We start from the raw sequence: 576,716 nt of genomic DNA, 5'->3' as shown, positions 1-576,716 counted from the left end.
TGTACATATTGCAGCAGTTTTCTGGTGAAATTAACTCTGCTTTAACAACAATTGATTTCATTCCCTTTCATACAAATCACAAGCAAAATGGCAGATTAGTAAACACTTTCTTTTGATCCTTTTCTTAACATTTTATGACATCAATATATTTTTACCATAGTGCATGACTTGTAACGAAATACATTTTAACGGTTGCATTAAATAATCAACTACATTTACAAGCTTGTTTAAGCATGATCGAATTGTACAGAAGCTCAGCTGAGCCGGACTGGGCTGTGAGCACATAGGTCGAAAGTGTCATAGAGGCACCACAAAATGATGTGGTTGCTTCAGTAATTGCATTTTTCATCTCGCTTTTGCTTTTATGACACTAAGGGTGCTTTCACACTTGGTTCGATTGCTTAGGCCAAAACAGCGTTCACATCATACAAAAAAACTTTAATGTCATTCGAGTTTGCTTGAAAAGGTGATCTGTGGTACTGCTCATGTGAGCTCTGGTACAGTGCATTGATAAAAACCCAATCGTACCAAATCGTGTCAGTGAACTGCTTTTGATGACGTACAGTATAATCCACATCTCTGCAGGCTACCGATTGCAATTATTGGTATAAGGCATTTCTCATACCCGTTTGTCTCCAAAAAACAATTCACTTTAGAGAGCAGATCACATTCTTCACATCTCTTGCAATGCATCTGCGGGCTCACGACAGACAAACATTCATCACATTATTGCACATTCAGTACATCCCTGAAACAAACTCGTATTCGGTTTAAAAGTTGACTCTGCATATTAAGCTGGGATAGGAGAAAGTATTTTAACAGAGAAAGTTACATACTTCAGCTTTAATTTTCATGAGATCTGGCTGTTTAAAGGTGTTCCCCATAACTTGATAAATAACCAGTGGCAGAGCTTGCTTTTTACGTTAATGTATGGTTCCCATTTAACGATATTGGGAACCAATTCCTAACATTATAGAGACGTTGATTTAGGTTTGATTTTTAATAGCCATTAACAAACATTTCCAGATATTACAGTGAGATGTTGTGTTACAACCTATAAAGAACATGTTGTAATGGTTATATCTTTATAAGCCATACATTTTCATAATGTTCCCAGAATGTTTCCTGGAACCAAAAATTGTTAGTTGATGTGTTAGGTGTAATCTCCAGAAATTAGTTAAACTCAGAATTTCTGAAAATGTCCTGAAATTGTCCATCAAATATTTATTTACATTTTTCTATTAGTATTTATCTAATTTCCCCTAAATAATATCACTAAATGTTATCACTGTATATTCCAAAGCCTTGTGTGCTAGGCAGCCATGACCACAACACCCATTGAAGCTCCACTGTAGTTTTCCAGCACACTGGAAAATGAGTAAATGCTTTCATGTTAAAGTTTTGTATAAGACTGGAAGGGCAGTGCTTATGTGTTCATGGACACACTGTATAGCATTTGCTTTGGATATTGGCCTATTTAATTCCTTGTTAAAATACAGTAAATTACTATCTGCGTGTTTCTTAAAGTGCATGTACGAGAGTGTGTCGTCTTGTCAAAATGTGTGTGCATAATCTGTATGATTGTGTGTGTATATATGACTACAAATTCTGGCTAATTTAGATGAGGGGCTGTGCCAGTTATCACACAGAAACACGCCACAGCGAGTGCACGCATGTTTTTGTTTCTGACTATCTGTACTATCGCTGCAGTGCTGCATGCTACAGCGGCTCTTCACACAGGGCAAGTGTGACATCAACCTCACAACCACCACCCTACAGATTACCCACCACTCACACACATCCATATATTAACAGTCTCTTTGAAATATCACACAGCTCATGCATGCATTAAACATACATGCCCCAGAAACGTAAGCATCTGGCTCGTCAGCGCTGATTTTTTAAGGTTCAACTTTAGTCGAGACAAGTAGTTTTTATTGTCTCAACCATATACAGTTAGTACAGTACACAGCTAAACGAGACAATGTTCCTCCAGGACCATGGTGCTACATAAACAACATAGGACAAACTCAGAACCACATGAGACTACACAGTCCTACATAAAGTGCACGTGCAAGCGTGTGCTAAAAGTACAGGACATTACAATAATTACAAAAAATTAACAGGACAATAGGCACAGTAAGAGACAGTGAGAGACAGTGCAGCGCCGACCAATACACATTTCTAATCTGAGTAGTGCAAAAAGATGACACTTTCTAAATGCTGAATGTAAACATAACATACAATGAAATAGTACTATGTTCTATGGACATAGCAGTTATTGAGGTAGCAGCCAGGTATAAAGTGATAATGAATAAAGTGCAACTCTGGACATTTGCAAAAGTTGGATGGTGTACAAGTGTGTGTGTGTGTGTCATTACAGTCTCTGAGTATTTACCCGTACAACTGGAGATGTGTATGAAGGTGATGTTCTCAAAAGCTGTACATGATGGTTAAAAGAGAAGTGGAAAAATAGTGGTCAAATAAATACATAATACTACGAAACAAATACATACAGTGTAGAGATCAACCGATATATCGGATTTACTGATTAATCGGGGCCTATAGTTGCATTTTTAAACTGTCAGCTATCTGACAGGAGGTCTTATTAGTCATGCAGATGGGGCAACGAACTATGGAGGCCCAAACCTGCATAAATAATAAATGAATAAATGTAATAATAAAAAAATAAAATAAAGGAATAAATGTCTTGATAAAACAAATATAATTAGTTTTTAATAAATGTATTCCTGAATTTATTATTGTATGACTTTATTCCTTTATTATTTTCTATATTTATTTTTATTCTTTTTAGCTTTTAATTATTTATTCATTTATTTTGCATATTTTTTTATTTATGTGTTAATTTATTTTTTATATTTATTTATTCCCACATATATTTATTTCCATATTTATATATTCTCATATATATTTATTTATTTATACATGTATTTAGTTTTACTTTTCTGTGTGCAACATGTAAATGAGGGAGGCGGTCCTTGCGGAGCTCCAGTGCATCATTGGTTAAGAGCTCAATAGTACTTATCGAAAGCAGATTGATGTCCCACCTTAGCACCCTTTGACTCACACAGATTTTGAATATGCAGGGAAACATTTTGCAGAGAGTTGAACAATCCAGGATGTGCTAAGATATTCATACCAGGACACAGCTCTCCTAATAAGCACCTCTACTCTAAATGAAACATAGTTATTTGATGCGTGGTTATCGACTTCAATCGCATGTCGCGCAACTCTCTAGATATATGTGAAGAGTCAGCTATAGATTTTTTAATTTTTTTATTGCAGATGTATACATACATACACGATCAGGGAAATGAAGCATGGTTGTCTCTTTTACAATGAACAATCATAACAACAGAAAACAATATTAAGGACAAGGTTAAATCATATCATTTATGAAACTTGCTCATTTTGTGGTTTTGTTGAAGAAACAGCTCCCCATTTATTTTGTGGTTGTAGTATAACCAATACATCTTGGATTGACTTAAGCTCTTATGTTTTTAGCCCCACAAATAGCTTTAGTTTACATGATATATGGCTATGACCTAACGTCACATCAAAACAAGTCCAGAGTAATCAGCACACGCTTCAATCTACAATCAGCCAATGGTGAGCAGGCCCCGCCCACATCATTATCATACAAGAGACAGAAATGTAAGAATACAAAAATAAATAAATGTGGGAATATTTAAATATAGAAATAAATACATGTGGGAATAAATAAATATAAAAATAAATGAACCCATAAATAAATAAATAAAACTAAAACAAATGAAAGAATAAAAAATGTTTTAAAGAATAAAAATAAAAAGAGAAAATAATAAATAAAAAGAGAAAATAATAAATAAAGGAAAAAAAGTCATACCAAAATAAATTCAGGAATAACTTTCATTAAAAACGAACTATATTTGTTTTATCAAGACATTTATTCCTTTATTTATTTTCTTATTATTACATTTATTTATTTATGTATTTATTTATTATTTTTGCATGTTTTGTCCTCCATAACGAACTGGCATATGTCATGAGCAAGCGATGGCCACCAGAAACGCTTTCTAATGAGCATCTGGTTGTGAGTCATCTCTAGATGACAAGCAATGCTGGATGAGTGACCCCACTGTAGGATGTGCATCCAAACTGATCGCGGAACCAATAACCGACCCGCTGGGCACGTGGCGGGGGCACTGTTTTTCATAGCTCAGCACAGACTTTAGCCTTCACCTCCCAAGATTCCATGCCCAACACTCAAGTGGCAGGTAGGATTTAGCTGGTGGAATGGTGGAGGTCTCAATTTCGAAACATTGAGACAATGAGTCAGGCTTGACGTTTTTAGAGCCTGGGCGATACAAAAGGGACAAATTAAAATGAGTGAAAAATAATGTCCAGCGAGCCTGTCTAGAGTTAAGGCATTTTGCCATTTCCAATCAGACAGCCAGCAATTCTCAATTACCGACGTCATAGTTCCATTCTGCTGGTGTTAAGAGATGCAAAAAAAGCCCACAGATGCATCTTTCCATCTGAGTAAGAGCACTGCGAGCGGGTGGAGATGAGAGGCGTGGCGAGCTGACTGTAATTTCTAATAACCCACTGATAAAAGTTGATGAACCCCAGAATCCTCTTTAATGCCTTGCATTGCATATATCATTGATATACCTGTTCATGGCCTCCCTCTCGGGAGCTGAGAGCGAAAACAATCGTCCCCAGAGAAGACGAGGTGCCAGGAAGCAATTAAATCGTATGGGCGATGAGGAGGAAGGGTTGCAGCACGGGACTGGTAACACCGCTCTTAAGTTATGGTGTGTCACCGGTACTCCGGATAAATCCACCGGTTCATCCTGCATCGAAACACAAGACTAGACAGGGGAGACATCAGAATTAAGACCTTGTGACAAACAGTAAGGACTCCAATCATAAACAGTGTTGATTGACTAGTTTATATGTGGGTTGTGTGTTACCAACCAAGGATGCCCCAACACTTCTGGTGCCAATGGAGATTGGATCAGGTAAAAGGACAGCTGCTCTAAAGGATTAAAGGAGATGAAGGTGACTGGCTTGGTGGACTGGGTGATGATGAACAGGGGTGTGCTACTGAGGGTGTGGGCGTTGGTAGGGTCATCCAAGTCGGTGTCCATAAATTTCCCTTCGGCTCCGGATTATACCAGGGCTGAGACCATGTGACAGATAGGTCCATACTGCCAGTTGAAGTGTACTAATTCCGGGGGCTTTGTCCAAAGTTGTTGCACTCGTCAGTAACCCCCTTCCTAATGATGAGCAGTGTATATTACCGGACAGGAAGCAGAGAAGTGGCCAGACCGGGCACAATGAAAGCATAGTCCATTAACGTGGCGTCGCTGCTTCTCCTTATGTGGGTTCTCCCGACTTGTATAGGCTCAGTGTGAGGGTGTGATTCTGGTGACCTGGCTGAAGTAGTGGAACAGAGGGAATGGCCAGTGCCCGAGGAGGTGGAGAGCGGCATTGATGTAGGGCTAGGCGTTGCCCTTTGGGGTAGGGCCAGGCGTTGGTCGACATGGATAGCCGGATCCATCAAATCGTCGAAACATGGTGGCAGATCCAAAGGATAGATGTCGTCCTCAATGTCGTCGGAAAGCCCATGCAGAAACCGGACCCACATGACATGGTCGTTCCACTCACAAGAAGCAGCCAGGGTGCGAAACTCGTCAATCTCCTTGAGACAGTCCAGATAAGAACCTCGCTGCCTCCCGACCGTGAGTCGAGCGATCATAAATTTGGCAGAACTCTGAGGAGAAGAAACCCACATGTGAATTTTCACAGAGCATCTAGTGAAACTGCTTTAATGAAAGAAAACCTGTCCTTTCGTACAACATGAGATAACACAGGTAATGTAAAAAATGTGCTTATTTGATTACGGATCACAAAATTGTGTGGAATCTTAAATATTTCTTATATATCATACATTTTTCAAAATAACACAGAGGCATTAGCACACAAGCAATAGCGAGCCAGGAGCTTTCTATTTTATTTATATTACGTTTTTCACACCTGCATTCCAATCTACATCTTTATGTAATCCTTCCTCATGATCACACAGCATGATTTCATCAGCTAAACACCATTAAAGTGTGTGAAGACTCGCGCTGCGTGTGTAAGCCATTCGTGCATCACAAACTGATCAACTATTTAGCCCTTTTCGCACCTGAAAAATCCTAAAACTTTATTTCCAGGTTTAATTTATATTTTGAAGAGACAGATTATGTTTTCTCTTTTAATGTTATTTTGAGTGTGAATATGGTTTAAGGAGGGTGTGCCTGTATGCTGGGTTGGAAATCTCAAGGATCAATAGTGGTGTTTTCCTTATTACATCACGTGTTGTTCTGAAAGCAAAAATAATCAAATGGAAAACGGAATGTAGGCTGTCATCAGTGCATCCTGACTAAAGCAAAGAGGGTGTGTTTACTCGTGCGATTAACCGAAAGTGAAGCACTGCCGCCTAATGATGTACGAATGGCTTGCACGCGCTGCGCTAGTCTGTTGGGTATATTGCAGTCTTGTCACATTTTAACTTTTTGTTTAGCCTCCCATTTAGCTAATGAGGAAAGATTACATCAAGATGTAGACTGGAATGCAGGTGCAGAATTTAATTTAAATAAAATAGTCTACTCCTCTCTCTCCGTTGCTGGCGTGCCAATTATTACCCCTCCGCACACCAATGCTGTCACACATGCCATAGTAATTCTAAAATTACCTTTAAAAATACAAGACTTGAGTTTATTTTTTCTATCCCTTTATCTCTCTCTCTCTCTCTCTCTCGTACATCATTTGTACATCTGTAATGGATATCATGAACATTTGCTTGGGATAACTTTAGTAAACCTTTGTTAGTCAACACCACTCGCCGCTGCACCCACAGATGCAAGTTAAGACTTTACTATGCAAAGCAGAATCCCTACATCAACACTGTCCAGAAGTGCTGCCTTCTTCTCTGGGCTCAGTCTGATCAAAGATGTAAAGTAGTACAGTGGAACTGTGTTTTTTGGTCCGATGAGTCCACATTTCAAATAGTTTGGGAAAAACACAGCAGTCATGTTCTCCGGGACAAAGAGGAAAAGGACCATCCAAGCTGTTATTAGTGTCAGGTCCAAAAGCCAGTGTTTGTATGGGCCAGGAGTGTGTCAATGCCCATGGCATGGGTAACTTGCACATCTGTGAGGGCACTATTAATGCAGACGGATCTGTACAAATTTTGGAGCAGCATATGCTGGCATCCAGCACCGTCTTTTCCAGGGACTAATTCAAACTAAATACCGGCCGAATAAGCAGAGAGTGCGGGTGCTAGATTGGCCTGCCTGCAGTCCTGACCATCTCCAGTTGAGAATGTGTGGTGCATTATGAAACGCACAATATCGCAATGAAGACTCCGTACAATTGTGCAGCTAAAGACCTGCATAATGGATGAATGGGGAAAATTCCACTTAAACTTAAAAACTTGTTATTATAAGAAATGGTGATGTTTCACAGTGGTAAACACTCAACTGTCACAACCTTTTTAAGTGTGTTGTAGGGCTGTAAAAATTGTTGAAAAACTAAATTCGAATTTCTTACTTAAATATTAGTAATATTCAAATTATATTCGAATTCTAAAGACATTACTTTATGTTAGAGGAAAAAAGTACTGTATTGTCTCCTAAGCCCACAAGGAGACGCAATTGAGCGCAATGAGCAAATATAATCCAAATCAAGCATCGCATTTTTTATTGAAATTAAATGTTATGGCTTTGTTTAAAGTGCATAACGTTTTAAAAAACTGTTCATAGATCAAATATAATTTCCTAAATGTGCACCAAGGAAACTGAGGTAACAAAAGTGCATATAAGTGGAAGAGCATCCGTAATATGAGAAAACACGCTTCAACAGACAGCGTAATGTATTTTGTTAACACAAAATGGCAAACTGTTATTCTGAAACTATCCACTCACTCATACATCTACATATTGTTTTTCAAAAACACCAAACTTGATCTGCAGCAAGGGCTGGGCGATTTTGTTGACAATGTTTCCAGCTGATGAAAACACTGACCGATGAGCCAGTAATACCCTGGACTGTTTTAATAATGGCCCCTCGTTATGACATTCCCGAGAAAACTCTTCGGGATGAGAAGCCTGCATGTGTGTTCTCAAGTTAGATGTTGTGAAGTGATATAGCAGCGGTTTCTTGCACAACTTACAAATGACATTGGTTTTGTCAACAATCTCGCCTTCGATACTCCAGAAACCGAAGAAGCGCCACACAGCACTTTTAAGATGTTTTGGTGTAAGTAAGATCCTCTCTGAGTCCTCACTCTGTTTTTTAGCATTTTTTAAATAATCAACGTAGCCGTGCCGCATCTAATGGGTTGAACTGGAAACAAACCGCGTCAGCTACGTCATCATCATGTCTCGCGCGCCTCCTGACACACCTAAAAGTCGAATGCACGGTTTTTGTGCATTTTATTCTTTAAATTCGAAGAAAATTCGAATTTTAATTTGACCTCCCTAGTGTGTTGCAATCATCTGATTTACAATTACTGTACATTTAAAAATAACAAAAAAACAATGAAATTCACAAGGTAAAACATCATATAATGTGAAGTTGTAGTGCTTTCAATTTAGCAAAGGGTGAATATAATTACCATTTTTCATACTGTCCCAAGAATTGGGGTTGTGTGTGTGTATGTATGTGTGTGTATATATATATATATTTCATTTGCTAAAGTTTGCAGTATACAAAAAGCCAAAACAAATTTTCATCTCTTCTTTTTTGTTTTTTCTTATATCATCGAGAGGAAAAAAATAAGGCTTGTTTTTATTCCATCAGATGTTGGTCCGTGAAAATTAAATCATAATTAATTGAATACGAGCTGATAGCTTTAAGAAAGAAAGAAAGAAAGAAAGAAAGAAAAAAATTGACTGTTCATTTAAAGGAAAATAAAAGGTAATTTATTATACCTAAACTGCCTGTCCAGACTTGAACTCCCCATTTCCCAATCTCTCTCTAAAGCCTTTGGACAGTTATTCAGTTGCATACTCTCTGTTTCTAAAAGGAGGTATATTAAATTGCTTTACACAGTGTTTGCAGTCCGGAGCAGCACATCACTGAGTGTGAATGAGTGTTGTGAATGTGTGTGTGTGCATGTAATTCAAGCTTGTGTCTCTATGCATATTTGTATTAATAATTCTGCCTGCAGTCGAGTATTGCAGGAAATTACTGTTATAGATTTTTCTTTGAGGGACAGTGGGCCCAATTAAAGGCCACCCCCTCCTCCTTTATTAATAATAACAGGGGTGAAAAGAAGAAGCCTGAGTCGGCCGCTGTCTTTTTGCTGTGAAGTTATCAGCATGGAGCAGGCGCTGGCTGGTTTCACTTCGATGAATGCTCACTCAATGGTGAACATACACCATCGCCAGAACCACTCTGTCTGAATAAAGAAATAGCCTTCTGTACGAGGGTGCAGTCTCTCTCTCTCTTTTTCTTCCTCTCTGTCTCTATCGCTTTCTCTCTCTCTCTCACACACACATACACACACACACACACACACACACACACACACACACACACACACTGCTTTAAACACTAAATGGCAATTATTTGTTATAGTAGGACTGGAATGTCATTTTAAAGGATTTCTAAAACACTCCTTTTATTGCATAGGTACTTCATGTGTGAATTGTTGTTGGCCAGCACACACAGCCTGACAATTCCTTTCAGGAAGCTGCACCAATCTAAGAGCAATGCCTGTTAATCCAAAAATATCAAAAGGCTACACATTGCTCAACAATTTGATATCAAACCAGTTCACCTTATTAAACTAAGTAGCTCATAAGAAATCAAAAGCCTCCCCTCTGAACTTTTGGTGCATTTGTTGTGCAGTGATTCCAAAGACAAGGGGGAAGGAGGGGAACTGGCACTTTGTTCACTGATACTAAGAAAAGAACAAATATTATTTTATTTCATTAGCATAAACAAATGAGGGCAGCAACCTAGTTAAAGCTTTAGTGGCTCGTTAGTGCCACAGCTGAGCCACCTGGCTGATCACACGCTTCTATTGGAGAGACCAGAGTTCAGTAACAATCAAGACTTATTCTTCTGCACAACTCATTAGCATTTTCAATTGAAGTTTAATTAATTGTTCTCATTTGCTGTCTGGGTTTATCTTTGCAGTAAGAGGAGATATAGAAAGCAGTGTGTTGTGAAGAGCATGATGAATGTTCAAAAGTATTGTGATTAGATGTGAGGGGTGTTGTGATGAAATGTAAAGATTAATGTGCTAAGATGTGATGAGCATTGTCATAAGATGCGAGTAATATAAATTATGAAACCATGTAATTACATTTAGGGAGTATTGTGACGAAATGTAAAAAGTAATGTCATTATATGTAAAAAATGTTGTGGTGATGTGTACAGAGTAATGTGTAAAAAGGCTATTTTTCTTAGGACCTGCAGGGCCACTATCTGACAGTTTAGTTCCAACACTAATCAAACACAACTGCTCATTATTTGGAAGTAAGCCTGAACAAGGAGTTCTAATATACCTGGAGAGAACTATCTGATTGCGTGACATGATCACACGAGAAGTCAACCTGTTGCTACTGAAAGTTCCCAGTATCCGGAAATCGACCCCGACTTTCACTGAATAAGTGATGTGGGTGATTCAGAAGATTTATTTTCTTTTCAGTATTATAGTTTCTTCTTCACTGACAGTTAGCTGTAGGGTTGGGGTTTGGATAAGGGCATGTGGTTATTAAAATATGCATTTGGATGCCACCCTTTGGACATTTTTCCTGGAAACTGGAGCTCCCACATGCCCATGTATTCAGCAACACTTCTCACTTCGGCCACTGGGGGTGGAGGTTTTAGATGTTAGCAGTTGTCATCAAATTCACTTTCTAAGCATTCAAAATCGCGTACTGTCACAATACACTATTTGATGAAGAACGCATTTCTCGGTCTGTAAAACAGTATGTACTTTTTGGTATGCATGCGAGTAGTATGAATGGATTTCTGAAATGCCTGAATATATGACTTAAGAATTACAGTACAACCGTTTTGTTAAACAAGCAACATTTAAGCACAAACAACTTTCGCCAATTTGTTTTTAAATCCAGCATATTGAACGTGATGTCTCATCAGCTCCCGAGGGTTTATGGGATTGTAAAGTGTCCTGTCAATCCGCAATTCAGAATCTTGCTTAAAATAGTTGGTCATTTGGGTATTTCTCACTTGCTGTTTTATGAATATTATGGATTCGGACATACTATATATTTGATACTATACATTAGGGAGGTATGGAAACTTGGATGCAGAGATTGAGATCAATCTAGTAAGCATCCCAATTCCTTTCTATGTTGGGGCTGGGCTGGCCTGGCGCAGAATCCTCCGAAAGTACACAATCGCCAGGCTCCAATATTAGCTCATGGGCCCTCAGTTCCTGGATCCGCTTTCATGTGACTGATCAGTCTTCAATGCCAGCAGATGGAAAATATAATTACAATTCATGATTATAAAACAGTTTGTATAATATAATAATATATTTGCGGTTTATATTTTGCTTGGAAAAAAATATTTTGTTTGCATATACACAGTCATTTTTGAATGGCATTGAATGAGGAAACATGATTTTTGGCACCAGATGGTGTAGTTCCAACTGATCCTGAAGTCATGAGCTGCATTCATAGTGCTTAGAGTATATACTGATTGTACATTTCATTAAGAATTTGTTTCTCGCCTGTTAATAAAATACATTCTTTAAAGGAAAAGTTCAGCCAAAAATTTAAATTCTCTCATCATTTACTCACCCTCATGCCATCCCAGATGACTGAATGACTTTCTTCTGAAAAAGGCAAATTATTATTTTTTTTTAAAGAATATCTCAGCTCTGTACGTCCATACAATTCAAGTGAATGGTGATCAGAACTTTGAAGCTCCAAAAATCACAAAGGCAGCATAAAAGGTTATCCATAAGACTCAAACCTATATCTTCAGAAGCGATATAAGTGTGGGTGAGAAACAGATCAATATTTAAGCCCTCCTTTACTATAAATGTTCACTTTCAGAATTTGAAAGTAGAGATTTATGATAAAAAAGGACACCTAATATGGAGGACAAAACATGCAAAAATAATAAATAAATACATAAATAAATAAATGTAATAATAAGAAAATAAATAAAGGAATAAATGTCTTGATAAAACAAATATAATTCGTTTTAAATTAAAGTTATTCCTGAATTTATTTTGGTATGACTTTTTTTCCTTTATTTATTATTTTCTCTTTTTATTTATTATTTTCTCTTTTTATTTTTATTCTTTAAAACATTTTTTTATTCTTTCATTTGTTTTTTTTGTTTTTTTGTTTTTTTATTATTTATGTATGCATTAATTTATTTTTATATTTATTTATTCCCACATGTATTTATTTCTATATTTAAATATTCCCACATTTATTTATTTTTGTATTCTTACATTTCTGTCTCTTGTATGATAATGATGTGGGCGGGGCCTGCTCACCATTGGCTGATTGTAGATTGAAGCGTGTGCTCGATTACTCTGGACTTGTTTTGATGTGACGTTAGGTCATAGCCATATATCATGTAAACTCAAGCTATTTGTGGGGCTAAAAACATAAGAGCTTAAGTCAATCCAAGATTTATTGGTTATACTACAATCACAAAATAAATGGGGAGCTGTTTCTTCAACAAAACCACAAAATGAGCAAGTTTCATAAATGATATGATTTAACCTTGTCCTCTTCTTTTTTTTCTGCATATATAACTTCATATTTTGATGTCTGCAAACCTATAATATTGTTTTCTGTTGTTATGATTGTTCATTGTAAAAGATACAACCATGCTTCATTTCCCTGATCGTGTGTGTATGTATACATCTGCAATAAAAAAATCTATAGCTGACTCTTCACATATATCTAGAGAGTTGCGCGACATGCGATTGAAGTCGATAACCACGCATCAAATAACTATGTTTCATTTAGAGTAGTGGTGCTTATTAGGAGAGCTGTGTCCTGGTATGAATATCTTAGCACATCCTGGATTGTTAAACTCTCTGCAAAATGTTTCCCTGCATATTCAAATCTGTGTGAGTCAAAGGGTGCTAAGGTGGAACGTCCATCTGCTCCGGATAAGTACTATTGAGCTCTTAACCAATGATGCACTGGAGCTCCGCAAGGACCGCCTCCCTCATTTCCATGTTGCACACAGAAAAGTAAGAATAAATACATGTATAAATATATATGGAAATATATAAATATGGAAATAAATATATGTGGGAATAAATAAATATAAAAAATAAATTAACACATAAATAAAAAAGTATGCAAAATAAATGAATAAATAATTAAAAGCTAAAAAGAATAAAAATAAAGTTAAAAATAAATATAGAAAATAATAAAGGAATAAAGTCATACAATAATAAATTCAGGAATAAATTTAATTAAAAACTAATTATATTTATTCCTTTATTTATTTTTTTATTATTACATTTATTCATTAATTATTTATGCAGGTTTGGGCCTCCATACCACCTATCATATCGCTTCTGAAAACATGAATTTAACCACTGGAGTCATATGGATTACTTTTATGCTGCCTTTATGTGATTTTTTGAGCTTCAAAGGTCTGGTCACTATTCACTTGCATTGTAAGGTGGTATTCTTCTAAAATTCTATGCATGACGAACGCAAATTGCCAAAAAAAAGAAGAAGAAGTGGAGATAAAGAAAAACACTGTTTCTCAAACCTCACCTATCATATCACTTCTAAAGACATGGATTTAACCACTGGAGTCATATGGACTACTTTTATGCTGCTTTTTTATGCTTTTTGAAGCTTCACATTTTTGGACCCTGTTGAGTTGAATTGTATGGATCTGTATATTCTTGTATAAACCTTTTTTGTTTTGTTCTGCAGAAGAAAGACAGTCTTACACATCTGAGCAAATGATAAGAGAATTTAAATTTTTTGGTGAACCATTTAATAATAATATAAAATACATCTTATTTTTATAGCGGCCCTTAAGCACTTACAATATGGTACAGTGAGTAACTGTAATACATTCCTGGATAAACTTCATATGTGGGCGTTGTCCCATGACACAAGGGTATGGTGTAGAAAGAACAACCAAGAAAATAGTTTTCTCTGGCTTTGTTCAGCAAGTTCAGCTTTCTTGGCATATATAACCCTAACAGTTGAAAAGAGCTGTCTGAGTCACAGTTCTCTGTCTTTATTTTGAAATTCAGCATTTTGAAAATGACATCATCTGGGTAATTCTCACCACTGTTTTATAAATTCTGAGGATTCAGACATACGCATTTGACATACTGCTTTTGGCATACCCATTATACAGTATAGTAGAGGAGTATTCAGATGCAGGGCTTTTTTAACTAGTTAAGGTGTTTAAGTCTTAATTAGGACTGGAGCTGGACTCTTGGTGTTGGCCCTCCCTGCAGAGGATTGTGGTGAAATGTAAAGCACTGTTGCAATGTTTTGATGACTTATTTTTATTTACAAGCCTGGCAAGAATTTCCTGTAGAAATGAGAGGCTGGTTACACCTCAAATGAGCCATGTTGAGATGAGTGAGAGAAAGAGGTGTCTTGACAAGTACAGAAGTTTCTGCTTATGCACAGGATGTAGTGGAGCTTCTTGTCACATACTGTTAAATGTAAACAGCTGTGTCATAACCTTACACCATATAAGGTGTATTATGTCAATTTAACAACTCTTTAGTTGAGATGTAATTATAGCAGTGATATAGGTTTAATGGAAACATTCCAGGGTGTTTTATTTACACAACAGTATTTAACTTAATTCTATTCACATTTTAGTTCATCCAGACAGCTCTGGCCTGCACTCACTAATACATATATAGATAGATAGATAAATAGATAGATAGATAGATAGACAGACAGACAGACAGACAGACAGACAGACAGACAGACAGACAGAGATGATTATGGAGTGGTTGAGGTAGAGTGACTCATGGGAGTCCTGTGACCAGAAGATAATGTGCAGATGCCAGGATTCCCATATATTCATATTCTCATTATGCTCCTAATTAATTCCTTACTCATTATGCTCTCACTGGCTAATTTGTACCCACAGCTGATTTGATTAAACCTGTCTCTATGATAATGAGAGTGTTTTTTTATGGTTAGCTTGGAGCAAGGGCTTGTCTTAAGTGTTTGTGTGTGTGTGTGTGTGTGTGTGTGTGTGTGTGTGTGTGTGTGTGTGTGTGTCAAACAGCTTAAATACATTCAGTCTTCGATACACTATTCCAAGATGTCCTATTTGAATGTATTTGATCTGTTCCTTTCTGTCTCCAAACGTCTCTTTCGCGCTTTCTCCCCTATCAGTCTGATAATGCTGACTTATGAAGACAAATGTGTGCAGTTCATCATAAGAGCTTCAGATTTAACAGATGAAAAAACTGATGAATAAAATCTCTAAACATGAGCCACGGCGTAACAATCCAATTAAAATTTAATTTGATGTTCCAAAACCAGTGCAAAAAAAGATATTTCATTTAAATATTTCAGCGATAACTGAAATAAAATAGTAGAGTTTTACATCAAAAGCAGTTGACAACATCAGCCCTGTCTCTTTCTGTCCTGAAGACTGACAAATGTTTCAAAGCTTCCTTCAAGTGCAAGACTTCGTATTGTCTTACAGACAAAGTTTTAATGCAGTATAAAAATGATACACTTCCGCACATAACAATCTGCTGTGTTTGTTGTATGATTTTAGCACCACTGTGTATGAGTGTGCCTACTCAACCGTACACGAGTTGGCAATTTACAGGCTTTCATGGTTGTTTGACCTATGCATTCAGATCAGATGCAAATTACTCCTTTCAAATTACACTCTCATATTAACTCACATATACTGTATGTGAGTGTGCACTCAGACCAGCAAACACACACACACACACACACACACACACACACACATGTTAGTGCGGCTATCCTTATGAGGACTCTCCATTGACATAAGGATTTTTATACTTTATGAACTATAGATTCTATCCCCTAACCATACCCCTAAACCTCAACCTCACAAAGAACTGTCTGCATTTTTTAATTTTCAAAAATATTGTTTAGTATGTATTTTTAAGCGATTTGAATAATGGGGACACTAGAAATGTCCTCATAAACCACATGTATAGCATAATACCCTTGTAATTACCAGTTTGTAACCTAAAATAAAAGTCCTCGTAAACCACCCACACACACACGTAAACGTACACGTACATACACACACACACACACACACACACACACACACACACACACACACACACACACACACACACACACACACACACACTTTTTCTCATAGGTACTTTTTCTATGGCACATTTAACAAATTTTTTGCTGCATGTTTTAACATTACCAGCATACATATTTGATTAAAACCCTTTTGATGTACGTGATGATGTTTAATTAATAGTTTTTGCCAAAACTGGGATTTTGTTTGAAAGTGTTGGCCCTTAGACATGTTGACATGTTTAAATATGCTTTCCGATCTCACCAAGTCTTTCTACTAACATATTCATTTGCACACAGAAACACACACATACAAAACCCTCTGTTGTAGAATAATAATCACGGACTGAATATGGATTTTTCCATGATATTCTAAATCACATGCTGCAAAGGTACAAGGATTATTATGAACAAAATTATATTTACCTTGACGTGTGTGCATGCGTGTGTCTTTAATGTGTGCATCACACAGGAAGAGAGAGTGTGTTCAGTGTGCAGTGTGGTATGATGGAAGTTGAAGCAGTGGTATTCCTTGGAGAAAAGGACTACGACTCTTCTTCTTTCCAAACCTGAGATAAAAAGCTAGAGAAGGAGGGAGGAAATAAAGAGATAAGGGAAGAAAGAGTGAGTGAAAGAGTGAGGGTCCCAAATTAATAAATAAAAGCCATAACCACCCTCTAGTGCTGGACAGGAGCACTTAAAGCATTTTAAAAAGACGGTCTCTTCATTAAATATTGACCTTCTGTCTAAAAAACTCTCTGCAAGAACACTGTGATGCCTCACTCTGATGAGAGGACAAGAAGACATGGAGAGAGCAAAAGAAAGTAAAGAGAAGTTAAAGAGAGGATGTTTACAAAGCTAACAATTATTCAGTCCATATACATAAGCATACACACACCGTGGGTGCAACATCTCCTTTAAGGGTTTGATGCAATTGAAGCATTACATATATGATGTTTGCGCCCCACACACATGGACTTTTAAAACTTTTAATTCCCCTTGATGAGGGTATGATTGTACAAAAGGTGTGTGTGGTAATTCAGGTGTCTTTAACGCAGCCTTACATATTACTTAAGAGATTAGCCACATCTTAAAATAACCACTATACTATATATAGTTAAATATAAGCACTATGCATAATTAAATATATTACACATATGTGTAGTTATAAATTGAAATATATTGTTGAAAATCAGTTTATAATTATAAATCCTGAATATATATACTGTGTGTGTATGTATGTGTGTGTGTGTGTGTGTGTATATATATATATATATATATTACTCTCATTAGGGTTTGTCTAGATTATGAAAGCAAATTTAGTATTGTGATTAAAAATTATTCAAAGACAAACTACTATTAATACTATACTGTAAAAGAATAACAAATAAAAAGCTCCTTAAAGGAATATTCAGGATTCAATACAAGTTAAGCTCAATCTACAGCATTTGTGGCATAATGTTGATTACCACGTAAATTAATTTAGTTCCTGTTTTGCTTTAAAAACAAAAGTACAGTGAAGTGCTTACAATGGAAGTGAATGGGGGACAATTTTTGGAGGATTTAACAGCAGAAATGAGAAGCTTGTAATTTTATAAAAGCACTTTCATTCTTCTGTTAAAACTCTTGTATTATTTGAGCTGTAAAGTTGTTTAAATCATAATTTTTACAGTTGTTTTAGGGTTATAGGGTTTGTTGACATTATATCGGCATGGTAATGAAGTTGTAAAATTGGATATAACTTTACACAGAAAAGGTTATTAAGTGATTTTATCACACTAAAAGCATAGCTTTTATGTATTGTGGCTATACTTTTGAAACAGTGAGTATTTTAGCATTCAGAAATTGACCCCTATTAACTTCCATTGTAAGTGCCTAACTGTAACCCATATATTTGTTTTTTTTTTTTAAGAAAAGGAGGGGCAAGTAAAATAAATGTTTGTGGTAATCAATATTATGCAGCAAATGCTGTCAATTGATCTTAACTTGTATTGAACCCTTAAAATAGTTTTTGATTGTTACCTCATGTATTCAGGTTGATTCAGTCATGTTAATTAATATATTTGACTTGAATAAAACCTGTTATTCTAGATTTTAACACATCTCACTGTAGCTTACGCCTACATCATGCATCATACGCTGGAACTCGACTCTCACGTGAACATGCTGATGGCTGTTACCGGAAGCCAGTGATTATAGTTTATAAAGTTATAAATATGGATATTTTTCTAACAAAAACACATCACTTTGCTTCAGAATACCTTTACTAACACCCTGGAGCCGTATGGATTACTTTTTTGATGGATGGATTTGCTTTTTTGGGCTTCAAAATCTAAGGTACCATTCACTCCCATTATAAAGCTTGAAAGAGCCAGGATATTTTTTAATACAACTCCAATTGTGTTTGGCTGAAAGAAGAAAGTCATATACAACTAGGATGGCATGAGGGTGAGTAAATTATGGGATAATTTTAATTTTGGGGTGAACTAACCCTTTAAGCACTTTTTGGGGTTATTTCTTTTCATCCATTGTATTATAAATATAACAATGCAACAATAATAATAGTAATGTGATTGGTATTTTACAACTGTAGTAAGGTTTTAAATACTGTGTTTTACTAAAATGTAAATATTTTCATTTATAATAATAATAATAATAATAATAGTATAAATACATTTATAATAGTAAAATAAATTAGTTTATCATGGATGTTCGCTCTAAATGTAATCTACATTTATCAACTCTGGTCTGAGAAAAATGTGTAACTTTAAACTGTCTGAATGAGATGTATTTGTATTTATAATCAGTATAGTGTTAATCACAGTATAAACAGAATACTCTAATTTTTATATCCAGATTAATGGATATATTATGCACAATAAATCATGTCATATGCTAAATAAATCATGCAGAATATGGTACACATTGGCCATGGTTAATATATTTGTTTGTTTTTGCTCCAGTAAATTTTATAATTAATTCAGTGTAACCTCTGTGGCCCCTTTGACCTATTATCACCATAGTGACTGTCCTCTAGCAACCAGTCATCAATCAGACACCGTGACAGCTCATCTGACCCCGGCACCACACACACACACACACACACACACACACACACACACACACAGACCAGTGCCATCAGCCAGATATTTGTGTGACAGGAGAAATTACTTTTCCGATCGATGAAGGCCACAAGCTTGTGTGTATGTGTGTTAAAGAAGGAATAGAAGGCACTTTGACATAGTCATGATGATGTTTAAGGGTTGTGTGTGTGAGAGACCGAGCATAAAAGAAAGTGAAAAAAAATATGGTTAGTGAGATGGCCAAAGTGTACAGGATATATGCCAAATTCAATTAGATTGGTATGAGTGCACATGTTCATTGTGCATACATGTTCTGTACTTAAATTACAAAAGTATTTGAAATCACAAATGCCTTAAAGGGGTCATATAATGGTACATGCACTTTTTCAAGTTGATTGTACTGAAATGTGTGTTGGCTGTGCCTGTACACAACCATCCTATTATGATAAAAATCCATCCAGTGTTTTTGTTTTAATCTCCTTATATATTTTCCCCTGCCTCAAATCGAGCCGTTCGACCGTGTGACGTCACACGGTCGGACGCCCCTCCCAGGATTGTTGATTGACAGCAGTGTTTCAACACAGACCCGCCCTCGCTCGTGAGCGAGCTGTCAATCATAGTCCGTCATCATTGTTGATACACTGGAGCAGAATGGCGCCTAAGCGATTGTGGTGTCTTGTTCTTCGGTGTAATAACGGACACAGCAGTCATTTTGATGTTCCTAAATCTGAACCGCTGAAGACGCAGTGGCTGAGTTTTGTTTATGATGGGAATATTCCCCAAGAGCAACGTCAATGCGTTCATGTTTGCGCGAATCATTTTTCACCAGACTGCTTTATAAACGAGGGTCAGTATAAAGCTGGTTTTGCTAAGAAGCTGCTGCTGAAAAAAGATTCGGTACCAACTATTTATATTCCCTCTGCACCTCCAGAAGAAGTAAGTGTAACATTTATTAACCTTTATATTAATCTTTGCAAATCGCTTGCACGCTTCACAATGAATGTGGCTAATGTTTACACTCAGGGTACATTACGGCATGTTTTCCATAACGTTACGAAGTTCTCAATATAATTCATAATCCCACGTTTATAATGAACAACGCGTTATGGTTATTGTGTTATTAAAAACTGTGTACGGAGGGGCGGGGTGACCAAAGCTCATTATCATTTAAAGTCATATGCACTGAAACGGCGTGCTGAAAACAGAGCTGATTTTGAGCAGGTAAAATTAGTGTTCTCTTAAAATACTAATGAGAATTTTTAATAAAAGTATATTACAAAGTTTTCATTTAGACCCTAAAGATTCATATTAACTTGTACAAAAATGGCATTATATGACCCCTTTAAAGAGGTATACGAGCTTATGGGACGCTCAAGGGGTTCAGGATTAATGCAGTCAAGATGGTGCACAGTGGTGTGTGTTTCCGGTAAAAGAAACACGAAATGGAATCCCAGTTTAACTTATTTATTCAAAGGAGTTGGTATATGTTAATTCACAAATGTGTGTGGTCTGTAACAAACAAAATAGAAACAAAAGAAAAACTGTTGTAATTATATCAGTAAATTATATAAACATTCAGTTTTATATAATATATAAAGTAACAAATGGGTTAACTGCTTGCCAATTATAATAAAATAATAAAGTAAACAATGACACGCAGATTGCACGCTCATTGCGTGTGCTCAATATTACAGCAGCAGTAAACATATAACATGTCATCAAATCAACATGTTCAAACAATACTTAACAAACCGGGTGATTTGTAACTAGGAAGAGAATATAATATCTTATAACATAATACAGTGACAATCATTTTCAAGCTCAAAGTACAATATGAAAACGGTTCGGTTTCACTTTGTGACGCAGTTTAAATTGCATTCACTTTACGAGCAAATCTCGACATTCAGAACAATAATATTAACACCAAAGGGGAAATATATATGAAAACTCACCCGTAATCATTTACGCACGGAGAAAAAACATATACATCGCTGAATAACAGACCAGCCGGCCTAATTTGTAACTCAGATGCCGATTTGTATGTCCACACCTGCCTGAGCGCTATATAATACAAAAACTCAGAGGGCGTGGTTAGGGCTTTCTCACACAGCCGCCCCCAAATGTGTGTAAGGACATTTGAAACAGTGAGGAACCCTGACTAATTGGTAGGCTCAATAGAGTCATCATCAGAGAGTTTAGGAGTGGGACTATACGGGATACAGGTCTCACATATGTGCGATTATGTACCTTAACTTCAACTGTTCTGACACGACCATCAAGTCCAGGAAAAGTATTAGTCACTTTTCCTACTGGCCAACATGCTCGTGGAAGTTGTGGGTCCACTATCAGTACCACCTGGTCTAGACCAATTTCTCCTCCATCCTTTCGCCACTTCTGTCTTTCTTGCAGATTCGGAAGATAGTAATGGATGAATCTAGACCAGAAATGGTCAGCAAGTACTTGACTATGTTTCCATCTTCTGGATCCCAAAAGATTACTTGAATCATAGAGCACTTGTGGGAGTGAAGAATCGTGGCGGCCCATTAGGAGGATGCTAGGCGTAACTGGGTCCAAATCCGACACGTCAGAGGACACGTATCCCAAAGGCTTGGCATTTAGGATACCCTCTACCTCAATAAGCACGGTACGCAGTACAGTTTCAGTCACGGTTTGATCCTTCAGTACTACCTTTAGGGCTTGCTTCACTGACTTAACTTCCCGTTCCCAAGCTCCCCCGAAATGAGGGGCACTCGGGGGATTAAATCTGAATGAAATCTGTTGTTCTGCAAGTTGTTCCCTTAGTTTAGGAACCATGGCGTCATATGCTGATCTAATTTCTTTGTTTCCTCCAACAAAGTTGGTACCATTGTCGGAAAGGAGCTCAAATGGTTTCCCTCTTGAGCTATGAATCTGCGGAGAGACATCAGAAAGGCATCTGTGTCAAGGCTCTCCAAGAGATCAAGATGGAGACAACGGGTGGTCAGACATTTGAAAACTATTCCCCATCTTTTCTCTGTTCGTCGGTCGATCTTCACTGCGAATGGACCAAAACAGTCCATTCCAGTGGAATAGAATGGGGGTTTGTATAGACGTAGACGTGCTGGTGGGAGGTCGGCCATTTTGGGTATATTAGGCTTGGCACGCCATTTCTGGCAGTCCATACACATGTATTGATGCTTCTTGATAGATTCCTTCCTCTCAGAATCCAGTATCGTCTTCTCAGTTCGGCAAAGACTCTTTCTGGCCCAGGATGTAAAAGGGAGGCATCATATTCCTTGATCAGAAGCTTGGTTATGTTGTGTTGCGGATCAAGCACAACAGGATGTATTGCATCCAATTCTATATGATTAGCATGTCTGAGTCTCCCTCCAACCCTGATAAGTCCACTGGCTTTATCATACTCAGGTGATAAGGATGCTAATCTGCTGTTGGATGGTAATGGTCGCTCAGAAGCTGAGAGCCTTGAAATCCTCAGGAAAGGAATCTTTCTGAGCATGTTGTATAAGTAGCTTCTCTGCTGATATGTAATCCTCTGAATGATCTGTTGAATGAGTGGAAGATGTAGCCGCCCCATGAAGGGATGTCACTGTAGCCTTTAGCAATTCAGTCCAAGTACTAAATTGGTTGACATCAGGAAGGGAATGTCTGAACTAGTGCACGCATGCAGGCAAATTGCAGATTTTTTCAACTCTGCCTCTGGTTCAGGTTCCTCTGATGGCAAAGTGGGCCAACATGACTCTGGCTGATGCAGGAAATGTGGACCGTTAATCCAGCGGCAAGGTGAGGCTAAATCCTTCAACGACTGACCTCTTGTTATAACATCAGCGGGGTTGTTCGCTGAATCAACATACCTCCAAGAATCAATATCGGTGAGTGACTGAATTTCGGCCACTCGTGTTCCCACGAAGACTTTGTATCTGCATGATTCAGATTTAAGCCATTGGAGGACAGTGGATGAGTCTGACCAGAGAATGACATTATTGATGTCCACAGTTAGTTCTGCTTGAAGGATATTAGCCACCTGCGCTCCGGTAAGTGCCGCGCTTAGTTCCAGCCGAGGGATCGTCATTTGCTTCCGAGGTGCCACTCGAGAACGGGCTAACACAAATGAGACATATACATGTCGTTCATTGGTTTCTGTGCGCATGTATGCCACTGAGCCATAAGCCCTCTCAGATGCATCGCAGAATATGTGTAAATCCCGATTGAGGATTTCCCCATGGCCCTCAAATGAAGTGTAACACCTCGGATTGCGATCTGATTCAAACTTTGGAGCTCTTGTTGCCAGTCTTGCCATCTGGTCAACAGGCTGTCAGATGTGATTGTGTCATCCCACCCAAGATTGATCTTCCACAAATCCTGGACCAGCACTTTGGCTCGGGTAGTAAATGGAATTAGATAACCCAGTGGATCATATTGAGATGCCAAAACTCTGTATACATTACGCAGAGTGGGTTCAAGGCATCCAGATTGGCTGGGTTTGTAGTTGAACGAGTCTTTAAGACAGTTCCACAATAGTCCGAGTGTACCTTCCAGGAGGTCAGTGCTCTTCTGTGATAGCCAGAGTTCACTATTCTGTGATCTTGCTTCAGAGGGAAGATGCTGGATAACCTCGGGTCTGTTGCTGGCCCATTGACGGAGCTCAAACCCACCGGTGAGCAAAAGCTGCCGTGAGGTCATCTACCAATGCTCTAGCTTCAGCAACAGTTTGAAGGCTATGGAGACAGTTGTCTACATAGAAGGAATCTTTGACCGTTCTCACCTGAGCTGGGTCCATTTGCGGGTGGTTCTGAGCAATTTCCTGGAGTGCATATATGGCACAGCACGGGCTGCACGTTGTGCCAAATGGTAAAACTTGCCATTCAGTAGATCCTAGGCTGTTCTGTCCTCTGCATGTCTCTCCACAGAAAACGCACTATAGATTTATCACTTGGCAAGAGGCTGAACCTGGTGGAACATGCCCTTTACATCTCCGCTGATGGCTACAGGGTATTCACGAAACCTCAGCAAGACACCAAGTAGAGACGGACCGAGAACGGGCCCAGGCAAGAGGATGTCATTTAAAGATTGGCCTTGGTATGAATAAGAACAGTTAAAAACAATTCTGTCTTTGTTGTTATGCGTCACCATATGGTGAGGGATGTACCACGACTCCGAAGATTGTTCAGCTTCTTGCATTGATATCTCTGCCACATAGCCAGCTTCTTTCAGTTTCCTCATTTCAGAACAGTAAGACTCGGTTCGCTTAGAGTCTTTAGCAAGTCTACGCTCAGTGCTTCGAAGGTTCGCCATTACTGCTTCTTTTGGGGCTTTAAGAAGTGCAGCATTTGGCCGTCTAAGCAAGGGAGTGGCGTATCGCATAACTCCACTGACTTCTACCTTTGTAGTATTTGTCTGGAGAAGAGTGAGTGCATATTGGTCTTGTTTGGAACGAGTGGCTGTCTTCTCGCTTACGTAGGGCAGAGTATCAATTTGCCAGAGGCGTTCCACATTCTTGAATAACTCTGTATTCGGTATGGTCGTGGTTATGTGAAAACACCGTGAAGTGGAAAGAGTGGTTTGACTGAGCCCAATGGGACCTTGGAGGGTCCAACCAAGTCGGGTACAGACGGCAATCGGTCCATTTGCAGGTCCTATGCACACTGGCTGAACAGGAGTAAGCAGGTGAGGCATATCAGACCCAATGAGCAGTAGCGGCTGGGCTCGGTCCATCAAGGGTAATGGCAAGGACCTGATATGCTCATACTTGCGCTGAAGAGCTGACACAGGGTAAGAATGTTCCGAAAGTCTCAGGTTATCTGCGGAAAAAGCACGAGGAATCAGGAATTTTCTGCATGGTTTGTGCATGGGTGACACATGAAGGGAAACAGCAGATCCATGCAGATTAACTACATCCTGATGAACAGTACGTAGAGTGAGTGTTTCAGGTTCCGTCGGGAGATTCAACTGGTCTACAGCCTGTGACAGAACAATACTACGCTCTGAACCATCATCCAGCACGGCGTATGTTTCCATGACTTTCTCTCGATTGTGCAGTAAAACCTTAACTATCTTCAGCATTACTTTCTGAGATCGGTTGGGCCGGTCTAAATATACCTGAGGGGTAGGAACATTGACCATTAGCACACTCTTTTGGATCTGTAAGGCTGCATCATGCAAGATGGTCAGATGTAATTCTTTACAGTTTGTACAGGTTCTTTTTAGATTACAACTGTCTGGGCTATGATTTCGCCCACATTTCCAACAGCGCTTCTCTTTGGAGATCCACTGTACTATTCGATCTGTGGTCAGTGTCTTGAACTTTGGACACGCGTTAAGGAAGTGATCCTTAGAGTTACAATATGGGCAAAAGGGTTGAATTTTAGAATGGGTCTTAGATTTTGACTGTCCCTGCCAAACTGAACTGGCCTCAGCTGAATACAAGAAAGATGTGGATTTCTCCTTTGGGCGAAAAGGTACTGACCTTTGCTGATCTTTCTTAGTGGATCTAACAGTATCAGACTGATACAGTGTAGCTGCTTTACTGGAGATGCGTTTTGCCTGTGACTTCATCTGCAGCCATGCAGACAGGTCAGGTAACGTATAAGTGCGGTCTGTGCCAGTTTGTAGAATACCTCGGCTGAAACAGTACTCAACGAACCCATCGCGATATGATGGTGGCATCTTGCTTAACAATCGGTCAACGTGAGAACCACAGCGCAGCTCGTATCCGTTTGGGCCCTCCAACGTTCTAAGCATCCCTACTAATGTTTGGATAGATAGGGAAAAATAATCAAAATCATCTGCATCACCGAACTTGACTGATGGTGCATTCAGTATGGCACCTAATTCAGACTGGACCAGTTGACGTGGTTGCCCATATTTGTCCTGCAGCGCTTGTAAGGAGGTTGTGTATGGCCTGGGGTCGTGCATATATGCTTTGGCCAACTGAAGAGCACTGGGGAGTTTTAAGTGACTTAAAAGGACCTGGTATTTGTAATGTTCACTTAAATGAGGTTGGTTATTCATTACGTTGTCTAAGGCCATTTTCAGTAGTGCAAAGTCACTTTCCCGGCCAGTGTCGAAGTTTGAGATAGCTGGCTTTGGGACACCATAAGCTGAGGCAGCTAACATTTCCAGACCAGGTGGTTGGGCAGGGGCAGGGTACAATACTGCTCGACTATGATGGGCGTCAGGTGGGGAACAGGGTGCGATAGTGCTGTCCAATGAGGGCTATGATTCATAGCTGGATAAGTCTGAGTATGTAAGGGAGCCCCTAATGTTACAGGAACTGTAGGTGGGACTATAGGCAGGACACTGACAGAGGGTGTCTGACTATAAGTGACAGAGGTATCTGAGTAATGGTGCGGCCTAGCCACCACAGCCGGGTTAAAGGTTAGGGGAACATCATTATCTGGCCTAAACATTAATGTGGGCTGTGCTGTAACTAACGAAGCAGATGACCTTGTAACCATGGTGGGCTGGGTTACCTCAGCAGCTGAGATGACAGAACTGAATGGGGGTTCAGCTACTGAAGCAGTAATGTGTACAGAGGGTGAAACAGGGTGAGGCATAACTGATGACACAGGTATAAAATTAACAGGGCAAGGGGTAGAATGACCAGGCATTAATTCGACAGATGACTTAATATCATTGGTAACAGCGACTATGTGTTGTTTGCTTACCTCTGACAATGGGTCAACAACATGGCTGAACTGTGAATCAGAAGCATTAACATCTTGAGATTCCTGTGTAATAAGTCCACAAACATATTTAGCAACCTCAAGCTCATTTCGAACCTTTTTAAGGCCGCCGGTCTCTACCTGCTTAGCTAGCAACTCTCTAGCCTTAGTGGCTTGTTCCTGTCTATACTGCGCTTCTCTAGCCTGAGCATCAAGTCTCTCACACTCTTTATCTACAATGGCGTCCTCTTTGATCTGCTGTTGAAGTTCTTCTAAGTCCAGAGTCTTTAGCCTTTCCTCCAACATGGCAGCGTGAAGATCGGATAGTCCATGTTTGGGAGATCTGCGTTGTGCCTGGCGATTGGATCTGGATGAAGTACTGGAAACTGTACCAGAAGAAATGGATCTAGACGCATGTCTTGATGACCTGGATGGTCTCTGTGAAGACGAATCAGCAGGAAGTGGGTCCAGGTGTAGGTTAGGCGGGAGCTGGACGTCATAATCGGCCAGATGGGCAGGAAGATGTCTCTCTCTTAGAGGGCGAGGTCGGACGACGGGCTCAGTTGCACTAGGATTTTCAGGATCCATCTTGAGGCTATCCGGCTCGAAGGACCATATCACGAGCACTTATGGGACGCTCAAGGGGTTCAGGATTAATGCAGTCAAGATGGTGCACAGTGGTGTGTGTTTCCGGTAAAAGAAACACGAAATGGAATCCCAGTTTAACTTATTTATTCAAAGGAGTTGGTATATGTTAATTCACAAATGTGTGTGGTCTGTAACAAACAAAATAGAAACAAAGAAAAAACTGTTGTAATTATATCAGTAAATTATATAAACATTCAGTTTTATATAATATATAAAGTAACAAATGGGTTAACTGCTTGCCAATTATAATAAAATAATAAAGTAAACAATGACACGCAGATTGCACGCTCGTTGCGTGTGCTCAATATTACAGCAGCAGTAAACATATAACATGTCATCAAATCAACATGTTCAAACAATACTTAACAAACCGGGTGATTTGTAACTAGGAAGAGAATATAATATCTTATAACATAATACAGTGACAATCATTTTCAAGCTCAAAGTACAATATGAAAACGGTTCGGTTTCACTTTGTGACGCAGTTTAAATTGCATTCACTTTACGAGCAAATCTCGACATTCAGAACAATAATATTAACACCAAAGGGAAATATATATGAAAACTCACCCGTAATCATTTACGCACGGAGAAAAAACATATACATCGCTGAATAACAGACCAGCCGGCCTAATTTGTAACTCAGATGCCGATTTGCATGTCCACACCTGCCTGAGCGCTATATAATACAAAAAACTCAGAGGGCGTGGTTAGGGCTTTCTCACAGAGGTTATCTGATTATTGTTTATCAAAACTTTAAAAACAGTGCACCTGCACTTTTAAATATGTTATTTTGTGAAAACCTCACATTTTACAAACATTTAAAATGCAGCTATTTGAAAACCATCTCTGCCATCACTCACAAAACCATTTCAGTTCTGATTTGTTTCTTTCCAGTCTTGCAGCCTAATTGACAGTTAAGACTGTAAAGGAGCATTCAAGAAAATGTTTCAAACAAATTACATGCACAATAATTTTTGTTTTAGACAACTGAATTGTAATATTTGCTGTAAGCAGATTTCCTTGTGTCTGTGATTTCTGCATTTATTGAAACGGGCTGGGATATGAGCGGCGAGCTGCTCCTTTAAGAGGTTTGAATTGGACTTTAAAGTGGGTCACAGTAAAAATATCTTCAACAATTATTCATGCAACCCCCCCCCCCCCATACTTCCTCTTCTCTGCTCTAAAGTCTGCATGGTGCTGCAGTGCCAGACGCTGGAGAAGAAGTGATGATTTCTGTCTTTTGTCAGATGCAGATCTGATGAAATGTTGGTGTAACAAACTGTTTCTTTTTCGGTAAACATCTGCACTTGGCCAGCGAATACCATCTTACCCGTTGTCCCGCCTTCTGCACTAGTAGTTGTTTTTTTATTCTTGAGTGTTTCGATGCTGAGACAATAATCCTGTGTTCTGTCCACATTGGATGCAGCCTCATGATGTGGTGATTGACGGATCCTTCGGCCAATCAAGGACCTTTTTTCTCGAACATTCAGGTGGATGATGTTGAGCATGCTTAGCCAGGCTGTGCTTTAGAGAGCGGCTAAGCATGTGATTAGTGCTGGAGTGAATGGTACAGCACTGCAGCATATGGAAGCCTGTCTCTCTTCTCCCTGTAGGTTTAAACTGAACACCTTCAAATTAGTCAGAGAGAGATCAAAGCAACACTCGCCATCCTCATTGAGAGCAAGGCTTTGAACTTCCTCCTCCCTCTCTTGTGTGTGGATGTGAGAAGGAAAGAGAGAGAGAGAGAAGGAATGAGATAGGATGCTGTACTGGTATGGAAATGAGTGAAATCTCATGAGTGTGTTCCAGAGAGGTGAGAGAGTTTCTTTTTGGTCACGTGTATGTGGGTGTTGTGTGTGTGCGTATTTCAGTTATTTACTTGCACAGATATTTTACCATTATTTTTCCTTTGAAAAATGTCATTCCTTTGTTAATTTTGTTATCATTTTAGCCATTAAATACCTGAGTACTTTATACTGTACCCAAAATTAAAGGAATGTTCTGGGTTCAATACAAGTTAAGCTCAATTGACAGTTTTTGTGGTATAATGTTGATTGTTGACTATTTGTTATACTTTTGAAAGTGCATTTTAATGTTTATGGACTGGCCCCATTCACTTCCATTGTAGAGCCTTAATGTAACTGAGATATTTGCTCATTATGCCACAAATGCTGTTATTTGAGCTTAAACCTGGAACATTCCTTTAAAACTGTACACTATATCTCAATGTAACCTACTTGCATTGTTAAAATTTTTTTACATTATTTGTATTGTTTTCTCCCTTGTATTAATGCTTCCACCTATGCTTCTTTTACTCTCATTTGTAATTCTGCTACATTGTTAAATGTGCAACGTTAATGTATTATATTGGTGTGCCTTTATAGAGTGTAAAAAAGAAGAATTGTTGTTGTTCAGTTCTTCTTAGTTCCATTTTTCAGTTGCACATTAGAGAAATAATCACATTGTGCAGCTTATTGCATTTTTTTGTTAATGTAAAATTGCAAACTGTTGTGAGAAGCTCGGCACTAATGACCAAAATCATAATTCCAATGAGAATTCAGATGAGAAAGATTGTAATGGGAACCTTATAATGATCCAAGAGGTTGAAAGAGAGATGCCTACCAAGCTCTCACACTGTCAAGATATTAGATTTTATTGAAATGTATGTTTTATGTCTGTGAAGCATTCCTGCATTTGTGACTACTTTTGAAACTATGTGTTTATGGACAGGCCTCATTCACTTCCATTGCATGTGCATTACTGTAACTGCTTTTTTTTTAACCCTTGTGCTTTGGTCATTTTATGCTAACACAGATTGTTTATAAATGTATCTTATTACATATATTATTACATTAGATCTTTTTAACAACTTTCAATGGAATTATTATTACAGGTTTTGTATTTTTATATATATATATATATATATATATATATATATATATATATTGATAGAGGGATTACTTGAACTAAGCTTACCGGGCCAGTAGGGGGGCACTTCCTGCGAAAAAAATATAATCAATTATAAATGAATAACCACTTGCCTTATCAATCTGGACTTTACTATATATATAGCTGATCCTACCAGTTCTTCAATCATGCTTTTTTTTTTTAACAATGGGGCATCTGCATACTCTGAGATTCATAACATGGCTTCTGTTTAGTGTGCAACAAAGAATATGTGGAGTAATATTTGTGATATACCATATTACATTTTTCAATGGAATTCTTTTGTTTTGTTAAAACAAACTTGAAAATAAATAATGATAATAATAATTAATTATTGTGATAAAAAATAATCATACTAATAGTGATAATGATATAAAAATATTTATACTGATATATAGTCATAGTAATAGTAGTAAAAGTAATAATAATTATAATAATCTTTCTTATTGGTTGCCTCTCTTAATAATGTCATCTGATAGGCAGATGTCTACGTGGACCCCACGGGACAAAGCAGCAAAATACACCCAGCCAGTCCGGCTCAGAGGCTCCCAGACCCCAGGCCCCCAATGCGGTATGCCGCTCCCAGATGATTAGGAGCCTCCTCCACATTAGTCATGCTCAGGTCCCCGGGACTCTACCCTCATCTCCAAGGAGCACGGCAGCATCTCTGGTTGTCCAGTATTCTCCACACTTCCTGGTGCCTCCTGTAAGAGGCTACTTGTTGTTGAGATTCAGATTTAATGCTGTAATACTTTTTAGTTGGCTGATAAATGAGAACCGTTTCATACTCATCATTTGCAAATTTGATATCACAACAATTTTATTCAGAGCTTGTAAAACCATAAAAGATGAGCTAGCCATGTGTTATTTAGGCCTATAATGGAAAGGTCTCAATTAGTAGAATGCAATGAGCACATTTATTTCGCTTAGAGGCCAAACTGCAGTAAGTATTAGTGTATGAAAGTCCCACTGACACATAAATATAATAAACGGGTAGTGGCTTTTTGTCATGTTTGCCCTTATTACTTCCTGAAGCATACATCTTACATGTGACGGTGTAACTTAGGCTACAGCAGACTATTATGATTCAAAATAGTCCAAACACAACATAATATGATAAGTAGATCTTGAAATATTCCTCAAAGAGTGTACATCGAAAGACGAGGCACAATAGGGCGCTCAACACACGTTTGTGTGTGTGTGTGCACGCGCGCGCTCATTTGCGTGTGTTGGGCTTGTGCACATGTGCAAGCCTATGAGGACTTTCACAGATCGACATATGTGCTCATCTTAAGTACTGGGATGCTCCTGAACACCTAATATTTCTGTATTTTGTATTCTAATCTATTAATTTCCAATGGCCGGAGATTTTTGACAGGGAACATAATAGGGGTGTAGCCTAACGATTCATCGATCTGGATCGATGCATCGACACAATAACCAACGATCTAACGTAATCGATACAACTCGTAAATATCCGATATAGATCATTCATTTCACTTTATGAGCGCTAAATATGCTTTTCATTTGAGACAAGGATGTGCGCCGTGTCTTTGAAGCCAAATTCCGCTATGATATCCGTGCGCAACCGGGCTTCCCACGAACAGGATCTGTGCGAACGCATCAACCGGGCGCTCCGATTAATTCGGGCTTCCATCAATATCGTTGCGCATGCGATCCATTTGAATTTTACATGAGAATTTGCTATTTTAAAGTACCACGGATGGAGCGGTTCAACCATTATGTGAAACGTCTTGACAACGCCAACATTCTGAACAGCACTAATGATGGAAAGAGAAACACCTGCTCAGCACAATCATCTGTTACTTTACACATCTATGCATCAACAAACTTACTAACATTTATCCCAGTTAACTGTAACAGAGTTTTTAATTACAACTGTGGAAGTTGTAGCCAAGACAACGGCGGATAGCATGGATAGTTGGAAACAAGTCATGGTATGTAAGTGGGCTACTTTTAATTGGATTAAACTGAAAAAATAAGTGGCAATCAAACAATTGATGATCACTTGTGTGTGACGTTATTTTTTTATATTATCTGTATACATTTCAACATCTGAAGTACCTTATTTTGTTGTGGATTTCCCAATGTGGATACTAAATTTGCACTTTTTAGAGAGCTCAATAAAACTGTCAAATTATACAGTTGAAGTCAGAAGTTTGCATACACTTAGGTTGCATACGACTCGACTGCTTCACTGCTCTCCATCTCCTCCCTTCCATTTCCGAGCTTGAACGTGTTACAACAAGTATCTATATCCACAGTAAAACGAGTCCTATATCGACATTACCTGAAAGGCTTCTCAGCAAGGGAGAAGCCACTGTTCCAAAACTGCCATAAAACAGCCAGACTACAGTTTGCAAGTGCAGATGGGGATAAAGATCTTACTTTTTGGAGAAATGTCCTCTGGTCTGATGAAACAAAAATTTGACTGTTTGGCCATAATGACCATCATTATATTTGGAGGAAATAGTGTGAGGTTTGCAAGCCGAAGAACACCATCCCAACCGTGAAGCATGGGGGTGGCAGCGTCATATTGTGTGGGTGTTCTGCTGCAGGAGGGACTGGTGCACTTCACAAAATAGATGGAATCATGAGGAAGGAAAATTATATTGAGGGCAATAAAATATTAATTGATTGTGTAAAATAGGCACATAATATCGGAATATCGATTGCAGTGCCCTGAATCAAATCAAAATCGTATCGCAGCACACTTTGAAATATCTTCAAATATCGTATCGCAGGCCAAGAGAAACGATATAAGTTCGTATCATGATGAAACATCTGATTTACACCCCTAGAACACAACAAGTGTAGTAAAGTGAACTAAAACTAAAAACATGTAAAGAAAATGGTCCAAGCCGAAATAATATTTTGTGGTAATCAACATTAAGCCACAAATGCTGTTGAATGAGCTTAACTTGTTTTCAACCCCGAACACTCCTTTATTATGGCCAAAAATGCATACATAATAATCAAAGAATTAGAAAATATATATTTAAAATAGTTCAAAATAAGATTGAGTAGGCTATGGCATGTAACACCACAGGACATGTCCACTTCCCAAAGTATTTATTGTCATCTACCCCTTTATATTGCAATAAAGGCAACCATGCACGCAATTAAACAGTCTCAATATAGTGTCACAAAGATAATTTGAGAGTCAACAATACCCATACATGAACTCATTTCCTGAGTACCACTATCAACAATGGTTTGGTATTGCAGCTCTTGGCAGGTACTGCCCCCTTGAGGTCACTCGACACCATTGTGGGATCTTTAGTGGGATTCAAAGTCCTCAAGTGGCATGTCACCTTGGAGTAGTCTAGCATGCGGTTGCTGTGGCAACAGGGAGCCGCAAATCAATTGCACTGAATACACTGCCAATACACCACCGATTTATGCTTCGTGTCATTAAATATATTTTCCTTTAAAGAGGTCGGAGTGTTACCATTGTCGGGACAGCATCCAAGCCACATTGTGTCAGTTTTTACTTTGGATTAGGTCACTAATAATGTCCCATTGTTAAACAACAACAACAAAACAGCCTCTTTATCTCTTTATGTGCCCAGTGGAAGAGTAGAATGTCATTTTCCACTAGTGTAGTGCTGCCATTCAAACCTGGTTCCTACTCTATTTGCTCTATTTTTCTCTATTTGATGTTCACTAAGAATGTCCACTTAAACCCAATTTATTTTATTTTGTCTTCTTATAACTCTCCTTTATAAGAAAGGATTTCATAATCCTTGTATTTCATAAATATCTCATGCCCTGTGGTTATGCAGTCCAAGATATACTCTTCCATAGGTCAAATTTCATTGATCTATTGGATTAATGCTCTAAAAATATATTTCAATACAAAATATTTTTTTGTTCTTCAGTGCACCAGTAAGTCACGTAGAAACAACAGAATAGAAGCTTGAGCATCTGTTGCATCTACTGTGTGTGGTTTCTTGAGGGCTGCTGCATTACTAAGCTGAGACATCCTCTCATACACAACCATGTGTTTGCCATTACTATGGAAAGGTGGACATAAGGTCAGCATTGTGTGGTGTATGTTTGACATTAAATTCCATTCACTCTTTACACTCAGACCATTACTACACAATTTTACCAATCTTTGTTGTTGTGACGATCAAAGCAAGTAGATTGAGTTGGTCTGAATACACTCTATGACTACTTTGTGATGTGGAAAATGGTTTGAAGACACAGAAAAAATGGCAATGCTGTGAAATTTGCGACCTTTCTCACAATAGGCGAGGAGCCCTATAATTTCACGGCGTGTTAGGACAGAGGCAGAAGATGTCTCTGGTGGTTGTTTGGCCTGAGGGCCTTATAGCCTGATATCACAGGATGAATGATATAAATGATAACTTTGAGAGAACCACTCGCCTCAGCTCCATAAAAAACCCTGTTGATCACACTCTGCTTCCGCTACAGCTAAGAGAATAGCCTGGAGTAAGATAGATAAAAGAGGTCAGCCTCTTTGTTTGTCCAACCATCCATATGTCTGTTTATCAGTCATTTCAAAGAACTAAGCACTGCTACTGCATCTGCGTGTGCTATGCAGAAACATCTTAATTACCATACTTAAACACATACTTAAGCTGTGTACACGTAAACAGTCTGTACGTGTAAGGATTTTATTATATTTATTAATTTTATTTACATTGTATTGATTTATGTAATTATTAATTCTCTCGAATAAAGAGAGAGAGTGCAGTGTTTGCATATGCCTTAGTCTGGTTTTCTGGATTTGGAACTGAATTGCTTTACAATAGCGCCCCTTTCTGTATTATACATGAAAGTACAGACTTACTCTTCAAACAAGCAACCAACGAACAAACAAGTAAAAGTGAAGTTGCATGAGTTTTGTGGTTTTCACTTTACTGCTTTTTCTTTGTTCATCATGAATTTAAGAGAATATTTTTCCAACAACAGCAGAAGGTTGTGTTTCACCTTTAGAAAATACGAGAACTTGTTGAATTTGGCTTAGTTGGATTCATTCAAGGACAAAGTCATAAGTTTTAACTTTTTTTTTTAACTTCAATATTTTTAGATTAACATGGTTACAGGAATATTTAATTACAAAATTGTAATTCTCTCATCATGTACTCACCCTCATGCCATCCCAGATGTGTATGACTTTCTTCTGCAGAACACAAATAAAGATTTTTTTTTAAACATATCAGCTCTGTAGGTCCATAAAATGCAAGTGAATGGTGATTATAACATTGAAGCATTAAAATCACATAAAGGCAGAATAAAAATTATCCACATGACTCCAGTGGTTAAATCCATGTCTTCAGAAGCGATATGATAGGTATGGGTGAGAATGGCTATGGGTCCTTTAATTTTTACTATAAATCTCGACTTTCAAACAGCCCTACTAAGCGCTCTTCTCTCCTAAAAGTTCAATTTATTTTGTTATTGGCTATTCACATTCTTCATGCATATTGCTAACTACTGGGTGTGGGAGGATAATTTATAGTTAAAAAGGACTAAAATATTGATCTGTTTCTCACCAACACCTATCATATAACTTCTAAAGATAGAGATTTAACCGCTGATGTCTAATAGATTATTCTTAGGCTACTTGTATGTGCTTTTTGGAGCTTCACATTTTTGGATCCTGTGGACTTGCATTATATGGACCTACAGAGCTGAGATATTCTTCTTAATATCTTTGTCTGTGTCCTGCAAAAGGACATCTGGGACGACATGAGTGTGAATAAATAATGAGAGAATGTTTTATTAATTTTTTTATATGTTCTTTTTACAGATTCTTTTTTCTTTCGCTTATGCAAAATGTATCTCCTAATCCTCTAAATTCTGTAAACCTTCCTGCAAACATTTAAACCTTTTCAGTTTCACTATAAGCAGGAAAGTGTTAGCCAGATTTCCAATTAGAAATGCTATAAGCTTTAAAAGTGGAGAACTTTTAGCCTTATTATCCACATTAAAACTCATTAGTTAGTGTGTATTTTATGTACTAATTGCACCAAATCATTGATTGTTTTGGCAATACGGATCTGTTTTGGTGTGTAACTGTGCTGATTCTAAAAGAGCACAAGATGGCAGTGCATCAACGTCGTTTCACTCACTGAGTGATCCGTTTAACACTCAAGATTATAACAACTCTAGCGTGTTAATTATAGCTTGTTTAATATCTATACATAACATTTTGTTTTTGTAAAACTGCAGATGCACTAAACTGGCAGATTTAAAAATCTGCTTTCCAATACAATGATTATTTATGCAGATCTGAGATCTTTTATGAAATATACCACAAAGTCCTGAGCAAACGTACTCTTTAAGTTGGAGGTGCAAGTAGGACAAAAACTTTCAAAAGAAAAATATATAACTGCACACTCTCTTACAAGTTTATTTTATTACCGACGTTTCAGCAACAAGCTTTTGTGAAGCTATCATTTCCTCAAAAATGGAGAGCAGTATAAATAGAGTGAGTCATCACACACATACGAAAGCAGTGACATCACAATGGGCATTTAGTAATTAGCTAACACGCCTGTCTCAACCAATTAAGACAATTAAGGTATCAGGCTGATTTGTATGTCACAAGAAACATTTCTTAAGCACATTTAAAACCATGCGATACAACTAAATCATAAATACCCACCACAACATATTGAGAGCCCTATACACAAACCATATATATATATCTATCTATCTATCTATCTATCTATCTATCTATCTATCTATCTATCTATCTATCTATCTATCTATCTATATATATATATAGGCTACACATATACAATGGCAACCAAATGTTTGAATAATGTACAGATTTTGCTCTTATGGAAATATATTGTTATTTTTATTCTCTAAAGTGGCATCCAACTGATCACAATGTCAGGACATTAATAACGTGAAAAATTACTATTACAATTTATTTTATCCACTTGTTTAGTTTACATCTGGCCTTCCACATCTCTTTCTGTGCTTGTTAAAATTGTTTAATTTAACAAGCCAAATAGCTGTCAGCAGTGTTTGATATAATGGCAAGTGAGTTTCTAGTATCAAATTAGCATTAGCATAATTACTCAAAGATAAGGTGGTGATGGCTGCTGGAAATGTGGCCTGCCTAGATTTGATCAAAATGACTTTTTCAAATAGTAATGTTGCTGTTTTTTTACATCAGTACTTTGTGATCAGTTGAATGCCACTTTGGTCAATTAACGTGCCAATTTCCTTCCGAAACAGCAAAATCTGTACATTATTCCAAACTTTTTGCTGCCAGATACATATACACATGCACGATATATCTATCTATCTATCTATCTATCTATCTAGATAGATAGATAGATAGATAGATAGTGTGTATCTATATATATATATATATATATATATATATATATATATATATATATATATATATATATATATATATATATATATATATATATATAGACACACACACACACACATCTATCAGTTGTTTTTAGAGAACTCCCAACTATCAATTCAAGAAGTGTACAAAATAGATCTCATTTCCTCATTTATAAAAAAATGAAACGTGAAGCCTAATTTTCAAACTGATTTCAGGACCGCTAAATAAAATAATATTAAAATTAATAAATCCACATCAGTGATATTTTAAGAGTCAATGATGAATTTACTGACATGTGAAATCTCCAGGTAAAATGTTCCCATTTTTACATCTGTTGTTGTGAAAGCGACCTTGGACTTTGGCTGTGTGTTGAAGCTCAGATTTGGGCCTCTTTCAAATGATGCGATTAATCCCTAACAGCACGTCCTCTCTGCCATAGACACATGCCATGTCAGCAATAACATGGTGACAAAATGATTACTAACATTTATTTAGCCTTCATGGTAAAAATAAAATGCTGTTGTGACTCTAAACCTTAACAAGTTAGCAGAATAAAATAAATAAATAAATAAATAATACAAAAATGAGGCAATCAATTATGCTACATAAATTGTTAAATAGTTAAATAGTAAAAACAAAACTCACAAGGTTAAGTTAATAGAACTTTCAGATTGTATTTTTGTACTACACTTGTATTTTAATTGCTCTCATCTTGGAATATTGATTAGCTAACTCATACATTTAATGGCACTTGACCTAAAATGTAACTCTTTAATTGAACTTAAAATTACCATGTAATCTTAATTTAAATACTTAAAGTTGAGAGAACATAACTAGCTAGAACTAGCTTGTACAGGGAATGCTAGCATGCTGAATGCTTGCTAGTTGCAACACTTGAAATTGTTGGATACTGTTTACCATGGAGCCCTTAGGTTCATCACAAACTTTAGAGCACTTACCCATCATTGCTCTCTGTATGATCGTGTTGGTTGGTCAGCATTGTCCACCCGTAGGCATAATCACTGGCATATTCTTATTTATAAAGGTATTCTTGGTCTGCTTCCCCCATACCTTCAATCTTATATTAAAAAGAAAGGCACAGGACGATATTGTCTTCGTTCTGAGGACTTATTGTTGTTGTCCGTCCCTCATGTCCGGACTGAAATGGGAAAAGGGTCGTTTATGTATGCGGCCCCCAGCGCATGGAATCAACTGCAAAATGTCTTAAATCTTCAGGAACCAGTTTCACTGGCTGCTTTTAACTTACTTTTAAATGATATAGAGGCTACACATACTGGCTGTAGTTGTTATGATTAATTATTTGGATGATCCTTGCTTCTATGTTTTATGTTTATGCTATATGTTATATGTTTTTTTTTTTTTTTATGTCTGTAACTTTGTTATTTGTGCTGCTGCCTGTCTTGGCCAGGACACTCTTGGAAAAGAGATTTTTAATCTCAACGAGTTTTCTTCTGGTTAAATAAAGTATACATTCTCACCCCAACTCGTCACATACGGACGCTCCGGGCAGTTTCGTCGCTTATTGACGCGCCGGGTATACCTTTGGCGTCGTTTTTCGACGCGCAGGGTAGTCCGATAGACTTCTATGTATCTCTGAACCGGAGCGTTGTAGCGTTGAAATTTCACGTCTTGGGTAAGCTCACGCCGCGAACGGGTCGAGAGTCGAGACTGCAACAAATAAAAATAAAAAGGAATAGGCTACAATGGCCCTCCAACTGTTTTTTTATGTTTGTGTTGGCTAATTAGTAAAACTATGCTTTAATTTATTAGCATACTTGTACTCAAGCTATGTTCAAGCTCCACTTTTCACCAAAACCTCCAAAACTCCAACATAGCAGAAACTACTCAAAATATAAACAAAACATTAATCATTAACAAGTCTCACCTTTTACATTCATGTTGCATAAAGACACATTATGTAACACTTAATTTTAACATTTACTCTCCATGTCAAGTGAAAAGCATGCTGGGAAATAGAAATCCCTTCCTCGGTTTGAGTTAAATTTAAGTTACTTTGAATTTAAAGAGACAAGTTCATTAAACTCAAAACAATAACATGTTCAGGTTACATAAAAGTTGTCTTTTTGGTGAACTCAATAGAAAGAGATTTCAAAATACTCATCAAGGTTCATTTATTTGAACTAATAACAAAATTAAATAATTCAACGCGGGCTTGTATTTTGCCATATCTGCCGCACTTATAATAACTATAGTTTAATCTTCATAATTAAAACGCTCTCCTGATTGGACAGAGTGATAATCCCGCGGGGCTCGCGCTCTTACTCACATGCGTGTAGGACTGAGCGCGAGTATCAATCTGCCCAGGGCGAGGGCAAGACGCACTGCAAGATCGCGCACAAGTTCAGTCGAGGCGTCTAAAGTGCACGCAACATCACTGTTTGCGCGGAACAGCCTTGCACGAGTGTGCATCGTGATAGGGGGAAGAAAGAACTGTCGAAAAAGTGATTTCATTTTCAACAACCCTTTTGAGCACGTCCACCAAAGAAGACAGGGCGCGAGGAAGCGTTATAGAGCGCTGTCAAGTTTTCGAACTGGTCTCTGTTTTTTTGTTTTAGTAGTATTTATTTTTCCAATATGAATGCTGGGGAAGAAAACTTGCTGAAATCCATCAGCAATGACACCCTGCTGGACCTGACGCAGCGGTATGGACAGTCCGCCTTCGGCTTCGGCGCTGGCCGTGGTGCTGGAAGTCCTGTCCGTTTCTCCCTCACACCTGCTGCAGATTTCCTCTCCGGCCAAACGGGCAAGTCGAACGAAAGTGGCGGGGAGCAGACCAGCGACGAAGACGACGGGTTCGACCAACTCGAATCGCGTAAGAGAGGTGCGGGTTTCGACGAAGAGAAGCTCTCGAGTGCTCTCGCCAAGAAGCCGAAAGAGCAGAGATCTCTCCGGTTGAGCATCAACGCGCGGGAGCGGAGACGAATGCACGACCTCAATGACGCTCTGGACGGCCTGAGGTCTGTGATTCCATACGCGCACAGTCCGTCAGTGAGAAAACTATCTAAAATCGCAACTTTGCTTCTTGCTAAAAACTACATCCTAATGCAGGCACAAGCGCTGGAGGAGATGCGCCGGTTGGTGGCTTATCTTAACCAAGGACAGACCATAACTTCTCCCATTCCCACCGCACTGGCGCCTTTTGGACAGGCAGCCGTGTACCCTTTTTCGGGCACGGCATTGGCCACCTGCGCGGAGAAATGCAGCTCTTTCTCTGGGACCCCTTCCAACCTCTTCAAACACTGCAACGACAAGCCTTGACTTCCACGCACTGAACTCTCACCTGCATCATCCTTGTGTTGGTCTAAATGCGCTTTCGAAATATTTAGTTGGGAATGGGTTTAGGGCTAATTCCCTGCTAAACAACTACGATGTTTCATCCAGATTTACTAGATAATACAACAAATAACGTTAAATAAATGCAATATTAAATTGGAATTTAATCCCAAGTATTATTAGAATAAGCTTTTAAATCCTTCAAATTCCTTGGTTTTCTACTTTATTCCCCAAACAAAGGATCATGAAATGAACAAAGAGACAAAAATAAATCATACCTAGCATGCTCACAGTCTGCGGAGGATTTGTTTGTTTATTCAAACCGCAAATTTGCCCTTTCAGCGTTATTGGTGAACTATGCAATATACTGCAATGAAAACGACATGGCCCACAGGCAATAATTTCACAAAGAATGGTTTATTATTTAAAACCTGAATATGTGCTGAACTGTTTCATCTGGTCCATCAGGGTATCAGGAAAAACGGTATAACATTATAAAATATATGGCCAAAAACGATTTTGTTTTTGTTATTGCACAATTCAATCGATTGTATTGTACAACTGTGAAAAAAACTACTTGATCAAGCCTACAAAGCATTTGAACTTGTTGCGACATGAGTTTCATACTGTATATTGTTTATATGTCTTTATAATTAAAACATATATCTATGAACCATCTCTGGGTTTAATTTCTCCCAAACATATGCACACATTGCTCATTCAATTCCATTTGAATTTCATTTGTATCTATTTGAATCAACTGATTTTCAGAATTGATTCATTTATTTTGAATGTTTGAAATCAAAGGAGAGTTGGGCGAACTTCAAATTTCACAAATTATAGTCACATGGCCAAAACATCAACAGGCCATTGACATGCACAAACTTTTTAGGAAATTGATTTTCTATTGTACTCAAGAGAGGTCTCAGATGTTTTTATAAAGCGCATTGTTCTTTTCAGCCATATGTTGTTTGTGCCTAAATTAATAGTGCATCACGAATGCCTCTGCCACACGTTAGCTTAATTTATGTGTTTGTTGAAGGCAGGCTATGTGTCATGGATTCTAACGTGAATTGAACTTGTATGATTGTAATCTCTTAAATGAGACTGGTCTCTGGTCTTTACTGGTAAGATGCAGTTCTGCAGGGTGCCGGAAGCGCCCTGGGGCCAGAGGGACCTGTCCCTGAGTATTTGTGTGATCTTGAATCGACAGTGTAACCTACCAGTTTCACTTATTAACACGATTTCAGAGCCTGTCTTCCTCAGCCCGCTTATGAATGACCACAGCAAAGGCCGTTTCACTGCTCTTTAACCAAACCGGGCCTTGTTTCCCAAACGCATCAAAAGTCTAAGTAGATTGTGGAATCCATCTTACGATTCATCTTAGTTTTGCGGGCTGTTTCCCAAAAGCATCGTAAATCTAAGTAGTAGGCTTGTACTTGTAAATTATCGTAGATTTACGAGTGCTCTGGAGCGAGAGAGATCGAAAGAAGTTGAGAGAAATGTATGAAAACAAAATATTATACATACACACTTGTTTATGGATGCAGATTGTGTAAAATACATAGATCGTTCTGCACAAAGTTATTGTAAAACAATATTTAAATATTAAGTTAATTAGGTAGAACATTTAGGATAACATTTTAAAAAAAATTAGCGAGGAAAATTAAAAATTATTGGTAAAATACGAACAAACAGTGTTGGGGAGTAACGGAATACATGTAATCGGATTACATATTTAAAATACAAAAATAAGTAACTGAATTCCACTATAGTTACAATTTAAATAATTGATAATTAGAATACAGTTACTTTCAAAAAGTATTTTGATTACTGAAGAGATACTTACATTTTATTGTCATTTGTTTCATTTAATATTTTGTGCTTTCAGATGGAAGACATTTATACATCTAAATGATGCGATCCAAAGTGCATTTGAACAGCGGTGAAACACTTTCTTATGAAGTGTTACATTCATACCAGCAAACAGAGAAGTACAGTTTGAAGTAAGTTTGGAGCAGAAGAAATAGAAATAAACCTTGTGTAAACTGTCAGCTTTACACTAAGCTAAAATGCTATTTCTAGCCATTTCACATGCACATGTTACCAGGCATCATCATATTTCTTAATCAAGAAAATTCACGTTGGATCATAATTTCGTTTTGTCAAGTTATTAGAAAATCGTATTCTTGATAATAATTTTTGTATTATTTTCCTGTAGGCTACAAATATCTAAAAACCCTTATAACAAGATCAATTTGACTCATCTTGTTACAGAAACACTGCATAAGATATTTAGGCTTTTCAGAGAACATATTTTTAACGTGTATTTTGTCTTACTGTACTGGCAGAGGGTTAATAGTGGAATCAACAAGTGGAAAAAATCTACCAGTGCTTAAGAAGTAATCCAAAGTATTTAGAATACGTTACTGTTTACTGTTACTATTTAGAATATGTAAAATGTTACAAATTACATTTACAGCATGTATTCTGTAATCTGTGGAATACAAAAGTAACCCTCCCAACCATACAATGAGGAGCAGCACCTATGGTCACATTTCAGGACTGTCGCACGGACAGTGACTCTCTTAAGTAGCACTAAGTTTTGGGAGTTTTGGGAGCATTCGTAGAATCGCTCGTAGCAAATGCTCTTAACCGCTAAGATCGATCGTTATTGGGAAAAATGGAATTTATCATCAACGTCTAACATTGATTCGATACATCAGTTCTTTTTTGACAGTTGTTTCTTGATGTTTATACTTGTGAGAATTTCGTTTTTTAATTGTTTAGCACTAGCAAGCCAGTTCTGCTAACACATTGCGATGCTACCATTTTAAATACTATTTGAATTAAACTATGTTCTTAGTTAACTGTAAATGGTGCACATACTTGTTCTTATTATTTCTATTATTTCCTTTCAACTGCGTTGATTTGTGAAAAAGAAAAAAAGAAAATCCTAAAGGGCCTATATATGTTTTTCACAGCACACGAGCGTGACGTTACGCCCGAGGATGTTTTAAAAGGCCTATCCCATTATTTTAACGTGTATTTGTCATCTGCAGTTTGCATTTGCACTGTCTAGCGTTTCGTTTTTCTAATGTTTTTATGCACAATATGTGTCCATATTACGGAGTTTCCCCATGCCACCACTTTTAATTAACATCTTTACCTGTCCGCAAAGTGTGCGCTCAAGAGAACGTGATACTGAACTCAGGCTGCGTTAAAAGAACAGTCATCACTCCCAGTGCGTCACAACTGTGTCGTGTCGTAACAGCATTACATCGATGTCTTGTCGGACCGGCGATCACGTGACACATGAGTTACCACTGAGCACTTTTGACAAGGAGGAAACCGGCGATTGACAAGCGCCGCTGCTGTTTCAGTTTAATAAATATATATATAAAAGAAAAAAGTGGCCCTACTCTGCTAAATAATCTCTGTTTGTAACATATTAAAGAGACATACTCCCATGCAGCTAACAATGTTTGGTGTCCAGAATGTTCCAGGAATGTTAGTTTTTGGTTCCTAAACAAACTTCCTAAAGTTCTCTTTTAGTTTATATAACAGCAGTTTATGGCAATAAAAATTAAAACCTAAAAAGAAAGTAACATGATAACCAAACGTGAACCTCACGGTAATGTTTCTATTCATATTGTATGGTAATTCTCTAATACAAGTACTGCCAGTACCTGTTTTATCTGTGTATATGCTGCTGAAGAGTTCACTCTTACAACTGTAAAGAAAAGAATGTATTGTATTCAATCTCCTAATACAAGTGTTTTTATTGTATGGTATCGTTTTCTCACATTGTACAGCATTTGCCCTTCTTTTCCATTGGATCATTGCAGAATGATTTTATTACCGTAGCTGGGAGCCTCTGTTTTTTTGTTTGTTGCTCTTCGCAGGCGGCTGAGGAGAGGGAAAAACATATGCCCTTAAGTGCTGGACTCTGCCGAGTGCTTCTGACAGCACTGCTAAGAGTCATTAAGCTCTTGTGGAAGCCCATCATAGCTCTGCCCTCGCTCATGTACTTACGCATATAGCTGTACATGCATGTTTGGGACTACAGGCTTCGGTGGTGCAAACAGGCCGAGAGAAACAAAGAGGAGATGGGGGCGGACTACTGAAAACAGCATTCAGGTTGGTGCTTGTTTAACAGACACAAAAACACTAGAAGGCAGTCAGGCATAGGAAAAATGTCAGGAGCCTTTGGATTTATAAGGCTGGTTTGGAAGGAAGCACAAAATGCCATGTCTCTATGTGATGACCCTCAGTAGGGCCTGTATGTATATACAGGGTGTGTATATACTGTATAGGGAATATGAGGCAGTTGTGTGATTTAAGAAGTTTGCTGTTTTGTCTCATAAGGACTATTTTTTTGCTATGAATATGTGCTTGACTGTATGTGTGTGCGTTCAGATAAAGGCATGTGCATTTTAAGTGTGGATACACACCGTAATGCCTCTCCATTGACAGAATGAGGGGGATCCCGTTTAGCGGGTCTATGACGACATCGTAGCCCCCCTGTTTGCGGCCCAGTTTGATGTATGCAATGACCAACTAAGTCATTTGGTTCCGAGGAGCCATGTGATTCAGGCCAACATGAGGGACAATGCGGCATGACGGACCAGCCCTCTATTCATTACTCTAATCAGACGTGGATGTGGAATGGCGGCTCTGCCTGTTAGTATGCCCACTAACTCTATTAACATAGCATGAAGACCAGAACCCTTTCCCATCGCCACAAGGCACCTGACATCATGCATTTAAACTGTAGTAGTACTGCGAGAGGAGAGGAGAGGAGAGGAGAGGAAGATCAAAGGGATAGTTCACCCAAAAATTTTAATTCTGTCACCCTTTACTTACCCTCATATCTTTCGAAAGATATTCGAAATCTATACTTTTCCATACGGTGAAAGTGAATAGTGACCATGGCTGTCAAACTGTACCTCACTCAAATGAGTAAATAAAAACACAATTGTAATATCTGGGTGAACTCTCCCTTTAATGGTCATAAAAATGTGTATTAAAATTCTTTAATGTTCTCACTCCCTTAAAGATATTAATGAAATAAATGTCCTGAGATATCTCACCGGTCTCTGTTACAGCTGTAGACTTTGTAAACAGCAAACAAAAATGTGTCCGCAGACTGCATTGACATTGACGCTTTTCACCTGTCAATCATTTTGCTCGTTCTCATTTGAAGCGGATCATTGAGGCTATGATTCATAATGTTTGTCAGTTGAGGATGCTACTGTGCCATTGTTGAATTTGACAGCCACAGGAACAAACAATGCTGCTCTTTTGCTCGGTTTTGGTCTCAAAATTAACTTTGGAGGGCAGGGTTTTGGAATGAGGGAGTGTCTAATTCAACGGCTCAGTCACACGAAAGCTTCAGAATGATAAAATCACTTACAGCACCTTTTAAATAATAGAGTTTCTCATATACACTTCTCTGTAAGAAAAGATCACAAAAGCCTCAAAGTATGTGAAAATGATTTTTAATCATTTGTTTTTCTTTATTATTATATTTACATTTTAACTTTTTAAAATTCTATAAATTCTACATTCTATTAATTAATATTATTTAATGAAATTGTATATACAATTATGATATGAGCTGTCACTGTTTGAGGCAGAGAAACAAGCGGGCTGCCATCTTGAAAATGTTGTCTTGGAACTTCCGTTCTAGCGGTCGCTATATACAGTAGATATCAATGGTCGTGATGTCAAAGTGTAATTAGCTAGTTAACGTCATGGTTACTGTTGTAACCTCTGTTCCCCGATGGAAGGAACGAGATGTTGTGTCGATTGTAGTGACACAAGGGGTCCCACTTAAAAACCCATGCACTAACCCGTGTTACGTGGCTGCTGAGGCAGGTGCAAACAGGCTGTTGCATGCTAGAAGCAGCTGGGTTGGGTGCACATTACCCTCCCCAACGCCCCCAATAAAAGGTGTCATATACCTCTCTTAGGTTCCCCGTACCCGTACAGAAACAGGCGACATGACTTGCATGGGAGCCAGCCGGCCAGCCGGGCCTTTTCTCGCTCTACGTTTCTCGTCATAGAGTTAAATCACTAAATCTTAACGCTATAGATGCATCAGGAAGGCGTCCTTTCCTATTCTTTCAGGGGGAAAAGGCCCTGCGGAGACCACAACCTGCCCAAACTGGGGGGAGGTAACTTGTGGCTAATACACACGGGGGTTGTCAGGCCACCCGTGGACATGGTGCGGTGGTAGATCCTGCCTGCAAGGGAGGAGTTGCAACAGACACGGCGACTGGGAGGCAGCGATGACTGGCCCAGGGAGACGTGGGTCCTGCCAGTGGGGGGATAGTACCGCGGAAAATACGTCACAGGGAGTTGCCTGAAGTGGGAACTATGCCTGTGGAGCCCAAGCCAAACACGGAGCACTCAGGAGGGGAATGCCATATGGGGCATGCAAATTCTGTCTGCCTACTTGACATTTGCCTTTTCTCAAGTTCAAGGGTACCTTCAGAGGTATGCGAGGCTCTCAGAAGAGACCCCTTGTGTCACTACAATCGACACAACATCGAGTGAGTGACAGAAGGGGAACTGGATTCACAGGTTATAGAGTTGTCAAAAGTTATCATAAGTGTTTATGGGATGTCATAACAACTGGAAGCAGAGCAGGGAGATTTTAAAAAAAGAGAGTACTTCATTCATAAAAACACAAGATCCTATCTACAAGCTGTGGATGTACTGATGTGCTTTTGTGCTCATTAAACTCCAAGAGATAACAAAAAGTTATTAAAAATATCTTGTACAACACTTCTGACCATCTTCTCATGTCATTCACCCATCGTCTTATATATAAGGTGAGCAGAATTTTTGAGCATTAAACAAGGATGGGGGAAGGGGTGCAGCTGTATTAACACACACACACACACACACACACACACACACACACACACACACACACACACACACACACACACACACACACACACACACACACACACACACACACACACACACACGAGAAATTGCTTGATTTATTTTATATTCCATTTACAACCATTTTAATCACATTTAGGCCTCTAAAAATGTAGGGTGACAAATTAATTTTAAAAAGTACGATTGTAAATTTCTTTAATGTTGAACTTGCATGTGTAATATTATGAGCTGTCACTGTTGGAAATGTCACATTTTAACACAAATTATTAACAAGTTGAAACCTAAAAATTAAGCAGAATTACACATATAACAATGAAATGATTGTATTATGAAAAAGTGCAGTGTGTCATAGCTGCCTGAATGTGATCTGCCTGGTCCAATTTATCTCCACAGTGTCAGGAAAAAAACGAACATTTAGAGTGACAAAAAAAAACACTTCACTAGCTTTTTCACGTAGTAAAGGGGTGGTGTAGTTTCACACCATCAAATCTTGTTGAAAAATACCTTCGGTGCTCCCACACGTAATCCATTTTAATCGACTCTTCTTAGTAGCTTCAATACAAACAGGAAGTTAGATGGCAAAATTCGGAAGAGCTGAGTGCAGAAAAGGGGCAGGGCTGAATAAGGTGAATAACAAGTGCTATAATGGTACTGTCACTTTAAGAGTTTAATCCACATCTCAGGCTCACACAGGTGTTTCTGTTAATTCATTAACGAGAGAGCTGTCTCAATTTTTAGTGCTATTTGTTATATATATATATAAAATATTTATTTGAACTTTTTTTAACTGACTGAAAAGAACAGAAGGGATATTAAAAAAACACATTATTCAATGAAAGTGGAGTGCGGGATCTCATCTTTGATGTATACATATTACACTGAGGAAATGGTCCATTTTAATCTTAAGCACTTTTCAACCAAACAAGGTGATTTTCCAGGTATTTCAGTACTTACTTTTCTAAAACCTAAATTCATGCACTTCAAGCATTAAAGGACCTTGTGTGAACTCTGTAAACAGTGTAGAAAAAAATTGCAGTAACGGTAAAATCAAGAGATAGAGAGATTATTATGTTTGACGGGTCTCATGATTGCCTCAGTATGGTTCGTCCCACCCCTACATATTTTATGGATCCTACCCCTTAATCCATACCCCAACCCTAAATCTAATGTGATTAATTCTTTGTTTCCGCGGAACCTCCCATTTTTTGGTGTGAACGCAATTGCTTCCTAGATTCTATGGGAGAAAACCCATGTCTCAGGGATTGCGCACACAATCTGCTATCAGTAGCACCATGGGCAAAGGTGAACACAACCCTAAACGTAATAGTCGTCAAAATGTTTTTTTTGGAATGAAAATGCAATCTTCAAATCAAGCTCACCATTGTTTATGTAAACGGAGTTACTTCCTGGTTTCCATAGGACCTGAACTAATGTCTCAGAGTGAACGTGATTACATCCTGGGTTTATGGGAAGTAATGTATGCAAAAGTAATTTTCCATGCAAAAACAACTGATGGGGATAGAGCTTGTCAGTAATTCAATATATATGGTCGATTTCAGGGTAACTGAGCATTCAGAAGCAACATGTCGATTTCCAGTGTGGTCATGTTGTCTCTGAATATGTTTAAAAGGGTAGTTCACCCAAAACTTAAAATTCTCTTCTCATTTACTCACCCTCATGCCGTCCCAGATGTGAATGAATTTCTCTCTTCAGCAGAACACAACTTAAGAGTTTTAGAAGAATATTTAATCTCTGTAGGTCCATACAGCGCAAGTGAATGGTTGACTTGTGTTAATTAATGTCTTCTGAAGTGAAACGCTAGGTGTAAGAAATAGATCAATATAAAATATGTTCTCTTCCGGCCAGCTGTGGTATGCACATTCATGAGCGCAGGGGAAAAAAATGCACTGCACAACCTCAATATTTTGAGAGTTTTGAGTCAGCGAGCATCCATAGCTTCAGTCGCTCAGGATAATTTATAGGGAATCTGTAAAAAGTTAGTCTTTTCTCTTGCATTGATGTTCCCAGACGTAATCTAATATGTTTCAAAATGTAAAAAGGTTGAGGCGTCCAGGATAAGCATACACAAGCACCATTTAAAAAAGAAACTGATAAAAATACAAATGTATAACAATACCAATTTAGCTACTGTAAAACATTTCTCCTCCTCTGATGTAAACAACACAGCGCTTCCGTATTTTTCTACGTATATTTTTCTTACACAATTTGGATCACTTCATTTGGATTACTTTTATGACACCTATTATGTGCTTTTTGGAGCTTTAAAACTGTGGCACCCATTCACATACATTGTTTAGGGCCAACAGAGCTGAAATATTCTTCCAAAGATCTTCTTTGTGTTCTGCTGAAGAAATAAAGTCATACACATCTGGAATGGCATGAGGGTGAGTATATGATGAGATAATTTTTATTTTTGGGTGAACTGTATTAGTTGTAATTGAAAAGTATTAAAAAAAAAAACAAAGTGTACCTTCACACTAAGCTTTTTGTCTCTTATTTTATTTGTTTTTAACATTTGTTTTTAATTTGTTTATTTGTTTCTTCACTTCATGTTCTTAAATATTGAATCCATTAAGTTTTGTAAAATATGTTTCAATTTTCACATGGATGAAAGAAGCTCCTCCTAACTTGGACTAACTCATACAACGCCCCCAGCTCAAGCCGGCACACACATTCTCTCAGGCTGGCAGGCAGGCAGACAGAAGGTGGAGGCTGCGAACGGGAGCAGGGCTGGCTCTCCACATTCCTGGGTGTCTGCGACAGAATGAAAGGGAAGATTAATGCCGTTTAGCGTGGCAGTGAGACTCATGCGTTCCTAATTAAAATTGGACGAACAAGCGTGCGTCCAAGGATCAGTGGCTTTTAATGAGGAGCTTGTAGGCTGATTTGGGCATAATTTTCTGCTTAATAAGGCTGGTTTAAAAAGTCATTTTGGAGGGATGGCTCTCTTTTGAACCTGCTCATTATCAATGAGAGCACCTCACTTAAGTACTTCAGGACACGCTGGCGTTAATTAATATAGAGCTGCCACGTGGCTGCACTGACAAGACAGAGAGAGAAAGAGAGCAAAGGAGGGAGGGTTGAAATTGATGAAGAACTTTCAAGGGCAATGGTTTCATTAAGTAGCTTCATTACGAACCGAAAAACTATTTGTGTCATTTGAATTACTGGCCCCTGCGCTGTACAGTGCACACTGGGAAGTGATGTACTGTCGCTTGACGAGTCCTGACATGAGAGAGCAGTGTTAAGTCAGACATGCTAACATTACCTAATGACCCCCCCCCCTTAATGTCCCACACAGAGTTTATGATTCACCACACACCCCTGTTATCTACATCCTACAGTGATAGGAGAACAAGACATTTGTATAACATGAGCTGAAAGGCATTCATTGTCTTTAGTGAAGCAGGAGCTCTCAGCATGAGAATTGGAAATTCATGCACTCGTTCTCAGCATGCCATGGGTTTCTGGACACAGCCCACACTACAACCGGCTATGATGAGCTTGGTTCGAGAGCGATGTTTGGCCTTAAGGGCTGAATGCAGGCAAAGGGGGAGGAGGGGAGGGACAGAGAAGTGAGATTTATCTAGACTAGTCGCACTCGATCTCTTCTACAGTGAATTGGGCTAAAGACTCTCAAAGCCTCCTTATCCTATTGTACTAATCTGCTTATAGCCGACTCTACAGTTCAGGACCTCTATCACGGAAAAGTGCTTCACTCAAGGGACTCTCATTATTGTAAAACCTTGTCAATCCACTAATGTGCCAGAGCTTCTTTTCTTCTTTAGTACACCTTGTGAGATGCCTCACTTTTGAAGAATGGATCCTTTTTCAAAGACTGTGATGATGCATTTCCGTCTTAATTTCGCGGTGTGAATATAGCACATTTTTCTATAATAAATGCAAATTTACTTTGTGTTATATTACCCTGGCATTAAAGGAATATTCAGGGTTCAATTCAAGTTAAGCTCAAAAGCATTTGTGGCATAATGTTGATATCCACAATACCTACCCATTGTTTGTTAAAAAAAGTGGTTACAGTATAGCACTTACAATGGAAGTGAATTGAGCCAGTCCATAAATGCTAAAATACACACAAAAAAAAAGTATAGCCAGAAAGCACAAACATTATATAAGGTATAATGATTACTTCTTGTGGCTCTGCTTTTGAAATAGTGTGTATTTAAACATTTATGGGCTGGCCCAATTTACTTCCATTGTAAGTGCCTCGCTGTATTTGCGATTTTTGCTTTTTATTTATTTTTTTCTTTTAATAAAAGAGAGATGTTGAAAATATTTTTGGTGGAAATCAACATTATTCGACAATTGTTGTTAACTGAACTTAACTCCTATTGAACCTGAAATATTCCATAAAAAAAAAAGTCTGCTGCGATGTTTCAAATACAGCTGCTTGAGCTGCTGTGTATCTCTAGAAGTTTAGCCCGCTAAAGTTTACTTCTGCATTCCAAACCTGAAAATGTGAAAAGGATCCATTGTGATCAATGTCTTTTCTTAGATACACTTAAATTATATTCGTTATTATGTTATAATTACCTTGTTTTTAATGTATTTAATTTGTCTCAATAATTTCTATCATTAGTGCTCAAATATAAATGGGTTTTCAGAGTTTAAACAATTTCCTTCATCAGGAAGTAAATTCTAAGTGGTTGAAAAAATGCATTTAGCTTATCACTGCAAGTTGTAACTTTGTAGCTACTTTGATTTTACTTATAAGACATTATGGTGATAATTAAACTTTTGTAATGCTTGGTGCCCAAGGATTCCAGAGGAGACGCAGGAGTAGGAACTTTAAATTTTTTAATCATATAAACATGAGTGGAAAAGACTAAAGGCTCAATACAACTGTAACACTACAAACATCAGACTTCAAACATAACAATTCAAGGACTGACAACTACTAAACAAAACTAGTGGGTATATATACACTTGGAAACTTAATGAGGGAATGGCATACAGGTGGGGAGAACAAGAAGTGATTAGGGCAGTGGATACTGGGAAATGTAGTGCAGGAGAAACCTTCAAAATAAGAGTCCTTCAATACTGTGGAGACAAACTGTGACATTACCCCCCTCTCCTATAAAGGGCGACTCCTGGCGCCCCAAGACCGATGATGGTAGGAGGATGATCCAGGGGCCTAGGGGGCAGTATCAGGGCTGGGAAAGGATCCGGAGGCCTGGGAGGCGGCCACAGGGCAGGGACTGGGTCTGGAGGCCTGGGAGGTGGCCACAGGGCAGGGACTGGGTCTGGAGGCCTGGGAGGTGGCCACAGGGCAGGGACTGGGTCTGGAGGCCTGGGAGGTGGCCACAGGGCAGGGACTGGGTCTGGAGGCCTGGGAGGTGGCCACAGGGCAGGGACTGGGTCAGGTGATCTGGGTAAGGCGGACAGAACCACAGAAGGAGGAGGATTCCCCACCTCAGGAAGCACTGTTGCATGATAGAAATGTAACCCCATACCACACATGAGCTTGAGGTACTTATCTGAAAAGTCTGTAGTAGCAGCGAGACGAAGGAACCTGGTTGAATATTCCAGTAGGGGAAGATCCTGCCTGAAAAGAGCTGTTGGCTCCATGCTCAAGTGGGTATGGATAAGTGGATCCATATTCTTTGTGGTTTTGGGTCAGTCCTTCTGTAACGCTTGGTGCCCAAGGAGTCAAGAGGAGACACAGGAGTAGGAACTTTAAATTCTCTTAATCATATAAACAGGTGTGGAACATACGCTGGCGTGGAACAGACTAAAGGCTCAACAATACAACTGTAACACTACAAACATCAGACTTCAAACATAACAATTCAAGGACTGACAACTATTAAACAAAACTAGTGGGTATATATACACTTGGAAACTTAATGAGGGAATGGCATACAGGTGGGGAGAACAAGAAGTGATTAGGGCAGTGGATACTGGGAAATGTAGTGCAGGAGAAACCTTCAAAATAATAGTCCTTCAATACTGTGGAGACAAACTGTGACAAGTTTTCAGTTTCGTTTTTTGACATACAGACAGACAGATTTACGGACGGATGGACAAACAGCTAGATAGATAGATAGAGAGATAGATAGATAGATAGATGGATAGATGGATGGATGGATGGATGGATGGAGATAGATAGATAGAGATAGAGAGAGAGAGAGAGAGAGAGAGAGAGATAGATAGATAGATAGATAGATAGATAGATAGATAGATAGATAGATAGATAGATAGATAGATAGATAGATAGATAGATAGATGGATGGATGGATGGATGGATGGATGGATGGATGGATAGATAGATAGATAGATAGATAGATAGATAGATAGATAGATAGATGATAGATAGATGGATGATAGATGGATGGATGGATGGAGATAGATAGATATAGAGATAGAGAGAGAGAGAGCAGAGAGAGAGAGAGAGAGAGATAGATAGATAGATAGATAGATAGATAGATAGATAGATAGATAGATAGATAGATGGATGGATGGATGGATGGATGGATGGATGGATGGATGGATGGATGGATGGATGGATGGATGGATGGATGGATAGATAGATAGATAGATAGATAGATAGATAGATAGATAGATAGATAGATGGATGGATGGATGGATGGATGGATAGATAGATAGAGATAGAGAGAGAGAGAGCGAGAGAGAGAGAGAGAGATAGATAGATAGATAGATAGATAGATAGATAGATAGATAGATAGATGGATGGATGGATGGATGGATGGATGGATGGATGGATGGATGGATGGATGGATGGATGGATGGATGGATGGATGGATGGATAGATAGATTGTTGATGTCATTCACACACCTCATTCAAAAAACAATCAGTATCAGGTAATATCAGCCACTCTTTGATGGATTAAAAAGAATAAATGGGGTTTTACTGCATTTTGTCTGAGGGATAATGCCTCTGAAATATTGTAATAATGAAAATGGATTTGATTTATGTAATTTCTTTTAGACTGAGGTTTCTCCAGGATATGGGGGACGGCAGAAGGGGTTCTTAACATGCTTTGACATTAAAGAGATCCGATTGTTTTTCAGTTCTTCAGCCCCTGAGGTGGAAGCTTTAGATTTGGATAGCGAGCAATGTTCCCTAAAGCCTCCTGAGCTAATACTAATATTTTAGATAAGCCCTTCATGAGTAACTTGTTTTTTTGCTCATGCAATACCAGTGAAAGATGATGATGTTTGGAGTTTTTTTCATTTTATCTTTATTGTCTCATGTTTGTTTTGTTCCTCTATGACACAACAGCTCTCTTGTTTTGAACGTACAGGCTCCTGGCTTAAGCATGTTTACGGCAAAGCAATTCATTCTCACCTGCTGTAAATCCGATCTCTAAAGACCACCATTAATGTACACAAGGTAAATTACAATTGCATTTATTCATTTGCTAGATGGTGTTATCTGAACTGACTTACAAATTAGGAAAAATACAAACATGCATGCATTTGCAATAAATATGTAACAGATGTTTTATAACTAAATGTGTGATTTTATCTCAGTGTTCCGTTAACAAATTACAATAAGGTTCCAACATTAATTAATATGAACTAACAATGAAAAATACTTATACAGCATTATTCCATCTCGGTTAATGTTAATTCAACATAAAGTAATAAATTTTTTAAATCAAAAGTTGTATATGTAAAGATTTGTTTATGTATTATGAAGTAACATGAACTAACAATGAACTATTGTATTGTTATGAACAAACATTAATATAGATTAATAAATGCAATAAAAAATGCATTTATAGTTCATGAGAACTATACATTATATCCTAAAACATGAACTAACGTTAACAAATGGAATCTAATTGTAAAGTGTCACCAGTGTTTCTCATGTTAAAGGGAATAAATAAATACACCAGTCAAACTATATAGCATTAATTTAAAGATAGTTTAGAATGGCTGTAGAGATGGTACATCAGAGATGGTACGCCAACTCTAGCAACTCTAGAAAACTAGAAAAGATATGTTATTTATATTAAGATCGGCAAATCTAACACAATGTTGACCCCCTGCTTAAAATGGTGTTATTACTCAGACCTGCCATCTGCATTTTGACAATTAGAGTGTGTAATGACAAGTGTTTGGTTTTATGTGATTAGAGGTGTGTTATGGACAATCCTGTCCCCCTCTGCTGCTCAGGTTGATGTGACAGCCCCCCATCCATCATGCTGAGAGGGGCCGATCCACGAAGGGGAGAGGGGGGAGTATGTGAGGCAATATTCTCCCTTTTAATTACTCTGGCAGGATAATGGCCAAGATGACTTTGAGGAGGAACAGGAGAGAAGACAAAAGATAAACTGATACTGAGAAGAATCACTCTCAGATTCAGTATGAAGTAAATTATATGATACTAAAATGTTTCAATAAACAGCCTTTGGAGCTGTTCACACCAAACACATTTTTGCTATTTTTATTGTTTTTTAATGTAAATATGCACTACACCAATGTTTTTTTTTTTTTTTTTTTAATTTTAAGCAATGTGTCTCACCGTTTTTTCAATGTCTGTTTTTTTGGACACATGTCAAGTTAAAAGAAATGTATTTTTTTAAAACGTGACAAACATGGCATCTTGAAAACTCGCCACTCATGCGCAAGACTGAAAAAAAACCAGCAGTGCATCAGTGAAATATGTCCTAGCGCATGTTCACATAGAAAATTATAAAACAGTGCAGACAGATGCAAATACAGTACACATTCTGTGTAAACAAATCTTTAGGCCATGTCCACAATTATTTGTTTTTGGTTTCCTAACATCATTATTTTCCAAAGTGTGCTGTATCTGAGAGTTTTAAGTTGAGGGAAACACCTTTCCTGTGTGGATGAGAGGTGTAAACCCAGCAAACACAGAATACTCCCCTAGCATTAGCATATGGATCATGCGTGGTCAGTTTCTTTGGAAAACAAATTCCTAATGTTATAGGAATGTTCTTTTTATTTAGAAATTAACACTCCCAGAACATAGAAGTTTTTGTCTGACAACCTAATAACAACTTATACAGAACATTCTCTAATGGTTATTTTTAGGTGTTATTTTTATTACCATTAAGAAGCCTTTCCAGAAAAATGCAATGAGGAATTTTGTGTAACATCATAATAAGAATTTAAACGGAGTGTTCTGTAATGTTATTTTTAGATTTTATTTTTCATTCACACTTTACATTATTTTTCTTTTCTCTTTTTTTAAAGAAAAATTACTGAGAGGTTATTGATAGAGAAAAATGAGTTCATGTTTAATGTATTTATGTTAGTGAAGCTCAGGATATGGGTACACTGCAAAGTTTTACATTATGATTGAAAACTGCTTTGCTGAACATGGTGTGTATGAGTTTGCCCATGTGTGTATGTGTGTGCACATACACTTTCGAGGAGGTATCTTCATTACTGCCACTCCTCTGCACTTCCTCATATAATCCTCACACCCTGCCGAGACTACAGGAGAACCGGCAGAAACACACACACAAACACTGATGATCTGTACACACAACACTTGCAATCTGCATCTTAACTTGATTGTATGCTATAGAGCTACACACTCTCATGGTGAAATTGTAAGGATTCGTATGACTTTTCTAAATTTGTTTAATTCGTATGATATCGTGCGACTGCACTCGTATGAATTCGTATGACTTTCACTACAGCCAATTACTTCGCTGGACATCATTTTCATCTAATACATGACAATTACTTGCTTCTGTCACACACAACAGCTTCCTGCCATGTTTACACACTATCGATCGGTTAGGTTTAGATAAGGGGTTTGGGAAAGGGCATAATATTAATAAGTATGTCCTTAATGCCTCGTGCATTGAACTCACGTTTTCTTCCGCATTACACATCTGGAAATTTGCATGTGATAAAATCGCACAGATGCATACAACCGAAATCTATGAAATCATAAAAAATTGCCAACTCGTAATATATGTACAAATTTCTGGTAGAAAAAAAGTTTGTTACATGGGCAGAGATGATTTTTAACCACATGATTTGTTTTTTGCAAGTTTCAACAAGCCTTTCACTAAATCTGTTGCATATATAATGTGAGTGTATATATATATATATATATATATATATATATATATATATATATATATATATAATGTGAGTGTGTATATATATATATATATATATATATATATATATATATATATATATATATATATATATATATGTAATGTGTGTGTATATATATATATATATATATATATATATATATAATGTGAGTGTGTGTATATATATATATATATATATATATATATATATATAATGTGAGTGTGTATATATATATATATATATATATATATATATATATATATATATATATATATATATATATATATATATGATGTGTATATATATATATATATATATATATATGAGTGTGTATATATATATATATATATATATATATATATATATATATATATATATATATCACATTTATGATTTTTATTTTGATTGTACTGTATGTTCAGTAATATTATTCTAATGGAAAACAAAAGCTAAGATAAATAAGATTTATGACGAACTGCCCTTTAAAATGCATAGCCAATAACATTTAGTCTACAGATACACATCAGCATCCTGAGGTATTCGCACACTGGTTGAAGTCTTCCACTCTGTCCCTCTGAACCAATAATCTCTCGTCTGTGTATTGTTATCACATAACAGAAAACATTGGCTGATCTGTATCAGAGACTTACGGCGGATACATTGGCGTTCCTCCACCCCTCCTGATATCTCTTATACTCTGAACATGGGATTTTCCATCAATGTACTGGTTCTCTTTTCATTTTAATCATGACAATGGGATCAGATAATCTGGGCCAGAGAGTAGGTTTTGATTGTTCTGATTGAGTCTCTTTTGTTGGGCAGATATGTAATATGGAGCCGTAAGAGGATTTAACACAGTAGATTGTCTGATTTAATCATGTTTGCAGAGGTAAAGCAGCACTTACACATGAGGAGGGGGTTAAAACAGAACAGGATTCAAAGTTGAGAGAGTAAAGGGTCTTGTTTTATACTCAGTGGTCTAATCAAAGGTATAAACGGTTCAGAGATATATATTATTTGGCTGAACTTCAAACCACACTGCAGAAAGTGAAAACGGGCAGTTGTTACCTTATGGAGCTATTTCTACAAAATGTGCCCCCTTAAAGAGAGTTTTCTATCTCTATTGAGTTTTGTTGCTCTCTTGAACACAAAAGGAGTTCCCCGTCTGTTTCTCACTTCGACATTGTGTCGAATGAAGTGACACTAGGGGACTTTCTTGAAGGCCTTGGTTACCTCTGAACATGAGAAAAGGCCAATGAGAATTTGGCAAACTGAATTTGCATGTCCCTCCTCCGGACATACGGGTATAAAGGGAGGGAATCATGCATCTGTTCATTCAGATTTCTTCTTCGGAGCCGAGCGGTTGTGCGATCACTACTGTTCCACTCACCTCTGTAGAGCATTGCTGTTTGAAATACGGCGCATATCAGCGGTTTTCTCCTTCTCTGCACGGCGGTGCAGCTTTGCCCCTGGGCACTTCGACAGTGTTTCCTTAAAGAGTAAAAGAGTATATTTTCTCTAAAAGAGTATACACGTTGGTGTTGAACGTCTTTTTAAAGACGTGTATTTTTAAAGCTGTCTTTGCGCCTTTGTGTAGTTCCTGGATGTGGCAGATATCTCTCCGCTTCTGATGGTCATAAGAGCTGCCTCGCATGCCTGGGCTGCGATCTAGGCCTCACACAGACTCCCGTTCAAAGGTGCTCACGCAGAAACGTTTTCTAACGTGTGTCCAGCATCTAGATTGCTTCGCAGCGGCAGTTTTTCACGTCTCACTTTGCCTCGGCACAGACCCTTCTTATGGTTCACGTCCGACGGCCCGACATACTAATACCAGGTCCTCCCCTTCGGCTCGTCCCTGTCCCCTCGCGTATTCACAAAGGTTGCAGAGGCCGCCCTTGCCACACTAAGGGAAGTGGGCATCTGCGTACTCGACTTCCTTGACAACTGGCTGATTCTAGCTCACTCTCAAGAGTCTATGTGCGCCCACAGGGACCAGGTGCTCAGGCACCTCAGCTGTCTAAGGCCGAGGAAGGTCAGGGAGGACGAGGAACAAGTCACTCTGGTGACTTTGGGCAAAACACAAAACCTTTACGAGATTTTACAATCTCCGGGTTGAATCGGTCTCATCCCGTGTTCTCTCAGGTCCGAGCAAGTAGAACTCGGGAATGCGGAACGTCTGACTGGGTGTACCGCTTGCACAGCATAGTGCCTTTCCCCTCCACTGAGATGATCACATGTGTTCTTTTCCCCCAGGAGAGTCCACTAGATGTGCGCTCCCTGGATGTTCTTCCTCCCTACCCGGACCTCTGGATTGGAATAGGTGCTCCACAGGATGGGCCCTTGTGGATTAATCCTCCTGTGTGTATTTTCTGCGGTACGTGGTATCCTTTGGGCAGTCCCCGCTGCCCCCCGGTCGCCGTGTTTGTAGTAACTCCTCCCTCGCAGCAGGCAGGATCTACCACGGTGCCATTTCCGCATTTCCTGAAAACCCATGTGACATATTTCGCCACACTTTACCTCTCCCCAGCCTGGGCAGGTGGTGGTCTCCGTGGGGTCTTTTCCCCTAGAGGCGCTTCATTCGACACAAAGTCGATGGACGTCGATGGACAAATGGGAAACATCTAGGTTACTGTTGTAACCTCAGTTCCCTGACGGAGGGAACGAGACGTTGTGTCCCCCTGGCCACGACGCTGAACTGAGCCACTGCAATGGCTGAACCTTATTCTCGGCTCCTCAGTGCAAAACCAGAATGAACAGATGCATGATTCCCTCCCTTAATACCCGTATGTCCAGGGGAGGGACATGCAAATTTTGTCTGCCAAATTCTCACTGGCCTTTTCTCAAGTTCAAAGGCAACCGAGACCTTCAAGAATGTTCCATCAGAGAACGGAGGTTACAACAGTAACCTATACGTTATTCATAGTAGAATGTTCTACTCTTTTACATACAATAAAAGTATATAGTGACCACAGCTGTCAAGCAGACTCACACAAAGCTGTCATATAATGGCTTCAGGAGAATTGAAATATAGAGGACAAACTGAATGGACAACTTTTTTATACGTATGTTTTGTTTGTTTTTTCATTATAGTGACCTGCAATTGTTACATTCAACATCTATAATATTTTTGACTTGAATAAACCCATGTAGAGTTTACCACATTTCTTAGATTACCTGAGAAAACATTTGTTTACAGCGTGGAAGGTAGCAACTCATACATATGGCTAAAGTTCTCCATATGTGTTCCACAGAATTAAAAGAAAGTAAAATGGGTTTGGTATGACAAGAGGGTGAGTGAAAGATTAAATAATTCATATTTGTTTGGTGAACAAGCCTATCCCTTTAAAGTTTACTTTCAATGTTATTACCGAATTTATTCAGGTTGATATATCAAATTAAATAATGGCAGAGGCTATTTTGCAGCAAAAAGCATCTTCTTTGCACTAAGTGCAAATAGTAGATGTTATTTACACCACAGTGCAAACAGTGGCAGATACTATTTGCATTTCTAATTAAATACTTTCATACAGTATAGCGGCATCACTGCAGTGTTTATTGTGTTTATTTAGAATCCCAGCCCTAACCCTAAACCTAACCTTAAACTTCTCTTCCAAAAATAAACCATGGTTTTACTTCAGTAACCACAGTATCACCATGGTATTTTGTAGTAAAATTATAGTAGCCACACAATTAAACTTGGTTACTAAAATAACAGCATATCACTGTAGTAGTAACCAATTCACTGTGAGACAGTCAACTTTTATGTAAATGTTTATTTATTTTTACAAGTAGTATTATTGGAAATATCAAGAGTGGAGACAGGAAACAGGATCGGAAAAGTGGGACAAAATCAAACCCGGGTCCCCAAAGTCTTTAAACGTTAAGATTTTGCAGCAACACTTGTGCAATTTTTCTTTAATTTCTTTGTTTCCACCACACTGTTTGAGTGCATATATCTGCACTGTGTGGCAGGTGCTATTTACTTATTGAGCACTCCATTAAATAATACATTTGACTTGAATAAAGGCAGATAATTTACACATTAGAAAATAAAATAAATTTTTGGTTAAATGTATTTTTTTTTTTTTTTTTGGCATAAAACCAGGAAGTGGTGGAATCTAATATTCTAAACCTTCCATATATGTTCCAAAATATGTTATATTTCTCCTCTTTATCTCTCGGCCTCCATCAGTGAGGGTTGCAGTATGGCTGAGAGAGTGAAAGCTAGTGTGAGACAGAAGACGAACACACTCACACACACAAACTGCATGCATACATCCCCTAACTGGGGATTAGGGGGAGATATACACCCCTCCTCTATTAATCCCCTCAGTACCAGGAGGAGAGAGTCTGCTCTCTCTCTCTCTCTCTCTCTCTCTCTCTCTCTCTCACACATACACACACACACACACACACACATTATCAAATACATAGGCAACAGTATATTACACTCAATGCTATCTGAATGGCATCACTATTTTTCTGTAGTCTGGCAGACTGTCGGAATATGATTTAAAAAATTCATTTTTTTTTATTTCTTGTGTCTTTGTGTGCAATGTACTTACTCAAATATCATAAGTCAGAAATGACCATCTGACAGTGCTTGATCCAGTGACTTGTGGATCTAATGTTTGGAAGTGAGAGCACTGCTGATTATGTTGTTAAATCTACATGACAGCATGTGACTGGATGTTTGTTGGTATGTGTTAATATGCATTAGCATGCATGTGTGTGCATTTGTGTGTTTGCCTGTGCTGACAGTCATTATTTACATTAGAGCTGAAGAGTTTTTGATGGTCTCTGCTCTAACGCTCTGCTGTAATCCAGCTGAGAGCTCTTGCCTGCTCTGACTGATCAGGACCAATTTCCTCCCTTACCCTCTCACACTCACACAGCAGTGTACAATCATTCTCTTTCATTCATGTCGGTCAGCTCTCCGCATCCTGTGCATTTGTTTGAGGGTGTTCTTGAAAGATAGAATCTAGAATCTGCCTTAAATCTGCATGCTGAGAATGTGATAATGTAATATTTTATGTTTGTTTTGCAAAAATATATTTAAATGATTCAGCGTATCAGTGTTATTTCGGGATAAAATTGTTATGTATGAAAATTCATTGTGGACAAAAAAATGATTTGGACACTTGAAGGGTTAGTTAGATACCTAAATAATAAAGGTTTAGCTATAAGTCTAAATATATATATATATTTAGACTATATATATAATGTATATAGTCCTAAATCTGTGTCAGAAATTAACTTACATTATGGGGCCATTTTTGCCCCCTGGTTTTGATTTTCAAAGAATGTTTTACCTTTATGATATCATTTTTCTAACCATTTAAAACATATTTAAATTTTACTCTATTTTAAATAATCCAAATTAATCAATTAATTAATACATATTCTGAAGATTTGCATCAGCAGCAGAGAGCATGTGTCGTAACTTAGCAATATTTCTGAGGCGGAAGAATGCTGTCCTATAAACATTGGACATTTTATTTTCAAAGGACAGATTGGTATCAAATATAACACCTAAGTTCTTTGCTGTATAGAAGATGATGTAACAGATGACATATCCATCGAGGGTCAAATGATATTTTAGCGGCTTATTTTTAGAGGTTTTTGGTCCAATAATTAGTACCTCTGTTTTGTCGGAATTGAGTAGACGTAAATTTCTGTCCATCCAATCTTTGAATTTTGAGGGCATTTTTTCCCCTTTAATTTATGACCCTGATATACAGTATTCACACATACACATATATTTTACAAGTCATGTGGGTTTAGAACTACAACATACTAGTGGCTGAAGTTTGATTAAATATTTTCGTCATTTGTGTTTACAAATTAAATAATTAAGTAATAATTGTATTTAGAGCCCCTGTGAGCAAGCTAAAGGTGACTGTGGCAAGGAACACAAAACTCAATAAGATGTTGGTTAATGGAGAAATATAACCTTGGGAGAAACCAGACTCACTGTGGGGGCCATTTCCCTTCTGGCCAAACATCATGAATATAATGACAATATTACTTATTTGTGTGCAGTGCACATCATGATTTAAAATGTGAAAATTAAGTAAGCGTTAAGGTCCAGTGTTTCTTTAAGATTAATTACTAATGTCTTTGAAGTCAATCCTGGAATAACTGCAGAAGTTCACATAGTCGCATTGTATTTTGTTAGTTGGCTGATGAAGGCTTTTGTTGGCAATTCAATTATAGTCTATGTATTACATTTCAAGAGAGATCAGAGAGGTGCATTGCAGTTCAACCGGCAGGTCGTTTCGGTGATGTTTGGTGGGGTCCATCCTAAGTCCAATGTTCAGGCAGTGGCATATGAAGTATTCGATGTCTTACAGCTGGAGTTGGCATCAGTTCATCCTCTGAAGTCAAAAGTCTGAAGTGATGTCTGACTAGCACCGGCTGTAGTTTGTCGTCATCACTCAGCGACACGTAGCAGTGGAGTCCGACACCAAACAGGAATGGAGCTGGATATGAATTCCGAAGTTGAGACATGGAAACAAACAGAATAATATTAGTGTAGATGCCATTTTATGCAGAGTTATAGATCATGATAAACGTTTCTGGTTCCGGCAGACCTAACTACTGTAAATTGAGTTGATGGATAAATTAGGTGTATGCCTGGCTAAATAGATGAGTCTTTAGTCTAGACTTAAACTGAGTGAGTGTGTCTGCATCCCGAACAGTATTAGGGAGACTTTTCCATAGTTGAAGGGCCAAATATGAAAAGGATCTACCTCCTTTTGTGGATTTTGATATTCTTGGAATTATTAACAAGCCAGAATTTTGTTATCGTAATGAACGTGACTGAATATAGCATGTCAGAAGGTCACTTAAGTACTGTGGAGCTAGACCATTCAAAGATTTGTATTTAGTTTTTAAAACTGAATTTTAAAATTAATAAGAAATTTATCAGGTAGCCGATGTATTGGCGATAAAATTGGGCTAATATTGTCACGATCCCTTGTTGTCTGCATCGTGTTTTCTGTTTCACTCACCACTGATCACATTCCATGTCACGTTTTCCTTGTTGTCCGCCCCGTGTTTTCACTTGTCTCTGTCTAAGAAACTACATTTCCCATGTTTCCCTGCCCTCATCACTGCCAGCACTGTGTATTGTCCACACCTGTTTGTTATTTTGTCATCATCATGTCTGTCTATTTAAACCCTGTTTTTTCCCCTCTCCGTTGTCGATCGTTATTGTTTCATGTTTGTGCTTATGCAGTGTGTGCTATTTTCATTCGTGTTTGTTCGAGGTATTCCTGCCCTTCATGGATGTTTGTCAACCTGTGTTCACCCGTGCGCTAGTTTGTGTTTGAGTTTACTTCTCCCATCGTGGACTTTTCATTTGTTCCTGTGTTTGTTTATTTGTTGTTGCAATAAAGAAAACCACGTTTAGATCCAAACCTCCCGTCTGCCTTCTCCTGCATTCCACACAGTCATAACAGAATGATCGACCCAAGATGGATCTAGCGGTGCAACAAGCCAACTACCGTCTGCTCTGCCTAAAACAAGAGTTCTCTCAAGGAGCGGTTGCCACCGGCGACGCGCGACTGGACTCTCAGTGACTTTATGGAGGCGACTTTGCTGGTCTGCGGCTCGCCGTTCCTGTGTTTGTTTATTTGTTGATGCAATAAAGAAAACCGCGTTTAGATCCAAACCTCCCGACTGCCTTCTCCTGCATTCCACACATTCATAACAAATATGATCATATTTCTTGGTTGTAGTCAGCACTCTGGCCACATTTTTTTACCAAATTAAGTGTATTTATTGAACTTGCTGGACATCCTCCCAGTAATGCGTTACAATAATCTAGTCTTGAGGTCATGAACACATTAAGTAGTTTTTTGGCATCAGCAGCAGACAGCTTGGGTCGTAACTTAGCAATATTTCTGAGGTGGAAGAATGCTGTTCTTTAAACATTGGACATTTTATTTTCAAAGGACAGATTGGCATCAAATATAACACCTAAGTTTTTTGCTGTAGAAGATGACGTAACAGTACATCCATTGAGTGTCAAAATATATTTTAGCAGCTTATTTTTAAAGGTTTCTGGTCCAATAATTAGTACCTCCGTTTTGTTGGAATTGAGTAGAAGGAAATTTCTGGCCATCCTATCTTTGAATTCATTGATATACGCTGCTATTTTGGAGAATTGTGAATTTTCTTTGGGTTTAGAAGAAATATAAAGTTGGGTATCGTCGGCATGACAGTGGAAACGTATTCCATAATTCTTTATATTATCTCACAGGGGAAGCTTATATAAGGAGAAAAGCAGAGGCCCTGAAACTGGTCCTTGTGGCACTCCATAATTAACTTTTGTTTGATTTGACAATTCCTTGTTTACACATACAAAGTGGTAGCGGTCTGATAAATAGGACCTAAACCATGCTAATGCAAGTCCAGTAATGCAATATAATTCTCCATCCTATTCAAGAGAATGTCGTGATCTATTGTGTTGAAAGCACCACTAAGATCTAAAAGCACTAGAAGAGAAATGCAGCCGTGAGCAGCTATAAGAGCAAGTAATATGTAACTCTGATAAGTGCAGTCTCTGTACTGTGTTGGGCCTAAATCCTGACTGAAATGTTCATATATTCCGTTTCTCTATAGAAATAAACATAGTTGGGAGGACACTACCTTTTCTAGCATTTTCAACATAAATGGTAGATTTGAAATCAGTCTGTAACTATTCCTCAATTCCCCAGGATCAAGCTGTGGCTTCTTAATAAGCGGTTTGATAACTGCCATTTTAAAGTTTCTTGGGACATGTCCTAAGGACAGCGAGGAGTTAATAATATTACGAAGAGGTTCTGTGATGACAGGGAATACCACTTTTAAGGGCTTAGTTGGTATTGGATCTAACATTAATGTTGTGGCTTTTGATTTTTTTATAATTTTTATTAGCTCTTCATGACCTATGACAGTGAAGGATTGACGTTTCTCATGAGGAAAATTATGACACACTGTTTTCTGAAATGATGTGACAGTTGATTGCAAAGCTCAAAATGTATTTCTGATTATTTCAATTTAATCAGTAAAGAAATTAATGAAGTCATTACTATTGTGCTGCGACGATATATCTGGTGCAGTCGATGTTTTATTCCTAATCAATTTAGTCACAGTACTGAATAGACAACTAGGATTGTTGTGGATATTTTCTATGAATTTGATAAAATATGCTGACCTGGCAGCTTTTAGTGCCTGTATGTAGCTACAGACACTATCCTTCCATGCACAGCAAAATACTTCTAATTTTGTATTGTTCCACTTGCGAGAAGATATCTTGAGAGCATGAGTGAGATCATTGTACTACGGTTTGTTTGTTTTTTCTTTTATTGAAGGGGACCGACACTATCAAGTGTGGTAGAGGAGGTTGCATTTATATTTTCTGTTATTACATCAAGTTCTTCTAGACTTTTTGGCTTACTGATTATGTGAGACTTTTACATACAAGATTATAAGTGAAGCTATCTTTAGTGGTCAAAATGAGTAGTTCTACCTGAATGATATCATGGTGTAGATTGAGTGACATTAGCTGATCGCAGCAAACAAAAGACAAGGTGATGATCGGAGATGTCATCACTTTGCGGTAGAATTTCCATACTATCTACATCAACTCCATATGACAGAATTAAATCTAGTGTATGATTATGGCGATGAGTTGGTCCTGTCACATTTTGTCTGACTCCAAGAGAGTTGAAAGCTCTGTCTACATTAAATACTAGATCTGATAGAAAATTTGCAAGTTCACCAATGAAACCAGAGTACGGCCCAGGGGATCTATATACTGTTGCAAGGGCAAAAGATGACAGATATTTTTTATTTATATCTGACGGTGTCATATTAAGCATTATTAGTTCAAAAGACTTAAATTTATATCCTGTCCTCTCAGTAACACTAAAAACTTCACTGTAAATTCTAGCAACACCTCCTCCTCTACCCTTTAGAAAATGCTCAAGAATTTCACATTAACCTGGGGGAGTAGGTTCATTGAAACTAAAATTTTAATCCGGTTTAAGCCAGGTTTCAGTCAAACAGAGCACATTCAAACTAAGATCTATAATAATTTAATTTACAATTAGTGCTTTGGTAGAAAGAGATCTTTCGTTATTTCATGCCGACATGAATACCAATTTTAGAAAATCTACATTTAGCATTAGCCAGCACTTGTAAATTTGATCTGATGATTGATTTTGAAATCTGATTTCAGACATCCGACCGCCCGAAATGCATTTAACAATAGTGGCTGGAGTCTCTATTTCCATGTTCCTTACAATAGAATCACCAATTATTAAGGCTCTTTCATCATGATTCTCAGTGGGAGCATCACTGAGTGGGGAGAATCGATTGGAAACTCTAACAGGAAAGGGAGAGTAGGTTCACTTTGCTGAGCGAGTATGCCGCTGAGACGTCACCCAAACACCCTGCTAGTGGGCTCTACAGCTGGAACCAAAGTGTTGCTATCTACTGGCTTCTCTTTCTTACTGTCCTCCACTAACGTTCGGATGCATTTCTCTAACTCATTAACCTTCTCTGTCAGCCTTACTAATTCCTTACATTTATCACATGTAAATGCCTCACTGCTGAAGGCAAAAGCTATAGTAAACATGTGGCATGCAATGCAAGAAGAAATAACATGAGCGGATGCCATGACTTACCGAAATTGTTTGTTGTTGTTGTTGTTATGGTTGTTCTTGAGTGGCGAGGGTTTGAGTTTGATGTGGTTCCTAATCAGCAGATGTTTGAGATTGATGCAATAATCTGTGTAAAACACAGTGGAGAAAACAAATGCACACAATCGAGACTCAAGATTTAGACAAGCGGAAAAAAAATGTGAGAAATGGGCGTGCATGGTAAAATGCACAGTTGAAACAGTAGAAAAGAGGAAAACCCTGAATCTAAAAATGATTGAATTTGGACCCTTAATAGTTGTCAATAAAAACAAACATATCCATAGTTAATGAGATGAACTACGCTTAAGGTTGGTTTGTTTTAACTGACTTCATAAATCCATTAAAAATAACCTTGACACCAGTTGGTTAAAAGTAACTGCAAAAAATAGTTTAAAAATAGTCAAATATGAGAAGGGATCTGATAATTTTTTTGGGGAGATCTGCAGAATCTAATGCAATGAAATACACATTTTGAAGTGTGGCTGATGTGTCAAAATACTTGTTAAAATTGCACCATAGTACAGTGATGGTATCAGATGGTATTTTGATAGTTCCCATGCGACAGAATGATTACTACATTCATGTACCATGGTATTAACATGATACCCCTATGATAGCATGATACACTTCAAAGAAAGGCACGATATTACCATGGTGCATGTAAAAAAATAAATAATAATAATAAATAAAAATCATATTATTGTATATTGTGGCTACTTTTCTGCAAGTGAAACATTATAGATATAACAGGAACAGGAAAATACAACAGGAAAATACAACACCATTGATCAATTCTAATACATAACGATTTTACATTCATGTTACATGATGTTAATATCATAAGTATATGCATTAAGGTATATCAGCTCTCACATTACATCTGTTATAGTCATGTGCCACATGTGCATTTTGGATCAGACAATTTCCTTCAGACAGGAGACCCAGACCCACATCTGCCTCTCTCCCTCCCTAAGAAAGGTCTTCAATGGGCCCCCCCTCCCTTCAAAGTATCATAGCTTCTGATTTCATATTTAATGTGTGTCCGTGGGTGATTATGACTGATATCAGGTCATGGAGGCACAGATTAACACCAATAACTGTAATGGTGACCAGCTGTTTAGTCTCTTAGCGGAGTCCCTCTCTCTTTCTCTCTGGCTCAGCTGTGGTGGTGACACAGAAGGTGAAAGTATGAAAGTCTCTTTCGTAACCTTCAGACCTACCAACCCAAGATTCCCTATACACTTTTTTTATTCCAATTGAATTTCAGGAACCATATTCCATATCCATATTGCATATTCATGTGCCATGGTATTTACAAGATGCTTCAAGGTACTTCAACATTTACCATGTTACATGTCCAAAAATATTAATTATTCATTATAATTAAGTATTAATTATCAACCTAACAGAAAATGCTAAAAAACACTTTGACTAATGTCATGTAAAGGGTAAGAACAATGTTAAAATATTAATGGAACATTCTTGTGATATAATTAATATATAAAAAAAAAAAACGTCCTTTACGATTTCTTAAATTGTTCGTTTACAACAACAGATCAGCAAATGTAGTTTTTAGGAAGTTTCAAGTTTTAAGGAATGTTATTTAAAACAGTTGTTCTCGCATAAAGAAATCTGGACATTTTTACATTTCACAATAATGCAACATAATAGAAAATATTTTAGGAACATAAATTTGTTTGCTTGGATGTTACAGGACCAACCATGATACCATTTTAAAAAAGTGGTATTACTATGTGTACATGTCCAAAAACCATGGAATTACCACGATACCATGTTAAAACAGCATGGTTTTACAATGGCAACATGTCCAACAAACCATGGTATTACCATGGTACATGTCCAAAAATACATGGGTATTATCAAGTAAAACGATTACTCATAAATTCGAAAGGAAGTAAAAAATTACAGGTATGACATTTACTCGAAATTTATATTTTGTTTTATTCATAAACATTACCAAGAACAGTTTAAAAATAAGCAAGCTTCAACAAACAATGATTTTCTTTTGGAAAATTTTTTATAAACAATATGCATTAATAAAAAATAAAATAAAAAAAAATATGAAAAATAACAATACAATAATTTGCCCTGACCCGGAGATTTCATAAAAACAATACTGATGGCAGTACAGTAATAAACATACACATACTGTACGTATATGAACTCTGAATCTACAAAAAGTGCTGCATAATTCAGTGGAAAATGTGCAAAGAAAATCAATTTGCGATAATTGAATAATGTTTTTAATAGTCAACTAGTCGGAGCAGAAGATTACTCGTGCACATCCATAATAACAATGGCACTGTACCATGTCCAAAACAATAAATTACTTTATATCTTGTGAAACATTTTACAAAAAAAGAGTGTGTGGGGGTGGGAGAGGGAGGAGGAGGGGGTCTAAACACATCTTAAACATGTTACCTTACCTTACATCTGCAAGTCACATGTGTTTTCTACCCTAGGGATGTGTGTGTGTGTGTGTGTATGTGTGTGTGTGTGTGTGTGTGTGTGTGTGTGTGTGTGTGTGTGTGAGCGTGTATTTATCACTTTGTGGGGACCAAATGTCCCCATAAGGATAGTAAAACCCGAAATGTTTGACCTTGTGGGGATATTTTGTCGGTCCCCATGAGGAAAACAGCTTATAAATCATACTAAATTATGTTTTTTGAAAATGTAAAAATGCAGAATGTTTTCTGTGAGGGTTAGGTTTAGGGGTAGGGTTAGGTTTAGGGGATAGAATATAAAGTTTGTACAGTATAAAAACCATTATGTCTATGGAAAGTCCCCATAAAACATGGAAACACAACATGAGTGTGTGTGTGTGTGTGTGTGTGTGTGTGTGTGTGTGTGTGTGTGTGTGTGTGTGTGTGTGTGTGTGTGTGTGTGTGTGTGTGTGTTTTGTTGCAACACCTCCGAATGTGAGACTCATGGCTGACCAACTTGTGCTCACCTTCATCTGTGACTTGTTCCCTAAACACACGTGATGGATCGGTCGCCACTGAGTAAATCATTCTTTCTCTCTTTTCTCTTTTCTCTCTCTCTTTCTCTCTCTCTCTCTCTCTCTCACACACACACACACACACACACACACACACACACACACACACACACACACACACACACACACACACACACACACACTTTCCTTCTCTGTCTGTCTTGGGCAGCAAGTGTGCTTGGCTGTTGATTCACTCTCAGAACACAGTCGGGTATAGAGCAGATGGTGACCGTATTCAGTTTTCCAGACTTGCATTAAGCCAAGCTCTTCTTCTACTACCCCCATAAACTTACACCCACACACACTCATACTCCGTCTTTCTTTGACACGTCACACAACAATTCTTATCCCTCATCTTCCCTCAACTGCTCACAGCCTTAAATCATAGTTCTATTATGTAAACATTTAAGCCACACTTAAACATTTTGTTTCATTGCATTAGGTAACTTAAACAATGTGGTTTGTGTGGTTACATCAAAATTAACTGGTTTTAAGTAAAATAATAATAATAATAATCTGACTAAATCTACCTGATAAATTAATTTACACCAACAAATGTTAAGTTTTATGCAGATCAATCAGAAATAGATCCCTGAGGTAACAGCTGCAGGTTACCACTTTATTTCAATGAATATTTAACTTGGAATGTTAATTTGAAGCACCAGTCGATGAATACTAAAGAATAAAAAGTTATTTGTGGAATTTATAAAGCTTCTCCCAAGCTGTAAAACACTTTTTGATTCTCACTGGAATCTTTATTTTGAAGAGTCACTTCCTCCATTTATTGTATGTGCAGAATGCACTTTTCACTCTCACACAATGCCATTTTAACACCTCATCTCGTCCCTCTCTCCTTTACTATCTGTCTCGCTTTCTCTTTTTTCTCTCTCCTCTTTCTCTGTAATCAGAATTACAGAGAAAGATAAACCCTGTTAGCGGTGAATAAGCTCTAATCTCCTGCATGAGGCAAAGATGAACACTAATCCACATCTGTGCATACAAAATGTTTACCACTTATATTTCATACTGCCCTTCACATGCCACACAGACAGGCATATGTGTAAGAGAAGGAGAGAGAAAGAATCGTAATTTTGTGTATGTTGTGCTTTATAAAATGTTTGCAATGCATATGCCTAATTGTTTTTTTTTTTTTTACAATTATGTAGGTTCCTGGTCATGCAATTTTAGCATAAATATATGAAGCAATGAATAAGTTACAGTAGCACATGTATTACTTCAAGTATTAATTACCAAGGTCAAAGCTTATAGACAGTTGCATGGCTTTGTGTCGGTGTGCATGATCAGTGATCATAAAGGCTAAAAGACGGAAAAGTAAATTTATGCAAGTCATTTTATGCAGGAACTGTTGCTACACCTTTGCAGTGTACTGAAATGTGACTCATCTTTGCATTGTAATTCATTTACATCTACAATTATTTCGACATTGCCTATGTATACACAGTTTCTTAGGACTAGACAGTATAAGCATGATATTGTCTTTATTTCACTTATAGGTCTCAAAGTTGACAGACCAGATCAGTGCGGTGTCAGATAATTTATGAACCATCTGTGCAAAAGCACACCACCTGGCAAAAGCACGATTAAGAAGCGTTGGCTGATCACACTTTTGCTCATGCTTTAATTTGGGTAAATTGAGCTTAATGTCATATTTACAATGAAAAAAAACAAACACTAGATCAGCTTTAAGTGTAAAGTTATCAGCATCAGTCCTATTTAACTTTCAATATTTCAAAGTTAGCTATAGGAGCACTGTCACATATATGAACTACATAATCATTTCTCTGTAGCTGGAATTTCCATCAGTCTCTGCTGTCTGTTTCTTCCTGGGTGTAGAAATGGCCACCATGTAAATTGCCAAAATGAAAGATCCTAATAAAAAGTTATAGTTATATTACTGCTCAGGAGACTTATAGTTGAATAGTTGACTCAAGAATCATCTAAAACTCACCCTCCATATCAAAGTGGATGTAAGCCACGGACATTCAAGCTCCAAATGCTCCATAATAGCATCATAAAAGTATTTCATACAAAGGTTGCGTTACATTCCAAGTCTTCTTAACCCATACAATAGCTTTACATGATGAACAGACTGAAATACAAGTCATTATTTTGTGAAAATATTGGTCTTCTGTTAAAGTGCTCAACTATTGATCATTTCAAGAATGCAAAACCATAACAAAGGAATTAGAATGCTACTGACCTTAAGGCTCTGAGTTAACATATTTCCTCAAATAACGTCAAACGTTTACCCAAAGTGACTTATCCAGATGCGTTATTGATACTTAGTGTCTACGTGAGAGAGGCGATGAAAATGTATCGTAGTTTAGATGCTCAAAATATTTTCCTCTGCGGAGAGATCGGGAATATTGGATCGCTCCTATTATAACACTACGTAACATCATTTTTGTTCCTGAGCACTAAGTGTTATTTCCTAATTTCTTGTGCCTCAAAAGTATAGAAAATGGCTATTATTCCCCACAAACTTTGCTTTTGTGTCCAGGACAGGGATATTTTGAAATTTACCTATTTCCAAAGAGAAAACGGGCGAATGTGTCTTTTCGTTCACATAAAGTCATTAAAAAACAATATATGAATCCACATTAAAATGTATACTAAAGTAATACAAAAATGACTACAAAAGATTTAGAAGTGAGTAGTTTTTCGAGATTTACAATTATACTGTAAATCACTTTCACGAATCAGCCCCCAAATGTAGTCTCTCATCATGCTCTCGTTAAACTGTCCATGGTAGTGGCCTTCAAAGTCCAGTATATCCTGGTGGAAGCGCTCGCCTTGCTCCTCCGTGTATGCTCCCATGTTCTCCTTGAATTTATCAAAACTGCAGATATTGTTGACTTTTGTTTGACAAATTGCTTGTTATGTTCCTCATTGAGAAGTGTTTTTTGGATAAAAGCATAAACGTAATAGTAAATGACCTGCACAGCTTCATTCATTATAATGGGAGCAATCTATAGACCATCATCATAGTCATGCTGTAAGATTGCTTCAAACTTAATTTACAATAAAAATTACACCTTTTAGCCTTTCAAAGCTCTCATAGTAGATGGTAAAGACTTCGAAGGGAATAGGGTATAAGCATGATCAATTCCGAATGGAACAATGCCTAATTAAAAAACCAGCGGAAGGCACTTCATTCATAGTTACTTAAACATGATTATCGTCACTAACCTTGATTTAGTTTACATGATTGTCATAAAATGTCATTATTAAATTGTGGACCATGCTGTTTGGTGGCTGGATGCTGGATGATGACATGGATGCCTGGAACTAATGGAAATTAAATTGTTTAGCCAGCCACGAACAACATGGTACATTTTAATAATGCCATTTTATGACAATCGTTTTAACAATAGTAACGCTAATCGTGTTAAAGTCACTATGAAGAAAGCGCCTCCCATTCAACAACTAGGAAATGTTCAAGGGACAAAGACAAAGGGACAATTGCTCTTGAAATGGTCTACACTATAAGGATTTTTTTCCAAACCACCAATTTATACTGTATATTAGCAATGTTATTAACAATAACAATGTATTATATAATAAAAAATATATATGTTTGCCAGCTGCATACCTTGGTGAAAAGTCCAACAACTCTCAAATCAGCTCAACAACGATGTTGAATACATCACAGATTTCCAAATATTTAAGTTTGCATGCTGGAATAAAAACAAGATCAATAAATGTAACTTTCAGTGACAATGTAGTACTGGGCTGATTGGGCAAGTGACGGTTCCATCAACTACAGGCTGTCCTAATATGTTATACTGCTGTTATAAAGAATATAGTGTGTGTGTGTGTGTGTGTGTGTGTGTGTGTGTGTGTGTGTGTGTGCCACAGAAGAAAGAAAGACATGTGGGTGAGAAAATGTTTTCCATTAAAGGAGTATCAATATTGTCTCACATGTTTTACTTAAAATGTCTTAGGTGAAATTAAAAATAGAAATGAATTAGACAATTGTTGAGCTATAAAATTAATATGAATATCATAGCTCATATAACGTGGTTTGGAATAATTTGATGAGAAACGTTTGAGTTTATATTCAAATTTTTAGTTCAAATTTATTCTTGATTGCAGACATCTGCATCTTAGAAAATCTGAGAAATTGTTAAAATATCTTCTAAAACTCTTGAGGAGACACGTGTAAAATTACTAGGGTCTTTTTCTCAGAAGAAAGTGGGATGCCGTTGTAACCGATCCTGCTCTACCCGCTCCGAGCAGGATTTGAACAAGCGTCAGCTGACATAGGAATCGGGCACGCAAACGAGGAGGCTAAAGGCTACAGCCCCTTGTGTCGGTCGCTAGTGTTCCTCTTCATTTACATTTACATTTATGCATTTGGCAGACGCTTTTATCCAAAGCGACTTACAGTGCACTTATTACAGGGACAATCCCCCCGGAGCAACCTGGAGTTAAGTGTCTTACTCAATGACACAATGGTGGTGGCCGTGGGGATTGAACCAGCGACCTTCTGATTACTAGTTATGTCCTTTAGCCCACTACGCCACCACCACTCTTCAGGCCAGAGGAGTGAGGTTTACACATACCGAATAGCTATCATGTACCAGTTGGTACGTGATACCCTCACCCCCCTAAACCTCGTTCCCATCCGGGTCACGGCACCACTGTAACTGGTCCGGCTCGACCCGCTCCAAGTGGGATTCGAACTGGCATCATCCAGCATTGGAGACACGCTAATGAGGAGGCTAAATGCTACAGCCTCTAGTGTGCCTCTTGAGGCCAGGGAATTGAGGTTTCAATGCACTGCACAGCTATCACGTTCCAGCTGGCTCCTGTTACACTTATGCAAAGTCGTCATGTGCTTTCCATTTAATCTCATTACTATCTAGGACCCCGGTTACACCTGGTACTAAGATGCATCTCTAGTGATCCGATCACATGTGGTCAGGTGAGATGCATTGCTGTTTTCACCTGATTGTTTAAATGCGTCTCCTGTGAACACTTGTGATCAGATTTTGAGGGGAGGGACTCTGTTTTATGGCAACATACAATCACTATGTCAGTGTGTTACCGCATGAGTCAAGAAAGTCATGCGCTGTTTCTCTCAGATGCAACTGAAATTTAATCTAAGCACAAACGCAACATTTCGAGCAGAATTGTCAGTCTGTTATGATAAATTGGCAGCGCGTTGCATCAGCTGCATGGGAGATTAGGGTTCAAAGCCAGGAAGTAACCACATTTGATTAAGCAATGACAAGCATGATTCAGAGGTTTCAATTTTCCCTCTAACATACATTTTTTACTCCACTAATGGTAAAGGTAAGGTTTGGGTTTGGGTTGGGGGATAGAATCTATACATATATTATTTTCTCTTCATTGTATAATGTCCTGTAAAGCTGAAAACAACTTGCTTCACGACTAGCTTTTGGTGACCTCTCCTGGACAAATATGGAGCTCACATGTGCCCATATGCCCTACAACACTTACCGCTTTGGCCACTGGGGGCAGTGTTTTGAAATTTCTGTCAATGTATACCAATTTTGCCGAAAGAATATTCGGTCTACTCTTTCCGATTTCACTGTGAGATCAGGCTGGGATTACCTGTATTAACCTGAGCTGTAGATGTTTGTGCTTCAAATAAGTGTCCGTGCTCATTGATTTCAAACACACTGAAGAAGATCTATGAAGTTCTCATGTTTGTGTATGTGTCTGCTTTTTTACATTTTCCGATTGGATGGTTTTTTCCTTTTAAAGCCTCTTGTACCCGACACAATTTTTAATTCTTGTTTTAGCGCAGCGGTTGATTGACAGGTGAGGGTAGGGGCTTCCCTGCTGTCCAGGACACATTCAGGACAGATTAGCGTATATATCCCAAATACAACCTATATTTAACACTGACCACATGTGACTAAATCACCAAAACCTTATCTTAATATGGTGGAAATTAGGTCTACAAGAAACAATTTAAATATTAAAGAGTTTTTCTGCTCTACTATGGAGAGTTACTTCTTGTAGTATTTTTTGGCCAGCATTTTTTGGAGAGCCACATTTTGTGTCTGTCAGTCAATCCATCCATCCGTCCATCCATCCATCTATCTATCTATCTATCTCCAGTCTCTGTCTATGTCTCTATCACCCCCACTCTCTCACACACACACACACACCTACACACAGCGTGGTGGGCCACCTGTCTCTAATGGATGTGATCTGCTGAGTTGCATAACCAGAAAGTCCATCAGCTCCGGCCTCCTGCTGACAGCGCTGCAGTGGTCCACTCACTCACTGTGTGTGTGTGTGTGTGTGTGTGTGTGTGTGTGTGTGCATATTAGTACATCTATTTGTGTTGGTGCATAACCCGATGATTTCTATGGGTCAGGGTCAGAACACTTTAAAAAGGCGTCCTTGTCACTACAAATATTATGAGTGTTTCTCCTACCTTTAACACACACACACACTCACTGAGCTTGCCCAATGACTTAATCCGTTAAGCGACGTTTACCATAGAGGGCGGTGTCCACGAGGGAGTTTGCTACGATTTAAAAGGGTTGGTTTAATTACTGTGATCTGTGTGTCATATTTATTTTGTAGGATCTAAAGTAAAAAGCCAAGCATTTGGCACATAACTAATGCAAACCATTAGTCTGATTATGTTGTCTTATACTCTCATACAAACCATGCAGAGCTTTGTGAGCTCTCTCTCTCTCTCTCTCTCTCTCTCTCTCTCTCTCTCTCTCTCTCTCTCTCTTTAGAGAAGGGTGTAATGGCTTTTAAATAATGGTTCATTGTTGCAGTTAATCCAGATTAAGTGAGGATATGGTGTGTCTCATTTATATGGTTAAAACTCGATCTCCCTACTGACTGGCACAAATTTTATACGTGATCCCAATCCTGTAGTGACAGCGATACAGCTGTTCTCTCAACACACATTCATCATTAAACTCTTTTTTTGGAGTTGTTTGTTTGGCAGTGCCTTGACATACACCTAATCGCCTGTGCAGGATGTTTTGTTTATTTCTGAGGAAATATCTTATGGATGCATTTTACAATGTTCTTGGACATCTGAGTGAGAAGACAGCTTGACCAGGCACCGTGTTCCAAAATCCTCCCCCATGCAGTCAACACTTCCCTCACGTCCATCTCTGCTCTATGTGTGTGTGTGTGTGTTTGGCGTGGTGGTGTTAGAGGTGTGAAATCGGCGTGGATGTGCTGCCAGGTGCCTCGCCCACTTGTTGACTTTTACCTTAACTGTCGTCTCGACGATAAGCTTCTGTTCACACTGAGCAGACAATTATTTAAAACTTTGAGAGTGATCAATCTTGATACTTTCAGTATATATTGTCTTTAGATTTTCTTTCTTAATTGGTTCTACATATGTTTGTTTTTCAAGTCTGAAAGTGAAGGTTAAAGTGGAGATTTAGAAAAAAAGAATATTTTCTCACCCTCACCTATTATATTGCTTCTGAAGATATGGATTTAAACAGTGGAGTCTTATGGATTGCTGGATTACTTCTTTATTTCCTTTATGTGTTTTTGGAGCCACAAAGGTCTGATCACAATTCATTTGCATTGTATGGACCTACAGAGCTGAGATATTTTTAAAATCATATAATAATAATTTTTGATTTGTTTCTAAATATCTTCATTTCTGTTGTGCTGAAGAAAGTAAGTCATACAAATCTGGGATGGCATGAGGGTGAGTAAATGATGAGAGAATTTCATTTTTGTGTGAATTATACCTTGAACATTTTGAGCTCATTTGCATCTGTTGTGGATATGCGGACCATTTAAATGAGACTGTGTTGCACACCGGGCTATAGTAACACGATGGCATGTAACAAAAAACGAGCATTTGTATGTCTCAGACGGCTCCTTCACGTGCAAGTAGGCGGTTCTCAGCACCCTCCTAGCCTTAAGAAACAAATCAGCCAAACAGGACAATTTACCAGCCAATTTATCAGCTTCTGCGATATATTGGTTGACCACTACTTAGGATTACAATTAAACATACACAATGTGCCAGGGCAGTGTTTCTGTGTGGCAGTCAATATTGTCAGACACAATAACAGGTGAAAATATTAAGAAAAAGCATCAGTAACCCCTTAAACACCAAAATGAGATTTTTTTTTTTATTTGTACCTTTAGCAGGGAGAGAAGGGTCGGACACGGATATGCAATTAAATATTACCCAGAAGACCCTTTTATTTACAATCAAGGTGCAGGAGAAGGGAAATATAAGGCAGTAGAAGACACTGTGGTGCTCAGAGGTGAGTGAAGTTTTCATTGTATAGATGTCCAGTAGCGCATTTGGTGCTTGTGTGATAACAGCGCAGGGGAAGTGAAGATTGCTGGGACAATGGCTGTGCCGCAGAAACTGAGAAATCCTCTTCTATTCACTTTCTGTAAGAGGGATAAAATGAACAGCGTGAGTGTGGCTTAGAGTCAATGCTCACCTTTCTTAGAGTCAAGTGTCTTTTTATCTCTCTCTTCTTTATGAGCCACAGGTGTATCTCATTCTGCGTCCTTGTCCCAGCTTGTTGAGTTGAACATGTTGTTAGGGATGATGCTGACGAGCACATCGGCAGATCACCATATCTTGTAAACATATTCTCACAGACACATTGGCTGGTACCAAAATTTCTCATCGGAAAGTCTGATGCAGGGGTCTCGAGATGCATTTCTTAAAGTTTTAAACCATATTTAACTTGACGCTGCTCCCTGAAAATGGGGGCCTTTTTCAGTATGTACTGATATGTGGTTAATTCGACTGATTAATCGGCATATCGTGTAATTAATTCATTTTTTTTAATCATCAATTGACAGCCCTAGACTAAATAGAATGATCTCACACTGAAATCAGGGTTGATTTCTTTGCTTAAAGAAAATCGAAACACTGCCTCCAGTGGCCAAATTTGTTAGTGTTGTTGGGTCTATTGGCCTGTGTGAGCTCAATATTGAATGAAATGTCCACAAAGGGGTGCCAAAAGTGAGTTGTTTTCTCATGTACAAAATGTAATAAAGTGAAATGGAATGCACATTTTATAAACTGTACCCCCCAACCCAAACCCCAAACCTTACCTTAAGTCGAGGAAAAATTTGATATTAGGGGGAAAGATGCAATCTCTGAATTGTGTCTTTCTGGTTTCAATGTGGGAGGCAAAACCGGGTCTCCCACGCTGCTTACACAACACACTTCCGATGCTTGAGCCAATGCAAAAATATCTGATGAGAGATGCCACTTGTCAGTGAATTGGCATAATGTGGCCAGTCCTAGGGTACTGGACCTCTGCAACAACATGTCCAAAAACAACATGCCGACTTTCCGCTTTATCATGTGACCTCTAAGCCAAACCTTAACATAAACCTAATTTTGTTACATAACTGATCCAACACTGTGCTACAGATATGAGCCCATCCATCGATCCATATTCAACTGTTTATCTGGCACGAGTCGTGGTGGCAGTAGGCAAAGCTCATTCTTACTTTTCCCTGGCCACATCCTCCAGCTCATACTTGAGGATCCCAAAGCATTCAATGGCCATTCTAGAGATATAATCCCTCCAGCGTGTACTGGGTCTTTCTCGGGGCCTCCTCCTAGTTAGACATGCTTGGAACATTTTTGCAGGAAGGCATTCAAAATGCATCCTAATCAGATGCCTGAACCCCCTCAACTGGCTCCATTAAACGTGGAAGAGCAATGTCTCTGCCCCGAGCCAAAGCCCAAACCTAGATGTCAGAGCTATCCTCCTATCCCTTAGACTGAACTCTGCCACCCAGCAAAAAAAGCTAATTTTGGCCGCTTGTATCCGTAATCTTATTCTTTCAGTCACTACCAAAAGCTCATGACCATATGTGAGGGTTGGAATATAGACTGACTAGTAAATTGAGAGCATTACCTTCAGGCTCAACTCCTTCTTTACCACCAAGGTCCAGTACAGTGACCGCATTACAGCAGCCGCTGCACCGATCCGCTTGTCGATCTATCAATCCACCCTTTTCTGGCAGAGAACAATGGCCTCAGACTTGGAGATTCTGCCCCTCATCCCATCCACTTCACACTCAGCCCCAGTGATCCAACACAATGTATTCGAGATGTCCCATTTTTCTTAAAGTTAGAAAAATTAAACACTCTATAAGAGGCTCGTCTAACCAGTTCAATCAAGCAATATGTCATGGAACATGTTTCATTATCTGACCTAGACTGAATCTCATTTCTGACATTCATTTTAGTTAAATTATCTTTTATCATGCAGACTGTGCATGTTCATTGTTTTGTTAAGCCTCACTTTTATTTATTATATAACTTTTTTTTTTAATTCATTTATTCTATATCTATTTGTATTATTAATTAAGTTTCTTCTTTGTAATATTGTCCTGAAATATATATATATTTTTATATTATACTAATATAATACTAATATTTATTATTATACTGCACGCTGGAGGTCACAGCATGACAATGTCAACAGGACCGCATCCTCTGCAAATAGCAGGGATGCAATCCTGAGGTCCCCAAACTGGACACACTCCAAACCTCAGCTGTGCCTTGAGATCCTGTTCATGAATATCACAAAGAGGATCAATGACAAGGGACAGCCTTGTCGGAGCCCAGCTGCCACTGGGAACAAGCTTGACTTAATGCGAACACAGCTCTCTCGGAGTATTTACTCAGTTTGGTACATGCAACCTGTTTGACTTACAGTCGGCGGCTGCTTTCAAACTCTCACATGTGTGCGTTTGTTTGCTTGTGCTGTAAAGACCGCTCATGTTGAGTTGCCACCCTTCCAGGATTTCCTGGGATCATCACGGTTTTTGGCGGTCTGTCCTGGCAAAATAAAATTCCATTTGCAAAATGTCCTGGAATTTAAACATATTCCATACACGTTCACCTATATGAGAACTTGTTTATGTGCACACTATTCAAGAAGATATTGATCAAATGTACTCAAACAAATATTTTAGCCTATTTTTAAGATTTATCCGTTTCAATTTAATAACGAATTTCCATCAAATTGAATTGAATAGTCTTGCATTTTTTAAGATTTATACATTTTATTTTGTTAAAGATTAGGCAATTCAATTAGATGGAAATGTGTTATTAAATTGAAATGGATACATCATAAAAATAGGCTAAAATATTTTTTTGAGTGTGTGATCTCCTAAATGTGATCATGTCATTTTAGTGATTCGCTTTGTTTGGATGATTCAGTTATATGATTCTCTCCTAAATCATCCCCTCCCCTCTTCATTTTAGTGAATGGGTTTGTTCTTCGGAGTAATGTACATTAACCATATTAGAGGATGATTCATTTAAGTTTCGCGCAGAATATGCAACGCATTATTTCACATCTTATTTGTTGATGAATATTTATTTAAATATTGCTGTTCACCACTGTTTTCGATTCATTTATTTACATGTATGCGTTTACATTTATTCATACACTGGTTAATCTTTTCACATGCTGTTTAATACTAGTAGTTCTATATTTTTTAATAAAGATCATTGTAGTTGGAAGCTTGAAGTTTATTATTCTTTTTGCTTAGTAACACCAGGATTAAATTAATGCAGAAAATACATTTAAAAATATTAAAAAGACATATAAAAGTGCCTTCAAAACACATGAAACATTCTCAAAAGTATTGTCATCAATTCTCTATGACAGCTCAATTATCATTCAAAATCTGATGGATTACCAAATGGATTAGTGGAATTCGCAAAACGTTTGGTCCTTGCTAGAATTAAAGCTGTCCAGTTTTTTCACCCCTGGTTGGTGGAAGAAGAAGGGGATGATCCTTCTTGGACATTTCTGTTATTAATTTCACAATGGCTTGCTCTCTTCAAAGTTGCAAATCAGATAGATGTATTGAGGTAACCTACTGAAAGTACATTTGTATACTCAAGACACAGTCTTATCAGAGAGCAATATGTACTGATGAGGTCATCAGCAGAGGCTTCATATTTTGCCAACACCATTAAGAAGTGGAGACACTGAGAGGCTTTTTTCACACACGCATTTATGTGGTGGTTTCCATTTAGTTGGTTGTCAAGGAGATACCCTAAGTATTTTGACTGTAATACCACAGGTACCTCCTGTCCACCCAATCTGAATGGTGCCGGCTGAGGATAATGATTTTCAAAGCATATCCTTAATTCAGCAGACTTTTTGCTGTTGAGAAGAATATAATTATCTTGTGCCCAAGTCTCCAGAGCTTGTGCATCCATTTCCAATTTTTTTCACTTTAATTGTCTTTTAATTTATTAGCTTGAGATTTCCCAATACCATCAGTGTAGACTGTATCCAGCGTATTATTGAAAATCACCTCACGAGTTGACATGTGAAGTAGGAAAAGGTATGTTGAAAGAACTCCACCTTGGGGTACGCCTAATGTCACAGCTTTCCATGAACTGCATTTGTAAATGTTAGGCTCTATTGTTAATAGCTTGTAGTGTAGCTTACTAATTTTTAAAAGTGTTTCTTCAACTCAACATTGCTCAGGGCCTGAATAAGTAAATATGTTGAACTTTTACATATGAAGTACTTATAAGCATTATTTATATTTTTGTAATTAATTATATGCTGTTCGTGGTCATTTTCATGAACTATAGCTTATTTTCTGAATCAAATGCACTGTCCTTTTCCACCTGCTACTCAGCTTTACTTATTATACTAAACTATCAATTATTGTACCCCTATTGGATACAGTTATATTGCTTAATACACTGCCTGGCCAAAAAAATAAAAATAATCGCTATTTGGATTTAAGTAAGCAGATACTTAAGATTCGATGAGTTAGTTAGTAGTGAAAGTATGAGCATTTCCACATGCACAATATGACGAGTACTTAGAGGTTTGGGACTAAACAACTGTGTGGCCACAAGAATGTCACTTGTTAGTGAGCCTAATGGGAAGAAACTATTTAAATTTGCTAGGGAGCATAAAGATTGGATGGTGGAGCAATGGACAAAGATAATTTGGTCTGATGCACCCGTCATGCATAGTGCCCACTGTACAAGCCTCTGGAGGCAGTGTCATGATCTGGTGTTGCTTCAATTGGTCAGGTCTAGGCTCAGCAACATTATGTAGCATTAAAATGAAGTCAGCTGACTACCTGAATGTACTGAATGACCAGCTTATACCATCAATGGATTTTTTTCTTCCCAGATGCCAAGAGCATATTCCAGGATGACAATGCCAAGATTCATTGGTCTAAAACTGTGAACAAGTTATTCAGGGAGTATGAGGAATCATTTTCTTAAATGAATTAGCCACCACAGAGTCCTGACCTTAACCCAATTGAAAGTCTTCGGGATGTGCTAGAGAATATTTTACAGAGTCACTATAAGATCTCAGACAAAAATGAATGCAACCCTGGACAGAAATAAATGTTGTGACATTGCAAAAGTTTGTTGAAACAATGGCACGATGATTGCATGTCGTAATCAAAGCCAAAGGCGGCCCAACAGAATATTACAGTATGCAACTTTTTTTTGGCCAGGCATTATATAACAACATTAATGGGTCGCATTTTATTAGATGAATGGATTTGAATTTGCAGTATTTACATTTACTTTTAGATACTTACTTATTTTTAAACCAGGTACTTTTACTTAAGTAGTATTCTTATGGTTGAACTTTTCTTTTACTTATGTAATACATTTGTGTGGTACCAGTGCTTTTTCTTAAGTATGAAAATGTTTAACTTTTTCCACTTCTGCACACAACACACTAGCATTGTGGCAGTGAGTTTTGCAGAGATCTAGTTTTCTTATGTGTTCTGTGCATAAAGCACAAACAAAAAACTAACACTATCCAGTTGACATTTCAGGGTCAAAGGATGAGAAAGAGAGAAAGAGAGAATAAGAATAGATCAAGAAAAGTTTTATAGCTCATGAAAGCAATAATCATTCTGCACATAAGTACACCATAACAATCCTCTGTCACCTAAAAGAAAGATGGATTACACACAAGCAGGGTCCTTCAGATAAAACTTTCTGTATGTTTATATGTCCTCCCTTCAACCTCTCTCTCACTCTTTCCAGCTCACAGACTGCAGATTATTACAGATATATTGCCATAATAAATGTCATATCTATCAGAGTTATGGACTTAATTTTACAAATAGGGTTGAGGCATGAGGATGACTTAATAAAAATCATGATATCTGTGAGGCCAATTTCCATTTATATTTTACACGTCTTTAATGCTTCTATATGTTTAACCTTTTGTCATATATACACCGATCAGCCACAACATTAAAACCACCTGCCTAATATTGTGTAGGTCGCTCTCTGTGGGGCGCATGGTCAGTTGTGTGTGGATGCCAGGGAGAATAGCGTGAAGCCTCCACATGCGCTAGGTTTTTCTTTTTTCAAGTCGAGTGGTTTTTATTATCGTTCAACCATATACAGTTAGTACAGTACACAGCAAAACGAGACAACGTTCCTCCAGGACCATGGTGCTACATAAAACAACATAGGACAAACACAGAGCCACATGAGACTAGAGCCTAAATAACATTTCTACATAAAGGTGCACATGCAAATGTGTGCAAAAAGTACAGGACAATACAATAAATTACAAAAAGGAACAGGACAATATGCACAGTGAGAGACAGTGCAGCGCCGACCAGAACACATTTGTAGTTGAGTAGTGCAAAACTATAACACTTTCTAAAATGCTAAATGTAAAGATAACATACTATGAAATAGTGTTCTATGGACATAGCAGTTACTGAGGTTGCAGCCAGGTATACAGTGACAATGAATTAAAGTGCAACTCTAGACATGTGCAAAAGTTGGATTTGTCATGGAGGCTCTCGTAGACATATATGGACTGTTTGAGTTTAGAGGGATGGACACCAATTGGCGCTGTCGTGCATATTTTTTTTCTGTTTGTTTGGATCGGGGGGAAGTTTGGGGTTTGATTGTTGCACTAATGTTGGAATGTTGTCTTTATATTTTTGTTTTTGACACACAATAAAAAAAATTCTCATATGTCAAAATGTTAAATGTTAATATGAGCAGATTGTCTCTCTCCATGTGGAATGTGAATGGGTTGGGGCACCCCATAAAAAGAAGGAAGATTATTTATCTTCTTAAGCGTAATAAATATGATATAGTGTTTCTTCAAGAAACAGAAATCATATAGCTGGCACTTTAATGTATCCCTTTTGCAAAATCCTAAATTCCAATAAATGTTAAAGGATGAAATCAATGTTTATATGGAGACCAACTGGTCCTCAGTATCCTCTGTGGGCATGGCTTGGGAGGTTCTTAAAGTGATTCTTATAGGCTGGAGCATAGAGTATGCCTCATTCACCAAAAAATCCAAAGCACAAGAACTTGTGGAGTTGGAAGGGAATATTAAAAGTGCAGAGACAGAGCTGAAGCGCCAAATGTCATCTGATGTCCTGTGAATTTACCCAATTGAAATATAGATAAAATACTATTTTGTCACAGAAGGTGGAGTTTTGGCTATTCAGGGCAAGACAGTCATACTTTGAGTTGGGGGACAAGGCAGGAAAACTTCTGGCTAGATATATAAAACAGTTTTTTTTCTTCCATTCCCTCAGTGAAATCTGCTGGTGGTGAAATATGTACCTCAGCCATTGATATTATTAATGCTTTTAAAGAATTCTATCTCTATCTCTATAGTTCCACATCTTTGTCTACTGATGAAGATATTAGAAACTTTGTGGAACAATTACAACTTTCTAAACTGATGGCTGAGCAAAAAAATTCTCTTGATTCTGAGATAACCTTGGAGGAGCTTGGTGAAGGTAATTGACCCCGCCAGATGGCTTTGCTGCTGAGTTTTTTTAGATCTTATGCTACAGAACTGGCTCCACTCTTGCTAGAAGTTTATTCGGAATCATTAAAGAATGGAAAGCTTCCACCAACCATGACACAAGCCCGGATCAGTCTGATTCTTAAAAAGGACAAAGATTCAAGTTAGTGTAAGGGTTACCGTCCAATTACCCTGATCTAGCTAATCCAGGTCAAGATGGTTTTCAGCTGATCTAATTGGAGCTCCAGCCTGGCCAAGCTGATTTTAAGTGGGTCTAACTGGTGTTCCAGCCTGGCCAAGCTGGTTTTCAGATGGTCTAATTGGTGCTCCAGCCTCGCCAAGCATTTTTTATTTTATTTAGCAGAGCTGCACAGGAGGATCAATTTTGTTGTTTTTCCCAAATCTTGTTTTTGAGCTCTTTTACAAAGTACTGATGTACGTCCCTCCCTTTCCTAATGGTTTTCAGTTTTGCTCTCACCTGATGTCACAGTGGAATGCAAAATGAGATATTTGAATGGTCCACACTCTGCCAACCCGGCCAGAGCTGTTTTTTCAGTGCTGTGTGCACATTTGGGATCCATTCAAATTAAAAGACATGCCAAACCATTCTCTTTCTTCTCCTTTTACCCTCCATCTCTTTGTGCGCCTGTGTCTGTGCCTCTCACCCTCACCCGCTCTCTCTTTCTCCCATGTGGTAAATGGAGATGTGAAATATTTAAACACACTTTGTTGTTTGGGAACAATGCACTCTAGCAGATGGACAGGCCCCGCACGGGTGCGATGTATGCAAATCTCCATACAAAGCAGCCCAGGATGTTTTCAATCTAACACCAGTGCCTCAGGCCTTGTTTTAATCCTCCTTTACCCACAGCCAGCCTGTTTTTTTATCAAGTCAAATGCCGTAAGCGTTATGTCAACCTGGACATCTGGCCCCATCGCAAAACCAGTGAGAAAAGAATGAGAGAGAGAAAAAGCGAGAGATTGTGGGAGAGAGGACTTGGTTGTGCTCAAATATTTGGAGATGGGTTTGGGATATGGAAAGACTCTGAGAGATGAGTAAAGGGCTGTGTGGGATTGCATGCAAGCTTCTGAATAAAAGCTCTCAAACCCTCTTACTTTCGAGCCCAGGAGGCTTACTTTTGCCTACGAGGCAAACATGTTGCTGAGACGCTCTCTGTCTTTCATTTTTCCTCTACTTTCTCTCTTAGTTCTCTCACTCCTCCGTTCTCTGTCAGTTTATTTTTCTTTTCAAAGGATATTAGTGATTATGGGGGCTGTCGTGCTTGACTGATTGGTTTCTGATGTGACAAATTAAGCAGAGAATAGCCAGACACCTGGAGACACCTGGCATCTCAGCGTCAAGTAACACAAATGTGTTTTTGCCATCATGCAGACCTGCACACAGCATGCTTGTACACACGTTATTCAATTACTTTCACAATTAAAACATAAAACCAATGGTGCTTGGAAAATTCACATATCCATGTTACAACACCCGCTAACAGATGAACCGTTAAACCAGCCGATTAAATAGAACTGATTGATGTCTGAGAGGAAAAAGGGGGCGATTTGTCTAATTGGGCATGTTGTAAAGATGTTGTGAAAAGTACAAAAGACGCACGTGGATTGTACCTACACTGTAGAAAATAATTTATCAGGTTACCTAAAAACTGAACTTCATGTGGTAACATCTACAGTTGATGTCAAAAGTTTACATACACATTAGCCAAATAAATTTAAACTCAGTTTTTCATAATTCCTGACATTTAATCATAGAAAACATTCCCTGGATTAAATCAGTAAGGATCACTAATTTATTTTAAGAAAAGTCTGAATAATAGTAGAAAGAATTATTTATTTAGTTTTTTTCCTTTCATCACATTCCCAGTGGGTCAGAAGTTTAAATACACTTTGTTAATATTTGGTAGCATTGTTTAACTTTGGTTAAACGTTTTGGGTAGCCTTCCACAAGCTTTTCAAAATAAGTTGCTGGAATTTTTGTCCCATTCCTCCAGACAGAACTGATGTAACCTGAGTCAGGTTTGTAGGCCTCCTTGCTCGCACATGCTTTTTCATTTCTGCACACAATTTTCCTATCGGACTGAGGTCAGGGATCTGTGATGGCCACTCAAATACATTGACTTTGTTTACCTTAAGCCATTTTGCCACAAATGTGGAGGTATGCTTGGGATCATTGTCCATTTGGAAGACCCATTTGCGATTAACTTCCTGGCTGATGTCCTGAGATGTTTCTTCAATATATCCACATAATTTTCCTTCCTCATGATGCCATCTATTTTGTGAAGTGCACCAGTCCTTCCTGCTGAAAAGCACCCCCACAGCATGATGCTGCCACCCCCATGCTTCACGGTTGGGATGGTGTTCTTCGGCTTGCAAGCCTCACACTTTTCCTCCAAACAATACGATGGTCATTATGGCCAAACAGTAAAATTTTTGTTTCATCAGACCAGAGGGCATTTCTCCAAAAAGTAAGATCTTTGTCTCCATGTGCACTTGCAAACTGTAGTCTGGCTTTATTATGATGGTTTTGGAGCAGTGGCTTCTTCCTTGATGAGCAGCCTTTCAGGTTATGTCGATATAGGGCTCATTTTACTGTTGATATAGATACTTGTCTACCTGTTTCCTCCAGCATCTTCACAAGGTCCTTTGCTGTTGTTCTGGGATTGATTTGCACTTTTCGCACCAAATTACGTTCATCTCTAGGAGACAGAATGCGTCTCCTTCCTGAGCAGTATGATGGCTGCTTGGTCCCATGCTGTTTATACTTGCGTACTATTGTTTGTCAGGGTTGGGAGGGTTACTTTAATACATGCTGTAAAATGTAATTTGTAATGTATTCCGTTAGAATACATTACAAATGTATTCTAACTTTTCTTGTTCTTGTTTTTAAAAAAATGATATATTTGTACTGGAAAACAATACAAATATTATTATCAAGAATATGATTTTTGCCCTAATATCAAAGGTCTTACTAGAAAAAAAGAAATTATGATCCAAAGTGAATTTTCTTGATAAACAAATATGATTGTGCCTGGTAACATGTGCATATAAAATGGCTAGTAATAGCATTTTAGCTTAGTGTGAAGATGACAATTTATGGGTTTATTTCTATTTCTTCTGCTTGAAACTTACTTCAAAATTACTTCTCTGTCTGCTCGTATAAATGTAACACGTCATAAAAAAAAGTGTTTCAATAACAATAAAATGCAAAGTAATCTCTTCTGTAATCAAAATACATGTTGAATGTAACTGCATTCTTATTACCAATGAATTAAATTGTAACTGTTGTGGAATACAGTTACTTATATTTTGTATTTTAAAATGTTACCTGTATTCCGTTACTCCCCAACACTGTTGTTTGTACAGATGAATCTGGAACCTTCAGGCATTTGAAAATTGCTCCCAAGGATGAACCAGACTTGTGGTGGTCCAAAAAACAATTTCTGAGATCTTGGCAGATTTCTTTTGATTTTCCCATGATATCAAGCAAAGAGGCACTGAGTCTGAAGACAGGCCTTAAAATACATCCACAGGTACACCTCCAATTCAGTACACCTACTATCAGAAGCTAATTGGCTAAAGGCTTGACATCATTTTCTGGAATTTTCCAAGCTGTTTAAAGCTGTTCACAGTTAACTTATTGTATATAAACTTCTCACCCAGTGGAATTGTGATATAGTCAATTAAAAGAGAAACAATCTGTCTGTACTTGTGTCATGCACAAAGTAGATGTCCTAAACGACTTGCCAAAACTATAGTTTGCTAATATTATTACACTTTGTTAGTTCATGTTAGTTTATAGCGCATTGACTAATGTTAACAAATGTTACTTTTGATTTTTTAAATGTATAAATAGATGCTTAACCCTCTGGGGTCGGCGGCGCGTCCTGCTGGATATTTTCGTCATTACAGCAGAAACAACCTAAAATACTCCGTCATTTTTGGGTATACAGATAAGTGCAAGACATCATTAGTGACTATAAAGTGTCTACTTTTATTTGTGTACACTCACAATAACAACAAAATCTTGTGCTTTTGTAAAATAAAGAAAATAAAAAGGGTGAGCTTTTCTTCCTGTTTGTAACGATACACAAGCGATCAAACTCCAGGATATTAAGGAAGAGTTAACATTTTCCTCAGAAGAAGAGCAGGACTCCGATGAACATTTGTATTTTGAAGAGAGACTTGATCCAGCAGAGGATACAATTTCAGACGAGTAAGTCAATTAGTTTTCATTAGTTGACATGCTATTTTATATAAACATGTACATATTATACTAGTGGGACTGTTTTCAGACTTGCCAGCCAGGATTCAGAGTATTGACTTTTGAAATATGTCCTAATAAGCAAGTTTTAGTTACATTTAAATGCTGTTTCGGCTAAAGCAGGCATTTACATTGTATGCTATATGATATAAATATGATAGGTAATATGATATAAAAATAATATGAATGTGTAGAATATATTTTAACCAGCATTTATGCCACCTCGTTATCATCAACAAAGCTTGTGCTTACAAATATGTGTTCAGGTTAAATGAGTAAAATGCACTTTAAATATGCGCATATTAGAAAATCAGCATATTATAATGATTTCTGAAGTATCATGTGACACTGAAGACTGCATTAATGATGCTGAAAATTCAGCTTTGATCACAAATTGTATTTTACAATATATTCAAATAGAAAACTGTTCTTTTAAATTGTAAAAAGAGTTCACACAATGTTTTTACTGTAAAAACTGTTTTACTTTTACTGTATCAAATAAATGCAGCCTTGGTGAGCAGAAGAGACTTCTTTTAACGGTAGTGTAGGTCTAAAGTTAAGTAAAGCCTTTATGTAAAGAAAATGTATAGTCAGATTACTTCTTTTAACTTAAAACTTGATTTTTGATAATTAAATCTCCTCACATTCATTCTCTATCCCTCATTGATGGGCCCAGGGGAGTGGTCTTTTGTCTCTTCAGGTGTGAATAACATAAATATTCATGATCGTTCACGCCTCCTCGCATATTACCTTTCAGCACTAAAATTGTCTTACAAAAGTTAAATGACTATATTGTTTTGAATGAATGAGTGATCAGGATGGTTTTCACATCATTTTGTAGCAAAAAACTCTAGGCTACAAGATCCAGTTCTCAAAAGTCTTGTGGACAAATGTTTAGTATCTGTTATATGGCCTTATTTCAATTACTTAAAAATGTTGTTTTTTCAAAAACCATGCATGCATTTTATTTCCTCAAAAATACAAACATGTACACACGTGTTGCTCACATATTATTGTAATTTTTTCAGTGAAAATCTTAATGTCCATTACATGTTTGTGAGTGCATAAAGGAGGCTTTTTAACAGTGGCACACTAATTAAGATTTTTGCATGAACATTTTTGGGCCTGTTTTAAGCTTCAGAGTAAGTGAATATGAAATACCACCGTACTGATAAGATGGACCAGAATATTAATTTAGATTTTTCCTTTTGTGTTCCACATAAGAAAGAAAGTCTTGGAACAACATGAGGGTGAGTAAATTGTGACAGAAGTTTCATTTTTGGGTAAACTATTGCTTTACATTACATTAACGGCATGTTTTCACTTTTTACAATGAATGTTTCCATATTTATTGATGTTGATGTAGTATACAGTATATATGAACATTAGTAATCTTAAGCCTGTTTTTTTTTTTATAGCTCAGAGCTGTTTTAGTTCAGATTGTGTGAATGTTTGTGCGTGCGTGTGTGTTTATGTGTGTGTGTGTGTGTGTACTACAAACCTGTCTCTTTTACAGCTACCTCTAAGACTGCAGGTGCCCAGCTAGCATGACACCTTACATCTCTGCACAGGGCCCGAGGACTCCAAAGATAAACACACACACACACACACACACACACACACATATGCATGGACACACACACACACCACTGCTCTAGCCCTCCAGACCACCACCTGCCTCCATGCACTTGTCTACACACACACACACACACACACACACACACACACACACACACACACTCACTGACAGAAAGCCATAGATTGTCTCTTGTGATTTCCTTATTGCAAAACCTAAATTCACATACTGTACCCACATAAGGTTCCTATACTCATGTGTTTATACATACAGTACATACATAGACAAATATACATTGATGATACTTGATTACTGTATGATTATATACATGATCACTGCCTACGGCCAACTTTGCATGGTGCAGCCCAGGCTATGACCCTGAATGACCCTTCTTGAGTTCATTCATTCATTTATTCCTTCCGGTGGAACACAAACAAACAGAAACACAAATGCACACACACACACAAAACAGTTCTTGCCAGTCGGTTAAACGCACTGTCCATTAGAGATGACACAACTGCAAGGTGTTTTTGCATATCTAACGGTAGACGTGATGTGTCGTTTATGTCCTGACTTAAAAAGACTTAAAATGTGACGTTTATGTCCTGACTTAAAAAGAGAGAGAGACAGAGAGAAAGAGAGAGTTGGAAATTGAGAAAGAGCAAGTAAAAAAATAAGAAATGTGGGGGTAAAGCAAGTGTGAATCTGACAGACCAGATTGCCTGGCAACAGAATGACCATCATCTGGTGCATGAGAAAGAGTGAGAGAGAAAAGGAAAGAGGAATAGAACATGAAAAAGGAGAAAATATGGTGGCGGTTTCAGTGCCCACTATGCCAAAACAAAACAACATTTATTAGCTGTGGATGGTATATTACAATGAGAGATTGTCATGTTAAACAGAATTATAACTAGTAAAAAAATAATGCTGAAATTCTACAAACTTCTCCTCTGTGTGAATATAACACTGCTAGCAGTGTCAAAGGACAAATCTTCATTTAACGATGCAGTATTATTACAAAGATTCCCACTGGCCCCATCAGCGAATGACATTTTGTTTTCTCGATGTCTGGATGAAACTTTTAGCCAAACGGCCTGGGCTGACAGTCACAGTACAGCCTCAGGCGAAAGCTACACCAGTCCCCTCTCTTCACACACGGCTCACACTCTATAAACATGGGGAGAAGTATTGTAATGTAACATTTTCAGGCATTTATATTACAAAATTTTAATTCAGAACAGTCTGTAATTCAGTTATCACAGATACTTTGTTTCAGAAAGATATCGGATATAATTTGTAAGTTAGCTTTTATACAGGCTGTTTGAGATTTACAAGGGGAAGTTGTCACAAAGACTATACACCTCAGTAACTATAAGGTTTTGTGTCAAATGTCTGACACAAAGCAGAAATGCTTGTTTTCTCTAGCAGTGGTTATATATGTTGGTTTCAAACACCTAGATCAGAATTGTCTTGAATTAGGGTATTTATTTTATTTTTGTGTAAATTCTATCCTCCAAACAATAATGTCAGTTTCATCTAATGTTTGTAGTAGCTCTACAAGATGAACACAATAAAAGCACACTGACATAGAAAAGTCTACCCTGTTCTCAGGACAAGGGTATATTTCATAAAGGTCAGGTCGGTTGGCACTTGCTTTTGTAATTTTATTCTAATTATTAATTATAATATCTGTTGTCAATATTAAATCAAATCAATGCTTTCATATTTTTGTAGTTTACCTTAGCTTAGCACTTTAGCTGTTTCATTAAAGAGCCCATATTATGCAAATCTACAGGTTCATAATTTTATTTTGGGGGTCTACTAGAATAGATTGACATGCTTTAATGTTCAAAAAACCATGTTATTTTTCTCATACTATACATTGCTGCTCCCCTCTCTTCATACTCTGGCTGAAACACTGTGATTTACTGTCTCTTTAAAGCCCACCTTTCTGAAAAACCCAGTCTGCTCTGATTGGTCAGCTGGCCTAGTCTGTTGTGACTTGTCAAACGCTTAGAGCATGTGATGGAAATGTAACGCCCCTTACCATAATCGAGTTTCAGCTCCAGAGTCTTGATGAGCAGCACAGTAAAAACTATTGTAACTATGGTAACAGTGACGTCGGTTTTGCCGTAGCAGTTCGAGCCCGAGTCCGATAATGAAAGTTTGGAAGAACAAGCACGACTTGAGCAGGATATTTCCCATTGGTACATTTTTATTTTGTAGCTCTCTTATATTTCAAATGTGATGTTATAACTGTGGTAACAATGGTAGTGTAACTCGAGACCAAGTACACTGTTGATTATTGTGAACATAACAAAGCTTCAAGTAAAAGGCACATAGTGCATCTAAGTCATCTTTTGCTGGAAAGGGTGTTGCCGAACTTTTTTCGCCAGAGCTGTGACCGGAGAACAGAGGCTTACTCCCGGTTGGACATTACCAGGGCTATTGGAGAGTTAGTGAGCAAGTTAGCTGTGGACTGCCATGGATAGTGGTTGTAACATTACAGCTTACCAGTAAACCTCCTCACTTTACCACTGAAAGACACTTGAGATCAACTATTTTGTTATTGTTGTGGTTGTACTGCTGAGGAATACTGGTAAAAATACATTTGAATCACTGAATCTTTGATTCGTCTGCCTTTGGAAGTCCATACAAAGGGGTTTTGCTTTCCCAGTGAAGAAAACAGCGTCTTCTCGACATGGCGACAACACTAACCCAACTCATCCTGGCCTCAGCAATAACTACATTTGTTTGAGGGCCTGCCAAAGTTGCCCTTAGGCTGGCATTATGCAGAAGTGTTACATAGTGACGTAGCTATGTCACGGAAGAAATGGCTGGACTACAAACTAGGCATCTCAGCAAGGAGCAGTGTTTATTGTGGGAGAGAGTATCTTCCTTTGGCGTGGGCTTTGTGCTTTGTAACTTTGCCTACCTTTTACATGCACAAACAGTTATTTTATGTTTCATAAATGTTTTAATGTTTCCATTTTGCACCTAAACTATACATATAATTATTTGTTGCACAACAGCTCTTTTTTTAGATAGCATTCCATTAAAAAAAGGTGTATTCTCAGGCAATAAACAGCAGGTTCACTTTGTGATAACTTATCCAGTTGTTCAATTAGCTGCATCTTTTTTTTCTGGGCAACAATTAAAACAATTTTAATATATATATATATATATATATATACAGTACTGTGCAAAAGTCTTAGGCTTTTGATGTTTTTGATAAGAAGCTTTAGTGTGTCAATAGGAAATATAAATGATAGACTTCCAAAACATTACTTTTGCAAATAGAAAAGATTAGAATAGAAGAACAGGGAGCCTTGCAACAGATGTCATGGCCCACACAAAGCCCCCCACTGAACATTGTGTCAGTTTGAGATTACATTAAGAGACAGAAGCAATTTAGACAGCCGGTGTTTTTTTTTGTTTAATGGATTTGTAAGACATTAAGTGTTAAATGAAAACTATTTATGGCATTATTTTTGAATACATCATCACTATGCAACAGTTTTCACATGTGCCTAAAACTTTTGCACAGTACTATATATATATGTATATATATATGTGTGTATACACACACAACATTTTAGAGTAGCCTGTATGCTTATTTAGAAATTGACTTTCAAATATAAAGCTATGCTGAAAAAAATCACTGACTAAAAGGTGTGACAACTAGCACTGCTCTCCCCTAATTTTTGTTGGCCAAATATTGCAGCAGTTTAATGAATGACAAAACATAGATCAGAAGTCTTTGACTCTGTATAGTTTTAGCTTTATACGTAAATTAACTAAAGGTTTGTTCATTAAAAATAAAACGGTAAATCCATCTATACAGCTCGAGATAGCAACAAACAAGCACATAATCATATAAGCTAGCAGTATAATTAGCATTTGGGTTGATGACAATCATCATTAGAAGACTGTATATGAGCCACTAACACCACACACTCTGCTGGCATTTTCATAAAACACTAAAATGTTAATTTTATAAATAAGCTGGCTGGAGAAACCATTTGGATTTATGTTCTGGCTAGACCTCCCACTCGTCCTCTAAAGTTCTTCAATTATGATAACTTGCTGCTTTTATGAACTCCTCCGTGTTGATGCCCGTATGTGCACGAGTCAGTTTCTTTTTCCTCTTTTTTTCACCCAGTCAACTTCTCCCGCTGTACTAATTAATGAATGCTTAGTGTGGGTGCCCTTTATATTGAGTCCCTTTAGTGTAAACATAATTAATGCCCGGCCTCTTTTATGGAGGCAGTCATCAGTATTCTGCTGCATCCCCCCAGAGCAGCACGCTGAACCGCAGACGGACCAGCTCGGCTCAGCACTGCACAGTGACACTTGGAGCCAGAGTGAAAGGACCTGGGAATGCACATTGCACACAAGTCGTATTTGTAAGCCGAGATCAAAAAGCATTTACCTTTAGATGTTTCCCTGTTATGAATATTCAATGGCCTTATTGAAATCTAATTTAGGTCTCCTTATCTCTGGGGTTTTTTAATCAGTGCACATAGCCGGAGGGTAGAGCTGATAGACAGCCAAACTTTAGTGAAAGACAGAAAGAGAAAGAGGAATTCTAATGTAGAATTCTACATTATATATTCGTTTGCATTTGCTTTGGCAATACATTGTAACTTTTTTTCATGCCAATAAAGCACATTTGAATTTAATTGAGAGAGAGAGAGAGAGAGAGAGAGAGAGAGAGCGAGAGAGAGAGAGAGAGAGCGGCTGGAGGAGGGCACACAGTGCATGAATGGACAGAAGAAAAGAGAGCGATTTTGTGGTAAACTTGTGTTTGGGGCAGTAGAAATAAAGTGAAACCATGCTGTTATGAATACAATACATTTGGTACTGTACTTGAACAACATGTTGATGCAACATGCATTTCAAGGTTAAACGTTAATAGTTTACCCAAAAATGAAATTTTGTCATAATTTACTCACTTTCATGTTCTGGTCTTTCTTCCATGGAACACAAAATAAGTTTAGCCAATTATTTACACATACAACAAAATCACACATCAACAAAGTAACTGGATCAAGCTCTAAAGGACTCCACTAAGCATCATTAAAGTTGCACTTAGTAATTTTTTCCCCATTACCAAAGTTTTATTCCAAAATAAATTAATTGTAATTTTTAAACCTATGTATAAAATTGTGACCACTCACATGAGATGAGGACTCTAGACATACCAGTCACCTTATAAAATATATTTTAGTCTACATGAGGCAGGGGCACCCTCATGGGGGCTGCCATTTTAGCTTCACATGACCAGCTGAATACTACTCACTTAATCTCAGTAACTGCTCTGTTATTGGACACTTTCACACTTGAATTAAATTAATTATGGCTGATTGTGAATAATTAATTTCTACAATCTGTAACTGGAAACTATTGATTTTGAATGATGCTGCATCCACACCACTATGTGTCACTGTTAGTCCAAGATGACAAACAATTTTAACAAAGTTACTGAGTGCACCTTTAAATTTGTCATTATGATTTTTTTTACTTATTCCAAGTCATCTGAAGTTATGTAATTGCTTTGTGAGGGGAACACAAACTGAAATTTAAGTAGTGATTCACTAAAAATCTTGTCCTCTGATAGTTTTTGAATCTCATTTTAGTCATATGAAGTGTGTTATTATGGTAAATGATGAGATGTTGAATGTTTTGATTTGAATACAAATGCATGCGATTTCATTTATATGGAATAATTTCACAATTATAATTTTTTCTTCCATTTTGGAGCTTGACAGCCCCAGTCAAGCATCATATGCTTTCATTATGGGAAAGAGTAGTTCGGACATTCTTCATAACATCTGGGGTAAAATGAGGGGGAGTAAATAATGTTGAATGATTTTTCCTTGATCTATTCTTTAACTTCACCACTCTAAACGCAGCTCTGCTGTTTTACACAGAGTGCTAAGCTCTCCTGATAAGTGATGACACATTTAGAGCTAATGACTTACAGACACTGCTCTGTTTAAAACAAGAGAATGAAATTCCCTTTTGTAATGAGCTGATAATCAACAAATTGGAGGCTGCCATTGAACCAAAGTACAGAGAACTGAACCATTCCACCAAAGCTCTGAGCTAATAAAGGCCTTTTGTTATGAAGAAGCCTTTTTGTCCTGGTCTTAAAGACATATAACGATATCACCCCTGCAATTATAAAACACACTAATCAATGAGCGCAGAGAGAACTGAGTGAGTATTAAACACGTTGTTTTATGTGATCGTTTAAGACCTTTTATTAAGAAGGAAAGGGGATGTGGACTGGATTATTCTCTGAAAAGACCAGCACACAATTTAATTGAGCAATGCATCATATTGTTCTGTAAACATGTATTTGGTGTTTGCAGCAGTTTGTTTGTGTTAGTTTTGGAAAGTAGAATTGAGAACTGTCAGTAGCAGGAAAAAAGAGATCATGTCTTGTATGAAATGTTCGTTCTCTCTGTATTCAGTGATATGGATGCATTTTGTTGCTATTTCAGTTGTAAAGTGTTGTGAAGTTAAAGTGATTACAATAATTTTACCCCCCCCTGAAATTCGATTGGCCACCCCAGGTGCCCCCCCATAAGATGTCTTGTGACTGGTTCATTTTACGGCCAATCAGTTTATAGACTCTACTGAAGTTCGTGATTCAAAGAAGTTTTTTTTTTTTTTTAAAGCTTAATAAAGTCATCTTTATTGCCAAAAAAAAGGATACAAATCACAAGTGACCTATCAAAATATACATAAACATTTTCTCAAATAACTACTGTCTACAATTGCCGTAAATTGTTTCGACATACTTTTAAAAAAAAAAAATGTATTATCCTTCAACAACACAAACAAACAAGGTACATCAACAAATCTCTGAATATAACCTCAATTGTTCAGCCATAGGTTGAGCATAGCTAGTACAAAGAACAGAAAACACACTATGAACAAACCAATAATTAAATAGAAAAAAAACAAAAATAAATAAAATGAATAAATAAATAAAAAGGGACTTTAAATTAATTTTTTTTAATTAATTTAAACGTATCCAAAAGAGAAATCAGTTTAAGGGCTTTCTGATTTTTAACAAATTTTAAAGATTTGCACAAGAGTTTAACCTCATTGATCCAGTGATTAAAGTTGGGTTTAGATTTAAACCATCTGCATTTATGAATGAAAAACTTTCCAAAACATAACAAGAAATTAATAACAAAATCACAATCTTTGTTTTCCAGACAAACACCAAACCTAATTAACTTCCACGTGAGAGATGGGAGTTCAACCCTTCTAGACCAATTCTGCACCTCACTCCAAAAGGGTTGCACCAGATCACAATCAAAGACATGCTCCAGATTTTCAATATTTGTTTCACAAAAAACACAATTATTCACATCAAAATTTAATTTCAATCTTAAAATTCTTTAGTAGGATAAATCTCATTTAAAATGTTGAAGTTCACCTCCTTAGCTTTAGGAGGGAGAGGAAAAGACAAATAATTTTTCCTAATTTTTTTTATTTCAACCTTATCAAAATCTTTAAGCACGTATTCCCGTCTGATTGGGTTTGGGTAATAAGCCTGTAAAAAAAAAAATTGTAATGACTCTATTTGTACATTTTTTATCACAAAAATCATAACCTTCTAAGGAGAGCTGTCTCTGTTACGGATAAGATGAAGGCAGACATGGAGTGAGGATCTATTTGCAGGTTTTATTGAAAAAACGTGAAAACAGACAAAACAGGAACAAAGGAAATACCCGCAATGGGGAAATAAAACAAAAACACAGAAAGGTTGTACAGGCAGGAGAAACATAGAACAAGCACGGAAACAGGCGTCCACAAACATCAACAATCAACAGGGGAATGGAGAAACAGCAGGGTTTAAATACACAGGAGACATGATGACAAACGACGATCAGGTGAGCACAATGACACAGGGCTGGCGGTGATGAGGGCCGGGAATCATGGGAAGTGTAGTTTTTACAAACGGAATAGGAGTTTGAGACAAAGACTAGTGAAACACAGGGCAGACAACAAGGGAATCGTGACAGTCTCAGTACTGGGGAGATTTTGGAGTACAACATGTCTTCTTTAACCATTAATCTTAACGGAATTGGTATAGCTCTAATCATTCTATTAAACATAATAACGGTACACTGTACTTGGAATTTCTCACAAAACTCTCTATACCATACCATACCAACTTTATTTGTTAAGCACTTTACAACAACCAAAGTTGACCAAAGTGCTGTACATAAAAATATAGAAAAATATACATAAACATATGTACAATTAATAACCATACAATAAAAACAAAGTAACAAATACAATCAAGTAAATAAAATCGAATAAATAAAATCGACCTCTTACTAGGTGTTAAAAACCACAGAGAAAAGATGGGTTTTAAGAAGGGTTTTAAAAACAGATAAAGAAGAGGCCTGCTTTACATGCAAAGGCAGATCATTCCATAGTCTAGGGGCAGACACAGCAAAGGCACGGTCCCCTCTGAGCTTACGCTTAGTTTTAGGCACAGTCAGGAGCAGCTGATCATCTGACCTGAGAGTGCGGACGGGTTTATAAGAGTGTAGAAGCTCAGAGAGGTATGGCGGGGCAAGACCATTTAAAGATTTAAAAGCAAATAACAGAATTTTAAAATGGATCCTAAATTGAATAGGCAGCCAATGTAATGAAGCTAAAATAGGGGAAATGTGCTCATGTTTACGTGTGCCTGTTAAAAGACGTGTTGCTGCATTTTGTACCATCTGGAGACGGGTGATGGAGGACCCACTAACCCCCACATATAGGGAATTACAATAGTCCAGCCGTGTAGTTACAAAGGCGTGGATTGCAGTTTCAAAATGTTGTCTTGACAGAATTGGCTTTATTTTGGCCAGCTGCCTCTATACAGTAACACATTTCCATTATCATCCAAGAAATGGGCAATAGCCCAAATCCCTTTAGATATCCATTCCTCAAGATATACAGATTTTCTGCCAAATTTGATATATCTACTATTCCAAACTGGAGTGTTGTGAGGAGTGAAGTTATGTTTGAACAATAGTTTCCAATAGAGCAGCACTTGCTGATGGAAGGATGAAAGTTTAACTGGTAATGAGGTGCACTCAAAGTCACAACATAACAGAAAGTGTATTCCCCCCAGTTTGTTAAAGTTAGCATTGGGGACAATAAACCAAAAGGAGTGGCTATTTTGAATGAAGGATTTTAACCATTTCAATTTCAAAACAGCATTCATAATGTCAAAATCGATAGCATTCACCCCACCATCTTCATATCTTTTAATCATGTCCTCCTTTCTAATGTACTGACACTTATTTCTCCAAATAAATTTAAAATTCACCTTATTTATTAATTTAATCATTCGTGTCGATATGGGCAAGGAGAAGGCTGGATAGATGAGTCTGGACAAACTATCCATTTTAGATAAAAGAACCCTTCCAAAAAGTGTAAGATCCCTCTGCAGCCATCTATTCAATATATGGACTTACATTTATCTGTTATTCAACACATTTTTATTCTCCATAACATCTTTATCTTTAGAAATAATAATCCCCAAATATTTAACTTCCCTTTTGATTTGTATATTAGATAATGACTGCAAAGGAAACTCATGCAGTGTTAACATTACACATTTGTTTAGGTTTAAATGTGCCCCGAAGCTTTAGAAAACTGGTTAATAGAATGTAAAGCTAATAGAATTTGATATTCATTCTTTAGAAACAATGTTGTATCGTCAGCAAACTGACTTATAAGTATATGTCTATCCAACACTGAAAGACCTTCAATACCATTATTTTTAATCAATATAGATAATAACTCTGCAACCATTATAAATAATAATGGTGAACTTGCCAGTCACCATCAAAACAGAAGAATCCAGCTGTTTTAGTTGAGGCTGTTTTCCTCTCTTTCTGCTACTGTTTTTATTGTTTCTAAACTAAAGACTGTTCTTTAATATATTAGCAGAGCACAATGTAATGGTTCCATATTTTATTTTTAAACTGTGGTGTTTTCATTTGAACTGTTACAGTGCTAAAACTTTAACTCTGTGTTACTCAGCTTTTTTGTAAATGAATCTGAAAGAAATGTTGAATGAAACACTTTGATGTTTTGGCCAAACCATTTGAATTATTACAGTGGGGGATTTTTTTTTTTTTTGTATTATTATTATTTGAAAGAGATTGTGAATAAAACTACTGTATATTGTAATGGCCAAACTAATTAAAAGAAAATAGTTGACATCGTTTCTGATTCTGGGTTTTTAAAATTGCTCATTATTAAAATTGCTTTTATTTTATAAACTTGTTAGTTTTATGAAAACACTAAAAATAATAAACACTGGCTCTCAAATTTAACTTAATGGATATATACAGGGATGACAAAAAACTAAATTAATCAAAACTGTGCTTTATTACTACATTTGTTTACAAGTAACTTTATTCAAGTTAAAAAAATAATAAAATCAATAGGATTTACGTAATATACTGTAGAATTTAGCTTTTTTTTTTGGTCACTGGTGGCCACCCCGTTTGGAGGCAGTGCCCCAGCATGGCCCCCCACTGAAAATGCTCTAGACACGCCCCTGTTTACAGTAATGCACTTATAGGTCTTTTAAAAGTATAACAACAAGATTTAAACATACAGCTTAATTTATATGATAAACAAGGCTGGGTAGATTACTTCTGAAATGTAATCCAGTACTGGTTATTTTGTAATCAGTAATGCATAGTTTTACATTACACATTTGAGACAATCTAATCTGATCATTTTTTGATTACTCATTGCAAATTTTGGTAAAGATTTACTCATTCATTTTAAATGTATTAAAGGGATAGTTAACCCAAAAATGACAAATCTAAATTCATTTACTCACTTTTATGCCATCTCAGATGAGTGTGACTTTATTTCTTCAGCAGAACACAAATCAAGAGTTTTAGAAGAATTCTCAGCTCTTTCGGTCCATATAATGCAAGTGAATGGGTGCCAAAATTGTGAAGCTCCAAAAATCATACAAGACAGCATAAAAGTAATCCATATGACTCCGGTGGTTAAATCAATGTCTTCAGAAGTGATATGATAGGTGTGGGTGAGAAACAGATCATTATTTAGTCAATTATTTAGTCAATATAGTAATTTTTTTACTATAAAGTCTCCTCCCTCCTCAATCAGTCTCCACTTTAACTTTCACATTCTGCTTCTTGTGTTTTTTGGTGATTCACCTTCATCATGCATATTACCCCCTACTGGCAGACAAAAATGTGCTTAAATATTGATCTGTTTTTCACCAACTTCTATCATATAAATTCTGGAGATATCGATTAAAACACTCGAGTCGTATGGATTATTTTCAACACGATCACACGTGAAGTTGGCATGATCCGAACTATGTTTCTGATAGTTTTGGTACCCTAGGATCAACGACTATGCTGATGCGCTGACATGCAGCATTCTTATCAGACATGTTTGCAGTGGTTTTAATGTGTTTACATTTCTACCTGCATCAGTTGCGTGGGAGACTAGGGTTCCAAGCCAGGCAGTAACCACATTTGAATAATCAATGACGAGCATGATTGGAGGTTTCACTTTTCCCTCTAACATTACTTTTTTACATTGGAGTAAGTGTTTCGAAATTTTGGCCAATGTATACCGATTTTGATGTTAGAAAATTCGATCCACTCTTTCCGATTTCAACTGTGAGATCAGGCTGTACTTCTATGCTGCCTTTATGTGATTGTTGGAGTGTCAAAATTTTGGCACCCATTCACTTGCATTGTATGGACTGAAAGAGCTGAAATATTCTTCTAAAAACCTTAATTTATGTTCCGCAGAAGATAGAAAGTCATTCACATCTGAGATGGTATGAGGGAAAGTAAATAATGAGAGAAATTTCATTTTTGGGTGAACTATTCCTTTAAATCTAAGTTTACTTTCATTTTACATAAGCAAACATAAAATCAAAACCCATCAAAGTGTTTTAGTTTACATTGCCTCTTTCTGTGGTCTCTTATGTGGATGCTTCACTGATGTCACTGTAACATGGCATGAGCGCAGGTGTGGGGTCCTGTCCCATAGGGCTCCATTAAAATAGTGTCCCTCTCTGCACCAGAGCTACAGGACAGTGTGTGTAACACTGGCCATATGCTTACCAAGAAGCCAACAGCTGACTGAGTTAATTGATAGAAATCAACATATCTGAACTTGTGCGTGTGTCTGAGAGATGTGAGCAGGAGGAAAAGATTGGCGATCAGCAAGACTTAAGCTGCTCCACAGGGAAAGCAAAACAAAGTGAGTGGTAATTTAGTTAGTTAGATAGAGAGTTTATAGCCTCAGAGCTCAGCCTTTACCAGGAGAGAGAGGGGGGTAAGAAATAGGGCTGGGGCGGTATGGATTTTTTCTAACCGCGGTTGAAAAGCAAGATATTACCGCGGTATAGCGGTAAACCGCATTAAATACATTACATTGGATCAGAGAATATCCCCACGACAGACTTTGGCGCACACATCAGAAGTCGCTTTTGATAGACAGACTTTAAATATTGTCACCTACATCCGAAGAAAAAAAACGAGCACAATTTTAAATAGTCAAATTTTCATCAAGCAGTAATTTGGCATGAACTAATCACTGTATAGATTTCCTTATTTAAGATTATTCTCAGATACATTCGCATTGAAGATGGGTCAGACATGATTTTGACCACTTTATTAAGTTTTGTTTTGTAGAAAGCCTTTCTTTAACTTAAAATTTCGTTTTTTATAAATTGTATCTTAATTTTAATAACTGTTTCATTAACTAATTGCCTGGAATTAATAAATAAGAAGCAAATATAGCAGACATATAATCAGCAGCAGGACGTGGAAGCGCCGATGCGATCTCTTGCGCGTGAGCTCTCATAAATGAACCGAAACTCGGCGGCTAGGCCTACTGCCTCACAGACATGAGAAATAAATAGAAATCTTAAAATGCATTTTAAACAAAATTCAAAACAAAATGATAAAATTTTAGGCTACAGTAGCCTAGTAGTCAGGTTTGCCGATGTGCGTTACTATTTATTTATTTATTTATTTATTTTTATCCCTGTGCGCCAATCGGAAACAGACTTCACTGCTGATATTCTGGGGATACAACATAGCCAATAGGCTATAGCCTACTAGGGACTTTAGCCTTTAAAATATCTTTGCTGCATTGGATCAGTCTCCTTTCTAGAACAGCCAAGAGCTTTCTAGCCTCGCGGCAGCAGCGCCTTGCATCGCTCAGACCTTAAAACAGTCAGCGCCGCGGATGCGGTTTTGAAAATTTATCAAAAAACGTTGGTGCGGACAGATGAGTTGTGATGCGGTTGCGGATTAAATAATAATAGCCCATCCGCGCATCTCTAATACAAATGGAATGTTATTATGTGTCATGGAACATTGCGCTGCCCAACTCGCGAAAGGTCGGATTTGCTCCATATTTTGATAAGTTTTGTTTAGAAAACCTTGAATCCATGTAGGCTAATATCATTAGACATAATCCATATCATTAGAATCAATGAATCCATGTCATTAGACACAACGAATCCATGTCATTAGACACAACGTGCACACATGTGCAGGCCAATGTTTTTTTTTGTTTTTGTTTTTTTGCGGTGACGACGGTGACAAGCTCAGACCCGCGGTTGGAGTCACGTGACCGCGGTATTGCGGTAATGCGGTAACCGTCCCAGCCCTAGTAAGAAATGCTTAGAGCTTTCCTGTGGTCATAGAATGTCTTTTCTTTTTTCTTTTTTTATTATACTATATTTCCATGTCTTTTTTTCAGCTGGTCTGCAGCTTCAAATGAAATTGTATTAGTTAGTTCTTTAAATAGTCTTTCAAACTGAAAAAAGTCCATTGTATTGTACTGGGATCGGAATAGAGGGCCAGCCAAAAAAATTTAATTGAAATGTGGTTGAAGTATAATGTATTCTTATGGATTTTATATCTGTTATCTATAACAATAAAAATAAAAAACGTATAGCTTTTGAATGGAGACCAAATAGTGTGTTAGACTAATTAGCATGCAGATCGGGAGAGGACAGTCGTTGAGCCGAAGACACAGTGACATTGTTATTAGCTTGAAGTTAATTAGTAATTAACAGCGCTATTTCACTCAGACACATCTCCCAGTCTTCTGACAGACTTTTTACTCTCCATTGTGATGAAAAGCAATAATGCACACAGGGGGCTGTTCCTCTGTCACTTCCCACATGAGTTAATTAAGTGCTTTTCCACAATCCTTAAGATATGTAAAAGCTGTGATAATATGACATGTCACAACCAGCTGTGTTAAATTCAGTAATATCCCTAAATCAAAAAGTGCCCCTCTTCTTTTCAAAAGTTAAAAAGTAATATGCAATTGCCCAAACTATTGAAAAAAGATTAGTAATAGAACAAATCCAAGTAAAAAAAATAATCTGGGTTACAGTGAGTGAGGCTCTTATAGTGGAAGTGAATGGGGCCAATCAGACAATGTTAAAATATGAACTGTTTCAAAAGTATAGCCACAAGATATAATCAATCAATATGCACGTTTATATGATTTTAGTGCAATAAATTTGCTTACTACCCTTATCTGTTATTTTAACTTTTTACAACATTGCTGCTATGGCAGCATAACTTTGTAAACCCTTAAACAACCATAAAAACTACTTTTTATACATCTTTACAGTTCAAATAACAAAGGAGTTTTACAGAATGAATGTGTGTTTTTATCAAATTATACACTTTACATTTCTGCCTTTAAATCCTCCAAAAATTGGCCCCATTCACTTTCATTGTAAGTGAAGTGAAGTAATTTAACCTTGCCTTTTCTTTTTAAGAAAAAGATGGACGATTCAAAATGATTTTGCTGTAATCAACATATGCCACAATCGAATGCGATCGATTGAGCTTAACTTGTATTAAACAGAAATGCTACTTTAAGATCTTCTTTAAAAGTTTTCAGGATAAACTTGACAATCAATTTTGATTTGCTGTTAAAGGCCTATGCTAAACACTACATAACAACATAATGATCTCACACCTGGCTTGTTTATTCATATAGCATATAGTATTTTTATAGGATGTGACTGTTACTGTATAAGGTGTAGATGGAAATCTGGTTAATGTGTTAATAAACAGATCTACACCACATTCTGAAACAAACCACCATAAGTGCATACCTGTTTATTTTAATTTACTGTATATGCATTTGTCGACATTTTATTCAGAGTCACTTTATGTACACATACATGTGCTGAGTTTTGGCATTTGTTGGGGTCACCTCTTAAAAATGGCATATAGTATGCACATACATGCTCAAACAAACACATTCATACATCAATTGAAATCTGGACAGAGGCTGACTAGATGTAGGGAGCACCAGGCATTTTCCTGGCAGGAGCTGAGGAATTTGGGCCGCCCCAATGCTGGCCCATCTTACAGGTGATTTTGAAGGCCACCCTGGACTCCAACATGTCCACGTGGACCTCAATACATAGAGAATATTCCACAAACTTAGTAAGGTAATGTCAATACAACAGCTATTATTTCATAAATTTGTTACAACTTTTATCAAGAAATTACTTTCACTTCATAATGCATTATTACGTGTGAAAGTGGACCTGATTAATTGACATATAAATCACAGTAATGGTGACACTCAAAGACAACATATTAAGGATAAGATGAGCTCTGAATAATCACTAAATGACAAATAACTGCAAAAACAACAAATACAATAACAGCAGCATATATAAAATCTTTAAACAGTAAAGGTATGATCAGTACATAATCATTTGGATAATTTATTCATACCGCAAAGCATTAGTGGAAGCTCAAGTGCGACTTGCTGAATAATGCTCACACCTGATAAACATGCAGAAAACAAGTCATGAAAAATATTACTTTGTAGCTATTTGAGAATCACTTTGTTTAGAAGAATTAGGCTTTTCAATTTCTCAAGAATAATCTGGGAAAATAATTAAAACATTGCAGATATAAAGATGCAACAAACTAACAGAGCTAAAATATGAGCAATTCATCTGCAAAATATCTGCAAAGATCTACACTTTAAGAGGTATGTTTAATTTGTTTTACATATATTTATATTTGTATTTATTTATATAAATATTCTGGCCAACTTTGTTTTCACAGATTTTTTTAAATAAACATTTACACATAGTTATGCGAGTAATTGACATGACATTTTAAGCATTGTCATTAGTGATGTGTAACACTTTCTTCATCTAAATATTTTAAACAACATTTCATGATCTCGGATAGCTATATATACATATATAAAATATTATTATTATACTTGTTGTTTCCAAAAGTTGAAAAGTGATTAAGATTTTCAAAATCTTTGAAGAAATACTGATCTGTATGTTGGGAAAAAAAAGTTTTCAGACATATTATTTGTCTGATCTATAAGTAGTGCCTTCTCTAAAAAAAAATCCACTCATCACATTTACAGTGATTTTATATGATTTAAAGTTGAGACCATTTTTGGCCTGGTGACCGACTGTCATGACTAGCAGTCAATAGAAATGTATTTTTTTATTTCAACACAAAAATTTGAAATTGAGCCGGAAAATTAAACCAATGGCCCAGTGTGTTATGGTGTGGTGGGTTGCGGGTCGGGTTTGGTGGGCCACTCTGTGCCAGAAAGTCCAGGGCCACTTTTTAGTCCAAGTCCGCCCCTGAATCTGGATGTTGTCATCTGTCACTCAAGCAGTCTAGACATTAACGGGATCAGACTTTGAGAGCTTGGGGAAGTTATGGTCCATTGTGCTCAAATTAATTGCATGATTCACCAGAAATGGAAAATTCCCTCATTTATTCACCTTCATGCCGTCCCAGATGTGTGTGACTTTCTTTCTTCTGCTGAACAGAAATAAAGATTTTTAGAAGAACATTTCAGCTCTGTAGGTCCACACAATGCAAGTGAATGGGTACCAACATTTTGAAGCTCCAAAAGTACATAAAGGCAGAATAAAAGTAATCTATAAGACTCCAGTGGTTCAATCCATATATTCAGAAGTGATATGATATGTGTGGGTGAGAAACAGATCAATATTGAAGTCCATTTTACAATAAATTCTCCTCCCTGCCTAGTAAATGGCAAAATAAACAAAGAAAGTAAATGTGAAAGTAGAGATTAATACACAATACTATCATGGATGTTGTGCTAAAAACCAAATAATGTATTGTGTACCTCATGTCTCCTGCAGTCAAATGAATACAGGTGTAACCATTATAGAAAGATCTTTCAGATAATTAACCTAAATTACCAAAGAATCCATCACATGCATAATTGTTTTGTTTTTGGGGAAGCACCTTGACCCCCACTCTTCTCAGTAGTTTGGAAGCACATATGGCTATGGTAGGAAAGACTGTGTCCACATTAGGGTTTGTTTGGGTCATTCCTACAATTCAACTTTTAAGTCCAGTACAAGTTATGGTATATATATAATGTTTAATTTCAACCAATTTCAATTTTGCTTGGTAAAAAGAATACAGACTATTTGTAATGTTACACACTGCTGTGGGACTGAAAGTCATATTTTAATTAAGTGAAATAATTCATTGCACTAGGGTCATTTCTTCATATCCCCAGAGCTGAATCTTAAACATCCATGAAAAAAAATAAGCACTAAATAATCAATAAAAAAATGAATAGTTAAAATAAACCTATACAATTAAGTGCTAAGTATTAAATTCTTTCAGTAACATGCATTCTTTTGTGGTGTATATGTCATTCCGATACTGATGGCGTAGTTGTTGTGTGTTTGTCCCTGTATTTGATACCCAATGAACACCTAACCCAATGAACATCTGAATTTGTAAAGTCATTTGTCCCAAAGATGAAATTATTATATCTATAAAAATCTGTTTTATTTTTAAAAAATGTCAAAGCCGTAAAGTCACCAAACTGTAGGAATGACCCATTTCTGTCTTTTGTCACTTTTTCAGTTTTGTGAGAAATCAAGGTTACTGTGTGGCAGGGACATAAGTACCCCCAAAATGTATTGTTAACTATTACTCATTTGTAAAGGCTGCATAATGATTTGCATGAATTGATTTGATTTTTTATCAAAGAGTGAATAATTACATTAAATGTCAGACAAAGCTATAGTATGGCTTAAGAAAACTCGGAATACAGCACACAAGTTGTATGGACTACTGCCATATTTCTTCAATAGTGCTTTTTGAAGCGTGACAGAGGAAATTCTTCAAAAATTCTAATTTTGTGTTCCACTAAAAAAATAACAGCACATGGGGTTGGAGCAATATGAGGGTGAGTAAACAATGACAAAATGCTAATTTGTGGGTGAAATATTCCTTGACAACATTCCTACTGTGTGTGTGTGTGTTTCATATTTGCATCATTTCATCATTGACACAAGCTTGAACCTTTTCAGTACATGTAACTGTTACACCCAAATTTGAGGGGTGCTCAATGCAGTGTCGCCCATTTTGCCCCGGGCTCCTGATCTCACCCCCCTGCCTACTGCCACGATAACCAATAATGCCATCTGTCTCTATGGTAACCTGAGTGAGTCCCATGAGAGGGTTGATGGATGCCTGACACACACAGATATTGCCAACTCACCAGCATGGCACACAGCGACCTGCCATATGGTGCTACCCCATATATCCAGTGACAGAGAGAAGAGGAAGACCTGTACTGTATGTCCAGCCATGCTGATACAGCTCTGGAATTACAACAACAAAGTGAAGTACAATATTCATTAGCATGTTGGCCTTTCCAGTCCATGCCACTTGCCGCCATGTATGGCACTCTACGGAAGTCACACAAATTTAAATAAATATGCATATCTAAACTGAACTAGATATATTATAGGACTGGTGTGGAAGTTACAGTCTGGTTGCACCCAGCTTGGTGAGTTGACAATATACTGAGGTGCAATCAGGTCACAAACTTGGAGAAGGTGCCGTTAAAAGCACACATGTATGCCAAACCTTCATCTTTGAGTTACACATAAAGTCTTACTTTCAGCATTTAAATGTGAGTGTAAACCTCTCTAGAAGGGAAGTAGCACCAACACTACAACACAGTTATTTGGTCTCTGCTGCCCCATTGTGGTAAGGGGACTGAAAGACCGGATGGATCACTTTCTGGAAGAATAATATAACTTACTACACAATATTTTCACTTCATAAAATATATATATTTTTTTATATTTCAGCAAAATATGCTTACAAATACACATCAATACTACATTTACATTGTTTTACATTTCTTTTTTCAAGTGACAATTTAGCCTCTAAAATAAGAGTACAACATTCTGTAAAATGTAGCTTTTTAAGTTCAGGATGGCATGACGTGACATTAATTCACCAATTCCTATTTACTATTATATTTCCTAGATGTCTGTTATACTTGAGCAAGAGAATATATGCTGTAAGCATAATAAATATTCAACATTTCTTCATTCATAAAGTATTGTTAGCAGTGATGCTGGACCAAACCCTCATAATCCTGTAATGTAGAACAGTCTGATAAAGAACAGGGAACGAAGAGTAACACATGAAAGGTTCAATTAAACAACATTATAAGAATATTCTGGGTTCTATACAAGGTTAGCTCAATTGACACCATTTGTGGTATGCTGTTGATTACCAAAAACATTTATTTCAACTCTTCTTAAAAAAAACAAAAAATCAAGGTTACAGTGAGGCACTTGAATGTAGCCAAATTTTGGAGGGTTCAAATGCAGAAATGTGAAGCTTATAATTATTATATATATATATATATGTGTGTGTGTGTGTGTGTGTGTGTGTGTGTGTGCAATTTAAATTTCATAACAAAATTTTATCAAATTTAATTAAATTGATTTTTAACAAAAGTAAATAAAACTTGTATATTTAATTTTATATTGTTAAAAGTTACTTAATTCAATTAGATAGAAATGTATTAAATGAAATCATAAATCTTAAAATTTGTAGTTCAACTTATTTGAACCTGGAATATTTCTTTAAATGCTTAAATGAAACATAACATAAATATGCATGAAATGATAATCCATCATGGCAAGAGCACATGACAGAAACAACAGAAAACAGACAATATACATAAAAATTAGAAAAGAAATGATCATATAAGCATTTTCAACCTAATCTCAAAATCATATAAATCAATAAAATATAAAACTACTTTGAAATAGGCTACAATTCTTCATCTATATATTACACACAGTGTGGTTGAATATATGTATAAAATAAAGATTTTAAATCACAAAATGTCTATGTGAACATATTTCTTATGCATTTATGCACGAATTCCTTGAGCCCCTCGCAAAGAAAAGTAATCTATTACTAACTCAAGCTTTAACCGGCTTTTTTTTTTTCACACATTTTAAAGCACATTGAGAGAAAACTTTGAGAGAGAAAAAATGAATGGCAGCTAGAAGAACCCATTGATTGTTTTTTTTACTGCAAGGATATGTTTTATGACAGGTGACTACCCCATTCAGAATAGTCAAAATGACTAATGAAGAAAATAACTTCTCTTAAATTTAACTTGTGCCATTAGGCAATTCATTAAAAGTTCATTAAAAGCGTATAAGGAATTTAGAGATTTATAGCAAAAAAAACTGATCCACGAGTCTTTTGCATAAACAACTCAAAACAATACATTTGTGACCCTCTCAGTATATTTCAGCTCAAAAATAGTAACTGATTGCGAAACATAATTCACTTGTAGGCTAAATATTAAACTCCAATGACTTGCGTCCAAGTGTATTTTTTTGGTTCAAATCACTTCCATTGAGATGTAACTTCTCTCTTCTCTCTACATAACAAAGCTTATTTCACCATAATACAATCATTTTACTCTTCTTTCATTGTGCTACATGTTGGTCCACACAAAAGGGCCACTGATAAAATGTCCCCATTGACAAAAAAAAAAAAACAACAACAACACTCTTAACAGATAACCTCTCCAACTTCATAGACGATTGATTGTCTTCCCAACAAAGTACTAATGACAGTCACTGTCTTCAAAACGACACAAACCTCCACTTGTGCCCCCATCTGCTGTAACACATTAGAATCTCTCACCACACTACCCCCCATTGATGGAAGAGAGCACTGAGGTCTGAGACTGACAGAGATGATTACATATTTTACTATGTATATGACTGAGGTATTTAAAAAAGTCATCCGATAGCCATAACATGATTTTAATAGAGCAAAGACGGTGGAATCGTATCAACCTCCACTTTCCAACCCAGATGCACACTATACTGAAGATCCATATGATGGTACTTGTCCGAGGTCTGATTGTGCTTCGGTATCCTCTGGTCTTAAATGTGGATGTTGTGGTAATGGCCCTTCATTATATCAATGTCTACTCTCCGAGCTTCTGCAAAGGTTAAAAATGTTCCTAAACCCAGCAGGTTGACTACAGTGATGAGGACGAAAACTGACGCCCAGGAACCACTGGTCTCAATCAGATACCCCGAGAAATACACCATGATGACCCCTAACAGGGACACACATACAGTCCGTTATTAATAGCATTTACACACATCATCAACTTGACAAATTTTTTTATAAAAACTAATAAACTTTTGATAGTTTTGCTGAGGTACCAGTTTTCAATTTTTCTTTATACATTTGATTTGACCAAGCTTTTAAAACATATTTAGAAACCCTTCCTACCTGTAAATGCTCCACAGGTATTCATTACCCCTATGAGAAACAGACAAAAAGATAACTTTATAGATCCCGACAACACATATGTAACTTGATTACAAAATGACACAGAAAACATTCATGAAATATGCCATTAATCGCTGGTATAACTGTGTAAAATGTGTTTGCACAGCAGTTAATGCTTAGATTAGTGTAATGTGCTACGATATGTGTGTCCAGTAATCATTACTGTTCCAGAATGGAGTCATGAGCCACTTTTCCACCAATGGGCCAAATGGCTCGGAGCACGGCGAGTAGCGGTTCCAGTAGCATTTTCACTTGAGGTTCAGCACTGCACAATTACAAACCGTTCTCAGACCGGATTTCTCAGCACGGTTAGCTAAACTTGCTTAACCGTGCTCAACCCTGCTGGTATTATGGCATTAGCTCGTGGCAACTCACGATTGTCATTTTGTCAACGCCAAGGCAACTTGTTTGTTTCTAGGTAGTTATCAAAGTTCACTATGAGGTTAATAAAATTTCATTAAAAAAAAAAAAAAAAGTGTATGTTTCACGTATCTATGATTTTATGATGAAGATTTCACAAGAATAGTACTTTTTTAATAACACGCCTTTTTTGTCAGTGATGTAGATTACGCTAGCTAGCTCATAATATATTATTATGTTACTCAATTAATATTTTGTCAATAAATACCCTTTTGAACGAGTCTGGAGAGTTGTAACTTTCTGTGTGTGCATGTTTTGTGGCATGCTACACACCTTGGCAAATGATGGTAAACCTGTTGCCTTTTTCTCTTTTCTTTTTGCGACAAGAAACATGTCTTTTCTGTGGTTTATGGGAGTAAAACAATAATATCCAGCTGTTGCCATGGAAAAACCATGGAAAAAAGCAGTCCTAAAAACTGGAATATGCAATCATCCTCCATTGTGCACTCGCTCCAATTTTTACCTCACCATCTCCAACTGACGTATTTGTTAAGTACAGTACATTTGTGCGCAACAAGCACGATTTCACAATAAGATACGCTCGACCCAACGGTGGAAAAGAAGCTATAGTTTCACTCAAGGCAAATAGTATAATACAGACCAAACAGAGATCCTGCACAGGATGGAGCGAGATCTTGAACATTCACAGAAACCCCACTAGAGAGACAGAAAGAGAGAGAGAGATATGCACATGCATGCATACAGAGGGTGAGTCTGAATGTGACATGACATCCTTTGAAGGATTAAACTGTATTACCTGTGGCTGAATGTGGTGAGGCCCATAGTAGCGGACACAAAAGCCACAGCTGTGGGGAAAGTAGTGGTCCCACACAGAAACAGAGTAAACACACTGGATACACCCATAGAGAAGAACTGAAAAAAAAAAAAAAAAATCAGGAGAGAGTTAAACAGAGGCTGTTAATTTCACTGGACAAATATTTTATATCTACCTTAGTACAATAGGAGTCATCAATGATTGGAAGAGGGATGACTACCAGTAAATTCTAAATGTGTTTTTATATCTTCATATATTAAAAGCATGGATTAAAAGCAACAAATATCCTGTTCTGATTTCAGGGTTTTTTGAAACAAAGACATAATCTAGTTTCCTCCAGATACCTACCTTAGACTTTCCTTCAAGCCCTTGAACTATTCACCCACCCTTACACACACACACATACATTGTATTTATATTTCAGGCTTACCTGCATGAGTTTTCTCACCGATGCAGTATCAAAACCTTCAAGAGACAAGGAGAGGGAGAGAGAGGGAGGGAGAGAGAGAGAGAGAGAGCCAGCTCATGAACATTTTTATAAGACAATTACAGTCGTGTAGACTTGACATTTACAACACCATAAAACTCAAACAAACTTTAGAGGGAAAAAAAGCCAAGACAGAGCAATGTTAAATTCCACAGGTGCTGAAACTATAGAAAGGATCAGGGATTTTTTAATTGCCTTTCTATCAGCTGCAGAGGATATGGACTTTTAGTGAGAGCGAGTGACTCTATTTGTGTAGTATGTTTGGTGTCGTACCCTGACTGATTAGATGGTCAGAGAGGCAGCCACTAAATAGGGAAGAGGGGATGGCCACAAACCATGGGATCACGTTAAACAACCAACCCTGGGGAAACACACACACACACACACACACACACACTGAATAACAGGTAAGTCTTGTGGCCCATGCACTGCAATACACAAATGATACCAGTCTTGACAGATAAGAAATATACCGTAAATGCCCCCATTTATGCTGTAATTTCAAAAGAGAAAACAAATGTATTCCTACCCCAGTGCCAAATAGTTTTAAACATGAATCTCCAAAGTTTTGTTAGATTTGTCTGAAAACAAGACTTAATATCTTAAGTCATTTCACTTCTCAAGCAAATATATCTTGTTTGCAGTATGTTTAAGATATTTTTACTGGAATACGAGACAAAATACTGAATTAAAAATCTCTATTGTATAATTATGACATGTTTTCATATGCTGTCTGAAAGAGCAGGTAATTTTACCTTGGCATCAGGGAAGGTGTCATTGAAAAACGTTGGCAGCCATGACAGCAGTGTGAAGAAGGTGCTAGCAGTGCACAAATGTGTAACAATGACAGCGCTGAAAAACAAAGCAAAAAACAGATAAGGATGTTTAAGAACTAGGGCTGTTTAACACGTTAATTTGGTTCGATTATAAATCTGAAAAATAAAGCAATTAATCATGCCACAACACATATGTTAATTCTGTAATAAGGAAAGTTCCTACCATCAGAGCAATTCAAGCTTGATGTACCACATTGATGTTTTTTTGTTTGGCTTTGTCAAACAAATGGGAGCATGCAGCTCAGCCTTGATGTCTTTTTGCGCACAAAGACAGCTGAATGGAGCACAACAGACCCCAACCCTGACCACCAAGGATAAACACTCAAATGCTATTTACTCATTAAAAAATGCGAAGACAAGAAAAAGCAATTTATCAAATGCAAAATATACATTTTGGGCTAGGTTCCCCTTTAGTCCGTATCTTTGTTAGTGTATTACGGTGTTGAATTAATGAACCGTTGGATCTGAGCTGCCGTGCTCGCGTTTATCCAGCATTTTCCCCGCTATTTTGCGTTTATTATTCTTTCTCCTTACAACTGTCGATCCTATTTGTGTGTGCGATTGAGCCAATTACATGGCACTACCGCTCTGGTATCCTTCATCCACCATTTGATTCGAGCTGCCGTGTTAACATTTATTGCATCTTTTTACACCTGTCGGTCCTATCCGTGGGTGTGATTGAGCCAATTACGTGGCACTACTGCTCTGGTATCCTTCATCCACAGATCCTCGTGGTTCATCCGGAGATTGTGATGCAGTTACATCTAGCAATCACTCCTTGTGGTTCTATCCAAAGGGCTATTGACAGTCAAAATGGCTTACAGCTCAATTTCTCCTACCTATCCCTGGAACTGTAGACTCTGTCCTAATGAGCTCTTTCCTGATGATGGGCCTTTGTCTGAGAGACAGTAGCATTTGCCTGATCATTGCGAGGGAACTTCCAGTGCCCTAGTGCGGCCACATGGATTCTTTGGAGTCTGTTGCCTATATCACTCATGCCGAAAGCACCTATATCACTCATGCCGAAAGCAATCAGACAACTGATTCTTGCAGTCTTTATCTCTTTAGGGTCTGTTGAAGTAGATTTCTCTTTTCCCACAGTTCTTGCGGACAGCCTTGTTGGCCATGGGTCACTGGACACAAGCACTGGGCTCTCTCCCTGCAATGCTTCCATCAGCTTGCTGGCAGGTATGGCTTGCTCAGAACAGATTGCAGGAGGACTGCAAAGGACCTTCTTGAGGACCTACCCATCATTCCCAGACATCTAACACAGGTGCAATGTGCCCCAAATTTCAGGGTGTCAACTGCACCTGCTCATTATTGTTACATGCCTACAAAGCCATGCTCCTGACAAATTCCCACCAACCGGCCTCACACCCAGCAGGAATTTCACGGTTCTAACGATGTCCAAGCGCATCATACACAGGGTAACCTTATTATTTTGGGGTGACCTATTCCTTTAACTTGTATTGTTAATTGAACAGCAAGAATAAAATGCAAAACAAAACATTAAGAAATGGTTACCAATCACAGCTCCTAAAAAGATACACATTCTCTTAAATGTTCAACTTTTAACTTAATTCTTGTTGGAAAATGTAAGACAAAAAGTTAATCTTCATACTATCTGTCAAATGCCCCTTTTTGTGAGGTCAGAAAACACTTAGCCATGTTTGGCTGACTGGACAGAGGGCTGTGTTACGGAGTACTCTATATACAGATAGACATATAGCGGATGTGAATCAGGCCTTTACGGGAGCTCAGTAAGGACCCTTTGTTCAGCATCCATGCTCGCACACTCACGCTCACACACAGCATTCAGGTGCTAATCTCACCACACAGCTGGCTGTCTGAAGAGACGCAGCCAGTTTCTCTTGGTCAGTTTGGACTGGGTCCCAGCGCTACCCAGAGACTCCAGCGTGATGATGGGACCTGAAAACACAGGTACAGTCAGCCTTTAAACAAACAGTTGTCTTGTTAATGAAAAGAATAACAGCACTTGTAGCCTGTGCATGGAGTGCATAAATATATACACAATGCTCAGAATGAAGCCAAAACTACCTGTTATTCTAGACTGAAATATATTATTATAAAAACGACTCTACTAATTAAATAACCACACATGGCTTACACACTAATTAAAAAGAAAAATTACCTTATTTACTTTCTAAATACATATTCCAAGTCTTACTGTGCACAATTCATCAGTACACATTATGCCAGAGAAAAAAACTTGTTTGTGTTTTCAATCTCTAAACAAATTGGGGGGTAGTGTAGATGATGTTACATAAGGTTCTATGGGTTTGCTTATCTGTACATACCCTCTCCTTTGAGCAGATACTTCCACATGCAGTATGCCCACAACACAGAAAGAAGCCCAGAGACGTAGAACACACTCTCCCAGCCATACAGATCCAGCATGAGAGAGCCTACACCTCCTATCACCAGAGTCCTACAAACATTCACACAGATTCAATATAAGAGACTGTTGTAACATGTACAAAAGTTATAAAAACTTAAGAATAAGAAACTTGTGAATAAGAGACCAGCCACTAACCCCAGGTATGAACCACTTCCTACTGTGCTCATGAGGAAGCCCCTCTCACTTTCCACAACCTTCTGAGAGCATAGGCTGGCCAGAGAGGGGTAATGAACACCTGAACAAGTTAACAGCAACAAAACAATCAATTAATGATAAACAGGCTCATTAAGTTTGAGAAGAGACCACCCCATATGGTGTGATCACTCATGTGTGACAAATTGCTATAATGGTTGTTTATACTGATTGGGAGCAGAAGTCTGAACAAAATTAGCATTACCTCAATGATACCTGATACCCTGGATCAAAATGGCACATTTTTAGCAGTCCAGTAATTCTACAGTATTTTATAGACTAATTTGATCTGTTATAGTTGAATAAACTTGTAGTAGAATGACATACTTTATAATTAACTCGCAAGGCATAGCACGATAGCAGTTGGATTCCTGCAGTAAACTTACTTTGCTAACCACAGCACAATTATGCTCTCCTCTACAGTCAATTACCTCAGCTCATAAAAGGCTTGAAATTTGCATGGGAATATTTACAATTTGTAAACATTATGGAAGCAATCTTTACTAATAACAAAGCAACTTTGTAGCAGTTTGCAGCAAACTACATTTTAATATGATAGTCTAAATTGCAAACACACTGGGAAAAAATAGAGTATTTGTTTGTATAGACCTAAACCTTCTTCATGACTGCTAAATTTCTTAAAGGGGTCATGGCATAAGGAATCAAATGGTCCTTAATCTTTTGACATAAGAGGTCATTGTACAATAATAACATACTGTAAGTTTCAGAACTGAAAACTTCCTCAACAGAAAATAGCATTTATTTAAAACAGACTCTATAAATGGGCCGTTTTGAATTTGTGAATGTTGTGATGTCACAAGAACCATCTGCATAATGACTACCTCCAGAAAGACATCAATGCCTAATTTTGTCATTGCACCCTTGGCACCGCCCACTGGAGCTCAGTCACACAGTAGGGATGGGCAACAATTTTTCTCACTTCTACCAAGGGGCTGGATTACAAATCACTTACTCAATTTCCTCATTATTGTGGATAATCTATGCACAACTAATGCAATGATCTTTTAAATATTTTGTTACATATATTAAACATTTTATTTAACAATATTTATAAAAACTAATATAATTATTTTTTAACTTGCATTTTTACTAAAACATGCCGTTCACATATACAAATTCATGTTCAATTGACAAGCAATATGCTTCAGACTTACATTTTCAAGAAAATGGAACTAATTTGCATTGTCTACATTTGCAACAGACAAACACACAACAGACAACATTTTCAAACCCACCTCATAAAGCAGTTAAGTTAAAATCTAAACGTTATCATCAATAATGTAAGACTGGCACAAATTTGTCTGCATCACTTCTGGGAAAGATAAGAACTTGTGAGATAACATCGTCATAAAACTTACACACAAAAGGGACAGCTGCACCAAAGTGGCACCCCCTGAGAAGACATCTCCACCTGAGACAACACACCCCACTGATTAGGGACCATAAAAGGAAAATCACACTCACATCTGCTCTCTCTCACCTCAGGTCACTTCAAGGACACCAAAAACTAAGTTATGACTTTTCCTGTTCTGTAAAAGGATGTCTGATCATACATGTTTGGTTTCATTCAAGAGGACTCAGTGCAACTTGTAAAACAGCCTCATTCCCTTTCAGCAAAGTCAAATCACAAGTAAGATTTAAGAACTTAGTAAAATATAGTATTCCATCAGGGGCATGACCCCTCGCAGATCTCTCACAAAGACCAGATGCTGTATGCAGGTTAAGTGCATTCTTTGTAAACATCAAACAACCTAATCAATCGCAAGTTTCAATGGTCTACTCAACTTCCTAAATTGTAAACCAAATCCTAAATAACATCAAACATACACATCTGAAATAACAATAGAATCGTTTGGTACTTAAGAAAGGATGGCAGAGGAGCTCGGGGAGTCTGCATTCAAATATCCCATACAATTGCTGTGTGTAGTTTTTCTCTATCAGGGTCTCTGTAGCCAGAAGACCCACACAGAAAACATTGCATGTTGTTTCCACTCTACCAGGTATACCATTTGAATTGCTTATGTTTGGTAAATGTTTGGAATGCCAATTTAATTGTATTATTATGCTCTGTTCACTGATGGCTTTGAGTTTGATGCATTATTTTAATTGGATTGTTTGAATGCATTACCATTACTTGGTCAAATTAATTGTTATTATGATTAATTCTGAAGGACTGGTTTCTAGTATATTTCTTATTAACTACAAATCTATGGTCCGAGTTTGCTCAGCTAAACTACTTCAGAAGTATCCCATTAGTTAAGAATTTATAATAGAACTTAGCAAAGAATAATTAAACAGGAATACTAAAGAGTAGGACCGAGAATCTGTAAAACAGAACTTAATTGACTGGGGCTAAATGGTGAGTCGAGAATCTAAACGGATAAAGCCGAGAACCTATAAGACTTAGTCTAAAACGTACTAATACCTGAAACGGATGAATTTGTAGTTAAAACCGCATCCAGCTGGCACAGGACCAGGATAACATTGAAATAACAAATGCAGTCTAGAAGAGAGAATTACTAAAAATAATAAGATACAAAACTTAAATTCAGAGCATAGATACATCAATTTCATAATTGGATTCAGATGAAATAAAAAAAATTATAAGATTAATAAAACTTAGAACTCAAATCAAATATTAATGCGCACGATAACACAAAGGAGACCTTCAGCCACGCTATTGGATGGCACCATTGGACTCAGTGTCACCAGAGTCATGAACAGTTTAAACTCTTGATTTAGCACAGCGGTCGATTGACAGATAAGGGGTGGCCCTTTGCTGCATCCCAGATGGTGTTTACAGCAGGACCGGTACTACAGAGGTGCTAAGCAACCTCAAATGAAACTTAGAGTACCCTCAATTGCAGACCAGGGCAAGCTGCTGCCCGTGGGTCGATTTATCAAACTTTTTTTATTGGATCTTTCATGTATCTGGCTTTGGGACTTATCGCGCATGTCATGTGATGCAGTCACTCCGTGTCCATTTGTGAGGCTGTGTGTTGTTTATTGTCAAGTCTGTGAGCAAACCTTTTCAGTGATGAACTTTAGTGAAATCCAAATAGATCTTCATGTCATTCGCACGCGGCAGGGACACGCGAGCAAAACAAAGCGAAAGAGAACATTTTTTGTTCTTTGTGTTGTTTGTAAAATGCTGAAGTCCCTCACACCTGTATGTGAATGTTACTCTGGCAGTAACCATTTATCAGTGTCATGCAGCCTGTTTTATTCAGTTGTGTGCTGAAAGGGATGCCAGACTCACATCATGACCATGAGTGTGTAAACAAGCTGATAACGTTTTGAGAATAAAACAAGTAAACAGGTCCACTTTTCGGGTAACATTAAAATAAGCCTTTACAATTTTATTTTACTATTAAACCAGACTCCTGATGTAGAGTGTTAAATTGAAGTATGTTAAAAAAACAATTAATAATTACACTCAGTCTTAATTCAGTTTTACTAACAGGTGATAGAAATGTAGCAGCAAAATTTCAAGCAATCACAGAATGCTCCCATAAGTCTGTAAACACTTCAGAAAATAGTGCATTATTCATTGAGTGCACTACTACTTCTGGACTTAAAAAATACAATTATGTAGAATTGAACAGCTGATGTGGCCTCTGAACCAAAATAACTGCACACCCCTGCTCAATTTAATATGCTATTCTAATACTGTATATTGGCAAGCAGATTTCCTTGAAATCAGTATGTCCTAATCTGCATGTGCAGCATTTTGCTGTCATTTTCAGCGACAATGTTTTGTACATAAAAAAAAAACTGTTATTTATGTTGTTTTAGTAGCATATAAACATGATTTAATACATCTAAAAAATGTGTAATTACGATACTCCACTTTATACAGAGCACCCCCACTATTTTCAGAAGCACCCTTAGTGAGTTTGATCTGGAACTGGGCATGGTTTACTGCATTTCAAATGCATTTCCGACTACCTCCATATGTGTTTTTTGTGATTCGATCACAGAAAGGTTTTGCACCCCATTCTACACCTGTATATAGTGCTGATCACTTGTCAACGGATCATACGAATCACATCCTAATACCAGCTGAAAACGGCATCTATATGACCGTTGCCTAGTGCCTACATTAACGCATGCAACAGAAAGACTTCCAGCGGAAGATCATCCCACATCGGTTTCCCCAATAAACCCCCCAGGAAGTTGGTGGACAGGACACCTCCATTTTATTTTATTCAGATGTGCTGTTTCTTGCTGTTTTGAAGGCAACCTGGAATGTTTTTGCACCCATCTGTGCTACATTTAATTGTTGGCCTTTTGTAAACATGGACTAGATGGATGTCTTTAATCATTTCGATGAGTTTCCAGTGATGTGCACAGCGTTTTAAAAAATTGCGTCTCATTCAGCTGACGCCATTGTCTGGGAGAAACACTTGCCGTTCTGTGTGAATACAAACACGGAATATGTGAGATGTCGCTCCGGTCCTTAAAAGTAATTTTTAACAGGGCTGGTACTAAGATGCAATCTTTTGGGTATTTTGATCTTTAGAGTGGGCAAGTGATTGTCTCTTCATTGGACCGGAAGGGGAAGAGGTTTCTGGGAAGTAAATAAATCAACTGGGGCAATGGACTCAGACCCGGCCATGATTTGTAATGTGATTACTGATGAAGTAATCTGTAAAGTCAGTAATCCAATAACAAATTTAGAGTAGTAATTTGAAGTGAATTACTTGTTTTGATTAACTTACCCAAAACTGTACATTACACAATCATACCACAAACGTGAATTTTGAAGTAGCTGTTTTTGGACTTTGAAAAAAATCCATATTTAGCATCTTGTTAGCAGCTTAGGTTTTTATAAAACACAACAGCTTCACATTTTAAGTATGAATGTTTGCATTTTATGTAATGGATAAAACAAAAACAAGTTGAAAGTCTTTTCAAGTAATGATAACCACAGACCTTATGTTACTCAAATCTTAAACCAGTTTAATAAAACTTTTTGAAAATTCCAGAGGGAACCAGTGTTTTGAAAATGCTGATTCACTTCTGGGTTTTAATACTACAAACTGAACAGCATTATACTGTTTATTATGATCTCAGAAAGTAATCAGCACAGCATGAAAGCATATAAATCCACTGTTATGGAAATGTGTGTTATTTCTGTGAACTTGACGCATCATGAGACTGCGGTACCATGACAGAGCTGAACTCTTCTCATCACTCACCCTGCAGCAGGCCCATGAGGAAGCGGGAGATCGTCATGGAGACAATGGGCCGGGAGCAGAAATGGGCCAAGATTGGCGTGAAAGCCGTCATTGCTCCCCATGCTGCTGCTGACAACAGCATCACTTTCTCTCCTCCCACCCTGAACACCACACAAATCGACATACTAATTGAAATAACAAGTATTCATGAATATCAGATGTAATAAAGTAGCTATTTATCTTAATATATGTGAGCATTTCTCAAGCATAAAAAAAAAACAAGAAATTCTGTATGGCTAAGACAGTTATCAGACGTTTAAGTCCTTAGTTCTGCAGCATGAGACAATTGCAAAATAACCATTCACAGCAACTTTATTTGCTTCACCTACTTAATCAAATCAAGTCCTATTTTTAAGCAGGTTGTGGCTCTCTGGTGACCACTTGACTTGGAACATTGTGAAATTACTGTATTTTAGCTCAAAGTTAAAATTTGCATTATATTATGCAACTCCTGCAGAACATTCTTTAATACTCTTTGAATGGGAAATTACTAAAATCTCAACTAAACAACCATATAAAATAAAGTGATCCCCACTGCAGCAAAGGGGTGCAACAAAAAACCTGAGACACTCGACCACTGCGTGACTGTTTAACAATTTTATTGGTGCATTGCAGAGACAGCATGGCTAACCATCCTCAATACCATTTGTATAATATCACTCACATCCGGTTCAACAAATATGTAAATTCGTTTTGACACCTGGCAACTGTGGCAGTTTTTAAATAGTGTCACACCCTTGTCTCAGTGGGTGCCACCACATCAGCAGATTGTCTAAATACCAAATAATACCTGCCCTTCCTGTAAGATTTATAATTTCATAAAGTTGGCTGTTATTGTTTAAACTTTTATGCATTCTTATCTGATGAGTAATTCATTGAAAATGTTGTGGTATTATTATTAATGATGAAAAAAAATAATTCTGTGACCACTAGACTGTTGCTACACTATAATTAGAATAATTTGTTTCTTATAAAAAAAAACATTACAACTTTTAAAATGGCCCTCAAAAGTCCTATGATAAACCTCAGGAAAGCTTCATAAAATGTTAATAACGAACTTGACAACGAAAAATAGAAAAATCCTACACAAATAAAGAAATTGTTGGCTTTGTTATTAGTTTTACCAATATTACTAATGGAATCAATTGGTTCCAACCTGTCACTGACATAGCCTCCAAGGACCTGAGTGAAGCAGTAGCCCCAGAAGAAGCTGCCCAACACCATGCCTGTCTCTCTCTTCGACCAGCTGAACCGCTCTGCCATGCTCACTGCACAGATAGGCATCGCCACACGGGCACAGTACAGCAGGCATGTCCCCAGCAAGAGCACCACTGTCCATATCCTTGCTAATGGCCTGGCGATGAAGAAAGAGCCAGAATATCCAAGTTTCTAAGAGATTTCAATCATTACATTAAACAAGACTCATGTGAGAAGTTGTTGGAGGCAAGTAAAAGCATGCGCAAGTTAAATTTAGGTTCATTTGCTTCAGATGCGATGACTAAATCTAATGCAAATGCACTTAGTTCATCAACCTTTCTACCAAGAAGAGATATCCAAGCTGGTGACCTTATTTTTAATCCTCTGGTTCAGTGGTCCTGTGACTTAGGGACTGTTCACACTAAACATAGTCTTTCATCCGCTAGCGAGGTTTTTAAAATGTTTCCTATGTAAACATGCAGTAGACAGGATACCATTGACTGTTGTACTGCGTCCCAGGTCAAGTTAAAGAAATATTCTGTGTTAGTTACAAGTTAAGCTCAATTGACAGCATTTGTGGCATAATGTTGATTACCAGAAATACATTTTTGACTTGTTCCCCCCTTTTCATTAAAAAAGCAAAGATCTGGGTTACAGTGAGGCACTTACAATGAAAATGAATTGGGCCAAACAGTAAACATTGAAATACTCTTGTTTCAAAACTATAGCTGCAAGAAATAAATCATATTAAAGTTTACATGATTTTAGTGTGATAAAATCACTTGCTAACCTTTTCTGTGTAAAGTTAAATCTATTTATACAACGTTATTGCCATGACGATGTAATGGCATAAACATATCCTGGAAAACCATGCTTTCAACAACTTCACAACTCAAATAACACACAAGTTTTGACACAATAATGAATGTAATTGCTTTTATTAAAATAAAAGCATCACATTTCTGCTTTTAAACCCCCTGGAAATTGGCCCCATTCACTTCCATTGAAGCTTCCTTATTGTCACCTCGATTTTTGTTGTTGTTGTGGTAATCAACATTATGCCACAAAGCCTGTCGATTGAGCTTAACTTGTATTGAAAACGGAAAATTATTTTAAAAAGAATTACCCCTTGAACTGCGTTGAGACACATGCGTTATGTTGTATTCGTTGGGTCTATCTTTTTTAGCGCAAGAACGTGTTTTGTGTGAACGACCCCTGAACTCTACTCAGGAATGTCACCTGACAGACATCTGATGGAGTGAGACAATAAAAATAAAAAAATACTATAACTTGTTAACCTTTACATTTTCATTGAATGTCCTAATACGTAAGCCTAGCCTACCATAACTTCCAAGTAACATTGCTGCTCACTTGACTGACACAACAGAACTTTTTGAAATTTTGAATTGAAAATCTGGAATGTTTTGCGTTTGAAACAAACATAAAAATAATTCAATGTTTTGTGAAGTTGCAGAGTTAATCAAGAAACAGTTACTGTTGCACCCAAGAATGAAGTGATAGTATCATTTTTAATATAGCCTACGTTTTGTGGAAAGTTTGGAGGTGGTCTCACCTTGTCCAGTTCTGACTCGACTCTACCCACTTCTGTGATCCAGCTTGTCCGAAATTTTCTGCGGGGTTCTCTTTAATACTAACCAAATCAGGACAAGAGTTCTTGCCATGTTTTTGTAGAATTGCCATTCAACGACAAATCTATTAGTTTGTTACTATCTTCTCTGATATCCTTTCGGGTCAGTCAGTGCGAGCGTGACAGGCAAAAAGGCAAAGAAATGCAAAAAAATAAAAAAAGAAGCATTCCCATATACCGCATCCACTGCGCTCTTGTGATTGTCAATCAACACTGCTGTTTTTCACAGCTGCTACAGCGCAGAGGGAGGAATTGCTGCTTTTTCCTGATATGTTGATGATGATGATCCACGTGTCAGCTTAATCTTTCTTCAGCCACGCAGTTCCTCCAACAGCTCGCTCTCGAAACCAGGAAGTAACGTGACTTACGCCCCTTCTTCACATTTACTCAAATAAACACCGAATTTCGACTCTACATCTCAAAATACCTGAAATTGGCCACCTTACAAAAACATTGTAAAACAAAATGTGAGCGGTCACGTTTAATGGATGTAAAGTCATAACATTTCGTCGAACGCGAAAGCTGAGGTAATACATTACCTGGATAAGGTACCTTGCTGAAGAATGAATTCTATGATAAGTGCTATGCCCATCCGCAGATGGCAGAGGCCCTGACTGTTGTCATAGCTGATTGTTATTGGGACGCATTGACAGTGTCATCTTATGGTCGCCCCGAAGTTTCTTTACCCGACACCAGCAAACAATTCTTACAATCACAATGACATCAAACACGATGTTAGGGTGGCTTTCATATGCCAATGTTAATAAAAACATCTTTCTGCAACATTTAATTGAGCGTCATATGGTGAGGGTTGATGATGTCACTATTTGGTCATAACATACAATGGCGTAAGCAAATTTGAGAATCAAATCTAGAGTTTGGGGGATAAAAAATTATATTTAATACCTATGTTAAGCATCTGACATGAGAGGCTAACAATTTTATCTCTGCAACATCTATAAGTCACATAATTGAATGTTAATGTAAGCAGGAATACTATGACCATGTACAGTAGAGAACAAAGTCACTTGACTTTATAACATTATGCAATAAAATTAGTACTCAAAAGGGCAGATGTTCTTTGACGGGTCCTTTAACGCACATACAAAATGTTTACCTGTGCACTGCAAAAAAAAAAAAGGAATAGTTCAACCAAAAATGAATATATGCTCATCATTTACTCACCATCATGCCATCCCAGATGTGACTTTCTTTCTTCTAGCAGAACACAAATATATATTTTTTGAAGAATACTTCAGCATTTTTGGTCCTTAAAGGCAGCATAAAAGTAATCCATATGACTGCAGTGGTTAAATCTTTGTCCTCCGAAGCGATCTACACGAATTTGGGTGAGAACTCCTTTTTCACTATGAATCTTGACAGCAGACTCCTTGGCGATAATGAGTTCAACCTTGATTACACTTCCTAGCGCCATCTAGCGAATTCCCTCTGCGAATGCATCAAGCACTAAGAAGTGTGATCAATCTTGACATCGTGATCTTGCTTAAAGATTGCAATAGCAAGATGTACAGTGAAAAAGGAGTTTATGGTCTGTTTTCACCCAAAACTGATTGGATAGCTACAGAAGACATTATTAAAACACTGGAGTCTTATAGATTATTTTTATGCTGCCTTTATATGCTTTTTGGAGCTTCAAAGTTCTGGTCACCATTCACTTGCTTTGAATGGACCTACAGAGTTTAGATATTCTCCAAAAATCTTCATTTGTGTTCTGCAGAAGAAAGAAAGTCATACACATCTGGGGTGGCATGAGGGCGAGTAAATTATGAGAGAATTTTCATTTTTAGGTACACTTTCCCTTTAAGTTCAGAAAGCACACAGAACTCTCTCCATGATACAATCAATCCACTGTCCTTGATGACAGCAATATTGTGCCTTTTGTGCCTCACATCAGAAGGACACAGAGGCCTCCATAAAACTGTAAATTATCTAAACAGTGTGGTTCAGTCCTCGACTATGTGTGTATACTTTCTGAACATTCACTGACAAAGTAGATAGATAATAGTTCTCCGCCAAAACCAAAACATTATAAAATACAATAAATTCAGCTCAGCAAACAAAATCACAGAAATCCCTCTGCGACTGGAAGTGTTTCCATTTTGGCTAGGAGTCATCCTTTAATATCAACAATCTCATTTCCACAGCCCCAACAATGCAATGTCTCTGATAAGCAACAAGTAAACAAAACAAATGGATGACAAAAGTATGTCTAAGTGTCAGTCACTGAGTATAAATAGTTAAGGAAGGGAAAGCGTCCATATTGTTCCCCACAGAATGCAAGCACAGAGATGCCGTTTAATTTTTTTCATTTGGGGTCCTCGATGGTGCCTTTGCTGAGATCTGTCATTTTGGGGTACTTCACTTTCTTCTGGTCCAACTCGTTCTGAGCCCACAGCAGGAGCTTGAGGAGCTTGGCAAGTTTTGGTGTTGACTCCCGGTTTTCATAGTCCAGCACTGCCTGGTTTACCTCGCTCCACACCTGTTAAATGACAAGTTTCTGTAAATGTGTGATGCCCTTCTTTAACTTATATTCATATAATTACTTAGAGACCACATGAAATTGCTTGACAAGTGCAGTATTCAGTGTTGATGCATTTTGTATTAAAATATCTCCAAGTGCTCTTTTTTAACAACCAATATCTTTAAATTGACATAAAAGCCATAAACTATGATTTGCTACTTGCGATTGCTAGTCAGTGGCTGGTGGTATTGAGGGGATATTTTCATTGTAGAGAGCATTTCAGCAGACCAAAAAATACATAAATAATAATAATTTATACACCCCTGTAAGCAAAATGAGCCATAAATATTTTAGGTTAATTTTCTCATAAAAGAAAGACTGTATATTTTATATGCATGTATATACTAAAGGTAAATTGTGTCAACTTATAAGAGTACAAAAGCATAAAGGTAGCCTTTCAGCTAATAGACAAGTACTATAGGCCATAAAACTCCAATTTTACATTTCATAACATCTTTAAAATGTGTTTTATACACATAGGAAAATATCTAAAATAATATTTTCTTCCACTTCAAAAAACATGTTACCTTCTGTCTCTGCATCATGTTCAGCAGGTCACCGAAGGGTGACTCCTCGGGGTTATCGAACGCCAGGAGTGCAAGTGTGCGCTCCATCTCTGTCAGACACTCTCGACTTTCCTCTCCCTGTTCAGCCAGTTGTGTCTGTGCAAACTCTAGTGCGGCTTCAGTTTCCCGCAAGCGAATCAGCTCTATCAGGTGCTGTTGCTGTAAAGAAACACAGATAAACTTTTAGCTTTTAGAACAACGGTTTGTGATGAAATTTCCAACAAAAAATATAAATGGATTTCCTGCAAAATAATATCATTAGCAGGTATTAGTTTTTAATATGAAGGCAAACAGCCATTTTACAAAATAAAAGTCTATGATTTTTAGATGACTTTTTGATTTCAGTAGTTTTTGATGAGATGAACTGTCACTATAATAAGTTCCTGATCTATTTAATGACGTCTACTTTTTCCCATGACTTTCCCAGGCCAAGAAATCACAAATTTGAACATTTCCTAAAACTTCTAGGTTTTCCTTGACTGTGGGAACTGTAATGACATGCATGTTAAAAATATGCATTAGATATTTAAAACAGAGGCAAATTAATCTCCATGCAATGCTGCAGAACAAGTCAAACATCTCCTGCTCCTTTACCTGAAGATGAAAGTACAGGTAGCGGTTAGTGTCCAGCAGCTCAGGATGCAAACTGTTGATCAGTGCAATGGCCTCTTGAATCTGTCCTTTCAGAACCATCTCCCTGATTTTTATCCTCTCATCCAGAGAGTCCAGATCAACACTTGGCTCAATTCCAGATTCCATCCTGAACTTCTCAGCAGCCTCTTTAAATCCCTCTATATAATTAAGAAAAAAATATTACTGAAGCTATTATTGGGGGCGTAAATGGTCAGTCGACTGCATACCTGTCACCAGATAATTCATAATGAGTCGATTCATATCTGCCCGCTGAATGTGAACATTATTAAGCTTCTCCATCCACTCTTCCCGTGTTACATCCTCTGGCTTTTCAGCATAACTCATCATGAAGTGTTCTGCATTGACAAAAATATACACAGTAATTATTCATTCTCCTCAAATGTTTCAGGCATGGAGGAATCCATCAACGTGTAAGTTAGATCAACTTTTAATGTATGGACAGTCATCATCTCCCCGTTATACTCTTTATTTAAAATGACTAACTAAGAATAATGTACTGTAATTTATCTAACTACAACTTTGGTGATAAATAGTCTGTAAATGACACACACAAACTTAATAACTTTACAAAGATTTTGTTCCATTTATTGTATCTTGTCAAAGACTAGAACCTTCAAAAAACAAGCCAAATGAACACATTTAAATCACATGATATCATATGAATAAAACAAGAAGGCAATGGTAAACATGCCTGACTGCGTTAGCGCTTGTGATGACCGGAAGCTCTAATTATAAAGGCCTGTATCATAACATTGAAGCCTGTGCCGCTGAAGAGAAGACCAACACAGACTTCATACATCACAACACGCACATGTGAACATTAACATATAGCTTTATTCTCCATGCTTTTGTGAAAGCCCGGCTACTAATCCACACTATGAAAAATGTGTCGATGACACAAATAATGATGAATTTTACCTCAATGTGAAGCACTTTCCTTGGCAGCTGCTCAGAGAGAACGGCCGTACTAAACTCTCGCGATGCTTAACGGAAAACGAGATTTTCAGCGATACCTCATTCGGATTGGCTTGTGATAAAGTTTGTTTACTCTGTGATTTTTTGTATTTCTTTATTTATTTTACCATTGTATTGCGCAAGATTTGTTTAGGAACGATTAAAAAAATATTTTGAGATAAAATTGGGTTGTGTGATAAAATATTTTATTTTAAAGATGATATTTTGAATGTAAAGAAATTGTGCAGTAATTAATTACAGTATATTGGGCATATACAATATAGAAAGCAAGCTCTCTGTAAACCAAATTCTGACAGATTGTAAATTATGTTTTCGTTTGTAAATTATGTTTTGTGAATAAAAGTTGGTGTGTGTGTGTGTGTGTGTGTGTGTGTGTGTGTGTGTGCGTGCGTGCGTGCGTGCGTGCGTGCGTGCGTGCGTGTGTATGTGTGTGTGTGGATTTATGATTCGGTAAACCATCAAGTGCTGTAGCAAAACTTTTTTTTTAGTGAAAATTAAATTACAAATAAAATGTATCACAAAAAAGGTGGCACTATAGGATTGGAAAAAGATAATTGTTTTGTATTTATTATTGAGTGCTTGTAATATACTGTACATAACAGCATCTAACAAATAATAAAACAGGGGAGGGACGACATGAAGCTACAGATAGAAGGAAAAAAAAAATATGGACCTAAAATAATTCCTCTATTTATAATGGATACTGCAATCTTATTAAAAACCTGGAAATATTTGAATTGCAAAAATATACAAACAAATCTGGCCATGTTAATGATAGTGTTTTCTATGTTCTTGTGACATTTGGATTCAATAAAAGTATGTTTAATACAAATTATACCCATTAATTACACCAACATAAAGGCGTAGCCTATGATTATAAATCATTTGAAATGATAATTAAAATGTGTTCCATTTTAGAATATTATGAAATAGTTTAACTTGAAATAAACCACCACATTCATAAATGTGTCAGTTTATTCAGATAATTTTCGTCATCTTGAAAAATGCTTTATAATTACTTGATAATTCTTACTCTGGTTATTGATTTCTTTTGGAATATTTTTTAATACCCCTGATGTTTTCTTTTTTTCTTCTTTCCTTTATGTTTTATTATAATATTTTACAAGATGTTAATAATAATAATAATAATAATAATAATAATAATAATAATAATAATAACGGCTTCCCCCTTTCGTTTCCGCCCATTTTCCTCTCAAAAACAGTCGTGACTCGTGACGTCAGCGGGCAAGCCGAGTTGGTGCTCGCGATCAAAGCTGAACGCTGTTTATCTGAGCGCTGGAGATCGATTCACTCCCCTTTAAAGGTCGTCTATAGGTATAGGACATCATTTACGAAGAACCGACGATCTGCCACCCTACCTACCTTTCTCTTTTACACGGTAAGGCACGTCTTCGTGAACGTAACCAGGAGTAAACCCTATCCGAGCGCCTCAATCCTGCTACGCATGCACGCTGTCCTTGGTCTTGGATTAATGTTGTAGTAGGGTTTTCAGCTGATCACCGGCGACCCAGCAAACCATTATGGATGCTGAGTGCGGAACGGGGAGATTAAAGGCTCTAAATATCAACGTTGTATCGCTTGGACTCCATTGGTATTTAAACTCTTCCCACCGGACTGTCATTATTTGTTAGATTTGTTCTGCTGCTGAATCTCAAACAATGGTCTGTTTGCTAATCCTCTGATCCTTAAGAGCAAGACACTGTCAGTAGTCGTTCATTGCTTTCCAGTATCTTGTCTTTATTCTACACACGATATCAATGAAGTCTAGAAGATTTTAATGGGCTCAGCTGCTCAAGAAGCACAGCTTAGCAAGTCACTGTCAAAATGTAAGTTTTAATGTTTGTATCGCTAATTGCATCAGAGGGCTCATCTTGTTTTTTGAATGGTGTCATGGCAGGATTTGTGTGTCTGACTCTGACCTTGTGCATACTCTCACATGACTACCTCACCCAACTTTTTCTTTCTGTTTCTCTCAGAGCTCAAGTCGCAATGTGCTGAGAGTTGCTACATGTTGGGGAAGGTTCACTTACGAGAGGTTCTCTCGTATTGCGTAAGCTAGCTTACGCTACGGGAAAGATTAATCTTTTCTGAGATATTGAAGCCAAAAAATTATCCTTAATTTTTGTATCCATTGTCAACGCAGTGCGGCAGCTGCAGACCTTGAGCGGGCTAGCTAGCGAGCTCATAGGTTGCTCTGCGGCAACTGCTGCAGCCTATAGACGAGCTTGGGCGAACTCGCGATCCAATGAGAGGCGTCCGCGACGCTCACTGCATCAAAGCCCGCCAAAATGGGCGTGACTTGAGTGCATATAAGCGTAGTTCGTAGGCTGGAACCCCGATTTTCATCTCTTCAGCGAAGCTCTTCGCATCGCTGACCTGGAAGCCGCGTCGCCGTTCGAGGGGCATCAAGCAAGCGTGGACAGCGCTAGAAGAAGCCGGCCGTCTCAGCCACCTTCAGCCATCCTGCGAAGCTACGCCATCCGACGACGTATCCTTTTATTCAGCAAGCTAGTTCTCACGAACTATTCACAAAAGAGTACGAGCGTCTTTTTCAAGATGCCTCGCTCCACTTGCACCTCATGTCGCGCCCTTCTCAGCACAGGAGACCGCCACATCATCTGCGCTCTCTGCCTGGGACTGGGGCACGCAGAGCTCGCCCTCACTGAGGGCGGATGCGATTTCTGCGAGGAGCTACCGATGTCGACCCTGCGGGCTCGACTCGAAGCGCTCAAAGCAGAAACCGCCGCGCCGCCTTACCTTCAGCCGCGCAGGAAGAAGCGCCGCTCACAAAGTCTGCCGGAAACTGTGGTTGAAGTGACTGCCTCGCCGGAGCCTCTCCCTCGAGCATCGCTTTCACCCTCCCCGCCCCCCCGGGACGCGCAGTTGCCGCCGAGCGGCCGCACTGCTGCCATCTCGGATGACGAGGCGGAGGATAAGGGCCGCTGTTCCATCATGGCTTCGGACAGTGAGGAGTGGTCAGGCTCCCAAGCCTCCTCCTCAGCCCAGGAATCCAGCAGGACCCGCGCCGGAGTCGAAGCGGAGTTAACACGCCTCCTCACACAGGCCGTCGACCGCCTCGGGCTCGAGTGGTCACCGCCCCCTGAGCAGGCACCCAACAGACTCGACGGCTGCTTTCTTCAAAGCCATCGCCGCTCTACACCCGCGGCCCGGGCCGCTCCCTTCCTGCCGGAATTACACACGGAGCTTGCAAAGTCGTGGAACGCTCCTTTATCAGCCAGGTCCTGTTCCCACGTCTCCACCTCTCTCGCGTCGGTGGACGGCGCCACTGAGAGAGGCTACTCCTCCATCCCCCCGGTCGAGGACTCAGTAGCAGCACACCTTTGTCCACCCTCCGCGAGATGGCATTCCAAGCCTGTGCTCCCGTCTAAGGCCTGCAGAGCGACTTCCGCCTATGTTGGCCGCGCCTATTCTGCCGCCGGCCAAGCCGCATCTGCTCTGCACTCAATGGCCGTTTTACAGATCCTACAAGCAGACCTTCTTCAGGAGTGGGATGAGAAAGGCAGGCACCCAGAGGCTGTTACTGATCTACGAAGCGCGACAGACCTCGCCCTTCGCGCTACCAAAGCTGCAGCCCAAGCTCTAGGGAAGTGCATGGCCTCGCTGACTGTGACCGAGAGACACTTGTGGCTAACACTAGCCGACATGGGAGAAGCAGAGCGCTCCACGTTCCTCAACGCACCGCTCTCTCCGACCGGTCTCTTCGGCTCCGCGGTGAGTGGCATTGTTGACCGCTTCTCAGAAGTCCAGAAAGCCACCCAAGCCATGAACCTCTTCCTGCCGCGTCGCGCTAGCTCCTCTGCAGGTCGCTCACGTGATCAGCCTCCTGCACGAGCCTCTTCACAGCGCCCAGTTCAACAAACTCAGACTTCTCAGCGTCGACAGGGCGGCCGCCCTCGATCGCGCTCAGACAGCCGCCGCAGACCGCCGCCCCCCCTTGGGCCTCGATCTAAGGTAACGCTGAAACCCGAGTAGCCGAAGTCTTCCTAACTGTGTTGAACAAACGACGGCTCAGTCCCGCCGCGGCCGGACCACCGTCAAAGCTTCGCCCCCTGTCAGTCCCCTTCTCTCAGGCTACTGCAGTGGTGAATTTAGCAGCCAACAAGCCGGTGACACTGCCCGCTTGCCTGCACTCAAATGCCGTTTTCACGGCGACCCAAATAAATCTTGTAAAGAGCAAACATGTCTTATGTGTAGAAAATGTGCCCACAACCCCAGTGTTCACCCCTACACAAAAGCATAACACATCCCGTGCCCCTATCAGAGCACGCTCTCATAAAGCGGTTAAGAACCGCTCGAGCGTCAGAGTCAATGAAGGCGCCCACAAATGCGTGCGCGCGCCCATTCTCTGGCCGCTCTGTCACACAACCAGCCCTATGTGTAGAAAATGTGCCCACAATCCAGTGTTCACCTCTACACACAAGCACTGCATGTCTCGTGTCCCCACCAGAGCACGCTCACATAAAGCGGTTACGAACCTCTCGAGCGCTAGTCAATAAATGCGCCCACGAATACGTGCGCGCGCCCATTCTCTGCCCGCTCTGTTACACGGCCAGCAAACATTCCTCTGTGTGTAAGTCCCGTGCCCATGGCTATGCTTGCGCATCACGTAACAGATGTGACTCTTTCCCCATTCATTCCAATCGGGAAGTCACTCACAAAACAGCCTGTTCATGCTGTCTGCGAGCAATCATGCATAAACACACTAAACGCGCTCACACATTTTGTTCAGCGCTCTGTTTGCGGCAATCAGAGCGAATTGGCCATTCACCCTCTAGCGTTACGCTTCAAAGCGTGGGAAGCTATTCCAGGGATATCCAAGTGGGTGTTAAGCACAATACAACAGGGCTATTTGCTACAGTTCGATCGCCGCCCTCCTCGCTTCAGAGCGCGGCTCGAAACCGCTGTGAACACGGAAGCAGCGTGCATGCTTCGTTCAGAAATAGCAAGCCTTCTGTGCAAAAGGGCCATAGAGAAAGTGCCACCCTCTCTGAGCGAGTCGGGGCTTTACAGCCGTTATTTTCTTGTTCCCAAGAAAGACGGCGGCCTCAGACCCATATTAGATCTCAGGGTTTTGAACAAGGTGCTTGCAAAAAGACCGTTCAAAATGCTTACAATCAGGAAACTCCTCGCGCATGTGCGCCAGGGGGACTGGTTTATTTCTCTCAATCTGAAAGATGCATACTTTCAGATTCAGATAAATCCCTGTCACAGGCCATTCTTGAGATTCGCCTTTGACGGCCAGGTTTATCAATACACTGTCCTTCCGTTCGGCCTGTCCTTAGCACCCCGTACTTTCACGAAGTGCATGGATGCGGCGCTCGCACCCCTGCTGAGTCAGGGTTTGCGAATTTTTAACTATTTGGACGACTGGCTGATTATGGCACAGTCAAATATGGAGCTTCTGTCTCACAGAGCAGTTCTCCTCAGCCATCTGAACAGTTTGGGTCTTGCAGTCAATTGGACCAAGAGCTCACTACAGCCCAGTCAGACAATTTCGTTCCTTGGAATAGAACTAGACTCCGTGGCAATGACGGCTCGCTTATCTACACAGCGCGCGCTGTGTTCAGCGACTAGCCGCATCTTTTCAGATGAACAGCCTCACGCCTCTGAAGAAATTCCAGAGAGTGCTAGGTTACATGGCCTCAGCCGCAGCAGTACTTCAGCTGGGTTTACTGCACATGCGCCCGCTTCAGCATTGGCTAAACACCCGCGCGTCTCGCCGGGCTTGGGCCACAGGCCGCCAGCCCATCAAGGTGACTCAGACCTGTATTTCAGCTCTGCAGCCCTGGACAGTGGCCGAATGGTATCAGCGGGGAGTGACAATGGGAGCTGTATCTCGCCGAAAAGTCATCTCGACAGACGCGTCCAACACTGGTTGGGGCGCGGTCTGCGAGGGTTCTCCGGTTTTCGGCCTATGGTCAGTTCAGGAAAAGCTCCTTCACATAAATTGTCTGGAAATGATAGCGGTCGAGTACGCGCTCGTGCGCTCTCTCCCGGTCATTCAGGGTCACCACGTCCTGGTCCGTTCGGATAACAGATCTGTGGTATCCTACCTAAACCGTCAGGGCGGTGTCAGATCCAGGAACCTATTCCATCTGACGAAACGCATACTGAGTTGGTCCCAGTGCCACCTGCGCTCGCTGAGGGCGACGCACGTGCCAGGCCACCTGAACGACGGCCCGGACAGACTGTCCAGAGACAATATTCCCCCAGAAACAGTCTGACAGTCTGACAGTCGCTCAAACAGTCCAGACGTTATGGCACCTATTCGGCAGAGCAGAGATAGACCTCTTTGCGTCCAAAGAGAACTGTCACTGCCCAATATTTTTCTCGAAAAGCGAGGACGCGCTGGCCCAGGACTGGCCCAGATGCCCGCTTTACGCCTTCCCTCCCGTCTCGCTATTGCCACAGGTATTGCAGAGGATCAGGGAAACGTGTCACTCGGTGCTCCTCATAGCCCCGCGTTGGGAGAATCAGACATGGTTCCCGGAACTTACGCAGCTGTCACTGACAGCGCCGTGGCCCATCCCAGTGAGAGCAGATCTCCTCTCTCAAGCTCGCGGCACAATCTGGCATCCCCACCCAGAGCGCTGGGCGCTGCATGCGTGGGTGATCAACGACTACCTGTCGCTCTGCCAGAAGGAGTAATAAACACCATCATACACGCTAGAGCCCCTTCCACGAGAAGACTCTATGCGTCAAAATGGTCTGTGTTCTCAAAATGGTGCACCGACAGAGACCTGGACCCGCGGACATGTGGGGTGTCGTCGCTGCTCGTATTTCTACAAGAGCTGCTGGATAAGGGCAGATCCCCATCCACGCTCAAAGTGTATGTGGCGGCCGTTGCGGCGTTCGCTAAACCCCTGCACGGCCAGTCATGGGGTAAAAACGAGCTGGTCATCCGCTTCCTCAGGGGAGCTAGAAGGATGAACCCCCCCCCCCCCATCGGTTCCTATCTGGGTTCTTTCTATATTTCTCGAAACTATGAAAGCCCCCCCTTTCGAACCACTTCAATCCGTGGATTTGAAATACCTTTCACTCAAAACCGTTTTTCTGACTGCCCTGTCATCAGTCAAACGTGTGGGAGACCTTCACGCGCTGTCTGTCAGCGCTGCGTGTCTTGAGTTTGGACCAAGTGACTCCAAGGTCATTTTAAAGCCTAGACATGGCTATGTTCCCAAGGTGATCGGTACTCCTTTCAGAGCACAGGTCATTTCCCTATCGGCGCTGCCAGCACCCGATAGCGAACGTGACGCCAATCTCCTTTGCCCGGTCAGAGCACTGAGATTGTATACTGCGTGCTCCGCCGCTTTCAGACGCTCTGAGCAGCTTTTCGTTTCATTCGGAGGGCGCACCAAAGGTCTCGCCGCCTCGAAACAGACACTGTCTAGATGGATAGTGGACGCTATTGCTGCTGCATACGCGTCAAAAGACCTGCCATGCCCGCTGGGCATTAGGGCTCACTCCACTAGAGGCATGGCATCCTCGTGGGCATGGTCTAGCGGGATTTCCATTCACGACATATGTGTGGCAGCGGGATGGACTTCCCCCTCCACCTTTGTCAGATTTTACAATATGGAAGTGCCCGCTCTGCAGGCAAAACTACTAGCGGTTTAATACGCTACAGCTCCCCTGGTGAGCTGCACTGATGGGACACATTCCACACAGACCGGCACCGCCGCTCTGTCGTTCCCTTCCCACTATGTGCTTATGTATTACACAATCAATGACCCGCATTCTTGCCGGCCAAGTATTATTTCCCCACTCATAAGGGCTCCCCGGGTCCCCCTTAATTCCCTGGGGCTCATACAGTGGATGCTTGGCGCTCACGGCGTTGACAATGGGTTCCCGTGAGCGTAAGCTAGCTTACGCAATACGAGAGAACCTCTCGTAAGAGAACGTATCGGTTACCTAACGTAACCTCGGTTCTCTCTAGATGAGGGAACGAGTATTGCGTAGCCGGCCGTGCTTCGCGCCACGAGCGACTTTTCGCTTCAGTCAATGAAAACCAGGGTTCCAGCCTACGAACTACGCTTATATGCACTCAAGTCACGCCCGTTTTGGCGGGCTTTGATGCAGTGAGCGCGCGGACGCCTCTCATTGGATGCGAGTTCGCCCAAGCTCGTCTATAGGCTGCAGCAGTTGCCGCAGAGCAACCTATGAGCTCGCTAGCTAGCCCGCTCAAGGTCTGCAGCTGCCGCACTGCGTTGACAATGGATACAAAAATTAAGGATAATTTTTTGGCTTCATTATCTCAGAAAAGATGAATCTTTCCCGTAGCGTAAGCTAGCTTACGCAATACTCGTTCCCTCATCTAGAGAGAACCGAGGTTACGTTAGGTAACCGATACGTTTTCTTGACTGCAACTTTGATAGTGGATGGATTTTGCATTATTGGGTTAGAGGTTGTATTGAGTCACTTCAAATGTTCTGTGTTTGTCAGTGTATTTTCAAAGTTGTACTTAATGTGTGAGTGAGTTGTGGATTTTCTCTCAGATTCAGAGGTGACTTGCCATAAACCGTTTTTTTAATTATAATCTTTTCTTGTTATATAGGCCTACTTTTTTTTTTTTTTTTTTACCTGTTCTGTTTATCATAGAGCTCAGTCCACCCACCTCAGTCCACCCACCTTTTCCATGACACTATGGGTGGAAATTCTTTCCTACACTCAATTCTAACATGCTTCATAACTCTGAGGCAGGTCTGTCTCATCCAGAAAATGATGCTGAAAGCACCTCTGCATGAAGTTTTTCCTCCCACGGATGTGCCAAGGTTCTTAAAGGTTTTTGTCTTGTCTGTTTTTCAGTCAGACTAACTTTTTGTGGTCTTTAAAAGGATTATAAGGTTCTCATAAAGTTGAGGAGAGGAAGAATTACACAGTCCACATGCACTCTAAACTTTCGAAACTGCTTGAGGTGATGTAGATCACAAAGTATGAAGGAATTGTAATGCAAATAAGTAAATACAGAAGCACTCTTGTTGTGGAATAAGTGGAGCTGGAGCAAACCTTGCATGTTGAGCATCTTTAAAGGAAACACCCCAGCGTTACATCTTTAATGCATTTATATTTAATGATTTATTAAACTACAAATAATACTGAAGCAGATCATGTAAATAACTACAAACTCCGAAACTGACATTTCTGTGTGCGGTCAGTGCCTCTTCTATGAGTTGCATGAATGTCCTGATCAGAGGGGGAGAGACTGAAACTATATCCGGCTGATGCACACTCGGTCACGGGGACGCTCATCCCTCGAATGCCCATGCTTACTGCAGCTAGATTATAACATGATGGCTCGTGACTTGTTGAATCATAATTTATGTCACTGTGCATTTCTTATTGTGAAGAAAATTGGCAATATGCAGCTTTATTAATAAGACAGAGTTTGTTTTATTGTGAGTTAAAGATGGATTGAAGTGAACAGAACGGTGAGAGAGAGGGTAGTCTTCACCCCATTATACACCGCAACAAAATATGTTTTTGATTTGTTTTTGTTTTGGCTTGTTTTCCAATATAAATATGTAAAACTCTTTTAAAACAACTAATTTATTTAGCAACTATACTGCAGAAGAAAAAATTGGTATCTGAGAATGTTGAATATAATATAAAAAATACAAACATTTTTAAATATCTAAAAATCCTTTTAAAAAATGCATTCACCTCAGAAGCAGCATATAAGATACTTAGACTTGCTTTTAAAGAATAGATCTTGAATATAATTATATTTTGTCTTTACTGCACACGCAAAAGTATAACAAAGTAAAAAAATACACTTACAAAATACACTTACTGTGTATTAAAATGCATTCTCTTAAAGCAAGTCTAAATATCTTATATGCTGTCTCTCAATTAAATGTCTCTCTTTTTTTTTTTAGGATTTTTAGACATTTCTAAATGGAAAACAAGACAAAAACACTCGATAACAAAAGGATTTTTTGCAGTGAATTTCTCGCTCAAATCGATCCAAACCAGTGTCATTCATTTGTGCTCAATCTGTGCCGTTAAAATGAACACTTTATCTATTTCCATTGCTTAGAAATAAAAAATATGATTCGGGGCTTTGACATCACTTTCCACCCCATGTAGTTCAAATCGATCCAAACTGGTGTCATTCGTTTGTGCTCGATTTGTGCTGTTGGAAAAAAAAAAAAAAAACATATAGAATGTAAATTCCACAAACAGAGTCTTGTGTAACGAAAGGGATATTTTAAAAAAACATTTCATATTTTTTGTGATGCCATAATATCAAATGGTTAAATTGTTTAAATGATTTATAGGGCTAATAAAATTTATATGGAAAAAAAAAAAAAGGCAAAGAAAACCTATCCATGTCCAGGTTGATTTGGCTTGAAAATGTGATTTGCACTGAGAGTTTAATATGAATTGTCGCGAATGTCAAATATAAAACTAACTTTACCGCACTCACAAATACAGGGCATATGTGATTTGGATTTGAAGCTTGAAGTTATTGAGGAATGAAGGCTATACAATGCATGAAATTGCCAATTGCCAAGTTTTCATACAAATGTGTACACTACAGTCTTGAAAGACAAAGGACAACTGGCTCTAACAAGGACAGAAAGAGATGTGGAAGGCCACATGTACAATTAAGAAGAGCAGGATGCTCGGGGGTGCAGGCCTTATGGGAAGAATTTCAAAGAAAAAAAACACTTTTGAAACCAAAAGAAAATGTTATAGAGGGCAAAGAAACAGACATTTTACAACAGATAATTGGAAAAGAGTGTTCTGGATCTTAACCCCATTGAGCTTTTGTGGGATCAGCTAGACTGTAAGGTGCGTGAGAAGTGCCCGACAAGACTAGTGCAACAGGAAGTGTGGGGTAAATTGGCACCTGAGTATCTGGACAAACACCACTAGAATGCCAAGGATCTGCAAAGCTGTCAATGCTGCACTTGGAGGATTTTTTTATGAGAACTCTGAAGAAGTTCTGAATTTATTTCAAATGGTAATAGTAATTTTTTCACGTTATCATTTTCTGACTATACATTGTGACCAGATGAATGCCACTTTGGTGAATAAAAGTACTAATTTATTACCATAAGAGCAAAATCTGTCATCAGCCACAGCGAAGTATGTAAACATGCACAGTTATTATGGAGCTGTAGGTGTTTGTGTAGTCAAGCTGCAGTTTTATTTGTTTGTCGAGGTATTCATGACAGAATGTGTAGCTGAATATTTAAAGCAAAGACATCAGCTGAGGGTGTTAAGCTAAATACATGTTGCATGTCATCTCTGTCTTTTGGAGCACGTGCACATCTCCAAGGCCAGTTGTACGTGTATACATGCTTGACGAAGATGAACAACAATCACATTATCTAGGCATGTTTGTCCGATTTCGCAAAATGTTTACATGATATTTTAAAAAGACAAATTATTGTTTGTCTAACTGAAATTAAACCTGAATGTACATATACTGTATATACTGACTGAACATATTTACAGTACTTCACTGCTGATAATGAAATACTAAATACATACTTTTGAGTATGTGGTAATGCAGTAAAGGCCAAAGTATAGTTTGGTTTTTCACGTTGCTGATCGGAACACAGTTTGCTTGATGCAAATTTCATCATCAGCAAAGTCTGCGTGGACTGTCGACGTGTGGCCGAGAATGTCTAGACACAAAAACAGTCCTCGTCTGTGTGCATCGTTGTCGTGTGCCTTGAACGCGTTCACTTTCGTTCATGGTCAAGAGTAAACTTTAAAAGGCTGAGGGCTCGACCGTGTGCGAGATGACTCAGAGCGGAAAAACAAAGTATACCCAAGCCTTAAAGCATTTACATGATGTTTTAAAAAGACTTGCATTACATTATTGTTTTAGTCCGACTTCAAACTTATACGTACACTTACTGACAGAGCGTATGTACTTTGGTTGTGGTAGTAAAATAACGTTGAGTATGCAGTAAGGTAGGATTGGGACATTATCTTGATGTAAAATTGTGTCTTGATACCACAGACCCCTTGTCATGCATTTGCATTTAAAATAATTATTATTTAATGAGTCATGAATGTTCTTTGGTCATAAACATGTTTAGTAATGTATGAAAGGTTTGTATTTAAAAACTGGTTGCTATGGTTTACATTCCTCACAACTTTTCTGCAACTGAAAACGTTGAAAGAGAACCATTGGAAATGTTTCCTCTTTTGTTGACTAAAGGATTGCTGGCTGAAGTAGCAGAAAGGCAAATCCCCCAGAAATGGAGTACCATACAGACACCTTTTACACTGTTTTTTTTTTCAGAGACAAAGTATAACCTTGCTTACTGTTTAGGACAGATAACATGCAAATAGGGACGTAGCCTGAGACCATGTAGCATTATAGCACCATACTGTACATTTAAAGGAATCTCCCTCTTACTCCTCAAATGCTATAATCATATTACTTAATTCTGCTGGTTCTCTGTAGACCTCAGCTTGAGCACATAACACACCATATATGCAGTGACTCAATGCTCTTAGAATAGAACTTTTTAGGGAATGATGACATAGTTCTTGGTTGAGGCCAGTAAGTCTGTTGCTGTGACTAATGCAATTGTTGTGATACTCTGTTGCCTAAGCTTAAAGGTAATGGTTTTGTATTCTCAAATATTACGGTTTATGTAATGAGACTCATTGATATTAGACTTGCAAAGAAATTATGCTGATACAGGGGGCTACATAAAATCATTCAGTTTCGTATTTCTAAGATTTTTTGCAACATGCCTCTCTGGGATGGCAGTTGTGACGTGGGAATACAGGGGTACAGAAAGTGTACGTACTGTAACACCTATCTCTTTTCTTTCTCTTTCAGACAGAGGTGGTTGTGTGGTGTGAGGGGAGTGTGTTTGTGTGCGTGTGAGTAATGGCAGAACAGCAGAGACAGCGTTCACTCTCCACATCAGGAGAATCACTGTACCAAGTCCTGGGAGTTGTTAAGAATACAGCACCAGAAGACATCAAAAAATCCTACAGGTGAGAGTTTTTGAACCATTCTTGATGAATAGAGACAGAATAAAAAATGTCACTGGAAAATTGTCTGAATCTATTCAGGATTGTTTATTTATTTATTAGTAGCTATACATTTGCAGGTGCTATGCAATGCGCCAATTTAATCCACATGAGGGCGACAGAGAGCTTCATCTCCGTACTTCATCTTGCTTTAAGTAATAGCATACTACCTTATAATATGCTATTACAATAAAATATTCTTACTATTCCAGCTGTATATATTATGTATTATATATGTGCTGTAGGCTAGATTTCTATATGCGTTGTATACCTAAGTATACCTACTACATGCTCTTAAGGCACCTTCCATTTCCAATGTAACAAATTAACTGAAAGGAATTACAACTGCAACTTATTAACATCTCTCTTTTTTTTTTTTTGACAATATTTGATCTGTCTGTTAAAATTGAAGTGACTTTCACACAAATTAGAATTTAAAAAATGAGAAATAACACTACTCACCTGCCGCACGATGAAGTCATGTCACAACAGTTTAGCGTACTACTATTTTAATGTTTATTCTGAAATAATGCTTACTTTTCCACTTCCCATTTTTAAATAATAGTAGGAAATATTATTCCATTCCAAGCATAGTCCTTGTTACACGTTAACACAACAAATGAGAATGGCTCAAGCACCAGGAAAAGGTAATTGTTGAAATAATCTTTAATAAGCATTATTCTAATTTCTCCTCTTTTTGTTTGCAGAAAACTAGCACTGAAGTTCCACCCAGACAAGAATCCCGACAACCCAGAAGCAGCTGAGAAGTTTAAAGAAATCAACAACGCTCATGCCATTCTGTCAGACACCACCAAACGCAACATTTATGACAAATACGGTTCTCTCGGCCTCTATGTGGCAGAACAGTTTGGAGAGGAGAACGTTAACACGTACTTCGTATTGTCCAGTTGGTGGGCCAAGGTCAGTCATGCATGTTAACACACACACATACTTATAGATACTAAGTTAGTGTGCATGCAGATGTTTATGCTAATTTGCTCTTTCTCTCGACAGGCATTGTTTATATTCTGTGGTGTGGCTACAGGTTGTTACTTCTGCTGTTGTCTGTGCTGCTGTTGTAACTGCTGCTGTGGGAAGTGTAAACCGCATCCTCCTCGATCAGATGAACCGGAATTCTATGTGTCTCCTGAAGACTTGGAAGCTCAGATGCAGTCTGATGAGAGAGGTGAGACTCAAGACTCTTTCACACAGAGATCCAGGAAAGAATCCAAAAAAGTCGTTCCAGCAACTGTTCTGGAACTGAGATTTTATTTATTCACACTGCCCAAGCTTTCCCGTAATCTGCGCTCGCATTCACAAACATCACAGAAAAATCCTGTAAAGACAAAAGTGACATCACTATGTGATCGTCTGCACGGATGGCACATTAGCTCTCTGGTATTCGTATCACTCAAATTCGTAGTAATTGTTATCTTATTTTGTATTTTTAATGTACAGTATGCATATATTTTGCACTAAGGGTTTAACAGAATGAGATTTACACAGTAGCCAATTTAGTGATTTTTTTTTTTTTTTTTTCCCCTACTGTAGGTTAGTAGGCCAACTTTTATAATAGTTCATAATTTAAGTGTCCGTTGTTAATTGTTTTTGTGTCATTGGCTGCTGTACACCTACCCAACTGCCTCCTTGAGGACAATAAATATTGAAAGTGAAAGTGATGACTGTCATGAATGTTATCAAGGTGCATTGCAAATTACTAATATTGAATTATCAAAAATACAATTATTTTAAAGCTGAAGAATGTACGGCATTAAGGGGATAGCAGTTGACTCTGTGCATTTATATTTTGCTTTGTTCTGTGTTATGTTTGAGAATCAACCAATTAAAATGTTAATCTGAAATCTGAAGCATATAATTTCTCGAAATTCGGAAATTTCTTTCCGAATACGCCCCTCGTCTGCTGTCGTTCGAACCGTCAGATTGTTTCGCCCCCAACTCTCCACTGGTTGAGTAACCTTGTTTGGGCGGGTCTAAGTGGGTCTAAACAAACACAGGAATTTTAGTGCCACAGAGATGAAGCATTTACAGTTTTCTTAATTTAATTATTAATTTATTTTTATTAATTCATTTAGGTTGTCTCTGCATATGAATCTGGCATAGAAGGAAGTATTTTAACACTGAAAAAGTTAACATCAGCTTTTATAAAAATATTATTTTAAAATAATATTTAAAACAAAAAAATAACTAATAATTTGCAGCAATGTATAGAATTTATACTGTCCTGCAACAGTTAATTTGTGCATTCGATTTAGTCATTGGGTGCTTTTGTAATTTAGTTGAAATGAAATAAACATACCTTATGGACTAAAAACGGGATGAAATCAAAGGTCATTCAGTCTCCTACCTTTATACCTTATATATATATATATATATATATATATATATATATATGCCCTTGGTCTTATTATACTATATCATCAATGCATGTAATTGTAAAACAAAATACAACTAATTTTTAATAATCTTTCATCAAAATGTAAATTCTGCTGAGGTTACCAATGCCATGTGGTGGCTGCATAAAAGTTATTATTTTTAATAACCAATATCATTGCCTAAAATGTTTTACCTACTCTCAGTCTGTTCAGGGTTTTATGTGGCCTCATAGCAGTTAAAATCATTGCAGTAATGCTTTGCTTTCATGATTAACTGGAATGATTTGAGTTTGGCCTGTTACCTGGCTACATTTGTATTACAAAACAACATGATATTGATGTTTGTTTTCCACAGATGGCAGCAGCCCAATTGTAATGCAGCCCTCGTCTGCCACAGAGACCACGCAGCTGACCACAGACTCTCACCGTACCAGCTACCGGACGGACACCAGCTATTAAAACCCCTCTGCATAACATCCCTATTTCTATATATCTCTCATTCTTTCTCTCTGCTACACACATGGGACCACCATGCTAGAAGAGGGCACTGAGGCGAAAGAGTGTTGAAATATACACAGATATTGGTTAATGTCTATCAAGCAGATCTTCTGCTGTATAATTGGTAAACCTAAGTAATGCTCCACTGTACAGGGAAAGTTTTTTCATTTTTATTTGTGTTTTACATATATATCCCCCTAACCTACTGCTGTATTCAACACACACACAAAGAAAGACCTTCTTACAGTGTCATTACAGTTTTCCTATAAATGTTGTGCATCTTTAGAATCTCATTTTTCTACATGATCAATGAAGGTGATTTTGATATTTTTTTTATTTGTCAGTTTTAATAATTTATTAAATAGTTTTCAATGTACATAAATTGCATCCGCCAGTTCAAACACTCATATCTCCAAACATTTTAAAGTGATAGAAATCATTGCTGTTTCTTAAAATCGATAAATATGAAAGCATGAAATGTGAAACTATTTTTCATATGCTTTTAAAGCATTCTATTTTCAAAACGGAGGAAGATAATCTGAAGATGGCATTATACTAAAAAAACAACTCTGCCGACTGTTGCTTTAGTAAACCCAAAGTTGTTTGCCTTTTGATTGGATCTTTCAACAAACCTCTCAAACTCATCATAGACATCATAGTTGTCCTAACTTGTTGCATTCCATGCTGCAGTTTCAACAGTCCTCTTTAAGTCTAGACAGTGTCTATGTCTTTCGTAGTGATGTTCTGCACATTTTGTGGACTCATTACAAATAGACCTGCTCCTGTCCACAGTGAGACATCTTGCAGCCCATTTTTGTTAGACACTTGATAAATTATGACATCATAGCCCTAAAAAGTTCACACTAGGCTTACTATTATTACTTCAATAGAAATTGATTGAAAATACTTGTATAAATTTATATTTATATATATATATAGTAAGGCAGTGTAATATAGTCTGAAGAGACAATGTTCTCTTGTTTGCCATGTGATGGCCCTAACACTACTGTGTGTGAATGGAATCCAATGCATGTACTGTGAATGTTTATCTGTGCTTCATTTCAGCGTGCGTGCGTGTGTTTTCAGGGAACAAAGGGTTTCGCTAAACGGGATTGTCTGATTCATACACTGACTGTGGCATATTATTTATCAAACTCTTGAACCGGCTTTTATATTATCCCTATACACATGTATGTGTCTGTTTGTGTTTCTGTGTATGAACAGTATGTTTCCGTTTGTGTTTCTGAAGCCCATTGCCAGACAATGTGATACAATATAAGCATGTCAGGATTGTAGGTAAAGGGATTAATCTCTTCAGGTCTCCTGTGTACTCGTGTTAACGTGCTCCCCATATAAGCCTAAAACAGGAGTCTGTGTCTAGCATAGACAGACATTGATTATTCGATAACCAATATGAGGTTTTTAATAGTTTAATAGGTTCTTGTTGCATTTGATACCCCAATCCTGAATTTGTGGCTTTAGACAATTCAATAACATTTATTTAATAACTTGTCATTCATTTATTAATAATTTGATTTATTGATCCTAGAGATTAAAATTGTATTAAGTGGTTTCTTTTAAATTAGAGCTTTCGATTTAACATGTTAATTCAGTGAGATTTTATTATTTAAAATAGTAATAATGTTTTGAAAATTAATTAATGCAATTTATCATGTCCGTGAACCAACAATGTGGAATTCAAGCTTGAAGTGTCACCTTTTTTAAGCAGGGGGCAGTAAGCAAAACTCCAGCAGTATTGGCAGCACACAGCTGTACCGTATTATTATTATTATTATTAGCATTTCTGGCTAAGGAACAGACTACATTCAGGCTTGCTTCCTTGACAGTAGCATCAGCAAAAGATGAGGATGTTTTCTTGCGTTCAAACACTGCTGGATGGAGTGCAATTCCGAATGTAGATCCTGAGACGAGACAGGGTTGTTTTTACATTTCAAACTAAGTTTAACTTGACATAAAATGCTGTTTATGACGCTACCGAAGCGAGACGCACCTTCTGATGCATGTGTACATTGATGTGTTCTTAGACAAGTCCTAATAAATCTACCTCGACAGATTGACAAATTCAATTGCAAAATAGATTGCATTGGACTGTCTATTTTTATACGATTGATTGTGATTCATTAATCGGTATATAATTTAATTAATTTGATTAAATATTTTCATTGATTGACAGCCCTAGTTTAAATAAATGCTTTTGTTTTATTGAAAATGTATTTTAAACCTGTAAGACATAGTTTTGTGCTTAAACATGGACATATCTTTCCTCAGTTTACTGATGAATGTCATTTTGGCTGTAATTGTACCCATAATTTGATCTGATTCCCTAGTGGTATGGTCTAATTTAATCAGTTTTACCCTAGTTGACAATTTAAATGTATTACTATTGATTCTGCCCGAGAATATGACCCTGATTCAGTGATCAATATCCCTAGTCCCTGATCACTCAAATTAATTTTTTTATGTACATTGTTATTGGTGATCTCATATACATACTCGTTTAACCTCCTTTTTTGTTGTTGTCCCCTATTCTTTTATCACTGGATACTTGCATCCTACCTTTTTTTTCTACTTTTTTTATAGGAGTGGACGCAAGCAAACAGATAGCTTAAATGTAGAAAACGTTCATTTCTGTTGTAGAAACAATTGACTAATTCTATATTCAGCCTCATAATAGAACTGTGCGTGTGCGTGCTTTCTGGGACTGTATCATCATCTATGTTCTGTGTTTGAGTCTCTGTCATTTCTTTATGTTGAATTAGCTATATATGTTTCACTGTATATGTGTTTTTGTATGCATGTACACATACAGTACATGCATGTGCATGCACTTAAAGGGGAGTCTGCAGAAAACTCTTGTGTATAACCTTCCCAGAATTGTGTGTGTGTTGTTTGCTTAGGTTCACTTTGTGTATGTGGATATTTCATAGTTGTCTAGATGTATCTTTTAGATTTTTAACATTTTTGAATGTTGATTTGAAACATTATGCAGATTATTAGAGATCATGTTTTGAAACTTTGCTGAACTGCCATGGTGAAAATCTCATGTATAATCATTTTTGTCTTTAAGATATTAACCCAAACTCCACTGTAACACAGCTGTCTTTAGATTACATTATTCCGGTTCTCCTATCTTTTGTCTCCACTTCGTTGTTGTCGTTCATGGTCATCAATGATGAACCATTAATCCCTCTTGATTTTGCTTCCAATCAAAGAATATCAAAAGGAATGAAGTGTTGTATGAATGCAGATCTGAAAATGTTCTCTTATATGAAGGAAGTAGTGTAAACATGGTGAAATGAAACAATATTTTATTTTATATTGTCCTATGTTTTTAATAAATTACATAGTTCTTAATGTAAGTGAATATGAGCATTGTGCTAAGTGGCTGAATTCTCTTGCACATTCTGGATAAAACAACTGAAATTGTTGTAGCATAAATATACTGTGTCAGACATACGTAACATGGATAATTGATCTGAAGTTTCAGTTGAACAATAAATGTTAAGGAAGCCAAGTAAGCATCTGTAGTGTTTTGTGTGAAATTATGTGTGTGTGTGTTTACAATTTGAATGATTATCTGAAAATGAAGTGTTTTATGTTCTTTGAACTTTTACACAGAGAAAGTATAGGGTGAAAACATGTAAATATAAAACAAAAGGCCTGTTGTACCTGAATTCACCTTATGGTTAGTCCAAACAGAAATGTAATTTCTGTAATCATTTACATATCTTTCCAAACTGAAATGATTGTTTTGGTTTGTTTGTTTTTTGGCAGAAAAGTGCATTGTGACTGAGAATGTCACTAACTAACGTTCTGTCTAACATCTCCTTTTGTGTTTCACAGAAGAAAATGTCATATGGCTTTGGAACAGTGAGGAGGAAATAATGACACATTTCATTATTGGATGAACTGTCCTCCCTTTATTTTTAATTATATTTAATATTGTAGAATTTTAGTTAAAAGTCAAAGTATTTAAAAACAACACTTGCAAGCAAAAAGAAAATGGCTTTTATTTTAATAAAACACTGATGTATTAAAGGAAGTGTACAAGTATTCAGATTTAAGCTCTTTTTTTTTTGTTGTTGTTATTTTTTATTCAGGGTTTAAGTACAGTACATAAAAACAAATTCCCTAAAATAGCACTTAAAGGAATATTCAGGGTTCAATACAAGTTAAGCTCAATCGACAACATTTTTGGCATATTGTTGATTACCACTCAAATTAATTTTGACTCACTGTAACCCAGAATTAGTTTTTTTTTAAAGAAAAGCAGGGGCAAGACAAGTTCATTTGAGTGGTAATCAATAGTATGCCACAAATGCTGTCAATTGAGCTTAACTTGTATTGAATGGAACATTCCTTTTAAGTCTGACTGCTTTCTATCCCTGCACACTCATGAATAAATGCTTTGCATCTAACGATTACACTGAAGTAATTCTTTGCTCCAATACTGTAGCTGAACGGAGACTGTAGACATGAATTATTGGAGTAATAGGAGATAGGCAACATCTCTGTTTACCAGCATTCCACTGGCTGCCCAGTATGGGCACAGCAGATAAAGGGGGGGAGCCAGCAAGAAACCGAACACCCTCCACCCACTAGCACATGCCCACATATTTCCAGCTGCAAAGCAACACAGTTTCCAAGGCCCCATTGTCCTGTTCAAGCACAGGGGCAGAACAAATATCCTCTAACTATGTGCCTCGAGAGAGATTGAAAATTCACATGTTAAAAGTAGGCAAAGAGAACAGCACAGAGACATGAAGACTGAGAACATGGTCAGAATTCATACAAACTCTAGTGTCGTTACGGCTCAGTGTTATTGACAGGGAGGTTTGCTGTACTAACTTTCTTAGGTTTCTAGTGAGTGTAGGGTCTGTGGGGGCACACAATCATGTCTCTTCCACTGGATATATGCTCTAAAAATGGAGACGCCTCGCTGGGCACTCTGGAGAAACAACTCATCTGCCCCATATGTGAAGAGGTCTTCACGAAACCAGTAGTCATTCTGCCCTGCCTGCACAACCTTTGCCGCAAGTGTGCCAATGAACTGTACCAGGTATGTGTGTGTTGAAGTTTTTGTTCCTAATCACTTGGCACATGGAAATGGAAGCTATGTAAAACAAACAAATAAATATATCAACATTATTTATATATAAAGTATATATACTGTATATATTTATTACACGGCTCTCTGGAATACTCAATTCTGATTGGTCAATGGCACCATCCAGTGGTCAGATATTGCTCCGTAACAACTGCATATCTGAGGATTTAGATGCATCAGACTCATCTGGGTTCTGTGAGCCATCTCTCCTGCTTCTCGCCTCACTGTACGATCTCTACAAGTAAGCTAATAAAATAATTTTTAACTCCAATGTTTCATGTGCATTTATTTGTTTAGTAGCATTATAGTTAGCAGGATAATGTGCAGTCAGTCGGTTGTTATCGCAAAATAAACCCCTTCAGGGTGATACAAGATCAATTACACTGTCAGGGTTTATTTAAGTAATATCACACGAGCAAAGAGTGTTATATGGCCCTACATCTGCACTGCTGTGATTCGGCCACAGGCCGAGTGCCGTAGGTAATTACAGCAGTGCTGATGTAGGGCCATATAACACTCTTTGCTCGTGTGATATTACTAATATACAACAGTTCAATGAACAATTACATTTTAAAAATTTAGGAAAAACTGAGTAAGGTCATAAAAATGCTTTGTGTATGAAACTACTTTATTACGCTACGGATCAGAATCTGCCGTTGCTGGTTCAAAACAAATGATGCATCCAAACCTCTGTTAGTAAATCAAAAAGTTCACTTTAGAAATAGTATCACGGCTTGTGCTGTTTCTAACAAGTTATTGGATAAAAAAGGATGGATTGATGGGTAGGTGCATGTCTATGTGTGTGTGTGTGTTAGAGAGAGAGAGAGAGAGAGAGAGAGAGAGAGGGAGCATGTGTGATCACCTGTTGCCACTCCCAAGCAGATATGCTGTCAGAGTTCTGATGGTCAGCTTTCTCAGTGGAAAAAATAGCGTCCAAGCGCGGGTATTTCTCCCTATTTCATGGTAGCCGTGCAAGAGTCGATCACTATAGAAACAGCGATGAACTCCACCATTTTTAAACAGTGTGTATCCAATGTGGAAACTTGGTAAGCGCCTTGAGTTATGTAATCAAACAGTCCTTTGTGTCTCTCAGCTGAAATGAGTCTTAATCCTGAAATTGTTCATTTAAAGCCGTTTAAAACAATGTCCTAGCTTAAGTAATGTAGTGGTAATACGAGCGATCACAGAGCGCTGTTCTATGTAAACAATGACTAACGGATTCACTTTACTTCACCAACTGGCTCATATTACACACAAAAATTATCTTTTGCCACCACCTGCTGGCTAACATATGTCATTTCAAAAATAAATACAGTAACTCCTAACAGATATGCACTGCTCTTACGCCTTAGTTTAGCATGGCATGAACACAAGCAGAGTGAAACACATCCTGACAGACCATCAGTGCTCATGGAACGTCTCTTGTCCAATCAGATTTGAGGTCCGGAACTAACTGTTGTATATTATGCAATATCAACCGTCTGACTGCACATTATTCCTTACATAAAACATAGTTTGATTAGATTAACTTGGTAGGGGATTGGGCGCCCTCACAATGATATGTCATTTATTATTTTTCTCTATTGGTGGTTGGTTTCTATAATACAAATTAATAGAATAAAGTAATTACAAATAAATCACAGTTGAAAACAAACAAGAATAATGATCATGAAACAAAGCAAATTGTATCCATGTACACAACAATTGCCAACTTGTTATACCCAATACCTACCACAGCTATGGGAAGTGAACTGCTTAGAAATACAGAGGATTTGAATCAATCATTGATCAGGATTCATTTAACTAGACAAAACTAAAAGTAAATAATAGAAAAACACATTAAACCAATTTAAAAAGGTGTGGCCCTATTGCAACAAGACCAAAAAATTTAAATACCAGAGCTGATTTTCTGCAAGTTTGAATAAACAGGTTGTAACATGTTTATAAGCACTTACTTGCTCTTTCAGGTCTTCAGTAAGCTGATAAATTCTCAAAATAGCATCTGTGCATTTGATACACAGGCGGCTCATCTGCACATGAGGTGGCAGATTCCAAAATTTAAATATTAAAGTGTTGTGAGACCTTCTCACAATCAGCAGCATCACAAGCTATTCAACATTCTTGAAATCTTTGCTATATACTTTTATATCAAGTGGATGGTCAACATAACGTGCCGATACTGTTTGTTGGGGTGCTTGTACACTTGGGTACACGAAACACAAATCCACATGAAATCACTGGTAACACTTTACAATAATGGGTAGTAAATAGTGGTGGTGGCATAGTGGCTAAAGCACAGGGCTGTTAATCAGAAGGTTGTTGGTTCGAACCCCACGGCCACCACCATTGTGCCCTTGAGCAAGACACTTAACTCCAGGTTGCTCCAGGGGGATTGTCCCTGTAATCATTGCACTGTAAGTCGCTTTGGATAAAAGCGTCTGCCAAATGCATAAATGTAAATATATTAGGTATCATGAACAAACAATGAACAATATTTTTTCGTGAATAGTTAATGTTGCATTTTTCATAGTTTGTAATGCATTAACTAATATTAACAAATACATCTTACAATTTTTTTAAATGTCTTAGTATACACTATGTTGAATTTAACATTCATTAATTTTTTAATTAAAGCAGTCAACTAATGTTAACAAAAACAACCTTATTGTAAAGTGTTGCCAAATCACTCACATTTTTAAAGCCATTAAAGCACTAACTGCATAGTTAAGCAACCACGAAGAGTTGACAATCACAACATATCACTAGCAGTCTGCTGTTCTAACATGTGGAATCCCAACAGGTGTGGGGATTTCAAATGCATAAACTCTATCCACCGTCTGAATTCTGAGGTATAAATATAGTTGATGGCCTACATTTGATGCATATGAGCTGTCAGGGGTTTAGCACACATGGAAAAGACAATTGGCATATTGATATGAAAGAGAGTCCTTGGTAAGAATTTGCAAAATTCTCCTTCTCCTCCTCTTTTAAAAGCCAAGCTATGAAACAAAGTAGTGGCATAATATGCTTCCTGAGTCTTGAGGAACATCCGACTGTGCACCAGAGGTATATTAATGGTAATTCTGTAAATAAACCATTCCCATCACTCTGTAGGAAACCAGGAGATTGTAATGAGCCAACATTGGTGCTTTGATTCCCATTTGACCCACAAGCCTCAGCAGCTGAGAGCTATTATTGAGGATGACTATTTTAGGAGACCAGATGAAATCAGTCTCAAACTCTTTTCTTTGCAAACTCTGTGTTATCTTGTTCCCTTGGCAAGTGTTGATTGCGTTGAAGTCTTGAAGTCAATTACATGTTTATATGAAATCTGTCCTTACATTTTTAAAAACATGCTACAGTATCAATTTACAGAAGTCCGTGATGTTACACCTGTTCCAAACACCAATGCTAAAATGACATGCAGTCCTCACAGGACAAGGTACAGATACTGTACTGTATATGCAACATGTCCACCCTTCGTTACAGAAACTCTTAGATTCAGAACAATTAGATAGTCTATGCTATGGGAAAGTGTGTCTTCAGAGAGGCAAAAGAAAGTCTAACAAATTGATGCTCTTAAAACATTTTCCAAACGTTACATTGTGGTTGTGGGAAAGTGAAAATTTGATAATTGTTTTTGTGAGCATAACATTCCTAAAAATAAAAACTTTCTGAAAACTTAATTTGGCAACTTATCAGTTTTATCATCAGTAACAAAATAAAAAGATCTAGTGTTAAAAGAGGACGTACAAACAATGTTGAGAAAGAGATTAAAATTCTAAGTCTAAATACCTAATCACATATACTGTTAGCAGATTGAAGAACAGCATGCTGAGTAAGATGTGCAGCCATCTCTCTTCCAGATTGGAGTTGGAGGACGCTTTCGCTGCCCTACCTGTCGGCGCGAAGTTGCCTTGGACCGTCATGGAGTTTATGGACTGCAGCGCAATTTACTTGTGGAGAACATTATTGATGCTTACAAACAAGATTCTGCAAGGTCAGATCAAGAGAGTGTTAAATGACATACTTTGTTATCCTTCCTCTAACATTTGCAACAATTAATCTCCTTTGTTTATGTTCAGCTGTTATGGTAGCTTAATGATTAAGGATTTGGGTTGTTAAAGACACAGTTTCCATCTCAACTGGGGTGACGCAGAACTGGAGATTTCATAGTGCCAATCCACTTAAATGTACATTGTACAGTATGTTGCTGGGGGGGAAAAAATGTCTTAACTTTGGACCCATTAACAAATATAAATTACCAAGGTTGAGCAATGCATCTATATGTGGTGCAAGCTGATAGGTCTTTGAACTTGGTATCTGTTAGCCAATTAGCTCACACACATGAGACATGTTAAGCCAATCAGCTTCTATGGTGTAAGATGATTGGTGAGTTGACATGTAATCCGGTAGCCAATCAACTTCCATCTCACTCCTTTTCTAACCATTTAAAAAGCTGGTTAACCTCTGAAACCCACCTCCACTCCAGCTTCACGGTTTAGATCTGCAATATGGGGATTGTTTGTGATGTCTGTTTGTGCACCATCATGTCATATGTGTTCGATCCAGCATGTATCGCATTTGTCTAATTGTGTAGTAGCAGCATGTCCACATGCTTACACTGTACATATGTATGTGTATTTCTCTGTATTTGCTCAGTAGCAGATGCAGTGTAGCAGATCTAATCTGCCAATATCCTGTACATTTTTCTTACCACCATTTTAACCATGCTAAATCTTTCCAAGAGTTGTCATGACTGAACTAAATTGACAACCAAACTAAGCTGTTGGAATTTGGCATAATGTTTTGGAGGACTGAACAATTTGTCTGGGTTTAAAAATTTGGTTGTGAATTTAATAAGTTGTTCTTTCCTGTAAATCAATGTGTCTCCAGCTCTAGGCCCCCACCAAAGCCTCTTGCACAGCTTACCTGTGAGGAGCATGATGACGAGAAGCTCAATATTTATTGCATCACATGTCAGGTGCCCACCTGCTCATTGTGTAAGGTGTTTGGGGAGCACATGTCCTGCCAAGTAACTCCCCTACCTGACATCTACCAGCAGCAGAAGGTAAAAGGTTTTACATCTTTGCATCTTACTACTATTCAGAGGACTATTACATTTATTTAAAAAATGTGATTGTCTTTTTAGGCTGAACTCAGTGACAGAGTCGCTTCCTTGGTTTCCACAATTGACCATGTCCAAGCTTTTGTCAATGAACTAGAGGCAATGTGTACGAATATAGAGGTATGGAGGATTACTTTTACATCTTACACAAAGAAACACAGGGCAGAGAGATGGGAACAAGACGTACTTGCACTGGACACATGAGGAGATTAAAATAGGGAGAGAAATCAAACAGGTTAATAGCAGGGCGAGTGAGGCAACTAAACGAATAATGGGCAAACAAGGAGGAGAAATATGACAGAGGATTGAGAGACATGAGGCAAAACAGAAACAAAACAAACCATGTGCTCACACAAGAAACAAACACCCGAATGGCACGTGCGCACATCGGCAAGACAATAAGGCAATATGCACCCATGCCAACTGACAGATAAGACGAGAGAATGCATGGCAACGGCAACAAAGAAATGCCATACATTCTCACACAAGAAAAAGCCTGCGCGTACATCACGAGGCAAATGCGACACAGTGCATGCAGCAGGTGACAACACGAGACAAGACACCTGTGCGAGAGTTCAGATAAAAATAAATCCGACAGCTGAGACCGAAGTGACCGAACCTCAGCACAACGTGAAGACAGATCGTGACACAGCATGCAGCGCAAAGCGAGCGCAACATGAAGCACGTCTGCAATCGTGAGAGATAGACACAAACAACTGACGTGAGTGCATGCCGCCATGATGACATAAGCGCAATGCACTCACGCCAATAAAAGATAAGACATGGAGCATGAGTGTCCAGACCTCAAAACCGAAACTACAGACTCCATGCACTGTAAAGTAAACGCAAGACTACCGAACCATAGTGTCACAACCGCGTCACACAAAAACCCAGCTTGACAGAGTAACAGGATTGTGACATAACAAAGACAAAAAGAAACACAAAACAAACATAGAACAATGATGCCACGATCCTGTCACACAAAAACCAAGATTGACAGAGTTACAAGATCATGACATTATTCCCCCTCAAAGGGACACCAAAGACATCCCAAGACAAAGGAAAAATCAAACAGACACGACACACAGACAGAAAAAAACAAAAGAAAGGGAGGGAAGGGTGGGAAACCTGGGAGGAGGTTTCAGGAAAGTGGCAGGGTCTGGCAGCCTGGGAGGAGGCCTAAGGAATGGAGCGGCTGCTGGAGTGGAGTCAGTGGTCTGACTGGACATAGGCAGCCGCTGGAGAGGAGCACTGACAGTGACTGGAGAGCAGGGGCCCTTCTCAACCTCCTCTTCCAGACGGTAAGCAGCACTGCCGCGGGCTCCTCCGCCTTCTGGCAGATGGCAGCAGGCTCCTCCGCCTCGTGCCGGTCAGCTGCGGTGGCTCGGACAATAGGCTGGGCCTCTTCCTTCTCTTCCTATGAGGTGCAGAAGCAGTGGCCGAGGGGTCCACCTCCATGTGAGGGGCTCCCCTGTCCTCGAGTTGGGATAAAGACTGGAAGCTTTCCTAGGCACAGGCAGTGATAAACCCCTCCCATTTCATGGCTATCCTGACTGCCCCAAGAAAACATTGACTCCTATGACTTTGTAATGTCACGTGTCAGCTTGAGTTCATAGCTGGAATCTCAAGTAAATAATTCATACTGTGGTATTATGGCAACAAAATAAACTATTCAGTCACGTTCCTGGGAATGAGAGCTTTTTTTATATAGTTTTATTATTTATCAAGTGCTACTTGAAGGACTTTTCTGTTCATTTTAAAATTTCTGCAACATAACCTATAAGAGTTCAGATTCTAAATTTCCACATATGCTCAGGGACGGATTATGACTAGCAAGGGCCCCTGGGCCAATTTTCTTTTTGCACTTTCTTGAAGCTCTAAAATCACATAAAATGAATCCATAAGACATAAGACACAGACAGTGGTTAAATCCATATCTTCAGAAGCCATATAAGAAGCGATGAGCAATAGTAAGAAACAGCTATCTTTTCAACTCATCTGAATGATGAGTGTGTTCCCTTCAGAAGTGATCATCCCTACACACTGTTTCCTTCAAAGACTCTATTGTGAGAACTTTGCATGGCTGAAAGGTCTGGGGCTCAAAAATAGTGATCATTTGGTCATTTTTGTGGGGAAAATAACCCTAAAGGTTGGCTACCATTTATTATTCTTCCATCGAAAAGCCCTACTAAGGCATCATTTAATCCTTTTAAAAGTGTCCAAAAATCCCATAGACTACATTACATTGACAGAATGCTTAATTGAGTTAGGAATCTGTTTTGGAATGTTCGTGATTTCAAACCTCAGATGTCAAAACTTACACACAAGCCTTTAATCTGCTTTAAGATGATCTTTTCTTTCTTTCTTTCTTTCTTTCTGTAAGTATTTACAACTATTTAAAACTTTCAGTTTCAGTAGTTGAGACAAATCAGTAGTTTTGAAGAAAATATCAATATTTAATTTTTCCCAACCACCTAAACCAAGTTATTTTTTGCAATGTAGGGCAAACGTGCAGTTAAAGCAGCCCTTTATACAAAGAATAAAGCTTAACCATAAAAAGCCTATATGAAAAAATAGTAAGAAAATTGTATTTTTTAAACCTTTTTTTCTATAAAATAATGACATTTTAAGCACATGTTGCTTAAATTTAATAAATACTCATTTTGAAATATCAGTAGCAAAATACATTTTATTGTTAATTTTACTTCAAAATTAGCAGAGATTTCACATAAAAAAGATGAGTGCATCAAAACATGATGGTTGCTACTTTGGAAAATTATATAACAGTTCTACTTCCATTACAGAATGAAAACATTAACCAGGAGACAGTAGACACCTCATACACATCATGATGATGATGTAGATGCTTTAGAAAGTCATTTTACAACTATTTTTTATTTAAACAACTTTACAGCTCAAATAATACACACGTTTTAAAAGAACAATTAATGTGACTTACGTGCCTTTTATAAAATTATAAGCTTCATATTTCTGCCATTAAACCCTCCAAAAATCGTCCCCATTCACTTCCATTGTAAGTAACGTCGATTTTCTTTTTTTAAAGAAAGAGAGATGAGTCGAAATAATTTTTTGGAGTATTCAACATTAATACTAATACTAATTTATACAACTGAAATACTTTCATTGTTCCCCGAACAGGAGAATAGCAGGATCCAGAAGCAGATTCTGTGTGAGAAGTTTGATCGCATGAATGCCATTTTGGAGGAACGTCGTAAGATCATGACCCAGCAAATTACTTCTGAGCAGGAAGAAAAGGCTGGTTGGGCCCAATCTTTAGTGCAGTCCTATAGTGGACATGTAGAAACAAACTCAATGTTAAGGCAGACTGCCATGAATGCAATGGAAGAGTCAGAGATGGCTGCTTTTGTACAGGTATCATAACCTTTGTTTTGGAACTCTCTGGGAATGTTATTTTGAATGTCAAGCATGCCAATGTTTGATATTTTTATTATCTCTCCCTCATAGACCTCAAAAGATCTTATTGAGAAGTAAGTAACTCATATTTACAACTTCAGCCAATGTTTCTCAAATTTTTCACAACTGTTTACAATTTCACAATGTTCATGCCCAAACAGCATTTTAAGGCTTCTGCTTAATATTGTCCAATGAATTCAAAATCATATTTGAAATTCACTTGAACAAACTAACAGACTTATTTAGTACCTTAATGTATCGGCAATGATCAATTGCAGATGTATCATTGTGGAAGAAGCATTTAATGGTCCTAACTTTCATCTTACTATCATTAGTATATTTCTTTTTCTGTGAAGGGTTGGTAAAGCATCTAGTTGCTTCACTCTGGAGACCATAGAGCCTGGCTTTGAGGAGATGGATCACTACAAGGTGAATTTTGATGCAGAGGAAAGAATGCTCTTTCAGCTGGATTTCATGAACAGTGAGCATCAGAGACTAAACAGATTAGCCTTTTGGGGCAAGCCATTATATGCTATTGTTTTTACAACCTGAGCCAGAATCCTCAGGCTAATTCTGGTAACCTTACAGTTGAAGAGGAAGTGGAAGACACATCTGATGAGCCAGAGTCAGAACTGGAGCCTGAACCTGAGTTTGAACCTGAACCACTGTCTAACCCAGAACCTGACACTGAACTAGATCAGGATCTCAAATCAGAGGGCTCTGAGATGCAGAGCCCCAATCCAGAGACAATGGAGGATACTTTGGCACGAGCACAGAGTTGTGCAGACATCAGAAAGGCTATATGTGAGAAGAATGGTTTAAGCACTCAGCAGGTACACTCGTTGTCTTTTGATATGTGCTTTGTCAATCTCTTATGTTATTTAAGGTTATTTAATGGCTATGTTTATTGTCATGTCTCTCTTGCTTTGAGTTTTTGTCAACCTTTGGGCAACACTTCATTGGTTTCAGGGCAGTTTGCAAGAATATTGGCTTACATTTTTTGCCTTTGCATGAACAATCTAAATTATAATCAGATCATAAATGTCCGCACATATAAGAGCATCCAGTGTGCTTTGTGAATGCGAGTTTGTTGACAGGAATCTTCCACCTTATTTCACTACTGAACCAGAACATCTGAAGTCATGTGATAAACCGAACGCATCAACTAGTAACAGACATAATTGACCAGCGCATTGGTTGGTGAAAACCCTAACTACTATTGAAATATAATTTTTGTTTTCTCCATCTTTGTTTCCATCTTTTTTTCAGACTGTCACCCTCCTCCTTTACTTCCTGTGCTTCCTGGTTATCCTACAGCGAATATGGGGTAGCATTCAGTGCATTATTTGTATATAGCGGAGATGTCGAGGCACAGTCACCAGGTACCTGCAGCCTAATAATTCTGAACCTGTGTTATTACCATCCAACTTCTTATTTCTGTATTGATTCTGCACTTTACCAATCCATCTTTCATTTCCTTTATTCCTTTATAATAACATAGAGCTACTGCAGAGCATTTTGAATGTATGTGAAATGCAGCATTGCTTAGGATTCATGTTGAAATGGATGATAATTTAAAATATATTGGAACTGGTGACATGTCTTTGTTTCATCATGCAAGAGAATCTGACCCACAAAAGCTTGAAAAGAGCTCAAAAGAAAGAAAGAAAGATGTTTCACCCATGTAAACCTCCCACACCTACAGAGAAGCAAATTGGGCCAGTGCTCCATTATCAAGGTTTTGTTTAGGAATGTTAAAAAAACTCTGTTCTTAAAATGTTGATTCTACAAAATTTCTGCAGACTGCCTCACCTGTGAGCTCTGCACTGGAAGGACTGAGCCCTCCAGTGGTCAACAGTGTGCTGATTCGTTTAAGCTTATCCTTCTCCAGACTCAATGTTGTCACAAATAAGTGCTCAAAGTTCAAAGGTCTATTAGCCAGAATGGAGCACTGTGGACTATCTTCTCGGTTTGATTCTTGAAGATTCCCTGTGTTGCAGTAATCTATTAAAATGATAGGTTTTGCAAATTGTTGTGGAAATGCACTAATAAATGTCTACTCTTTTGACAGCTATATATGGTAGAAATAGATATATAAGGCAGAAATAATATGAGTAGGATGGTAGTATTCCCTTCTGAACTCATTGTGCCATTGACTTGACACTTTCAGATGTGGTTGTCATTTAAGTGTAATGAAAATTTGTACAGTGTTGCATTCAATAAAATGTTCTCCTCAGCTGTTCTTCTCTCACTTTATCTTTTTTTTTCTGTGTTTGTGTCTATTTCAAATCCAACCACTTTAATGTCATTTTATCAAGTGTAATGACTGGACAAATTTGGGCAAATGTGGTCTACACATTGCAATATGCTGTGGTGTGTGTGTGTGTACATATATATATATATATATATATATATATATATATATATATATATATATATATATACACAGTGGATATAAAAAGTCTACACACCCCTGTTAAAATGCCAGGTTCTTGTGATGTAAAAGAATGAGACAAAGATAAATCATGTCAGAACTTTTTCCACCTTTTAATGTGACCTATAACGTGAACAATTCAATTGAAAAACAAACTGAAATCTTTGAGGGAGAAAAAAAAAACCTCACAATAACCTGGTTGCATAAGTGTGCACACCCTTAAACTAATACTTTGTTGAAGCACCTTTTGATTTTATTACAGTCTTTTTGGGTAGGAGTCTATTAGCATGGCAAATCTTAACGTGGCAATATTTGCCCACTCGTCTTAGCAAAAGCGCTCAAAATCTGTCAGATTGCGAGGACATCTCCTGTGCACAGCCCTATTCAGATCACCCCACAGATGTTCAATTGGATTCAGGTCTGGGCTCTGGCTGGGCCATTCCAAAACGTTAATCTTCTTCTGGTGAAGCCATGCTTTTGTGGATTTGGATGTGTGCTTTGGGTCGTTGTCATGCTGAAAGGTGAACTTCATCTTCATCTTCAGCTTTCTAATGGACGCCTGAAGGTTTTGTGCCAAAATTGCCTGGTATTTGGAACTGTTCATAATTCCCTCCACCCTGAATAAGGCCCTGGTTCCAGCTGAAGAAAAACAGCCCCAAAGCATGATGCTGCCACCACCATGCTTCACTGTGGGTATGGTGTTCTTTGGGTGATGTGCAGTGTTGTTTTTGTGCCAAAAATACCTTTTGGAGTTATGGCCAAAAAGTTCAAACTTGGTTTCATCAGACCATAACACATTTTCCCACGTGATTTTGGGAGTCTTGATGTTTGTTTTTGCAAACTTCAGCCGCGCTTGGATGTTTTTCTTTGGAAGAAAACGCTTCCATCTTGCCACCCTTCCCCATAGCCCATTCATATGAAGAATACGGGAGATTGTTGTCACATGTAGCACACAGCCAGTACTTGCCAGAAATTCCTGCAGTTCCTTTAATGTTACTGTAGGCCTCTTGGAAGCCTCCCTAACGAGTTTTCTTCTCGTCTTTTCATAAATTTTGGAGGGACGTCCAGTTCTTGGTAATGTCTCTGTTGTGCCATATTTTCTCCACTTGATGATGACTGTCTTCACTGTGTTCCATGGTATATCTAATGCTTTGGAATTTCATTTGTACCCTTCTCCTGACTGATATCTTTCAACAATGAGATCCCTCTGATGCTTTGGAAGCTCTCTGCGGACCATGGCTTTTGCTCTGAGATGCAACTAAGATGGCAGGTGTGTAATGACTTCTATTTAACATGAGTTTGAATGTGATTGGTTAATTCTGAACACAGCCACATCACCAGTTATAAGAGGGTGTGCACACTTATGCAACCAGGTTATTGTAAGGTTTTTCATTATAATTTTTCCTCTACAAAGATTTCAGTTTGTTTTTCAATTGAATTGTTCACATTATAGGTCACATTAAAAGTGGAAACATTTCTGACATGATTTATCTTTGTCTCATTCTTTTACATCACAAAAACCTGGGATTTTAACAGATGTGTGTGTAGACTTTTTATATCCACTGTATATATATTAGGGCTGTCTATTTAACGCATTAATTCAGTGCGATTAATTTGATAAAAAATAATGCGTTAAAAAAATTAACGCCATTAATCGCAATGCCCCCGGACCGTAATATGGAAGATTCCTGAGAAATGCAAGCTTGTAGTACCACCTGTTTACTCCAGTGGGCAGTAAGGGAAATTTCAGCTGTGTGGCAATGCACAGTTTATATAGTGAAGAAAAATACCCTTGAGCAGCAGAACAACACAAACATGCGTTACGTTCTTGTGTTCAAAACACTTGATGGAGCGCAAATCCGAACTAAGGGATCTCAATATGTGTTCTAAGTATTAAACTATATTTAACTTGACACAGTGACCTAAAAATTTTATGTTTATGATGCAATGCATCCAAGACGCAACACAAGTATGTCTGACGCAGCTGTTCATTGAAGGGTCCTTAAACAAGCCCTCATAATAAATCTCCAACTGATTGACAAATTCACTTGCAAAATGGATTGCTGTGAACTGTATGCCAATGACTGGCTTATTGTTACGATCCCTGGTTGTCTGCCCCGTGTTTCTCGTGTCGCCGTCACCATGATTCCCGACCCTCATCACTGTGTTATTAGCCAGAGCCCATGCCAGCCACAGTCAGCGAGCCAGAGCCCACGCCAGCCATGGTCAGCGAGCCAGAGCCCACGCCAGCCACGGTCGGTGAGCCAGAGCCCACGCCAGCCACGGTCAGCGAGCCAGAGACCACGCCAGCCACGGCCAGCGAGCCTGAGCCCACGCCAGCCACGGCCAGCGAGCCTGAGCCCACGCCAGCCACGGTCAGCGAGCCTGAGCCTACGCCTGCCTCCTGAGCCTTCTACGATGTCGCCTCCAGAGCCTCCCTTAGCTCCGCCTCCTGAGCCTCCCCCGGCTCCACCTCCTGAGCCTCTCTCGGCTCTACCTCCCGAGCCTTCCATGGCTCCGCCTCCCACGGCTCCGCCTCCTGAGCCTTCCACGGCTCCGCCTCCTGAGCCACCCATGGCTCTGCCACCAGAAACAACCATGGCTCCACCTACCTCGGCTCCGCCCTCGGAGTTCCCCATGGCTGTGGTTCTGAGGCCAACTCCCAGACCTCCCAAACCTGTCCTGTGGCCGACTCCCAGGCCTCCTGAACCTGTCACTGTCCTGTGGCCGCCTCCCAGGCCTCCTGAACCTGTCCTTGTCCTGTGGCCACCTCCTAGGCCTCCTGAACCTGTCCTTGCCCTGTGGCCAGCTCCCAGGCCACCTGACCCAGTCCCCGTCTTATGTTACGATCCCTGGTTGTCTGCCCCGTGTTTCTCGTGTCGCTGTCACCATGATTCCCGACCCTCATCACTGTGTTATTGTGCTCACCTGATTGTCGTTTTGTCATCATCATGTCTGTGTACTTAAACCCCGCTGTTCCTCCATTCTCTGGTCGTTCGTTCTGTTATGAAGGCAGAAGGGAGGCAGACGAGGAGTGAGGATCTACACGCAGGCTTTATTGAACAAGAGTGAGAACAATACTCCTAAAAGACAACAATAATTTAAATGAAAAAGTGTCTGAACTAAGAACTGATGGAAAAAGACAGACTTATTCATAGCATTAATGAAAAACTGGAAGACGTAAGCAGAACCACCGATACAGTGCATTTCAGTTGCTCATCCACAGACTCACAGACAGACAATGAGCAACCAGCTACAGAGAACAGTCAGGAGACCAGCGACAGTACTGTCACACATCCAGCTCAGCGCAGTCCTCCTCAAACACAAAACCCTCAAACCCCTCACCACACCCCAAAGCACTCTCGGAAACCTTAAATCCAGAAACTACAACCACCAAAAACACCCATTCTTATAGACTCAAATGGTAAGTACTGCACCACCGAAAGCTATTCCCTAAACACACGGTTGGCAAATGCTGGTGCCCCACAACAAACAGTGCACTCCAAATCCTCTGTCAGTCCACACTGCACAACCCACAGAACATTATCATCGACACAGGAACCAACGACCTCTATACCCAGAGGGAAAGAGTTGCAGATAGTGTCATAAGAGTGGCTAAGAAGGCTTGCAGAGAATTCCCGCAGGCCAACATCACCATATCAACCTTACTACACAGGAAGGACTACCCTGCCAACCAGATCAATAGCATCAACCAGAGGATAACAACTGCATGTCCCAGCCTTACGGCCATCAACATTGCCCACCACCCAAGTCTAACGACTGTGGATTTAAATGACCATGTGCACCTAAGCCAGGAGAGTGTAAGAGTCTTTGCTAAAAACCTAAAAGATTCATTACTCTGCAGAAATTCCCAATCTGCACCCTCACAACGTCGGCTTACAAGTTCCAACAGTCATCGCAGCAACCGACTTTCAATTAAACAAAGGGGCCCAAAAACCAGACACACTCCAATAAGAAGAGAGCAACCTACCAGACAACAACACACTGAAGCCCAACCAAACTCTCAGCCCAGCTCCAGTCAACCTACAAACATGGACCCTCACACACAACAACAGGAGGCACCGGACAGAACAGCACAGCCCTTTCCGCAATCACAGCAGCTCACTTATGCTGATGTAGTGAAGGGCAAAATACACACAGACTCCTCAGACATTACGGAAGTGAGATATCTTCTACATCTCATCTGTAGAATACTGGGGTAAGCCACCTGGACCACCAAAACACCTCATTTTATTCCACTATGACTTTTTTCACTATAAGCTCTTGGAATATTCAAGGCCTCTACTCCACAATCTTAGGGGCCAAGACTTTAAAAACTGAGTTCCTGAAAAACATTTATAATCAGGACATCATTATTCTGCAAGAAACATGGTGCAGATCAGATGTGGACAGTCACTGCCCTTTAGGATACAGGGAAATATTATTGCCATCATTTAAAAACTGTAACGTGAAACGGGGAATAGACTCTGGTGGGGTCATCATTTGGTACAAAGAGACTTCTATCAAAAAACATCCTATCAGTCATGAAAAAAGACTCATCACATGTTTGGCTTAAACTTAAAAAAGGCATCATAGACTGTGACAAGGACCTTTACATCTGTGCAGTCTTCATACCTCCATCAGAGTCTCCGTACTACAAGGACAATCATTTTGATCAGCTTCAGACAGAAACCAGCCAATTCCAGGCCCAAGGGAGTGATGTTATGTGGGGATCTAAATGCAAGGACAGGTTCAGAATACCTCAATTATAGATACCCACGGGAATAACCACATACTGAAAGCCAACACACATCTAACACCCACCACTACAGTCAACAAAAACGGTGAGGAGTTAGTGTGTCTCTGTCGAGGCCTGGGTTTGTATATGCTTAATGGTAGGATCCGAGGGGACTCTTTAGGTCGATTCACATACTGCTCAGCTCTTGGGGCTAGTGTAGTCGACTATGCCATTACAGACATGGACCCCTCCTACATATGTGCATTCACTGTCAGACCACAGTCTACCTTATCAGACCACTGTCAAATGAATATGTTCCTAAAGACAATCCAACACCATAGAACAGACCAAGGGCCCAGAAAACCTGTTCAAACTAAATACAACATCCAAATGGTCTCCAAAATATGAGTCCGAATTCCTTAGTGCAATTAGCTACAAAGAAATGTCCAACCTAATCAATAGATTTCAGTCAACACGGTTTATGGCTAACAAGATCGACGTAAATACCGCAGTACAACAAATAAATTACATTTATCAAAGGTGCTCAATCAAAGCAAATTTACTCCGTACAAACAAGAAAACTAAACTTAAAACTGGGGATGAAATTTGGTTCGATAAAGAATGTAAAATTAAAAGAAAACTACACAGACAGATCTCTAAACAAAAACATAGAGAGCCACACAAATCTGAAACCAGACAAAACTATTGTGAAGCACTCACCGATTATAAAAATACAATACACCACAAAAAGCAACACCTAAACCACACTCTTAATGAAATTGAAGACTCAATTAATAATAATCAGGGAAAAATGGAACAGTCTGAATAAACAACACAGCCAGGACATAGCCATACAAAATGGAGAATTATAGAAAGACTATTTTAAAAACTTATTCAAAGAAATTTCTCCAGAAAATCTCACACCTGACCAGAAAAGCATGCAATTGGAATCTACAATAAAAAATAACCAAAACCCTTTAGACTATCAGATTAGCAGAGAAAAATTGGCAGATGCACTTAAGAAACTAAAACCCAGAAAGGCATGTGGTTTAGACAACATTAGAACAGAATTGCTGAAGCACAGTAATGCAGGAGGCCTTGTTAAAACTCTTCAATCTGGTTCTGCAGTCTGGCTATTTTCCTGACACCTGTATTATGGGCTTAATACACCCATTATATAAGAGTGGAGACAAATTCGACCCCAATAACTACTGAGGCATTTGTGTGAGCAGCAATCTGTGGAAGACTTTCTGCTGTATCCTGAACGCCCAGTCACAGGCCTTCCTTACCAAGCACAATGTCTTGAGTAAGAGTCAGATTGGATTCCTACCAAACCACCGCACCACCGACCACATTCACACGCTACACACAATAGTCAACCAGCACATTCCTAAAACCAGTCCCCTTTGTCAGCTGGCTCTGAAACTCACAAACCCACTAACATCTAACAAACACCAGTTTCAGACCAGCACTGCTGAACCAAATCAGAATAAACCAAATCATTAAAAAAAAGCAAAAATTCATATTTGGACCATTGGGAAAATGAAAGTAAAAACCAAAGCAAACTGGAATGTTATCGGGCCCTAAACAGAACATATAATCTGGCAGAATATCTCCACACTGTAAGAGATTCAAAACAGAGACGGATCCTCACCAAATACAGACTCAGTGATCACAGTCTGGATATAGAAAAAGGCAGACACAGACAAACATCGCTTCCAAAAGAAGAACGAGTCTGTGCTCACTGTGACACGGGTGAGGTCAAGACAGAGACTCACTTTCTCCTTCACTGTGAGTAATTTACAGAGGTGAGAGAGAAATACCAAAACTCTCAAACCTCATGCCACAGTTTCCCAGTTCAGCAGAAACAGATCAGATGCTGGTGTTACTGGGGGAGGACATCATGCATCAGTTGCAGCTAAATTCATTTTTGAGCTGCACACCCTCAGAAACCAATTACTGCCTTTTAATGTACTTCAGTCACACAAAACAATCATGCCAATAAAGTACTTTAAAATTGAAAAAATTTATTTGAAAATTGAGAGAGAGAGAGAGAGAGAGAGAGAGAGAGAGAGAGAGAGAGAAAGTTAAGCGTTGCTCATGTATTGATCTGCTAGGTTTATCTTTCAATCAACATGAAAGAGTGGGACAGGCATCCTGTTTTTCTCGGCTATTTCTTTTTTTCTTTTTTTTTATTATTATATAAATGCAAAATCTAAATACAACAAAATGGCACAAAACAGTTATTTTCAAGAAAATACAGGTGTGGAAGGCTCAACACAAGGAGAAAAAAACACACACACAAAAAAACAAAAAACTAACAAATTATACAGTTTTAATGCATATCGATTTTCCATTTTAGAGAGGGCATCTGAGAAGTATTTTAATTCGTTTTTGAAAATAATAAACAAAGGAGGAGATTTAAGAAATCTACATTTATGTATAAAGTATTTTGCCAATAATATAATGTTATTAATCAAATCAAATAACCTACAGCAATCATTTGTTAATCCATACATTATATTTTGTAATTTGAAGGTGAAACCGTCCTCCACCACATTTTTTCCTATCAGCCAGTTCTTTCTCGGCTATTTCTGTTGGTTGAAAATAAATCACCAAACGTCATCTTAGCGCGCCGGAAAGAAAGCGAACTTGGGCTGATCATCAAGCTGAGCTGGCTGATCACTCGTGTTCTTGTGTTGGCTTGTCACCACGGATTGCGTTTTCTTTTGTATGTGTGTGGATGTTTTGATAGAAGGCACGTATCTACGCCTCACATATTTTTGTGCACACTCTGAATTGCGTAACTATCAAGACAACATTTTGAAGATCTAAACAAACACATTTTTCGACGACATGGATTCCGCCAATCAAGGTAAACCGAACCAAAACAATCGAACGCGATAAGTTGTTGATGGGAGTAGATACAATGTAGCTAATTGCTCTGCCGTGTAATGCAGTGTAATTCTAGGTACGCCTTATCTCTGGATCCCCAGGCGCAGAGAATGTCTGATGGTGAAGGGGAGAGCAGGGCAGGGCAGGGGATCAGGTTACTGCACCGAGCAGTAAGGTAGAACCAGGGAACTAAAAGCCAGCCAGACTGAGTGCAGTTGGTGTTGATATTGGATTCATCTAATTTAAATACAATCCATCAATAAGATTAAAAGGGTTGTGTTACTCTTTTTTTTCTTTTTAATTTTTATACGGTGTTGACTAGTGTGTACCTTTTGAAAATCCCTAAAAGTCTATCCCAATCACTCTGTATTCTGTTAATTTTCCGAAAGAATTTCCCCATTTCATATTAAAAGTAAACCGAAGCTCTATGAATGTGGAACCACGATTGATTGCAGGCTTGCGTGATTACCATAGCTGCTTTTAACTTTTTTGCAAATAACTAGTTTCTTAAGTGTTGAGAGAGCTTTTACCGTCTAAAACGGTAAAAGCTTCGGTCCCATTTACTCTGAGAGTGGTGCTGTTATAATGGACTGTTTAGGGTCAGTGAGCGACTGGACTGGATGACACGTCTCATTAATATAACTCACAGCCATGTGACCGCTCTCTCACAGCCTGTCCTAAATTGGGTGCAGTTTCAAACCTTTTAACTGATAATTTTATCTAATAATTTGTTTGCACGTGTGTCTGTTAAACACTTTAATTCAAGTGCCACTTTTGTAAAGCAATTGTCACTTTTTTCCACAAATGATAAATCGACTGTACTCTTATAAAGAAATTATGTGTGTAAAATATTTAATATATTTCTGTACCACTATAATTTAAAAAGAATAAAACGAGACCATGAAAGCAGCATAACTGCTTTGGTGACAAATTAAAGGCCATAAAATGATCTCTGCTATTCCTTCTGGTGTTACATAGAGAAATAGGCTGCAGCCATAAACTGTATGTTCACTCCTGTAAGGCATTTTGTCACTGCACTGAAATCTCTGATCATCTTCCTTACTCTGCTGTTTGTGTCTTATAGTTTTGGTCTTAGAAGTACATTCCTAATTACATAAAAACTGAAGAGTGGTTATATGTTGAGAGTTACTGGATAAATACTCATGAGTCTCTGTGGTACCATTAGTTTGCCATCTGTTTTTTTTTTGTTGTTGTTTTTTTTAAAGGTGCTGTGCATTGTTTCTTATTTCTGCAACACTATAGTGGAACAGAATTGCAAAAACAATGTTTTTAATCCCACAGATGCCATAGATTATTATTATTATTATTATTATTGTTAATGTTCTGTAATACAACTTTTAATTACTTTAGCTACCACATACTCTCTGGAATATTAAATCAATCATGCCATTCAGCGGTCAAATATTTCTAAATAATGACCGCACTTCTGGGGATGAAGTGATATTTTACTGGTCATCCAGGTATTGCAAGTCGTCTTTCCTACTAGTATCACATTGTGATCTCTACGAGTAACCTAGTAAGATAAATTCAGCTTAAATACATTTTCACGTTCATTTATTTGGCAATGTGTTGTGTAACAAGCGGAATAATGAGCAGTTAGATGGTCATTGTCGCAATATAAACACCTGCAGAATTCAGCTGTTTCTGGAGACTCCACTGTCTCTTTCTTCTCACATAATTGACGTAAAAAAATTGTCATGTAATTATTTAATGTCCTTTTGGTTAGCAGCCGTGTAAAAATAAGCGGGATAATATACAGTCAGCAGGTTGTTTTTACAAATTAAAGCCCTTCAGTGATACAGTAGAAGACCCTCCGCTCCCTGTTGGGGGTCTGGCCACCCTCTCTGGGTTTATTTTGTGATAACAACTAACTGATTGTTGTTTATCCTTTACTTAACTAAAAATAACTTGTTTTTCTATTTATATTGAAAAAAACTAAATATATCAGGAAAAGCTATATTGGCTATACTGTATGTATGTGTGTGTATGTATATGTGTATATATATATATAAGTGTCATAAAAATGACATACTTTAACTTGCATCACTCAACACACCCACTCTTTATCTTTCAATCTACAGACATCAATTTGAATTCTCCACATAAAGGCCTGGGCACTGATTCTCTCTCAGATGTGCCAGAAGAGAGAGGGGCAGTGGCTGTGAATCCAGTGACTCTCCCCCCAGGTCTAACAGAGGAGGAGGCCGAGGAACTGAGACTGGAACTCACCAAGGTAAACCCTATAATGCATCCAACACTGCATTCCCATCCTGAATAATCTCCAATATGTGTTCAAATGTATTATTATTATCAGAAGTCAGTCATAGAGCTTTTTGCAATTTTGAGTTTGTCTGTATTTCCAAAGAATCTATACTATCCTCATATCAGGTTGAGGAAGAGATCCACACCTTGAGGCAGGTTCTGTCGGCTAAAGAGCGCCACGCAGCTGAGCTGAAACGTAAACTGGGCCTGAGCCCCCTGAGTGAGCTCAAACAGAACATCACCAAAAGCTGGCAGGACGTCCAGACCTCAAATGCGTAAGTATGCCATTTCTCTGTGTGTCCCTCTCGCTTACTCAAACCCAAGAAGAAACAGGTACAGTCTTCTGGGTTGCCACGTAAAAAGCCAAACCCTAAATCCTTTAATAAACCCTGCACATGCATCTTACTGCACTGGCAGTGTTGTGTAATATTTTCAATTCCATTCCTATGCTTTAGAATTCAGAGGTTTATTGAAGTGGCAGTATAAATGGGTATTGACTCTGTATTGTGGCAAATCCTGTAGCTGCAAGCTGATAGCTGAGACCATCAGTGGAAGAATTTTTTTTTTTTTTCTTTTACTGAAACCATTCTAACTAATCCACTCCAGCCTTCATTGTGCTCTCCACCAGCTTGCACACATTCCTCTCGCTTTATGTTGCTGGAAATCACCCTTCAGTGAATAGTTCTCCCAAAAATGAAAATTCATGTCATTTATTCACTCTCATGTCATCTCAGATGGGAATGACTTTCTTTCTCCTAGAAGAATATTTCAGCTCTGTAGGTCCATACAATGCAAGTGAATGGTGGCCAGAATTTTAAAGCTCCAAAAAGCAAATTAAGGCAGCATAAAAGTAATCCATACATCTCCAGTGATTAAATCCATGTCGTCAGAAGTGATATGATAGGTGTGGGTGAGAAACAGATCAATATTTAAGTCATTTTTTTACTATAACTGTCCACCTTTGACCAGCCCTGACCAGTAGGTGGTGATATGCACAGATAATGTGAATTGCCAAAAACCAAAAGAATGTTGAAGTGAAAGTGTAGATTTATAGTGAAAAATGGACTTAAATATTGATCTGTTTCTTACCCACACCTATCATATTATCTCTGAAGACATGGATTTGATCACTGGTGTCGTATTGCTTCAAAGTTCTGGCCACCATTTACTTGTACAGTATAGACCTATAGAGATGAGATATTCTTTCTTCTGCAGGTGTTCTGCAGAAGAAAGAAAGAATGAAATGCACATCTGGGATGGCCTGAGGAGATGAGTAAATGATCATTTTAATTTTTGGGTGAACTATTCCTTTCAGTTAAAGACTCATAGGTGTCCATTTGTATTATTCTGTAAAATTGTACATGACTACAGGAAAGCATTAGAAAAATCTCTTGACTGCCAGGGAGTGGAAATGACCAATGTTCTCTGTTAGAGACAGGCATCTAAGCTGTCACTTGAAAGTCCTTCAGTTTAATTGTTTTATCAGTTGGTAAATGCAGTTGGGATTCAAAAGACTCTGTGGGAGTATTGTGGTCCAAATTCTTCATGAATCACTCATTTTGTTTCTAGCTGATGTGCTCATGTCCATTTGTTAAGTGTAACTTTCTGGGTTTTAGACAAACAAAAGGTGTTCATTTAAAGAGTATGACAAAATGTTGGATAACGGATGTAAACTACTAAAAAGCATTAAACTATTATATAATATGAATTGTATCAATATTATACTGATATATAACACAATTTAATAATAGCAAATAATATGTTCACTAAATTATTGACTTTAAATGAACACTTATATTTACCGCAAACATTTTCAGTATTTATTGAAATGGCAATGTTTGGTCATGCATCTTTTATGCCTAATGAAGGTCACAAAAAAGACTGAAATTCTGCAACGTTTCAATAAATATAAAATTTCTTGTGAGCTTGGGCAGTGCAGATTTTGTTTCACAGAAAAACTATTTGAAAACAAAAAGGTTGAAGGGGCTGTTGGAACTTACAGTAGGCAGGATGACCACTTCTGCTAATTGACTAATCAGGCCCAGTTGTTGTCCAATTATCTCAAAATGGACCAATATTGGCAGATTAATGTACCTGGCAGTCTGCCATTACTCAGTCTGTCGGGAAGTTATTGATCTGTTGTTATTCAGAGTACATATGTCATGATCATAATAAAGATTAGCAGTAACGGCTTGCTTCTCTTTTATAACAGCCCATTCAGCTCTGCTTGTGCAGCACATAACCGTGTCTGTGTTTTTTTTAGCTTTGTGACAGTGACAGAGAGGCTGGGCTAGTGGAATGAGAAGGTTACAGGGTGTGATATGTGAGTGTTTGAGCGCAATGGCATGTCTCCAGAGTGTATTTGCTGTTAATGCATGAATTCCTCTCACCTACACTCGAGACTGAAGGGACAGAGCATTTTAGACTCCAGAACTCGCCCCTGACATCTCACCACAAAATGGTGTATTTCAGGAGAAAACTTGTTTTTTGTTTTTTGTGCCATACTGACCACATTTCAATTAGATTGATAATGCTTCAAATATAGCTTATGCATTGAACAGCATACCTCAAATTCACAACAAGCTAAACAGCTTGGTAGGTGGTTACGTTGTGGTGTTAGTCTGTTGCACCCATGAGATATATAAAATCTTTCTTTATCCTTGCCATTTGTTTTTCTTCATCAGAAAAGTTCATCAGGTTATACTGGATAGAATAAAATGTAATTTCAAACAGAAATGAGGTTAGATGTAACTAACAGGTTTTTACTCTCGAACCCACTGCCATTTTATTTTTTTGTTTGTTTTTACATGACATCACAATGGTCAGTTAAGTGAAGCCAGAGATTTCATAAAATTCCCATTTTCATTCCAAAATTGCAATTACAAGTTTGACAAAAAAGTGAACGGTAATTACAAGTCAGAAACTCATAATGTGATTCCATCATGACATAAATGTAGCGTAACATTCATTCTGGTTCTTTTAATGTATCTCATTCTTCAGCTGTAGTTTAGATGTATAAATATAGGTTAAGAATTGAACTTGTCTGACTGACTGCTGTATCACGAGTGTGTGAGAGATCTTTCAGTTCCCACTTTACACAATCTCGGTGAGTTACAATCACACCAAGAGACGGATGTCTACAGAATGTTTGTGTAAGTGTGTGTGTAAGTGTAAGAGAAGTTTTGTCATGGTCAGATATGGTGACCATGTGGATGCATTTAGAAACCAGTGCTGTTTTGTGCACTTAGTACTGCGGTCATGAATTTTACATCAGTGTTCACCTGCCAGTATCCTCTCTGCGCTTTCATGCTTCTTGTTTTCCCCAATAACTCATGCAGTTTTATTACATGGACGTTGAGCAGTGTCTTTGTTTTTAGCTTACTGTGACTTTGTGCTTGAAAGCTCCTACCAGATTTACTCACATATTTCATTTGAGCACATGAGTTTTGCTGGCTGTACAACTCCACTTTGTTCTGCTTGTATGGTTGGATCTGTTTTCCATAACTGAATTATACATAATGTTTTAAGTTGTATCTACGTGCACATCCTCTCTGTGAGAGTTGAGATTTGAACGTATTACCCTGTTTGTTTGTAGATATCTTTCAGCTTCTGCCACTCTGGATGACATTGCCAGCTCTGAAGTGTGAGTTATTCCATTCTTTGTTAATTTTGAATATATTTAAAGGTTGCTTTCGTGTTTTTGTTTGTAACTTTATTTGTTTCTTTGTCTCATTAAAGGAATAGTTCACCTAATAAATGAACATTCTCTCATCATTTACTCAGCCTCATGCCATCCCAGATGTGTTTCTGTGACTTTCTTCTGCTGAAGACAAATTTAGATTTTTAGAAGAATTTCTCAGCTCTGTAGGTCCATATAATACAAGTGAATGGTGACCAGAACTTTGAAGCTCCAAAAAAGCACATAAAGGCAGCACAAAATTAGTCCATACAGTTTAATCCATGTCTTCTGAAGTGATACAGTTGGTTTTGGGTGAGAACAGACCAAAATGTAACTCCTTTTCACTGTACATCTTGCCATTGCAGTCTCTTGGTGCCATCATGATATCAAGCTAGATTACACTTCCTAGTGCTTGACGCATGCACAGAGCGTTATGTGGCGCTAAGAAGTGTAATCAAGCTTGAAAACACGATTGCCAAGGAGACTGCTGATATCAAGAGGTACAGTGGAAAAGGTGTTAAATGTTTTGTCTGTTCTCACCCAAAGTCGATTAGATCTCTTTGGAAGATAGGGATTTAACCACTGGAGTCGTATGGATTACATTTATGCTGCCTTTATGTGATTTTTGTAAGGTTTGGTCATTATTCACTTACTTGCATTGTATGAACCTATAGAGGTGAAATATTCTCCTAACAATCTTTGTTTGTGTTCTGCAGAAGAAAGTCGTACACATCTGGGATGGCATGAGAGTGAGTGAATGATGAATTTTCATAGTTTGGTGGAGTATCCCTTTAAAGGGATTGTTCAACCAAAAATGATCTACTCAACCTGACATTGTTCCATGAATCCACACCCACGTGACTTCTGTGGAACACAAAAGTAAATGTAAGGCAGAATGACATCCTTGGTCGCCATTTACATTCATTGCATGTTTATATATACGTTATATATATATATATATATATATATATATTATATACAGGTGAAACTCGAAAAATTAGAGTATCGTGCAAAAGTTCATTCATTTCAGTAATTCAACTTAAAAGGTGAAACTAATATATTATATAGACTCATTACAAGCAAAGTAAGATATTTCAAGCCTTTATTTGATATAATTTTGATGATTATGGCTTACAGCTTATGAAAACCCCAAATTCAGAATCTCAGAAAATTAGAATATTACATGAAATCAATAAAAAAAAGGATTTTAAATACAGAAATGTCGGCCCTCTGAAAAGTATAATCATGCATATGTACTCAGTACTTGGTTTGGGCCCCTTTTGCATTAATTACTGCCTCAATGCGCGTGGCATGGATGCTATCAGCCTGTGGCACTGCTGAGGTGTTATGGAAGACCAAGATGCTTCAATAGCGGCCTTCAGCTCTTCTGCATTGTTTGGTCTCATGTCTCTCATCTTTCTCTTGGCAATGCCCCATAGATTCTCTATGGGGTTCAGGTCAGGCGAGTTTGCTGGCCAATCAAGCACAGTAATACCATGGTCATTGAACCAGGTTTTGGTACTTTTGGCAGTGTGGGCAGGTGCCAAGTCCTTCTGGAAAATGAAGTCAGCATCTCCATAAAGCTTGTCTGCTGAAGGAAGCATGAAGTGCTCTAAAATGTCCCGGTAGACGGCTGCGTTGACTCTGGACTTAATAAAGCACAGTGGACCAACACCAGCCGATGACATGGCTCCCCAAACCAACACAGACTGTGGAAACTTCACACTGGACTTCAAGCATCTTGGATTGTGTGCCTCTCCATTCTTCCTCCAGACTCTGGGACCTTGGTTTCCAAATGAGATGCAAAATTTGCTCTTATCAGAAAAGAGGACTTTGGATCACTGAGCAACAGACCAGTTCTTTTTTTCTTTAGCTCAGGTAAGACGTTTGACATTTGAAGCCCATGTCCAGGACCCGTCTGTGTGTGGTGGCTCTTGATGCAGTAACTCCAGCCTCAGTCCACTACTTGTGAAGCTCCCCCACACATTTGAATGGCCTTTTCCAGGCTACGGTCATCCCTGCTGCTTGTGCACCTTTTTCTTCCACACTTTTCCCTTCCACTTAACTTTCTATTAATGTGCTTTGATACAGCACTTTGAGAACATCCAACTTCTTTTGCAATTACCTTTTGAGGCTTTCCCTCCTTGTGGAGGGTGTCAATGATGGTTTTCTGCACAACTGTCAGGTCAGCAGTCTTCCCCATGATTGTGAATTCAACTGAACCAGACTGAGAGACCATTTAAAGGCTCAGGAACCCTTTGCAGGTGTTTAGCTGATTAGAGTGTGACACTTTGAGCCTACAATACTGAACCTTTTCACAATATTCTAATTTTCTGAGATTCTGAATTTGGGGTTTTCATAAGCTGTAAGCCATAATCATCAAAATTATATCAAATAAAGGCTTGAAATATCTTACTTTGCTTGTAATGAGTCTATATAATATATTAGTTTCACCTTTTAAGTTGAATTACTGAAATGAATGAACTTTTGCACGATATTCTAATTTTTCGAGTTTCACCTGTATATATAAAAAAACAAGTGAATGGTGACTGAGGATGTCTTTCTGCCTTACATTTGCTTTTGTGTTTCATGGGAGAAAGAAAGTAAAATGGGTTTGGAACAACATGAAGAGGAGTAAATTATGACAATTTTCATGTGAACTATCCCTTTAATACCATGTAGGGAGTACTTACTTCATGGTGGTTTGCTATGTTTGGGGCTTTTTAGATATGGGGTCTATTTTGTTGATCGGTAGAACTGTAGAGACATGCTGGTGAATGGAAATTAATGGTGATATTGCAGCTACCGTGTCTTATTACTTTTTTAGTAGTGTGAAACGCAGTTGCTGGAGATGTGGATGTCTCTCTCTCTCTCTCTCTCTCTCTCTCTCTCTCTGTGTGTGTATTAAGAGACTATTTCTTGTATATAAGTTGCTATCTAGTGAAAGGACTAACAGTTATTTGATTTACAGGTATCGAACTAGGTATTCTTATTGTCTGGGTTTTTGTTTTCAAGTTTGGTTGACTTAACTCCTTGAGAACTGCTTTACTTGCATCTAAAAGGGTCTTTATAAGTTAATGGACATAAGTGAGTTTTCATGACACACCCTTTATTTATCTCTCTATCTCTCTCTCTCTCTCCCACATCTTCTCTCTGCTCTGTTCCTCTTCCAGGTATAAAAAGACTCAGGAAACACTGTCTCAGGCTGGACAGAAGACATCGGCTGCCCTCACCACCGTGGGCACAGCCATCAGCAGGAAACTGGGGGACATGAGGTAACATGAGTCAAAATGTCAATCTCCATTCTTCCTCTTCCAGAACTCTTATTCTGTCCTAAACATTACAGTGTGTGACTGCAGCAGTGCTAGAAATTATTATTATTTATATATTCTACATATTTGCCCCCTGGAATTGATTTTGAACCTTTATGAAGGCTTTTTTTCTAACCACCCATGTACGTTGGCCATTTATATGAAATGGTTCAATTGAATCAATTAATTCAAATGAATTTTACATTTGAAAGCAAATGTTTAAATGCAAACAGATTATTGTGGTGTCTCCAAAGGTGCTAAACGCATAACAAAGAAAGGCCTAGAATAGAATATTATGAAATATGTTATATATTTATATAAACTTGATGAATTAACTACATGAGCATATTGTTTTTTTTGCCCCCACAATATTAAATGTCTGGCGCATGTCTTTTTGTTTTTATTCACTTTTTCCCTATGTAGTTTGAATATGGACTGTTATTAACCTATAGTTCCTTTTGTTATTGTGCAATTGTTTTGTCTAACTGTGTCATTGGTGTGCACGTTGTATCGTCATTGCATGTCATTTATCTTAAACAGCATTTTGTGTGTGTGCTACATTCTGCATCACATGCCTGCTCTGTCTTCATGTCTATGGCTTTTGAACATCCCTGCTCTGTTTGGTTATTTATCCACTGCTTTGCTGTCCTCCATTCATCAATCACTCTGAAACCCTGATTAACAGAAAGGAGTGGTAATGCAGTCTAATGTCTCAGCAAAGCCACTTCCAACATCAACTGCATTCGGCTGTTTAGTGATGATTCACTTGACAGCTTTTGCCTTTCCTGTTCATGCCATTATTTGCACACATTTATTTAACTTTCTTCCCCACCTCTAATACAAACAGATGGCTGAAGAAAATAAGTGCGATTGATGGAGGACTGTTTTGCAATATTATTCAGATCAGTGGATCCAAAAATGGGCCACAGGACAGTTCTGATAGGGTCACGGACAGGGGGAAAACTATGCTAAATGCAAATAATAAAATGCAAATAACATAGGCTTAACGTTCTTTGAAAAGGAAGCAAAAATGCTTCCCATTTCTTTTGTTGTTGATGCAAAAGGGCATTCATCCAATCAAGATCTTTAGTGTTTTGGTGCAAAATTAATTTGTCACTTGGTAGAAGATGGCTAAGTTAGGAAGATGTCAACATTGACAGATTGAGTGGCATATGCCTATCATCGAAAACCATGAACAAAACTAGTAATGGATAAAGAAAATATGACCGAACACAGTGTGTTTTTTATGCAATTAACTATTTGTTGCAGATATAATCAAACCATTTAAATTCAAGGCATATTTGAAAGACAAATTTGTCATGTTAATTTCATTGGATTCCATTTTGGTAGGCTAATGAGGTTCATGGCAATATTAATTGCTTAATTTCAATGTTTGATTTAAGGACATTTTTGTTTACCTCCATGCGATTTAAAAAATGTTGGTGTTGTGAGTATTTGCATTATTTATCCGATGTAAAATCTGGGTCTGAAGCAAAACCAGTTGAGAAGCACTGCATTATATGTGCATTTAGATTGGTCAGCTTGATCTGTACATAATGGGTACTCCGTATTCCTGTATGCAGAGGGCCTGTATCAACTATCAGAATCAAAATCATTAGATGCTCCATTAGTCACTCTCCATTACAGTATAGAGAGGAGCTAATAGCTTACTTTAACAGTTCAAAAGCTCCATTCATCATATCAAAAGATCCAGTCCTGTTTTTATCTGTAACCGCTCCGCTGCTCAGTCCCTCCAAACCTTATCCTTCATTCTTTAGAATAATTATTACATCTCTAGCCACATAATCTTATTGTATTTATCAGTTAACAGCATCTTTCTAAAACAGTCTGATAAACTAGTGGATTCATCCAATAGTCCTGTTTATCATTATTTATAATAAATGTATTTAGTTCTTTCTGCTTGCCATAGTCATGCCTGATGTCTAACACCCATCCTGATTGATTTTGTATCCCCGTTTTCCTTTTATTTGCTGCCGTTGCTTGGTCTACAGAGCTCTCCCTTTCTCTAACTCTTTTGGGTAAGACTGACCAATGTCATATTTGGTACTCGTCACATAATTGATACACATAAAGTAGAATCCCGCACCCATATGTCATACTTTATATATAGAGCTCTGTTTTAATACCAAGCCAATTTAATTTTGAAAGACTCAAAAATTAAGATTAGTTTGAATATGCTTTTAATGTTGTTTTAACTTCTAAGTCATGAATATTTTGATTCCTACTTGCTTTTGCATGATCATGTGATTTAAAGATGAGATTCTGGAGCACGTTTCCGTTAGATGTTACGGGATGTGTTGTAAATATCACCGATGTATAAACAGTAAGTTTCTGGTATAACCCTGCTTGCTAACATTCGCACCTCTTTCTCCCTTTAATGCTTTCGAAGTAATTACTCCATTCGCCATTCAATAAGTATGCCAACTATGAGGTAAAGTATTAGGGTAGACTACTACTTTGTCACCCAACTCAAACTTTTTCTAATTTATTGGACATTTAGATGTTAGCTTATCATTGGTATGAAATCACTTTTGTTGTACCATTCCTCATTTGTAAGTTGTTTAGGATACAATTGTCTGGTAAATTAATACATTTAAAGGGATAGTTCACACAAAAATGAAAATTCTCTCATCATTTACTCTCATATTTGCATTCAAGTTTCTTTCTTCTGCTGAACACAAAGGAAGACTTTCTCAGCCCTGTAGGTCCATATAATGCAAGTGAATGGTGGCCAAACCTGTTGAAGTGCAAAAAAGCACATAAAGGCAGCATAAAAGTAATCCATAAGACTCTAGTGGTTAAATCAATGTCTTCAAAAGCGATACAATAGGTGTGGGTGAGAAACGGATCAATAGTTAAGTTTTTTTTTTTTTACTATTAATTCTCCTGCCTGCCCAGTAGGTGTCGATATGCACAAATAATGCAAATCAGCAAAAAACAAAAGAAACGGGTGAAAGTGGATATTTATAGTTAATAAAGGGCTTAAATGTTGATCTGTTTCTCAACCACACCTATCATATCACTTCTGGAGACACGGATTTAACCACCAGAATCGTCTGGAGTATTTTATGTTGCCCTTATGTGTATATTGGAAATTTTCGAAATTTTGGCACCCATTCACTTGCATTGTATGGACCTACAGAGCTGAAATTGTTTCATTAAAATCAATGTTTATGTTCTGCAGAAGAAAGTCATACACATCTGGGATTGCATGAGGGCGAGTTAATGAGGGAATTTAAATTTTGGGGTGAAATATCCATTTAAATGTAATGCAGTGTAAATGTTTCAATAACTTTTTTTAATTGGGGAAAAAAATATACATCTCTTGATTGAGTCTTTCTATAGAGCTTTGTAAAAGTGTGAAGTCATTAGGGTTGTGTATTGATATAGATTTCCCAGTTTGATTCACTGCAAGCACTCTGTTTTATTTTGATGTGATTTGAATAGATTCTAAATTAATTTGGGTTTATTTCAGTTGTTGCGTTCATTTGGCTTGCTTATGAAAGAAATTCTCTCTCAGCTTATGTTTAAATGGGAACCTTCTAACTTGGTAGTCCTGCATTACAAAAATCTAACTTTAAACCGTGAATAACAGGGCAAGTTTAATTGCTAGTTATTTAACATATATAATAATTAACACTATTAAAACTTAAAAGTAAATGATCTATCTTGGGATATTAAGAATCATTATTGGGTTCGTTCAAATGATGATCACAATTAATCAGAAATTCAATATTTTTACCCAAACCTATTGAAGGCATTTGGCATTTTACCTTATAACCTTTTAACTGCCATTTATATTTCCTTTGCCTAATGAATTGTCTAATACGTTGCAATGCACCTTCCATTGTGACCTTTGGGAATAATGTGTGTTTTGTTTAATAGAAATTCTTCAACCTTCAAATCATTTGAGGACAAAGTTGGAAATATCAAGGTTAGGCTTTCCCTTACCAATATCTGGATTTGCCATTGCTGGTGCCTTACAAATTCCCTGATCTTTCTTTGTGTGTCCGTGTTCTCAGCACAAGGTGGTTGGAGGAAAAGCCAATGGTGAAAGCGACCACTCTCCGAACGAGTCGAACCCAGTGCAGGACAATGCCCTGTTCTGAGAGCCCACCCTGCTGACTTAAACACTCATCTCATTTCTTTGTGACTCCTGACTACACCCACGCTTCAGTTGTCCCTCCCTTTCTCTCTCTCTCTCAATTATTTTATCCCTCCTTTCACTGACACCCCTCCATCTACTGCTAGCATGTGCTTGCCTCATCTCTCCATTAAAAATACACAGTACAGTGCCATGAAATGATCACAGGTTGTACAAAAAAAAAAGAACAATGTTGAATCATTTCGTATTAGAAACTATTTTACACTGCTTTGCATAATGTTTTTACATAACTTTTATCTATATATGAATATAAATATCTATATTGAAACAATACTGCCAAGCAGCATTCACCAGATGGTAGGGGGGTAAAAAAATAAAGATGCAACGTTTAAACCTGAAAGGGGAGGATATCGGACATATATGAAAAACAAAAAGCTGCAGGTTTTTATGCTGCTGAGCATTCAGTCCAGTCATTTTCTACTCTCAGTACAATGTGAAGCAATGCTTTGCTGTACACTTGTGAATGTCTGACCTTCTCAGTCGGCCTTACGCTCGCACTATATTGATCAATCTGTTTTTTTTGCTGGATAGACATGTTACATTAAGTTGTTTTTTCTCTTTATCCTCTTTGTACCTTTTGCTGTTTCTTGTTCTCGCTCAGTTGAATTTTTGGATTCATGGGAATGTTTTATTTATGCTGTGTTGATGTCAGAAATGATGATCCTTTGCTTTGTGCCATGCTATGGATGCCAGATTGCAGATGCCAGAGACGTTTGGTGTCATACAAAACTAGCACATCACAAGTGTCACAATTTAAGAAATGACAAAAAATGTTTCTCTTGCTCTTATGTGCGTTAACCCAAAATGTTAAAGGCTGAGTAAGGCCTTTTGTGTCAGCTCCGTTTATTTAGCAGCATTTGTTTATTTGTCCAGCAGAAGTGGACACTAGTGTTTTCTGTATGGTAGCACAGTCACTTTTAACCTGAAAGATATTGGATTATATTTCACTATTGGCATATGTTTTTTTTATTTTTTATGTAATGAACATTTAAGAGGGAAAGAACTTTTATTATTGTTATTTCAAGTAGTATACATCAGTAATAGGGGCAGGTTGTTGTTTTGGTAACAGGCACCATAGCTTTAAATTAGGGATCTGATGCTAGCTGTTCAGAATTAATGGCTCAGATCGTTTTCTTTTAAATCAATGGTGTAATAATTCTCATTTATGTTTGTTTATCAATAAAGCATTCCTTCAAATGGTGTGTAGTTTCTTATTTGTCCTATGCTTTTTTTTTGCCCATTGTACGTAGGGGCTACAGATTGTTCCTGGCAGGCAGCAAATGCCCTAACCACGCCCTCACCCAGATCGTAACCATATGAGTAACCTGCCAGGAACAACGGATGGCATGTTTCTCCCATCGCGTGTTTTTTATATAATCGTAGTGGAGTAAATCTGCCCGTAGGTGGCAGTATTGAACTGTCAGTGTAACACATTCAATTGAATTAAATGGGATTTATTGGCATAACTAGATGTACAATGAACTAGATTAACTTTTGTACAAGTGAAACTAACTTTCCAATGTGGCATAAACACTATTGATTTAACAATGATAATTAAAACAATATTAATTGAACTGTCAATAATAAAATTTTATTTATTGTTAAGAAGGAAAGATAATATATTTAGTGTATGAACACTTAAACTGCATTCAGATGAAAAAACAAACATTAAACTGAAGCGCGTTATGTGCTCAAACTAGTAAATATTCTAAGAAGCTTAAAATAATTACTGTAAAACCGAAAAACTCGACTATGCAGTTGCCTCATATTTTGAAATTGTTTATAAATTAGTGTGTTTGCATGTAATACTTTGCGTTATCTAATATCTCCGAACCGCCCTTTTATGGCTAAAAGCACAAACATCAGCTTCAGTCTATCTGTATATTTACAATGATTACCAAAAAGGGAGTCAGTTCTGATCCAAAGTGAATCAAAATAATAGCCTAAAAATAGCTAAAATGTAAATTATATTACATTAACGCTTTTAAGGCTTTGAACAGTATGTTACTGTAATGATATTCAGATCATTGAGATGTCAGCAAAAGGTCAGATTAGTGAAAAATAATAAAACATTTGTTCCCTGACCGGGAATCGAACCCAGACCGCGGCGGTGAGAGGACCGAATCCTAACCGAAACCGAGCTTGTGTAATGATGTATTTTTGCATATGATGAGTTGAAGGTCGAATGTTTCTCTTTCGTTCCCTTCTAGACCTTTCAGCATTAAATCATAAGTCTTGCCGTCCTTGTTTTGGCTGGTTCGAACCGGTTACTAAGGGTGGGCAGATCGGTCCTAAAGTATCGAATGTTGTATCAAAGATATCGATCCTCTCACAAAAAATATCGATTCCACAGAAACCATGGTTTTATTAAAGTAATAGTGTGTGGTAAATATGGTTTAACTAATATCACGGTTAAACCAGTGAAAACATGGTTAATTTTGTATGGGTAAACAAAACAGAGGTCTAATAATTGTAAATAATCTATTTGTCTAATATTCTGTTTAGGCTCACAAATGTAAAAAAAATAATAATACGAATTAATGACGAATTATGACTAAAAATAATAAATTAAATTACCCATTTTAGCCTATCCCAAGAAATCGTAAAAAAAAAAATGGTTTAATAGAAGTATCGGTATTGGTAACGATATTGTCAGTATTGGACTTGAAATGATTGGTATGGGATCGAAAAGAAAATAAGTGGTATTATTGCTCATCCCACGGTTACGTGCTCGCTCAGGGTGTTTAAATAGACGGGAGAGAAGCCACGCCTCCGCACGCCACTGCTGGTTGTTTACGTCACCTCTATGTATAAATGACAGTGAACGGGGTTGTTTTTGTTAGACAGCATTGCGGTACATATTTCCGGTTGTGGAGAGTCTTATCCATCCAAATCTTTTCAAATGGGCCCCGTCGCCTAGCGTTTTCTCCCAAGCCTCCGACTGAATCTATCAGGGTGCTCTAATAACATCAGCACGAGGGATAAAATAAGGTGCGTTACAATAAATGTAAATGGTCTGCTCATATTGCTGTTTTTGGTCATTGTTTGGGTTCCATATACCGGGGACGTACCGCCATGCTTTCACGGTGCTGAATGTAACAGCAATATGAATCATATTGGTGCCGCCGTTTTTTACGGAAATCATGTGTAGTACAAAATGTTCCTTTGTGATTGCATGCGCATCCATTTTTTCTACCGTAGTAGGCCTACATGTGTTTCCTATCAAATGTTTGTCATTCAACAGCATTTCCAGAAGAATGAACAAAGTAATTTCTATTTGTATAGCGCTTTTCACAACACACATCGTTTCAAAGCAGCTTTACTGAAAATCATTCATTAACAGAAAATTAAACTGTAATGCATATAAAGTCTTAAAAGTCATAATTGTGTAGTTTGATTAAATATGATTTAAAATTGTGTATACAAATAATTAAGTTGTCATTCAATCATAATTGTATTTAGAACCCCAGTGAGCAAGCCGAAGGTATAATTTCAGTTTGTTTAGAAAATGAGTAGACCTTAAAATAACACTTATACAACCCAAAGAAGGATTCAGGCATTATGTTAGTGCTATAACCTTTTAAATGCCTTTTAATTGTTATCTGTTGTGTTAGCATGTATTCATTAAGCCACTGAGTTTTTCTGAATTTGCTTGATGAATGAGGTTGAATTACTTGGTATATAAGCAGCTATATCTGAACAATTGTCCTCTTCTCCCCCTTCTCCATCAGGGTTTCCATCTAAGGCACAGTTTACATAAATCTGTAAAATGGCAGCCATCCCAGCTAGTGGTTCTCTTGTAGCCACTCACGACTACTACCGAAGTAAGTAGACTTGTTTAAAAGCATGCACTTTTGGTGCTCCACTATGCACGGTTGCCCATCTAATAATAGTTCATGTTATACAGAAAATTTGCTTTTTATAAGACCATTTCCTCTCACCAGGGCGCATTGGCTCTACATCTAGTAGCAGCTCGTGTGGCAGTTCAGAGTACAGTGGGGAGGTTATTCCACATCATCCAGGTGAGGTTTTAAAAAAAAAAAAAATTATATTCCATTCCCACACCCCACCAGCACTAGATATAGCAATCCTGACAGTCATGTTGTAACTCGTTTCACTTATTCACACTAAGTGGGGATTTGGCTTATTTTATAGACACTGCAATAATTTACTGAACACACCCACATCAGTCACTGCTCTTTTGCAATATGATGGCCGTTCCTTTGTAATACGCTTTTGTATGATGCTAAAACAATGATGGGTATTTGAATCATAATTTTGTTCATTTGAATTGTAAACGTGTGGTGATTTAAGACAATTTAAAATTATTTTTGTGCTGTATGTAATGTGTATTTTTAAACATGGGATTTTTAGTTTTTAATTATTTTAAAGGTGACATTGGACCGCACGAGGAAATTCAGCTCTGTGATCATCAAAATAGTCAAATTTAGCATTTTGGGCAATCTCTACTTTTCCCTGTGAAACACTGAACTTGACCTTTGGCCTAGTTTGTCTACAATCTGAATTTCTGAGATTTGGAGTTCTGAAAATCTGAACCTGAAACCTTTATTATCGGAGTATTTACAGCTAATTCCATCTCTTTAAAAAAAAAAAAACGGACATTTCTAAAATATGCCACAGAAATCTTTTAAAGGGGGTCATGACACAAGGAATACAATTTTCCTTTATCTTTTAAAAAATAAGAGGTAATTTTACTATTAAAAATGTACTGTAAGTTTCAGAACTTGTAACTTCCTTCTAACTGCAAAAAGAGCATTTGTTGAAACCAAGCTGCCAAAACGATTCTCTATTTCCTCCACACTGTGATGCCACACTCTGAAGACGTTTGGACGGGTTTGGGTAGTTTACAAGGGCTTGTTTAGGCTTCGAACTGGTAATTACAAGGCTATTATGCAATAAATATGATTTTTATGAGGACATTTCTAGTGTCCCCATAATTTAAATCGCTTAAACATACTAAACTATATTTGTTTTGTTTTTATGTAAAAATGCATAATGTTTTTTTTTGTGAGGGTTAGGGTTATTGGATAGAATCTGTAGTTCGTATAGTTTAAATGTGTGCGTGCGTGTGCGTGTGTGTGTGTGGCGTGTGCATCACTTTGTGGTGACCAAATGTCCCCATAAGGATAGTAAAACCCGAAATTTTTGACCTTGTGGGGACATTTTGTCGGTCCCCATGAGGAAAACAGCTTCTAAATCATACTAAATTATGTTTTTTGAAAATGTAAAAATGCAGAAAGTTTTCTGTGAGGGTTAGGTTTAGAGGATAGAATATAAAGTTTGTACAGTATAAAAACCATTATGTCTATGGAAAGTCCCCATAAAACATGGAAACACAACGTGTGTGTGTGTGTGTGTGTGTGTGTGTGTGTGTGTGTGTGTGTGTGTGTGTGTGTGTGTGTGTGTGTGTGTGTGTGTGTGTGTGTGTGTGTGTGTGTGTGTGTGTGTGTGTGTGTGTGTGTGTGTGTGTGTGTGTGTGTGTGTGTGTGACCATCAACTTATACTAACATCTTTAAATAAAAGGGGCCATGACATGCCTCTTTTATTATTTTGTTAACTGGCATGTTTAAAGTACAAATAAATAATATTCAGATGCAAATACTTTGACCATAGTTCTTGCTCCATACTATTGAGGAAGCCATCCTATTGAAGCTAGACTTGTCTTGTAACTTAGTCTTCTGGTTTGGATTTGGGATCAAGCTCATTTACAGGACAGACTGGCCATACTTTGTTCTGATTTGTTGTTTCATTATCCCCCAGGTCTGCCCAAACAGGACTCTGGCCACTGGTGGTCCAGTTTCTTCTTTGGGAAGCAGAACCAGCCTGGCATGGGAACTCTAACTGAGGAGGCTCAACAGAAGTGAGTCAAGTATCTTTCAGTGGAGACATGGGATTGATTTTCACTGACACTCAACTTCCTGCATGTAACATGAAGACCTTGCCAGTGTTAGTCATAACTGCTGTTGCAGATTTTAGAATTTGTAACCCAGATCTATCAGTCCATTTAAACTGTTGTGATTTATTTATTTTTTGAATATCTTAATCTGATTTGCTCTCTACAGGTCAGGAGTGATGAGCGTGACCAATGGACAGGTGACATGTGTTGCCCGGGAGATGGTGAAAAGGCAGGCAAGCGAAAGTAGTGATGGAGGCAAGTCGGAGGCAGGGAGTTCTCCCCATTCCTGAATCTGAGACCAGCTCAGGACACCAACGCTAGGGGATAAAATGGCCCTTTTTTCTTAAAATTTTCTTAATTTCCCATCCATACAATGGGCTGTTTTAGTATTTTTCTTTTATTTGTACTCATTTTATATATGGTGTTATAAAATGGAAAAACTGAAACATGCAAAAATATTTTGTAAATTTTTACACCTCTGTAACACTGGTGCAGTGTCTTTGTTACTTGGTATCAGTGCATTGTATTGTGTTTCAGCACAATAAATGGTCTTATACCGCCCACTTTCCCTTTAAATTATTATTCAAGACCTTTTCAAACAAACCCTGCATTAACCATTTACAATTCCTTTTTTTTATTTATTTTTTACTAAAATAAATTGTAGAGAAAGTGCAGTCATAAATTCCCTATGGTGTTTATGGGCAATTGTGTATGTGTGCATCTGTGTAGTCATTTTGCCAACATTCCTACCGTCCACTGTGATCGGTGGAAAAAAAAGCCCCTCTGCTCTGAGCATATTGTTCAGCTCATATGAACGGATCATTATATAACTAGTATGTTAGCTTCACTGTTCCTGAGATCTATACATTCAGTGCTTCAGCATTCAACATGGACTTTGGAAAAAGGCAAAACAAGGGCACCCAGATTCCAGGTAAAATGGAGACAGAATGTCATGGGCATTTGCCTTTGAAGAGTACAATATCTGATTTCTACAATACAGATTCCATTATACAGAATTTAAGAAAAGCCTATTTATTCAATAAATGCATTCAGAGAATGTCACCTCTCCAAACAGGGTCTGGAAATAATGTAGACTCTGCAGTAACACTAACCCTATATTTTATGTAAGTGCTCTTGGTTATAATATGGCATACATTTTCCTATTGCTCATTGTGTTCTGAATAAAGACACCCACGTCATGTTTTGACGTAAGGTTTATGTAATCCAAAATAACAATACAAAGTGCCAGTGGACAATTTAAATGAAGCAGTGTTAGTGGTCAAACACTCAATGTGGGAAACGGCAAACATGGAAAATTGCTCCGTATAAGCCAGACAAAACTGGTTTTTGTGTAGCTTTGTTCCCATGTGTACATAGATTTTCCAGGTCACTAAGTTCTGATGGTTGGCTAGTCTTTCTGTGGCATGCTGACTCTGTTCTTTTTTTCAGTCAGTATATCATCTGTGTTCTCAGCAACAGGTCCCAGCTGCCAATCTATGACAGGTGCTGTGTTTGAAATGTTTGTGGTAAACAAAAAGGCATCTGATGTAAAAAAAAATATATATATATATATATATATATATATTATTTTGCAAGATGAGAAAGAAATAGCAAATGGCTATTTGTTAGATGTGTATATGGATACTATGCAATATAAATTAATTTGTTCTCTATCATAGAAGGCCTCTAGAGCTACAGACTTTGCAGCTACATGAACTTCTAGGCGAAAATCTAATCTGCACAACTGGAGCAACACATTCAAGTCCACATATGCTGTCAGTTACTCTGTAGAGGAGCGCAATACACACTTTAAAAAAAAAAAAATTATAAAAAAATTGTGCAGGAGTCTACTTGACCACACGGTCAGCAGGACTTAGCCATTTGGAAGAGGCTCCTTTGGATGTTGGGCTCTTTATAACACTCTTATTGTCCAGTCATCGGTAATGTGTCCTGAGAAATCTGTAATCATTAAGTCAGGAACAGAAACAGAAATAAATTCTGTCTGTCTAACCCTAGACCTATAATATATGTTGCATATATTATGACCCCTCTGTCAAGCTCCTGAAGTTTGTAGACAACACTACTGTCATCGGCCTTATCCAAGATGTCGATGAGTCTGTATATCTAAAGTAGTTCGAACAGCCAGCTGTCTGGTGCAGCCAAAACAACCTAAGTTGAACACGCTCCAAACAGTGGAGATGATAGTGTACTTTGGGAGAAACACCCCAGCATTACACCCCCTCACCATTTTGAACAACACTGTGGCAGCAGTGGAGTCATTCAGGTTCCTGGGCTCTACCATCTCACAGGACCTGAAGTGGAAGACCCACATTGACTCCATTGTGAAAAAGGTCCAACAGAGGTTGTACTTCCTTTGCCAGTTGAAGACGTTCAAGGGTAAAATATCAGCACATAGTAAGATATAAGCCAATGAAATTCAGTCATCTTGGAGATGAAGCTACATCAAATTGTTTGAATGAAGCTAATTAAAGCAACTGGTCTAAGTAGGTTTTCTAAACTATATCCCACCTTAGTGTTTGGATTTGGTCACCCAGATAGTCACTTGTCTTTGTTTTGGTTCCATTAAGTTAACAGAAAGACTATTGACATCCTTCATTTTATCTGTTGGGCAGATGCCTGCACACAAAAACAAACATATACACAGAATCTGAATATGTGCAACAGTTAAAATGACCTACATCTCACAGAGTAAATCCTCTTAGACATGCATTTTATTAAAAGTGAGAGGATTTAAATGTCTTCTGAAAATAATTCCATATTGTAACAGATTCACATTCTGCAAGAGAGTACTTTTAAATGCAGAGTTTTTACAACCTTTTGTATGGAACTAGTTTTCCTTTTGATGTTTTAGTACTTTGTACTGTTTAAGCTATTGAATTAGGACTATTTTTGGCAGTTCAAAAGTGAGATCCATGTTTTTATTTGGTCAATGAAAATACATGAGTTGATAAGGCTAAAATAAGAACATAGTGTGCTGTACACATTCAGGTAAAAGTCCACGCATTGAAAAACTACTGCTTCAGTGAAAAGCAGTCAGCAGTATAACACGTGTTCAGTAGCCAGGGGCGGACTTAGCACTAGGCAAAGGTGGGCAACCGCCTAGGGCCCCTAAAAATACAAATTCTATATATTTTTTTATTATTAATGCAAAAAAACATATGCTGAAACTTGAAATATCGCTGTTATAACACCAATATAATTAATATTTCTGTTACTTTCAGCACCAATATTGCATGTTTAGTACTGACATTTTACATGACACTAACAGTCTGGCCTTATCTGATTATGGGGGGGGGGGGGTATTGTGTACCTCCCCTACTGTATATTGTGGTTATGGCCCTGAGAGAGAGAGAAAGAGAAACAGAAGAAGGGGAAAACTCCTTGAGAGTCTTTGGCATGCATGTGAATATGTACATTCTGACTTTCTTTCACAGTAATGCAAAACAAACAGCAACACGCCTCTTGTGCCCATTTCTGACTACGAAATCAAGTTATTAGAAAAAACTAAACATTTAAAAAACAAATAAAAGATCTGACAAATGCAATATTCTACACCTGTTTGGTTAGTACATGTCAACCTACAGTAGACATATTTAGGTCATTATAGTGGATATACACAGATGTGATTGAGACCTTTGCACTTATCATTTCTTTAAATATAAAAAAGGTGCCGTTTGACATGACTTCTTTAAAGATCATGCATTAGTATGCCTTGATATTAATTTCAAGTGGATCTTGCCTTTTTGTAAGCTGTCTGTCATGTGTATAAATCCTTAATTTATTTATTTTGGCAGTATTATTGTTATGGCAAAATACTAAATGAATCTTGTGATTGGCTAAGGAACTGATAGTCCCACCTATCTCCTTTCTTAGGAGGAAGTCCAAGGAAGAGCTGTAGGGATGCTTTGCCTTTACTCTTCTAAAATATTTCCCACCCTCTGCTTTTGTGCAGGTGCCAGGGGAAATTCTTTGCCAAGAGATCAGCTTCTTATTTTAACCTGAGTTTTATTTATGGACTTTGTAAACATATTCACAATAGTATTTGTTGTAACAGACTTTAACTAGTTTTTATTGTCTTAATTGTCAAACTATCTGCTAATTGTGTTCTTGTTGCCCTTCTCCAGTTCAAGGCTTCCCAAAATGTATCTTGAAAATGAAGGTAAACCAGTAAGTTATCAATCCACTTTGACCCATATTTGCCTGGTAAGGAAAACGGGAACACTTCAGGAGGAGAAACAAGGACCTGAGTCATGTGACCTACCTACCAAAGAGTCTTGAACAGGAGGAGCCAGTCGGTTGAAGCATGCTCGCTCACATCTTCTGTTGACAGTTCTGCCCTGAGTTTCAAAGATCATTCTGTATAAAGGTGAATGGTGGCCTGGGATGAGAATAAAAGGCATGAAAAGAGAAATTGATTGAGATGCTCTTATGATCAGAATGAATCATAAATAAATTAGATTATGTAACATACTGTAATGAATAAACGTGAAGAACTTCCTGTCTTTTAAGAACTTTGAGAGGGCTATCCATGCTTTTATTATGTCTCGGCTTGATTATTGTTACTCACTTTATTCAGGTATTAGACAAGCTTCTCTTTCTATGCTCCAAATGGTGCAAAATGCAGCAGTCAGACTCCTAACTGGAGTTAAGTAATATGAACATATCGCACCTACGTTAATATCACTACACCGGCTGCCGGTATGCTATAGATTTGAATTTAAAGTTCTATTAATGGTCTTGAAATCTCCAATGGTCTGATGCCTTCCTATCTCACAGACGTCTTGTCAGAACATTGCTCAGGGAGATATTTATTGATTATGAAAGATGCTACCCTGGGCGACTGCCCATCGCAGCCATGCCTAAATATGCCACTGGTTTCCGATAGCTTTTAATGAGTGAGGTGATGGTTCATTTCTTCCATTCTTTCTATGCCCTATAGGTGTATTGCTGTGGATTGTTTTTTTTTTATTAATATACTTTTATTGAGTTTTAACTTTTATTTTACTATGTACATCACATTGGTCAACAGCTGTTGCTTTAGTTGTGCTTTATAAATAAAGTGACATTGACATTGAGAATGAACTTTCACATGCAAAAATAAAACTGTTTGAGGCAATGTACAATATAAAATGTATAAATTAACACTTTAAAGGTGCACTCAGCAACTTGTTTGTGTCATCTTGGACTTAAGAGTGACACATAGTGGTGTGGGTGCAGCATCATTCAAAATCAATAGTTTTCAGTTACAGATGCCATTGTAGAAATTCATTATTCACAATCAGCCATGATTCATTTAAACACTGTTATGTTAATTGCAGAAACCCACAATCCACCCACAACACTGTAAAAACTTTGGACTGGTGCCAAAATTAGAGGTTAGTGGGTGCACGTCTATTCATGGCTTAACCTCCTTTGAATTTATACATTTGAAAAAGAGCAAATTGAAACCTGATGTTATACAGTATATTTATCAATACAGGCCTTTCCTCGTCTATTCATATTTCTGTATATTTCTTCTCTACATCCACTGAGTGTGGGCAATGTGGTAAGGTTATGAAAAAGGGTTGGCAAGATTAGAGGTGTTACCTTCAGAAGTATTGCATCATCACTCATATGGTAACAAGTGTGGGCTCTCTGACACACAGCAGGAAGGGGGGTGTTGCCCAGAGATGCCATGCAGGGTAGCTGACCTAGTTTTTAAGAATGGAAACCAGAATAGATTATTATGACTTGACAGTCATTACACTTCATATTTAGACTGTTTACAGTTTGAGGTTTAAAGAAAATATTTCAGTCGAAGTAGTGTTATAATATACTTCTTATATTATAAGAAGTACTCACAACATGCAAGTTTGAAACTTCACATGTTGAGCAGTGATTAGTTGAAGGGATATATAAACAATGCTAAAAAAGTGTCATAATATATACAGAATTATTTTTTTTTTCATCATAAATATTAAATCATAACTAGGTTTTACATTTACAGCAGAAAATGTGAGTATTGACTGTGCAAAGTCGCTGCAACAATACTGTTGTGGGTAATTTGTGCATTGCTACGCTGTTGCTAGGGTGTTCTGAGTGCTTTAGGGGGTTGCTTACTTGCCCAATTCAAAAGAAACCACCGCCAAGAATCTATGATATTCTGGTCCATATGAGTTGGGACTATCCTTCTATGTAAATCTATGGGATTTTTTTTGTCTGATAGATACGGTTTGTAGGTTATGGAAACTGGAAATATCAGGGAATATGCATAAAAATGTATAAAATTGCAAAAGGTGACCACAATTTTGAAGTTCAAAAAAGCACATCAATGCAGCATAAAAGTAATCCCCACAACTCCAGCAGTATAATCAATGTCATCTGAAGCGAACAGATTGTTCATATGACATCACTGACAGATGACTTTTCACTGAACATATTGCCATTGTAGTCTCTTTGTGCAATCACGAGTGCTTGACGCATGTGCAGAGCGTTAGATGGCACCAGAAGTGTAATTGAGCTTGCACTTATTGAACAACAGAGCTGAGATATTCTTCCAAAAAAATCTTTGTTTGTTTTCTGCAGACAAAATAAATTGTCTGCAGAACACCTAGTCTGAGCAACTGTAACAAAAGACGAATTATTTTCACACATGCTAGTCCATTTGTTTGGGTTACAACACGTATTTAAATGGACAGTTTTTATATTGATGTACACTGGAAGCTCCAGTCATCAAGACAAATTCCTTGTATGTATAAGCATACTTTGCAATAAAGCTGATTCTGATTTCTGATTCCCCGTATTCTGACATCTCCTCCACTAATCAAATGATTGAAAGTTGTCTGTACGTCACCAGCTCGATGACGCCTTCTGATTGGATAGTTATTGATTCCATAACTTCTGACACTCATCATTCAGACAGTAGAAAATCTATTTAACTGTTTAACTGTAATGTTATTGTTTCGAAATATTCTTCTAAAAAACTTAGATGATGTCATACACAATGCAAATTGAAATATAACACACAATTATAGTATACACAATTTAAATATTATTCTTTTTAATAAGCATGTAATTTACATGACTTTTAATGATTGATAATCATTGATAATTTGCTGCATATCTTGATTGTTTACGTTTAAACACTACCTACCTATAGTTAAACATTATAAATTATTAAAAACGAACTGCAGAATTAAGTAATAAGAGGTTAAATAAAAGAAGTGACAAACTATGTTACATATCGTATATAGAGCTGTATGGAATATACTGTATAGTAAATCAGCTGTATGGACATGAAAAGAGTAAAACATGTTCATACACTGGAAGCTGCAATATCACATCTCCCCCATTATAATATTAAAGAAGAAAGCTGTAAACAGCTGATTTAAATGCATTTGATGGTTTTGTATTGTCCAGTGTTAACCATTTAAAAATTCACACTGAACTTCAAACTTGGTGGCTGTTTGTTTATCTGCACTAATAAGATGTTAGAAAGTTCGTCCCGGAACAGAAAACAGGCAGTGGACCAGACGGACTGATATCTGAGTTGCTACTTCCAGCAGACTGATGCAAGAGCCAGTTCCAGCAGTGCTCTCCCGGATATTGTTCAATGTTGTGCTTTTATGCAACAAATACCACAACATAACTTTCCATAACTCCCTACAAACATAATATTGTAAATGGATGTCACTGACTGCCTGACAAGTGCTATTAAAGAGAAGTTTGAAGAGGATATACTTCTCCCGTGCCTGATTCACTTACCGGAATCACTGTCCATAATTGTCCGCCCGTAGAACTGTAAATTAACAAAGGTTGAGAGAGGTGCTCCCCCACAACATTTGGTCCTTCAAGCCGGATCTGGCAACAGTAAACAATATGGACACTGCAGCTAGCGATGCATCAGAGACTGTGGATAGGCCCAAGAGGGTGACTGTGAGGTTGGCTACATTCCTCCTGTGGACCCTCGCTGTCACAGTCAACATTAGAGCCAGTCGAGGAAGACGTCCCATAGTAAAGCCAGCTCTCGTTCCATATCCAGTTGTCTTTCCATTATCTCTGGTGTGCAAGCTACATCTGCACTCACAAGCATCCAGGCAGCTATAGTGGAGGAGAGAATAAAACAGCAGCAGAACGACAGCCTATTTCAACAACTAAAGGAGGACACACTGGCAGAAATGGAATACCAAAGACTACAAACCCAAGCTAAAGAGGCTCAACATGCTCAGGAACAGGCTCTTGTTGGCAAAGGAGGCCTTATCTAACCAGTTAGAATGACAGCACAAGCTGAAAAAGGCTGAGACTGATCTAGAAGTGGCCAAGCTGGTGAGTTCCCTGCTCAGCCAAGACATAAGTTTGACTGATCCAGAGCTTCAAGCATCGCCAGACACAACTGGGCCATCTTCGTAGTTCCCTTATGCCAGCTCAGGCCACTTACCTGTATTTCAACAGTCTCCCTGCCCCTCATCTTCCATGATGTAGGCCTGTAGAACTGTAAATTAACAAAGGTTGAGAGAGGTGCTCCCCTGCAACATAAGATATCCCTCTGTTTACTATGGTATTAAGGCTATATGAACGACTTCTCACCTGGCCAATTGCAGACTTGCAGTGAAGGATCCATAGAAACAGAAAGAATAAACGTGTAATAAAATAAAATAAAATAAAAGTGGCTTTTCAGGACCACTTGACTATGCTGCTTTAAAATGTTTAGAGACTTGAGAACTGTGATATATAGCAATACAGACCAGCTTGATTCATTTTTCATAAAGGGCCTAACTGCTCCCATATTATTTTGTAGATTTTCAAATCCATAGAATGATTAAACACAGGCTAAATGTTGAAATGTTAGAGAGCACCTCTGCAGATAAAACAGAGTATTTGTATCTGAAACAGAGTGGAAGATTTCATAGAGGAATGTTTATGTTTGTTGTATTCAAGTGTGAATGTCACAGTGCTTATGTCTACATTCAAGGCCCATATATATGTATTTAATGTTTCGCACACCACCACAATCTCTCTCTCTCACACTCACACTCACACACACACACACACACACACACACACACACACACACACACACACATGTTGTGTTTCCATGTTTTATGGGGACTTTCCATAGACATAATGGTTTTTATACTGTACAAACTTTATATTCTATCCCCTAAACCTAACCCTACCCCTAAACCTAACCCTCACAGAAAACTTTCTGCATTTTTACATTTTCAAAAAACATAATTTAATATGATTTATAAGCTGTTTTCCTCATGGGGACCGACAAAATGTCCCCACAAGGTCAAAAATTTCGGGTTTTACTATCCTTATGGGGACATTTGGTCCCCACAAAGTGATAAATACACGCTCACACACACACACACACACACACACACACACACACACACTAAAGTGCAAAAGTTTTAGGCCATTGTGAAAAATGTTGCATAGTGAGGATGTTTTCAAAAATAATGACAAATAGTTTTCATTTTTCAATTAATGTCATACAAAGTCCAGTACACATAAAAAAGCTAAATCAATATTTGGTGAGATCACCTTTGCCTTCAAAACAGCACCAATTCTCCTGTCACCTGGATACAGTTTTCTTGGTTGTTGGCAGATATGATGTTCCAAGCTTCTTGGAGAACTTGCCACAGTTCTATTTAGGCCATCTCATTTGCTTCAGTCTCCAATCCCAGACAGCCTGAAGTGATGTTGATTCCATCTGTTGTAGGTCTCCTTGTTCTTCTTTTAATCAAATCAATTTGCAAATGGAATGTTCAAATGTAAAATGTATATTGCCTACTGATACACTAAAAGCAGAATATATAGAATAACTATTTTAAGACAAATTGTTTTGTGAAAAATATAATGCACCAAAGCCTTTTGCACTGTAGGGTACTGTGTATATATATATATATACATATGTTAAAAAAAATAAATGTATTCTAGTGCAGTTCGCTGGCAGTTATGCAACATAAGTCCATTCAAACAAAACAGATTTAAAATCTGCACAAGATTATTGTGTAAATTATGATATTAATATAAAATATATGCCATTAAATATTGAGTACCTAAAAATACAAGAGACATAAACTCTGTGTTCAGCACAAACTTGGTTGCATGTTTCATCGCATCAAAGCTTTATCGTGATACGCCATCTGCTTGTGATATTTCATGTTGTATGTCATGATGATCCATTGGTTCACCTGTTGTGTGAAGTAAACCTTTCAGCAATTAACTTATGCAACAATACAGGACCAAATGCATCAATACATAGTAAAACATTTACCAAATCAAATAAACATGGTTATTTTTATTTGGGAATAAAAGTACCAGGACCTTTAAGGTTTAAGGTACGAGAATTAAATTGAAATGAATGTTGAGTTGACTGAGGGTGTCATAAACCATGAAAGAAAGTTAGTCATGGTTTGGAATGACGTGATGGTTAGTAAATGACAACAGAATTTTCATTTTGGAGTGAACTAAGCCTTCAACACAATGCAATATAAAATGACACCAAAAATATGTTTAAATATGTAGTAGAGTATTCAAAACAACATAAAACAGGATATCTTAAATATTGTTTTATAACATGTTGTATAGGCTACTATGTTTAACACATATTAATTTACTTATAGCTTTATGCCAATTTTAATAATGCCATTTCTATAAAGGAACATGCCACTACATTGTTTTTCCCTTTCAATTGCAGTAAAGGCTTCTGAGGAAGAAATAAAAAGACATACACATATTTTTAATTGATTTTAACCTTTTTATTCCCCTAAACAGAACAGATTGTCCATTACACATTAGCCCTAAAATAGGTTTTAAACATTTGATCAAAACACTAAAAACCTACTATTATCAGGTTTATAAAAATAAAAATAATAATAAAATAAAATAATTATTGTTTCAAACACATACATGAAACCCTGAGAGTTGCCAAAATGCTTCATATGTACATCATTATGTATGTAAAAAAAAAATCAGTCTCAGAAACATTTTCATTGAGGGGCATTTTGTTTGAATTTTGTGGGCCCTTTTGTAACTTTTGGTGGCATTTTTGCCCCGAATCCAATTCTCATAAAAAATCCTCCAAGTGCAGCATTGAAAGCTTTGCAGATCCTTGGCATTCTAGCTGTGAGTTTGTCCAGATACTCAGGTGACAATTTACCCCACACTTCCTGTAGCACTTGCCATAGATGTGGCTGTCTTGTCGGGCACTTCTCACACACCTTACAGTCTATCTGATCCCACAAAATCTCAATGGGTTTAAGATCCAGAACACTCTTTTCCAATTATCTGTTGTCCAATGTCTGTTTCTTTGCCCAATCAAACCTTTCCTTTTTGATTTTCTGTTTCAAAAGTGGTTTTTTTCTGTGCAATTCTTTCCATAAGGCCTGCACCCCTGAGTCTTCTCTTTACTGTTGTACCTGAAACCGGTGTTGAGCAGGTAGAATTCAATGAAGCTGTCAGCAGAGGACATGTGAGTGGTGACTGGTGTAGAGCCAACAACCTGTCTCTGAATGTGGACAAAACAAAAGAGATGGTTGTTGACTTTAGGAGAGCACAAGGTGAACACACTCGCTGAACATCGACGGCTCCTCAGTGGAGATCGTCAAGAGCACCAAATTCCTTGGTGTTCACCTGGTGGAGAACCTCACCTGGTCCCTCAACACCAGCTCTGTTACCAAGTAAGCCCAGCAGCGTCTCTACTTTCTTCGAAGGCTGAGGAAAGCACATCTCCCACCGCCCCATCCTCACTACATTCTATAAAGGGACTATTGAGAGCATCCTGAGCAGCTGCATCACTGCCTGGTTTGGGACTTGCACCGTTTCTGACCGCAAAGCCCAGCAGAGGATAGTGAGGACAGCTGAGAAGATCATTGGGGTCTCTCTTCCCTCCATCAAAGACATTTACACACAATGCTGCATCCGCAAAGCAGCCAGCATTGTGGACGACCCCACACACCCCTCACACAAACTCTTCTCCCTCCTGCCGTCTACTGAAGCATTCGGGTCCTCATGGCCAGACTGTGTAATAGCTTCTTCCCCCAAGCCATCAGACTCCTCAATACTCAGAGACTGGACTCACACAAACACACACACACACACACACACACACACACACACACACACACACACACACACACACACACACACACACACACACACACACACACACACACACACACACACGTTGGTCTACCTATCATTATGAGGACTTTCCATAGACATAATGACTTTTATACTGTACAAACTATAGATTCTATCCTCTAAACCTAACACAACCCCTAAACCTAACCCTCACAGAAAACTTTCTGCATTTTTACATTTTCAATAAAACATTGTTTAGTATGATTTTTAAGCGATTTGAATTATGGGGACACTAGAAATGTCCCCATAAATCACATTTATAGCATAATACCCTTGTAATTACTAATTTGTAACTTACAAAATTGTGCTCGTAAATCACAAAAACACGCACACACACACACACAGGTGTACACCATCCAACTTTTGCACTTGTCCAGAGTTGCACTTAATTCATTGTCACTGTATACCTGGCTGCTACCTCAGTAACTGCTATGTCCATAGAACACTATTTCATAGTATGTTATCTTTACATTTAGCATTTTAGAAAGTGTTATAGTTTTGCACTACTCAACTACAAATGTGTACTGGTCAGCGCTGCACTGTCTCTCACTGTGCATATTGTCCTGTACCTTTTAGTAATTTATTGTACTGTCCCGTACTTTTGTGCACACGTTTACATGTGCACTTTATTTAGGAATATTATGTAGACATTTTATTTAGTCTCATGTGGTTCTGTGTTTGTCCTATGTTGTTTTTATGTAGCACCATGTTCCTGGAGGAATGATGTCTCATTTCGCTGTGTACTGTACTAACTGTATATGGTTGAACGATAATAAAAACCACTTGACTTGATGTGAGGTGTCTATTTCTCAAACTAGAGACTCTGATGTACTTATCCTCTTGTTTAGTTGTACATGTGGCCTTCCACATCTCTTTCTGTCCTTGTTAGAGCCAATTGTCCTTTGTCTTTGAAGACTGTATTGTACACATTTGTATCAAATCTTCAGTTTTTTGGCAATTTCAAGCATTGTATAGCCTTCATTCCTCAAAACAATGATTGACTGACGAGTTTCTAGAAAAAAAACGTTTCTTTTTTGCCATTTTTGATGTAATATCGACCTTAAGTCATGCCAGTCTATTGTATACTCAAAAACAAACACAAAGAGAATGTTATGCTTAGTTTAACAAACCAAATAGCTTTCTAGTACCAAATTAGCAATTTAGCTTGATTACTCAAGAATAAGGTGTTGAAGAGTTGGCTGCTGGAAATGGCACATGTCTAGATTTGATCTGTATTTTTACATCAGTAAAGTCCTGAATATACTCTGTGATCAGTTGAATGCCACTTTGGTGAATTAAATTACCAATTTCCTTCCGAAACCGGCCATCTGTGTGTGTGTGTGTGTGTGTGTGTGTGTATATATATATATATATATACTGCTGTACAAAAGTCTGGGGGCACTTGACTGAAATGTTTCTCATGATCTTAAAAATATTTTGATCTCTAGGCATATGCTTAAATGTTTTAAATTAGTTTTGTAGACAGAAATATATTTGTGCCAACATATTATTTTATTACAAAACTAATATTTTATTTAAAAAAAAAAATAGATGAATTGGACCAAATAATTAAGAAAATCAGCTAATAAGTGCCCAACATAGATGGACACACCTTCAATACTGTTTAAAAAGCATCTCTTACACATATAAATCTACTTATCAAAGATGATTCTTTGATATATATTTAGGAATAGTTCCATGGTCTTTGTTCCAAGTTATCCTGAAGTGGTCCATTCACAATGTCTGAAAATCAACCAGCAGAATCAGTCCAATTCATTGTAGTGGCTTATTACTTCAAGGTTTTGCTTCAGGTCCTTAAAAGTTGGACGGTCTTCTGTCTGTGCACTCCAGCAAGATAGCATGATATCATAAATGACCTGTGGACATTTGGATGGGGCAGGCATTCTATAGTGGTGTTCCGTGATATGAATGAATACCTCATTTGATGACAAACCTACAGTATAACAAAGTAGATAATACATTAAATATTTAACCTGGATCTCTCCATTTATCTTCCAAAAACATAGTACATATATTAATAAACATCATGAAACTTGACCTGGATAAGGTATTCCTCCGTAGGTGAGAATTTCATACAGGAGAATCCCAAATGACCAGACATCAGATTTATTTGAGAAACAGCCATGACTGATAGCTTCAGGTGCGGTCCACTTATATGGTATTTTCCTCTCATCAGATATATAAAAAGGCTCCTATACATGAATGAAGACATAGAATAAAAGTTCAAAAATGTACTGTGACAATTAGGAGAGAGGAAGATATATTTTACACATCCATATAAACCTGAAAAAGATGGAGGTTCTGCTTGGCCAAAATTTAATCACATAAGTGGATCTCCCACTACCTAAAGCTATAACAAATGAAAGAGCTAAATATTAAAATATCACTACCTCTCCAATTATCAAAATTACTTGTAATGTAAACTAGGTTTGATGAGGTGAGGGAAAAGGGAAAATGAAAGAGACTAAATAGCAGCTGAGGAGACATCAGGACACAATTTTTGTCATTAGAGAGAGAAAGAAAAGAGAGAGAGAGAGAGATTGTGCCGGTGACCCAGACTCTGACAGCATAGACTCACAGTCTCACAAAAGAAAGAAATATAAGACCAGCAAAGCTTACTATAATTAAACCTATAATTGACTGCAGAAACTGTACTCTCCTCCGCCATGTTGAAAGTTTATGACTCCTCCCATCTTGGAAACTGGGGTATCAAAATTATCTCTGATAATTCATCTTGGTCCAGTTGTAATTATGACTTGAAGGGTCGTTCATGTACAACTTCCGAGAAGAAAACTCGTATTTACAATAATTACGATAGCACGTGAAGATGGCATAAGAGAGCAGTGTTAGGCTGGTCATGTGATACTAACATGGCTGCCCCCATGAGGGGACCCCCTCCACGTAAAATAAAACAGCTTTTATAGACCATTTCAAGGATGTAAACAACAACAAAAGATGTTGAACGCTATGACTCTGAAGCATTATTTGTATCATTAACATATCCTTTAAATAAGGCACTGAGTTTACATGTTTTCTCAAAGAACATAAACGTTTACCTGAGGTGACTTATCCAGACGTGTTGTTGATACTGAGCATCCATGCGAGAGGTACATTGCAACTGTATTGTTAAAATTTTGTTTCAAAATTTTTTCCTCAGCGGAGAGATCGGGAAAATTGGATCGCTCCTATAATCAATGAAGCTCTTAAATGAAGCTATCTGCGGACAAGGTAAGGATGTCTGTTTTTGTTCCTAATTTGTCAGTAGTTTTGGATAAAATGTCTTCTAAATGACTTAATGTAATAGTAAATTACTTGTTGAGCTTCATTCATTATAATGGGAGCGATCTATCGTCACTTTAAGAGTTCTACATTGTAAAAAATGTCCTAGAAATTACAGTAATTTACTGGCAGCAGTTCGCCAGTAACTTACTGTAATTGGATTAATTTTACTGTAAAAGGATTTACACCATCCAACTTCACATAAATTGTAGTAACAGCAATATACTGTTACAGAGTGAAATTAACAGTATTTTGCTGTTTTCTTGCACCAGTATTGTACTGTTATACAGTGAATAGATACTGTTACACTGCAAATTTTACAGTAATTGGCTGGTCACTTTCTCCAGTTAATTTAATGGAATACAATATATATGCATTATAGAACTGCAGTACTTAACAATGCCAGTGAATAAATAAAAATGACAACAAAATGTGACTTCAATAAATTTATTGTGCAATAGATCTTCAAATTGAAATCAAATCATCAGTTATCATAATTAACTACATTCCCACTCCTTTCAGTTTCAATTAGAGCTTAAATTACTGTAACACTTCTGCAAGTCCATACTAATAATGAACCTAATTCACAGGTGTGCAAGCATTTTCCTTCTTGCAATAACATTTCAACTTTGTGCAAATTTTTTAGCACTCCTGAATAAATGCAGACGTTCACTTCAAATACTTTCTTACATAAACTCTCAAGAGCAAAACATACTCTCTTGTGGTAGATTAATAATTTTGCAAACTCAAATCAACAAACTCCCTGATGGTTGGAGGAAGCAACACGAGCATTCAGGCTAGAGTTTCTTCATTTGCAACTTCTTGCCACTTCTGGAGCACCTGGAGTCTGGATTGATCCGCACAATGAACCTTTGAAATAAATTATAAATAAATAAATATTCTACAATACATGACCATTTTCTTTTCAACATTTCTCCCTAATGTCGCTTCAAACTAATAAACTACAATATATTTATATTATTTGATTCTGTTAATCACACAAAGAGAACCTATCACTTCAAACCTGGAATTTGACGCACAATCAGCATGAAGTCAACTGCCATTGTACTGACAAGACAGCTAGAGCATCCGCGAGCCGAAGAGCAAGTTCTTCTCCCTCCCTCCCTCTCTATATATTTCTCTCTTTCTCAATCTCTAAATCTCTCTCTCTGGAGAGCATATATGAATTTAATAGGATGTAAACTTCGTAAACTTCTGAATGATGGTGAACATTCAGATATTAATTATGTCACATATGTACCGAAACACAGAAAGCCTGTCAAATTAGACCACGTCCACAATAATACATTTGCATTTTGAAAACTATTTCCATTACCGCATACTTTGGATAAACGATAGTGGCTGCATTTGAAAGTGTTGGGCAGGTGACTCGCTGCCTGATCTGTTAATGTCTTAACCGACAGTGTGTTTTAAATGAAGGGGACGCTCAAGGAAAATGGTCTCAGAACAGTTTGAAAAGCACCTTATTTTCACCCTTCCTTCACATACAGCATCAGAAGCAGGGCCATAGCTAATGGGGTAAAAGGTGGCAAACAAATTTCAAAGAGTATTTGTTTTTATTTTAAATGAAAGGGGCCCAGACCAATATACTATCAGGGGCGCAGAAGTCCTTGCTAGAGCCCTGATCAGAAGCCAGAATTTTGAGATTGTTTTTGACGCAGCCGTTGTGAACATACACAGGGATTCTGGCATAGCATATTACACAAAAACCTGAAGCCAAGTTGTGCCCCTTTGCAAACCTACTAAAAGCACATATGGTCTCCAGAAAAAGACAACAATGCTCGCAGACATGCATTTTGCATAATTTTGTTAGCATTAAGCCCAGCAAACACATAATACATGTGTAGGCTATCAAATATTAAGATTACATGGTAATTCAAAATCAAATCTCCACTACCTAACTATCTAGTAACTAAATTACGGTGAAGTTTACATGAGGGGAAAACACGTAAAACTACAAACCCATTAAAAATGTAAAATTGCCTCAACAACACTCACCTTTTTGAGCCGTTCCAAAAGTGCTTCACAAGAACCATGGAATCCTTGCTGTTAATTTCCCACAAATACTGGTTGACAAAAATTTAAACTTCTGGATGTTGAAGTTTAAAGAGATTACGTTAAAAAAATGTATCCGCTCTCTGGTGGTCACACAGTGAAGCCTGAGGCTGATGGGAAGCCTAAAAAGCAGTGCGAGAACCCCTTAAACACTAAATAATCGATTACGTAAAGATTTTTTTAAAGAACTATAAATAAAAGTGATGAAAAAATATTATATATGATAATTAAATATCAGAAATATATCAACAAACTCCAATTGCATTCTTGGTTTTTCTCTCTCTCTGCCTTTTCAGCACAAAAAATAATCTCCTGTCATTGGTTAGTTTTTTTTTTTTTTGTGTTCGCGCTCAGTTTGACTATTTGGATTTAAAGTAAATCCAAAAATGCTGTATTGTAATACCACTCAAGAGTATAGTTACCCATAATGCAACTCTAAAATACAGTAGCATACTGTGCAACCACTCCACAGTAATAAACTGTTCATAATACAGTAAAATACTGCCGATTAACAGAAATTGCTAACAGCGTTCCCATCAAACATACAATTAGTTGGTATAAATATCCAGAAATAAGAAGCGTAACAGTTGTTATTACTGTGTGTATCCAGCTGCCTCGCTTCACTGCTGAGACTCATGCATCCATTTGTGGCTGCGGTTTTGGAGATCTAACCACTTTAATTTACCTTAGCTCCAGGCATCCAGGGAGAATCCAGCCTCCGAACAACATGGTCCTCATTTTAAAAATGAAACTTTATGACAATTGTGTTAATGTTATTAACGTTAATCGTTTTAAAGTCACTACGAATAAAGCGCCTCCCACTGTTGTTTTGAATGAGAATGACAACTAGTAGAAAATGTTCAAGAAACAAAGACGTCACTTCCTTAAACCCACAAATAGTTCTTGAAATTGTATACTACCATTGACCAGTCTTTACTACTGATGTGGCTGGAGTCTTCATCTCATGTAAATAATCATGATTTAATACATGTATTTAAAAATTACAATTCATTTCTTCAATCTTGATTAATGATTAAATCTCCATTTTCCCTACATTTGGATTATTTTTGTGTGTGTTGTTTTAAATGGTGTGGTTTCTTAACTTGTTTTAGTGAATTTTTGAGAACTTCAAACCACATAGACCAAGCATAGTGTCAGTTCATGTTAGTTCAGGCAGGTCATGTTAGTCAGCTTGAAATAAGCTCAGCTGACCAAGACCTCTACCAATACAAATTCAGACTCCAATCAAAGCGGTACGTCCTCCATTGATTCCTTCCTCTAAGCTGCCATTTTATTGCATGAATGCCAGCTTCACTAATCACCCTCCTCCATCTTCAGCTCCACATCTCGTATGACAGCTTTGCCTTTAAGTTTTCTCTAAATTTGTCTTGTTGTTCTGTGCTCTCAGACTACAAATGATTGCCAGTTTGGAATTCCTATTTTCAAGGCGTTATTGCCCCTTGTTCTTGATATGCCAGCTGATATACAGTATAGAATTTATTTTAAGTGTACATTCAATCTATTAATCAGTGAACAATTGTACCATCTTGCACTGTCAGAAACATTGTTTATTGTTGTAATAATTCTGCTGGATCTGTTCTGTTACCCCTGGGTTTTTTTTTTTATTTGCTGCTCTCCTTGTTCCATCCATGCCCAGAACAGAGCCATATTGCCAACACCAACAGATGCTTAAATTGTGTGCAATCAATAAAGCATTCAATCAAGTACTCAAGTCAGTATTAATTTGACGGAATAGGTCCTGACTGAACAATAGTGGGCTAGAGGATGCTTGCTGAAATCCCAAGAATAAAAAAAACCTAAGAACCCAATCTCCACAAAAATTTTCAGAAAATGCAATATATTTAATAAACAATATATTGCCTTCTTAAGCTACTTTTTGTAATGCCTAATCACACGTCTTACACAATAATGTACAGCATTTTACATTTACATTCAATTACCTGAATTATTATATTTATTATAAATATCTTATTTCAAATTATTTAAATATAATTATTAATAATGATTTAATCATTGTATTTTTAATGATGTTTATTTGGAGGACTTTCGTTGCAAATATTGATGCATGCGTTTAATTGTGAATAATTTGATCAATTAATCGGCATATAACTTTATTAAAACATTTCAATCGATTGGCAGCCCCAGTAATAATATACTAGTATTATATAAATTATATATTTAAGTAATATCACAGTAGCAAGAGTGTTATATGGCCCTACATCAGCACTACTGTGATTGCTGTGAGCAGTGCTGATGTAGGGCCATATAACACGATTGCATGTGTGATATTGCTTATATACAGTACAACAGTTCAATGAACAAGTACATTTTAAAAAATTAGGACAAACTGTGTACAGTCATAAAAAACACATTTAAGCATGGAACTACTTTCTGTTGCTGGTTCAAAACAAATGATGCGTCCAAGCCTCCGTTAGCAATTAAAAAATGTCCCTTCAGAAATAGTATCATGGCTTGTGCTGTTTCGAACAAGTTATTGGATAAACAAGGATGGATGTGAGTGTGTGTGTGTGTGTGAGGGAGAGAGAGAGAGAGACGGAGCGTGTGCGATCGCCTGTTGCCACTCCCCAGCAGAGATGCTGTCAGCTTTCTGATGATCAGCTTTCTCAGTGGAAAAAGGCATCCAAATGGGGTATTTCTGACTATTTCGCGGTAGCTGGTGCGCAAGAGTCGATCACTATAGAAACCACAATGTCCTCCGTCATTTTATACAGCACCCATTGTGTAATTAATCAGTCTGTTGTGTCTCTCAGCTGTGATGAGCCGTAATGCTGAAGTTGTTAGTTTAAAGCCATTTAAAGCTTTTCCCTAGCTTTAGTAGTAATACAAGCGATCACGAAGATTTGTTTTATGTAGACACTGGCTGAAGTGGATTCACTTCACATAACTAGCTCATATTACACACAAAAAGGATATTTTGCCACCAACTGCTGGCTAACATATGTAATGCCAAACAAATACATGTAAAGAGACACACATACAGTAGCTCTTAACATCTGCACTGCTCTTAGACTTTAGTTTAGCAGGAACACAAGCGGAGCTTGAACTATTATGTAACTTTACAGGTACAGTAGGCTGTACGGGCTGTTTATTTTATTTTATTAGTGGTGCTATAGTTAGCTGTATATTATTAATCTAGAATTATGCGATTCATTTTTTACTTTTAGCTTCTTTTGGTGTGCTCATCTTAGTTGTGTAATTTCTCATGCAAGTGATTGCATGACACATTCTGTGCAAGCAACAAACAGGAGCCTAACGCAAAGTACCACACACAACCGCTGACTATGTGCCACAGGAAGTGCAACTTCCCTAAAAATGTATTTGTGAATGTTGTAATTACATGCTTACCTTTTTATAAGCATTCTCTACATAATTGTTACATCACTCTTTGTGCAGTTCAGTATTTAACATATGACAAAAAACCATGATGTCCGTAGGAGCCAGCAGACACCCATTAATCCCAAGAGCCCTATTAATTCCAAGCTTTAAAAGGATCCTGTGATAGGCATATACCTTTACACTTTGAGAAAAGATCCATGTTTATTGGAAAATACTTTAAAAACATTATTTTACTCCCAGCCAGATGCTCTTGTTCTGAAAATCTGACCTTCCTGCTCAGTATATGAATTTTTTTTTTCTGTGCTGGACACATACTGGAGAACAATGCTTGGTGAACACCACTTGCACCACAGTAAAATTAGCTAAATACGTTGGAGTTTGACAATAACGATAGAGGGCGAATTTCTGTATACTTTTCGAACTGTATGCATAAGAAAGCATTTTTTATTCAATTCAATTTAATATTTATTTATAAAGCACATTTAAAACAACCAAAGTGCTGCACAAAAAAGACAAATAATAACTACAGGAGATAAAACATACAACAAAGTAAATAACAAATACTATGATAAAAGAAAACAGCTCATAATGATCAAGGAATATTGAAGGCCAGAAAGAATAAGTATGTCTTTAGAGCAGACTTGAAGACCGAAATAGAAGGGGCTAATCTGATATGAAGAGGTAGACTGTTCCAGAGTTTTGGACCTGCGATCACAAAGGCACAATCACCTCGTTTTTTTAAGTCTAGATCTAGGCACAGAGAGTAAACCAAGATCGCAATATCTCAGAGTTCTAGAGGGAATATACGGATGGAACAAATTGGTCAGATACTGAGGGACAGAATTATTGAGGGCTTTGTAAACATACAATAAAAGTGTAAAATCGATTCTGTACTTAACAGGAAGCCAGTGCATAGCTATTAAAATAGGAGGAACTGGCTCATACTTGCGAGTTCCCGTGAGAAGTTTTGCACCAGCTGTAAATTAGAGAGGGAAGTCTGAGAGACACCATAGTAAAGCGAGATGCAATAATCTAAACGAGATGTTACAAAAGCACGAATAACAGTTTGAAAGTCATGGATAAAACATTTTTTATTTTAGGGAGAATGCAAAGATGAAAAAAGCATGACTTTAAAACTAAACTGTTTATCAAATGTTTTATTATTACCAAACAGATCATCCAGGTTTCTGGCGCAGTGAGTTTTATATGGGGCAAAAGAACCAAGGTCAAGGTCAACAACACCGTTTTCCTTAGGCCCAAATAAAATAATTTCAGTTTTATTTTCGTTTTGGATTAGGAAGTTACTTGAAAGCCATAGCTTGAATTCTTTTAACAGGCCATCAGTAGTTGTAAGGCGTATTTGGTATTTAGCATTATGCTTTTATGACTTGTTTTATGAAATCCAGAAATGTAGATGAAAAACTCACCTTAATGATTCGAGCTAAGCCAAAGTCAGCCACTTTACAGGTATATCCCTCTCCAACTAGAACATTTCTTGCAGCAAGGTCTCTATGAATACTGTTATTAGCCTCTAGATATGCCATCCCATCCGCAACTTGAGCTGCCATATCCATCAAAGACACCTGGTCCAATGCCCCACCCTCTGAACCTGCATATTGGGGAGAGAAGGATATATAAAGAGCAGAGATAAACTTAGAGTGAGAGAGGAAGTGAGAAAATAAACACACTTTCACACACAAGTAAAAAGTTATAAAACAAATTGCTTTTATAATAGTGTAATACATTCACTAAAATTTAAAGGTGAAGTGTGTAATTTTTTTTTTTATCTTGAAATACATGCTCTTATCCAATTTAAATATAGAGAGTCAACTAAGTCTGTGTTTACACTTGGTCACATCATGAGTTTTTACAGATCGGATTGCAATCCAAAAAAATAAGCGCAATTAATTTACACTTGGCCACATCAATGTCTCAGCCGAATTGATATAAATACGAATAATTTAACGTCAGAACTCGTCTTTCAGTCTTTTAAAGTTGACCACATTTGTATTCACATCAGCAATCCGATCCTCAAAATCGCAAGAAGTAACCAAGTGTAAATACATTTATAGGTTAATTTCCCTGAAAAGAGTACACACTGTGGCTCTGTGGTGTGCTCAAAACATTGAAAACATTGCTCTGTTTGTCTTGTTAATCAATGGCATGAGTTTGGGACAGGACTCTCTGTTCATCCATCTGATGGAAGATGGTGGAGCGCTCAGAAAAACGTTCCAAAGCAGTCATTACTTTTGGAATTCCATTTGGTGCTGCTAGAAGCACAGAAAACACCACCTTAAATAAGAGTTTATGGGACAGTGACTGACTTCTTAGGAAGTTGAGCAGGTTGCCTTTCTCCATGAGTTCAGTAATGATGTAATATGGGGTGGAAGAAGTGCAGATGGCAAAGAGAGCAATCAGGTGCCTGTGACGCAATCGCTTCATAATCTGCACCTCCATCTGAAATTCTTTCTGCTCAAGACAATCTGTGTCAGAAAGGGACAGAAAATGCAGGCTATGACATTTCCAATAACAGACTTTGAATCAGTTATATGGCTGTCATTGTAAAGCAGGCAGGAGTCTCAGGGTTGGCAATCAACCTTCTGCTGATGTGTAAACTATTCAAAATATTGGTTAAAATATGTTGGTAATGCATGACAGGTAATATTCAGGAAGAATCTATATTTAATGCAGGAAACATCCGAATATGCATACTTATCTGCTATATACTTTAGTATGCAAAAAGCAATACATCAAATGATGAGGATGGTTTAATCCTCAGTATTCATGAAACAGTAGGTGAAAAGGTTGGGAAGCCATAAGTGTAAGTGCCACAGGGACCAAGAAAGCTGTTCTTCGTGGTTAAATTGCACTATATAACAACTGTAGAGTAAACTACTTTTATGGTTGTTTTTTTTTAGTAGCTACTGTACACATACGAGTCATAGGACAATGCCCACATTCCCGGATGTTGTAGGTCTGGAAATGCATGTATACTACACACCTGCATACTTAAAGAATGTAATATATTAACAGTCGAGAAGAGTTAAAGGTACACTTCAACCAAAAATTGTAATCGTCTAATGATTAACTCACCCTCATGCCATCCCAGATGTGTTTGACTTTCTTTCTTCTGCAGAACATAAATCAAGTATATTTCAAGAATATTTCAGCTCTGTAGGTCCTCACAATACAAGTAATCCATACATGTCTTCTGAAGAAGCAGCCTTTATTTTTGTCACACATACATTTGCACATATACTGTGAAATTATGATTATTTTATTTTTTTTGCGTATCCCATCTAAGCTGGGGTCAGAGCGCAGGGTCAGCCATGATACGGTGCCCCTAGAGCAGATAGGGACAAGGGTCCAACAGTGGCATGTTGGCGGTTCTAGTGCTTCAACCCCCGACCTTCTGGTCAATAACTTAGAGCCTTAACCGCTGAGCCACCAGTGATATGATAGGTGTGGGTGAGAAACAGAGGAATATTTAAGTATTTTTTTTTTTTTTACCATCAATCCCCACATTTTCACATCTTCTTTTGTTTGTTGCATATCGCCATCTATTGGGCAGAGAGGTGAATTTATAGTAAAACAGGACTTAAATATTGATGCTTCTCACCCAAAACTATCATATCACTTCTAAAGCCATGGGTTTAATCACTGGAGTCTTATGGATTACATTTATGCTGCCTTTATGTGATTTTTGGAGCTTAAAAATGTTGTACCCATTCACTTGCATTCTGAGGACTGAGCTGAAATATTCTTCTAAAAGTCTTCGTTTGTGTTCTGCAGATTACATAAAGTCATACACATTACATGTACAGTAATTCAGTGCAGTGTACACAAAGACCACAGCTGACTTTACTAGTTTACTAGTGTAATGTGTTTAGGATCATTGCCATTCTGCATGACTCACATACTGTTCAGCTCCAAAATTGCTGGTTGTAAAAAATTTAAGGTATTCATTTCCTGAGGCTGCAAGCAAAGCAGGTGGTTGTGTTCATGGTTAGAATTTCTATTAGTGAGGAGTATTAAGTTTATTGCTTTTGAAGTGGTTTTTCTTGGACAACCACCCCTGGGAAAAGGTGGTTCAAAAAACAGTGTAGTATTTCATTGCATGTCTGTTTCATTTCCTGACAGCTGAAGTATTTGCCAGCTTTCTCGGTTTCAATAACTTTTTTTATGAGGCATCAAAAACCTCATATGATAAAGGCATGATTTCACTTTATAAGCCTGTTTTGTTAGGAACTCGTTCTAATATGGCAGCAGCTTTTTTAAGAAAAGGAGGAACAAATGTAAATAATTTTTGTGGTAATCAACATTATGCCATGAATGCTGTCAATTAAGCTTAACTTGTATTGAACCCAGAATATTTCTTAAATGTGCACTTGGAAATGTATCTAAATTGTACTTTTCAATTAAAATGTACTGTTGTTACTGTTAGAATCAGCATTACAATCAGTAAAGCTCTACTAGCATATCTATGGCACATATGCTTGTAGAGCTTGAACCACAATTGCATTCTGTGACATAAGTGACTCATTTGGTCAATTAATCTCAGCTCTGGTCTAGGCAACACCATTATACACCTCTATAAGCTCACCGTTGTTCTTGAGGATTTTGATGGCCACGTTGATGCGATTTTTCCACTTGCCACGGTAAACATCAGCAAAGAAGCCACTGCCGAGCTTCTCTTCAAGGGTAAATTCGTCTTTAGGCAGCTCCCACTCATCAGCCGTGGAGTGTGACAAATCCTGTGGCTGAGGCTTTTTCTACAGCCAGGAAGGTGAGTCAAGAGTGTCAGGAAGTTGATGTAAAATTATACACATGCTTTTTACTTTATGGGAATTGTAAATATGTGTCACATTTACTTTTTAAAATAAAGATTCTTAATTAATGATCAGATTTCAGGCATTACACAACAGTTACTGTAGTTCCTGTCCTCGAATCTGATTGGCCAAGTGACATTCCAAGAGTGCTGATATACAGTATAACAGCACTGGGATGTTTCACAGTTTGAATTACTCTACTTCTCTGTAATCGCAGCATTCAAAATAGCAGTGGGAATTTTTATTTATTCCAGGAACGCCTTTTGAATCCATTAAAAGAAAAGATTTTCTGTGTCAAACACATAGTTGTTCACAACCAAAACAGTAACAATGGAAGTATACTTAAAAGATTAATAATAATAATAATAATAATAAAGATTTGTTCACGACCCGAAAAACCATTAGCTGTTTAATGGGAATCTAAAAACAGTGCAGAGGTTGAGTTGTGCTTGATGTTTTGGCTTCTTTTGGAACAATTTCTTCTGATGGACCATGATCAACTCCCTCAAAGTTCAAGCCAAATATACACCTTTGGTTAGTATAATATAAATGTTTTGATGGACAAAATTTCCACTACGGCGTTGTATTCGTCACGAGACTGACGTTTATATTGCTTAACTATATGTTTGCTGTAGTATTGTGAGAAAGTTGTTTCTTTGATATAATTCAAATCTTGACTGTAATTAATGCAAATGGCAATACTATTTCAAAATGAAACTGACATTCTTATAAAAATGAAGCAACTGTTTAAACCACTTCCTCAGTTTACAGAAGTGAAAGAGAAAGAGACAAGAAGAGAAAGATGACAACAAGCAGAGTAGAGAAGAATGAGAACGAATGGACATTCTCATAAGAAAGAGAGAGAGAGAGAGAGAGAGAGAGAGAGAGAGAGAGAGAGAGAGAGAGAGCCAGACTCTATCTCACCCGAAAGCAGGGTCGCTTCAATCTGCCCAAAGAGGCCAGTGGATACATTTGATAGTATTCTACCACCTGTAATACGCTGGAGAATTTAAGAGACAGATCAATATAGAATCCATCACTGGCCTGGTAGATCTTGAAGTGCTTTGCTTTGTTCTGTGTCTTCACTGAAAGAAAAGGTTCAGGATGAAGAAAAGATAAGACATACAGTGAATTTAGACCTTCAGACTGAAATAATTGGAACATGTGATATTCCTCAACAATTAGGACTGGACTTCTGTCTGCTTGTCATATAGTTTCAGATGTTTGGGGACACTAAATAAACTTCTAAATCTGCAATCTAAATTATTTTCAGAAAAAAATCACGTAAATACACCGACCTGAGAGTACATGGCCCATGTTGTCAGACTCACTGATTCGCACAAGGAAGGATCCATCATAATTTTTTGAGGACATGAGGTGACTCAAAGCCTCAACACGGCCCATTTTCCCAAAAAACCACCTAAAAGAAATAGAACAATCACTGTGATCTTATATATTCTTTTTTCATTCAATTAATGACAACAAATAGATGTTTAAAAAAAGAAAAGACTACTGCACCCAAAGGAGATCCTCCCATGATGCCATATTTTAAACAATTATATTTTCCTTTCACATATAAAAATCTGTCAGTCACATCTTTTTTTTTTTTGTCAAGTGTAGCTACTCAGGCCCTCACTGGATATATTTCTGTATTTAAAGCAGCATATAAGCTATGCAACGAAAAAGGTGTATTACACAGAATGTATAATGCTGCACCTAGGATCAATAATTACTTTTTACAAAAGCTAAAAGACTGTTAAGTAATTACGGTTTTAAATTTGAACATAGAATGACATTTATGAAAAATATGAGATAATATAAAAAAGAAATTACAAAATAATAGTATAAATCTGGTTGCAAACTTTAAAATTTACAATGAATATTTCCAAAATTCATTCGAATGGCTTAAAATTTACAATTTAACCTATGATTGTTCGGACCTTTGCTTGGGAGGAAATTTTGAGACTGAATCTATTGGAACATAATTGTTGATACCTGCTCAAAAGAGGAAATGAAAACAAACAAAAAGGGAACACTGAACGAAACAAAAAAGAAAATAAACACTAAACATAACAAAACAAAACAGAAAATAAAACTCTAAACCAAAAACTAAACAAAAAGAAAAGAACACTAAACGAAACAAAAAGAAAACACTAAACAAAACAGAAAATAAAACACAAAACAAAACAAAACAAAAAAGAAAAAACTACACACAACAAAAAAAGGAAAAGAACCCGAAATGAAACAAAACTGAACAAAAGAAAACACTAAATGAAAGAAAAAAAGAAAACACTAACCGTAACAAAACAGAAAAGAAAACACTGAACAACCCCCCCCCCAAAAAAAAAACACTAAACAAAACAAAGAAACACTAAAAAGGAAACACTAAACGAAACAAAAAAAGAAAACACTGAACGAAACGAAACAAAAAAGAAACAGAACGAAACAAAACAAAAAAGAAACACTAAATGAAACAAGAAAAGAAACACTAAACGAAACAAAAAAGAAAATAAACACTAAACATAACAAAACAAAACAGAAAAGAAAGCTCTAAACCAAAAACTAAACAAAAAGAAAAGAACACTAAACGAAACAAAAAGAAAACACTAAACAAAACAGAAAAGAAAACACTAAACAAAAAACAAAACAAAAAAAAGAACACTAAATGAAACAAAACTAAACAAAAGAAAAGAAAACACTAAATGAAAGAAAAAGAAAACACTAAACATAAAACAAAAAAGAAAACACTAAACAAAACAAAAAAGCACTAAACGAAACAAAGCAAAACTAAAAAGAAAACTCTAAACATAACAAAAAAGGAAAAGAACACTAAATGAAACAAAATTAAACAAAAGAAAACACTAAATGAAAGAAAAAAGAAAACACTAATCGTAACAAAACAGAAAAGAAAACACTGAACAAAACAAAAAAGAAAACACTAAACAAAAAACAAAACAAAAAAGCACTAAACGAAACAAAGCAAAACTAAAAAGAAAACTCTAAACATAACAAAAAAGGAAAAGAACACTAAATGAAACAAAATTAAACAAAAGAAAACACTAAATGAAAGAAAAAAGAAAACACTAATCGTAACAAAACAGAAAAGAAAACACTGAACAAAACAAAAAAGAAAACACTAAACAAAAAACAAAACAAAAAAGCACTAAACGAAACAAAGCAAAACTAAAAAGAAAAGAAAACACTAAACGTAACAAAAAAAGGAAAATAACACTAAATGAAACAAAGCAAAACTAATAAGAAAAGAAAACAGTAAACGAAACAAAAAAGAAAACCCTAAATGTAACAAAACAAAAAAGAAAAGAAAACACTCCAACAAAAGCAAAGCAAAGCAAAAAAGAAAAGACAACACTACAACAAAAGCAAAGCAAAATAAAAAACTTTTCAAAAAGGTAAAAGGTTGGTTTATCACTCACGGTTGAGACTCTATGGACTTGTCGCTCGCCAGGTAATTGTACGGAACAAAACCGGTCGCGAGAACACAGCCATTTGAGTCTATTTTCCTCGCGGTCCACCATTCGTTGGAACGTTTCACAATTTGGAACATATCACCAGCTTTGAACGACACCTCCTCGACGTCGCGTGCCTCAAAGTCCCACAGAGCCGTATAAATAGCATTGTCAGTTTTCTGAGGTGGTTGGATTGCGTTTCGTGGCTCCGCGTAACGAATGGCAGTATCTCTGTTAACTCTACTCGGACCATCGTCGATACGGCCACTGTCACCTTTTTCTCCGTCGTTCCTTGAGGTTCCGTATATTCTGTCCCATACTGTCTGAAGACATGGGCAAGTTGTCCTCAAACATTCCCCCATGTGATGAGATTGACCGCGTGCTCGGCGCTCAGCTCTGATGTAGACACCTGCTGTACCGAATCCCGATATATAAAGAGCGCGCGGAGCGTTTTTTAGTTTAGGGAACTTGTATAAAAGGGCGTTCACACCGAACTCTTCCTTGCACGACAATGACACAAAGTTCAGAAGGCTAAACAGGCACTATTTATTATTTTAGGTTGCCTTAAAAGAGAAAATAAAACAGCCTAAATGAAAACAGCATGCTTGCAAATACCATTAAACTCACATCCTGGATCAGGTTACATTTGACATTTGCAAAACAAATGATAAAGAAACTGCAGAAAAATGAATACTGGAAAAATATTGTATTTATCAGAGTTATCTGCAGAATACAACGTAGAGTTCATGGTGCTCTGGTGTTTGAATTGAAATACAATACAATTTTGACATGGATGTGATTTCTATGAAACCGATCATGAGGAAGCTTAACCAGGTAGTTTATGTCACATGGCTACTGTGTTAACCACAGTGTTAGTTTCAAGATCATACACCTGGTAGAAAGAGTTTCTTGTGCAGCCTTTACATAGGCTAAAAACGCTCAATAATTATAACTTATATTGGCCATAGTTTTTACATCCTTGACACCTATCCATATTTTGGCAGGTGAATTATTTGTAAACATAAACTCTCACCTTCAAACAGACCAGAAAATCTCCTGTTCCTATTCGGACAGAAACTGAATGGGCCAGATCAACTCTAGCACAACATAAACTATAAGGAAGTGCAGTGTGAATGACATATAACTGGAGCATTACAAAGTGCTTGATATCTCGACCACTTATTGCTGATGATCAAGAGTTGCTATGAAAAGCTAAAGATAATCTGGCCCTATCAGATCGAGGACATTCACTTTAATTCACTTTTCCTCTTTTAGTTTGTTCTGTAATATTATTCCTCTTCTCTCATTTGATCTTCTATCTTTAACAAGCATTTGTTTTTGCACATTGCCTTATTAATATAACATAAGCATTCAAAAAATCATACAGGTGCACTTCTGTGCATTTCTGTCTAGTGCATTGTTTTTTGTTAGTTTTTTCCATGCAATACTTTTCTCCATTCTCCTTTCTGTTCCAGTATGCCACAATCTTCTTTTTCAGTCGACCTCTTTTCCTTGTGTTCTACACCTCAATGGTTTTGAAGTAGATTCTGGAGTAGATATTGTCCAGCTGACTATGAAGGGTGTGGAATGAGGGCCGTTTGGATGCCTCGGCATGCCAGCATTCCATCATAATACGGTAGATGTTTGGGGGGCAATGGCTTGGAGATGGCAACCTGTACCCCGACGGCAGGATCGCCAAAACCTCTTTATTACTCTTCCCTGTAATTAAGTGGAAAGAGTTTGGGATATATATGAGAAAGGTAAAAAAAGAGAGAATTGTATATTTTTTCAAACAGAAATTCAAGGCACTTTCCACACATACCATACACTTTTGTGTCCCAGGTTTTTTTTTTTTTTTTTTTTTTTAAGGCTTTGGCAGGAATTATTTTATCTAAAACGAATTATTAATTCAAAGTGTGTTCCACATTTTAACAATACCCAACACAGGATTTACTCCCATTAAAATAAATGTAACAGTCCATAAAATATTTATATATTTTTTTTTAAATCACAAATCAGGATTTTTAATTGAAGTTAGACATGTTCCACATTTTAGTTACACGCTTCATATAAACACCTTATTGTAAAAAAGACACGTTAAAGAAATATTTCGGGTTCAAAACAAGTTCAACTCAATTTGTGGCATGATGTTGATTACAATTGAAAATAATTTTAACCTCCCCCTCATTTACTTAAAAAGCAAAAATCTCGGTTACAAAAAGGTGCAGGCCAGTCCATAAATGTTAATCAGAGATTTATCAGCATTAAAGCATTTACCAGATAACAGGTTTTACAAGTATTACGTTGTGACAGCATATTTGTAATATTGAATATAGCTTTATACAGATATGTTTAGCAAGCAAATTTATTACACAAAAATAATGTTAACTTGTATAATGTTGACATCTTTTGGCTATACTTTTGAAACCGTGTTTATTTAAATGTTCATGTACTGGCCCCATTCATTTCCATTGTAAGTGCCTCACTGTAACAGCGATTTTCTTTTCTTTTTTTTATAAATGAGGGAAATTATTTTATTATTAGTTGAAATAATTTTTTTGTGCTAATCAAAATTATTTCACAAATGCTGTAAATTGAGCTGAAAGGAATCGTTCACCCAAAAATGAAAATTCTCTCATGATTTACTCACCCTCATGTAATCCCAGATGTGTATGACTTTATTTCTTCAGCAGAACACAAATGAAGATTTTTAGAAGAATATTTCAGCTCTGTAGGTTCATAAAATGCAACTGAATGGTGGCCAGAACTTTGAAGCTCCAAAAATCCCATAAAGTCAGTATAAAGTCATCCATAAGACTACAGCGATTAAATCCATGTCTTCAGAAGCAATATAAGTGTTTTTCACAATCAATCCCCACATTCACATTCTTCTTTTTTTGTTTCTGGCGATTTCACATATTTCGTGCATATGGATTATGGATTAATTTTATGCTGCCTTTATGTGCTTTTTGGAGCTTCACCATTCACTTGCATTGTATGGACCTACGTCTGTATTCAGCAGAAGAAACTCATTCACATCTGGGATGGCATGAGGGTTAATAAATGATGAGAACATTTTCACTTTTGGGTGAACTATGCCTTTAACTTCTACTGAACCTGGAACATTCCTTAAAGAGTTTATTTAGTACCCTATTTGTCGAAAGTACCTGTAGGAATAAATTTTTTCAGAGAGACCCATACCATCATAAGGCATCTTTCCACGTGACATCATCTCATAGAGCAGCACTCCAAAGGACCAGACATCAGATTTCACTGAGAAACGCTGGTAGAGAGCAGCTTCTGGAGCCGTCCATCGCACTGGAATTTTAGCATTTCTACTGGCTTTATACACACTATCCTACAAACACACACAATAACACAATAAGTTTCCCTTTTTAAACGCTGATGTCCATAGGCATATCTGACATCCTGATTATTACCTTGATGATGCGAGCCAGACCAAAGTCTGCCACTTTGCACACCAGGTTATCTCCAACCAGGATGTTTCGAGCAGCTAGATCTCGGTGGACTATATGCCGATCCTCCAGGTAGGCCATACCTTCTGCTACCTGATCTGCCATGTAGATGAGGTGAGCAGAAGTCAACACCTGACCCTCTGGTGCTACAGGGAGACAAGTGGGGAAAGCAGAGGTTAGAAGAAAAGGTGAAGAGGAGCTCAATGTGGAGGAGAATATCAGTTGTGAAGCAGAAAAAAATCATAGTGATCAAGTCCACAGCCACACTAATCTGTTTAAGTTAAAAAGCTCAGTTTCAGTTTCCTAACGGCATAGGTAGAGGCCTCCTAACAGGTGGTGCCCTAGGCGATCGTCTAGTTCACCTATGCCTAGAAACGGCCCTGTGTGCTATATACCATATCTTCTGAAAACATACAATGGTTTTGGCTGAGAAAAAGACCATAATTGAAGTAGTTATTCACTGATAATCTTACACTCCAGTTAGCAGTCAACCTCTGTGACCAGATCATTAAAGGAATATTCGAGCCTCATTACAAGTTAAGATCAATCGACAGAATTTGTTGCATAATGTTGCTTAACACAAAAATGTATTTCAACTTGCCCCTCCTTTTCTTTAAAAAAACAAACAAACTCTGGGTTACAGTGAGGCACTTGCAATGGAAGTGAATGGGGCCAATTCATAAATGTTAAAGTACTTGCTGTTTCAAAAGTATAGCCACAAGATGTAAACAAAATAAAATAGTGATAACCTTTTCTGTGTAAAGTTATATCTAAATTTACAACTTCGTTGCCATGACGATGTAACTATGTAATAACCCTAAAATGAACATAAAAATAACACTTTAAACAACATAGCAGCTCAAATAATACAACATTTTTAACAGAACAATAAATGTAAGTGTTTTTATAAAATTATAAGCTTCACATTTTTGCCTTTGAACGCTCCAAAAATTGGCCCCATTCACTTCCATTGTAAGTGCCACACTGTAAAAACTATTTATTTATTTTTAAAGTAGGGGTTTTTTTTTGTGTGGTAATGAACATTATGCCACAAGAGCTGTCAATTGAGCTTAACTTGTATTCAACCCAAATATTAATTTAAGTCAATGAGTTAAACTTGAGAACAAAAGCAGTCAGAACGAGTCATTAAGACAGATTCATTGAATATGTACTTTTAAATGTCTCTTTTTATGTTCCACAGAAGCAAGAAAGTCCCACAGGTTTAGAATGTCATGATGGTGAGTGAATGATGACAGATTTGTAATTTTTGGGTGAACTAATAAGTCAACATAACATTGGGTTTATGTGTGTTCCAAGTCAATGTAAGAATTCAACAATAAAATAAAACCGGATATATGAAATGTTCTCCAGTGTTAGTATCAATGTTCAAGTTCACAGAGTTCTTCATTAATTCACAGAACAATAAATGAATTACTTCTCTGTGGTTGGGTGGTCAACAGCATAATAAAGCCTGATTTATTTAAGTAGGTTGTTAACTTGCTGAAAGAAATGATTCCAGTGTCAATGATACCAACAGTTAGATGATTTAATGTACTTTTTCAAATATTTTATTGATTCCAGCAAAGACAAGAATAAACTTAACCACAGAATTATCCATTCGGAATCAACTTACAACCCTTTAACCCCCCCACCGATAAAAAAAATGTGTCTCCCTCCACTGCCCCTCACTAGGACCCTTCCAAATGAGACAAATATCTGCCCCATTTCCTGGCATCAATCTCCAGATTACCCAGGTGTTTGGAAGTCATCTCCTCAAAAGCTGCCACTTTACCCAACTCTGTGCACCACTCACAAAATGAGGGTGCATCAGCTAACTTCCATCCCCAAGGATTAACTGTCCCAATCATCAAGCTGGTTAGGACCCAGCTTTTTATGTATTTATCTCCTATATTCAGGACCCCCCATCACCCAAAATACACAGTCTGGGGCAAAATGAAAATTGAGTGTCCAGTGCGTCTCACACAAAGCTCTGGACCCTCAACCAAAATTCCTGGATCTTAACACAACCCCAAAAACATGGGTTGTGCCCCCGTCTTCTGACTGGCATCGCCAACAGGTGGGTGTTTCTTTAAGATCAAGCCTATACAATTTAGAGGGGTCCAATAGAATCAATGCAAAATCTTAAATTGCATCAGAAACAACCTTGCATCTCTAAATGTAGACTTGACGTTTTTTAGAATCCTTGCCCACACGCCCTCCTCCAATACCAAATTTAAATCTTTCTCACATAATCTCTTGAAAGAAGTTGAAGCTCCGTCCCCCATACTCTGAATTAACAGGGAGTATTATACTGATGCCTCATAACCTATTCCAAAAGCAGTAATCACCGTTTCCAGAGTATCTGCTGCTTTAGGGGGGTGTATGCTACCCCCCCAAAATAGTACAGAGCAGGTGGCACAGCTGTAAATACCTATAGAAATGAGATCTGGGAATCCTAAAATGCCCAACCAAATTTTCAAAAGATCAACACTCCACTCACATATACAGTAGGTCACTGAGTGTATTAACCTCCCTCACAATCCACTCTGACCAGCAGCAAGGGGACTTATTAAAACGTAATTTTAGGTTAAAAAATGCTCGAGGCAACATTTAAATAAATGTCAGAATAAAACACACTGGATACTTTAGTCCATACCGAGTGCAAATGGGAGATAACGGGGTGTAATTCAACTTCTCTGGTTCATTTAATAGAAAGGCTTTGCAATGGCAAAATATGGGCAAGAACTTCCTGTTCAATAAAAAACCAGGGAGGGGCTCTTTCAGGTGGAAGCGACCAAAGAGCCAAATGTCTGAAACCGAATGCTTAATAATAAAACTAAATCTTGGGAAGGCCTAACCCACAATCGTCCTATGCAGCTTACTGAAATGTAATCTGGGACGTTTACCATTCCAAATGAAAGACTTCGCTATGCTCTCAAATTGCTTGAAATAAGTATCATTAACCTTCTCAATCACTGATAAATGTAATGAATCCCACCTGCCCACATTGCTCAAAAATCTTTTTATTAAAGGGTCAAAATGAACTAAATAAATCACACAAATATGCTGGGAATAAAATGCCCAAATACTTAGTGCCCTGTTTGGGCCACTGGAAGGGGCCCGGTTGAAAATCTGTTACTACGCAGTACACCGTCAGAGACAAAACTTCGGATTTAGACCAATTGACTCTGTATCTTGAGAACTTAGGAGGAGATAATAATTCTGCGGAGGCAAGGCATAGATCTAGTGGGGTCGGAGATGAATAATAAAATATAATTTATGTAAAGCAAAATCTGATGCACCATACCTCCCGACAGCACCCCTGGAAAATCCTCTTCCTTTCTTATCATGGCTGCTAATGGTTCCAGTGCAAGAAAGAAGAATAATGGGGAAAGAGGGAAACCCTGCCGGGTGCACCAATCCAGAGTAAAATGTTCTGAAATGTATTTATTTGTTTGTACCGCTGCTAACAGGTGTCTATAAAGTAACTTAATCTATCTAATAAAAGTACTCCCGAACCCATACATTTACAAAATCTTAAAAAGATAATCCACTCCTACCATATTAAATGCCTTATCGGTGTCATGTGAGATGGCAGCAACCGGAGTCTGATCATTTCCCAGTGACCACATGATATTGATGAAACGCCTAATTTTATCAGAAGAGCTATGGCCCCGAATAAACCCCACCTGATCTATATGTATAAGAGATGTCATAACTTTACTTAATTGGTGAACCAGAATTTTTGACAATATTTTTACATCTAGCTGGATAAAGGAAATTGGACAGTAACTCTTACACTCGCTTGGATCTTTTTAAGAATCAGACTGATCCGGGCTTGTGTCATGGTTGGTGGAAGCTTTCCATTCTTTAATGATTCCGTATAAACTTCTAACAAAAGTGGAGCCAGTTCTGTAACAGAAGGTCTAAAAAATTCAGCGGCAAAGCCATCTGGTCCCAGAGCCTTGCCTGTAGGTATGGCCTAAATTACCTCGTCAAGCACTTCCAAGTTTATCTCAGGATCAAGAGAATTTGTTTGCTCAGCTGTCTGTTTAGGGAGTTCTAATGGTTTCACAAAGTTTCTAATATCTTCATCAGTAGACAAAGACATGGAAATATAAAGATCAAGATATAATCCTTCAAAAGCATTATTAATATCAATGGCTGTGGTAAATATTTTACCACCAGTACATTTCACTTTTCCAATGAGGGAATTGTAGAAAAAGACTCTCTCTGCTTTATATATCAAGCCAAAAGCTTCCCTGCTTTGACCCCCAACTCAAGTCTTGCCCTGAATAACCAAAACTCCACCTTATGCAACAAAATAGTATTATATCTGTATTTGAATCAGGTCAATTCTCCATCAGATGACATTCGGCACTTGAGCTCTGCCTCTGCACTTTTAATATTCGCTTCCAACTCCATAAATTCTCGTGTTTTGTATTTTTTGATGAATGAGGCATACTCTATGATCCGACCCCCAAGAACTGCCTTAAGTGTCTAACAAGCCATGCCCACAGAGGATACTGAGGACCAGTTTGTCTCCATTGATTTCAAAATCAATTGATTAAAAAATGTATAGTCCATACCAGATGGGTTCAAAAGTCTCCATATATCTGTAAGACCAATATATTTACACATCCTGTGAAGCGTCAATGTTGCTCTAGGTAGCTAAAACACTTTTGCTTCACTATGATCAAGGACTGAGTACATCAAAAGATTAAAGTCTCCTCCCAATATTATATCATGAGGGGTGCCAGCGGCTTGCAACATCCCTTCAAGATCTATAAAAAAAGCCCTGATCATCAGCGTTAGGTACATATATGTTAGCCAAAATCAACATTTGCCCCTGAATTTCTGCTAAAACAATAATGAGTCTTCATAATTTATCTTTAATCTGTTTGAGACATTTGAATTGTAGATGCTTACTTATCAGTGTAATGACTCCCCTGCTCTTTCTTGAGCCAGCTCTAAAGAAAACATGTCCACCCCATATTTTCCCAAATTTTTCAGCTTCCTGCAGGGAAAGATGCAGAAAAAAGAAAAACGTGCACAATAACCCCACGCATGACAGCACCAACTGTCGTCCATCCCTCTAAACTCAAACAGTCCACGCACGCCTACGAGAGTCCCCGTGACAACTTTGCCATTGGATTGATCAAGTCCAATGTTTCTATACAAAAATTAGAGAATTACACTACAGAAGATAATCAATAAAACAAACTCCAGCCCATAAGTGGAATAAACACAAAACAAACTTGTAGATTCATCCACTTAATTGTCTCGAAGGTGTGCTCCTCCTCAATATAAACTCCAGCTGCTAAAAAAAAAAACACCCATTCAGTTCTTCGGTCAGTCAAACTCACTCCAATGTCCAGCAAGAAATATTCCACAAAACCAACTCCAGCCAATAGGAGGCATAAGCACCCAAAATGAGCAGATTCATTCAAAAGCTGTCCAGAAGAAATGATTCTTCTCAAAACAAACTCTGGCTGCTAGGTGGAACCAGCACAAAACTAAACAAAGGCGGCGCCCAGTTTCCTCGGAGAGTCGAATGTATGTTCAGTGAGACCGGTCCACTAGGCATGAACATGAAAATCACCAAATGGCTTACTCACTCCAATGTCTTTTATGTAGGATAATGCTTGCTGTGGGCATATAAATTCTCTACGGCCATCCTTGGCATCTATTCTCAGTTTGTCCGGGAACATCAGTGCAAAAGCGATCTTCCGTTGACGTAAGAAATTCTTGCATTCCTTTAATCGATCACGTTTCTCTCGTCAAATTCATAAAGTCTGGGAAAGAGAAAATGCTGTGATTCTTCCAAGAAAGCCTTCCTTTACACTTCTTTATCAGATGATCTCAGAAATGTGTCCACAATTGATCAGGGCCTGTCTCCCTCAGCGGATCTGCGAACCGGGACCCTGTGAGCTCGCTCAATTTCCAGCTTACGGCCTATTATGTCAAGCAGACTGGGGAAGAACTTGTCTAGGAATTTTACCATATCTCTGCCTTCCTCATGCTCAGGAAAGTTAAGTTTAACAATTCGAAAGTTGTTGGATTCTCCACATCCTACTTTGGGAAACTACTTTTTTTTCCAAAATCTACTTTGGTCGCTAGCGGATTAGGAGCTAATTCCCTCTCCGATGACTCAAGATAATTGATTCGTTTTATGACATCCGACAATCTTGTAATCAAATCAAGAATTTAGTCTCCATGGAAGTGATTGAATGACAACAAGATCCTCAAAGTCTGCAACGACCTTCGTCAGCATCGCCGACACATTAATCAATTCACGCCGGATTTCTTTTAGTTCACCGTCCGAATTAAGTACAGGGCTTTTGGTCTGTTTCTCGGGCGAATCAGCTTGAGCATGTAAGTGTCTTTTAATGTCTCCAGAGCCCGAGGATTTTGATTTTTTTTTTTTACATATTGTCTTCCTAGAACGGTTAAGAATCAGGGTGTATCAATTCTCACAAGTTTATGACACAAATAGTAATAAAACTAGCAAAGTGAGCAGAGCTCACTGTTCACATGTCTGCTCTGCACATGGCGTCACGTGACTCTCCTCGATTTAATGTACTTTTAAACAGTACTCACAAAACACTGCAGTCAGATAAAGTCATAAATATTCAGTGTTTTTGTGACTGTCTGATAAGAAAAAAAATCAAACCTTCACAAAGCACTGCAATATACAAAATCGCAGCACCATAGTGGAAAATATACAGTGATCGTACCTTTGATCGCACACTGACATACAGCATGATTAAAAACAGAGGAGTGTAGTTTACAAATAACATGATCATTAACTTTAATTCAACAAAGATTTTAGGTTACAATTTAGGTTGTCAAACAAATTTTTAGAAATACAAATCTTCCAAGCAAGCAGTCGCTCAATTAATACGAGGTCGTACAAACAGTATGATTGACAATGATGCACATATGCAGCCTAAAGTAGTTTTAGATAAAGTATAGCACGTCACACTGCAGGACATAGCTGTCACTGCTTGAAATGTCATGTAAGCTACCCAAATGTATAATTGGAGGGACACTTACAAGACAGGTATGCTTTCAGGCTTCCTTTAATCATGTGCTCAGTGATAATGTAGACCGGTTCCCCTCGAGTGCAGAGAGCCAGCAGCTGAATCAGTTTAGGATGGTGCAAATTCTTAAGTGCATGCACCTCCTTGACAAATTCATCCAGTTTAGTGTCCTCTACAGGGCAGAATGAGAGAGCAAATGCTTTAAGGTGAAAACAACATATCAACATGTTTATACGTTTATTAAAACCATTTCTGTAATATCAACAATTATCCTTTTCTGAAAGTACTGTACAATACAGTTCCAAGTTGATGTACAACTTGAAATGAATCCAAAATTATACCATTTATTTTCAGTATAGATCATTGATAAGATCATAAGATAAATTTATTTTCAATGCCATATGAACAAGAATTCCTCTCTAGGGGAATCAACCCAACATTTTCCACATGGTGCATTCACCTTCTCTGCTTTCCCTGCCACCATGTTCCATCACAGTGAAAAAGAACAGTCTGGTTCTGGAAGTAAAAATCCCATAAATGTTTTTCATAGGAGAATAGATTTTTAACGAAAACTTATACACCTTTAAAGACAGACTTACCGTAAGCTCCGATGTTGTTAATCAATGGAAAATGCTCCTGATGATGCCATCAGTATGTTACTATTTATTTATTTATTTATTTTAAAATCTTCTTTAATTGCAAAAGAACTACAGAACTTTTGGTGAAGAACTACATTACCCATGATCCTGAATCAGACAATTATGCCAAACAGAGTGCTGCAAAAGGGCTCTGCAGCTTTCCCTCACTTCCATGTAGCACTATGAATGATCGAGTCGGTCTCCCTACACTCTCAAACTACATATCTATTTACATATTTTGCAATAAAGTTTAAATATATTGTTTATACACTTATAATCAACAGATTTAAAAGGAATATTCCGGGTAAAATACAAGTTAATCGACTGCATTCATGGCATAATTTTGATAACCATAAAAATAATTTATTTTCTTTAAAAAAAGTAAAAATGAAGTTTACAGTGAGGTACTTACAGTGGAAGTGAATGGGGACACTTTTTGGAAGGTTTAAAAAGGCAGAAATGTGAAGCTTACAATCTTATAAAAGCACTTACATTGATTCCTCTGTTAAAACTTGTGTACTTTATGGCACACTAAAATCAACAAGAGCTATACTTTAGAAGCAGTAAGTATTTTAACATTTACAGACTAAAATCCATATATTTTTTGTATTTTTTTTTTAAAGAAAAGGAGGGACAAGTTGAAATTTATTTTTGTGGTAATTAACATTATTCCACAAATGCTGTCAATTGAGCTTAACTTGTATTGAACGCCCAATATTTCTTTAAATCAATCATTTTAAACATTTCCATTGTTTTTGACGTTTACATACACAGTCTTGTACATTTTTGTAAAATTTCCCTCCAAAAAAATTCAAATCAAATTATTCAAATATTTGTAATATTGTGAAAGTTTTAATATTGGGATTCACCTCGAAGCTGGATGATTTGGTTAATGGCTTTATTTCCCATGGAAAAAAATTAATGGGAAAAAAAGACAAAGTGGGCAGGAACTGTTGCACTCTATATACAGTAGAGATCACAGCCTCTCCTCTGTCAAGTGTACATCCATGGGGAGTTGAGTGTGCAGGAATGTCTCACCTTGTTTGAGCATCTTGATGGCCACTTTCAGTTTTTTGGCGATCCAGACAGCCTCCCACACCTCTCCAAAGTGGCCTTCTCCCAGCTTTGTGATTAGCTGAAACTCCTCCCTCGGCTGCTCCCACAGTTCCATATCAAACAGCTCTCTCTGCACGTTGAGACACACACACACACACACACACACACACACACACACACACACACACACACACACACACACACACACACACACAACTTGTTTTTATATCATTGTGGGGACTCTCCATAGACTTACATGCATTTTATGGATTTTATACAGATCTAATGATAATATCTATCCCCTAACCTTCACAGAAAACTTTTTGCATTTTTACATTTAAAAAAAAAACATAGTTTAGTATGTTTAACTAACCATTTCCCTCATGGGACAGCTGGGTGGGCCCCACAAGGTAGGTGATTTTATGATCCTTAGTATAAACGTACACAAACACACTACAAAATATCTGTTCTAAGAATCTCTCCTCCCCCATATCACATGTTGCTCTACACTGAGATTGTATAGTTAGTATATAGTTATATTTTCTTAAAGGTGCACTCAGTAATCTTTTCCTCATTTAAAAGTTTTATTTCTAAAGCAATGAATAGTAATTTGGAAACGTGTAAAATCATGTTCACTCACATGAGATGACAACTCCAGTCATATCAGTGACCTTGTAAAAGCTGTTTTATTTATGTGGAGAGGATCTCATGTGATGAACAATACTACTCACTTAATCCCAGTAACTGCCCTGTTATTGGACACTTTCACTCTTGGATTAATCATGGCAGACAGTGAATACTGAATTTCTACAATGGCATCTGAAACTGATATTTAATGTGTTTGAATGATGCTGCACCCACACCACTAGATGTCAGTGTAAATCCAAGACGACATACATAAAAATGATAGACAGCGCCTATAAATGCATATACATGAGGCACAAAGAAGAGAAAGATTGGATGTGAATAGAATTTCTAAGACTGATCTGGGAAAACAAATCATTAGAGTGTATTCAAGGTTCAGCTTCCTGGAATACTCTTCCCATCAAAATAAGACATGAAGTTTTACAACATAAGAAGTAAATATTTGTTAAAAACATTATTGTAAAGATATGCTTAAAACAGCATAGGATCTGGGTAGCTCAGCAAGGAAAGACGCTGACTACCACACCTGGAGTCGTGAGTTTGAATCCAGGGTGTGCTGAGTGACTCCAACGAGGTCATACTAAATGTACTGTAGTATGTTTGTTTAGAAGGAACACAATAAAGAACTTTGAACAGTGTACTTTGAAACATTTATTGACACATTGCCAACAGTTCATACATATCAGATACAAATGCACTTGTTCCCACAAATGTGTCCAGGACCAGTACCAGTAATGGAAAAATCATGGATTTTGACAGTTTTATTTTTTATATTTAAAGGAAACAGTATGCAATGTTGGTGACCTTTGAAAAAGAAAACCCAAAACATTCCTATCAACCCTTCACATTTTTGGGTTAGGTTTAGGGGTTGGGGCTTCAACAACATTCTTATCTCATTTCCCTCTGATTTAAGGTGTTCATCACAATGAAATGATATACAGTATGCACAGGACAAATAAATAAATAAATAAATAAACAAATAAAACATATGTATAAGTATTGATGTCAAGTGCTCTTTATCACCAAAATAAAGCACTGCATAAAACAACTTGCTTTAAAGATATAGGGTGCAAAAGGTTGCTGTGCTATCCTTTTAAGAAGCAAGTGTGTTAGTGGCTTGTGTTAGTGTCTATCAGTTAAGCTGTGTGTCCACATGCTCGGTTATTCAGATTCCGTGTCTTTCCTAAAAAGGAGAAAACAGTGGACGTCTATACAAAAAACTATCAAAAGATAACAAAAAACAAAACAAAAACAAAAACAACAAAAACTCTTCCTGTTAAGATATGAGACATTTGAAAAACCAAAGTAACCACTGCAGGTTCACTAGAGCCAATGCCCATGGTCACTTCTCCAAAAACACACTGCTTATTTATATCGCTAATTGGATCGCTAATGAGGAACTGATACACAATATATGAAAAGCCTATTTTGAATGTTGGTTTTAGAAAGACAAAAATTATGATCCCTAATATTAGGATCATGAGTATTGTCAGTGAATCATCTAATACAGAAAAAGATTGTTCATGTTTGTATTAAATATTTAAACATCATACTTGCTGTACACATGGCTGGTCTAACGGACATCCCAGACTTCTGGAGTTTTGCTGGTAGTATTTGATAAGCTCATCCAGACCGGCAAACAAGACCTTGTCAGATACAAAGTAAGCACCAATCGCTGAGCGATGAATACGGAAATGGAAGACACTATTTTCACTCCTGGCTGTGGAGCAAAGAATAAAAGTAAAGTCAAGTTGCCTTTATTTGTCAGTTGTACAGCTTAGGTTCACTGGACATTGAACCGCTTAAAAGGACTGCTCCAGGTTTAATGCAAGTTAAACTTAATCGATAGCATTTGTGGAAAAATGTTGACTAGAGTAAAAAACATTTATAAAACATTGAATAGATTAAAATAAATTGCAGGGCACATACAATGGAATGTACAAAGAGACAGAAAATGCTTTGTCAGCTGTACATGGGGGAAGGGGGTGCAACATGGTGTTAAATGCTATGGGGGAGAGAGAGAGAGAGAGAAATAGAGATGCTTAAGCTCTGAAAGGATAGAGAATGGGTATGCATGGACCACGTATATATTAAGCAGGCAATAACCATAAATGGATGAAGCAAAGGTTATGTTGTCATGCAGATCAGACGGAAAGCAGCAGAAGAGAATGGAGGAGGATGAAAATGAAGATGATGTATGAGAGAATGGGAAGACAAGGGAATAGAGACTGGAAAGAAGCCTCCAGACATTCAGATAAAAGAGTGTGTGAGACAGAGGGAGAAGAAACGAGGGAACAAACCTGAGATGGTATATTCATCACTGTGACTCTCACTGATCCTCACCAAGAAGGAACCAGTTTTATTTTGAGAAGCCAAAAGCAGCTTCTCAGCTTTTTGTCTGTTTATATTGCCATAGTACCATCTGTAAACAGACACACAGAGAATAGAGGAATACCTTGCTGAATAAACAAATCCTTAGATGAATGTAACAAAACCTGTCAAGTAGGGATTCACAATTATCAAGATTACAGTTACATCTGCCACAATTAACTTATCATGAAGTGTCAATTATAGCAGTCCGTGTAGGTCTACAATGTTGCATAACATTTTCAATGTAATCTTCCGTTTTTGCAGACAAGTCCAAAATCAAAATAAAGACTTTATTGAAAAATATGAAGCCTTTTTGTTTATTTATTGCAAATTTAAAGAAAAAGAAAAATGAAGTAAAATTGTCATTACTATAATGCAATTTTTTTTTTTAAGATATCTTGCTTCAAATCATTATGCATTTATATCATGGTAGTTTTGGTTGTACTGCCTTTTAATTTATGCTGATTTACAAAAAAACTAAAATCATTGTATTAGTCTACAGCAGGGGTGCCCACACTTTTTTGTGTGATGATCTACTTTTAAATGACCAACTCAATAAGATCTACCAACTAAAAAAACTGTTTCACTTAAAAAAATAAAAATGCTTGTTGGGACTACTGCATGTATCCCTACATGGAATTCGTCTTCTAATTAATAAAAAATATATAATAATGTTCAATGTTGATATCATTCAGTTTTAAAACAAAAACCCAAAACACCTACAGCACAATAGATTACAATAGCCAGGGCATTTACCTTATTCTGATGACTTGCACTGAATGGAATCAGATAATAGCTGCTGGTAGCTAGTCTCAAACACTGCTAGCTTTGCAATTTCACACTCTGATCTCAGAAGCCCCTGGAGGGCGCAAACCTAGTTGTCATGACAACTGAATAAACAAAATTCTCACCTGGTCAATTTACTCATCAAGTTCAAGTCAGACAGAAACTAAAAGAAGACATTATATTTATTTTTATAAAAATTTTACGAAAGCACATTTTAATTTTGTGCGATCTACCTGCATTGCCTTTGCGATCGACTGGTAGATCGCGATCGACGTATTGGCCACCCCTGGACAGTATGTGAAAAACAAGTAATGTACTATAGCAATGAGACTCTAATGAGTATATATAAAAACTATAACTATTGAAATACGTTAAAGTAAAATGTCCAGACACATTATTACAGTAATGCGAATTCTCATGAAATCATCCTGCATAATTGTCATGAAAACCCCTTTACCTGTCAACACTCTTCAGGAAGGCTTTATTACAAGGATAGACGACACCGTGACAGCAGCACAACAGAAGTAAACGATATTAGCTAAATAAAACAGAGCACAGTCCATTGCTGTCAACTCGATTATGAAATAGGTGAGACAGTATCGGTATATGAATCTTCCTTGCTACATACTGAACCCATAAAACAGTGGACAGATGCACTGCTCATTTAAGCACTATCACACATGAAACGAGCAAGAGTATTTCCGCCATGAATAACTTCTGACCGTTACATTAAAGTCAGCTTCTGATCTTTCTGGGCTCTTGTCTACTAATTCAAATTATCCATTTCTAACCACATATAAAGTCAGTTTTAGCAACAATAATATTACAGCAATAATTAAATAATAAGTACATTTATACCAGTGGATTTATGTTGAAAATAAAACCCAATTAAGTATGTAATTCCTGCACTACTCGTGCCACAGGATTGCAAAAATATTGTTTTTAAATCAGCTTTCTAAAAATGCCCCCATCTGCCAATGAACAAACAAACAGATAGTCCCACCCCCAACTCATGCCAACTTCAGTAAAGTTGGACATACAGGTATATATACAGATTCTAAATTCCTGAATAAAGAACTCATTAGTGAAACATTGTTAAAACACAAACAACGTCTCTTTCCAACAGTAGTAAGGTAGATAACAATAATCAAACAAATTTTCATCAAAAAGAGCCATCCTCCAAGCTGGACAAATAATATTGGTCTCTATATGCAGCCTGCTGAGAGCCGAGTGCAAAGGGACTGTCTATAAAGCGCAACACAGAAAAGCGATACACCAAAATATTCAATAGCTTCACTCTTACTAAGTGTTGTGTCACCAAAATCCCTTCACACATCAGTGGTCTCCTGTTAGTTATATTACAACACTTAAAAAAAAAAAACTTTTGCATAATTTGGGGGAATTTTTATAAGGAAAAATATTCAATAATTTTACTCTTATACAGTCAGGGATGGATTACTGACCGGGCCAATGGGGCCCTTGACTGCCTTTAAGGTTGCTCGATCTAGTTTGTTGATTCCCCCACACAAAAACCCTTTTGGACATGAACAACAAACTCACACTTTTAGGTGGAGTGGGGCCCTTGGAGATATTTGGCTCCAGGGCCTTTGCAAGTCATTATCCGTCCCTTAGTTTACATTTATGCATTTGGCAGACGCTTTTATCCAAAGCAACTTAAAGTGCCCTTATTACAGGGACAATACCCCCCAGAGCAACCTGGAGTTAAGTGCCTTGCTCTAGGACACAATTGTGTTGGCCTTGGGGATCAAACCAGTGACCATCTGAACAGTTATGTGCTTTAGCCCACTACGCCACCACCACTCTATAGTTTAGTACCATCTAATTCAATTCACACATCAGTGGTCTCCTGCTGGTTCGTTTTGATGAAAATTGGGTTGTAGCTCATTGTCTACCTTACTATGGTTGGAAAGAGGCATCGTTTTTGTTTTGACAACGTTTCGCTTATGAGTTATTGATCCGGGAATCTGTGAATATACGTCCAACTTTATCGAACTCTAATGCCATTGGTCGAGTCGATGCTGTTGTCTCTCGTGAGACCTATAAATGGTTTACATATTTTCAGTGCTGATTTAAGCTGGGATAGGACAAAGAATTTTAACACCAAAAAAGATTCATACATCAGCTTTAACCATTGCTGAAGTCTACTCAAACTCACAGCTGATTGGTCCATGCTTTCGTCATTTAGAATGTTCACTTCGACGCTTCCAGTGTAGAAAGCCTCAACCCATTGTGGCACATCGAGTCTGATGTTTTACTCATAAACAAATCTTGTTTTAGAATAAATCTTTTAAGTGAAAGAATCATTCTTGTTCACTTTCACGGTTTTATGAATAACAATTCAATTAAATGGATAGTTAACACAAAAATGTAAATTCTCTTGATCATTTACTACCCTCATGTCATCCCAGATATGTATGATTTTTAGAAGAACATTTAAGCTCAGTAGAGCCATACAATGCAAGTGAATAGTGATCAGATCTTTGCAGGTAAAAAAAAATAAAAAAAATCACAAAAAGGAAACATAAAAGCAATCCGGATTACGCCGGTATTTAAAACCATACCTTCAGAAGAGATATAATAGGTGTAGGTAAGAAATAAAACAATATTTAAGAAATTTTTACAGAAAATATCCACTTTAACTTTCAGATGTGAAAGTGAAACTAAACTGGCTGCACGTGACTTTTCAGAAAGTATAGATTTATTGCAAAAAGGATATAAATATTGTTCTGTCTGATGGATTAATAATTTTTTTCATTTATATGATTTTTGGAGATACAAAGTTCTGGCCACCATTCACTTGAATTGTATGGACCAACAGAGTGGAAATTTTTTTTTAATCTTTGTTTGTGTTCTGCTGAAGATAAAAAGTCATACACATCTGGGATGGTATGAGGATGAGTGAATAAAACTATTTTCATTTTTGGGTGATATATCCCTTTAAATCCATCATAGAATGACCTAGTCCCTCATAACATAAAATATTCTAATTTGTTACCACCTACTGGAGTAGATATGGCCACTGAATGAATTGGTAAATAAAATCAAAATGAACGATTAATCAAAATCCCCGCCACTATTTGGAAATCCACTATGACACAGTAAAGTGATGTGATACAATTGTTTCCTTAGGACCTTAACTAAATGTTGAATAACTGAAAACATCTCTTTACCCGCTGACCATATTTGACTTTTGTGTGTGGCAACGCGGTAAAGATAGTTTGCGGTTTGAAATTCAGACTTCTATTGGCTATAAATCCGCTATGCGCTGTTGTAGACATGTATATATTGTTGCGTGTGATTTCTCAGGATTTTTGAATTTACATGACATCATCTTCCACTCCGCAATCGGTCAATAAACTTACGACTCTTCATATTTTCTAATGCAAATAGCTTCAAAGGTTGAACACCTAGAAGACTGAAACCACTGTCATCTTGACCAGTCTGATTTGTGACTTTTTTCACTGCAGTTTGTTTTCCTGTCAACTCGTTTAAAGTCCATGAGTCAGAATGGTGAAAATAAGCACTCTTCACTTTTTACGGTATTTCCAGTAAACACGCAATCTGGGTTCATGCAAATGGACTTGTATTAGATAGAGCCTGATTTGTGAAAACTTTCACACTCACATCTAGTCACGCTTGATTGCGTCTACTGCTCTACTCCATTGCCTTGAGTAATAATTAGCCTACAATATAGGTTGTGTCAATGGATAAAGCCATCAGAGAAATAGGTTTATAATTCTAAAAACTGAGCACATAGACGGGTCACAATAAGCTCAAAAATACCTTCATGATTTGTGATTGTGAATATAATTATTATATTTTTATTAAAGAAACCAAAACGGGTCAAAAATTAACCGAACACAGCACAAGGGTTAAATAAAATGACTAGCTATATTTCACAAATCCAGTGTTGTATTAAACTAGTGTTTTTCTATCATATTTAGCCTATCATGTTTTTTCAGAATGTGACCTCTCGAAGTTTATAACACAGATTAGCCTACCTTTCGGGTAAACTGTTGACTGCAGAACTAAAAAAAAATGGTTAAGAGACAAAAACTGATCTGTGAAAATATTAAAAAATACTGAAAAATCACACGCAACATTATATAGGCTACATGTCTACGACAGCGCATGGCGGATTTATAGCCAATAGAAGTCTGAATTTCAAACCGCAAACTATTTTACCGATTCACCGCGTACACTTACTTATAGTTCGCGAATTCGTCTTGCACAAGGGCCACATAATTAGCTGGAATCAAACCAGACTCCAAACACCCGGTCAGCTTCTTGGCAAGCACATAATCTCCCCTCTTCTCTATGACAGACAGTTTGTCCCCTTCTTTCACCGTCAGCTCTTCCTCGCTTCGGGCTTCAAAGTCGAACAGAGCCGCGTACAGCTGCGTCGGCTTCTTCTTCGGCGACGGCATGCGGATATCACCTGAAACGGTGCAGGTCTCGGCCGGACGAACAACGTTCGGATAGTAAAACTCGGGCCATATCCAGTCCCATAACCTCTTCAAACATGGCATACAGCTGCGAACACAGTTCTCCATCCCCACCTTCTCTTTCTACCAGTGACGGACGCCAGGGTAGCCACGATATTTGAAATTCTCCACAAAGCGAAAAAGGTTTCAGTTCAAAAGAAAGAGGAGCGAGGGTTCCTCGCCGATGGTGCGTGAATCTTCACCGGGATCCCATTTGTTCAGCTTCCGCAGTGCCATAGAGGATCAGATGACACCGGTTTTGTTTCGGGATGGATCACACACAAACAAAATACTCGCGCTGTGGTGAAAGACATGCTGGATACGTGTTCATTTAAACCATAAGATCAGTGCAAGTCGTCGTGGTTCATGTATTCTGTTTTTAAATAAACCAGGTTGGGTTGTGTGATGGTGCACCGCAGTATTTGGTGCCATCATCCGCTCCTGTTATATTTAATGTTTATTAAATTATTTTACTTTCTGTGAATTTCTGGCAACCACAGCTGCCTGTTTTTTTTTTTTGTTTGTTTTTTTTTTGTTTGTTTTTTTTTTTTTACTGTAAATTCAACAGGATTTTTTTTTTTTTTTGCAGTGCACGATTTTATTCATTGTTGTGACTTTTCATTGATTTTTCGTTTTCAATTAAAGGGATATTTGATAGGTATAGTTTTCAAACATGAAAATTGTCATCAGTTACATGTTACCTCATGTTGCCAAAATGTTAGCTTCAGCAACCATTCCCTTTGTATGGGAAAAAGATGCAATGGAAGTTAATGGTGACTGAGGCTAACATTCTGCATAACAACCTTTGTGACCAGAGAGAAAAGAAAGTCCTTCAGGTTTGGAACATTATGGGTTAATCATGTCAGATACTATTTATTTATGGGTAAAATATTGCTTAAAAGCTAATGATAATTACACCACCATACTTACAAAAACCTTGTGGCATTTTAAGATGATATTTAGTACCTTCAGGAAGCATTTTTCATCATGGGGATAAATCAAAAGCGAATTCAGGTATTAATTGAATAGCAAATCTGGCCCAAATTGTCATAAGACACACATCCATGCACTGATGTTGATTATACATAATTCATCTATAAGAAAAAAGATAAATACAAGCAGTTTTATATATAGCACACTGTTTAATTAGTATATTTAGCATTGGGATGTACAGCTTGGGTGAAAAAAAGAGTCACAGTCACAATGTCATGTTCAGTGACATCCCACTGGAGAAAGCTTCATCTCAAATCATTGGTTCTCATTAATGAAAGTGATATGTTAGGAGCCGTTTTGCTCATGCCGTTTTGCATTAAGCAACAGAAATAGATTTTTTTTCTTTTCATTAATTTTTTTTCCAATATGTATTCATCAACACTTTTCTAAAGAATTAAAATATTTAGCCACATGTACTCAAAAAAAGTATTCACTGTTGAATATATATATAACACAATAAATATAAAAATGAATACACTTCATATATATATATATATATATAAATATATATATATATATGAAATTGGGAAATGGGTTGCCAATAAGACTTTTTTCAACTATAAAACAGTAATCAATTACCTGAGGTTTTCAGTCTGCTGTTCTCGGACTCTAATACTTGACGTCTGCACACAATGGCGGGTGTGATAATGGCTTTAAATCATTAAAGAATTAAATCTTTTTCCTTAATGGTCAGAGGACAATATTATTTTCTTCATTTGATATCTGTTGACAACAGTTAAGAGAGAGTGTGTTTGGGGTTTGCCTGAAGACAATGATGGGGGTCTCCTTGACAGACACACTGTCTTACTGTAAATGCATTGAATGTAATGATGCAAGTCCCATTTCCTTTCACTAAAAGGGGGTGGGGTGTAAAGTAAACATAACAACAACAAAATTGAGAACAACAAAATAAGAGAGAATTTGAAAAATCTGTACATGTAAACATTACACTTCCACTGAGTCCAAAATAAGGAGGAAAAAGACTGTTTCACATTGGTTTTAGGTACATAACAAATCCAGAGCTGACATCAGCAGCTCCTCATACAGTCAGAGAAATCCGGATGAAACCGAGGAGAGATGGAATGGAATAGGTCCAAAGCACCAACAAATTATAAAAGAACAGACTAAAAAGGGGAACCACATTAATTGGATGGTAGCTGTACACCACTGTGGTAGAAAAATAAAAAGTCAAGTTTTCTTAATCTGATCAAAGCAGACCATTTTTTAAAAAGTTGTGTAGTTTAGCAGCAACCATAACCAACGTCACACCTGAATGCAAAGCCTGAACCCGTATAGGACAATCTGTGTGTGTAATGTGTTAGATCGTGAGAAAGTCAATTAGAAATACACAGGACACTGCTGTTGTGCCTTTAACGTGAGACAAGTGGGCTGTTTACTCATACATAACGTCACAGTAGGTAACGGTGTTGATTTTTACCCATCTTAAAAAAAAAAAAAAAAACAGGAACATAAATGACAATCAGTTCTTTTAAGGCCTTTTAAAGGCACGGTCCAGTAACTAATCAAGGAAATAGATATTTTCCCAAATATCTTAGTCAATATACAGTACTGAGATAAAAGTTCTTTGGGCATTTGGCTCTTTCGTGACTATACTGTTGCTAACATCTATTACTTAAACTTCAAAGTTAATGCACATCGCCTGTGCCATGTGGTATTGATTTTGATCAAGAGAGCACTTGACAAGGTTGTCCGTGTGTGTGTGTGTGTGTGTGTGTGTGTGTGTGTGTGTGTGTGTTTGTGTGTGTGCAGTCTGATGTGACCATGGTTTGGCTGGCTGCCTGGTGTGTTGACATCCTAGTTTGGAATGTATAGGCAGGCATACAGGACAACTTCACATGTGATGTTGGTATTGTTACAAAACAGTTCTGAAAAGACCACTTGCCATACAAAAAGAATTTACAAAATAATAGTAATTGAGATAATAATAATAAAAATAGGAATCAGATAAAAATGTTTTCAACATTGGGCCACAAGGAGTCCTCAGCAGAACTCGCCGGCTGAGAGTGAGAGATGTTGATTATGGCTAAATTACCCCTCACTCTCCCTGACACACTGTACAACCACCCACAGAACACAGAGCATGGAAACAAAACCGTGAACTAGTAACAACTTTTTCAAGATTGTCGTTTGCCTCGTTTTACAGTTTGTATTTAATAAGCTGTCCTTGAGTGAACTGGAGAGAACAACCTCTTTATGAACAGAAGAACGCTTTGCTTTTCAGTTTCTCAAAAGATGTGGCAAGTCCCAGGTCCATGAAACAAATGTTTCAATATTTCTACCACACATATTTTATAAATCCCTAGAAGAGCTCAGTGGCATGTGAAGTTGGTGTATGTGGGGACCCATACCCCTGTCACTCAAACCTCAAATAAGAGAAGATGACAAAGACAGGTGGAGAAAGAACAGAGACAACAGAAAGAATTCTCTAATACCTGACCTCTCACAATGTATCATCTCTATTGTTGACAGGACAAGAACATAGATGTGTAAGAGGGAGAAACAAAATCATATTTTGCTCAAAGGAAATGAAGCCTGTTGTAAAACAATTAAAATAGTTTGCATTGTGGAATTATTTTCATGACAATTAAGCACCCAAAATCGCATTACTGTAATATAATAGTAAATCCAATTCTCATTACTGTAATGTGAAAAAAAACATTATATTATTTAAATGGTAAAAGTATGCACACATAATACTGAATCACTTTTGAGAATAAGGGATAAAAAATAATTACAAAAATAATATGTCCAGGCATATTACGGAAATGTGAATTCTGGGGGAAATGTGCTTATTTGGCATTATTTGCAATGTCACAAAACAAAACCTAAAACTGATTTACATTGAATTTATGCAACATGTAATTTCATCTAAAAACATAAATTTACTTTGGTCTCTCAAAATAAACAAATAAAAATAAAGAGTGAAGAAAAAGAGAAACAAAAGGAGGTCCACTATAATGAGAGCAACATTAAACAAAAAGATCGGACAGAACACTTAAGAGCCGAGCACAGTGAGGAGGGCCTCGTACTGTCAATTTTGCATATTTATATCAACATTATAATAAAATCTCACTCAGGAGGCTGGACAGGTCTACCAAGACTAAATATAATTTCTTCCAGAAATCATGAATTCTGCAAGTGAGCTTTGGATGGGGGCGTCACAATTGCACACAAATTCTGTATGTCTAAAGAGGGTAATGGAGTCTCTGGTCACATAAACTAACTGCTTCTGAAAACATATTCTCACACACTCAAGTCACTCAATCACTCCCCAATCCAAGAAATCACACCAGCTTTCTTTCAATCATGCTTAGTCCTCATGTATGCAGAGTTGAATGTAACTAATGATTTTGAAAGCTCCTCAGTGGGGTCATGCTAGCCTATCTATATTAGTCTCTATCAAGGAATGCTTTTGATTATCTTCTGCATTGTAATATTCCTTCTCCATTCCCCACTAGCAGTGCAAGATATAGCCTCCGAGCCCCTCAGTCACAGATTAGCACTGCCTCTGTGTGCAAATGGAGCAAATTACAGTGACATTACTATCATTCAGTCTCTAAACAAATGTACCTCACTAACTGAGAATGTGTTAAACCTCTCCTTTTATATATATTAAGTCCACCAAAGGCTGCACTGCTGAGATGGCTTTGGAGAGCCCCTTTAGCATGTGTATGTTTGTGTATGCCAGTGTGCGCCAAGCTCTTGTGCCAAAGATCCCTATTGATTTTCTGATTTTAAGGGACAGTTCTCCCATAAAATAAAAGTTCTGTAATTTACTCACCCTCATTTTGTTACAAAACTGTTTTGAATATTCCTTTTTTTCTTCAGTGGAACACAAAAGGAGACATAATTAGTCACCATTCACTTTGACTGAACAGCGAAAAAGCAGCATCAAAATTCTTCAAAAATGTTCCTCGTGTTGCACGGAAGAAAGCAAGTTACATGAGGGTGAGTAAATGTGAACAGAAATATATTTTTTTGGTGCACTAACCCTTAAGCACACAATCAAGCACTTGAACACTTAAAAACAAAGTCGTCAAATAAAAATGTGACGGCAAAGCAAACAAAAGTAGCCCTATGTATTAAACAAATCCTCTTGGCCAGAATGCAAAACTGTGATTAATCAGCACAGCAGTTTTTGTCTTTCTCTCAAGGATTTGGTGTCCTTTGTCCACCGTTCGGTTCATTTTTTGCCTTTAAATGTTTTTGTTCGTTTCGTCTTGAGGTGCTCTGGTTGAGTTGGGAGGCTTGAGGTTTCAGGTCTGTGGCGTTAAATCGGAGTCCATAGCAGCAGAGTGGATTAATGGCCATTAAGAACAGTCAACAGATAAAAGACTAACAACTTCATCCTCCTTCCATCCCAATACCTTCTTCTCTATCTCCCTCCATCACTCGAGGAGGAGGAATAGGAGAAATGGAAGGGCACGGTATAGAAAAGAGGAAAACAGGGGTGACCCGTAGAGGGGAAATGGTGTGGAGAGTTGGCATCTGTAGTTGAAAGGTTTGGATGTATCATGAAGAGCTACGGCAAGTGGTGAGTCCAAAAAGACCCAGTCAATTAGGAGGATATCTCAACCTCATCAGAACACTTAATTAAGACCAATCATCCATTTCCAGTTCAAATCCAGTGTATTTAAATGGATAGTTCACCCAAAATGAAAGTTCTGTCATCATTTACTTGCCCACTTCTTGTTGCAAACCAGTGTGACTATTATGACTGACTCAAAAGATGTTAAACAGAATGTGAGCCTCAGTCACCATTCACTTACATTGTACAGGAAAAAATTGCAATGAAAGTGAATGGTGACTGAGACTGAACATTTTGCCTAACATCTTTTACAGTATGTTCCACAGAAGAAGACTGGTTTGGAATGACACAAGGGTGAGAAAATTAAGAAAGAAATTGTATTTTTGGGTGAACAATCCCTTTAGGTGTTCAATACCTTGAAATGGATCAGAATATATACAACACATTTGGAGATTTAACAGAAAATCTGCATTTTGAAAACAAATTCATCCCACTCTCTGCTTTCAATGCCTCAATCTCAGCTTGCTAAGAAGTAGTGGACCGTGAAGTCGAGGACAGACAAGTGATAATTTTCTTCTCCCCCATACAGAGTGGGAAATTGCTGGGAGAGAGAGTAGGATAGACAGGCTGAGGTATTTCCAGGTGAGCTTCCACCTGTGTATCTATATGCATAAGTTATGATTCAGAGGTCAGAATGAATGGAAAAGTGCTTCAGGACACAGAGAGTGCTTATTTACAACAAATACAAAAGGTCTCTTTTCTTCATTCTCACTAATTTTTTTCTCCATTCTTTCCAATTCACCTCAAAATCAAGTATCTTTAGTTAGTGCCATCGGGAGGATTAGCGTGCCACAATACCTCCGTTGAAGAAGCAAGAAAATAAAGCAAATCCAAAATCAATGGCTCTCGAAGGGGCATGGAGGTAGAACTTCAAAAAAAAGGTGGGTTAATGGAGGGAGATGTTAAAAGAAGCGAGGCAGAGGAGATGGTATGAATCAGTATGAGGTGCATACAGACACACTGAAACGCCCAAGAATCTCCTTGGTAAAGCAGCAATGCAGTGTCCTTCAAAGCTCCTCTCGCATCTCCACGTTAACCCGTCCATCACCTTGCTTCCTCTCTCAGAGGTTCTTGCTCTGATCAGAAGCATCCACGAGCTAAAGCAATATGAAAATGAAAGCTTGATGGAGCTGTGTGTGTACTGTCTCTCAATTGAATATCTTTAAATGCCAGATGGTTCTCGATGTAGACCAGATAAAGTCTGAAAATGAGGATGATGGTGATGAACGCTCCACATGTGAGGGACACAGTCAGTTATGTTGTCCAAAGGGACAAGAGTATGTATATATATAGAGAGAGAGAGAGAGAGAGAAACCAGTTCAGTTCTGCTGTAGAATGAGGTTCTCCAGCTCGTCTGCCGATCGGAGCAGGAAGGCTGCGGACTCACGGTATCCCGCAATCAGCTGACGCACAGCTGCCACCTCTGTGTGGCTTAGCTGAGCAGAAGCCCCACCCCCTCCACCGGACCTCCCGAGACTACTGGAGCTCGATGAGGATGAATTAGAGGCCTGACACTTCATGCTGAGATCAGTAGGCCCTGAAGAGAGTGCGGAGAGGAATAATAAAAAGAACAAATAAGAGTAAAGTGCAAGGAAAATCAAAAGTGGGAAATCCACATGTTTGTACAAACTTGTGGTTTCCATGCCAGCTCAAGAGCATACAGTGATTAAAGCAAAAGTATATACCAAATACTAAGAAATTTATGTTAATTTTTCACTTAAATTGTAATGCTGAAAATATGCTTTGTTTTTTATTTTCAAAAACTTCAAAATAAACATTTTCACAAGTGGTCTCAGACTTTTGAACCCTGCTTCAGCACTTCTGAAAATTAATTTTTTGTAAATATGAACTATTCTCTACCCTGTTCAATTATAGGCATTACTTCGTCTCTCACCATTGGTCTGGGCGGTAGGTGTTGTCAGGGAGACAGGGTGTTGCATGCTGGCACACAGTCCGCGGTAACTGTAGTTGAGTCCTCCATTGATGTACAACTGGTCCTGGGAGTACGCCGAGGCTGCAAGGGAGTATGCAGAGTGGGCCAGCGAGACCGACTCACGAGAGACAGCCTTATCCATTGCTATTGGCTCCTCCTGTGCTTAAGAAAGAGGGTATATATCAGGGACATGCTCTTTCATTTAACACAATTTTAAAACAAAGTGGACAACAGTTCCTGTAGCTCAACTGGTAGATTATGCTGCTTACAATGCCATTGCATGAAATAGTGGTGAAATGTATACTCACTTTACATAAGGTGTCTATTAAATGCAAATAACCACATATCAACACTTCCAGGTGCCCTTCATACTTAAAAATATAAAGTTCCTTACATGTGCCTGGTAGACGTCCATGCGCATTCTTTTGGCAGCTTTGCGTGTTTCACTCTCACAGGCGGCTGCTAGAATGTTTTCAGCCATGGCTGAGGTCAGATGGGGTGGGGTGGGTCGAGTCTGCTGGTACAAACACAGATAACCAGCTTTGGCAACTACAGATCTTAAAATGTAAAACATCACCGAAATGAACAGAAAGACAATAACTTCAGGCAAATCAAATCAAGTGTTTCTATTTGCAGGATGTAGTATAAATAAATCTGTTAAAGACTCTACATATAACTACTAAGTTTAATCAAACAAAGTTGTAGCCTATATTGCAGTATTTTGGCTAGGATGTACTATATTTGGCCATCAGGGGGCAGAAGATGGCATCTTATAATGTAAAGAAAACAGAGTGGGCAGCTCAATGAGGCAGCACGTGTACCTCCATGCCATTTTTCTTCATACGGCGGCAGGATTTGAGGTAGGTGCGGATGCGTTTGCGAGCGCGCTCCTGGAATTCAGGGAACTGACGGCTGCAGGATTCAATAATAGCCTGAATCTTCTCTTTAGGCTGTTTAGAGATTGGTACCATGCGGTCCAGATTCTCATCCACAAACAGACGTACAAACATCTAAACAGAATGAAAAAGAGGTTTATAACTAAACGAGTTGTTTTGTGATTTTCATTTTTAAAAAGCATTCAAATTCAAACAGATTCGTGACTTTGTGAAATGCATAGCCATTTTAGAAACGTCCATGATTTTAATATTTTATTAATTTCCAAGACTTGTCCAGGCTTGGAAAATGTTATTTCGTAAACATCTACTCACAAGCATGCAATCAAGCATTTCAGTTTGAATAACAAATGAAAAAGTCATGAGAGGTTCCACGGTTTAATGGGTCATACAGACTCTTAATTAACCATTTAGTCCCATTTATGAACAGGTTTGAATCATTCACTGGAAAGAACCTGATTCAACTCAAAATCATGATTTGCTCATTAATAGGACATCAATATGGCTTACAAATAAATTGTATTCTATACAAGAGCAATATTTAGCCAATTAAATATTTTAGAGCAAAGCAAATTTAGAAACATTTATAATTATCATAGACATGTCCATACATCCCAATTTTCAATGCTTTTCCAGGCCTGGAAAACACTTTATATGAACCCTGTTGGTGTGATGTAGAATGCCTTCCTTATCAAGGTACATGAGTGATATCCACTCATAAACCTGCATTCAGGCATCACAGTTTCAATTACAAATAAAAAAGCCCTGATAGATCACCTGGTATACCTCGGTCATTGAGAATCTGTGGCCTTTTCATGCAGTAGAAAGCCACATGTCACTTTCTGAGTTGAATGTCCTGATTTGTTTATGCAATTACTCACATTAAAGGCCTTAAGTCTCTCCGGGTCGACTCCTACATCATTTATCTTATCACTGTCATCATGGTCATCATGGTCATCATCGTCGTCATCACCTGCCTGAGGTCGGCTGACAGTCAGATCTTCAGCACAAATCTCCATCTTTATTGAATCATAGCTCCCTGAACTGTATTGAGGAGACTGCACACATATACATGCAAAACACACTCACAAAGGATCCAAGGTAAGCTTTCAGACTGCATGATCAGAAAAGCCTTTGAAAGGAGGAAGTGAAAGATGCATCAAAAGTACCTACCAAAGAGGCCATTCATGCACACCGAAGGTGCCCTGCCTGATAAAAACCATGTCTTCAAGGTCTAACCATGTTATTCAGAGGTTCTCGGTACAGATTGTGAATTTGTATGTGAGCGAGTTTTTGTGCTCTTCCTTTTACAAAGACAATACAATTAAAAAGGAGATGAAATGAAAAGTTTATTTTCAAACCGAAGCCTTGTTCAGAGGATCGTTGAAACCCCTCTGCTTCTATCTGAATGAAGAACGCAGCTGTTTTTAAGCTAGCTAACTGGATAAATGAGGTCTGATTAAGTGGCTTTAAATGAAACACTTGAGCACAGATTATTTAAAGATTTGTGTGTGTGTTTATTATGTGTGGTATCTTGTGCTATATATACCTTGTTGGTATAGTCCCTGATGTCTCGGTCAAGGCGTAGCTCTGAGGATTTGGGGAATTTTCTACGTAACTCTTCTGCGTGCTCAGGGTTAAAGGTGACCAGCATGGCGGCAGCACTTGGCAGGGCCTGACTCAGTCTTTCGGTGAGATTCACTGGATGCTGGTCCTCTAAGGATGATGATGAGGAAGTCGTGCTGAAGTCGAGAGGTGCTGTGATACCGTTTTCATTCCCGTTAACCTCGGCTCCCGGCCTGTCACTCACACCGGCCATGCCCACCGAGGCAGGAGTGAGTATGTGCAACCCATTGCCACTCCCACTTTCAGAAGATGAGTCATCTGAAAATATCAACATAACAAAACAAACATTATAACTAAACAATGCTAACTGGAACGACAAAGCACAGAAATTGTACTAGAATTTGTGTTACTAGGCCAACAAAACAAACACAACAGATTAACTCAAAAGCACCTAATAACTTCAGTATACTCATTATCTGTTATTATTGCAGGAACGTATTTCAAGTTATCACAAGGTCTTATGCAAATTGATACATGTTAAAATTAATAAAAGTTTGTTAAAAAAAAATTCAGAACATTTGGTTTTGGTTTCAACTTTTTTTGTTTTTGTACATTATAAAATTGTACTATAAAGTTATTTAATTGGCTTAAATGATAAGCTATGGCATTTTAGTAAATTGTAAAATTTACTAAAACTAATGGATATGACATGACAAAATATGGACTAAATGTATAGGATATTTTAGACAAGACTAAAACTATAACAAAAAAAGTAAAACGAACGCATTATTTCCAGACAAACATTTGTTGAGCCAAGGTTGATATGCCGGTCCACTCTAATAATCAGAGCAATTTTGAAAGAGCCCCAGCGTTTATACTCTTCAGAAAAATGGAATGGCTTACTTACAGTCTCTGCATATTGAACTAGGATTGGAGAAAGTATTTAAATATATATATTAAAACAATTACACATCACCTTTAACATGTACTTTTCCATTAAACTGACGCTTGAATTTAACAAAATGGTCAAAATGTATTTTAAATAATAGGGGGGAATTAAAAAAATAATAATCAAAATGAACTGTTAAAACTGCTGGTCATATCAAATATGTTTTTCCTCAAGCAGGCAGCTAACATCAAACTGACTGCAGAGGGCACTTTTGAGCAGTTACTTAATGTCTATATGCAAGTGTAAAGTCTATTCATTGCTTTTTATTTATTGAAGATGCCTCTGGTCAAAAAAAAATAAAACAAATATAATGAAAAAAATTATGTTGTCCACTGCCAAGAGTTCTTCCTGTCATGCTTACAATGTTAGTACACTAATGCACTACACTGAAAGCATCATGGCATCCATAGATAACAGTATTATACCATTTAAAAAAGAATAATTTTGTATCCAATACACCAATGTTAATTTAACAAGATGTTGTTCCATGGTATATGTGCATGTGTGTGGTGTGTAATGCTGTCTATGTAAGGGATCTTTACCAGAGCACAAAACACCATAACCACACACGCTACAACAAACTGAAACATATTACATCACTGTTTTATACCAATTCTGTCACTCAGGAATATATATAGCTTTAGAAACAATACCAAAATAACCATTTCTTCTGCCACATTTCATAAATTTCAACTAAATGTCCACACACCCAACCACACAAACGTCTGCAAACTACCAGGGCAATATCTTAACAGACAAACAGGGAAAATGGAAACAACAACAACAAAATAAAGAATAAAGTCTGTGTGAGTGTGTGCAGACGTAATGCCTACACGTAGCTATAGGGGGAAAGCACAGTAAGGGCAGAATTGGGGTTAGCTTACAGAGCCAGCAGAAAAAAAGAGTGAAAAGGAGACAGGGAGAGAAGGAGAGAGGACAGGATGGCCCGGATGTGGTGGAGAGGGTACAGGCCGGCTGGAGGAGGAGGAATAGAGATTGGATGGGGAGAGGGAGGGAGGGAGGGGGTGATACCAAGAGAAATAGAGTGAGTTAGGGGATGAGGGCAGTAGGAAGCAGGTCAGAGTCAGGGGCAGAATGAACATCGGCATGGTGCAGGAGGAAGCAAGAGAAGGATGGGGGGGATGGTAAATTATCTGTGGAGGACATTGGATGAGAGGAGAGAGTGATGCGAGAGGGAGGAAGATAAAAGAGAGCTAGGTGGAGGAATGGAAGAAGCAGCTAAAAAGAGAGAGGGAGAGATAAAAAGAGACATGCAATGTGTGGAGGGGGTGAGCATTGCTGAGGCAGCTGCATATTTTTTGGAGTATAAAGAGTATTCATGCAGGGAGAGGAGGGCCGGCCTAATGCATGCCATGTTTGATTAAAAGCTCCATGACTTCACTCCAGCGTACAGACATTTTTCTATATCCCTCCTCCTTTCACTGGTGTTGTTTGAAGAACTCCCAATGCAATGGACATGAAATGTGTGTGTTTCCATACCTCTCTGCTGTGCTGTGAATATGTCTTTCTTGCACTGTGATGTGCTAAATACTATATTTGCTTGCCTCTGCTCAGTAAACAGCCACAGCAGTGAAGCTTTAGAAGTGCAGATTTTATCATGATATTGGAGTGTTTTTCATGATTAAATTGGGGTCCATGAGTCTGCGACTGAAAAGGATTCTCTTTCATAACAAATTATGACCATAAAAATTTGAGCAAAACTGCACAAATTAAAAAAATACTTGATATAAATTTCACACATATTTGCAAAACCGGTGATCTATGCCAGAGTCCTGCACAGGTCCATTTTTGGAGACCCGCCCCCGCCGTACCCGCAAAGTTCAGCACCAGATCCGACCAGTCACCCGTGATAATATCAAAATTAAATCCACACCCGCCCAGACCCGTTAATATTTGACCCGTGCCCGCGATAACTCACACACACTAAAATCATTCCAATTAAAGTGATTTATTTTTTATCTCGCACCTCTCTCAACATCACAAATGCTCATGAATGGGCAAATGAAACAGGCTAAAGTGCGCTTTGTTTTGCGCCATTCAAGTAGCCTACATCGGCACCTAAATAGGCTATGGAACCTCATAACGCAAATAGACCTATTAATAAAAAATGCAAAAAAAGACCAAGAAAAAAATTGTGTTATCGCCTCCTTGTCTTCCCCTCTTGGAGGTTTGTACCCTTTGGCAAAATACCTGTAGCACTGGAAACCCCTGCTGTGCTCCTGCAAGTCTTGACACGCTTCCTACGTGCCCAGCTTACGGCTATCAAACGCCAAAACTTTATTGCATGTTTTGCAAGCCGCAAATCCGCTAATGATGATATTTTCCTGATCACGTATTACACCACACTTTCACCACACATCCGATTTTGCCTTTAAAGACTCGTTGTCAACAATTTTATATACTCCACTCACCAACTTTACTTTTACTTCATCCATAGCTACTCCTGCTACGCTCCAACTAGTCTATGAGAAGCATCAACGAAAGTCGCACTGGTGACGTAATGGGTCCAAAGGTCATATCATTGTTGCGAATGTGTAATGGTAATTTAGACACAAATATTGCACATATTTTTCATCCGCTACTACCCGCCCGCAAGGAGTTCATTATCCACCCGCATCCCCGCCCGTGAATTTTAGGAATGTCACAATCCACCCGTTTTAGACACTTTTATGCGGGTACCCGCGGGTACGCGACCCGTTGTAGGACTCTGATCTATGCTATACAGCATGATTTGAAAATTTTCCAAAAGAGCATCTTGTGTGCTTCAATAGAAGCAAGGAAATCTGACCTTGACCTTATTTGAGTTAATATGGTAAATGTCACAAATTGTCTTACATATGCTAGGTGACTTAGAGATCATTCATTATCTTACATTTATCTTCATTTTAAGTAAACTTTTCCAAAATCCAACATTTGTTAGTTTATTTCCAGGTATAAATTAAAAGCATATCCCAGATTTTCAGTGAAGTCTCACACTTCTGACCCCACAGTATCACTTAAATAATTTGCGAAGGAATGGCGGTTAAATAGGTGCTTTGGAAAATTATTTCTGTCATGCACACACAAGCACCCACAAGATTAAGCATTTCCTTGAGGGTAACTGTGATAACGACAAGTAAGATGTTTTCCTTGATCAACATCCTGTGATGGCCATGGAACTATAATCCTATCAGAGATACAAAGTCCTTACCCTCACCCCAGCCCTTTTCCCACTTCTTAAATTCTGATGGTTGATAGGATGTAGTTCCAGTACCAAAACAGATGTTTCTGGGCCAACATGCCCTACTTGTCAAAATCAAATATAAGATATGTTTATCAAAAACACATAAAGTCCTTATCCCTAACCCCAGGCCTAACCCTGCCTCTACTGCTTTTCCAATCCTTAAAATCTGATGGTTGAGATGGTTGCTCTAGTACCAAAACAGAAGTTTCTGGACCAACATTTCCTACTTGGCAAAATTATGTCCACCATGTTTGTCATAATACAAAAAGAACAGTGCTGTCAGTCAGACTAAAACATTAATTGTTCATGTAAACACTTTAGTCTTATTTTAGCATGTATAAACAATAATCAGACAAACTGGCCTCTGCATTGCGGGCATGCTCTGAAAGCATAACATGCATTCCTGGCAGTTCCTCAGCTGGAACACTTCCTTCAAATATTCAAATATGCATTTTGTCATTTATACTTGGACAGACAGATGAAGACTTTAGCTTGACTATGCAAAAACCTGTTCAAGCTCAATTATAACAGCACATACACTGTTAACATACTGACTGGAGCATAAAGACCAGCTCAGATAAACACTTAAAGCCTTAAGTTTCAGCAAGGCCAAGATTCCATAGAGACTCTCCCATGTTAACCTCCTTAACATGGTACTAATCCCCCGAAAGCAGGTGGCTGCTTCCTGAAGCTCACATCTTCTATTTGAAGGGAATAACGACTGACGATGAAATCCCCTTCACCATATGACAAGTGTGAAATATGATTAGTCCTGGCTCATGTCACTCAATGGGCCCCGGTCCATGTTCCTGCTCCTGAGAATTTTTCCTTTTAATTGTCCATAGTACAAGCTGTATAAACAAGCTGACTGCATCTGAACATCCTGCTGTACCTGTAGTTTCCCAAATCACTCATACACAGGACCATACTGAATCTGAGGATGTTTTTTTCTGTATAATTGCAGATTTAGTCCATCATTGCAACAATTTACACAAGAATGGTTTTAAGAACAATTTACACAGAAAATCTCACTCCTGAATTGTATTTTATTGTATTGTACTCTATGGTAAGAGTTGCTATTTCGATACTGTGCAAACAAATGTGTGCATCACTGAGCAAAAAACATAGTCGGTCGAATGATTGTTGCTATGTTTATTCCTGCAGTTGCCCTAGCAGGTGTATGTGTGTTTGCGTGTGACACACACACACACAGACACTCAGAGGGGTGCAGGCAGAAGAGTCGATAGCACCGCTGTGCTTCCAGTCTCAGAATCTCAGTAACGACCAATCAGGCGTAATGATCCAGCCTACCCAGCAGGCCCTGTTAGGAGTCGCCATAACACAAACATTTCATCAAGGGGTGCAGTCCTTGTGGTGATTGGCAGGGAGGATGGCTTGTATCCCCCAATACATATGTATATATAGGATAAGTAGGGTGGTAGCAATCTATAGGGAATGAGCTAGAGAAGATCTGCTCTCTCCTTGTGCAGTAATTGACTTTATGTTTTTTATTCATGTGGATGACCTCCAATTAGTGGGTTCCTCCGATAAGCCTGAGCCTGTCAGTCACGTCCCCCCTACTGCAGTCTAACATGTATTCAAAGCACACCTACACATGCACTCCCTAAAGCTTTTCTCTCTCTCTCTCCCTCTCCATCTCCCCTTTTACACATTAGGGATTGCCTATGAATTTAAATTTTTGGGTGAACTTTCTCATCATTTACTCACCCTCATGCCACCCCAGATGTGTATGGATTTCTTTAATCTGCTGAACACAAATTAAGATTTTTAGAAGAGAATCTCAGCTCTGGCGGCCCAAACAAAGTAAGTGGCCAGAATATTGAATATGCAAAAATCAAATAAAGGCAGCATAAAAGTAATCTATAAAACTCCAGTGGTTAAATCCATATCTTCAGAAATTATATGATAGGTGCGGATGAGAAACATATAAATATTTAAAGGTGCAGTATGTAAGATTCAGAAAGCCTTGTTATTAATGACACCTGTGGCTGTTAAGTGAACTGTAGCCAGCTACCTGCTGCTCGTGCTCGAGCTCGTGCACACACTCCATAGGGACACGAGCAAGCATTCAAAATAATGATGTAATGTACAAAGAGGCTAAACGTGATTCACTGGCATCATGCTGACAGATAAGGTAGTATAATTAAAATTACAGTTATAATTGTTTTACTACAAACTTTGAGACTAAACTAAAACTACTTATCAGCTAACATTGCATACTGATACACACATACAGCTACATACAGAACTATACCTGACAGTTTACTGTTGCACTGCACTGTTATGTTGCACTATTGTATGTTTTGTATGTCATATATTGTACTACGAATAAGAAACCAGCATATTTGCTTAAAATTATCCTGTATACTAGACTTTTAGTCTAAAGAGAAGATCGTTGAAATTATTTGAATGTTATGAAGCAAGATAGCTTGCAAATCGTCAGCGTTAGCAGGCAAGATCAAGTTAGCTAAAATTATACAGATCAATCCTTATGGCACTATATTTCACATGTTTTGCAGTTATGTAAGCTTACCTGTCCAATAAGAAGAACACCAATTCAGGGTCTGTTTTGATCCCCAAAACAGAAGAAGTTTCCTCCAGGAATCAAATGCCCTGCCGATGTTCACACTAGTTTTCACTCGACCACGATCATGTTCCCGCTTAGCCAGACTGGATTCAGTAGATAAATGTTTTTTTGTTTTGGGTTTTTTCGGTCTATACAATTCACTTGCATTGTATGGACCGAAAGAGCTGATATATTCTTCTAAAATCTTGATTTGTGTTCTGCAGATGAAAGAAAGTCATACACATCTGGAATGGCATGAGGGTGAGTAAATGTTGAGAGAAGTTTTTACATTTTTGGGTGTATTATGCCTTTACAAGGATACTTCACCCAAAAATTAAGTACTGTTTTCATGTTGTTCCAAACCTTTCATTTTGTGGAAAAAGGTGAATGGTGACAGAGGATGAAGTTCTGAATTCCACAGAAGGAAAACTAAAAACATGGGTTTGGAACAAAATTATGAAATTTGTTTTCATTTTTGCGTGATCTAGTGTCTTCAGATGTGTTTTTAAAACTATTTTTAACATGACAAGAAGTCCCATCAAGCAATGCTCATGACGGGACACTCAAAAAAACAACATAAGATGCAACACAATGGCTTTGTAATGGTATAATGGTAAATGTATGTAATAGATTCATACGATGGGTAAGGAGGCGGCGGGAACCAGCTAAGAAGTCAATGTAATATTTAATAAACAAATGAACAAAACTCAACATAAAACTGCTTCCCAGCATAAATCACACTCACTCACTCACTAGACTGCTGCGTACATCTCTCTCTCTCTCTCTCTCTCTCTCTCTCTCTCTCTCAAACTGGGGTTCGCGGCTCCTCTATATCCCTCTCCTGGCTGATTGTGCTGATTCAGCCCCGGGCGTCCAAAAAACTTTTTCCGAGATGGTTTAACTGTGAAATTTTACAGCTAAAGTACAGCATGCTAATTAAAGCATCATCTGCAAAAAAATAACAAAATAAACTATATATGAAAAAATCTTGATAAACTCATTTACCTCACTAATTGACTGGTCATACTCCCTTCATCATACTGATGTCTATTTTGCACTCTCTGTTCCCAGTTTGACATTCAGCTTGTGCAAGGGAGGAAGATTATCCCCTGCCCCCCTTCTTTACACCCATCCCTCCATCTCAATCTCTTTCTCTCACTTCTGTACTATAGAAACCCACCTTGTCTTCATCCACTATAACTCTTCTCATCCCTGCACCTCTAAAACAACCCAGAGCTGGAAGACTGGGAAATGAAATGACAGTGCGGTCCAGCTGCTCTGAATGTCACTGTGACTCATTGGAGCCTTTAGTACACTGGGGACAGGACAACACTGTGTTTAAGAGGGTGAGGGTCTTAGAGTCACAAGGGTACGCACACAGACACACACACACACACACACAAGCACGCCAATTGAGACCAGGCTCGTTGTGCTGCTGTCAGATTGTGAAGATGGTCCACAGACAGTCAATCAATGCTGTAACCATGATTCTCTTGGGGCGAGGGGGCAGAGGGCAGGCAAGCAGCGCAGAGTGCTGCATCAGCCACCAGCTGCCAACAAACTCACCATAAAGTACATGCTTAACACAGATATTCACAAAAACCACAGAAAAATTTGACATGCGCTCTCACTCTACATGACTACAATAACCTGCAGCACAGTTTCATTTAAACAAGCAATATAAAAGTGTGAGATGCCTACTTAGGCAGAAGAAATTAAAATGGACCCTATTTACTCGAAGGGATATTTCACCCAAAAATTCTGTCATCATTTACTCACCCTCATACCATCCCAGATGTGTATAACTTTCTTCTGCGAACATAAAAAATTATTTTTAGAAAAAAATATCTCAGCTCTGTAGGTCCATACAATGTAAATGGTGACATATTTCCATCAGACTCCATCAGTGTTTAAATCCATATCTTCAGAAGCGATATAATAGGTGTGGGTGAGAAACCGGTCAATACTTCTACTACTTATTCTAAATCTCCACTTTCACTTTTAAACTAAACAGGCACCACGTGACTTACGTGAGTGGCGATTTAGAGTAAAAAAGATCAAGAATAGATTTTGATCTGTTTTGAGTTATTTGTGTCTCTCACGTGCTATTTTGTGTAGTGTATGTGTGCTACACAGAGTTGCTGCATATGTGTCATTTGCAAGGTTCCATTTCATTTAATGCCTTCTACATTGTGGAACAACATATAGCCCATCTTTAATAATGTAGGTCTTTCAGTTCTCGTTTGGGCGTCAGAAAAACACATTGCCCGTTCCAACGGATGAGTAAATCAGCCACTGACAGCTCAGCACAGAGCTCAAGCCTCATTCTTTTAATACCAAAGAAATACACACTTCTCTACACTGTATGCAATAACAACTTCTTAATTAAAAATGAACTATAAATCAAACTTTACTTAGCCTAAACACTGATCTTTCCCACGATTAAGCACAAACATTTTAATCAATATGATTTAAACTACAACAGCGATTTCATATTTTATATGAGCCGGTATAAATCAATGTTTTCATTATAGTCTGGTTGGAGAACATTGATTTAAATAAACGGTACAGATAAAGCAGGGCATTAATTAAGGGAATAGTTTCTTTAATGCCACAATGGGCCAATAAATTAAATTACAGTTTATCATGTATACATCGTAGCCTGCAGCTCCTGCAGTGTGTGTGTGTGTGTGTGTGTGTGTGTGTGTGTGTAAGGTATAGCACACTAAACTAAAATATTGTTCACAATTTAATCAGCTCAATTCTACAACATCAGAACAAGTAAAGCATGAATCAGTGAGCTAAAAATACAACTAAACCATTGATTTCATACGTGCACACATACACACATGCAGACAGAGTATGCCAAAACTCAAACGATGCACAGACTTGCACGCGCTTCAACACACATAGTAAAATGCCCACAGACACACGCACACATTCAAACCCACAGAAATTCACCACTAACCCTTTTTCATCATGTAAGTCCAATTACAAAAATGATGCACTTAGAAATATACGTAACAATGAAAAAAAAACGAAAGTTGACATTCTATATGTTCATTGACATAATTTGTATTTTGCCAATTCTTTCATAATTACCATGCAGTCCATTTTTATTAACTATTTCATTGAGGTTACAATTAATAATTGTGCTTTTAAAAATGTATTTGTCACACCAGAAAATATATATACGGTACACTTTCCCTTAAACACAATTTTAAGCTAAAATCTTGATGTTTATAAAAAAGCTGATGGACATGTTGAGTTAACAACCCATGTATAAGCATGTAAAATATGTATGTGTACATTAACAAATCAAAATACACTCATGCAAACAAATACATCCACAAACCTCTTGCTCAACAGCTAGTTTATGAGGCCATGATACTAATGTACACGACATTACTAGGATTCCATTTGTCACAAACAAATAATACACTGATATTCTGACACACACACCGCATGCATATTCAGTTAGAGAACAGAATGCTTAACAAACGCGCACATTTATGCATGTATATATTAATGCATATGAATGTTTTTTCTCTATGTGCCTGCATATATGCATACAACCAGCACAATACACCACTGTAGGTGTATATGGAGGAAGTGCAATTAAGAGGATTTATAATGGATGTTGTAGCAAAATAACCACAGTGTGTCAAGGCTTGAACTCATACATACAACTTCCTGTTCGATTAAAACCACAGTGGAATCTATAACATTAAGGCAGTCATTCTTTAGTCAAGTGCAGGATTTTAATGAGTACGAAAATTGCAATGGAGTGAAGCTGCTTTCAAGCCCTCATGAGTCATTCCTACTTACAAGTTTGTAAGTCGTAATTACAACATGATGTGCATTAAAGTGATTTTGGTCAGATCTTTGCATTGACCAATTTCAACATAATGATTATTGAGTCCGGTTACTAAGCCAGAGGACACTCTGAAACATTATAATAATTATTTTTTTAAGAATGTAGTAGTAATGTTTAGTATTTTCTGCCACATTTCAAGGCTATTCTTTATTAGAAGTATACAAAAATGCATACAAACCAAACAGTCAACATTGACAATTACAACTTAATGAAGAATACCAATTTACTGTCAACTATAGATTTGCATCCATATAATTTGTCATTTACACGTGCCCAACTTGGAATCTTGTTGTCAAAGAAAATGATGAGTAATGAACTGGTAATTGCAACATTGTGGTGGCGTGCATCTCATAAATACAATTATTTATTTTTACATTAAATCATTTAGCAGACACTTGTATCCAAAGCATCTTACAAATACTACAATACAAAGAATACTACAACAGAAGTGATTCAAACTAGGGAGACATAAAGTTCCATCAAAGTTACAGAATTGCCCAGAAAAGTGCACAAATGTACAAGCTAGTACAGAGATGTAGGTAAGACACTGTGAGACAAAGAGAACTATGATTATTAAAAAAATAAAGAATATGAAAGAGTAAGTGCATTAACAGTTATTTAAATGCAACAGCAATCATTGCGACATGACTTGAAGGCAGAATGAGACCACATGAGAACCTGAGAGGAACAGTCAGACTGGTCATACAGCACTATTTCACCAAATAGATGAGTCTTAGTTTAACATGGTCGACAGACCGAGTGCCACTCTAAGGTATATACAGTATGTTTATAAAGTGGGTTAGAATCGGCCATGCGGTCTTTTTCTGCCGTGTGGCCAGCAGCTTCTGTCTGCTTTAGTTTTTTTTTCCAGGCCTCAGCGGAGTTGACCTGAGCACAAGCAGTAACAGATGCTAATTCTTTCACTTCTACCTCCCCAGCTGCCCTGTGGGGAGTGTGGGAGTGTGTGTGAGTGTGTGTGTGTCAGACTCCCCTCTGTGGGATTACAATGGATTATCCTGCTAAAATGCGGCACAAGCTGCTCCCCATGCCGGCAAAAGGCCTGGCATTGCCATAGCAAACAAACCCTTCCCTGCCCCCCCGAAACAACCCCCATGTGGTGTGCCCCCTCCACAATTGTTACAGTAACAGCTGTCCCATAACAGAAAGAGAGAGCGAGACATGGGTCAGAGGAAAAAATATGTATTTGAAAGGGGTGGGAATGTTTTAGTGGAGAGAATATAGATGCTGAGAGGCAAGATAGACATATAGATGGAGGTAAAGTGCAAGCCTGTGCTGGAATGAAGCAGTGAAACAGAGCAACAACAAAAAAAACAAGCAAGCAAGAATTAAAGACTGAAAGAAAGCTGCAAGAGAGAGAGAGCGAGAGACTCCTCTTACTGGGTTTCTCCTTTACTGTCCTGGTACCCCTGACACAGCAGATAATCACACCTTAGAAGAACAGCATCTCTGTGCTAGACTCAGCAAGTACTCAAACATAGTTGATGTATAATGTATCCATGGATTTTCTTTTTATCAAAATAAAAAATATATAAAACAGGTAGAGAGGTGTAATAGCAGCTTACTTCACACACCCTTAAAGCTCGTTTGTCTCTGTAATATGCATTACACAGGCAGGAGGAGTTTAGCATGATGAAAAATCAACAGGGCCAATTTTCAGTAAGTCACTTTGTGTGTCTTCATCTATCCGATTGGTTATGCACATTCCATTTACACAAGCCCACATTAATGTGTCGGCCTAAAATGGAACTAAATCTGAGTTCACTTTGTGATGATGTTAATGCCATGCAAAATTTTCATTTCACTTCATGTATGTGGCTCAGGAAAAACCAATAACAGGTGGCGGCCATCTGTTATGTTCCTGTTCGTCTGCCCTGTATTCTCTGTCACACTATCACGTTTATGTCACGTTTCCTTGTCTGTTCCGTGTTTTCCGTTTCACCCGTCACCATTCACGCTCCATGTCGTGTTTTCCTTGTTGTTCGCCCCGCGTTTCACTGTCTTTGTCCAAACTACATTTCCCACAATTCCCGGCCTCCGTCACTGCCTACACTCATCAGTGTTTTCACCTGTGTCTTGTTCAGTCTCCACTTTGTCTGTGTATTTAAACCCCAGTTCTTTGTTCAGTCCCTGTCGATCGTTGTTTGTATGTTTATGACGTTTCATGTCGGTGCCTGTTTCTACTCGTGTTATTCGTGTTCCCTCGTGGTTACCCTGTTCCCTGTCGGTACCGTCCGAGGTTACCCTGCTGTTCGCGGATGTTCATTTCTTTAATGTTGTCAGCCTGGTCCGTGTTCCCTACCCGAGTTCTTAGTTATGTTTGAGTTTTGTTTCATTGTGTTTAATCTGTTTCGTGCTGTTTAGTTTCCCGTTTTCCCATCGTGGATTTTCCTTTGTGTTTACCTTTTGTTTCTTCTGTGTCAACCTTAATAAAACCGCGTTTGGATCCGCACCTCTCGTCTGTCTTGTCCTGTTTCCACACCAGTTATAACACCATCAGCTTTTATTTTTTTCTTTGTCGTCTTTCGGATGGCTGGTTAAAATGCATGAAGTGACAAAATGTAAATTACCAAATTTAATTTGAATTCTTAAGGAAAAGTGTATGTTTTAGATTTGTAGAAGTAAATAAATGTTGTGTTTACAGTAATGCACTTCAAATGGAAGTCTATTGGGCATTGCATTCTGGAGTTTTTCAAAAGCAGAAATGTGAAGTTTATAAATTGTTAAACCACTTATATTAAAGGAATATACAAGTTAAGCACATTTGACAGCATATAATGTTGATGTAGGATATTTGGTATGCAACATTTAGAAGGTAACTTTAAAGTGCCCTCATTCTCACACCATTATATGAGGATATCTGGTATCTGAAATATGTGAGCTCTGAACTAAATTAAACTGTCCTTATTGTACATTATTAGGTAATGAAATGTATAATGGAATTAGTCATGTTCAATAACATTATAAATTTTTCGACAGTTGATTTATGGTCCTTTGTTTCAGATTCTTACAAATCTCCTGCACAAAAATAGTGCATATTTAATCATGAACTTTTATATCTTGAGAATAGTACAAGAGACATGATATTCGTTGTCATCAGCTTTCTCTGCATACGCCAGCGAACGCTTACATACTAAACATGACATTTTCTATGGATATTATACGTGTAGTTAAAAAAACATGAAAATCCCTGGTTAAAAATCATACTGGTTAATTCCTTGGTTATACCACATGGATAAAACATTACCCATATTTTAAAGGGGTACATCAGGCTCTGGTGAGCATTTCCATCTTGTAAGGAACTCATTTTTAAACACCTTTTCTTTTTTTTTTTTCCTTTCCTAGTTCAATTTAAATGGTCCTGCGGTGTGAATTGTTATAGGTACAAATATTCTATATAGTCTCACCAATTAATATGAGCTCATAAAAATATGCTAAAAATTATTGCATGTATTGCAACTACCAACACACTATCCACATCAGAATTCTGAAGAATTCTCGGTTTAATAAAACAGAAAATTCAGAGCATACGCTGCTCCATGAGGAATAGAGGATTTGATTTGAATAAGTTTAACTCTGTTCCTCACACACTCACCCTATGTGAATCCTAATCGTACAGCTATAGAGAGACCAGTAATCAGGAAGATGTAATGGCCCAGGCTAAGATTCCTTAGTTTGGGCTCCAAAATGAGCAAAGATAATTAGAGAGGGGCTCAGAACCTCCTTTCACATTTAAAAAAATGTCACTTATTAATCTCTTCCTCCCCCGTTCTGCTAATCCTCCTCCCCCTCCTCCTCCTCCTCCTCTCCCTTTTGTCTCTCCTAGGACTGCTGGTGGTTCTTTGAAAAAAATAAAAAATAAAGTTTTCTGGGTTGTTGTAAGTGGGCTATTCTGTGAGAACTTGCACTTGAAGCCTGCAGGATTGTCTGTTTGTCTGTCAGACCTCAGTACAGCAGACCCAAGAGGCCAGACATAACAACTACACACAGAGGACTGACAAGTACAGTTTATACTGTCGGTACAGTGTGTCTGGTGGAGCTTACATATTCTTACACAATTGACAATTAAAAATATACATAAGAATGTTATGAACGATTTACACATTGTTATGGTTTTCAAGTGGTTTTACGAAGAATTCCTTATAATTTACACTTAAATTTATTCTGCTCATGTTGTGTGAATAAGGCCCATAGTTACTACAGGATTCTGCAGGTTTTATTAAGCAAAATGTAAGGCTTTTTAAAGACCTTTTTAAGACCAACTAAAGAAAATTTAAGGAATCAATGTGTGTGTGTGTGTATTTTTTTTTAAATGAGGGATCATAAAAATTGCATTTTGTTTTTATTTGCTAATGTTCATTTGTCATTCTGATATATGTCCTAATATTTGTATGTCTATTTATACTCTTACCATGTTTTATATTCTGGTCACACTGTTATGTTTGTGTGCACTTGTTTCTCCTATAACCAAAAAGAAAAAAATCCTTGTGTACGCGAGAACACTTGGCAATAAAGCTAATTCTGATTTTTATAGCAACACCAAGGTCATAGGTTTGATCACCAAGGATCAAATTAAACTTTGAACATTTCCTCTCTGGCTGCTATAGTAAAATCACCACACCAATCATAAATGGCCAGCCAGAGTAGCATTTTTAATGGGAGTAGGACAAACTAGAGGTACAGTAGAACTGCGGTCAGCCTGAGATAATGAATGTGGCCAGCAGTTCAGCTGATAATCGGATGCAAGTAGACAGGCCTGGGCAAGCACTGCCCAGCCTTTCCACCACTCTTTCACCCAGGAAAAAGGGAGGAGAGAAAAAGAAAGAGAGAGGTGGAATAAGGGACAGAGGGAAAGAGAAATCTAGACAAAAGCCAAAGGCAATGTACTCGCTTCTCTGTGCCGCAGCTCTTATCCTCCCTTCCCATCTTTCGGTGTGTCATACTGGTACTGCAAGAGTAAGAGATAGGGGATGAGGGAGATTTGGAGATGTGGAGGAGAAATATAGAGCAAAACAGATGAGGGAGAAGTGTCAGTGTAATGTATGTTTCTTGTGTGTGCAGACAGAAGAGTGCAATTTCTCTGCTCTGAATAGTTATGATTGTGCTGAAGACAGAAACAAATAGAGCACTTAGCGCAGTGACACAGAAGAGATGGGGGTGGAGGAGAGGAGGATGGTAGGAGGGTCTATCATGAGATTGAAGCGATGACAAAATTACACGCCCTCTAGAACATTCCTCCCTTGTTCAGCGCAGTACAGTGTACCTCTGTAGCCCTGCTAATAGTAGCCATAAAGCACACACACATGCAAGCATCAACAACAGACAGTGCCTTGTGCCAGAAGCAACCCACTGTTTGTCTGTTGTGTTGTAAGTGCTCCAATGTTACATGTAGATCTCAGTCTGTTCTTTGCTGTATGCAGAGCTCATGGATGAACTAAAATACACTTTTTATAATACCAAATAATCGTGCAGATCCCTACTCTCATCCAAACTGCAAAGGTGTTTCCTCCACCGAACACGGAGTCTTTCAATAACGTTCCATAACCGCATACTTTCAAAAAAGATAGGAAATTTAAAACTGAGCTTTCAAACAAAAACAGATCAGTGTGGATGTTGTCAAAGCCTATTGTATGTTCAATGAAATGGAAATAAAAACAATACTTACTGACTTTTAAAACCACTTTTTTTCCCAATGTTTCCTCCTTTGAAATTCCTTTGAATTATCATCATTTGGGGGCTCTTCTCAGCAAACACTGATATATGCAATTCAGTCAATAAAATAATCAACATTTCATGTAATTAATTGGATGAAACTTTTTTAATCAATTCATAATGATCTTTTATCTAATAATTTAGATAATTTTTCAATACTAAAATGTTTATACTTTGGTACACTGCGATGTGCAAGTGTCCCTCTCTATCTTTTACGAGTCCAGAAAAATAAATAAAACAGGTAGAGAGGTGTAATAGCAGCTTACTTCACACATGCACGCATAGTCACACATCCTTAAAGCTTGTTTGCCTCTGTTTGCCTCTGTTCTAAGTAAATTAATATTGTATTACACAGACAGGAGGAGTTTAGCATGAGAAAAAGGTGCTTCTCTATCATCACACAAGCATGTACTCATTTGCAGGTCTGTAGTGGTACTCAAAACATGCAGTGATTTCCAATACTCAACATGGAGCAAATCTGTTCTGAAATGGCTTTCGGTGGGAGGCTCTTGACCTATCAACACACTGACTCTCTTAACCTGCAATCATGTGCATGCAAAAAGACACATTCACCAATTCCTGTTCAGCTTGAGTGTGAACACAATAGGAGTCAGAGACTGCTAGACCATCCACACCCTGTGTGTCTCTGGCACAGGGCCAGAATGAAGGAAAAAGGAGACAGAGAAACGGGAAGATGACATGAGTGAAAGAGTCAAGAGGGAAGGGATTCGCCGGGGTTGTGCAGAAAGAGGAGGCTAAAGAATGAAAGAAATGGCGGTATTAAGGATTGCATCACTCTGTGCACTGACTGTGTATGAGACCAATGGCAGCTGCCAGTCAATGACTTAACAGACAACGTTTTTGTATGAAGGTACCTCTTAAAGGGACATTTCTTCTTAAAATAAAAATTCTGTCATCATTTACTCACCCTCATTTTGTTCTAAACCTAAAACGAGATGTTGCCTTCATGCCTTCATCCCTCTGTATACTGCCTGTGAATGCCGCATTTTTCAGCTTTCCGACAGAGCAATGGAGAAAAAAGTGAGAGGGAGGCTGAGAGAGAGACTGAGAAAGAGGTGCATGCAGAGGGGTGGGGGAAGAGTAAGAGGAACATTGGCAGTGTTAAAGTGACAATCTTCCTCCTGCAGTGGTCTTGTGGGAGTAAGAAGGAAAACCGGAACAGCAGAAGAGACAGAAAAAGAGACAGTAAGACAGGAGATGGAATTATTACATCTTGCAAGGCACAAGTGTGGATAAAGGCCAGCAATAACAGGCACTACTGACACCAGAGTGGGGAAGGAGAGAGTGCGACGAGAGCAACAGGATGAGAGACGTTTAGAGAGAGCGCAAAGTTTGGGAGGGGGTGATTGGGAAAAGAGCACAAACATCTTTCCTGTCAGCGTTAACCGAATATTTTCCGTCATTGACCGATTTTTTTTTAGCTGTGATGTAAAAATCTGAAGGCCGTCCGTCATTTTGACGCATTACACGGAGGGTGATCAATTGTAACTTGTAACTGTAATTCTCGCCCCTGTCCAGTTGGTGGCGAGTGCACATATTAATTAGCTATTACCTAGTATTGTCTCGTCTTTGATCTCAGTGCATGACATCTTTGTCCTGTGTAGCTTTAGTCACCGCTACATACAATTAAAAAAATGTTATGACAGCTGAGTGTGAAAAGTTTCTTCAAATGGTCAAATAGTTGTGATGTTGTTGATAAAAGAGGTGAAAAAAGAGGGGCTGATGCAGATGCGGTGGAGGATGAAGGACAAACAGCAGATAACGTTTATCAGCCACCAGCAGTTAATTTTACGGGGCAAGCAAGTGGCAGCAAGGAGGTCAGGAGGGAGTACCGTGTTCAGTGGGAGCAGGAGTTCACGTGGATGAGGAGGGAAGGTGGCAAAATGTTCTGCGACATCTGCATAAAAGCTAACATGAGTTACAGATTTGTCCAAGGATGCATGACGATGCAGAAATCAGCTTTGAATTATCAGAAATGTAGCCACAGCCACATCGAAACTTCACGGAAGGTCAACCAGAGCGTGGCAATGGTCAAGCATGTAGAGAAATCACAGGCTGCCTGTAACGAGGCAGTTTAATGCTGTGTTGAATATGGCAAACACAAAAACACAGAGCCACCTATATCCTAACCTAATACACCTCTTAGAGTCTGCTTGGTGTCCAAATCTGAATAGTGCACACACATACACCCACCACGACACTGTCAGTCAGATGGAGAAGGCTATAGCAATGACCATAACCAGCGCAGTAGATGACCGCCTCCCCAACAGCAGATATGTTGGGATAATAGTAGATGAAACTACTAATATCACGGTTGAGAAAATGCTGATAGCATACCTGACACTTCAGCAGAGAAGGAAGCCTGAAACTGTGTTCATTGGAAATCATGTAATACCCTCTGGCACTGCAGAATGCATCACAGCAAAAATAAAAGATTGTTGACAGGCCGTGGTGTAGCAATGGCTCGGGTAGTTGGACTGGGAAGTGATGGAGTAATGGTGGGTAGAAAGGACGGAGTTGCACAACAGCTGCGTCAGAATGACTGTCCCTACCTCATAAACATTGACTGTGGAGCACACAGAAGAGCACTGGCTGCCCATGATGCCTACAAGGCTGTGCGTTAAATAAGTACATAGGCTACGTGCTGGCTGTCATTGGAGAGAGTGGTTAAGGGCATACATGCCAACTGCGTTTCTCTGGTGTTGCATTTGGAGGAGGAATCTGCGAGAGACTGCCCGGTAGCTAAGGGTATTAGAAAGAACCTCCAAAAATACAGATTCCCTGCGTTAACTCACCTGCTGACTGATGTCTTGTCCGCGGTGAACCGCATGAATCGCACGTTCCAAAAAAGAAGACGTTAACATCTCCTCCGTCCAACCTATTGTGAACATGACTCTTGGTATCCTAGAGGACTTGATGAATGGGCCAGGTGAGGCGGAGATGAAATTCGCACAGGCGAAAACCCAGTTTAAGTCGATGCGGACCAGGAGGAAGGTTTGAGTTGTCGATTGAGTTTTATTCAGTTAATTTAATACGTGTTTTGTTTATATTTGAATCGTATTTGTTTTTTATAATATTGCATTTTTCATATGTCATATTTTAGTGGCCTCCACTATCACTGCGGGGAAAAAAACATTAATCTGCTTCATGTATTGTCTCTGTTGTTCATTTGTTCTCTTCATAAATAAATAAATGCATAATCTGCTATATGCTCGACCTGTAAGTTCATGATTAAAAATGAAAATGTGAATGAAAATAAAAGCTATGAAATGTCTTATCATTAAAATATAAAAATTAAAATGACGGGTAATTTTTTGACACTGTCCGTCAAAATTACGGACGATGAGAAAGTCTAATGCAACCACTGCAGCAGACAGCAATTTTGACAGCTTCTGAAGCATTTTTTTGCACCTGATGAGCGGTCTGTATGCTGGGATTAACATAAATATGTGGTCTGAGTAGCCGAGGTGGGTGCGGGGCTCCGCCCGGTATGCGTCTGGGATGTTTGTGTAAACAAGTTCAAGTGTGTTCGGCGCTCTCGTTGCAAAGTTCACATACTGATGGAATTTAGGGAGCACTGTCTTGAGATTTGCATGGTTGAAATCTCCGGCGACAATAAACTGTCCGTCAGGGTGAGCGTTCTGCAGTTCTAATAGCCCCATACAGTTCACAGAGCGCTTCCTTAGCATTAGCGCTGGATCTATTATTATTAGGCGAGAAACAATTAGTTGTTCACTGAATATATTGACATCAGCCCCAGCTCTAGAATGGTACATGCACGAGAGCTCATAAGAGAGTTAGCAATGTCCGATTTATCAACACATTATTTTAACGAGTCAGATCTTTTCAATAAATTGGTTGATCAGCTTTACAAAACTGATTTGAATGCACTTGTTTACATACACGATCTTACATAATTATGATGAATAACCTGGTGACGTAAACATTTTTAACAGCTTTCCTTTATCAAGGCTAGTTTGTAAATGGTTAAAACATAATCCGATTGACAAAGGTGGATTTTTGGACCCCAATTTAGCATTGCATTTAAACACCTTTGCACATGCCAGTTTTGACATCAAAAGCAGAGAATAATCGGATGATTTTAAGTCTAACGTAAATGTGGTTTTCTTGCATGGTCAGATTTTTTGAATAAACTGATTTTTGGTTGTTTTCATGTAAATGCAATCACTGATTAGTTCTTGAATCGATCATCTCTAAATTTTTGGGTGAACTATTCCTTTAATTCTGAAGCTCTTGGAATCAATTCTGCTCCAGATTGTCTGTGCTTGAAATATATCTGTTTAAAATGCAAAACCGCAGTTTATTGGAATCCTATACCTCCCAGGACTAGTATGGTCGAACAGACACCATGGCAAGTGAAGGTCTCTTTTCATCTGCAGGCTTAAACGTGTAGTAAAGTGTCAGTTTAAACTGTACAGTCGACACTGTGCTGTTTTGTATCTAGAAAAAATTCAAATGTAATTATACAGTGGAATGGAATGGGAGTATGGCTACAGGCAATGAGTCCTTCTTTTAGGGTGGGCAGTCACATGCCTCTGTCAAACCATATTACCCCTCCACTCTCCATGTTCCAGCAGAGCGCATTATGGAAAGAGAGGGAGGGAGAGAGAGAGAGAAAATGGAGAGTGCACTACAAGATTTCTACTGAAGGCTCCAGACCAGCAAATGATAATCATAAATAGTCATCAAGTTTTACATATTAGTGATGGAGGTTGATTGCAATTATGTGGGGGTCAGGTTTCCTGTGGTTTGTGCTTCTTAAGTGTATGATTCAGCATTGCATTCAGAGATGCCACCCCAAAGACTCTTTCTCTCTATATACATCTGTCCATTCACATTCTCTCTTTCTCCTCTCATCATACTCTGAAAGACCAGGAGGGTCTATTAGCATCTTCAGAGATTAAGCTGAATCAATTTGTGCATCTCCTTTCCTTCATCATACACAAAACACTCTCCTGTTTACAAGCATCAAGGTTGTTTGAAAATGTACTGCAGATTTTGAGTAAGCTGGTACTAAACCACACCAGTGAACAAAGAAAAACTTTATCTTCATCGTAGCAGTTAAGTCTCTGACAGCCAGACTTTAGATCATTGTCAAACTTATCCAAAGTCTGGTGAACATTTTGGCCATTCATGGCACAAAAAAAAAACACCCCCTTTGGAAAGGGTCGTCTGACCCATTCCCAAGGGATGGAATTCTAAAAAAAGCAAACAACAATTTGTCCAATAAAACAGTAGTTTTTACAAACAATGCTGTACTATGTAAGGTTGTACAAACCTCTCTCCATTCAAAAGAATAAATGGCAGTCATTTCATGAAAATAACTCTACAAAGCAAACAGATGAGCTCATGTATACTGTCTTGTTTACTTGCTGCTCCTTGCCTAGAACTACTTAAAAATATTTCAAATATTGGAAAACTCACAAAGTCTCCATCTGAAGAACTCACAGTAGCCGCCTGCTCACTTAAACAAAACCCTCCCCAGAGAACTGATTAAAAACCTATGAACTGTGGCTTTCGCAAGTTCTGTTCTAGCCAATATGCATCAGACAGTCTCTGAACGGTCCATGGGTAGTCCATCCAAGGCTGAGCCTTGTGCAGCACTTAAAAGCAAGTGAGCAGCTGTAGCTTGTTGTTGGCAGTAGTCTGGCATTTCTAAGCTATAATAATGGCCTTGATCTGTCAGTACCTGGAGAGTATTCTTGCCTTCTGTGTTGTTACGCCTTGCAAGGGCCAATCAATCCTCTGTCTGACAGCTGTGTAACACATCTGATGGTCACACATGCACCAACACTATGGCCCATGTGACTGAGAAAGTTGCAGTCTTGTACAATTTAAACTCAATCAAACAGGTGCCTTAGACCTTGATACAAAGCACAGGTGAGAGACTGGTAAGAATTCAATCAATCAGCTTTTTACAAGGAAAGTTTTACATTTATCTGATTTGATACTGTATGTCTGAGTCTCTCCCACAAATCGAAGCATGTTCTGTATTGACCATAAGATTGGAATCAAATGGTAGTGTCTTAGAGATATTGTAGAAGTGATAGACTGAAAATTCTGTAATCATTTACTCATCCTCAAACCCATCTGACTTTCGTTTGAGGAACACAAAAAGAGATTTGGGCAGAGTCTTAGTCACCACTCACTTTCAAAAGATGCAAGTAAAAAGATTATTTTCTAGATATTTTGAGTTATTCAAAATAACGTCCCAAGCATCCCGAGTCAGGATCATGAACTCCTGTCCTTTTTCACTTTCTGTGATACATAAAAATACATCAGTTACCCAAATTGTACCTTTTCTAAGCTTAAATACATGATATCTCACGTTCTTTGATCCTATTTGCCAACCTGGTCTCAGAATGTTTTGCAAACTGACTTGTACGTGCCACTGTCTACGTTTCGCCGAAATTTCCTGATGAAATTAACACTAGAGGTGCTACAACAACTGTGTGGTTTAATCATTGTCACACAAATACAATTGCTGATTTAGATTTTATAAAAACATATTTTTAATTCTATTGCTCACCCCCCGCTATGTTATGATATCAAAACACTTTTACTTAAACGCGTAATTTGACAAAATAAAACATTTAACACTTGTATTACAGACCCACCAACATATACACACTTATTCCTATGTCTTTAGCTTGCTTGTTAGCTCACCTGAGCATTGGACTTTAAGCTTGACGGCTGCGGTTCGAGTTCAGCGAAAGATGCGTGAAAGTGGTATAGAAGCAACACAAAATGACTTGGTTGTTTCAATTAATGTATTTTCTTTTTTATTATTTCAAATTTACATTTGAAAACCCTATCGTTAGTGTCAGGTGTTGGTTAAGGGTAAGGATGTCTGTTTTGTTAAACTCTCATTTATCTTTTCAGACACATTTGGTTAGGTTTAGGGTAAAAGTTTTAGGTTAGGGAGGTATGTTTTACTTATTAAAAACTCCCATCTCTAATTAACCTTAAAAACTTTGTCTGATTACAACCTCTTTTCGCTCTGTTTTGGCACCCCCCGCTGGACAATTTACTTGAAAACTGCAGCCAAACATGTAATGATGCACGTAATTTCATATTTGCAAAAATGTTGCAATGCTCACTTAAATTTCATGAGACCAGGCTGCTATCTGCAACTTTTCATATGACAGTCAAAGCGGTGATTAATACTTGAGTCGAGAGGTGCGTTGAAGCCCTTACTTGACTCTTGTGAAAGGACCTTTAGAGTATATAGTTAGGTAACATATGTAACTGTGTTTGGAAAAGAACGTTCATTAAAATTATATTATGCAAGGAGTTTTTCGTGTGTGTGTGTGTGTGTGTGTGTGTGTGTGTTTAAGAAAGGGGGGTGGGGGCTGTAGTGTGTAATGAGAGGTAGAGGACTGAATATTAAACATGAAAATAATCCTAAGGACGCTTCTCGAAAGGGGAACAGCTGCAGAATGTCAATTCATTTTCTGCAAAATTTATAATGAGGAACAAAAATGGGATCAAATTTAATTTACAATAAAGTGAGAGAAAGAATGACCGGAGATGCCAGTGCTTTTTGGGGGACATTTGAAGATCATCAATGAAACAGGCATTCACGTTTGTTTTGTGATGTATAAGGCTGTAGGATGTCTCGGTTGGCTGGATTGATAGCAGGGTGTGAGGATTGAAGCACATTATCTTCCTGTTGCTGGATTAACACACTCCGTAGTAATCCAGGGATTATACTATAAAGTGAGATATTATGGTAAGACCACTCATTTCTTCAGCCTGCTGATGGAATGGAACAGAATCATGTCTCGCTGCAGGAACCACTTGTTCACAACCGAACAACTCAACACAGCTGGATCTGTCTTTTCAATGAAGTCAAATCACTAAAAGGTACACAGACTTCTGAGCTAGTGATAACTGCAAACCTCTCTAACCATCCTTGGCATCTCTACTAGAGGATTTGTTCAAGACCTTGTGGAATCATGTCCATGGAATGGACTCAGTTTCTGGTGGTCCTGAAGGGAAGCTTTAGAGTTACCTCTTCCACAATCCGTCAAGGCTCTGTTTCCAGTATATGGATCAGTTTTCCAGAAATCTGCTAGGAACAGCATGAGCACTACCACGGGAGGAAATGGTTCACCTCCTTGCCCTAATTACTGCTAGCGAACACAGTAGTTTCAGGGGGAAGTATCAGGTTTATTGCTAAAATGTATAATGGTCAGCATTGAAGCTTTCCATGTCACCAGCAGATGTTTTGTTTTGAATGCCAGTCCCCATCTTGTAATTCTGGTATGCTGGTGTCCCGACAAGACTTAATAACTAGTTTACACGCAAGAATTCATAGTCAAATTGTTTCAACAGAAAGACCATGCTTGTTGTCCATAGGGTTGCATCTAGTTAGGAATTTAATGTTTCTGGTTCCCATTCAGATTAATCTTAATGATTACAATTCCTTAACTGTTCCATTCATTCTTACCAACACCCTGTCTTCACTGGACATGAGCAGCGCATCACGTCAAAAACAACAGAAACCGATGTAATCAACGATGCTGTCTACACTGGAAGTGGCCATTGCGGCGTGTCCGACACACAGACAATAAACTGGGGCTACTACACAAATTAAAGGGTATAGAACGTCCAGTGTAGACAATCTCAAGCAGTTGCATCGCAGCGCATCAACAGATGCAACCGCAGTAGACATGGTGTAAAAATAGAGAGAAATATTTGGAAATAAGTATTGCTGCCCCCTAATAGCAGGCCAAATGTTAGTCGATGAGAAGAGTCTTGGTAGATTTTTTTATTTTGATTGGTCGGAAAAGAAAAAAAAACCTCCACAGGAAACCAATGAACACCACCGGTATTACCACTGTTTGGACGCTAGGTGGTACTATGGGGTAATTTTCATTAAACACGGTTAATCCTCTGGGGTCGACGGACGCGCCGGCGCGTCCTGCTGGATATTTTCATCATTACAGCAGAAACAACCTAAAATACTCCGTCATTTTTGGGTATACAGATAAGTGCAAGACATCATTAGTGACTATAAAGTGTCTACTTTTATTTGTGTACACTCACAATAACAACAAAATCTTGTGCTTTTGTAAAATAAAGAAAATAGAAAGGGTGCGCTTTCAGCAGTCTCTGTGTTCATGAGCATATTTCAGAAACACGTCACTAAAATGAACTAAAACTCCACGAATACTTTTCACACAAACATGAAACATGTCTAAAGAAAGCTTAATGTCTACTTTTAAATAAAACAATTCAAATTTAAAACAAACAGTCTCTGTTTGTACTCATACAGTAATCTGTATGAAACAAAGCGATGTACGGTTTTCCTGGTTTTCCTTCATTATAGGTAATGTGATCCCATCCACGAGCAGAGCGCGCCATTCATGCTAATGTGCTGAGACGATCAAGGGAAATGGTGCACGCCCCCGACTGCGAGATTTAATGCAAACACAACACAACTCAACTTTTCTGCGTGTTTGTAAACTCCTGGATGTAAGGATGAGTTAACATTTTCCTCAGAAGAAGAGCAGGACTCAGATGAACATTTGTATTTTGAAGAGAGACTTGATCCAGCAGAGGATACAATTTCAGACGTGTAAGTCAATTAGTTTTCATTAGTTGACATGCTATTTTATATAAACATGTACATATTATACTAGTGGGACTGTTTCCAGCCAGGATTCAGAGTATTGACTTTTGAAATATGTCCTAATAAGCAAGTTTTAGTTACATTTAAATGCTGTTTCGGCTAAAGCAGGCATTTACATTGTATGCTCTATGATATAAATCTGATATGTAATATGATATTAAAATAATATGAATGTGTAGAATATATTTTAACGTGTTTATGCTGCCTCGTTATCATCAACAAAGCTTGTGCTTGCAAATATGTGTTCAGGTTAAATGAGTAAAATGCACTTTAAATATGCCCATATTAGAAAATCAGCATATTATAATGATTTCTGAAGTATCATGTGACACTGAAGACTGCAGTAATGATGCTGAAAATTCAGCTTTGATCACAAATTGCATTTTACAATATATTAAAATAAGTGTTGTCAAAAATACCGGTACTCAAACAAAAAATTATTTACGAAACCAGAATTTCTGAAGGTACCGGGGTACCGAGTCTACCCGGTACCCATGCAGAGGCGGGAACTTTCGAACGCTCACAACAAGCAAAAGATTGCGGCAAGCAAAGCTGCTGCGGAGCCTCAACTGAATCTTGTCAAAATGAAAAGTGGAAAAAACCAGGTAATTTGAGGCTGATGAAAAGGGAAACATCACAGATCAGCAAAAACCTATTTGTAAACGCAGCTTTCACAACTTTCTGACGAAAGGAAACACATCAAACTTAACAAAACACATGAAAGACAGACACCCGGATTTATTCAAGCAAATAAAGCAGGTGAGTTTAAACTTTCACAGTTTATATTATGTAGCTCCCAAAGTATTAGGGAATGATAAAAAAAAAAATACATTCAGAAGCATGTACCATTGTAGAATAAGCGGAGGCGGAGCTCTTTAAAGGAAACATCCTGGCATTAAATCTTAAATGCAGTCAAATTTAATGCGTTATAGCTTTATTAAAGTTCAAATAATACAGAAGCAGATCATGTTAATAACTATAAACTCAGAAACTGGCATTTCTTTGTTTGGTCGCCTCCTTGCATATTATCTTTCAACACTAAAATTGTCTTACAAAAGTTCATATATTGTTTTGTATGAATGAGTGATCAGGATGGTTTTCACATCATTCACATCAAGATCCAGTTCTCAAAAGTCTTGTGGAAAAATGTTTAGTATCTGTTATATGGCCTTATTTCAGTGACTTAAAATTTTAGTTTTTTCAAAAACCAAGCATAAACGTAATTTTCTCAAAAATACAAACATGTACACACGTGTTGCTCACATATTATTGTAGCCCAGTTTGTGCTGAATACAGTGTTATCAGACTTTAGCCATTAATATGTTTGTAAGCAACCGAAAAAAAGCACAAATGTCAAGGAATGTCAAAACTTCTCCAGGGCCCAAAACACCCTCAGACCCCAGAGGGTTAAGGGTTAAGCCTAAACAATAAAGCAAGACACCTTGATTTCAACTTCTTTATTTTAACTAAATATTCAAATGAAGTGCAGTTAATTAAGTTGTTCAACTTTTTGAAAGATGGCTTTACAACTTCTCTCTTAATCTCTACTTAATCTGTGCATTCTCTAACAGATGGGTATTTAGTTGTCCGGGAAAATGCATCATGTGTGTGAATAAATTTGCATAGTTCCCTCCTTCACTATATATATATATATATATATATATATATATATATATATAGCAATATCCAATTCAATCGGCAACTCCCGGGCTGTGAATATTTTTGCTTTAGTGATTTTGCATTGAAAATGTAATTTATTTAAAAAACTAAAACTTAAATCAAATACATTTCTAAATTCAAATTCCAAACGAAATGAAAAAGCAATTAAAATAATGAAGGGATCAAAACAATAATATACACACATATACATACATATATATATATATATATATATATATATATATATATATATATATATATATATATATAAATATAAAAATCATGCAGGTGGAAAATTACTTGCACAAATGAAAACATAAAAACAAATATCAAATGTAAAAAATAATAACTATAATGACGATAATAGTCACTGAAATATAAATCATGGTTCAAGGTGAACGTGTTTTTTGTATTATTTATGTTTTAATCACAGATGTATAGGCTGCAGAGTTGTGTTCACAATGAACTGCTCTGTGAAAATAAAGTGAACTGAACTCAAAAGCACCTCCTGAGCCGAGATGTCTGTGGTCATTTGCAGCACTCATAGACGATACTGTTCTTGCAAAAAAAAAAAAAAAAAAAAGAAATACAGAAACAAAGAAAGAGTGAGAACCTTTTACATGTGCGTGTTCCATGAGACTGCACGCCTCCATATCAGTGAGTCATATATGCGTATAGACGGCTTTTCTGTCATCTGTTCTTAAAAATATAATAAAGTGCGTTTCTTCAAGCATGTGTCTGTGTGTCTACGGGCAAATTATTTGTAATATTAATCTGATAATAATAATAGCCTAATAATAATTATTATTTAATTCAATAATGGGAAAACGAGCCAAATATTGTCTTGACATGGTCAAAAGCATCAACTATTTGCGATCACTCGGACCATCGTGATCCCCGATATCATCGTCTGTCGGCACATCCCTAATGTGCATTTCTCTCTATAAATTAACAAAATGTTCAGACTGTCTCCTTGCTGTTTTTTCTGACACATTCAAAATCATTACCGCTTTTGCCAGTGTCGCTGCGGCTCGCTTCGTGCGTGCGCTTGTAAAATGTAAATTTTAAAGGCTCATTTTTACGGTTAAGTAATTAAATGAATATCATAAATGTGCGACTAGTCAACTAATGTCTTAAACTAACCCCTACTTGTCGACTAGGAAAATCTTTGCTCGGGGGCAGCCCTTGAAATAAGAGATTTCATTTTAATTGCATTCACTCTCTTTAGCAGTCTATTGCCAAATAATGAGGTCATTTCAGATTTAAAGAAGGCATACAGTATGTGTCTGTCTGGTTCCACATGACATATACTGTAGGACATTAAGCACATACAAAAGCAAATCACCAGATCTATCGGAGCCAAATACCATCATCTTCTTTCTAGTTATTCTGATCGCCCATCTTCTGAGTCATTTCTCATTATCTCTCTCCTCCATTCCACTCTTCCCTCCTTCCAAGTCATGCCACATTTCTTATAACTCTCTTTTTCTCCTACCCCAGCTTGTTTCCTGCCCTGGTTGTCATTTCCACCTTCTCTCCTGGGGTAGCGCAGGCATGTTGAGCTGCTGGAGAGCATTATAGTACTCTAACTCCCTCCCTCCATCTCTCTCTGTGGCCTTGAAAGAGTTAGAGCTGCCACACCTCTCAGCACTGCCTCCCACATGCCAACAGACGACACACTGAGAGCGATAAAAAAACTCTCTAAGCTCCCTCCCTTCTCTGCACCTCTGCTCCTCAGCTCTCATAGGGAGCATTTAAAAGAAGTTTACTAAAAAACATTTATCAATAAATTAAAAAAATTATTAATAGTCATTAGTTACGAACCCACTAGTTGTTCAAAATCTATATGCTGTTATTCTTTCGTAAATAACAAAAGTAAACATTTTAGTAGAATCATACCGCTGCTCAAGTGATACAACAGTTTTAAAGTGACCAGGGGATGTCAAGCTTCAAAATGGACCATAAAAGAACCATAAAAGTAGTCCAAATGACTTGACTATGCTATGCACTATATTCAAAGTCTTCTGAAGTCATATAATAGATTTAAATTAGGAACATTTAAGTCACAATTCACTAAAATCTTCACCTCTCAAAGCCTGCATCTAGCCCATGTTCGCGTCCAGATTCAAAAATGTCTTGTAAAGGCCAAAATGGCATTGTTCCGCATGTGTTGTACCCAAACAGACATTTTTCAATTCTGGTAGCAAACATGGGTTAGATCACGGGAGGGCAAGGTTTTCAATAATGACTTGAAATATAATAAAATAATGGTCTGTTCATCACACAAAGCTATTTTATGGCTTCAGAAGTCTTGGTATATTGCACACAAGTTGTATGGATTACTATAATGGTTCTTTTATTGTTTTGTCGTTTTTGGAGCTTGACAGCCCCTGGTCACTGTGAAATGTCATTGTAGAGCAACAGCTGCATAATGATTCTTCAAAGTGTTTCACAGAAAAATATATCAGCATATTGGTTTGGAACGGCATGAGGGTGAGTAAATGACGACAACGTTTCCATTTTGGGGTGAACTACCCCTTTAAAATTTCTATGAGAAGTCACCAAAACGGTGGAGTCAGATATGAAAGAAATGAGCAGGTGATGCTCTTTAGATACCCAAGTGACTATTTCTAACACTCATTAAATATCACCTCAGAATGTCCCCGCACACACTTCTAGGCCTGTTAAAAATCACACAAATGTGTGTGTTTTGCCTGTAGCTGTTGATGAGAGGTCATGTGCATTGTACTGCAGTCAGAGCAGCCCACATAACTATGAGGTCACATGAGAGTGCAGACGCAGCCTGTGACTCCTCTCATCTTTGCGAGTCTGAGAAGCAATTAAGCAGGTGACTTTGTGCGAGTGGGAGTGGCACGTTCCACCTTTTCACTCACCCCGTCTCACCTTCCTACATCCCCCTCATGCACATGCTAACTCTTTTTGTAGCCTGCAGTGCAGGGAATGAACATAGCATGTCTTCCAAAGACCCGGACGTGGCTTTAACAAGACACCTCTGGAATCCTAATCACTGCAATTATGTACTTAACAAATAATTTAAAATGGTACATTTTTCAAAACAAATGTTATATATTCTAATGTTCAGACATGTACAGACCAGAACTTTTATTTGACTAAAATGCAAACTCAAAGAAACTAAGGCTTTTTCACACTTCACACAAGTTCGATTCCACCCTCCTCCCCTTTTCCCTCAAGTATCTTTTCCCATTGTATTATTTAGATTTTTTGGATTGTACAATATTCCCTCATGTCATTTGTTTAAGTGAAGGGCCTATGCTCTACTTGTATGGTTCTATGATGTAGCAAAGCAGAAAGTTCAATGCTTCTGCAAAGCTCCAAAGTCCAATGAAGATGAATGACAAACAAGACACTGAATCGTTGTACAATTCTAGTACTAATGGAAATTTGCTATGAAGCACTACGCATTTCATTCTCCCTTGTTTTGTGTTTCTGCTTGTATTATTCTCATTTTTAAGTGTTAAACTGATAAATGTAAATTAATAGCAATACACTAATCCAAAAGATTATATGTTTATTTATATGCATCGCAATATTATCATCTCACAACCCAGATATCGATGTATCACTAGGTCCCTGCATATCCCTACCCTTAGTACAGACATCTTTAAGTGCCAGATAGGGTTGTGCCGATGGATGATGATATCGTCCATCGTGATGGCTGACCAACATCACGATGTAGAGCCACCATCGTGATGCCACGCCCCCTTTTGCGAGTCTTGCTAGTGTGACTCACTAATCCTAGTCTCTTCTATAGTTAACCTAAAAACTTTGCAGGGATTGCTCTGTAAATTAAATTGAGAATATAACTAATGCATATATGCTATTTTAAATACTGTAGTATATGCCAGAGACGTGACGTGTTAGTCTGTGAAAATACCGTGTCAGGCAGGCTACACAAATATTGATCTTGACATTGTTAGCTTCTTGTCTTTTTTTACATGTCTTACACTGTACATTTCGATTAAAATATGTTATGTTGTAGGCTACAAGAAAATAGCCTTTATTAATTAATTATTAGTAGTTGTAGTGTCTCAGAAAATCTTGCTCATTGTCACATAGCTCTTGTATACACTGAAGCGGCAGTTTAAGATAAACCCAGACCAGCGAACGTCAAATAACTTTTGTCTGGTTAATAGTTTTAAAGAAAAATTTCCTTGGCCATAAATCCATAATGTCAAATCAAATGAAAGAAACAAGGTGAATATGAATAACACACATTTATTAAAACATAGAAGAACAACAAATAAAGAACAGGAAAACGGGAACAACACTCAGACCGAAACTCGCCATTAACATTTCACTTATAATTAGCAGCACAATTAACTTCAGCACAGGCTACAAAATAAATTATATTATTGAAATATTGTAAAGTGGTCATATGAACTACACAAATGTACGTTTAAAAAATTATATGCAAAATCGAATAGCTCCGCAACGGATGGCGAAAAATGCGTAAAGAAGTCTAATATCTTTCACCACAGACCATGTTTAAATTTCGATGTTTCTGGCCAGAAATACCAACATATTCACTTTATCTGGTTTTAATAAGCTGCGGATTGGAGTAACTACACTACCCGCTGTGCTGAAGACCCGCTCTGATGGAGTACTGGTAGCACATATGCACAGATATTTCCGTGCTAATCTTGCCATGAACGGAAACCTTTTGTCGTTCGTTTTCCACCAAGTCAGCGGTCCTCTTCCCCATCAATGGCCATTTCCTGCAGGTACATAGTCATTTCTGCCTTGACCTTTTGCTCATCAGTGAGTAAAATAACGAAATTATAGTTTTTAAGTGGAAAATAGTATTTATGTAAAGAGATATATTAAAATAAAAAGTGCACAACTCTTCTTAAGTGAAAGCTAAAAAAAATGCTTCACGTGTCGTGCAACCTACTGATAAAGCGCCGACGAGTCATTAGTTGGGTTAGTAAAATAACGAAATAATAATTTTTCATATAATTTTTGAAAATTATATGAAATTATATAATTCCCGACGATATCATCGTCCATCGCGATGTTTTACTGTCAACATCGTCAACTGCCAATTTAGGGGACATCGCCCAACCCTAGTGCCAGAACAAGATGCATACTGTTGAGGTAGAGCCCCAAACAATGAGGCCAATTACTCCCCAAATCCCCACAAAATCCATCATTGTGTATCCCTTTAAATAACCATCAGAACTATACTAAAGCACATGTATGCTTTAACAGTTAGAAAGTGGAACAGAAAAGATACAAGATTTTCGGTGCTCTTCCATGCAACACTCTCCACTACGATGCTACTGTGTTGTGAGTGGTTGCCAGGGCCCAAGTCATAAGAGCCCACCACCCCAAAGACTCTGATATTCTGGTCCCTAGACATGGTTTAGGACTATGGATGCACCGATCCGATATCTGGATCGGTATCGGCTCCGATACTGAAGCTTTTAGTCAGATCGGCTATCAGTCCGATGAGCCATATCCAAATCCGATACTGTGTGTTAATCATGTTCGTTCCAGTCAAGCTCTAAAAATGATATAAAAGAACCATAAAAACACCATTAAAGCATTTCATATGACTCATGCATTTTATTCAAAGCCACTTGAAGACGTGTGATAGCTTTGAGAGTCGCACAAAGCTGTGTTTAATAACTAATTATATAGTATACGCAGCTCCAGCGCGTTATGGCGCCGCTCCATTTGCACACACTCGCGGCTATATTTCACAGCTACTGTGAACTTGCCTACAAACAGACACATATAGGAGAGTTCAGAATGTCAAAATAAAAGCATGAAGGTTTAAAAAAGTGCACGATTTAAATATACTACTGTTGTATTTAAAATTAAAAAGTCAATAATAATAATAATAATAATAATATCAATAAAAATTTATTATTATTGTTGTTGTTGTCATCATTAGTATTTGTTTACAATTTATAACAATATTTAAGTTGAATGGGTTCCAAAAAATAACTGTGTGAATGAAAAGTGAGCTGATATCTTATAACTAAATTGAAAAAATAATCTGAATCCTTTAAAGTCCAGATAAAAGTTGAAACATTTTTGAAAAACAAAAAGGAAAAAATAAAACACTTGTTTCTTATCTACAGAAGACTTGAAGACTGGAATAACTGTTAATTTTGCTGCTACATTATCCAGTATACTAGTTAATAATAAAGTGTTTCTTAATAAGCTATACATTTATATAGTTAGTTAGAGGTTTCTGTTTCTTTACATATTAAAGAGCACACCCAATTAGTTTCACACAATAATGTAAAGATATTCTAAACTGATTATGCAAAAAACAACAACACTGGTATCGGATCGGTAACGGCTGATACTGAGATTTCTGGCATCGGAAGAGAAAAAGTAGTATCATCGCATCCCTACTTAGGACCTTGCTTCAATGTAGGTTTATAGGATTTTCTGCATTTTGTAACATCTGCCAAGAAAAAAAATTAATCGCTTAAAAGTAATAGAACGCCTCTCCTCAACAAGCTGCACAAAATGAGGCATCACTTTCTTACAAAGAAGCAAGAAAGAAAGGTACATCAGTGCTCACAGAGTGAATATTTTCAGTGTGTGGGGGGGCACATAAAGAGACATTTTGTTATTCACTGTATGATTTAAAGTCAGAGCAGCATTGATGTGGGCACAGCGCAGACTGGTAATGTTGGGTCCATACTGCCCATTAGGGACATAACACCGATAGCACCTTTACTGCAAACTGCCGAAATCGAGCAGTCATTATGAAGCCTTTATACTCTGCGACAGTCATTCAAGGCCTCTGCATTCTGTTAGAGAACGGTCTGATTTTCACACTGGTACTGCACCATATCGACAAACAACTTACAGAAAATAGACAGGAAAGTGTGACCAGTGGAAAGTTTGGTTGGGAAATTTCGAGGAATTACGCTGAGACGACAGTGTAAGCTAGTGTTTTGAAATATATAAGATAATTTGTGTAAGCAACCTTTGTTTTCTGGTTTTAAAGCCGTCTTGCACAAACTGGAGGAAGTACCAAACAATCTTCACTCCCCCAAACCAAGGACTAGTTTTCATAAAAAGTCTCAAGAAACACATATGATACCACCCACACCTTCCAGGTTTAGCCCATAAGTTCCTCATAAATTATCAATTTAGACTTTATATATTTAATTTTCATTTGTTTTGTTTAAATTTGTTTAGTTTATTATTATTAGTTTATGATTGTTAGCTTTAGATTTTTCAGTGTTTTCAAGCTTCACTTTAGCTTTTTAGTATAGTGCATTTCGTTTTTATTTCAAGGCTGATATAATTTAAATGTTTTTAACGTGAAATTTCTCAGGGCTGTCTAGCGTTATCACTATCTAGTGTCATTTTCATGTTTAATGAAGGTGGGTTGAAGAGGTTCCAAATTTTCATGATCATTTTTAATTTAAGTTCATTTTAGAGTCATGAAAATGTATTTTAGTATTTCCAATTGTGTTTCTATTGTTAATATTTTAGTTATAATGGAATGTTTCATCTAGTTTTGGTAAACAATATTGACACTGCCAACTTTTTCCTATATATTTTTGTTTTCTGGTCAGGCCTGTGCACCATTGTGGCCAACAATTTCTGGTTTTCTTTGTTTGACATATAAACACTCCTCTACGCCTCCAAATGCTGTGCCTCCCTCTCTCCAGACCGCTGCCTGTCAGCTAAGAAAGCCCCGGTCTGACTCGCTGCTGTGTGGGCAGAATAAATCAGCATGTTTTGTGTCTCAAGAAGCATTTCTAAAGGACATTCCATATGCATCTTGGTTGATTCACACTCATCAAGAAATTGTCATGCTATGGATTTCTATAGTGGGCTTACTGCAAGTGGAACAGGTGCCTTATGGGAATAAACTGAATTAGATCTGATTTACAGGTGTAAAGAAGCATTGAAGGAGAACATAAGCATGCATTTTCAATTCATGTCTTAAAATTTGGTTTAAATATGCATGGCCGTGGACATATACACAGTATAGTTTCAGACACGAATGTAAATGCCATTGCAAATGCAAAAACACGCTACACACAAACACATTTTGCTATGTTCCCATACCTCGTACAGAGGCAGTATTTTAAGGCAAAACAGGAACACTCCTAGTGCAAAGGTTGTTCCAAAGAGGAAGCGTCTTAATTATGCTGCCTTCTGAGAACCCTAAGCAATAGTTAAATAAGAAACACGCCATTCATTCAATTTAGGCATCTCATCCAATCATTTTCCAGCCTATGCTTTAGAAGCGCCGCACAATGTCCTTAATCGCTTTGTTATGCAAATGTAGTTTTCACCCTCCACCACATGATCACCACCAGTTTAGGTCCAGTACTGCCATACTGAATAAGCTCCTCTTCCCTGCTGTCATTGTCTGACGGTATGAGTGCGAATCTGAGTGCTGTCTTGCGCCAAAGGAGACTATTCTCACTATATTTGCATTAATCAAATAAATTTGATATTTTTATTATATTAAAGCTTTTATTCAATGTCGAAAAGCATAAAATCATAAAAATATTTAGTGTTATAACAAATGTATTACTTTACACAATAATTGTGTGTGCTCTTTATTTTTATGCTTATTACATTATTGCACTTTTAGCTTAGCAACATGCTAAGGTCAAACTCTAATCTAATCAACTGAGAGTATTGTCTACAGTCTAGAGTGGTATTTGTGAGGCATGTGGAATTGCTCCCTATGTACGACGTTTCTACAATTTGGTCACTTATGAAGTTCAATGATGTTTATGATGCTGTATAAGGCGGCAGCTGTCTATGTAAACAGTAGGTAGCAAGGCAGTGTTAGGTTTTGTAACAGAGCTATTGTGTCTTTTGAATCAAAGAGCTGCATATCTTTGATGGAAAGACAAAAGGAACAAGGCACCTGTCCAGAGTCCGTTTTTTTAGGCAGGATACTTTGCTTTGTCTGTGTGGTTTGGCACCACCATCGAGGTGGTTGTGTTGATGGGGCAGTACCGCATCACAGGGATGGTGATGGGGGAGGATATGGAAGCCAGAGGAGGAGGGGTGCTGCTGCATGGACAGCTGAACAGAATCAGCCACCATTTCTTTGGATTTTACTGTACAACTGGGATATAAATCAAGTAGTATGTTCAATTAGTGTTCAAATTCGGCTTATTTAGAGTTGTCAGATTATCATTAATGTTGTGGGTTAATGTAGTAGCTCAGCCAGAGGTGGATCAGCTGCCCTATAAGCAAGACCATAACAATATACAATGATATTTTCATGGGGGATGTACTCATTTATTTGTATAACAAAGACGCTTTACAAAAGTGTTTTGTTTCAGCACACATTAACGAGAGAGAGTAGTATGGTTTCCGTATCCGCTCTAAGTGTGAATAACATTCAAAACAATAAAAATTCTTTTAACATTTTAATTTAATTACTTGTAAAAAAACAAAAGTATATTAAAGAGACATCGGGAAAAACCTAGAAAAGGGTAAATGTACCTATATCAAGAATGATATCTGTGTGCTGACGAAGAGGACTGAGACCAAGTCGTAACTGTAAACCTCTCACACATATACACACCAGTTTCAACTGGCCTCTTCTCAAGGTTGCTTGGAAGATATACTGTAGAGGATTCAGGACAGAGGGGATGAGTGAAGGTAAAAATGAAAATGGGCTCTTTCAGGGACAGAAAAGTCTACAGGGCAATAAACACAGAGACAGCGTGTCTTTTCATCTTCACAATGCTCTGCACAGTTTAATCTATCGATCTATCTATTGAGTCGGAAATATGATAATTTTGTTTTATGTGCACATGAATGACCAAGCAAAGTCGTATTTACACATGGAAAACTCTTGTTTAATACTTCACATTGTTACAACAGAAACAACTGCTTTTGTCAGGTTGTTCACTGTTTATTTGTTTTGCCAACTGCCATATTTTGTTTTTGAATTTAATGTGTGACATGTCATGATAATGACTGCACTTGAAGGCAGCATTCGGTTCAGTTTTAGCAGTAATTTATCGCATCAAAATATTTCTAGAATTAGCTATGCAGTGGCTAGTTTCTCTGATTTCCAGGAAGTCGCAAGCAGTTTAGAAAGTGCAACCCCATTCTATTCAGCCCCAGGTAAATTTAGGAGCTTTATAATTAGTGCTAATATCATTAGGCAATTTAGTTTTTGAGGCTAAGCCCCCATTGTTGGTTTAAGAGGACAATCCCTGTGCGGATACTGCGAGATGAGATATCCAAACAATTGCTATTGTATTTCTATTAGGCTGTATATTATTAGATCATTAATGATTATTATGATGCAGCTTTTGCAGGCAAAAGTTTTAGGTTAGGAAGGTATGTTTTTTTCTTTTCTTTTCTCTTTCCTTTTCTCCCCAATTTGGAATGCCCAATTCCCAATGCACTCCAAGTCCTCGTGGTGGCGTAGTAACTCCGGGTGGCAGAGGATGAATCTCAGTTGCCTCCACATCTGAGACCGTCAATCCGCACATTTTATCACTTGGCTTGTTAAGCGTGTTACCACGGAGACATAACGTGTGTGGAGGCTTCATCTTATTCTCCGCGGCATCCACACACAACTGGCCACGTGCCCCACCGAGAGCGAGAACCACAGAGCGTGACTCTACCCTCCCTAGCAACCAGGCCAATTTGATTGCTTAAGACACCTGGCTGGAGTCAGGGGTGGTTTTCAGCATCAATACTCGCTGAGCTACCCAGGCCTCCTAGAGAGGTAAGTTTTAAAAAAAAATTATTAGTTGAACTTCACCTTAAAACTGCGTCTGAATCTGACACAATCTTACTTGCTTGCTTTTGGGGCCTCCAGCTGTACATTTCACTGAAAAACTGAGGCCAAACATGTTATAAAGAGTGTACATTTTTAATTGCAAAAATGTGGGCATGTTCACGTAAATTTCATGACACCATGCTTAAAAGGTGTTTGTCATACAAGCTGTGGCAGAAATCACCCTTTCACGTCTAAATTTGGTCCAACCTGCTGTAAATTTACATTAAAACTGAATATTCAGTTATCAACCCACCCTCACATAACTCGAAACTCTATACTTTATCCATGTGGAACACAAAAGAGTTATTATCAAAATGCAAAAAGCAGAAAGCTGTCCTTTTCCAAACAAGAAAAATGCATGGTGATCACTGGCGGTCAAGTTTTCAGTTGCCCTTTTACTTGCTGGTTTATTAAAAATGTACACTAAACAAAAGCGCTAGCCATGTATTATCACTGGGACATTAACTTTATAAAGATCTACAATGTTTTTAAATATTTCTTGGCCCCTTTAGTCATATCTTGAGCCAGTACTTTCACTAGTCCCGCCTGGTGCATGATGCTCCAGAAGACATGAAATCTGCAGGGCCTAACGCCCAACTGCAATCCACTATGTCTTCAGTCACTAAGCAAATGTTGTGGGTCAGAAGCAAAATTGTGGGAAAGCCTTGTCTGATCTAATTTCCTTTCAGCACAAAACAACTTCCAATCATCTCAGTGGGTGGAGGGCATAATTACACAAATATTAACCCACATGCACTAATGTATGGGTGTACCAGAACTGATGGCCAGAGAGAGAGAGAGAGCTAAAATATCAGCACTCCTCAAAGAAAAAACAGGAAGTACCCTGGAAAAGAGGAAGAGGATGACTGCTATCGACTGAATAGTATCAACCCACAGTGTGTGTGGTGTAAGTTTACCTACAGACCTTGAGTTTAATCCTGTATGAATAATAGGTTTTCTGTTACAGATACATGATGAGGCATTACATCAGATGGTGATTTGAAAGAGGATTTCACCCAGCATTAGTCTTTGAAGTCAAGTAAATAATGATGTTAGGGGATACATATAAACACAGATGCTGACATTACTAATGTGTAGACCGTTATTTCCGCACAGACAGTCGGCAGGTAAGATGCTCTAAACACAATATGTATTATAGGGCTTGCACAATCATTCATTTTTACAAGTCAAAGTTTCACATGAACTCCGACCATCTCAGACATCCGCAGCACAAAATAAATTTGAATACAAGAGCTTTTTTTTCTCCACATGCTTGAAATTCTAAATTACAGGTTACACATTATTATACAATGCTAATGACACAGTCATACTGTGCAGCTTTTGGGGTGAACTATCCCTTTGTTACATGATCCACAACTAGTCGACACAGACCCAAAAATAAAGAAATATCTTCTCTAACCCTTGCTTTTGCATCCATGAGATTACTGATTCAACCGGATGAGGGTTAAAAGAGTAAAAGCTTGGGCACAGACCTCATTAACATTAATAAGAGGGTTTTCAGTAGTGGTAAAGATGGGATGAAGGGAGGGAGAATAATGTACTGAAACCAATCATCTGATCCTCTGGCCTGGTTAGGATGGGAAAAGTTGGTGGGCGAGGTGGAGCTTAGGGTTAACTCCTTTTAACATCTGTGCTAAACTCACAGCTGTATGTTTATGAGTCCCTCTCTGACCCATCCCTGCCCCCCCATCGCTCAATCTCACTGCCTTTCACAACTCTTTCTAATGCATTCCTCTCTCTAGAGCAGCATCACATCAACATTAACACAGGAAGTGTGCTATAGGTTGACAATTGATGCTGCTCCATAAGCTGATCCAGCTCTTCATATGGCCAGCTATTTTCCCCGGCCTATGCTGGTGCTGCACCACATATTAAAGGGTGACTTAAAGAAAGAATTATGGGTTTGGAACGACATTCAAGTTATTATTATCTCCCATTAAGTAACACTCATTGTTTGTCACTATTTTTGTTGAGTGGCAATCAAACCAAGATCACTGGGTGCCGCAAAACATATCTTTAAATTTAGAAGAACAAACAGGGAGAGTGGAGCACCCCATTTTTAACGGTTTATCTTATCTAATTCCTCCAATAGGGTGTTTTATTCGCCTTCCAGTAAAAGCCGGAGGCGTTGATAGCACTGGGTCCAAATTTCAGGGGCATTTTGAAGATTTATGGAGCAACCTTTACACAGCCTCTCTGAAATACACCGTATCCACACCCTATAAAACAATCAGGGAGAGGTGCAAGGCCTCTGCAAAAAGGGTGCTTACACAAACAACTTATTACACAGCACTTTGAGTGTCATTGAGGGTTGAATTTTGACATGCGCACAAACCTAAGTGTAATAATTAATTCAAGCCCTTGTTATTTGAAGGTGCGTTAAGGGGTGGCAGTTAATAATTAAGCAACCTCTGGTCTTGGCTCAGTTGAAACTATTCTCTCTCACAGCAAATTAGACCTTCAGTAGTGCACCCCCACACACGTTTACCTAGCAATCTAAATAAGGATATATCATAGACCTCTATTGTTTTTATATAATGCTAATTATATAATTACAGACTAACCCTAACACCATGTATTAAACTGACAAGATACAATAAGATTTCAGAGACAAGCAAGGTTTGTCCATAATGAACACGAAAATACTGCGCAATGTGACCGTGAAAACCAATTAAACATATTTGATATTTCACATACTGCTATGTGGAGTGGGATTTTAGACCAATGAGAATTTACTGTGGGTGGGGCTACCCAGTGTGACACAGCAGAAAAAGAAATTAAACAATGTCATGGTCGCGGCTGAATAGGACTGAAACTCAGATTAAAGGCGCAGTCACACATACCTTTGAACGGTGAAATTCTGCAGACAAAGAAGGCTTGGGCGGATGTGGAGTGTGTGTGAAATGAAACTGTCAAAGCAGCCTTTTTTATGCTGTAATCTGGGAGAATAAAGTTAAAAATAAAATTGCGGCTAAAATTATATCCTTGTCCAATGTGAAAATTCAGTGTAGCTGTATATGAAGCACTGCTCAAACAGAGGTCACTGACAAACCAAGCAAATTCCTGCTGCTCACCTTGGTGAATTCACACCAAGGTTCACCACAGTTCAACTCCACAAGAAATCCGTGAGGGGAAATTCTTTGCCACTAGAAGTCCACTGTACGAAATTAATGATTGCGTGGATTCCATTTGAGATGACCTTGTGAAGGTATGTGTGGTGGCTTCTTAAGGGTCCACATTCTAGAGTTTTCGCTGGGTCACAGATGGAATGCAAATCTATTGTTTTCAATGGGAATGATGTGTTACAAAGATTTAGAGGAAAAATGCAAGGGTATGTGAAAGTGATGCTTAGTTATCATATTGGTCATACTGCATACTATCATACTGCAGCCAATGCACGGCTGGGGTTTTTTAAGAGGCCATGACTAATAAGGGCCAATGAGAAGAATTTGGACAAGAAACCGTGGTTACACCCCTACTCTATATGAGAAGTGTACTGGGTTTCTTAATAACCAGAGTGTCAGGACCTTTGGTTTAATGTCTCATCCAAAGGATGGTGCCTTTTTACAGCATAGTGGCCCTGTCACTATACTGGGGTGTTAGGACCCACAGGGTGAGCACCCACTGATGGCATCCATAATACCTCTTCCAGCAACAACCATAGTTTCCTCAAGAGGTCTCCGATACAGGTACTGACAAGGCTCAACCTGCATAGCTTCAATGGGTAACCAGGTGAAAGCTTCGGGGTGATATAGCTGCGGACTTCTGGTCCAACTGTGGTAAGATTGCAGTGTCAACGTGAGTGCCACCTAGAGTAAAAGCAGCAGCTGTTTACCACTGTAACTAGGCAACTACTCAAAAGATGCCACCAGTTCCACTGTTATTGAAGTATTTGTCTCTATGGATGACACTTGCATTTGTCTTCTGCAGATGCACTGAATGCGCAAAGATGTGAAGAATGTTAGCGTCTGTCTGCCGCAGACCCATAGATGCACTGCAAGAAATGTAAAGAATGTGAGCTGCTTTTGAAGGCGATTTATTAGGAGACAAGCAGATATATACGCATTATACAATTATGATTGCAATATGGGACACGTAATGACACAAATGATCAATCATCAATAGCAGTTCCCTTCCGTGACTTAGGATGGATTGTGTTCATTTCAGCACTCTAACATTTCAGTGAACCGTACAGGAGTTTGTTTTAAATGTATCCCAGACCACCTTTTCAAAGTGGGCTTGGTTGCAAATCAGGGTTCAGATCAAGCATATCGACTGAACTTTGAGGTCCAACGAACCTGAATATTTTGCTCAAACATAGAAGATATCGCTTTTATCGTTCGTCACTGTATTACATTGTGTCTGGTTAGGACTTGATGTATCACTACTCTGTACAATCATCTTTTTTTTTTTTAATTATGAATAATTTTTACCTTTGAGAACATCCCCAAAGGATGCTTTTGTTCCCAAAGTATAGCGAAGTAAACATGCACACATGCACGCATGCACGCGCACACACACACACACACACACACACACACACACACACACACACACACACACACACACACACACAGACAGACTACACACTAAAAAGACCCAAGGGGTAGACATTTATTCTCTAAACAGAGTACACATTTATCCTCTCGACAGAAACGAGAGGGATCTTCAGGACATTTTCACATTCCCTCTTTTATCCTCAAATGCATCTCTATCAGTCACTGCCCCCACATGCTGTCATTATGAGTGAGGGGGCTGCCTGATCATGTGCATAAAAGAGAGGGAGGAGAACAGTGGTCCGTTCTTCAATCTCTCTTTTGTATGATTCATTTAAAGAGGCCTTCAGATTTTATCTGCTCCTTCCCTATTTCTCCCCTCTGTCCCTCGCTATCTCACTCCGAGTCCTTCAGATTAACTCAGCAAACAGACTCATAATTAAATAGAACACACACTGGGAAATGTCATATGTTAATGGCCTTGCAATTTTAATAACATTTCCATTAGGTGATCATGTGATTATCGCCCCTGGTCTCTCTCCAACTCTCCAACACAGACTCTTCATTGCCAGTAGGCTCATGTTGAGGGGCATAGTCCTTTTTTTCCAGACTTAGACAGTGACCACTGTCTGTTTCAAATGACTTCAGGTCTACGTATTCAAGTGTTATCTATACGCATGGTACATCTTAAGACTTGACAGCCTATTTTAATTGAAATAGCTGTGCTCTTCAGAATAGGCATGGGATATCTGTCAATAGCTGTCTGGTCAGACGGTTGAATCAGATAAGATTCGGCGAACTGTTGAAACCAGAGAGAATGACCTGACAGCATTAATGAACCTCGGCTTCTCTTGCCTGTCATTCAAACACAGCAGGATGCCACCATCAACTCGGCCTGACAGACACAGCGCTGCTGTTTTAGAGTTTCTGGAGGTCAGCTTTATGCTATGCAAAAGACCAAAAAACAGAGAAAAGCAATCCAATAGAAAAATAAACCTGTTGGTTTTGCTCTATTCAGAATAGAAAATCAACCAGAACAGCGAATCTCTATATGTCTCCCTCAGAGCAAATATCATCTGGACTGAGACAATCGACTATAACACATATTTACAAGAAGCTTCCACTGTCATTTTTCAGCTTGCTATTTTTCTGAGTCACACACAGAACGCTATGTATGAATAACTGGCAGCTGTGAAGGGGGGGCTTAAAGCATCTGTAAGAGTTTTTCTGCTGGAACATGTGCATCAGATCTCACTTGTTGATGATTGTGCCTACTGGTGGTATTGTCGAATCTCTGTACTATATGTATATAAACAGAGACAGTAGAGCAGATCAGAGATGCAGCTGACTAAAGGATGAGAACAGAGAGCTAGTGTGAATACAGAGAGCACTGGTGTGAAAAAAGGAGAGGAGAGGAGGGAAGGTGACAGAAGAAAATGATGAAGAGAGGTTAGTAGATGGGAGATGAGGAACAGAGAGGGGAGACACAGTATTTAACTCTGACAAGTCTACTGGTGTGTGTGTATTGTATGTGTAAGAATAATCTTTTATAGTGTCTACTTTATTTCCAGCACAGCCAGAGGAATCACCAACAAACAAGCTATGGAATTGTGTCACCACCAGTGCAGAGCTTGCTCAATATTGGCAGCAGGTTGGTGTGAGTACATCAGCACGCACAGTGAGGCGAAGACTTTTGGACAATGGCCTGGTGTCAAGAAGGGCAGCAAAGAAGCCACTTCTCTCCAAGAAAAACATCAAGGACAGACAGAAATTCTGAAGGATTGGACAGCAGAAGACTGGTGTAAAGTTATTTTCTCCGATGGAGCCCCCTTCTGACTGTTTGGGACATCTGGAAAATCAATAGTCCGGAGAAGAAAAGGTGAACGCAAAAATGAGTCCTTTGTTGTGCCAACAGTGAAGCATCCAGAGACCACCCATGTGAAGGTCGCTCTCACAATTCTGCCCAAAAACACTGCCATGAATAAAAATGGTATCAAAACGGCCTGCAAGAGCAACTTGTCCCAACGATCCAGGAACAATTTGGTGATGATCCGTGCATTTTCAAGCATGATGGAGCACCATGTCACAAGGCATGAGTGATAATGAAGTGGCTCAGAGATCATTACATTGAAATTTTGGATCCGTTGGCCAGGCAACTCCCCAGATCTTTATCCCATTGAGAAACTGTGGTCAAACCTCATAAGGCGAGTGGACAAGCAGAAGCCTGCAAATTGTGATCAACTCAGAGCACTAATAAGGCACGAATGTATCGCCATCAGTCAGGATTTGGCCCAGAAGCTGATATCCAGCATGCCAGAGCAAATTGCAGAGGTTATGAAGAACAAGGGTCAAAACATTGTAAATATTGACTCTTTGCATATATTGAATGTTTTTTAAAACTTATGAAATGCTTATCATTGTTTTCCAGTATACCATAGAAACATGGTAAAAAAGATCTACAAATACTTTGTAAAACACAAAATTTATGTCACTACCAATACTTTTGGCCACGGCTGTACAGTATATGCACATTTTACTGCATATTGGTAAATCAATCACAAACATTTTTAGATAAATTGTCATTTTTTTCAACATTAGGTGAAATGTAGTGCATTATACAAACTACACAGTTATGGTTTAAATGTATTGTGAGAGTTTTGAAAGTGAAATGATAAGTGCAAACAAGCCGTTTACATTTTTTAAGAAAATGTGAGTTGCGTTTACCAATGCAAAAATTCTCCACCATATTGATAGTGTCTTGTGGTTGCCAGGGCATTGCTATGTGGTTGTTAAGGTGTCCGGAGTGGCTTTAATGTGATGCTATGAGGTTTCTAGGCTATTCTAGGTGGTTGCTTACTGGTCCAGGTCTACAGAGCTGCAAGCTGCACTATTTAACCATTTAAATCCATTGAAAAAAAACGGTACAGCACAAGTTAGGAAGCATCACTAATTATATGTAGATTAGTTCAAAATAAAGCCCTCTTTCAGCATTGTGCACAGGCTCAGGGCTGGAGTTGTGTTTGTCCTTTTGGGTTCTTTGCCACTAGGGTTGAAGCAAATCCACTCATGTAATGTCAAAGGTCATTCAAATCCATCTGAGCTCAAATAGCAGGTCTAAATCACTCAAAACTGAGTTTGCCTGAGCTTCAGCTTATGATCAGATCACTGATGACGTCCAAAGAACCAGCCACTACAGGCAAAGGTGCACTGTGACCAGCTTATGATGTATTAAAAGGTATTATTACACATTTTTGTTGGGATTATGAATATGTAATAATGCCTTTTTATTTCTGGACTTCTTTTTGAAACTTTTTAGTGATTGAGACTGTAGAAAACTGTCTAGAACATCTCCAGGTCACATTTCACCCTAATAACAAAAGAAAGAAATTAGAATTTTCATTTTACCAAAAGAAAACAAAGCCTATTTTAGGAGCATTAAAGTGTTTTGCATTGTGCCATTATCTTCATGACCAATAAGCATATTTCCCACCTTCAATTCACATCCTCATAATAAAAAAAAACAAAAAAAAACAACTCATTCTCATTACTGTAATAAAAAAATAATTATATATAATTTAATTGATAAGTATTTATACATCATGGTAGTAATTATTGTACTGCATTTACATGCATAGTTGTACACTGATTATGCTTAATAAGCAGACAACCTGTCTGGTCATGTAAGCAACTTTAATGGTTTTCTTTTAACAAAATAAGGTTTTTAAAAAAGTTTAGCATAGAATTGTTGACCATTACCCTGATTTCATATTGCATGTAAACACCTTCACTGGCATTCTAGCAGCATGTCCATCATGAACATGTGTTTTACGCATACCTGTTAATGTTAAAGTCTTGACATTAAAAAAACTGAGAATAACCCAATTTTTTTTAATCTCATGCAAACTTTTTTTTTTTATTGTCATATATTTTTTTTTTTTTTGTTAAAGAGTTCAATGCAAACAAATTACTGTATTACAGTGATGAGAATATACAAAAAATGAAATGCATAACCAGTTGAGAATATGGTTCACTAGTAAAGAGACATAATTCACTGCTGCAGGGTTCTAATGCATTAGTAAAGAGCTTCAGTGCATTACTGCACTGATCCAATGCAGTAGCTCAGAATTATTATACACCACAGCAGGGATCTGATTAACCTTTCCAGGTCGATTATGGGGTGCAGTGATATACAGGGGTATTGCGGCGCTTTGGGGCAGATTATGACCTTGACAGCATTTTTTTTTTTTTAGAGAATATGGCTTCATTCCTGAAGCTCCTGAGACTTTAAACTATTTGAGGAGCATAAAACAGCATAAAAGGGGATGTCACTTTTTAAATGTTAAAATAATCCTATCCCAGCTTAATTTGCAAAGACAACTATTGAGAAAATAGAGCAATGTTTTGAAATGTTTACACTTTTTGGGTAAATTAACCAATACGTGGCTTATAGTTGACTCATATTAAATTGAGATAGGAGACTGCATTATGTGGGAGTGAATATTAAGTGTTCAGGCCTCAAAAGTTTAACTTCTTTTACTACATCCTACAGCCTCCAATGTCCAATGTCAATCTCAACCCCCCACCACCCATCGTCTGCTCTCAGGCTCTTCTGCTATGAATGAGAGGGCATCGGACCAAGGCCACAGCCAGTGGGAGCCACAGTGTCAAGACCGACACTTCACACCCCTGATCACACATGAACCCGACATGTGATACAACTATAAATACACAAACCTTTAAAATCACAGGAAGCAATTACACCTGCAGGTCATGCCATTTCTGAATGTATGAGCAGCCAGATACAAATAAACCTTCTTAATTTATGCAAACTAGTGAAAAAACATTCAAAGTGGACCACCAAGGTGGTTTTAACTGAGCCTAATCTGCACAGAATCACTTCACAGACTTGGTTCTCCTTTTTGAATGACTGATACGAACCAGAAATGCTTTGAAACATGAAAAACTATGGATTGCTACATTCGGACGGACGGATGGATGAATGAACTAATCAACATGTTACATCGATGCAACAGAACACAAGCAAAATGACTGTTTTCCGTCCACAGGTTAGACAGTCTAGGTTGAGATAAACAGTTCTAGTTATTGGCCATTTAGACATTGATTAACTTTTACAAGAGGCCAAACAGGTACAAGGACAGTAACCCGATGACAAATAAGAGGCCAATCAGTTTGTTGTCTGTATGGTTGCGTAGCAGATAAACTTTCTACAAGTTTAAGATTTATGTTATTAGGTCAAATGCAATATACTATCACATTTGAAAATATGTACTGTCCTCATGTACAGGCAATACAAAATCAACTGACCGGCCTAAGGTGAGGAAGGTGTTTCTGTGTGGTAGAACATTTCACTTTCAAGAGCAACTCCAATCAGCTGGAGAGCAGTCCTGAATACCTAACCTTTTCTTTGACTCGCCCCCGTACCCCTCTTTCTCCATCATAATCGCTCTACCCTTTCATCCTCATCGTTCTATATTCTTGACAGATTCCTGGTGATAGATGGGTTCAGGATGGCAGGTCTTCAGGCTTTCTCAGCTGATGGCCATCAGAGTCAGCTCCACAGAGTACACTGAAAGGACCCGCCCACGCCTGGCCTCCACAAGAGAGGTTTCTGAGGTCAGAAGTGCTACCCCTGCTCTCGTTGTACCCAGAATATAATCACCTCAGTGCAGCAGAGCTGTGTATGTCTCTCACAGTCAATGTCTTATAATTTAAGATAGAGCTTCTGAGAGTTTAAAAGCTTAGAGCTCTATAGAACAAAAGTTCCAGCCCACTTTTTCAGCTGTCTTGGTTCCGGAGGCATTTTTCCTATTCACTTCTTCCAATGGGATTTCATAAAATCCTTCATAAGAGTTCTAACCCATGAAACAAACCAACCAGTTCCAAGGTGAATCACAACATTAAAAACTTTAATTTGAATCAAAAAAGTATTTTAAAATCATACAAAAAGGCACAAGGTACAAGACTGTGTATTTACTAAAACATTTTCATGTATGAACGAATCGCATGAAGCATTGAAGTAATGGAATGACAAATTAAAAAATATGGAAAAATATCAACTATTTATTTAAAGTGGTTGACTATAAATTTAGAGACAATATATTTCAAATTTATTCAAAAAGATAAATACAAAAATATAAGTAGTTTGAGAGTGCCATGAATGATCGGGGTGGTGGACAACTGTTGCTGTACTTAAAGAGTATATCCGAATAGTACAGTACATCACACTTTGTGTTTCATGGATCGCAGAGTGGTTTGAAAGAATTTGGGCTGAATGCTTCAAATGAACTGAGACCATCTGAAAACAGTTTTAAATCTGTGTTGCAGTTAGCTTATAACGCACATTATGAAAATTTATAAAATACAACTTTGACCAAATATATCTGAGTGCACTTGTAAAGCTGGTGACAAAGTGAATGTAAAGTTAACTTGGTTCATGTTTTGATTTACTCAAAAGAAATCTAGAGTTTGGATATTTTAAAGAGAACCGAAGTGAGAAAATGCTCTCAAACATCCTTATTTCAAAAGAGCCATGAAAATCATGCTTTTGTGATACAGTGTGTCCCTTTTAAGAACTACTGCATTAATCAATAACAAAATACAGGGTTCGTTGAATACTATTTTGAAACACTTAATTTTTTCTTGATAAAAATTCATTGATCCTCTGTAAACAAAGACTTTACAGAAGTCACCGTCACTATGGAACTGTTCAGTTGGTCATTCAGTAGTTTATTCTTTCATGACTTTGTGCCTGTGTGGGTGTATGTGCACCACTGTATAAATACATTTATAATAAACAGCTGAAATGAAAGCTGTATGGATGATTTATCAGAAGCACCTTTAATATTGAAGGCTTCAGAATGCCTTCAATACAGAAAGATTACCACCATACATCCACCACAGAGAGATAGAGAGAGATGGAAGGCAAATTCTCTCTCCTTTACCATTAAACGCAGAGCTTTCTGTGTTGTTTATGTCATTTCACAGATACAGAGACTCTGTTGGAGAATGCAGCGAAGAACTACTGATCTTTTAGACTTTCTCTTACCTCCCTTGAAAGACCTGAAGTAGGCCACAAAATCAGAGTTTTGGGGACTCAGAATTTAGTTTATGTATGTTGGCTTTGAGGTCATCTCTAAATACTCTGAAATTCACTTTTAACAGAGATATGCATTTAAAATGTACTCGTTCTCTTCCAGGAAAACAGACAAAAAATATTGATGTCTCATCTTGCACTACACAGATTTCTGTTCAGACAAATGCTCTCTAGGAATTAGTGCCTGTATGTTCCTCCTCCAAATACCATCTGCAATACTAGCAAATAGAAAATCGTGGTTCATGGCTGTGGCATAACTAAAACCTATTGAATAAAAAAAATTAAAAAAGGGCAGAACACTTAGATACATCCCACCCAAATTTCCTTTATCTATTATAAAATAATAAAATAAAAAGTAATGAAACTTTATGTTGGTTAACAAAGAAAAAGCATTGCCTGTGTGTTTTCATGCAGTTTGGGAAATACTGAATCTATTGTAGCCAATTTTGTGAGTGAGGTTTGTAAAAAGCGTAAATCTATGTTATGAGCGTAATATATACAAAGTATCGAACCTACTATTTACACAGGACTATTTCTTTAATTCATTAATGTGTAACGTGTTAACTATGAAAGTAGTTCTCTTACGAGAGGTTCTCTCGTATTGCGTAAGCTAGCGTAGTTCGCAGGCTGGAACCCTGATTTTCATCTCTTCAGCGAAGCTCTTCGCATCTCTGAACTGGAAGCTGCGTCGCCGTTCGAGGGGCATCAAGCAAGCGTGGACAGCGCTCGAAGAAGCCGGCCGTCTTCGCCACCTTCAGCCGTCCTGCGAGCTACGCCATCCGGCGACGTATCCTTTTTAAAGCAAGCTAGTTCTTACGAACTTCACAAAAGAGTACGAGCGTCTTTTTAAAAATGCCTAGCTCCACTTGCGCCTCATGCCGCGCCCCTCTCAGCACCGGAGACCGCCACGTCATCTGCGCTCTCTGCCTGGGACTGGGGCATGCACAGCTCGCCCTCGCTGAAGGCGGATGCGATCTCTGTGAGGAGCTTCCGATGTCGACCCTGCGGGCTCGACTCGAAGCGCACAGGACCAAAGCCGCCGCGCCGCCTTCCATTCAGCCGCGCAGAAAAAAGCGCCGCTCTCAAAGTCTGCCGGAACCAGTGGTAGAAGCGATTGCCTCGCCGGAGCCCCTCCCTCGAGCATCGCCTTCACCCTCCCCGCCCACCCGGGACGCGCAGTTGCCGCCGAGCGGCTGCTCTGCTGCCATTTCGGACGAAGAAGCGGAGGATAAGGGCTGTTCCATCATGGCTTCGGACAGCGAGGAGTGGTCAGGCTCACACGCCTCCTCCTCAGCCCAGGAATCCAGCGCCGGAGTCGAAGGGGAACTAACGCGCCTCCTCACACAGGCCGTACCGCCTCGGGCTCGAGTGGTCACTGCCCCCTGAGCAGGCTCCCAACAGACTCCACGCCGCACCTTTGCCCGCCCTCCGCGAGATGGCGGTCTAAGATGGTGCTCCCGTCTAAGGCGCCTATACCGCCACCGGCCAAGCCGCATCTGCTCTGCATTCCATGGCCGTCTTACAGACAGAGGCTGTTTCAGATCTGACTAGCCGACATGGGAGAAGCTGAACGCACTACCCGCCGCTCTCTCTGTCCGGTCTCTTCGGTTCCGCGGTGAGTGGCATTGTTGACCGTTTCTCGGAGCCCAAGCCATGAATCTCTTTCTGCCTCGTCGCGCTAGCTCCTCTGCAGGCCGCCCACGTGACCAGCCTCCTGCACGAGCCTCTTCACAGCGCCCAGCTCAACAAGCCAGACTTCTCAGCGTCGACAGGACGGCCGCCCTCGATCGCGCTCAGACAGCCGCCGCAGACCGCCGCCCCCCTGCGGGCCTCGGCCTAAGATTGTACTGAAACCTGAGCAACCGAAGTCCTCCTAGCATTGTTGAGAAAACGACGGCTCAGTCCCGCCACGGCGGACCACCGTCAAAGCCGCCCCTGTCAGTCCCCTTCTCTCAGGCTACTGCAGTGGTGGATTCAGCAGCCAACAAGCCGGTGATACTACCCGTTTGCCTGCACTCAAACGCCGTTTTCACGGCGACCCAAAGAAATCTTGTAAAGAGTAAACATGCCTTATGTGTAGAAAATGTGCCCACAATCCAGTGCTCACCCCTACACACAAGCATTACACATACCGTGTCCCTATCAGAGCACAGTCACATAAGCGGTTACGACCCGCTCGAGTGTTAGAGTTAATAACGCGCCCACGAGCCCGTCGTGCGCCCTCCTCTGCCCCCTCTGTCACACGGCCAGCTGTATGTAAGTCCCGTACACCCCCTGTCAGTCCCCTTCTCTCAGGCTACTGCAGTGGTGGATTCAGCAGCCAACAAGCCGGTGATATTACTCGCTTGCCTGCACTCAAACGCCATTTCCACGGCGACCCAAAATAAAGCCTTATGTGTAGAAAATGTGCCCACAATCCAGTGTTCACCCCTACACACAAGCATTACACGTCCCGTGTCCTTATCAGAGCACACTCACATAAAGAGGTTACGACCCGCTCGAGTGTTAGGGTTAATAAGCGTGCCCATTCTCTGGCCGCTCTGTCACACGACCAGCCTTATGTGTAGAAAATGTGCCCACAATCCAGTGTTCACCTCTACACACAAGCATTACACGTTCCGTGTCCCCATCAGAGCACACTCAAAAGCGGTTACGAACCACTCGAGTGTTAGAGTCAATAAATGCGCTCACGAATACGTGCGCACGCCCATTCTCTGCCCGCTCTGTCACACGGCCAGCAAACACTTCTCTGTATGTAAGTCCCGTGCCCGTGGCTATGCTTGCGCATCACTTAACAGACGTGACTCTTTCCCCATTCACCTCAATCGGGAAGTCACTCACAGAACAGCCTGTCCATACTGTCTGCGAGCAGTCCAGCATAAGCACAGTAAGCGCGCTCACACATTCTGTTCAGCGCGCTGTGTGCGGCAATCAGAGCGATTTGGCCATTCACCCTCTAACATTACACTTCAAAGCGTGGGAAGATATTCCAGGGATATCCGCCGTGTGCAGCGACTAGCCGCGTCATTTCAGATGAACAGCCTCACACCTCTTAAGAAATTTCAGAGAGTGCTAGGCTACATGGCCTCAGCCGCAGCAGTACTTCAGCTGGGTTTACTGCACATGCGCCCGCTTCAGCATTGACTAAACACCCGCGCGTCTCGCCGGGCTTGGGCCATAGGCCGCCAGCCCATCAAGGTGACTCAGACCTGTATTTCAGCTCTGCAGCCCTGGACAGTGGCCGAATGGTATCAGCGGGGAGTGACAATGGGAGCTGTATCTCGCCGAAAAGTCATCTCGACAGACGGCGTCCAACACGGGTTGGGGCGCGGTCTCGCGAGGGCTCTCCGGTTTTCGGCCTATGGTCAGTTCAGAAAAAGCTCCTTCACATAAATTGTCTGGAAATGATAGCGGTCGAGTACGCGCTCGTGCGCTTTCTCCCGGTCATTCAGGGTCACCACGTCCTGGTCCATTCGGACAACAGATCTGTGGTATCCTACCTAAACCGTCAGGGCAGTGTCAGATCCAGGAACCTCTTCCATCTGACAAAACGCATACTGAGTTGGTCCCAGTGCCACCGGCGCTCGCTGAGGGCGACGCACGTGCCAGGCCACCTGAACGACGGCCCGGACAGACTGTCCAGAGACAATATTCCCCCAGGGGAATGGTCCCTGCACGCTCAAACAGTCCAGACGTTATGGCACCTATTCGGCAGAGCACAGATAGACCTCTTTGCGTCCAAAGAGAACTCTCACTGCCCAATATTTTTCTCGAGCGAGGACGCGCTGGCCCAGGACTGGCCCAGACGCCCGCTTACGCCTTCACTCCCGTCTCGCTATTGCCACAGGTAATGCAGAGGATCAGGAAACGCGTCACTCGGTGCTCCTCATAGCCCCGCGTTGGGAGAATCAGACATGGTTCCCGGAGCTTACGCAGCTGTCACTGACAGCGCGTGGCCCATCCCAGTGAGAGCAGATCTCCTCTCTCAAGCTCGCGGCACAATCTGGCATTCCCACCCAGAGCGCTGGGCTGCATGCGTGGGTGATCAACGACTACCCGTCGCTCTGCCAGAAGGAGTAATAAACACCATCATACACGCTAGAGCCCCTTCCACGAGAAGACTCTATGCGTCAAAATGGTCTGTGTTCTCAAAATGGTGCACCGACAGAGACCTGGACCCGCGGACATATGGGGTGTCGTCGCTGCTCAGTATTTCTACAAGAGCTGCTGGATAAGGGCAGATCCCCATCCACGCTCAAAGTGTATGTGGCGGCCGTTGCGGCGTTCAGCTGAACCCCTGCACGGCCAGTCATGGGGTAAAAACGAGCTGGTCATCCGGCTTCCTCAGGGGAGCTAGAAGGATGAACCCCGCGCCCCCATCGGTTCCTATCTGGGATCTTTCTATAGTTCTCGAAACTATGAAAGCCCCCTTTCGAACCACTTCAATCCGTGGATTTGAAATACCTTTCACTCAAAACCGTTTTTCTGACTGCCCTGTCATCAGTCAAACGTGTGGGAGACCTTCACGCGCTGTCTGTCAGCGCTGCGTGTCTTGAGTTTGGACCAAGTGACTCCAAGGTCATTTTAAAGCCTAGACACGGCTATGTTCCCAAGGTGATCGGTACTCCTTTCAGAGCACAGGTCATTTCCCTATCGGCGCTGCCAGCACCCGATAGCGAACGCGACGCAAATCTCCTTTGCCCGGTCAGAGCACTGAGATTGTATACTGCGCGCACCGCCGCTTTCAGAGGCTCTGAGCAGCTTTTCGTTTCGTTCAGAGGGCGCACCAAAGGTCTCGCCGCCTCGAAACAGACACTATCTAGATGGATAGTGGATGCTATTGCTGCTGCATACGCGTCAAAAGACCTGCCATGCCCGTAGGGCATTAGGGCTCACTCCACTAGAGGCATGGCATCCTCGTGGGCATGGTCCAGCGGGATTTCCATTCACGACATATGTGTGGCTGCGGGATGGACTTCCCCCTCCACCTTTGTCAGATTTTACAATATGGAATTGCCCGCTCTGCAGGCAAAACTACTAGCGGTTTAATACGCTACAGCTCCCCTGGTGAGCTGCGCTGATGGGACACATTCCACACAGACCGGCACCGCCGCTCTGTCGTTCCCTTCCCACTATGTGCTTATGTATTACACAATCAATGACCCGCATTCTTGCCGGCCAAATATTATTTCCCCACTCATAAGGGCTCCCCGGGTCCCCCTTAATTCCCTGGGGCTCATACAGTGGATGCTTGGCGCGACGGCGTTGACAATGGGTTCCCGTAGCGTAAGCTAGCTACGCAATACGAGAGAACCTCTCGTAAGAGAACGTATCGGTTACCTAACGTAACCTCGGTTCTCTCTAGATGAGGGAACGAGTATTGCGTAGCCGGCCGTCTTCGCACCACCGGCGACTTTTCGCTTCAGTCAATGAAAACCAGGGTTCCAGCCTCACGAACTACGCTTATATGCACTCTAGTCACGCCCATTTTGGCGGGCTTTGATGCAGTGAGCGCGCGGACGCCTCTCATTGGATGCGAGTTCGCCCAAGCTCGTCTATAGGCTGCAGCAGTTGCCGCAGAGCAACCTATGAGCTCGCTAGCTAGCCCGCTCAAGGTCTGCAGCTGCCGCACTGCGTTGACAATGGATACAAAAATTAAGGATAATTTTTTGGCTTCAATATCTCAGAAAAGATTAATCTTTCCCGTAGCGTAAGCTAGCTTACGCAATACTCGTTCCCTCATCTAGAGAGAACCGAGGTTACGTGTGGTAACCGATACGTTTCACTTGTTTCATTTTCTGATAAAAAAAGTGTCATCTGTGTCATCATAGACAACAGTTTGTGGTGCTGTATTATAAAGGACGAAAACTAATACTTAAAAACTAAACTAAAATTAGTAATTTTCCAAAGACACGAATTAAAATATATTTATGAAAAAATTTATCAAATACAATGTTTACTGAAACGGTAGCCTGGGTAGTTCAGCCATTAAAGACACTTACTAACACACCTGGAGTCGCAAGTTCGAATCCAGGGCATGTTGAGTGACTTCAGTCAGGCTTCCTAAGCAATCAATTGACCCTGTTGCTAGGGTGAGTAGATTCACGTTGGGTTAACCTGCATGTGGTCGCTATAATGTGTTCTCGCTCTAGGTGGGGCACGTGGATGCCACGGAGAATAGTGTGAGCCTCCACATGTGCTACATCTCCGCGGTAACACGCTCAATAAGCCACATGATAAGATGTGTATATTGACGGTCTCAGACGCAGAGGCAACTAAGATTTTTCCTCCGCCTGCCGGATTGAGTCACTAAACAACCACGAGGACTTAAGAGCGCATTGGGGATTGGGCATGCCAAATTGGAGAGGAAATAAAAATACTAAATGTTAAAATAAAAAATAAAACAAAATAAACAGTGCATGTTTTGTTGAGTGTTTCTGTGTGTACAAATTTAATTTAATACAGAATTACTTCTCTCTTGCTAATAAGAGGGTCCAGAGACTCCATTAAGATGGAGATTAGTCAATCTCTTACCGTCCTCCTCCTTCTGTGTGTTCTGCAGGCTGTGCATCCTCTCTGCGCCAGAGGGCTGGTTTGGATTAGACAGTGCGGTGTGATGTTCAGCTGATATCCATGTGGGGTCACTCATATCAAACTCCTCACTACTCACTGAACACTCATCCTGCAGAGAGACAGTGAGAGAGAGACAGATGTCAGTCCAACAGCTGAGGCAGGATTGCTCATTTCAGTGCCATGTGTACGAGTGCAAATCAAAAATAGATGTGAAAGTCTGATTTGACCGTGATGTTGGCAGGCAAACAGGCCATGAGGAGCTGTCAGAGAGAGCAGTCACCCCCCTGTTGAGTAACAGCATCACACACACACACATAAATGTGTGAAGTACCCCACTGGGAGACCAAAATGGGCCCTAAAGCACACTGCAAATATAGAATGACTATATAAAAGTATTGAAACAGAGAATGTAGTGTACTTCTTCAACAGGTGTATAGGAAATGTATGCATATTTCTCCAATCAAATGTCAACATTAATAAGGTCTAAATAATATGTAGAATTTTCCAAATATATATATATATATATACACACATACACACACACACACACACACACACACACACACACACACACACACACACACACACACACACACACAGATCAGCCACAACATTAAAACCACCTGCCTAATATTGTGTAGGTCCTCTTCGTGCCGCCAAAATAGTGCCAACCCGCATCTCAGAATAAAATTATGAGATTACATTATTTTCCCCACAATTGTACAGAGCAGTTATCAGAGTTACCGTAGACATTGTCAGTTCAAACCAGTCTGGCCATTCTCTGTTGACCTCTCTAATCAACAAGGCATTTCCATCCACTGAACGGCCCCTCACTAGATGTTTTTGTATTTGGCACCATTCGGAGTAAAATCTAGAGACTGTTGTGTGTGAAAATCCCACGAGATCAGCAGTTACAGAAATACCCAGCCCATCTGGCACCAACAATTGTTGATGAGAGAGGTCAACAGAGAATGGCCAGAATGGTTTGAACTGACAAAGTCTACGGCAGTGGTTCTCAAAGTGTGGGGCGTGCCCCATAGGGGGGACGCAAAGGTACAGTAAGGGGGGTGCGGAAGACTGACCCGTTCTCAAATCACTTACACATATTCAGCAAAAATAGTGACAATACACGCAAAGGCTTTGTTTAAACTTTTGGCAGGCACAGCAGTGCAAACTGCAGAAAGCGTGCAATAGTGTCAGGTGCGCTCTCAGCTGCCCTTATGTAAACAAAGATGCCTCGCGAGCCAGTTTCAAATGGGGGAAACGATTAATTAACACTGGTATTTCGGTCGGTCCCTCACAAAACACTATCAAATGCTTCAGAAGAATTGATATATAAGGCACAAGAGCTAAGGACAACTTGTATGGTGCTTTTGGGACTTGGACAGCCTATCACCATCCTCTCATCCCTCAGTCTTGTCGCTGATCACAGTCGTTTATTCTTACAGGAGGTTTACTGGAGTTTAAAAATGCTTTTATAGATACTACTGAGTTGGATTAACATTCATAGGTATGAATCCTTGCAATTATTATTTTTATCTTAAAATGAAAACTATCCAGTGTAAATGTCTCCATTGAGAAAAAAACGTTCTGCTATTAAAATGCAGAAAAAAACATGCGTATACGTGACCCATTTAAAATAATCTTTTCCAAATCTATCTGCAACGTGCTCACCTTACATTATGATCATTGTACATTAAATATAGAACTTGACACATATTCACAGAATCAACATTATAGCAAATACTGGCATATTTATTAAAAACAACTAAATGAATTGTGTAGAACCAATAGCACAACCCAAATAGCCTGTTCTAAATGGAAGTTACTTGACATATTGAAACAGTAAGACTCAGGACATTGTTGAAAATAATGAACAGGCAAGTACGTGTATTTCACTATGTGTGGTTCAGTAAAGAACGTTCACCAATAGTTTCAATGTTAAAAAAAAATAGCTATAGAATAGAAAGAATTAGGCCTGTGATATATATATATTATTTCTAAACATGACGTGCACACAGAATTAAAGATTTATTCCTTTAAGCAGTCGGCACCTCATTAAAAATAGCCTTCTTAATAAGTAGATTTAAAAAATGGCATACCTAGCCTAAAACAGTCATTTTCTAGGTTACTTACTCAAAAGTATATATTTTTTGATGAGCAAAATTAACACGTCAACATAATTGTCTAGTGACAATCTTGCGCTTGAAAAAGCCTGCTCAGCAGAAAAATTACTTACAAGCACACACAGATTTCAAAATTATTCAAATGTGAAAACATACATAGCGACTTGCAAGCAAACGTTTTGGAAAACCGCTTCCAGCACCACCACCGAAGTGATTTCACAGCTACTTTGCTGAGTTTGCTGGCCTTGCGAGAGGACATATTCCCATGCGTGCCACGAATGGCAGAAAAGGAGCGCACGCCACCAGAGGTGAAATTATTATTATTTTTTAGATTAACCTTACAGGCAACCCCAAACTTCATCAGTCCAGACAGATCTTCATAAGCCACTAATAATATATTGATGACATTTTATACTTCCATTTGCCATTAACAAACTGTAAACGGATTAATGGAAAGTAGGAGGCGAGAACCAGCTTGACAATATAAATAATAGTTTAATAATAAACTGAACCAAAAAGACAAAAACACACACAGGTGTCGGGCAGCTGCCCGTAAATTTCTTTCACTGTCGCACTGCCGTCTCCGGTCGGCCTTTATCCCTCTCGGAGGCTTGATTAAACCGATTAGGGGCCGGGTGTGTAGCATCACGACCCGGCCCCGCCCTGCCACACATACATATACTGAAGGTAAGCCTAATTTTTAACAGATTAGTGGCTAGTTCATCAACATTTAAATCTATCAAATCAAACTTTCATGACATTCATAATTACGTTAATGTATTTTCATTTTTAACGGTCTATTATGCGTTGTATAATGCAATAATGCTTAATGGGTTATTCATGAAAGTTATAAAATGTTAATACATTTTATATGACAAACTATCAAAAATAAGCAATTCTGCATCTGTATATGCAGTTTTTTGTATTGTTTGTCTATGAAAATCTCCACCAGACTAGTAGTTCCCAACCTATTTACCTTGAAGCCCTCTCTACTTATATATACTGTAAGTGTAGACATACAGTATATCACCACCATGGATGCACACGCTCTCTCCTTGCGTGCTATGTGTTTGCTTGTGCGCGCGTGAGAGAGCACTATCAAATGATAGCCATGAGAATTGCAAAATTATGATTATAATACAATAAATTTTTTGGAACGTGTATTGCCATGAATGTTGCATAACTGCGTTAGATATGATACTTGAAACATTTCTAGTGGTTGACATTTCTACTGGTCTATTACACATTGATGCAGAGCCATGCAGCAACTTGGTGGTCTCGTTATAAAACATCAACAAGGTATGCCATTTTAAGAGGTTTTTACAGTCTTGCAGTGTGGTTATGGTGTTATATAATTTCAGGGTTGGTTATATAATCATAATTTTTATGACCCTTGAAGATCCAAGTAAAAAACTCACAAGCACCTGTTCACGCGAAAGCCAGCACACATGAGTTAGAAGCAGAATTACTGTAAGTTCGGTGTGCGTCATCCTCACGCTGTTGTGCGAAGAGGCAAAGAGTGACATTTCATGTTTTTTTTAATTTATTAATATTTTTATGTTTTATTTATAAATGTTTACATTTTATGTAACTTAAGTACAATATGACCATAAGTACAAAACCCTGTCACCTGTTGTAAACGAGTCAAGGGACAGTTAAAAGACCAGATACAGAATATATTAGCTTTATCACCCAGCCAGAACATCAGTAGTATCAAATCTGAATGGTTTTGGTGGCCTGGTGATAAACTATGCTGAATAACTGTCATTTCTTTAGCCCCCCCCAACTATGTTGCAGAAAACATGAAACCAAACCCTAAAACCTGATTCAATCGAGGCATTCAGAAATATTTCCTTTGGTATGATTGCTTTGAAATCAATCAATAGACCAGGATATACATGTCCTATTGAAATAAAAATAAAAAATAATAAATAAATGTATTTTGTCATAAAAGACATATTTATCAGACAAATTTTATTCAAATGTGTGAAGTACATTCTACAGAAAAACACTATTTATCTGCTGATAAACATGCTTTGAAATGTCTAAAATAAAAAGAATATTTCTCACAGTATAAATCTCAAATAAACTGATACAAGAATTTAAAATGTTTATTCATTTTATTCCTACAGTGTACATAATTATTCATTCAAAAAGTTGTTGAAGGTTGCTCGAAGTAGGAAAACATTTTAACATCAGTGGCACTTTGTAAAATAGACATCCCAAACATGATCATACTAGATTCAGATTCTAAATTGAAAAAACAAAATAGATTTTTACTTTGTTCTAGATTTTATAGTGTTCAACTAAGAATTTTTTATCATATTTCAAGGCAGTTGTTAGGGTACCTACTAGGTGGATGGTACAGTAGGTGGCTGTTTATTCAAAAGAGCCCACCCACAAGTCTCTATGTCCACGTACCCACTACAAAGTTGACAACCAAAGTGACAACCAAATCTAAATGCTGGAGTGAATCCACTAAATTATAGTTCCATGTGTGCACGGAATACAGGACTGACTCCCACAATTGTGATTATTGACAAGTGTCAAAAGCCCGACTTTTGCAGCACATGGACATCGGAGCAACCGGAGTTCATGTCTACCATCGCCAGACACTACTAAAATATAAGACTCATGCAAAAACCAAGCTGCATGATGACCTGCAGGAGGCGCTACGCGTACTCGGCTTGCTGCGGAGACCAGGCCTCCAGTCCTCGGCGTCGCCTGATGCCGGTGGCTGGGGAGAGGACGTCGTAAGCGGTGCGCGAGAAAGCGGAAGCGCGGCAAGAGGGCGGGGGTTCATGCTAGGCTAAAAACAAACCCTAGCCGGCCGGCTCTCCCGTCTATACTGCTCTCAAATGTTTGCTCCCTGGACAATAAACTGGACTATATCCGACTCCAGCAGGCTACGCAGCGTGAGTTTAGAGATTGCTGCGTCTTTGTTTTCACGGAGACGTGGCTCAGCGACAGAGTTCCGGATGCCGCCATTCAGCTAGATGGGCTCACCTCGTTTCGTGCCGACAGAAATACAGCTCTCTGCAGTAAGACTCGCGGTGGTGGCTTGTGTGTTTACATCAACACGGAATGGTGCAAGAACTCTATGCTAGTCTCTAGTTACTGTTCATCGCTGTTGGAGCTTGTGACTGTTAGATGCAGACCTTTTTATCTACCACGGAATTCACCACTGTTTACATAACCGAGTTTACATTCCCCAGCGCTAACGCTAAGGAAGCGCTCTGTGAACTGTATGGGGCTATGAGCGAACTGCAGAACGCTCACCCCGACGGACCGTTTATTGTCGCCGGAGATTTCAACCATGTGAATCTCAAGACAGTGCTCCCTAAATTCCATCAGTATGTGGACTTGGCAACGAGAGGGGCGAACGCGCTTGATCTTGTTTACACAAACATCCCAGGCGCGTACCTGGCGGAGCCCCGCCCCCACCTCGGCTACTCAGACCACATCTCTGTTAAGTTAATTCCAGCATACAGACCGCTCGTCAGATGCACAAAACCGCTTCAGAAGCAGATGAAAACCTGGCCAGCAGGAGCCATCTCTGCTCTTCAGGACTGTTTTGAGTGTACTGACTGGCACATGTTCAGAGACGCTGCAACATATGGCGATTCTACCAACTTGGAGGAATACACAGCATCAGTGACCAGCTACATCAGCAAGTGCATTGATGATGTCACTTTCTCCAAGACCATCACCACACGCTCCAACCAGAAGCCGTGGATGACTGCGGAGGTGCGCACGCTGCTGAGGTCCCGAGACTCCGCCTTCAGAGCGAGCAGGTGATAAGGCAGCCCTAAGAACAGCTAGGGCCAAACTGTCACGGGCAATCAGAGAGGCAAAGCGCGCACACGCCCAGAGAATCCAGTCACTTCCAGGACAGCGGTGACACGCGGCGCATGTGGCAGGGCATCCAGGCCATCACCAACTACAGGACAACATCAGTTGCCTGTGACAAAGATGCCTCCCTTCCAGATGCCCTGAACGACTTCTACGCTCAGTTTGAAGTGCAGAACGACGTGGTGGCGAAGAAGACCACCCCTCCTCCCAACGACCAGGTGCTCTGTCTTACCACGGCATATGTGAGGAAAACTATACAGAGTCAACCCACGGAAGGCTGCTGGACCAGACAACATTCCTGGCAGAGTGCTCCGAGGATGTGCAGACCAGCTAGCAGATGTTCTTACCGGCATCTTCAACATCTCTCTGAGCAGCACCACCGTTCCAACGTGCTTCAAGGCCACCACCATCATCCCCATGCCAAAGAAGTCTTCAGCGTCCTGCCTCAACGACTACCGTCCCGTCGCACTTACACCCATCATCATGAAGTGCTTCGAGAGGCTCGTCATGAGGCACATTAAGACCCAGCTGCCCCCCTCACTAGACCCACTACAGTTTGCGTATCGTCCAAACCGTTCAACGGACGATGCCATCGCCACAACCCTCCATCTGGCCCTCACCCACCTAGACAATAAGGACTCATATGTTCGAATGCTGTTCATAGATTTCAGCTCAGCACTCAACACAATCATTCCCCAGCACCTGATGGAAAGCTGAACCTGCTGGGCCTGGACACCTCCCTCTGCAACTGGATCCTGGACTTCCTGACTGGGAGACCTCAGTCAGTCCGGATCGGGAACAGCATCTCCACCACCACCAAACTGAGCACTGGGGCCCCCCAGGGCTGTGTGCTCAGTCCACTGCTGTTCACTCTGCTGACTCACGACTGTGAAGCAATGCACAGCTCGAACCACATCGTAAAGTTCGCCGATGACACGACCGTGGTGGGTCTCATCAGCAAGAACGACGAGTCAGCATACAGAGAGGAGGTGCAGCGGCTGACGAACTGGTGTAGAGCCAACAACCTGTCCCTGAATGTCGACAAAACAAAAGAGATGGTTGTTGACTTTAGGAGAGCACAGAGTGACCGCTCTCTGCTGAACATCGACGGCTCCTCTGTGGAGATCGTCAAGAGCACCAAATTCCTTGGTGTTCACCTGGCGGAGAACCTCACCTGGTCCCTCAACACCAGCTCTATCACCAAGTAAGCCCAGCAGCGTCTCTACTTTCTTCAAAGGCTGAGGAAAGCACATCTCCCACCCCCCATCCTCACTACATTCTATAGAGGGACTATTGAGAGCATCCTGAGCAGCTGCATCACTGCCTGGTTCGGGACTTGCACCGTTTCGGACCGCAAAGCCCTGCAGAGGATAGTGAGGACAGCTGAGAAGATCATTGGGGTCTCTCTTCCCTCCATCAAAGACATTTACAAAAAACACTGTATCCGCAAAGCAACCAGCATTGTGGACGACCCCACACACCCCTCACACAAACTCTTTACCCTACTGCCTTCTGGCAAGAGGTACCGAAGCATTCGGGCCCTCACGGCCAGACTGTGTAACAGCTTCTTCCACCAAGCCATCAGACTCCTCAATACTCAGAGACTGGTTTGACACACACGTGTCCTGAGTTGCACTTTAATTACTGTCACTTTATAACTGTCTGCTACCTCAATAACTGCTATGTGCATAGAACACTATCTCATAGTATGTTATGTTTACGTTTTTAGAAACTGTCATCTTTTTGCACTACTGAGTGCTGGTCGGCGCTGCACTGTGTCTATTGTCCTGTTCATTGTCAGTAATTTGTTGTACTGTCCCGTACTTTGCACATGTTTGCACGTGCACTTTATATAGGTATATATAGGTATTTATTTCGTTGTGTTGTCTCATGTGGTCCTGTGTTGGTCCTTTGTTGTTTTTATGTAGCACCATGGTCCTGGAGGAACGTTGTCTCGTTTTGCTGTGTACTGTACTAACTGTATATGGTTGAAACGACAATAAAAAACCACTTGACTTGAAACATGAATGCCACCATCTTTACCCATTTTGTGTTTGCTGTTTTTGAGCAAAGATGTATTATCATCTGACAATGTTTAGTTAGCTGTCATCAACAGAATCACAGTGTTGTTTATGTGTTCTGAACTGTAATGTACGGGTTATCCCGAGACCACAGAGCTGATTAGAAAAAGTACAATGGAGTGTGACAGACTGGAATATATTTATGAGTGAAATCCCAAACCTCTGTAAGTGTGATATACACCAGGAGTAGACTGACACATCTCACACACGCCATTAAACATGGCATAAACAACTAATGGTTCAGTTCAGTTCTGTACACACTGTGGAATTTATAAAAAATGTGTTCGTTACTACCTGAATTTTTCAGCTGTTAATTTGGTTGTAGAATGTGGTTGTCCACATGCGTGTACGTGTACTGAACAGGATTAAGCATTAAAAGGTGAACTGACAACTGAATATAGCTGTAGTCTCTACATGGCCTTCTTCTGGTTCCCTAGATATGGCTTGGTTTGTTCCTTCAGTGCAAGTCTATTTGGGATATATCTCACCCATTTTATCATCAACCAGGTGACAATTGAAAGTCCAAACACATAGAAAAGTAATTAATTTATTATATATGTGACATCTCTCCTTAACAAGCTGCAGTGCAGGACGAGTTACATGCCAAAGTTTAATACTTAGTATGATCAATACTAAGTATATGAGCAACATTAATAGTGACATTTGTCTTGGTGAGAAGCGTCACTGATAATAATAATGTGTTAAACGCTCAGTTAAAAAAAGAAAATTAAGAATTAATTTCCTTTGAACAAATTTATAATTTAGGCTGTCAACACAAGCAGTCTGTCCTGTTTCATAATCAGTTTCTTCAAATGCATGATTGTTTTCCCAAATAAATCCATTCTCTCAATTCAATATATTAAATCCCCAGCTAAGCTGTAAGCAGCCCAGAGCCAGTAGTGAGGAAGTTTTTTTTTTTATAATGAATCAAATAAATGACAACACTGTTTTTGCCATATCTGACAGCATTATTGCCTCTCAATTAATACGAGGTCTTAAAGCTACAAGAATTATAATTACAGATACATTTGCAAAATGTTTAACCCTCTGGGGTCGACGGACGTGCTGGCGTGTCCTGCTGGATATTTTCGTCATTACAGCAGAAACAACTTAAAATACTCCGTCATTTTTGGGTATACAGATAAGTGTAAGACATCATTAGAAACTATAAAAGGTCTACTTTTATTTGTGTACCCTCACAATAACAACAAAACCGTGTGCATTTGTAAAATAAATAAAAAGGGTGAGCTTTCAGCCGTCTGTGTTCATGAGCATATTTCTGAAACACGTCACAAAAATGAACTGAAACTCTGCGACTACTTTTCACACAAACATGAAACATGTCTAAAGAAAGCTTAATGTCTACTTTTAAATAAAACAATTCAAATTTAAAACAAACAGTCTCCTGCAATGTAATCTGTATGAAACAAAGCGATGTACGGTTTTCCTGGTTTTCCTTCATTATAGGTAATGTGATCCCATCCACCAGCAGAGCGCGCCATTCATACGCTAATGTGCTGAGACGATCAAGGGAAATGGTGCACGCCCCCGACTGCGAGATATAATGCAAACACAACACAACTCAACTTTTCTGCGTGTTTGTAAACTCCTGGATGTAAGGATGAGTTAACATTTTCCTCAGAAGAAGAGCAGGACTCAGATGAACATTTGTATTTTGAAGAGAGACTTGATCCAGCAGAGGATACAATTTCAGACGAGTAAGTCAATTAGTTTTCATTAGTTGACATGCTATTTTATATAAACATGTACATATTATACTAGTGGGACTGTTTCCAGACGGGATTCAGAGTTTTGACATTTGAAATATGTCCTAATAGGCAAGTTTTAGTTACATTTAAATGCTGTTTCGGCTAAAGCAGGCATTTACATTGTATGCTGTATGATATAAATATGATAGTAATATGATATAAAAATAATATGAATGTGTAGAATATATTTTAACCAGCATTTATGCTGCCTCGTTATCATCAACAAAGCTTGTGCTTGCAAATATGTGTTCAGGTTATATTCAAATAGAAAACTGTTCTTTTAAATTGTAAAATGAGTTCACACAATGTTTTTACTGTATTTTGGATCATATAAATGCAGCCTTGGTGAGCAGAAGAGACTTCTTTTTAACGGTAGTGTAGGTCTAAAATTAAGTCTTTATGTAAAGAAAATGTATAGTCAGATTACTTCTTTTAACTTAAAACTTGATTTTGATCATTAAGTCTCCTCACATTCATTCTCTGTCACATTCCTCATTGATGGGCCCAGAGGAGTGGTCTTTTTATCCTCAGGTGTGAATCACATAAATATTTGTGATAGTTCACGCCTCCTTGCATATAACTTTTCAACACTAAAATTGTCTTACAAAAGTTCAATTACTATATTGTTTTGAATGAATGATCGATCAGGATGTTTTTCACATCATTTTGTAGCAAAAACTCTAGGCTACAAGATCCAGTTCTCAAAAGTCTTGTGCAAAAATGTTTAGTATCTGTTATATGACCTTATTTCAATTACTTCATATTTTAGTTTTTTCAAAAACCCAGCATAAATGTTATTTTCTCAAAAATACAAACATGCACACACGTGTTGCTCACATATTATTGTAGCCCAGTTTGTGCTGAATACAGTGTAATTAGACTTTAGCCATTAATATGTTTTTAAGCAACTGAAAAAAGCCAAGGCATGTCAAAACTTCTCCAGGGCCCAAAACACCCTCAGACCCCAGAGGGTTAAAATAGTTTAAAATGGAGTTTAGTACATCGCCACAGGAAGACAAATTCCCAACAACATTTTTTTGTCAGCTACCCACACATTGGGTCGGAGCTTCCTCCGGAGGCAGCATTTTAAGACATCATAGGTGCTCTCCTGACATGAAGGCTGTTCCAAAAGGTAGGTATCTTAATTATGCTGCCTCCGAAGACATTTCGTTTAGGAAGCATCGTATGTATCCTTCCTGGGGCAGGCGATCAACAATGCACCGTGATGAACTCCGCAGAAAAATAAATCCAAGATCGTAGATGAAGCAAATAAATTTGGATATTAAATATCGTAAAATATTATTGAAAATTGACTATATTACCCAAAATGTGTGTGCCACGTATATTTCTGCTCAGAGTTTTGCATAATTTCTCTCACAGCAGCTGTATTGACATCAGTTGCGAGTCTCATGCGCTGCACGTGAGGAGCGCTTTGAATCAAGCGTGGAGTTGCTACCTATGTAGGCCATTCCAAATCTCTATTTTATGAGGCTCCATTTAAGTAAGGATGCTGCTATAGAAGAAAGCTGCCTATGTAGGCAGTAGACAGTGAGGTAACACACTAAGTTTTGGAACAGACACATTCTGTGATTTCAATAATGTCCTATTCAAACTATTGGAACTAATTCAAAAGTCCAAAAAACATGATCTAGAAATTATTATTTAAAATAATTGTCTTGATAATTAAATGACAAATGTATTGTTGTAATTGTTGTAGTAAGTATTATGTAATGAAGGCTATTAAACTAAATTTGTTCCTTTGACTTGCTCCCTTTATTTGTGTAACCTACATGATAATGACAAAGTAGTCTAGCATTGCGCAACCACAATAATAATTTTAATTACATAACAACCTGTACCCTCAAATTAATGTCTCTAAATTATCTCAAGAGCTCAACCACTTCTGTAGTTACAGTGAGTCTGCAATATGTGCTCATTATCTATGTGACCATCTTGAACTTCTCAGTTGACACTGGCTGTACATGCTGTGCCGGGTTTGTAAAGCAATGAAATGCCTGAGCATAATGCTGTGGACCGATGAGGATGATTTATTAGACAGGCAAAGCAAAAGCTGCCCCAGTGACAGTGGGTGAGGACCCATCTGTTATTGAAGGGGAACCCCACAACCCCACTGCACCACATGACCTCTGTTGCAGCAGACGCTTTCCCCCTAGAGCTGTCAATCACCCGCCATCTCCCGCCACCAGCCCAATGCCGGATCTGATTGGTTAATGAGTTTCACATGCAAATTAGACGTTAATTTCACATGCATTATTGATGTAGCACTGACAGAGGAACTCTACCACTTTTCTCTACCACTCTCTCCTTTCCCTTTGTTCTCATTTGCTCCCTTAAAAGAGAAGTGTATATGTTTTCAATAAATACTTTAAAAATACTTTCTCCTATCCCAGTTTAATGTGCTGAAATAACTATAAATAAGCCACTCGTAAGTTTACTCACATTGGGCCTCATTCATAAAACTTTCATAAATATACGAGTAAATTGGGAGTGAGTTACACAGAAAATTAACCTTCCCGAAAACTGTCCTCTGGATTCACAAACACTGTGAACACTCCAGATTTGTTTGTTGAATGTATGTTAGTGAATTACCAACATTCGTAAATAGGGCACGCATGCACGTTTATTCACAATTACCATAATCCATGGCCATAAAAACACCATATAAGGAATGCACCAGACCCCATTAGTAAATGCTTTTAACTTCTATGAGGAACAGTAATAAAATAAAATAAAATAAAATAAAGGTTTTATGAATGAAGTGCATTCACATTGTAAAATTTTGATTTAGCAAATACAATAGTGTCTCAAAGAATCCAACTTTAAGGGGGCTTTCACACTTGGTTCGATTGCCTGTTCCGAACCAGAGTTCGATTGCTCCCCCCTCCCCCCGATGGACTGTGTTCACATTATATATTTGTATCCGAACCGCTGTACGCTTAGCGCCATCAAGCTGCAGCTGGTGCGTAATCGTGTTGCTTGATAACCGCGAAATGAAAAGGCTTCAAAATTCAATGAATAGACTTGCTCGGTTCACATTTGTTCTTCTTTTTTTTAACCTTTGGTTTTGTTTTGAACATCAAGATACAGAAACACACTTGCGTCTGTCTGCCGCAAAAATACTGAAATCGTTCAAAAGACAGCGGGCTGTCCACCGAAGACAATTTTTGCGAAGGAAAGCAGAAATCATCTCTCTGCTTGCAGTGCGTGTGCGTCAATCCCGCTTTTCGTCAAGGTAAGTGTATACACACACACACGCACGCACGCACGCACGCACGAAAGAGCTAACGTTTATCAAATATTTTCATCGGAAGACCAAAGTAAACCCTTTCCGCTCATTTTGAAAGTGACGCTTGTGAGACTGACGACCACATTATACGTCATCAATAGCGGTTCACTTCCGCGGTTTGGTTCGATTGCGTTCATATCAGCAGCGAACCGTACTGGAGTTCACATGAACCGTACCCCAGACCACCTTTTTAAGTGGACCAGAGTACGGTTTGCGGGTGCGCACCCGAGTTCGGAAGACAGCGTTCACATGATCCAAACGAACCGAACTCTGACGTCATTCGAACCCGGGTGCGCACCAAAAGTGCTAGAGTGAAAGCCCCCTAAGTGTCAGTAAGTTGACAGTAACTTACAGTCATTGCATGTTTATGCTGTATTCTGAAGCTCTTTTGTGAATCAAACAATCCAAGAGGTCAATATAAATGGTTTGCCATGAATATTTATTGTAAATAATTTTCAGTTCACGCTGGCAGGAGGAAGTCAACCAGCATTTACCTTCTCTGGTTCTGTTTTTTTGACCAAAACTCTGGAACTAATAAAGATTTGTAAGCTATGACAATGTGTCATAAGGAGGTTACCCCATGTGACTCTACCTCCCAAGCAACCAGGCCAATTTTGGTTACTTAGGAGACTTGGCTGGAGTCATTCAGCACGCCCTGGATTCGAACTCACGACTCCATGGGTAGTAGTCAGCGTCTTTGCTTGCTGAGCTACACAGGCCCCCAAATATTTAAATAAATAAATATATAATGAAATGGTCAAAAAAAAAATATACAATTATAAAATTAATCATTAAATCACTCAGTAAATGAATCGATATCCCTTGTATTTCATTTTAGCCCTAGTTTGCATCCTTTTTCATTTAAGCCTTATCTTTGGTTTGATTTTTCTTATAAGTATGAGCTTTGTGCATTTTCAGTTTCAGGTTTACAGTCAATGACACGTCACTCAATGACAGTAAGTTTCACCTTTAAAAATCTAAAAAACAATTCTACAACATGGCTGAGCTTGGTACTTCTTGCAGATCAAGTCGCCAACCAAAATTTTGGCATTCACTTAACATTAACGCTAGGGCTGGGCAATATGGCAAAAAATATGATCACGATATTCTTCTTCATATCATTCGATATCTATATTTATCACGATTTAGAATCATATTTGCACATTTTTTTTAATTTCCAAAAAAAGAAGAGTCCTCAAAATCTTAAAAAGTCTAAATAGTCTTTACAAAACTGCACTGGGTGCCCAGACACCACCAATGCAGTGGTGTCTGATGGATCTTCTATGAAAATATTACAATATTTTATAGAGTTTATCAATTGAGTGCAGTTGGATACATACAGATATCCAAGTATGGGGGCAGAGAAGCCCTTGTGACTGAGGAGTGATACTATATGGGGGATCAGGGGGATCTTCAGAGAGAACATTTTGAAAATGTAAAAGTCTGAATGGACCATTTTTCTATTTTCATTAAAGTGAGAAAGACTAGGCTACAAACTAGTAATTGTTTTGTCTTTAATCCTTGTCAGAGATGATGACATCTGAATAATTTCACAAAATTAGAAGAGAAAAATATTCAAGAATACAGCGCAGAAAGTTTAGATATGATGTAACCGGTGCTGTTGTTTTGTCGCACTACTCACTGGAGACGATGAGAGGGCGTAACCGTCGTCATGATATCTTGCAGCCAAGATGGAATCAATTTGGAGTCCGGATCAGGAACACGGTGACCTGTGTAGCGGGGGCGATAGCAACTTCATACAGTCAGAGGCTGCGTTTCCACTGACGCAGAAGAAATCTGCATAAAGCCACTCCCAACTCTAGGGAACCACTTTCTCCAGGATACTATATCCCCATATAGTATCACTCCTCAGTCACAAGGGCTTCTCTGCCCCCATACTTGGATATCTGTATGTATCCAACTGCACTCAATTGATAAACTCTATAAAATATTGTAATATTTTCATAGAAGATCCATCAGACACCACTGCATTGGCGGTGTCTGGGCACCCAACGCAGTTTTGTAAAGACTATTTAGACTTTTTAGGATTTTGCCTTCTCTTCTTTTTTGGAAATTAAAAAAAAATTTGCAAATGTGATTCTATATAGTGATAAATATCGATATCGAAAGATATGAAAAAGAATATCGTGATCATATTTTTTGCCATATCGCCCAGCCCTAGCGTTAATGTTAAGTGAATCCCAAAATTTTGGTTGGCGACTTGATCTGCAAGAAGTACCATGCTCAGCCATGTTGTAGAATTGTTTTTTAGATTTTTAAAGGTGACACTTACTGTCATTGAGTGACGTGTCATTGACTGTAAACCTGAAAATGCACAAAGCTCATACTTATAAGAAAAATCAAACCAAAGATAAGGCTTAAATGAAAATGGATGCAAACTAGGGCTAAAATGAAATCATTAAATTACTGAGTGATTTAATGATTAATTTTATAATTGTATATATTTATTTATTTAAATATTTGGGGGCCTGTGTAGCTCAGCAAGCAAAGACGCTGACTACTACCCATGGAGTCGCGAGTTCAAATCCAGGGCGTGCTGAATGACTCCAGCCAAGTCTCCTAAGCAACCAAAATTGGCCTGGTTGCTTGGGAGGTAAAGTCACATGGGTTAACCTCCTTGTGGTCGCTATAATGTGGTTCTCGCACTCGGTGGGGCACGTGGTGAGTTGTGCGTGGATGCCACGGAGAATAGTGTGAGCATCCACACACACTATGTCTCCGCGGTAATGCGCTCAACAAGCGTGATAAGATGTGCGGATTGTCTCAGACGCAACTGAGATTCATCTCCGCCACCCGGATTGAGATGAGTCACTATGCTACCACGAGGACTTAGAGCGCATTGGGAATTGGGCATTCCAAATTGGGGAGAAAAAAAAGGGGAGAGAAATATTTTATTTTGAGCAATTTGGCCCTCAGTGGTGTATGTGTATGATATATGCATATAGTATGTGTAATAATGACACCCCCCCAGAGATTCGAAATGATGCCCAGGGGTCAGCAGAAGTCATTACACTCAGTTTGGTCAGCTGACTGGAACAGACAGCAAAGGGAGGGGTCAGGGGCATCCTTAAAAGGTCACGAGGACACGCCAGACCCGCTTCAAGCCAAGGCTCAATACGTCAGTTAGCTAACAAAGAGGATCACCCTACTCAGTCACTTAAAGTGGCCATACACTCATCCATTGTGTGTCCCCCCCAATCTTGTGCAATGCAATCTGCTGCATTTTCATTCCCTCATTGAAGTCACCAAATGAAAATTACAGCACCTCAATCATCTTCCAAAGAAACTAAACGGGAGCCTGTATTAATCCTTTTCAATTACAATCATATAAAACTGCATTCAACTGCTTAAAGCTCATGATCAGTGCCACACAGCTAATCCAATTTAGAACAATGAAGGTCATCAGCGGACGAATCTCTCCAAGTCTATCTTTCTACCCCCCCCCCCCCAAGCCTAAATTCTGATGGTATTTTATTAGTTTGTATTGGTTATTAATGATCCTGCATGTGTGTTCACCTCATCAGCATGCAGGTCTCTCACTCTGTCTCCCTTTCTGACAAATTGCTGCCTATGCAGATAGAGAGAGAACAGGGATAGCCTGGCATTTTCTCCCCTTACAAAACATGCCAGGTCTTCTCTGTCTTTAAAGGCATAGTTCATTAAAAAATGAAAAAGTTATCATTATTTACTCTCCACTGTGTTGCTCTAAATCCAAAGAGATGTCCTTTTGTGTTCTCCAAAAGACAGTCAATACCAGTTTGAGCAAATGATGACAAGGTTTTTATTTTTAGGTTAACTATCCCTTTAATGAGAATAACAGATAGGCAGCCACATTGAAAGAGAGTCCAATCACCTGGTTTCTTTCATTTGTGGTGTGATTTATTGTGTAAAGTGGGTCTGTAGGCTGTGCATATTGTTTCAGGGTTTCTTTTTTCTGAGATGAGTGTGTGAGAGAGAGAGAGGATACAGAGCACAAAGAGCAGACATCCTTGGGAGACAGTATCGTCTTAGCCAGGCTGTGCGTTACCACTGTCTCCTCTCGCTCATTCATAAGCCAGAGTTCTCATTCAGTTGATTAACTTTAGTTTTAATAATGATACGCTTTTTTGTAGGCAAGAATTTAAGGAGCTTTTAATCACTTTAACTGATTTATGCTTGCACGGCCTAAACCTCTGTGCTAGGAGTTGGTCCAGTGCATATATTTGTAGAGTGACTTTATTAGCAGGGTTAGCCACCCTGCAATATACTTCAGTAGCAAGTCCTTTAACAATGTGCCAAAGGGGAGTACCTGAGTATTCTGGAAAGGGAACAAGAGAATTGTCTCCACAAGTAGCACAATAATAAGGATAATTCACCACCCAAAAGATTTTCATGATGTTTCAAACCTGAATAACTTTCTGTATTCCATGGAACATATTTTCCATATGATGAAAGGGAATGGCGACTGTGGCTGTCAAGCTCCAAAATGACAAAAAAGCACCACAAAAGCATCATAAATGTGGTCCCTGCAACTTGTATCCTATTCTAAAGGTCTTGTGTGTGTGTGTGTGTGTGTGTGTGTGTGTGTGTGTGTTTATATATTGTATGTGATATATACACTGTTTTAGTGATTTTGGAGCTTAGCAGAACCAGTCTCCATTTACTTTCACTCTATGAAAAAGAACAGCTAAGATATTCTTAAAAAATTCACAATTTTAAATAATTGATTCTGACAGCGTGATTGTTTTGGATGCATCACTGGAACAAGCAATATCTTCCAACATCATGTCTTATTCAATCTATAATTAGTTCCCCTCTCTTTCTACCTTTCCTCTCTTTCCATCGTAAAAGGCAGCAAGGATGCGATGGGGCTCCAAAAGAAACAAACATACATTTAAAGACCTAGAATGAAATGAATAAAATGGAGGAATGTGAAGCATATCTAAGTGCTACCATGGAAACTGATCAAGATCTGCAATACTGAAACTGATTTAGACAGAAAAGAAAAAAATATTCTGTATCTTTTCAGTCCAGACACAAACTTACGTGTTCTCATTAAATGACTAAAATTGCATAAATACATCATTAAAGTCAACATTTAACATATCTAAAAGGTGACATTTCTTATAATGTGCTTGTGTGTAATTGTTGTCAAGTAATTGTTTTTTTTTTCTGTTTGTTTTTTGGCCCGAATCCATGGTTTTAATACAGTAATGTTGTAGTAATAACAATGGTTGATTATGTGGTAACTATGGTTTACTAACTAAATATCATGGTTAAACTATTGTTACTGTAGTAAAACCATGGTTAATTTTTGTAAGGGTAAACAAAATAGAAGCTCACAAATGTAAAAAAGAAAAGAAAAAAAAAAGAAAATGTATAATAATTAATGAATTATGACACAAAATTATATTTTAAATTAACCATTTTATACCAAGAAATTGCACAAAAAAAATTATAATAATAATTAAACAAGATTTAATAGAAGTATCGGTATTGGCGATACTGGACTTGAAATTATTGGTATCGGATCGAAAATAAAATAAATGGTATCACCCATCCCTACTGATGGCCACAAAACTCCAATTTGGATTTAATGGGCTCTCTACACCCTTATCAACAAGAGGTGGCATGCAGCCGAATTCAAATCATGACAGAAATAGAACGGACAGCCAAATTCTCACACATTCACCACACACAAGTTTACAAGATCTTCCTAGGCCCTCAAGAGGAACACTGACAGCTGCCAGTCACGTCAAAGCTGCCTGCATCTCTCACATCCAACACATGTTTGAACGTGTTACACGAGCCCCGCTCTCTTCCGCCTTTCACTTCCTTCTCTATGTGTGATGGGATCAATAGCAACCTTAGAAAGCACATTGTATCATTTCAACACAGATAGGTGAACGTATGCCATTGCTCTACCAAGTCATGTAAGCCTGCACGGATTCATTTGTGAACACACACTCGTTGGTGCAGCTATCCTTATGATGATTCTCTATATACATAATGATTTTTATACTGTACAAACCATATATTCTATCCCCTAAAACTAACCCTCACAAAAACGTTCTGCATTTTTAAATTTTCAAAAAAACATAGTTTAGTATGAATTATGGGGCACAAGAAAGGTCCACATAAACCACATTTATAGCATAATATCCTTGTAATTACGTTTGAACCTAAAAAAATTTCCTCGTAAACCACCCAAACCTGCACACACACACACACACACACACACACACACACACACACACACACACACACACACACACACACACACTGAGGTCCAAGGAGGATTAACATCTTGCAGACCGTGAGCTTCTACTGCAGAATATTGATTGTGCAGGAAACTGCACTGATACTGGTATTGATACTGCACTGACACATGGTGTACTGAAAGACTATACATGCAGAATAATTCCACCAACATGATTTGAAACGAGAGAAAAAAACAGCCTTTCAGTTTGGAATGTTTCATGTCGTAAATCACCATCCTTCAAAAGAACTCCCACCAAGTTAAAGCAGACTTTTCTTCTGTGCAAGTTTACCATCAGATTTGCACAACTCATTTTCACAAGACATTTCATCTTAATATAGCCTTGCTAGATAATGCTGAAAATCATTAAAAAAGGCTTAACTTGATAAAATACAATGATGTGTAAAACCAATATGATTTTGTAACCAGAGATTTTCATGTTTTATTACCTACATGTATAGCAGCCATGAAAAATGTCATGTTTAGTATGTAAGCGTTTCTGGCGTATGCAGAGAAAGATGATGAAAACGAATATCATTTCTCTTGTACACTTCTCAAAAAAAGCTCATGATTATGCACTATTTTTAAGCGGGAAATGTGTAAGAGTCTGAAACAAAGGACCATAACTCAACTGCCGGAAAAGACAGCCCAGTTGGCCATGTGACTCTGAAAAGTCACTTCTGATTGGCCTAGGACACCTTTTGGGGATGTGGCCAATTTCAGTTCAAATAGGAAGAACACCCTCTCTTGCTCTCTTCACTCTTCTTCTCTTGCCACTGGCGTTCTCTTCATCCTCTTCATCCTCTCGAGGCTCTTCGCTCTTCTGACTCCATGCCATTTGAGATTCACGAAAGTGTGAGAAGGCCTCTCTTCACAGCTAAAATCATCAGTCATACAGACAATAAATTCAACCTCACAGAGATCAACACTTCGACGGAACGAACTTTCGAACCAAGAACAGAGAAACATAAAGCCCGATTTTTCAAACCAGAATGCGCATGCGCCTGGAATTATTTGCACTAATTAGAGGATCCCAAAGGTGGCAACACTCACATAGGAGATGTTGCTGTCACGAAAATGTGCTAAAAGACGTAATTGCTGGTAAACAACAGGAAACGAAGGTAAAAACATCAACAGTGTATGTGCATGCCAAGAACACGCGTGTGAGGAGGTCTGGAAAGACCTGTATAACTCCAGTCTTAAGGACTATTAAGACATATATATAGGTCTAACTCTTCAAGAGAAATAGTCCAGCATCTCGTATAGGTGTAGCGTGTATGTGCCAACCGTCTGTGTATGCACGCAGTCAGATGAAGTATACTTTGACAGGCTCGCATTTAACTGTACGCAGACCCTGAGCATTCGCTTCAATACCGTAGGATACTTTGGGCTTTATACTTCCGAATTGTGATGTACTTATGATGATATTCAATGAGAAGAAATGTGGGATGGGACCTGATTTTCAGGAACTGATTTGATTGTTGGAATAATTGGACCAATGCACAACTAAAAGTTATTTTAAAATAATGCAAAACTTGAAATGGTGACCAGTTATAGCACCTAAAAAATACACTATGATTGATTGATTTATTTGTCCTCGAGAGGAAATTTGTTTCCACCATAGGTGCGTACATAATACAGACACACATGTATAACATATTAGAAACATCAACATATAAACATCTACAAAAAACAAAACAAAAAAAAAACAGAGACAGAGAGCATACCTGACGTATCAAAGGCTGATTTCCTATGTATTTAGAGCTCGTATAGATACAGGAACAAAACTCTTACTGAACTTGGCCTTCCTACACATCGGTAACCTATACCTGCGGCCAGAAGGCAGAAGGATAAAATACTTGTAAAGTGGGTGTTCTGAGTCATTTAAGATTTTTTGTGCCTTCCGCAACGTGAATGTCGAGACACTATCCGATAAATTGGGGGTAGGGATACCAATAATTTTACTTGCTAAATGAGTTATCTTTAAGAATTTGTTCTTGTTGGTAACTGTAAGCATATGAAAAAAAACAAATGGCCCCATAAGTAAGGACCGGTTCAATACTACTACGATACAGAAGCAGAAGGAGACGTGGCTGAACAGACAAGTGCCTAAGTTTACGAATAGCTGTCAGTCTTTGTTGACAGCATTTGTAAACCCCTAGAATATGCTGGTTAAAATTGAGATTTTGGTCCAAAATAATGCCAAGATATTTGAAATGCTCTACTCTCTCAACTATCTCTCCATCAATGATAATGCTAGAAGCATGGATCTGTGTTTTTGAGGTGCTAAAGACCAGTTCCTTAGTCTTTAAAATATTGAGGTGCAGAAAGTTATCCTCACACCACTTTCTAAAATGTGCTGTAGAACATTGATAGTCCAAAAAAGAGTCCTTGTCCTCATTAAGCAGAGCAAGAATGGCTGTATCATCTGCATATTTAAAATAATGAGTCGTTGTAAAAGGACTCTGACAGTCATTTGTGTAAAGAATAAAAAGGAATGGGCTAAGTACACACCCCTGAGGGGCACCGGTATTAAGGACAATGGTTGATGATGATGCACTGCCCACCTTAACCACTTGTGGTCTATTGGAAAGAAAATTATGGATCCAATATATTAGGGATGATGGGACTTGCATTCTCTGTAGTTTCTTTATCACCTGGTGACGCTGAATCGAATTAAAAGCGGAACTAAAGTCAATAAAGAGAAGTCTGGCATAATTCCCCGAAATGTCCAGGTGTCGAAGTAGACAATGTAAGAGACAGGCCACTGCATCATCTGTGCCTCTCTTCTGCTTATATGCAAATTGTAGACAATCTAGAGATGGTATAACATATGGAAGCATAATGTTTTTGATGATTTTCTCAAAACATTTCATTATAATAGAGGTTAATGATACAGGCCTGTAGTGATTTAACTCAGATGGATGCGTGTTTTTTGGAACAGGAATAACAATTGATGATTTCCATTTGACAGGTATTGTTGAAGTACAGAGTGAACGGAGGAAGAGTGAATGGAGAATAGGGGTTTAACACTATGTGTTAAATATTCATAAACATTTTAACCTAAATTCTTGATGTTTAAAAAAAGGTTAATTAACATTATATTTGTCAACTACCAATTTGTATTTCAATGTATGGTGTTGGAAATTTTTTTCAGATTAATAAACGAACATACGCAAAAGACATCAGTACAAAGTCACTGTGTGAAGATGATAATCACATTCACTACACGTATCTTGCAACTGTAGCTGTATCTTCATCTATTCCCTGCTGATCACATTCAGGAGAGAATGGACATGACCAAAATCAAATTAAAATCTTCCTTAAAAGTCCTAAAAAATGTAAATATAGACCATCAAAAGCTTCTTAGAAAGGATACTAATTGAAAAAAAAAAAAAAAAAAATCAGGAAACATTTAAAGGACCACTTGCTAAGGCAAAGTTTGATATGAGTGATATAGCACAATATAAAAAAGGAACTTTTTGTAACCAAAGGAGGTTCTATCAAAAATATTACATTTCTTGACCAATCAATGTAATTGTCTTCTTTCCAGAAACTATCTCTACGAACTACTTTGTTTTGTGACAATCGTGAAAGGAAAATAACAAGCCTGAATAAATGTAACGCAAGGAATCCACTTTCCAATTCAAGGCCACTTTTTCTGAGGACATGTGTTTTGTGTTAATAACCTTAGAAATCCTTGTATTGCAATACCTGCAAACTTCCTGTATTCTGTGGTTGCTCTGTCAACTGTCCAGTAGCCTTTGACCCTATTTTCAGTTGATGTAGCTTTCTACTGAAAAAAGAAATTAGATCGGTATTGTGATAAAACAAAATAAGATTATGTTTTTAGCTGCTCTGAAAGTGGACTTTGTGAGGATAAGCAGATTTCTAGGCAGTCATCAACATTTTGAGTGCACTCTATGCCTAATACCACACTACACACTCAAAACAAACTACCAAGTGCTACATTTCTGTGAAAAAGTATTTTCCCCTTCCTGATTTGATTAGATCTTCAAATGAGATATAACATAAAACAAAACGCAACCTGAATAAAAACAAAATACAGTTTTCAAAAATAAATTTTTTTATTAAAGCAAAAAAAGTTATCCAACACCTGCAATCACCCATGTGAAAAACGAACTGCCCCCTTAAACTGAATAGATATGTAAGATTATATAAGCAGAATAATTCCACCAACATGATTTGAAATGAGAAAAATCCAGCCTTTCAGTTTGGAATGTTTCCACGTCATAAATTACCGGCCTTCAGATGGAACCCCCACACCAGGCTGTTCTGTGTAAGGTTACAAGGACCACCAGATTTGCACAACTCTAAGACATTTCATCTTAATCTAGCCTTGCTAGATAATGCTGAAAATCACTTTGAAGTGTGGTAACGTTTGAACCTGACAAATTAATGATTATAGACTGATGAAACTCTTTAAAATGTGTGTAGTGATGTGCAATCACCTATAATTGATAAATATAATCTTTAATTTTGTATGATTCATCTCATTCTACTAAGAATGGTAACTATAAGGCTTAACGACAGCCCAGTTGACCATGTGACTCTGAAAAGTCACTTCTGATTGGCGCAGGACACCTTTGGGGAATGCGGCCAATTTCAGTTCAAATAGTTCCAAACAGGAAGAACACACTCTCTTGCTCTCTTCCTCTCTCTCTTCACTCTACATCAGCCTGCATGTGCTTTGTCTGGCCGCTCCGCTGGCGGCCAGGTCCTCCCATGTGAGATTCATGGAAGCTCGGGCACGACATCCCGAGAAGGAGTGAGAAGACCTAGCTTCACAGCTAGCCTAAGTCATACAGACAATAAACTCAATCATACAGAAGTCAAAACATCGACGGAACAAACTTTCGACCAAGAACCAAGCAACACAAAGAACGCAAGGAAACAATACAAAGAACGCAAGGAAACACCACAAAGACAAGCAAGTACATCTCCAATATTGTGCTCAAAGTGCTGGTGTATTAATCAAATAATTTGGGTAATCTGATAGTAAATCGATGTAGACTCAAAGAAGGATGAAATGGTTCTTAACTGTATTGATCAGTTATTTCACATTCTGTCACTTTCCACCAACCTGTCTTATGTATATATGTGTTAGATTAGATTTATGTTTAGAATAGTAATAAAGTTTGTCTGTGTTCAAAGACGACTTGTCTGTGGTGTAATTTGATAAATAATCTCATCCCTGTTTCTGAAAGATTTCGCTTCAACGCTGTACCTAAATACATGTGTGTGGCATGGGGGGCGTGGTCATGTTTTGTAATTACTTCTAACACCTGTGTCTTGTTATAGTGATATGTCGAGAGCGAGTGTGTCCGTCAAGCACGACAGCCAGAGTGGCAATCTGTGCCCTGTACTGAGATACAAACATAAACACACATGACGGACATGCCAGTAATTCTCTCTCTCTCGAACCATCGTCACCGGCAGCCTTTATCCCTCACGCGTCTCATCAGGCCGATTGGGGACCGGACGCACGATATTCCGACCGGCCCCGCCCCCCTCCGCTCCACAATGTGATATTATTTTCAATAAGCCATGAGAATAATATCACTCCAATAAGTTAATTAATCATAATTCACTTATTAAAGCTAATTCCTTACAGTAGAAATTTTGAGCTGATAGAACTAGACGTTGTATTGTGTTTTCAGTGGTGGAGAATCTATTAAGACAAATAATCTAGTTATTTGTCATTTATCTATTTTATAATGGTTGTCGAACGTGACTAATTCCGTTATACATTTCATTACCTCATGAGGACGGTTTAATTTAGTTCATAGCTCACAAATTTTAAGACCCTAAATCAGGGGTGCCCAATACGTCGATCGCAAAGGCAATGTTGGTATATCGCACAAAATGTAAATGTACTTTCGTTAAATTTTAATAAAAATAAATATAATGTCTTTCCTCCTTTTAGCTTCTGTCTGACTTGCACTTGACAAGTAAATATTGACCAGGCGAGGTTTTGTTTATTCAGTTGCCATGACAACTAGGTTTGCGCATGCGCGCCTTCCAAGGATTTCTGAGAACAGAGCGCGAAATTGCCATGCTACTGCCAGGATTAGGCAAAACTGTCTGATTCCATTCAGTGCAAGTCATCAGAATAAGGTAAATGCCCTGGCTATTGTAATCTATTGTGCTGTAGGTGTTTTGGGTTTAGTTTTAAAACTGAATGATATCAACATTGAACATTATTATATATTTTTGTATTAATTAGAAGACGAATTCCATGTAGGGATACATGCAGTAGTCCCAACAAGCATTTTCTTATTTTAAATGAAACTGTTTTTTTTTTTTTTTAGATCATCACACAAAAAAGTGTGGGCACTCCTGCCCTAAATCCCCTCCTAAATTTAGCATGTGTGCAAATTACCCTACATATAACAGTGGTAAAATGCGTGCAAAATACCCATTTTAACTGACCCCGTCAACATCTCTAAATTATATATATAATTCCCTACAGCTGGTTGTGCCACCTTTAGCAGCAACAACCGCAACCAAATGTTTCCGATAACTGGAGATCAGTCTTTCACAACACTGTGGGGGAATTTTGACCCACTATTCTTTGCAGAACTGCTTTAGTTCAACCACATTGGTGGGTTTTCAAGCATGAACAGACAGTTTAAGGTCCAGCCATCATCTCAATTGGTTTCAAATCAGGACTTTGTCTAGGCCACTCCAAAACTTTAATTTTACTGTTTTTTTGTTGTTGTTTTTTTAGCCATCCAGAGGTGGACTTACTCCTCTGCTTTGGATCATTGTCTTGCTGCATAACCCAGCTGCGCTTGAGCATCAACTCACAGACAGGTGACCAGATGTTCTCCTTTAGAATTTTCTGGTAAAGAGCATAATTCATTTTTCATGTTTCAATTATTGCAAGTCGACCTGGCCCTGAAGCAGCAAAATATCCCCACACCATTACACTACCACCACCATGCTTAACCATAGGTATGATGTTTTTTTTTTTTGTAGAAATCTGTGTTTGATTTATGGCAGATGTAATGGGACCCCTGTCTTCTTAACAGTTCCACTTTCGACTCATCAGTCCATAGAGCATTCTCCCAAAAGGTGTGTTTTGGCAAAATTCAGACAAGCTTTAGTGTTCTTCTTGGTTAGCAGTGGATTAGCCTTGCCGCTCTTCCATGGATGGCATTTTTGGCCAGTGTCTTTCTGATAGTGGAGCCATGAACGATGAAATGTATTGATGCGAGAGAGGCCTGCAGTTCCTTGGATATTGTCCTTGGCTTTTTTGTGACTTCCTGGATGAATCATCCTGTGCTCTTGGAGGAATTTTGGAAGGTTGGCCACTTCTGGGAAGGTTCACTACTGTTCCAAGTTTTCTCCATTTGGAGATAATGGTTCTCACTGTGGTTCTTTGGAGTCCCAGAGCCTTTGAAATAGCTTTGTAACCCTTCCCAGACTGATGTATTTCAATCACCTTTTTCCTAATAATTTCTATAATTTATTTTCACCTTGGCATAGTGTGCTAATGGGTGAGACCTTTAGCCAACTTCATTCTGCTGAAAAAGTCATATTTAGGTGTTGACTTAATTGAACAGTGTTGGCAGTAATCAGACCTGGGTGTGTCTAGTCCAGCTGAACACATTATGAATGCAGCTTCATAGATTTGGGGGATTTAGTAACTAAGGGGCAAATACTTTTCATACAGGCCCAGTTGGTATTGGATTTGGACATTGGACAACTTTTTTTGCTTTACATCTTTTGGGGGTTTACTAAAATTGTCTATTTTTTGTTAGATTTTGTTAAAAAATGTAGTAGGTGATATACACAAAAACAGAAGAAATCGGGATGGGCAAATCATTTTTCACAGAACGGTGCTATTTTATCAGACACAAACAGTGATGGTCAAAAGCTTCTCACTCTTAATGACCTATTATCTACATAAAGTCATCAAAACTATGAAATAAGACAAATGGAAATATAGGAATTATGCAGTGACCAAAATAAAAGTTAAAAAAGTTTTTTATTTTCTTCAAAGTAGCCAAATGTGGTCTTTATAACAGTTCTGCACTTGACATTTTCTGTACCAACTTCATGAAGTGCTTTTTAAACAGTATTGAAGGAGTTCCCATGTTTGCAGAGTAATTGTTGGCTGCCTTTCCTTCATTCTCCAGTCCAACAGAGAGTGTTCTATTGTCTCCATAATAAAATATCAGGTTTAAATAAATTGTTTATCAAGGAGCAGACTTCCTGAATCAGACCTAGGCATTGCTAAATAAAACGCATGAACATTTCTGTCCTAGTCTACACATTCTTAAATCAAGTCCACTGTGAAAAATCTCTTTCATATTTTTATGCTTTTCCTAGCCTTGTTGACATTCTAGGAGCCAGTGCAATTTTTTGGACTGATTTTTACATTTCTACATTTACATTTAAGCACTTGGCAGATGCTTTCATCTAAAGTGGCTTAAACTGTATACCTCAGACATAATGTTTAGGGATGCACTGAGCCGAAACCTGGATCAGTATTGGCTCTGATACTGATGTTTTTTACCCTGATCGGGTATAGACACAACGAGCACGATCCAAATCCGATACAACATGATTGTCATTGCCCTTATTGTCAAGCTCAAAGAATGACATAAAAGAACCTTTAAAGCACCATTAAATTAAGTCCATATGTCTCATGCATTTTATTTGAAGACTCTTAAATGCATACAATTGCAAAAGTCTGTTTATTATAATATACAGTATGTATTCACACCACGCTTTACTGAATGAGCACCGCTCTGCTGATACACACACACACACACACACACACACACACACACACACACACACACACACACACACAGGCAGCCAAAAGTTTGGAATAACGTACAGATTTTGCGGTTTCAGAAGGAAATTGGTAATTTAATTCACCAAAGTGGCATTCAACTGTTCACAAAATATATTCTGGACATTACCGATGTAAAAAACAGCACCATCACTATTTGAAAAAAGTCATTTTTAATGATATCTAGACATGCCCCATTTTCAGCAGCCATCAACTTGAACTTGAGTAATCAAGCTAAATTGCTAATGTGTTACAAGAAAATCACATACCATTATATCAAACACAGTTGAAAGCTATTTGGTTCATTAAACGAAGCTTAACATTGTTTTTGTGTTTGTTTTTGAGTTGCCACAGTATGCAATAGACTGGTATGTCTTAAGGTCAATATCAAATCAAAAATGGCAAAAACAGATCCAGAGGATCTAGAAGAAACAGATTTCTCTAGAAACATATCAGTCAATCGTTGTTTTGAGGAATGAAGGCTATATAATATTTGAAATTTCCAAAAACTGAAGATTTCATACAAAGATGTATGACAAAGGACAACTGGCCCTAACAAGGACAGAATCTTACTTCCTGTAAGATACACCAATGGCAATGGATTTATGCAGTTCAGCAGAGAGGAGTTGCATTGCCATGCAGTTTGTGACCTCTGCACCCAATCCCTGCACTCTCTTTTAGTGCATTCAGCGACCACTGAATGTCCTCTCAATGTGGCTTCTGCAGCCAATCACTATTGTCTCTAAATGACCTCTGCTACTAATCGTGTCATCTCTGTTTGCTGTGCCCTCGCCTTTCTGTGAGTAGGACAAAGGGGCAAGATCAATTTAGTCTCTTAGTGACACAAGTCAAGGCTTCACACAAGTAGTTTGTGAAACATTAAGAAAAAGACAGACTGAAGGGAAAGACAGCTGGATGATGATGATGATTGAGATATAATGTTTTCCCTAACAGAGTTCTTCAGGGTTGGCAATCAATAACTATTTCTTATTCAGAACTGGTTCCACTACCAAAAACATACAGTAAGCAACCATCTTAGCTATGAAAGAATATTAACAGAAGTTTTCATCATTACATTGACAGTGGTTCCTGATATTCAGTCTGGGTACTGCAACGCTATTGACTCTACAGTGCCATAGCAGAAGAAATTATATTTTAGCAGAGTTGTGAGCAAAGTCCGATTCGCAAACGAAAGACTCTTAAGAGCAGATTCTGTTCAAATAATTGTTAATTAATAATAATTAATTAAACAAATCAGTCTTGGGCTCATAATGTTGGTTTAGTTTGGTCTTACGAATCACTTACTGAATCAGTCAGAGCAATTCTTAACTTGACTCAAAAGTAATTACTTCGTCAAGTCCAACCCAAAATGAAATGAATCAAGAACTGTTATTGTGTTATGCACACTTGAGGCTTGTAAGACAAAGATCAGTGTAACTATTGACTGATTATTCATATGACAATATGTGCAGTTAATGAAACATTCACAAAATTATTTTGCTGTATGGTTTTATTATAAAAACAAGAAAATATGTTTAAACAGTTTTGTATTTTTTTATGTACTGTATATTATTTAGGTTGCTTCCTCAAAAGGACTAGCCTAGGCCTACAAGAAATATTATAGGGATAGTTCACCCAAACTATGGGTGAACTATGCACTTTTACTGTCAGACCCAGCAATCAACAGACAAACGGATTACTCTAGGTCCCACGACTGCTACTCTCCTCTAATCCAGTCAGCCACAAATCTATCCCATTGGTGCACTATTAACCCCTTTTTCTCCACAGCAAATTATCCCACAAATAAAGCACACATTAAAAGCCCAGCAATCCTGCAGACAAAACCAGCATTGCTCGTCACCAGCATGTTGCATTTTGGATGCTTATGTGGTTGTCTTTCCAATAGGCTTCTTATACCTTAATCAGAAAGACATTCTTGAAAAATAATGTTTACAAGGTACCAGGCTGAAACAATAAAAACTTTTGAGAGACCTAAATCACTTAGTTTTCCCAAATTGTGCCTGGTTAGTGGAATTAAATCATAGAAAGCCACTTAGTAGTACATTAACATCATTGTAAACAAATAAAAATAGTACTTTGCGATAGGCAGAAATTCTGATCACATCACATCCTTTATGCAATATTCTCCCCAAAATGCCATGTAAAAACAAAACGAACAACATAATCACATGGGAAGTCAGTATGTTGTTTCCGAGAGATCCAGTACCCTAGGTTCAACCACATTACACTGACAAGCGCCATCTCCTATCAGACATGTATGCATCAGCACCAGTGTATTTACCTTCCCTTGTGGAACAACTGTACAGGTCAGCAGCGTGGGAGACTCTGGTTCGGATCCCATGATGACACCAGTAAGTATTTAATTTGCATAATCATTGCATTTTCCCTCTTACATAAAATTTTTACTCCACTGATGGTAAGGTTTAGGGTTGGATTAACAGATTTCCTCTTCACTTCATTCCTTTTTACAGCCTGTACAGGTTAAAACAACTCACTTATGGCAAACCTCAGTGGACATTACACCCAGAAAATTGAGCTCACACGTACTCAAACACCCAACAATAGTCAAGGCTTTGGCCACTGGAGGCAGAGATTTGAATTTTGTTTGGCAGAGACCGATTTTAGACGGTGGGGGACCCATCATCAGGAGAGCACCTCATTGGTTAGCTCAGCACACATGGGTTGTTAAAGAATAATAATTACATACTGGGTTTGGACACCTGGATGTAATGACATTAGATATCTTAATGGCATAGATGTACAGAGACACTCAGAAAAAATTAAGCTCAAAACAGCTGTGGCAACTCAGGCAATAGCAATGAGCAATCCTGAAATAGGATATTCAATGAGAAAAAATTATGTAGGGCAGGAATTTACTTTATCCATCAGGAATTAATTGGATTGTGGAAAGTAGGAATACCATGCCAGAATAGAGCCAGGTGGTTGGAGAGGCAGGGTTGAAAAAATAAAAGGGCTTGGTGGCATCAGCCGAACAGGAAAGACATTTCAAATGCAGAGCAATTTATTAGTTACCTGTTGATGAAAGATGAAAACACATTTTTTGGAATAACACATTCCAAATAATTGTCTAACACTTTAATAAATCTATTTAAAAAGTTTTTTTTTTTTTTTGTTTTTTACCCGAATTTGAATTCTAATTAATTAAACTACTGTGAACTTCCCTAAAAACAGACACATTCATAATGTCAAAACAAAAGTGTGAGGGTTTACAAATTGAAGGTGCATGATTCAGATATATTAATATTATAATATATTATTATTATTATTATTATTATTATTAGTTTACAAATTCAAATAATATTTAAATTGAGTGGGTTCCAAAAATAACTGTGTGAATGAAAAGTGAGCTGATATCTTACAACTAAATTGAACAAATAAGAGATCCAGATATTTGAGTCCAGATACAAGTTTAAAAAAAAACAAACGTCTTCTTTTCTACGGATAACTTATACTGGAATTACTGTTAATTTTGCTGCTATATTATCCAGTATACTTGTTAATAATAACGTGTTTCTTAATAATCTGTACATTTATATTCAAATAATGCGTAGTTAGAAGTTTATGATTCTTTACATATTAAAGAGCACACCTAATTAGTTCCACACAATAATGCACAGATATTCTAAACAGATTATGCAAAAAAATAACACTGGTATCGAATCGGCCGATACTGAGATTTCCGATATCGGAAATCTCAGTATCGGAAGAGAAAAAGTGGTATCGGTGCATCCCTAGTAAATTCTGATTTCATGTTGACTTAAGGCTATAAGTAGGTCCCATCTGCACCGATGCAAGAACAAGTGGCTGTACAGACCAAAAGAAACAGATACAGTGCCGCTGAGAAAAAGCCATATCTTAGGACTCCAGATGGGAATTTTGCTGTGCCTTGTAATGGCAGGGGAAGAGCAGAGGTTGGTACAAAACCTCTCAGAGGAAGTGGAAGCCAAAAGACAGTCATTGGAATAGCACAGGGACAATACAAAAGAACAATAGACACATGGAAAGAGAGACAGACAGAGGGGGAATCAGAGGACAGAGGAGAAAGTAACAAGAAGGAATGGAGGGAGGAAAAAGAGGGATGTGAGTGGATGAGTTTGACTATTTCGAGGGCTGGTGCGAGAGAGGGATTGTGAGGGAGTGGAGAAGGGAGAGAGAGATTCTCACTGCCACACAGCTTGGCTTTAGGAAGGGATTATGGCTCAGGGTGCCTCCCTCCCGCTGGACAGGCTGACGTGGGGGTCAGGAAAAGTGATTTTATTTTGGTAGGCTTTATCCTTGTGAAGCTCTATCAGAAGGCAGAGGATGATAAAGGCGGTTTAAAAGCCTTCAACCCTTCATCGACTGAGCACGCCACGCACCCTCTCTCATCTTTATTTGCATGCCGTTACATCTTAAAACCAGAACCTGCCGTTTAAACAGCACTGGTAAAATGCATGGCACAGTATAAGAAATAAAGCAGGGTAGTATGTCATGCTAAAAAAAGACGAGTTGTCATAGGAGTGGAGCAAGTCACAGAGGAAGGACTGGAACATTTTAAAAAGATGGGAGAGATTAATGTGAATTTTGCTGTTGGACTCAAGTGTCACATTTCTTAGGTTTAAGAGGAATAGTTAAGAGGCACGCCCACAGCAGTATACAAAACCACCTGCTGAGTCACAGAAGATCAGAGCAGACTGCACAAGCAAGACCTGAATAACTTCGGAATTATTCCTTGTAGTGCAAAACATAGTTCTACATTCACTCTAGCCTAAATTATGGCCGAATGATCGACAGGGAGAAAAGGTAGCAACCCTCTGAAAATTATTTATATTGACTAAGTCACTTTCTGTGATACTGTAAGTTATGACAACATATTCTCTGGTTGCAGGTCTTCATGTAATGTACAGTAGGGATAGCCTTCAAAACCAGCTTTGCAAGATCCTAAACAAAATGCTTCAATGCACGTGCTGGACACATTTTTAATACAATATTTAGCCTTCAAGAATCGTTTAAGGATTAAAAGAATCTAACAAGCAAAAATTATATTTTCTCTCAAAAATACACTATAAACTCACTGTCGTGCAATCATGATAAAGTGCGAATATATTATCAATCAACAAACGTCATGGTCAAAATACACTACCTTCACATTCAATTATGAATATCAAGAGTGCAGAATACGTATAATTATAAATCAGTAACTAAAATATTTGAGGTAAAATGCTGCCCGATGATAATACATTTTAAAGCACGTATTTCGACGCTATGCTGTTGCAAAGGTCTCGCGATGGCAAAGCACAATTATAAACATGACGTGACTTCACTCATCCGGTCATTTAATCTTCAACTTGACCGGCAAGCGCGTTGTGTTTGTCATGCAGAGGTTAAAGCTATGACACAAACACCGCTTGTGTCATTTTAACTGTGCTTAGCTGAAATTTTACATTTGCCATTATTAAAACCCTAACTGGAGTAATAAATACATATAACAACCTTCTAGTCAGTGGGCAGCACGAGCACACGAACACTTTTCCCTAGCTGAGGGGAATTAATAACCAGCTATAATAAAGACATGCTTTGGGAAATTGAATCCTTACCTTGTCTGGCGGACGCAATTTGTTTTTAATATTATTCTGAGACCCCCTCGTGCTGAGCCACTCTCTTCTCCAGCCTCTTTATCCGTTTAATATTGCATCAATATAGTGGCGGCCGCGACACCTCTTTCGCGCGACTCTCTCCAGCAAACAGCCCAGAGCATTGGAGGCGGAGCCGCGGCCGCTGACGTCACACCTCCTGCTCTGATGTGCACAGTGAGGTACAGAATAACCAAAACCTTTCAAGAGCAGTCCACATTCCCTCCCCTGCCTATTTTCCTTTCTTTTCTTTTTTTTTTTTTCCCATCTTCCTTTACTCTAAATGCAGCACTTGTGCTAGATATCTAGCAAAAATAATTGTGCATTCATTGCTTATGCTCATTGCCTTATAAAGGTCATAATGAAGACTAAATTATTTAATAATAGTAAAATAAAATATTTGATTGTTCAATTTTTCAGGACAATTATTCTCTCATGACAGAGGATTGTGATGGTGTCAAGGGCTTGTTCTTTTCTCCACAAAACAGCACAGCTGAGAATCAGCCAAGTTCTTCTATTCCTATGGATCAATAAGGTCAACTCTCCACCCTGGTACTGTCTCAATTTCCCAGTGAACATCTAAGTGCACGAACATCCACACACTTTGATTTATGATTCACTTATGCAGTCCATAAGAGAAGTACATAAATTCAAAAGAATCGGAAAATAGAATTCTAGCTCACAAAACAAACTGTACATTCCAGCGTTTAGAAGCAAAAACACAGGGTCTATATTCAGATTTATAATAGCAGAGGAAAAGCTGTGTAATTGTCTTTTAAAAGACAGTTTACTATGAGGGTGAATGTAAATTAACTAATAAAGTAAGATCTTGTGCATGACAAAATGAGATTAGATGATACAATTAAATGGTATATAATCAAACATGCCACCAAATACAATAAAAAGACATTTCTTTGCTTACTTGTAAATTTTCCTTTTATTTAGAATAATTCTTTATAAAATAAGTATTCACCTTCCCACTGATTTTTGATCAGTGAAACATCCCCATAATTTGCTTGGTTAATATGCCACCTACAGACAAAATGGAACAATGCAACTTTCTCAAGAACAAATGACACATTCCAAACCCTCACAGTGTAAATAAAACATGTCAACTGCTTTATCACATCACAACTTGACAAAACATATTCCACACTTTACAAATCAAACAGCTATTTTTCAGCATTGTTGACTGTCACATGAAGGAAAACATATGGAGTAGGTTTCCAAATGACTAAGGTATAAGATATGGTCTCTACATGAATACATGACTAGAATATTTGAGTGCATGAGCGAGAGAGAAAGGAGGAGAGTGAGACTGAAATTAGTTTCCTGAAGAGGAGATACAGCATGTGGGGAAAAGGCCCATAAACAATAATGAACATCCCCCCTGTGAGAGGCCGGAGTCTGCAGCCTGCAGGAAGGATGCTGCTAATTTCCTTCTTTATTAAATTGAGCTGGACACACACGTCCTGCAGGGCCAGCCAGCCTCCTTGCCACATCCTCTGCTGCTCCGCTCTCACTCTAATACTCCTCTGAGAGCCTCTCTGCATTATTCTCCCTGCTTGTGTGATTTTGATTTTCTATTTTTCTCTGCACCTTTTCTTTTCATATATCTACATTTATATAACTTTGTCTCTTGATCTGCTTTACTTCATGTACCTCTAGCATTTTACTTCCAAATCGTCATTTTTTTTTTTTTTTTTTTAAAGGACCCCAAAAATACAAAAAAATAAATAAATATGAGTATGGACACCCTGCTACATACTGAATCAAAATGAGTGCCCATTTTAAGCCTGACCTACATTCTGGCCTAATTCTGGATATTTATCATCCTATTAAATTCGTTTTTTGTTTAACACTTATTATGATTATTATCAGGGTTCGAATTATGATTTCATCTTTGTGGGGGTCTCTTAAAAAAAAAAAAAAAGTAGCCTATAAGCAGGCGTGGTGTGTGTGATAAATAATTGCTTAACACTGCACTTGATTCTTTTGATTTCAATGTTTATTAATACAGGAGTAGAGAAACGAGTAGACTGTCCTCTGATGATGTTTTTTGTTTTTTTGAAATAAACCCGAATTTTGCCAAAGTTGTACCTGATGTTGGTAGCAGTCTTTTTATTTTTGGTGGCATGGTTGCTGGTTCTGAACTTTACACTATTTCTAAAATATTCTAACTGATCCCCCAGCGTGAGTTATTCTAGGTGACCGTTATTTAGAACCTGTCACTTTAATGTTTCCATGGTGACGCATCATTGCTTGTCACGTTACACAGCGCAACCACAACACAGCGCTGAATGAATGATGATCTGCTTTTATGTCATTTTTCCTTTTTTATACAAAATATTCACAAATGTATTAGCTATAACATGAAACACTGATATTCCGATTGTCAAATATGTGCAAGTGGATGTGTTTTGTTGTTTAAACGCCTTTATAACGATCGCGTTAAGTTAGTTGAGCTGTATGTGCGATGGGCGGCGCCATGTTATTTTACAACACGTCAATTCCTCAACTTCTCACGAAATACATGAAAGTAAGTGGCCGGTGAACTGGGAGAAGAATAGAGTAAAATGTAAAGCTACTTACACAATGTGTATCTGATATGAAAACGTGTCTTATTGTAACGTAACGTTAATGGAAAGGATTATTATTGCCGCTTCCCTAGACATCAGTGTGTATTTTACAAACTCATAATATTTTTTTGCTAGTACTTATGTGTATTTAAATGTCTGAAACCTAAAATAAACATTATGTGGTTGAAAACACAGAACAGTTGATCTGTCTATGGTTGTGATACATGACAGCAGCACTGAGCGCGTCTGTCTCTGGCTCAGCGCCAGCCAAAGCGCGAAAGCACGTTTGAATTTAGCAGTTGATCACGTGATGCACTGACCGTTCTAATCACACAGGTGTTGATCGATCACACGTGCAAAAGGGTTAACATAAACATTGAAGGAATATATTGAAGGAAAAAATGCTTTATTTGTAATTTAAAATAATGGTGCTGATGATTTTTAGAGACCCCCACAGGTGTATGATTTTACTGCTTTCATGGGAGCTCATCCTCTCTCTGGGAGCTCAGCTCCCACTGGCTCCCACGTAATTCGAACCATGCTGATTGTGAATAATGAATTTCTACAATGGCATCTGTGTATAAATTATTCCCTTTCTGTGTAGATTGTCATTTCACTGGTTTTCTCAAACCTCAGCTAATTAGCAAGCTGCTCAGAACACTTGTTAATTAGAACGAAACTAACCACCATTCCCTCTAATATTATACCACACAAGTCACATCATCCATCCACCCACGAGTGGCTAATTTGGCAGGGTTCATGTCAAAGCCTATTACAGGAGTAGATGCTTAAAGGCAGTGTCTGTGAGTGCCTGAAATATCTACCTTAGAAGAAAATGCTCAATATTAACTTAATAAAATACAAAATATTCTTGGTCACTTAAATGCAAACAAATTAAGTAAACAATCTCCAGTCAGCAATACACAAACACCCAGAATGATTTCCACACCATCTAGGTGGACTGAAATGAGACACAGTGGTGTATCATAAAGGGAAAATAGAAATGACCAGTTGTATGAACTGTGAGAGATAGAGTTGTGCTGTACCTGCTCTTTGTTGTTTATGCATTGTAATTTCTTGTGTTTCAGATAGGTTGTTGTGAGTGGCATGTTGTAGTCTATGAGGTCAGCAGCCAGAGAGGTTGGTTGATTGTTTTCTGAGAAAAAAATAAGAGAAAAGTAAATAGTCCTTTAGTAAATATGACATTTCAGGGGTGGTTAGTACAATCTCTACTATAGTATACATATTAATTGTGATATATTTTGAATATATAAAAATAAAGATTATTTTTGTGTGTGTGTGTTACATCTAGTATGTAAATTTTGAAGGATGGTTAAGAGTTTGGTGTCTTGTGTTATTTCTGTTAGCGGTCACTAGAGTGCAGTCTTTGCCCCGGTGTTTCCTGCAGGCACGCTCCTTTCTCTTTGACCAATTACCAATAACAAAGGCCTAATTATAAAAACATACAAATGCAAAATCACATGAATATGCATAGTACTTTAAGCCTTTTCTGCCCCGCAGCTGTACTATTTCCAACCAAGACCTCTGTAATGTTTTCAATGTCCTGTGATTGGAGTGAAAAAAAAGTGAATGTTAGTGTGGATCATGAAGATAATGATTCTGATGGGGAAAATAATTATGACTGATTTTGTGCTTAATTTGTGTGTGTGTGTGTGAGAGAGAGAGAGTGTATTTGTGTGTGACTGTGATATGCACACACACACACGCACACACACACACACACACACACACACACACAACAACAAACAAACAACCGCCATTCGCCACAAAGTGGCGGTGACGTCACCACGACGCTTGTGCCAGGCTATGTGCACGTTAAGGCCACGTGAAGTGTCGAACACCCGCTGGCAGGAGGTCACGGGACAGATCCAACCGGTGACACGGGTCGAATGACTGAGATGACTGGCTGATGCACCACCTGTGCCCCCTACTGTGCCAACTTGCTGTGCTTTAGCCACCCTGCGCTCTGCTCGTTGTTGTGAGCGTCGCTCCTCTGCCCTCCGTTGTTGTTGGAGGGCGACTGCCTCCAACTGGCCAGCAGCATCCTTCACAAGCCTCCTCCAAAGAGGCCGATCTTGACACTGCTGGTACCAGTCGTTGGCAAGTCCACTCAGCTCCACATCCTCCTGTACCACATCACTCCATCTCTTCTCCAGCCCGTGCTGCGCCCGCTTAGCATCCTCTATCCGGCCGAACAAAAACTGTTTAGGCATGCGGTGGCCGGGCATGCGGGCTACATGACCCAGCCAACGCAACCTTGCCTGCCGGAGGAGCTCACCGATGGGACTTTGTCCACATCTTTCAAAGACTTGTGAGCTCCTCACACAATCCAGCCTGGTTAAACCCAGGATGGATCTTAGGCAGGCCAGCCTAAATGTTTCTAGCCGGCGATGAAGTTCCATTAGGGGGGTCCACGTTTCGCAAGCATAGAGAAGGGAGGGAATGACCGTGGCCGAGAATACTTGAAGCTTTGTGCGGAGCGACAAACCGGGTAGCTTCCACACAGCGTTACGCAACCGATGAAAAGATAATGCCGCTCGACTGATTCGGAGTGAGACCTCTGCTGTCAAAGCGGAGCTGGTCATAAGCACACTTCCCAGGTATGGAAAACACTCCACTCTCTCCACAACAGCCCAATCACCAATTGGGAGCTGTGGGGGTGTAGTGTCCGATGGTACATAATACCCAGGAAGGTGCTTAGTTTTGGTTGGGCTGATGGTAAGGCCCCCATCTCTTAGTGGCAAGCTCCAGGTTCATCAGCAGCGCCTCCAACTCCTCCTCTAAGTGAGCAGCAATCACCAGATCATTAGCATACATAATGTGGTTGACCAACAGGGAGCCATCCCTTGACCGCACCCGGGCATCGATCAACCTCCCATTATATCTGTACCAGATGGAAATTCCTCCAGTACAGCCATCGAAGGCTTCACGAACCACATGGTCGAAATAGACGTTAAATAATGTGGGAGCCAGAGGACATCCCTGTCGCACTCCAAGGTGAACAGGGAATGGCTCCAACTCCCGACCACGTAGTTTTACCCGGGCCCGCTCGCCATCATGAAGGTCCTTAATGATCGCGAGCAGCGGGTGCACACACACACACACACACACACACACACACACACACACACACACGTTTTTATGGTCTTTGTCTGCTTTGAGTAAAAGGTAAAACTTATTTCTACATAAAAATACAACCACACATTGCAATGAATTCACCAAAAATCCCTTAATATACTTTAAGAAGTGTGGAGCCATTTTGGTCATGTGACATCCTTCTCATTTATGGATTTTATCAGCTTTTGAGTTAAAAGAGCCTTGAAGCAACCTATTACCTGCTGATAATTCTTCTCTTTTCCTTTCTAACACACACACACACACACACACACACACACACACACACACACACACACACACACACACAGCCCATCAGTAATGAATAAGCAGCATTGGGTAGATTACAGTACTAATGACAAATTAAACAATTTCACTTGTAATTAGTAATGTAATATTTTAGAATACACTTAGGTAATGTAATCTTAATACATTTGGATTACTTATTGCATATACTGATACAAATCTAATAATTAATTTAAAATGTATTGAGTACCAGTAAACCTTCCTTTCATTAAACATTAGACAACATGTAGTTGCTTAAAGGTACTTAAAGGGTCAATAAAAAGGTGCTTAAAGGATCCTAAAAAAACTTGAAGAAAATGATATCTTGCATGTGTTTTTCATTCTAAGAGAATATTTGTTTGAATATTTGTTGTTGTTTAGGAAATTAGGACTATGGATTGGACTTTTATAAACCAGCTTTGAAATCAATAATGAAACAATGTCTACGATACGATTTAGAAATGTACGATTTGTACCTCCTTATAATGGTTGAGCCACTTATAATGGTATAAAGGTTTGGCCTTAACCTATGACAGATGCTTTTTCTGCCATCCTAAATCATGGGCCGAAGTGCATTTGCATGGTGTAAAGGAACAAAGTTGCACGTGACCAGCAACCAGTGCTGGGTAGATTACTTCTGAACTGTAATCTGGTACTGATTACAAATTATCTGACAAGATAGTCATCAGTAACGTAATCTCTTGGATTATATTATAAAGGTAATCTAACCCGATTGCTTTTGGATGATTTATGACCAAATTCTTGTTCATTTGATGTATTGACTATTTTGACAATGTTGCTTCAATACATCATAGAACATTTAATGGATAAAAAAATTTGAATTGATATAATTTCTTTGATGTGTGTATTTTTAAGTTTTAAGAGTACATTTTAAAAGGCAGATGCTATTTGTACCTTGTTGCAAATAATGGTATATGCAAATAACACCCCCAATGCAAAGTGTCAGATACTATCTGCACCCATATTCACATACTAACATACAGTATGGACATCAATGCAATGTGATTATTGTGTTTATTTAGAGTCCCACAGACAAACTACATAAACCCTACCCCTAAATCTAACCTTAACCTTACAAAAAATTACTTTGGTTTTACTAAAATAACCCATTTTTGTAAATTTACATTAACCAAACAAATTACCATGGTTACTATTTTACCACCACATTACTGTACTAACACCATGGTTAACTGCATTAAAGTTATGGTTTCTGACAAAAAACCTGATTACTACAATATTAGTAATACAGTGATGCAATGTACGCACAAGCGATGCAGAGCTTCGTGAACGAGTGCCATTGACAGACCCTGCCTCCGGATCAAACCATTCTCTGCACTCCCCGACATTCACCGTGACCAAATCACTGCAATAAAATCAACCTTTATATTCATTTTTATATATTGTATGTAGTATTAAAATAAATATTAAGAGTGGAAACAGGAAATCAGAGGGTAAAAGTGTGAGACAAAACGCAGATTCAAACCGTAGTCGCTAGGACAACAGTACACATACACACACCATCTTTACACCCCACGCCACTGCTATTGGTTAGTTTGTTGTACATTTCTGTGGTTCCACTAGACTATTGGGGTGCAAATAGCGAATCAGAAAAGGCACTTTAAATGTTCTTACTCCAGTAATTTTGGCATTTAAAAATATGTGTATATAAAAAAAAAAGATTTAGAGGGATCAATAAATAATTTACTATATTTGTTTCATTAATATGTAATCATGCAATCCATAAAAAGTACCTATAATCTGATTACAAGTAGTTGCTTTTTTGTAATATGATTACATTATCCATATTTCATGTAATCCGTTACTACCCAGCACTGAAGATGAGCTGTTTGCTGTGTTTTGATCAACCTCATTTTCTCATTCTCATTGATTTACCAAAACAAACAATGATATTCCTTCAAGAATAAGATCACGACAAAAAATAACATAATAAAGATTACATTTTTTTTTATAAAATTTAAGATTCAAATATTCAGATGTCCATTTATTTTATTTTTATATAAGTGTGACTGTTTAAAAGACACACTTATATGTCTCTATGATCAACTCGTCGTTTATGCTGTTCACATCTGTCATTCAGACATGATTTCAGAGCTAAGAAAAAAAAAAAAAGTGTGTTGATTTGATTACCACATCCTCAACATGTGCTACAACCACAGCCTAAGTGTCAATTAAATATAGACTGAGTGTACAGTAATTAATTACTTTTAATAATTCAGCACTGAACTTTCGTACAGGCTGCAGGAGCCAAGAGGAGCAGGCAGGAGGGGGGTCTGCGCACCCCCATGGGCAAGAAGTCAATTAGCTGCTCGCTTTATGAGCAACACCCAACATAAGCCCAACACTGACACAACGCTTTGACAGTTCAGGCCTAGGAGGTGTTTTCGCTTCCTTTCGCTCAGTCTCTCACAGCAAGCTGGGTATTTGAGGCCAGATCAACTGATTCATAATCGGTTCTAGTGCACACTGCTAGGTTTGTGGACAATCCATGATCACAGCTTTGCCGTAATTAATTTTGACAACAAAGAATGAAGAGTTATTCCAATCTTCATTTATTTGTGTCGCAGTGAAAATCTCCCAATTACATTCATCCCTCAATGGATTCCACCCACATTCCCTTTCTCAGTCTCTCTCAGTAGAAATAATTTGGTTTCACAGGCATTTTCTTTGTTAAAAGGTCTGTAATTGGGCTAATTGCAATGTGAAGGGAGGCTAGCACTCAATCCAGTGACTGCAGCCTAATCAGAGGGTGTTTGGATCTGTGTATGTGTGTGTGGCTTGAGGGGGTTTCGTTAGCTTCAGGCTGGCGCAAGGGGGGGGGGGTGGATGGGGGTTGTTACAGGGTGGTCAGGGGGCAATAAGGATGAGAGGCGTTTTTCCTAATAAAGACAGTGGCTCGGTTCAGTGTCGTGGCCGGGTGGGGACAAAGTCACATTCACTCAGCCAGGGAATGGAGGTTACATCAGTAACCTAGACGTTCCCCGTCTGTCGCTCACTTCGACGTTGTGTCGTGTGAAGCGACATTAGGGGTCCCTATTCAATCCCGCCATGCACTGAACCGTGTATGTGCGCTGCTGACACAGGTGCGGGAAGGTGGTTGCGTGCCAAAACAACAGTCTGCGTCAGACTCCACGCACCCTTCCCCGACGCCCCATGAAAGTAGTCATAAATGTTTTAGGTTCCCGGCATCACGAAGGGGGGGGGGGGGGTATGACGTGCCAAGCATGGGAGTAGGCCGCGCCTTTTCTTTCTCTATGTTTCTCCTATTCTTTCAGGGTGAAAAGACCCCACGGAACCACCACCTGCCCAGGCTTGGGGGAGGTAAAGACTGGCGAAATATGTCACATGGGTTTTCAGGCCACACATGTAAATGGCACGGTGGTAGATCCTACCAGATAGAGGAGTTGCTACAAACACGGCGACCGGGGGGCAGCGGGAGTGCCCAAGGGAGATGTGGGTCAGCCACTAGGGGGACCGTACCACGGAAAATACACACAGGGAATTGATCCACAAAGACCATTCCTGTGGAGCACCTATTCCTGTACAGTGTAATTTTTAGCAACGTAGTGGGTCTAGTCAGGGAACATCCAGGGAGCCCGAATCTAGTGGACTCTCCAGGGGGTAAATAGCGCAAGTGATCACCTCAGTGGAGGGGAAAGGCACCATGTGCAAGTGGAAAACCCGGTCAGACGTTCTGCATTCCTGAGTTGTACGTGCTTGGACATGAGAACATGGGATGAGACCAACTCAACCCTGAGATTGTAAAATCTCATAAAGGTATTGGGTGTTGCCCAGCCCGCTGCTCTGTAGATGTCTGCTAGGGAGGTGCCGTACGCCAGTGCCCACGAGGATGCTAAAAAGCTCTGCATGCGGTCCACATAGGTAAGCAAAGCAATCACTGGACACAGCAATGAAAAGGCTGGGTCTGCCTCCTCCCGGGGAAGGGCTCACGTAGGAACCTTGGGCACCTAGCCCAGTCGTGGTCTTAGGACGACATGGGTGTCTGCCGGACTGAACTCCAGGCAAGTGTCGCTGACAGGTCTTCAACCATCTTGATGGAAGCGAGCGTGATCAGTAGGTCTGTCTTCAAGGAGAGGGCTTTGTGCTCGACTGATTCTAGCGGCTCAAAGGGGGGGTCTCTGAAGGCCTGAAAGGACCACGGAGAGATCCCATGAGGGGAACAGGCATGGCCTGGGAGGGTTTAGCCTCCGGGCACCTCTAAGGAACCTGATAATCAGACCGTGCTTCCCTACGGACTTACCGTCCAATGCGTCATGGTGAGCCGATATGGTAGCTACATAAACCTTCAAGGTAGAGGGGGACAGCCTCCCCTCCAGCCTCTCCTACAGAAATGAGAGCACTGACCCAACTGCACATCTCTGCGGTCTTCAGATTGGGAAGAACACCAATTTGCGAACAAGTGCCACTTCAGGGCGTAAAGTTGCCTGGTAGAGGGAGCTCTGGCTTGGATGATCGTGTCTACGACAGCAGGTGGTAGGCCACTTAGATCTTCCGCATCCCGTCCAGGGGCCAGACATGGAGGTTCCGGAGGTCTGGGCGTGGATGCCAGAGGGTACCCCGTCCCTGAGACTGAAGGTCCTTCCTCAGGGGAATTCACCAGGGAGGGGATGTCGTGAGTGGGCTAATAGGGGGCCACCAGAGTGACTTGTTCCTCATCCTCCCGGACTTTGCATAGAACCCGTGCAAGTAGGCTCACTGGGGGAAATGCGTACTTGCGCAGCCCCCGCGGCCATCTGTGTGCCAGCGTGTCTGACCCAAGTGGAGCCTCCGCTAGGGAGTGCAGTGGGAGGTCTCTTGGGAAGCGAACAGGTCTACCTGTGCTTTGCCGAACCGCTCCCAGATCTGCTGGACCGTCTGGGGGTGGAGCCTCAACACGCGCATCCGCTGCCGTGTTGAGGTTGCCCGGGATATGAGTGGCGCGCAATGACCAGTGTCGCTGCTGGCTCCAAAGGACATGTGACGAGAGCGCACGCCACCGTGGCAATTTATGTACGCTATCATAGTGGTGCTGTCTGAGCGAAACAAGACATGCTTGCCGCGAAGTAGTGGGAGAAACCTCTGCAGGGCAAGGATTAGACCCAGCAACTGTAGGCAGTTGATGTGCCAACCCAGCCAAGGCCCCGTCCTGGAGCCAGCACCAAACCTGTTTGCATCAACCCCAGTGGCGTGACTGGCACAGAGGATACCATATACCCCAGGAGCCTCTGGAAATGTTTTAGAGTAACCACTGTGCCTGGCTTGAATAAGGTGAGGCATTTCAGCACTGACTGCGCGCACTCAAAGAGGCACTCATTGAGACGGAGTCTAACTCCATGCCGAGAAAAGAGATGCTCTGATCCGGAGTGAGCTTGCTCTTTTCCCAGTTGACCTAATGTCCTAGACGGCTGAGGTGCCTGAGCACCTGGTACCTGAGCACCTGGTACCTGTGAGCACACTCTCGAGAGTGTGCTAGGATGAGCCAGTCATCGAGGTAATTGAATATGCGTATGCCCACTTCCCTTAGCGGGGCAAGGGCTACCTCTGTGACCTTCATGAAGACGCGAGGGGACAGAGATCCATAAGGTCTACCGCTGCAAAACAATCTTGATGCAGGACGCAAGTTAGAATGTCAATGTGGCAGGGCGGAGGGTGGGGCCGGGTCGTGATCCTACACACCCGGTCCCGTATTAGGCTAATCAAGCCTTCGAGAGGGACAAAGGTCGACTGCAGAGGATCATGCGGGAGAGAGAGATCATTTACGGACATGTCCATCATGTGTGTGTTTGTCTTTTGTTTAAGTTTTATATTAAACATTATATTGTCAAGCCGGTTCTCGCCTCCTCCTTTCCATTGATCCCTTTACAGTCCAAAAAATCTAATCAAATCACTTTATTGTCACACTACCATGTACAAAAGTGCAACAGTAGGTGAAAGTCTTGTGAGAAGTTCCGAGCAACATTGCAGTCATGACAGTGTCGAGACATATACCAATTACAATAAACAACATCTTTACACAACACAATTAACATATCAAAATGTACACATACTTACACAACACAATAATAATATACAATGTACAGTAAACAATACACACAATATAGAATACACATGCAATCAAAATAAAAAATAAGAGTGTAAATAAAAATATATATACAGTAGTTATATTGTGGAGAATATATTTGACAGTCCAGTGTGAGATAATAAGATTAATAAAGTGCAGTGCCGATTATTGATCGTGAGAGATCAAGTGTTCAAAAGTCTGATTGCTTGGGGGAAGAAGCTGTCATGTAGTCGGCTGGTGCGGCCCCTGATGCTGCGATACCACCTGCTTGATGGTAGCAGTGAGAGCAGACACGGGTGGCTGGAATCTCTGATGATCCTCCAAGCTTTTTTCAATATATGTCCTGGAGGAAGGGAAGCTCACCTCAGATGATGTGTCTGGCAGTTCTCACCACCCTTTGCAGGTTTTTGCGGTTGTGGGCGGTGCTATTGCCGTACCAGGCGGTGATGCAGCCAGTCAGGATGCTCTCTACAGTACTGGTGTAGAACCATGTGAGGATGTGGTGGTTAATTCCAAACTTCCTCAGCATCTCAGGAAGAAGAGCCGCTGGTGAGCCTTCTTCACAACGGCCTCAGTGTGGACGGACCATGCAAGTTCCTCAGTAATGTGGACACCGAGGAACTTGAAACTGCTGACTCTCTCCACCGGTGCTCCATTAATGATGATGGGGCTGTGTTATCTCTCTTTCCTCCTGAAGTCCACTACAAGCTCCTTGGTCTTACTGACATTGAGGGAGAGGTTGTGCTCCTGCACCTCCTCTCTGTAGGCCGTTTCATCATTGTCAGTGATCAGACCTACCGCCGTCATTTATGCTCCTCCGCATTCCTGAAATTAATAGCTGAGGTCCGTGCATTAAGTGCCGTGTGAACATCGCCGTTAACCCATGGTTTCTGGTTGGGGTAGATCCATATTGTTTTGGTTGGCACAACGTCCTCTACGCACTTCCTGATAAAAAAACTTTACGCTATCAGCGTAAACCTCGATGTCGTCATCAGAGGCGGACCGGAACATCTCCCAGTCCGCGTGATCAAAACAGTCTTGTAGCATAGAGTCTGATTGGTCCGACCAGCACTGGATCGTTCTGAGGGTGGGTGCTTCCCGTTTCAGTTTCTGCCTGTAAGCGGGCGTAAGAGGGCAGAAGCAGAACAGAGTATTCTGATTTGCCAAATGGTGGACAGGGGAATTGTAGCCATCCCGGAAAGGAGAATAGCAATGATCCAAAACCCGGTCCCCTCGTGTGTTGAAGCTGATGTGTTGGTGGTATTTTGGTGTGATTGTTTTAAAATTGGCTTTTGAACACCCTCGGTAACAATGTGTTTTTGCGTGAGCGTTTTGAACAGGATTTTGTGCAAGGACCGGTTGAAAACTCACAAGTCCTGCCGGAGTATGGCACCAGAAATGGCCTCTGTCTGTTTCTTCACCACCGAAAACTGCTGGGCGAAATCGTCAACAGCGTCACCAAATAGGCCGAGTTGGGAGACAGGGGTGTTGAAAAAACTAGCTTTGTCTACTTCCCGCATCTCGTTACTGGACCATGAGGGTGGCCATCGCCTGCCGAGTGTCCATGCTGTGACCTTCGTGGCCCAGAGGGCAAGGTCTGTCGCAGAGCACAGTTCCTGCAACACATTGGGGTCAGGACTACCCATGTGCAGATCTTTGAGTGCCTTGGCCTGGTGAACCTGCAGGAGGGCTATGGCAAGCAGGGTGGTGGCGGCGCTGTAGGTGGCGCTGTAGGCTTTGGTGGTCAGTGACGACATCATCCTACAGGCCTTGGAGGGGATCACCGGGTGATCCCACCAGGTGGCAGCATTTTCGGGGAACAGGTGGATCGCAACCGCTCTGTCCACCTGGGGGACCTCAGAGTACTCATGGGCCATGAGTACTCTGAGAGTAGTGAGAGCAGATGAGCGAGGAGGTCTGTTGCGTGCAGTGAAAGGTGCCCTCCATGATCTCACTAGCTCATCATGCACCTCCAGGAAGAAAGGGACCGTGGCTTTGAGCAGGCCCCGGACCTGAGGAACCAATCGTGTAGCTGTGAGGGCTGCGGGGAGGACGGAGGGTTCCAGTCCAACCCCACGGTGACGGCGGCCTGGGCAAGCATGTCGGCCATTTGGGCATCAGTGCTGACCCAAAGGTGGCAGTCCATTCGAGTCTTCCACATCAGATGCCGGAACGCTCTCCGATGCAGTGGCAAATTCATCATCCAGCTCGGGGGGGCTCGAGGGAGTAAACAGACTGGTCGTGAGGTGAGCCGCTCTCACCTCGAGCCCAGACGGATTTCAACAACCGTGCCAGGGGGCAGGTGGTTTGTGAGGAAGCAGAGCCTAATTGCCTCCATCGCCAGCCGGGTCGTCCTCAAACCAGTAAGATGAAGGAGCGATGCGGGGGGGCTGGAGTGGCATTCCTCTTTAAGAAGGAAAGCCGCGACCGCAACATTGCCATGGTCAAGTTCTCGCAGTGAAAGCATGAACCATCCACAAACGCCGCCTCAGTGTGATCGTGGCCCAGACACACGAGGCAGCGTCTGTGACCATCAGGAGCGGAAAGAAATCGACCACATCCAGGAACTATACAGGGGCGGAAGGGCATCTTTATAAAGACATGTCCTGAAAAGGATGTTCACCGGCAGCTATGTATTGCTCTTTTAGAGAAAATAAAATCTTTTAAGAAATATTCTCTTTTAGACGTGCTGTCAAAGCGCCCAGGGGCAAGGCAGAGAAGGAGTAAGCCACTGATATGCACCATAGATCCAACAGCAGACGCTCTACAGAGGTGAGTGGAACAAAAGTACCTGTAAATGTTGATAAATGTGTTGAAACCTCAACTCCAGCCCTCAGCCTAAACCCAAACATATCTTGAAACCTAACCCTAAAAACGTCTTGGTTATAAGGAGTGTAGTTCAAGAATCAGCAAAAATTTGGGGAACACATCCTATTCGGCAAAATCAACCAACCTAGACTCTAGCTTAGGTCCACAGTCTAGTCTAGGTGTGTGTGTGTGCGTGCGTGTATACTTTTTATGTGGTACCTTTGAACTCTGCTCCACTGGGGCTGATGTGCATCCTCTTTTGACATTCTCCACAGCTCATCAGGAAACGGGTCACTGCCTCTCTGGGCAGGAACGCATACGTCTCTGCTATCTGCACACACACTCACAGTTTAATCTCAAACGTATTTAACTCAAACGTATAATCAATCAAACCTGATCCACTGATCCTACAAACTCAAACTCTGAGTGTATCAAGTATCAGAGCTCAGTAGTGACAGATCTTTTCTGCTTAATTTCCAATTGATCTCAGTTCTGCTTAATTTCCAATTGATCTCAGTTCAGAGATAGCAAAAATAATTTAAAAAAAAAGGATTATAATGTAAAATACAGAAAAGATACCTATGTAAAGAGGAATACTGCAATTTACTAGACAACAGAGCATCCATTTTGAAAGACATGGATTATTAACAACTATCAAATCCTCCTCTACAATCAAATAAACCAAAAAAAAAATGCCGTTTTAGATGTTTATTCACAATGACATTTCATAAAGTTTGACACTTTTCCTTGTTCTCTTGGTATTTCTTTTTCAATTCTCTTTCTAATTTTTTCTTCCACAATAACTCCCTCTCCTCTCTCAATTTTTTCCCTCCACCCTTTTGCTATTAAACTGGACAATGGAAGAAGAACAAACTTCCACATTGAATCTCCCTCATGTCTCTCCATTCCCCCATTAGGCGCAAACAATCAAACATGGGCAGTCAAGGCAGAACAGCTGGAGGGTACAGCACATAAATGTGTGTGTATTATGGTGACAGGAGTGGAACTCAGCACAGAAACCCCACTAGAGTGGCATTACAAAAGTAAGAGAAACTGAGCTTTCTCCTTTCCAAAGCAAGCATCCTCCAGGAGATACTGGGAGAAGCAGCCATATAATTCCGGATGTGCAAGGAAAAGATCTGCTCTGTGGGAAGAGCCACTGCTCAGGGTCTGCCCTCTGTTAACAGACCAACAGCTGTCAGGCATGAGAGAAATAAGGAACAGCATGGAGTAAACAGTGTGTGTGGGGGTGTGTGTGTGTGTTAGTGAATCTAAAACACATATCACAGAAAATAACAAATAATCAAAGAAACAAACAAAAAGCAAAAAACAATTTCTTTTGAACAAAAAAATGAACAAATATAACAGGAAAAAGACAAATTGAAAGAAAGAAAGTGTGTCGGTGTGTTAAGCATACAGCCTGCCCTACAGCTTTCATTTACTGGGCAATGTGACGATTTCAAACTGAATCTCCCAAAAATCACTGAGGCCAGCATTTCTCTCCCACAAATTATACCATGACAACAACACAGCAAGAGTGCTGCACACACAATAAGCAACATACTTCTTTTCATAAGAATCACAAGGGGAATAAATCAACCTGTAAAAGTAAAGGAGACTTTAAGTGACAGACAGATACAGGCAGTGGCAAAAGGGGCCGCAACATAGGGTATTCCATCGACACTGTAAAAGATCATAAATATACTTCTGTATCTGATCAAGTAAGAAAAAGAGAGAAAGAGAACCTAGAAGTTACTCTCTTTACTCACCGCTTTATATGTTTTCTTCTGCCCAGCATGTTTGGGTGCTTTAGCCAGGTCGGAGCTGATCTCAACATGCATAGCATAGATAATGTCGTAGAAGTCTTCCACCACAGCGACCCTCTTCAGAGAGGAGCTCTCCTGCCCCAAGCCCACGTCCACACACTGCAATCAGATAAAGACAAGGAAATTAATTTTAGTTTAAATATACTGCACAACATACACTGGCCAGCACACACACTATGAACCATTGTATAATTTTATTTTTTTGCAAATGTGCACAGCATAATGTTTAATAGAGCTTTAGGGGAGTTTGGGAATCCACATGAGGGCCAACCTTATTACCATGGTCAGCCCCCTGGGTAGGTGCACAGGGCAGAAGGGTTATGTGACTCGCACAGATCATTCTAGTCAAAGTTGGAGTCGCAGTGGCCAGCAAGCTAGCTGACTCAAATCATTATCCACATCTTCTCCTTTTATCTCTGTTAGACCTCTCTGCTGCTCCATGCTGTGCCTGCATCACATGCAGAGATGTTCTCCTCCAGATTTGGTCCTTCACCTCCACCACATCCCCCACTCAGACCCTTCAACCATCTGGTACAGGGTCACATGGGTTACCATGGCAGCAAGGGACATGGTGTATGGGCAAAGCACTGTCTCACAAACCCTGTTCATTTCACGCTTTAATGATAGTGGCAATAATAGGGGTGCCTACACACGAGAGAAGACACACTACACACAGTAGGAATGCATTCAATTAGATTCAAGGCCATGTAAAGAGCCAGGTCAGTTTGAAATCAAGCAAGATAAAATCAAATTGGATTACCGAAAGAACAACAGGAAAAGTTGAGAAATGTTCTCAACAATTGTTTGCATGATGAAACAAACCCTTGCAATTTTCCTCTTTCCTTGCGTCTCACCATACCAATTGAATTCAATTGATTGTCAGCGCTCACTAGTGTGTATGAGACAAATGATCAGAGCCGGTACTACTAGTATGCGATCTTTGATCGTTTCGACATCACTCCGGGGGAAGAGTGCACCTTGATCATTTTGCTGTCAGTCAGGTTGGGGGCTTCAACAGTTTTTGGGGGTGCTCGGGCAAATCTAGGGGGCAATGCCTTAGTCTCGTCCAAGCATATGATAGACTGGAAGTCATTCATTTTATTTGGAGAATCACACAGGGTCTGCAAGGAGTTCTGACCCTCTGCTGATGTGGTATTTTTGGATCCGATTTTAGATTCAGATATAAATATTTCATATTGTGCAACTACTTCGCAGTATGTGATCATCCAACCAGATGCTATTTATTCTAATAAAAACTATGTAAACTATGTGACCTAAACACCTGCTTATTCTGTAGAATTGACAATTGTGAATAAAGATAAGAAATAATTAGTTACATTGTTCAACACTGTTGCTTTCTGCAACCTTTAATATGTTCCAGTCGTGGCTAGTGCTCTTCAAAACGAGGTGTTAAGCCTCTTGTCCAATGAACATCGATATTTACTCCACTGAAATCTAATGGAAACGGTATCTACCATAGACTCCCATTGAAGCACGGCTTTACAAAACAGCAGAATGTTTTACTTGAATGAGCTGTGCAATAGTGATATGTGCTATTTCACACTTTTATTTTCTAAAATATCGAAATTAACAAAGAGAAATATTTCTTTATATAGATGTCTTTGTTAAAACTGTATATTAAACTTTTCATTGCTGCATGTCTTAAGAAATTTTAGGAGAAGCCGTGCTTCCAGTGTAGTCTTTACGCAATCGCCATTGATATGTTCCCTCCAAAAGTATGGGCACTATTTTTCTTTCTGTATGGACAGCAGTACATACATTATTCATTCATCCCACCATGGTGAATAAGTAGATGATAAATGCTCTTGCTATTGCACTCCTTTACTGTAGATGCAAACAGAGCATCACACATCCGTAAGCAATTTACAAACAAACTGCATGTTCATTTTGACTGCCAATAGGGGGCAAATTGTAACAGTCATTTCAAGTCACAGACAGCGAAAAGGCAGCTAAACTCATATTCCACCTGCATATCACCATATATAAAGTCTGTGTGAGGCAAGAATAGTTATATGATAAACATCAGCACAGGATTACAAATGGTGGGTACAGGGTGTGTTCCAACATGCAGTAAGCTGCTGCAGTAATATGACACACAATCACAGATATTTATGCTGGAGTCCACTCCACTACATTAACTTCAGGAGATAGGACACGTGCGCCAGGCTAGGCCAATGTGTGTGTGTGTTTATTAGAGATGCTGTTGTAGCATGATGCTTGCCTGGCCTTTACCGTACCCCACCCCCTTTCCAAGCGTTGCGGGGCACATCAGCGGCCTGGGACGATAGTGTGTGTGACAGCCGCATCCCGACCACACGCGCCTATGTGGGACACATGAGGGAGGGGGTCAGTGCAGCACCTTCAGGCACAGCAGACAGGAGACTCATGCTCACACACACATACACACACATGCCCATACAGGGTGCACCTCAAGGCAAAGAGGACAGGATAGAGAGAGACCCCCCTTCCCCCAATGCCTGCACAGGGTCAAAGTCACAGAACCAAGAGAGGGTAAAGCCAGACTGTCCAGTTTTGTGCCTCTCACAGACACTCACAGTCCAACATTTGCATTTTCTTTGTGCCACCGCAACATGGCATCTTGGCTTGTAGTTTTGGTGAGATTACCAAACATGCATAAGCTCAATACGCATGCATTGCAAATAAAGGCAAATCATTGTTTTGGTGCTTAAATTAGGTGAAATTTTATTGCAACAAAAATGAAAACATTATGAATTAAAACCTAACAAATTGTTGGAAGGCATCAAGGCACATCCAAATAATTTGTTTAACATGCTTTCAAATGGAGATGTCATTTTTGAAGACAGCATATTGTACTGTATTTGTTTTCAGTGCCTATGATATACAACAATAGAACACAACAGTGGATGTTAAATCCCACACATTTTTTCAATAGGGGAATTGATTATTAACAATAACTGATGAACCATTAATGACAAAGCTACAATGTGCTCTGAGGTTGTTAAATGATGGTGTATGGTTCTGTTGAAGCCATCAGCCTGCATTATTTAATCTTTGCTTTTAAAAAATGGTTTATTAGCAGAATTTCTGATGAAGAACTTCGCTATCTGTGAGTCCTGAAGAAATCTTCCAAACACAAAATCGCAGCAAATAAATCGTACCAAAAGAGCGCTGCAACGACTGCCCTCTCGCATGGTTGCACTGTCAATAATGGAATCGAGTCGGTCTCCCCACACTCTCAAACTACTTACAGTATATATTTGTATACATATGAATATTTTGCAATGAAATCAAACTACTTTAAATTAACAGATTTATATTTTTCCATTGGTTTTAATTTGATTAAGTCATTTGAAATATTCCATGGGATTGTAGTTCATGCCTTCATTCAAGACATTGAGCACACAGTCTAGTACCTTTTTGTAAAATTTTCAAATACTAAGTTTCTTCAATTCAAAGTTTGTAATGTTGCGATCCATGGTTTTATTAAGGAATTTATGAAATCCCTATAGAATAAATGAATAGGGAAAATACTTCCAGGACATAGACAGCTGAAAAAAGGGCATGCACTGTTGCACTCTATTGTGCATGCAGGTTGGCATTTGGTTGAAAGAGTAAAAATGATGTCTGATGGAGCAGTTCAAAGCGGTGAATTTTTTTCCAGCTCATGATAAGCCCACTACTCTACTGTTCAACTTAACTTCTACTGAGAAATAAGCATTGTTGTCATTAAATATTTGCTTGATTATCTCTAAATGGCCCTACAATGTCAAAACACAGTAACAATGGCAAAAATGGCTTCAAAGTTTTAAGGTTTTCATATGGTTTTATGACTGTAGTTATTGCATTATTCACACTCCGTTTTCCCAGAATCTGAGGGTAGTTGTGTCAAACCTGTCGGTAACACGAGATTATCAGATGTAAAGTTAGGGTTGATGCCCTACAGATATATCAGTCGGCCAATATATCGTTATATGATTAGTGCCCTACCGATACATCGGTCGGCCTATATATCGGTATATGTTAGTGCCCTACCGATATCTCAGTCGGCCAATATATCAGAAAACATAAACACATCTGTTTGTTATGTTAGCCAGCTATAGTTTGTCACTGAAGTCAGTAATGTAGCAGATTGAAAGGTAAACATCAGAGCATCTTTTTGCAGCTTATCAGACAACAATCTGGTGGTGGATTGTGTCTGTTGAGTGTTGATTGCATGCTATGTAGTTACCTAGTTGGTGAGACACAACGCTGGAAAGTAAATAAATTCCACCTTTTGCTATCCGTGGCAACAAGCTTATAGCTAACTAGCCAGCCATGTAGTTACTTCCATACCTTGTCAGCAAATTCGCCAAACTGTTTTGTTCAGGATTCACAGTTTGGTACCCCCTTCGTCAGAACAATTCCAGTCGTTGCATTTTTAAAATGTAATATTTAAAAGTCTGGTTTTCCAGATATTAAAATACGATACGTTATAAAAGCAAATTTAATAAATAGTATATTTGCCCTGTATAAATAATAATATATAGAAACTGTATCTAAAATAAAGAGTGATAATACTAATACAACATGCTAGAAAAATAGACATTTATTCATTCTAATATATTCTATATATTTTGAATGTGTTGAAACTAGACACCAGGCGACGCACCCTAAAAACGGCACCGTTAGATTGGTTTCATGCTGAAGAGCCGCTTAAAAGTACGTTTTTTCCTCTCTCTCGTAAATGTAAATGGGTGTAAATGCCAACACCATCATGTATGTCGAAAAGACTGAAGCTTGTCAATCAAAACATGAGCTCATTGATGTCATTAAGTGAGTCAGCTTTTTTATTTCATTAGTTGCTCCTGGTCGGAGGCTTCTGTAAATATTTAGTTTATATGCAGGGTTACATCCACATAAATGTAATGGTGCAATGCTCAAATATTTAGTAGTGCATGAATTTTGACTTGGTGCCCATTTACTCCACAACTTGTTGTAACTTGCGTATAGATGGTGCAAGCGGCCCCTGATGTATATTTAGCTATTTATTAATTTTTTATTTAAATGGTAAGCATTTTACAGATACTGAACAAACGGTACAGATTTCTATTTAATTTATTCTTTATTTAAATGGTAAGCATTTTACTGATACTGAACAGTATTGATGTATATTAAGCTATTTATTTAATTTTTATTTATTTATTTTCTCAGTGATCATTTCTAGAATTTGCTGACAGTGTATAATAATAAATGTCAAATATTCTTTGATAAAAACATTTGTTTACGAAAGCAGCCTTCTGAGTACCTTTGCATAGTCATATCGGTGCACAATCCACACAGAAAAGGTCTGTTTTCATTCCAGCTTAACAATTATCTATATCGGCCACCATATCGATAACCGGTGAATTTTTCCCCTCTAAAATAAGTATCATAGCAGTGTGTGAGATACTCGAGAATCCCATTTCGGTCGGGCTCTAGTTATGGTTCCTTGGAAACCAGTTTCTTTCAGTCATACTTTTGTACTAAAGAGCTACCTGACAAGTCATTGACTGACTGAAGAGCAAAGCCGCTGCCTTAGGTGTTGGACTAAGCAGAGAACTGCCTGAAATGGGCACAGGGGAAAAATGAGGGTGAAAAATTAACAGAATATTCTTTTCTTTCCATTTCCATAGTGGAGCAGCTTCTGCCATTTACTGAATCCTCACACTCTCTCTCCCTCCATCCTTCCTGCTATACCCCCCCCCCCCCCTCCCCCTTCCCTCATTTCTCACATACCCCCCTCTGAGCAGCCTGCAACTCTCACCCTGCATCTCAATGTTTTTCTCCCTCACACCATCTCGCCTTTTGCCCTTCCTGGCTCTTGTTCCATTCAGCAGCACCGGATAATTACAGCTTTCCCCCCTTTCCCTTTTAATCTCTCTCTCTCAACACTCTCTCCTTTATGCCAATCTGTTTCTCTCTTGCTTCCACTCCCTGGTCCTGGACCAAACAGCCCTGTTGCTAGGAGACAAGGTGGGTCGGAGCAGAAGCGGTAACAACATCGGTGGTGGCAGCTCCCCTACATCTCCGCCTCTCTGCAAACAGAGGGATGTGTAGGAGTTCGGTGAAGGGGAGAAGCCCTTCTGACATGTGTGCTTAGCCAAAAAGAAGAGACAGACACCAACCCCCTCCTAACAACACCTCAAAACTAACAATAACTACACAACAGGGATATGAAGAACTACATATTTTCAAAGTCGACCAGTCTGTTGGAAGCCTGAAGGACTAGTCAACTAATTGGTCTTAAAGGGTTAGTTCACCAAAAATGTTTAATACTATCTTAATTTACTCACCCTTATGTTGATCCAACCTGTTTAACATTCTATTTTCTTGAGGAACACAAAAGGAAATGTTAGAAAGTTTGTTTGCCTCAGTCACCATTTACTTTTATTTTATGGAAAAAGGATGCAATGAAAGTGAATAGTGACATTCTGTTCAACATCTACTTTTGCTTTCCACGGAAGAAAAAAGTCATACAGGTTTGGAACAACATGAGGGTGAGTAAATGACAAAATGTAGTCATTTTTGCAAACTATCCCAACTAAGGAAGCCCTGAATAACTGTTTTCAAGTTCTCCTGATACAGTCAGAAGCATTTCTTAGTGAGCGTTTACATAAAGAAGGATGCGTTCTTGTGCTCAAAAACAATGGAATGGAACGAACACAGATTCCTTGAGACACATTTTAAAATGGTTTTACAATTTTTAACATGAAACGCCATCTTTAAAAATTTAATGCTCATCACACAAGATGCTCAAAAAACTGTGCGACACAGAAATCCATCTATGTGTATGGGGGTAGTGGCGGTGCCATTTAAGTTGATTAATTGAAAGACACAATTTCTGCAAAAGGGTTTTTATTGTGCAAACTGTCTAACAGCTAAAGCACAGTTCACGGTCCGCATGCTAATTAGAGCAAAACATTTTCAAGTAAAAAAAAAATATTTTTTAAATGATAATAAATTACCGTAACCAATCTCAATAAATCAACCTTTTATAGATCTTTTGGGCCATCTCTACTACAAAATTCACAAAACACATACGTACATCTGTTCCACATGCTGAGCATAACATTCCAAATTCAAAAGTCCCTGTAAGAGGGGCAAAAAAGCCTGCTGACACTGACACAAACATTTACAGTCCTGAAATACAGCCACACCCCGAGCAGCATACGGGGGCCTGAGCAGACCTGTCTGTCCTACTTCTCAACAACGGGTTTGTACCCTCTCCAGGACAAATCCTGTCTGTTTGGCACACTTCCAACACAAAGGGAATGTGTAGCATAGGGGCTGCATTCTGAGGGCGTTCGTGAAGAAAGGGGTTCATCTATAGTGGAGAGATGATCAGGAATGAGTGGGAGTGCAAAGAGGTTGAGTGGGTTAGCACTAATTGTGACAGGCAGTCACAGTTTATGGGCTAATCTTAGCAAATGGCTGCATTGATAAACAAACTGATGGCTAAATGATGGAGCCTGTGTGTTCACACTGACATGTGCAGGTTAACGACAGAGCCTCAGGGAGGGAACACACTAATACACACATTACTATCGCTGTTCCAAAACCAAGTATGTTGCCAATCTAGACAGCAGTTTAAGGCATTACAAGAGCACTCCTGACACAAAGGCCATCTGGATCCCAATAAGTTTTCATTTGTAAACGCATTCATTTTTTTCATGTTTGACATTATGAAACAGAAAACAAAAAAGTTTTAAAATGAAAACAGATTAGATTGAAGGCTGTTCCAAAAGTTTGGTAGCATAAATATGCTGCCTTATAAGGTAAAATTCACACAAAAAATGTAAGTTGAAAAATAAATTTTCGGTTTCCTTACATATGTTTTCAGCAGAAATAGAGAGTAATTTCATGAAGGAAAACGTTGTTCCACTGTGGATGAGAGGCGTGCAAAATCAATGCATTTTCTAGCGAAAGTGTACATTTTTAAAGTCACATTTTTGCCAAATTCTAAGGTTGAGTCACATGAAGAACCACATGGTGGAGCCGAGAGAAATGTTGATTAGAAATATACTTAACACCAAAAAGTCTTAAAATAAATTTATTAAATCTAATTGAAAAAGACTATTTCACCTAAAATGTGTGTGGTATGTTTTTTATAACACCAAACACCAAAGTCCCTTTCAAGGCAAGTTTTCACCTTCGGCGGACATCTTTGGAACACTCACTGGCAGCTACTTTCTATGGATACAAGTGGCAAAAAAGTACAGCTAACTACTTGAGTGGGAAAAGACCAAAATCTTCAAAACGGTTGGTCAAGCTTATGATCAAAGACAACCTGATCTTGAGAAAAGTTGCAAGACTTTTACGAGGTGTCTAAATTGTATGATGTCATACGATTTCAGTCATTTGAATTCTTATGAATTGATCACGAGCAAATGCCCGTATACGTGATGTGGAAGTAAGCGTAAGTTCTGTATGTGAGGCGTTTAGCACGTGCTTGTAAATGTTATGCGCCAACCAAAACCCAATCACACAGTAGAGTATGTAAGCATGAGTGTGACAGTAGTGAGTAATTGTCGCGTTTCAGAAGAAAATGATGGTGAGTGACATGATTGGCTGTTGTAAAAGTTGTATGAATTTGTACGACACAAATTCGTTTGATTACATACGGTTTAGCTAAATCTTTCGAATCCTTACAATTTCACCACGAGAGTGTGTTGATTAAAGAACACATTTGAAATCAGTAAAAATATCTGAAAAAATGGTATCATAAATTGTGCTTCTTCAGCTCACATCAAGCTAAAAAAGAAAAAGCTTCTTTTCAGGCAGGTCCATCTAATGTGCATGCGCATTTTGAGTTAACTGACAGGTGATGTCGGTTTCTAAACGTCAATTGGCTCTTTAACCTGTAAGGCGGGACTTTGTTTTCTAAATCAGCCATATTGGGAGTTACAATTACTCCCTTTATACAAGTGGTCCATGTTGGGCTAAACAGTCTTTGGTAACACGCTGTTAGCTAAGCAACACGCTAATAAGAAACTCTATTGGAATGAATTGCGAGTTGAGTCTTCAAGTTGTTTTTACCCAGTACTGCATATAAAAAAGGCGGCGCTCCTGTGTGAGTTGCTGAAAAACAGCAAAATGTGGTGCAACGGTGAATGACGTCCATCTAATGCATGCTTGCATAGAAAAAAAAAAAAGAGAACAAATTTACACGTTCAGTATGAACAGCCCCTTAGAATCCAGCTGCCTATGTTGACAGAAGACAGCTCACTACATTCTTTATCTTCCCTTTCTCAGTCCCATAAGGCAATTCACCTAACCTAAACTTTCTTTACCTCCTCTTTTACTGCACTGTCCATCCCTCCAACTCTGTCTTTCCCTTTCTATCTGTCGTCTTTTCTCTGCAAATGATTAGTTTGCTCGATAAAATGCAGTGCATTGATATTATATGTTTTGGTCATATTAGCTCTCTCTCTGTGTGTGTTGGAAAAAGCACAGTTAATCAGTCCAGTTTGCTGTGGAGAGAAGAAACAGGATTGGAAACATTTGGGGTTACATTGCTCTGTTAGGATTTATTGAGACCTCACACACACACACACACACACACACACACACACACACACACACTACACACACACACTAACACACACACTAACACACACACTAACACACACACTAACACACACACTAACACACACACACACACACGCGCACGCACCTGAGAGAATGCATAAATGCGGAGTGTATGGTAATGTAAAGGACCGTGTTGAGATAAGGCACACTGCAACTCTGAGCCCTGAGCCAATTAAAACATTGTTAATTTATCCTGCTCTAGAGCACAAAGACTTTTTACCATGGCAACCGCAGGAATGCAGGGAGGCCAGAATACGGCAGCCACTCACCTCACAGGCTCACCACATTGTGTGCGTGCTGACAGTGAAAATTAAGATGAGGGGCTGTGTGTATACTTTAACACTGGGTTGAAATTCTTAACATGATGCAGGCATGTACAAGACACACACATACATTTTGTGATTATTGGTATTGGAATATCATGCATGCTTCCATAATCAGTTCAAAAATATTTATAACAACCATTACTAAAGAACACAAAAGCAGATGTTTTAAAGACAATCCTCTGCATCTTTGCAATACAATGGCAGTGGATAGTGCCTCACTTCAAAGCTTAAAAGAAGTACCAGAAAATGTAGTCCATGCAGCTCCTACGTCATATTCCAAGTCTTCTGAATACATACGATAGGTTTTGGTCAGAAACAACCCTGAACTGCTCACATTGTCACATGATTTCCCTAAAAATAATGAAAGTTCTCTTGTGAATATGCATGCTGAGCTTATAGTGCTCTTGAACAGGTAACATAATATTTGCATAGCATAATTATCTCTGAAAAATTTTATTCTCACCAACTCAACAAATTTTCTTAATTAGATTAGTTTTTGTTCTATATGGTTTTTAATTTGTTTCTATTTATTGCTTTTATTAATTTGTTTCTTTGTTCTTTACTAGATTACAGACTTTCAACTTTTATAATAATTACTTTAGAACTTGAAACAATGCTTTCTTACCACAAAAAATAATACTTGTTTTTTTTATTCTCTTTTTTTATTTTGAATAGAGAATTGTCAAATTTCACTAATGACTAATATATATATATATATCAACCTACTAATGGCATTATATGTGCCACCCTGCTCTATAAATATCACCACTGGCACGACCATTAAAAAAACCCATATCGGCCACTAGAACAAGACACTTAAGACCAAACTGGCAGCATATGAGTGGGCACACAGTTCTCTACATCACTGCATGTTCCTCTTGGATATTCCAGAACGAACACTCAGTACCTTCAGTAGCGACAGTTTCAGTATTCTGTCTCATAACATTAATCTCCTTCTAGTTAAGAGGAAAATTAGACTTATTTCATTTCTCTTTTCACGGGTGATAAATGTAACTAATAATTTTGGCCTGTCATTAGCCCCCTCCAGCTGTGTGCATTTATCGCTGTTAGACTTCCAGGGTAGTGGAACGACAGTTCCTCTTTCCTCTAATTCATAAATAATTACTCTCTCAGTCTTGTATCTGTCGTCACTGCTGCACAGCAGAATGTAAGGACCACTGATATGGCTGCTCTCCAGGGGAGGCCAAATTGTAAACCATTCTTGTAACAAAATGCTTATTTTTGTATGAAGGTGCCTTGAAAGAGAATCTTATGAATATTACATGAATATTCAGGATGAGTCATTCTATTTGTAGATATCAAAAGTGGCTTCACACCAACTTTATTCAAATCAATTAGTTCCAGTAAGACAGTGTGACATAGAACTTGATTCTAATCACTTTCTCTCTCTCCACAGTCCATGCACAGTCTCAATGTCAGTGTTTATATTTAGTAATTTAGCAGATGCTTTTATCCAAAGTGACTTACAAATGAGAAACATAAGCAATTTATTTGTTCAAAGAGCAGTTATAAGAGCACTTTATTTGTTCTACAGACCTTAGTCAGGTAAGACAATCTATAATTTAACGTTTTGGGGAATAGATGCAAGCCACATATTCAGTATCAGTGGGTACATAAGTTTTGCTAAACCACTATTCTGAATATTGGAGAAGATACGCCACCCATATGGTCTATAGTTGTTAAGGGTAATTAAGAGCCTGGATATAGTAGTAAATGGCCTGGAGAGATGTATAGTATGTTCAATCAGAGTACAAAGGGGAGGATAGGGTCCCAAAATGAATGTGAGCTGTAGGGATGGAAGTCCTGCTTTCAGTTAAAAGAGACAATCGCCTTTTTGAAATGAGTCTGTTTACTTTACAACTTGAATGCAAATTACCTGGACCAGCCTTAAAACAAACATTTTAGTGTGATTTGAGCTAAAGAAGCTGCATTTATAATGCCATTGTTGTCAGATTTTATTGCTGATTGAAATATATTACTTGAACCTAATCTTGGCCAAAACATTTGGTCTTTCCCCATTCAAATAGAGGTGTACTTGTATGCTTATTATCTACATAGATTCTAGAAATAGCTGCCCGAGGGCGTTACCAAGATGGTCTCCGAATAAACCGACTTGTTTAACGTGACTTTGGTTCAATGTGTCGTATAGTCTTATATACAGTAAATAGTTTAAAGGCCCTGGGTCACATCTAATTTTCACAACTCATGTTTTCCTGAGGTTTTGGTCTTCTGAGAATTTTTGGGAAAGACATACTTTGTGTTTTGTCGACTTGACGATCAACACCAAGATACACAATAGTCCAACCTAATGAACAGACTGTACTTAAATCACCCACAGCCTCGTTTTCATTCATGCCAAATTAAAGGAGGCATCTACCCTGAGTAAGGTCTAATGTTTGACCTGTAGCAGCTCTTAATTAAGTCCTGTAGAGAAAAGTGTCATGAGAGTGTACAAGAGAGCACGCTGACCACTCTCAGCCTTGTAAATCTCTATATGTCTCCTTACTTCAACAGAGCAACACATTATTCTTATAAATGACTCATTTTCCTTTTCTTCTGCCCTCTGCTCTTTTCACCTCCCTCACTTTCCCTCTGCTCCTGTTAGTCTGAACGCTCACTATCACAATTACTGCTGGAGCAACATCTTCAGCTGCTCAACTCGCAGAGAGGGGTCAGGACCACTGCGTCTCTATGTGTGTATATGTGTGGCTGTGAGGCATGTGCAGTGATAATCTGAGGAAAAGAGGAAAGGACAGTAAGAAAAATAAGTTCTCTTGTTTTCACATGTCGCATTATAGAAATAAACTCTTGTTGGCTATAGACTATGGTGACCACGTGATTTATTTTTCATGACAGAAAATGAGAAGTGAGGAATAGATTTACATTCTGTTTAATGGGCTGTTTAATACCTTGGTGTATATCATTTAGCTGAAGACACATTCAAAATATGTCATGCCAAAACATTACAGTGGAGAAAACATTCCAGAAAACTGGGCTCATGATAATAAGACTTGATTTTGGACATGTCTGTTATTTAGATGCTCTACTATTTTAATATATAGCCCACTGAATGGACTGCATGTCTTTCCCTTGTGTACTCACTGCCTCATCTTCAATCACGAAACATTAAATATGCCATCTATACTGACTAAAGTCTATTGGATTTACAACAGACTGTGGATATGACAAATGCTCCCTTTGGATGCCCTGCCAGATCATTCTTGACTTGTTCTGAATAATTAACCACTCAGAGCAGTTCTCATATTTACAACACCATAACATTCACTCACACATCAACACTAATCTTACCAGCTGCTCCTCTACACCTGCTTTGTGTGTACAAGTGTAAGAGATATTTGAGCCCTAGGTAACAGCAACTCGGGGGGAAGGGGGTGTTGTGAAAAGGTAGCTCACCTGTAGTGTATACAACATAAAAAGGAAAGTGGCATATTGAGAATTAAGTTTCCATTTTTTTAGGTTTCTTAAAAATGTGTCAAATTAGCCAATCAATTAAAGGTGGAGTAAATCATTTTAATCCAATACACTTTTTGTCATAATCCATGAATATCTCTTCACGGTCTGCTAGCAGTCTGTTCGGTGTGTGTATGTACTTTTTGTACACAGCCCTGGTACCGTAAATGGGAAAATATGTCTGTCCCTCACAGCCTCATTGTCATTTCCATTCAAAATCAAAGATGGCGCTAGCATGAATAAGGCCTATGGTTGACTAATTAACTAGTCCTCCAACAACTGTCTAGTCAATTAATTCAGTTCGACAAGTTAATCTAGACTTTTTCAAGATTTTTCATTTTTACATTTTAGTGCCATTGCTTTCATTTGTGTGCAAAGTATGAACATGCTTTATATAAACATGACTAAACCAGGGGTTTTCAAACTTTTCAGTGCCAAGGGCTCCCAAATATGATGGTCCATTTGCTAGAGACCCCCTTCTAAAGATATAAAGGCAGCAAAATATTTTCAAGTAGACCTATACAGACCGATTTATATTGTGTGAGAAAATGAGTGATGTTATAAAGACATGATATTTTGCAAGCTTTAAAAAATGGCTTTTATAATGTCACTGTATAAAGCCAAATCAAATTATTAACATACATATTATGTGGAAAATATTTATTTTGTATTCGGTTGACAGTGTAACTTTTTTACCCACTATTAGAGTAATGCTATATGTATAAACCTGAAGAAATGTTTTGTGCTTCAATAGTAATTAAGTTAACTTTTGGTGGGGGTTTTTTGTAGATTTTTCTCTCTCTGAACTTTTCTGCAGACCACCTAGCACCCCCTGGGGGTCAACAGACCCCATTTTGAAAACCTCCTCCTAAGCAACACGTCCAATCAGGGTCAGTTTAAACTCAAAACCATCCTAATCATAGAGACCAATTAGATAACTAGTTGTTCTGTCAACCGACTTGTTAATTTAGAAAAAAAACTGTTTTGCACATCTCTAGATTGAAGGGGACATGTCAACTGCATACAGTATGTCCTAGTAGTCACATCATGACTGACAGGCTTTTCAGACACACACTGCAAAAACAGCCCCAACTGTAACTGCCTTTGATGATACAAGAGATATTGTCAATTGACACATCCTGTACAAGAATGCCCATGTTCTCCTCTCTTCACCTACACATGGCTGACCGCAAACACACACAAACCAACAAACACTCCCACTGAGTGTGCTCATGGAGGGTCTTTCAGTAATACAGAATAATTTCTCTCAGTGTTTGGGGCTCCTTTGGCTCACTGAGATGAATGGACTGATAAAACAGGCCATCCCAGTTGAGATGCTCCCTTAGGTCAGAGAGAGAGAGAGAGAGAGAGAATTCAGAGATAGGGAAGGTTGGTGTGTTCTTGCACAATGCACAATATCACGTTCAGTATACACCTATATATTCCCAATCCATATTGATCAACCACTATTATGAATAGTCTTTGGGAAGTGCTGTAGGTTAAAATTGAATTCTTCCATGGTATTCTCACTCCTCTGGTCCACCCACTCCACAAAACCCCAATCTGTTAGCTTCAGGACAAAATAAGCAAAAGCAAAACAGCCCTCTACTGCAACAGTTGTTTAGTGTGTCGGATACAGAGAAAGAGAAAGATGTAGGGTGAGAGAGAGAGAGAGAGAGAGAGAGAGAGAGGAACGTTTGGGGCTATTAATAGTGTCCACAGACACTGGTGTCAACTGCATGTGATGGCCGTATGACTGTTTCCTCTAGCCACATCTTTCTGCCTCTCTCAACATCATTTATTCTTTCTCGCTCCCCTGATATCCCCTCTGTTTTCTTTCAGCCTCTCTCACCATCATGCCTCACTCTGTCTAGTGTTGATGTGTAAAAAAATTCCTCTCCATCTTTCAATCTTTTCCTATTCTCCTTACATCCCTAAACATTTTCATTCCGTCATTGTCACGTAACTCTCTCTTTCACTCATCATATGTTATGAAATACCGCTAAAGGTCACTGAAGGTCAGGGGAGTCAGAAGAGGAGCCATTAACATATTTGTGGATGATGTCGACAGTATTCACACTTTTTCAAGATGAGTGTTTTGATGAGTAATACACAATGTGTCTGAGAGAGATTGCAGTATATCTGTCATAACAACAAACTGATCATTATATTATAACGGAACTGCTGATCAATCTAATCTAACATCAAACTACTACTATTTGATACACCGGCACAAAAATGAGGAACTTAAAATAATGTAATACTGCATTACTGCAAGTTTCCCTTCAAAATTAGCATAAAGGACATTTGGGATAATATAAACCAGGGTATCCCATCCGGGAGTTTGCAAACACCTAAGGGTTTGTGAGACTGTGATAGAAATGCCAGTCCTGCATTAAATGTATAAAATTAAATCTATGACAATAGAACATTTACAGGATATTATTAAATGTTGCTTTAATTGTTGCAAAATAGCATCATGTGAAGATGTAGTTAAATTCATTACAGCATATTAATTGAGTAGTTAGCATTATTTACAATCATAGGGGGTACTTCAAGTAAATAATTCAGGTCACATGGATTCAACTGACAAAAACATTTTTGGGAATCCTTGATCTAAACTAAAAGGTAAGACTTTAAATCTGAATGCCTGTTTACATCGAGAGTGAATATCTGCTCAGAAAAATACTTTAAAATCTTAAAATCCATTTCATGTCAGCACTGAAAAAATTGTCAGATATATTTTGTATTAAAGCAAGTGAAATCTGTATTGTCAGAAGTTTGTACCTTGCATTAAAGAACAGGAATGATGGAGTGCTTTTTCAATTCAATATGGGTGTGAATGGGCCTTGGTCCATCCAAAAATGAAAATACTGTCATCATTTACTCACAATCATGTTATTTCAAACCTGTTAAATTTTCTGTCATCCGTGGAACACAAAAAGAGATGTAAGGCAAAACTTTAGTCTTAGACTCCATTCCATTTAATTGTATGAAAAAGAAGACAATGAAAGTGAATGGTGACTGAGATTAAAATACTGCCTATTATATACTGCCTAACAGAAGTTGCATTTTGTGAAAATGTGTATTTTCATAGATTTTCCACTTCTCACATTCAATGTAAAGTCTGCATGCTTATCCTGAAAGAGAGTATCTCATTCACTAGTAGTGCTTCAAAGTGACTGCACTGGCCCATTGTTAAAGGGGTAGTTCACCCAAAAATTTAAATTCTCTTATTATTTACTCACCCTCATGACATCCCAGATGTTCATGACTTTTGTTCTTCTGCAGAGCACAAATGAAGAACATCTCAGCTTCCTCACAATGCAAGTGAATGGTGATCACAACTTTGAAGCTCCAAAAAGCACATAAATGTGGTCATCATTCACTTGCATTTTATGGACCTACAGAGCTGAGACATTCATCTAAAAATCATCATTTGTGTTCTGCTGAAGAAAGAAAGTCATACACATCTGGGATGGCATGAGTGTGAGTTAATGATGAGAGAACTTTCATTTTTGGGTGAACTAATCTTTAAAAAGCTGAGCTCACCATCAGGTCAGTACTCACCTGGGTGTCTGGATCTGTAATGTTCAGACCTCTGCACACTGCATCACAGTCAAAATGACCCTGCACTGCTAATCAAATCACTTTCTCTCTCAGTTTCTCCTATTCCTGACAATTATGCTTCCTGAATGAACTGAATGGGGGGTGTCACATAAAGAAAGCAGCACACAAATACTCAGAGTGAGAGAGAGAAAGAGAGAGCAAATAAATATATTATTTTAAAAGAGCAAATATATATATTATTTTAAAAGGGCAAATCTGGGGCAGCCACTTTATTATCAGGGTACACAGAGATTACATCCATCTTAACTTTGCCATCATACCCGTTTCCTTTATAAGTAAACACACAGCCATATTGTCTTGCTAGGCTACACAGGTGAACAAAATCGGCAGGTTTGTTTGGGCTTGGTCAATTATTATAATAAAGTCAATGGAAAGCTGAAATCTTCTTCAGCTCAGAAAAAGATATTCTGATCAATCATCTTAGATAGACAGCACGAGTAATGTTAAAAGAGTTATTCTACTGAAAGAAAATGATTATTTGGCAAAATGGTTAACTGTCATTTTAAATGCACAAAATGAATAAACAAACAGTCTTGCTTAACATGTTTTTATGATTAACGATTCTTTATGATTAAATTCTAGATCTGAAGAAATGGGACAACACCCCTTTTATCACCCATGCATAATGTTTCCATTCCAGGATGTCCTAAACACATTTGTTGGACAACTGTTAGGCTCATATTAGGATGTATTGTCTATGCAATGCTCAATTCAATATTTACATGTGGAATGCTTTTTTTATGTTATTTAAAACAAAAACATTGGGGCATTAATAGAGAACACATATTGACAAAGACTTAAAAATGACGTAGTTTCTAAACAGGCAGACGAAAAGGTACACATGCAACTGGACTCAAATCCTATTTGCGCATTTTAAAATATGCGCAAATAGTGTAATTCGTCCCACTAATTTTACATTTAACCAGATAACAGCGGGAGATTCCTTCCACCCGTGCCCCACATTCGGGTGCCACACGAACAAGTCGTTACCGGAGACCTGAGAGTGCGCACAACTACACAAAAATAACCGAGGGTAAAAGTCGCCGTCTGCGAGAGCGCGTGACTATGAGCGCCATTGTGCGCGTGGTTCCTATCATTTGCATAGGCAAATGTTGTGCGTAATTATGCGTCTGTAGGTGCGGGACGCACAGACGGGGAGGAAAAAGGCGTCCATACTAACCGTTGTCTTGATTGGGACGTACAGGACCGGTCTGTCAGCTGCTCCATTCTCGTTCTGCTCGCGGTCCCTCCGACCCACTTGGAAACCTTTGGATTTCACCCAGAACTTAAATTTGGCGTTGATGTGGCTGCTCTCGATATAGACGCCCTCCGAGTCGTCGCACTGCAAGAGGGTCTGGAGAATTTTGTTGTATTTTCGCCGGGTGACGGTCTTTGTCTTGCCGGAGTCCCCGTAAGTGCGGAGACACCACTCCTGAAAATCCCCAAACATCTCGCCCTCGGACACCACCGGGCTTCGGCTCCTTCTCGTTAAATCCGTGCGTTTTCTGGTTGACATAGCGTTTTCTCCCTCCTTCGAAACGAAAGAGGCTTCGATAAAAATTCAATTTCTCAGTCCGAAATGCAGGTGCAGCTCCTAATTTGCCGCGAGTATCAATATAGGGGCTATGTTATTTAAATGCGCGAGTCGCGTGCAACACACAAAACAAAACACACGACTCTACGTCACTGTATTTGTCGGTTCTCGCACCTGTTAACTGAGCCGTTTCTTTCTGTCCTAAAGGATGACAAACAAATGACAGTCCAGCGTCTCCCCTGTTGAGGAACTGAAAGAGGGGGCCGTCCTAAACGGCTTTCGCCCACCTGTATGCTGAAGCCGAAGGCTAATTAAAACAAAACTGTCCGTTTCAGAAAAAAAAATTATATAGCGCTGCGGAAAAAAAGGATAGAGCTTTAATAAAATAAAATAAATTGCTTAGCGTGAAATCCTTATTTAGCGTTCATTAAGCTCTCGCGCACCGGTCGGACAGATGCAGCGACGATGTCTCAGTGAAGTGAAACCGCTCCACCTGAAACCTCTTACCACCTGTTAGAATGAGCTCAGCGCTCCTGTCCGGACCCGTTGTGCGTCCACGCCGAGAACGGGATTGTGCTTGTTCGCTGTAATTTGAGAAATGAGACCGACTACTGCACCCATGAGGCGATATGTTTGATGGATTCAAACGGCGTACTTCGCGCGCTTGGACTTGGTGCACATAAGACATCCAGAACCTATGGAATGATATTCCGGACATTATTCAAAAGGAATTGCAAATTGTATTTGCAATTGCGTTTTCAATTTGTGGACGCATAAAATGTGACATAATCCAAACGCAATTGCAAATCGCGCATTACGGTTTGCATTTTCGTTTAAGCGAATGCACAGTGACTGCCAGATTTCAAATGGAAAAGCAAAGTCCGTTTGCAACTGTGTTTCCCATATCTTATGAGTTTTGGCCCTGTCATATTTAAATAGCAATTTCAATTACCACATCTGCTTTTTCACTTTCTCAGCATCGCGTATGTAGCCAGCCAAAACTCAAATGGAATACTATTTTTTTTTTTTTATTGCAATATTAACAAACAGAACAAGAGGATACATACAAGAAATATAAACAATCTTTCAAAACAAAAGAGGAATTATGGTTCAGAATACATTAGAGAGGAAATGTGAAAGAAATTTAAATATATTCAACAATAGTCTAAAAAGAAAAGAGAGTAAGAGAAGAAAAGAAGAGGGCACAAAAGAAAAAAACATTAAGAGAGAATATTAAACATGGCACTAATTCTGGATGTTTTCATTGCTTTCTTGTTAACAGAAGTTGAAATTGTATTTAAATACATCTTCAATTCTTCTTTGAAAAAGCTAAAGTGGGGTTTACTTTTTATATATTTACATTTATGGATATGAAACTTTCCAATATAAGGTTTATACAAAGGTTTATACAAAAACATGCATTAATTAGATTCTTGTCTTTAACATAAAATCCAAAAAGAATGTGTCTATATGATAAAGAAAAGTTACATAAAACCTTTTGGACAATCAGAGCATCAATATTGTTCCAGAAAGACCGAGTAAAAAGACATTCCCAAAACAAATGAGCAACAGTTTCAGAGGAGGCTTCACAAAAAGAGCAGGATGTATCAATATCATTTCTAAATTTCTTTAAAAAAGTATTTAACTGGATAAAATCTATGAATAATTGTATAGGATATTTCTTGAACTTTATTAGTTAGAAAGAATTTCTGAGGATGTGACCAAACATATGACCATTTAATATCATCAAAAAGGTTATTCCAATAAGAAATGGAGGAAGGAATTGAAGTAACAGGGTCCAAAAATAATGACCTAATTTTATAATTGGATTTATGTATTGAAAAACAAACAGAACCAACCACAGTAGATTCAGGGCTAGGGGGAGAAACAGAAGTCACTGTAGCACTATTATAGTTTCTAAACAGCATACAGATTTCCAAAGAGATGGCCTTGAAAACTATATTAAATTCTTTACTAGATACTGGGAATTGGTATCCTGAAACAAAATCGGAAATAATTAAATAAATTACCTTCACTATCAAATAGCTGGTTTACTAATATCACCCCATTATTGAACCAGTTTTCAAGAAATAAAGATTTCCTCTTATGAAGAATATTACAGTTGTTCCAAATTAAAAAATTGTGTGCCGAGAAATTATGCTTGTAAATAAGTTTCCAAGCCATAAGCATCTGCTGATGATAATTGGAAAGTTTGACAGGAAGTTTACTAATTGAATAATTGCACATTAAAAGAAAATGTATACCTCCTAATTGAGAAAAAATATATCTTGGGATTATACTCCAAATAGAAGATTGATTGTGAAGGAAACGTTTAAGCCAATTAATATTTAAGGTATTGTTAAGAGAATCAAAATCAATGAAATATAAGCCACCTTTATTATAAGACTTCAAAATAACTGATTTTCTAATACTCAAATGGAATACTAATTCCCTTAGTATTTCCATTTCCGATGCCTTACACAGAAACCTGTCAATCAGGGTCAAGGGTGGGATTATGCTATGGGGCGTGTTTGTCTTGGGAAGTGACGTCACTCACAGTCGACGGTCAAGAGGTGATGCCCTGAACAGACGCCGGTTTATCAAATCAAATCAAATCACTTTATTGTCACACTACCATGTACACAAGTGCAACAGTAGGTGAAATTCTTGTGTGCAGTTCCGAGCAACATAGCAGTCATGACAGTGACGAGACATATACCAATTACAATAAACAACATATTTACACAACACAATTTACAAATCAAATGTACACATACTTACACAACACAATAATTATATACAATGTACAGTAAACAATACACACAATATACAATACAATAAGTAGGAGTATATGAAATATATATATATCAGTGGCGGCTGCTGGTCTTTCAAAGAGGGGAAGCTCATTTTCGGCCTACATTATAAACTTATTTACCCTATTTTTTGCACTAAATCAATCTTAGGTGTTGATCTGCCCTGCTGTTTAATTCTGATTTTTTCCTCGTAAGGAAGACTTTCAAATGGCTTCGCCAAAATCAGGTCGACAATATTAGCACCGTCTCCCATCGTGTGCAGTTTCACCCGTACGACGCTAGCCTAGCCTACTGTATGAATGAATGAATGAACGAACGAACGAACGAACGCTCTAAAACAAAATGTATTAAACTTGGTAAAACTGAAACAAGGAATGTGGTGTATAATTGTGTGAAACGTATTATGCAAATTGACTAGCAATTTCGCCAAACAAATATAAAGAAATAGGTTGCAGCAGTTTGTCTTTTGACTACACTTGAGAAATCCGCGATGGGACTGAGCACGAAATAGCTTCAGTGACTTCTTATAGTACAGATTCGCTGTCAATCAAAAGGAGATGCAGTCTTTCGACAGATCCTCCAATCATCACGCGAAGCCCGGAGTCCGGGCCAGCCCACTCCTCATTCACCCCCAGAGATGCTGAGCGTCCGTGGGCAGGACATAATCGCAGCATTTATCCAATGACCGTCTATTTTCAGAGCACTGAAAAAACTGTTCGAGCAGCCACATTGAAGTCAATGGACGCTCGGCTTCAACAGGGAAATGCACTGACGCCTACGGGAATGTATGAGAAGTAAATCGAGTCAGCCGACCTGCTATATGTAATGTAGCTGATTCTGAATGAACTCGTCTTCGAGATGAACGTGTTCTAACGCATTTTTAGTCAATAAATTGTTTACACAATAGTACATATTTGACCATTATTTTTTTGACATTATAGGGGAAGCTGAGCTTCCCTTGCAGTCTTAAAGAAATCCCCACTGGAATATATATATATATATATATATCTATGAAGTAGTATATTGAGGAGAATATGTTGACAGTCCAGTGTGAGATTATAGATGAATAAAGTGCAGTGCTAATTATTGATCCTGATAGACTGTGAGTGATGTCACTTCCCAAGACAAACACGCCCCATAGCATAATCCCACCCTTGACCCTGATTGACAGGTTTCTGTGTAAGGCATCGGAAATGGAAATACTAAGGGAATTAGTATTCCATTTGAGTTTTGGCTGGCTACATACGCGACGCTGAGAAAGTGAAAAAGCAGACATGGTAATTGAAATTGCTATTTAAATATGACAGGGCCAAAACTCGTAAGATATGGGAAACACAGTTGCAAACGGACTTTGCTTTTCCATTTGAAATCTGGCAGTCACTGTGCGTTCGCTTAAACGAAAATGCAAACCGTAATGCGCGATTTGCAATTGCGTTTGGATTATGTCACATTTTATGCGTCCAAAAAGTGAAAACGCAATTGCAAATACAATTTGCAATTCCTTTTGAATAATGTCCGGAATATCATTCCATACTAACATAAGTTTCTCAGAATGGCTTGCAATGGCAAACTGACACAGATAAGAGGTTGTAATTTAAATAATCCTAACATATTAGATGGATCAAAAAAGCACAAACTCATTAGATTACTAAAGGAATAATTCACACAGAAATAAAAATTATCTCATCCTTTAGCCTACTGGCCATCGTGCCTTCCCATAAGTGTGTGACTTACTTTCTTCTGCTGAACACAAATTAAGATTATTTTAGAAAAATATCGCAGCTCTGTAGATTCATACAATCCAAGTGAATGGTGACATACATTTTGGGCTCCAAAAGCTCATAAAGGCATACATGAAAGTAATCCATATGACTCAAGTGGTTTATTCCATGTCTTCTGAAGTCATCTAATACATTTTGGGTGAGAACCAACCAAAATATAGTTATTTTTTCACTGTAGATCTTGTCATCGTCAATCTCCTTGGCTATCACTATTTCAAGCTCGATTACACTTCCTTGCACCATCTAGTCAAGCACTAGAAAGTGTAATTGAGCTTGAAATCATAATCACCAAGGAGACTGCTGATGTCAAGATTTATAGTGAAACAGGAGTTAGTTAGATCACTTCATAAGACATGGAATAAACCACTGGAGTCATATGGATTAACTTTATGCTGCCTTTATGTTCTTTTTGGAGCCTCACAATTTTGGTCAATGTTCACTTGCATTGTATGGACCTACAGAGCTGAAATATTCTTCTAAAAATCCTTGTTTGTGTTCTGCAGAAAAAAGTCTTGCACATCCAGGAAGGCAGGAATGTGAGTATGATGAGAGAAATTTTGGTGAGAGATAGTGATCTGATATTTGGACACATCTGACATGCAATTTATGTAATATCTTGTCAAATGGCTATCTAATTTATTTACTAATAAATATTTGTAATATTTAGAGTTAGTAGGTTTTTTTCTTTAAAGTTCAGACCCTGTTCAGACAAAGAACTGTCCACATACAGTGTGCTGAAAATGCAAACAATTGGGTGTCATAGTTTAAAAGTGTTTTCAAAATGTTTTTACAGAAAGCCACATTTCATTGATGTATCACAGAAACTGAGTTCTGATCTTTCCTGTTTGAATAAATGCAGAGGTTCTAAATATCTTAGCAAAGAATGGCTTGAAGGTGAAGTGTGTAATTTTGTGGATGTTAAAATAATTCCAGCCAATATGCAGAGACAACTATAAGTAAGCCATTTGTAGGTTGATTTTCCTGGCAGTGGCACTATCAAAACATTACTCTGTTTGTTTGAGTATCCTGACCATCCCAACATAGCAACATTGCTGGTTTGTGACTGGAGTCTGGACTATCTCTTTGTCCGACCAGTGGCAGAAGGGGAGAGTGAAACCTGTTTGATATTGTGTTATTTTTGCAATTCCATTTGGGGAATACTATGTTTTGGACGAATACAAACCGAGACAAGAATTGGGTTTTGATTTAAACTACTCAATTGTAAATATCTTGTTCTTGCAATGTGTACTGAAGGAAGCAGTCGCGTCTTTGTTCAGTATCAGTGTTTACCTCTTATTCAAGAACACAATGTGGAGTATCAAACTTTAAGTGAGGAGTAACTTAAATGTAGAACTTGTACTGGTGTCTCCTGAACGTGCCCTGGGCCTAAACTTGCCCTTTCAGCAAAAGCGAGCAATGGGCACAAGGGAACCAAGTATTTGGTTGAAAGAGCTGTATTGAAATAGCCCTTTACTTTAGGAAGTGAAAGTGGGTTTCAAAACCCTGCATTCTCCCTCCCTCCCTCCTCTTTCAGCTCTGGCCCAAGAGAGAAGTGAACATCTGCTTTAAGAGAAATTTGGTCAGTTATCTGTGGTTAGCCCACTAAAGTCTCTTCCCTGAAATGTTTGTCACCCTAGTCTGTCAAAATCACAACCGCTTGTTTGGGCTGCACTGTGTTCCCAGGCCTCTTAAGCATTAAGTTTGTGATTTAGTACTGTTGTGATTTGTAGTTTTTAACAGTCTGTATGTCATGCTGCGAAATCCCATCCCATCTCACACTGTAGCTTTGTGACAAAGTTTACTTGAAAAAAAATTTGACATGTAAGACTGTGACCAGCAGTGTTGGAGAAGCTCAAAATGTAAAACCAGTGTTGTGGGAAACATGATAAAAGTATCACATGTTACATAATAAGATAATCAGATTACTTTTTTGAGTAACGAGTAAAGTAATGCAATATTTTTTATTTTAGACCATAATATTTTAATAAATTTTTAAATAAAGTAACATGTTGCTTGTTTACTGCCCCTGTATTGCAAGAAATCAGGAGTAAATGTGTTCAATCTTCGGGGAGGAGACATAGTGCATGGTTGGCTTTGTTGTTCTATAGTGTGAGGCTATAGACTATTTAGCAGATAGAGATGAGTCACTTCTATTTAAACGAATGGGAGAAATTGGAACACCACACCAAGAAAATAAGTCCTGCCTTGCAGGTAAAAGAGACAATCACCTTTTTAGATACAGACATATCTACAGACATATGTCACATTCCTCCTTCGTTCTCTCAGGACGGGGAGCCTTCCTGAAACAGTGTAGTACCCCCCCAGAGGGAAAAGGCCATCGTGGAGTGGCAGTGGGAGAGAGAGAGGGGAAAAAAAAAACTTAGGCGCTGGTTCTCCGATACGCCTTAGCTTGATACTCGGCTCACGGCCCGGCGCTGCCCTCCTTTGCAACCACAGTTACTTTTTTAAAGAGTAATGCAATATTCTGTCTAGTTACTTTTAAAAGTAACTTACCAAACACGGGTTAATACCACAGTCAAGCTACCCTTCAGAAAAAGTTTTCCGCTACATTACAAGCAATTAACATAAGTAGCTACTGTAACTACACACAGAGCATTTACATATCAAGTCATATTTGAGTTACAGTGGGTATTTTGAGTAGTCGAGCTATCTGTCTGTGCAAGTGCTCTATACATGACACAATGCATAATCAAATATTTGAAGGAAGGATGTCAGTCGAGGAAGTGCTAAATACACATTGCGTGTCACCTCTGTTTTTTAGAGCATGCATATAGTGCTGTGGCCAATTGTGATCAGATTAATGTGTATATATGCTGGATGAAGCCAAGCTACAACAGCATTATCTAGGTCTGACAGTCTGATTTAGCAAAAATCAAACTAACACGATTTCATTCAGACCAAAGATTTTACATGACATTTAAAAAAGGTGAATTATTATAAATTTAAAACAATTTTTAAAGTGCATGTAAAGATACTGACTGAAGCAATTGGGTAGAGGGGCAATATCAGATAAATAAAAATGTTCTGCAATCAGAGCAGTATTTTTCTGGCACAGAATGAATATGATTTCAATTACGATGACAGCACTACACTTGAACTGATAAATTGACACTAAATACAACAGAAAAAAACACTCAGTTACACTGCCTGCAAAAAGTTTGGAATAATGTACAGATATCATGGAAATAAACTGGTACTTTTATTCACCAAAGTGGCATTCAACTGATCACAATGTATAGTCAAGACATTAATAATGTAAAAAATTACTATTACAATTAAAAAAAAATAATAATTCAGAACTTAAACTACTTCAAAGTGTTCTCATCAAAAAATCCTCCAAGTGCAGAATTGAAAGCTTTGCAGATCCTTGGCATTCTAGCTGTCAGTTTGTCCAGATAATTTTACCCCACACTTCCTGTAGAACTTTTCAGGCACTTCTCATGCACCTTACTGTGGCTAACTGATCCCACAAAAGGTCAAAGGGGTTAATATCCATAACAATCTTTTCCAATTATCTGTTGTCTAATGTCTGTGTTTCTTTGCCCACTCCAACATTTCCATTTTGATTTTCTGTTTCAAAAGTGGAAAAAGTCTTTGCAATTCTTCTCATAAGGCTGCACCACTGAGTCTTCTCTTTACTGTTGTACCTGAAACTGGTGTTGAGCAGGTAGAATTCAATGAAGCTGTCAGCTGAGGACATGTGATGCGTCTATTTCTGAAACTAAAGACTCTGATGTACTTATACTTGTTTAGTTGTACTTCTGGCCTTCCACATCTCTTTCTGTCCTTGTTAGAGCCAGTTGTCCTTTTGAAGACTGTAGTGTACACCTTTATATGAAATCTTCAGTTTTGGCAATTTCAAGCATTGTATAGCCATCATTCCTCAAAACAACGATTGACTGATGAGTTTCTAGAATGTTTCTTTTTTGCCATTTTTGACCTAATATTGACCTTATGTCATGCCAGTATATTGCATATTGTGGCAACTCAAAAACAAACACAAAGACAATGTTAAGCTTCGTTTAATTAACCGAATAGCTTTCAGTGGTGTTTGGCTGCTGGAAATTGGGCCTGTCTAGATTTGATCAAAAATGACTTTTTTTTCAAATAGTGATGGTGCTGTTTTTTACATCAGTAATGTCCTGAATATATTTTTTATCATTATTCCAAAAATGTGGCTGCCTGTGTATATAAATGAGTCAAAATATAGTGATGACATAAAATGCAGAGCAGGGACTCAAATTAATTGAATTGGATGTGGGGGTTTTTCACGTTCATTAAAATATAAGACAGTAAAATGAATCAGACCCAACGCTACATACACTATGTGAAAGAGGACTGTTTACAAGAGCCCACTAGGTACAGAATCTGCATGAAATGGGTGCATAGTGCTTTATCTTTGTATTATGCTCCTTTGTCCTTGTTTAGTATGTGCCTAGCTCTCTCTCTCTCTCTCTCTCTCTCTCTCTCTCTCTCTCTCTCTCTCTCTCTCTCTCTCTGTGTGTGTGTGTGTGTGTCTCTGCTCTATACAGGACTGCGTGTAACGGTGGGTAGTTATGTCTATCTGTTGCTATGACGGCAGTCATCAGCAGAGACTGTGAGTGGGTGTAGGGTACAGTTTGCTGCTTATCCCTGCTGACTTACATGTGTGCATGGAATTGTGTAATTTGGTCTTTGCTTCCCTTTTTGTTAATACAAAACATTTTGTACAATTTATAGAATAGATCCTACAAATTTAAGGGCTGCATGATTTAATGTAACCAATCAATGCAGAAGTAGATGTGTCTTGACATGGTGGCCTGACACCTGAAGTGGCCTGACATCCAAAAATAAGGCATTGTTAAAGTACAATTAATATTGATTGACAAAGAAATGAGAAATGAGTAATGATATTTGTGCCAGACATCTCTGAATGCATTATTGAAGCTTTGACGTTTAATACAAGTGTAAAGTTTCACTCTATTCCACTGTGTTCATTCTTATAATTGTGACTTTATTTCTCACAAATGCTACTTTCTTTTTTTATATAATTGCGACACCTTCTTTTTATTTGGGCATTACATGTCACAAATATACTGCAGTAAGTTATTGCAGACATCAATTTTAAAGATGTAATTCTTTAATTTTAGGAGTAATCTTGAGATTTAAAGTTGCAATTATAAGAAATAAAATCAATATGCAGAGAAGACTCTGCACTTAACATCTTCAATAAGGGACTGAACTACAGTACATTGCATTAGGGCTCGTTTGGCACACTTTGTTCTCCACTATTCTCTGATTGGTGAATTATTTTCCTTCAGGATCGTGGTTAGTATACAATCAATTAACAACCTTGGAGCTCACAGTTGGTCTGTTTTTAAAGATTTATATGTTTTTGTTAAATATCTATTCCCCTATGGAAAAGATGGGATATTTGGGTTGGGATGAATGGGATGTTTTACTTCTGGAACCAGACTGTTGTGCACTATTACAAGATTTAGGCTACTGTAAGGGGGTTAAAGGAAAGGAGGAGCCGAGAACCGGCTTAACAATATAAACAATATTTAATTAACTAAAAAGACACATAATCACATACAGTGCGTCATTCCAGCCCGGCCCCACTCCACTCTACACCTTCAATCTCATTTTTTCCACTTGTTTTACTCTGGCAAAATATATAAAGGTTATAAAGATATAAAAGTTTTCACCAAGTAGAAAGTGCTTATTTTGCATAATCGTCAATGCTCTTATACAACTTTCAGGTTTTAGAAGTTAGTTTGAGAAGGGAACATCTACCGGAAGCATCTATGCCTCCATTCGATTGCGTGCCATCAGCCATTCTCTACACCCCTAGATCTTTCACCCCCACTTTCACAGGAAGCTGAACAGGTTGAACACTCGATGTGTCAATGCATTTCACCCAAAAATGAAAATTCTCAACATTTACTCACCCTCATGCCATCCCGGATGAGTATGACTTTATTCTACTGAACACAAATGAAGATTTCTGGAAAAATATCTCAGTTCTGTAGGTCCATACAATGCAACTGAATGGTGATCAGACCTTTGTAGCTCCAAAAATCACATAAAGGAAACATAAAAGTAATCCATAACACTCAGTATTACACAGTGTTTAAATCCATATCTTCAGAAGCGATATAATAGGTGTGAGTGAAAAACAGAACAATATTTAAGTCATTTTTAACTCTAAATTTCCACTTTCACTTTCAGATAAAACTAAACAGGCACCACATGCGACTTTCAGATGTAAAAGTACAACTGGAGATTTAAAGTAAATAAGGACTTACTTTTTTAACTGTTCTGAAGATATGGATTGAAATACTGGTGTCGTTGTGATTTTTGGAGCAACAAAGTTCTGATCACCATTCACTTACATTGTATGGAAATACAGATCTGACATATTCTTCTAAAAATCTTTGTTGCTGTTCTGCTGCAGGAAGAAGTCATACACATCTGGGATGGCATGAGGGTGAGTAAATCATTAGATAATTTTAATTTTTGGGTTAACTATCCCTTTAAATAGAGAGCTAATTGTTTTCAAAGTCCTTTGCTTAAGTCTCTCACTTCTCAGATTTTTCTCCTGAGCTATTCTCAGTATCAGAGGAGAGCTCAACAATGTCTTTAATTGTATTCAGATTGGTCAAGACACTGAAGTCTGCAAAAATGTAAAATGTAATTCTTCACAAACCAAATGATCTGAGCTATACAATCACAATTCATTTTATATTTCTGTACTCTTTGTCAATACTCTTGAAAACAATTGTTAGTTATTGTTGGAGTAATATCTATGACAATATGTTTATCCTTAAATTAAACATAACAGAGAACTCCATTATATTTTGTGGGGAGCAAACCAATCTTTTCTCAATCTTTTCTACCTGGGGAACACAGCTACACAAATTTTGGCTTAAATATTCGTAGAGGTACTGGTTACTTTGTATTGTTTATACTGTGTTCTGCATGAAAGGCTTTCACAAATACAGGCTAACTGATGATCTGTTGTCAGTGTCGATTCTTTGTTTGTCTGTTTCATGGTGTCCCAGTGGCCAAAACTAGGGCAGCATTGGTCCCGTGAAACAATGTGGAGCCAAACACCCATCAATCCCTTGCACTGCACCTCATTACCGAGCTGTCCTAAGACTGTACACAACCATAATAGCGGTTTAACGATCTTCTATCCATCTTCCATAATCAAAATGGTGCCTGGAGACACCAAAGACCTGGAATGTGCTTGAAATGTATGTGTCATGTTGCTCCTGAGGTCTAAGATACTTTTTTTTTATTTTATTTTTTATTATTATTATTATTATTTGTTTTATTTTATATGCACCATAGAAAAAGGTTGAGTGAATAATTACATAATTTTCATTTTTGGATAAACTGTCCTTTTAAAAATCTTACACAAATGACACAAAAGTGTCCATACCTTTAGAAAACTCATGTCTATAGAAACCCTTTGAAGTGCAACTGTTACTCTCCTTACTCTAATTTATAGTAGAAAGAAACATTCAGCATCCTCATGACCTATGAACCAGAGTGCTGACTGCAATGCTTTACGCTTCTATTCAATGTGCTTCCTAAATTTGGATGTTGGTTGAAGACATGTGCATCTCTGAGAATGACTGTCTCTGGTCATTAAATACCCAACTCATTTGTTCTCAGTGGTACAGTATATGAAAGACCTGAGGTGCTTTAACCTTCAACACCCTACACTACTTGTTCAGTAGCTCAATTTCACCTTATAAGACTAAGGCGATCTTGTAGGGCGGTTCACACAGGAGGCCTTTTTTGTCCATCTCAAGTTCTTCAAAATTATTATGAGGACCAGCATGAGTGTTTCTGCCCTTTTCAATACCGCAGGTCAGATGAAGATGTAGATTTCAAATCCATTTATAGAGACACCCACTCACAAGCATCCACAAATAAGCACACTAATAAAGACATCTCTCTTCCTGCATCATCTACAATAAAACACTTCTGAGTTTTCCTCATCACGTCCGAGTTTATCTGGATAAGACCTTTTTCTTATCTGACTTTTGACCCCTCACCTGCCTTCAGGTTGTGCCCTGAGGTGAACCTAACATGTACCAGCCTTACAACTGCTTGTGTTGATATGTTTACAGACTGTGTGCCAGGATCAGTGTTAGATGCGGGAAGCAGTCTTTCTCTCAAAGGCCAATCCTTTTGTTTGGTTTTTGTCTCGCCTCTCCTCACCTCCCTTTTTTTTTGTCCCTGTACTTTTCCTTCTTTTCAGATGCGCTTTTTTCCAGAATATTTGAAAAGAGAGATGAAAATCCACAGTCTTTGTCCTCAGTTTACAAAGCTTTATCTGCACTTAAAGGGATAGTTCACCCAAAAATTTAAATTCAGTCATTATTTACTCACCCTCATGTTGATAAAAAACACATATGACTTTCTTTCTTTCGTGAGACACAAAATGTTAGGAGGAATGTTGTCTTCAGTCACCTTCACTTTATTGTATGGAAAAAGATTCAATGAAAGTGATTAGAGACTGAGGCTGTCATTCTGCCTAACATCTAATTTTACCTTCCACAGAAGAAAGAAAAATCAATTGCTAATCCAATGCCGAGTTTGGTATGACAGTAAAAATAGTAAATGATGACAAATGTAAAAATTTTTGGGGTGAACAACCCCTTTAAAAATGATGCACTTATACTTCTCTAGTGTTGGACTACTTGAATTGTGTTCTCCCTTGGATTAATTAAGTTGGGTTGACAAAGACAACATACACATTTTTTCAAAATCCTTATACCGAGACCAAAATGTATATCACTATCTCCTCCTAGAGCATTCAGGCTATATTCACCAAACTTTATACAGACCTTCAGACTGTTCTGGAATTGTGTGCTACTGTTTGTATTATCTAACTGATCAGACTAATGTTTTTTGCACAGTGAACAATAAAAAATTCTAAATAAAATCTGATAGACTTACATAGACGAAATGTTCAAATAGGCCAACAGAATGCTCATTAATTCAAACGCCAACAATCCACCTTATTCCTGGCGGTCTTACTGGGTACTCGTTCTGTATTATTCGCTAATGTAGGCAGCGGTCATTTAGATAAAAGTAAATTTAACAAATATGTTACCTATCTCTCCCGTTTAAGCACAGACTATAAGTTATTTTCTGTACAAGTGTGGGTTAGTCAAACAGGCAGGTCATAACACGTTTTTTTTTTTTTTTTCCTCTCATTTGAGGTGCTCCAGCAGTGTGCCAGCAGCAGCAATGCCCTTGGCCTCGACTCTATGACCATTTTCTCACAACTTAAATTAGTCTCCTCTCTTTTTCTCACCATGTTCACATCCCACTCCAGCTCCTTCTTTTGTTGACTACCCTTCCATTTCTGCACCCTGGTTTGTTTTTTATTTTTTGGGGCTTGTTTCTAACACTCACATGAGAGCCATACTTCTAAATGAACAATATAGCTAATGCTGTCCTCTAGTGTCTAATGCATCTAACTGCACATCCCTGAGAAATTGGATCTAGAATTCACATTGAACATGAGCGTCACACTGTACAGTATAAGCTGTGTATAAGAATATCCCATTGACTGACCATTAATCTAAATAGTAGGGGAAAATTTTCTCCTCATTTTCTGTGGTTGTTATGGCCTTGCGTGTATACTCAATAATATCTGTTTGGGTATGCTATTTTCTGGTGCATTCACCATATTACACTGTATTTTATCCTCTGTGATTTTGTTAATAAATACAATATCAGCTACATGTTTACCTCCTTCTTAAATGAGCAAATGCTTCTAATGTTTGATATTATGGGTGAATGAACACTGTTTTAATAATTTCTCCTCATTTCTTAGTTCCTATTAGCATGAATTGCTGGTCCAAATAAATCTCCCACCAGAGATTCTAACAAAAGAGAGGTGCTCTAGAAAGTGTGTGTGTGTGTGTGTGTGTGTGTGTGTGTGTGTGTGTGTGTGTGTGTGTGTGTATGTGTTGGTATTGCTATCATTTTGTGCCCTACCCCCCTGACTGCTGAAGGAGGCAGTGGGGAGGGGGAGGAGAGATAGGGGAGGGAGAAGGGGTTTGTGAGGGGGAGGGGTCAGCTTTGGGACAGGGGCGGTGTGTTCATTAGGGCGTTATGCCAAATGGGAAAGGAAGGGATTTTTTTTCTAACCAATTCTATCACGGCAACAGTCGTGAGTGGTGGTGGTGTAGTGGGCTAAAGCACATAAAGTGTTAATCAGAAGGTCACTGGTTCGAGCCCCATGGCCACCACCATTGTGTCCTTGAGCAAGTCACTTAACTCCAGGTTGCTCCGGGGGGATTGTCCCTGTAATAAGTGCACTGTAAGTCACTTTGGATAAAAGCACCTGCCAAATGCATAAATGTAAATGTAAATGTTATCAGTGTTCTAATCTAGACGTCTGATCTGCCACTAAATGTCCAATCAGGCTAAAGTCGAGCTTAAAATGGCCCCGCCCCTTTTGGTCTCTCAAAGACTCTCATGTAAAATCTTTTTTTTTTTTAAATATCAGAGCTTTCAATACAATCTCTATGGTTTCCGGGAGGGCTTGCACTTACGTGCTTTCGTCATACGTAACATAACCATGAACTTAAAAGAAAAGAGCGGGTAGCAGCGTCAATCAATTCACATACTACTGTCAAGATGGCTAGTGTTCAGTGCAACTCGATTGTTTCTTTGAAAGAAGTTCCTTTTAGTCAGCGAATGAATCAAGATAAATTGTCAACTAAACAATTAGGACCTCCCAGACCAAATGTAACCATTCAACAGGTTTCTACTACAGGGGGAAAGTCCTACACCTGAGGATTTTAAAAAAATGGGTACGAACGAAAAACCTGGCTAGCAGGCTGTGACGTAGCCAATGCAGTCTTCTGCTACCCCGGCCTACTCTTTCACCCTGAAGGCGGCACGGCAGACAGCACTGCTTGGACAGCGACTGGTGTAACAGACATTCAGAATGTATCTTTCAGAAAAGATCAAGAAACATGAGCTGGTCAAAGACCCACATGGATAGCTGTTTGAGATTGTCTGCTTTGGGGAGAGTGAACATTGTCACTCAACTGGATGAGGGATACAGGCTAGCTGTCCATCACCACAACCACGAGGTTAGCAAGAACCTCCACATTCTCAACCGATTAATCCAGTGTGTGAAGTTTTGCGGAGTGTTTGAGTTAGCTTTGCGAGGCAAAGATGAAACTGAGGGCTCCACCAACCCTGGTATTTTTCTTGGACTGGTCAACTTTGTGGCACAGTTAGATGAGGTGTTTGATGAGCATCTTAAAAATGCAAAAGTTTTCAAGGGCACATCGAAGACAATTCAAAATGAGCTACTGGAGTGTATGCTAGCGGTCAAGAGGGAACATATTGTGGAGGAGGTGAAGTCGGCGAACTTCGTAGCCATCCATGCTGATGAGACTACGGACGTTTCTACATAGACACAGCTGGTGCTTGTGCTGAGGTACATCGATAGCAACCATAAAGTGCAGGAACGCTTTTTTGAGTTTCTTCCCGTCTCGGAATCAACCTCAATCTCAATTGCCAGTGTGCTTTTGGAGAGACTGAACGGTCTTTTTGCCGACAACGAGAAAGTCAAACTCATTGGCAAGCTTACGATGGAGCCAGTGTGATGAGGGGAGAGGCCTTTTTGAAGTAAATAATTAATCAGAATTCTTTAGTTAAACTTGGCAGCACCTCATCATTCTGGTTTGGTATTCAATGTGTAAAGCCAAGATGCACAGACCACACTAGGTCAAGCCTCACTTGTTCATTCACTTATTTAGGACAATGTTACTTTGCTTTTATTAAGTAGCACATTGATGATATCCTACATTCCAGAAAATGTAGTTCTAAAGATCCACTTCTCTCAACAATTTGTCTACTTGTATTTTCAGCTGATATTTCATTTGTTTATGGAAATGCAGATTGTTTATACAGTGTTGAGGAATGTGAAAGAACACCCATGATCATTTGTACTGTGATAACTTATTTTGCTTTTGTAAGCCAATAAAATTGAGATCAGTCAATAAATGCTTCTGGTATTGACTTATATGCTGCCCCTGTCTTTATGTTGTTGCTGGACATATCTTTTTAAAAATGTGTCCTGTTTAGCTATTTTACATCACACAACATTGGATTAATGTAAGTAATGAATAAATTGAATAATTAATTGTGGAGCCATGTAATTTTTGCTTATGAAGGCTTCTGGATGCTAATTTCTTACATAGCTTTCCACCTGTAACTTATGTAGCTAGAGGGGAAATCTGTACCCATTGAATGGGTTACCTTAAACATTATCAGAAAAATGGACCAAAATCCGCCACTGACCCTGAGTGCTATTGGGGTGTAAGCGATGGGATGGCTCAGTTGCCAGGGCCATGAGAGAGGCTGGAACTGCAGAGGTGAGTGGTAACTAAGTAACAAGAGCAAACAACAGTGTAAGTTGGAATACTGCAGAAATACACACGTTTACACTGTTACTGAGTGCTTTCATTGCATAAAAAGATGCATTAAACCACCCCACCTCCACACACTTACATAATTTATACCATGATCAACGGAAACATGGGTAAATGCCACCCCCCCACCCCAGAAAGGCACAGGACACAGGAAGCCCTCTGCATTATGCTTCCTCAAGGCACCAAACTGAGGCCCTTCTTCCCTCAGAGTGGCCTACACAGGTGGTCTGTACTGCCCAGATTAGGACCACAGTGCCTGGTGGTGAAATACTGCAGGAAGTCCCCCTGTGCACCACAACCCAATCTACACTGCACAGTTATTTCTGTGGTCTGCACCAGAAAGAAACTTAAATAAGAAGCCATCAATAATCAAAACCAAAAACAGAGTCTAAAGAAGGTGTGTTTATGAGAAAAAGAACAAGACAGAATGAAAGGAACAATCTGAAAGCGGGCCCATGACAGTGAGAAACATAGGAGTTGGGGGAAGAACAGGGCCATATATAAAAAAGAAAGACTGCAGGAACCAGACTGGGTTTGTTTCCCGTTTGAAACTGCACCTTTGAGAGGTTCAAGAGGGGGAAATGGTGTGTGCACTGTATGTGAGTGAGATGAATAAAAGTAGCTTCTGGGGTTCTTCCCAGTGACCCTCTATGTATGGCTGATTAAGTGTGTTAAAACCCCTTCTTCCTGTCTGAACTTCTGTTTTAGTACCTACTGCAGCTATGCTTAAAATGTTTAGTTAGCATTTCAACAATGACAGCACAAAGAACTGTCATTATATCAATCTCAAGTGCTCAGTTTTCTGTCTCCAACATTATAGCATCCAATTTCTAATCGTTTGATTTGGTCAGGCACAATGAAATAATAGGTTGTCTTGGTTTAGTTTGAGCTTACCTAAAGTATCCAAGCTAACCCCTTACTTTGTCCAATGCAATGCTCCTAGATGTGCATTGTCATTTTTGTCATTTTTCTGAAAGTCATGAACATTCCCACCACAGTGTCATTTCAAGCAAATCTCAAATTCTGTATTGTGTTGAATAGGATTCTGTGGTGAAAATGAAAAAACTCCTTTATCTTCCTAAGGCTAATTTCCTAACAAAATTGTATATATCCTAATTAGACACAATTACACAATACACATCTTTTGCATAATTTGGTGAAAATACCACTTGATTAGAAATGGCACCCAGTCCAAATATTCTGCTTAAATGTGAGAGGTAAAATGTTATATTTACCTTGATTTCTCCTCATTTTCTTCTAAATTAAGCATCCTTTTCTCTGTCATTTTTGTTAACTTGGTTAACAAGTACACTAACTTTAAAATAATATTATTAAAAAAAAACATTATTAGGGGCAAAATGTTTTATGTTGTTGAAATATAGCCAAAACTGTGGGACAGGCCAAAAAATTAATAAATAAATAAAGTTTATTTAAAAATTTTGAAAGCCTGGGTCTGGGACAAGGCTAAAACAATAAAATCTCTAAAAGCAATTTGAAATGTACTTACATTTTATTTTTCTTGTTCTTCACTTCAAACCCCCACATTTTTCTATGACCTACATCCATACTCCTTCATTATTATTTGTCGATTATTTGGTTGAAACCATACATGTATAGTTGAAAAGCCATATTTCTTAAGATCATATTTCTGGGATTCCTGTAAATAAACAGAAACTGTTAGAGAGATGCTACATTTTAAAAGATCAAAGAGTCAAGTAAAGATTTAAGGTTCTGCAACAATAAATCTGTCATTACCGGACAAAGTGTTTTATAATACTAAAAGTCTTAACCAATCCCTGGAGTTCCTGGTGGTGAAAGCCTGAGTTGGAGATGTTTGCTGATGTTTGTTTCTGTTTCTATAGGCCCTTTTCATTTTCACTGGTTAGCTCATTGGAATGAGGGGAGCAGGTTCCCCTTCTCAGCATTCATTATCGAAGACTCTATACACAAATAGCAAGCTCTGACTTGTTACACCTCAGCTTCCCAGAGTCATAATGTCACGACCCAGCCAAGAACAGCATGGATCTGTTTATGTTGAAGGTATATTCTGAGTTAAGTTCAATCGACAGCATTTGTGGCATAATATTGATAACCACAAAATTAATTGGAACTCGTTCCTCCTTTTCTTAAAATAAAAAATTCAAAAATCTAAGTTACAGTGAGGCACTTACATTTGAAGTGAATGGGGGCCAATCCTTAAACAAAATACTCACTGTTTCAAAAGTAAAGCCACAAGACAGAAATATTATTTTAACATAATTTAATGATAAAATCACTTACTATCCTTTTCTGTGTAAAGTTATTTTAAATTGTACAACTTCATCGCCATGACGACGTAACACTGTACTCTGTATTCCCATTAAGCGGCAATATATACAACTTTACAGCTCAAATAATACAGAAGTTTTAACAGAACAATTAATGCTAGTGCTTTTATACAATTATAAGCTTCACATTTCTGCCTTTAAACCATCAAAAAGGCCGTGAGCCAAATATTGTTCACCGGAGGTCTGACTGACTCATCTCCACATGGGGAGGAAAATCCCTTACAGTGTCTCACAATCTCTCATTTTGGTTCTCTCTCTCTCTCTCGCTCTCTCTCTTTATCTGTCTCACTGAGCTCCCCCATGGTGTATTTTTAATAATTGTATATACTTTTTAACTTCAAATGTTCACTTCCAAACATCTCTGTAACGCTGTAGATTTGGAGTGCGTCTGGGAAAAACTGGAGGGTTTGGAGAATCATAATCGACTAAACAACGTCCGAATTGTTAGAATGCCTGAGCATGAAGGCGGAGATATGGTGAAATTTCTAGACTGGCTCTTCCTGAGTCTGCTCGACATAACAGGCCATAAGCTGGAAATCGAGCGAGCTCACAGAGTTCTGGCTCGGAGATCCGTGAAGGGAAATAGACCCCGATCAATTCTGGACAAATTTCTTAGATCATACGATTAAGATCCTGTGTTACGTGAGGCAAGGAATAAAGGAAGTCTTTCTTGGAAGATCCACAGCATTTTCTTGTTCAAAGACTTGCAAATTAGAATGCAAGGAATGCAAGAAACTCTTACATCAACAGAAGGTCGCTTTTGCTCTGATGTTTCTGGCCAAACTAAGAATAGATACTAAGGAGGGCCGCAAAATATTTACATGCCCACAGCAAGCTATGTCCTTCATAAAGACAATCGATTGACTTACTGAACATTCGTTTGACTGCCCGAGGAATTGAACTGCCTCTTTTTTTTCTTTTTTTGTGTGTGTCCTGGTTTCGCTTATTGGCTGGAGTTTGTTTTGTAGATTATTTTCTGTTGTGTATTTCTGTTTTACAAAATTTTTACAGACTTGAGAAATCTGATGGCAAAGTTGTCACGGGGGATCTCATAGGCGTACATGGACTGTTTGAGTTTATAGGGATGGACGCCGGTTGCCACTGCCATGTGCAGTGTTTATGTGCACGTTTTTCTTTTTTCTATTTGTTTAGTTCTGGGGGAAGTTTGAGGTTTGCTTATTGCTCATTTGTTGGAATGTGGTCTTTATAATTTTGTTTTTGACTCATAATCAATTTGTTCTCATATGTCAAAATGTTAAATGTTAATATGAGTCGATTGTCTCTCTCCAGATGGAATGTGAATGGGTTCGGGCACCCCATAAAAAGAAGGAAGGTAAGAAACATAAGAAATATGATTTAGTGTTTCTTCAAGAAACGCATCTTTCCTTGCAGGAAGCTGAAAAATTTGTTAAGATATGGGGTCTTGTTTTCTTTAGTGCTGGCTCAAGAATGAGCAGGGGAGTCATTACACTGATAAGTAAACATCTACAATTCAAGTCATGATTTTACACACCTGGCCCCTTATCAGGCTAATCAAGCCTCAGAGAGGGATAAAGGCCAACTGCGGACGGTGGTGCGACAGAGAGATCCTGTGTGTGTTTGTGTCTTTTGGTTTATTTCTTCATTAAAATATTATTTATATTATCAAGCCGTTCTCGCCTCCTCCTTTCCATTGAACTGCTTTACACTGGTGCCGAAGACCAAAGTGATACACCGTAGTAGAGTTTTCGCTGCTACCATCCACACCAATGGAGCATCCGCGGCCGTCTTCCAGGGAACGGAAGAGCTCGGCCGTCTGGAAGGCGGAGGAATTGGCCACCAACCACGAGTGGAGAAGGGGCTCCTAGCCGACCGCCTGGAGCGGGAGAACTGCTGCCAGGGGCGGGGGAGACCCCTTCTGTTCACCCAGAATGCGGCGGGGCATTCCATCCACCAGGGGCAGGAGGGCAGCCTACAATCCGCCCGGGGAGGCGTGGCTGTCATCCACTAGAGGGTGGAGGAGTGGCCGAGGACCAAGCTACGGTGTATCGGAGAACCGGCGAGTAAGTGTTTTTTTTTCTTTCTCGCTCTCTCCTCTCTTTCTCTCCCACTGCCGCTCCGCATTGGCCTTTTCCTGCTCTCTTAAATTTTACAGTTTTTTATGTTTGGGGGTACTGCACTGTTACAGGGAGTACTCCCCTATTTTTCATTTTTGTTTCCCTCCCCCTGTCCCTGTGATTCAGGAAGGCAGGGCATAAGGCACACCCTCCTCCAGGGAAAGAGGGGGGAGGGGTGTACGTCATGCCGGGGGCTCCCCAGCCTTAGAGAACGAGGGAGGAATGTTACAGAGCGGAGGGAGGGGCCGGGTCGTGATTTTACACACCTTGCCCCTTATCAGGCTAATCAAGCCTCAGAGAGTGATAAAGGCCGACTGCGGATGGTGGTGCGACAGAGAGAGAACGTTTACGGGCAATTGTCCGTCCTATGTGTGTGTATGTGTCTTTTGATTTATTTCTTCATTAAAATGTTATTTATATTATCAAGCCGGTTCTCGCCTCCTCCTTTCCATTGAACTGCTTTACAGTAATGATTTACACATTTCTAATGATTTACATGTATTTCACACATGATAAAACTCATAATGAGCTCTGTTACAGAGACTACTTTGAAGACTTTTGAAGTGCTTTTGATGAGATGTTGGCGTTTAAAGGAATATTCTGGGTTCAATACATGTTAAGCTCAATCTACAGCATTAGTGGAATAGTTATGGCAAGTTGATTACCACAAACATTTATTTCAACTCGTCCCTCCTTTAAAAAAGCAACAACAGAGAGAGTTACAGTGAGGCACTTACAATGGAAGTGAATGGGGGCCAATCCGTAAACATTCAAATACACACTATTTCAAAAGTATAGCCACAAGTAATTTACAATATGCATGTAAACATTATTTTAGTGTGATAATATTACTTACTAACCTTTTCTGTGTTAAGTTAATGCCAATTTTACAACTTAGTTGTCATTACAAAATAATGTCAACAAACCCAAAACCCCTAACATTACTGTGAAAATTACAATATAAACAACTTTACAGCTCAAATAATACATGTGTTTTAACAGAAAAATTAATTTTTATTAAAAAAAATAGTTTCACTTTTGTGCTTTTAAACACTCCAAAAATATACTTCCATTGTAAGTGCCTTACTGTAACCTAAATTTTAGCTTTTTATAAAGAAAATGAAGGATGAATTTAAATAACTTTTTGTGGTAATCAACATTGTGCCAAAAATTCTGTCGATTTAGCGTAACTTGTATTGAACCCGGAATATTTATTCAAGGGACCAACAGTCAAAGACTTCCACTGTGACCTGTCTAAAACATGCATCTTTTCTTTATCTCAAACAGTGCACCTACACACACAAAAACATTCACAGTGCACAATACACATTCACACAGTATACAATGAGAATTTTTATCTCATGACCTGCCATGAGTACATGGCAGATGTTCGGAGAATTACTTTAGGGTGACTAGTAAATCCTTGTGGGAATTTCACTTCCTCTTTTTTCTGTCTAGTGTAACAGTAACTTTTCCCTATACCTATCCATAGTTGTAGTCACGCACATACCATGAACTTTCACACACACACATATACAAAACAGGTGTTTAGTGGATGGCAGGTGTGAACAAGCATGCCTGGCCTGAAGAAGTAGAAATGTACAAATCAAAGAACTTCATTTCAAAGAATATGGGATTTATTCTGACGAAGTTTGTTTAACATCATACACATATTTTTGCTGTCTTCACTTATATTTTTTTGCCATTGCTTCAGTTAAAAAAACAAAAGCTCACAGTAATGCGCAATATTTCAAATCTGTTGGTAGCAGGCATTCTCGCAGTCCAGCGAACTGAAATGGTGATCAAAAGAAGTAAAAAAAAAATTAAGCGTTAGACATAAGAAAGTCTGAGACATGAAGGCCATATTAAACAGATAAGATATAAAGAATAAAAGTAATAAAATTATGGCCGTCATGCTTGCCCGGTCCGCTGTCAGCGTGGGGCTGTACTGGAACCCTTCATCCAACCCACAGCTTTCATGGCTAGACGATTCGTTCCTCGGGTCCGGGCCCTGCTCACAGACATGCCCCCCCGGTTCCTTTCTTCCCACAGGTGCATGATGAGCTGACGAGGTCGTGGAGGGCACCTTTCACTGCCCGCAACTGACCTCCTCGCTCATCCACTCTCACTACCCTCCATGGCGGGGTGGCCCACGGGTACTCACAGGTCCCCCAGGTGGACAGAGCGGTTGCGATCCACCTGTGTCCCGAGAACGCCGCCACCTGGCCGGATCGCCCAGTGCTCCCCTCCAAGGACTGTGGGATGACTCGTCACTGACCGCCAAAGCTTACAGCGCCTGCATGCCATGGCCCTCCTGAAAGTTCACCAGGCCAAGGCACTCAAAGATCTGCAATTGATTAGTCCTCACCCCAACATCTTGCATGAACTGCACTCTGCGACTGACCTCACCCTCATGCTTGGCATGTCGCATTGTTCCCCCCTTCGGGGTGCCAGGAACATAAAAAGTTTATGACGATTTTATGGGGCGTTGGGGAAGGGTACGTGCAGTCTGATGCAGCCTGTCGCTTTGGCACACAACTGCCTGACCGCACCATCAGCAGTTTCTCATTGGCCTTTTCTCAAGTTCAGAGGTAACCGAGGCCTTCAAAGAAGTCCCCTAGTGTCGCTTCGTTCAACACAACGTCTCGTTACCTCCATCAGGGAACTAAGGTTACAACAGTAACCTAGACGATTTTCACTGAAAAATGACAACAATTTTGTTTGCCTTCAGAAGATGACGCAGGAGTCACATGGACTACTTTTATACTTTTGGGTCCTTTTGAAAGCTTTAAAAACTATTTACTGCCATTGTATTGAAAAGGAAGACTGAAATATTCATTAAAACATCTCCTTGTGTGTTCTGTATTAGAAAAAATTCATACAGGAATGATGGGGTGAGTAAATTATGACAGGAGGTTTTATTTGGGTGAGCTATAAAGTCATAATATAATATACAACATAATATACATTTTTAAGGCAGGGTCTTAAGAATCACACCAGAGTTTTTCATGTTGAACAGAGCATCGGACGCAGAGAACTATTCACAGCATATCCCTTCTTCACAATCTTTTTTAAATAAAGTGGGTGTATCAGATGAAACGTTCTACAAAGGCGTTACACCTCTGTGTTAATTTAGGGTATTATTAGGAAACGTAAAATGACAATGGAGGACTTAGGTTGCTTTTGGAAAATGTGTATTTAGAAAATCTTTTAGAAAGATGAGAAGATGATAAGAGAGATCCAATAAAAATAACGTAAAAATCTCTCTTTTAGTTTCCTTTATTAACTTTCATTAGTCATTAATGGTTCTTTTGGTTGCATGCATGACCAGCATGACCAGACCTCTCTGAAAAATAGAATGCAGTATGGAGAGATGAGGACAGATCAAGTTTGATGATTTATCTATACACCCTCTTAATGAGTTCCTTTAATATGAATTCCAGCTCAATTCAAAAACATACTCAATGAGATGTGAGGAAACATCAGTGTGGCTTATAAGAGAATATGAATATGTATGAATAAGGATGAACAAAGTACAATAAGCACACGTTAGCAGCACTAATAAACACCACAGCAGAGGAAATTCATCATTAGTTTATTCAGCAAAATGTGTTTTTCAGATAATCACTAGTGAAGAACATGCGGAATGTGCTCTTTGTGCCAAAACACACGCGCACACACACACACACACACACACACACACGGATGTAAATAATCATCTTGTGTGTATAATAATAATCAACTCTGCATGATCAATAAACCAGTTTCTTCTTGAAACATTTCATAAGGAGGCTCCACCCCTGCAGTAAAGGAACATCATTTTGTCTGTTCACTGGTTAGCACACAACTGTTAACTATAGACATGAACCTAGACATGAACCAGTTAACTGAAACAATCCATACTGGCTTTGGCCCGCTCCATCTCATGAAGGAAGTTATAGAACTGGGGTAAAGTCAGCTCTAAAGGGGGAGAGATACAAACAAATGTATTAAAATTATGAAGAGTCAAAATAGATGCCAAAAAAGCTAAATTAGGTAAGACTAAGTCTTTAGACAATGGATTTTAAGAGAGCTCACCCATGTACATATTTTCTGTTGTGTTTCCTTTTCTGACTACAAGTTTCAGCTGTGAGAGGAATGAAGAAAGTTAAATGAATGACAGGCCACCTTTACACCAGGCATTAACATGCATGTTCGGTGATCAGATCACAGTCGGAATGCACAACATTAAAAGCCAGGAGTAAACGCACCCAAAATGCAATGGATTCGGACCATATATTATGAGTGGCGTTTTATATTTTGTGTGCCTAATTGCAATCTGTTCTCTATCTGATTACAGTGGAGACACAATGAAATGCAAGATTTAAATGGAAAAGGACAGGTGAAAGTCATAATCAATTACTCTAATAATTATATGCCATTTAGCAAATTTCTTCCATGGTGACTAACAGTACACAAATGGCACTCTTTGTTATCTAGAGGTCAGTTTGCATGCTCCAACATATTGAGCTATGGTGTATGTGAGGACAAGGTGAAATGGAATCTGGGTCACAACATTTACTGTGTCCTATTATTTGAGGCTGAACTTACAAAATCTATGTTAGAAACTCTTTTATTGAATTAATTTGTAGAACCTGAAGTAATTGAATTTCAAACCTGTTGATTGTCTGTACTCACTTATAAGTGATGGCAAGCATACATGCTGCTTGAAATTAATTTACCCTTCACTAAGCCCAGCCTTAAAAGCGTTTCTGACCAATCCTGTCTTAGCACCTGTTGCTAAGCTTTTTTTTTCAATGAGCCTACAGGAGTAATTTGTGTTTGAGTAGTTTTAAGAGGGATTTTATTGAAATGATCCCAAGAAAAAATTATTACGTTGTTGCTGGGTCACTTGTTATAGTGAAACGAGGTACCTAGAGAGGATACACGTAGTGTTTTTTCTTTCTTTTTAAAAAAAAATTTAAATAAATATTGAGAAGAGCATACTATGGATTACAGTGTGTCATTCCTCATTCCCATATGAACATATAACATCAGGGAGGACATTTCCTCCAAGGTAAATGAAAGCTAACTGAACATTAATTCATTTACATATTGATTCAGGTTTTAGTAAAGGTGATAGTACATAAGGAGTTCACAGCATCAAAATTAGTGTGTTATGAGACATTATAATCAGTTCTTTTCACTTACACTAATGTTATGAGGTTTGTTCTCTATTTATGTGACTGTGATGATTGTTTGCCTTGATTCTGATTCACAGTCTCAACAGTTTTTAATCAAATTACTATGTAATTTATCAATGTCTCTAACTTCAGCTAAATATGCATTACAATGTCACTCTTCATTCCAGCCCATGTAATAATAATATCCATTCCGCTTATGAGAATATTTTGCCATAAACCGCGTAGTTTGCGGTAATCTCCCATTCATTCCAATGGGGAGTTCTGCAGAGCTTGTCAGAGCAAGCAACCGTAACCAAGGGGGGTGGAGCTTAGCGAAGGGTCAATTTCTAATCTCTTGTTCTGGTGCAGGTTTAAGTTTATTTTCAACATTGGCTTTGATTTTGAAGAAATTAAGAAGTTTACCTGTAGAAAAATGTTTCCAGTCTTTTGCAGCTCACTTGTACCCACAGTAACTGCAAAGAATTTGATATTTACATTATTCACACATTACTATTTACACTGTTAATAACATAGATATACAATGTAAAAATTTAGCCATTCCTTACCACCAAATTTCCACTCCATGTCAACAAGCTGGTTGACCATCAATGTCTGTCCCACTGCCAATCTGGACAAAACAGGGTAGTGGACACTCCACTGAAATAAATGGACATATAACATATGATATCAAAAAGTAGACAAACGGTATTTTACAGAAACACCCTCCCACCGAACATAAATCGCAAAGTTATCCATGATTTCTCAAAATAATGTTTAGATGTACCTGGTCAGAGAAATGACTGGCCTTGTCCTCATTTAACCCTGTAATTAAGAAAAAGAAAAAAGATAACATTGTCAAATATGGACTCATAAGCTATATTTTAATTTTCAAATTATGGGAGTGAAAAAAAAAATCTACCTAATGAAAGCAAGTCCACCTTCACCTGTTCAGCTGACAGGTTTCTTTTTAAAGCACCTGTGAGGGGAGGCATATATTAAAGGAACAGATCAGCCAAAAATGAAAATTCTCTCATCACTAAATACCCTCATGCCATACCAGATGTGTATGACATTCTATCTTTCTTATCTGCAGATCACAAAAAGATTAAAAAAAAATATTTGTTGACAAATATTTCAGCTCTGTAGGTCCTCACAATAAAAAGGCAAATAAAGGCAGCATTAAGGTAATCCATAATATTCCAGTGGTTTAATCCATGTCTTCAGAAGCGATATGATAAGTGTGGGAGAGAAACTGATCAATATTTAAGTCCTATTTTACTCTCAAGCTCCACTTTCACATTCTTTTTCTTTTGTTTTTGGCAATTCACATTCTTCGTGTATATTGCCACCTATTGGGCAGGGAGATAAATGTAAAGCAAAAAGGAATATTCATCTGTTTCTCACCAACAACAATCATATCGCTTCTGAAGATATATATTTAACCACTGGAATCAAATGGATTACATTATAGCTGCCTTTACATGCTTTTAAAACTTCAAAAGGCCTGATCACCATTCACTTGCATTGTATGGACCTACAGAGCCCTCTAAAATTCCTAATTTGTGGTCTGCAGAATAAAGTTATATACACATCTGGGATGACATAAGGTGAGCAAATGATAAAAGAATTGTCATTTTTTCTATATGCACATTATCTGACTTTTGCAATCTGCATTCTTTTCTGATGATTTTCTTTCTCTCGACGGGCCAACCTGCTATGGACATGTTGGATAAAGAATCACCACTGGCAATTGCATTTTTGTTTTTACTCGCCTGACATTTGACATGGTATGTAAGCAATGCAACTGAAAACTGAAATAGATATTAAGCAAACTGGGAAAGGGGTATCTTCACACATATGTAGTATTCATATATATGATTTGATAGATTAGATGCTTCAAGAGCCTATTTGTTCAATTCTTCCATTTTTACAGTGTTTGTTGAAGTTAATATATTTCATAATGTATGATTACCCCTTTAAATATTTACATATTTACAAATGTATTACACATTGTATTCTATGTTTGAGTAACACTTTACAGTGAGGTTAAATTTGTTAACATTACTTATGGATTAGGTATCATAAACTAACATTTTTTTCTGGATTGATTAATCTTGGTTAATGTTAGTTTATAAAAATGCAATTGTTCATTGTTCATGTTACTTCATAGTGCAGTAACTAACAAATAGAACCTTATTTTTTTTATGTATTAGTATACAGTATGTTGAAACACTAACCAAGAATAATAAATGCTTTAAATACATTGTTCACTGTTAGTTAATGTTAACTAATGTGGTTAACTGATGTTAATAAATGGAACTTAACTGCGAAGTGCTACCCATATTTGTTTATATGCATAATTTCTATAAGGCTAAATGGTACTATCTTTTTAAGAATACCGGCAGTTCAGCAAGTGTGTGTGCTTCGGTTGAATTAGAACTAATTATTATCTTTTTTTTTTAAACAACAACTGACTGTAATATCAGAAAGGATATTATAAGAGACATTATGCAAATGGATTGCATAGATCTCATCTTTCGGCACACATTACACGAAATGAGGCAAACCTAATATTTACTCGCATAACGTATTGACTTACGTGTACGAATATTTCTTGTACAAGTTCTCAAATTCAAATCTTCAAGCTCTCGAGTTTTGCAACACTTTTACCTTCCAAAATGTATCCAATAGACACATTACACAGGTCTGCAGCCATGCTGTCAAACTGAGAAATGTTGTGAAAACAGTCAGTTTAAAAGTTTAATCAAAACAAAGAGGACTTGACCTTGTTGAAAGCAATGTTAATGCAACTATATCACATCAAGACTCAACTAAAAAGATGGTGACAACGCGATCCACGACAACTCAGGATCCCCTGCATCCAAATGAACAAACAGGGGAGTTCATGGGACACAACAAGCAGTGAGAGGATTTCAGTGCTTAAGTTCTTGTGCCACCACACAACTCAATCACTGGTGAGTGAAAATGTAACATTTACCAGCCAGTGGCTAATAACAGTCACTTTTTAGCCACATAGCGCAAAATTTGTGTTGCATATGTGAGTGATTGACACACAATGTAGAGGGCAGCTAACATCAGGTCCAACACAAGGGCAATTTGCATTTGATAGAATATTCTAGAAGCACAATGCAGCAATTTGGGGTGAGAAATACACTGAAGGAGCACTTACTGTGATCAGGTTTGCAGTATTGTGATCAGTGTTTAGATTAGTGCAAGGCACAGGCTAAACATCTACATCTGATTTTTTCAGCAAGGCAAGGGAGGTGCGTTATTCATTAGACAAAATTCTGATAAAAGTAAATGCTCCATGCATTGAGGATCCTGAATGATTTACCCTGAGGTAGCAGGAGGACACTCTTCATCAGACCCCTCAAAGGCCCCACACTCATCCCATTCTCTCCAGCAAACTCTGTCAACTGGTCCAAGAACCGCTCCGACTTATGATCACACAAAAACAAATAACAGGGACATGTAACAGCATATGTTTCTAGTGTTCCCATACATTTTCACAAATTAATTTCCATGGCCTCTCTTTTGTGATTAGGATTTTTTAAAACGTTCATTTAATAAAGATTGCATTCAATATTTTAGAGCTCAACAATTATAAAATGTTCCATTTACTATGAAAATTCCGTGACTTTTCTAGACCTGGAAATTTTTCAAATTTGCTGATATTTCAAGGTTTTCATTGACATCATGATTGTTCATCACCACTTTACCACAGCTCTTTCTTCCCTATTATTTATTTAACACACCGTAATGGATGTATTTTTTAACAGGCATTCCAGAGATCTGGGAGTGTTGACTCACCTCACTGGGCTCTAGTAAGAACTGGTATAAAATCTCTGTCAGATCCACAAATTGCTGCAGAACAAAAAAAGAGTAAGATTGAGTGATTGACTTTGAATGCAGGTTGCATCTGTTTAATATCTTGGTGTCAAGGACCACAAAATGCAAAAAGATAGAAGACAAATAGAAGACAATTTCTTTTTTTTAATAAAAGTACATCAGTAGAATTCCTCTTAATTACAATTATGTATGTAATATATATATATATATATATATAAACACACACACACACACACACACACACACACACACACAGTTGAAGTCAGAAGTTTACATAAACTTGAAGTCATTATAACAAATTTTTTTAACCACTCCACAGATTTCATATTGGCAAACTATAGTTTTAGCAAGTGGTTCGGACATCTTCTTTGTGCAAGACACAAGTCATTTTTCCAAAAATTGTTTACAGACAGATTGTTTCTCCTTTAATTGACCATATCACAATTCCACTGGGTCAGAAGATTACATTCACTAAATGTTAAATGTGCTTTAAGGCAGCTTGGAAAATCACAGAAAATTATGTCAAGCCTTTAAACAATTAGCTTCTGATAGGCTAATTGGAGTAAATTGGAGGTGTATCTGTGGATGTATTTTAAGACCCTCCTTTTAGGGTTTGTTGACATTACATCATCATGGCAATGAAGCTGTAAAATTGTCTATAACTTCATACAGAATAGCGACTGTATCACACAAAAATTATGTAAACACACATATCTTGTGGCTACACTTTTGAAAAAGTGAATATTTGAATGTTTATGGATTGGCCCCTAATCATTTCCATAGTAAGTGACTCAATGTCAGCCAGATTTGTATTTATTTTTTTAAGAAAAGGAACAAATCCAAATTAATTATTGTGGTAAACAATATTATTCCACAAATTCTGTCAAATGATCTTAACCCTTGTGCGTCAATAAAAAATAATTACTCAGAGGTCCTTTGAGGACAAAAACGTACATGCCAAAAAACTACCATAATAATAAAGTCCTGATCATAACTACCAAATATTCATTCATTTTCAGGATTTTAACCCTTTACATGACAATTTGTTTACATAATGCTACACACACACACACACACACACACACACACACACACACACACACACACACACACATATTTCTCAATATACACATACAAACCACACTCTAACATCCACACCAACACACCCACACAATTTTAGCTTCATAATTTATTCAATTGGCCTGCAGTGCTCTATAATACAGCAAACAGAAAATAGGAAAAAAGCATGTATTTACTCCACAGGCTAAACATGCAAAAAAAATGGCGCCATCTGGTGGAAAATATAAAAAATAAAAGTTAAAAAAATTGAAAACAGGGCTCCAGAAGAAAAGGACAATATCATAGAATTCATGATTTTATGGTTTAATGGCACTGGGATCAAATATTGCAGTTTTAACGTGTTTCAGTGGGGGTTTTTGTCCAGAAGGTCCTGAGTGTAACTATTTTGTGTACGCCGTGTATTATAGATGTATTTAAGGAACTGAGGTTGAAATATCAAAATTCCCCCAAAGTACACACCTTTGGCAAAAATGTATGCCGTTGGAATTAATACAGCCAAAAAAACAAAAATGAAAAAGACAAAAATGTCTTTATTATACATCATGAAAGGCTTATATTATATCTGTTAAATCCACTGTCTTGACTGAAAACAGGGTGTCGTGACAAGCATATTTGACCTAAAACTATACGCAACTATCTATGCAGACTATTATTTCATCATAGATTTGTGGTCTGGATTAAATGCCCATGTCGGACTATTTTAGGTATCTATTGATCGGGATAAATATCAATCCAAAATATCAATCCAGAGAGCGATCGGTTTTTATGCTGTCCAATTTTGCATTTAGAAATGCAATAAAGATATAGGCCTATTCTATATTGGGACTGATCTTAGTTTGCAATGATCACTCTTACTTCAGAAACCCAGGTAAATTTGGCTAGCCAAGGCTAATGTTATGATCTTCTCACGCGATTACACATTAAACACACTGAGGCAGTTGTCTTTCAGCGGTTTCTGGAGGTGCGATGGTCAATTTTGCCAAACTACCTTTAATATGCAATGAAAATAAACACAAGCTTTTGATAACAAATATACCACAGTCGTTAGCAGCTCTTTCGCTACGGTGTTGGCATAATGAAGTCTTACCTGATCAGTGAACTTATTCAGATTCTGAAAGTCAGTGCTGACATTGTCGGGCAAAGTATCATTCGTGAAATGTAACTGCAACATTGTTTCTTTGAAGCTCCGCAGTTGATACGCTTCACTGAACTGTCACATCTGCTTCAACACTTCCGCTGTTAAACTAACGTGTCTCAGGATTCATCTCAGCCCTTTCGCCATTTGTGCGTCCCGTAAACTTGTGATAAAATAAAATAACCGTGATGATTTCTATCTGTGCAGTCATAATCTGGATTTGCTTCCTTGGTATTTTTCTTTGTAAATGTGGTTGAATTGAAATGTCTTTTTTTCTTTCTATTAATAGTGTTCTGATATGAGAATAAAGTTCTTATTTTTTTCTACTCTACTACGTACATACATTTCCATATTAATATGAAATGTATATTAATATGGAGTGGTGGTGGTGGCGGCGGCGGCGTAGTGGCTAAAGCACAGGGCTGTTAATCAGAGGGTCCCTGGTTCGAATCCTATGGCCACCACCATTGTGCCCGTGAGCAAGGCACTTAACTCCAGGTTGTTCCGGGATAATTGCACTGTAAGTCGCTTTGGATAAAAGCGTCTGCCAAATGCATGAATGTAAATGAAATGTAAACACCAAAACATTTACCACCTCTTATCACTTACACATCCAGATGAATCCATAGGCTACATACAGTATTATAATATGAAATATTACAGCATACTAAGTTTATACAAACTGGAGGTTGACAATATATCGGTTTTACCGATTAATTGGTGCCGATTAGTTGTTTTTTTTAAACTAGCAGTTAACTGTAAAATGAATGGCAATATTTGCCAATGGATTTTTCTTTCTTTTGTAGGCCTATTATTATTATTCCTCTTTTTTATTCCTCATCAATAAACTTAATCTGCCGATATACAAAACTCTTCATCTGGTGAATATACACGCTATAATATGCTTCATTTTTTTAAAACATACATTGTAACAGAGCCAAGTCTACTTCACTCCAAAATAAAATTCCCCAGTGTTTTGGGCTTGTTTATTGTTAAAAGTCAGACACAAAATGTAAAATTTTCTGATTATTTTGGGGATTTTGGTTGTACAATAAACTGCTTTTCGGATTTTGTACATTTTAGATTTTTGTAGCCCCTCATTGTGACGAGGAGGAGTGCTTGATTAGCCCTCCTCCTCTTCACAATCATGCAATAAATCAAATAAATATAACTATCAGCCGTGACTCCAGCCAGGTCTGCTAAGCAACCAATTTGGCCCGGTTGCTAGGGAGGGTAGTGTCACATGGGGTAACCTTCACTCTTGGTGGAGTGCGTGGTGAGTTGTGCGTGGATGCGGAGAATAGGTCTGCACGGTAACACGCTCAACAAGCCACGTGATAAGATGCGCGGATTGACGGTCTCAGACCCAGAGGCAACTGAGATTCGTCCTCCACCACCCGGATTGAGGCGAGTCACTACGCCACCAGAGGATTTAGAGCACATTGGAAATTGGGCATTCCAATTTGGGGAGAAAAAATCTAATATTTTCTTTATATATATATATATATATATATATATATATATATATATATATATATATATATATATATATATATATATATATATATTTTTTTATTATTATTTTTTTATTTAGATAAATAAATAAGACTATCGGCCAGTTAATCAGGTATTGACCTTTTCCACCACCTCAGTTAGCATTTGGGAAAATCCACTAGCCTATTGGTCGACCTCAACAACATATTAACTACACTATAAAATAATTTCAGTTACATTAAATTTGTCAAATTCTGACCAGCTTCAAGAATCAAAGATTTCATTTATTTGGAAAAACATACACATTTTATTAGAACAAAACTGAACCTCCAAAACCACGTGCTTGACATACACGTCTGATCCCGAGAAAGGGTTAAACTGTTGGAGGTAAAAGTAGCTTGTATTCAGTGGGAGTGAGATTCGAGACCCGGGAAAAGTCACGCCTGAGTACTGAGGCGAAAGACCCAACGGTCCCTGTGAACGAGACACTATTTACATATTCGCCCTAAGGGTTTAAAGGCGTGTTTACCAGCAAAGATTAGTGACATTCTGAGACACTTTGGTAGTGGACTACTCTTACGGCACCATCTATCTCAGCTCTCAAGCTTTTTGAAATAACACTTCTTGCTTCTCCAGCGACAGGTAAGTTTCATTCTACGTCTGCATGGAGCTCTTTGATGCGCGTTCTCGGGGAGAGATCAAGTGCAGCATGACCGCACATGTCTGAAAGCATAGACTACCTGCTCAAACTTAGATTTGATTTTAGTCTAAGTCATAGAATATATACAGTATAACTACAATTGATATAATTTCCTTTAGTTAAACAATGGAATGATGTGTAATTATCGAGCGTGCATGGCTGAGGCGTGTTGAAAGCTGCTCTTAGTTGATTATGTAAGTGGCGCGAGGAGTTAGGTACAGTAGATTTTGAGATTACATTCCCATTTTCTTGTAATTGCTATTTTGCAAGATTGTTTTTTACTGTTGTGTGCACATTATAGAGAGACTTTACTTGTTGATTATCTCTATAAAATAATTTTTGTTCCCTCATAGACTAGATTTCGACGTTCTCGTGCACATCCAGATGTTCGGTTTCAGATGTTGCGTGCAAAAAGTGATCTGTGGGTCTGCCGATTTCAGTTTTTGTTGGTTTGTTTCCAGTTTAAATTAATTGTAATTGGTTAAAGTTTAGAGTATTTTGGATAATAAAAATCAGGTGAAAATGAGCCTTTAAGAATATACATTTAAAGCAAAATTTTGTGTGTGTGTGTGTGTGTGTGTGTGTGTGTGTACTTGCACGCACTTGACTTGCAAGCACAATGCCATTTAGCTATTGTGTGTAGGATGCACCTGGATGCTTGCCTGCATGTGTCCTGTCTGCATATTGTGGCTTGATGAAGTTGTTTAAGTCAACTTTTCTTAACTTTCCCTATTCAGATAATATAGACTATTGTACAGTTGCATTAAACAGTCAATTCCCATCCTCTAATCTGATTGGACAAGCAGTGTTCCAAGAGTGCTGATATTAACAGCTGTGGGACGCTTCACTGTTTGTATTACTACTGTGTCCTAGTGCCTATTACAGAACCACAGTCTTAGTACTGATATTCAGTACAACAACACTATTGCTTGTGTGATATTGCTTAAATTAACTTAATTTCATAATACAGTATTGATATATAACATTGATTTACTTTTGGAATCAAAATATTAGTAACACTTTACTAAAAAGTTTTTTTTGTTAACATTAATTAACTACATTAGTTAACATTAGCCAACAATGAACAATACTTTTGCAGCATTTATTAATCTTGGTTTATGTGAATATCAACATATACTAATACATTTTTTAAATTAAATTGTATAAATTAACATTAGTTGATGCATTATGAACTATCAGTATAAAAAAAGAGCATTAACACATCTATAAATGCTGTCAAACTATAATGTTTACTGTTAGTTAATGATATATATAATATAGTTACAAATATTAAAGAATTGAACCATGAAAATGTGTCACCAAAATATTTGGAATTTATTGTTTGTTTATTCTTAGCAAACAAACCAAAGAGAAATATAAATGAAAGGCTTAGGTTTTAATCAGTGTGAGTGTTCTTTTCAAACCATCTTTTAAAAGTGGATTTGAGTGATACAGACAACAAAGTGATGAGAATATCTAATGACTTTTAATGACACAGAAAAACATTTGCCTCCCTCAAGGTATACCATGAACAACAGCTGTGATCTGAAAGAATGCATGACTCTGTTGTGTCTGTTGTGTTGACAGGCCAATTGTTTCTACCTTGTGGAGGTTTGGGCTACAAAAGAAAATTAACATATTAATACATATAATTACATTAAATGACGCTTTTAAAGTAATACTTTACCCCCAAATATTTTGTCCCTTCTATAGTGCTTTTTGTCCTTTTTGGAGCTTGACAGCCCTTGGTTGCTAAATTGTATGCATTGGTTTTATGGAAAAGAGCATTCTGAACATTCTTTAAAATATCCAGCTTAAGTAATTCCACGAAAGATAGAAAGTGTACATTTCTTTTTTGTCAAGTAAGTTCTATTGGAAGACAATTAAAAAAAAAAGATGAATTTACAATCTTACAGATGTCTCTTTACCGATAATACACAAATAATAATAATAATTATAAAAAATAAAAAATATAAACAAACCATCCCATACCCGACCTGTTTACATTGACCTGAAAAGGTATGATGAAGGAATGTTAAAATGTTATATTAACAAAATGATCCATTAATCCACATGGTTTCCATCAAGATAACAGCTGAAAGGGTGTCAGATTTTATCAAACTGCTCATATTTTCCCTTCAAACAGTATATAAGAAAGTGTACTTTTCTGTCTTAGAAGTATAGTATAGTCTACTATTGTCTACTGTAGAAAGATCTAATCCTTTAAATAATGTAGTGGCTTTGATGATCTTATTAATTTGATACATAACCTCAGCCACATTTTTTTTTTGACTGACATGATCTTGTAATGGCTTAACCTCGACAATCATAACATGAAACATTCCTTAAAGTGAAAACCAATGCACTGAAAGTCAGAAACTGGAAGTAAGATTCGATCACAACTGTAACACAGGGTGGATCCAGATAAATCCTGGTACAATTAGGTCAGAAAAATCTGATGTGGTCTTTGATAATGTAATGATGTTGTAAAATGGCAGGCAAAACTGCAAAAAATATATAGATTTGCCCCTTGAAGGTCTCTGCGTTGTTCTGTCTTTTCTGACCACAGAAGTAAAGCAATTATTGTTAACAATTTGCACTTTACAAATTCATCCCGTTATTAACTTTATCTGACTCCAATTTGATATTAATCTGACACCAATTTTAAATTGACCTCAAATTTAGATTAAAGCTCTAAATTCTTTCTGATTATTCTTTTATTTTAATCATTTAAGTTATTGATTACTCTGAATCCTCTTCTATTCATTTACCTTTTGATCAGTTAATGAGATTCAAACTGATAATCTTTAAGTGGCTTCCTCCTACATTAAAGCTTCAGTTATGATAGAAATGATTCTTAAAATGGGATTCTCCTGCTCGGTTCCTCCAGAGCGGTTTCTCCTATTTTAAAGACCCAGTATTGATATAAATGATTTCAGAGGAATACAGAATGAATCAAAAAGTAACAATTTATTTGCCAGGTAGGATTTAAAACACAAGTTAAAGAAACAAGTCAAAGAACATACCTGGCAGTTGAGAAAAGTACATGTAATTGCAAAGCATGGGAAATCTGAATGCAGATTCCAATTATTACAGTTACACACATTGAGGTGTGGGATCATCTGACTACAGAGAACCTTGAGCTCTGGGCCAGCTTTCCTTAAATATCCAGAGAGAATACACATTGTGTACCAAATGGTATTATCCTTTGATCAATGAGAATTTGGGGGTAAATGGGTTCTTGGCCTCTGGTGTTAAACCTTCAAGGAGGGGGGATAGACCCCCGGAATTATTCAATATTTGGCAAAGACCTTATAACTTTGTTGTCATTAAGTTTTACAAACCTGAGGACAAAACCCTATACCAGTCACACGGAGAACTCTTAAATGATATCAAACATGCCACGGTACATTATTCAAACTGATAATCTAACATTATTCTAATGATAATCTAACATTATTTGTTTTCATGGTTTTTCTTTGTTATGTTTTCACATATATATCTTGTGTGTCTGTGTTGTGCCTTGTGGGGGAAAACCAGGGGGAGAGAGAACAGCTGTATGTGGGGGCAGGATGTGGATGGCAGGATGTCTCAGGTTGACAATATTTGTTAAACTGGGTCTTTCACACAGTGATGCCTTTTTGTTTTCTCAGGAGTAGGTCTATTTTGTGAGAGAGTTTGAGTGTTATTTTTCCCGGAAGTCTTGTTGTTCCATGTGGGCATGTGCTGGGTTGGCACCTAGCCTTACAATGTCAGAGAAATGTATTCATTATTTGATTGATCTTAGTCTTTATTTGTCCAAGGAAATCACTTGCTGTATTTTGTAGTTCCCAAAGGTCAAATACAACAGGGATCCATTAATCAGAGGAACATACATTTTTAAGCACATGTACAGTATGTTGTTGTTGTTGTTTTTTATTTAACCCATATCTGGTTCATATATCTTGATTTGATATCTCTAACCTTGTTTGTCCTTTTGTTCCATTTTTTTTTTTTGACAGAATAGAGAAGAAAAAGACGACTGAAACAGTGATGCCATCCAACAAGTACTCCTCCGCTATCATGGAGGAAAGTGACAAGATGACTGCCACGGTAAGACTGAGAAACAGAGCTGAGATAACATTATATTTGCTATGCTTCCTTAAAGGGATACTTAAAGGAATAGTTCACCCAGAGATGGAAACTTTCTCATTATTTACGCACCCATATGCCATTCCAGATGTGTATGACTTTCTTTTATTCTACAAAACACAAACATGTTTTTAGAAGAATATCTCAGCTCTGCAGGTCCATACAATGCATGTGAATGCAAGTTAAGTGATCTAATAGTTTTTGTGTGAGTACAGATCAAAATATACAGTAACGGCTTTTTCACTATAAATCTTGACAGCTGTCTCCTTGGCGATCATAATATAAAGCTTGATTACACTTCCTTGCGCCATCTAGCGCACTGCACATGTGTCTAGCACTAGGAAGTGGTGTTGTCAAAAATACCGGTACCCCGGTACCAAGTCAGTACTCAAACAAAATATTATTTACGATACCAGAATTTCTGAAGGTACCGGGGTACCGAGTACGGGTCTACCCCGGTATCCATGCAGAGGCGGGAACGTTCGAACGCTCACAACAAGCAAAAGATTGCGGCAAGCAAAGCTGCTGCGGAGCCTCAACTGAATCTTGTCAAAATGAAAAGTGGAAAAAGCCAGGTAATTTGAGGCTGATGAAAAGGGAAACATCACAGATCAGCAAAAACCTATTTGTAAACGCAGCTTTCACAATTTTCTGACGAAAGGAAACACATCAAACTTAACAAAGCACATGAAAGACAGACACCCGGATTTATTCAAGCAAATAAAGCAGGTGAGTTTAAACTTTCACAGTTTATATTATGTAGATCCCAAAGTATTAGGGAATGATTAAAAAAAAGTACATTCAGAAGCATGTACCGTTGTGGAATGAGTGGAGGCGGAGCTCTTTAAAGGAAACATCCTGGCATTAAATCTTAAATGCAGTCAAATTTAATGCGTTATAGCTTTATTAAAGTTCAAATAATACAGAAGCAGATCATGTTAATAACTATAAACTCAGAAACTGGCATTTCTCTGTGTGGTCGGTGCCTCTTCTTTAAGTTGCGTGAATGTCCAGATCTAAGGGGGAGAGATTGAAACTGCACCCGGCTGAGAGAGACTCTGCCTTGGGGAGCTCATCCCTCGCGCACGCACGCTTAATGCAGCTAGATTAGAATGCGACTGCTCGCGACTTATTTAATCATAATATCTATATATATGTCACTATGCATTTCTTATCATGAAGAAAATTGGCAATATGCAGCTTTATTAATAAGAGAGCACTTTGCACATTAGTTTGGAAATGTTTTTTTATTCATTCTATTGTATGCTTGTTTATTTAGGTTTTGTTTTTTTAGTACTTGGTAAAAACTTAAATTAAAAGTTGCAAAAGTGTTCTTATATAAGTGTTCAAAAATATTTCAAGCATCCATTGTTCAGTTTTGTTATAATTAAAAAATAATATATTTAAATTAAAGTGTTGCTCAATGGCATATTTTTGTTCTTAGTTCTGCTGCTAATGTTTTATTAACTTTGTTATTAAAAGAGTGTTGTTTAGTAACCTGTTTTTGTGTTTTACTTTGGTACCGAAAATGGTATCGAGTACCGTGAAATTTCAATGGTATTGGTACCGACTACTGAAATTTTGGTACCGTGACAGTACCACTACTAGGACATGCAATTGAGCTTGAAATCACGATCGTGTCTAGAGACCCCTGTTCCCTCTAAGGCAGCTGTGCCCGTTGGCGGGTGCACTCTTCTGATATTACACCCACACAGATGGCAAAAACATCTGCCCACTGCAAGCAGACTCAGATTTGTTTTGGAAAACTTAGAGATTCCTTATATTAGAGCTAAATGCATGCTAAGTGTTTCAACTGGAGTCCAAGTGAACGTTCAGTTTTTTCAGTATGGAGCTGAAACTTTGAGTGAAATCTTTTCTGTAAACAAGGTTAAGTCATGAAACAACACATACAAATAACTGCATTTACAGTGATTTACCATATGCAGCTGCGTGGCCGAACAGTTAAATGTGCTTCATGGTCTATGTCCCACGAGTGTATAACATAAACAGTCGCTTAAGTCTTATGTGAATGCAAACAGGTGCAACAAGAAATCAGGTATGTGTCAACATTTCTGATCTGTGCATAAGATGTTGCAGTGTAAAGCACAAAGTATACTTCAATTTTGATGCGAATGCTCAGCGTCTGTGTAAAGTCGAATGCGAGCCTGTCAAAGTATACTTAATTTGATGGTGCATGCTTACACAGGCAGTTGGTGAGTGCACGCTATGACTGTCGAGACACTGGACTTTTTCTCTTCAGGAGTTTATAACCATTAAGGTGTCTTTATATTCCTTCAGACTCGAGTTACACAAATGCAGGTATCTCCAGATCTCCTCACACACACACTCTTGACGTGCATATACTGTTGTTGTTTTTACATTTGGCTGAGTCTCGTTTGGAAGGTTGCGTCCTCTGGAGGTCGCATTTGTCGGCCACATACGTCATTTAGGCTGTCTCGTTTCAGAAAAGCGAGTAGAATACTTCAAATGCAGCCTTCGAATGAGACCTTCTTTCATGGGACCATTTAAATAATGGAGTGTATTCACTAGCATAATAGACTATCCATTTTTATTGTGGTACTGAAATTTCAAATATCAAGAATTGTGAAATTTAACTGGTATTTGTACCAACAATAATGTTGGCATATATATATATATATATATATATATATATATATATATATATATATATATATATATATATATATATATATATTAGGGCTGTCAAACAATTAAAATATTTAATCGTGATTAATCACATAACTGTTTTGTAGTTAATCATAATTAATCGCAATATCTTTATAAACATGAGTTAACAAAATATGCTTCACCCCACCAACAGAGTTGAACAACAGAAAATGAACACACAACTCAAATTATGTACAATATGTAGTAGTTGTAAGTGTATTATGACAGGAAATATTTGCTTATTTTTATGGAGTTTTGACAGACATGCAAAAAAGTCTGCATTGTCATTTACAATTGACAACTCTGTGCAAAATACCTGTTGGGATTAAATGGATTAATGAAAGTGTAGATTACCTGCAGGGTTCCAGCAATGTCTCCAACGTCTGCTTTGGATAGTGCACTATCAAACAGAGACACTGTGACAGAACCTTGGCGACAGCAGCAGGGATTTCATTAGCCGGTAATCAGTACCACCGCTCCCTATAGGCATATTACGTAGTCTGCGTAGGGTACCATCTCCTTACAGGGGCACCAGAAACTCCATGGGCTGCTCTTACTCGCACATTATTTTGTTATTCAAGGACCAAAGAAGCAGTTGTGGAGCCTCGCACTGCAAGGCTGGTTTTCAAATGGCAGCTGTCTTGCCGCAGCAATCATGATACAAAGTTCCCGGTATGTTCTACTACTGTGCTACATTGATCAAATGCTTGGCGCAGGTATCAGCATAATGTCTCCTACCATCTGTTTTCCCGATGGCCAATGCATGTGACATTAGTGGCGTTTGTGCGAATTGACTCGCTTCTCTCGAACTGCAGGTTATTCAAAGGTTCATATTACGTATTAAAGGTGTTAAAAAAAATTGTGCCGTTAAACTAATTTTGCATTAACGTGTTAATAACTTGTTAACTTCGACAGCACTCCTCAGGTGGCAGAAGATTCTGCCCAATAGAAATAGAATTTTCTCAGCAACAACAAAAATTAGAGGGAACATTGCTAGAGACTGCAATGGCAAGATGTACAGTGAAAAAGGAATTATATTTTAGTCTGTTCACACCCAGAACCAGTTGGATAATTTCAGAACACTTAAATCACTGGAGTCTTATAGATTACTTTTATGCTGCCGTCATGTGCTTTTTGAAGTTTCAAAGTTTTGGTCATCATTCCCTTGCATTATATGGACTTACAGAGCTGAGATATTATTTTAAAAATCTACATTTGTGTTCTGCAGTCATACACTTCTGGGAAAGTCATACACTTCTGGGATGACATGAGTGTGTGTAAACCCATTTTTTGGGTGAATTGTTCCTTCCTTTTCCTTCCATTTCCTTCCTGTCATTACTGAATCACACTCATTACAAACCTGTATGTTTTTCTTTCTTCCATGAAACACAACAGAAAGATATTAGTCAGAATTAAATATCTTTCATTGAATGGTGACTGAGACTAACATCATTGGTGTTTATTCAACATGAGTGTGAATAAATAATATGACAGACCAGAACAATGTGGTCACAGAAAATGCTGTTCTGAAGGAATAAGTGGTTTATTTGGCAATCTAATAAAACAGAAACAATAGCTACTGTGACACACTGGTCCAATTATATATATCTGTAATTTGAATTATATTAGCCTTACTTTTACTTTCAGAAAATCTCATCCGGATCATATACCTCTCTCCTACACAAATAAACAGAGGTGTAAAATGGTGTGGGTTTCTCACACATCACGTTTTTTTTGGGTGTTTGCAGTTCAAAATGAGGCCAAAGGTGCAGGGAAATTTAGGGAATTATTGAAACAGTGAAAGTAAAAAAAGTAGAGTGCTTGTGATAGAGAGAGTGAAAATGGCATGTCTGGTTCAATTTGTGAAAGAGCTGCTCTAATAGATTTGTGAATACGGTACTCGTTCCCTGATTCAACTCTGTCCCTGATTTTTAATTTTCATACGCACCTTTTTATTTTTATAAGATTTTTTATACCCTTTGTGACTGTAAATGAGGCAAGGCTCCTTCAGTCCATAGACTGCAGAGTGAAAGAGCAAGAGATAATGAGAGAGAGAGAGAAAAAGAAGAGAGAGAGAGCAGGCTCTTTGAGCACTACTCCTGACCAGCTGCTTGGCTAGGGAGGAGAGAAGCACATACTGGCTAGAGGTCGACCGATGTGGGTTTTTTCAGGCCGATGCCGATCTTTTGAAATCCGGGTCGGCTGATGGCCGATTAATGCTGCCGATTTATTTTGGCCGATATTTGGCCGATATGTGCTTGTTTTTAACCTCTTATTTGAACCTTTTATTTGAAAGATAAAATGTAACACAAATAATTACTTAAGATAGACAAAATTTCTCAACAAATACATTTATTGAACACTTGACCAATCTGCACTTGTACACTTAAATAAAAAATGTATAATGTAAAAACATGTTGTATAAATAATGTATAACAAATATATTAAATAAACAAAGCAGGTGTTACGAACTGCTCCGAGACACGAAGGTTGAGATCCAAATGCAGCTTTAATTAAGGGGTAATCCAGACACGTAATCCAATATTCAGAGCATCCAAGAGAAGCACAGGAATAACTAGGGATGTGTATCGTTAAGGTTTTAATGGTATTACTATCTTACTGATACTGCTTATCGATCCGGTACTTTAACGGTATTCTTAACGGTTCTTTTTGTTATATATATATATATATATATATATATATATATATATATATATATATATATATATATATTACACAAAGATATATAGGCACAGTGATTTAATTTCAGGAAGGTCTACTAACATTACTGTTCAGGTGTGGTCTAAAAGAAATCTAATAAAGTAATCAATTGTAAAATAACACTGCATAGTTTATCATAGATAGATTAATGCTCATTAATGCAGAAGTTATTCATTCAAGAGCTGTAAGTGATTTTCTCTTTGCCTTTTGTTGTTTGATTCGCAGTAATGGCTCAATCGTCAGCATGTATATTAGACCGCTTCCCCTTAAGAGTTCAGATCCGCTTCCCCTGAAGAGTTCAGATCTAATAGGCTTCTGATGCAGCATATTTTCTCCCAACTATTTCCATAACTACGTCCATTTAAGAAATAAACTGCGTTTAAGTGAATCACCAAGCCGGTCGTTTTGACATATTTTTGTGTATAGTTGATTGTTTAGACGCGCACATGAAACCCAAAGTAGCCTATATTTGCTTGTCCCGTTGCTGTCTGTTTCGGAGCGCACACCGACTTGGGAACGGTATCTCTTGCGCTCATTTTATTATTAAAGGCGTCCCGCAATTTAGCAACAGTAGCTAGACTGCATTTTACAACAATCACCGATCGTGCTGATTCTGACGTTAAGTTTGAGTTTTAGGGAGAAATGTCAGTGCACCGCTGTGAAGGGAAGGAAGTTGTGCTAGACAGAATGCAGCTTATGTATAAATATTCTTTTTATAATCTTTGGAAGGCGAAATCTATAATAAAATCAGACTAATATCACAGGTCTAAAGTGTAAACAGGCTACGTTTGAATGTTTCGTTCTGTCCTCCGTCGTCACTCATTAAGCAGGGCTCGTGTTGTGCTCGCTGTGGCACCGCTTGAGCGAGATCTCTCTCTCTCTCTCTCTCTCTCTCTCTCTCTCTGACTGCGAATAGCTAAATTGCATCACAGACAAATGGTTTCATATTATTATACATAGAAATGGCTGGCGAGATAAAATATCTTTCTCTTTATAGCAATAATAAATGTATTTTCTTAATTTCTCCAGTACCGACAGCAGAACCGATAACGTCCGAGCTTACCAAAGCCAGTCCTTCACTAGCCTATAGTGCATTGGTATCTTTTTTAGTACTTATTTCTCTGCATTGAGTGACAACCCTCTCAAATATAAGACACACAAACAGAACAAATAAAAGTCTCAGATTCACTGTCTGTAATTGCAAAATTCTTGCTTACTTATTGTGACATGATAGCCACCCTTGAAGTTGAAGTTGATAATGCAACTTCAACTACGCTATCAATATCCAAAGTAGCCGAACGTCATGTCGCATTTTTTCTTGAAGCTGGCAGTAACATATCAAAAGTTTTTAATTAAATATAAAGGAGTTATACAAATTTAATCCTTACTGTTTTCTCCAAGGAACTTAGCTCCTTCCTTAGGCACTGGATGAGGTCTGCTCACTCTGCTGGAAAATGAGTCTAGGGGCAGCGTGCGTCGAACACGTGTTCCACAACAACACTATGCTGCCCAAAGATGCACCTGCCTAATAATCGGCTGGATATACTTGGATATTGGCCGATGCCGATTATGTTTAAAAATGCAAAAAATCGGTAATTAATCAATTAATTAATTGGTCGACCTCTAATACTGGCCATTCAAATACATGCCATGTAATTTTCCCTACCAGCTAATTTTTATTATGCTTGTACGAGAACTAAATTAAACTCAATTAATTACAACAAATTAGTACAATTCCAGCAAGCCAGTGTTCACTCACCCTCTCTCTTGTCTTTCTTTCTTCTGAGGTACACAAAAGGAGTTGCTAGGCAGAATGTTAACCTCAGTCATCATTCAATTTCATTGCATCTTTCTTCCATACAATGAAATTGAAAGAGTGATCACACTGTGAATTTGGCAACAGGAGGTTGACTTTTCTGCTGCTTAAATCGGCCTGTGCTGACCAAAATGTGAACCACTGCACTCAGTGGCCAAAGCTGGAATTATTGTTAAATGTATGTGCACCTTTGTGATCCAATTTCCAGGTGAATTGTCCACAGTGTGGCACCAAAAGGGAGTTGTATATTTAGTTGTAAATAATGTAATACAGTCAACAGAACTGCATACTTTATTAACTCTACCCACAACCACAACCCAAAGCCTAACTGTCAGTGGAGTAAAAGTGTAATTTTAGAGCGAAACTTCAGGCTCCTTATCACGCTTACCATTATATATGTGAACACACATATTCTGTCAATAGAACTTAACTTGTATTGTACCTGTATCATTCCGTTTGCCTTAGTTCAGTGTATTCCATATGTTCACATACTCTAAATCTAGCATTTTCTTGGGGATTGTCAAGTGGATGAATGTGTGTTAACAGTTTTTGTGTTTTTTCCTGGTAGTGGGTATGTGTACTCTGGTTTATCTTTTTGAGTTTCACTCATGAATTGAACACCATTCCACTCCCTTTGCAATTTTTGCACATTTCTTTCTTAAAATGCTGTTAAAACACCGTAAACAAATACTGTATTGACCATCTGCCTTTTTTGCCGCTAACTAGTGTGTTATTGTAAAGCAGTTCAATGGAAAGGAGGAGGCCAGAACCGGCCTGGCGATATAAACAATATTTTAATGATTAACTTGTACAAAAGACAAACACACACACATGATGGACATGTCCGTAAACGATCTCTCTCTCGTCGCACAACTGTCCGCAATCGTTTTTTATCCCTCTCAGAGGCTTAATTAGCCTGATAAGGGACCGGTGTGTACAATCACGACCCGGCCCCGCCCTCTGCCCTGTCACACTCCTCCCTCATTCTCTCAGGCAGGGGAGCCCCCGGCATGATCTACACCCCCTTTCCCTGGGGGAGGGCGTGCTCTAAGTCCCGTCTGCAGCAACACCTCAGCCTGCTCCATGCCATGTCACAGCCACATCAGAGTCTGCTCCATGCCATGTCACAGCAACACCTCAGCCTGCTCCATGCCATGTCATAGCAGTGCCTCAGCCTGCTCCATGCCATGTCATAGCAGTGCCTCCACCGTGTCACAGCCACGCCTCAGCCTGCTCCATGCCATGTCATAGCAGTGCCTCCACCGTGTCACAGCCACGCCTCAGCCTGCTCCATGCCATGTCATAGCAGTGCCTCAGCCTGCTCCATGCCATGTCATAGCAGTGCCTCAGCCTGCTCCATGCCATGTCATAGCAGTGCCTCCACCGTGTCACAGCCACGCCTCAGCCTGCTCCATGCCATGTCACAGCAATGCCTCCGGCTGCTCCATGCAATATCACAGCAATGCTTCAGCCTGCTCCATGCCATGTCACAGCCATGTCTGAGTCTGCTCCATGCCATGTCATAGCAACGCCTCAGCCTGCTCCATGCCATGTCATAGCAGTGCCTCCACCGTGTCACAGCCACGCCTCAGCCTGCTCCATGCCATGTCACAGCAATGCCTCCGCCTGCTCCATGCAATATTACAGCCACGCCTCAGCCTGCTCCATGCCATGTCACAGAAACACCTCAGCCTGCTCCATGCCATGTCACAGCCACGTCTGATTCTGCTCCATACCATGTCACAGCCATGCCTCAGCCTGCTCCATGCCATGTCACAGCCACGTCTGAGTCTGCTCCATGCCATGTCACAGCAACACCTCAGCCAGCTCCATGCCATGTCATAGCAACGCCTCAGCCTGCTCCATGCCATGTCATAGCTGTGCCTCCGCCGTGTCACAGCCACGCCTCAGCCTGCTCCATGCCATGTCACAGCAATTCCTCCACCTGCTCCATGCCATATCACAGCAATGCCTCAGCCTGCTCCATGCCATGTCACAGCCATGTCTGAGTCTGTTCCATGCCATGTCATGCCTCAGCCTGCTCCATGCCATGTCACAGCCATGCCTCAGCCTGCTCCTTGCCATGTCACAGCAATGCCTCCGCCTGCTCCATGCTATATCACAGCAACGCCTCAGCCTGCTCCATGCAGGGCTTGACATTAACTTTTTGAGGCACTTGTCCTTCGGACAAGTAAATTTATGTTTCACTTGTCCTTGCACAAAAGTCACTTGCCCGGGTAAAGATTTATAATTTCATTTATTTTTTTGTGTTTTGCTAATGCAGAATTCGAACAAACCATTGAAAGCACCCAAACACTATCAATATTAATACAATTCAGTTGAAACAGTAGAAAGGAACGTGTCCCAAGAATAGAGTTCCCCTTCAACAAGAAATAAGGATCTCCAGACTCCATAATACAAAGTAATACTTTGCACGCTGGTGTGCAGTGTATCACCAGAGGTAGTGGTGCCTCTTGGTGTAAAAAACACTATTACTCCACAACACTATTCATCCTCTGTATCTTCGGACCGATGCCTTGATTCCCAGGGGTTAAATCTTGGGCGCCGCTGCCTTTGGCTGCAGGTCCACCACCTCTCCACCACCAATCCAGCATCAAAGTCTTGCAACTTTGGGCCCTCTACTGACAGAAATAGCAGCCTATGAAGCTGGACTGAGCTGAGGCTGGTCCTCCAGTCGGACTTGATCCGTTTCATGGTTGAGAACCCTCTCTCACACACAGCTGTGCTGACTGGCAGGACCAAGTAAATTTTCAGGAGTGTCAAAAAATATTTATACTTTTTATAACCACAATTGTTGGTCTTGTGCTGTCTGCGACGTTGGAAACTTTATAAAATTATAAAATAAAACAAAGATGTCGGACGATTTTGAAGTTGGAGGAGAAAATTAAATGGAATTTTCATTTTGAGGTGAACTAATGCTTTAATGCTTGCTTACAGTAGCTACACAGCTGCCGACGCTAAGTTAGCTAGCTAACGTCACTTACTTGTCAGCCAGGTTGGGTTGCGCCCGACAGACGCCACAGAACATTACTCCGTCTTCATAAATAACCCAGTCGAATTCATCTTTCCATTTGGTTAAAAAATTTCGTTCCCGTTTTAATTTGTATGTTGTTGGTTTAAGGTGACTTCTTGTTTTTGGAGCTTTTCCTGGCGCTTGGCCGAGCTGCGGAGCCTGAAGAAACATAACTCTCCACCACTGCTGCCAGCAAGGTTTTCCAGCCCAAAACCTCGTCAAAAACCGCGAGAATTGGCCAAACCCGGTAATGATATTTTTCCCGCAGTGCTGAATGAGAAGAGCCATACTCTCAAACCATATACAGAGAGGTAATTTAGGCTATAGGTGATTTATAAACAGTCTGTTTATAACCTGAAAAAATAACATTTTAATGTTTTCTAAATCAGTGTTTGCTGGAAATATACCTCCATCTCCGATGTAAAGCGGATGCGCCTTTAGAGAGAAATTCATATGGATTGCATAATCAGACGGTAACGTTAGGCTATTTTCTTTCGATTCGAATTGATTCTTTAAAAGTGGACATTTCAAGCTTTAGCCTAACGTTACATAGACTATATTCTGTTTCAGTTCAGTTTCAGTTCACGGAGACCATGAAAGCGCGCCTGATTGTTTTATTTTATTTTGCAATAGCACGTTTTCTTGTTATTGTGAGTTTACACAAATAAAAGTAGTTGCAAATTATGTATTATTATTTTCAGTATGACCAGAAATGATAGAGTATTTAAGTTGTTTCCACTGTTGATAGGAAAACGCAAGTGTTCACGCCACGCCTCTGTTCCATGCAGTGCGTGCTCCACACTCCGCACAAACCCTTGGATATGCGTCAAAATCTTGTGTTTATTAAAAAATTTGTTAGTTTCAAATCAATTAAATTAAATCTGTAAAATAGACGTAATGAGTGGCACATAACGTGAAGTAACATGGCATTTTATTTTGTTTGAAATGTAACTTGTCCGGTCGGACAACTAATTTTCTCTTCTACTTGTCCTACAAAAAATCCACTTGTCCCGGACAAGCGGACAAGCCTTAATGTCGAGCCCTGTCCATGCCATGTCACAGTCATGTCTGAGTCTGCTCCATGCCATGTCACGCCTCAGCCTGCTCCATGCCATGTCAAAGCCACGCCTCAGCGTGCTCCATGCCATGTCACAGCCACGCCTCAGCCTGCTCCATGCCATGTCACAGCCATGCCTCAGAATGTACCATGCCATGTCTGAGTCTGCTCCATAACATGTCACAGCAACGCCTCAGCCTGCTCCATGCCATGTCAAAGCCATGCCTCAGAATGTACCATGCGATGTCTGAGTCTGCTCCATAACATGTCACAGCCACGCTTCAGCCTGCTCCATGCCATGTCAAAGCCATGCCTCAGAATGTACCATGCCATGTCTGAGTCTGCTCCATAACATGTCACAGCCATGCCTCAGCTTGCTCCATGCCATGTCACAGCAACATCTCAGCCTGCTCCATGTCATGTCACAGCCATGCCTCAGCCTGCTCCATGTCATGTCACAGCCATGCCTCAGCCTGCTCCATGCCATATCACAGCAACGCCTCAGCCTGCTCCATGCCATGTCACAGCAACGCCTCCGTCTGCTCCATGCCATGTCACAGCAACGCCTCCGTCTGCTCCATGCCATTCCACCGATTTTTTTTGGCTGTGAATTTCTTTACTGAATTAAACTTATAAAAAGTATTTTTTTTTTCCCCTTTAATTCAGTGAATATCATTTAAAGATATTTTTAAAAGATTATTTTTTTCCCTCTGTATTGTTAGTAAGCATGTTTAATACAACCTTTTAAGTCGGGACACAAGCAGAATAATCGGTTAAGATCTAATGATTAATAGTTGCAGTAATTGCCGAATAGTCGAATAATCGGTCTAATAATCGTGATTAAGTGATTATCAAAATAATCCTTACTCGCAGCTCAACTATATTCCACACCAGATCTGTGTACTGGTCGGCGTAGCACTGCCATTTACTGTACCTATTGTCCTGTTTTAGTAATTATTGTACTGTCTTGCGCTGTTTGCACATGTGCACTTTATGTAGACATGTGTATGTCTGTGTAGTCTTATTTAGTTCTGTGTTGTATTTATGTAGCACCATGGACCTGGAGAAATATTGTATTGTTTCATTGTGTACTGTAACTGCTGTAAATGGTTGAAATGACAATAAAGCCACTTCACTTGACTTGACTCGAATATTAAGTGTGTAATAACAGGCATTACTGGCTGAAGTAAGTTGTATTACAAGTTTAAGGACATGACATGTGCTTCCACTTTTTGCTCATGTTGCATCTTGTCTGGAATGATGTATTTCTGCTTTAACATAACCGTTATCTGATCAGCTGCTCCTCTGTGCCTTTGGCTCTGTGTGTGTGTGTGTTCACATGATTGATAAGCATGGTAAGCATGGACAAGCAAGGAATTCTGGGAAAAAATAGTGGGTTTTCACACAGTGCTATTACTCTCTCTCTCTCTCTCTCTCTCTCTTTCTCAGGGTATAAAGGGATCTGAGCCACCTGTTTTGATTCTCTGACTTTTTTCGGCCTTACAAAAGCTTTGAGCCCGGGGCTTGGGGCCACTTTAGGCTGGTCAGTGCAGGGGGTGTAAGAGGGGCCAGTAGAAAGATAAACTGAATGAATGAGGGAGTCCATAAACCCTTTCACCTCTCCAGCTTTTTCCCATCTCCTTAAACTGGGAAACACGAGTGGAAGATCTTTGCTAGAGCATTTTCATCTAGTTTTATATAAGTTATTTTTACATTAGGGAGAGTTCACCCAAAAATGGAAATTCTGTCACCAAATACTCACCCAAAAGAGATGGTATGTAGAATGTTAAGGACTGACTGTTTCAGTCACCATTCACTTTCTATGTACACTGGGTCATTTCAGTGGCTGCACACTGGAGAATCTCAGCAGATGTATTAGGTCATCCTGTTATTTCTTACCAACTGTTTTATGAACACTTTCACTACATACTACTCAATTGACATTCTGCTTTTGGCATACTAAATAGTAGGGATGTATGCATATTCGGACATGGGGAGAAAGAGTCTCTTGGTTTAATTTAGTAAGTGCTGTATCAGTATGTATCATATCTGATTGCATGATCTGTGACTTGTGGGCTTTAATTCAACATCAGTATAATCATGTTTAGTGCAAACGATAACTAATAAAATTAACTAAATAAAATGGCTTGCATTTCTCCAAGAGTTATTTCTCCATAAGATAGTTTAACCACGAATAGAACTCTAAAGTGACTGACACACAGTGCACTACATAGGAATGAGCAATCGATCAGTTCAGACTGTGGTTAGGGAAATTAATAATTAAAAGCTAAATGCCGGCTTATTAAAGTTATATCTATGAGATAGTCAGTGACACGTAGCAGCTGCGAAAAAAAATCTTTTTTTTATCTTGTGCATTGTGTGCTGTAAGCTGATGTCTTGTGAACAGAAGCGCTGCTGCTTTGGTCTGTTTGGCCTCTCGCCGCCTTTCTCCCATTGAAAATACGGAACCCGTGGCTACCAAGGAACCATGTAAAACCGTCTTTCTTTACTTAAAGTTTGAATTATGACTGGAAAGGAGAGGATTCACAAGATAACGAGCCATTGCTTTCTTTAAACGTGAAGAAAAGAGAGTGTAAAAGATGCCGTAAAGCCTGTCTAATGCATTTCAGCTCCAAAGTAAATGAACAGCAACCGATCAAACAAAAACATAATCTATATTATAGTATAAAAAAACTGATTGACAGTTCCACAGAGTTCAGACATAGTTGGCAAATGTTAACTGCACTGAAGTTCATGCAATTAATTTGTTTTTATTAACTTAACACTGCGCTTTTCCTTCATACTGGACCTTCACCATGAGTGCGATCTCCAAAGTAGTCACGAATAAGGGAACATATGTGTAAAGGGATCAATGGAATGAAGGAGGCGAGAACCGGCTTTTCAATATAAATAATAGTTTAATGATAAACTTAAAAGACAACATAAACACACACACACGACGGACATGTCCGTAAACGATCTCTCTCTCCCCCGCACGATCCCCTGCAGTCGACCTTTATCGCGGAGGCATAATTAGCCTAATACGGGACCGGGTGTGTAGGATCACGACCCGGCCCCGCCCTCCGCCCTGCCACATTCCTCCCTCGTTCTCTCAGGCTGGGGAGCCCCCAGCCTGATGTACACCCAATATGTGACTCGATTAGACAATACGTGACTCGATTGGATTTGGATTGAGATAATTTAGACGTGAGTATATATTATATACAGACATTCTTTTTTACATGCAATACTCATAACATTTTATTATCAATGGTTCAAATCCATTTTTGGCTCAAAATCGAAGGGGGCAAGTGGTCCCTCATTCTGAATGGCCTCTGTGTGTATATGTTATTGTAGTGTTTCTCAAGTGGTAAGTCATGACTCATGACCCAAAAATGGTTGGCATAAAAAACTAAAATGCATAATTATTAGGAGTGTAACGATTCGCTCTAAAGACGATTTGAATTATTTACGATTCTTTACTTAATGATTAAGATGCATTGTGAAATCTGAAATTTGGTCAAATTTCTGTTAGATCCGATTTGATTATTTTGGAACGATTCATAATTATTTAAAAAAAATAAGCAAAAAAAAGATTCAAACTTTTTGCAGAACATTCAGAATTTACACTGATCAACCAGAACATTAAAACCACCTTTCTAATATTGTGTAGGTCCCCCTTGTGCCGCCAGAACAGCGCCAACCCACATCTCAGAAAAGCAATCTGAGATACTATTCTTCTCACCACAATTGTACAGAGCGGTTATCTGAGTTAACGTAGACTTTGTCAGGTCAAACCAGTCTGGCCATTCTCTGTTGACCTTTCTCATCAACAAGGCATTTCCATCCACAGAACTGCAACTCACTGGATGTTTTTTGTTTTTGGCACCATTCAGAGTAAATTCTAGAGACTGTTGTGTGTGAAAATCCCAGGAGATCAGCAGTTACAGAAATACTCAAACCAGCCCGTCTAGCACCAACAATAATCCATGCGATTATCTAACCAGCAAATCATGTGGCAGCAGTACAATGAATAAAATCATTCAGATATGGGTCAGGAACTTTTATATTCACATCAACCATCAGAATGGGGACACAATTTGATCTCAGTGATTTGGACTGTGGCATGATTGTTGGTGGCAGATAGGCTGGTTTGAGTGAGGGGCAGTTCTGTGGATGGAAGTGCCTTGTTGATGAGAGAGGTCAACAGAGAATGACCAGACTGTTTTTAACTGACAAAGTCTACGGTAACTCAGATAACTGCTCTGTACAATTGTGGTGATAAGAATATAATCTCAGAATAATATTCTGAGATGTGGGTTGGCACTGTTTTGGTGGCACGTGGGGGACCTACACAATATTAGGCATGATTTTAATGTTGTAGCTGAACAGTGTAGGCAGCACACAAATGCACCAGACTTGAGCACTAGAGTCACAGATGCATTTAGGACCAAGGAGGATTGGCTTGTATGTGTGGCTGCATATATTAACAAATAAATGCCTTACATGATATGCATAGTAGGTAAAGGATAACATAATGTCTGATGCATCATGATTACTTGATGCAAACACACAAAAAGATGGCAAATCATGAAATAAGCATAATATATTTGCATATCATGCAACGTTAAGATTTATTGCACCAATAATTAAATATGAAATGTCATGTGCAGGCAGATAAGATCCATGTTTAAATCGAGCAGTTTCACAGAATGAAAACGTCTTTTGTCCAAAATCTATTAGTATTATTTAAAGGTGGTGATACACAGGATGTGGTAACCATGAGTTCTATTCATTTTGTGATAGGGAGAGAGGCACCAGGTGGCTGAATGGAAGAGCCTCTGCTTGTCTAGCTCGTTCACGAGAATTCAATCCAATTTTCATGCAGAACTGTTTGCAGCACACATCGCAAAAGATACAAATGTTGTTGATGATGTTGATTCTTAAATTCCATAATTGTTGTATCGGAATATCTTTGATAGTGTATACTGATGCACCGCGATGCATCGATGCATTTTTACACCCCTAATATTTATGATAAAACAAATACTTTAGGCTTGTAGATGTCAGGTGAAAATGCTTCCCATAATTTATTTAATTGAAGTCAAAGGTTCATGTAAACAAATAATTATTCAAAACTTGTTAAGTCTAACAACAAATTCTGATATGTTTAGCATGGTTGTTGGCTCTGTGTGTGTGTGTGTGTGTGTGTGTGTGTGTGTGTGTGTTGGCAAGACCTCTGATCCCCTGCAGCACAGCTGTGGTATGAAAGATGTCTGGGAATCAAGTGAACGGTTCCAGAAATTTGACAGCAGCCTTTATTGTTCCCACATTCATGGAACAGTTTCTGTCTGTCTGTCTGTCTGTCTGTCTGTCTGTCTGTCTGTCTGTCTGTCTATCTATCTATCTATCTATCTATCTATCTATCTATCTATCTATCTGTCTATCTGTCTATCTGTCTGTCTGTCTGTCTGTCTGTCTGTCTGTCTGTCTGCCTGCTGTGCAAGCAAGTAGTCAAATGCATTTGTTCATTGGTTTTCAGAAGTAGGGATTTTCAGGATGGTCAACTAGTGTCGATTTGTGTGGTCAACTAGTATGTTTATTTTTTTCTTTAATTACATTTTTTCATTTAGTGTTAATATTAGAGGTCAACCGATTAATCGGGCGATTTTTGCACTTTTTTAACATAATCGGCATCGGCAAATATCCAAGTATATCAAGCCGATTATTAGGCAGGCTCATCTGTGGGCAGCATAGTGTTGTTGTGGAACACGTGTTCGACGCACGCTGCCCCTAGACTCATTTTCCAGCAGAGTGAGCAGACCTCATCCAGTGCCTAAGGAAGGAGCTAAGTTCCTTGGAGAAAACAGTAAGGATTAAATTTGTATAACTCCTTTATATTTAATTAAAAACTTTTGATATGTTACTGCCAACTTCAAGAAAAAACGCGACAAACGCGACATGACGTTCGGCTACTTTGGATATTGATAGCGTAGTTGAAGTTGCATTATCACAGCAGAAGGGTGGATATCATGTCACAATAAGTAAGCAAGAATTTTGCAATTACAGACAGTGAATCTGAGACTTTTATTTGTTCTGTTTGTGTGTCTTATATTTGAGAGGGTTGTCACTCAATGCAGAGAAATAAGTACTAAAAAAGATACCAACGCACTATAGGCTAGTGAAGGACTGGCTTTGGTAAGCTCGGACGTTATCGGTTCTGCTGTCGGTACTGGAGAAATTAAGAAAATACATTTATTATTGCTATAAAGAGAAAGTTATTTTATCTCGCCAGCCATTTCTATGTATAATAATATGAAACCATTTGTCTGTGATGCAATTTAGCTATTCGCAGTCAGAGAGAGAGATCTCGCTCAAGCGGTGCCACAGCGAGCACAACACGAGCCCTGCTTAATGAGTGACGACGGAGGACAGAACGAAACATTCAAACGTAGCCTGTTTACATTTTAGACCTGTGATATTAGTCTGATTTTATTATAGATTTCGCCTTCCAAAGATTATAAAAAGAATATTTATACATAAGCTGCATTCTGTCTAGCACAACTTCCTTCCCTTCACAGCGGTGCACTGACATTTCTCCCTAAAACTCAAACGTAACGTCAGAATCAGCACGATCGGTGATTGTTGTAAAATGCAGTCTAGCTACTGTTGCTAAATTGCGGGACGCGTTTAATAATAAAAAGAGCGCAAGAGATACCGTTCCCAAGTCGGTGTGCACTCCGAAACAGACAGCAACGGGACAAGCAAATATAGGCTACTTTGGGTTTCATGTGCACGGCGTCTAAACGATCAACTATACACAAAAATATGTCAAAACGACCGGCTTGGTGATTCACTTAAACACAGTTTATTTCTTAAATGGACGTAGTTATGGAAATAGTTGGGAGAAAATATGCTGCATCAGGAGCCTATTAGATCTGAACTCTTCAGGGGAAGCGGATCTGAACTCTTAAGGGGAAGCGGTCTAATATACATGCTGACGATTGAGCCATTACTGCGAATCAAAGAACAAAAGGCAAAGAGAAAATCACTTACAGCTCTTGAATGAATAACTTCTGCATTAATGAGCATTAATCTATCTATGATAAACTATGCAGTGTTATTTTACAATTGATTACTTTATTAGATTTCTTTTTAGACCACACCTGAACAGTAATGTTAGTAGACCTTCCTGAAATTAAATCACTGTGCCTATATATCTTTGTGTAATATATATATATATATATATATATATATATATATAACAAAAAGAACCGTTAAGAATACCGTTAAAGTACCGGATCGATAAGCAGTATCAGTAAGATAGTAATACCATTAAAACCTTAACGATACACATCCCTAGTTATTCCTGTGCTTCTCTTGGATGCTCTGAATATTGGATTACGTGTCTGGATTACCCCTTAATTAAAGCTGCATTTGGATCTCAACCTTCGTGTCTCGGAGCAGTTCAGTAACACCTGCTTTGTTTATTTAATATATTTGTTATACATTATTTATACAACATGTTTTTACATTATACATTTTTTATTTAAGTGTACAAGTGCAGATTGGTCAAGTGTTCAATAAATGTATTTGTTGAGAAATTTTGTCTATCTTAAGTAATTATTTGTGTTACATTTTATCTTTCAAATAAAAGGTTCAAATAAGAGGTTAAAAACAAGCACATATCGGCCAAATATCGGCCAAAATAAATCGGCAGCATTAATCGGCCATCGGCCGACCCGGATTTCAAAAGATCGGCATCGGCCTGAAAAAACCCATATCGGTCGACCTCTAGTTAATATTTTGCGCTGCAGCACAATTAATTTAGATATTAATCAGTTGGGATGAATTGCAATACGCAACATCTTGAAAATTGTTTTAGTATGTTGTGCTTTAGAATACAGAAACTCTCTCTGAGAAGTTGCATGACCAAATTAATCTGCTTTACTGTAAGAACCCCATAAAAATAGATCTAAATTCAGTGTGGTGGATATATGACGATAAATCAGCATAATCATACCTGTTTTTTGTAACACATACTAGTCATTCAGACACCGTCCAGTCGATTATAATAATAGTAGAATTCATCATCCTCAGGTTGAAATTATTCAGCTTTTTTTAATTCTTGAATTAATTCCTACAGACCTTCCAACACACAAGCATGCACGTCCACACACACAAATTCAAACATGATTCTTTTCGCTTCAAATGGAACCACATACTGTAATTACCTCCAGAAGACAAAAATGTGTGTATCCAAATGCTCATAAAAACAGGCATTTAAGGGATCAGGACTTGCTAAGGGACCTTTGAAAAGCCATCAAGCATGTCAACCAATCCATATGTAATGAAGACTTGACAAAATGCATAGCCAAACCAAAACTGATTTAAGCATGATTTAAGAAGGTCTCTGAGAGCATCTTGTGTGCTTTAATGAAAGCAAAGAAATTTGACTTTTTATACCACAAAAGTCAGTAGTTTATACAAATTTACCTTTGTTTTGTTCGGTTTGTGACCTATAAATAGTGCCGAATTTTTCATATTACATCATAACGTTTCTTTATTTTAAATGTTAAGAATCCTAAAACTTAAAATGTTTGGACTCCACTAGATGTTTAATTATTGCCGCGAAAGTAACAATGACATCTGTGCAAATACATTCGTTCTATGCAGGGACCTGCTTGTACGGGTGTGCTTTGTGCTCATAAATGATTCTGGGATCAGAATGAGTGCTGTGATCCAGTGCCAGTGATGTAGTGAAAGTGTTTGGGCCTGCCCTCCATTAGTATCTCTTTTTATCAATGAGAAGATTACATGTTTGTACTGTTACACACCCACTGACATGGAGACAAACACAGGGATTTAGCTCTGTTATGGCTTTGAATGTATGAAATTGAAGTGTTTTGGATCTTCTAAATGTTGTGCTTGTTTCCTGTGATCTTTGAAGTTTGTAAACAGGACATCTTGTTTTTCAGGCTGCTGTAAATGGTGACACATCTGTAGGAGAGGGAATGTCAGAGAACGACAGCGGGCTTGAGATAACCAATGAGAACAGCCCGCTGACTGCAGCAGAGCCACCCTCACCTTTCTGCCCCAAACAGAATGGAGGTGCAGCCTCACCCGCAGGTACACAAAAGTTTAATAAAAACTATTAGCACATTTTCTGTGCTCAATACAATTTAAGCTCTATGGACTGTGTCTGTGGCCGACTGTCAGTTACCTAAAAAAATAAATCAATTTCCTTAAATTTTAATGTCCCTACGTTTGTAAAAGCAGTCAAGAATCAGCTACAGATTCCATAAAAATGTTGTTCTTTAATCTGTCCACAACACCTCACAAATTGTAACGCTGTGTAGCTGACAATGGCAATGACGAAGACGATGTGCAGGACCCAAATGCAGATTTATTACCAAACCGATGATGATACAAGAAACCCTATCTATACCCGTGAGCATGAACTAAACTAGACATAAACTGGAAACAGGAACTAGAAACAGGACTAACAACACAAACTAACAACTTCACTAGACCTAAGTTACACAAGCTAATATCAAAATTAGAGCTATGTTACACAAGCTAACATCAATACTAGACAAGAAACAATGGCAAACATGAGGGTTAAAATACATGGACATGGGGAACAGGTGGTAGAGCGGGTTGGCCACTAATCGCAAGGTTGGTGGTTCGAATCCCTGCCCACACGACTCCACATGCTGAAGTGTCCTTGGGCAAGACACTGAACCCCAAGTTGCTCCCAATGGCAGGCTAGCTTACATACCTTACACAGCAGCTCTGCCTCCATTGGTGTATGAATGTGTGTATGGGTGAATGAGATGCAGTGTAAGGTGCTTTGAATACTGTTAAGGCTTAAAAAGGTGCTATATAAGTGCAGACCATTTACAAACAACAGGGAACAAACCTGTGGACTTTTCATAATAAAGAGTCCAGGGAATCTGTACACAAGCAATGCTCAGGGGTTCTCAACCTTTTGCAAGCTGGCCCCCCCCAAACTGGTTCATTCTATTGGTAGGTGTTTGTTACATCTATTGGTAGGTGATGTTAATGTGAGACCTGAGCCTGCTTTGCCTTGCAAAGATCCTCAATTCTTGGCTCAATGTTTGATAAACATAGCCTCAAATCATCCTCGATTTGTGCACGATTGCGGTATTTCGTTTTGAGTGCAGTCATTTTTGAGAATCCTGCCTCACACAAATATGTCGACGCGAAAGGAAGGAGAATCTTCAAGGCGACGTCACAGAGTTCAGGGTATTCCTACATCAATGCTGCCCAGAATGACGAAAGAGGGCAGGAGCTAAAGAGTTCCTTCAGTCTACTGTCACTCTTCAGCTCAATAAGCTGTTCCTGCATATCAATTGATAGCTCGTTTGCTGTGCACACAAACGGATCTCGAACCCACGCAAAAGAGCGATAATCCTCTTTATAGTACGTCGCAAATTGTTTTCTCATTGCTGACAGGTGCTCAGACTCTGATTGAAATAGGGAGGAGAAATCGTGTGACGTGCCTGCATCAGTGATATAGTCTGCAAGGCTGGGGAACATGTCGCAGTTCCCTCGACTGATGCGGCCACGCCAGAGGTCTAGTTTTTGTGTGAAGGCGTGCACTTTGTCTGCAAGGAGCAAAATATGAGTTTCGCGGCCTTGCAAAGACAGGTTGAGGCCATTCAAGCGGTCAAATATATTGACCAAATAGGACAGAGACGCAAGCCACATAGTGTCATCCAGATGCTTCGCCAGATCTGATTTGATTTCTGTCAAAAACCACTTCACCTCCTCTCGCAGCTCATACAACCGCTGTAACACCCGCCCCCTGGAGAGCCAGTGAACTTCAGTGTGCAGAAGCAGCTGTTCGTGCCCTGACCCCATCTCCTGGCAGAGGACCCCAAACAAGCGAGAGTTTAGCGGCCGTGATTTGATGAGATTTATTATTTTCACGGATTGGTTCAGCACGGAGTCAAAGAGAACCGGCATTTTTTTATCAGCTAGTGCTTCACGATGGACCATGCAATGTGTCCATTTCACAAGTAGAGCTACTTGCTGAACGCGAGCAGCTAGGCCACGCTCACGCCCCGTCATTGCCTGCGCACCATCTGTGCATAGGCCAACGCATCGGTCCCAAGCCAAACCATTTTCACGGATAAAAATATCAAGGACATTGAAAATGGCTTCTCCTGAAGTGTGCGACTGAAGAGGCCGGCAAAACAGGACATCCTTGTCCCAGAGATACCTGACATAGGTGAGGAGCTGTGCCTGCCCAGCAATATCAGTGGATTCGTCCAGCTGCAGCGCGTAGTAAGGACTCTTTTTTTACGAACTCTATCAGTTGCTCTCTGATATCATTGGACATGTCTACAATTCTCCTAGCGACTGTGTCATTGGACAGTGGTACTGCACCGAGTTTGGCTGCTGCACTATCGCCTATCATTATTCTGCACATGTCTTGCGCTGCCGGCAAAATGAGAGTCTCTGCGATTGTATGCGGTTTACCCAGTTTACCGATCCTTTTGGTCACTGCATACGATGCCTCCAAACACTGTTTAGACACAGTGCTGTGCACTGAAATGGTTGCCTGTTGCTGATGGAGGCCATCAAGCTTTCTTTTAAAATATTCAGCTGGTTTATTTTTAATGCCAGCATGCTTTGTTTCAAGGTGCCTTTTTAATTTGCAGGGCTTCATACTGTCGTTTGCCAGCACCTCGGCACACACGACACACTGAGGTCTCAGATCAGCCGTGACTGTAAACCCAAATTGCAGGTATGCTTCATCGTAACTTCGAAGCTTTTTTGCAGCTGGTGGTGCGTCGGTTGGCTTGTTGGTCCTCTCAAGAAATTTCTCCATTTTGATGTGTTTTCAATAAAGTTTAATATGTAACTGTGTGTGGTGTATGTTGAGAGACGTATCAGGGGCTAATCAGTCGGGACTTATTAGGGAAAATAAATTTTGCAGACAATTCAGATTTTATTTTAATACTTAACAGTTGTAGTCCTCGTCAGTGTGTGTGTGTGTGTGTGTGTGTGTGTGTGTGTGTGTCTTAGTCGTGTGGGTAGTTTTAGCTAAGTGTAGCTGCTGCCTAGCAGTTAAAAAAAAAAATACTGGCTAGGGCTGAGATTTGATCTAATCTTAAAAAAGAATGTTTGTGGGTTTAGTCTTTAAAAAGACTGTTGGGGTTTTGTAGTAAAGGCCTATGTAAATCGAGATTGATAAGACTAGCGAGCGCTGGCACAAGCGAACTTGGCAAGAGACTAGACTAGAGTGAATGGAAAGCTATGTCGTGAGTCAATTTAAATGCAGTGATTTATTTTTGTGTGAGAGTGAGTGAACATTTACATTTATACCCCGCTCTGTAAGCCAGGGCAGGAACGGCGGCGGCCATGCGCATGCGCGATTCATTTGCAGCCTGGACGCGGAGGGGTATGTGTGTCTCTGACTGCTGCGCGAGGCTACTGAGAGACTGACCGCCTGTGAGTGCTTTTGGACGGGAGAGGGGCTCACGGCAGCACCCGCTGTTCGTTGAGCACAGTAGGACTAACTGCAGAGTGATTCGTGCTTTCGAGTCTCCAAACACAACAAAAGTCTCCAAAAACACCAGTAAAAGTCGCTGGATTTGTCGCTTTTGACAACAAAAAAAAAGCCGCCAGGAGGATGATTTGTTTGTGTTATAATCAGAGCTTGAAGTCGGGGGAAAAGGTGGCGGCAGGGGCGAAAATTTCATCAAAATGTTGGGGGGGACAATAAACGTCACAATTCTCAAGAGCAATTTTTGAAGGGGACACAAAGGGGTTTTTTGTTGTTGCCCCGATTGCATTTGTAACATTTTATTTCTTAAACAATTATTTTAAGAATATGTCATTATATTATTTACAATACACATATTGTAATGATATTTTGGGATATATTTTCAGGCACTCTCTTTGCATTGGCAAATCATGACATTTTTACAGTGAAAAACAAAACTTGGAGATATTGCTGTTACAACAATGTATTGTTATTTATTTATTAACGACATAAATGTATTTAAACATGTTTGTGTGTGTGGCTGCGTGCGTGCGAGCATTTCACAAAAAACTAAAGGAAAGCTTTAACTGTAGCCTATATTCTGACTAGTTTATTAGTTTATATATATATACAACTAAAGACGACCTCACATTTTATACGTTTGCAGCCTCTGAAACTTCCGTCCGTCATAAAAAATAATTCGGATGGTTCGATTTTCTGCATTTTTCGCATCCGTAGCAAATATTTTGAGGGGTTTTGACAATTGAGAGCCACCAAATGACGAATATGAAAAAACGAATACGACAGTTTCGGAGTCAGTCAGGGTGCAAGGACCTTAAACTTTTGAGGCTTGCGCAGCTTCTCGAGGAGAAATCAAACAAATGAGCGCCATTTTCTAAAGTCTATGAGCGCAGCACACACAAATAAACTAAATTGACATACTGCAGTTAAATTTCAAAGTGTGGTGTTTTTATATTTATAACATTTGAATACAGTTCAGTAACATACATCACACGACCTGACGACCAAGAGAGCTGACAATTGACCATCACTTAATTTACCATCACCTCACGATTGAAAATGTGACACTGATTTCATATGACAGTTCAACAAACAAGTTAATAATATTAAGTCACTTACATTTTAGACGAAATAATGACTATTTTGGTCTATTTTAGCAGCGAAAATAGATCCCATGAATCCAAACAAAGATCACAGCATAGCCATATTGCATCTCACAGCAATACTCAATTGTGTTTTGAATGATTCAGTGTTGTGAACGAATCGGTTGAATCATAGATTCAATGACCCATTTTCAAACATCTGTCTCATTCTTGATGAATCGGCCGTTTGAACGAATCGTTTGAATGAACGACTCAATGACTCGCTTAATGAAACAGCTTATGCTTATCACCTGCATTTGCGCTCACTATCGACAAACCAATCAAATTTGTTAAAAACTTTTTTTTTTAAATCAGTCCAAACACATTTAAATTTTTATTCAGAGTTATGTATATACAAAACTATAACTTTTTATGACAGTAGTTTAGTGATAAAAAAAATGTGCCCAAAAACACATTTGGCTTGATGGCTTTTGTTGGACGATTTGTGGAACATCCGTCATCTTCAGTAACCCTCAGTCATTCAAATGCTCCCAAACAGATGATTAAAGTGGTTTTTTTGGATACGAGTCTGGTAGACCTCTGTTATATTTAGCAGTTTGTGTATTTAAGCCCCAGTTTCACATGAATTGAAAATTCACAGTCACCTATGTAACCATAGTAACAGCCAGTAACCAGCCTGGCACAAGTGCAGGAGATCTTTACATTTAGGCTTACACTGAAAAACTATTTTATATGATATATTTACACATTATATATGTATATACTGTATATAACAGATATGTATGTATGGAAATCCAATCTTGAAGTCCCTCACTATATGAAAATAAACGTTTGGTTACGTATGTAACCGCCGTTCCCCGAGGGAGGGAACGACACGTTGTGTCGGAGAAGCGACACTAGGGGTCTCTCTTGAGCACCGATATCCACCTCTGATCTATGAAAAAAGGCCAATGAGAGTTGGCAGCGGGTATTTGCATGTCCCGCCCCCGGACATACGGGTATATAAGCGGCGCAAATACGGGAGTTCATTCAGGATTTTTCTGAGCCGAAAATGGTCCGGCCACAACAGTGGCTCGGTTCAGCGACATGGCGGAGGAAAGACACAAGGTGTCGTTCTCTCCCTTGGGGAACGGAGGTTACATACGTAACCAAACGTTCCCCTTCTGTCGCTCTCTCCACGTTGTGTCGGAGAAGCGACACTAGGGGACCCATTCCAATCTTGCCATGCGCTGAACTGTGTACGTGAACCGCCGATACAGAGGCGGGCAGGGATTTCATCCAGTGCCGCGCATCGTCTGTACCTGGCTGCACGTACCCTTCCCCAATGCCCCATAAGAACATCGGAATCCTTCTAGTTACCCTGGAAGGGGAACAAGGCGATGTTTGCCAACATGGGAATGGGCCAGCCTGGCTGGGCCTCTTTTCTCTCTATGTTTCTCGCATAGAGCAATCATGGCCGGGGCCCTTACATGCATATAGGGAAGGGGGTCTTACCCAGACCCTGCGGAGACCACACCTGCCCTTTTTCTTGCGGAGGAAAAGTGGTAGACACGTCACACGGCCGTCTTAGGGCTCGTGTGGAAAGTATGGTGCGGTGGTAGATCCAGCGTCGAAAGGGGGGAGTTGCTACAGCACGGCGACCGGGGCAGCTGTAACTGCCTAAGGGAGACACAGGGGTCCGCTCGTAAGGGGACAGAACCGTGGAATTACACACAGGGGGAGTCCGAGCAGGAGGCCTTACCTGTGGAGCACCTATACCAGTACAGGGTAGCCATCAGGGTACCCGCAGTGGCTTGGGTCGGCGAGTTCCTCCGCTGAACCGCGGACCCGGAGGGCTGGAGAGGAATCGACCAGGGTCCCGACTCGGAGTGGGGCGCCCTGGGAAGAAGGTGCACTACTTTACCTTGACGTCAGAAAAAGGGTGCTGGGCGCAGCGATCCACCCGGCCGGTCGGTCTACGTGTTACCGAGTTCTCACGGGCTCGGACCTGACAAAACACGAGGCGCTAACCGACTCGACGCGGAGGTTGTAAAACCTCGCGAAGGTGTTGGGTGTTGCCCAACCCGCGGCTCTACAGATGTCTGCTAGGGAGGTGCCCTTGGCCAGTGCCCACGAGGACGCAACACCCCTTGTTGAGTGAGCTCGGACCCGCAAGGGTAGGGGCACGGCCTGGGTGTGATAAGCCAGTGTGATGGCGTCGACAACCCAGTGGGCGAGCCTCTGTTTGGAGACGGCATTCCCTTTCTGCCGTCCCCCAAAGCAGACAAAGAGCTGCTCAGAGCGTCTGGTGCTCTGTGTGCGGTCCAGGTAAATGCGCAGGGCGCGCACTGGACATAGCAACGAAAGGGCTGTGTCTGCCTCCTCCCGGGGCAGCGCTTGCAGGTTCACTACCTGATCTCGGAAGGGTGTGGTAGGAACCTTGGGCACATAGCCCGGTCGCGGTCTTAGGATCACAGACGTATCCGCCAGACCGAACTCCAGGCAAGTCTTGCTGACAGAGAACGCTTGCAGGTCCCCGACCCTCTTGATAGAGGCGAGCGCGATCAGCAGGGCCGTCTTAAGAGAGAGGGCCCTGAGTCCAATTGATTCAAGCGGCTCGAAGGGAGGTCTCTGGAGTCCTGCCAAGACTACCGAGAGATCCCGGAAGGGAACTAGGCCTGGCCGGGAGGGATTCAACCTCCGGGCACCTCTCAGGAACCTGAGGATCAAGTCGTGCTTACCCAAAGACTTGCCGTCTACAGGATCGTGGTGGGCGGCAATGGCGGCAACATACACCTTGAGGGTGGACAGGGACAGCCTCCTGTCCAGCCTCTCCTGTAGGAACAGGAGCACTGACTTGATTGCGCATCTCTGCGGGTCTTCAGTTCGGGAAGAACACCAATCTGCGAACAAGCGCCAAAGGTGCCTGGTAGAGGGGCAGGCGTTGTCGTGATAGCGCGTCCGCTACGACGTTGAGCTTGCCGGGGATGTGAGTGGCACGCAGCGACTTGAGTCCATAGGAGGAGACGGCGGGCGAGTTTTGACATGTGGCGGGAGCGTACGCCGCCTTGGCGATTTATGTACGCCACCACCGTGGTGCTGTCCGATCTCACGAGGACATGTTTGTCCCGAACTAACGGGAGGAACTTCCTGAGCAAGAAGGACGGTCAGCAACTCCAGGCAGTTGATGTGCCAACGCAGCGGGGCCCGTTTCCAACGGCCCTCTGCACACGGCACCCCACCAGGACCGGGAGGCGTTGTTTGTGACCAGAACGCGTCGGGACACCTGCTGCAGGGGCACTCCTGCCCGTAAAAAGCAGAGGTCTGTCCAGGGTCGGAGTGTTTTGAGGCAGGCGGGGGTGATCCTTACCCGATGCATGCCGTGGTGCCATGCTTGTCTCGGGACTCGAGTCTGGAGCCAGTGCTGGAGTGGTCTCATATGCATCAACCCCAGCGGCGTGACCGCCGCGGAGGACGCCATATGCCCCAGGAGCCTCTGGAAAAGTTTTAGAGGGACCACTGTGCCTGGCTTGAAGGAAGCGAGGCAGTCCAGCACCGACTGAGCACGCTCGCTCGTGAGACGTGCTGTCATTGAGACTGAGTCTAACTCCAACCCGAGAAAAGAGATGCTCTGAACCGGAGTGAGCTTGCTCTTTTCCCAGTTGACCTGAAGCCCCAAGCGGCTGAGGTGCCGGAGCACCTGGTCTCTGTGCGGATGCCGCCTCTGCGACCTTCGTGAAGAAGCGAGGGGACAGAGACAGGCCGAAGGGGAGGACTTTGTACTGAAACGCCTGGCCATCGAACGCGAACCGTAAGAAGGGTCGGTGTTGTGGCAGAATTGAGACGTGGAAGTACGCGTCCTTCAGATCTACCGCTGCGAACCAATCTAGATGCTGAACACCAGCCAGAATATTTCTCTGCGTGAGCATTTTGAACGGGAGTTTTAACAAGGCCCGATTGAAAACTCGCAGGTCCAGGATTGGTCGTAAGCCGCCGCCTTTCTTGGGTACAATGAAGTAAGGGCTGTAGAAACCCTTCCTCATTTCGGTTGGAGGGACGGCTCTACCGCGCCCTTGGCTAAGAGGGTCGCGATTTCCGTGCGCAGGGAACTGGCATGCTCGCCGTGTACTGCGGAAAGCGGACGCCCTGAAGGGGGCGGAGCCGGGCAAACTGAATTGCGTAACCGAGTCGAATGGTCCGGTGCAGCCAGCGTGATGCTTTGGGAAGCGAAAGCCACGCTTCCCAGCTCTGCGCTAGGGGCACCAAAGGGACGAGTATTTTGGACATACCCGGCGGGGCCTCGCAGCGGGGCGGAACAGGTAGTGCAGCGTCGGGCGGCTTCGTTGCGGCCTGAGGCTGAGGTGCTGAGAATAGACTCAAAGCACTTACCTTGCTCCGCGCACCCGGCAGGGGGCAGGTTCGTAACTGAGGAGGAGGTCTGATGCTGGCGTACTCTGGACTCGTCTGAACCGGCCGGCCGGGGGACAGTCGTGGGCAGGCGGAAGGCGGGAACGCCGCGTCCGGTGTACCGGGACTGTCGTAATCTGAAAGCAGATTGCCGTGAGAACGGCATTTGCGGGCCAGGTGACCCAGAGGCAAAGGAAATAGCTCTTTTATTGAGAATGTGGGTAAATGAAGTAACAAAGGATTCTCCTCCCGGCCCTCCACCGGGGGACGGAGCGGTCTTACCACCTCCGGAGCTAACGTCTTCGGCTCTGGGTCGGCTGTCTCAGGAACGCTTGGGAGCCTTCCGGGTCCTAGAGGGGGTTCGTGAGACAGGGGTCGTGCGCCGCCTGCGGGGTGCTCGACGCTGGGGCTGAGAGCTGGGCCCGGGTTGAGGCGGAACAGGAGCTGGTTTCTTCGCAGGGGGATGCCCTCGGCGGGCAGACCGGGCAGGGCCCATAGCGGCAGGTCTGCGGCGGGGCATGAAGTGAGAGATGGCCTCCGTCTGCTTCTTCACCGCGGAGAACTGTTGGGCGAAGTCCTCGACGGTGTCGCCGAAAAGGCCAATCTGAGAGACAGGTGCTTCCAGGAAGCGGTTCTTGTCGGCCTCACGCATCTCGACCAGATTGAGCCAAAGATGCCGTTCCTGGACCACTAGGGAGGCCATCGCCTGTCCGAGTGCCTGCGCTGTGGCCTTCGTCGCTCTCAGGGCGAGGTCGGTCGCTGAGCGCAGTTCCTGCAGCACATCAGGATCAGGTCCACCCCCGTGCATGTTTCTGAGTGCTTTGGCCTGGTGGACTTGCAGGAGGGCCATCGCATGCAGGGCGGAGGCAGCGCGTCCAGCCGCACTGTAGGCCTTCGCGTTGAGCGAGGATGTTGTCCTACAGGGCTTGGATGGGAGTACGGGGCGGCCACGCCAGGAGGTAGGGCTACCGGGGCATAGATGGTACGCAACTGCCCTATCGACCTGGGGAATCGTCCCGTATCCGTGGCGCTCTCCGCCGTCGAGGGTGGTGAGAGTGGAGCAGGTGGCACCTAGACGGGCGGAGAGCAGGGCTCTCCACGTAGACGTCAGCTCGTCATGCACCTCCGGGAAAAACGGGACCAGGGGGATGCGTGGCCGCGAACGGCGCGCTGCCCCCTGGAACTAGTCATCCAACCGTGAAGGCTGTGGGGAGGATGGAGGGTTCCAATCCAACCCCACGCTCACGACATCTGAGCGTCGGCCTCAGCCTGGGCCTGCTGGCCCGAAGGCGGCAGTCCAGGGGAGTCCTCGGCATCAGACATCACACTCTCCGATGCAGCGGCGAGCTCATCTGCTTCGGGCTCGGGAGGATAGACAGCCGGGCCGTGAGGCGAGCCGCTATCGCCGCGAGCGTAGACGGGGACCAGCGAGCGTGTCGGGGAACGGGAGGTTCGCTGGGGGCTACCCAGCGAAACTGCACCCGCTGCCGCCCCCAAATCGCCCCCAGCGCCAACCGCATCGTCCTCAATCCCGTGGGAAGAAGGAGCAATGCGGGGTGCAGCTGGGGTGGCTTGCTTTCTGTTGGCTTGCTTTCAACTTTCTGTTGAAAGCAAGCCGCGACCGCAACGTGGTCATGGTCATGTTCTCGCAGTGAGAACATGAGCCATCCACAAAACGCTGCCTCGGTGTGATCGCGGCCCAAACACACAAGACAGCGCCTGTGGCCATCTGAAGTGGAGAGCACTCTACCGCATCCAGGAACAACACAGGGGCGGAAGGGCATCTTGAAAAAGACGCATCCTGAAAAGGACGTTCAACGCCGCTGTGTTTTGCTCTTTTAGAGAAATTACTCTTTTAATAGGAATTTACTCTTTTAATACACAGTGTGTGTGTGTGTGTCTGCGCTGTCGAAGCGCTCAGGGGCAACAATGCACGCCGTGCAATGTGAAGGAGAAAGCCGCTGTTGTGCGCCGTCAAGATCCAACAGAATGCAGATCGTCAGAGGAAACAGGAACGTTTAAAGTGGTGTGTAACTCGCAGCAAACTGCAGACAGACCATCGGCTCCGAAGAAATTTTCTGAATGAACTCCCGTATTTGCGCCGCTTAAATACCCGTATGTCCGGGGGCGGGACATGCAAATACCGGCTGCCAACTCTCATTGGCCTTTTTTCATAGATCAGAGGTGGATATCGGCGCTCAAGAGAGACCCCTAGTGTCCCTTCTCCGACACAACGTGGAGAGAGCGACAGAAGGGGAATTAAAGTTAACTTCTGTGATTATGCTAATACCAGGCAGCGAATTTAAAAGATGTGATTTATTATTTGATTCCAAGTGACTTTGCACTGCACACACTGTATTTTTCCCCTCATGCTTGTTGTAGATAAAATGCGTCCATGCCCATCAGCTGCGCTCAGTGTCAGTGTTTAGTTTCAGTTTCATCTGCAATCTGCATCAAATAAATGTAGAGAAAGTACTATCTCTCCTACAACGTGCATCCAGGGCCCTCAGCTCCAGGGAGGCCCCAAACTCTCAACGTTCTCAGGAGGGCACGTATGTAAACACATTCAGCGGGAGATGCTGATGTAAACACAGAGAGGGTGCGCAATGGCTATACCCATCCGTGTAGCGAATGGTCATCGAGTGATAACGTTCTGCACCCCATTGGTAAGTACCGGGGCCCCAGAGCACCTTAATGTGGCCCTGGTAAATACCCACTTAGAAGTTGGAAGTGCATTTTTGTAAACTTGATTTTTGCTTGATTTTACAACATGAAGGACAAGTTTAATTTATGTTTTGTGGTGATCGACAGCACGCAACAGATCTTTCAATAGATTGTAGTCTGAATCTAAAACATTGCTTTAAAACGTAAGTATCTGTGTCTGACATTTTTGTAGGCCTATACCTAATATACAGTATACCTCTCTCTTTGTATCAGATGAGAGTGTGAACAGCATTAGGAGAAAGAGATCCCGCAAGCGATCTGATACGGAGGAAGATAGTGCCTGGGACTCCTCCTACAGTGAGGTGAGAGCTTAACAACATATCTGATCTGTCTGAATGAATGGTTCAGCTCAAAGATACATCCAATTCATTCCCATCCAAGTCCCTCTAACTTCACATACATTTTAATGCCATTTCTGCAAGATAAGGGTGGAAGTGAATGATAGTCGCCACTTCATTCCAGGAAAGATCTTTTTGTTTTTTATATCATTGAATGTGCTGTAACATAACTAAGAAAACAAGACATCATAGGGCCCCCACGGTCATAGGTTATCTGAAAATATAAGGGAATTCTGAAATTTCCTGGAAAAGACACAGAAATTAGTTAAATCTTAAAGAATGTAGTGGAAATGTCTATAGTGAATCTATAGTGAATATAATATTGGCTAGATATTAATCTTTGTGAGTGCTTAGGTAGAAAACAAAACATCAGTGTGTCTGTTTAGGACCGTACTGGAGACATTTGTCCACCCCAGTAGTCTCTATAAAATGATTTCTAAAAAACCCTTTTCCAATAATCATGAATATTAAATAACCTCACACAGGTTTGGAATAACTTTAGGAAGAGTAAATATGTACCGAATGAAAATTTTCGCTTTAATTCCCTTTAATGAAACAAGACATGCAGAAAAGTTCATTGTGCAACAATCCTGGTGCACCTTTGAGCAAACCCTTCGCCGTGTATATACTACATGCACGTTAACTGGAAACTGTGTGCATGTGTATGCATGTCTGTGTGTGTATGTTGTGACAAATATCTGAGCCTACAACACATTTCACTTTTCAAGAAGATAATAGCTATTCCATTACTACTGTAATGGTTCCTTGCAACCAGATAATTATGATAAGCAAGAATTATTTTGATCCTTAATTATAACATTGTATAACAAATATTGTGCAACCAGTGCAAAGTGAAAAAATAAGACAAAGACACTTAAATTAACTGATTTAGTTTCACAGACCCACCCTGAGACCCTTTAATATTTTATTTACACTCTGCAAAGGAGCAAAAAGCAGCAAAACAAGAAGCAAAACCATTTGATACCAAGTTATCTTACCATGACAATTTTGACCTCTCTTTAGAGGCTTTAGAACAGTTTACAATGTTTACATTGAGACAAATTAGATTTACAATGTAGTGGGAGACAAATTAAGACAATTCTTAATGATGTTCCAAATGTAGGTTCAGGAGGAGTCTTTTCATGTAGGCCTGCCAATCATATCTTAAGGAAATATAAGCTGGTGTTTCCCCTGTGCTGGTGACTTCACCTCCCCATCACCACCTTTATATTTCATAATGCCTATACCAGTAATTAATCAAATAGTTTTTTCTTGTTCTTTCGTCAGATCTCAGAGCTCAAGTCCAGTCCCATGTTCGAGCCCCTTCATTATGAACAGCATGCCAAATCCAACCCTTTAAACTCTATAGACCTGCTGGCGGGTCCACAGGGGACGCTATATCACCAAAAAAAAGTTTCTCTTAAAACATTAAAGTCCCTGTAAAATTAAGTCAGGCATATGAGTTATCATTTGAAAATGTTGAATCTGAACTTTTCATTGAACACCATCACTTTTACATTTATGTTACATAAAATAACAAAATAAGACCTGAAACCAGTCACATAACAAATTAGCGCCCCCTAGTGGTAATGGGGTAAAAATCTTAATATGAATATAAAGTCTTTCACTTTGCACTTAAATAGACATAAAAAGTTATATATCAAATGAAAGCTCTCATTCTGTGGAATGTGTTATGCACTGATCATTACTGCTGTAAGTCCAAAGAAGCAAAAAACTTTATATCTGCTCTTACTTTTCTAAAAAAAAAAAATACATTTTTACATTTCTATGAGCTTGCTTGGCTGAATAATCCAATGTTATATCTTATGTCCAAAGCAAAATATACCATCCAGCAAGTAAAGCATGCTAAACAAATCATCAATCAATCAATCGATATGTTATCAACTATTGATGGAGGATCTCAGCTTTCCAGTGACACTTTGATTGAGCTTCTAGACCACTCAGAGGCTAATGTATTCAATAAAACAATGAGGGTGGTGGATGAACTGAAAATTAGACTTAAAGTCTATGGACAAGCACATCTGTGAGTGTTGAAATATGAGTATTACCTACATTTCAGATCTGTATATTGTGATAAAAGGTGATAGAGAAAAAAAGTGACATGTTTTTGTTTTGTATCACACTGCCCTAACACATATAGAGAGTTTAGTGGAAGTACTGAGGCTTATTGCCATGGTACTATTGTTTCAGGAAAGGGCTGATGTGGGGTCCAGTTGTGGGACGGGTTTGCGCCAAAGACCCCGTCCCAGGACTATATTCCAGGCTGGACTGACAGCTCACACTAAACCACGCAACAGAGAGAGGGGATGCAGCAAACAGGAGCATATCAACCTGGTATTACTCACATTCATACATACACAGCCTCTGTTCTTCATGTTAAGTTCTGTCTGTCAGAAAAGCTGAAATCAGGGCTAAAGAATAATGTTCACCCTTGTGGCACATTGAAAACAACAAAAGAGGATTGAAGTTGTCATGCCACTGTCAGCATTTAACTCAAAACCTTTAAGTCACGCCGTCTGTCAGCCTTTCTGTCACTTTTAGTTGTTTCTGCCCAGCCAATAAAAACAGCAGTCTTGGAATTGTAAATAGATAAAATCATCCCTCTTGTTTTTTTTTCTTTTTCCTGTGTCCCACTTATGCCAGGACTTGCACAGTTTTCAAGTTTGTTTTGTCTGTGGGCTGTAGAGAAAGCAGTGAAAGTGGGTGTGGCATCAGGCCTCGAAGAGCCATTTAAATAAAATGTATAGGGCATGATAGTGAAGTAACTGTAATGGGGTGTGGTGTCCTTGCAGTGCTTGAGCAGAGTTATGGTCTAAAATGTGCAGTTTTGGTACAGGTGGAGACAGGGTCTGGTCCCCTCATCTGAAGGGGCAGTGGACCAGCTAGAAACCTGCTATTATGGGTTAGTTCCAAAACTTAGTATGCCTAGGTCTCCTTCCTACATAGGCAGTTAGCATCCTTACTGTATTTGAGTCGATTGGAACACTTTTTATAGGCGGCAACTCCATGCATATTCAAATAGCGCTCCACACAGCGCACGGGAGACTCGACACGCAAATAAATTAATTCCAGATTATATACGACTTAGTTTTTTCGACGGCATCTGTGACATGCTTTCACGGACTATAATTTTGACTTCTATCTCAGTTTGTAAAAAGAAGCAAAACATTAGTTGACAGAAATGTACCTACAATTGTAAGTGTATTGGGGCAACCAGTGTGCATTTGCCTCATAGACTCCCATTATAAGTGCAAACTGTCAAGATGCCATTTTTGGTTTGTCTAAATAAACTGAGGTTGAATCTGTTGTCTGTGGTTATTGACTGCATTCCACAGGTGCTGTTGATAAAGCTAAACTTACTTTTAACCTGGGATATTCCTTTAAGCTGGATGACTGGTTCCTGGGATCCGGGCGCCGCTCACAGCCTCGCCCCTGGTCCCGTTTTTCCCAGAGGTGTACGATGAGCTGACGTCATCGTGGAGAGCACTCCTCTCCACTCGTCACAATGCCACTCGCTCATCCGCTCTCGCCACCCTCGACAGCGGAGCGCGCCATGGAGGATAGGGCGGTTGCACTCCACCTATGCCCCGGAAACCCTACTACCTAGCGCGGTCGCCCTGTATTCCCCTCCAGGCCCTATAGGACAACATCCTCGCTGACCGCGAAGGCCAACGCACCCGTGCCTCCCAACACCACACTACCTGCTCCGCCCCGCTGAAAAGCCCCGCCGGTTACTTCCAAAATACTCATCCCCTTGGTGCCCCTAGCACGGAGTTTAGAGGCGTGGCTTTCACTGCCCAACCCGTCACGCTGGCTGCACCGGACCATCTGACTAATGGTTATGCAATTCTGTTTGCCAGGTCTCCGCCCCCCTTCGTGGGTGTCCGTTTTTCCGCAGTACATGGCGAACATGCCAATTCCCTGCACACGGAAATCGCCACTCTTGTACTCAAAGATGCGATAGAGCCTGTCCCTCCAACTGAAATGAAGAAGGGTTTCTACAGCCCTTACTTCATTGTACCCAAGAAAGGCAGCGGATTACGACCGATCTTGGACCTGCGAGTTTTCAACGGCTTTGCTCAAACTCCCGTTCAAAATGCTCACGCAGAAACAGATTCTGACTTGCGTCCGGCATCTAGATTGGTTTGCAGCGGTAGACCTGAAGGATGCGTACTTCCACGTCTCGATTCTGCCACGACATTGACCCTTCTTACGGTTCGTGTTCGCCGGCCAGGCGTATCAGTACAACGTCCTCCCCTTCGGCCTGTCTCTGTACCCTCGCGTCTTCACGAAAGTCGCAGAGGCAGCCCTTGCCCCGCTCCGAGAAGCCAGCATCCGCATACTCAACTACCTCGACGATTGGCTCATCCTGGCCTCCTTATGAGAATTACTATGCGTGCACAGAGACCAGGTGCTCAGGCACCTCAGCCGTTTGGGACTTCAGGTCAACTGGGAAAAGAGCAAGCTCGCCCCGGTTCAGAGCATCTCTTTTCTCAGAATAGAGTTAAACTCAGTCTCAATGTCAGCACATCTCACCAACGAGCGTGCACAGTCGGTGCTGAAATGCCTCGCTTCCTTCAAGCCAGGCACTATGGTCCCTTTAAAACATTTCCAAAGGCTCCTGGTGTATATGGCATCCTCGGTCGCACCGCTGGGGTTGATGCACATGAGACCACTTCAGCACTGGCTTCAGACTCAAGTCCCGAGACGAGCATGGTGCCACGGCACGCACCGTGTGATGATCACCACCGCCTACCGCCAAACACTCAAACCCTGGGCAGACCTCTGCATTCTACGGGCAGGAGTGCCCTTGCAGCAGGTGTCCCGACGCGTCCTGGTCATGACCGAGGCCTCCAAATTGGGTTACGGCACCGTGTGCAATGGGCACGCAGCCGTGGGCCCTTGGAAAGGGGCCCCGCTGTGCTGGCACATCAACTGCCTAGAGTTGCTGACTGTTTTCTTTGCCCTGAGGAAGTTCCTCCCCTTAATTCAGGACAAATATGTCCTGATCAGGTCAGACAGCACCGCAGTGGTGGTGTACATAAATCGCCATGGCGGAGTACGCTCCAACCACATGTCACGACTCGCCCGTCGTCTCCTCCAAATCAGATTGCTGCGTGCCACTCACATCCCCGGCAACCTCAATGTGATAGCGGACGCGCTGTCATGACAATGCTTGCCCAGTGGAGAGTGGAGGCTTCACCCCCAGTCGGTCCAGCTGATTTGGGAACGGTTTGGCAAGGCCCAGGTAGACCTGTTTGCCTCCCAAAAACCTCCCACTGCCCGCTCTGGTATGCCCGAACAGAGGCTCCCCTCAGGGCAGACGCATTGGCACACAGCTGGCCCACGGGGCTGCACAAGTACGCATTCCCCCCAGTGAGCCTTCTTGCACAGGTGCTGTGCAAGGTCAGGGAGGACAAGGAGCAAGTCACCTTAGTGGCCCCCTATTGGCCCACTCGGACCCTGTTCTCAGATCTCACGCTTCTCGCGACAGCCCCTCCCCGACGAATTCTCCTTTCTCAGGGACGGGGCATGCTCTGGCATCCGCATCCAGACCTCTGGAACCTCCACATCTGGCCCTTGGACGGGACGCAGAAGAGCTAGCTGGTCTAAACACCGACCGTCATAGACACAATCAAACAAACCAGAAACTTCTACCAGGCATCTTTACGCCCTAAAGTGGCGCTTGTTCGCAAATTGGTGTTCTTCCCGAGCTGAAGACCCACAGAGGTGCGCAGTTAGGTCAGTGCTTTTGTTCCTATAGGAGAGGCTCGAGGGGAGGCTGTCCCCCTCCACCCTCAAGGTGTATGTCGCCACCATTGCGGCTCACCACGATACAGTAGACGGCAAGTCTCTGGGTAAGCACAACTTAATCGTCAGGTTCCTAAAAGGCGCCCGGAGGCTAAATCCCTCCCAGCCAAGCCTGTTCCCCTCCTGGGATCTCTCAGTGGTCCTCGCGGGCCTCCAGAGACCCCCCTTCGAGCCTCTACACTCAGCTGGACTCAGGGCCCTCTCTCTCAAAACGGCCCTGCTGATAGCGCTCGCCTCCATCAAGAGGGTCGGGGACCTGCAAGCGTTCTCTGTCAGCAACACTTGCCTGGAGTTCGGTCCGGCAGACACATATGTGATCCTAAGACCACGACCGGCCTACGTGCCCAAGGTTCCTACCACCTCCTTCAGAGATCAGGTAGTGAACCTGCAAGCGCTGTCCCGGGAGGAGGCAGACCCAGCCCTTACGTTGCTGTGTCCGGTACATGCTTTGCGTAGCTATTTGGACCGCACACAGAGCTCTAGATGTTCTGAGCAGCTCTTTGTCTGCTTCGGGGGACAGCAGAAAGGGAACGCTGTCTCCAAACAGAGTCTCGCCCACTGGGTTGTCGACGCCATTTCACTGGCTTATCACACACAGGCCATGCCCCCCCCTTGCGGGTTCGAGCGCACTCAACCAGAAGTGTTGCGTCCTCGTGGGCACTGGCCAAGGGCACCTCCCTAGCAGACATCTGTAGAGCAGCAGGGTGGGCAACACCCAATACAATCTCCGGGTTGAGTCGGTATCGTCTCGTGTTTTCTCAGGTCCGAGCCCGTAGAACTCAGTAACACGCTGATGAACTGGCCGGGTGAATCACTTGCGCCTAGCGTCCTTTCCCTCAGCCGAGGTAAAATAGTGTGCCTTCTTTCCCAGAAGATATCACCTCTCGGATCCCTGGTTGATTCCTCCCTAGCCTTCATGGGTCCGCAGTTCAGCGGAGGAACTCGCCGACCCAATCCACTACGGAATCTACCCTGTACTGGAATAGGTGCTCCACAGGTTAAAGGCCTCCTACGCGGACTCCCCCTGTGTGTAATCTCCGCGGTACTGTCCCCTCACGAGTGGACCCCCGTGTCTCCCTTAGGCAGTTCCAGCTGCCTCAGTCACCTTGCTGTAGCAACTCGCCCCTCTACGAGGTTGGATCTACCACCGCGTCAACTTTCCCACATAGGACCTAAGAGGCCATGTGATGTATTCGCCACCTTTACCTCCCCTGCAGGGTAGGTGTGGTCTCCACAGGGTCTTCTCCCCCTAAAAGAATAGGAAACTGGGTAAGACCCCTTTCCCTTAATGCATGTAAGGGCCCCGGCCGTGATTGCTCTATGCGAGAAACATAGAGAGAAAAGAGGCCCAGCCAGGCTTGGCCCGTTCCCAGGTTGGCAAGCATCACCTTGTTCCCCTCACTAGGGTAACCAGAAGGATTCTGATGACTTTAATGGGGCATTGGGGAAGGGTATGTGCAGCCTGATCAGCGCATGTCATGATTAAAGTGTTACCCCTAGCTTCTCCAACACAACGTGGAGAGAGCAACAGAAGCGGAACGTCTAGGTTACGTATGTAACCTACTTTCCCCGATGGAGGAAATTAGATGTTGTGTCCTTCCCGCCATGTCGCTGAGCCGAGCCATTGTTGTGGCCGGACCATTTCCGGCTCCTCAGAAAAATCCTGAATGAACTCCTGTATTTGCCCCACTTAAATACCCATATGTCTGGGGCGGGGTATGCAAATACTGTCTGCCAACTCCTCATTGGCCTTTTTTCATAAGTCAGAAGCATATTTCGGCACTCAAGAGAGACCCCTAGTGTCGCTTCTCCGACACAACATCTCGTTCCCTCCATCGGGGAACAGAGGTTACATACGTAACCTAGACGATCATTATGACATTCTCATTACCACAATGTGGAAAAAATTATATATTATTTAAAATATATTTAAGTACTTTTACATCTTACTAGTACTCCATTGTTACAGCCTTTCATTTTCACAGCAAAATGTTTTACTGTTAAACATTAAATCTTGCACAGTAACGAGAATCATCATTGAAAACAATTCAATGGAATATTAAATGATTAAAAGTATATTGAATATTAAAAGTAAAACACATTGGAGTAACGAGAATTGTTTGGAAAAATGTGCTGAAAATAACAATGCAAAAGTTATGTTACAGCAAAACGTACTGCAACATAACTAAAAAACAGGACATCACAGTGTTCCCACAATCATGGATAATCTGGGATATAAGGGAATTCTGAATTCACAATTTCCAGGCCTGGAAAACCCATGGAAATAAATTCAATCAAATCTTGGAAATTTCTATAGTTAATAAAAAAAATGTATAGTGAATATAATATTTGCTAGATATTGTGAGTGCTTAGGTGAAAATAAAAAATGCTTATATAAATATAAACTTAATTTTCTTTACGCAAAATGTCATTTTATGTGGTTTTTTTTTTTGTTTAGTTTTTTTATATTGTATTGATTTGGGGTTAAGCATAACTAGGACATTTTCTTGACTGGCTTCATGAGAATCACCCTGTCTGACCCACTTGTCTGCTGGTCAGACTGGTAGACCAGTTTTGGATGGTTAAAGCTGTTTATTTTTAGCATGGATAACATGACATTTATATATTCATTTATTCGCTTGTCTGACAAATATGTCCAGTTTCTCGGTCTCTATATGTGTTTGTTTGTACTCTACTGTGCAAAATAAATAAAAAAATACATTATATATTATACATTAATGTCTAGTGTTCCACAGTTTTACTGAATCCAAATATTACCAGAACAAATTCTTGTACCTGACACGTATTGGCAAATAAATGTTATTCTGATTCCGAAGGTTTCTAATGTTCTCGAGGGTCCTGCTCTGGAGCTGATGGAACAGGACTCCAAAGACTCTGCACAGAGCAGTGCCACCTCCACCTCCACCTCCACTACTGAAACAGCCAGCCAACCTGAGTACAAGGTACATCAGACACCCACAAACACGAGTCAATCAGTGTGTATCCTTACACTCATCCTGTCCTGTCCTGTTTCTCTTTATACTCATGCACAAACAACCCACAATAACCTGCCTTTGACATATAAAAGTAGCCAGAATGGCTCTGTTTGAAAGTGATGATAACAACTTTTGTGTTTATGGTCTATTCTCTGGTTTGTGAGTCACAAAGCCAGGCAGCTGTGCGTTTAGAGAGCAGCGATGACCAAGACAAAGAGACATTGGAGCTCATCAATGGGGTTTTTGTGGGTTATAGTGTCTGATTATGTCGCTGTTGACCACAGACACATAAATACTTACACAAACATACACTTACAATCTTACACAGGTGAGGAAACAACAGCAGTGTTGAAATGGAACCTGATTGATTGAGAATCGTGCTCAGACAAGCTCTGTTTCAGAGGTTTCGCTTGTGCCTCAGTCCAGGCTCAACCCCAGCTCTCGGAACACTAAAGAGTGCTTCATGTTATATCCTTCTTTCTGTAGTTCAATCAAAGCAACTTGTGCACAATGATAATGAAAAAATGTTCTCTAATTAAAATAGTCTAGTCATCGGCTTTGTTCGGAATATCAAACTACCATACCAATTTTACCATTCCAGCTGTAAGTATTGTAGTAGGTATATTGAACATAATATGTACATTTTATATCTATATGCAAAGAATACTCAGATGACCTATTATATTTCACCTACTATAACTGTGCCATATACAACAGAGCAACTTCAGTGTAGCATACTTTACTACTGTTGCATTCTAATGCATCCTGTTTCAAATACATTTGAAAAACAATTGTAGGCAGAATGCAGTATACACTACATATAAGCTAGTATTCCATTCCTTACATGCCATCATATGTTCACTCTTGTATAGTTTAAAACCAGTATGGTTCTTCATTTTTTCTGTGGGACAAGAAAATATGTTATTTAGCAGAATGTCACGGCTGCTTTTTTCCAGACAACTCCAGTGAATAGGAACTGAGCTGTCAGGCCCCAAAAAGTACCAAAAAACACCATAAAACCATAAAAGTAGTCTGTATTACATGCTATTTCCAATTCTATTGAAATCATAAACTCAGATAGCTGTGATAGTGGGAGAAACAAATAAAAAAAAATTAAGTTCCATCCATTCAAATCTGGGTTTGTGATATGCAAAATCATATACAGTATGTTTCGAATGACATGAGTGTGAGTAGGTGGTGACAAAATGTTAATATTTTGTGAACTATAACTTTAAGTACTGCATGTTATGCTTGGATAGCATATCAGGAGTTAACTTCATTTATCTCTCCTCTCTTACCCAGGATAATAAAGGTTTTGGTATTGGAGAGTTAGTGTGGGGCAAGATAAAGGGTTTTTCTTGGTGGCCAGGGATGGTGGTGACCTGGAGAGCGACAGGGAAGAGGCAGGCCACCCATGGGATGCGCTGGCTACAGTGGTTTGGCGATGGAAAATTCTCAGAGGTAACATACAAAACTAAAGGTTCAACTAGGGCTTAATGCCACAATTTCAGTAGTCAAAGTACACAAATACCATTGAAATTTCACCATTCTTTGATAGCAATTTCAATGCCACAGCAAAATGCAATTTGCAATTTTTTTAATGTTCTTTCAAAAAAAGGTAAAACTTTAAGTAAAGGTTACTTCAATTTGTTATTGTTCAAGTTAACAGTAATTGTTCAAGTAAACAGTCAGTAACATGAAAGATGATACAAGCAATAGAACAAATGTAAACAATAGAATAAATATAAGCACACATTTCTGGTAGTTTTCAGGTATCTAATAGTAGTATCAAGTATTTAAGTCAACATTTAGAAATACATAAATACAAAAGGAGCCAAATATAAAATAAAATACAGAAATTATTGTTATGAAATACTTAAATTATTATATCACAAAAAGTGCCATAATAGCAAACTCAAAACACATTAATTAATTAGATCAGTTATTCTGAAATGTAATTTTTTTTTATCATGCCCCCCTTTGAAACAGGCAAATCCTTTATGTTTTTGTATTGTGAAACAACTGCTTTAAAAAACATAACATCTCGGTTACTGTCGTAACCTCCATTCCTTGATGGTGGGGAACGATATGTTGTGTCGAGGTAGTGACACAAGGGGTCGCTCTTGGGAGCCCCAAACACCTCTGATCTTTGAGAAAAGGCCAATGAGAATTGGCTAGTGGAATTTGCATGCCACTCCCCCGGACTTACGGATATAAAAGTAGCAGACCACTCATTCAGGTTTTGTGCTGAGGGGCCAAGACAGTGTCCCGGACAATTCAGCGTGTAGAACGGCGTTGTGGCAAGAGGGACACTATGTCTAGTTTCTTCCATGAGGGAACAGAGGTTATGTCAGTAACCAAGACGTTCCCCATCTGTCACTGACGTTGTGTCGATATAGTGACACTAGGGATACCTATACAAAATGCCACAACTGCTGAACTGTGTTACGTGGACTAGGGGAGGTAAACATGTGGCAAGCATGTCATGTGGGCTCACCAGCCGCACATGGAAGGGGCGTGGTGGTAGGTCCTGCCGAAGGGGAGGAGCTCTACAATCACAGCGACCCTTTGCCCAAGGGATCTACAGATAGGGGGACCGTACCGTGTAAAATACATCACAGTGGGCTACCGGAGGTAACCGGCACCTGTGGAGCACCTACCCCAGTACAGGGCACACTAGTCTGCTAGAGAGATGCCATTGGCTAGTGTCCACGAGGGCGACTTACACCTTGTAGAGTGTGCTAGTATTCCCAAAGGGGCGGGCATGGCCTGGGCCTGGTATGCCAGCACTATTGCTTCCACGATCCTATTGGGCAAGCTTCTGTTTGAAGACAGCGTTACCTTCCCACATCTTCAAGGAGAGGGCTTTCAGCTCGACTGACTCTATGGCACTAGGGCCTCCAAGCACTTCTCAGGAACCTGATGATCAGGTCATGCTTCCCTAGGAACTTATCATCCACTACGTCGTGGTGTGCCGCTATGGCAGCAACATACACCTTCAAGGTGGGGGGGGACAACTATCCCTCCAGCATCTCCTGCAGGAAGGAGAGCACTGACCCAACTGTGCATCTCTGGGGGTCTTTGCCTCGCTGTGGCATTGAGGTTGCCCGGGATGTGAGTGTCCCACAGTAACCTCAGCTGCCACTCACTCAAGAGGTGTAGACGGCGGGCGATTTGTGACGTGAGTGTAAGCCGCCTTGGCGGTTTATATACGCTACCGTTGCTGTGTTGTCCGTCCGGACCAACACATGCTTGCCCTGGATCAAGAGCAAAAGCCTCCGCAGTGTGAGCAGTACTGCCAACAACTCAAGGCAGTTGATATGCCATCACAGTTGCGGCCCCGTCCAGGAAACGGCGGCTGCGTGTCCATTGCACATGGCGCCTCAGCCTAGCTTGGAGGCATATGTCGTAACAACAACGCACATGGACACTTGCTGTAGGGGAACTGCTGCCTGCAGAAAAGCAAGGTCTGTCAAAGGGCTGAACAAGTGGGGGCAGATCGGCTTGATGGCAACGCGATGTGTGTTATGGCGCAATGCCCATGCGTGACCTCCGCCGAGGATGCCATATACCTCAGAAGCCTCTGAAAGTGTTTCAGTGGAACCGCTGATGTCTGCCTGAATGACTTCAGGCAGTGCAGCACTGACTGTGTGTGCTCGCTCGTGAGGCGTGCTATCATCGAGACTGAGTCCGATGCATCGGGGAGAGCTTGCTCTTTTTCCAGTTGACCCGAAGCCCTATGCGGCTGAGGTGCCTGAGCACCAGGCCCCTGTGCACACACAACAGGTCTCGAGAGTGAGCTAGAATCAGCTAGTTGTCAAGGTAGTTTAGGATGCGAATGGCAACTTCCCTTAACGGGGCAAGGGCTGCCTCCGCGACTTTTGTGAAAACGTGAGGCAACAGGGACGAGCCAAAGGGGAGGACCTTGTACTGATACATCCGACCCTCGAAAGCAAATCGTAGGAAGGGTCTGTGTCGAGGTAGAACCAAGATGTGGAAGTACACATCCTTCAGATCAACCGCCGCAAATCAATGTTGATGCTGCACACACACGTAATAGTTTGCAGAGTAAATAAGTTGAATACAAACTTGAACTGTGTCGAAGATCAGGTTTATTGACACTTTAAAAAAATTACTTATAGATCTGCATGATATAGTCATAAGAATTTGAGAAACGCACACACACACATGAACTGTATGATGTACTGTAACTCCCAGACATCAGACAATCTCTTTACAGTGTTTGGGAGTCTGCATGTCCTAAACTGTGAGTATTTTATTAAAGAAGAGTCACAGCAGCTAATGGAAACATAGCTAGTGTTTTGCTAAACAATGAAAAAGTGTGGCATGTCCCACACTTTCAGAACAACTGCATTAGGCTGAATTAGAATTTTTAACTTACTGTTGACTTTTTATAGAGTTTAAATCTATATGTGCTACTACCAAAAATAAAAACTCCTAAAAAATCAGAAACAACACATTTCTGTTATTCCTGAAAATTACCCTAATTAAATAGAAATGCACCATTAATTTTGTAGCCACTGTCTTCAAACCATGACAGCACTTGCCAAATTGAGTCAGAAGTACAGATACCATAAAATACTATTTACTGTTTTTTATATTTTATTGTTGACTCGTTCTTTTGACATAACTTGTCCCAACCTAAGTTTTGTTATTGTGTGAATAATAAAAAAAAACATTTGGCTGCATCAAATAAGACATATATCAAATATTTTGCAGGTATCTGCTGACAAACTGGACTCCATTACAGCCTTCCCAAAGTTTTTCAACCAGTCATCCTACAACAAGCTGGCCTCATACCGCAGAGCCATATTCCAGGCCCTGGAGGTAAGATCAGTGAGGAATCTCTGTTAATTGTTATTGAAAACCTCTAAGAGATTATTTTTGCTTTAGGGGAAGTTATATACTGCGCTGCAACATACGACACCTGAAGTTGATATAGCAGAGGACAATGATACAAATATGCACCTGCTCTTCCAAAATATAGAAGCGTGTGCATGGTTTCTGTTTTGTTTTGAACAATGTATTTGTGAATGAGATCAACAGAAGACTGGGAAAACACTCATCTGGAAACTCTGGAATTCCCAGAGGTTCCTTAATTATCTCTCTCCAAATTGTAACTTTGAATAAACTGAACAAAATCCTCCAAGCCCAGTCATGCACCAGCACTAAAGGACTGGCTGCTCTTGAGTCTCGCTCTTTAATTCTCTGTCTCTCTCTCGTGCATTCTCTATAGAGCATGATTAACAGTCTGCAATTTTTCTACATTTTCCATAGAGTGTATAGTCTTACTGAATGTTTGTTTTTGAGATACAGCACACATATCCAGTATATTCACTTTTTCTGCCCCCACATTTGTATGTCTATTTCAGTCAAGTATTTGTTTTCAGGTTTTTTTAATATATTGACATACAGTTGCAGGAAAAATTTTGCAAACACTTTGGATATACCTGGATTTCTGCATAAAATGTTATGTTCAAAATCTTCAAAGTCATAACAAATAACACACACTGTAAATAGTGGTAACTTGCAATTGATAAGAAACTATTTGTACTCGATCTGACCCTAAACATTTTTTTTGGTTGGTTACCTAATGTGGTCAAATTGAATATATTTTACTTAATAGTAATATTTTTTTTTACTTAATCCAGTTAGTTTAGTTGTTCCTACATGAAGCACATTTAACATCTCCAAAATCTAATAGGAGGCAGGAGTCTAAACCTGACTCCACACTACCAGATTTTTCCAGTGATTTTCAGGTGTGAGCTTCATTAACATACTGGTAATTGTCGACCAGGTGGAGGGAAACGAAGCGCACATTAACGTTGTCAGCGGGAGGTGTTTAATCACTTGTCCTTCGGGACTCCCTGCTGAGTTAATGGCTTCAAACACTGAAAAAGCATGATCAGGCTTTCTTGAAAACATTATTCTGTCACAGAGGCGGACTCTTGTGTTCTCGTCAAGTGACCAATGAGCTTCTTTTTTTTTACTAAAGAACTGACAAGATGTCACACTGTTCTGAATGTTTTCATATGTTATCATACTAAACTGCATATCATCTCAAATGCTGATTGTAATCCAAAGGGGTTCTGTTACCAAGCTCTTTTCTTCACTAAAATGCAAAAGAAATTCACTAGAAAGCAGCTGCACAACAATCTGTTTTTATTGAACATAATTTCTTTACTCACTGAAAGCTGCATATGGACATATGTGTTCTACGTCAAGCCTCGGGGATAAATACACAATTGCACACTTTCACAAGGGAAAGTTACTCCATAAATCACATCCTAAATCACTCTTTTACAATTGCCTATGCTCATGCGGTACTCCTTTTGTTATTTTGGCAAGCTAACCGTGACCGGGATTAAGAGAGAGAGAATTGCGGTGAGTTGGTATGTTTTTCACCACATTTTATATCAATTGTGTCATACCTCCGACTGAAGACAGTGAGATCTCAGCAAAATAATCAGCAGGTGTGACACCTTCGACCAAGATTGATTTTGTTTTGAGTCTGCTAGTGTGGCGCTGGCTGAACCTGCAGTTTAATCAATGAGACGAGATAAGAGAGCTGCCATTCCCAGATAAGAATACTGACAAATCTTTGGTTTAATTTTCACAAGAAGCTTTGCCTGATGCTTCTTAACTTGAACAAAAGAGATCTCAGATGACCTACTGTTAAGATCAAGGATAGTTGACTTCCATAAAGCTGAAATACTATTCTCTTTCTATCTTGTCCTCTTGCTGTGTGTCCCTCAGGTGGCTAGTATTCGCGCAGAGAAGACTTTTCCTCCATGTGAGTCAGACAGTCTTGAAGAGCAGATAAAGCCCATGCTTGACTGGGCTCATGGTGGCTTTCTGCCCAAAGGTCAGGAGGGACTGAAACCCAGAGAGAATGCAGGTGAGAACACATTATAATGACAGCAATCCTGTGACAACCTCAGTTTTACTTGCCAGTCACATCTCAAACCCAATCCTTGCATTTGTAATGTAACTGCTCAGCAATCAGAAGTAAAACATAAAACCATGACTTAAAGGTGAACTGTGCAATATTTAAAATAATTCCTCATATCTAATATCATAACTTAGTTACAACTATTGGTAAGCCATTCATAAAGGCTGATTCCCCTAAAAAGTGCAAAACCTGTAGCTCTGAGGCAGAGAAAAGGTCTAGCATCACTCGTTTGCTGATTGCAGTTGGATATTTTTTAAGTCACTTTGGATAAAAACGTCTTCTCAATTACTAAATGTAAATGTAAGCTGGTTTGATATTTTGTTATAAAATGAAATGTTATCAAAAGTCAAATTTTTAGTGTGGCTAAAGTGTCCAAAAAATGTTTTGGGGTCACTGCATATGCAATCTAATTAACAGACCAGTGGACACAAATCCGGCATGGGGAGGAAACAATCAAAATGTTACCTGCGTCCAAAGTCATGTATTGTCAGAGTATGTACAGTATTTGATGAAAGACGCTCTTCTTGGTCAGTAAAACAGGTCGTTCTTTTAGGTTTGCATGTGAGAATTATAAATAGATTCCAGATTTACTTCATCCGGGGATGTGGGTTTTGACCTTGTGACCCAAATATATGACGTGATAACAACAACTGCAAAAAATAATTACTCTGGTGAGCACCATATACTGTATTTCAATTACAGTTAAAAAGAGTCTTCCTATTCATGGTTCACCACCTTTCTTTTAAATCCAGCATTTTGAACGTGACATCTCCTCAGCTCCAGAGATTATGGGATAGTCTAGTGTTTTCTCACTTTCTCGCTTACTGTTTGATAAAAACAGTAAAAAAAGAATCGGACATACTACTCCTTTGGCATATTGTTTTTGGCATACTATAAAGTAGGGAAGTATGTAGAGACACTTTGAAGCACAAAGAGACCAGAAACTTACAAAATCAAATCAAAATAAACGGCCAAGATGAATCATCCCAGCCATGACAAACAAGAAACTCAATAGCTCTTAAAGCCATTAAGAGGGGAATTTCAAATAATGGCTTCTTGTTGAGTCATAGGAAATGTTAGCAACAGGAAAGTAACGTGACTTGTTATTCAGGTTTTTCTCTAGTCACCGAAACTGTTATTACATGCGGGAATTATATGAATGAATTTCTCGTCCTACAGACTGCAGCTTATCAATCTGATGCATCTTTTCTTTATACCAAACACATAGCGGAAAATGTAATTTTCATCTGATGTAAAACAAATTAAAAATATTTAAATTTTTTCTCATTTCACCTGCAGGCGTTCTCTGTTAGCGAACTGTGTCTAGAGTTCGGTCCGGCTTACTCTCACGTCATCCTGAGACCCCGACAGGGCTACATGGCCAAGGTTACCACGACCCCTTTTAGGGATCAAGTGGTGAACCTGCAAGCGCTGCCCCAGGAGGCAGACCTAGCCTTGGCATTGCTGTGTCCAGTGCGTGCTCTTCACATCTATTTGGACCGCACGCAGAGCTTTAGAAGCTCCGAGCAGCTCTTTGTTTGCTTCGGCGGACAGCAGAAGGGAAGCGCTGTCTCCAAACAGAGGATCGCCCACTGGGTCGTTGATGCCATCACAATGGCATACCACGCCCAGCACGTGCTGCCCCCTGCTGGCATTCTACCAGGGGCGTTGCGTCTTCGTGGGCGTTGTCTCATGGCACCTCTCTAGCAGACATATATAGAGCCGCGGGTTGGGCAACACCTAACACCTTTGCGAGGTTCTATAACCTCAGGGTTGAGCCAGTTTCATCCTGTGTGTTATCAGGTGACACAGACAGGTAAGTTCGGGTCAGCTAGCCGGGTGTGTCGCTTGTGCATAGCGCCTTTCCCCTCCCTTGAGGCGAAGACGTGCGCTCTTTCCCCAGTTGTGTTCGCAGGAAGTGTGAACCCTGGACATTCTTCCTTCCTAGCCTAGCGGCCGTCGAGTCTTCGGAGAGGCTCGCTGCCACCCCGGTACGGCGTCACTAGGCCCCCGAACTGAGGTAAGTGCTCCATATGTGCTGGTTGTCCCCTCCGGCAACCCCGTGTGATGTATATCCCGCAAAATGGTTTCCCTATCGGTAAACCGCGTCTTCCTTGGACAGAGGGCCCTCTGCAGTGGGTCGCCGTGTTTGTAGTAATTCATCCCTCCTTGGGTAGGATCTACCACAATGCCGCTCCACATGATGTGCTTCCGCTCCTAACCGGTAAGACCGTGTGTATATTCTACCTAACCCCCCCGCCAGCTTGGACCATATATTTGGCCCCCAGCCGAACTACTTTGTTCCTTTTACAGGGGAGAATAATAGAGAGAAGGCCCCGGCTGGGCTAGCCAGTCCTTATACTTCTGAGCAGTTAGCCATTCCCCTAGGTGCAGGGGACCGCTTCATGCCTGCCAGTGTGTTGAGGGTAGTTATGCGAGGGCTTGCTGCGCTGGCTACGAGGCACACAGAGGTTTGCCCATCTCGCACCGCCAGTCTGCGTAACTCGGTTCAGCTCTTGTGGCGTTTTCCATGGGGACCCCTAGTGTCAACTCATCGACACAACGTTGAGTGAGTGACAGACGGGGAACGTCTCGGTTACTGACGTAACCTCCTGTGGAGCGGAGGGGGGCGGGGCAGGGCTAGAATGTCGCACGCCCGGTCCCCAATTGGCTTGATGGGGCGCTCAAGGGATAAAGGCGGCCGGTGACGACGGTTCGAGAGAGAGAGAATTACGGGCATGTCCATCATGTGTGTGTTTATGTTTGTGCTTTTGGTTTAAGTTTCCATTAAATTATTATTTATATTGACAAGCCGGTTCTCGCCTCCTCCTTGCCCATCTTAACCCCCTTACACCTCCGTTCCCTGATGGAGGGAACGAGACGTTGTGTCCCTCCAGGCATAACACTGAACCAACCGCTGAAAGTGCCGGGTCTTTGGCTCGGCTCCTCAGTGCGATACCTGATGTGTATTTGTTTGACTTCAGATATTCATACAGTTATTTTCTCTATAGAGATTGTTTAAATCATTAAGTGTTTATTTACATTGGATATTTCTTGTGTATTATTTTCTTTGTTGCATTGCTTTGAGAAGATGATGAGTTTCTTGAGGAAAGTCTATAATAATAATATTATTGGTCAACAACATATCAGACTGAAATGTGGCATAATGTCAAATTTAGCATTGATTAGAGCTGTCAATCGATTAACATTTTTAATCAAATGAATTACATGGTGTCCTGATTAATCGCATATTTGTTGAGAAAGCCCCTCGTATAACAATAATTCAATATATAATGATGAAATTATACGTAGTTATCTTTAAATATTAAAAAATGTATATATATAAATAAAAAAATATTCAGATAATTAAAATGCATTACATTCTTGTAGCAGAAGAGTTAATCATTGATAAGACAATACAAAAAGCAGCTTTAGAATACAATGTATTGTTTACTACCATATTATTGATCATAAGTCAATCATTGGCATACATTTCACAGCAGTCCATTTCACAAGTGAATTTGTCAGTCAGTTGGAGATTTATTATGAGGACTTGTTTTAGGACCCGTCAATTTACACCTGCATCAGACATGCTTGTGTAGCATCTTGGGTGTGTTGCATCATAAACATAAAATGTTTAGGTCACTGTGTCAAGTTAAATATAGTTTAATACTTAGAACACATCTTGAGATTCCTTAAAGTTCGAATTTGCACTCCATCAAGTGTTTTGAACGCAAGAACATAACGCATGTTTGTATTGTGCTGTCTGCTGGATGTTTGTTTTATTCACTGCATAAACTGTGCGTTGCCACACAGCTGAAATTTCCATTACTGCCCTCTGGAGTAAACAGGTGGTACTACAAGCTTGCATTTCTCAGGAATCTTCCTTATTACGGTCCGGTGGCATTGCGATTAATTGCGTTTTTGTTTTTTTTTACGTGTTATTTTAAATAAAATCGCACTGAATTAACGCTTTAAATCGACAGCCCTTGTATTGATTAAAACCAAGTAGACTCTTTGAAGATTTTGGTCATATCGCCCACCCCTAGAGCACAGTACAGAATGAGAGAGAGTTGTTCTTGAGTTTGTTTATCACTGATAGTGATACACTTTTTAAAAGCTTGCAGAGCCCTCAGTTGTCAGAGCTCAGTTCGGTGTTGACAGGTTACTCTCACACTTTTATGCTTAAAAGCTGTCATTGGTGTCTCTGATCACACACCTCTGTTTGGGGTACATTAGATCTTGTGCATCATGTTTCAATGGCCCTACCGTCTGCATTTGTAGGGTTGTGCTTTCAGAAGACTACCTCGGGGCTGGAACCTATAGCTTGAGCCAGTAGTTTCCATCATACTAATCTGAAAATTCTTTTCATTCATTCACTCAGAAATCTGCACCAGACACACACACATGGATATATGTGTATTTCCTGAATGTTTCTGGGTGGTGACATTACAAAGAATTTCGTTGTCAGCTCCTTAGAAAGTAGTAAATGATTTATCTTTCCCTTTCTTCTGGGAAAAACTATGAGTAATGGATCTTTCAGTGACTCCAGTAGCTGGGCTTGCCATAGCACTGCCAAGTATATAAACATGCAATCCTTATGTTTGTTTAGTAGTCGTCTTATGAATGACCGATCAGTGAAAAATGTGTTGTATGGCAATACAGGGTTTACATTAGATCAAATTCACTTCTTATATGTGTGCAAAAAAAATATTATTTCGTGCTGTTAAAAAAGGTGTAGAGATGCCATCAGTCCCATATTTTGGCTGAAATTATGACATCCTGCATGAGACGTCTATTATCCTGTATATTTTATACATATATATATATATATATATAAATTATACACAAATATTGTGTTAAATAGTTATATATATTATATTTTATATATATATATATATATATATATATATATATATATATATATATATATATATATATATATGTTTATTAGAGTATTTCGTTGTTAGCTTAGCAACCTGGTATCACGGAACTCTTTTGTAAATAAATTGTGAGGAAAGTCTCCCTTTGCGAATTGCTAATTGTATGATGCATGGAGTTGTGTATGTAGAGCGTTCCAAATCAGTCACTTGAGAAGTAATTCAAGTTAGAATGCTACCTCAGGGGCAAAGGTTGCTCACTAGGTTTTTGGAACAGAATGTCTTATTTCAAAGGAATACAATTTACCTGTCTCATGCTTTCCAATTCACTGGCATCTCATTATCTAAAGGCGGCATTCACAATATTGACATCCATATCAAACAAGCACAACCCATGAAGCTTAACTGATGTGGTATCTATCTTTGGCAAATTTTAGTGTGTCTCAAGTTTATCTGGAACCTGCTGGTTAAAACGTAACTAATTGCAATTAGATTTCCCCAAATCATGCCAATTGGTTTTTATATAGCCGATACTCTATGGGCATTTAGAAGCATTTTAGTACAAAACAAAGCTAATGAAGACATTGAGAATCTGAACTACATGTGCTGAGATGAGCAAAAGTGCCTTATCTTGAGCTTATCTAGACTAACAGTGGAATCTGTTATTATAGTCTGTTGGCTTGATCCCACTGTGTTGTCAGATGTGCTGTGTGAGAGTCTTAACAGTCTGTCTGCTTGTTCATGTCTGTCTTAGTGAATCTCACAGAGAAATGTTTTTGTTCATATTGCATGGCACAATTATATTTTGCATAAAGACAATAAACCCTTTACGATTTGCCATTATTTTCATTACAGTTAAGCACCCCCTCCCTCCTCCAATTTCTTGTTACTGTAATTGCAAAAAATTTTATTCTCATTACTGCAATACAGTAATAAAAATAATCTTGCTTTATTTAGCTAGCTACTGAAGTAGTTCTCACAATATAATGTATAGCCTACAGTGAAAAAAAAAAGTTAACCTGAAAAATGTGCTTTAATTGGTATTAATGAACTGCTTTATGATGATTTGTTAAACATTTGATAAATGTGCAAAATTATTCTGGCAAAATCCTTAATCAATTATTGAGTCTCATTGAGGACTTTGCCTAAATAATTTTACACATTCATCAATTATTTTTGCATAAATTACAAATCAGCATAAATTCAATTCAATTCAACAAATACCACCATCCTGCATGCTTACGATTTCAACTTTGTACTATTTAAGTAATATATTTAATTCGTTTATAATTATTTTTCAGAATACAGTACTGAGATTTATGTTTTTGTGAGTAATATATAATTTGTCCCAATTACAGTATGAGAATAATTTTATTAATAATATTACTGTTTTTATTGTAAAAAAAATTATACTTTAAACATTTCTATAGCTAATAGGGAAGATGATTAAATATTTTATTTCTAATTCAATGGATTAAGATTGTATCAGAATCAGAATGAGCTTTATTGCCAATATGCTTACACGCACAAGGAATTTGTCATGGTGACAGAAGCTTTCAGTGCAAGAGAATGCATCGTATATAAATACATACAAACATATACAATTAAACATGAAAGACACACTTTTCGGTCAGTAAAGCAGGTTGTTCTTTTAGGTATGCATGTGAGAAGAGGTGAGGTTGTTTTGACCAAAGTAAAGTATCTGGGGGCAGATTTAACTGCTCATGAGGTGGATGGCCTGAGGAAAAAAACTGTTTCTGTGCCTGACTGTTCTAGTGCTCATTGCTCTGGAGAGCCAGCCAGAGGGCAACAGTTCGAAGAGGAAGTGTGCTTGGTGAATGGGGTCAAGAGTGCTTTTACCAGCCCTTTTCATCACTCGTGTAAATTTCTAGCAGGGTGGGCAGGGGAGTGCCAATAATCCTCTCAGTGGTCTGAACTATCCTTTGAAGTTTTCTGATGTCTTACTTGGTAACTGAACCAAACCAGACAGTTATAGAAGTTCAGAGGACAGACTCAATGACTGCTGAGTAGAAATGTATCAGTTGCGCCTGTGACAGGTTGAACTTCCACAACTGCGAAGGAAGTACAACCTCTGCTGGGCATTTTTCAATATTTAGTCTATGTGGGTTTCCCACTTCCTGTGAGATGGTAGTACCCAGGAACTTGAATAACTCCACTGCTGCCACAGTGTTGTTCAAAATGGTGAGTGGGGTTGGTGTGTTTGTCCTGAATTCCACTATCATCTCCACTGTTTTAAGCATGTTCAGCTCCAGGTTGATTTGACTGCACCAGACGGTTCAACCTCCCTTCTGTATGCAGACTCATTGTCATCTTGGATGAGGCCAATGACTGTAGTGTCTTCTACGAACTTCAGGAGCTTGACAGAGGGGTCCTTGGTGGTGCAGTCATTTGTGTAGAGGGAGAAGAATGGTGGGGAGAGCACACATCCCTGGGGGGCACCAGTGCTGATTGTTTGAGTTCCACTGCCTCTCGTTTTCCTCGTTAAATCTGCGGTACAATTTGCTCTGAACAGCTGAAAGCCTGGTAGATGTAATGCACTGTCCGGAATTGCTTCACTTAGCCAGGTTTCCATGAAGCACAATGCAGCAGAATTTACAAAGTCCTTATTTTTGCAGGAGAGGAGAAATCATTTGTCCATTTTGTTAGGAAGAGATTGGAGAGTCGCTTGAGGGATGCTTGGCTTGCGGTTTGAAGCAGTCAGAGCTTGACCAGCGCCCTGGCTCGCTTCCCACGTTTGGGTCTTTTAGCACACTTGGTACAGCAATGAAGCTCTTCCAACTAAAAGTTCTGACAAAACGTCTGAATAATAAAATACCGGTAAAAGATTATCTGGTGTTTGCTGCCGAATATTCAGCAGCTCATCTCTGGTAAAACTGATCGGAAATAATTCCATGGATTAAGATTGTATTGGAGTTGGCTCTCACAACATATAGCCTACAATGGAAAAAAGTTTACCTAAAAAAGTGTGCTTGATGTGGTCACATCTAAATTAACTGGTTTAATTAAACAAAAAAAAGTGAGTTTAGTGGTTAGATCAAGTAGAAATAGTTCCTTAAATTAACAATTGCCGGTTACCCAGTTTTACAGTGTATGCACTAAGTTACTTCATTATCACATTAAGTGCCTGATCTATAAAATGTCAATGTTATTATTCACAGTATGTCTGTTTACAGTCATGAGTAATGTAGGGGTGCTTGTGTCTCTTCTAGCTGAGTATTGTGTTCTTCCCCTGGCTTCAGAGAGCTCAGCGCTGCCGGACTCCAGCCCTCCAGAGCTCCCGCCCTCTGCCAAGAGATCTCGACTCAGTCTCTGTAAGACCAAATCTGGCACTGAGGACGTCTTTAGCAGAGGTCAGAGCTCACTCAATGCTTGTCATTCATGTTAATAAGTGACAACAGATTGCACCAAATGTGATGTTAAATAGTACACATGTGAAACTAGAGAGATTAGCTGATTTGTAATGTTCTATTCATACCAAGGTGAAATTCCTGGCACAAACAACATGCACGAAAGGATGTGAAAATGAAAACCATCCATTCCTGTGATGTCTTTCATACCAAATATGAAGTATTCTGTCATAGAATAATATGTTCATTTGTATTTCAGAACAAATGGTCCATGAAGTTTTAAAGAATCATAGAAGTAAAGAAGGTATGTAATGATTTAAGCTACTTTCTACTGACACACTATTTACCCATTAAAACACGTAACAACACTAATGACCTCTAAATCTTACATTTAACCCACTTTGTTTTTGTATCCTGGGGGATGCAAACATTTAAGAGGCTGGAGAGAGGAGCAATGAGGGAGTTGGTAAAATTGTTGTGAATAATTTTGAAAAGGGGGTCCCTGCAAATCCTGAGGTCATGCGACTTTGTATATAAAGTCTGGCATCAACTCACAGTCTTTATCTAAACGTAAAAGGATTTTTTTTTGAGAAGGCAGCTGACCTTGAGGCAAATGCTCCTATCTTAAAGTTATTTTAGTGATTTCTACAAGCAGGGTTCCCACGGGTCCTTGAAATCCTTGAAAGTTTGTGAATCTGAAAAATAAAATTCAAGGCCCTGGAAAGTTCTTGAAAATAAACATACATAGATACAGGTCCTTGAAAGTGCTTGAATTTATTTTGTGCAAGAAGTTTTCTGGAAAAAAAAATCTGTCCATTAATTTTTTATTTCGCCAACACTTCGTGGCTTATGCTGCATACTAGCCTGCTTGATTTACGTTAGTTACGCCGCATTTACGTTAAGTGTTTCCCGCCGAGGTACTTTTGTTTTGTACGCTGCCATGACGTTCACGCCGCTGGTACCTCAACGTTTCCCACTCACAGACATTGCAAAAATAGGCTGAAACGTGATGCCTGGAAAATGTAAATTTCAGGATATTTGGCTCACCAAAGAAAATGATAAAGAATGGCTTGCCAGAGATCCAAAGGGCCATCACTTAGCCAGGTGCAAAGCCTGTTGTAAATCAATCAAAGTGGATAGCATGGGAGAAGCGGCGCTCTCAAGTCATGCGGCTGGATCTACACACAAGACGGCACTTCGGAAATCGAAAGCAGGTAAGTCCTACCATAGCCTGCATCTGACAGAAATGTTGATTGAATGTTAGCTGCTAGCTGTTTTTTGCTGTTACTTAAATGTCTCACTGTGAAATGTTACGCCCGTTTCACACATACTGCGTGCGTGTGGTACAGGAGCAGCACACGCTATAGCGCTTTCACATTATGCTGCATTTGCAGTGCGCAACTGATCCGCGGCTGTACCACAAACACTTACTCACTATTTGTATTTCAAATCCAGAAGTTATCAGCAACTTTTATTTAAAAAAAAGTTGGCACCAGTGCGATTCTCTTTGTACACATACTCTTTAATAGACGTATTTACGTTTAACACAATTTAAACAACGTATTATTCAAAGCATTACTTCTATATAATATAGATTATATTTTAAGTTGCTCAAGCAAGTGGTAACATATTGAACAATGTAGTTATATTAAAATCGCAAACATTTTAAATTAAAATTGACAAAAACAGCAGACTCATACCTTTTCTTTTGCATAATAAATCTTTATACAATAAATATTGCATCACAAATAACTTGTTTTTCCACTTCCACGAATGAGACGAGTGTCATTCATTATGTCACCTTGAAGTAAATTGTAGTTTTCCTTGCTTTACCCTGGTCTTAAAGTAAAAAGATGACTGTGAAAAATAGTCGTATTTAATTAAATGCATGTATGGTGAAATTACTACATTTTCATGTTAATTTTGACCAAGAACACTTTAATTCAGCGTTAGCAGCACAGAAGAAATAGACTCGGTGTGTGAACGATCTCTGCACTGCTGTATACGCACTCCATTTCTTGCATGCTACCAGACTGATAAGCCCATGGTGCCATTTGTTTCAACAGACCTGTTCAAGCTGCTGAAGAGCCTGATGTGCAGATGCATCAAAAAAGACATCATAAAGAAAGCAACAACACCTCATAAACTTCTGGACATTGAGGTGGGAGATCAAGACTGTCATGTTGACTCCTCACAGGTGGACTTGGGTTTTATTACAGGGAGAATTTTGAGGGACGTGTCCACATTGAAGACAATAGGACAGAAAACACTCCTGCTCTTCAAACACAGTTGCAAGAAGTGCTTGGTGTTAACTGTACAGAAGTTAATCGAGAAGTCCCCCCTCAAATACCCTCTTGTCTCTCACCTTTCCTTCCTTGATCCAAGGGAAATGGCTTGCAAAGACACAGGTGTCAAAATAACTAAGTTCAGGAAGGCTTTGACATACCTTGTGCATGTCCACTGTGTAAATGAAGAAGACTGTGACGAGTTAATTCGACTCTACAGTCAATTCATTGAGGAGATTGTGCTGCCTCAGAGTTCACAATTTTCCCACTTTGATCCATACACAGACAGGATTGACACATTTTTGCATGACAGGATGTCCACACAGAAACCATATGAAAAGCTATGGAGACTCTGCCGCCAACTCCTCCTCTCACATGGGCAAGCCTCTGTAGAGCGTGGATTTTCAATCAACCATCAAATTGAGGATGATAACCTTTCAGAAGATTCGTACGTGGCACAGAGGTGCATTTCGGACCACCTCAGGGCTGTGGGTGGCACCAAGAATGTCACAATTGACAGACCGCTATTGAGGTCAGTTGGAGGTGCTTGACAGAGATACATCACACATCTTGAGGATATGAGAAGAAAGAGAGATGATGCGGAAAAAAACAATAAGAGAAAATATGTGCTGGATGAAATTGAGGAACTTAAAATGAAGAAAAAAAGACTGACATGGATGCACTTGAGACCTCTGCTGACAAATTGGCTCTTGAGGCAGAGAAAACAGGCAAACTAAGGGCCAATCTCATTTCTCCCCCTTACCCCTCCCCCTTTGTCTGCATCTTCCCCTTGGCCCTCAATATCGAGTGAAGGGGGGTAGGGGTAAGAACGTACTCTAAGAAATGAGACGCCACTCGATTACCGTTTGCGTCATCTTCCCTTGCCGCTAGCAGGCTGCTACGTCAACAGAGGCGACAAGCGCTGACATAAACAAACGAAGATGCCGTCATCTCAGGTTGTGATATCGATTGCCTGGACTCTCTTTATCAGATAGCTCAGCTCGACAAATAGCGCATAACTGCTAGCTGGCAGTTAAATAGCGATTCAAAACAAAAACATTACAATTAAAACCACTTGAACATTTTATTAAAAGTATCATAAAACACGAGTGTCATATTTATAATATCAATTAAACTGCTGAAAATACTTACATTTGTGCGACTCAGTTCGCCGTTCAGCCATGAAAAAAGTTTGATGCCGGCACTATTGAGAAATGCATACGTTGTAACCCCTCTCTTTGAAGTGTAGTCCTCCGCAAACTTAGTTTCAAGGGCTATGTAGCCCTACGCCTTGGCCCTAGCCCTCAAAATGAGAATTGAGATGCCACTTCACCTCACATGAACGCGCAAAAATGAGGGGGAGGGGTAAGGGGAAGGGGTAAGGGGGAGAAATGAGGTTCAGCCTAACTCTAATTGCCAAGTCTAACAGCTTAAGGAAGGGAGCAAAGGAAAAGAAAGCAGAAATGGTGGAAGTGGAAAAATCGCTCGACAAGAAATTGAATGAATTGAAAAGCAAATGAAGACAAAATCAACAAAGCGACAATCAACTTAAAAAGGAAAACCACCACAGAATACCTCAGGGAACGTTTTTGCTGTTACATATTTTAAGCTGACCTTGTGTTTTTTATTTATTGTTTAATATTGTTTATCCATTCATGGCCTTATTGTTTATCCATTCATGGCCTTATGTTAATGTCCCATATTGGAATGTTTTTGTCACGAACCCCTTTCCTCTGCCCCATCTCAGCTTCCTCACACACGCACACTATCTCCCGTCTCGCACACAGGCACTCCGCGAGCGTGCTCGCTTCCGCTCCTCGCTCCGCCCCCTGAGCCTTGACGCTCTTTTTCCTCCATCGGGCTTCCACGCCGGTTTTGCTTTTACGAGCTCTTGCTCGTAAACGATCTCCCCCCTCTGGCGCACTCGGCTCTTCAGCCTGAACATTATGACCACCTTGCACTCACGCGCTTTCTATCCCCACATATTAGTTTCACCTGCACTCGTCTCGTCACCTGTCATTGTTCACACCTGCACTCGCCCCTATATAACTCACTAGTCTTTCGTTTGTTTAGGGTTGGTTATTGTATTTAGATTCCCGTGTTTTGACCCTCGCTAGTCGCGTCTTGTTTTGACTTCCCCACTCTTGATTACCCTCGTAGCTTGCCAACTCCCTATTCCTCTCGTTTCCCTGTCTTTCGCTCCGCTTATCCCGTCTTGTCTTGTCCATAGTTGTTAACTGTTTTCCCCACTTCGACCCCCGCTATCGTTCACCTCCCTCACTAGATCTGCCCCTTGTTCATCTCTTTGATTCCCGGCTCTTGACCCTACGCTTCCCACGACTACTCTTCATTGGATTTGCCCCTTGTATGTACTTTTGCCTGCCTGCAAATAAACGCAGTTTTTGACTTACATTGTGACTGTCTCAAACTTGTGTGCGTTACAAAATAACCAACCTCACCGTTGACAGTCACAATACCTCACTAGAGCGGAGGTGCACGTCACATTCGGCGCGCGGAGCTACAGTGTGGAGAGATGACCACGCGCTCACGGCCCAGGGGCAGCAGGTATGCGCTATTTCTGATTTTTTTTTACCCGGTTTCACCTGTGTCTGCCCCTGAGCCCGTTTATGCATGTCTGAGCGCCGTGAACTCTCCACCCCCGGAGAGGTTTTATGGCTCTTCCGACGCAGACCAAGGGGTTTCTATGCAAGGCAGCGACATTATGGACCCAGCGGCCCAACTCGTGGGTTTGCGTCAGGGGAGCCAAACCGTGGAGGCTTATATTATGGATTTTTGTGTCCTGGCGTACCAGGTGAAATTTAATGAGGTGGCTCTGAAGACCATTTTTCAATGTGGTCTGAATGAGCCAACCTCATCATTAATGCCTGGTGGTCGCTGTCCCCTTAACCTGGCTCAGTTTATTGACCTCGCCCTACTGTACTCTGGTTCCTCGTTCACTGTGGGGGAGGCAGACACTGAACCAGCGCTCCACACCAAGACCCCCGTCTCGAAGCCTACCACGGCCCCCGTCTCGAAGCCTGACACGGCCCCAGTCCCTAAGCCTGACACGGCCCCAGTCCCTAAGCCTGACACGGCCCCAGTCACGAGGCCTGTCACGGCCCCAGCCTCGAAGCCTGGTACGGCCAACGAGCCAGCGCCCATGCCCGCCACGGCCAACGAGCCAGCGCCCATGCCCGCCACGGCCAACGAGCCAGCGCCCATGCCCGCCACGGCCAACGAGCCAGCGCCCATGTCTGCCACGGTCAGCGAGCCAGGGCCTGTAGCCTCGACCGTCCCCATGGCCACGTCCCCTGTTGGCCGAAGACGTAAGAGAAGGAAGAGGGCCCCTTCTCCCCAGTCTCGTCTTGTGCTCAAGACCGCAGAGGGTCCCGCAGAGTCTCCCACGGCTCTGCAGACCTCTGCTCCGCCCTCAGGGTCTCCCACGGCTCTGCAGACCTCTGCTCCGCCCTCGGAGTCTCCCACGGCTCTGCAGACCTCTGCTCCGCCCTCAGAGTCTCCCACGGCTCTGCCGGGTTCTGCTCCGCCCTCAGAGTCTCCCACGGCTCTGCCGGGTTCTGCTCGCCCCTCTGAGCCCTCCCGGGCTCCGCCTCCACGAGCTTCCTAGGGCTCCTCCTCACGAGCCTCCCAGAGCTCTACCCCTCAAGTCCCTCAGGGCTCCACCCTTCAAGCCTCTCACGGCTCGCCTCTCGAGTCTCTCAAGGCTCCATCCCTCGAGTCTTTCATGGCTCCACCCCTCAAGCCTCTCATGGCTTCGCCTCTCGAGTCTCTCAAGGCTCCATCCCTCGAGTCTTTCATGGCTCCACCCCTCAAGCCTCTCACGGCTCGCCTCTCGAGTCTCTCAAGGCTCCATCCCTCGAGTCTTTCATGGCTCCACCCCTCAAGCCTCTCACGGCCAGCCTCTCGAGTCTCTCAAGGCTCCATCCCTCGAGTCTTTCATGGCTCCACCCCTCAAGCCTCTCACGGCTTCGCCTCTCGAGTCTTTCATGGCTCCACCCCTCAAGCCTCTCACGGCTTCACCTCTCGAGTCTCTCAGGGCTCCATCCCTCGAGTCTTTCATGGCTCCACCCCTCAAGCCTCTCACGGCTTCGCCTCTCGAGTCTTTCAGGGCTCCATCCCTAGAGTCTTTCATGGCTCCACCCCTCAAGCCTCTCACGGCTTTGCCTCTCGAGTCTCTCAGGGCTCCTCCGCCTCTCAGGGCGTCCCCTCTGGAGTCTCTCAGGGCTCCTCCGCCTCTCAGGGCTCCGCCCCTCGAGTCTCTCAGGGCTCCTCCCCCTCTCAAGCCTCTCAGGGCTCCCCCTCTCGAGTCTTTCAGGGCTCCTCCTCCTCTCAAGCCTCTCAGGGCTTCGTCTCTCGAGTCTTTCAAGGCTCCCCCCCTCAAGCCTCTCGAGCCTCCCAGGGCTCCCCCTCCAGAGCCTCCTACGGCTCCACCTCCCGAGCCTCCCAGGGCTCGGCCACTAGAGGCTCCTATGGCTCTGCCTCCCGAGCCTCCTACGGCTCCCCCTCCAGAGCCTCCTACGGCTCCACCTCCCGAGCCTCCCAGGGCTCGGCCATTAGAGGCTCCTATGGCTCTGCCTCCCGAGCCTCCTACGGCTCCGCCTCTCGAGCCTCCTACGGCTCCACCTCCCGAGCCTCTCATGGCTCTGCTCCCAAAGACTCCAGAGCTTCCTAAGGCTCCGCCTCTTGAGCCTTCCACGGCTCCACCACCCGAGCCTCCTACAGCTCTGCTCCCTAAGACTCCAGAGCCTTCTAGAGATTCGCCTCTGGAGCCTCCTGTGGCTCCGCCTCTAAAGCCTCCCTTGGCTTCACCTCCAGAGCCTACCAGGGCTTCACTCCTGGAGCCTTCTACGGCGCCACCACCCACGGCGTCACCTCCCTCGGCTCTGCCTCCAGAGCCTTCCAGGGCTTCACCTCTGGAGCCTCCTACGGCGCCACCTCCATGGGCTCCACTTCCAGAGCCTTCCAGGCCTTCGCCCCTAAAGCCCCCTTGGCTCCACCTCCAGAGCCTTCCAGGCCCTCGCCCCTAAAGCCTCCTTCGGCTCCACCTCCGGAGCCTTCCAGGCCTTCGCCCCTAAAGCCTCCTTCGGCTCCACCTCCAGAGCCCACCAGGGCCTCGCCCCTGGGGCCTCCTGCGACTCCACCTCCCTCGGCTCCGTCTCCTGAGCCTTCCTCGGCCCCGTCTCCTGAGCCTCCCTCGGCGCCGCCTCTTCGGTCTCTCAATTCCCGCCTGCCGAGTCTCTCACGGCTCCGCCTTCCAAGGCTCAGTCTCCCAAGTCCTCCACGACTCCGCCTTTCACGGCTCCGCCCCCTGAAACCTTTCCTCACTGGGTCTTGCCTGCTCCCCTTGTTACCGTTCCTCTACCTGTCCTGTGGCCTCTTCCCTGGCCTCCGGACCCTATTCCTGTCCAATGGTCACCTTCCAGACCCCCGGACCCAGTCCCTGTCCTCCAGTCTCCTTCCAGACCTCCTGACCCAGTCTCTGCCCTAAGGCTGCCCCCCAGATCTCCCGACCACCCGCCTGTCCACTATGTTCCCCTTGACCTTGCATTGAACTGCCCATTTGACCCCCATGGACTGTTTCATTTTTCCTTTATGCCTTCTGTCCCCATATGGTTTGTGTGTTTTGTGTGTTTCTGTTCCCGCGAGCTCACACGCTCGTTCTGTTCCCAGCGAGCTCACACGCTCGTTCTGTTCCTCGAGCTCGCATCGTTCTGTCCCATGACTCACGCTCGTTCTGTCCCCACGAGCTCACACGCTCGTTCTGTTCCCCGAGCTCACACGCTCGTTCTGTTCTATCGCGCTCCACGCAACCCAGCGTGGCCGTCAGGAGCCGTCCTTTTCAGAGGGGAGTACTGTCACGAACCCCTTTCCTCTGCCCCATCTCAGCTTCCTCACACACGCACACTATCTCCCGTCTCGCACACAGGCACTCCATGGCGTGCTCGCTTCCGCTCCCTCGCTCCGCCCCCTGAGCCTGAACGCTCTTTTTCCTCCATCGGGCTTCCACGCCCGGTTTTGCTTTTACGAGCTCTCGCCAGTAAGCGATCTCCCCTCTGGTGCACTTCGGCTCTTCAGCCTGAACATTATGACCACCTTGCACTCACGCGCTTTCTATCCCCACATATTAGTTTCACCTGCACTCGTCTCGTCACCTGTCATTGTTCACACCTGCACTCGCCCTATATAACTCACTAGTCTTTCGTTTGTTTAGGGTTGGTTATTGTATTTAGATTCCCGTGTTTTGACCCTCGCTAGTCGCGTCTAGTTTTGACTTCCCCACTCTTGATTACCCTCGTAGCTTGCCAACTCCCTATTCCTCTCGTTTCCCTGTCTTTCGCTCCCACTTATCCCGTCTTGTCTTGTCCATAGTTGTTAACTGTTTTCCCCACTTCGACCCCCGCTATCGTTCACCTCCCTCACTAGATCTGCCCCCTTGTTCATCTCTTTGATTCCCCGGCTCTTGACCCTACGCTTCCCACGACTACTCTTCATTGGATTTGCCCCTTGTATGTACTTTTGCCTGCCTGCAAATAAACGCAGTTTTTGACTTACATTGTGACTGTCTCAAACTTGTGTGCGTTACAGTTTTATAATGTATTTGATCTGCACTATGTTGTGATATGTTTTCAGTGCTTACACCAAAGCCAAATATGTTCAGTCAATGACTGTATATTGTTTTCAATAAAAATAAAATATTTGGGCAACAGATTATCACAAATGTTTTATTTAATGTAATGTTGAATATAATGTAAACCCATGAGGCAAGAAAAACTTAAAAGTATTTTAATCTTACTTCTGGTTACATGGGCCTAAGCTCTTTTCAATGAAATTTCAAAAGTTAGAGATCATTTTAGAGTACAGTATAGGATGTACCGAATATTCTTCAGTTTTGTGCAAAACAGAAATACGACAAATAGAATATCAGATCTTTGTCAAATAGATCAAAATAATGCAAAACAAAAAGCTTTTTTGCATAGTTGTGTTTGACACATGAAAACTGTAACAATGTATCTTACAAGGTAACACGATGTAACCTTGCTCTCACTTGAAATGTGTGCCCACATCCACATTGAATTTGAGGATATTGGACCTGGAAAGTCCTTGAAAGGTCCTTGAATTTGAAGTTAACCAAGGTGTGGGAACCCTGTACAAGCTATAAAACAGAAAATAAAAGCAATATTTTTGAAAAAAAAAACATGGAATTGTATTATGTGGATGTATCACCTAATGTGTTGGAAAATAACAATGAGCTAGTCGGTCTGGGTGCAGGGGAAAATATTTCTGTGTGCTTGAGATAGGAGATCCCTGCGCAGGGGAAGAGTGCCAGGGCTGGTCATAAAGGAGATGAATTATCTCCACCTTACTCTTTTTAGAGTTGGGCTGATTCCCCCCTGAGAGGGGGGAAGATGTATAACAGCTCATTTGGCCATGAGTGTGCCAGAACATCTACACCCATAGGTGCATCTTCGCTCACCAGAGAGAAGAATAGAGGGCAATGAGTTTTTTCGTGCGATGTGAAGAGATCTACGACAGCCTGCCTGAATCTCTCACCACTTGTGGGTGAAGACACCACTCCCTGTACAGGGGATTCCCTCTGGATAATAAATTGGCCACCGTGTTCATTACACCCGGGACGTGTGTTGCCCGTAATGCGAGAAAATCTGCACTGCTCCACACAATCCATTTTTGTGCCAAGCTGTGCAGCTGCTGTGAATGGGTGCCCCTTGTCTGTTTATGTATGGTCCAGTGATTATTCTCCTGACTCACAGCAACATGTTAGTTCAAGGCAGAAAATCATTCCATCTCTCTTCATTATCGAAAATAAATACGGTAGATAACACCTCAAAGGTGCAGTAATGACCCTTGGTAGCATGGAGAGAGACAATAGAAAGATTACCAACCGTGACATGCTTGTAAATTCTCTGACAGTTACAGTCTTTAAAAAAATATAACTGTTTGGTGACGTACCTCACCGACTCATCCTTGAAAACAGTTAAACATTAATAATCCCAAAAACTCTGCTGAAGGATACCTTCCAACTCGATCTTTACGGGGAAGAGAATGAGAATGCCATTAAGGCAGGTGACAGTGGCTTATATCAGGAAGGTGGGGCTTCCTGGTCACTGCTGTGACTTGTCTGTCATTGGACAGTCATGGTGTTATAAAATTGCTTCCATGATTTCACGCACGAGGCGTTTCCCATAGTGAGATACCGAACGAATGTTTAAAAGTGAACCAGGCACTTCTAGCTTGATTTTGTGCATTGTTGCATTCTAAAATGTGTCAGATTATAATTCTTAACACAATGCAAGTATATGTTACATACTCAAAATTGGCACAAGTGGTGCGATAGCAAACAACTTACCTGAATAATAACACTTCCTGTTTAATGGCACTGACTTTTGAAGGTAACTCTGTTGTTCTCATGAGAACTGAGGTTTGTTACAGCCACAGTAGCACAAGAATACATATTAAACATGTTCAACCAGACCCCACATTGGCAGTGTGTTGGCCCCGTCTGCCGGCTGGTCATCCCCGCCTTCCTCGATCTGGGAGGAGACAGGAGGGGAAAAACAACAACAAAAAAACTGAATAGGCGAGGGAAAGATCAACACAGAGCGACAGAGAGAGAGAGGGGGGAGAGAGAGAGAGAAGAAGCTCACTCACTGGTTCTCTGATGCGCCGTCGCGTGATCCCCGCTCCTCCACACTCTCTGGCGGATGACAGTCGCTCCCCCCCCCGGGCGGACCGGAGTCAAACCTCCGACACCCAGTGGTCAGGGAGTCTCGTCCCTCCTCACCTCATGGACGGTGGCAATTCTTTCTACAGAAGCATATAGTATCACTTAACAATCTCAGAGCTCATGGGAGGCCAGTGTTGAAAGGTTTATACATTATTGTTCTTTATATATCAAATGAATGGGATTTGTACTTCCGGAACCAGACTGTTGTGTTCAGTTTCATACAGCAAATTTGACCGACTGGCCTGACTGACTCTCAAATTTAACTGATACTTGTTCGCTTAACTTTCTCCTGCTCTTTGTTTCAGAGTTCTGCCTCTCCTGTGGAAAGACAAGAGTGGCGACCTTCCATCCATTGTTTGAAGGAGGCCTTTGCCTAGCCTGCAAGGTAACTGAAGGTTAACCTTCTTATCCGCCCCAATCACCTGACATGTATCACAACATAACCCGAGAGTCTGGGAATTTGGTGCTCCAACAAGTTCTGACATGATTGCTCTTAAATGTCTCATACAAAAATACTTGAACTCAATTCCAACACCTGGACTTCAGAATTGTATTATTATTATTATCAGTATTATGATATGATAAGGATCTAGAAATTCCACATGACTGATTATCCTATTACATTAATTTTCAAGGAACATGCATTTTTCTAATGTAATAGAGTTTGTAGTACAGTTTTAGTTAAAAAAAAAAAAAATTATATCAGAGTGAAAAGTTTAAATGAATATTTACATGTATTTCAAAATTCCTTTGGATTTGGTATGTCCTCTTTTTGCCAAAAATGACAGCATGCACTCGAGCTGGCATGGACTCCACAAATTTGTGCAAAACCTGATAATCAATGTAATCTCAACATGATTTGAGAATCAAACATAACTTTTCTTTATTTTAAATTTAAAAATCCCAAAACTTTGTTTATTTACATTTTAAATAAGATTTTGAATCCCAGATGTGGACTCTTGAAGCCCACTTTAAGTCAACTACGCATTTTGCAGTTTTATAAATGGAAGACAGATGGCTGTAAGTTATTTACAAGTATGTGTTTGCACGTGTTAGGATGTTTATTTAGAGATCTCCTACATGTATGACGACGATGGCTACCAGTCGTACTGCACCGTGTGTTGTGGGGGTAGAGAGGTGCTGCTCTGTGGAAATGCCAACTGCTGCAGGTACAGTACGAAATCAAATGATTCTCACATACTCATTCTTTCATGTCTTGCTATCGTTCTCATTTTCACATTTCATTCTTCCAACATCTCAGCATTTCGTTAATCTTCAATTCCAAAACCACCCGCATTACCCACTCCACCAGATCTCATTCTCTGAACCCATCTGTTGTTTGCCTTATTTTCTCTTTCTCAGCATTTCCTTTTTTAAAAACTGAAGTGGACAATTTCTGTGCCACTAGAACCCGCCATCTGCTATTTTTAAGGCAAACTATAGTCAATTCTTAATTGCTTATAATAGTTCCTGCTCCTAACTCAAGTCTTTGTTTGTGCCAGAACATGACACATTGGACTGATGAAAAAAAAAAGCATTTTTGAAAGTATGAAAATTTAGGATTGTGTTTGGTCAGCACTCTCAACAGCCTGCATCTTTTCCTGCAGGTGTTTCTGTGTGGACTGTCTGGATATATTAGTGGGTGCAGGAGCGGCTAACAGCGCTCGTGATCTAGACCCATGGCGCTGTTACATGTGTCAGCCTCTGCTGCAATACGGCGTATTAAAGAAACGCCATGACTGGAGTGTGAAACTACAGGAGTTCTTTGTCAATGACAGTGGACAGGAGTTTGTAAGTCTTAAATTAGCTGTCAACAAAGAGGGAACTTTTCTGTTTCTAAAGCTGTAAATGTTTAGTTATGCCTCTGTTTATATATTTACTTTCTAGGAAAGTCCAAAAAGTTACCCTGCTGTTCCAGCAGAGCAGAGACGTCCAATAAGAGTGCTATCATTGTTTGATGGCATTGCTACAGGTGAATGGATATCTCTTTGCATTTCTTTATTAATCTTTTGCAATGATGTTTTTACCATCGGATGTTTATGGAAGTCAATAATATGATCAGGTGCCTTCAGCTTCTGTGTGGCTAGTTATTAAAGGCAGATGCTATTTGCATCGCAGTGGTAATACTAATATACTATTTGTATTTTGACTTTGGTTATTAAAGATGATGCTATAAGCACCCCAGTGTGGTCCGTGACCTTTGCGTTCACTCATATTTTGTTTACAAATTGAAAATCTAAATCTAAATCATGCTTTGAATATTGCTTTTTCATTGTAATTGCAACTCACAATCAGTAGGGGGCAGTCAGCACAACTCCAGCTGTACAGGCAACAAACCAATAGCTGGTCTTAAGACAGCTGGTCTGAACAGTGCACAGGGGAATTGATCTCCACACATGATCTCTGGAGCTCAACCAAATTGACCATCGGGTTCTTGGTCACCTCTCTAACTAAGGCCCTTCACCCCCGATTGCTCAGCTTGGCCAAGTGTTCAGCTCTAGTATTATGGAGGCCACTGTGCTCTTGGGAACCTTCAATGCAGCCGAATTTGTTTTTGTAGCCTTCCCCAGATCTGTGGCTCAACACAATCCTATCTCTGAGCTCTGTAGGCCTTTCCTTTGACCTCATGGCTTGGTTTTTGCTCTGATATGCATTTTCAGCTGTGAGACTTTATAGACAGGTGTGTGCCTTTCCAAATCATGTTCAATCAATTGAATTTGCTACAGGTGGACTCCACTCAAAGTGTAGAAACATCTCAAAGATGATCCAGAGGAATGGGATGCACCTGAGCTTTCAAGTGTCATAGCAAGACCCTTTGCTATCGCAGTGTCAATTTGATGTTTAATTTTTTTAAATTAAACAAAGAAAATTTTTTTCTTTGTCATTATGGGGTATGGCGTGTATATTGATGTGAATGTTTTATTTTTTTATAGCATTTTAACACAAGGCTGCAACATAAAATGTGAAAAAATGAAAGGGTCTGAACACTTTCTGAATGAACTGTATATAGTTTACTATTACACGCCTCTATGAAATTTTCTAGCTCCTGTACTCCGTACACACATGGAATTAAAATTTAGCATTTAAATGCATTTGTCACTGCCAAACCTTTGTCGTGTGTACATGGCCATATACTGTTATTAAACACTAACTATGAATGCTTTTTATGTCTGTAAATTTGAAGGCTATCTGGTTCTTCGAGACTTGGGCTTCAAGGTAGATATGTACATTGCTTCAGAAGTGTGTGAGGACTCCATTTCAGTTGGAGTTGTCCGGCATGAAGGAAAAATCCAGTATGTGCACGACGTTCGCTGCATTACCAGAAAAAATGTGAGTCATTTGCCTCTTTATGTCTGGTAAAGATATTGAACCTATAAATGTCTTGAAAGAATATTAAAATATTGTCATAATTTCAGTCACCATTGACTTTTTCTCCTCTCTGTATACAGTGAAAGTGAATGGTGACTGAGGTTAACATTCTGCCTCACATGAACGAGTAAATGAGAGTATTTTCATTTTGGGTGAACTATCCCGCTAATCTCTTTGTGCTTTGTTGTAGCACTCAAGCAGATCAATGCAAATTGAGACATTTATAAGGTTTTGTGTATATTTTAGCATATACTATATGTTTTGTCCTCAAATTTAACAAAAAAGCTTATTTGCCAATGATTTGTGATGGTGAGTATTTGCTGTGTCATGCCTTGCTGTTTGGTTTATTTATTGAGTTTACAATTATGGACCCCAACCCGCTTCCACATCATAAGCTATTTTTGAACTCTTTACGGCAAACAATTTACTGATTGTCAAAGTCTGAGGCTAGTTTTATTGCAATTCATACATAATCTTATTTTTTATTAACCTAGTTATACTAGTTCTCATAAATACATGTATGCCTACATGTGGGCATCATTCATGAAAATGTCATAAATATAAAAAAAAAACATTTTGGAGTAATTAATGCTTAAAATGGCTTCTTGAGTAAATCCAAGAATGTACAGTAAAACACTTCCCTTGCAACATGCAATATCTTTTAAGAAATTGGTAGAATGCATGAAGAAGGTCTTACAGAAAGATATTACAGATTTGCTTGCAATACAACATTGTGCAGGTTTTTTCTTTTTTTGTTCCCGCCTTTTAATGTGTACGCAACTACCCACGATGTGCTTATTTATTGGTTTAACTGCATTACCATTGACCGTACATTATCAACTGAACGTGATATAGCTATGCCTATACTAAATTATGAAACCTAAATTACTGCGCTCATATAAAATAAATGTCCAACCAGTCACATGAGGGTATTGTTTATTTATTAATTTTTTTACGCAAACTGTGCCTTTCCATGAACCTTGCACAACATGTCTTTTGCTGGAAAAATTATAAGCAGAGTTGGGTAAAAAACTATATAAAAGAAATGCAATCAGAAAAGAAACGTCTCTAAGCTTTTTTTCTTTCTTTTATAAGGTTCATTTCACTCATTTAATTATTAGTTTATTTTTTCATTACTTGTTTAATTTCACTTCTATCAAAATGTGGTCATAGCAGTTTGTCTGAAAGAGCATAACTCATTTGAATGTCTTACTGGAGTAAGTGTAAATTTTGTTTGTGACTAACAAATATAAGTAATACTAACAAGTATTGGCGCCATCAGCCTCATAGACACACAACTGGCCAGAGATGATTTATTTAGTAGCGTGTTACTTGTTCCAACAGCGCTTGATAAGGTTAATCACCTCACCTGAGTCGGCTCTTTGTAGTCACACCTCTAAGTTTCTGTTTGACTTCCATTATCTTTCTTGCTCAAATTCAAACACTCATGGGAAGAACAGTGTCTTAAGTTGTCTTAAGCCTTTAGTGATGAAACACAAAGGAGCTTTCTTCCTTCCTAAATTCCCTCACCCTGATTCATCCATTCACCACCTCACACTCCCACTCAATCACTCACTCACTCCATTGTTGTTCCAAGGCTGGATTGTATGGGAGGGGCAAGTCAATGGGCTCTTGCTATGAAGAAAAGAGAGAAGGGATATATTGGAGGGAAGCTTTGGGGCCCTAGATAGGGTTATTTATGAAACACCCAAAGAATAAGATGGCCTGAAAAGAGTCCAGCTGCAGATATGCTTTCTCATTGACACACACAGATGTGCCAAGCAGGGTCCAAGTTCCAATATTTACTTTTTGCCACACCTGCCAATAGCAAGTGAATTAAGAAAATGTACAGACCTTAAATATGACTTACAGACCATGAAACTGTATTTTGACTTATTTTTATTTAAAGATGTGTATGTTTATGCTTCCGTGTCTGAGAAAGTCAACCCATCCATCTTATCACGTAGCATATTGAGGGCATTACCACAGAGATATAGTGTATGTGGAGGCTTCACACCATCCACCACAGCATCCATACACAACTCACCACGTGCCCCAAAGAGAGCAAACCTCATTATAGCGATCAGGAGGAGATTACCCCTTGTGAATCTACTCTCCCAAGCAACCAGGCAAATTTGGTTGCTTAGGAGACCCAGCTAGAGTCACTCAGCACACCCTGGGATTTGAACTAGCGAACCCCAGGGGTAGCAGCGTCTTTACCACTGAGCTACACAGGCCTGTTGTTTAACTCAAGATGAGCTATCTCTCAGCGAAACTGCATCTGTTAAATAATTAATTTAAGTATGAAAGTTAAAGGTGCACTCAGCCATTCCTGAGAAACACTGTTGATACACACTCCTAGCCCTCGATTTATCATAATCCTTTTTTAGTTTATTCGCCTGACCTTTTTCTTTTGATCTGTTTCTCAGCGATTTGTCCTCCTTGGAGTTAAGAAAGTTCCTCCACCCCGCATCCTGTGCACATGCAAGAACCACCCTCTGTTGCTGATTGGCTGTAGTGTTGTGTGGATCGGTCAGATCCACCTTGTTTTTGTCCCATTTACAGAGCAAGGGCTGTGTGCAAATACTAGATTTTTTTTCAGCCCACCCACAGAACGGACAGCTAGCAGACTGTGAGGAGATATTTGCAGAATTTGACAAAATGTGTATTGGATTAGAATTACTGAGTGCAACTTTAAATTATTTTTTTTTTAATCTTAATGAAAAGATTTATATTCCACATATGTAGCCAAATTGGGTTGTGCAATTCAAAATATATTTGCAGCACTTTTGTGCATTATTTCAGCACAAAAATGTATCAACTAACCATAGCGCAAAAACCAAACAAATTGTGCTGCATCTTGAGTATTCACATTAAGAAATTTGTATTAATGTCCAAGCAAACACACCTGCTTTGTACATAAATTAGTTCAATTACATAAATCTCGTTTTCAAACTCGTTTGAGCTTTATTAAAAAAACTCTGTGCTGTTTGCCAAGTTCAGTAAACATCATGCCCGAGGAAAGCAGGCAGTAAACTGAATTTTATTTAAAAGTGACATTGTGTACATTTTTTATTGATGATATATTCAAGAAAATGTCCAGATGCGTGGTGTAGTCAAGCGTGCTTTCAGCACGTTAGAGATGATTCAGGGGGGCTGGATCACTGTATAGTGGAATGATGCTGTACAGTCCGGGAACATTATAATTGCACCATGTAAAAGACCCTGGTGACAATGGTAAAGACATTTAGGCCATTCCCTGAGGCAGTCAGAAGAATGCGTGTTTGCGCGTACATAGGTTACCTTTAGCCTCTGGACTGAGTGGAACATCTGGAATGTCTCATTAAATGCCATTTATGACCTCCATGGCTCAGTGACCGGTAATTACACTAATAGCTAACTTCAGATTTAAAGCAAAGGAATTACTCAGATAGATACAGTATGTTCAGATAGGAAGATTCCTTATCGACTTAAGGACCTGAATCTTGCACGACATGATCTTTAATGTTTAAAGCCAGTAAAAGTAGTCATTCGTTCAAAGAATGCAATGATAAAATATTTATACATGTTAGAATCCCTTACTAAGCTTTCCTGTGCAAAGTTTTATTCAATATTTCCAACTCTTGTTGTGACCATGTACACCCGGATTAAATGATGCTCGCAAAGCAACAATAGAAGGACTTTGTCCACAGAGAAAAATATGAGCATATGAATGATGTCGATGACTTATAATTTGCCTGCAAAAGTAGTCCCACCTCTAAAAAAATTATAATTTAAACAACTATTTTTAAATAGTGTGTGGGGGGTTGTCCTCTTCTGCATTCCGCAGCCCCCTTTGGCATATCATGGCATCGGTTAGTGGCCACCGTTCATCATATCGTGGCCCACTTTGGCATTTCACGGGCCCATTTAACAGCCATCACACTGGGAAAAGTCTGCTAACATGATGCTGGTCTGTTGTCTAGATTGCTGAGTGGGGGCCCTTCGACTTGGTGATCGGTGGAAGTCCCTGTAATGACCTTTCAATTGTCAACCCAGCCAGGAAAGGTCTGTACGGTAAGACATTATCTTGCACAGCTCTTTTATTAAGGATATCTCTCATTCTCTCTTACAAACACAAGCCCCTTCTAGATCAAGTAATTTTGTTATGGTTGCATGCTGTTTCATGGCATAGCAATAGGAATGGTGTGATGATGTAAAGTGTTTTTAGTCTGCTCTGTGGCAGTGCTTTTTTCATGAAAAGATTTACATTTTCTTTAAAGCTTTGCATGAAACAGTCAGAACTAAAACATTGCCCCTACTTCCCTACAACAATTTTCTAGAATCTACAGAATCAGAGATTTAAATTAAATGCAAATTAATGCCAAGTTTATTGAGTTTATTGGTTTGAAATTGGTTTAAAAAACACCACACAGAATGATCATCATCTGAGCTCTTAGACTTCATCTTTCATATCATATCATATTATATTGTAATACCATGAGTGACTTATTCAGGACTTTTAGAACTGTCTTTTTTTAAATTTCCATTATTAATTTTAAAATTTCTATTGTTAATTTAAAACTGAAGTACATATTCACTACATGGTATTGTCTTTGTTTAGAGGGAACTGGTCGGCTGTTTTTTGAGTTTTACCGCCTCTTGAGTGAAGCGAAGCCAAAGGAATGGGAAGATCGACCTTTCTTCTGGATGTTTGAAAACGTGGTCGCTATGAGCATCAATGATAAGAGAGATATTTCACGATTCCTGGAGGTTAGTGCTCTCTTTTTATTTATTGTTGGTAGAGATGTTTTGGTTTGAGTCTATTAGGACTAATTGATTTCAACTTGTATGCTGTAGTGTAATCCAGTGATGATTGATGCCATTGAGGTGTCAGCTGCTCACAGGGCTCGATATTTCTGGGGAAACCTACCAGGAATGAAGAGGTATTTGTGCACACCTCCATATTTCCTTAATATGCTTTAAAGGGATAGTTCAAGCTAATTCTTTTTTGTAATTTACTCACCCTTATGTCATTCCAATACCCTTTGGCTTTTTATATGGAACACAAAAGTCTTAATTTTTTATTAATATCCCAGTAGGTCTTTTCAGTACAGTGTCATAGTGTGACTGGATAGTGATTAACTTTCAATCTTAAAAAAGGACGCAAAATTATCATAAATGTAATCCATGTGAAATGTTCCAAGTCTTTAAGGTATTTATGGGTTATATATTGAATATTCACAATATAATCGCAATGATTTTGCTGAAAATTTAAAATTAAGTAATATTGTAAATATAGCAATGATTTTTAATGTGCTTTTTATTTGGCCATTAAGTTTCATAAAGAGCACATTAGTAGACTAATTTCACAATCCTTCAGGGCTGCATAACAAATCAAAATAACATCAAATGGTGATATGGTCATCTGTGATTATTAAACTGCAAAAGGTTACGATTAACGACAGATAAATATGGTCTGTGTGCACTTCAGAATAATCTGATGACACACAGGGCTCATGGGCTTGCATTTTTAGTGCTATCAGAGCAGTTCATATGCATTGTGAAAGATAAGTACTGCAGATTTAAGCATCCGCAAATGTCCTAACATTAGTAACCTCTTCAAGTTATTATACAAATCTACATAGGTATAACAAAAAAGGGGGAGATGACAGCATTTCAGCAGATGTGGTTTCATTGTAAACTATACACTTCACTTTCAGAGACAAATAAATGCTCCAGGTGAAGGTGCAGTAAATAGGACAGAAATACAGTATATTACTTTTATACAAAACAAATCTAATTCTCAAAATAATAATGATAATTCAGTATTATATTAAAATAATAAACTTGACTTCATCCCGCAGTAATTATTTAGTTTTATGCAATGTTCAACCGGGTTCCAAAAAATAGTTTTTTTGGAACATGTTGTTCATTCACAAAAATATTTTTTTGTACAAATATATAACAATAAATAATGCTAAGTACTAAGTATCATTATATATAAACTATCAATAAGAAGTGCATTATTATATCTAATTGTCCCATGTGTTTATTTAGTGAAAAACTGGGGAAACATGCCTTTATTATTTTTAAAATGATTTTTATTCAATGTCTTCAAAATATTCAATATACTTGGCTACAATGGCGTTTGGATGAAATTATGGTTCCTCTGGTTAAAAAAAAAAGTCACGCTATTTCAGAGCAAATACATAATTATCAAGTTATATATCAAATATTGTCGAGAGGCTGAAAAATATTGAGATAAGGTTTTTGTAGCCATATCACTGAGCCCTGCCGATCATTCATAACAAATTCTCCCATTGTGCTTCAAATAAGAAAGCAAGTCATATAGGTTTGGATCAACATGACGGTCAGTAAATTTCAAGGACAGAATTTTCTTTCCATTCATTTTATCCCTTGAAGTGTTTTGTTTACAGTATGTTGAGGATAATCTACTTAGAGCAGTACTTTTTGAGTTTGAAATGAATTTGCTTTGTTACAGGCCTATGTGTGCTTCTGGCATGGATAAGTTAGAACTTCAGGACTGTTTGGAACATGGGCGTGTTGCCAAGGTAACATGTTTTTCCATGTCTTAACAATGGGTTGTGTTAATCGAAAATTCTCTGTCATTTACTCCTTCATTTTTAAACATTTACAGTTCATTCTAAATGCTGTCTGTCATTTTGACAGATTAAAATAATAATAATAATTTAATCTAGTGCATAATGTTTTACTTGATTCTTAATCTCCCACTGTGGTTCCTGGTCACCCTGTCGGGACTATTTTGCAATAACTACCGGCTGACTTTACATTACACGGCTACTAACCAAATAAAGAAATAATTGGACATTAAACATTTATTTGCATTGAAATTATGTAATTATTTGATTTTGAGAAGAAATAAATTGCTTCTTTTCCGCATTGTGTTGGATTTCTGTCTGTTTATTTTGTAAGTACTGACTGCCCATAAGGCTACTTGCCAAATACATATAGAAATGGGCATTAAACATTGATTTGAGTTGAAATTATTTTATTAGCTTACTTGATCGCAGAGTTATCAGAGAAGCAGTAAAGATGACTCTGATATCTGTATGTGTGGTAGTTAATCAGACTGCTAGATGGCACCATTGACCAATCAGTATCAAGTATTCCAGGGAGCATTGTAATAACTTGAAAATTCGTAAGAATGTTAGTAAATTCCATTCTCTAACAGTTTTATCATGAGTAGCACCTTAAATCCATCCCTGTGTCTCTAGTTTGGCAAAGTGCGTACCATCACAACACGGTCCAACTCCATCAAGCAAGGCAAAGACCAACACTTCCCTGTCATGATGAATGGTAAAGAGGACATCCTGTGGTGCACAGAGCTGGAGAGGTGTGTTCACAACAACCAATCCAAAATATTTCCATTGAACGCTATCAAAAATTAACCAATTAATTATTTCTTTGCTCACATCATAGGATATTTGGCTTCCCCATCCACTACACGGATGTGTCCAACATGGGACGTGGGGCCAGACAGAAGCTGCTGGGGCGGTCCTGGAGTGTACCTGTAATACGACACCTGTTTGCCCCACTAAAGGACTACTTTGCCTGTGAATAACCTCTGTAGTCCATATTAAATTAGTCCAAAGTCACACAACAAATCCAAAGTACAAAACCAAATGTCCTCAGAAAAATAAGGATCTCTCAGAGACTAGCTAATCCCCTAAATTACAAGGTGTTCTCAGCTTTGTAGAGATAAACTGAGAAGTTGAGTTGACTTGAGGATGATGTGAAGATAGTGTGGTGTGACGTTTAGAACGTCACTTATTAAGAACACGGTTAGTTTTTGTACTAGATTTTTCAAGGTTTTTGAAGCTGTCAGGTTCTCAACACATGCAGTTACCATTTATTATTTACTATCATGAAAATGAAAAGCATTTTACCCCATTTTAAAATGTTAAGTTAATCACAAACCAATAAAACAATTTGATCTTCAGAAGCTTTCAGTATATGGCTAAGGAATGTACAAATTCCTTATCATGTCACTATAGATTCAATATACTTGCATGTGACACATTTCCATTGTATGGTTGGCATGAGAAAATACTTGAAATTAATCGATGCAAACTTGTAAACATCAAGCTGTGAGCCCTCACAAAAAAATGCATTAACAAAAATGCGTTAAAAGAATCTATGCTCAAGGCATGATTTTACCATGCCAGAATTATTTTACTTTGATTTGTTTGATTTATGGTGAAGATTTTAAACACTTAAATTATTTAAACATTTCATAAAAAACTGGCAAAACCCCCAAACTGACACTGAGATAGTAAAGTGTTTCATACAGTCTACATCCCCTCTGTAAAATTGCACAATATCAATCTAACAAGAAGGTGTTTTTCAGAACTGCAGGGCATTAGCCTGTGCTAAACATTACAGAATACTATTTTCCTGAGAAGTAATTACTGTCAAGATTGAGATCAGGCGTGTACTGTATTTTAAACTTGAAATTAATGTTTACATATTTCAGTGTCAAGTTTTTAGAGTTTTCTCGGATACCTTAAATTGTACGTAATTCTGCAGACTGAGTGGTATAGAAAAATACTGGCTCTATATGGGTTGCACTCACATAGATGCTTTCATTTAACTTGGAAACTATTGTTTTATATTTACTGTAGCTAAAAAACAATAACAAAAACATAATTAATGTTGATATCTAGCACTCTCTGACTAATTTGTCCAAAACATTTATGTGGTGCCTTTGAAGAGAACTCATACAGCCTACCATACAGGGTTCAGGTTGCGAAGAAATGTACTTCTTTTGTTTATAGACTTAATGTTGTAACTCAAACTGTTATACAAGTTATAATAATATACTGTATGTGCTTAAGGAAAACTACTGTCCAAACTCAAAGCTTGAAGACTGAAGTAACCTTAATACTTTATTAACAATTATCTTTGCCTTTGGATATTGTAGGCAAATTACTCTCATTTTTAATTGTCTTCAAAATATTTCTTATATACATCTTAAGCCTTGGCTTGACAGGCAAAAATGTATGTATAAACAGCACAACAATCTTCTTACTCTCATTTTTGTTTTCTCTTAAGGTTTTATACTGTAGTGTAAACAATTTTAATATCATAACCCTAATATTTTGCTTAGTAGATCTTCAAATATAATATTTGATACTGTCGTTTTACTTGTTTATTTGGTAACATAATGAACACATTAATCTATACTTTTAATCAATAACAGTGCTTTTATACAGTCGATTTATATTTACTTTATTTTTTTATACTTTTTTCTTGTAGTGTTTTGTATACAATTTACTGTTCTTTTGGGACTTATGGTATAAACAAAAAGTAACAAACAAAACATTTGAGTATCCTGAAACAAAACAAATCAATAAAGACTGTAAAGTTATTTAAACATGCTTGTGTTTTTTTTTGTTTGTTTGTTTTTTTTTTTAAGATTTTAATGCTTGTTTATAGTTACTTATAGTAGTTTGGGCTTGGAATTATATATGCTAGTTTTAAAAAGGAATATGAGAATAATCAATTATGTGTGTGTGTGTGTTCGGGTGGGTGGGTGGTTTATGAGAACTTTTATTTTAGGTTACAAACTGGTATTTATAAGGGTATTATGCTAAAAATGTGGTTTATGAGGACATTTCTAGTGTCCCCGTAATTCAAATTGCTTAAAAAACATACTAAACTATGTTTTAATGATAATGTAAAAATGCAGAAAGTTTTTTGTGAGGGTTTGGTTTAGGGTTAGGGGATAGAATCTATAGTTCATAAAGTATAAAAAATCTTTGTCTATCTAGAGTCCTCATAAGGATAGCTGCACCAACATCTGAAATGTATCCTAGCTGCTACAGGGGATTTAACATAAACGCCTTTATAATTATTAAGATCTCAATCCTATCCTTTATTTATAATAAAAAATGTTCCCTTCTTGTCCACTTAAAATGTTTCTTGCACCATAAACAGTCCTGATTTAGATTTACATGACCATTTCCAACCTTCTCTATCCTAAAGGCACTGTTAAAGGTACAAATTTGTCACTGAGGTGGTAACCTTGTTTTTGGATTATATTTGTACCCTTACGGAGACAAAGGGGTATCCTCCAGAGGAATATATACAGTATATTACCTTTAAAGGTACACAATAGGTCATTAAGGTACAATTATGTACCCAAAACGAGTTAAAAAAATTTAACTAGAGGTACAAAAATGTCCCCTTGAGGGTACCACCCCATGAATCTTAAACAGTACCTTTTTTCTGAGAGAAATAGAAGAAGTTCACCAAAAATTAAATTCTGGCAGAAATTATTCACCCTCTTGTCATTCCAAATCCATATTATTTTCTATGCAAAACACAAAAGGACATTTTTTTAATGAATATCCTGGCCATCTTTTCAATACAATGGCAGTTGATAGTGATTCATTTTACAGCTCACAAAAGGACCTAAAAGTAGTTCATGTGACTACTGTGTCATATTCCAAGTATTCTAAAAGCATGCAATAGGTTTTGTTGAGAAAAAAAACTAAAAATATAATAAATTTTTTTGTGAAAATGTTGATGCCCTGAGCGCTATGACAGAAGCTCATTCACAGTGGCACACATTCACATGATATTTCAATGATAAACTACTTGCATGAACACCCAAGCCACTGTAAACAAGCTTCTGCCATGGTTTATATTTAATTAAGCTCAACAATTTAAACAAGTGAAAAATCAATTACAACAAAATACACCGTCATTAAAACTAATGTGAAGAATATCAGAGGACTTCAAGCTAGTGGCAAAACATCTTTATTATGCAAGTTTATAAAGTGCATGGATAGTTGTTGTTTTATCATTCTTGCCAATTTGCACTGAGATCAGTATTTACACTCCCTAATTGTAATCAATGTACAGCCTTCGTACTAAGTAACTGATAAATACTAAGTAATTGTAAACAAATACCAAAATAGGAGAATATATAGCTCCATCTAGTGGCCATCCACTCAAATTCAAATGACTTGTCTTTCTCACAGATTAGCCTTGAGGGCAGCATCATTTGAGAACAATTACTCAACATTAGGGTTCAACAAGGATTTTGTGTGATGGCCCAGTAGTTTAGACCTTTACTTGCCTTGGTGACATTTTCAATGGTCCCTAAGCAATATATATATATATATATATATATATATATATATATATATATATATATATATATATATATATATATATATATATATATATTTTTTTTTTTTTTTTTTGTTTGTTTCTTTTTCCAGCCACATATTTAGAAATGAAGTGTCAAAGTATATTTTGGTGTGTAGTTGGACAGGACTTAGACTGATGTCTTTCACCATTCTGACAAAGAACACATCAAGGGTGAAGAATCCTTAACTCTTATGAACATCCACAGCTCTATGCATGAAATATATTATTAAACTTTTAAAAATGTATAAATCTGTTTTTGGACATTTTATAGCTAAGAAAAGGTTTTACATTTACATTTGGCAGACGCTTTTATCCAAAGCGATTTACAGTGCAATTATTACAGGGACAATCCCCCCGGAACAACCTGGAGTTAAGTGCCTTGCTCAAGGACACAATGGGGTTGTGGGGTTTGAACCAACAACCTTCTGATTAACAGCCCTGTGCTTTAGCCACTACGCCACCACCACTTTTAAAAGGCGCAGTAAATGCTGTCACTTTACTGATGATCTCATAGACTTCAATAGTCTTTTTCATTGCTCACACACTTCACACTTAGACATTCACACTCTATCTTTCACTTACTGACAAACACAAACTCAATCATTGTTGTGTTTTAAGACACTGAAGAAAAATCAAGGCCTGTAAAATGTGTCCAAAAAGTGTGTTAGCTATCAAAATATATCCAGTTCGAATCTTAAGGAATTAGGATTTCCTTAAAGGAATAGTTCACCCAAAAATTCTCTCATCATTTACTCACCCTCATGCCATACAATGTGTGTATGACTCTCTTTCTTCAGCAGAACACAAATTATGATTTTTAGAAAATATTTCAGCTCTCTACGTCCACGAAGTGAATGGGAGCCAAATTTTTGAAGTTCCAAAAAGTACATACACCCATCATAAAAATAATCAATCCAGTGAAATAATGTCTTCTTAAGGGAAATGCTAGGTGTGTGTAAGAATAGGTCAATATTTAAAACTTTTTTTAATAAAAATATTCACTTCCAGTCAGCTTATTCCAGAATTTGTACTTTGACATGGGTGGAGTTTATCATTATTAGCAGCTGTTTCTATGGACCGTGGTACTTTTTTGACACATAAGGAGTTTATGCAGCGGTCTGAGCAAAGAGCTCAGTCTGAAGCATCTCCTCCATTCACTTCAATTCAAACAGCTCTGCTTGTTCACTGTTCCAAGATGGTGCCGCAGTTGACGCATTCAAAGCAGCTGAATAAGGCATCTATGTATGATTCTCTATGCTCCTCTCTATGCAACACTGCGCTTATGTTTTTTTCCGTATTTCACACGTCAGTTCTCGCATGAACTTGCCAACGTGCTTGACCTTGACTCACAACATTTTTTAGAAGTTCTGTTTGTGCTTCATTTCAATTAAAGGAATATTTCAGGTTCAATTCAAGGTGTGTGTGGGGGGGGTGATCAAGAGACAGTAAATCAAGAGACTGTGAAAATAGTAAAAAGTACTATACTGTCATTTTACATGGTTTACAGAAGGCTCAAATTGGATAAAATTTGCAATAAATCTCTTCCTTTGCAAAGTGACTATTTTGGCTCAAAATCAGTCATGTCGACCTTTCTTTTGAAATCACTTTTAAGTATTTATGGTCAATTCAGAAAAGAAAACATTTTGATTTCTTAAAGCTGATGTGTGACATTTTCTTTCTTTATTAAATTGTATGGTTTTCTATGCAATTAATTTGTAGGTTGATTTCACCTAAAAGTGTAACACTGTGGCACTATCAAAACATTTCTCTCTTTGTTTGACTCATCCAGTCCATCACAGCAACATTGTCTCAACCAAATGGAGATTGGGGGAGTTTTCTGGATTCTATTTCAAAACAATGACTATTTTGCAATGATTTTGGTGATGCTATCCAGTTTTCCTTATCAACCACTATGTGGTGTCGTGATGATTCTGATTACTGCTGGACTTTTCTTTGGTTCCGGAAGGGGCATAGACCCCCCCAATATTAATCAAAGGAATCATTGGTAAATCAGAATCAGAATCAGCTTTATTGCCAAGTATGCTTACACATACAAGGAATTTGTCTTGGTGACAGGAGCTTCCAGTCTACAACAATTCAAACAATACCAAAAACAGAAGCAAGACATAGGTAATTAAAACCAAAAAAGAACACAAAATAAATAATTATACATATACGTACATACACTCACCTTCATACATACCCACATACACACACGTAGTGCAAATCTAATACAATCTGTATATAAAGAACAAAAAACAGTATATTATGTACAGAGTAATGTAAGTAATGGCAGAAGTGGATATGTTGGATAATATAAATTAAAATTAAAATTAAACTGTGTATTGCACATCATTATTGCTCAATGTAACTGTTTATGAGATAGATAGACTGAGGGAAAAAACTGTTCCTGTGTCTGACGGTTCTGGTTTTCAGAGCTCTGAAGCGCCGGCCAGAAGGCAACAGTTCAAAAAGTTAGTGGGCAGGATGAGTGGGGTCCAGAGTGATTTTACCAGCCTTTTTCCTCAATCTGGAAGTGTATAGTTCTTGAAGGGGGGGCAGGGGGCAACCAATAATCCTCTCAGCAGACCAAACTGTCCCTTGTAGTCTTCTGATGTCTGATTTTGTAGCTGCACCAAACCAGACAGTTATTGAAGTGCAGAGGACAGACTCAATGACTGCTGAGTAGAACTGTATCAGCAGCACTGGTGGCAGGTTGAACTTCCTCAGCTGGTGAAGGAAGTACAACCTCTGCTGGGCCTTTTTCACAATGGAGTCGATGTGTATCTCCCACTTCAGGTCCTGTGAGATGATAGTGCCCAGGAACCTGAATGACTCCACTGCTGCCACAGTGCTATATAGAATGGTGAGGGGGGACAATGATGGGGTGTTCCTCCTAAAGTCCACAATCATCTCCACCGTTTTGAGCGTGTTCAGCTCCAGGTTGTTTTGACTGCACCAGAAAGCCAGCCGTTCAACCTCCTTTCTATATGCATGTTACGTTCCACGCGTGTTTTGTGTTCGTTTTCATTGTTCTGTGCACGTTAGTGTACTTTGCACGTGTTGGTTGTTGTGCTCATTATCTTCTCTCTGTCTCTAGCTCCCTATGTCTGCTCGCAGGTTGCTGTAATTGGCTGAGTCGAACGTCAGTCATCGTTAAGGCGGCGCTTGAGAACTAATTGGAGGCTGCCGGCTGGTTTTAAAAGGATGGCACGTTCATTCACATTGTCTCTCTCTGTAGCGAAATGAGTGTGTGTGTATGGCTCTGCCTGTGACTTGAGTGGTGTGCTATGTGTTTTGTTCTTTGTACTTTTAGTAGGCTACTAGACATGTTATGTGAGTTTAGGTTTGATGTGTATGTCTATCTTTTCATTTGCTTGAGATCTCGTTTAACAACGGATATTGTGGGAAGAGAACGCAGGTCAATATATCGCGATATACACTGCACCCGTAGCAAATGACTGTCTAGACACACCAGGTAAGACGTGAGCGCCAACCTCTGTATTTTTGTTTTATTAGGTAGTTTAACTAGGTTGCCGTGTGCACCGAAGTTCCCGGTTTATTTTCTACCTTTTTCTTTGGTTAGATCAGGTTTAGATTAGAGGGATTGTTTTGTTATATTTTGTTCTTTTCTCATTTATTATTTATTTGTTCACCTATATATTTTGTACATAGCACACTTTATTGTTGTTTCTTTGACTGGATTCATTGGCTTCGGCTTGATGTAAATAAAGTCCAGTTCATCTTTTCCTTCAATAAGAGCCTGTCATGTATTTTTCCATCACATCTCACCTTCAGCAGTACGTCAATATATAAATGTTACGGTATCTGCCCTAGACCTTTTTAAGGTTCGTAACATTAAATGGGGGCTCATCCGGGATATTTAATAAATATTTTCTTTTTCCCGAGATATTGATTACTGCTGGGGTGGATGGGGGAATATTCATGTTCAGATATTTTTGTTGAAGAGATTAGGGTTGTACGAGGCAGTGTGTGTGCTCTAATACGTTCGCTACAGAGAGAGTACTAATACTTCAGCTACAGGAGCAAGTATGGCTGATTTTGATTTAGACACCTTTGTGAGTGCACCTACAGTGGAGCAGTTAGATAAATGTAGGAAAGATGATTTGCTACGTATCGCTGCTCATTTTCAGATTGCTGTTTCGAAGCAGCGGCTTAAAAAAGAGATTAGGTCTACTGTGTCCCAAAGGTTGGTGGAACTGGGTGTTTTAGTGTTGCCTGTAGGTGGTGAGAAAGTCTTCCCTGGTGCTGACAGTCGTCCTGATGAGGAGGAGCAGAGCGAGACGGCTGAGATGGAGGGTTCTGAAGTCAACGCCGTTTTGCCGCCCTTCGATCCTTTTTCACCGGGCTCAGATGAGTCTACAGGAGGTGATGCGCGACTGAAGGTTCGCATAGCGCGACTCCAGATGGAGACACGTGAACGGGCAGAAGTCCGTCGAACGGATATGGAGTTTCGACTTGAAGTCCGCAGACTCGAAATCGAGGCGGAGACGCAGATTAAGCTGCGTGAACTTGAATTGAATGCAGCCTGTTCCAGTTGTGCAACCCTTACAGGCTGCTGATGCTTCGGCAGGGCCTGGTTCGGTGGGAACCAATTTTGAGGTCAGTAGACATATTTCTCTGGTGCCGCAGTTTCGGGAAACAGAAGTTGACTCATATTTTAGTGTGTTTGAGCGTATTGCTTCCACACTCCATTGGCCTAAAGAAGTTTGGCCTTTGCTGTTACAGTGCAAGTTAACCGGTAAGGCTCAAGATGTTTGCGCTACGTTGTCCTTAGAGGATAGTGTGAATTATGAGGTAGTGAAACTTGCAATTTTGCGTGCATATGAGCTAGTGCCAGAAGCTTACCGACAACAGTTTAGGTGTCATAAGAAAAGTTCTAATCAGTCATTTGTTGAATTTGCGAGAGAAAAAGGCATCTTGTTTGATAAGTGGTGCACATCGAGTAAGGTAAATGAATTTAAAAACTTGCGAGAATTAATTCTTTTAGAAGAATTTAAGAACTGTGTATCTGAGCGTGTTGTTGTTTATTTAAATGAGCAAAAAGTGACGTCTTTATCTCAAGCCTCTGTTCTTGCAGATGAATTTGCATTGACGCATAAAAATTTGTTCACTCCTGCGCGTTCTGAGAGAGCTATGTCTTCTCACGAGAATCAGAGCAGCTCGTTACGACCGAAACTAGTTAATTCTAGGTCAAAAGAAAATCGAGAATGTTTTTATTGCCACAAATCTGGCCATTTAATCGCTGATTGTGTTGTGTTGAGGCGAAAACAGTCGAGTTCTGTACCTAAGAGCACTGGTTTTGTTAAACTGGTTGACTCTGTTACGGTCGAGCGTAGTGACAAACCTGATTCTAGTTATGCACCTTTTCTACTAGAAGGGTTAGTGTCCGTTACGGGAAAGTCGGAGGCGCAGGTAAGAGTTAAAATGCTGCGTGATACTGGGGCAATGCAGTCTTTTATTAGTGCAGAGGTACTCCCGTTGTCTGACCAAACTTCCTGTGGCAGTAATGTGTTAGTACAGGGCATAGAGATGGGTCTTGTTCAAGTTCCGTTGCATCAGATTCACTTGGAATCAGAACTGTGCACGGGCTTTGTGAAGGTAGCCGTTCAGTGAGCGTTTGCCTGTGAGTGGGGTACAATTTATCCTTGGCAATGATCTAGCGGTGGGAAATTCATGCCTTTGCTGGAAGTTTTTGACAATCCAGTTGTGTCAGATCAGCCTGATGAACTGTCGAGGTCTTATCCTGAGACTTTTCCAGTTTGTGTGGTTACGCGATCTCAGGCTCAGGAGCTAAATACTGTTGGTGACTTGGCTACATCTTTTATGGCATCTAGTTTTATCATTGATGTTTTATCTGATGAGAGTAAGACTGTTGAGAGATCCCCTTTGCTGAGTACCTCGGGGGTAAAGTTGCGTGTGAGGATTATTTCTGCCCAGAAGGAGGATAAAAGTCTTCAGCAGTGTTTTGCTGCTGCTGTTCTCCCAGAGAAAGCTCAAGAAAGAAAAGCGGCATATTACATTGAGAATGATTTATTGATGTGTAAGTGGTGCTCCGGTATTTCAGATGATGCTGAATGGAGTAGTGCGTATCAGATTGTGGTTCCTTCTTGTTACCGACAACACATTTTATCTTTAGCTCATGATCACGACTTATCAGGACATCTAGGAATAAAGAAAACGTATCACCGTATTCTGAGGCATTTCTTTTGGCCGAGATTAAAGGCTGACTTCACACAATTTTGTCGCACCTGCCGAATATGCCAGATTACTGGTAAACCGAATCAAGTAATCCCGTGTGCTCCTCTCGTACCTATTCCAGTGATGGGTGAACCGTTTGAGCATGTTATCGTCGATTGTGTCGGCCCTTTGCCTAAGTCTAAGACCGGTAATCAGTTTTTACTGACTGCAATGTGTACTGCGACCAGATTTCCGGAGGCAATTCCATTGAGGAAGATTACAGCGTCTGTTGTAACTAGAGCACTTGTGAAATTTTTTTCTACGTTTGGTTTACCAAAAATTGTGCAGACAGATCAAGGCACTAATTTTCTTTCGAGGATTTTTTCTCAAGTGTTGTCCAGTTTAAATATCTCCCACAGGGTCGCCAGTGCTTACCACGCTGAAAGCCAGGGGGCGCTCAAGCGTTTCCACCAAACGCTGAAGGCAATGCTTAGAAAGTATTGTATGGACACGGGTAAGGAATGGGATGAGGGTGTACCATTACTTTTGTTTGCGATCAGAGAAGCAGTTCAGGAAAGTCTTGGATTCAGTCCTGCTGAATTAGTATTTGGACACACTGTCAGAGGACCCTTGAAAATGCTCAAGGAGAATCTGTTGTCTTTCGAGTCTACACCTAAAGTGAATGTGATCGACTATGTGAGTAAGTTCCGTGAACGCTTGCACAAAGCATGTTCGGTGGCCAAAGAGTCACTTGAAGTTGCTCAGGAAAAAATGAAGCGTCATTACGATCGTAAATCTGTACAGCGTACCTTTAACAAGGGCGATCAGGTGCTGGTGTTGCTGCCTATGGTAGGGTCGGCTTTGTCAGCACGATTTTCTGGACCATACGAGGTGGTAAGAAAAATTAGTAATACAGATTACATTATCGGAACTCCTGATAGAAGAAGGAAGACGCGTGTGTGTCATGTAAACATGTTAAAGACTTTTCACAACAGAAAAGCTGTCCAGAATGTTTCACCTGAAATCACCATTCCTGAGTCATCTCTTGTGTTAGTCGCTTGTGTTGCTGTCGAGATTGCTGATCTGGAGGATGATGGGATAATCTTGCGTCATACTCATCAACAGTGTGCCCGACTTAAGAACTCTGAGTTATTGACTGATTTTGCATGTCGTGTATCTCATTTATCTGAACAACAAGGGTGTGATATTATGCAGTTGATTGATGATTTTCCTGCATTGTTTAATGATGTACCTTCTTGCACTACAGTGTTAGAGCACGATATTAACGTGGGTGAGGCTGCCCCGATCAAACAACACGCGTATCGCGTGAATACAGCAAAAAGAGATCTTATGCGGAAAGAGGTTGAGTATCTGTTAGAGCATGGACTTGCTCAATCCAGTTGTAGTTCCTGGAGTTCTCCGTGCTTACTGGTGCCGAAAAGCGATGGTACTGCGAGATTCTGTACTGACTATCGGAAAGTAAATGCCGTAACTGTGCCGGATTGTTTTCCATTGCCGCGCATGGAAGACTGTGTTGACAACCTTGGTTCTGCTCGTTATGTCAGTAAGTTAGATTTGTTAAAAGGTTACTGGCAAGTTCCTCTTACGGCTCGTGCCTCTGACATTTCGGCATTTGTAACACCTGATAGTTTCCTCCAGTACTCTGTGATGGCTTTCGGGATGCGTAACGCACCAGCCACTTTTCAGCGACTCGTCAATATTGTGCTGGCTGGGGTGCAAAAGTGTAACGCATATTTAGACGACCTAGTAGTGTATTCTACTGATTGGTTAGAACATGTGTCGTTATTGCGAACTGTTTTTGAGCGTCTTGAGAAAGCGTCGTTGACTTTAAACCTAGCTAAATGTGAATTTGTTCAGGCCACTATTACCTATCTTGGAAAGGAAGTTGGTCAAGGTCAAGTGCGCCCAGTAGAAGCAAAAGTTATTGCCATAGCAGAGTTTCCTGCTCCAGCCACCCGACGTGAACTTGTAAGATGTGAGGTTGCTGTAATTGGCTGAGTCGAACGTCAGTCATCGTTAAGGCGGCGCTTGAGAACTAATTGGAGGCTGCCGGCTGGTTTTAAAAGGATGGCACGTTCATTCACATTGTCTCTCTCTGTAGCGAAATGAGTGTGTGTGTATGGCTCTGCCTGTGACTTGAGTGGTGTGCTATGTGTTTTGTTCTTTGTACTTTTAGTAGGCTACTAGACATGTTATGTGAGTTTAGTTTTGATGTGTATGTCTATCTTTTCATTTGCTTGAGATCTCATTTAACAACGGATATTGTGGGAAGAGAACACAGGTCAGTATATCGCGATATACACTGCACCCGTAGCAAATGACTGTCTAGACACACCAGGTAAGACGTGAGCGCCAACCTCTGTATTTTTGTTTTATTAGGTAGTTTAACTAGGTTGCCGTGTGCACCGAAGTTCCGGTTTATTTTCTACCTTTTTCTTTGGTTAGATCAGGTTTAGATTAGAGGGATTGTTTTGTTATATTTTGTTCTTTCCTTTGACGCCACTTTCGTTCTTTTCTCATTTATTATTTATTTGTTCACCTATATATTTTGTACATAGCACACTTTATTGTTGTTTCTTTGACTGGATTCATTGGCTTCGGCTTGATGTAAATAAAGTCCAGTTCATCTTTTCCTTCAATAAGAGCCTGTCATGTATTTTTCCATCACATCTCACCTTCAGCAGTACGTCAATATATAAATGTTACGGTATCTGCCCTAGACCTTTTCAAGGTTCGTAACAATGCAGACTCATCATCATCTCTGATAAGGCCGATGACAGTGGTGTCATCTGCAAACTTCAGGAGCTTGACAGAGGGGTCCTTGGTGGTGCAGTCATTGGTGTACAGGGAGAAGAGTAGTGGGGAGAGCACACATCCCTGGGGGGCACCAGTGCTGATGGTACAGGTGGTGGAAGTTAATTTTCCCTGCCTCACAAGCTGCTGCCTGTCCGTCAGAAAGCTGGTCAAGTCAAGTCAAGTGGTTTTTATTGTCGTTTCAACCATATACAGTTAGTACAGTACACAGCAAAACGAGACAACGTTCCTCCAGGACCATGGTGCTACATAAAAACAACAAAGGACCAACATAGGACCACATGAGACTACACAACGAAATAAAATACCTATATAAACTACCTATATATACCTATATAAAGTGCACGTGCAAACATGTGCAAAAAGTACAGGACAGTACAACAAATTACTGACAATGAACAGGACAATAGACAGTGCAGCGCCGACCAGTACTCAGTAGTGCAAAAAGATGACAGTTTCTAAAAATGTAAACATAACATACTATGAGATAATGTTCTATGCACATAGCAGTTATTGAGGTAGCAGACAGTTATAAAGTGACAGTAATTAAAGTGCAACTCAGGACACGTGTGTGTCAAACCAGTCTCTGAGTATTGAGGAGTCTGATGGCTTGGGGAAGAAGCTGTTACACAGTCTGGCCGTGAGGGCCCGAATGCCTAGGTACCTCTTGCCAGACGGGAGGAGGGTAAAGAGTTTGTGTGAGGGGTGTGTGGGGTCGTCCACAATGCTGGTTGCTTTGTGGATACAGTGTTTTTTGTAAATGTCTTTGATGGAGGGAAGAGAGACCCCAATGATCTTCTCAGCTGTCCTCACTATCCTCTGCAGGGCTTTGCGGTCCGAAACGGTGCAAGTCCCAAACCAGGCAGTGATGCAGCTGCTCAGGATGCTCTCAATAGTCCCTCTATAGAATGTAGTGAGGATGGGGGTTGGGAGATGTGCTTTCCTCAGCCTTCGAAGAAAGTAGAGACGCTGCTGGGCTTTCTTGGTGATAGAGCTGGTGTTGAGGGACCAGGTGAGGTTCTCCGCCAAGTGAACACCAAGGAATTTGGTGCTTTTGACGATCTCCACAGAGGAGCCGTCGATGTTCAGCAGAGTGTGTTCACCTTGTGCTCTCCTAAAGTCAACAACCATCTCTTTTGTTTTGTCGACATTCAGGGACAGGTTGTTGGCTCTACACCAGTTCGTCAGCCGCTGCACCTCCTCTCTGTATGCTGACTCGTTGTTCTTGCTGATGAGACCCACCACGGTCGTGTCTTCGGCGAACTTGATGATGTGATTCGAGCTGTGCATTGCTGCACAGTCGTGAGTCAGCAGAGTGAACAGCAGTGGACTGAGCACACAGCCCTGGGGGCCCCAGTGCTCAGTGTGGTGGTGGTGGAGATGCTGTTCCCGATCCGGACTGACTGAGGTCTCCCAGTCAGGAAGTCCAGGATCCAGTTGCAGAGGGAGGTGTCCAGGCCCAGCAGGTTCAGCTTTCCAATCAGGTGCTGGGGAATGATTGTGTTGAATGCTGAGCTGAAATCTATGAACAGCATTCGAACGTATGAGTCCTTATTGTCTAGGTGGGTGAGGGCCAGATGGAGGGTTGTGGTGATGGCATCGTCCGTTGAACGGTTTGAACGATACGCAAACTGCAGTGGGTCTAGTGAGGGGGCAGCTGAGTCTTAATCTGCCTCATGACGAGCCTCTCGAAGCACTTCATGATGATGGGTGTAAGTGCGACGGGACGGTAGTCGTTGAGGCAGGACACTGAAGACTTCTTTGGCATGGGGATGATGGTGGTGGCCTTGAAGCACGTTGGAACAACGGCGCTGCTCAGAGAGATGTTGAAGATGTCGGTAAGAACATCTGCTAGCTGGTCTGCACATCCTCTGAGCACTCTGCCAGGAATGTTGTCTGGTCCAGCAGCCTTCCGTGGGTTGACTCTATGGAGAGTTTTCCTCACATCTGCCATGGTAAGACAGAGCACCTGGTCGTTGGGAGGAGGGGTGGTCATCCTCGCCACAACGTCGTTCTGCACTTCAAACCTAGCGTAGAAGTCCTTCAGCGCATCTGGAAGGGAGGTAATCCACTGACAGGTAGAGGTCGGAACAGGGAGTTGGTTTAACTTAGTCCAGAGTATATCTGGTATGATTGTGTTGAAAGCCGAGCTGAAGTCCATAAAAAGGATCCTTACGTATGTCCCCGGTCTGTCCAGATGTTGCAGGATGTGATGCAAACCCATGTTGACTGCATCATCCACAGACCTGTTTGCTCGATAAGCAAATTCAAGGGGGTCCAGAAAGGGTCCAGTGATGTCCTTCAGGTGGGCCAACACCAGTCTCTCAAATGACTTCATGACCACACATGTCAGGGCGACAAGTCTGTAGTCATTAAGTCCTGTGATTTTAGGTTTCTTAGGACGGGGATAATAACGGAGCGTTTGAATCAGCATGGGACTTCACACTGCTCCAGTGATCTATTGAAGATCTGAGTGAAGATGGGGGCCAGTTGGTTAGCACAGGAACGAAGGCACGCTGGTGAGATGCCATCTGGGCCTGGAGCCTTCCTTGACCTTTGCTTCCGAAAGACACGGCACACATCGTCCTCACAGATCTTGAGTGCAGGTAGTGTAGCAGGAAGGGGTAGGAGGGGGGTTGCAGGAGGTGTTAATGGTTGTGTGAAATGAAGGTCCGAGTGCATGTGGGGTGTGAAATTGGGCCTTTCAAATCTGCAATAAAACACATTCAGGTCGTCAGCCAGTCATTGGTCCGCCACAGGGTTGGGGGTAGGAGTCCTGTAATTAGTAAGTTGGTTCAGGCCACTCCACACTGATGCAGGGTCGTTAGCTGAAAACTTGTTTTTCAGCTTCTCAGAGTAGCTTCTTTTAGCCACTCTGATTTCCCTATTCAGTGTGTTCCTGGCCCGATTATACAAGACTCTATCCCCACGCCTGTAAGCCTCCTCTTTGGCATGACGAAGCTGTTTGAGTTTTCCTGTGAACCATGGTTTATCTTTGTTGAATGATAAAAATGTCCTAGTAGGGATGCACATATCCTCACAGAAACTGATGTATGATGTAACAGTATCTGTGAGCTCGTCCAGGTCTGTAGCTGCAGCTTCAAAAACACTCCAATCAGTGCAGTCAAAGCAGGCTTGCAGTTCCAGCTCTGCTTCATTAGTCCATCTCCTTACAGTCCTTACAACTGGCTTTGTTGATTTTAATTTCTGCCTGTAGGACGGGAGAAGATGAACCAGACAGTGATCAGAGAGTCCCAAAGCTGCATGTGGGACAGAGCGATATGCATCCTTTAATGTTGTATAGCAGTGATCCAATATATTCCTGTCTCTGGTTGGGCATGTAATGTGCTGTCTGTATTTGGGCAGTTCGCGTGTGAGATTTGTTTTGTTAAAGTCCCCAAGAATAATAGTAACTGAGTCCGGGTATTGTTGTTCTGTGTCTGTGATTTGATCAGCCAGCTGTTGCAGCCCTAAGTTCCCAGACGCGTTTGGAGGAATGTAAACACTCACCAGAATAAACAAAGAAAACTCCCGTGGCGAGTAGAATGGCTTACAGTTAATAAAGAGTGCTTCCAAATTAGGACAGCACATCCTCTTTAATGTTGTTACATCTGTACACCAACTTTCGTTGATGTAAAAGCATGTTCCACCGCCTCTCGATGACACCCCCCAATGTTCAATCCAAATCTACGCCCTTAGGTTCCAGTATCCATAAGAAGCAATTTCACAATCATTTTAAGTGTTAGTTGGAGTAAACATGAGTTCAACTTGTGCAGTTGTTGGCTGTCATAACTTAAAGTAGTTTATGATATCAACATCCCTAACCTCAGGCCATCTTTTCATGTCATCTACCAACCCAGGTGAGGCACTGTCAAAAAATTATCATTGCGACTGTAAAATATTCCCACTATGGAGCCACATGTTTTTTTTATTTGGCAATTTAAAAAAAATAAATACATCACATTATCCACTAAAAACATACACCTAAACTTAAAATCGCTCTGCTCATGGCACAAGATGCTGAAAAAGCAGTGTAACTGTCCATCTTACGTATGTTTTCAGAGCAAAACTATTACAGAACAAAGCAGACAGATGCAAAAATGTGTCCTAAATTATGAACGGCCCCTAAATTTTGCTGTTGGATTCAGATTGTTGGGAATGGGAAGCATAACTATTTTTACACTACCCCAACAAACACCAAAAACAGGGTTAGCAATTGATCCAACAAACCCAAAAGTTTGTGGTGCATGTTGGGGCAGTGAGAATTTATCTTAAAGCTGGTCGCACACCAGATGAGAAGCACCAAAGCACACAGGAATTATTGATGTGGTGCAGATGGCAGTTCAAATTTGTGAATCTAGTCACCACCATAAACAAGTTATGACGAATTCTGGTCTTCATCAAGAATGAACAAAGTAATGTTGATGAGTTTGCAGGTTAGTGAATGAAACAGGTGCAAGTGCGCAAACTGAATGATTAGAAAAGGCAACATTTATTATGCATTTTCTCTGAATGTAGCCTTAAAAAGGTTTCATTCAAGCTGTCAAACCATTAAAAGACATACTTGTAATTAAAAATACGTTGTGTAGGGCAGATATGAAAGAATACTTATACACAATAAATTATCCAGTGATGGCTAAAGTAAATAATCTATGTCCTTTGATAATGAATTGGGTTCAAATTTAATGGAAAAATATAGCCACAAGTGGCAATTATCGGGGTCCAAGCACATATTATTCACAGTAGTGTCATATTTGATTTTGATGGGATTATAATGGAAGTCTGAGGGACAGAAATATAGTCTCTTCAATGGGTTGTACTGTTGTATAAAGTGTTTTGAATCATTCTGAGAACAAAACATTGAAAAAAAGCTTTAAAAAAATCTGTAGATGATAAACTCCACAAAGCACAAGTTGTGACTATTAGATGTGATCTGAGACCTTTATATGGCTTCATACAGTGCATGCAGTTCAGGAGACCGTGAGTCTATACTTCAGCCTCATTGTAATTTCCATCAAAAATCAAATGTACTGCTACTGTGAATTAGATATATGGCTCATACAGGCTATAAATTCATCAGATTGCAGAGTGCTGGACTATTGGATTCAACTGATCACAGTTTAATTTTTTTTTAAAGTTATAATGCTCCCTAGCATCTGAAATTTAAGAAAATTTACATGTGACCTTAGAATGTTCTGTAACTGTCCATGTGTTTCAAGTTTTGTTGTGTTTGAATAATGCACTCACAAGATACAGGCCGATTAGTCATTACAGGCCACACACTAAAATGTATTTGCTAATATCTTCCAAACAACATTACAAATCAAATTTCTTTTCACTAATTTTTGTCAGGAGGGTCTGTAGATGATGTATACTAAATTTCATGTGAATCAGGCAAATGGCCAAGGACGAGTTTGAAAAAGTATGTTGTAGTTTTTTTGCCGAAAACAAAATCAATGTGACCATATTTGCCACCAGATTTGGAAAATGCAAATTTGCTTATTATAGCACCACCATGTGGTCCATTCCCACAAAAATGTATATACAGCTTCAGACCCTGCTTGTGTATTACATTTCATGCCCATCTGACATTGCCAATTTGAGATATTAAGTGCTGAAATTTGATTGGCTGTTGGCAGCCATTTTTGTTGATTTGTTGAACTGATATTTCAAGAATATATTACTTACATTTACATTTTACATTTACATTTATGTATTTGGCAGACGCTTTTATCCAAAGCGACTTACAGTGCAATTATTACAGGGACAATCCCCCCGGAACAACCTGGAGTTAAGTGCCTTGCTCAAGGGCACAATGATGGTGGCTGTGGGGTTAGAACCAATGACCTTCTGATTAACCTGTGACCTTCTGATTAACACCCCTGTGCTTTAGCCACTACGCCACCACCACTCCAGTTGAACTCTACTTGAACCAAAGAAGGTGCAAAGTAAATTTTTACTTTGTCCATCAAATGGCTCTGGAGTTCTGTCAATTTTTTTGTTTTATTGCCCCGTCTAGGTAAAACTGTGTGTAAATTATCATGCATCCTTAAAATGTCCTGTGGACTATGTATTCCATGTTTGGTTACTTTTGGACTTTGCATTGAGAAGATATTGTTCAAAGAATCAAACTGTGTTCAACCGGAAGAACTGTATCTCTAATATCTTCTGACATATCAAAATTTTTTTGACAACTTTTTGTCAAGATGGTCTGTAGATGATGTATACCAATGTTTGTGCGACTCGGACAAACAGCCTAGGAGGACTTTGAAAAAGTAAGTTTTTCCTCAAATTCAAAATGGTGGACATTTTTTACAGACTTAAATGAAATCAGAGATATACATTTTGTTTGTCTTGACTCAAGGAATCAGTGGAAACATTTTTATTCTAGCCCTTATTGTTACGGAGATATAAGCGAAAATGCAAAAGTGCTATTTATTGCACCACCTAGGGTCGGATGGGAGTGTGTGTCAAGGTATTGTGTGTGTGTGCTAGTGCTAATGTGCGGATCTCTGATGTCCAGACACTTTTAGAGCAGAAAAAAGAATAAGAAGAAAATCTTAACAAAAACAATAGGGTTCCAGCACCTTTGGTGCTTGGCCTTCCCAAGCTATGAGTGGTGCTTCATGGGGCTGCAGAATTTAAAGCAGCCTCCAGAGTCATAGCTGTATGCATAAATTCATAGAAAACAATTGTTGTCAAATTTTAGAATGTGCCGTGTTGTCGAGAAGGGTATGCGGACAGAGTTCCAAAAAGAGGCGGGAGATCCAAAATGCCAGCAAAGACATAGGGAGCCACTACCCTAACCCTTTAACTAACTCTAACCCTGTGTGGAGGTGTCACCCCCTTTTAAAGATAACGCAACCCCCTTTTGGAGTAACCCCACCCTCTTTTGGAGACCTTATTCACGCTAGCATTTCTTTGATTTTTGATGGGAATGACAACGAGGCTGTGAGGGAAAGACTTACCATCTCTTCAATGGCTGTACTGTAGTTTAAAGTGTTTTTGGATTGTTCCGCAAACAAAACATTGATAAAATATCTGTACAAGAGCATTCAGTATACAAAGAACTCCAGACAACATGAGTTGTGGAAAATCAGATCTGATCAAGGAGCTTTATACAGCTTTATACTGTTCGTTCCATTAAAGAGACTGTAAGTCTCCCTCACAGCCTTGTTTTCATTCCTATTAAAAAACAAGTTGGGGCTAAGGTTAATAAGGTCTATTTGGAGATCTCTGGCCTACACAAGTCGGTATAGCTGTAGGCTGGAGATCTCCAAAAGGGGGCGAAATCTCCAAAAAAAGGGTGTGTTTTCTCCAGACGGGGCTTGGTTACTCCAGAAGTGGTCAACAGATGGTTAGGGAAAGGGTTAGGTAAGGGGCTCTCTATATCATTGCTGGCGATTTGGAGCTCCTGCCCCTAAAGCACATGCACTTTAGCTATACAATCTGGGAAAATTGCGTTTTTAGTGTAATATGGCGCCTTTATATGCTGAGATATTAAGTGCTGAAATTTGATTGGCTGTTGGCAGCCATTTTTGTTGATTTGTTGAACTGATAATTCAAGAATATATTACTTGAACCAAAGAAGGTGCAAAGTAAATTTTTTACTTTGTCCATCAAATTTTTTTGTTTTATTGCCCCTCTAGGTAAAACTTTAAGTAAATGATCATGCATCCTTAAAATGTCCTGTGGACTATGTATTCCATGTTTGGTTACTTTTGGACTTTGCATTGAGAAGATATCGTTCAAAGAATCAAACTGTGTTCAACCGGAAGAACTGTATCTCTAATATCTTTGGACATATAAAAATTATTTTTACATCTTTTTGTCAAGATGGTCTGTAGATTATGTGTACCAATATGAAATATGTTCTTTGATCGTATCTTGACCAACCATTTTGAGGTTTCGGTCTCCCATTCAAGTAGATAAGAGTTGCACTGTCATGACTGGCATTCCAAAATGGGTGACAGTGGACTGACTTGCTAAAAAGACTTTGGTACTAGTCTCTAAAAAGACTGCTATTAACATCACTTCTAGTTTATTTGTAGCTTATGTGCCTTTCAAGTAGATTCGGAAATATCGTAATGAGTTTAGAGCAGCGGTCCCCAACCTTTTTTGCGCCGCGGACCGGTTTAATATCAGATAATTTTTTTCACGGACCGGCCTTTAAGGTGTGGTGGATAAATACAACAAAATAAAATGATACGATCGGCATAAAAACTGAGGTATTATTTAAATATAATAATAAACGTGAATCCAATGTGTAGATACTCGCAACTTTATTAGCAGCGTCTTCGTAACATCGCGCCAACAACATAACATGAATAACATCCTCTCTGCTCCCGCCTAACGCACTCTGGTCGCTATGGTAACATTTAAAAATGCCTTCAAAATAAGATACACCACAAAAACAAATATAAAGGGCATGAAAAATACAACTCACCATAACGCTCGATCAGTGGGAGCCCTGAGCCTGTTTCTCTGTAACGAGACGGTCCCATCTAGGGCTAATGGGAGACAAGGACACCCGAAGTGTGTTGCTTATGTCCAGTCTACTCCTAGAAGTTCACGGCAAATGTCTTTTGTGGCGGGAAGGATCAATTCTTCACCAATAGTGAATGGTTTCTTAGCCTTAGCAATACGGTAAGCCACCAAGTATGATGCTCTCAGTGCACTCGCATTTATTGATGTGGTGGCCCTCAGCAATTGCTTCTGGCATTCTTGTTCAAACTTTTTTCTTTCAAAATACTCAAAAGGCTTGTCTTTTAATGCGGGGTGCTTGGTCTCCAAGTGGCGAAGCAGTTTTGAAGGCTTCATTGCCTCATTAGAGAGCTGGTTGCCACATATTATGCAGAGCGGGCTTGGTGCGTGTAAATCACCAGTTGCGATAAATCCATATTTCAAGTACTCCTGGTATTGTCTGTAAAATGCAGCTTTCTTTGTCTTGGAAGTCATAGGCTCTTCTTCAGTCTCCTCACTGGACCGTTTCCCCTTCGCAAAGAAACTTTCCAGAGACGTTTGTTTTTTACTCATTTTGCTAGATTGTGGGTTTATTTTTAGCGGTACCGTATCACGTGACCGAGATAAGCGTTGCTATGCGCCAAGAGTGAGTCATAGACGGATGTAACGGAGAGATTTTATTATTTTAAAATTTATTATTTTTCAAAATAAAACATCGTTCAGACTCAGATAATAAATAAAATAAATTAAAAATAATGTTTTTTTTTTTTTTTTTTTTTTTTGGAAATAATGTGAGTTATTTATTCTTTCTGTGCGGCCCGGTACCAAATGACCCACGGACCGGTACCGGTCCGCGGCCCGGGGGTTGGGGACCGTTGGTTTAGAGCACATGAAAGACCCAGCAATGTCATTCTTACGAGTGGGAAACTTTGATGAAACCTGAGTTGGGACTTTGGAAGGGGCGTATCGACAGGAAAGATGATGGAAACAAATGATTTTACAACATTATTTCAACTTCAATAATTTATTTCAAAATATTTTTTGAGGAGCTATGGTAAAAATGGTTTTCTTAAGTTTTATCTATCAAAATGTCAGACATCATTTGGTATTATCTGTCAGTGTTTAAAAAGTAAACCGGAAACCGATGGAGTGCGTACTCCATGTAGGGAATGAGGTTTTGCCCCAAGTGAAGGAGTTCAAGTACCTCGGGGTCTTGTTCACGAGTGAGGGGACAATGGAGCGGGAGGTTGGCCGGAGAATCGGGGCAGCAGGGGCGGTATTGCACTCGCTCTATCGCACCGTTGTCACGAAAAGAGAGCTGAGCCGAAAGGCAAAGCTCTCGATCTACCGGTCAATTTTCGTTCCTACCCTCACCTATGGTCATGAAGGTTGGGTCATGACCCGAAAGAACTAGGTCGCGAGTACAAGCGGCCGAAATGGGCTTCCTCAGAAGGGTGGCGGGCTTCTCCCTTAGAGATAGGGTGAGGAGCTCAGTCATCCGTGAGGTGCTCGGAGTAGAGCCGCTGCTCCTTTGCGTTGAAAGGAGTCAGTTGAGGTGGTTTGGGCATCTGGTAAGGATGCCCCCTGGCCGCCTCCCTAGGGAGGTGTTCCAGGCACGTCCAGCTGGGAGGAGGCCTCGGGGAAGACCCAGGACTAGGTGGAGAGATTACATCTCCACACTGGCCTGGGAACGCCTTGGGGTCGCCCAGTCAGAGCTGGTTAATGTGGCTCGGGATAGGGAAGTTTGGGGCCCCCTGCTGGAGCAGCTGCCCCCGCGACCCGACTTCGGATAAGCGGTTGAAGATGGATGGATGGATGGATGTTTAAAAAGTGGAGGTGAGAATGAAACCTTTTAAATAAGACATTAACCCAGAAACATTTCTGGGACTACTCAACCCATATTCCCACTCACTGCGGTGGCGTCGACGTAATTTTATTATTGTGAATTATTTCAAAAATTTATGTTACACAATCCAAATGTATGGCACTTAGCAGTGGTCAAAAAGGATTTCCAATACGGCTTTTGGATTATAAACTCAGAGATGTGGATTCACCCGGTAATATTCTTGTGCAAGGTGGGAGAAAACACAGACATTTCAGATTCAGGTAACAATAAAATCACTGACTACCACCTGTAAATGCTGGAATTACCTCACATCCCCATGTTAAATAATTGCCGTCCGAATATTGCTTTAGCGAGATACATGTATTTCACTTAAGTTTATTCACCGGTACAACAGGAAACAAGCTTTTGCCACCTTTCATTGTGTACTTGTTGAGCTCGGCTTCTTCCTTATTTTGTTTTCCACTTGAAAGTGTGCCATGTGGGTAACTGCGGTCAAGTGGGCCGCGCGTTGAAAATACACGGTCAAGCCAGCCGCACATTTTTTTTAGGATGCGCGTCTACTCGTGTACTTACGGTATGGGTGCTGGAAGCGGTCAACATTGCTTTTAAGACTCTATTTTCCGCTATTTTACATTTTATTAGGACACAAATAATACATTTTCATAATTTTTTTAAAAGCATGACTGTTTTATTATTATTTTAAAGTGTGTAGGCCTATGAGTTACATTAATTATTACATAATATATTCATGTTCATAGTAATGTCAATTAACATTAATAATTTTTACATTTTTATTGTTAATTTTAATGTTTTTTTAGAAACTATTTTCTGCTATTTTCCATCTCATTAGGACACAAATAATACAGTTTTATGATTTTTTTTTTAAAAAACATTACTTTTTTTATTATTATTTTAATGTTTGTAGGCCTATATGTGATTCATTAATTACACAATTTATTCATGTTCATATTAATGTTAATTATCATACATCATACATTTTTTTACATCTTTACTGTTAATTTGAATGTTTTTATATATATATATATATATATATGTAACGGTTACCCTGTCTTGTCCCTCTGTTGCCCTTTGTTTGTGATTTTGTCACTTTTGGTATTCCTTAGTTTTCACTTTTGTCACGCTTGTACCTCCATAGTCTTGTGTTCACTGTTCATTGTTTGCACCTGCCCTTGTTAATTTGCCTTTGGTTTCTGTTAATCACCTTGTTATCTTGTTTGAGTTCTGTTCTTTCATTGGCCCCTTTTCCCATGTTTGTGTATTTATACCCCGTGTCTTTGTTCAGTCTTGGTCGATCGTTGTTTGATGTTGTCCTGGCGTGTGCGGCTCTCCCTAGTGCCCTGTTCGTGTCTACCTTGGTCAGCTTACTCAGTTTATGTTTCTTTTCCCCATCGTGGGTTGTTCATTTTGTGTTTTCTGGTTCAATAAAACTCAAACTGCGTTTGGATCCGCATCTCCTCGTCTGCCTCGTTAATCATTCATGACAATATATATATATATATATATATATATATATATATATATATATATATATATATATATATAATGTGTGTATGTATTACACATTATATATATATATATATATATATATATATATATATATATAATGTGTGTATGTATTACACATTATATATATATATATATATATATATATATATATATATATATATATATATATGTGTGTATGTATTACACATTATTGTACTTTATTTATTAACTTTAATGAAATGTAATATTAATGTTAATTATCATACATTTATATTGCATTTTTATTGTTGATTTTAATGTTTTTATATGTAAAGTATACATTAATTATTATACATAATGTATTAATGTTTATTTTCTTACATTTTTTTATGTTAATGTAAATGGCAAATATTTGGCAAATAAATGGCAAATAAATACAACAGGCTTTTGGTGGATTTTAACCTGCCAATTATAATTGAATTGCAAATATATAAGCTATAAACACCTTTATACAATCTATGAAATATACATTTATACCTGAAGTATGAAATATGATAGGCTACTCAAAACACACACACGCACGCACACACAAAAACACACATACATTTTATATATAATGGGAGTTTTGCCATTTTACTTCAACTTCTAGCACTTACATCATGTCCTATATTCAAACATTCATAAAAAGTGTTCCTTCATAGGTTTGCTCATTCTTTCATGTGATTCCTGTTCAGAGTGACCCTGACTATTACTGTATTTATTTTCAAGTCATTTTACTGTATAGTTTTGGAGAAAAGTAAAGGGAAACTCAACCCCATCCATCAAAGTACATTATAGCACTTACACCATGTCCTATATTCCAACACTCATAAAAAGTGTTCCTTCATAGGTTTGCCCATTATTTCATTTGATTACTGTTCATAGTCACTCTGACTATTACTGTAATTAGTTTCAAGTCATTTTACTGTATAGTTTTGGAGAAAAGTAAAGGCAAACTCAACCCCAAACATCAAAGTGCTTTCTATCACTTAACACCATATCCCATTTTCAAACACTCATAAAAAGTGTTCCGCCATAGGTTTGCTCATTCTCTCATTTGATTACTGTTCATAGTGACTCTGACTATTACTGTAATTAGTTTCAAGTCATTTTACTGTATAGTTTTGGAGAAAAGTAAAGGCAAACTCAACCCCATCCATAAAAGTGCATTATAGCACTTACACCATGTCCTATATTCCAATACTCATAAAAAGTGTTCCTTCATAGGTTTGCCCATTCTTTCATTTGATTACTGTTCAGAGTGACCCTGACTATTACTGTATTTATTTTCAAGTCATTTTACTGTATAGTTTTGGAGAAAAGTAAAGGCAAACTCAACCCCAAACATTAAAGTGCTTTCTATCACTTAACACCATATCCCATTTTCAAACACTCATAAAAAGTGTTCCTTCATAGGTTTGCCCATTCTTTCATTTGATTCCTGTTCAGAGTGACTCTGACTATTACTGTAATTATATTCAGGTAATTTTACTTTGTAGTTTTGGAGAAAAGTAAAGGCAAACTCACCCCAATCATCAAAGTGCATTCTATCACTTACACCATGTCCCATTTTCAAACACACATAAAAAGTGTTCCTTCATAGGTTTGCTCATTCGTTCAATTGATTACTGTTCAGACTGACCCTGGCTATTACTGTAATTATTTTCAGGTAATTTGACTGTATAGTTTTGGAGAAAAGTAAAGGCAAACACCCCAAACACTTTCTAGCATTTACACCATGTCCCATTTTCAAACACTCATAAAACGTGTTCCTTCATAGGTTTGCTCATTCTTTTAATTGATTCCTGTTCAGAGCGACTCTGAATATTTCTGTAATTATTGTCTAGTCATTTTACTGTATAGTTTTGGAGAAAAGTAAAGGCAAACTCACCCCAATCATCAAAGTGCATTCTAGCACTTGACACCATGTCCCATTTTCAAACACTCATAAAAAGTGTCCCTTCATAGGTTTGCTCATTCTTTCAATATATTCCTGTTCAGAGTGACTCTTAATATTACTGTAATTATTTTCAAGTCATTTTACTGTATAGTTTTGGAGAAAAGTAAAGGCAAACCCAACCCCATCCATCAAAGTGCATTATAGCACTTACACCATGTCCTATATTCCAACACTCATAAAAAGTGTTCCTTCATAGGTTTGCCCATTATTTCATTTGATTACTGTTCATAGTCACTCTGACTATTACTGTAATTAGTTTCAAGTCATTTTACTGTATAGTTTTGGAGAAAAGTAAAGGCAAACTCAACCCCAAACATCAAAGTGCTTTCTATCACTTAACACCATATCCCATTTTCAAACACTCATAAAAAGTGTTCCGCCATAGGTTTGCTCATTCTCTCATTTGATTACTGTTCATAGTGACTCTGACTATTACTGTAATTAGTTTCAAGTCATTTTACTGTATAGTTTTGGAGAAAAGTAAAGGCAAACTCAACCCCATCCATAAAAGTGCATTATAGCACTTACACCATGTCCTATATTCCAATACTCATAAAAAGTGTTCCTTCATAGGTTTGCCCATTCTTTCATTTGATTACTGTTCAGAGTGACCCTGACTATTACTGTATTTATTTTCAAGTCATTTTACTGTATAGTTTTGGAGAAAAGTATAGGCAAACTCAACCCCAAACATTAAAGTGCTTTCTATCACTTAACACCATATCCCATTTTCAAACACTCATAAAAGTGTTCCTTCATAGGTTTGCCCATTCTTTCATTTGATTCCTGTTCAGAGTGACTCTGACTATTACTGTAATTATATTCAGGTAATTTTACTTTGTAGTTTTGGAGAAAAGTAAAGGCAAACTCACCCCAATCATCAAAGTGCATTCTATCACTTACACCATGTCCCATTTTCAAACACACATAAAAAGTGTTCCTTCATAGGTTTGCTCATTCGTTCAATTGATTACTGTTCAGACTGACCCTGGCTATTACTGTAATTATTTTCAGGTAATTTGACTGTATAGTTTTGGAGAAAAGTAAAGGCAAACACCCCAAACACTTTCTAGCATTTACACCATGTCCCATTTTCAAACACTCATAAAACGTGTTCCTTCATAGGTTTGCTCATTCTTTTAATTGATTCCTGTTCAGAGCGACTCTGAATATTACTGTAATTATTGTCTAGTCATTTTACTGTATAGTTTTGGAGAAAAGTAAAGGCAAACTCACCCCAATCATCAAAGTGCATTCTAGCACTTGACACCATGTCCCATTTTCAAACACTCATAAAAAGTGTTCCGCCATAGGTTTGCTCATTCTCTCATTTGATTACTGTTCATAGTGACTCTGACTATTACTGTAATTAGTTTCAAGTCATTTTACTGTATAGTTTTGGAGAAAAGTAAAGGCAAACTCAACCCCATCCATAAAAGTGCATTATAGCACTTACACCATGTCCTATATTCCAATACTCATAAAAAGTGTTCCTTCATAGGTTTGCCCATTCTTTCATTTGATTACTGTTCAGAGTGACCCTGACTATTACTGTATTTATTTTCAAGTCATTTTACTGTATAGTTTTGGAGAAAAGTAAAGGCAAACTCAACCCCAAACATTAAAGTGCTTTCTATCACTTAACACCATATCCCATTTTCAAACACTCATAAAAAGTGTTCCTTCATAGGTTTGCCCATTCTTTCATTTGATTCCTGTTCAGAGTGACTCTGACTATTACTGTAATTATATTCAGGTAATTTTACTTTGTAGTTTTGGAGAAAAGTAAAGGCAAACTCACCCCAATCATCAAAGTGCATTCTATCACTTACACCATGTCCCATTTTCAAACACACATAAAAAGTGTTCCTTCATAGGTTTGCTCATTCGTTCAATTGATTACTGTTCAGACTGACCCTGGCTATTACTGTAATTATTTTCAGGTAATTTGACTGTATAGTTTTGGAGAAAAGTAAAGGCAAACACCCCAAACACTTTCTAGCATTTACACCATGTCCCATTTTCAAACACTCATAAAACGTGTTCCTTCATAGGTTTGCTCATTCTTTTAATTGATTCCTGTTCAGAGCGACTCTGAATATTACTGTAATTATTGTCTAGTCATTTTACTGTATAGTTTTGGAGAAAAGTAAAGGCAAACTCACCCCAATCATCAAAGTGCATTCTAGCACTTGACACCATGTCCCATTTTCAAACACTCATAAAAAGTGTCCCTTCATAGGTTTGCTCATTCTTTCAATATATTCCTGTTCAGAGTGACTCTTAATATTACTGTAATTATTTTCAAGTCATTTTACTGTATAGTTTTGGAGAAAAGTAAAGGCAAACTCACCCCAATCATCAAAGTGCATTCTAGCACTTGACAACATGTCCCATTTTCAAACACTCATAAAAAGTGTTCCTTCATAGGTTTGCTCATTCTTTCAATATATTCCTGTTCAGAGTGACTCTTAATATTACTGTAATTATTTTCAAGTCATTTTACTGTATAGTTTTGGAGAAAAGAAAAGACCAATTCACCCCCAACATCAAAGTGATTCTTTCAATGGATTCCTGTTCAGAGTGACCCTGACTATTACTGTATCAATTTTCATTTCATTGCACCATTGTTAAACACTAAATTATTTTCATTTTTGAAGGCATTGTTGTGCAAACATACCATGCTTATTTTGTATTTCATAATTAACTTACAGTATTTAATGTACAGTAGTGGACAAAATTACATGGAAATACATCATATACACAATGTCTTCTTGCATTTTACGTATTATTGTCATTTTAATTTAGTGAAAACCTTGTTTTTAACTATAAGAAATGATTATGTTCATCATCCGTTTGAGAAGTAATTTTTTTTTGTCAATGGTTACTACCTCACCTTTAGTTTCTTATGTCTACGTTTTATATCCTTATGTCTATGTTTCTTTTGTTGTTGTTTTTTTTCTTTGTTTATGATGATTAAGTCTGCAAAACTGTTTTTTTTTTATGTTTACCTTAATCTGCAGTCTATTGAATCTGCTCAACTGGAATTTGTCATTTCCCCTCCTCCTTGACAGAATCATTACAAACATATGGTATTGAGATGAACTTTAAAATGATCTTTCTAAATGAAAATCAATATACAGCAAGTGTCACATCATAGAGATAAGGAGAAAGAGTTGATAACACAAAGAAAAATGAAACTTATGCAGTGTCATGTCCTTGTCCTTGAATATGATCACATTTTTATTAATTATTTGCTTTTCTTATTTCAGAAAACAACTATGTCCATCTTGCAACGCCACTTTCGGCATGCTGTTGTACTCATGTACAACCCATCAGACTGCAAGTGTCTACTGTGGCTTTGGCACCTGCGTGGCATTGACTGGCTGCTGCACACTAATGCACACACCTAAAATAATCTTCTCATATTAGGTTTTTGTTTTATTACTTAAAATTACATTTTTGCATTTGTATCTATTGTGAAATGTCATAACACAGGATACATAATACCTATCACACCATATTTCTGTAATTCTGTTTATAAAACTCTTGTTTAAATTTCATTAGGTTGTAGCCTACTGCAGTCTTCTGATAACCATTCAATACTGTGCTTGTTAGGTGTCATTGAGTATTAAAGGTGCCTATAAATAAAATGTATGATTATTATCATTAATATATTACAGGATAAGCTGCAGGAGAGGCTGTGGCAGACTGACTTTTATGAGTGTTTGAACATGGTGTAAGTGCTAGAATGCACTTTGATGATTGGGGTGAGTTTTCTCCAAAACTATACAGTAAAATGACTTGAAAATAATTACAGTAATATTCAGAGTCGCTCTGAACAGAAAAATATTGAAAGAATGAGCAAACCTATCAAGGAACACTTTTTATGAGTGTTTGAAAATGGGACATGGTGTAAATGCTAGAAAGCACTTTGATGATTGGGGTGTTTGCCTTTACTTTTCTCCAAAACTATACAGTAAAATGACTAGACAATAATTACAGTAATATTCAGAGTCACTCTGAACAGGAAAATATTGAAAGAATGAGCAAACCTATCAAGGAACACTTTTTATGAGTGTTTGAAAATGGGACATGGTGTAAATGCTAGAAAGTGTTTGGGGTGTTTGCCTTTACTTTTCTCCAAAACTATACAGTCAAATTACCTGAAAATAATTACAGTAATAGCCAGGGTCAGTCTGAACAGTAATCAATTGAACGAATGAGCAAACCTATGAAGGAACACTTTTTATGTGTGTTTGAAAATGGGACATGGTGTAAGTGATAGAATGCACTTTGATGATTGGGGTGAGTTTGCCTTTACTTTTCTCCAAAACTACAAAGTAAAATTACCTGAATATAATTACAGTAATAGTCAGAGTCACTCTGAACAGGAATCAAATGAAAGAATGGGCAAACCTATGAAGGAACACTTTTTATGAGTGTTGGAATATAGGACATGGTGTAAGTGCTATAATGCACTTTGATGGATGGGGTTGAGTTTGCCTTTACTTTTCTCCAAAACTATACAGTAAAATGACTTGAAAATAAATACAGTAACAGTCAGAGTCAATATGAACAGTAATCAAATGAAAGAATGGGCAAACCTATGAAGGAACACTTTTTATGAATGTTTGAATATGGGACATGATGTAAGTGCTAGAAGTTGAAGTAAAATGGCAAAACTCCCATTATATATAAAATGTATGTGTGTTTGTGTGCGCGTGTGCATGCGTGTGTGTGTGTATGTGTGTGTGTGTGTTTGTTTTGAGTAGCCTATCATATTTCATACTTCAGGTATGAATGTATATTTCATAGATTGTATAAAGGTGTTTATAGCTTATATATTTGCAATTCAATTATAATTGACAGATTAAAAGCCACCAAAAGCCTGTTGTATTTATTTGCCATTTATTTGCCAAATATTTGCCATTTACATTAACATAAAAAAATGTAAGAAAATAAATAAATAAAAATTAATACATTATGTATAATAATGAATGTATACTTTATATATAAAAACATTAAAATCAACAATAAAAATGCAATATAAATGTATGATAATTAACATTAATATTACATTTCATTAAAGTTAATAAATAAAGTACAATAATGTATAATACATATATATATATATATATATATATATATATATATATATATATATATATATATATATATATATATATATATATATATAAACATTCAAATTAACAATAAAAACATAAAAGAATTTATGATGTATGATAATTAACATTAATATGAACATGAATAAATTGTGTAATTAATGAATCACATACAGGTGAAACTCGAAAAATTAGAATATCGTGCAAAAGTTCATTAATTTCAGTAATTCAACTTAAAAGGTGAAACTAATATATTATATAGACTCATTACAAGCAAAGTAAGATATTTCAAGCCTTTATTTGATATAATTTTGATGATTATGGCTTACAGCTTATGAAAACCCCAAATTCAGAATCTCAGAAAATTAGAATATTACATGAAATCAATAAAAAAAGGATTTTAAATACAGAAATGTCGGCCCTCTGAAAAGTATAATCATGCATATGTACTCAGTACTTGGTTTGGGCCCCTTTTGCATTAATTACTGCCTCAATGCGGCGTGGCATGGATGCTATCAGCCTGTGGCACTGCTGAGGTGTTATGGAAGACCAAGATGCTTCAATAGCGGCCTTCAGCTCTTCTGCATTGTTTGGTCTCATGTCTCTCATCTTTCTCTTAGCAATGCCCCATAGATTCTCTATGGGGTTCAGGTCAGGCGAGTTTGCTGGCCAATCAAGCACAGTAATACCATGGTCATTGAACCAGGTTTTGGTACTTTTGGCAGTGCGGGCAGGTGCCAAGTCCTGCTGGAAAATGAAGTCAGCATCTCCATAAAGCTTGTCTGCTGAAGGAAGCATGAAGTGCTCTAAAATGTCCCGGTAGACGGCTGCGTTGACTCTGGACTTAATAAAGCACAGTGGACCAACACCAGCCGATGACATGGCTCCCCAAACCAACACAGACTGTGGAAACTTCACACTGGACTTCAAGCATCTTGGATTGTGTGCCTCTCCATTCTTCCTCCAGACTCTGGGACCTTGGTTTCCAAATGAGATGCAAAATTTGCTCTCATCAGAAAAGAGGACTTTGGACCACTGAGCAACAGACCAGTTCTTTTTTTCTTTAGCCCAGGTAAGACGTTTGACATTTGAAGCCCATGTCCAGGACCCGTCTGTGTGTGGTGGCTCTTGATGCAGTAACTCCAGCCTCAGTCCACTCCTTGTGAAGCTCCCCACACATTTGAATGGCCTTTTCCTGACAATCCTCTCCAGGCTACGGTCATCCCTGCTGCTTGTGCACCTTTTTCTTCCACACTTTTCCCTTCCACTTAACTTTCTATTAATGTGCTTTGATACAGCACTTTGAGAACATCCAACTTCTTTTGCAATTACCTTTTGAGGCTTTCCCTCCTTGTGGAGGGTGTCAATGATGGTTTTCTGCACAACTGTCAGGTCAGCAGTCTTCCCCATGATTGTGAATTCAACTGAACCAGACTGAGAGACCATTTAAAGGCTCAGGAACCCTTTGCAGGTGTTTAGCTGATTAGAGTGTGACACTTTGAGCCTACAATACTGAACCTTTTCACAATATTCTAATTTACTGAGATTCTGAATTTGGGGTTTTCATAAGCTGTAAGCCATAATCATCAAAATTATATCAAATAAAGGCTTGAAATATCTTACTTTGCTTGTAATGAGTCTATATAATATATTGGTTTCACCTTTTAAGTTGAATTACTGAAATTAATGAACTTTTGCACGATATTCTAATTTTTCGAGTTTCACCTGTATAGGCCTAAAAACATTAAAATAATAATAAAAAAAGTAATGTTTTTTTTAAAAAAATCATAAAACTGTATTATTTGTGTCCTAATGAGATGGAAAATAGCAGAAAATAGTTTCTAAAAAACATTAAAATTAACAATTAAAATGTAAAAATTATTAATGTTAATTGACATTACTATGAACATGAATATATTATGTAATAATTAATGTAACTCATAGGCCTACACACTTTAAAATAATAATAAAACAGTCATACTTTTAAAAAAAATTATGAAAATGTATTATTTGTGTCCTAATAAAATGTAAAATAGCGGAAAATAGAGTCTTAAAAACAATGTCGACCGCTTCCAGCACCCATACCGTAAGTACACGAGTAGACGCGCATCCTAAAAAAATGTGCGGCTGGCTTGACCGTGTATTTTCAACGCGCGGCCCACTTGACCGCAGTTAAGGACTGTAGCTTCCCAGGATTACCGCCACTTGAAAAAATCCGCGAGTCGAGAGCGTTGCATTGTGGGATAAAAAAAGTCACATTATTACTTCCATAGGATATGGCAAAAGTAGTAACAGAATTGGTCGAGACGAGCACAGCCACGATTTCAGCATGAACTGCTGCTTTGGCCAATACAGTCGGTCTGCAATCTGCATACTTTTCAAAAACAGCACAAGTAATATGCTATTCCGAACATATCCTCTTTGTACGCCGCCCTCTGCGTATTAACAGTGTAATTACGAGAATGTTATATTATATCGTAAATTAATGAGTTTAATCTATCACACAAACGTATTCATCAGCCAGCGTACATATTTTAAGACGCGGTGAAGGTTAATGTCGTTACATTCAATTAAAATATAAGCCGCTATCAGCAAAAATAGATGCAAATGCATCAGTAAAATGCATTTGTGCGTATTTCTCCGTCGATTAAAACGCATGCTTTGTGAGCCAATTTGGGATTCCAGATAGATCGACTCCCCCACGTGGAACCGACCAATCCGACGATGTGCTGAAACCGCGGGATCGCCAGAGGGGGAATCGACGACCCAAACAACACGGGCCGAAGCGGTGGTAAGTCGCAGTTTACGAAATCAAATGTGTTTTACTGTAATGCTCATATCGTAGCTGTAAAAAGCGACGTACAAATCCGGGCATTGTTATCAGGATTGTTTAGGGGGTTTTCTATTGGATTTAATCTTTGAAAATACTTTCTTCGGAAGCGTTCGAGAGTTTGTAGCGTTCGACTCGCGGTAGTTTGAATATACACATGCACATACTCAAAAGTGTGGGCAGCGTTATTTTTAATAGAAAAGACTAGAAATGCATAACAAAATAATTACTGCTTTTTCAGACTTTAAAAGTTGCGTATAACTTTCGAATGTTATAAAGAAATGTATACATAGCTGAGGGTATCATTTTTTAGTTCTCGAAAATATGTGCCTGCACGCAAGAAATGTTCACGGATAACAATTTAAGACCGCAGTTAAGATAGTTTGCGGGGTGTTTTTCTGCTTTTTTAAAGACAACAAAGCAATTACAGTTCTATAAAGTGATACATTTCTTAGTCCTGATTTGTGAAATCAGATAACGCCACTTACGATACCTAAATCTACCGATTTTATCCTTTAATGCGTATAAAAACAAGACGCTACATACTAGGAAAGTGAAACCAACCTTAAATTAACCAGGCTGATTTGTGTTTTTTTCCACAACAAACCTTTTTTTTTGTCTGTTTACAAGTCGTTAAATCAGAAATGTTGTAAATGTATGTTTTACAACATTCTCGTTTAATATATTATGAATTATAAAAAGATTGGAAAAAAACAAAAAAAAACAATGATACCATCTTGTCTTATTCATAAACTTGTAAATGTAATGTAAACACAAAAGATATATATAAAAAAAATCCCAAACACTGTCTTTACCTTAACGTGTTTCAACTGGTATTTTGTTAAATAAAAGGGGAAAAAAATCATATATACACTTTTTTCAGCTATCATATAGCACTTTTTTAGCAGAAAGGTCAAACAACGAAAAATAGCACGTTTCGAAGAAATAGACTTTTGTCTCTTTGTGTCTTGTCCTGTATCCCACCGTGCAATGGAAAGGAATGTCTGCTGAGGGGAAGCCGCTCTCGCTTCATTGGTCCGAGCAGCTGTTTCCGCCCTTTAAGTTTTCGCGGTAAAATCTGGGGTCCACGGAAGGCACAATTTAATATTCTGAAACGTCAGGAAATTCTAAACGGTGCTTTTTAATATTACGATTAGAAATATTTATCCAGACCTAAGGACGTCGTCATCTGAGGATACTTTCGCTGATGAAGAATACATTTTTGGTCTGTTGCTTTTCTTTTAAAGTGTTTTTTCTTCTTTGTTTGAATGAATAAAAACATATTTAATGCTTAAATTGATTCCTAACATTCGAGTCCTAAGAGTTGTCATTACATAATTAATACAGTATTTGTGTATGATTGTGAGGACACTTTATTGTAATTTTCAGACTAATGTCTTTCAATTTAACTCAAGAATGTAGAGGTTGGAGAGAATGAGAAACACAAACACAGGGAGCTGCTAGCCTGGCACAATGGCTTACTGAAGACCACATTCAGTGAAGAGGAGCAGATCTGCTCAGGTTCTTTTGTTTTCCAGGTAATTAAAACATTTTACTTTACACTACTGTAAGTAGGGCTGGATGTTGGTACAGATTTCCAGATTCAATTCCGATTTTCAATTAGAAATCGATTCAAATGGGTTTGTTTCAGTTATAATGTTCATTGTGCTTACATTAAATAAATGATCTCCCAGCTAATGCTCTTAATTATACAGGGGGCCTTCTAACTTGGTACATTACAAAAATTTGAATTTTACTTATTATATTTTATTAGTTATTCATCATTTTGATATTTTTAGTTGCATAGCATGACATTTGGTTACAAATGATTTCCTCTCATTTCAGTAGAGGGTTGTGCATACAATAAAAAATAGATTAGGGGATTTAAGATTCGATATCGAGATTGTTCAAATGAAGATCGAATTGCATTTTACCCAGTCTTAGCTGTAACCTTTTATTTAAAGGTGCGCTCAGTAATATTTTCCCCCATTAAAAAAGGTTTACGTCTAAACTAATTAATTGTAATTTTGAAATATATGTATAAAATCTTGTCCACTCACATAAGATGGGGACTCTAGTAATATCAGTAACCTTATAAAAGCTGATTTATTCTACATGAGACAGGGGTGCCCTCATGATGGGGCTGCCATTTTTGCTTCACATGACCAGCTGAATACTACTCACTTAATCTCAGTACCCATTTTGTTATTGGACACTTTAAATCTTGGATTAAATTAATCATGGATGATTGTGAATAGTGAATTTCTAAAATGGCATCTGTAATTGAAAACTATTGATTTGGAATTATGCTGCATCCACACCACTAAGTGTCACTGTAATCCAAGATGATACCAGCAATAATTAATGGTGCCCTCAGTAATTTATTGAGTAATTATAAAACTTAGTTTTAATTTTGTGTTGCAATAAGTGTCAAATGTTAATGCAGAGGGAAATAGTTGCAGACAATACACTTTATGTTGTTTAAGGTTTGTATCATTTAAACCAGGGAAGAGTAAATACTGTAATGAATTGCAGCATTTGTTGAGACATGACAGACATACGGAAAAAATTTACTTTTGGGTTATGTGTCTGCATGGTGTGTTTTTTCAGGTGTTGCAGTTTGCCAGTTGTTGGACAAAATTCAACTTGGATCTGTCAACTTATATAAAGTTGGAAGAAAAAAACGCTATAAGCTTCTACAGGAGGCCTTCAACAAGGTGCAAATTAAGAAAGCCAGTTTTTACAGATTCATGAGATACAACTCCAGATTAGTTGAACTTTATGTGTAAATAAATGTATCAAAAATACTGTTATTAGATGGTGATGATATTGACATGTTTTATTTATCACATTTACATGCACTTAAGATAATAGTTTAGTCTAGGAAAAAATTTGACATTTCTGGGAGTACAGTGGAAAAAACATACACTATAAAATACACCCATTTTATACACACCCATTTAAAATATTACTTCTGTCACTCACCTCTGTATATGCGCTCGTACATTTTTATGTTTGAGGGAAACCTGCAATGGAGAATAAAATGGCAACGTGTTCCTCAGATTCCATGTTTGTTATTTACACTAGCGTTGCAGGAAAATTACGTTGCTGTGGAAAAAGTTGCTTACTAACCCGAGCCGCAAGAATTTAGGAGTAAAGAGAAAGCTGCAAATTCAGTGTATTTAAACTGGAACGCCGCTTTCCAGCCTTAAGTAGCTTTCTTGCAGTAGATGGCTGTACATGTAAATGAGTTAATTGTCAAAATAGGTTTCTTCCTCCTCTTAAAGGAACTGGAGGTGAAATTGTTGGTGAACAGAGACAACCTGAAAACATCAAATAAAATAAAATCACTTTATTGTCACACTACCATGTACACAAGTGCAACAGTAGGTGAAATTCTTGTGTGCAGGTCCAAGCAACATAGCAGTCATGACAGTGACGAGACATATACCATACATCAGATTTGCTTACATGGTTTACAGTGTTTATGAGCACAGTTCTGTGGGGCAGAAGTACAATCCTCAGGAGGGTTGTGGTGAACAGAAAGAAGTGTCATTAATGTCAAGACTTGAGTTTGAAACATTTAGTTGTCTGTTTTTGGGTTGCTTATTTTATTTTTATTGCCTTTAGCACAATGAAAAATTACCTTTGCTTGTCACGTTTGCTGACTTTTTTCTTCATTTTATTGATAGCAAAGAAGGAGAAACATACTACAAGTCTCTACAGTGTTGCAGATACAAAGACTCCAACCCAGAACATGACAAAAGCTAAGAAGGAAAGAGATGCTGAATCCTTGTATTCTTCCTCCTGCAACCCGGCTATTGTGCATTTCATCAGAAAGTATTGTCCACCTACCACAACTGATGCTTTCTTAAAAAGGCTCAGGCTAGTATTAGGCCAGAGATACCTAGAAGACATAGTAGCCATTTGCAGTCAGGCACCATACTGCCTTTATTTATATCATGGAGTGGAGCTTGAGGACAAGAAGGAGGCTACTGTGGTCCTGCTGGGATTCTTTGACAGAGCTACTGGAGAAAAAAAGATCAGACTGCTTGATGTCTTTCACCCTAAAGACGAGACTGCTAATGCCATCTGTGGCTGCATTGCAGATATCCTGGAGAAGTTCAAAATACCTTTAATAAACATGGCCATCATTTATTCAAATTTCCCAGATCATGAATATCTTCCCTCAAGTTTGAAGAAGTTTAAATCTGATATTGTGTCTTTATGTGGGCTTACAGATTTGGCAGGACAAGTGTGTCATAGTGGTGTCATAGCAATGGAGTATTCAGAGCTGATTCAGAATCTCATCACAGAGATCTACAAACACTTTCCATCTTTCCCAGATGCTCTAAAAAGTGTGATTGAAGATGTTGAGGGGTCATACTTGAATGAACTCTTAACATCTGATTGCTCTCTCTTCTGGAGAATAATCCACAAAATGACTATTGCTTGGTCAGACATTGAGAAATACTTTGGATGTCAGGAGAACAGTATAGATGTACAAGCAATCTGTCTTCTTCTTAGGGATCCTAAAGTAAGACTGAATGTCCTGTTTCTTAGCTATGCTTTGCAGCCGCTTTGTAATTTTCAGGAGAATTTTAACCAAGGGGTCAGTGTGACACAACTCCTCCAAGATGCTTCTCGGTTACTGAAATCCTACACAAAGAGCTTCCTCAGACCTGGAGCAGTAGAGTATTTTCTTCGGAGAGGGAAGGCCTCCCTTGTGAAGGAGACAGTGGGACATTTACCTAGAGGAGAGGTTGAAGTTGGCAAGCAGGCAGCTGACTTTCTTCAGCAGAATGCCACAAAGCTGACCGACTACTTGGAGAACTTCCATAGGTCCATCATCTCCTTCTACACGACCGTTACTCTTAGTATTGTCAAACGTTTACCCTTTCCAGACTCCACACTGAGAAACTTGTCTTCAGTGTTGTGTCCAGGGAACAAGCTTGAGGTGACTGGGAAAGTAGTCCAAGATTTAGGTGTCTGTTTCGGAGTTTGCTCAAGCCCTGAGAATGTCAGCTTGCTGACAGATGAGTTTTTGGAGTACCAAATCATTGATGGGGGTGACATGCACTCAGAAGACCAGTCGATGGAGCAGTACTGGAAGAGTGAGCTGAGGATTATGGGAAGGACATCCAGTTTTGGGAAATTAATCCTTAGCCTGTTGGCCATGCCGAGAACATTAAAAAAAGAGATAATATTTGAGCAGGTGAGTCACTTAATTATGAGCAGCTTGATTGCTTTTGGAAACATTGCCCTCAAAGCATGTTTTCTCAAACCACTTTTGGAAGAATTTTAGGCTTGCTGTCGTTTTCCACAGACAATTACTTTGACTCATCCCTCAGTTTGTAAAAACAAACAAAAATTGTGTTAAAGCCCAAAATATACTTCAGTTTTTACATGCTAATTTGTGCGTACAGTCGAACGCTCAGCCTTTCAAAGTATACTCCATTTGAGAGTGTGCGTTATCACAGGCTGTCGATGTGTGCACACTGCAACTGCCATGTGATACTGCACTTTCTCTTCTAGAGTTTAGATACATAACGTTATCTTCATAGTCTTTCAGACTCATGTTAAGTCAAGCTTTATTTTAAGCCCAAGGTTTGGTGGAGCATAAAATGTTTAACAAATACAGATATTTTCTGACTTTAATACACACACATTTTATTAATGTGCACATCCACAGTTGATTTCACCATGGTCAGTGTTTACGTTGTCTTCTAGCACTGTTTTGCTAAAGCACCTGCCCAAGATTGAGTAAAGCCACCTTGTGGACCCACTCATTACTGAAAACTATTTCAGACGCATGCGCAGACTATGTGTGCAGAAGATAATCTGTCTGCATGCTCTGTTGATGACGAAATTTAAGTCACTTTCACTTCTGAATGCATAAAATCGAAGTATATTTTAGGCTACAATAACAATATTTTAGGCTAGAGTTATACCTCCTACACACTACATGACTGTCAAAGATGTCGGATCGTGGTACCGTTCATATTACACACCTGTCTGTCTTGTCATGGAAGTCGTTTTCAAATTACACAAGGAATAGGCAACAGGGGTGAACACATATTGAGGTTACAGTGAGGCACTTACAATGGAAGTGAATGTGGCCAATGTTTGGAGGGTTTAAACACAGAAATGTTAAGCTTATAATTCTATAAAAGCACTTGCATTTATTCTTCTGGTAAAACAAAATTTTTTGAGCTGTTAAGTCATTTAAATCGTAATTTGTCCAGTCATTTTAGGGTCTTAAAGTATGTTGACTTTACACTTTACATTTACATCATCACAAATATGCTCCTTTTAGAAAAGGAGCATATTTGTGGTAATCAATATATAATAGATAGTATAGAATCCTTTATTTTGGTCACACATTATATACACAGTTTTTTGCATATACAGTGAAATGTATTAGTTTTCACATATCCCAGCTAAGCTGGGGTCAGAGTGCAAGGTCAGCCATGATACGGCGCCCCTGGAGCAGATAGGGTTAAGGGCCTTGCTCAAGGGCCCAACAGTGGCATCTTGGTTGTGCTGGGGCCTGAACCCCCTCGAATAAGCTCAACTTGTGTTGAACCCAGAATTTTCCTTTAACTTGGTTTGAACCCAGGCCAGAACATTCCTGTATGATCAACCACTGTATATGATCTTTAAATAGTGTTCAACAACACTTACTAAGCTGCGTCATAATCTGGGACGGTGATTGCATGTTCCAGTTCTTTGGTTTTATGTGCGTGTGGCATAATAAAGAAGCTTGGGCCTCTTAATAAAAGTATTTTTTATATTTGTGTTTTTGGTTGTATCTCAGCTGTTTGAACACACTGACAACCTCAAGGAGGAAAAAATAGAGGACGGTGAGGAAAAGGACATTGCAGAGGATGATGTCACAGACAGCAGCTCATATAAAAGTGCTCCGTCACATCTTAGCCCAGAGACTCAGGGCAGCATCATATCCGGTATACACCACATTGCTCATGGTAGATATGTTATAACATTACAGCATCGCAACAAACATTTTGGACTATATATTCAAGGAGCTCATGTCTATTTGCTTTTTACCACCTTCTTACAAACGCATTTGATTCTCAGATGTCATTGACCTGACTGAAGTGGAGGACGTTGTGCCAATCGACGTGGATGACATTGCACCGATCTCTTGTGAATCAGACACAGAAAGTGAAAGTAATACAAAATGTTTAAGAACCTGTTCAAATATATTAGCTAGTGTCGTTTTATCCTTTGAACATGGTAAAAAATTTCAGCCCAATAAAATTTAATATTTAAGTTTAGTTGCTGCATTAAATTTTTAAGTAAAATCAGAATAGCGCCAGTCACATCCTGCTGTGATATGCTTTCTTTCAATTACTTTATTTACTGTTGAAGAAAATCGAGTTGAAACCCTGAAAACTCTTTAAGTCGAGTAGAAATGATAGAAATTAATGTTATAATTTAAATGGATGCTAATAAAGATGTATTGATTTTACAGTGCATGATGCTGCAGTATAAACAGGGCCTCAGTTAAACTCCCTTTGTTTTTGCCCTTGTTTCTTTTCAGAGGCTCACCCATATGTGTCCGTAGTCATAGTTGATGATGATGGTGATAACACCACTGATGATGATGACGATTACAACAATAGTGATGATGATGTCATATGGACTAATACTATGTATCAAAAGGTAAATATCTATTCAGTTCTAGCAGATTCTTTTAAAATGATTGGGAGAAATTGGAACACTCAACCAATGAGCTGAGCACCAAACAGTCAACGGACATAGAAAGGAAGTCCCGCCTTACAGATAAAAGAGCCAATCATCTTTTAGATACAGACATCATTTGTCAATCAACTTAAGAATGTGCATGAACTATACGCCGATATATTTTTTTTTGAGTAATATAAAGTAAAGTATCACAATTTATGATTCTGGTATTGTGAGATTTTATTACGGTTAATTTTATTGTTATCTGTTTTTGAGATTTTGGTCTTTCTCCATTCAAGTAGATAGGAGTTGCACTGGCATGACTGGAAATAGCCTCCCAAGAGCATTCCAAAAGTGGCCAACGGTGGACTGACTAACTAGGAAGACTTTGGTTCTAGTCAGTGTATGAAATTCTCTTTTTTGCCCACCAGCCACAGTGGCGGGTGAATGCCCAATTTATTTCCAGCCACTTTGATTTTTTTAAACAGCCACTTTGATAAATACACCGATCAGCCACAAAATAAAAACTACCTGCTTGCATCTCAGAATAGCATTCTGAGATGCTATACTTCTCACCACAATTGTACAGAGCGGTTACCTGAGTATCTGAGTTACCGTAGACTTTGTCCGTTCAAACCAGTCTGCCCATTCTCTGTTGACCTCTCTCATCAGCAAGGCATTTCCGGCCACAGAACTGCCACTCACTGAATGTTTTTTTATTTTTGGCACTATTCTGAGTAAATTCTAGAGACTGTTGTGTAAGAAATTTTCCCACATTGTTAATAAAAGAGTGATTTCCTCCACTTCCTACCTCCCATCTAGTTCTCACGGCACCCTGGCACCAAAAACCACAGGCCCAGTTCCCCGGACGCAAAAACTATCGTCCCCTTGGTACCCCTCACACGGAGCTTGGACGCATGACTTTTGCTGTCCAGCCCGTTGCACTGGTTGACCAGGACCATCTGACTCGTCAACGCGATTCAATTCGCCAGGCTCCTGCCTCGTTTCAGCATTATTCGCTCCACTTCGATGCGCAGCGAATACACCAGCACCTTAGAGGTAGAGATTACAATTCTGCTACTCAAGGACACGATAGAGCCTGTCCCTCCAGCCGAGATGAAGAAGGGTCTCTACAGCCCTTACTTAATCGTACCCAAAAAAGAAAAATTTATACAAACTCCCGTTTAAAATGCTCACGCAAAAACAGATTTTAACCTGCGTTCGGCATCAGATTGGTTCGCAGCGGTAGACCTGAAGGACGCATACTTCCACGGGCATCCGCATACTCAATTACCTCGACAACTGGCTCATTCTAGCTCATTCTCAAGAGTTACTATGCACTCACAGGGACCAGGTGCTCAGGCACCTCAGCCGTCTAGGGCTTCAGGTCAACTGGGAAAAGATCAAGCTCTCCTCGGTTCAGATCATCTCTTTTCTCGGCATGGAATTAGACTCAGTCTCAATGACAGTGTGCCTCACGAATGAGCGCATGCAGTCGGTGCTAAGGTGCCTCGCTCTCTTCGAGCCCAGCACAGCGGTTCCTCTAAAACAGTTCCAGAGGCTCCTGGGGCATATGGTATCCTTGCCCGCTGTTGCGCCACTCGTTGATGCATATGAGACCGCTTAAGCACTGGCTTCAGACTCGAGTCCCGAGATGGGCATGGCACAGCGGCACATACCGTGTGTTAATCACCCCTTCCTGCCTTCAGACTTTCAACCCTTGGACAGACCTCTGTTTTCTGCAGACTTTTCTCCCCCTACAGCAGTTGTCCACATGTGAGGTGTCCAGGCGTCCAGTAGCTTGCGGTATTCCATGCCCTGCGGAGGTTTCTCCCGCTGATTTGGGGCAAGCACGTCTTGATCCGTTCAGACAGCACCGCGACGGTAGCGTACATAAATCCAAGGTGGTGTGCGCTCTTGTCATATGTCACCACTCGCCCGCCATCTCCTCTTTTGGACCCAGGTCGCTGCACGGCATTCATATCCCGGGCAACCTCAACACGACAGCGGATGCGCTGTCGCGACAGGTCTCGCTCAGCAGAGAGTTGAGGCTCCACCCCCAGGTCCAGCTGATTTGGGGCCGGTTCGGCATGGCACAGGTAGATCTCTTTGCCTCCCAAGACAATTCCCACTGCCCGCTCTGGTACTCCCTAACTGAGGCCCCTCTTGGGACAGACGCGCTGGCACACAGCTGGCCCCGGGGGCTGCGCAAGTATGCATTTCTCCCTGTGAGTGGCTGTCCCCCTCCTCCTTGAAGGTGTATGTAGCCGCTATCACGGCCCACCACGACGCAGTGGACGGCAAGTCCTTGGGTAAGCACGACTTGATTATCAGGTTCCTTATAGGTGCCCGGAGGCTGAATCCTCCCCGGTCAAGCCTGTTCCCCTCCTAGGATCTCTCAATGGTCCTCTCGGTCCTTCAGAGACCCCCCTTCGAGCAGCTTGACTCAGTTTAGCTCAAGGCCCTCTCCTTGAAGACAGCCCTCCTGATAGCACTAGCTTCAATCAAGAGGGTTTGGGACCTGCAAGCGTTCTCTGTCAGCAACACTTGCCTGGTGTTCGGTCCGGCAGATACTCACGTCATTCTAAGACTGCGACCAGGCTACATGCCCAAGGTTCCTACGTTCCTCCCTCAGATAGGACCTGCCACCGCACCACTTCCACGTGTGGCTTGACAACCCATGTGAAGTATTGGCCATATGTTACCTCCCCCCAGTCTGGGCAGGATGTGGTCTCCGCAGGGTCTTTTCCCCCTGATAGAATAGGAACGGAAAAGATCGCCTTCCCCTATGCATTTCATAGCGTTAAGCCGCTTTATGCTCTATAACGAGAAACATAAAGAGAGAAAAGGCAGCGGCTGGCCGGCTTGCTCCCATGATAATCATGTCGCCTGTTCCCCCCTTAGGGGTGCTGGGAACCTAAGGTCTGTGTATGACACCTTTTTTTGGGGTGTTGGGGAGGGTTACGTGCGGCCGATACAGTTGCTTCTAGCACGCAGTAGCTTGCTTGCACCTGTGTCAGCAGTTGGTCTAGTGCATGCCGTTATTAACTCTTTCCCCGCCAGCGTTTTTAAAAAAAAGTTGCCAGCCACCGCCAGGGTTTTTGACGATTTTTGCTAAATTTTAATGGCCCGCAGAATATTTTCTTCCATGAATATATGAAAATGCTATATATCAAAATAAAGATCTAGGCCTCTGCTTTTAGGCAAAAAAAACGATTTTATTTTATCTTCATTTGTTCTTTTTTTATTGCGACTTGAACAGAGGTAGGTTTTGTCAAAAAACAACATTTCAGACAAAAAGCTGAGAAAAAGGCATGTTTATGTCTGATATTTTGAGCTTCTCATACTCCACTTCATGTTTGAGAAGATAGCAGTCTGTTTCTTTGATCAAAGAGTTGCGTACTCTTTCAAAACATGCGCAGGGGTCTTCCTTACCGTATAACACCTAAAACACGGAAACCCGGAAAATTCCGTGTTTGGCGGGGAAGCGTTTTTTCATAAAATACGGAAAATTCCGTGTTTGGCGGGTAAAGAGTTAAATGGGACCAGATAATCTTGTTTCTCACAGTCTGAGAGTCCTTTGGGTGCTTTTTTGTGTCTTGCACTGAGGAGAGGCCTCCATCTGGCCACTCTGCCATAAAGCCCTGATCGGTGGAGTGTTGCAGTGATGGTTGTCCTCCTGCAAGTTTCTCCCATCTCCACACATGATATGTGGAGTTCAACCAGAGTGACCATCGGGTTCTTGCTCATCTCTCTTACCAAGGCCCTTCTCTCTCAATTGCTCAGTTTGGCTGGGTGGCCAGCTCTAGGAAGAGTCCTGGTTGTTCCAAACTTCTTCCATATAAGAAATATGGAGGCCATTGTGCTCTTGGGAGCCTTACTTTTTTGTAGCCTTCCCCAGATCTGTGCCTCGATACAATCCTGTCTCTGAGCTGTGCAGGGAGATCCTTTAACCTCATGGCTTGGTTTTTTTGCTCTGATATGCATTATCAGCTGTGAGACCTTATATAGACGGGTGTGTGATTTTCAAATCATGTCCAATAAACTTAATTTGTCGCAGGTGGACTCCAATCAAATTGTAGAAAAATCTCAAAGATGATCCAAAAAAATGTGATGCACCTGAGCTAAATATCAAGTGTCATAGCAAAGGGTCTGAATACTTATGTCAGTGTGATATTTCTGTTTTTCTTTTTAATTAATTTGCAAAGTTATCAAAAATCTGCTGTTTGTTTTTTAATTTGTCATTATGGGGTATACACCGTAGATTGATGTGAAAAAAAATAATATAAAGCATTTTAGCATAAGGCTGCAACATAAAAAAAAAAGGGGTCTGAATAATTTATGAATGCACGGTATATATATATACATATATATATTTTACATATATATAAATATATATACACTGGCAGCCAAAAGTTCGGAATAATGTACAGATTTTGCTCTTATGGAATAGAAATTGGTACTTTTATTCACCAAAGTGGCATTCAACTGACCACAGTGTATAGTCAGGACATTAATCATGTGAAAAATCCTCCACGTGCAGCAATGACAGTTTTGCAGATCCTTGGCATTCTATCTGTCAGTCTCCAAATCCACCTTGGCCGCTAGTGGATTAGCAGATAATTCCCTCTCTGATGACTCCATATAATCTATCTGTTTCTCGATATCCCCCACTCTTGTAACCACCTCAGAGAATTTCGTCTCCATGGCATCGATCGATTGACATATCAATATCCTCCAAGTCAGTAACAACCTTCATTAGCATTGCTGACATGTTCAACATCTCTCACCAAATTTCGCTAATTTCTCCGACCAGATCGGCTCCCTGGCTCGGGGCCTTCTCTGGGGTGTCAGCTTGAGAACGTTCTCCAGTGCCCAAGGATTTTGAATTCTTTGAAATATTGTCCTCCTAGAACAGTTATGTAACATAGTCAATCGAATCTCACCGGTTTATGACATTAATAGTGTTAAAACTAGCAAAGTGCGCAGGGCTTGCCGTTCACACGTCCGAACCTCGCATTGCGTCATGGACTCTCCTTTTTACTGTTCTTCAAAAATATAATTAAATGTGCTTTTTCAAACACACGTCTTTGTGTTTAACGGCATTTCTTGTCAATTGTCACTCTGAGACGTCTTACCAGCCACCTGCCATAGTGAAGGGTAGATGAGCAAAATTACCCACCACCGCTCATGAAATACCTGTATTTGGTGGGTGCTAATTTCATATCCTGGTTCTAGTTAAGTTCTAGATCAGTTCTGGATATGTTGATTGAATACTTTGCTATTTTTTCCAGGAAGAGAAAGGAAATATCTCCTCAACACAGAACAAAGAGAAAACCGACATTCCATACCAGGTAAGTTCATAAATTAAAAGGACTTTATGATTACTTCTTTGAATTGTAGTTGCACTAATTTGTGTTAGTAAAGTTCAGACTCTCTATCCAACGATTGCTGTGTTTTCCCCCATTAGGACAGTTTCACAGTTGGTGAGATAGTTTGGGGGGAGATAGAGGGCCTTGGTCTGTGGCCTGGACTGGTTCAGAGCTGGGACAACGAGAGGCCCTGTGGATCCATGCATAAAGTGGTTTTTTTTGGAAACAAGATGGTGTCAGAGGTACAAACAGAGAGTCTGTGGATGATTATGCAGTGTTTTAAGGTAGTGAATAAGGATGCTAAATGTGGATTAATTGTGTCACTAGTGACTATGTAAATCAAGCTAATATGCCAGCAAAACTTTACCTTTATTTGCTAGCTTTTGTTGGAAAGATTAAATGTTCTATTGTTTTATATTGCAGATCCATTCAGACAATATCCAGCCATTCTCTTCATTTGTCAAGTGCTTCTCTTCCAAATCATTTGCTACAGTAACTATGTATAAAGATGCAATCTTCAGTTCTCTGCAGGTAATGCAAATTTAGTTTTGCTTTCACTATTTTGTCATGCTCTAAGGTCCTATTACCAGGATGCAGATTATGGTTTAGTTTGGTATAACAGTATAGAAAACGAGTACTGGTAAAGCAGTCCAAGTTTACACCTATTTTAGCACTTCTTTGGAAATCTTGACTTCTTGTAACTGGCTCTAAGTCTCAAAACATAATCTACACTAGTATGTGATGGCAAATACTTCAGGCTATCATCACATAATGCAAGTGTGAGCTACATGAATAAGAACTCATTTTAATTGCATAGTCATTTAAAGGGAAAACTGTAACCCCCTTGAGTACTGCAGTTTGATACTTGTTAGTAACGTAAGAATGCATGTGAAAGGAATAGTTCACCCAAAACTGATAATTGTCTATAATTTACTTACCTTTATGCCATCTTAAACTCACATGACTTTCTTCTACAATGCAATTTGATTGGGTCCATTGCTTTCAAACTCCGAAAAGACATAAAGGCATAAAAAGGTAATCCATGCAGGTAATCAATGTGTACATGCACAGAACGCATGCACAGCGCTCTGCACTTGCATCAAGTGCAATGACGTGTTAAAGAGATACCAGAGTTTAGGATTGACATGGCATAAGAATAAGTAAATAATTAGAGAATTATAATTTTTGGAAAAAATTAAAAACAGAAAAATTATCTAAAATTGCTCATTTTCACATTGTGTTTCTAGGTGGCTTGCAAGCGCAGTAGAATGTTTTTTTCTCCTGAGTCTGACTCTAAGGATGAGCTGCTAAGGGTTATGTTGGAATGGGCCTTTAGAGGCTTTGAGCCATCAGGTCCAGATGGGCTTCGACCTCAATCAAAAGACAAAGGTGTGCAACAGTATTTCAATATATGGACTGTAGTATCAAACTTGTAGTAATACTATAGTAATACCGCCACCCCTGTCCACACACACACACAAATTGTCAAAAAAAAATATATCTTCCAGACGAGGACAGTTCATAGTTACCAGGGAACATAAAAGTACTCCATACGACTCATGCGCTAAGTTTGGTCAAATTGTCATCTTTTACACACTCTCCTGTTGTGCCAAACCCGTATGATATCCAACCTGTGCCATACCTGATTTGAGAGCTTGACAGGCCATTGTTAGTATAAACTGTCATCAAAAAAAAGATCAATGTTAAGATTTTTTTAATAGTTATTTGTTTGTGTGTGTGTGTGTTTCACATGAAAAAACAGCATACAGGTTTGAAACTAAACGAAGGTGAGTAGATAATGAATTAATTTTTATTTTTTGGTGAAGGATCTGTTTTGTATACATTGTTAATTTTCTGTGTATTTACAAGTGTTATCTTTTCTTTAGAAAATGCTGCTATGTCAAAACCAGTGAATGGAACAGCAGGCTCTGTTAACCCCTTTCCAAAGCACAAAGACCATCCAGAAATATTATTTCACTTAACTGTATCTCTGAATAAGCTCTCTGAATCTCTGGACCTTTGCAATGGATCGATAGACCTAAAAAAAGCAGACGTTTACAGAAAACTCATGTATCCAAAATGGAATCGGAAATCCATGCAGAATGTGAAGATTCGTAAAAGAAAATATGTACGCCAGAAAATGCTTGAAAATATCAACCCAAGCATGCAGATCCAGTCAAGACAAAACAGCAAAACAAGACGTATGCTCATAGTACACCATTTAAGTTGCTTATTTCTGTTAAAATTTTGGTTAACCAAAACCTAAGTAACCTTGGTTTTTATTTAATTATTTTCAAAGATGAAATGGTGAATGATGTATTAAAAAAGAAGAATGACATTAAAGGTAAGAAATACATCATTGTACAACTATTTTGCACTACACTGTTGATAATGAGGACATTTCATCTTCCTAATTCTATTCCTCTTTCCCCTCAGATTTCTGTTTATCATGTGGGAGTACATCTGTTGAAGTCCTCCACCCACTTTTTGAAGGCAGTCTATGCTTGAAATGCAGGGTACTGTATGTTTGTGATTGTCGCATATTTGTAATTCACAACGATCCAATCAATGAGACTGATTGAGTAGTTTCGACTGTCCAAAATTCTTTGTATAATTGCATCTATGTTACATTTATATTCTGGAATATTCTGGGTTCAATACAAGTTAAGCTCAATTGACAGCATTTGTGGAATAATATTGATTAGCACAAATATACATTTTGACTTGCCCCTCCTTTCCTTAAAAAAAAAATCTGGGTTACAGCGAGGCACTTACAATGCAAGTGAATGGGTGCCAATTTTTTCAAAAGTATAGACACAAGACATAAACAATTTGCATGTAAACAGGATTTTAGTGTGAAAAAAATATTTTACTAACCGTTTATGTGTAAAGTCAATTTTACTACTTCGTTGCCATGATGATGTAGTCAACCCCTAAAATGACTACAAAAACAACGATTTAAACAAACTTTACAGCTTCTAAAGAGAAGAATTATTGTAAGTGCTTTTATAAAATTATAAGTTTCATATTTCTGCAATTAAACCCTCCAAAAACTGGCCCCATTCACTTCCATTGTATGTGCCTCATTGTAACCTCGAATTTTACTTTTTTAAAGAAAAGGATGGATGAGTCTAAATTCATTTTTGTGGTGATCAACTTTATGGCACAAATGCTGTATATTGACCTTAACTTGTATTGAACCCTGACTATTTCTTTAACTGAAATACAAATTCATATAATTGTAAAAAAACAAACTAATCTAAAATGCATTAAAAATGACTTGTATTTGAATATGAATGTATTTTAGTTTTAGTTGATATACAATATAAGATTTGAAACGTATACAATCACCAAAACAATCTAAAAGTAAACTAAAACTAACAATCATGGTGATAATTAAATTGAAAATAAAATGGAGTTAAAAACTATAAAGACCTTGCTAGGGGGTACTTTGTGTGATTTGTTTGAAAGCCTACACCCTTTGGTGCAGCACTGAACTGTTCTTTGGTTGCTAATGACACTCATTTAAGCTGAAGGATTTCAATGATGTCTGTTTCTGTGTGCTTTTGTCTTATGTAGTATAATTTCACTGAGACGCTGTACCGATATGATGAGGATGGATATCAGTCATACTGCACTGTGTGCTGTTGTGGCATGGAGGTCATTCTGTGTGGCCGTGACAGCTGTTGTCGGTAAGTGTGTTTATGATATGTTTTTTTTTTTGGGGGGGCTGTTTTTTTAATTGTTGATCTATGTAGACAGGAGTCAGACGGACATCTTTGGGTGTTGCATTCCATCAAACTAGCAGCTTGAGATTTACATTTTAAAATGCAACTTTTAAAATACATATGCGTTCTGTTACATTTTGTTGTGCTCTGCATACCCATGGAGTATACAGTAAAATCACAGTGTAGATTATTGACGCAAATTGATAGCATCCAAAATGCCACTATAAGAATTCTCATAATGAGGCCCTGTTTTGTCATGTTTGTTGTTGTTCTTACTGACCTTTAAAGAAATCGAGACTGTGGTTTGCCTATCCTCTAAATATAGTGTAAATTTTAGTGCATGTAAATATTTATGTACTCTACCGTTCAAAAGTTTTGAAAGACATCACATGACATCACATGACTTGAACTTTTCAAAATAAGAGACATGAAAAACAGGAACCAACAGAATAAACGTGACAGATGACTTGGACTTAAAAATTTAGAAAAGCAGCCACTAAGTGCCCAACATAACTGGGAACTCCTTCAATACTGTTTTAAAAGCATCCCAGGGTGATCCCTTCAAGAAGTTGGTGTGATGTTGGTGAAGTTGGTGATCCCTTCAAGAGTATATTTCTGCAAAATCTAGGAGAAGCGTAGCCACTTTGAAGATGTTAAAATATAACACAGTTTTGATTTATTTTGGAGTATTTTTTTTTTGTCACAACATAATTCCCATATTTCCATTTATGTTCTTCCATAGTTGTTATGACTATTATTCTAAAATGTGAAGAAAAAAAAAGAAATAAAGAATAAGTGACCCTAAACTTTTGAATTGTAGTGTTAGGGCTGGGCGATAAAACGATATCGATATATGTAATGATAAAGAAAATCCACGATAACCTCGATATTTAATGCGTGTCGCTAAAACACAAGACATTCGGCTTTCTCAGGCTGTGTTTCCACTGGGGCGGACGAAATCCACTCAAAAGCGCTGACAGTGCTAGGAGAGAGCTTGCTCCGCACCGCTGCCAATCCTACAATCCACCTTGCGAGCATGACGCTCGGCTGTCATAGAAATTAATTGAAAACGCTCTCAGCTTTGCTCACAACACGCCAGTGATAACGTAGTGTCAGACTGGATGAACTTGCTTTTGCTAGCTGCCTTGCTAATAATTAGGTTACGTCGGACACCGGATTGATTCCATCCGCACCGCAAGACTTCATGACAACAGGTGCACCCTCTCATCGTCTCTAGTGAAGAGTGCGACAGAACAACAGTGATGTGGACAACAGCTCTGATCTTTCTGCGCTGTAATCTTGAATATTGTTTTCTAGTAAAGAAAGTGCGATATGTAAATGTATATCATGATAAATATTGATATCGAACAATATGAAAAAGATTATCGTGATAACAATTTTGGCCATATCGCCCAGCCCTAGGTAGTGTGTATGTGTGATGTGTGTATGTATATGTATATATATATATATATATATATATATATATATATATATATATATATATACACACAGTGTGTACTGAAAAGTATTCAGACCCCTTAAATTTTTCACTCTTTGTTATATTGCAGCTATATGCTAAAATCATTTAAGTTAATTTTTTTTCCTCATTATTGTACACATAGCACCCCATATTGACAGAAAAACACAGAATTGTTGACATTTTTGCACATTTATTAAAAAAGAAAAACTGAAATATCACATGGTCCTAAGTATTCAGACCCTTTGCTGTGACACTCATATATTTAACTCAGGTGCTGTCCATTTCTTCTGATCATCCTTGAGATGGTTCTACACCTTCAATTGAGTCCAGCTGTGTTTGATTATACTGATTGGACTTGATTAGGAAAGCCACACACCTGTCTATATAAGACCTTACAGCTCACAGTGCATGTCAGAGCAAATGAGAATCATGAGGTCAAAGGAACTGCCTGAAGAGCTCAGAGACAGAATTGTGGCAAGGCACAGATCTGGCCATGGTTACAAAAAAATTTCTGCTGCCCTTAAGATTCATAAGAGCACAGTGGCCTCCATAATCCTTAAATGGAAGACGTTTGGGTCGACCAGAACCCTTCCTAGAGCTGGCCGTCCGGCCAAACTGAGCTATCGGGGGAGAAGAGCCTTGGTGAGAGAGGTAAAGAAGAACTCAAAGATCACTGTGGCTGAGCTCCAGAGATGCAGTCGGGAGATGGGAGAAAGTTGTAGTAAGTCAACCATCACTGCAGCCATCCACCAGCGAGGGGCATTATGGCAGAGTGGCCCGACGGAAGCCTCTCCTCAGTGCAAGACACATGAAAGCCTGCATGGAGTTTGCTAAAAAAACACCTGAAGGACTCCAAGATGTTGATAAATAAGATTCTCTGGTCTGATGAGACCAAGATAGAACTTTTTGGCCTTAATTCTAAGCAGTATGTGTGGAGAAAACCAGGCACTGCTCATCATCTGTCCAATACAGTCTCAACAGTGAAGCATGGTGGAGGCAGCATCATGCTGTGGGGGTGTTTTTCAGCTGCAGGGACAGGACGACTGGTTGCAATCGAGGAAAAGATGAATGCGGCCAATTACAGGGATATCCTGGACGAAAACCTTCTCCAGAGTGCTCTGGACCTCAGACTGGGCCGAAGGTTCACCTTCCAACAAGACAATGACCCTAAGCACACCGCTAAAATAATGAAGGAGTGGCTTCACAACAACTCCGTGACTGTTCTTGAATGGCCCAGCCAGAGCCCTGACTTAAACCCAATTGAGCATCTCTGGAGAGACCTGAAAATGGCTGTCCACCAACGTTTACCATCCAACCTGACAGAACTGGAGAGGATCTGCAAGGAGGAATGGCAGAGGATACCCAAATCCAGATGTGAAAAACTTGTTGCATCTTTCCCAAAAAGACTCATGGCTGTATTAGATCAAAAGGGTGCTTCTACTAAATACTGAACAAAGGGTCTGAATACTTAGGACCATGTGATATTTCAGTTTTTCTTTTTTAATAAATGTGCAAAAATGTCAACAATTCTGTGTTTTTCTGTCAATATGGGGTGCTCTGTAAATTCAATTAAATGAATTTAAATGATTTTAGCAAATGGCTGCAATATAACAAAGAGTGAAAAATTTAAGGGGGTCTGAATACTTTCCGTACCCACTGTATATATATTTCTTGTTTTAAGCATAAACCTCACTAGATTTTGTTAGATTTCTCTGAAAACAATTTCTCTGAGTGCTGTTCGTGGGATTGTTTTTGCCCATATGTGAACACCAATGATCTAAGTCCCCTTTAAAGCGAACTGATTCTGAGACCATCTCGAGAGGTGGTATGAGTATGGTTCTCTTGTAGCCAGTGGTTCAGTTTGCTAATAACATGCATTTTAAACACAAAGCACTCTGGGCTCACTTGATTTTCCCTTTCGTGTAATGCCAAACATATTTGACATTGACAGCTTAGTATACACCAGTAGTGATGATGCACTGCTTGTTCTGTTTCTATGGAGAAGACAGCATTAGAAACATATAAAACTATTATAAACTGCACATAAAACAAACTCAAAGGTCTTTATTTAGTGTTCTGTGCAAATTAAGATTCAAGAGTTTAACTGGATGCCATGAAAGCCGCATGAAAGTTAAGAAATTATGACAGGAATATGCTACTATTATATTCTATGAATGGAAGTTGCCCGAGACTATAGGTAGATTAAACATTAAATGTGATTAATCTTATTGTTTGTTGTTAATAAAACTAATCTACCATGATTGAATGCTAAATTTAGCTTTGAATCCAGTATTTTTAATACAAAAATACAATGCATTCAGTTATGTTTAATTACTTATCTCTTTTAGTGTATAAAACAATATGTAATTATACACAATTACATAATATTGATGCCAAAGATCAATAAAATAAGTTTTATTGAACATAGACACCTGTCTCATGCTGCTTATTCTTATTCGTTTATTCGTTTAATCATGTTTATATTATTTTACAAGTTAATATGTAGATCTACTTGTACTCTTAACAATAAATATCACCCAAATAATAATAATTATAATCAATATTACAGTTGAAGTCAGAAGTTTACATACACTTATGTTGAAATCATTTAAAAAAAATAATTAACCACCCCACAGTAGGGCTGCAACTAACGATTATTTTGATAATCGACTAATCTAACAATTATAAGAATGATTATTTGACTATTCGGTCAATTATTGCACTGATTAATCATTAGCTCTTAACTGATTATTCAGCTTGTGCCTTGACATAAACGGTTGTATTAAACGTGCTAACTTAATATAAAGAGGACAAAATCATCATACACTTATATTCAAGATCTATTCTCTAAAAGCAAGTCAAAATATCTTATATGTTGCTTCTCAGGTAAATTTATCTTGTTTTAAAAGGCTATTTTTAGATATTTTAAAATATTTAAATATGAATTATTATATTCAACATTCTCCAATAAAAGAAATGTCTTCTGCAGTATAGCTCCTAAAGTAAATGTACATTGTTTGAAAGGAGTTTTAGATATTATTTTTGGAAAACAAGCCAAAAAAGACTAATCAAAAAAGTATTTTGTTGCAGTGTATAATGGGGCTAAGACTACACTCTCTCAACTTTATGTTCACTTCGAGGTTATGGAGCTCAAACATTGTTTAGTGAAGTTGCAAACCTTATAGCCTAAATAAATGCAATGTATAAATCAAAGATAAGAAAGAGGAAATCGAAAGGGAGTGTGGAGAGACTGTGGGAAGTAGCAAATATTCCTTTTGGAATCAAACGCGTCACATTGCCAGAGAGCACGAGGATGTGTTATGCATGCATGGTAGTGCAGCAAAAGGTGAGCTAGTAGGCTACATTACTATTCGATAATAAATTAATAGATAAGTGTGGTATCTTGTTGTTTTTCCATCATGTCAGTGCAGCTGCCAGCTAGATGTGGGCCCAGTTCTGCAGGGTTGCGAACGTCAGAGCACCCTCAATTGAATATATAAGCTTAATAATACTATATATTGGCAAAGCATTTTTCCTTGAATCCTGGCGAACACACAAAAAATCCCTGGATCAAAACCAATAAATGTATGATCTTGCAGAGCAGTGTGTCCTAATTTGCAGGTCGAGCATTCTGCTTTAATGCCTCCATTGTTCATTTGAGCATTTGATTAGTAAAGATTTCCGCTATTGCATAGAGAATTTCATGGCGGAATTATCTCACTTAATCGACCGCCTGTTGCTTTCGATTTCTGCTTTGGGATAAAGTGGCACATAACTGTTTCCCAAAGCCAAAGCCACACCTTAACGATAAGTGAAACGTAAAAACAATTACTCTAGATTAGTGGTTGCAGATAACATCTTCGACATCACTTGCTGCATTCATATGCAGAGAAAAAGCTCGAAATTATTGTACATTAGAAGAAAAAAAAACTTTTCTTAAATGAAGGCAGTGTAATTTGGGAATTAAATAATTTGTATTTGTTTTTGGATCATTAAACATGATTTAATCTAATATATATATTGGACAAAATCTCACTTTATGCAGGACAAATGTTTTTTGTTTGTTAAATCAATGGTTAAACCTTGCTGTACATATAGAGTGCATGCACAAGACATGATTGTTTCACTCATATAAAGTCCAGATTCACTTTATAATCCTTTAAAAAAATCAAGGAAAATCAAAGGGGGCACATGGTATCTACTAATATTATAATTATTATATAAATTACCCCAGTCCTTTAGATTGCAGAATATTTGTACATATAAAATTGTAGGGAATATTAATAAAGCAACAACACTGAAAAAGAGAAAAATATTCACTGCTCTTTTCTGGATAACTTAATACATCCTTTAAAACTGAATACAAAATTAGGATGAAAAATTGCTCATTTTAATTTACAGACCCAACGTCTGATAGCATTAAAATAGAAACCTATTAATATATCAAATCTACAGTATAATCATTCCGTGGAGACAACTGAAAAACAATTATGAATTTCACTATTACCTGCAGTATTTTGATTGGTACCAGTCCATGTTTTCATTATTGCCATAAACGACTTGAAGAAATTTTAGCATTGAAAAGATTATGGTTTTCTGGGTCAGTTGTACACCTTGGGTCCAGTTTAAACTGAGAAGCACAAATGTATGCGTATGCGAGTTTCCGCACCAACACATATGTTTGATCACTTGTAGAGGCATATTTGATTACTTCTTTAGTGCAAAAGTAAATAAAGGTAATTTAGAACTGAAAAAAATGTTAAGGCATTATTTGAAGATGTTCAATGACATATGTGCTAACAGAGAAATATCTGACTGATTACAAATGATAACGAAGATCTGGTAGACCCGATTATCTAACAGCCATTGTAAACCAGTCCAAAATAAACAGCGAGATTTTATATACAAAAACACAATACAATCACATAATTTCAGATGTGTACATTACTAATCATTTGATAATTGAATAAATGTCTGCCTATAGGCTATATTTTACCCAGAGGGGCACCTCAGCCCATGTGGGCAAAGGCACCTCAGCCCCCTGTGTACGTGCTTGGAACCAAGTATACTACAGAGACATTTTAATGCCAGAGCGGGATTTGAAATAAACCTGTGAGTGTGAGCGGTACTTGAGCGGAGCGTCTACTTTGGCCATGAGCGGTTGAGTGGAGGGCACACACATAGACCGTGTTATTGAGCGGAGTGTCACACCACTCCGCTTCACTCACATGCCCTGGCCTACTTTCAAACTCCGTGCCTCTTTGCTTGACATCATGGGAAAATCAAAAGAAATCAGCAAAGACCTCCACAAGTCTGGTTCATCCTTTGGAGCAATTTCCAAATGCATGAAAGTACTACGTTCATCTGTACAAACAATAGTATGCAAGTATAAACACCATGGGACCATGCAGCCATCATACTGCTCAGGAAGAGATGAATGTTGTTTAGCGTGAAAAGTGCAAATCAATCCCAGAACAACAGCAAAGGACCTTGTGAAGATGCTGGAGGAAACAGGAAGACAAGTATCTACAGCCTCAATAAAACAAGTCCTATATCGATATTACCTAAAAGGGCTGCTCTGGAAGGAAGAAGCCACTGCTCCAAAACCACCATTAAAAAGCCAGACTACAGTTTGCAAGTGCACATGGGAACAAATATCTTACTTTTTGGAGAAATGCCCTCTGGTCTGATGAAACAAAAATGTACCTGTTTGGACATAATGACCATCTTTTGTTTGGATTAAAAATGATTCGGCTTGCAAACCGAAGAACACCAAAATTCCAGCAACTTGTGACAAACAAGCTTGTGGAAGGTTACCCAAAACGTTTGACCCAAGTTAAACAATTTATGCAACCAAATACATTTACATTTTACATTTATGCACGTGGCAGACACTTTTATCCAAAGCCATTTACAGTACAGTGCACTTATTACAGGGACAATCCCCCCTGAGCAACCTGAAGTTAAGTGCCTTGCTCAAGGTCACAATGGTGGTGGCCATCGAACTAGTAACCTTCTGATTAACAGTTATGAGCTTAAGCCCACTAAGCCACCACCACTCCTACAAATACTAACAAAGTGTATGTAAACTTCTAACCCACTGGGAATGTGATGAAAGAAATAAAAGATGAAAGAAATAATTCTCTCTACTGTTATTTTGGCCTTTCACATTCTTTTTTCTTCTTCGATTATCTCCCGTTTCTCCCCAATTTGGAATGCCCAATTCCCAATGCATTCAAATCCTCGTGGTGGCATACGAATCTCAGTTGCCTCTACGTCTGAGACCGTCAACCCGCACATCTTATCACGTGGCTTGTTGAGCGCATTACCACATAGACATAGCACGTGTGTAAGCTTCACACCATTCACCACGGCATCCATGCACAAGTCACCACGCGCCCCACTGAGAGCGAACCACATTATAGCGACCACAAGGAGGTTACCCCATGTGACTCTACCCTCCCTAGCATCCAGGGCCAATATGGTTGCTTAGGAGACCTGGCTGGAGTAACTCAGCACACCCTGGGATTCTAACTCGCGAACTCCATGGGTGGCAGTCAGCGTTTTTACTCGCTGAGCTACCCAGGCCTGACATTTCACAATCTTAAAATAAAGTTATGATCCTAACAGACCTAAGACAGGGAATGTTTTTTATGATTAAACCAACAACTATACCACAGTCCAAATCATTGAGATCAGATTTTTTCCCCCCCCATTCTGATGGTTGATGTGAACATTAACTGAAGCTCCTGACCTGTATCTGCATGATTTTATGCACTACACTGCTGCCACAGGATTGGTTGATTAGATAATCGCATGGATAATTGTTGGTGTCAGACAGGCTGGTTTGAGTATTTCTGTAACTGCTGATATCCAGGGATTTTCACACACAACAGCCTCTAGAATTTATCCGAAAGGTGCCAAAAACATATGAGAATAATCTGCAGACAGAAACACCTTATTGATGAGAAAGGGTCAACAGAGAATGGCCAGACTGGTTCAAACTGACAAAGTCTACGGTAACTCAGATAACTTCTCTGTAAAATTGTGGTGAGAAGAATAGCATCTCAGAATGGTATTCTGAGATGCTGGTTGGTGCTCTTTTGGCGAGGGGGACCTACATAAAATTAGGGAGGTGGTTTTAATGTTGTGTCCGAACGGAATTGGAATTGGTAGAAATTGGTTCTTCTCAATGTGATATCTCATCTCTCTCTAGCTCCTTCTGTGTGGACTGTCTGGATATTCTAGTAGGCGAGGGGACCTTTAACAAGCTAAAAAATGTGGACCCATGGATCTGTTACCTGTGTGCACCAGAGAACAGCAATGGAGCCATGAAACCCAGACATGACTGGAGCATCCGTGTGCAGGAATTCTTTGCCAACAACAGTGCCATGGAGTTTGTTAGTGTTTTACTTCATACAAGTAATCTTCATGCAAAAATTTGAGCTGATCTTTCTGATTTAAATAGTTTCACCATGACATTTTTCAAGCAATACTACTGACCTTTGTCCTCTGCAGGAGCCCCATCGTGTTTACCCCTCAATCCCTGCCAACCTGCGACGTCCAATCAGAGTCCTCTCCTTATTTGATGGTATTGCCACAGGTAACTCTTTCCAATACAAGCCCAACTCTTCTCTGCATGGCTGTCGTACTCTGGTTTCAAACTAGTGGGGTTTCATTTGCAAACAACTGGGCCACCGTGCAGACTGTGCCGATGACAAAATTTGATACACAAATACTATGCACGTTCCAAAACTACACTTTGGCCTTAATTCTGTAAGGATATTCCTTGTTTGCTTAGTCTGTTGCATGCAGCTTAATTTGGGCCTGTGGTTTCATTTAAATGCATTTTTGTGTTTCAGGATACCTAGTTCTGAAAGATCTTGGCTTCAAAGTGGAAATATATGTGGCCTCAGAGGTCGATGAAGAGTCTGTTACCGTCTCCATGGTCAACCATGAAGGAAAAATCACTAATGTGGATGATGTTCGAAGAATTACCAAAGATCATGTTCGTTTGCAGAATTCTGTCTTATGTTCACACCGCAGCTGAATGTGGCTCAAATATGATTTTACACTCAAATTTGACAAAGATATGTTAATTGGATGATCATGTGAACAGCCAAAAGCGCTTTGAATCTGACATTTTCAAATTCGATCTGGGCCTTTTTCAGATGTGGAAATAAATTGGTTAGGTATCTGATTTTTTCCAATGTGCCTTCAGTGGGAACAGCCAGGTCAGATTTAATGTGATTTTTTTTTTTTACATCAATCTAACTCAACACTCGTCATTTGTGCACTTGATTTCCGGCATATATAGGCGTGTTGTGGTTTAACTTATAATTGAGAGTCATATCTCTTCTAATTAATGCATTTATTTTTTTAAGGAAAGAAAATAACATAAAGGCTTATCAGTTGGGTTCAACGATTTGATTGGACTATACATTGTAAAATATGCACATGAAAAGATAGATTTATGTAAGTGCTCTAGTCATGTCACTTGTGCAGAAAACAGTTTTCTCAAACCATATCAAAACGTGAATGCAAGCAATTCAATGAAAATCTGAAATAGTTACAGCCAACAACTCTTCTTACCTTACATATGTTACACTGTTTATCCTGTTGTCCTTTTGATTTTATGGTGTGTTTCGCTTTTAAGTAATATTGCACTCTGATTATTAAATTGCACCATACAAAAGCAAATAATTTTTATATATATATATATATATATATATATATATATATATATATATATATATACTTTATCCATCAAGACGTCTTTCACTATCACTTGCTGACATATTAGATTAAGTGTTCTATCCACTTTTACATTTTACAGCTAATTAAATTTTTAAATGCAATTTAATAGATTATTCATATTATAATATTGAACATGCTATATATCAGAGTTTAGTGTGCACACTCAGGGAGTGTTATACGCATGCAGGTCAGGTAATGAGAATTTGATATGGGCTACACTTAAAATGTCATGTGAGCGATCTTACAAAATAGAAAAACATCTTAAGCTTAATCTCTTTTATTGTTTTAGATGAATAAGTGGGGCCCGTTTGATCTTCTCATTGGCGGAAGTCCTTGCAATGATTTGTCCATAGTCAATCCTGCCCGGAAAGGCTTGTTTGGTAAGACACTGTGGCACAGCAGAATCTCACACACAGAAATGCCCTTAAAGGAATGTTCCCGGTTCAACAGAAGTTAAGCTCAATAAACAGCATTTGTGGCATAATATTAATTACCACAAAAATTCATTTTGACTATCCTTCTCTTAAAAAAAAACAGCAAAAATCTTGGCTGCAGTGAGGCACTTACAATGGAAGTGAACGGGGCAATCTATAAACGTTAAAAAACTCACTGTTTCAAAAGTATTTTGAAAGTATATTGACGCTGACTACCACCCCTTGAGTCGCGAGTTCGAATCCAGGGTGTGCTGAATAACTCCAGCCAGGTCTTCTAAGCAACCAAATTGGTAGTTGCTAGGGAGGGTAGAGTCACATGGGGTAACCTCGTGGTCACGTTTATTGGTTCTCACTCTCAATGGGGCGTGTGGTAAATTGTGCGTGGATAGCGGAGAGTAGCATGAGCCTCCAATTGTTGTGAGTCTCCACGGTGTCATGCATGATGAGCCACATGATAAAATGCGTCGATTGAATTTCTCAAAAGCGGAGGCAACTGAGACTTGTCCTCCACCACCCAGATTGAGCTGAGTAACCGCGTCACCACGAGGACCTACTAAGTAGTGGGACTTGGGCATTCCAAATTGGGAGAAAAAGGGATAAAAAAAATAAAAAGTATAGCTACAAGACATAAACAATGTGTGTGTGTGTTAACATGATAAAATAGCTTACTATATATTTTTTGTGTGTGTATATTTATTTCCAATTTTACAACTTTGTTGCCATGACAACATGGCACCGCAAGCACTAAAAGGACTGTAAAAACTACTATTTAAACAACTTTATGGCTCAAATAAGATAACTAAATAAACTTTTAATAGAAGTATTAATGTAAGTGTTTTTATAACTGTTCTGCTTGTAAACCCTCCAAAAATTGGCTCCATTCACTTCCATTGTAAATTCCTCACTGTAACCCAATTATACCTTTTTATTTTATTTTTTTTGAGTGAATGAGTGAAAATAATTTTTTGTGGTAATCAACCTTATGCCACAAATGCTGTCAATTGAACTTAACTTGTATTGAACTTGTATTAATGAACTGTTCACCCAAAGATTATATTTTAAGATGAAACAAATGAGAACATAATCTGTTTCAGTCATTGCACGTTGACCATTTCTATGATCTCTGTTTCTATGAAGTCTTCCCTGACCTCTTATTTTCTCTTTACTTTCTGCAGAGGGCACTGGACGGCTCTTTTTTGAATATTATCGGCTCCTGAGTATTATGAAGCCAAAGGAGGAAGACCCACGGCCATTCTTCTGGCTGTATGAGAATGTTGTGGCCATGACCAACAGTAATAAAGCTGACATTTGCCGCTTTCTAGAAGTGAGATTTTTCCCAGAATACTTGAATCCTGATGTCACACTTTGAAATATATATTTTTTCTAGTGATATAATGTCATACTGTAAGAGTGCGTGTGGTTTGTTTTAGTGTAACCCTGTCCTTGTTGATGCTGTGAAAGTAAGCCCAGCTCACAGAGCAAGATACTTCTGGGGAAACATACCTGGAATGAACAGGTATGTCATTTACACTCATGTTAAAATCATCACATCTGGACTTTATTTTTTATGTAAACAGTCAAGATTGTTGACTGCCATTTTTGCATAAAATGGAACATACTGTGGAAAAGCCATTTGAACTAAGGAAATATGCTGCAGTAGTAAACAGCATTGACTGTTTCGTTCTCTTTCCACCAGACCCATCATACCCTCTATGAATGATAAACTAAGTCTTCAGGAATGTCTGGAGGCCGGCCGCACTGCAAACGTTTGTTAAATACTTCCTATCAATGAGATGCAACCAATAATCAAATATTATAATAATGTCATTACAATATACCTGTGATAGTATTATATAAATGTATTTATTGTTATTGTTTTTCAGTTTGAAAAAGTTCGCACTATCACCACACGCACAAACTCGCTAAAGCAGGGAGCCAATGACGAACATTACCCTGTCACCATGAATGGAAAAGATGACAGCATATGGATCACAGAAATGGAGAAGTAAATTTTACTTTCACTACTCTTTCAATTAAAGGAATAGCTCACCCTAAAATATTCATTCTGTCAGTATTTACTTAACTTCATGTTGTTCTAAACCCATATGTCTTACTGAAATTTTATGTAAGTCCATTTGGCTCAATTCAATACAATGGAGGTAAATTGAGTCTCACTTTAATGCTTTGTAAACACCCAAAAGTGTCATAAATGTAGTCCATGAGACTTGCATCATATACCAAGTCTTCTGAAGGCATATGATCACCTTGTATGTTGAACAGACTGTAGTTGATATTCAGCCAACGGGATATTCAATAAATTATTCTCTTTTGTGTTTAACAGAAAGTTAAATGGGTTTGGAATTCCATGAAGTTGTGTGAAATACAGTTTTTTATTTTTGGGTGAACTATTCCTTTAATGATTCAAGGAAATAAAAAAAATATATAGATATTATTTTGTGTGTAACATACTCTGTTAAATTTACACTTTTGGCAGAATCTTTGGATTTCCAAAGCATTACACGGATGTGAAGAATATGGGCCGTATGCAGAGGCAGAAAGTCCTGGGGAAGTCTTGGAGTGTCCCTGTTATAAGGCATCTGTTTGCACCACTAAAAGATTACTTCGCTTGTGATGAAGTTCCCTTGAAATGAACAGAAGAGACTCGGGGACAGAAGTTTATTGTTACCTCAACTAAACTCTTTTAACTAAAATGTTATAACTAACTGGAAAATTGTTGCCAATGGTGGATGTTATGGAACTTTATCATCTAAATTGAATGCTGCATTAAATCACTGGTCACTTTTTATTAAATATGTAAGTTTCCATAATTGTAATCATGTTTAGCTACAAATGGAATAACACATTTAGAGGATATGGGATTGAACAAAAAGAATAAACCTGAAAAATGTGTGTAGTGCTATGTAAAGTACCAATATAAATGATTATCTGGAACAATGTGTTGATTTAGAACTGAAATGAGTGTTGACCTGTGTTAATTTTATAACAACCACATTCATCATAGTTTGGTTTATTTTTGTGGAACAGTCTTTAGACTATTTAGTCGTGTAAAAATATGGTTAGTTCAATTTTCATTATATTTGAGAAGACTTGCGTTTCTTCCTGATACTTTTAAATAGAAACGAGAATTAAAATGGGACTTTTAAAAACTCTATTTGATATTCAGATTGCATATAGTAGAACAGAACATAAATCAATAGTAAATAGGCAAGCATATCAAACATGGCAGATTTTTTTGGAATTCAGAGGTGAAAGGGAGATATCTAAATGAAATCTAACCTAAGGGGGAAAAGTATACCAATTGGAGGAAATAGGAACGCAGGATCAAATCAAGACAAAGTATTAAAGTGATAGTTCACCCAAAATAAAAAATTATCATTCTCTCACCCTCATGACATCCAAGATGTGTATGACTATATATTTTTTTCTGCTGATTACAAACAAAGATTTTTAGAAGAATATCTCAGCTCTGTAGGTCCATACAATGCAAGTGAATGGTGATCAGACCTTTGTAGCTCCAAAAATCACAAAGGGAACAAAAGTAATCCATAACACTAAGTGTTAAAATCCATGTCTTCAGTGAGCTTACAGGTGTGAATGAGAAACAGAACAATAGTTAAGTCCTTTTTTTTACTCAAAATCTCCACTTTAATTTTGATAGTAATAAAAAAAGGATTTATATTTTTGCGTAATCTTCACCTAAACATATTATAACACTTCTGAATATATGGATTTAACCACCGGAGTCATATGGATTAATTTTATGTTTCCTTTATGTGATTTTTGGAGCGGTCTGATCACCATTCACTAGTGTTGTAAGGACATACAGAGCTGAAATATTCTTCTAAAAAAAAGTTTGTGTTCTGCAGAAAGTCATACACATCTGGCATTACATGAAGTTGAGTAAATTGTGGGAGAATTAAAATTTTTGGGCGAACTATCCCTTTACGTTGCAAATCATACAACAGGACTGTGAATGGTGTGGGGTGGGCAAAACTGTAGAGCATGTAATAACTCAGAGTAGGAAATATTGTGCAAAAAGAAATACGGGAGAAGAAGGGGGTAAATCATTTATCAAAAAAGAACCTGTTAAATCCAGGAGTTGTAAATTTGATGTAATACAGTTTTAAATATAGAGGACTGAGCATTGTGTGTTTGGTTTTATTATTTTTATTATCCTTTTTGTCCTCTCTTTCTTTGTAAAGAGAGGGATTTGGTTCTGATGGGTTTGGAGGGGAGAAGGAGGTGGAAAAGGACATAAATAAAAATATAAAAAGGCGGAGAAGAAGGGACTTTTATTGTGAAATACGTCAGGCAGAAGTGTGTTAAACATGGCGAAGTTCTCGCCTGATGTAACTTGCTGCTCAGTAATAGATAACAATGCTTAGAGGGGGAAAACAGTCGTATGCGTGAAGTGTTTGTATAGTTCACAACAGGCAAGCTTTTTGTTTAATCTGTCAAACTATCTCCGTCAAGTCGATTTTATTTGTATAGCGCCTTATACAACACACATCGTTTCAAAGCAGTTTTACAGAAGATCAGCATTAACAGACGATAAAACTGTAATGTCGATGAGTCATTATTGTGTAATTAGATAAAATACGATTCTTAATCGTGTTTAAAAATAATTAAATAATAGTAGTATTAATAAGTGAGCAAGCTCAAAGCTACTGTGGCAAGGAACACAAAACTCCATAAGATGTTGATTAATGGAGAAAAATAACCTTGGGAGAAACCAGACTCACTGTGGGGGCCAGTTCCCCTCTGGCCAACATCATTAATATAATGTAAATATTACTAATGTATAGATAAAGTCATGGTTTAAAATTATTAATCTAAGTAAGTGTTAATGGTCGGTGTTTAAACATCGATTGTGTTTGAACTGTAAGATAAATGACTGTCTTTTAAGTCCATCCTTGATTAACTGCAGAAGTTCACATAGATTCAATTGTCCTTGTTAATTGGCTGATGAAGGCTTTTGTTGGCAAATGTTAGTCTATGCATTCCATTTCAAGATCGTAGTTCATCAATTGACCGAGGTGATTCAGGATGGAGTTAGCACCAGTTCATCCTCTAAAGTCCATCATAATAGACTGAAGTGATGTTTGGCTGGCACCGGCTGCATTTAATCATCATCACTCAGAGACATGTAGCAGTGGAGTCCAACACGAAGCAGGAATGGTGCTGGATCCAGCCGGTTCTGGTGACCTCAGGATAGGAGTCCCGAGGTACAAACGAGGAAACAAATAAAATAATATTAGCATAGATGTTTTAAAATGTATTGCAGAGTTAGAGATCATGCTCAATGTTTCTGGTTCCGGCAGACCCAACTAAAGCAGCCTAATTGTGGGTTGGAGGATAAATTAGGTGTATGCCTGGCTAAATAGATGAGTCATTAGTCTAGACTTAAACTGAGAGAGTGTGTCTGCATCTCGAACAGTGTTAGGAAGACTATTCCATAGTTTAGGAGCCAAATATGAAAAGGATCTACCTCCTTTTGTGGATTTTGATATTCTAGGAACTATTAACAGGCCAGAATTTTGCGATCGTAATGAACGTGTTGGAATATAGCGTGGTAGAAGATCACTTAAGTACTGTGGAGCTAGACCATTCAAAGCTTTGTACGTAGTTAACAGAATTTTAAAATGAATACGGAATTTAACAGGTAGCCTAATATGATCATATTTCTTGGTTCTTGTTAGCACTCTGGCTGCTGCATTTTGAACCAATTGAATTGTATTTATTGATCTTGCTGGACATCCTCCCAGTAATGAATTACAATAATCTAGTCTTGAGGTCATGAATGCATGAATTAGTTTTTCGGCATCAGCAACAGAGAGCATGTGCTGTAATTTAGCAATATTTCTTAGGTGGAAGAATGCTGTTCTACAAACATTTGTAATTTGATTTTCAAAGGAAAAATATTTTGATTGGTATCAAATATAACACCTAAGTTCTTCGCTGTTGAAGATGATGTAACAGTACATCCATTTTGAGTCAAATAATATTTTAGAGGCTTATTTTTAGAGTTTTTTGGTCCAATAATTAGTACCTCTGTTTTGTCAGAATTGAGTAGAAGGAAATTTCTGGCCATCCAATTGTGGCAGGGCGGAGGGCGGGGCCGGGTCGTGATCCTACATACCCAGTCCCGTATTAGGCTAATTAAGCCTCTGTGAGGCTCCCGGGGACTCCCCAGCCTGAGAGAACGAGGGAGGAATGTGGCAGGGCAGAGGGTGGGGCCGGGTCGTGATCCTACACACCCGGTCCCGTATTAGGCTAATCAAGCCTCCCGAGAGGGATAAAGGTCGACTGCAGAGGATCGTGCAGGAGAGAGAGATTGTTTACGGAGGCGTAATTAGCCTAATAAGGGACCAGTTGTGTAGGATCATGACCCGGCCCCGCCCTCTGCCCTGCCACACCAATCTTTTATTTAATTGATACACTCTGCTAATTTAGAGAATTGTGAAATCTCATCAGGTTTTGAAGAAATATAAAGTTGTGTATTGTCAGCATAGCAGTGGAAACGTATTCCACGATTCCTGATAATATCTTCCAGGGGAAGCATATAAAAAGAGAAAAGCAGAGGCCCTAAAACGGATCCCTGTGGCACTCATATTTTACTTTTGTTTGGTTTGACAATTCCTCATTTACATAAACAAAATGGTAGCGGTCTGCTAAATATGACCTAAACCATGCTAATGCAACCCCACAAATTCCAACATAATTCTCCAGCCTATTCAAGAGAATGTTGTGATCTATCGTGCAGTCTCTGTACTCTGATGAGGCCTAAATCCTGATTGAAATTCTTCATATATACTATTTCTCTGTAGAAATGAACATATTTGGGAGGATACTTCCTTTTCTAGTATTTTTGACATAAACGGGTGATTTGAAATCGGTCTATAATTAGCAAGTTCTCAAGGATCAAGTTGTGGCTTCTTAATAAGCGGTTTGATAATTGCCAGTTTAAAGTTTCTTGGGACATGTCCTAAGCATGGCGAGGAGTTAATGATATTAAGAAGAGGTTCTGAGATTACAGGAGATACCTCTTTTAAGAGCTTAGTTGGTATAGAATCTAACAAACAAGTTGTGGCTTTTGATGTTTCGATAAGTTTTGTTAGCTCTTCATGACTTATGACAGAAAGATTGAAGTTGCACGTGAGGAAAATTATTAGGCACTGTTTTCTGAGGTGCGATGACAGATGATTGTATAATTTCAATTTTATCTGTAAAGAAATTCATGAAGTCATTACTCTTGAGCTGTGACTTAATATCTGGTTCTGTTGAGGCTTTATTCCTAACCAATTAAGCCACAGTACTGAATAAACATCTAGGATTGTTGTGGTTATTTTCTATGAGTTTACTAAAATATGCTGATCTGGCAGCTTTTAGTGCCTGTCTGTAGCTACAGACACTATCCTTCCATGCACCACGAAATACTTCTAATTTTGTATTTTTCCACATGTGCTCCATTTTACGAGCTGCTCTCTTGAGAGCATGAGTGTGATCATTGTACCATGGTGCAGGGCTTATTTCTTTAATTTTTTTTAATCGAAGTGGGGCGACAATATCAAGGGTGCTAGAGAAGGCTGCATTTATATTTTTGTTATTTCATCAAGTTCTTCTGGGCTTTGGGGTTTATTGAGTGTATGAGATAGATCTGGAAGATTATTAGTGAAGCTATCTTTAGTGGAAAGAATAGTTCTACCTGAAAGATAGTGTGGTGTAAATTGAGTAACATTAGTTGATTGCAGCATACAAGAGACAAGGTAATGATCAGAGATGTCATCGCTCTGCTGCAGAATTTCTATATTATCAACATCATCTCCATATTAAAGAATTAAATCTAGCGTATGATTATGGCGATGAGTTGGTCCTGTTACATTTTGTCTGACTCCAAGAGAGTTGAGAATATCAATAAATGCTAATCCCAATGTATCATCATGTGAATGTTGAAGTCACCAACAATTAAGGCTCTATCTACAGTAACTACAAGATCTGATAAAAAATTAGCAAATTCACTAAGGAAATCAGAATAAGGCCCGGGTGATCTATACATTGTAGCAAGGCTAAAAGACGACAGAGATTTTTTATTTATATTTGACGGTGTCACATTAAGCATTATTAGTTCAAAAGTCTTACATTTATATCCTGTCCTCTGAGTAACACCAAAAACTTCACTGTAAATTGTAGCAACACCTCCTCTCGACCCTTCAGACAAGGCTCATGTTTATAACAATAACCTGGGGGAGTAGATTCATTTAAACTAATATATTCATCCGGTTTAAGCCAGGTTTCAGTCAAACAGAGCGCATCCAATGTATGATCTGTAATCATTTCATTGACAATTAGTGCTTTGGTAGAAAGAGATATAATGTTTAGTAGCCCTATTTTTATATGATGTGTATTTTTAATTTGTTTGTTTTGTTCAAGTTTGACCTTAATACATTTTTTTTTTAAATGATTTAGTGAGGGTATTGTGTTTGGTAGTTTGGGGAACAGACACAGTCTCTATGAGATATCTAGGTGATACAGTCTCTATGTGTTGTAGTTTATGTGACCTGTGTGACGTCTCAAGGCAGCTAGCAGACGTTCGGATTAACCAGTTTGTCTGCTTCCTGACCTGGGCCCCATTTAGTCAATTAATATCATTATTAAGACTATGAGCCAAATTACTAGAGAGGAGAGCGGCACCTTCCCTGGAGGGATGGAGTCCGTCTCTCTTTAGCAGGTCAGGTCTACCCCAAAAACTCTTCCAATTGTCTATAACTGTCAACTGTCAATAATCAAACACTTGTGTTTTCACGTGGTTTGTTATAGTTTAGTTTTCTATCTAAATAAGTCCTTTATTTCATTTAGAAGTAAATCTAGTTTTAAATGTATAACGCCAACTGCCATCATATTAGCCAACATGTCTAACTTCGCAATGATTACACAATGTAACACCATTTTTTTCCTGGGTAGTAAGTGTTATTTCCTAATTTCTTATGCCTCAAAAGTATAGAAAATGGCTATTATTCCCCACAAACTTTACTAACGCATATGGGGATTGCCTCCATACACGACCTATTGGAAACCTCTCTACAATAACAATACAATATTGGCTATGGTGTTTGAGCCCCGCCTTTTTTAGCACAAACTGACCGCTCATTTTGGCACGAACTGACCACTATAAAACAGGAGCACAGACACCATTTCCTCAGAATTTCTTCCTTCAACAATTGGCTTCGGCCAATCCTGGATCTGAGACATTTAAATTGTGCACGTATAAAGCGCCTATTCAAAATGATTATTCAGAAAAAGATCTTATCGCATGTACGCCCACACGATTGGTTTGTGTTGATAGATCTGAAGGATGCGTACTTTCATATCTAAATTGTATGACATCACAGGATGTTTTTGAGATTTGCGTTCGATGGAACAGCGTATCAATTCAAAGATGTGCCCTTCAGATTGTCTTTGCCTCCTCGTACATTCACAGAAGCATTGATGCGGTTCTCGCCCCTCTGAGACTGAGCGGCATGCGCATCTTGAACTACCTCGACAATTACTGCCACAATCAGAGGCTTTGTTATGCCAGCACAGTTTTACTGCTTCAGCCATTTTACAGTGTCTGTCTCAGTTCAAATTGGGGAGAACATTCCACTGAAACTTGTTTCAGAAAGCATTGGGATTTGTGGCGGCAGCATCCGCTGTCATTCCATTAGGTCACTTACACATGAGAACTCTTCAGTGCTGGCTGAAACACTGTGTGCCACGATGCGCTTAGCGCCAAAGACGCATGCGCATCACTATATCCAGCCACTTTTTAGCACCACAGACAGATCCTCCTGCTTTTTACAAGCGAGGTGTCACAGAGTGCCTAAAGCCATCTGCTGTATTTCTAGCCATAAAGGCTTTTCAGTCAGAAATATCAAACTGTCATGTCCTGGTTTGCTCAGACAACATGACAGTTGTGGCATATATAAACTGGCAAGGTGGAATTCAGAAGACTTCGCCCTCAAACTGTATTGAGGATTTGGGAAATATCTGGCAAAGCAGAAATCGATCTATTTGCCTCAGTGGAGAATACCCACTGTCCCCTCTGGTACACAAAGTCCCAAGTTGTCAGGCAGAAAGTGGGGACCACAGATGCTTCCAACACAGTTTGGGGGCGGAGTGCAATGGACAGCCAACTTTTGGCACCTGGACAGGTGCAAGGAGGGCGTGGCACATCAAACGCTTAGAGCTATTGGCTGTAATTCTAGCCTTAAAGGCTTTCAGTCAGAAATAGTGAGCTGTCATGTCCTGATTTGCTCAGTCAACATGACAGTTGTGGTATATATAAACAGCCCAGGTGGAATTCATTCACCACCACTGTCGAGAATGACGAGTCACCCCCTCCTATGGAGCGAGCATCATCTCTCCCTGAGAGTGACATTTGTCCCAGGCTGCCTGAATTACGGTGCGGGTCTACTGTCATGCTAAGGGGTGATACTGGGCAAATGGAGACTTCATCCTCAAACTATACTGAAGATTTGGGAAATATTCGGCAAAGCAAAAATCTATCTATTTGCCTTAGTGGAGAATGCCCACTGTCCCCTCTGTTATTCGAAGTCCCAAGCCCCACTGGGAAGGGATGCAATGGCACACAAATGGTCGGTGAAAAACAAATATACATTTCCTCCGGTATGCCTTAACCACTCTGCTATATGCAAAGTCTGAGAGGACAAGGAAACAGTTCTATTAGTTGCACCGAAATGGCCAACCAGCCATGGTTTCCGGAAATTATGGAGATGCTGTACAGCTCATCATGGGAAATACCACTGAAGAGGGATGCACAAGGCACAATCTGGCAACTCCAGCAGTGGAACCTGCATGTGTGGCCCCTGAACGGAGTGCACTACACACACCAGAACTGACGTGTGCAGTCATGAACACCATTTTACAAGCCAGAGCACCGTCCACTAGATGCCTCTATGCAGTAAAATGGAAGTTGTTCACTGACTGGTGTCTCTCACACAGCAAGGACACAGTAAACTGCCCCATTCATGAAATTTTAATATTTCTTCAAGAGCAATTATATGCTGGACTCACCCAGTCAACGCTCAAAGTGTATGTGGCAACTACATCTGCATATCACGCTGTAAAGCAGTTCAATGGAAAGGAGGAGGCGAGAACCGGCTTGACAATATAAATAATAGTTTTAATAATAAACTGAACGAAAAACACATAAAACATAAACACAGAGCAGTTGCATGTCATTTTCTCTCTCTCTCGAACCTTTGTCACAGGGCGCCTTTATCCCTTGCGTGCCCCCATCAGGCTGATTGGGGACCGGCCGTGCATTGTTCCAGCCTGGCCCTCCTCTACTCTACACACACACATGAAACCGGTGCCTCTATAGGCAAGCATGATTTAATTATAAAGTTCCTTAAAGGAGCAAGACGATTAAACCCACCTCGGCAGGCTACAGTCCCAACTTGGGACTTAACTTTAGTCCTAAAAGCTCTCGCAGGGCCCCCTTCAAGCCTTTGGACTCTGTTGATTTGCGTATGCTCTCTATTAAGACCTTGCAAAACACGTTCGCACTTGCTAATCATTGGCCATATATATATATATATATATATATATATATATATATATATATATATATATATACACACTTATACCTGCTTTTTAAGTACGGGCTCCGCATCATTTACACAACCGCCTGCATTCAGGCTGTTATAATTCCATAAGTCACAAGCACACAAGAATGGCCATGTTCATAAGGAGTAATTCATACTATATGGCTATAGCTCATATATTCAATATGAGTGCGCTCCTGCTGGTCATCATGAGGATCACTCACTGCAGCATACACATGTCTGTTGCCGTCCCATAAAACTGTGCCGCCATGTTTCCTGCAAGGACCAGATGATTTTTATTATGTCCTGATGTGTAAAACCATAGAGTTCAAGGAGGGTGTACTTTCTTTTTTACAAGACTGTATATCAATATAGCCCCCCTGGGGACTTTTACCCCAAATGACAGAGTCTTTTAACCCAGGTGTGGGGTATATCGCTCCATCAATATTCAATAAAAATAAATATATATTTCTTGATATACTTTGTGACCAGAAAAAAGCTCATTTTTTTATAGCCCCATTGTATAAGTTTAATAAAATTTCACCTAATTTTTCCTTTTGTCATCACAATGAAGAAACAGTTGACCATCAGTTTTGGATTGACTTTTCAAAATAAGTACAAAGTAAAATATCCCCAAACTTCTGCAATAGACCCGTAGTAAAAAATACGATAGGGTTTAATATTAAAAAAGGGTTTAAAGGCAGAAATGAGGAGCCTATAATTTTGTAAGAGCACTTTCACTATTTATTTTGTTAAAATGTGTATTATTTGAGTTGTAAAGCTGTTTAAATCCTAATTTTTACGATCGTTTTAGGGTTTACAGCATTACATTGTGTCAGAGTTCAGCCACTTTTTGTTTATATTTCTTTGTGTCTGAATTCTGACACTCATGTTTTGTGTCATTCTGTGTGAACACTTTGTTTTCATTGATATGTGATTTTGTGTCTTGTCATTTGTTGTGTGAGTGCACTTGGGTTTGTGTTTTCTCATTGTCATATGCACTCGTGTCATTTCAGTCGTGAGTGATAACCCAACCCCCTTGTTATCAGTTAATTTGCCTCACCTGGCTTACCTCGTTAGCCTGCTCATTTCATTCACTATTTAACCTCCCTGTGTTTGCTGTCCCATTCCAGTTGTTTTTGGATGTGTCCGGTTCCTCCAGCCCTGCCAGTCTTTTCAGCACCTGTCCTGGACTGTTACTTTCCCCCTCTGTGTAGTTTTTTAAAAAAAATTTTTATAAATCCCATTTACTTGAACTGCGCTTGAGTCTTTGCCTCTCTATTCCCAAACCTTACAGAACAAATTGGCCAACAGAGGACTTCCTTTTTCCATCTCTCACCACATTCTACTCCATCCATCAGCTTATGGTCCAGCTTGTCCACCTCTGCAACTTCTGTCAGCGGTACTTTGCCTGTGAGATTCTCATCACAGTGGATGAGCTGGACAATAATAAGGCTGACCAGAAAGAGGTTTTTAACACCTGCCTCAATCTATCTCTCAGTCAGCGGGAGATGGGAAAACTGGGGAATCTGGGCTTTTGAAATTTAGAGTACCACATTTTCCATCATGGGGAGCCTGCACTTCCATTCCAAGAAAAGCCCCCCAAGTGGACTATCCCAACCTTGGTTAGTCAGATCACCAGTCAGGAGGCAGCAGGGCCCACTGCTGATTGCCAGGAGGCGGCTGAGTCTGCAGCATTTTTTCCCGCTGCCCACAGAAGCAGCAGGAGATGGGTTCCTATGTACGCCGCAGCTCGCTAGGAGGGGTCCAAATCTGCTGCAGCTTCCCTAGAGGCCACCAACGTTCCATCTACCTCATTAGTGGCCATACCCCAGACTGACCCCTCACCAGTGGCCACCTGTCCTATTCTCTGCAGGCGCTGCCCATCCACGAGCCTGACCAGACCCCTGTGGCCGTCAACGTTTGTCCAGTCGCTAGCAGCTGCCCAGTCTGACACTTCACCAGCGGCCACCGCCACGCTGCCTGACCTCTGTTCAGCGGCTGCCACCCTGTCTGACTTCTTCCCTCTCCTAATGCTGCCTGACCTCATCTCCAACCCCTACCTGGGGCCTCCTCCCATGCCGTCGGTCCTCACCCTCTACCTAGAGCCTCTGCTTCGGCTGCTGGACCCCACCCCCTACCTGGAGTCTCCTCCAAGACTGTCAGACCCCACCCCCTTTCTGAAGCTTTCCCCCTGGTTTCCCCCCACCCTCCCTTTGCTGCTACTTCCTGCGCCTCCCTGGTCTGTTCCTCCAGCCCCGCTCTTTGCGGCTGAATTCTAATACTCTAATACTTTTTGTCATGTGTGAACAAATGGCTTTGTTTGGTTTTCATTGCCATGTGTTCTTGTGTCTTGTCAATTGTTGTGTGAGGCTTTGTGTTTAATCATTGTCATGTGCACTCTTGTCATTTCAGTCTTAAGTGATTTTGTTACCTTTATCAGTTCATTTGCTTCACCTGCCTTCCCTCGTTATTCTCATTTCATTCCCTAATTAACCTCCTTGTGTTTTCTGTTCTGTGCCAGTTAATTGCGGATGTTTCCCTGTTAGGTGTGTGTCCTGTTGGTCTGGTCTGATCCAGTCCAGTCTTGTCCAGTTCCTCCAGCCAGTCATTTGAATGCCTGTCCTGGACTATTACTTTCCCCCTCAGGGTAGGTTTTTGTTTGTTTTCATTTTTTTGTTAATAAAGCCCATTACTTACTCTTACACGGTGAAATTAATTTTGTGGTAATCAGCATTATGCCACAAATGCTGTTGATTTGAGCTAAACTTGTATTGAACCTGTTATATTCATTTTAATTGTACAATTTATTTATTACTTTTCTTGCAGAAATGTATATTTCAAAGCCTGCTTTTTATTTTATAGAAATGTTGAGTCATCTTTCAATACACCAGACATCTGATAGCAAGTAACATTCACTTATGATGTGCTGTCTGTAGGTTAAATGGTGTTTTGACTAACCCTCTCAATGTTATTGTAAAGTGTTATTTGTTGAAAAACAAATGACTATTTTGAATTGTTGATAATTATAATTCAGCTATGAAAATGCTCTTTGAGAATTGATCTTACAGAAAATATTTTTCTGATGTAGTTTTTTGGAAACATGAGAAAAGAACAGCCATATTCTTTTCAAATAGTTTGAGGATGAAGTCTCCATTCACCCGGTATCACCCCTAAGCATGACAGTAGACCCGCACTGTAATTCAGGCAGCCTGGGACATATGTCACTCTCCGGGAGAGATGATGCTTGTATTGAAAGCAATGCAGCTTTCAATACAAAGAAAAAATGAAAAGGTATATTACTCAACTTTCTACACCAACTACTGTGTAGAAGTACAGTGTTGGGTTCTACATCTTGCTGTTCTTCAGTTCACGTCATTTGTTGTTATTTTAAACTAAATTAATTGTCAAAGCCTTTAATTTGTTTAAATGTAATGCCACCAAATAAAAAGGGCAAGTCTGCAGAAAAGCAATTTGTCTCCAGGTAAATTAATGTATGAGCACAGGGTGGTTATGATATGAAAGGGTAGATTGGGAAGTGAATGTGCTTGTGGACAGGGCAGTAATGTTTAATTAAAATGCAGTACTTGGGAGTGCAAGTGTTTGTGTGATGGGGTCGTGCTTCATAGATGAACAAATGTCACAAATACCTTGTTTAAGGCAAAATTATTAAAGCTAAGGAAAAGAAATTCAATGTGAAAGGTGTTTTTATTGACTGATATATTGACCATTTAAACTAATTTGGAAGCATATATTTTCCTTAAGCCATTCATCATTCATTAGAAGTGCATGTCTGTGGCTGTACGTCAAACTGACATTACATTTATTTTAATAGTGCAACATGTAAAGTTTATTTATGTTTGGTCAGCTGTTCTGATATGAACACCCATGCGCTGTAGCCGAGACCATCTGTGCATTTAAAAGGGCTTAGGTCTGTTCATTGCATGTATTCAGTAAGTATTTTGTGATTTCCACTTGAGCAATGGCGTCCCCCAGAAGTCCTAAAAACCCGTTGGTAAATGATGTAGAAACGATTGCTAAATTACGTTGGGCTCCGAGGAGATGTCATGGTCCATGCAAGACCAAGTCTCTCCATGAGCCGTTAAAAAATCTGAAATACGAATTTCATCTAGACAATGCACAGTTGTGTGTGTACGACTTTGACAGAACATCTCATTTTGTTAAGTTATTCAACATGGCGGCTACAACGGATGAAGACTGTTGTTTGTATTTCACGGAAAAGGACTGGGATGTATTTTACAATCATGTTTGGAGGGACATGTATGATTCTGGAGATGACCCATTATTCGTTGCAGAGAGGTTTGGTTCAACATCACCATTTCCAAGAGACCGCGTGTTTGGTAACCACACTATCAAGAGGCCGGATGACCATGTCTACATACTTACCAGCGAGGACAAACTGGGTCTCAGTGACAGAGTGTGTCCTTCCCCAGAGACAGAGCACAATGAATGTTTCCACATGAAGTTTTTGTTTCTGTGGAAAGATGTTCCTATCCTGAATGATGTTTTTTCAAAGATAGACAAACTGTTTAAATGGTGTGATGTATATGACCGATAAAATAAAATGAAGGTCAGGCTGTTTGAACCCGAAAAGTGTGGGAGAGTTCGCAGGAATGACCGTGTAACAGGGGGCCTTCTATAGACATTAAAAGCTGGTGGTGACTGACAGCATTTCAAACCAACATGTCTCAAGACTTTACTACAGACCTTCCTGGGCCCGTCGCATCACCCGATGACCCCCCGTAGGGACTCCTGATATTGGCCATTGGCTCAACAAGTTTTGCTTGGAGCTTGGCTACAACAATCTAACGGCCTGATTAAATGTATTCTGAGACATCAACTTCAATGTGAAATTAAGTATTGATCATTAATGACGAGCGTTCTGGACAAAACAATCTTGTAAATGAACCCTATATTAACAAACGGCTGATTTGTCTAAAAAAGCACATGGACATAGTCAGAGGTCTACCAAACAACTGGACTGAAATGATACAACTCTATGCCTGCCAGAATGATTCGCCATGTAAGTTGCTTAAAAACATTAAAAATTAATTGTTTGAACACATGATAATGTCTGTAAAATTGCCGATATAATATGCTTATGTGCGTATGTAATGGATACGTGTGTGATGTTATTGTCAAGAAACGATCAGAGTGATACTCTGGTTAATTACCTGATTGACAAAAATGCTGATACATGTGTTAATTTCCTACAATATCTCGACATTGGTTGATGTTGGTGTCTCTATTTTAACTATTTATGCATGCATTGTGCTGTGTGATTAACCCTGATTTAAAATAAAAGGATGCTTTTATAGAATCACTGTTTCATTATTTACATGGTGTCTGATCTGATAACATGACCGAGCAATTGCATAAGGTGTAATACACGCCATCAAACCCCTGCTCTTTGGGGGGTGTGATTAGATTAAAATGTGGTGTATTAGAGGAAAGTGGTGTTTTGCTAAGTGATAAAGAATTTTCAGACTGGTTAGCCAGTCAAGATGCTTATACACTCCACAGACCACTACACCATCATTTAAAGGGAATAGGGTCATTGTTTATGGTATTGATACACAGTTTCAAATGGATCTGGTAGTATGTCAATATATTCTATGGAAAATGACAATACAAAATTTCTGCTTACATGTATAGACGTGTTTAGCAAATATGCATGGGTACGTTGTATAAATAAAAAGACTGGAATGGCGGTGGCCGATGCATTTAATTCAATACTACAAGAGGGTAGAGTCCCTCAGAAAATTCAGACTGACAAGAGGAAAGAATTTTTAACAAGCATTTCCAACAACTAACTAAAAAGAACAGTATTTACCATTTCAGCACGGGGAGTGGATTGAATGCTAGCGTTATTGAACGCTTTAATAGGACATTAAAAGGACGGATGTGGCGGTATTTAACAGCTACAGTATAAAATCTAAACGCTATCAATGTTTTACAAGACATTATTCAAGGATACAACAGTAGTTATCACAGAAGTCAAAAGATCAAATGTACACATGTTGGGTCGTAAATCATAGGCCATCAATCATTTTTGACACAATGTATATAATATTTACTACTACCTGCAATTCCAAGAACTCCAGATTCAATTAATACAATTAGAAGAAGAACATAAATGTAATTTGAGACTAGATACCCTCCAAAAACACAAAAAACATAAACGAAACAAAATAGATAATTTATGTACACACACTATAAAAAACAATCCTGTTTTTACATAAAAAATTTAAAACTGGCAGCTGTGCCAGAATAATTATGTTATATCTGTTGCAGTTTCCATGACCATGCTGGCACAAAAAAACAAAACAATTTTTTTTTTACATTTACAGTAAAAAAAAAATAAACTTGATATTAACCTTCTGAAACTGTAAAAATCAGCTTTTTACTTTAGAAGGTATTGTTAATAACCGTAAAGATTACTGGTTCTTCCTGGAGCAATGTCCAGTAAACATGTAGAGACAGTGCTCAGTGTCACTCACACATTATGTTGCCTTATGTACACATGTGTTTTCATTTCTTTCTTTTTTTGTGTGTGGATATTTTGTATAGCCTGTGCATAATTTTGGATTTGACAAAATTTTGTTTGACAAAATTAATGGATTTTCAGAAAATAAAAAAGTGGGGAAAAAAAAGAACTGTGTAGGCTGCTTTGCATGTTTTACATTACATGCTGTTTAAATGGGTCATGACATGATGAATAAGTTTGTATTTGATCTTTAACCTTAGTTCATTTACTATAAAACAAACTGTACATTTCAGAACTCAAAACCTCCTCCTCAATACAAAAATGTCATTTAATTAAACCCTAATGGCGCTAAGTCAGAAGGTGAAGAGAACATCACAGATGGGCCTAATATTCCTGCACAACAAAGGAGATTTACACAGGACACCTTGTGGTAATCTGGTCTATTTTTTTTTTTGTTTTTCTACATAAACATGCAATAGACAAACTGCTTCAACAATTATCTTCCATCTAGTGCCACTTTTGAAAGTTGCAATGTCAAGTTATAACTCTTAAAATGAGACCACCATTCTGTATCTTACTGTTTTGAATATAAACACTTCCTGGACACAATTTTATGCCCATCTGCACTATTTTTAATTGTTAGTCTATGGTCTATGTAAACATGCACTTGATGGATGTCTTTGACATTTCTGATACGTTTCTGGCGATGTGCACAGCATTTTAAGAATGGTACAAGCTGCAAAAAAACCCCTATGTTCTGCTCCTTTCCATTGCTGCCACTGGCTAGGAGAACCACATCTTACTCTAGAGGTCAGAGGTCTAGAGTAAACAGACGATGGAAGATGTGATATGTCGTCTGTGAAGACCAGCATCTCTGCACTGGCCTCTGTTGAAGCATCCCAACATCAGGATATCGTGACGGAAGTTCAACAAAGTTTACGGATGATATGTGTGTGCATCATGTTTCACTGTGCATTGTATTATGTGTGTTTAGCACATTTCAGTGTGGATTATATGTCTGTTCGGCTCATTCAGGCGTATTTTATATGTGTTTTCAGCTC

The 576,716-nt window shown here is 39.1% G+C and overlaps 13 protein-coding genes and 1 long non-coding RNA gene across 21 annotated transcripts; 7 read left to right on the top strand and 7 right to left on the bottom strand.

Annotated features, from left to right (window-relative positions):
* The first annotated feature begins 40,367 nt into the window (after window positions 1-40,367).
* On the top strand, window positions 40,368-41,948 carry LOC127629220 (class E basic helix-loop-helix protein 23-like). Its single transcript, XM_052106348.1, has one exon. The coding sequence runs from the start codon at window positions 40,637-40,639 to the stop codon at window positions 41,318-41,320; it is 684 nt and encodes a 227-aa protein (XP_051962308.1). The 5' UTR covers window positions 40,368-40,636; the 3' UTR covers window positions 41,321-41,948.
* A 71,055-nt stretch (window positions 41,949-113,003) lies between these two features.
* Window positions 113,004-128,979, bottom strand: LOC127628952 (solute carrier family 17 member 9-like). Its single transcript, XM_052105944.1, has 13 exons — window positions 128,620-128,979; window positions 127,006-127,203; window positions 125,811-125,950; window positions 120,532-120,631; window positions 120,296-120,426; window positions 119,810-119,906; window positions 117,897-117,993; window positions 117,415-117,502; window positions 117,085-117,119; window positions 116,637-116,752; window positions 116,481-116,536; window positions 115,400-115,429; window positions 113,004-115,220 (listed from the first exon to the last, which is right to left on the bottom strand). The coding sequence occupies exons 1-13, from the start codon at window positions 128,745-128,747 to the stop codon at window positions 115,042-115,044; spliced, it is 1,395 nt and encodes a 464-aa protein (XP_051961904.1). The 5' UTR covers window positions 128,748-128,979; the 3' UTR covers window positions 113,004-115,041.
* Window positions 128,980-129,579: 600 nt separating this feature from the next.
* Window positions 129,580-133,429, bottom strand: LOC127628880 (glucose-induced degradation protein 8-B homolog). The gene is made up of 5 exons (XM_052105832.1): window positions 133,375-133,429; window positions 132,663-132,791; window positions 132,397-132,593; window positions 131,764-131,961; window positions 129,580-131,194 (listed from the first exon to the last, which is right to left on the bottom strand). The coding sequence occupies exons 2-5, from the start codon at window positions 132,781-132,783 to the stop codon at window positions 131,021-131,023; spliced, it is 690 nt and encodes a 229-aa protein (XP_051961792.1). The 5' UTR covers window positions 132,784-132,791; window positions 133,375-133,429; the 3' UTR covers window positions 129,580-131,020.
* A 1,247-nt stretch (window positions 133,430-134,676) lies between these two features.
* On the top strand, window positions 134,677-152,900 carry LOC127628778 (dnaJ homolog subfamily C member 5-like). Its single transcript, XM_052105657.1, has 5 exons — window positions 134,677-134,830; window positions 146,285-146,445; window positions 147,189-147,402; window positions 147,496-147,667; window positions 149,230-152,900. Exons 2-5 carry the CDS (start codon window positions 146,336-146,338, stop codon window positions 149,331-149,333), a joined length of 600 nt encoding a protein of 199 aa, XP_051961617.1. The 5' UTR covers window positions 134,677-134,830; window positions 146,285-146,335; the 3' UTR covers window positions 149,334-152,900.
* Window positions 152,901-154,029: 1,129 nt separating this feature from the next.
* LOC127628376 (tripartite motif-containing protein 54-like) lies at window positions 154,030-165,297 on the top strand. 2 transcript variants are annotated; one of them, XM_052105089.1, is made up of 10 exons: window positions 154,030-154,452; window positions 158,352-158,500; window positions 159,397-159,571; window positions 159,653-159,748; window positions 162,788-163,021; window positions 163,115-163,137; window positions 163,420-163,544; window positions 163,652-163,896; window positions 164,333-164,445; window positions 164,866-165,297. In XM_052105089.1, the coding sequence occupies exons 1-9, from the start codon at window positions 154,288-154,290 to the stop codon at window positions 164,417-164,419; spliced, it is 1,299 nt and encodes a 432-aa protein (XP_051961049.1). In that variant the 5' UTR covers window positions 154,030-154,287; the 3' UTR covers window positions 164,420-164,445; window positions 164,866-165,297. The 2 variants fall into 2 exon arrangements, with proteins under 2 accessions (XP_051961049.1, XP_051961048.1); XM_052105088.1 differs by having other exon boundaries at window positions 164,333-165,297.
* Window positions 165,298-172,877: 7,580 nt separating this feature from the next.
* LOC127629298 (tumor protein D54-like) lies at window positions 172,878-187,574 on the top strand. 4 transcript variants are annotated; one of them, XM_052106457.1, is made up of 9 exons: window positions 172,878-173,110; window positions 175,233-175,384; window positions 175,540-175,688; window positions 179,009-179,056; window positions 182,266-182,367; window positions 184,416-184,442; window positions 184,814-184,855; window positions 186,310-186,358; window positions 186,447-187,574. In XM_052106457.1, the coding sequence occupies exons 1-9, from the start codon at window positions 173,092-173,094 to the stop codon at window positions 186,531-186,533; spliced, it is 675 nt and encodes a 224-aa protein (XP_051962417.1). In that variant the 5' UTR covers window positions 172,878-173,091; the 3' UTR covers window positions 186,534-187,574. The 4 variants fall into 4 exon arrangements, with proteins under 4 accessions (XP_051962417.1, XP_051962418.1, XP_051962419.1 ...); XM_052106458.1 differs by lacking the exon at window positions 179,009-179,056; XM_052106459.1 differs by lacking the exons at window positions 184,416-184,442; window positions 184,814-184,855.
* Window positions 187,575-189,412: 1,838 nt separating this feature from the next.
* ppdpfb (pancreatic progenitor cell differentiation and proliferation factor b) lies at window positions 189,413-193,216 on the top strand. Its single transcript, XM_052106462.1, has 5 exons — window positions 189,413-189,580; window positions 190,321-190,413; window positions 190,534-190,611; window positions 192,371-192,470; window positions 192,673-193,216. Exons 2-5 carry the CDS (start codon window positions 190,359-190,361, stop codon window positions 192,794-192,796), a joined length of 357 nt encoding a protein of 118 aa, XP_051962422.1. The 5' UTR covers window positions 189,413-189,580; window positions 190,321-190,358; the 3' UTR covers window positions 192,797-193,216.
* A 12,941-nt stretch (window positions 193,217-206,157) lies between these two features.
* On the bottom strand, window positions 206,158-222,112 carry LOC127629296 (protein-tyrosine kinase 6-like). 2 transcript variants are annotated; one of them, XM_052106453.1, is made up of 8 exons: window positions 221,674-222,112; window positions 219,538-219,659; window positions 219,164-219,324; window positions 218,014-218,182; window positions 215,735-215,893; window positions 214,838-215,019; window positions 206,716-206,869; window positions 206,158-206,610 (listed from the first exon to the last, which is right to left on the bottom strand). In XM_052106453.1, the coding sequence occupies exons 1-8, from the start codon at window positions 222,066-222,068 to the stop codon at window positions 206,420-206,422; spliced, it is 1,533 nt and encodes a 510-aa protein (XP_051962413.1). In that variant the 5' UTR covers window positions 222,069-222,112; the 3' UTR covers window positions 206,158-206,419. The 2 variants fall into 2 exon arrangements, with proteins under 2 accessions (XP_051962413.1, XP_051962414.1); XM_052106454.1 differs by lacking the exons at window positions 206,158-206,610; window positions 206,716-206,869 and adding an exon at window positions 208,399-208,826.
* Window positions 222,113-222,303: 191 nt separating this feature from the next.
* On the bottom strand, window positions 222,304-242,715 carry LOC127629297 (tyrosine-protein kinase Srms-like). Its single transcript, XM_052106456.1, has 8 exons — window positions 241,948-242,715; window positions 236,865-236,986; window positions 236,118-236,284; window positions 233,902-234,049; window positions 232,239-232,397; window positions 225,147-225,328; window positions 224,908-225,064; window positions 222,304-223,425 (listed from the first exon to the last, which is right to left on the bottom strand). Exons 1-8 carry the CDS (start codon window positions 242,292-242,294, stop codon window positions 223,226-223,228), a joined length of 1,482 nt encoding a protein of 493 aa, XP_051962416.1. The 5' UTR covers window positions 242,295-242,715; the 3' UTR covers window positions 222,304-223,225.
* Window positions 242,716-244,931: 2,216 nt separating this feature from the next.
* On the bottom strand, window positions 244,932-378,186 carry LOC127629295 (nucleolar protein 4-like). The gene is made up of 11 exons (XM_052106452.1): window positions 377,783-378,186; window positions 359,489-359,644; window positions 357,939-358,050; window positions 346,438-346,547; window positions 308,899-309,046; window positions 252,203-252,537; window positions 251,535-251,711; window positions 250,582-250,770; window positions 250,155-250,274; window positions 249,722-249,917; window positions 244,932-249,364 (listed from the first exon to the last, which is right to left on the bottom strand). The coding sequence occupies exons 1-11, from the start codon at window positions 378,116-378,118 to the stop codon at window positions 249,147-249,149; spliced, it is 2,097 nt and encodes a 698-aa protein (XP_051962412.1). The 5' UTR covers window positions 378,119-378,186; the 3' UTR covers window positions 244,932-249,146.
* Window positions 378,187-403,213: 25,027 nt separating this feature from the next.
* Window positions 403,214-410,982, bottom strand: commd7 (COMM domain containing 7). The gene is made up of 9 exons (XM_052106461.1): window positions 410,835-410,982; window positions 408,629-408,682; window positions 408,153-408,255; window positions 405,717-405,773; window positions 405,582-405,619; window positions 405,364-405,454; window positions 405,221-405,270; window positions 403,713-403,761; window positions 403,214-403,595 (listed from the first exon to the last, which is right to left on the bottom strand). Exons 1-9 carry the CDS (start codon window positions 410,916-410,918, stop codon window positions 403,519-403,521), a joined length of 603 nt encoding a protein of 200 aa, XP_051962421.1. The 5' UTR covers window positions 410,919-410,982; the 3' UTR covers window positions 403,214-403,518.
* A 1,837-nt stretch (window positions 410,983-412,819) lies between these two features.
* LOC127629293 (DNA (cytosine-5)-methyltransferase 3B-like) lies at window positions 412,820-497,404 on the top strand. Of its 3 annotated transcripts, none has more exons than XM_052106450.1 (22): window positions 412,820-413,018; window positions 417,078-417,168; window positions 437,502-437,652; window positions 449,488-449,576; window positions 451,824-451,967; window positions 458,282-458,407; window positions 459,743-459,901; window positions 463,181-463,288; window positions 465,218-465,359; window positions 473,524-473,664; window positions 473,921-473,965; window positions 485,013-485,092; window positions 485,764-485,876; window positions 486,315-486,498; window positions 486,595-486,679; window positions 487,892-488,037; window positions 492,042-492,123; window positions 492,680-492,828; window positions 492,916-493,001; window positions 494,561-494,630; window positions 495,315-495,433; window positions 495,520-497,404. In XM_052106450.1, exons 2-22 carry the CDS (start codon window positions 417,109-417,111, stop codon window positions 495,659-495,661), a joined length of 2,421 nt encoding a protein of 806 aa, XP_051962410.1. In that variant the 5' UTR covers window positions 412,820-413,018; window positions 417,078-417,108; the 3' UTR covers window positions 495,662-497,404. The 3 variants fall into 3 exon arrangements, with proteins under 3 accessions (XP_051962410.1, XP_051962411.1, XP_051962409.1); XM_052106451.1 differs by having other exon boundaries at window positions 473,554-473,664; window positions 492,042-492,132; window positions 495,520-497,403; XM_052106449.1 differs by having other exon boundaries at window positions 492,042-492,132; window positions 495,520-497,403.
* On the bottom strand, window positions 464,667-484,507 carry LOC127629301 (uncharacterized). Its single transcript, XR_007968755.1, has 3 exons — window positions 484,330-484,507; window positions 465,135-465,337; window positions 464,667-464,996 (listed from the first exon to the last, which is right to left on the bottom strand). It is a non-coding gene; the product is annotated as an uncharacterized LOC127629301 (long non-coding RNA).
* A 35,316-nt stretch (window positions 497,405-532,720) lies between the features above and the next one.
* LOC127628676 (DNA (cytosine-5)-methyltransferase 3B-like) lies at window positions 532,721-560,305 on the top strand. The gene is made up of 22 exons (XM_052105465.1): window positions 532,721-532,759; window positions 533,735-535,257; window positions 536,860-537,007; window positions 537,141-537,233; window positions 537,607-537,743; window positions 543,044-543,103; window positions 543,220-543,363; window positions 543,545-543,652; window positions 544,369-544,510; window positions 545,032-545,322; window positions 545,421-545,465; window positions 545,558-545,637; window positions 546,701-546,813; window positions 555,546-555,729; window positions 555,848-555,932; window positions 556,192-556,337; window positions 557,376-557,466; window positions 558,696-558,844; window positions 558,951-559,036; window positions 559,217-559,286; window positions 559,404-559,525; window positions 560,015-560,305. Exons 2-22 carry the CDS (start codon window positions 533,800-533,802, stop codon window positions 560,169-560,171), a joined length of 3,909 nt encoding a protein of 1,302 aa, XP_051961425.1. The 5' UTR covers window positions 532,721-532,759; window positions 533,735-533,799; the 3' UTR covers window positions 560,172-560,305.
* Window positions 560,306-576,716: the final 16,411 nt, after the last annotated feature.

Source organism: Xyrauchen texanus, chromosome 35, assembly GCF_025860055.1.
Source record: "Xyrauchen texanus isolate HMW12.3.18 chromosome 35, RBS_HiC_50CHRs, whole genome shotgun sequence".
NCBI lineage: Eukaryota > Metazoa > Chordata > Actinopteri > Cypriniformes > Catostomidae > Xyrauchen > Xyrauchen texanus.
This window is presented reverse-complemented; position numbering and strand designations above follow the sequence as displayed.

What these genes read in the sequence shown, in the direction of transcription:
- commd7 (XM_052106461.1), bottom strand. Translation starts at nt 410,918, where the DNA reads ATGTTGCAGTTACATTTCACGAATGATACTTTGCCCGACAATGTCAGC. An exon ending in TGAATAAGTTCACTGATCAG is followed by an intron (nt 408,683 to 410,834) that starts GTAAGACTTCAT and finishes TTTGTTCTGCAG; the next exon opens with CAATTTGTGGATCTGACAGA. An exon ending in TCTTACTAGAGCCCAGTGAG is followed by an intron (nt 408,256 to 408,628) that starts GTGAGTCAACAC and finishes TGTGATCATAAG; the next exon opens with TCGGAGCGGTTCTTGGACCA.
- ppdpfb (XM_052106462.1), top strand. Translation starts at nt 190,359, where the DNA reads ATGGCAGCCATCCCAGCTAGTGGTTCTCTTGTAGCCACTCACGACTAC. An exon ending in CACTCACGACTACTACCGAA is followed by an intron (nt 190,414 to 190,533) that starts GTAAGTAGACTT and finishes TCCTCTCACCAG; the next exon opens with GGCGCATTGGCTCTACATCT. An exon ending in ACTGAGGAGGCTCAACAGAA is followed by an intron (nt 192,471 to 192,672) that starts GTGAGTCAAGTA and finishes TGCTCTCTACAG; the next exon opens with GTCAGGAGTGATGAGCGTGA.
- LOC127628676 (XM_052105465.1), top strand. Translation starts at nt 533,800, where the DNA reads ATGACAAAAGCTAAGAAGGAAAGAGATGCTGAATCCTTGTATTCTTCC. An exon ending in AAAAGGTAAATATCTATTCA is followed by an intron (nt 537,744 to 543,043) that starts GTTCTAGCAGAT and finishes TATTTTTTCCAG; the next exon opens with GAAGAGAAAGGAAATATCTC. An exon ending in ACAAAACAGCAAAACAAGAC is followed by an intron (nt 545,323 to 545,420) that starts GTATGCTCATAG and finishes TTATTTTCAAAG; the next exon opens with ATGAAATGGTGAATGATGTA.
- LOC127629296 (XM_052106453.1), bottom strand. Translation starts at nt 222,068, where the DNA reads ATGGGGGAATGTTTGAGGACAACTTGCCCATGTCTTCAGACAGTATGG. An exon ending in CATGGGCCATGTACTCTCAG is followed by an intron (nt 219,325 to 219,537) that starts GTCGGTGTATTT and finishes CTTTTCTTTCAG; the next exon opens with TGAAGACACAGAACAAAGCA. An exon ending in CAAAATCCTCAAGAACAACG is followed by an intron (nt 215,894 to 218,013) that starts GTGAGCTTATAG and finishes TTTCTGACACAG; the next exon opens with ATTGTCTTGAGCAGAAAGAA.
- LOC127629220 (XM_052106348.1), top strand. Translation starts at nt 40,637, where the DNA reads ATGAATGCTGGGGAAGAAAACTTGCTGAAATCCATCAGCAATGACACC.
- LOC127629297 (XM_052106456.1), bottom strand. Translation starts at nt 242,294, where the DNA reads ATGGAGAACTGTGTTCGCAGCTGTATGCCATGTTTGAAGAGGTTATGG. An exon ending in TGATGAATATACCATCTCAG is followed by an intron (nt 236,285 to 236,864) that starts GTTTGTTCCCTC and finishes TTTGCTCCACAG; the next exon opens with CCAGGAGTGAAAATAGTGTC. An exon ending in CATCAAGATGCTCAAACAAG is followed by an intron (nt 232,398 to 233,901) that starts GTGAGACATTCC and finishes TCTGCCCTGTAG; the next exon opens with AGGACACTAAACTGGATGAA.
- LOC127628778 (XM_052105657.1), top strand. Translation starts at nt 146,336, where the DNA reads ATGGCAGAACAGCAGAGACAGCGTTCACTCTCCACATCAGGAGAATCA. An exon ending in GACATCAAAAAATCCTACAG is followed by an intron (nt 146,446 to 147,188) that starts GTGAGAGTTTTT and finishes TTTTGTTTGCAG; the next exon opens with AAAACTAGCACTGAAGTTCC. An exon ending in TGTCCAGTTGGTGGGCCAAG is followed by an intron (nt 147,403 to 147,495) that starts GTCAGTCATGCA and finishes TTCTCTCGACAG; the next exon opens with GCATTGTTTATATTCTGTGG.
- LOC127629295 (XM_052106452.1), bottom strand. Translation starts at nt 378,118, where the DNA reads ATGTCAACCAGAAAACGCACGGATTTAACGAGAAGGAGCCGAAGCCCG. An exon ending in CAGTGGAGCAGAGTTCAAAG is followed by an intron (nt 346,548 to 357,938) that starts GTACCACATAAA and finishes TTTTTTTCTCAG; the next exon opens with AAAACAATCAACCAACCTCT. An exon ending in TCAGGGACTATACCAACAAG is followed by an intron (nt 251,712 to 252,202) that starts GTATATATAGCA and finishes ATATGTGTGCAG; the next exon opens with TCTCCTCAATACAGTTCAGG.
- LOC127628376 (XM_052105089.1), top strand. Translation starts at nt 154,288, where the DNA reads ATGTCTCTTCCACTGGATATATGCTCTAAAAATGGAGACGCCTCGCTG. An exon ending in GTGCCAATGAACTGTACCAG is followed by an intron (nt 154,453 to 158,351) that starts GTATGTGTGTGT and finishes TAAGATGTGCAG; the next exon opens with CCATCTCTCTTCCAGATTGG. An exon ending in ATGGTTTAAGCACTCAGCAG is followed by an intron (nt 163,897 to 164,332) that starts GTACACTCGTTG and finishes TCTTTTTTTCAG; the next exon opens with ACTGTCACCCTCCTCCTTTA.
- LOC127628880 (XM_052105832.1), bottom strand. Translation starts at nt 132,783, where the DNA reads ATGATGAGTTATGCTGAAAAGCCAGAGGATGTAACACGGGAAGAGTGG. An exon ending in TATGAATTATCTGGTGACAG is followed by an intron (nt 132,594 to 132,662) that starts GTATGCAGTCGA and finishes TTAATTATATAG; the next exon opens with AGGGATTTAAAGAGGCTGCT. An exon ending in ACATGATGCAGAGACAGAAG is followed by an intron (nt 131,195 to 131,763) that starts GTAACATGTTTT and finishes GTCATTTAACAG; the next exon opens with GTGTGGAGCGAGGTAAACCA.
- LOC127629293 (XM_052106449.1), top strand. Translation starts at nt 417,109, where the DNA reads ATGCCATCCAACAAGTACTCCTCCGCTATCATGGAGGAAAGTGACAAG. An exon ending in CCATATTCCAGGCCCTGGAG is followed by an intron (nt 463,289 to 465,217) that starts GTAAGATCAGTG and finishes TGTGTCCCTCAG; the next exon opens with GTGGCTAGTATTCGCGCAGA. An exon ending in GTTTGATGGCATTGCTACAG is followed by an intron (nt 486,680 to 487,891) that starts GTGAATGGATAT and finishes GTAAATTTGAAG; the next exon opens with GCTATCTGGTTCTTCGAGAC.
- LOC127628952 (XM_052105944.1), bottom strand. Translation starts at nt 128,747, where the DNA reads ATGGCAATTCTACAAAAACATGGCAAGAACTCTTGTCCTGATTTGGTT. An exon ending in CCTCATGGGCCTGCTGCAGG is followed by an intron (nt 120,632 to 125,810) that starts GTGAGTGATGAG and finishes TAACTTGTTCAG; the next exon opens with GTGTTCATTACCCCTCTCTG. An exon ending in TGACCATCTAATCAGTCAGG is followed by an intron (nt 117,120 to 117,414) that starts GTACGACACCAA and finishes TGTCTCTTGAAG; the next exon opens with GTTTTGATACTGCATCGGTG.
- LOC127629298 (XM_052106457.1), top strand. An exon ending in TGAGACTGGAACTCACCAAG is followed by an intron (nt 175,385 to 175,539) that starts GTAAACCCTATA and finishes TCCTCATATCAG; the next exon opens with GTTGAGGAAGAGATCCACAC. An exon ending in AGGAAACTGGGGGACATGAG is followed by an intron (nt 182,368 to 184,415) that starts GTAACATGAGTC and finishes CTTGGTCTACAG; the next exon opens with AGCTCTCCCTTTCTCTAACT.